General features: G+C 35.9%; 3 protein-coding genes, 4 long non-coding RNA genes, 1 other non-coding gene and 2 pseudogenes across 20 annotated transcripts; 6 read left to right on the plus strand and 4 right to left on the minus strand.

The window, feature by feature from the left end:
• Positions 1-2,044: 2,044 nt before the first annotated feature.
• On the plus strand, positions 2,045-34,023 carry HMGN3 (high mobility group nucleosomal binding domain 3). Of its 8 annotated transcripts, none has more exons than XM_027057370.2 (7): positions 2,045-2,253; positions 21,901-21,951; positions 28,661-28,690; positions 31,410-31,460; positions 32,888-33,001; positions 33,122-33,221; positions 33,540-34,023. In XM_027057370.2, the coding sequence occupies exons 1-7, from the start codon at positions 2,239-2,241 to the stop codon at positions 33,551-33,553; spliced, it is 375 nt and encodes a 124-aa protein (XP_026913171.1). In that variant the 5' UTR covers positions 2,045-2,238; the 3' UTR covers positions 33,554-34,023. The 8 variants fall into 8 exon arrangements, 6 of the variants coding, with proteins under 6 accessions (XP_026913171.1, XP_026913170.1, XP_026913172.1 ...); XM_027057371.2 differs by having other exon boundaries at positions 2,047-2,253; positions 33,122-33,164; XR_008298511.1 differs by having other exon boundaries at positions 2,050-2,253; positions 32,888-32,981.
• Positions 34,024-61,642: 27,619 nt separating this feature from the next.
• On the minus strand, positions 61,643-98,728 carry LOC113598793 (uncharacterized). 4 transcript variants are annotated; one of them, XR_008298513.1, is made up of 5 exons: positions 97,710-98,728; positions 79,730-80,134; positions 69,672-69,832; positions 69,358-69,575; positions 61,643-66,110 (listed from the first exon to the last, which is right to left on the minus strand). It is a non-coding gene; the product is annotated as an uncharacterized LOC113598793 (long non-coding RNA). The 4 variants fall into 4 exon arrangements; XR_003419514.2 differs by lacking the exon at positions 69,672-69,832 and having other exon boundaries at positions 97,710-98,720; XR_008298514.1 differs by lacking the exons at positions 69,672-69,832; positions 97,710-98,728 and adding an exon at positions 86,192-86,843.
• Positions 98,729-129,198: 30,470 nt separating this feature from the next.
• LOC113598972 (uncharacterized) lies at positions 129,199-129,296 on the plus strand (annotated as a pseudogene).
• Positions 129,297-144,942: 15,646 nt separating this feature from the next.
• Positions 144,943-282,493, plus strand: PHIP (pleckstrin homology domain interacting protein). 3 transcript variants are annotated; one of them, XM_053222545.1, is made up of 40 exons: positions 144,943-145,208; positions 145,324-145,382; positions 145,518-145,547; positions 145,737-145,796; positions 160,416-160,566; positions 160,654-160,752; positions 178,689-178,849; positions 194,197-194,418; positions 194,693-194,793; positions 199,138-199,208; positions 200,602-200,702; positions 200,793-200,833; positions 201,602-201,700; positions 202,494-202,647; positions 203,078-203,212; positions 214,778-214,906; positions 216,067-216,292; positions 219,855-219,992; positions 220,656-220,839; positions 225,447-225,561; positions 236,310-236,450; positions 239,109-239,185; positions 241,720-241,951; positions 245,454-245,573; positions 247,529-247,636; positions 248,379-248,503; positions 248,631-248,713; positions 252,248-252,359; positions 252,528-252,589; positions 254,955-255,110; positions 256,293-256,413; positions 258,859-258,984; positions 261,797-261,866; positions 262,210-262,260; positions 262,574-262,723; positions 269,912-270,064; positions 271,437-271,600; positions 272,055-272,314; positions 272,850-273,047; positions 277,016-282,493. In XM_053222545.1, the coding sequence occupies exons 1-40, from the start codon at positions 145,169-145,171 to the stop codon at positions 277,651-277,653; spliced, it is 5,463 nt and encodes a 1,820-aa protein (XP_053078520.1). In that variant the 5' UTR covers positions 144,943-145,168; the 3' UTR covers positions 277,654-282,493. The 3 variants fall into 3 exon arrangements, with proteins under 3 accessions (XP_053078520.1, XP_053078519.1, XP_053078521.1); XM_053222544.1 differs by having other exon boundaries at positions 144,944-145,208; positions 225,444-225,561; XM_053222546.1 differs by having other exon boundaries at positions 144,944-145,208; positions 225,444-225,561; positions 277,019-282,493.
• Positions 180,698-181,417, plus strand: LOC128315593 (uncharacterized). Its single transcript, XR_008298515.1, has 2 exons — positions 180,698-181,213; positions 181,282-181,417. It is a non-coding gene; the product is annotated as an uncharacterized LOC128315593 (long non-coding RNA).
• On the plus strand, positions 184,757-185,921 carry LOC128315592 (putative high mobility group protein B1-like 1; annotated as a pseudogene).
• On the minus strand, positions 188,300-235,176 carry LOC113598795 (uncharacterized). The gene is made up of 4 exons (XR_003419515.2): positions 234,879-235,176; positions 213,916-214,222; positions 200,579-200,709; positions 188,300-188,708 (listed from the first exon to the last, which is right to left on the minus strand). It is a non-coding gene; the product is annotated as an uncharacterized LOC113598795 (long non-coding RNA).
• A 28,242-nt stretch (positions 282,494-310,735) lies between the features above and the next one.
• On the minus strand, positions 310,736-326,440 carry IRAK1BP1 (interleukin 1 receptor associated kinase 1 binding protein 1). The gene is made up of 4 exons (XM_015066329.3): positions 326,070-326,440; positions 319,639-319,704; positions 311,491-311,621; positions 310,736-311,387 (listed from the first exon to the last, which is right to left on the minus strand). The coding sequence occupies exons 1-4, from the start codon at positions 326,382-326,384 to the stop codon at positions 311,117-311,119; spliced, it is 783 nt and encodes a 260-aa protein (XP_014921815.1). The 5' UTR covers positions 326,385-326,440; the 3' UTR covers positions 310,736-311,116.
• On the plus strand, positions 326,269-444,702 carry LOC113598798 (uncharacterized). The gene is made up of 4 exons (XR_008298516.1): positions 326,269-326,846; positions 331,647-331,737; positions 396,205-396,254; positions 442,972-444,702. It is a non-coding gene; the product is annotated as an uncharacterized LOC113598798 (long non-coding RNA).
• A 96,910-nt stretch (positions 444,703-541,612) lies between these two features.
• LOC113598942 (U6 spliceosomal RNA) lies at positions 541,613-541,720 on the minus strand. Its single transcript, XR_003419708.1, has one exon. It is a non-coding gene; the product is annotated as a U6 spliceosomal RNA (small nuclear RNA).
• Positions 541,721-576,716: the final 34,996 nt, after the last annotated feature.

The following is a 576,716-nucleotide window of genomic DNA, read 5'->3' on the forward strand; positions in this document are numbered from 1 at the left end:
CAGATTACAAGTGCTACCGAGCATCCTTCCACACATATCTCATTAAAAGTGTCTTCACTGGCTTTTTTCTTAACCACCAAGCATTTTGCAAATTAACTCTCTTCCAAGACAGCTCCATTATAAATATTATTTTTATGGTAAAATTATTAACCTCAAAGTTTATCCAATTCTCAAGCAATGAACTGGTTTTATTCAGATTATTTTTAGTATATTGTGATCCACTGAATGCCTGAAAGTGAAAAATCTATCAAAGACAACTGGGATCATGTCAAAATGACCAATTTGGGCAATATGAGTATAAAAAATAGTAATAATAGCAATAGATTGAAGTGTACCAAATACATAAAAACCCATAAGTTCCTAAAGATATTACAAAAAGAAAGTCATTGACCACTTCTAGAGTTTGCTAGGATGCTAATTTGTTATTCTGAAAATTAATAAGGAAAAAATCCAAGCATTAAAATTATTTAATGACATTGTTTAATGCATATTTTCAGCATCTGCATGACCACAGTGAATTTGGCCATGTTTGTGGTGTAAGACTTCAATACATTTTCCTATGATGTGAACTTTTGCCTTTCAATATGATTATGAAACTAAGCTTGCCTAATTTTACCTTTTCTGCAACTTCAAAAGAATGAAATTATTCAATATGGTCTTTTGTATTTGACTTCTTTCATGTGGCATTTTGTTTCTGGCATTCATTCATGAAGGAATATTTTATTCCTTTTAATTGCTGAGTAATATTCTATTGTGTATGGTTACCATAATTTGCTCACCCATTCACTAGTGCTTTTCCTGTATCTGCTGAAATGATCATATTGGTTTTTTTCCTTTATTCTATTATTATGGTGAATTACACTGATTGGTTTTCAGATGTTGAACCAACTTTGAATTCCTAGGATAAACCTCACTGGTCATGATGTCTTATCATTTGAAATGCTGTTGGGTTTGATTTACTAAAATTTTGTTCAAGATTTTTGTGTCTATGTTTATAAAGGATATCAGTCTCTAGCTCTCTTTTCTTCTGAGGTCTTATACCAGTTTTGGTATCAGGGTAAAACTGATCACGTAAAATAAATTCGGAAATGTTTCTGCAAAGCCTGTTTAATGCCTTGCAGAACTTTGACAAACATTAAAATATGTATATTTTAAATACGCTTATTTAAATGTTTCAAATGTAAAATAATCTGTTCTGACCTTGTTCATTCTTTTTCTGATTTCCATAACAAATATATCCTATTCATCTTTGAGCCTAGTTTGAAGTTGGCTGAATTAAAATGAACATTTAAAAAAAAATTTTTTTTAAGGTGTGCCTGGGTGGCTCAGTTGGTGAAGATTCAGACTTCTGCTCAGGTCATGATCTCACCATTCATGAGTTCAGTTCATGAGTTCAAGTCCCCAGTAGGGCTCTGTGTTGATAGCTCAGAGCCTGAAGCCTACTTCAGATTCTGTCTCTGCCCCTCCCCAGCTCACGCTCTGTCTTTCTGTCTCTCTCTCTCAAATATAAGTAAACATTAAACAAATTTTTTTGAAGTTGACTGAATTAGTGATTTGTAATCACAGATTTTAAGATATTAAAACTAAGTAATTTTAGAGATTATTGTCACTAGATATCTAGAACGGGAAGCTGAGACCCTTAAAAATTGCCACACTCTTCCAGAACAGGGTATCTTCCCTCTCTTACAGGTCTCCATCACGTAACATTCATTACGAGCCTTTATGGGTAGGAAACCTATAAAGTGCCTGCTGTGCATATACTTACACTATAAAGTTAATGTGTCCATCCTTACTCTTTTTCCTGTCTCTAAAGGCCCACGCTGTTCCTAGTGACACAATCCAAAAAGGGAGCAGGAAAACAATGAAACTCCAGGACCCTGTAGCTTGGAGGTTACTAGTTGAACTGGGCATGCCCAGTCACCAGGCAGATTTTTTTCGATGAAGTGGAAACTACAACAGCGCTTACCGTGTGCGCGGAGGTGGGCGTGCCCTCGTGGAATTTAGAATGTTGCCGCAGCCAATGGGGCCTCGCGGCCGGCTGCCGGGGCTCCTCATTGGGTGAGCGAGGAGACGAGCGAGTAGAGGGCCCCTGGAGGGAGCCGCGGAGGTGCAGGTCGGAGAGGCCGGGTACGCCGTGCCCTGCGCGTGAGCAGCTGCAGGGGCAGCGGCAGCATCCAGCGGCGGTGTCTGCAGTTCCACCCCGTTGCTTTACTTTTTAGCTGCACGAACGTAGTCATTATGCCGAAGAGAAAGGTAAGTCTCACCAAAAAGATTTCAAAGGCCTTCAAATTGTGCTTACAGCAGATCTTGTCATTGCAATGGATTGCGCGGAATGCACTTGGTAGTAACTCCGGGTTTGCGAATCTTTTTGCTTCTCCACGCTTGTTTTCAGATGCCTGTTGCAGACATTCCTCCTTCCCTCCCTTCCTCCCTCGGTCCCCAAGGATTTCTGAATGTTACTTTCTCTCCAGCGACGCCGCTTCCCTTCTTTTTTGAACTCCTGGTAACTGGAATGGTTTCCACCTTCTAACAAGAAGAAGCAAAAGCGCTTTCCATTCCCCTTTCCAGGAGGGGAGTTTCCTCTTTGAAACTGCCGGGTTGTGGAAAAGCAGTGATTGGGGGAAAACAAGTCCATGCATAGAGAGATCGAAAAAAATAAATAAGTCGGGCAGATGTTGGGGTTATTCCCAGGTGGGCCTAGCGCACGGCTGGGCGCGCCGCGTTGGCTCTGAGGCCAAGAGAGAGGGAAAGCCATGTTTAAAATAGCACTCACCCCCCCTGTTCGCCTCCGCTGCAGACCCGTATGTACCAACTCCAGTGTCAATCAGGGCTGGGGACGGCGCAGGCGGGGCCGGGCTGCCGGGACCTGCCCGCAGTTCGCGGCGGGAGCGGCGGAGTTAGCCACGCACCGGACGGGACGGCGCCAGTGGCGCCCACTCTGGCTGCCAAGGGCAGGGGCCACCGGGTCCACTCTGGCGACCCAAGCCCACACGCAGTCGGGCAAGGCGGGGTGCACGAGCTCCCAAATCCCTCGGTGCTCACCGGGAACTGGGATCATTTTCGTCTCGGCTTCGGTTCCTTTTGGACTATTACGTCCCCTTCCGCGCGGGTCGCGGACACCAAGTATCGCACACCGCGACGCACGTTTCCGTAGGTGCCGGGCTCGGACCCCGTCATTGTCCCGGGGAGGGAAGGGAAGGCTTGCCTCCACCCTGAGAAAACCGGTGTGTGGCGGCTGTTCTGAGAAAATGCTTTGCACCCTCCCACCGCCTGCCAGCAGTGTGAGCCAGTGAGTGTATTAAATTTGAGGCAAAATTACAAATAATATCCTGCATTATCAATTAAAAACTGTGGACTGATTGGTGTAAATGAATGCGTTTCTTTAAAATATTGAAGTTTTAAAAATACAGAAGGTTTTGCTTTCTTACCTACCATTACTAAGAATTTGGTGGAAACTTGTCTCCACTTTTTAACAAATATAACGAAAGTGGTTTTTTTTCTTAGAGTTTATCGTGCACATACTATGTGCTTCATATTGTGGGAAGAATTTGGCTTGCATGATTTCATTTACTCCTCAGTACACCCCGTTGAACTAGGGCTTAGAGACATGAGTTACCCAACATTTCACCAACCAATTGCTAGTAACCAAGGTTTAATTAGATACTGTAGGTTCAGAGTCCTTACTTTCAAACATTATTCACTCATTCTTTTCATTTAGTGGTGGTAGGTGAAGAGGAATTTAGGAAATGCAGAGATTCCCAGCCCTAGAAAACGGATGGCATTTACTAATATTTGAGATTCATTATTTAAAGTTAATGTTTATGAAAGTATTGTTTTTCTAGCCCTGTTTTACTAGAACTAAGATATTTAAAATGATGCCACTATTTTCAGCATTTTATCTGAGGTTCAGTGACAGGGTTGGGAATTCTAGTAGAGTCACATCCTTACAGTGTGAATGGTGCCTTCCCCTTTCCTGAGAATTATTAACAAATTTAAATGAACAGTAACTTAGATGTGCACAAAACCCATTATTATAATGGACCCTGATGTGCTGGAGTCCTTGTTGTTAAAGGGCCAGAATTGGTGAAATCATTCTTACCTTCCCTTGCTGTCCACCTTTCTAAAGGAAACAGTAGGGAAGAAAAGAATTACAGTAGAGGAACTGTCTTTTGGTTATTGTTTTATTTCCCTGGAAGGCAGGGAGCACCCCTATGAAGAGCTAGCCAGCCATCCTGGGACTAGAGGCAAACCTGTGTACAAGTACCTGAATGTCATCCCTCAGGACATCAGAGTATTCTTCAGAGATGGAAAAACTGTCCTTGATTAGTAAGAAGGCTCTTCATTTATACCTGGAGCCCAAAGTTGATACCTGAAAAGAAGCAGCCACAAATTAAACATAGCTAACGTGGCCATCCCATCTATCAGTCAGACCTTAGAGCTGCCTCATAGAATCCTGGAGTTTGTTGGAGCTTACATTGGAAAGCACTATCTTTAGGTAAAGCCTGCCTGGATGCAAAGAGAAGAACTGAAAACAATCTGTGCCTAGCTTTTTGAGATATGTAAAGCTGGGGCAACTGCTAAAGCATTTACATACTACTCCACATTATTTTTCTTGACTAAAGGGACTGCCTGTTCTACATTATAATACATTTGAGGAAAGTGTCCCACAATACCTTTTTTTTTTTTCTCCATCTTGGCCCTTTTTTTTTCAACTTTTCCCAGAAATCAAGAAAAGTTATTTAATGAACACCTGTTTAGGCTGTTGTGTAGTGTAGGATCTGGAATCCTACCACTGCTTTAATGTCGTAGGGATACATAGTTTGCTCTCACGGAACTTATATTTAATTCATTGAAGATGATAAGAGTGACAGGCACTAAACACTTGAATAATGTTAAGACTGTATATATGTGCCAGAATATATAGTACAGGTATAGATTCTAAATGCTGTAGAATTGATAGGGAAAAAAGGTTGAATTTGGGCTGGTCTTGCAAGGGTGGGTGGGACTCAAATATATACAGAGAAAAACAGTCATTTTCTGTTATCAGGCATTTCAATGCCTCTTCTGATTATTTCTTAACCAGCTATACAACTTAAAAGCCATAATATCCACATTAATATAAAATGTTCTTTTATTTCTTAATCATATCTTTGTTTTATCTCTTTGTGTGATAGTTATAGCTATGTTAAACCAAATAGGTGTTTTTTTTATAACTGCTGTAGAATTTTTTGAAGCATTCAACAATAAGGAATTCTTTCATTAGCATTAAATCTCCTTCTGAGTTTGTAAAATAAGAATGAAATTCAGTTTCCTGTATTTATTACCTAATGGGTGATGGGTCATTCACCACCTATTAATAGTGAGTGACATAGCAAGGAAAATGATAATATGCATGAATGCAGTGGTTGTGAGATAATGAGTGACTGAGTTCTAGAGTGTTCTGGTCAGACATCCATGAATGCCTACACTGGTCACGTTGTTATATGATGATATGATGTCCTACAAAGAGGCATCAGCCAGTGAGGCCTAGAGTCATAGCCTGGCATGATTAGCAACAGCAAACACATTTTCACATCCTTCTTTTTATTTTTCCAGTATCTCATCACTAGAACTATTGGAAATATCTAGTGTATCACATCAGAAGTTCTCTAATGAGGCAGTTGTCCATGAATTTGGGGTATAAACATTCGTGTTTCTTTATACACTTAAAGGCTTAAGGAAGAAAAGGCTGTCTGCCTCTAGCTTTGAAATTTGAAATTAGGGTTTTTTTCTTTTAAAGTAGAAAGGCCCGATAGTGCTGGGCTTGGCACGGAGGATGATTAACTAACAATATTCAAGGTTTCTGATTAATGTTTCAAAAGAATATCACATGTCAAAACACCAGAGACAGACTCTGGAAGTGAAAATACAGATGAATGTGACTACATGAAAATGAATATTTCTGTATGACAAAAAGAAAAACCTATTGTTAATAAAATCTAAAAACTTACGAAAAACTGGGAAAAAATATTTGTACCACAGATCACCGAAAAAAGTTTGCTAGTTTAAAAATATGAAAGAGTCTCACATGTTCTTATGGAAAAGATGTATATTTAGAAACTAGCAGACCCAAATAGATGAAATGTTTAGATTTGCTAGAAATCAAAGAAATGTATATTATTAAGAATAAGGAGATGTGATTTTTCAAAAAACCAGTCTGGTAAAAAAGATTGGAAGTATCACTGCTAAGTGCTGAATTGTACTGACACTCTAGCAGCAGTCAGGCTATATGGATGGAAATATAATTTACTTTAAAAAAAAAAAAAAGCTTGGGGCGCCTAGGTGGCTCAGTTGGTTGAGCGTCTGACTTCAGCTCAGGTCATGATCTCACAGCTCGTGAGTTCAAGCCCCGCATCGGGGTCTGTGCTGACTGCTCAGAGCCTGGAGCCAGCTTCATTCAGATTCTGTGTGTGTCTCTCTCTCTGCCCCTAACCCACTCGCATTCTGTCTCTGTCTGTCTCAAAAATAAATAAATATTAAAAAAAAAAAAAGCTTTATTGGAGGTATGATCTACTTCCCATAATGCCCATTCATCTATGCAAATCAGTAATTTTACATACATTTATAGAGTTGTATGACATTACCATAATCCAGTTTTGAGCCATTTCCATCACTGGAGAAAGGTTTCTCAAGTTTTTTACAGCCAGTCCCTGCTCCCACCCCAGTCCTAGGCAACCATGAATCTACTGAGATTTGCCTTTTCTGGAAATTTTACATAAAAGGAATCAAACAATATGTAGTCTTTTGTGTCTGGTTTCTTTCAGCATAATGTTTCCGAGGTCCATATGTGTTCTAGCGTGAATCAGTATTTCGTTCTTTTCTGTTGCCCAGTGATCATCCATTGTTCATCCTTTCACAAATGGATGGACATTTGGATTGTTCCAGGTTTTAGCTATTATGAATAACGCTGCTGTGAATATTTATATGTAAGTCTTTCATGGGCACATTTTCATCTGTCCTGGGAACTTTTCTAACTGTAGAACTGGTGGGTGGTTTGAAAGTCTATTTTTAACGTTTAGGTAACTTCCAAACTGTCTTCCAAAGTGATTGTACATACCATCAATGGATGAGGGTTCCAGTGTTTCAACATCACTGATATTGTCAGTTTTAGTTTAGTTTTTTTCTTTGTAAGGTTTGCATTTATTTTTGAGAGAGTAAAAGTGGGGGAGGGTCAGAGAGAGGGGGGACAGAGGATCCAAAGCAGGCTTCATGCTGACAGCAGTGAGCCTGATGCGGGCAAACTCCTGAACCGTGAGATCATGACCTGAGCCAAAGCCAGATACTCAACCGACTGAGCCACCCAGGTGCTCCTGATATTGTCACTTTTTATGCTTATAGCCATTCTAATAAATTTAATTTGTATCTCCATAATAACTAATGACGATGAGCATCTTTTTGTGTGCTTACTAGCATAATGTATGTCTTAGGTGAAATGTCTATTCAGATATTTTTGCCCGGTTTTTAATTGGGTTGTTTCTTATTGAGTTGTTAGAGTTCTTTAAATATTCTAACACAGGACCTTTATCAGCTATGTGATTTGTAGATATTTTCTTCCAATCTGTGGCTTTTTAAAATTTGGAAAAACAGATGTTTTTTTAATTTTGATAAATCCATTTAGTGTCATGTTTAGTAAATCTCTGCCTAATCCAGAGTCACAATTATTTTCTCATAAAGCTTTACAGTTTTAGCTCTTATATTTGGTTCTATGATCCACTTTGAGTTAATATAGTACCTAGCATGAGATAAGGGTTTAAACTCTCTTTCTCTCTCTCTTTTTTTATTTTTTGGCATGTTGATAGCCAGTTTTCCCAGCACCAGTTGTTGAAAAGACTATTCGTTTGCCACTAAATTGCTTAGGTACTCCGGTGGAAAATCGATTCATCTTAAATGTAAAGGTTTCTTTCTGGGCTGTCAGTGATATTCCATTGTCTATATGCCTGTCCTTAGATCAGTACTGCATTATCTTGCTTACTATGGTTTTAGAGTAAGATTTGAAATCTGGTAGTGTCAGTCCTCCAGCTTTCTTCTTCTTTTTCAGAATTATTGTGTCTATTGTATTCTTTGCATTTCCATATAAATTTTAGAATCAGCTTATAAACTTCTACAAAAATACCTCCCTTGACTTTAATAGGGATTGAATTGAATCTGTAAATCAATCTGGGGTGAATAGCCTTTTTAACATACTGAGGTTTCCAGTATGAATATGAAAGGGTCTAACTACAGGTAGTGTGCCATCCAGATGCTTACTGAGTTTAATTGAGTTAATATTGAGATGGTACCTATGTTTGAGTAAAGGCTCCAAAATGGCGGGGTTGTACATTTTATTCATTCATTCACTCATTCCATGTTAAATAAACATTTATTGAGTATCACCTTTATGCAGAGTATTATCATGTTGGGAGAATAAGTGAATTGGATTTTTTTTCCAACCCTTTTTGAAGTGAATGAGTTAATGCCCCTAGTTTTAAGGATCCTTTAGTCTGATAGGGTAGGTAGTATACACATGTAAATATTTATAATTTATGACAAGAAATGATAATGAGCCACAAGAAAAGATAAAAGCATTGAAAGGTTTGGCCAGACCACATGTCCAGAGAAAAAATACTGGCAAGAAATTGTTTGGTTAAAAGGGTTGAAGGTGATAGGTTTGTTTTTTTTTTTAAATCTCAAGAGGATCAGTGCTAGTTTGTTATTAAAGGTGATCTGTCATTGGTTTTTCTGTGAAGTCTTGCTTTCTTTGAAATATGAGGAAGTTAAATTCAAGGCCTGTTAACAGTTGAGATTAGATTGTATGCAGTAACTACCCTCCCTCATTAGTGCCTTTCTTTTAACTACTGTCTTGTATTTTTATTTTTATTTTTTTACTCTCTTCTATTTTAAAGGTAGTTGTCTGACAAGCACCATGTTTCTAAATTGGGACACATTGTTTGATTACCTAATTTAGATTTAACTTTGTAATCTTCCTAATTTGACTTGACTGTGAAATATTTGATGGCTCTGATGTTTCTCATATCCCATGCACCTAGCACAAGTAGTATAACTATTTGTTGAACAAGTGCATGAGTGAATCATTTCCAAGGGAAGAAAGTAGTAAGTTTAATTATTTCATATGTTTGTTGAGGAGGTAGTCCAGTAGGGTTCTGACATGTACCGTTTACTGGCTGTATGATTTAGGGCACATTACTTCACTTCCCCCTAAACTTCTAAGTTCCTAATTCTCTAAGACTCAGTTTTCTTGTCTATCAAACTGGGATACAAATATTCTTTACCTCATTGGGTTGTTGGAGAAATTAAATGAGGTTGTGAATGCAGAGTACTTCGCATAACACTTGCCATGTGTAAAACACATGGGGTGTTCGTTATTGTGATAATGATATTTTCAATTATTCAGAGAACTACAGTGAAATAATAATAAATAAGCACCATGCTTCCATTTGGTAGGAGGATAAAATGGCACACAGTGTGGATAGGGAACAGGTAGATCACACAGTTTAATTAACTGCAGTTACAGAAATAGATGTTCAACAACTGAATAACAAATGTAGTGTTTTTGAAGGAATATAAGCTTTAATCTGGTGCATTTTTACAGGGTTGTGTTTTCTCAAAGAAAAAATATGTTTAAAAATATCTCCATATAACATTAAAATTCCCTTGGCAAATCAGTTATCAAGTGATCCTCTTTTCCTATACTTTCCACCTAAAACACTGCTTTTGTTTATACCCAAGTTAAATATATTCCACTTTCCTGCAGGGTACAATTTGGAAATGGTGACTGAAATAAACACCATTTAAGCTGTCTGCTTTCACAGTACCTAGTATGTTGAAATATGATGTTAGTCTCCTGAGTAATTTAAAAATCAGTGTTGAAGATAACAAACCAAATCAAAATGTTGAATTCCTTTTTCACTGGCTGCTTATTTTTTGTACATTTCACTGTCTTCTTAGAAGAGTTCAGTCAAATCAAGTATTGGTTCCTGGTCATGGTATTTATTGAGTCCAGTGTTATTATATCTTGTGGACACATTCAGAAATGGCCATTTAGAGATGCCTAAGGCAAATGCATATTTGATCACACTTAAAGTAAATGATACACTATTCAGAAGTCGGGAAATAGAAAAAACAGTTTTAAATTTCAAAATGAATTGCAAATTTAATATTTCAAGGGAAACACAGCAGTAACAACATATAAATATATTTATTACTATTAAAATTTAAGTAGCTACCATTTATTAAACGCCTGGATGTACCAGACCTTAGCTATTATATGCTTTACATTCATTAGTTTAAACCCAAGTATGTGAAGCTACTAGAAACAAACATATATGGGAAGTATTATGGTGTAATTTCATATTATTTCATGTTATTCTCACAACAGTTATGTGAGGCTATTCTCATCTCACAGATACGGTAACGACAGCCACGATAACTAACATTTAGATGGCTTTCTGGAACTCAGGCACTGTTCTGAGCACTCTGCATTAATGAACCAAACCCTCCCACCCACCCAGTAAGGTATGTACTCTTCAGACTGTGGTCTCACAGAAGGCCCCCATGATAAGAAATGGCCCAGCTGGGATGCAGTCCTGGCAGTCTGGCTCCAAAGCCTGTGCTTTTAACCGCCGAGCCCTACGGCCTTTCTCATACACAGAAGAGAATATTGGGATTTAGTAAGATTAAGGAATTCCCCCCAGGTCACACAGGTAGGAGGTAATAGATCCAGGAATTCTAACCCAACCCTCTTTACCCAAGAATTTTGCTCTTAACCATTACACCACAGTACGTCCCATAAATGTTTATATCTAGGAACCTCATGTAGTTTTACTTAAACTAAGATGCCCAATGAATGAAACAAGGAAAAATCAAGAGTTATATAAATACGTAAATGTTCCTTTGATTAAAATGTTGTCTTTATTAATAGACATAGGCTGATGGCCATTTTTTCTAGGTGCCAGTACAAGTTACCCAAGAAGTATTTATTATTTATGATCATGCCCTAAGGTTGGCCTCAGGGTCAGGCCTCTGCTTCTGAGAGAGGCACATACATTATCGTGAAGGCTTCTGGTATGCCAGTAACTAATAGACTGTAGAGCCATATACAAGATATATATGTATACATGCACAATTTCCTCACCCAAGTATTAATATCTTTGAGTGTTGAAAGTCTAAGACTCAGTGTTTCTTCAAATTACAATAAACTGCTGGATTTACTATTTCCAAGATATATTGTCTTCATTAATTTGTTCTATATAGGCTAATAGAGATACTCCCCTGTGATCAGAAACACATAAGTACACTTGCATATTATACAATATATTGAGAGGTTGCAACGTAAATATTACATTACCATTACTTAAGCATTGGGTTTAAAAAATGATCCGGTGCTTTTGTTTTGGGAACTCTTTGAATAGATTTATAATTTGGAAAATCTATTGAACCTAGGACTGAGTGGATTTTTATTTCAGAGTTCTGGTTTACCAATTATTTAATGTTTAATTACAACATTTATTTTTTTAATTTAATGTTTGTTTATTTTTGAGAGAGAGACAGAGAGACAGAGTGCAAGCAGGGAAGGGGAAGAGGGAAAGGAAGATACAGAGAGATAGAGAGAGAGAGAGAGAGAGAGAGGAGAGAGAGAGAGAGAGAGACAGAGAGAGAGAGAGAGAGAGAGAGAGAGAGAGAATCCCAAGCAGGCTCCATGCTCACGAACTATGAGATCATGACCTGAGCTGAAGTTAGAGGCTCAACCAACCAAGCCACCCAGGCTCCCCACAAAATTTGTTTTTAAAAGGTATACTATAAAGTGATAATAGTTTAAAATTATAATTTGATTATGTGACCCCATGCAAAGATAAATACGAAGTCTACCCTGGGTTCCTTATTTATTTTTCTTTTTTTCTCTTTCTCTCTCTTTTTTTTTCTTTGTGGATATAAGCTGTGTTTTCTTTTTTTACAATACTGGGCAGAATTCTATTTTGTAGGAAATCATGAGTATTAAGTGTGGTGTATGTGGGCGATAAACATACCAAAGATTTGAGGTGGTCAAAATGTGAAGCTTTGAAGGCTCCTTCTGAAGTTCTACATTCCATATAATAAATTTTTTAAAACTCTATTGTTTCTACTTCTCATGGCTTTCCTTTACCTCTTAGTTATAATTTTTAATTTTATTATCCCCCTTTTTTGTGGCCACAGGTCAGTCACATCAGAGCTAGCTGATTAGTTTTGCAAAAATACAAGGACATCGTAACTGTGCTTACCATTTGCTAGAAATTAATTCATACCAGGGCAAATAGGAAAATAAAGTAACCATCTGGAAAGATCCCTGGTATAAAAGTTGGAAGACTTGGGTGTAGTGTGGACTCCACCACTCTTTAGAAGGGGAAAGTCACTTGACTCTTTGAACTTCTACTTTTCATCTGTAAAATGGGACTATTAAGGTCACGCCTCTGTATTCCCATGCTATTGAGAGGACCAAATACAACAACAATGTAAAAGTACATTGAAAATGTAAAGTGCGGGGCACCTGGGTGGCTCATTTGGTTGAGCCACCGACTTCAGCTCATGATCTCACAGTCCGTGAGTTTGAGCCCCACATCAGGCTCTGTGCAGACAGCTCAGAGCCTGGAGCCTGCTTCAGATTCTGTGTCTCCCTCTCTTTCTGCCCCTCCCCTGCTCATGCTCTGTCTCTCTCTGTCTCAAAAATAAAGACATTAAAAGAAAAAAGAAAAATGTAAAGTTCTACAAAAATTGATTGTTTTAATAGATAAAAATACTTTTATCTGTGTATGTAACCATTTAGAAACCCAGAATAGTACATTTATGTGCATCTCAACATACAGTATTTTTAATGGGACATTGTTTATTGTTATTCCAAGAGGCTCACCAGTGAGGGGGAAATAGGAAACACTCCATTACATATTATGTGTTTGTTGGCTACATCTATAGATTAAAATATTTCCCAATCTGGAAACCCTTTGCTCTTCTAGCATCCTAGATCTGCACCTAATTTTTAAATTCGGAAAACTAACAAATCAGTCTGAGTGTTGTAGTAGTTAAGGGAATGAACTCTGAGGACACCTGGGTTGTTCATCAGTTAAGCATCCTATTCTTGATCTCAGCTCAGGTCTCCATCTCAGGATCATGAGTTCAAGGCCCACATTGGGCTCCATGCTGGGCATAGAGCCTACTTAAAGAGAGAGAGACAGAGAGAAAGAGAGAGAGAGGGAGGGAGAGAGAGAGAGGGAGAATGAACTCCGAACCAGCCTACTTCGGTTTAAATCCCAGGTCTTCACTTACAGGCAAGTTTACCAGCTGGGTAATCTGGAGCAAGTTACTTAACCTCTCTGGTCTCAATTCCTCATTTATGAAATGGACATGATGCTAGTTTACCAACTTCACAGGATTGTGGTGAGGTTTAAAACATTTAGATCATTGCCTTGCACATAAGTGCAGTATACATTGTTTGTTATTATCATTATTCCTCTTGGTCCCTTGTCTCTTTCACTTGTACTCATGAAGAAACTTGGGCACAGGGAAGTGAGATGTGAGCCACACTGGAATTCAGGCTTCTGACTTCAACCAGGTGCTTTCCCATTGATGCAGTACAACTCACATGAAAAACGTAACTCGGGTAGAAGAGGCAATTCAGACCAAGGAGATGTGTGAAATATTTAAGACTATTTCATTAAAGATATACTTCCATTATTGCATTATATATGTATTTATGCTAATAAAATTTCACTGAACATCCTAGAACATGGCTTATTCTTTATTTTTGGTTATCTTTTGTACCTGAATACAATGTGAGATATTTTCCCTAAAAGTATCCCTTAGAAAAGAGATAGTTGCTATTTATTTCAGTTTATCCAAAGTCTTCTAAAGCAGAGTTTTTAACTCAGTTATTTTTATCTCTAACAACAAAATAAAATTTGGGGAAGACATACTGGCCTGACATGACATTAATAACTGCAATTTGGATTTATATAAGTTGATGAAATTAATAGACATAAGCAAGGAAGGAGGTAGCAGAGAAATGTAATATTAGTTTGATTATTAATCCTCTTAAAATGATCTCTCAATTGTAAGTATTGGGTTTTTAAAGATTATTTTACAAAGCAGTGAAGTATTGGAGGATCCCAAACATAGGCCTACGGGATGAATGAAAAACAGTCATGCTAATGTTAAATAATGATCCTGTGGCTTTGAATCAGTATTTTAGTATCTGTTTCATGTGTCATAGGAATATTTGAATTTAAGAGAACTACCTGTTATTTTAAAAAACCTCCAGAATTTCATGGGCATTGCCCCCATTTGAGGAGGGGGGGGAATTCACACTGTGTTAAAAAGTTGAGTTCTGTGTTCATTTTAGCCGAAGAGTGATAAGAGTTAGTTATGGGCACATTTCTCTGGGTGGATTACTTGGATTTTTGTCCCAGAATTTCCTCTGCTAACCAGCTCACTATTAGACTGCTTCTTTCCTGTAGCCTTGGGTTTATAACAGAAAACATAAAATTAATTTTTAAAGAAATTTTGATAAAGAGATTAAAAAAAAAAAAATACTGGCCAGGGCGCCTGGGTGGCTTAGTAGGTTAAGCGTCAGTAGGTTAAGCTCAGATCATGATCTACGATTCATGAGTTTGAGCCCCACATCTGTCTCTCTGCTGTCCGCACAGAGCCTGCTTCTGATCCTTTGTCCCCCTTTCTCTGCCCGTCCCCTGCTCGCACTCTGTCTCTCTCTCTCTCTCTCAAAAAATAAACTTTAAAAAAGAAATACTGGCCAGCAAGTTAGAGAAGAATCACCTCAAAGTAATACCTTTCCTGGGTTAAAAGAAGTAATTACTGGTTTATTTGCACTGTTACATCTGCTCCCTAATTTCCTGAATTGGCACAGACAACCCAGGAGTTGAGACTGGATTTGTTCTGTGGCTGCTGGAAAATGATTGCTTGAATTGCATAGATACTGTAGGCTCTCAGGTAGTGCACTTATAAAGCAATAGCCCTTGTCTCTCAGTCTTAGAAGAAAATCTCTGAGAGCCAACACCAATCATTAAGACTTTTTGGAACTTTGACATAAGGCCCAGCATTTGTTGCTGAGACTCCCGAGCCCTCCCCCTTTCTTCTCTTGTGTAGCTTAGAAGAAACATGGCACAAGCCGGGTACTAGCCTCACCACGTCCAGCCGTCTGCCACACCCTCCATATCTCTCTGCTGTGAGAAGTCCACAGGCTCATGCTGTTTGAACTGTTCCCAAGCAACTGTTGAAGGGTATAAGGAATGTCCCATCTTCTCTGATATCTCCCTGAGTTTGGAGAGAGAAAATTTGGCTTCTGACCACTGCCACCACCGATGCCCTTCAGTCCAGTGATAACTGCTATTTATTGGAAGAGAAACTCGGCAGTTGGGGAGTTTTTGCCTGTTGATTCCTTATGGGTTGTCTGTGGGATAAAAATTCCAAGTTTCTTTTCTTGGTTTCCTGAAAGGACTGCTGGTCCTGTTTAGTCTTCCGGAAAATGGAGTTGTGTCCCCTCAATGCATTTTTGTGTCCTCAGGGGCGGGGCTGAGGTATGTCCGCGTAAAGAAAGAATGGGGATGGAACAGTTGGTCAGCTGCTGAAGGAATCTGTGCTCCCCGTCAGCTCTCCTACGCTAGCCCAAGGAGAGCTCTGCATCCTTGTGGTAGTGCCCTTGGCTTCCCATCTTGCCCCACTCCAGAGCCTTCATATCAGATGAAACAATTATGAATGATATGTCTTCTTAAAAAAATTTTTTTTTGATGTTTATTTTTGAGAGAGACAGAGCATGAGAGGGAGAGAGGCAGAGGGAGAGGGAGACACAGAATCCAAAGCAGGCTCCAGACTCTGAGCTGTCAGCACAGAGCCTGACATGGGGCTCAAACTCACGGACCACAAGATCATAACCTGAGCTGAAGTTGGACACTTCACGGACTGAGCCCAGGAGCCCCGGAATATGTCTTGAACAGAAAAGGAAGAGGCAGTATATAAGCCAGGTTTATAAGCCATTCAAGAAATGCAGAAATGCTATGAGTAAACCTAGGGCCCTGTTAAACTAGACTTAATGGAACAAGTTTGCCTCTAGTCTTTTTTTCTCTCATTATTGGTAATATTTTTATTTGAGAAAAAAATTTAAATACAGAAAAATCCAGAAAATAATGTAACATACTCATTTACCCACCTCTCAAATTCACACATTTTAATGTTATCATTTTGCTTCAGGTTTCTTTTTAATAAAATAAAATGTTGCAGGTGAAGTTCAGTTTTCCTTAGAACCGCCCCCCCCCCCCCCCCCCCCGGTCTCCTTCCATTGTCAGCCTCCCTAGAGGTAACCATTATCATGAATTTGTTGTGTATCCTTCCAGTCCATGATTTTATACTTTTATGGTATATATGTCATATATAAATCCTTCATATTGACTGGTGCATGTTTTACAATTTGTAAAAGTGCAGTCATATGCATATATTATTCTGTTTTTTCCTGTCACTTGACATTATAATGGATAAGTATAATTTGTTTAGGTATATTGTGATTACTAATGTATTTGGACTTTTTCTAATGACTTATTTTGTGGGGTGTTTTTTTTGTCATTTGTTTTTTTCCTTCCTTATTAATATAATAATTGCTTAATTTCACTCCTCTTGATTTGGAAGTTTATAGATCCTGTTTCTTATGTTAAAAATTTTAATGGCTATCTTTAAATTTTATTTTAGCAAAGTCTAAATGATTCTGTGACTGTATCATCCTCCAGAATAAAACCAGGACCCTAGCATGCTTTACCTTCTCATCTGTTCATCCTCCTCTCATTTTTTGTGGTTATTATGGTCTAGAACTGTGCCATTCAGTATGGTAGTCACTAGCTTTGTAAGGAAATTAAGCACTCTTTTTTTTTTTTAATGTTTATTTATTTTTGAGACAGAGACAGAGCATGAACGAGGGAGGGTCAGAGAGAGAGGGAGACAGAATCCGAAGCAAGCTCCAGGCTCTGAGCTGTCAGCACAGAGCCCGACGCGGGGCTCGAACTCACGGACTGTGAGATCATGACATGAGCCGAAGTTGGTCACTTAACCGACTGAGCCACCCAGGCGCCCCAATTAAGCACTCTTTAAAAAGAAGAAGGTGAATCTTTTAAATTTCAATTTTAACTTAAATTCAAAATTTGTATTAGATACAGTTATTGGAACAATTTAAATATGTTAGGAACAATCCAGATGTGTGAAACTACTATAAACTTGAACTCCAAATATAGATAGGTGAGAACCTAACACTTGTATGGGGTATGCTGTTAAGTGTCAAGTACGTGCTGCATTTTGAAGATTTAGTGTTAAAACTTTGTGAAATATCTCATTAATAATTTGTAAATTGATTACATGTTGAGGTGATAAAATTTTAGATAGATTCGGTTAAATAAAATATTAAAATTAATTTCATCTATTTCTTTTTGCTTTTTTAATGTGGCTATCAGAAAATCTGGAATTAAATGTTATATTTCTATAGGACAGCACTGGTTTAGGATTTCTAGGGAAATGTTTTTAAACACAAAAAAACGGGTATTATTTACAAGTAATAATTAATTGGATTTGCCAGTATTTTATACATTACTTCTTATATACTTTTTCATCTGAATTCATTTTTCTTATTACTGAATTTGATTTTTTACTAACAGTTCCTTATTGAAATGCTCTGCTGATGGCAAAGTCTCTTAAGTATTCATGTTATGAGTTTTCTTTATTTTTCCTTCATTCTTTTTAAGTTTATTTATTTTCAGAGAGAGAGAGAGAGAGAGAAACATGAGTGGGGGAAGGGCAGAAAGAGAGGCTCACAAGCAGTGCAGAGCCTGATGTAGGGCTCAGACTCAAGAATCGTGAGATCATGACCTGGGCCAGAATCAAGAGTCAGATGTTTAACTGACTGAGACACCCAGGCACCCCTGTTTTCCTTCATTCTTAAGTGATAGCTGGATATAAAGTTCTAGGTTGACAGTTAGCCTCAACTGCTTGAACCTTACTTCATATTTTCTTAAACTTGTATTTGCTGGTAAAAGTAATTCTTTGTAGATAATCCATCTTTTAACTCTGATAACTTATGTTTTTTAAATGTTTATTTATTTATTTTGAGAGAAAGAGAGCATGCATGCAGGGAAGAGGTAGAGAGAGCAGGGGAGAGAGAGAATCCCAAGCAGGCTCCATGCTGTCAGCACAGAGCCCAACACAGGGCTCAATGTCACGGAACACCAGATCATGACCTGAGCCAAAACCAAGAGTCAGATGCTTAACCAACAGCCACCCAGGCACCCCTTACTCCGATAACTCTAAGATTTTTCTCACTTTACTACAGTTTTACTACAACATGTTTCATGGTATCCATTTGTTTTGTTTCCACTTTGTTCTTTGGCATAAGCTTTCAACCTGGAGACTTATGACTAGTACCTCTGTTCCTGGCCTCTGAAATGTCTGTTAAGTATATTTGGAGCTTCTCAATTAACCACCATATCTGCTATCCTCTCTTGCGTATTGTTTATTCCTTTATTGCTCTTTGTTGCATTCTGGGCTAATTCCTCAGCACTCTCTGACAATTTACTATTTCTTCTGTCCCTGGTCTAGAGTTTGTTTTGAGAGGTTTTTTTTTTTTTTTAATTTTTTTTTTATTTCAGTGAGTCTACTTTTATTTTCAGAATTTTGAATTCAAAGATGTTCAACTACCTGTTGGTTTTTGCCAAAGTTCAGGCCTTCTAATGCTGATTCTCTGTCCCCATCTGGTCACCAGGTGTTCAGTGATCCACCGTCCTGCCACCTTGCCCTCAAATCAGCACTCACTGGTATTCCAAACTTACTAGAATCTCTGCTGGGCCTTGCATCTGGCCACTGTGTATGTCTGCCCCCCCCCCCCCCCACTTTGCTGGCTCTCAGTTCAGTACCTTTGCCTCTTGGGTGCTGAAGGAGCTTCAGATATGTGAATGAGACCTTTTTGTTTGACCATGGTTCTTTACTCTCTTGACCATGGGTTCTGGGTTCAAACTGGATTAGCATAAGTTTGTTCTGTCCTGGGAAATGATTTGAGAACCCCTCTGTCTTGGAATTCTTCAGATCTAACTCGCCTCATCCTTCCCATCAGCCTCCCAGAAGGTTGAAGTACATCTGAGATCATCACCATATACCCCCAGTCCCCATTTCCCCCTTCTCTTTGTCTTTATTCCTCACAGCCCCTTGGGACAAAAACTTTGGCCTTCTGCTTCAATCCCTTCATACCATGTCCTGCTTCCTGTCTCCGGCCTCATGGCTAAGTGTTAATGGTAGACCGGGCGTGTGATAAGACAGCCTGAAATAAGTCCTTCTGAAATAGTGTATCTGTTACTCTGTGCAACAAAAACAGATAACAAGGTTACAGGGAGTTTTATGTGCTCACCTTTAAGGGTCTGTTGAATATAATTTGATATTTAATCATTTGGAAGACTCATTAAGATACGTATTTCGTTGCATAACATCTGTATAACAACTCACCAACTCCGAAATGCTCTAACACCTTGCTTGATCATAAGCCTGACGCTTGGAGTTCAGCATCATCATCCTCTGTCATTCATGGATGAACAGACTGAGCCACTGATCAGGTCACTGGCCCAGATCACTACAGCTCCTAGGTAGAGAGCCAACACTCAGGCCCGGGTCCTGACCCAGGATAAAGATCAGTTGGCTTGTTTTGACTAAATTGGTTACGGGCTTGTTAATAGCCCTTATGGAGAGATTGCCAGAGAAACCAGCTTAGCCTTGAGCTGTAGCTCTTCACATTTCTAGTCTTATATTCATTCACCTGAAGCCATTAACATCTTCAGTTATACCTGCTTTTTTTTATGTGCTATCTTTCCAGGTTTCTTTTTTGCAGTAATTTGTACCTGACACAGACATTTGGTCAGTGTTTAGAAAGTGATCTCTCAATCATATTGCTGTCACTAATCTACTGCATAGAAGAATCTTGAAAATTTTGTCACTAACATCCATTTTTAACTTTTTTTAATGTCAGTTAACATCAGAATAGTTGTGTGCTGCTTCTTTAAATGCCCACCAGCTACAGGTGAATTGAAATCTACCAAGTGGCCTAACCGGTATGAATGAGAGCCCAGTGCTTCTTGACAACGGAGTGGCTGGTTTGTGTCCAGAAAGTCGAGTTTGCAGCATGGAGTTGAGCAAAGGGAAATAGCCCATGTAGGGACTATCTTCATTTGCTGACACTTTCTAAGATTTTGCTATCTCCAATTTGACTGGCTAATAGGGCAAGATGAGAAGCAGTGTTTCCCTTCATGACAGAGAAGTTTCCAGGGAAGAGGGGAAAACAGTTGGCTGTTTGGGAAACAAGAAAGAACTCCATGAATGTGGGAGGTTCTGGAGAGAAGTGAACTGACAGACTCTGGGTTGAAGGTTTACTGTGTCCTCTGCCTTGAAGAAAAGCTTTTGACTTTCTAAAAGACTTTGTATACTTCTAGCCTATGTTTTACATGTTCTTTTATAATCTAAATTTTTTTAAGTTAGCATTATTTTATGTGCACTTTCTGTATATTCACATAGCCTAACTTTTTTAAATCCCATTGCATTAATAGTTACATAGTTTACTTAAATATTTCTGTCATTTGCTGATCATGTGAGTTGTTTCGAGTTAGTCCATATTAGAAACAGTACAAATGAAATGATGTTTTTACAGGTTTTATTTGTGTCCTGGTTCCAAAATAGGAATTACTGGATCTTTATATGATTAGTCGGTGTGTCTTTCTCATATTGGCATGGTGTTTTTTGAAAATATCATGTTAATTAACTGTGTCACCAGCCCCACCAAACAGTGGGTTTTATGATCTTTAAAACGTTTTTCTCATTTTATCAGCTGAGGCACTACTACATAGCTGTTTCATTTTGCTAAAGCCAAACATCATGGCAAATGTCGGTTTGCTGTTTTCTCTTGGAAACTCTTACTCATATCTTCTGCCCGTTTGTGTCCTAGAGATTGGGTATTCACCTACTACCTTTGTATGGTTTTAAAATATGTGAAATAGTTTAACATTGTAACTAGTTTAGTCATTTTCACCTTGTTTACTGTCTTTAGCCAGTAAAAATACATTGAGATCTGCAGGGTGTGTCACATGAATGTAAGCATATTTTTCCCAGAGTCGTATGCCCCCTAGAAAGTAGTCAGGTTTGAGCTGTCACCAGAGCGGGCAGGTGCTGCCCCAGGGGGGCGTGGATCAAAATTAGGAAACAAATTAGCTGGAGTGGCAGGGCGTTTGGCTGTCCTGCCAAGCCTGTGAATTTGGTCAAGATGCTGAAAGAATAATAATCCGTGACATATTTGTCAAGTCGTATCAAGAAGTGGGCTAGACATCAAAACTAGGCAAGTATGGGACAGAAATATGCTTTTGTGCTCAGGCTGGGCTTTCTTAGCATCCTGCTCTCATCTTAGAGAAACAAAGTCACTGGAGCATGTGGTGGCTTCGTGGCACCGCTGCCACTGGCTCTTGGGTCCCTGTCCTTTAACTAGTGGTGAAATCCTCAACAATCCAATGAAAATTGCTGAGGGTGAACGCACATTAAAAACACATCAGTTTTTATGTGCATATCAGTTCTTGCACCACTCCTGTTTTAAAATTAGAGCAGTTACGCAGATTAAATGCTCTGTGGGGTGTGTGTGTGTGTGTGTGTGTGTGTGTGTGTATGTATATATATAAAATGTATCCTCTTACAGACTTACTTTTTTCCCACAAAATATCTGTTGACTTACATGGTCTGGAGAATTGAAAGAGCTATTTTTTCAAACCTGCCTCTAATGTGTGCTTTCCAGTTTAAATACAATTCACTGAAATATTTTCTTTCCAGTCTCCGGAGAATACAGAGGGCAAGGATGGATCCAAAGTAACTAAACAGGAGGTAAGTGTATCTTTGACTTCCTGTATTTAATTATTTTAACTGGAATTTTTTTTAACATTGTGAGGATTGTATGCATCTGAATGAATGCAATTCTGAATAAGGCTGTTGAGACTACATAAACCAGAGATAAAAGTGTCACTGTGTAGCATTGCTTGGCGCAGGTAAATTTCAGTTGAGATCACTGATGAGACATTTTCCACTTACTATGTTGTTTATGTTTCTACCTGTCGGTCCTGCTGTCTGTTAAAGTAGATACTGAGAATTCCTTCTGGGCAAAGAGCGAGATAATAGGTAAATTCATCAAGGAGAACAAAGTCTGCCTTTCACAGCAAGGAAATGAAAGATGGTTGATTTAATAAATTCTCTGCTCCAGTGAGTGAATTACACATTTCTTTTTTAGTTCTGAATATTTGCCTAAAAGGAGTCATCTCTAGAGTCAAAAACTGTGGAAGGACACACGAAATGTCGAAATACTGAACTTTTTTCTTTTTTTTTAATCAGGAATATTCTTAGGGCTTTGGATAATGAATTGGGCAACAATTCAAAGAAACTCTGTATTAAAATACAGAAACCTCCAAAAAACTAAGAAATTGAGAGAGATGGTTGTATTTACCCACTGTGGTAATATCATGAACTTCTAAAAGGAGATGGATGAAAAAGTAGCAAATTAGAGGCTAACTCTGATGACAGCCATTCACTTTTGCACAGAGCTTTACAGTGTGTGAAACAACTGCAGTTCTTACCCTTGAACTTACAAATAAAAGAGGTCACATGAAAGACAGAAACAGTATTTAGTTACAGATTCTTTGATTGAGGGATTCATATTGTGGTTTAATAATTCAGAGGAGTTTGTCATGCATAGCAGAACCGCTCCACAAATGTGTACACGGAAATTTGTTCTGCCAAATGGAAAACCTTTAACAGAATCTATAACTAAATCAATGTAAAAGCCAAACGAACAAAACTGCCTGTCACCAAGGCCCCACCATGCATTGACCCAGCATTTAGTGTCACAGAGTTTGGGAGGTGAAGTTTCTAATCTCAGGTCAAGTTACTAAACACATGCTCGGACGAACCAAAAGATGATATGTGCTTGGATTTTCTTAAAAATGGCAAAACTATAAATTGTAGGGCAGTTGGCTAAGTATAACAGATCTTAATGTTTTTAGATTTGGACACAAAATGCGTTTGGATTTTTCCTTTAGGAACTGCTATTTAAATGGATCTGTCAGTCAGAAAACCTAGAAACCATTACACATGATAGATCTTGGATAGTGCTCACTGTCTTTTCCAGCCTTCTACATGGAGCAGCCAAGCTGGTTAGAATATATGTAAAAGATTCTTGCTTATACAGCTGTCTTATACATATTCTATTAGCCCCGGAATTTTAGTTATTTATGTTATTTATATATTTTATTATTTTTAATATTTTATTTTATATTATTGCACGTACTACATCGTGGCCAGCAAAAATCGTTCCTAGAAAACACTCTTTCCCGGTCATGTAAGCTATGACCAGATTAAAACTCATGATTTCTCTTCAGGACATCAACGCGCTTGTTTGAAAAGTGAAAAGGTCAGCCAGCTGGTGGTTTAGAGTAAGAACTCTCAAACAGTATATTGATTGATTCCCCCACCACCACCAAAATTGACTGAATTTTCTAGTTATGTCATTGTGTATGCACAGCCTTGACTACAGTGAATAGATATCAGTCACAAAGCGGGATCCTGTATTGAAAATCCTCTTCCACTGCCATGATGTGTGAAGGGCATGGTGCAGAGTATAGTTTTTGGATAATAAATGACCAAAACAGTACTTTAGAAGCATTTCCCTTGGCAGTTTGCAAAGCCCTTTCACATTTGTTATTTTATCTGATCCATTTAATAACCCTGAAATGAGGGCAGAGCACATTCATTCCTCAACAGCAATGTATTGTGTACCTTTAATGTTCCAAGCACTGTTCCGGGCTCTGCAGAATCCACAGTGAACCAAAGAAGGAAAATCTCTTCCTTCATGCAGCTTCCATTTTAGTGGGGGGAGAAAGAGAGTAAAATAAAATCATTGGATATTTGCTATGAAGAAAAATAAAGCCAGGAAAGGGAATAATGAATATCAGAGAATTGCTATTTTTGGTAACAGATAGGCAGATGTTATTATGTCCAGCTTTACTAGAGGGAACAAGGTCCTGAGAGAAATACATTATTTTCCACAGGTGTCACAACTTGTATATTGCAGAACCAGGAAAATTATCTGAGCCCTGATTCAAAATCCTCTGTCTTCTAGGGCACCTGGGTGGCTCAGTAGGTTGAGCGTCCGACTTCGGCTCAGGTCATGATCTCATGGTCCGTGAGTTCAAGCCCCGCATCAGGCTCTGTGCTGCCAACTCAGAACCTGGAGCCTGCTTCTGATTCTGTGTCTCCCTCTCTCTCAGCCCCTCTGCCACTTGTGCTCTGTCTCTGTCTCTCTCTCTCTCAAAAACTAAATAAACATAAAAAACAAAATCCTCTGTCCTCATGCCACTTTTGTGGTAATCATAAAAACATGGTTATCCAGTGCCTTTTCTCTGTCCTCTCCATTCCTTAGCCAATGCTCTGATATCCATGTTTCCCCACTTCCCATTTTTGCAAAGAAGTTAATTTCCTTTCTTCTGTATTTTTTTAATTTTTATTCATTTTTGAAAGAGAGAGGCAGGGCACAGGCAGGGGTGGGTGGAGAGAGAGGGGGACACAGAATCTGAAGCAGGCTCCAGGCTCTGAGCTGTCAGCCCAGAGCCCGACACGGGGCTGAAACTCACAAACCGTGAGATCATGCATGACCTGAGCCAAAGTCAGAGCTTAACCAACTGAGCCACCCAGGTGTCCCAGCAAAGAAGTTAATTTCCGTTTGGCTCCTCATTTATCTTTGGAAATTAAAAGCAACTTGACTTTTGGTGTTTGTTTGCAAGTACACATGGTCCCTGACTTGTGATGGTTTGACTTACAATTTTTGGCTTTACTGTGGTGCAAAAGCAATACTCATTCAGTAGAAACCATGCTTCCTGGTTTGCTCTTTTCCCAGACTAGCTGTATGTGGCACGATGTGCCCTTGTGACGCTGGGCACTGGCAGTGAGCCGCAGCTCCTAGTCAGCCCTATGATCATGAGGGTGAACAACCGATACACTAACCCTTCTGTACCCACACAACCGTTCTGTTTTCCACTTTCAGTCCCGTATCCAATAAATTACGTGAGATATTCAACACTTTATTATAAAGTAGGCTTTATGTTAGATGACTGTGCCCAACTATAGGCTAATATACATGTTCTGGGCACATTTAAGGGAGGCTCAGCTCTGATGTTCAGTAGGTTAGCTATATTAAACGCATTTTCAACTTAAGACATTTTCAACTTACTGGCTTTATCAGGATGTAACTCCATTGGAAGTTGAGGAAAATCTGTACATGGTCAAACTTAGAAGCATTAAGAAATCTTATAAAAATAAACATACGTCCAGACTCCATAGGAATGGCACATATGTTTCAAGCAATATTCAGCAAAGTCCAGTGATTCTACTTGAATCCAGCTACACCAGTGAACTTTGCCATAGCGAAATAAGACTTCCATGTTCTTTTGCAACCAGGACGTTAAAGTAAAAGGCTCTGTGTCTTTTGGAGTAGCCTTCACCAGAATTTGCTCCAACCCAGGGAATGATGAATTAATCAAATGCTTTTTGAAGAATTTCATTGTACCCAGCACCTATACACCACATTGACAAACCCTCCCATTCTTTGTCTCTGTAACTCTGGGTGACATACCATTCTGAAAGTCTTCTTTCCTCCTCTGATAACCACTTTTGGCCACTTCTCCTGAAGATTCACCATCAACAAATCGGGAGAAATTCTTATTAGCTCTTTTTTCATGGTAGCCCTGCCCAACAGTCTGAGTCTCGAGGGAATACTTAAAATTCTAGTACTCTAAGGAGGAAAAAAATAGCAGTCTAGTCTATTTTATATCCAATAAATATAGCCCAATCATTTATAGATTTTAAGGCTGTGAAAGCTGATGGAACTTTCCAGGAAGGTGTACATGATTGCATGCATAACCATGCCGCTGACTGTGAGTGAAAGGTTCGTCTCAGCCTCCACTGTTTGCAGTGAAAAAGAAAATCTCTTATGATGGTTGCTGGAAAGGAAAATTTGAGAAAAATCCTTTTTTTATAGCATAGAAAGAAGAGCTGGTAAATTTTAGACAGGAAGTTGTAAAATGATTTTACAGTAAAAGATGTGCTTTTTAGAGATGGTTGGTTTAGACAGCCTGGAGAGGCAGGCCTTGTTTTTGCATTAATTTCCTAGGCTTTTTATTTTGAAACTCTTGTACTGGGCCTGAATTATAAAAAGATAGGGAGTCCTTTGGATCAGAACAGCTTTCAGGCCCTGCAGAGCAGTGCTTGCTTAGGTTGGAATGTTTTCTGGAAATCCCAGAGGGCTCTCTGACATCCGCCTCTTCAGTTTGCCCAGGTGTTCCCATGGAGAAGAAGGGAGCAACAGCACCAGAGTTGGAAAATCTGTCACATGATTTGGCTTTACTTCAATGAGATTTTCCTCAGGACAACTGCTTGGTGGATAGGAAGGTAGTGATGAGTAATAGTTAATATATTGGCTTCTTTTCAGGCACTAAACTAGACAGTATCCGAGTAGTGGCCTTAGCACACCTCACCTCAAGTTCACACTAGTACACATTTCTGGTGCTTACCCATGAGAAGTGCAGTAGGGGTACAGATGTGAGATAGATGAGGTGAACAGTGAGGTAAGGCCAAGGCAGTACACATAAGGCAACACCAAGTGGAGAGGGGTTCAAATAAGGTCCTTTCACCCCTTCTGAGCATAGAGGCTGCCATTTTTTCCCTTAGAAGGTATATTTTCTAAGCACTTTTCTGCTGGCTATGCTTCGCTTGGGAGATGGTGGTGTAGTTCATCAGGCCATGCAGAAGCATCAAAGATGAACTCTGTTTGGTAATTAGTGGATGCTCCTTTGTTCTTCCGTGTTCAAAAGAGCATCTGAAGAAGCACAAGTTACGCGCTTGCTGCCTGGTTTGATGGTTACTGTTGTCTTTTCTTTGGTGATACCCAGTTCATTGCAATTAACCGTACTGAGAAAGGCAGCACAGGATTTGGGTTCTGGTTCCCTGTGACTCATGGGTGTGTTTTCATGAATGCACCCATCAGTGCACTTAAGATAATCCTAGCAGACACCGTGGTATTTCCTGTGGGGCGTGTGATACAGGCATGCCTCCCATACTACATGTTGCACCGTACATCCCCTTACCTGGTGCAGTGAATATATCATGGCCACCACTTCACCGACACAGTCTCCTAGTCTCTGCACATTCTGTTAGCTGGCCTTAAGTCCAGCTCTGATTTTTCTTCAGGACCCCAGGGTTAAAATTATTCATGGAGGCTCTGGCCCTTCATTTCCTTCTGTAGTTTAAAGAGAGATGAGTTTAGCTTCCTCTGGCTATTTTCAGCCAGAAAGTTCTGAGGTGTGAAGACAGCATGAAATATTTCTTCCAGTTTGGCCTGACCAGCTGACCCATGCTGACCTCAGCACGGCTTCAAGAATTCCATAATTCCTTGCAATTGTGGCACGGGTTCCTCCTGACCATCTTTGCTGACCCCCTTAAAGAAATTATGTGAAACATTTAAGCTATTGTAAGGGGGCAAAGTCTGTATAAGGCAGCCTGAATTAGGGAAAAGATTGGAGTTCATTTTTTGAGCAAGTGTTTTTGAGAATCTACATGCTAGGTGGTACGCATACTGTTCTACCAGAGACAGAGCAGTGAGTAAAACAGACAGAGTATGGAGTATTTATTTCTGGAACACTTTTCAAGAAAGGCAGTTATACTTTCAGAATGTGAAATCCCTTGGGGAGCCATCTTTTGCTGATGGTAAGTAGAATATCAGTTCTGTATGCTTATTTCTGAAACTCCTAGAACCGTTGTTGCTATTTTAAATTTTCTTTGCGGCCTCATTTGCTTAATTTGCATCCTTGAAGAGAAAAAGATTTCCTTAAAAATACTAATCTCAACCCAGTTTTTCTAAATTTTCTCAACTTCCAAATTAAAAGGAAAGACTAGTGAACCTTTTACTCTATCTCAATCTTTCATTAAACATATGCATTTAACAGATAAATAAATGTGCTTATTTTATTACAGATAAGAGGAAGTGTTTCTTGTGAACTGCCTAAGATTTATAGTCATTCTCTTTTCTAACATAGTAACAAGTCAGGGAACTCCTATTTTGGTTTCTACACAATTATGTAACTCTTCTTTTGTATTAATTTATAAGTTTTAGTTCTATTTGTAAGGAACAAGAGTCAGACCGGAACTAGTTCTTAAATAGCTCCTCAGTTCTCGTATTGTCATTTTTATCACACAAGTAGATTACGGGTCAGAACCTAAATTAATCTTCCTTTCTTTTTCTTACCTGCAACACCCTTAATTAGGAGAGGCCATTTCTTTGAATAGTGTGTCTGCACCTCTTTAGAAAACTTCCTGTTGAGTATTATGGTTCCCAGGGCACTTGAAGTATGTTTTAGTATGCTTGCTCACCTGGAGAGGGTAATGGGAGTCATACATTACACTCTTTCAACAAAGTAAGATACCAAGAATAAATTTTTAAAAATCAGCTGGGTTGTGTCTAATAAAACTGCATATTTTTCCATTTCCTTTGTAGCCCACCAGACGGTCTGCCAGATTGTCAGCGGTGAGTACTTTAGAACCTCCTTGTTGTTAGTTCTTATGAGTAAATATTCCCTCTGTTCAGGACAAAGCAGCAGAAGGAAGATTAAGGTGTTATTTCCCTTGAGTTTTTTTGTTTCCTTTTTGGAATTCAACGTGGGTCACAATCTGTGGCAAATGTGACTGGTGTTGCCAAGCGATTCAGTTGATCAGATATGTCAGTGAAAAGTAGCTGCCAGCCCCATTACCAGGCGTACAAAGCCCAGGAAGGTGTTTGATATTTCTAGATCTCTGAAACAAAAGAAGCACATTAGCAAAGTCCTTCCCTTCTGATTCTGCATATGATGTGCTAAAGTGGAGATGAATTATGATCCTCTCTCCACAGCCTTTACTTTATTCAGAAACATGCTAAAAGTCATCAGAATCCATGCGCTCTAGTCCCATTTCAGAACTAGAGAATCTTTGGAAAAGTAATGATTCCACTTTGCCACTCAGAGTCTCCCTCTGTGGGCCAGGCCTGGGGAAGAGACCAGGGTTAAGATCATTAAAGCTGGGATGGGCAGCTGTGACCAAGCCTTGGCCATGAATGCGCTCTAGGCCTTCTCACCAGGCTGTGCTCCCTGCTGGCTCTTGTGGTCCTTCTTGCCGCCCTGCAGAGGTACCAGCCATTACTCTGCCACGAGAGGTCAGCCTGGCTCTCTGGTGGAGGATGTTGGTTAAAATAGCCGCAGCCCTTGCTGAGACCTGAGATGTAGGAGGAAAGGCACTGGCTTCTTGGCTGGCAGGAGCTGCTAGCTGCTTTAGCCTTCGGGGGAGCATGGATTTCATGTCAGCTAACACCTGTGCCTGGCACAGTATAGGGAATCAATGCAGAAAGGGCTATGAGGGCACTCACAAGTTCCGAAGTATAGCCAATTTGGGGTTGGGTGAGACAGTTTCACCTAAGTCCCAACCTAAGGAAGCAACATCAGAGCCACTGGAAAGATGAAGAGCCGGGAGATGCAGTTGTGTGTGCACACAATTAATCTGGATTCTGCCGAAGTCCCTCAAGATGGTGTGCTCTATCCAATATTAACTCTCACCATTGTTCAGTACTTATGTTTTAACTTCCGTTAGGCTTAGCTGTAGATTGTACTACAAGCCGTTGTATTCTGTGGATCTCCGTCCCATTAAGGGAGTAGACCTTGTAAGTCAAATAAAAATCAAAATTTAAAACAAGGCTTTTCCTGAGCACCATGAACCAGCCTTCCACTGAGATCATTGCCTGTGGTGCTGACACAGAGCCTCCTCGGTGGCCAGTGGGATTACAGCCTGCAAAATCTCATCTTTTCCTGTTCCATCAAAACACTTAAATGCTGTATGGAGGAGAGGTCTATCTTTACAGAAAATACAAAAGGAAATCATTTGCTGTGAATTGTGACAACAAATACATGTTAATGCAATATGTCAAAGCCTCACATTACAAAATTTTTTAAATTCTGAAAACTTAGTAGCCGTGCAAGCTGCTGTTTAGGGAACAGACTACAGATTCAGGTGGTAAGAAGCTTAATAAAAATATCCCTTACTTTTCAGACCCAGTTGTCCTTTTTTATTTGAAAAGTCCTAACAGCCAATCTTCTGGAATTGAACTGTCTACAATTTTACTTTATGCGTTTGATGAACAGGGCCAGATTCAATATGAACCTGAACCACCTACAGGCACCGGGGACAAACATGTATTTTCTCCAGAGGGGGATATCCTGGGCAGTGTTTTCTGTTTAAAAGCCATTCTCCCTAGTGTTGGGAGAGATGTACACTTATTTTTTTCCAGCTTGATGAGAGAAATATTTGCCCTAAAATAGCTATAGAAAAGCAGAGGCTTTAATGGGTTATCTTCCCCCATGTCCTCATGTGCCCCCACCCGCCCCCGTCTCCGTGCCCTGGAAAGCAGGTGAGGGCTGAAGCTCTATATGTTATGGAGGGAACCATGGCCACAGGGCAAGCAGTGCTCATGGCAGCAGGGAAGAGAACCGCATGAAGCAAGAGAAAAATAGTTGCTTTGTGGACTCTTTGGCTAAGTTTAAGAGAAATCTTAAACTTTGGGAGCTAACAGTGGACATTTTATTATAATCATGTTCTTGATAAAAAGCTCTAGAGGCAAATAAGCCTAGTGTCTGGGTGGGCGAGAGATTCTTCTCACCTTGAGCTGGCATTGGAGAGGATGCGAATAGGAAGAAGCTGAAGCTTGGCTACAGAACTTGAAATTGACATCAGAGGTGGAAGGATGTGGAAAGGATTTTGAAATACTTCACAGGCAGCGGTCTTCATTACCGGATGGGCTTTGCCTGCAATTGTGCTGTGATTTCTAGACTGTTGGGAAGGCCAGTGTGACTGAATTCATTGAGTCATTTGGCCGAGGGCCTGAGTCATTCCTCTTGCTGCTGTGCTGTGATCAAAGGAAGTACAGAGACATCAGAGCTAGAAGCTTAAACCTGTTCCTGGAGAGCTACTCTGGACTGGGGAATAAAGAGTCGGCTTTTAAATCTCACCTGCTGTTCACTTGAGAACCCAGGATGAAAATAGTCACGAAATGCACGGATCTTTATGCTGCTACCTGATGCCAAAAATAGAAAGAGGTTTTTGTTTTTTTTTTTTAAATGAACAAAATCGTAGTCAAAATGAACTGGTGTCTTCTGCAGTCTCGTTGCATTCCTTTTGGTCTCGAGGGTTGTCTTTTTCAGTATTTGTGTAATTTATCTTTGCAGAAACCTGCTCCACCCAAACCTGAACCTAAACCAAGAAAAACGTCTGCTAAGGTAAGAGGTGCTCCTTTGACTGACTTTGGCCTTTTAAACAATGAATAAATTATAATTTTGTATCGAAAAATCCCCCAAGGAAAAATCACATGTAATGATTCGGGCTAAATGTACTGACTAGAAAACTGTCACCATTGTTACAAAAGGCATAAAGCACGGTTTTACGCTTTCCCAGGAAAGTGTTTCCCATTTGGTCAGTAAAGGCGAAGGAAGTCAGAGCATGGTGCTCGGAGAAGCCGCCTGTCCAGAAGGGTTTGTTAGCAGGGCGCCAGGGCGGCTCGGGAGGTGGGAGGCTGGGCCCTGGCATTGCAGCTGCCAGTAGCTCAAGGGCTTGGGGGAGGGGATCTGACTTCATATAACTGGTCTTAGCGGCTTAGTCTGATGACTGACATGTAATAATTAACACTAGCCAGTAATTAATATCAGCAAACATTTATATGGCTCTTATACTATGCCAGACCCTGTTCTACTTGCTTTTCTTATGAAACCCTCGCATCAACCCTATGAGGTAGGTACATATACCCCATTTTGCAGACAAGGAAACAAGGAAACAAGCAGAGAGGTATGAAGAAACTTGTCCCAAATTGCTTTTCTGTACTCTGCCCTTCAGAGCAGTGTTGTGAATTGTTTGAAACGATGTGTATTTGTGGCATGGGTAGGTGATTCTGAAGCAGAACTCGCCCCTGTGGCTTAGTCTTCAAATCAGGAACTTTTCTGGGCGCCTGGGTGGCTCAGTCAATTGGGCATCTGACCCTTGATTTCGGCTCAAATCATGATCTCACAGTTCGTGGGCTCGAGCCCCGCATCAGACTCTGCGCTCCCTGACAGTGCGGAGCCTGCTTGGAATTCTCTCTCTCCCTCTCTCTCTTCCCCTCCCCTGTTCGTGCACATGCTCTCGCTCTCTCAAAATACATACATATATGTATATATATATATATATATATATATATATATATATGTATATATATATATACTTGTTTTTAACAATCAGGAACTTTTCTTCACCTGGTACTTCATTTTCAAGCATTTTCTCAGCCTTCTAGTCACTCAAGCCCCACGTCCCCACATGAGGTGTTTCTCTTGCTGGCTTCTTTCCTGGTTTCTGCCTCCTCCATCACTTCCCACTGCTGGTGCCCTCCACGGCAAAACCACTTCTCTGTAGTGAGAGAGGAGGCCCACTGAACAAATACATGAGGAGAATCACCACCTTTTTCCCAGAGGAGAAAGTCAGTGGATATTCTAAGCAGCCCATTACAATTTCACAGAGACTCAGTGTAACTCACTCGAGGCACTGCCAAATTGGGTTCCCCTCCCCCTGGAAAGCCACCATGTTGGCCCTGGTTTTGCTTTACCTTGTGTTTGGGCGAGGTTGGCTGATTTTTACTGACATCACACCCTGTCTAACATGCCTTGTTTCCCTCTATTAGAAAGAACCTGGAACAAAGATTAACAAAGGTGCTAAAGGGAAGAAGGAGGAAAAGCAAGAAGCTGGAAAGGAAGGTACTGCACCATCTGAAAAAGGTGAAACTAAAGCTGAAGAGGTACTTTCCATAAATACCCCCCACTGATTGAATCAGTGTCTTAAAAGAAATTGCTCAATCCTTCAGCCGGTGATAGCACGTTCATAATGACTCTTTTTATTGCCCGTAATGTTATTACAGATCCACATCTCTCGCTCAACTGTTAATGTCTCAACCTCCAGAGGTACCCCACCCAGCACACTGTCAGTAAAGGGGCAGATTGAAACAGTGAGAGTTAAGGGTACAGTAGAAAATTCTGCATGTTTGCAGTGACTAGAATCAGATAGTAGTGTGGTGTTTTTTTTTATTATGAACAGTGGGAGCTTACAGGTAAAGCTTCTGTGGTCGTTTGAAAACCAGAAAGCAATAAATGCAGCCAAGTGTTTGCCTACTATATTCCTGCCTTGTCTGTTTCACACCCAGAGTTGAAATAGGTTTTGCAATCGAGCTGCTAAAAACCAGATGTTCAGAGTGTGTGTGTTGGTCGGGTGGACTTTCTTTTGGCTGATAGTAGCTTTAATAGTAACTGTATCTCCCCCCCCCCCTTTCTTTTTCACAGGCACAGAAAACTGAATCTGTAGATAACAAGGGAGAATGAATTGTCATGAAAAATTGGGGTTGATTTTATGTACCTCTCGGGGCAACTTTTAAAAGCTATTTTTACCAAGTATTTTGTAAATGCTAATTTTTTAGGATTCTACTAGTTGGCATACAAAAATATATAAGGATGGACATTTTATCTTCTCATAGTCATGCTTTTTTGGAAATTTCCATCATCTTCAAGTAAAATAAATATGAGTTTATTATTGAAAGCTATGTGTAAGATTGATTGAGCATTCCATGCACTTGCTTTAAAAATTGGGTCCTGTGGATACTGTGGTGTTTCTACTGTGCGTATTTAAATTTTTCACGCAGTTTTTCTAGAGCAATAATCAGTGGTGCTTTTGTACCTAGGTTTTATGTGGTTTTAATGAAACATGGATAGTTGTGGCCACCTGCTGACTATTTGTGGTTTAAAATAAAAGGTTTTCTTGCCTGTAAAATACCTGCCTCTTAGTAGTGTCTTTACTATAAATTTGGGCAGTGTTTCATTTTGTTGTTGCAGAAGAGGTGAAGAATATTTCCAGTGCGTGCCATAACAGCATTCCTAATAAGTCAAGTAGGATTATTTCTTAAGTTCTGTTAAACCAGAGAAAAACCATAAACTAGTGCTGATCCTTGAAAACCTCTCCCTTTCAAAATATACTAAATCACATTTTACTAAAATACTTTCCCATTTGTTGAGGACTTCACAGCCTTGAAAGCTCTCTACCCGGCATGACCACATTTTAGCCTTGCATCAAGCTAAGAATGGAGGTAGCATAAGTAATATTAGAGGTCCTTTCTAGGCTAAGAAATGGGGACTTGGATGTTTATGCCTTACTTCAGGAAAGAGAAAAACCAGGATTTGAACCTAGTCTTTCGAATTTTAAACATAGCCTGTCTCGGTCTGTTCAGGCTGCTGTAACAAAATACGATAGTTTGGGTGTCTCATAAACAAGAGAAACTTATTTCTCACTGTTTTGGACACTGGAAGTCTAATATCAGGGTATCAGAATGGTTTGGTGAGGGCCCTCTTCTGGGTTGTAGAATTCTGTGTGCTTACATTGTGGAAGCTCTCTGGAACCTGTTCACAAGAGTAGTAATCCCATTCATGTGGGCTCCACTGTTGTGATTTAAGCACCTCCAAAAGGCCCCACTTCCTAATACCATCATCTTTGGTGGGTGGGATTTCAACATAGGAAAATAGGGGGATCACAAGCATTCAGACCATAACAGGCTCCTCTTTCTGGAATGACATAGGTGTGCCGGGAACATAGGAACTACTTTTTTCTTTCTTTCTTTCTTTCTTTCTTTCTTTCTTTCTTTCTTTCTATGCTTATTTTTTGAGAGAGAGGCGAGCAGGGAAGAGACAGAGGCAGACAGAGAATCTGAAGCAGGCTCACTGCTGTGAGCACAAAGGCAGACGCAGCGCTTGAACCCACGAACCTTGAGATCATGATCTGAGCCAAAGTCAGACACTCAACCTACTGAGCCACCCAGGCACCCCGCCCCCGACCCCCACAGAGAACTACTTTATAAATATAATTATTTGGTTTTTCTTTGCATTCCTGAGAAGTTTGGAGACTGCATGAGCACCCAAGAAAGCTGAATTCTGGGGATTCCTCTTAGATGAGGACTTGAATCTTTTAAGATGGAAAGTAGCACCTGAATTGCTCAGAGGCTCTTGTAAGGAGGCTGTAATTCCTCAGGGCCTTAGCATATACTGTGGGGGCTCAGAACTTGTGTCAGTGTCCCCAGTCTGTCCTTAATCAACTGCATTTACTATCCATATTATACCCAGAAGAATCTTATTCATAGCTTTTTTTTTTTTTTTGCTTCTGATTATATAATGTACCTTAATTTGTGTTGGACATGCTGAACACCACTTTTACCCAAAGAAAAATAGCTGGTATCCAGTGAATACGAAAATATTTTCAATGTGCAGTCAGTACACGGTTGACCTATGTTCCTGGCCTGCTTCCAATTCACAAATGCAGTGTAAACTCCACAGGTCTACTTTTTAAACAATAACAAAAGTGCCACAGGTGATTTTTTTTAAAATAAACATAACAATAGTACAGAAGGAGAAAAAAGCCAACATCCTCCTTTCCCGCACTCCTATGTCCTAGAGGTAACACTGCACACCATTTTCTCTATGACTGTGTATGTATGTGTGTATCTGTGAATATACATTCACACACATGTAGATGCACATATAATTGTTAAAGGAGAATGTTGTATACATTCTATTTTGAACTTATTCAGCCAATAAATTATAGTTATAGGTAAAGATTATTTCTAATACTGCAGTGCTGCCAGTGATACTGCAGTAAACCTTCTTGTTCACAAAGCTTTTGCCTACATAGATTTTTTTACTTAACTAATTTTCTAGAAGTGGAATGTCTGAGTCAAAGGGAATGTACATTTGACATTTTGACTATGGCCAAAAGAGTTGTACTCATCCACTTCCATCAACAGCATATAAATGACATCTTTCCTTACCTTTGCCAGCACTCTTATTTTGGCCAGTCTAGTAATGAAAACTAATGCCTCACTGTTCTAATTTTAGTGGGTTTTTTTTTAAGTTTATTTATTTTGAGAGAAGGGGAGAGGAACAGACAGAGAGAGAGAATCCCAGAGACTCTGTGCTGTTAGCATGGAACCCAACACAGAGCTAAATCTCACGAACGATGACCTGAGCTGAGATCAAGAGTTGGAGACTTAACTGACTGAGACACCCAGGTGCCCCAAATTTTTATTTTATTACTAGTAAAATAGAGTTTTTCATATATTTAATGGTCATTTGAGTTTCTTCTGTTAATGACGATGTTTTTCTACTTTTCTGTTGGGGATCACTGTGTTTTAGTCATTCACACAAAAAAAATGATTATTTACAATGATCATTGATGCTATTACTTTTATGCAAACACAAATATCAGGGATTCTGTAGGTCATTGGTACGTGTGTATTAAAGTTTATGGGTATTATCGTTACCACATTAGCAAAGTGAAGGAATACTGTAGAGCAGATAACTACCAAAATCACGTAAGAGCCCTAGTTTGGTTCCCCAAAATTTGATCTGATGGTTATCCTGCTGTGAGTCTGGATACACCGCCTGCAAACAGATGGAAGTTTTGGTCCTACCCATGACTGCCACATTGCTTACCTCAGCAGTGAATTTATACATGTTAAAAAGTAGCCACCTTCTCCAAAACACCTATCTGCTAATCTGACAGAAAATCCTAACCCTACAAATCTACAATGACTTTTGAGTCATTGACGTTCCCTGTGGTTAAGCAGTGTACTGCTTGTATAATCATACGTTTTAGTTCTGATATTCTCCCTGGAGATGGCCCCATGGATTGTGGTATTAGAGTGCAATGTTCCTGAAATTCCAGTTTTTAAATTCTAAGAAAAGATAATCTGAAAGTCAAAATCCATTGGTCTAACAATAGGTGAAATCTCCCATAAAATCTTGAATGTACATTTACATGATTCAGGAATTTGAAACAAGGTTATGAAACAAAGACTGTTTTTTTCCTGTCCCCAAATTTTAGGGGACTTCATTCTTAGCCCGAGGTACAAGTGCTGTCCCCTTTGCCAATCCTAGCAGTCATAGGGAACTCATCTCAACTTTTAGCTGTCACATATGCTAACAAACATGTCTTCTGAATGCTTTGCACTTAATCATGAATTCCAAACTTGTATACTGTTTTCTATTATTTTATTCAGAACATTGACTTTAAATCTCTCAGAATAACTTTAATGATTAAGATAATAAGTAGTGGTTCGCCTGGGTGGCTCACTTGGTTAAGCATCCGACTTCCATTTAGGTCATGATCTCATGGTTCATGGATTCGAGCCCTGCATCAGGCTCTGTGCTGACATCTCAGAGCCTGGAGCCTGCTTCAGATTCCGTGACTCCCTCTCTCTGCCCCTCCCCCACTAGTGCTCTGTCTCTTTCTTCAAAAATAAATGATAAAAAAATTTTTTAACAGAAAAAAGATAATAGCTTTAATTTATTAATAATTATTAATATAAATTATATGTGAATATATATTAATATATAAATAATATAAACTAATTTATTAATAATAAACAATTTATTCAATGCCCTGTGACAAATATCTTACATAAATTGATTTGGGAGAAAACTTGTGAATTCTGTATTATTTTAATGTTTCCATCTCCTAGTAAAAATGAACCCAATTTTCCAATGCCAAATAGAGTTCAGACTTATTTAAAACTGCTAAGGGAACTTTGTGATTATGTATTTCTCCTTCATGAGAGAAGAGTGTCTTTGAAATTCCAGTTTAAAACGATATTTATATATAAATGTCATGACGTTGAATTAAGCAATGGTTTATTAGGTATGACACCAGAAGTACAAGTAAGCAAGTAAAAAAGTGGACAGTTTCACAAAAATTTCAAGAGAGAGAACAGCCACAGAATGGGAGAATCTATTTCCAAATCATATATCTGATAAGAGTCTAATATCTAGAATATGTAAGGAACTCTTCTTACTATTCAAAAACAAACGCTTTTTAAATATAATTTTAAAATGGGCAAAGGATTTTTAAATAGATGTGCCTCCAAAAACATACATCGATAGCCAATATGCAAATGAAAGGATGCTCTACAGTTAGTAATTAGGAAAATGCAAGTCAAAATCATTATAAGATACCATTTTACATGCACTAGGATGACTTAAAAAATAGCAAGTGTTGGAAAGGAAGTGGAGAAATTGGAGCCCCTTTTCATTGCTGGCGGGAACCTAAGATAATGTAGCCTCTACAAACAACAGTTTGTCATAACCAAACGTTAAGGAGGGTTACCATACGATATAGCAATTCCACTCTTGGTATGCACTCTAAGGAACTGAACACATATTCCCACAAAAACTAGTACATGAATGTTTATAGCAGTGTTATTTCTAATAGCCAAACGCTGGAAATAATCCTGATGTCCATTAACTGATGAATGGATAAGCAAAATATAGTATCTCCACACAATGGAAAATTACTCAGTCATGAAAAGTGATGAAGTACTGATACATGCTACTACCTAGATGAACCTTGAAAACACCATGCTAAGTGAAAGAAGGCAGTCACCAAAACCACTGATATGATTTCAAGTATATGAAATGTCCAAAATGGGCAAATTTCATAGTGGTTGAAAGTAGATATGTGATTGCCAGGAACTGGAGGGAGAGGAGAGTGGGGAATGGTTGATAATGGGTACAGAGTTTCTTTTTTGGAGTGATGAAAATTTTCTGGAAGAGTGATAATGGTTGCACAACCTTGTAAATATACTAAGAGCCACAGATGCATACACCTAAAAAATGACATTTGCAAGGCTACTGTGCGAGCACAGGACTTAGAATCAGGAGGTCTGGTTTTAAATCTCAGTGCTAACTCACTAAGTGTGTGAACCCACATAGGTCATTTAATTTCTGCCTCTCAATTTCTCCTCCTTAAAATAGAATTAATACCTGTTTGACAAAGCTGTTAGGATAGAATGAGATAGTCACGGAGAAATCACTTAGTGCAGTGCCTAAAATACAGTAGGTTTTCCATAGATGCCAGTTGAATTGAAAATGGATGAATACAAATGAGCCGTGTAGGCTTTGATGAGTGTATATCATGTATGATCGTTGTAGGCTGTCAGCCTCTAGTCAATCTCCTTTGAACAGTACAAAAGGAAGAATTGTGTTCCACTTAGAAGGCAATATAGTGTAATGGTTAAGCTTATGAATTCTGAAACCAGACTGCCTGGGTTCAGATCCTCTTTGTTAAATACTGTCTGTGTGACCATGGACACATTTACTCAGTCTCTCTATCTATACTCGGTATAACTTAGAGTTCCCATCTGTAAATGGAAAGAAAAATAGTTCCTACTGTATAGGATGTTATAAATGTTAATGGTACAAAGTAATGTTCAGGAAGTATTATATTTAGTCAAAACGTGGAGCAGATGAGAGGTTAGGTCCTTGAAAGGAGCATTGTCTCATTCTCCTTTGTGACACACAGTAGAGGCCAAACTAATATTTGTTGAACTGAATGTGGCCTTCCAGAGACAAAGAACTAAGTTCAGGTTGTTACCATTGCTATTTCCATCTCCAAATTAAGCTAATTGGATGGGGTAAATCAAACATACAAACTACAATTCTGGCCAGTCTTCCTTGAAATTAACATAAAAATTAAACCATTTTAGTTTGTATTTAATGTCTTTTAAAACACCAATGCCATAACTTTAAGAACATTTTTTCTGTTAGTTGTGGTATTATTCTTACAATAATACTTGTTTAACCTGTGTACTCACATACTTGTTTTAATTTAGAACCAACTTTACTTTTCTAGAAAAATACACCATGATCCTTTATTTCTAGATCACAAAGCACTTCACAGTTAAACAGGGAACATTCTCGTAGAGATAAATACACCTGGACCTAAGGTAATGGGCCTCATTGAGTTCCTTGAAGCCAAATCATCAACTCTGAAGATGGGAAGAATCCCTGGGATCATGCAGTTCCTCTCTGATACGATTTAGATTCCCATTTACAACAGGACCAGCAAAGAGTCATAAAGGAGTTATCCCTCAAACAACTCTCAAAGTTAGGAAGTACTTTCTTATTATTGAGCCAAGAGCAATCTCCTCGTAGCTCTCCCCATTGATCCCGGTTCCACCAGGACCAGGGACATATCGAAGTAACTGATTCTTTCCCCCAGCAGTCCCTCAAACGTCTGAAAACACCTATTATGGTGCCTCATAAACACTTCGGTTTCTCTCATTCGTATGGATTATGGTATTGGACCTAGATCTTTTTAAAAATGTATAATGCATTTAAATTAGTCTCATAAATTCAGAAGGTTGAGAAATGGAAACAAAATTTCAACACATTAGGTTGAACAGTATGAAATAGCTATCTTCTCTTATGGACCTTCAAAAATGGTGATTTCATATGGTTCAACCTACACTTTTCCTCAGTTTTTCCCCCTTTAGGAAACTTGATTAGTGAGTTCATCCTGTTCTCTAAGTATGTTTACAAGGCAAAGAGCACTTCAAGACTGCACCAAAGTCTGTCTTCCAGATTTATCCATTCATCAAAAATACACTGAACGTCTAAATGCTGAGCATTTTGCATGGCATTAGGGATTCAGTAGTGGGAAGGTCAGTGTCCCTACTTCTTAAGCTTAGAGTTTAGTGGGAAAACCAACATTAATTACTTAGTAACACAAATAAATACATATTTACAAGAGCGATTACAGAATTCTAATCTCTTCCATGGTAAACCCTTCATGTAGTTCCTGTAATGGACTCCATTTTGAGAAAGATACTAGCCACAAACAAACCCACAGGAAACTAAGATAACTTACTGAATAGCATTTTTAAAGTATTATTCACATGGTTGCTATAAAGCACCTGTGAAAAATGACAATTTGGGCTTGGCATAACAAATGTTTCGTTGTTCTTCCAGGAGATAATTGCTCCTGTATTTCTCATGCCTTTTCCAGGGATATCTTTTTGACTTAGAAGACTCCAATCCCACAAGTGACTCCTGAAAGTTAACTTGACAGGTGAAACAGATTTTTGAGGGAACAGAGGATGGGCGGAAAGTGGCCTAGGAGCTGGAAATCACAAAACTGGATTGACCTTTGTGGGCATCTGATTTAGCTTTGCTCTCAGAGCCAAGTCTCTTTTGAATTCTAGAAAAAACTTTTTTTTCCTGCACAATTTTTTAGGTCTTTTAATAGTAGGCTCCAAATCAGGACAAGGTGATTTAAAAGTATATATGTACTGTTTTTGATGGAATTCAATTTAAGAAATGGGTAATGAGTGATACACTTAAAAACTGGTTTACTGAGCACATACAAAAAGTCCCAGGAGCTGCACTGAACTAGCAACTGTTATGCAGCTATGATGTTCTGAGCACTTTGCTACAGAAGTAATAACAAACCCAAAAAGAGATGCGAGTTTTGGCTTCAGTCTTATGAGATAAGACACGCCTTGGCTCTATGCATTTCTGGATTCTTTTTACAAGAAGTTGAATACTGATTCATCAAAACTGAGATAGAGTAAAATCCTCCATAAGTCAGCAACTGTGAAATGTCTACAATGTGCCCCATGGTGGATAGCAACAAAAGGAAACATTACTGACCTTTTCTGTCAAAATGAGTTGCTTTTCCCTTGCATTCTCATAGCACTTTTCTTGACCTATATTTTGTACTTATTTTATTTCATCTGGTACCATAAAACAATGCTTCCTTGTCTGTTTCTCTAAGTAGAAACAGAGAGGCAAGGAGCCTTTCAGCCTTGTATTCTCCATAGCACCTACCTATACTCAGTACATAGTAGTTACTTAATGAATGTTTATTGAAATGTTTAGGTATACTAAAGTAAGTCAAACTTTTCTCTCCACTTTCAAAGTCCTGCTAACGTCAAAGGAAGGCAAAACTACAACACTTCATAAGAGAGGAAAAAAGACCCTAGCATACAATATTACGTGTTAAATGTGTACAGTTCAGAACTATCTTGAGCATCTGTGGGAAGATTCAATGGTGGGGAAAGCATGGAGGCTCCTGATTTGTTAAGGAGGCATGGATGAGTCAGAGAGGAGCAAGAGGACCTGTCAGACAAGGGAACAGTCTTTATAAAGGCTGGAGGCAAGTATGTAGTATCAAATATATCTAGAGTAGGTTCATCTCCCAAAACTATGTTTTGGGTACCTGAGAAAATTGATTCACCACTGCCTGCTTCCCTTATGTAAAATGATTGGGTTGGATTTGATTAATGGCTTGTAAAACCATTTTCAAAACAGTAAGGTACTAATAATTCTCTCTTGATAATGATGGGAAAACTGCAGGGGGGTGTATGACTCACCCTCTTGACCATCACCTCATCCCTAGGGGCAGCTCCTAACGTTCATTGGCTGAACCCATGGAACCCAAGTGTGTTGAACCAAGGGATCTCTGAAGGCCTGGGTGACAGGATGACTCTTCCCAACTACCAAACTTGCTCAGTTTGTGCAGAAAGACAGGGATACATGATGACCGGAGTAGAGCATTGATGGTAGGAAGCAGAGAACACTGAGACTATGGACATAAATCACTCAGCACTGTGCCTAGCACACAGTTGCAATTCAGGAAATGTGATATAATGTATGTGGGAATGTGATACTGTGGGCTAGGAATGTGAGCTTTACATGGTCATGGAAGCATTGAATGGCAGTCACCAGTGTTTGGATTTGATCCAGCAAGAAACATGGAGCCCCTCTGGCTTCTTGCCCTGAGAAGACACAGGATGAGCATGGTGTCCAAGGAAGAGGATTCTGGCAATTAATTCAATTTTTAACCCATATTTTCCCTTTAATTAGAATATAGTCTGGATATTGCATTTCACAGGATTATGATTAGTTTTTTCTAAGGTGTAAAATAGTATTATAGTTATTCTTAGGAAATCTATGCTGAAGGCTTTTAGGGATGAAGCGTTGTGATAGCTGCAACATTTTCAAATAATTCAGATACGTACACACTCATACATATACAAATATCCATCTACATAGATATAGCAAATATGGCAAAATATTAATTGTTGGATCTAGTGGTTTATGTAAGAACTCCTTATATTATTCTGTTCTGTATACTTGCATGTTTTCATAAAAAAAAGTTGGAAAAGAAGTGGAGGGAAATGTTTTCCTTTGATCTTCTTATAGGAGGAAGAGAACAATTAATAGTGATAATCACTAATGATACTCCTACACATTAGGAGAATACTTACTCTGTGACAGTCTGTGACGTAAAAAAAATGGCCTAACCCAAAGCTCCTGAGAAGTAAACCTTTAAACTCTTACAATTTCCCAAGTGATAGGAGTGTTTTTGTTATTCCTGGTAGGCACCTTGGGCCATGAGTATCAATCCAAACTGGGGTGGAGGAGGATGAGGTGGAAGACTGGAGACTGATGGGCAGTCAGTCAATGGGCAATCAGTCAATTAGTCATGCCTATGTAATAAAGCCCCAGCTAAAACTCTGGATACCAAAGCTCTGGTGAACATCCCAGCATGGCAGTATTGCATGTGTATTGTCACACATCGATACCAGCAGGGTTAACACATTCTGAGGAAAACAGAAGCTTTGCCTTTGACACTCTGCTAGACTCCACTCTATGTGTCTCTTCCTATAGCCTGTTCTAATTTGTATTCTTCCCCTTAATAAATCATATCCATGACTGTAACTCACTTCCGGTGAGTTCTGTGAATCCTTCCAGTTTTATCACATTATCAACCCCAGGAGTGGTTTTGAGAACTCCTTGAACTTGCAGTTGGTCTTAGAAGTGACCACAGTCTTGGAGATTGTGCCATTAGGCTTTGCAGTTTGGTGAACACAGGCTCAGATATTCTCCTTAGTATTTTTGTATGAATGTTAAATACTCATAACCTAAGCATAAATGAATTGCAGTAGGACCTACTATGTGGCCTATTTCACAGATAAGGAAACTTAGGAACAAATAACTAATTTGCCCAAGTTTATATAGTGAATAAATGGTGGAACTAGAATTTAAACTGTGGCAGGCTGCTCCAGAGCTAGTGCATCTTGTTGATAAGGAAACAAGTCTCTACCAGGAATACAAGTGAAAAGAGTTCCAGAGTACATAGGTCCAAGGAGCAATGTAGGTTGAGTTCCGTGTCTTCCATTCTCTAGCTGCAGAAATGTATAATAATAATGCACCTTCAGAATGAATACCCTGAGGCACAGCAAGACACTGCCCTGAAAGACAGATTCAGTGATGTTTAATACTACTCACTTTGTTTTGTAAGGCCATTAAGTGGACTAATTAATTTTATAAAGAAGTCCAAGAATTCTAACAGAATGGGCTTTCTCATAAACGTTCCCCTTATCCAAGTAACAAGACCTCCACATTCTCTGACCATTCTAGTTAATAGGGGGCCTGCTGTAAAATTTCAGTGGCATGGAAACATTGCTTTAAAAGCGAGAGCAGTCCCACACCTCTTTCCACTAATTGATAGTTGACAGTAATCCAAATCTAAATGACATGTGCTTCAGAATTCAAAAATAGGAATGGTAAAAACTTTAACACCCTAAAAAAAATAAGATGAGGAAAGAAGACCTATCTCACAAATGGAGCTCCTATAGACTCTTCTTTGCAAAATTCAAAATGTTCCAATGGGAAAGGTCTAATTTTCAACAAGCCACAAATTTCAAGACTTTGCAAGCACTTTGGTAATTTCGTAAATCAACTAGCTGAATATGTGTTCAATTTTAATCAAATTGTCACAAAAGCTTGCAGACAAATGGTACTATATAGGTGCAAGCAAAAAGTGTGAATGACTGTCTGCAGTAGTCACCAAAGTCGGGCATTTGCTCTTTGAATACGTGCACTGATGTGTGAACAGTGCCCTTACACAGGTTGTGCGATGCTATTCTTCTCTTGCCACCCCCAAAAAAGCCTGGAGGTAAGCAATTCACTAGTGGGGGAAAAATTAAGCAATGCCAAGAGTACATAAAAACAAGAGAGATCCAAGAGATTAAACCGCTGGTGCCGCTTTATTCTGCTAACTTGAGCCTAATGGCCAAACGACTCTCTTAAGAGGTTTTAGTTTGTGCCTCTCTATGGAATTCCTTAAGTGACTTATATTTCATCTAAAACATAAAACCCACAAGTCCAAACACTGTCTTGACATTATGCTTTGCTCTGATCTCTGCTATCATCATTTTCTGATTTTTTTCAATCATTAAAAACAAATCGATTCTAAAACGTAATTACACACTGTTCCAAAACCTCATGTAGGAAAAACAGAAACAAAACAAAGAAAGAAGAAAAAAAACACACACTACAAAAGGAAAACAGGAAACAGTGTTTCTATAAACTGAGAATAGTGCAAGGGCCTGAAATCATTATTACACTGTATGTTAACTAACTTGGATTTAAATTTTAAAAAATAAATTTTAAAAAAACTTAAAAAAAACCCACAATACTAAAAGTGCCTATCTCATAGGAGTGTTGTGAGGATTAAATGAATTAATATTTTTAAAGTGCTTAGGACAGCACCTTGCACGTAGTAAGCTGTATAACTTTGTTTAATACAGTTTTTTAACACAAGCAGAAGAAACGTCTGGGTCACAAGTGGAACGAAGTGAGTGAACATGAGAAACCCGCCTTTGTCCTCCTTCTAAGTAATTTAGCACCGTGAGGCAGTTGTGGAGCAGATAGAATTGAGGTACAGTGGGAGAAATGTGTTTCAAGCAAGTCTCAGCTAAGTGTGTTACCCCTTGGTTTATTTTCATTATATGAGTTTTTTGATTCTGCATACTTTGAAGTTTGCCTCAAGGGAAAAAGTTGAATTGGGACTCTTTGTGACTAGAATCTTTGGCCTAGAAGGTTGGCACCTTCGACTGTTTCTCATGCCAAGACTTTGAGATTCTGTTCCCGTTCCAAAAGCTGACAGGAGCTTCCTTGCAAGTTGTTCTAAAAGAAATGAATGAGACTAAACTCCAACAGATTTCTGCCTTTATGGACCCTTAACTAGCCTAATTAGCTTGGTGAATTAGCAGTACGAAGGCCAGAATGCAGAGTGCAGCAGGCCCCAGCACTGGGGGTGGACACATACGAGGCCCACAGATCACGAAGCAGGACCAGTCCTGCGGCCCGTGGGGGACACTCAAGAAAGGCTGCCCTGAAAACACTGCAGAAAAGCTGCTGCCATCTTTTGGCTGATTGCACAGGAACATGGATTTTGAACCATGAGCTATGCAAATCTATACCCACAAAAAGGCTTTGTAATGCCAAACCTGGTGAGCATAAGATATTACATCGTTTATACTTTTGGACTTGAAAAAAATGAAGGAAAATGTTAATTAAGGTTGTTCTGAGTAGCTCTTTTCCATCCCCAATGGGAGGGAGGAAATGACTGCCAATGGAAAGTGGCATTAAGCAGGGACAGAAGGGACCCAGGGCTTCTTAGTACAGTTGTACTAGACCCAGTCAGAGCCACCCCCTTTGCATAACAAATATTTGTCTCCTCTATTATACTGTACTAATGCTTATAGGTAATATACCCATAGGTGTAATTTTAAAAACTCAATATACTGCTCTAACTGCAAAATGCAGAAGAATTTAAAAGGAAAGTAATTTATAATAAACTATTTCTATATGTAAATGTTTGATCATGATTTAACAAGAAGACATAATGGAGTAGATAGATGCACAAAATAAGTTTAGATTGAAGAAAACACAAATTCAGTGAATTATCAACATACTTCCTTTATACTGGAAACTTTGAAATCGGAGTTAAATATGTTTATATATGCATGGAATCACTGCAACACAAGAGCTGCAGTCGTATCAGAGACTCAGATACTACAAGGGCGCTGCAGTTGGTGATGTGGTGTTCTGAAATGGTGCACACTTGTTAAAGCTCCAAACTAAGCAGTGTTTAAAACTGTGCAAAAGGTATTCAGAATACTCAGTATGTATATGTTAAAACAGAGTTAGGTTCTAGGCTTAGAAACTTATGAGCGTGATTTCTTTTTCAATCTACCTGAATATCTGGGGGGCCTGAGTGGCTCAGTTGGTTAAGCACCAGACTTCAGCTCAGGTCATGATCTCACCGTTCATGGGTTTGAGCCCCGCGTCGGGCTCTGTGCTGACAGCTCAGAGCCTGAAGCCTGCTTCAGATTCTGTGTCTCCCTCTCTCTCTATCCCTGCCCCACTCGCACTCTGTCTCTGTCTCTCTCCCAAAAATAAATAAACATTAAAAAAATATATACATGAATATCCAGTGGGGACATGAGAACATCATGAGAGATGTAAGAATGCTACACTCTGTGGGATTGTTCACACACTGCAGGATGTCCAGCATCTCTGGTCTCTGCCCAGGAAATGCCAGCAATTTCCTCCAGACACCTCTCACCCACCTCCCCACTTCTGATCATTGTGACAACTAATAATGACTCCACAAAAGACCAGAATACCATCTGAGGGCAGAGGGGTAGGCTCCATTAAGGAACACCACTCTAGAACTTTAGTATCCTCTTGGTGAAGTCAGAATGGGAATGAATCTGGGCATGAGGTCAGGTCCCAAGTGATGGAGCCTCTGCTGTTGTTTGGGGACCTGATGGCATCAAGGTCACAAATACACCTCCTTTCCTGTGTTTTTCCATTCTACCTTTTTAATTTTAGTGTACTTTATTTTTTTAAGTTTATTTATTTGTTTTGAGAGAGAGAGAAAGAAAACCTGCACACAAGCAGGGGAGAGGCAGAGAGAGAGGGGAGAGAATTCCAAGTGGGCTCTGCTCAGTGTAGAGCCCGATGTGGGGCCCAAACCCACAGACAATGAGATCATGACCTGAGCCAAAGTTGGAAGCTTAACCAACTGAGCCTGAATACCCCTGTACATTATTTTTTTACTCAAATGTTTTGAAAGTCAAGTAGTACATAACAGTTACCTGCTATATACTTCCCCATCAAGCTCTTTCCCCAAAGGTATATACTTTCAGATATTTCCTCTGGTATTATGTATCCATAATTCTAAATATGTTTTTCTCTCCCGTAGGGATTGATGTCTTAAATCATAATCTTTTAAAATTTATATATAATTACATTATGATTATATATAATTTTATATTTTATATATAATTATGTAATTAAATAGAACTTTATATTATATATAATTAATTATAGATTAAATTATATTATTAAGTATAATATATAATAATACATATTATTAAAGTAATTTATAATCATAAATGTTATCTATTGGCTTTCAAATAGGGTATATAAATGTTTATGCCATATGTACAGCATATATTAAAATTAAGCTACTTTCACTTGGTGTTTTAGAATTTACAAGCACACACAACACTTGCACACACATCATCTCATGTGATCCTCACAGAAGTTTTGAGAGGGTTATTGTTAGTGTCATTCTCATTTAAAAGATAGGAAACTGGAACACAGCTCAGTGACAGATCCAAGATCTTGACTTACAACATAGCAAAGACAAGACTAGAGCCCGGAATGTTTGCTCTTAATAGACTTGTTTTCTACCTTGCTTCAACAGCTTATTTGTCTATAGACCTATTCTGCTTGGATTCCCTTCCAGCACTTCAAGGCCCTGTTCCAATGCCACTTTCTTCCTGAAACTTTGCTGACCCTCCCCAGGCTGTGAGTCCCCAGCACTTTGGCCCATACCTCCATAATAGCACTCATCACAATGAATCATGACTTGTCCTTTTCATACTGCCTGAAGTTGGATCATGAGCTCATCAAAGCCCTAGGCAGTTTCTCCTTCCTCTTTTTGTCCTCAGAGCCCAGCAGGTTATAGGGCACATGGAAGGTGCTAGTTATCCAGGAATGTGAAGAGGCATCTGTGTGTCAGGACTTGTGTTATGTGCTGGGGGTACACAGATGACCAGAACAGAACACATTTCCTGGCTTCCAACCCTCCAGTTGGTAAATACGTGAATGCTTGAGTGCTACTTTCTGAAATGGATAGAGAAGCAATGATTTCAAGAGGATAGCCACACAGACTGCAGTCCACTCAGATTTGGCTTGCTTTGCACCTTAAAACTTAAAAGATTAGCCAAAACAGACTGCAAGAGATACTCATGGAGGATGAACTAGATTCATAAGGTAATGAAGATCTTGAGAGAGGAATGGAATTAACAAAAGAGACCAGTAAAGGTATATTCTTACAAGAACAAAGATGAAAAATGATTTTGGTGAACAGAAGTGAGCTATAAGTAAGGCCAATAGAAGTTTACATTAATCAAGATGGGAATTTATAAATGCGTGGATTGATATTTTATCTGAAAATTTTTTAATAGCTTTAACAATAGAGAAGATATCTTTGGCTTTCAAAATGATCGGGGAGAAAGGAGAAGAGGAACAATTTTTTTTAATATGAAATTTATTGTCAAATTGGTTTCCATACAACACCCAGTGCTCATTCGAAAAGGTGCCCTCCTCAATACCCATCACCCACCCTCCCCACCCTCCCACCCCCCATCAACCCTCAGTTTGTTCTCAGTTTTTAAGAGTGTCTTATGCTTTGGCTCTCTCCCTCTCTAGCCTCTTTTTTTTTTTCTTCCCCTCCCCCATGGACTTCTGTTAAGTTTCTCAGGATCCACATAAGAGTGAAACCATATGGTATCTGTCTTTCTCTGTATGACTTATTTCACTTAGCATAACACTCTCCAGTTCCATCCATGTTGCTACAAAAGGCCCGAAAAATAAATAATCCAGTGAAGAAATGGGCAGAAAACATGAATAGACACTTCTCTAAAGAAGACATCCAGATGGCCAACAGGCACATGAAAAGATGTTCAACGTCGCTCCTCATCAGGGAAATACAAATCAAAACCACACTCAGATATCACCTCATGCCAGTCAGAGTGGCTAAAGTGAACAAATTAGGAGACTATAGATGCTGGAGAGGATGTGGAGAAACGGGAACCCTCTTGCACTGTTGGTGGGAATGCAAACTGGTGCAGCTGCTCTGGAAAACAGTGTGAAGGTTCCTCAAAAAATTAAAAATAGATCTACCCTATGACCCAGCAATAGCACTGCTAGTAATTTACCCAAGGGATACAGGAGTGCTGATGCATAGGGGCACTTGTACCCCAATCTTTATGGAAGAGGAACAATTTAAAGAGATAAGCCATGGGGCACCTGGGTGGCTTAGTCAGTTAAGCATCTGACTTCAGCTCAGGTCTGTGAGTTCCAGCCCTGAGTCGGGCTCTGTGCTGACAGCTCAGAGTCTGGGAGCCTGCTTTGGATTCTGTGTCTACATTTATCTCTGCCCCTCCCCTGCTCACACTCTGTCTCTCTCTCTCTCTCTCTCTCTCTCTCTCTCTGTCTCCCTCTCACTCTCTTAAAAAAAATATTAAAAAAATAAAAGAGAGAAGCCTTTAGAGGCAATATGATAAGAGAAAAGGAGTAAGGCTTAGCAATAAGCTAGTAATGGATATGAAATTGAAAGGAGTTTATAAAGTTATCAAATCAAGTGGTATTGAGAAATTATGAAGGAAAAGAGAGGAGGCTTTGTAGGGGGTGAGTAATTTTTTCATTGTCCAGTTGAGCAAGAAGTGAATGCAATGAACACCTAGTAGGAATTACAATATATAACATACAGACTTTATCCATAAATGCTATCAAAAGGTATTTGAATTGCCAGTTATGCATTTCTTTTCTTTTTCCGAGCCTAAAAGGAAAATATCCTCCTTTACCTTTGGTAAATAAACACAGTTGTAAATAAATGTATTGGGGGAGTACTGTGTTAGCCAAATACTTTAGTTCAAAGAAAGCATTGACTGTTTGTAAAGAATAATGTAATAGGGGCACCTGGGTGGCTGAGTTGGTTAAGTGTCTGACTCTTGATTTCGGATCAGATCATGATGTCATGGTTCGTGAGATCAACCCACATCAAACTCTGCGCGGACAGCATGGAGTGTGCTTGGGATTCTCTCTTTCCCTTTCTCTGCCCCACGCTCTCTCTCTTTCTCTCTCTCTCTCAAAAATAAATAAATAAACTAAAAGAAGAAGAATACGCATAATAGTAGATGCATACATGTGCTAGGCCTTGACACAAACTTGCCCTAATCTTCTGCAAAGAAGTTTTAGTGAGAAAACTAAAGTAACTTGCCTTTGGTCACATAGAACAGCTCAAAAGATCTGCTGTGCCAAAGCACAGTGCTAAGCATTTCATATATAGTGTGACCCTTAATCTTTATAATAATTCTAAGGAGAAACTATTGTTCTCATTTCATGGATGAAAAAACAGGAACTCAAGAATAATTCTTGCCTGAAGTTGGTAATAATAGTTGTAGGAAGAATCTCCTGAAAGTCCACCTGGTTCCTCTCTTCCACCTGGCATCCAGCAATTCCTCTTTGATGATATGATGGATTATCAATTGTGCAAGGGTGTCAATGTAAACATGAATTATAATTTCCAGAAATATCTAGTTAAATAAACTCTCTTTTGTCAAAAAATCATTATCATCATTATCATCATCCTCATCATTGATGACAAACATCTGCCATTCTCAAAAAGAAGGCACTCAATTTTCATTAATGATGTTGAGTTGGGAAAATTCCTCACACACAGCAAGTTAATGGCCACTTTAGATTCAAAACAGGGGCTCAATAAAAGGAACAGCAAAGGAAGATAATTCTTGTGGCTCCAATGCAAAGCATGCATTAAAAAGGTAATTTATAGGAAAGGCAGACTGAATGAATTTCGGGTTGAAATAATGAATGTTAAATTAGGCTTTTTAAATCTTAAAGGAAGCTTCAGAGTGACCAAGTGTAATTTTGTTTCACACTTTCTCCTTTTATATTAGCATTTGTTTTAGAACAGCCAGTAATTTATCTTTAGCTAGCTTCTGAAACTAAATAAATTGATTTAAAAAGAGAGAGTTTTAATAAAATACCTCTGTTCCTGATGCATTTATTTGTGTCTCCATCCACATCTTTGTTGAGAGTCCAAGAACTAAAGAGTCACTTGGGGCTATGCCCTTTCAGGACCAGGTGAAATGGCAATTATCAGTGTAATGGGGTCAGCAGAGGGCCAAATAGCTTTCCCTGAATTAGCATGTGAGGGGAGTGTGGGCAAATTAACTGTGTATGACTAAACTCCACTTTAGTTGCTGCTGGTGACACATTGCTGGAGCCAGATTCATCTCTAAAAATGGAACTCTTCAGGGATCCTGAAAGAGTTCATTTCACATTCTTGGTCATTAGTCTGCATAATAATAAAGCTCACAAGTATTGAGTACTTACATACACTGGGTTTTGTGCTTTACATTATTTCATTCTCACAATAACCCTAGGAGATATTGATTCCGACAGGATTCAGTACAAAAAACAAAAGGAACTCTTCTAAGTATTTTAAGCAAGGTAGGATATAAGACAGGGAATTGGGTGTTTACGAAACTATTAGATGGGCCAGAGGAGCAGGTTCTAGATGGGGCCTCCAGAACTGATTCCCAGAGAAATAACAGAACCGGTCTACGAGGAGAGCAGTTACCTTCCAGGTTACTGAAGTTAGTAAATTTACAAACCATGTGCCAGAACAGGAATCCAAATTCAAAAAGCTGCTACCACTGCCACAACTTTTGACACCCAGGCAGCTGGAAAAAGGATCCCGGAGCACTGCTCAGATGAAACCTCACGCCTCCAGGATTTTTAGTGCCAGCAGTAAGATGGCCAAGTGAGATGAGAGGATGGCCTTCTCGTGTCTGCCTTCCAAATTTCAAACAAATCCATCTAAATGACGGGAACTAAATCACAGCCAAACTCCTAGCTGCAAAACAGTTTGAGAAATGCAGGATTTTAGCTTTTCAACCTCTGCAAGAGAGGAAGGACCGAGAAGGGAGGTGGAATATATGATAAGCAAGGTAATCCACATTATTATTCCAGGGGGGTACTCTATTACCATCCTCATGCCCCCTGTTAATAAATAAGGGAACTGAGGAACAGAGAATTAAGTAAATGACCTAAGGTAACACCAAGGCAGTCTGCTCCAGAACCCGTGCTCCTAACCATGGTCCTTTACCGCCTCCTTATAGTCAAGTTATGGTCCTTGTGCACAGAGGCTAAATGAAAATTCTGGCAGCATTGCTCACCAAGTTGAAACTTTTTTTAACGATAAAAAAGTTCCCACAAGGTAAACCAGGAAAGAGCCGAAGCTATAGTAAGGGTACTATTGGATTCTTCCTACTTTAATAATACTAAACGAAATCCATTTAATCAGATAGATCCAGCAAAACTCTTGAATTCTACTTTTTTTTAGGACCTGACTATTGATTTAGGTACTATTAGATGCTATGGAAATGGTGTTTCAGCTTGGAGAACCAAGAATAAACAGGGACCCAACTGCAGATTAATCCCCTTTCAACACTAAATTCAACCCAAAATCTCAGAATTTACTACTACAATGTGATGAGTAACCTCTTCCAGAGACAATGGAATCAGACCTCCAGAGAGCAAAAGAAAATATCTTTTATCCCCAGCCCAGAACTAATGTGACTGAGACATTTCCAAATGTTTACCAAGCCCATTTTAATTTCCTCGTGGGCTTCATTGCAGTTAGACTGGGGCATGTAAGTTCTGGACAATGGAGGTTGGGAAGTAAAGATGTACATTACTTATAGGCCTGGCCACCCTTTCCACCCATCACTGGACCCTGATGACCACCAGTCCATGTGTTGATGATGGTGGGATCACAAGATAGAAGGAGCCGGAGCTCCTCACCACACTAGACCATGATGTGAGGAAGCAATACATTTTTATGGTATTAGGCCACTGAGGTCTGGAGCTGTTTGTTACAGAAGTTAGACTGACTAATCCAGCTGACCTGAACCTTCTGCTAAAGATCTTCCTGACAAAGACAAGACCAGGTCAAGAAGACCTAGCCCATGGGCAGAGGCACTCCATGTTGGATTTGTAGGGAGTACCCAAAAGGGTGTTACTCTCTGGATAGCCTCAATTTCATGGCGTTTTACCTGCGTTCTCCTCATCAACATCAGACTCTTTTTTCAAAAATTCATTCAAATATTTCCATACCCTTTGCTTTGCTTCTGCTTCTCAGACCAGAGTAGCAAAGCTGGACACAGTGTTGGAGAGGAAAATAAAAGAGCTAAAATGGAATCAGGGAAAAAGGACTCTACCTGAAATTGCTGGACCTTTAAAATCTTTTGATAGTGTCACCCCTGGAAAAAGTAGTCCCTTCCATCTGCTGAAATCAGATCATTGATGAGCCCTCTTCCGCCTGGGGTGGGAGCAAGCAGCATGGGAGGACAGTAAGGACACAGAGGATTTGAGCTCCCTTTTCTGGGGAACATTGGTGATCACAGGATAGGACTGCACTGATGAGGGTCCCCTTCTGTACACCAAAAACATATGAATAGGCTAACCCAGAATTCACACACCCTAAAAAGAAAACCCTAAAGCTCCTTAAAAGCACCATTTATATACAATAGCAAATACGTTCATTGTAGATCACTTTTAGCTGTTCATTAAACCAAATTCCCTGGGGACATTTTATGTCAATGCTTTGGAAATTAGTCCTTGTTACTTTATGTAATTGAAAACAATAAAACTAAGTGCCTGTTATACTCTTCTGTAATTTGAAACAGGGACTCCCAACCTCAGGTCCTATCTCCAGGCCCCTCAATGGCCTCAGAGGTAATGATGGGAATCTGCATTATTTCCATTATATCAGAAAATCTTACAGAAATTGAACATTCAACTTAAAGCTGTATGACCTAAATAAAACGTTGTTTCTATTTTTTGACTGAGATATATCAGTTTAGTACAACAATTGATCATCTCAGAAGATAATTGATAGTTGATCACCTTATGCTACCTGGCCGTGCTGAATAGCAGTCATTTAATGTCTTTGATTAATCACCCAATAAGATCTTCATAAAGAGCAACCTTTAAGAAATGGGCTCCATGTAAGAAAAATTATTAGCAGTTTAAGAATCTAGCCAAAAAGTGGAAACAACTCAAATGTCCGTCAATGGATGAGTGGATAAGTAAAATATGGTGTAGCAATACAATGGAATATTATTCAACAATAAAAAGAATGAAATACTGCTACATACTACAACTTGTATGAACCTCACAAAACATGCTTAGTGAAAGAAACCCATCACAAAAGACCATTTATTATATGACTCCATTTATATGAAATGTCCATCAGATGCAAATCTATAGAGACAGAAAGTAGATTAGTGGTTACTTAAGGCTGAGATGAAGGACAATAGAAAGTGACTATTAATAGATATTAATAGATTGAGGGGGCGGTGATGACAGTTAGATTATGGTGATTGCACAGCTCTGTATATATTCTAAGACCCTTTGTAGACTTAAATGGGTGAATTTTATGCTATATAAATTATATCTCAATAAAGCTATTAAATTTTTTCAGAATCATGAATTGAACTCCATAATTTTCCATTTGACCAAAATTTGCCTGGATTAATGGAATCTTGTAGTCTCGGAGTATAATTGGGCTCTGGAGAAACAACACAAAAACAAACAATAACTGTCTACAGCATCTTCTCTCAACCCTCTCTCCCCACTTCAATTGGGTCTTTCTCCTGTACCCTGTTCCTTACTCACGGCAGGAAGTCATGAGAAGAGAAGCTGTTTCTCCCACTGCATTGTCCCAAGAAATGACCCAGGGCTTTACACATTTTCACTTCTATGCAGAGAATACAGCCTGTGGCCCTTCAACCACAGCAAAGTCAATCCTTCTCTTTGGCAGTTTTCCCTTTTCCCTCTATAGCTGGTTTTACCTGGCACTAGATCTGCACACATGACTTTTCCTTTTCTCTCTTTGAGGCATTTAACAAATTCCTACCAAAGTCACCAAGAGGCACAACAGCATTCTCCTAATTATAAGTTGGAAGCCAATTGTAAAAATTTCAGAAAATATACCACCGGCCAGTAATAACCTTTGTTAATGTTTTGGCATATTTCCTTTTATGGTTTTATATATATTTTTACTTTTTTTTTTTTGAGTTGAGATCATACTAGAAATTTATTTTTGTAGATTATAGGAATCATGTAACTAGTCTCCTTGTCAGTAGCTGCTAAAAAGCCTAGAGGCAAAAGCACAAAATCTTACAACATTCATGCTCCGGATAAAACTCTCCTAGCTTAATTTTATGATTTTCCATTTAGTTTTTTTCTGTCCTAATTTCCTTGTTCTTTTATTTCTACATTTAATCTTTTATTATATGTATCTCTATAAACAATGCTAAAGGCTTTCCAAAATAAATACTTTTGTCCCTCACAATCATTCTTAAGTGTACAGTTCAGTAATGTATTCACACCATAATCTTGCAAAACTGAAACTCTGTACCCATTGAATAACAACTCCCATTTCTCCCTTCCTCTAGACCTGGTCATCATTCTACTTTCTGTTTCTATGAATTTGACTACTTTAGATACCTCACATAAGTGGAATCATACTGTATTTGTCTTTTTTGTGACTGGTATATTTCACTTAGCATTATGACCTCAAAGTTCATCCATATCGAAGCATATTGGAGAATTTACTTCCTTCTTAAAACTGAATAATATTCCATTGTATGTAAATATTTTTTGTCTATTCATCCATTAATAGACATTTGGCTTTTATTTCCAATATTCTTGGCTATTGGGGATAGAGCTGCTATGAACATAGATGTACAAATATCTCTTTGAGACTCCACTTTTAATTTTTTTGGATATACAGCCAGAGTAGGATTGCTGGGTCATATGGAAGTTCTATTTTGAATTTTGAGGAACCACCATACTGTTTTCCAGCATGGTCGCACCATTATGCAATCTCACAAGAGTACACAGGGATTCAAGTGCCTCACCAACGCTTGTTATTTTGTTTTTGTTTTTGTTTTTGTTTTGATAGTAGTCATCCTAATGAGTGTGAGGTGATATCTCATCGTCCTTTTGATTTGCATGTCTCTAATGATTAGTGATATTGAACACCTTATATGCTGTTGGTGATTTGTATATCATTTTTTTTAAATAACTATTCACATCCTTTGCCCATTTTTGATCAGATTGCTTTTTGTTGTTGAGGTGTAGGAGTTCTTTGTATATTCTGGATATTAACCCTTTATCAGAGATATGATTTGTAAATAATTTCTCCTATTCCATAGGTTGCCTTTTCACTCTAGGGATGTGTCCTTTGAGGCACATAAGTTTTTAAGTTTAATGTAGTCCCATTTGTCTATTTTTGCTTTTGTTGCCTGTGTTTTTGGTGTCATACCCAAGGTATCATTGCCAAATCCAAAGTCATGAAGTTTCCCGTATGTTTTTTTCTAGAAGTTATATGTTTGGGGGTCTTATGTTTAAGTCTTCAATCTATTTTGCATTAATTTTCATATATGGGATAAGATAAGGGTTTAACTTCATTCCTCTGAATGTGGTTATCCAGTTTTCCCAGCAGCATTTGTTGAAGAGACTGTCCTTTTCCCATTGAATGATCTTGGCATCCTTGTCAAAGACCATTTATTTGACCATATACATGAGGGTTTATTTCTGAGCTCTTTACCCTATTCCTCTTATCTGTATGTCTGTCTTTATGCCAGTACCACACTATTTTGATTACTGTAGCTTTGTAATATGTTTTGAAATCACAAATTGTGAGGTCTCCACCTTTTTTTTTTTTTTAATGTTTTGCTTTTTGGAGTATCTTCAGATTCCACATAAATTTTAGAATGATTTTTTTCTATTTCTAAAATAGTGCCATTGGGATTCTGATAGAAATTGCATTGAATATATTCATTGCTTTGGGTAGTTGACATCTTAATAATAAATTCATGAACACAGGATATCTTTCCATTTATTTTTTCTTTTTTAAATTTCTTTCAGCAGTGTTTTGCAGTTTTTAGTGTAAACACCTTTTTTCACCTCCTTAATTAGGTCTGCTTCTAAGTAGTTTATTCTTTTTAATGCTATTATAAATGGGATCATTTTCTTAATTCCTTTTCAGATAATTAATTATTAGTGTATAGAAATAAAACTGATTTTTGTGTGTTGATTTTGTGTCCTAAAACTGTACTGAATTTGTTTATTATTCCTAACAATTTTTTGTAGAATCTTCAGGGTTTTCTACATATAAAATAAAATCATGTGCAAACAGATAATTTTATTCTTTTCTGATTTAGATGCAATAAACAATTTTTTTAATGGAATAAATGTGTTCCTGTGTTATTGAGATATGACTGACATGTAACATTGTATCCACTTTAGGTGTACAATATAATGATTCCATGTATGTGTATATTGAAAGATTATTCCTACAATGAGTTTAGTTAACAGCCATCACCTCAAATAGTTACATTTTTTTTTCTTGTGATGAGAACTTTGAAGATTTACTCTGTTAGCAACTTTCAAATATACAAGACAAGTACTGTTAACTATAGTCATCATGCTACACATTACATAGTCAGAACTTATTTATCTTATAACTGGATGTTTGTACCTTTTGACCACCCTTACCCATTCTCCCACTCCCCCACCTCTGGCAATTACGAATCTGTTCTCTGTAGTTCAGGGTTTTGTTGTGTTTTTGGTTTTGTTTCTTTGTTTGTTTGTTTGGTTTTTTTGAGATTCCACATATAAGTAAGATCATACAGTATTTGGCTTTCTCTATCTAACTTATTTCACTTAGCATAATGCCCTCAAAGTCCACCCACATTGTTGCAAATGGCAGGATTCCCTTTTTTATGGCTGAATAATGTTTCATTATGTATTTATACCACATTTTCGTTTTTCTTAATAATTTTTTAATTTTTATTTATTTATTTTGAGAGAGAGAGAGAGAGAGCGCTTATGGGAGGGGCAGAGAGAGAGGGAAAGAGGGAATCTGCACTGATAGTGCAGAGCCTGATGTGGGACTTGATCCCACGAACTATGAGATCATGACCTGAGCCGAAATTAAGAGTCAGGTGTGTAACTGACTTAGCCGCCCAGGCACTCTTATACCATATTTTCTTTATCCATTCATCTATCAGTGAACACTTACGTTGTTTCCATATCTTGGCTTTTGTAAATAATGCTGCAATGAGCATGTGGATGCAGATATCTTTTCAAGATAATGATTTCATTTCCTTCAGTCATATATCCAGAAGTTGCATTATTGAATCCTATGGTAGTTCTATTTTTAATATTTTGAAGAACCTTTATACTGTTTTGTATAGTAGCTACACCAATTTACATTTCCACCAAAAGTGCACAAAGTTTCCCTTTTCTCTATATTCTCACCAATACTTATTATCTCTTGTCTTTTTGATAATAATCTTTCCAATGGGTGTGAGGTGACATCTCATTGTGGTTTTGATTTGCATTTTCCTGATAATTAGTGATGTTCAGTACCTTTTCATATATCTATTTGCCATTTGTATGGAAATTGTCTTACTGGAAACTTGTCCAATTTCCTTATTTGGAAAAATATCTACTCAGTTCTCCTGCCCAGAATAAATTTTATATACCACCTTTCACTATCAAAAGTATTCTCAACATCATTAAAAATGTTTGTAAACATGATTTTTTTTTTAATTTTTTTAACATTTATTTATTTTTTTGAGACACAGAGAGACAGGGCATGAACAGAGGAGGAGCAGAGAGAGAGGGAGACACAGAATCCGAAACAGGCTCCAGGCTCTGAGCTGTCAGCACAGAGCCCGACGCGGGGCTCAAACTCACAGACCGTGAGATCATGACCTGAGCTGAAGTTGGACGCTTAACAGACCAAGCCACCCAGGCGCCCTTGTAAATATGATTTTTAATTGCTACATGAGTCCACCATCAAGGTGTGCCATAATTTACATGACCATTCTTCATTGTTCTATTGTTGGACGTTTAGGTTGTTTTGAACTTGTGTTATAAGGAGCAATATTCGAAAGCATGTCTTTATGTATAGTTCTTTGGTCACATTTAAGATTTTTTTCTTTATGATAGATTCCTAGAAGCAGTACCACTGAGTTAAAGCTTGTGAATATTAAGACTTTTGACACATTTTTTTCTAATTTGGGAAAGCATAACTTTAAAAAGATAATTGAACATACAACATTTGGGTACATCATATCTATCTTTTGAGAATTTACATTATATCTTTATATTTTTAGATGGCATGAAATACATCGTATAGGTAGCTTCAAATACACAAATATGTGAATTTTATTTTTCATAACATTGAACTCTTTTGTTCCTTCCCAAATCCTTCCCTTCCTTGCTGGGCTGCTGGGCAGCCAGTACTGAAGAGTGAGTTTTGTGGGGCCAGGATGGGAAGGGGTAGCCTACTTTAGGATGTACAAAGTAGGAAGCAACTATGGGGCTAGTTTAGACAAAGTTTTGGGGGGACAGATGGCAAGGCTGAGAGTCATTTTTCTGAAGACATATAAAGCAAGCCTGAGAGGCCTGACCTAGATTGGACAGTGCGAACCTAGTGCAGACCTGTGGGCCAAATGAGGCGTGTATCATAGCTGGGGGGCAATTAGAAAGGTGGGAGATTCGGGGCTGTCAAATGATTGGGAGGGTACTACTGGCATTTAATGGGCAGGGGAGAAAAATGCTAGAGATATTGCTTGGCTTGAGACTATTTCCTAAATTAATTTTCTAGCTCTTAATGTCAGTATCTCTTCCACTGACATACACTGGACTACTTTTGTGTTGATGCTTCCAGACTCCAAGGGCTACCCTGTATTTGTTCCGTTAACCATTAAGGACCATAGAAATGTAGAAACTCACATTCAGTGATTTGATTACGTGGATAACTTCAAAGTCCCTAAATGTGAACCATTTGAATGTTGGGTACCTTTTTAAAATGTACTCTCTAGGGTTGCCTGGGTGGCTCAGTTGGTTAAGTGTCAGACTTTGGCTCAGGTCATGATCTCACAGTTTGTGAGTTCAAGCCCTGCGTTGACAGCTTGGAGCCTGGAGCCTGCTTTGGATTCTGTGTCTCCCTCTCCCTCTACCCCTTGCCTGCTCATACTCTGTCTCCCTGTCTCTCTCTCTCTCTCAAAAATAAAAATTTAAATAAATAAATAAATAAATAAATAAATAAAATGTACCCTCTAGTGATGATGGGTTTGGAATAAAAGGACAAATTTTATATTTATTCAAAAACCTATTATAAACCACAAACTTTATGTATTAGTCTCTTATGGCTACTGTAACAAATCACTACAAACTGAGTAGCTTAAAACAAAAATTCATTCTCTCACACTTCCAAAAGTCAGACATCTGAAATCAAGATGCCACCGTTTAGAGAGGCTGTATTCCCTCAAAGGCTCTAAGGGATAATACATTCTTTGCCTCCTCCAGCTTTTGATGTCTGTAGGTATTCCTTGACTTGTATCGACTTTCCTCCAATCTCTGCCTTCAATAGCCTTCTCCTCTTCTATCTTATGTCCCTCTGTTTCACTCTTATAAGGACATTTGTCTTTGGATTTAGGGCCCAGCTGGCCAAGCCAAGATGATTCCTCATGTCAAGATGCTTAACTTAAATATCTAAGACTTTTTATAAAATAAGGTAACACTCACAGACTCCAGGGATTATGACATGAGTATCTTTATTGGGGGACCACCATTTAGCCCACTACTACACTTTACTTCCAGAATCTTAAATTTTATAGCAATTGTATGATGGAGCATTGTATTTCTCATTTACAAGTGAAGACACTGAAATTTAGAAAAAATGAGTATTTGACCAAAGGGTCCTGGCACTTGAAGAGCTAAGATTCATGCCGCAGCTCCTTCATGCTTGGATCCAGTGCTGATAGGATCTGCCTCATGCCTGGTCAGTTTTATGGCTCTGTCTTCACTAATGGAAAAGTCAGTCTCAGACAACAGAGTTCACAGATGGCTACGTACACACTAGTCTTGACCTAAAGAAATAAAACTTTTTTGCTAAAAGAACATTTAGTCTAATACAAGAAAAATATAGTCAAGCCATTAGAGGTGCTCTTTCCACAATCAATTCTGAGTATGTATCAATGCAACCTAAATTTAGATATTGCAATGTTCCAAAAGTGCCTTTTTCCATTTTCTTATCCCCTGAAAAAAAAGATACATTTTTCTAGCTCAGTCCAACTTATTCTCTCAACATTTGTTGAATACCTACTATAATTTATGATATAACCTCCCTTTAAATCTTTCTTGGGCATTTTTATTTTAGAGTAAGAATACATTTGAACTCACACACATATACAAAAAGGTATAAAGATAATTCTAGCATTCTCTATACCCTGGGTTATTTTTTAACATAATTTATTGAACATTAACTTTTTGTTCCTTTTGCTTAAATTTAAGATATATTAAATAGCTTTAAGATTTTACATAACTGTGAGTGGTTATTTCTAAAAAATTTTTTTCACATAAAGATTTTTTTTCACAATTCAAATTTAGGAGTGTTTTGAAACAGGGCCATGGAGTACACATTCAGTCAGGCCCATCAAAGCAATTGTAAAATAAAGAGAATATCATACTGCTTTTCAAAAACAGGTCATTTTTCTACCAAGAGTGAGTTTTTCAACAGATACATATTAAGATATCTCATTATATACATAGTCAAAAAAGTTGATGGTTTAGAATCGTAACACTTTTCAGGGAAAGGATAGATTTCCTGATAACCTTGTATGTTTAAGGAAATAATGTATTTAATGAACTTACACACAAATAACATCTGTTATTACTAATTGGGTAAATAATGTGGAAATACAAAAAATTGAAATGACATTAATTTGGCTACACTGGAGAGCATCCACAAAAGAGACCCCTTAGATGCTTTAAAATGTAAATAGTACCCATCAGGGGACGTAACCTCACTTCACATAATAGGTTTTCAGATAAACAAGTAGGGGAAATTTGCACTAATTCTATAGGGGCCTAATTAAAAATAATTAGAAAAAAATCACATATTTTATGAAATAACTTCAAGAAAACATACAGAGATGGATTTTGCATTTTCAGAAAATGGTGAGCATGTTGCACAGTCCTGGGATCTGAAGTCCCCAATGATACAAGCTTCCTTCCCTGTGTACCTGCCAATTTTCTTTAAAAAAAAAAAAAGAAGAAGAAGAAGAAAAAGAAGGAAAGGAAATACACACACACACACACACACACACACACACACACACAGGACTCTCCAGGGAAGAAAAGGCATGTGTTTAATGACTCAGTCCTTGGCAACCATCAATAAGTATGCTAGTTACAGGCAACCAAAGAGTGTAATATGTATACTGCAAATCCAGGAAAATACTAGAGTGGATGGATAGATAGATAGATAGATAGATGACAGATAGATGAACAGATTCCTTACTGTGAAATAAAAGAGTAAACAGAATGACAATCACTCTTGGCCTTTGCTACAATAACAAACAATGGCCAAATCTCAGTGCACCCACAAATATTTATTTTTCTTTCACATTACATGAAGGCTAAAGATTCACAGGGCTTGTGCTGAGTTTGTCTGGGTTCTACATGTCTTCTCGTTCTGGGACCCAGGTAATACTCATAGTAGAGAGCAGAAGCTAAGAGACAGAGCCAAATTACACAAGGACATTGTTCTGCTGGGACACAGCATACTCATCTGCCCACATTCCATTGGCCAAGCAAATCCGAAGTCAGTAGGGTGAGGAAATATGTTGTATTAAGAGGAAATATGGTGGGGAGCCTGGGTGGCTCAGTCAGTTAAGTGTCTGGCTTAGGTCATGATCTCATCGCTCGTGGGTTCTAGGCTCCTGTCTGTCTCTGTGCTGACAGCTCAGAGCCTGGAGCCTGCTTCAGATTCTGTGTCTCCCTCTCTCTCTGCCCCTCCCTCACTCATGTTCTCTTCCCCCCTTCTCTCTCTCTCAAAAATAAATAAACTTAAAAAAATTTTTTAAAGGAAATATGGAAAAGTGGAGAGGAATAAACAATTGTGAACAAATAGTCTATCGCACCTAAGATATAGAAAATAGCAAAATAATATAACCAAATATATTTATTTTAAAGAAATATTATTATTAAACATTTAGGCAATTCAAACAGGAAAGTGCTCTAGTCAGTGGTGGACCCAAGTTTTATGGGGTCCTAAACCTATGCATTTTTGATAGTCTTTAGAAAACTATGATCAAATACTACTAATACAAAATTAGGGGACTTGAAGCTTAAGCTTAATTAACATCAAGGTAAATTCAATTTTGTCTTCAATTTACATAATGTAAAAAAACTTAATATCATTCATCGGTAAAATTGTAACCAAGATACATATCCTCTACTTCAAAACTTGTATTAGCATAGTTCTTTTTTTAAGCTGAATTTTGTTTTATTTTATTTTTTGTTTTTATTTATTTTTGAGAGAGAAAAAAGAGCATGAGTGGGGGAGGGGAAGAGAGAGACAGAGACCTAGAATCTGAAGCAGGCTTCAGGCTCTGAGCTGTCAGCACAGAAAAACTGAAAAATTTTAAACAATTTTATTAAGTTTTTATTTATTCATTTATTTATCTCTATATCCAACATGAGGCTTGAATTTACGACCCCGGCATCAAGAATCAATGCTGTTCTGACTAAGCCAGCGAGGCGCCCCCAGCACAGTTCTTTAAAAATAAAATACCGTAATTTTTAATAGGCAAATGATGTTTATTCATTTGGTCCTAAGAACACAATACAATAATCTTCTGTCCTCCTGACGCTACACAGGGCACAGACTAAAAGGAAGGTGGGAGTTCTCTAAAGGTCCTCATCTAAAGAAACCCATCTATTCACAGTTTTATTTATTCAAAGAATCCAAATTGGTTGCCATTGTTAAGTATATTATGACCATCTCAGACTGCTGTTTTAATGCGTATGTTTCATTTTGGAAAAAAATTTAGGCCCCTACCCCAAGAGACAACTGATGTGTAGATGCAAGATTGTTACTGAGAATTAACACATATTTTTACAGTTAACACAAAAAGCACATTATTTCTTATACATTTTCCACATCCTAGATATGGTTGAGGATAATAAGGGAAATCATAGATGATATGGTTTTCAAGCCAGTGAGCTAAATAAAACTAAGCAATACGAAGGGGGTAGTGTTAGAATATGTTGGAATGTATGGCCCAGATCCAGTCAGCGCGGGTTAAGATCAGGAAGGCGGAGGCCAGAAAGATAAAGATTATCCTACTCTTTCTTCACTTGATGTGCTAGGCAGGATAATGACCCCCTAAAAAACCTATTTCCTGTCCCCCCAAATCTGTGAATGTTACCTTACATAACAAGGGTACTTTGCAGCTATGATTAAGGTTATAGACCTTGAGATGGGGAAATTATCCTGAAATAGCCAGGTGGGCCCCATCTAATCACACGAATCCTTAAAAGCAGAGACCTTTTCCAAAGGTGGTCAGAGAAAAAGGTATGGTGACAAAAGAGTCAGTGAAACTTGTGATGAGAGAGACTCCACCTGCTATGCTAACCTCCAAAAGCAGACACAACTCTGCTGACACATCTATGTTAATCTAGTGAGATCCTTACTGGACTTTTGACCTCCAGAACTGTAAAAATAAATTTGTGATGCTTTAATCCACTCAGCGTATGGCGATTTGTTACTGCAACAATAAAAATCTAATATATTTGGCAAAGGCGGGAAGCGAGCCACTTGATGACATATGCAGATGGTATCCTGATTCACCAGTGGGAATGCTCTAGGAAGATTCATTCCCTGAAGCTCAGCACCAGGTCCTGGTCTTTGACCCTCCCCCCAAGTTTCTAGGGCTCTCCCAGGTACCCACTGCCACTCTGCATGGCCCACCAGGGGAAATCCTAGTTTATCTCTTCCAGTTTCTTCAGTTTGTTTGTGAAGTGACATTTCAAGATTACTCTTAGTTTGATTTTTCTGCATGAGGTATAGTGGGAAAACACGCTTCAGCAACTGCATGGGTCACATTCTCCAATGTGATCAAGCTGTTTGCAGTGGATCAGGGAAATGATTTTGGAAGTACATTCATTTTCCACGGGTTCAGTGTTTGACAGTTTGGTTTGTTCACATTGCTGAAAAAGAGAGCATCTAATGTTAAGTTCTGTGGTCTTTGAAATATGGATATATTTGAACTGTAAAACTGCATTCTGATTAAACCCACTTAAACATTGTTGCAAAAAACACAGGTCTGTATTTTTGTTCTCAGCTGGACATTCTGCTGTGCAAAACAATATCTGCCTAGCTCCAAAGGGGATACTCAGGAAGAAACCATAAGAAGAACCTCTAATTAAAAACAAAAGCAAAAAGTGAGTCATTTGGGAAAGTTAGAAAAAGATATAGAATATATGCAAAGGCAAGGGATGGACCGATTCCAAAACATCGTTTAAAATAGTTTGAATAGAAATGGTCATTGACTAGAGGTGAAACACAGTCACACACAAGCTATTATGAATGATTTTCCTCGCACATAAAATAGGCTAGAAAGTGAAATCAAGCAGCAGTAAAGTCATGATAGGTAAGTGGACTACATCTACTGAGGAGGAACAGAAGTCCTCAGGTAAGAAGAAACTATGAAAGAATAAAGCCATTTGCCAAATAATGGACCAGAATGATGAGCTTTGTGTTAACTGATATTATAAAGTTATTATATAATATTTTAGGATACTTTAATGCATATTCTTTTTCAACATCAAAGGATTTAATGTTGAGAAGAATGTTTACCATCCTCACAGAGCTTAGTTTCTGGATTTCAACTGTGCATCACTGAGAAAACAGAATGTAATATTAATCGAGCATTACGTTGCCCAGAATATTGACTATTTATAATAGACAGTTATTAAGAAGAACCACTAGTATACTGACACTATTTAAATAGTAGAGATTGGCAAAAAAGGAGGTTATTTGTGTTCGTAAATTAGAGATATTTATTCATGCCAACTTTCTTTCCAATATAATCCAAGTAGAAGCACCAGGAGTATATTATGTATTTCCCCTTGAGAGATGGCTAAGTATAACAAGGAGCACTGGACTTGGTGCCAGGACACCTGGGTTCCAGTCCCCATTCCTCTGCTTCTGGCACTGACAATGCTGGGAGTCTCCCAGAGCCTATCCTTCACCTGAAAAACAGAGATAATGTTACCTATTTTTTGTCTGATTCACAAAAGGTAACATGATATACCACAATATGAAAGTGCTTTGTAAATTTTAAAGGGTCATACATTAGGGTCCTCACATGATGCTTAAAAAGCATATATAGTATATAAGTCATTGAAATACCATTTAGCACAAATATACATTGTAACAACTTCTGGTAGAATTTAATCAAAACTTAATCTAATGATAATTTTATAAGCTGGTTCTTGTTCTTGTCATGAACTTTGGTTGTGTGCTTGCACTGATGTCCTTTGCACATGAGTATTCTATAAATAAATGTTGCACTCTCCATAGTTTTGCCTAGAGCTAGCCTTTTACCTTTGTTTCCAAGTTCTCTTACAATTACTGTTCACAGCCAAATTGTGTCTCCATTAAGGTGCCAGAACAAATGTTAAATTCACTGATTTATTGACCAGCAAATATTAATCACTTATTATGTACATAGCACTATTCAAGGCGTTATTCAGTAAACTCAATGAAATGAACAGTTTGATTTTTTTCCCCCTCTGCAAAACTGACTAGCTCTTTGTCTGAATTAATCAAATCAACCAGTAGGTTTTTGGCTTCCTGTAGACACAGCTTAAATGTCGCTTTCTATCTTGAAGCTGCTATTTTGAGAATTGGTGATGTGTAGGTGGAAAACACTTTACTATTTAGAAATAGAGTACTATACAGTAAGGCTTATTAGACAGTTATTTTCACTTTGTAGTTTTTGTTTCATTTCACTTTTTATTACAGAAAATTTTAAACATGTACACAAGCATATGGGATAATATAAGGAATTCCCATATACCTAACCTAACTTCAACAATTAACAATTCATGGTCAATATTGCTTCACCTGGACCCCCTACCCAACAGTCCGTTATCCCATATTATTTTGGTGTGAATATCAGAGTTTATATAATTTAATTCTCAAGTGTTTCAATATGTATCTCTAAACATAAAGATATTGAGAAAATAACCACGGTAGCATAATCACACTCAAAATAAAATTAGCAGTAATTCCTTAATATCATCAAATATTCAGTGTGTGCTCAATATTCCAACTGTTTTGTAATGTCATTTTTTTGCAGTTTGTTTCAATAAGTTTTCAAATAAATCCACCCATTGTGATTGGCTGTGTCTTAATTCAATTTATACTTCAGCTTTCTCTATTTTCCTCCTTGCAATTTATTTATTTGTTAAATAAATTGAGTCATTTGTCCTGTGGTCTTTTCTACAGATTAGATTTTACTGAGTGCATCCTATAATATAGTTCAATGTTTTTCAGTCTTATGTGTTTCCTGAATATAAGTATAGAACTGTGCTGTTCTCTATTTCCATGTGTAGCTTCTTTTTTAAAATGCACATTTTTCAGGGGCACCTGGGTGGCTCAGTCGGTTGAGCTACCGACTTCAGCTCAGGTCATGACCTCATGGTTCATGAGTTCCAGCCCCACATCAGTCTCTGTGCTGACAGCTCAGAGCCTGGAGCCTGCTTCAGATTCTGCGCCTCCCTCTCTCTCTGCCCCTCCTCTCTCTCTCTCTCTCTCTCTCTCTCTCTCAAAAATAAATAAACATTAAAAAAAATAAACATTTTGCATAAGAGTTTGATTTACAGAAAAATGTGAAGATTGAACAGACTTAACACCCAGTTTCCCCTATTATTAATATCTTCTTTGTTGTTGTTTTTTATTCCAGTATAGTTAACATACACTGTGATATTAGTTTTAAGTGTACAACATAGTGATTCAACAATTCCATAGGTTACTCAGTGCTCATCATGGTAAGTGCACTCTTTAATCCCCATCACCTATTTCACCCATCCCTCCTATCATTAATATCTTTTTTTCAGTTTTTTTTTTAAGTTTATTTATTTTGAGAGAGAGAGAGAGAGAGAGAGAGCAAGCGGGGTAGGGGGCAAAGAGAGAGGGGAGAGAGCGAATACCAAGCAGGCTCTGCAGGGTCAGCGCAGAGTCTGATGTGGGGCTCGAACCCACAAACCATGAGATCATGACCTGAACAGAAATCAAGAGTCGGACGCTTAACCGACTGAGCCGCCCAGGCACCCCTCATTAATATCTTAAATTAAGATGATTCATTTGTTACAATTAATAAGCAAATATGGATACACCATTAATACACCACTAATATCCATACTTTATTTAGATGCTCTTAGTTCTTACCTGATGTTCTTTTTCTATTCCAGGATCTCATCCAGGATACTAGATTGCATTTAGTTGTCATTATCTCCTCAGACTCCTCTTGGCTATGACAATTTCTCAGAGTTTCCTTGTTTTTGATGACCTTTATAGTTTTGAGGAGTACTGGTGAGTTATTTTGCAGAATGTCCCCCATTTGGATTTGTTTGGTGTCTTTCTCACGACTGATCTGAGATTAAGGGCTTTAGGGAGGAAGACCACATAGGTAAAGTGTCATTTTCACCCTATCACATCAAAGGTACATACTATACAGATAATTTATCATTGTTGATATTAACCTTGATAACCCAATTGAGGTAGTATTTGTCAGGCTTTTCCAATATACAACTACTCTTTTTCTCCTCTTTCCATGCAGTCTCTTCTTTCCCCGCAGTATCCTTTGGAAGGATAGCTCTATGTGAAGCCCCTGCTCGTGAAGTAGGAAATTATGTTCCATCTCCTATAGGTGGAATAGTACATACATTATTCCGAATTCTTCTGCATGGGCAATTTTTTCTACTCCTTTATTATTTATTTATTTATTTATACTGGTATGATTCATGGATATTTATTTTATACTTTGGATACAATCCTATACTACTTTATTTTGTTGCTCAAATTGCTCCACATTTGGCCATTAGGAGCTCTTTCAGTTGGCTCCTGTGTCCCATTGTCATACCCCACCATTGTGAATGTGTGTAAGTTGTTTTTTTAAGTAATTTCCTATTTTCTGGCATGTAAGATACCCCAGGTTCATCTTGCATGTTCCCTGCTCTCATCCTAGAACAAGCATTTCTCTAAAGATCCCTGGTTTCTTTTATTAGAGAATGGTATTAGAAACCAAGATCTGGGCACTAAGTTTAATAAAATATTTTTAATCATTCTTTTACCGACATTTTGTCTATTTCAAAAAAATTTAATTATTTTGTTATAGTTTGTGGTAAAATTTTTATTTTTTAAAGTTCCAATTTTCAAAAGTCGGTGGGTGTTGGTAGCATAGTGGTGAGCATAGCTGCCTTCCAATTTTCAAAAATCACTTTTAGGGTTTTTTTATCTTTAAATTTTTATTATATATATAGAGAGAATGAGCAGGGGAGAAGGGTAGAGGGAGAGAGAGAGAGAGAGAGAGGGAGAGAGGGAGAGAGAGACAGAGACAGAGAGAGAGAATCTCAAGCAGGCTTCATGCTCAGTGTGAAGCCCAATGCGGGACTTGATCCCACAACCCTGGGATCATGACCTGAGCTGAAATCAAGGGTCAGATGCTTAACCAACTAAGCCACCTAGGTGATCCAAAAGTCACTTTTAGTCTAAAATTTCTGCCTATATTGAACAGTAAGTCTTTTTTTCAAGCAAGTAATTTACACATATATTTTGGTTTTTATATCTTACTATTAAATCTAGGGTATGAGAATTTGAATTTTTCTATATTTTACCAATTCAGTTAGTTCAAGTATCTATTTGGTTAAGTGATGTTAAGTGTCTGTGATCTTTGACTCTTTTTTTTTTAATGAATTGACTAAATATTTTGATATGTATAATTATAAGGTAGCTAGAGAAAGTGGATAAAATGGCAAATGTCATAAAGAAAGATTATGTTAATTCTGTGGAAATCATACAACAAAAATTCGTTAAGGTGAATCTGTTTAATGTGAACTTTCTGAATAGCTAGGTAAACCAGTCACTAAAATTTCCTCGTAACATTTGTGAAGTGTTTGTTAAGAAAATAAACAATAGAAACATTTTAATTTAATAATACAAAAATAAAACATCAAAAAAATTTTTGAGTATAGTTGAAACACAATGTTACATTAATTTCTAGTGTACAACATGGTGATCCAACTTCTCTCTACATTATGATGTGCTCATCACAAGTGGAGCTACCATGTGTCACCATAAAACATTTTCAAGAATCGTCATTTCTCTACAAGTATATTACTTACATTTTTTCATTTGTTGTATCTTCATAGAATTCATTTTTAAAAAATAGGTTTATGAAAGTTATCCATTAAGATTCCAAAGCCAGGCAAACCTAGCAAAACAGGTTACCAACTATCAGGCAAGTATATTTTTCTGTGTTGTTTCTTTCTCTGTAAAATCAGTTATTAAGATAAATTGGCTCATATTTGTATAGAACTTCATACATACACTACATGTATGTATAAAATAAATCCATATCTAGATGTATTGACATACATGTATAATGTATGCATACACACAGAAAAATACCTAGAGCCCAGCCCTTCCAAATGTTCAGTGATAGCTGTGCTTTTCTTATCTTTAATAGTATTTTTTTCTACATACTCTAATATTACTTTTCCTTATTTTATTAATAGTTAATAACTTATACATTTTGCAAATTCAGACTGACCTCACCATTCAGTCCAAATTAGTGGAATTTGCTATAGTTAATATATTTTCTCTGAATCAATACTGTAATGGGAATGTTTTGATATATATTAATGAGTTTTTCTCCTTTGCGTTTCTTAATGTGTGACCTTTGCTCATTCTGCCCAAGGCATTAGGATTATATTATAGCTGGAATGCAAAAATAAAGAGAGTTTCAATATTCAGCCTTTAATATCCAAAGTAGAGGTTTTAAGTTTGCAGCAAAAAAATAATCCTGAAATTTGGTCTTTGTCAAAAGACTATACGCTTTTCTATATTTTTTTAGCTCCATGTTGACTTTGTCTATGGAAGTTATAAAGTGACAGGGATAGACAGAATTCAAGATAAGGCCTGAGGGAGGACCTTGTAACTTGGGGAATATCATAAAGAAGGAAAGGAGAGGTCAGGCTATCTCTTTTGGCTTAGGGGAGATTTGCAGCAAAGAGAAGAGAGACAGGGATAGAAAGTAAGACCTAGGCAGAAGCCTTTCCAAAAGGGTAATGCCTTAAATATGTTGGGGAATCCTGAAGGCAGAAGGCCTTTGCTTTGCTCCCTCTGGTGAGCCTTGGGAGAAGAGGTGGTGTGGTACCCAGCAATGGCATTTGGTGGAAAGAATTTGTCTACACCAAAAAGTCTGATCTGTTGACTTGCCTGGCCTGTGTGCAGTAAGCAAGGGATCCAGAAGTTTCTGTGTGTCCTGGTGAGGAAAGCAAACATCTAGAAAAACCCAGTAAACTAACAAGATCCAGGGGCAAGATCCAGTGATGGGTGCCTACACAATGACACACAAGGCAGATGGGTCTGTCAGCAACCAGCAGTTGCAATTTCCAGGGACCAGATCAGGCACTCAACTGCAGAGATCAGTGAGGGTCTACTGATTCAGAGGTCACTATCTGAATCCAAAACCCGTTTTCACCACTACTCTCCCTACCTCCACCCCCTCACATGACATCATGACAGTATCTTAGAGTTGAGTAAGGGGAGGAAGAGAAAATCTTATATAATTAGCATTTGCCTAAAAGAGACTGGCATGCCCAAAAGAGACTGATTAAACCACCAGAAACTCAGTTATAGTGACTCTGTAAATTTAAAACACACTCACTATCTAGTAGGTGAGAAATAAAAAATCAGTTATGAGAAAAATAGTTATTAAGTTTGCAACCCCCTTAAAAATAGAAAAGCTTTTGCAATGATGAATGCCTTCCCTTCCCTGGCATCTATGAAGATCAAATGGGTCAGTTGATGGGAAGCAATGTTGGAAAGTGAGAGCACTCACTGCAGGCAATGATAATGGCAGCTGCACATATTGCCTTGAGCATGATGGAATTGGGACCATACAAGCAGCGGGTACATCTCAGCTGTGGGCCAGGAGGCAAGGGTATAGACAAGAAGCCAAGTTCAAGCCAATTACATGGTATCAGGGAAAAGAGACCAGAAATCAAGAGCTGCATGCAGATGTAGCTGAGAAGTTGTAGGAGGAGAGCCAAAAAGCAGCAAAGGACCAGGTCTGAGTAAAACCTCCCTACATGGGGAAGCAACGTGGAGACACATTCTTCAGGAATGACACAGGGCCTAGGGCTATCTGATATGTTCTTTTTTTTTATGTTTTTTAAAACATTTATTCATTTTTTGAGAGACAGAGCGTGAGGCAGGGAGCGGCAGAGAGAGAGGGAGACACAGAATCCGAAGCAGGCTCCAGGCTCTGAGCTGTCAACACAGAGCCCAACAGGCTCAAACTCATGAACCATGAACCACGAGATCATTGCCTGAGCTGAAGTTGGCCACTTAACCAACTGACCCACCCAGGCATCCCTATCTGATATGTTCCTTAATTAAACATATGGTGAAAAAGACTGAATATGTAATAGTCGATTCACTAAAGATCCTCAACAGAGTGTGGCTCCTAGTCCCACAGAAAGAGTCTTGAATTAAAATTAAGAATCATCTTGTTAGGGTAGAGAAATATGAGAAGGTTAAGTCATAAAACTAAGTGAAATCAGGATAATTAATTCATGGGAAATTTTCTCAAAGCTTCCATTTGAGGAAAGAAAGTCTTTACAAGAATAAGGGGAGAAAACAGATTCAGGGATTCTGATGAATCATATGTTATTTGGCTCGTATTTATGGCACTTATGGTGCCAGGTTCTTCGATAGGTAATTAAGAGGTCCTTGCTAACAATCCAGTAGGAACAGATAAGTCAATAGACCTTTAAAACAAATGCACAATAATGGGAGAGGTATGGGAGAACAGAGGAAGAACAGAGGGGAAAATGGCATTTTTTTAGTCTGAACTGTCCAGGGTGGTACCTAGTTGGTCAAGTCTCAGAGCATATTTATTGAGGGCCTACCATGTGCAAATTGTACTAGAGGATATAAGAGTGGATATGGGATGCCAAAAGAGGCTTGCTAAAAGGGGATTGCCATGAGAAATCCAAATGGTGTCCTGGAGAAGCAATTGACTGTTTGGATCTGGAGTTCTAAAATGATATCTGGACTGGAGATGCAAAGCAGCTTAATTCAAGATGCATAACTGTTAAAAAATAATGCTCATATTCTTCTCTTCTCTTCAATAGAGCTGTGTAAATGATTTTTATTTTTCAAACTGCATACCATAAAAACAAAGTTTTGAAATATATTTGAAGTATGAATCGAGAATATTATTTCTAATATTGAATAAGTACTTGGCAATGTAAAAAGAAATCAGTTTGCTAATTTAAAATGTTGGGGGGTTTTGTATGACAGGTTTTCTAACAAAATTATAAAATGTACGTTTAACTTTATATATTGTTCTTTTTACCTTCACAATTGACATATTTTAATTTTTCTAATTTCTTATTATTGTTTAATTAGAGTCTAACTATAGTTTTTTAAAGTCACAGATCAAATTTTAATCATTTCTTGCAGAATTCCATTCCTTTGTGAGGTCATTTCTGCTTCAAATTTTTTAATTTTCACTGAGATATAATTGACATATAAAACATTGTGTAAATTTAAGGTGTATATGATATCATTTCTTTACTGTGTACCTTTATCCAAACACACATGAGTACTAAAATTTTGACAGTGTTTTGTCATCAGTAAATTTGGAAAATACTAGCCTGGTGCACCCATGTTGGTGTGGCTGGGGCTTAATTTATAGCTGTGCAGTAACTTGTGACTTAAACCCAGCCAACTGCTAGACACTTAAAATGTCTTTGATTTGGGAATGTTAATCATTGTCCTTCTCTCAACAGAACTAGTTGCGTTCAAGAGAGGGCTCCAAGTGTTGAGCCCCAACTGACCATGATGCCCGATACAATTCCTGTCTTTGACTAAGGCTGGCTCTGCTTGACTGTGAAACTAGGATCTGTTAGGTCAAGGTCTTACTAAAACACTGCTCAACATGCTCAGTCTTCACTGTGGTTTTTTACTATATGCAAATGGAATAGTTGGAGCTAGACAGAGAGCTGCCATATGTAAAAAGACAATTGTCTCTCCATGCATGAGTTTGTTTTATCATAATGTTACAAAACTTCCAAGGAAATTGTGACGTAAATTATGTATTTGAAATATGCTTACCAGATAAAATCCACCCAATGTTCCTGTCTACCACAGGCATTCATTGCTTGGCCAAGTCCCAGAGAGTGAAAACTCTCTATCAAGGCCCGTGTGTTTGTCACTTGTGAAAGGTGAGTCTGGGAAACTGTTAATATGGAAGTGGTATGAAATTGGTATGGAAATGCTATTTGGAGTTTCTCTTTTAATTCCAGATGCCAGAGAAAATTTCAAATTGTTAACCATTGTATAATTGGCAAGCCTTAGCGTTTAGATCCACCAGCCATATTCATATGACTCTCTAAACACCAGGAGAAAGTCCCAAAAGAAAGAGAAGTGGAGGATAATGGCATATTGAAAGTGTGGCTGGGCACCTGGGTGGCTCAGTCGGTAAAGCGTCTGACTCTAGATTTTGGCTCTGGTCATGATCTCACGGTTGTGGGATTAAGCCCCACTTCGGGCTCTGCAGTGACAGCACAGAGCCTGCTTGGGATTCTCTCTCCCTCTCTAAACAAACAAACAAACTTACAAAAAATGTGTGGCTTACTTATCAGAAAACAGATATTTTGTTTTTACTTTCTTACATTAGCTGGGGACAACTGATTCTTTCCTGACTTCAAATCATTTATTAAAAATTCAGTATTAAAAACAGATATAGAAACCTATCAAAATACATTTATGGAAGCAATATAAATTAGCAATAAGCATATGCATATAATATGCTTAGCAATAAGCATAATATAAATGTTAAAACAACATTTGCAAAGCTGTAGTCATATAGATATACATTCAACATCACCCAGCATTTATTGGGCTTTTCTTGGGAATGTACTAGATACTGAGGAAAAATATGTAAATAAAATAGAAGACATGGCCTATATGTGTCAACACTGTTTCTACAGTTAAAACAATTGTTTGATTTAAATCTGACTCTTCCGATGCATTTAATCATTTATTTGCGTGTGACCAGTTAATATGAAATGGAACTTTGAAATCACCCATTTGATTCAATGTAGACTGACAGACTGTTTAAAATTTTTTTAATGTTTATTTATTGGGGGGGAGGGGCAGAGACAGAGGGAGACACAGAAATGGAAGCATGTTCCAGGCTCTGAGCTGTTAGCATAGAACTCGACACCGGGCTCGAATCTACAAACTATGAGATCATGACCTGAGCCAAAGTCGGACACTTAACCGACTGAGCCACCCAGACGCCCTGACAGACTGTTTAAATAATGTTCTCTAATGAAAGTTTTTAGCTTGAATTACCCAGTGTGGTATGTAGTTGATCAAATATCTCATTCATACATATTTACTGAGGGTCTACCGTGTGGTAGTTTGTATTAGAGGATACAGAGGAATGTAATCACCGTCCCCATCTTGGAGAACTTATACTCCAGCAAGATAATAATAGTATATACATAAACAACAACTACTTATGCTTCAGGCAGGGCGTGATAAGGACCAATGATACAAGAGGGAGTGAATGTCACGGAAGTTCAGAAGAAGGAAAGGTGTCCATGGGTTTGAGGGTTTAGAGAGAATTCTGAGAGAAAAAGTTCAGGCTTTAGACTTAAGATTCTCATTATTTAATGAAAGATAATTCTATAGTGACAAAAAAGTTATCTTTTACATCAACCCTCAAATATGTTTGTGCTGTGAAGCTATATTATGAGACTGGGTATGTCATGTTGTTTATTTTGTAATATTTTAGTCCCTAAATTCTTTCAGTTACCAGTTAAAGCCCAACAACAGCAACAACAACGAGACCAAAATTAGTTGCATGACTTTGTATCTCCAGATAATGTCGTTATATAAATTCATAGTTATAAAAATGAGTGGTACTAAGAAAACAAAAAACCCTATAATCAAATAAGAAATTTTATAACTCTTAATGATATTACTACTTAAATATGAGGGGGAGGAATGTGACAAGATTGTCTTACAAAAAACGTTAACATATTGTCCATCAGGTTTTCTTCAAATTCATAAGACCTCATTTTTCACTTATTTATTATGAGTCAGAGCTACTAATCTTCATACAACAAAATAACCACACTTTTCAATTTTCAAACGTTTTCTTTTTCTGACCTAGGAAGACCCAAGTGGATCAGAATTTCTCCTGCTCTAGTTAAGCGTTAATTTTTGGCCAAAGATTCAGTCATAAAGGCTGAATTTGGGGGAGGTTTAGCGAAGGTTAAAAAAAAAAAAGAAGCTATATAAAGGAAATGATAGTGTAATTTTAAGAAGAATATTTATAGCTGTGGGTACTAATTTATTCTTTTAAACTGGCTCTGTATTTTGAATTGGTCTAAAATAGACCAACCCTACTAAATTTACATTGGATGAGAGTTCAGCTGTTATGTATGTGCAGAGGTGGTATAGCATGGTGGTTAAATGCCCAGACTCCAGAGTCTGACTTGTCTGAGTTCAAATCCCAAACCTACCTCATCCTCTCCACATTTCCCTGGGCAAGTTGCCTAAATAAACTCTCTATCTTTTTCTTAACTGTAAAAGAGGAATAATAGCAGTGCCTGTCCCCAAAATAAATCTGTACGTGGAAAGCAATTGAAACTGTGCTTAGCAAAGAGCAAGCACGAAGCGTTAGCCATTAATATTATTCTGTTTTCATGTAGTGAAAACTGCAGGTGTGTTGTTTCTTTACTTTTCTGTCTACAACATCTTTTCTTTCCTCTCTCCTTCCTCCCTCCCTCTCATCTCCTAGACTATCTATCTTTCATTTTATGGCCATTTTCCATTGCTGTGCACATGTCTTCACAAAGGTGCCCAATAACTGTTGAAAGAATGAACCAAACTCCTATTTATTTTTTAAATCCCCTCAAAACCATCCCTGGCCCTCTAACCCTGTTCTGTAGTGGACAGGGTGCTTTCTTCCTTGCTCCCATAAGCCTTTATGTATACCCAGTCACTACAGTTAGCACTGGAGGTTAGGGTGATCTGTATATGACTCTTCCTCTTTTTCTTCAGGTTTGTTCAAATTCACGAGATCTTGTTTCTTACTTAGGAATTACTGTGAACCAATATCTCTGAACTTCTTGAGGGTAGTGGCTCTCACCTTCATCCCCTAAGGTTTGGCACACTGTAGGCCTGGCTAATGATTGATTGAATGAGTACATGGACAAATGAATGGACTCATCCCAACTCCTCAGCAGGGGCTGGACATTCTCCTTCCACTAGTCACCATCCAGGAATGTAAGCACATGGGCCCATGGGTCCTCTGTTGAATGGCCTGACCCTGGGAAAGGGTGGCAGAAACCAATAGCAAAGAGCTCTACCTGCTGTTGTCTAACCACAGAAATGAATGCTATAGCTAAAATTGTATTCTAACACCTTCACTTTTCAAATGAAGAAACTAAACCTTAAAAAAGGTTCAATTAGCCAAGATCTCTTAGCATATTAGAGAAACAACTGGGAATGTGATTTAGGTTTCCTGGCTTGTTGCCTGTACATATCCAAGTGCAGAGAAAGTTTTCATTTAAGGTTTGCATATTCCATTGAAAGCTTAGTAGTAACAAGTGGAAGGAAGAGGGAGATAGGATAAATAAAAAATGTCCTTGGAATGCCTGGGTGGCTCAGTCAGCTAAGCATCCGACTCTTGCTTTTGGCTAAGGTCATGATCTCACAGTCTTGAGACTGAGCCTTGAGCCTCAAATTGGGCTTCACATTGACAGTGTGGAACCTGCTTGGGATTCTCTCTCTCTCTCTCTCTCTCTCTCTCTCTCTCTCTCTCTCTCTCTCAAAAACAAATAAACAGGGGCACCTGGGTGGCTTAGTCAGTTGAGCAACTGACTCTTGATTTTTGTCTCAGGTCATGATCTCATAGTTTGTGAGTTTGAGCCCTGCATTGGTCTCCCCACTTACAGCAAGGAGCCTGCTTGGGATTCTCTGTCTCCTTCTCTCTCTGTCCCTCCCCTGCTTGTGTTCACAAATGCCCTCCCTCTCTCTCAAAATAAACTTTAAAATAAATAAACTTTTTTAAAAAAAGAAATGTCCTTGTTTTTCTTGTTCATTATTTTTTTAAGTTTATTTATTTATTTTGGGAGAGTCTGTGAGCAGGGGACGGGCAGAGAAAGGTGGGGAGAGAGGGAATCCCAAGCAAGCTCCACGCTGTAGTGCAGAGCCTGACACAGGGCTCGAACTCACAAACTGTGAGATCATGACCTAAACTGAAACCAGGAGTCCGACACTTAACTGACTGAGCCACCCAGGCACTCCCTTATTTATTATTCTTAGCAAAAGCCTTGCTGGCTACAATATCCTCCCACGTGTTCTAACTATTAATGATCAAAGCCATAGATAGCAATTACAAATAAATGTTATGGTAGTTACAGTATGTTATATTTCAGAATCTAAGAACATGTACTACTCTCAACTCCCAGAATCTTTTCCTGTTTTTGGTAACCATGCCTTGATTTACCTCTGGAGATCTATGTCTTTCCAACTCCTTCTTCGTCATAATTTCAATGAAGATGTTCAGAATGTCCCAGTCAAGGTGTGGCCTTGTGAACTCTCATTCTGGGAATCTGGATCCTGAGCAGAATGTTGCTGAGACAGGGTGTAGATTCATTCCAGTGAGCTTCCCGCAGACATTGTCCACTGATCCTTTTTACCTAATCCCTAGAACTGCTCTAGGTCTGCTGTTCCTGGGGCTGCTCAGCAGCTTTCCTTTTGATTCTGTGAGCTAACCTGTATTCTTCCAACAAATTTCTTCTCTGTTTAATTAGGCAGAGTTTCTTTTCATTGCTTGCAATCAAATTCTGGTACCGGTTGGACTTCAACTTGCAAGTTCCACTTTAGCTATGGTTTGTGAGTACAAACCAAACTGGCAGAAAAAAGAAATAACCAGTAAAATGTATGTGTGTGCATGTGCGAGAGAGAAATCTACTAAGCATATAATTGCTTAAGAAAAAAATAGATTTTGTGCTACAATATATTCAAAGCAAAACAAGCCAACCATATTTTTACCATGGAATTTGTATACGTCTTAAGATGGTCTGGAATTAAATTATTCAATTTAGGTTCTTTGTTACCTGACCTGACATATATTTCCCTTACAACTTAATATTTAAATTAAACTCGTTTATTTATGTAGGTAATAGTAAAACAAACAAATCAAGTTCATAAATTAGAGAAAATAGTATGTATAGTTTAATTTATTCACATTTATTACACTAAGCTATAAATATATACATTTTATAAATAATAGACATGAAAAATTCTGTGTAAATCCAATGTTAATGATTTCACTATGAACTGTAGCTGTTCTTTAATTTTAAATTGCACTTAATAGGTTAAACTAGAAAGCACATAAAACATGTTCATTTTAAAAGTATTTATGAAAACTCCTTAAGAATTAAATTATAAGAACAACCATCTATGTTCTCTCTGAAAAATAATTATTTTTTGGAATAATATGACACAAAGGTCTTGAATAAATAATATTTGGGGATTTTTTCCATCTCTCCTTTACATTATGAGATTTTTAAACATGTTATCTATTTAACTCTTTCTCAGGTGAATGTGTTTTGCAGGCTGAATGTTCCACCAAGCACTGGAAATAATTCCAAAGGGGTATTTATAGTAGTAGCAAAAAAGTACTTAAAAAATTTATGAAGAGGTCTTTACAGTTTCCATAATGCACATTTTTATAGTACATGTACACATATTTGAAGGAATTTTCTAATAGCTAATGTGTCAGTCTCTATGGTTGGCATACTCTTCAATTTTTAAAAAAATGCATACAGAAGCAACACTAATTTTTATTTCTTCCTCAATACAGGAGCTTAATGCATAATATTTACAACTAAGAAGCAGAAAGATAAAAGAGACACAAAGCCGATACCACCTGCCTTGCCTTATCTGGGGTTACTTTCCGTTGCCTTTCACACCCTGACCTGTGTAGAACGAGGCTCAAGCACTGGTCTTCAGCACAGGTTGACACCGAGGTAATGTGTGCATTGTCATTTAGCACGTGTTCTCTGATAACACTTAGAATAATGGTCTTTCATGAATTGGCAAAACCCGTAAGAAGACAGTCCTGGTTTCCTCAGATTCTGGGTATTTTGATTTGTGAAAACTGCTAGGACTATGAGAGTGTGTGTGTGTGTGTGTGTGTGTTCTCTTTAGTTACCTATTTGGTATGGCTTTTCTGTGCCAGTTTTCAACAGAAGGGGGGACTTTAAAAAAAAACAAAAAATTACTTTTGTATTGTTTGTGAGATAGGAATTTTTACATTAAAATTTTTTTAAGTTTATTTACTTTTGAGACAGAGAGAGGGAGAGAGCCAGAGCATGAGCGGGGGAGGGGCAGAAAGAGGGAGACAGAATTCGAAGCAGGTTCCAGGCTCCAAGCCATCAGCACAGAGCCTTACAAGGAGCTTGAACTCATGAACCACGAGATGATGACCTGAGCCCAAGTCAGATGCTTAACCAACTGAGCTACCCAGGTGCCCCAGGAATTTTTACATTTAAATGGAAAGTACATTTTAAGATTCAGAAAAACATACATCAAAGTCTTATTTTCTGATTACACTAGGAGGAGAATGTTTCTGGGGAGGGAGGAACAATAGCCTGGAAGGGAGAAATAGAAAGGAGATTTTTATTTTTAACTGAAGATTTTTATTTAACTATACTGTTTGGATTTTTAGAACAATCATACACTACCTTTTATAATTAAAATTAAATTTTAAATGTTTGAAAAATATTGTTACTATATACTACAATAAAGCCTTATAAAAACTGGAAAATGTATGTTTTTCATTTGTTCTTATAGCTTTTAAAGTTTGACACTAAGTAGTTTAAGTTTTTTCATTTGAATATAGTTGACACACAATGTTACATCAGTTTCAGGTGTTGATTTTTAATTTTGATTGAGCTTTTACAATCCTTTGTATAGATAAGTAATATAGTAGTATTAATAATGATAATGGTGACAGCAATAGCTTCAAGGGCTTGTGCTAAGTGTTTCCTATACATTGTCTATTTCATTCTTACAAAACCCTACCAGTAGAAGCAGAGCTAGGTTCAATGGGACTTGAAGTTGATAGGGTTTGGGGAAGGATGGATCTTTAAGAAAATAATACAAAATTACCATGGCCTTTTACAAGGTTCTGGAAAGGTATCTGTGCAGCTTTAGCTAAGCTTCATAGGCTTCCTAATAAATCCATCTTGACTCATCAATCACATACTAGTTTCATTATACATACAAGAAACTGAAGCCTAGAGAGATAACTCACCTAAAGTTATATACCTAGGGAATGGCCAACCAAGCTAATTGCAATATTTTATTATTTTAATACAATTCTATGTATCTCAGTAGTCTATGATCTAAAGTATTTCCAGTGGAAAGTTGGAAAGAGTATTCAACTCCTGCCCAGCTCTCATTACTACAGATCTCTGCTTCCCTTAATGACTTACCCAGTAAGAAAAGTAGAGGAGAAAGAGGGGACACTGAAGGAAAGCAGGAAAGAGTAGGGAATGGAACAGGAGTGACCAGAAGTTGTGCCATTGAGAGAAGGAAGGAGAAAACAAGCAATGTCCAAATTCATGAGCACGTGCTTTAATGGCTGTCTATAGGCTACCATGGGCTTGCTGAAAAAGGCAGGGGGAGGCCTGAGTCAAGGGTTCTGAAGGTCTGAAGCAACAAGGGTGTTCTTGCTTGAGATACACTCATGATGATGTACAGGGGTAAGACAGAATAGGAAATGGCCATGTTAGCTAATGGCATTAATATTATCAGGCTAAAGGTCAGAAAAATCAAAAGGAGCCCCGAGTAGCATTGTTTGAGGACTTGGAGCAGAAAAGAGTTGAAATAGCTGATAAAGAGCTTAATCTCCACGAGAAGCAGGAAGATTCGCACTTGGAGGAGATCAAGAGATCTCCCAAATGAGAGAAGGAAGGTATATTGAATGATTTGAAGAGTTCCCTACTTTCAGTCCAACACTAAGGGTGATCCTTTAGGACTAGCGATTCCAAGGCAGACTTGAAAGAGCTACCAAGGGAGTCTGTGCCCTCTAATTGCTAGTCATCCTTAGATCTTTCACAAGGTCTTGCATGCAATGTGCCTTTAATATAATAAGTACTCAGTAAAAGAGTTTGAACGAGTCAATCAATAAGTGAAGCTCACCAGAAAGTATAACCTTGAGCTGCCAAAAAAGTAAACTTCCTTAGGACCCCCCAAACCTTTCCTCCCCTCTAGTCTCCTATTTCCACCTCCCTTTAGCAAATCCCTTCCTTCTAGGAAGTCACTGCACATGAATGGAATCCCTAAATAAACTCATAGTCATGGTTTTTCTCTCTAGGTCTATGAAGATGCATAAATAACTCCATAGGAGTGGAAAGACCAAAGGCAGAGAGGTCTTCTGAAATAACCTGATTTATAGGTATGTATGAATACAGAGCTATTATTTACAGTATATTCCCAGAGAATTTGTGTTACTGTAAAGTTCTTGGTCATCATCCTAAACCAGGTACTTGATATTTCCTGACAATCCTACTAGATCTTTCATATTTGCCACAAGCTCTTTCTCATTCCCACAGCAATCAATCACCAAGTCTCATCAGTGCTACCTCTCCAATCTATTTGATTCCATACATTCCCAGGGCTCATCTGGAGTTCTGACCACTATCCCTTCCCTATCGATTACAGCACTAAATTCCTAATGAATTTGCCTACCTTTCCTACTGTTCCTCTTCTTTCTCCATTCCAATAATCATCTTGGACTTCTCTTGACTTCTAAAACATGCCACATGCTCTTCCTTCACAATTTTCTACATGTGCTCCTATTCCCTGAAACACTTTTTCTCTCTACTCTCCATTTAGACAGCATCTACTTATGCTACAAATTCCCAACTAAATCTCTTTTTTAGCAAAGCATTCCCAGACGTTTATGCCTAGTTCAATTCCCTTCCTGTATGTTCTATCATAATAGTCAATTTGCTTTATGGCGTTTATTTGTTGAATGTATCTTCTCTGCTAGTCTGTAAATTCCTTGAGGTCAGGGACAGTGTGGTCTCTTTCATTCCTGTGCTCTGAGCTCCCGAGTTCCACCCCAGGAATTCACAGTCCTCCAAGGTCTCTATTTTTCTTCCTGCTTTTCCTTGCCAAAGCCCATGAAATCTTTATCTAGTCTGGGAAAAGTTGAGAAACCTTCTCTTCTTACACAGCCTGCTTTCTTTCAGATATGTTGTCTTTGCCAAGGCCAAACCTTTTGAAACTCAAAAGCAAAGAATTGATCTTTGTGTTCTCTGTATTCTGCTGTTTCATCCCTCTGCCAAGATAATAGCAGATGGAATGGCAGACAAGTATGGGGTACAGGAATATCTATGTGGGGGTTGGGGTAGCAACCAAAGGTTATCTCAACTGTCAGTCACCTCACATTCGCAGCGAGAACCTTACCCAAGAATGACATCTATCCTCCATGACTTCTGGATCCAGTGCCACACTGCTTAGATTGTCTCTCCATGACCAAGGATCCTATTCTCCTGGAAGCTAGAAATTTTACTTGCTGACAGCCATCAGCTTTCAACTTTCTCTGGGAATTTCCCTCAGGCGTAGTCAGCCTCCTTTCCTAGAGTGGAGTCCCTTCCTACAGCCATCTCATATCCAGTATAAAGGTGGGCCTCTTTCCCTAACCCAATCCCAGGAGTTGGCTGAAGTCTTGTTGTGACTATATATATTACAGGCTACCTTCTTGGGCCCATCATGCCTCTTTCTCTTCCCCTGGAAGTGTCAGTCCCAAGAGCAGTCCAGTAAATTTTGTGCACAGAGATGTCTATCTCAGGGGCTCCTTCCTAGGAGACTTGTCCTATAGCAGCCACCTTTAGATCCATTTGCCTATGATTGTGTGTGTGTGTGTATATATATATATATATATATATATATATATATATATATATATATATATAATTTCACCTATCTATCTGCCAATTCTAGAAATCTAAAGAATATGGGGGAATTTCAGGTCATTTAGAGTCTTCCCTCTTTTTTTTAATGTATATATAAGAAAATTTAGTACATTCTCATATATATACATTGATTGTGTATATATAAGTCACATAGAAAAACAGTTATAGTTTATTTCTGTTTACTTTAAATTTCAGATACAGTCAATGGGGTATTGTTGCAAGGAGAGAGAAAAGATAGGAGAAACAAAAATTCTGCACATTTATCTCTTTCTAGATTGCATTGGAAAGGATTTTATATGTGTGTGTATATATAGAGAGAGAGAGAGAGAAAGAGAGAACTTGTAGAATTAAAAATAAGAAAGAAATGTAAATGAAAGTTGCTGGTAATTTTTTAAATACGAATTATAAAATTTTATAAACTTCTCTATAAGCCAAAATAACTCAAGTCATCTTGAAGAGTAGAGCTGATGTTTGTTATGCAGATTATAAAATACCATTTGCCAAGACTTTTAGTGTTAATTGCCTCTCACTGAAAAACTGAAGAAAATCAAGTTGAAGAGAAGGTAAGATTTAAAAAGACAACATTCATTGTGTTTTTCATGCAAAGGAATGATAATATTACTTTATCCTGAGAGTTGAAAGATCTTAGAAGTCTCATAGTGTCAAGTCCTGGCCAGTGCAAAAATACCTTCTGTGAATTGTTTTATTTTTGCTTAGAACACATAAATATTTTTCTAATATTAATTTATATTTTCTTGTTTTGAAGTTTAATTAATAATCTTGGCTAAATATCAACTTGAGGCCCTGTGCACTACATTGCTTTTTATCATTCTTTGATTGTCTTAATATCGGTGCATTTACGTATCTTTTGTTTAATTTTACCCATGGGAACTATTACATTTAGTTAGCAATGAGTGTCTAAAGGACATACATTGATTTGCTTTGGTTTGCTCTCACACTTACACTACACTTACCCCATGTTCATGAGAATCCAGAAGGTTTTCCCTCTTTGCTGAGCAACTACAAAACAGAGGTGGACAGTGTCAGAGTAATACTGACAGTGTCAGTAGAATAACTCTCTTGAGCATTGCCTCATTATGAGTGGATTATGTTACCAAGAAGACACCTGTAATTTGTTTTCCTGTATGTGAGTGTATGTGTATGAGGAACAAGAGCGAGAATGTCCCCCTTGCCGAATAGTTTATTATTATTCTTGCCTCTTTATGAACAGTAGAGCAATTCCATTCAGAACACAGAAATTAAAACAAAGTAATAATAGCCACTCCTTATAAGTGTTTCCTATGGTCTAGGCACCATGCGGAGTGTTTTACATATATTTGGCCCATTTAAGCCTCATAACCCTCTGAGGTAGGTATTTAAAACCTACACTTTATAAATAAAAACCTGAGGCTCAGAGAGGTTTAAGTAATTTGCCTAAATTAACATAGCTGGAAAGTTACCGTAAGTCATATCTGATTTTTTTAAAACCATTTTTCCAACACTCAAAGATTTTCACTTCAGGTCTTGACCAACTTCTCCAGAAACAGCCTCTTTGCGTTTACCTCTCCCTCTAGGATTAAGTAACTCAATTCCATAGCTGCTCCTCCCCTGCACATGAAAATGTCCCGTGCTCCTTCCCTCTGCCAGCTACCTTTGCTTCACCCAACCATCTCTCACTACTCAGCGTTTTATCTGTTCGTTATCTCCTAGACCTTGCTAACTGGATGACTAGCTGCCAAACAAAATCACAGGAGGAAAAGATAAAGCATCTCATCTTTCTCTCTTAAGCCTTCCCTCTCTTCGACTTCCTTGTTGGTGAGTGTTCAAGTTCTCCAGTTTCCACAGGGCTAAAAATAGCCCACTGTGTGTGGCAGTACGGTGCCATTTCCTGGGGAATGAAGGCTCCAGTAAAGACAACTAGTGCAGTGAGTGCGGGGTCACCCTATCCTTCGTCCCTGCACCCGCTGCGGGGGCGGGGGGGGGGGGGGCCTCAGACTTCCGCCGGAATTTGCTCATAGTCACTCTTACACAGATCAGATCAAAAGGAACTGGTGTGTTTCCTCTCTCAGATGAGAGTGGTATAACTTAGCATGGCTTCAAGGACATAATATGAGTACACTTGTTGAAGTACAAATATAATTCAAGCCTGTCAACCATACCATTGTTCCAACTAAGCAGAGAGGCTTGATGAGAAGTAAATGTTAATTGTACTGATAATGTATAACGAAACATAATTAAACTCATTGCAAATTGTTGGAGGAAAATCTTTCCTGGTACATACATAGTATTTGGGGGGCCATTTTTAAAAGGGGCTTACATTAAAAAAGACTCCCTGCCAGGACAAAAATAGAAACGAAATGATAAAGAGAAAAATATATATAAATCCGTACTCTCCTCAGCAATCTGTTATGAAATAACGTTTTTCCACAAAAAAATAGCTTTATCATTTTTTATTAAGTAACAATCCCGTGAACTTCTAAAAATTAATCTGATATTAGAGAAGAAAGTAAAAATTACACAAAATCCCCCGCACTGAGAAAAACAAGTTTTGTGACAATCCTTTCTGCATACACATTTAGGCCTAAATCCCTCAGTTCATTTCCCTAGCCACAGGGATTCAGAAGTGCAGCCAGTTGGGGCCAACAAGATGTGAGAAGAAACTGGCTGAAAGGTTTTATTTCCTCACTCTTAAGAATAGGTCATGGGGAAAAAAAATGGCTCTTTTTATCCTGGCCATTGTCAAGTATAGGTGTCACTTCTAGAAAAACTGCTGCTATAGCTTTCTTGATACCAGCTTCAGAAGGAAACCAATTCAATGTTTATTTATTTTTGAGAGGGAGAGATAGAGAGAGTGCAGGGAAGGGGCAGAGAAAGGGAAACACAGAATCTGAAGCAGGCTCCAGGCTCTGAGATGTCAGCACAGAGCCCAGCTCGGGGGCTTGATATCAGGAACCGGGAGACCATGACCTGAGCTGAAGTCAAACGCCCAACTGATTAAACCACCAGGCACCCCAGGAGGAAGCCATTTCAAAAAAAAAAAATGAGCAAAGATGAGAGAATCACAGAAAAATGATTTGGATATAGACACTGAGTTAAGCCATTCTTAATGACCACCCTGCCTCTGGACTTCTAGGCATGTGAGCCCATAAATTCCCTTCTTGTTAAAGCCTGTATGACTTGGATTTCTTGGTACTTCAAGTGGAATGCATCTTAACTAACACAGGTATTTTTTTGCCCTAAGAAAAAGCTTAATATTTATATAGGGTCAATCATGCATTTTCTTAATAATCTGGTTAGTAACTTAATAATAGTAAGTACTTACTAATAGCAAAACGATATTGCTTTTCACAATATCCCCAACATATAGGTTATACACATTATCTCTTAAACATTTTATTATTTTATTTTTTACCTTTTAAAATTAGTGGAATGTTTTTATACATCATATGAGGTAATGGTCCAATATTAATCTTTTCAAATGAATAACTAATTAAGCAATTTTTAATATGAAAATAAAATGTACTAATTTACTAAACCATTCTCTCCCTTTTGAAGTGCAATATTACCATTCTCCTATATTGAGTTCCCATGTATTCTGCAATTTTTGATTTGGTCTACTAATCTATTAGTCTGTCCGATCTATCTGTATGCTAATACCTAGCCATTTTGATTATGCTAACTTTATAACATTTTAATATCTGGAAAGGAATCTCATCATTATTTTTCATATTCATATATTTCTTAGCTTCCCTTGGACACTTATTCTTGCACATAAAATGTAAGATATTTCAATTTTTTAAAAACATAGAGATATAAATTACAATTCATTAAATATATATAACAACATGGGCAGAAGTGACAAATTTGTGAAATTAATCCTCCCTTGTAAGAATGGAGTATATGTTTCCATGTGTTCAGCTGTTGATGTAGTTCTTCAGTAAGATTTTCTGGTTCTCTTCCTATAGACCCTGAACTTTTCTTATTAAATTTATTTCAAAATATTTAAAGTTTTTATATTATTGTCTGTGGATTATTTCTTACATTTCTAATTCTGATTATTTCTAGTATAGAGCCATACCATTACCTTTAAAATAAGTATGATATATAAGCATGTTACCAAATTCCCTTATAACAGTTTCAAACTTGAACCTTAAGTCGTTTGGTTAATGTCTGGAATGATATTTGCTCTTGGTTTTGCATAAGTAGTATTTATCACGTTAGGTAGTTTCCTTTTATTCCTAGTTTGATTGAAATTTTAATAGAAATGGCTGGTGAATTTAACCAAATGCCTTTTCAGCATCTATTAATATCATTTTAATACCTTAAAATAATGATGTAATAAATTATGTTATTGAAAAAGTTCCTGCCACAAAACCATCTTTGCATCTTGGCAATGAATTATACTCGGCCACTACTGACACCTACTACACTTTATTTGCTAATATTTTTATTAATAATTTTGTATTTAGGGGTGGGTGCCTCTGTGGCTCAGTCAGTGAAGCATCCAACTCTTGATCTCAGCTCAGGTCATGATCTCACGGTTTGTGAGTTTGAGCCACACGTTGAGCTCTGCACTGACAGTGAACAGAACAGCCTGCTTAGGGTTCTGTCTCTCCCTCTCTTTGCCCCTCCCCTGCTGCTGCACATGCACAGGCTCTCTCGCTTTCTCTTTCAAAAATAAATAAATAAACTGGAAAAAAATTTTAAGGTGCCTGGATGGCTCAGTTAGTTGAGTATCCAACTCTTGATTTCAGCTCAGGTCATGATCTCAGGGTTCATGAGTTCAAGCCCCATATCAGGCTCTGCATTGGCTACTCTGAGCCTGCTTGGGATTCTCTCTCTCTCTGCCCCTCCCACACTCACACTCTCTCTCAAGATAAATAAATTAAATTTGAAAAAATTAAAACCAAATCTTGCCCAGAATGGCTTTGTGACTCCTCATTCATATGAAGCAAAAGTTCCTGAAGACTCTTTTTTTTATATTTTATTTATTTATTTTTTTATTTTTTTGAGAGAGAGAGAGAGAGAGAGAGAGAGAGAGAGAGAGAGAATGAGTGGGGGAGGGGCAGAGAGAGATGGGGACAGAGGATCTGAAGGGGTCTCTGCACTGACAGGCTGAGAGCAGCAAGCCCGATTCTGGCTTGAACTCAAAAATTGCGAGATCACCACCTGAGCCAAATTCAGACACTCAACTGACTGAGCCACCCAGGTGCCCCAGTTCCTGAAAACTCTTGAAAGAAGAGGTTGTTCATGTTCTCAAAACCCCTGTGCCTCTGTGAAAAGTTTTAGGAATGGACAACCTTCCCACACTATTGACTTACCAATCTTGAACAATGCCATAGCTATACCACTCTCCTCTCCCATCCTCATGGTCATTACCTTGTGACATCACATTATCTCACAATCTTATTTTCTTTGTTTATCCTCAGCATCTTGAGAATACACAACATCCACATTGATGATTCACCAAATCCCCATCTTGCAATTCCTTAATATTTTTTCCATCTACAATGCTCATCTCCTTATTCCTCAACACCCACTTCCATAGCTACATAAAAACTATCATTATAACAGCTTACATTTACAGAACACTTTTTGCCAAGCACAATTCTAAAAGCTTTATGTACATTAACTCATTCGGTCCTCACAAAAATCCTTCAGTGTAGCTTAAAATGTCCTCTGAGCAGACTGAGGCACAGAAAAAAATGTGACTACTTGCCTAGTGCCATATAGGTAGCAAGGGGCAGAGTTATTATATAAACCCAGGTAACCTCCTCTTAACCACTATTACATTATTCTCCTGTCTCTGTAAGCATAATTTCCTGTCTTTTAACTATTTCTGCACCAATAGTCCTGCTAAACTTTTTCTTTAACCACATTAAACATACAGTTTCTTGTAGAATCTTTTGCCCTATCAGATTCTCTGGACTTTACTTTCTTCCTATTTGGATTTAACAATACTGTAAATCACTATACTTTTCCAAGCCTTCTTAATTATTTTGAAATATTCTCTTTGTACTAAAACTTATTTTCCAAGCCTTACTGTGGGCATAATTATTTGATTTTTCTGTTCCTTCTCTCAGGCTGGCCATCACAGCTATATAAAATGACACACTAGTGTTGACTGACTCCACTATAACCCTATGACCCAGCTGACACCTGCCTACCACTGCTCTGTGGTTCTTTTCCTTCTATCTACTTGGCAGTCTTTCCCATTCTGAATAGTAATAGTCCCCCTCAACTGCTCAATAATTTTATTGCCCACAGTCTTGCTATTCACCTTCTCAGCAGATGACTTAATTTCTAATATCACAAGAATGCTGGGTCCATCATGAATAAACTCCTTTAACTTCTCCTTTTCTGCCTCCAAATTTTTCTGTATTTTTGTCCCTCTCTAAACTTTTCAACATTTGTGAGAGGAAGAGGTGGTCCAATTTCTCTCCAGACCCCCTAACTTACCATCTTGAATCCATTTTCTTCTGTCTCCTTTAAATTGCATGCCCATTAAGTACTGAATTTCAGATTTGTGTTTTGGTCAGAATCATCTACGCTATACTGCAATAACAAAAATCCCAAAATCAAGTGGCTTGATAAAAAAATGTGTTCATTTATTCCTTCCACCAAAACTATTGTGGATATAGGCAACTCTCCAGTGCAATTGACTTTGATATGGTGACTCATGAATTCAGGTAGCTATGATCATGTGGTTCCCCACATCAACATGAGGCCCCAGTGGTTCCCATGGCAGGGGAAGTGAGAAACTAAAAAATAACACAGGGGTTTTTCACCATCTCAGTTCACAAGTAACACATCGAACTTTTGCTCACAACGTATTCATCTGCACTACTCATATGACCTTGCCTAACAGCAAGGTAGCTGGAAATGGAGCTTTCAAAGAGATTTGAAACAGATTTGAGGACCATGTGGAATTGTTTCTTCCATGTTTGTATCAGTCATCTCTCTCATTTTGCTGAATCTTTTGCCTCTATCACAAATCGTGCCAAGTCTAAACCATCTTGAAAAATGCCCACCCACCATTTCATCTACATACCTTCCCTGATATATTCCCCACATTCCAGCCACACTGTACTGGTTGATGTTACCCACAGGTCTCATGCCACATGCCTTATTTTCTCTACTCATGAGATTCCAGCTTCCATGTAGATAGATGCTCCTTCCTGGGATACATCTATATTCCTTGCCTCTGCAGCATTCCTGCTCATTCCATAAGTCCTATAGACAGAAAGAAGGTCTTGTATCTGCAATTTATAAACCTATATCATAGTATAATTATTATTTGTATGATTTCTTGACTTTCCATATAAACAATGAGATCACTGAAGGAATAATTGTATTTTATTGACTCACATATTCAGCACCTTACATAGTAGTGCCTGGCACATAGAAGACTTTCAGCAAATGTTTAGAGCATAAATGGCTGAATAAATCCATGAATAGTAAAATTTCTGAAAACCAATAGTGGAGAGTGTATGTTGCAATTTTTGAAGTATTATTTATGTCAGGGTTATGTCTTATTTTTTAAAAAGAGAATACAATAAATATTTATTTTAAAAATTAGTTGGTAGCAGGGGTGCCTGGGTGGCTCAGTCGGTTAACCATCTGACTTCAGCTCAGGTCATGATCTCGCAGCCTGTGGGTTTGAACCCCGTGTTGGGCTCTGTGCTGACAGCTCAGAGCCTGGAGCCTACTTCGGATTCTGTGTCTCCCTCTCTCTCTGCCCCTCCCCTACTCATGCTCTGTGTCTCTCTGTCTCTCAAAAATAAATAAATGTTAAAAAAATGTTTTTAATTAGTTGGTAGTATAAGTAGCGTGAGATAAGGAATTACTGATAGCATTATATTATTTATGCAACATTAAATAAACATAGCATGACACAAAATACATACTAACCCAATCATCCATTTAAAGGAGTTAAAGTATGTCTCAATATTTATGATACAATGCCTTGCAATAAAGGCTGGGGATGCTCTGGCATGTCCCCATGACTGGTGATAATGTTTATAATATCAGGAATATATATGTGAAATTTGCTTATATGTGAATTTTGCTTATATATGTTATAAATGAACATGAAGTGAAAATATTAATGTTGGAAAAGAATTGACTAATTGATAATAATAAAGCTAAACAAATGTTTAAGGAAGATCTTAAATATGCTGAGGAAGCTTATAATTGTAAGTTAGAATCCTTTAAACTTATATTTGACATAGGCATGAAGGCTTGGGCTATAGATAAAGCTGAAATATTAGCATATAATTTCAACCATTAACTTTGGGCATTTCTATAATGCTTATTCACTTAATTATGGCATTCCACCATTTTCTTGAAGTGTAGGATAAAAATTATTATCCTCTGAATCTTTCTTATGTTCTAAAATAGAAGCACGTAGATAAGAGGATCTTGGCCAAAACAGACAGTGTTTTATTTGTTCACTTATCATAAGCCATACCATATAGAATTTAGCCAATGTGGACCATGCTTTTGTTAGAAAATGCTTTTTGAAAACTAGGATAATTTCATATGTTAAGTCCATCACTAATCCTCAAAATGGAAACTATTATTAAATTTGAGATATACATATATATGTTATATATTTATATATATATAATATATGTATATATATGTATATACTGGTCCATATTCTAAGACTGGCTGGAGATAGTTGAGGAGGAAAAAGGCAGGAGACAGTCAGGAGGGGTAGCTATGCATGCAAACATTTAGCAAGAGTTTTCCCTAAAATGGGAATCAGAACCTGGAAGGAGTCAAGGTAAGCCTGGTTGAACACAGGTGCAGAGCAAACCCAGAAGCTGGAGCCAAGGATCAAAGGCAAGTTGAGCCCTAACAGTTATTGAAAAGAAAAAATAAATAAAAAGGAGCAAGCAAGAGGATGCTAAGTAACCAAGGTGGTGAAATAAAAATATACCAAGAGAGAGAATCAAGGAGAGGGCAGAGTAATTAGCTAGAAATGAATTAATGTCAGAAGGAATGTTCAAAGAGCAAGAGGGTCTGTTGAGAATTCTGCTAGACATTGCCTTCTGCTTCTACTTTTGTTTATTCTTAATCTCCCCAGCCCAGGGCTTTTGATCCCAGGCCTTGAAGGCACCAAGAATGACTTCTGACATTTCAACTCCTACAAACATTTTCTTTCTCTCCAAGAGAAAGAGCAAAGGTCTTAACATTTCAAAATCCAAAGGTAAAAGCATGCAATTGAGAATTTTTTTTAACACCGAGGAATTCTTTAAAATTCATAGAAGTCTTATTTTGTCTATATGTTATTTCATATTTCACCCTGCAAGCGGACTATATATATGTTCCTCTTTTTATATTTATGTATTTATATATAAATTATATATTTATTTATTTTATATATATTATATACATTATTTTATATATTTTTTCTTCTTTATAGATATACTTTCCCCCCCAAAGACAGTAGCCAAATACTTGTCAATCATCTGTATGCTCTATTCCATCTCACTGATTTATTCATCTCCTTCTAAATTGGAACAAATGGAGAGTATTCAAAGTCAACTTTTTGTTATTTTGTTTTCTTATGAAAGATTATGAAGAAAAAAACTTGTTTGACTTGTTGCTGTCAGATGAGCTTCACTAAATTCAAGAGTCACTCAGTCCTGCTCCCATTTCCTTTTTGTTTTTCTTTTCTTCTTCCTTTCCACCCTTCCTCCTTCCCTTCCTTCCATTATGTTAAAGAAATAAAGAAACGGGGAACATCTAGTCATTACATCTTAAAGCCTAAGAGAGGCCTAATGCAATGGGAAGCCATTGAAGGTTTTTGAAAAGTGGTAAAGTTTCTTGTTTTGTTTTATTTTTGATGGACTCTAGCTGCATAGAATTAGATTGACATAATCCTTGCTTCATGAGATAGTTTCATCATTGGTCTATGCAAGGCCTATTTTGCTTTATTCATACTAATTTATTTATAATAATATTATTATGTGTTATTAATGGTACTAATTCTTAAGAAAACTCATTACCCTGCCAATTTAAAAATATATAATTATGGTGCATTAAGAAGAAGACATATAAATCTACACAACTAATGGTCATATCTTGCAGTTACTGTCACCTTGGCAAGATTAAATTTCAGATTCATTTCCAGGAGGAAACTGGGGCCAAGAGTTCTTTCTTGATGAGATAAACTTCATGGAATATTCCCTCTTTAGATAACAAGGAAAGCACATCCCGGGTGATATCTGTGAATGCCTGGAGAGAAGTGGGCATTATCTTTTCTCTTGTGTGATACTCACAAATCGAACTCACAATAATAACTACCTTCATTGGGCAGCTACTCTGTAGCCAGCACTGACATAGGCTCTTGATTAAATATTCACAATAAGATCCTGACAATTAGGTACCTATTATATAGGCATTTTTATCAGCATGGTTTAAATGCAAACAGAGGCTCAGAAAGGTTTAAAAATTTAGCGAAGGTAGCAACACTAGTGAACGGTGGAATCCTAAGTTAAACCTGGCTCTGGCTGTAAAATTGCGATTCTCACTTTAGGCAAGTTACACATTTACTCTGAGCTTCAATTTCTTCAACTGTTAAGAAAAATAGAGATAACTTGTTCTAATCTAACACAGATCCTGGTACACAATTTCAGGTTGTCTGGGGATGAAATCTTTGAAGAGAGCATAAAGATGACAAAGACACTGAACTGTTCCCCTCTTCTAGGACTAGGGAGAAGAGTATATTCCAACCAATTTCCTCCCTAAGGAAGAACTACTTTTATAAGAAGCATTAAGAGGTAGTGGTTAGAAGCACGAAGTCTCCATTTCCTCCTCAGTAAGGTGGGAAGGGTAATATCTGGCTTATAGGATTGTTGTAAAGAATAAATAAGATGATACAAAGGAATTATCAGAGTTTGCAAATAGTAATCATTCAAAACACATTATATCAATATCATCATCATCATCATCATCATCATCATCAAAAAGCTATATACCAATCTTGAATTATAATTTCCAGAAGCAGTAATGCTGCTAACAGATTGAAAAATATAAAACTCCTAATTGTAAGTTACTCTTAAAAACCGTGGTTTTCATATCCCTAATTTCTTGAAGAATTTTGCTTTGTAGGATCCACCTTTCTAAGTAAAGACCACGCCAGATGGAAACTGGTTCTCAAAGAACTGTGCCCAAGATGCTTCATTCTGAAAACATGATTGGCCAGTTTTGGGGGCTTCAGCACATGTTTGAAGGACTAGGGATCTGTGGAGGCTGAGCATGGCACCCGAAGATATGATACTTGGCTCCCATTCTCACTCTTAACCATCATCAAACTGGTTATATTCACAGAGAGCCCAAGGGCCAACACCTTTGATCTGTGCATAATTTTGGCCATAGAGACATTTCATCTAATGAAGACTTTTTTTATGAAAGGAAATTAAATGGAAATAATAGGCAAATGATTTGGTTGTAATGTATCAGGAATCAGTTTAGGCTTTGTTTTTATAATATAGACTAGGTGAATACACCCAAAATAGAAATGTAAAATACTGTATGAAATATATTTCTAATCTTTCCAGTGCTATGGACCTCCATATGTAAATCAGATACTTGCTGAATCAAACAACATATTATTCATAATTATATGATCATGGCATGAAAATCTAGACATATTGCACATGCACAGCTAATAGAATTTCATGGCTTTAATGGATAAGCAAAAGTGAAATATTTTACTATCTCCATCAAACATTCAAAAGATCATACTCCTACTGAGATTATTTATTATGATGATGATGCTTTTTATAAAGATCAAGTATGAGTAACCCCCCTCCAAAAAAAAAAAAAAAACTTAAGCTGTTTCTAAGGGCATAACATTTAGAAACAACATATGGTTCCTGTAGTCAAGAATAGGTTCCTTAAATTAGCCAAAGACATTCACAGAGAAATGAGTTGGAGGAAATAGGATCATGGGCAAGAGGGAAAAAATTGTCATCTCTCATCCTTCTGCTCTTCATCTTCCTTGCCTGGCTGAATGTGGTTTTGGTTTGATACCCAATTTTAAATGTAAAAATAAAACAGGTGTTGTTAGCCTCATAAAGAAAGATCTTTTAATGCACTTACCTTTTGTTTAATGACTATTATAAATGTTATTAAAGTAAAAAAGTGCACCAGATCATAAAATGTAAAAATTACATTTATCATTTAATAAGCATAAATTGGACGCCTTCTCTGTGCCCAGGGCTAGGCCCTAAGGGGCAGCACCTATTCTCTTCACTATTAAAATCTATTTGCAGCCTTGTTTTATTTTGCCAGCACTGTATTTCCATTTGGGAGCCAACATTTAAAAGTAAATAGATTTCATATTGTAAAAAAATAAAAATAAAAATAAAAAATAAATAAAATAAAATCTAGTGGCAGGCGCGAAGACAGACCTAACCTGGCACCTTTTACTCTTGCATTCTCTAATCTTTTCAGGATACAGAGAATCGTATTACGTACCTGCTGAAAAATCCTTCAGTGGTTTCCCATGTCAGTAGAATAAAATCCAGACCGATTACTTTTTTTTATACAGTCCTGCATCATCATGCCTCTTCCTCTTAAATTTCAGCTCTTGCTGGTATCACTCACTAGCCTTCTTTCAGCCTCTAATTTTGCCTTGCTTCTTCCCATCTCACGGCTTTACACATGTCTGGAACATTCACACACACACACACACACACACACACACACACACACACACATCCTAGCTAGCTCCTTCTCATTCTTCAGATTTCAACTTAAATATTACCTCCTGGAAAGATTTTCCCTGAAACTCAAATGTAACTCAAATCACTTCACATGCTTTCCTTTATTCCTATTATTTCTTTCATTGTACTTCCTGTGATTTGTAATCATTATCATTTACTTGTTTATTTTTATGTATGTTTCCTTTATTATACACACATTTTTTAAGACTTTATTTTTAGAGCAGTTTTAAGTTCACAGAAAAATTGAGAGGGATGTGTAGAGATTTCCTGTAAGCCCCTGACCCCACACATGCACGTCCTCTACCATTACCAACATCCCCCAAAAGAGTGGTACATTTTTACAATTGATGAACCTACATTGACACATCATACTCACCCAAAGTCCATAGTTTACATTAGGGTTCACTCCTGGTGTTGTATATACTCATTCATTTATCATGGTATTCTTCTCCCACTAGATTATATATTCCACAAGGGCAAACACCTTAAGCAGTGTAATTCCTGGTCTGTCATATCGTGTTCAATAAATTTTGTTTAAAAATTACTACTGAACAAATGACTAATTTGTTAAGGAAATAATTGCAGGGTAACATTTACATGAGCATATGACAATTTAGTACAAATTCTAGATATATATTCCAAGAAAGGCTTGATCAGAGTGGAATGGAATTTGCAGTAAGATCTTTCAGTAGAAGTGAGATAATTTAGCTTGGTAGGTTGTGTGTTTCCAGGAGGATTCTCTTCACTGAGTTCAATGAAATGAAAGGAAAGAGAAAGATCCTTTGTGATTACTATTTTGCTCCTTCTGAATGTACAAAGTATAGAGGTGGTCTTGGCTCTGTGCAAGAAGCTTCAGGTAAGCAGGACTTATTTTATGAGAAGGGAATTAAAATTTTCCTTCAGTGACTCAAATAGTATAGCTGACTGGAACCTAGAACTCAGACCTCCTTCTAGTTCCTTCCTGCCCCTCTCCCACCTTGAAACCTGAGACTAGAAAATCATAGACAATTCACACATTTATGTATGGCTTTTCTCATACTTATCATCTCAACCTAAAATGATTTTCAGGTATTTGTAACAGGGTGTCTTATATATAACCAGGAATAAGGGGATGAGGTTTTTGCTTCTATACTGTTCATGTTTGAAAAACAAGCAAACAATCAGAACTATATTCATTTCCATCAGTAAGATGACCTGCTTTAAAATCTTGGTGTCATTGGAGAAAATTGAACATGTTAACTTCAGACCAAATTCTGCACTATAAATCCTTTCTTTAGCATGCTAGTAAGAGTTTTAGAAGTTGAGGCCTCTGTGCACCTGTCTTCAAGTTCTTACATTTCAACTAAACCATTATTTTACAGATCTAACACACTTAAAAACCATACACAGTCACACATTGCTTGTCCTACACACTAACTAAATTCTTTTGTTTGCATGGTTAGGAATTTCCCGATAATGACATTTAACTCTAATTCTGGAAGTAAGTAGGTAAAAAAAACAAAAACAAAAACAAAGAGTTGAGTTAACTAAGGCACTTGCCTCACACAACATTGAATGTGGTCACATGAAAAGTTCTTTTGCATAAATTTCTTGGTAACTTGGCACTTAGTTATTTACAAACTAATGTAGCTACCCTCCAATTTTAAAGGAATTGTAGGCATGAATTTATTTTTTTCTTTTTGGAGAACTCGATAAAATGGGTTGCTTTACTATTTATTTAAATGTCACTATAGCAATGGTTAGAAATTCCAATAACAACTCTCTCAAAAGACTTGAAGTTTGACATTCATCTTTGTAGAAGTTGATTCATTCTGTTTTTAACTAGTTTACATGTAAGGAATTTGGGGCTCATTCACTTCACAAACCTAATAATTATCTAGGCATAACACTTCTCTGTATGTATCACATGATAGATGTGAAAAGAAATTATTCATTTAACAAATATGTATTAAGAATCTACTATGTGATAACTATTGTGGCAGGTGGGTAAAGGTCATAATCAACTAAGAAGGGAAAATAGACATGAAAACATCATTTCAATGCAGAGCTAGCTACAAGGGAAGATTGTACAAGGTATGGGAGTAACACAATCCTCCAGTTAAGGGAAGTCAGGAAGGTTTTCTAGAGAAGACATTTAAGCTGGGGTTCAAAGTAAAAATAAGAATTTTGCTGGTAGATTAGGGTTGGAGGGTGGTTAGGAAGAGAATGGAAACATTGGACAATCCATGCAGAAAAATGCATAGGGGCATGAAACAATATAATGTACAAACAAAGCTTGGATGAAGCAACAAGTTTGAGAGGTAGAGTAGTTAGGCAACAGCTATTAGGTGATTTTTAAGTGCCAGGTACCCTGCTTGGTTTGGGGGAATCCAGAAGTGAATAAGACAGATCCCTAAGACAGACCCCTAGAGAGATTACAGGCTAAGCCCAGAAGATAGATATTAAACAAATTATTTCAAGTGTTATGTTCTTCAGAGAAGAAATGTAGGATGCTAAGAGAGAACACTACTCAGTCTGAAAGGATAATAATTTTGAAATACCAACAGACGTTTTCCTCTCCTTCATGTTTGCCCATTCTTGCCTTCTTCCATAAATGCCTCTTTTTCCTTTCTCCATTCCCAAAGCCAATTCAGGTAGCTAGTCTTATTGCCTAATAACCCTCAACAATAAGGAGAAAATAAATAACCTCTGTGGCTTTTCCCAGCTTTGCAATCATTGGTATAATAATTAAAACCATGGAAGTAGATGATTGACCTAAAGAGGGCAAAGGGTATAAAGTGAATAAAAGGTAGTACCAAGCATAGAGCTATGAGAAGCACACAAAGGAATACGTGAAAGAGTTAACAGAGAAGTAAGAGTGAAAACAGAGAATAAGGGGAAGAGTAGGTAAGTTAGATGGAGAGGTAGACAAGCCTCAGCTCAATATATGTAAATAATATAATATTTGGTTCTCCTTTCATGGTTCCATAGTCAAAATGGCTCTCCCTTAAAAGTTCCTTAGTCACTCCTCTATTACCCAAACTAGCTTATTCCTTTTGCCACTCCTCTAGGTACATTTCAGAAACTCCTCTTATTCCCTCCTTGTTCCACATCCATGCCTTGAAGCAGCCTTTCTCTTACCCCCACTCATGTGGCTACTGTAATTTACTCAACAAACTTCACCCATGAACAAAGGAGAGTCACTGAAAGAAAGGCCTATTTTCTCACACTCTTTTTTTCCTATTAAACATTTTTGTTAGTTTTACTGAAGTACAGTTTATATAAATAATATTAATCAAATTTAAGTGTGTACGTTAATGAATTCGGACAATTGGATACAGTAGTATGAACACAACACAATCATGATATGGTTTCCATGATTTCCATCACCATGAAAAGTTACCACATGCTCCCCTTGCAGTTAATTCCTGACCCTCACCCCTGGAAAATGTTGATCACTTTGCTGACACTATAGTGTTGTCTTTTCTAGAATTTCGTTATGATAGAATAATATAATATAATACATAGTATCTTACGTGTGACTTGTCTTACTATAATGCTTTATAGAATCCTCAACATTGTTGTGTGTGTCAGAACTTTGTTCATCTTTATGGTTAGTAGTAGTCCATAACATGGATATCCCACAGTCTATTTATTCATTCATAGTTTGACAGTATTTTGATTATTTCCAGTTTGAGGCTATTATGAATAAAGTTTCTAAAAATATTCCTGTACAAGTTTTATAAAGATATGTGTTCATTTCTCTTGGGCAGATCTCTAGAAGTGAAACTGCTTAGTCATATGAACGTTTAATAAAAGTAGTACAAGTAGGTATCCTCGCCTTGTTCACAAACTTAGGGGGAAAGCATGTAGTTTTTCACCATGAAGTATTATGGTAGCCACAGGTGTTTTTGTAGTCACTTTTATCAGATTAAGAAAGTCTCCTTTAATTCCTAATTTTCTGGAAGTTTTCATAATGACTGGCTGTTTAATTTTGTCAAATGCTTTTGTCTTCATCTATTAAGATGATCATACCATTTTTCTTTTTTGTTTCTTAATATGGTGAATTACATTTATTAATTTTCTTTTTATCTTTAGGTTTATTTATTTATTTTGAGAGGGAGAGAGAGAGCACAAGCTGGGGAGGGACAGAGAGAATGAGAGGCAGAATCCCAAACAGGCTCCGTGCTGTCAGCACACAGCCCAATGTGGGGCTCGAATTCACAAACCGTGGGAGCATGACCTGAGCCGAGATCAAGAGTCAGATATTTAACCGACTGCACCACCGAGACACCACACATTGATTGATTTTCTAATGTGGAACCATCCTTGCATTCCCAAGAAAGGCTACACTTGGTCCTGATGCATTGTATTATTTTTTTCTCTGTATTTGATTTGCTAGTATTATGATGATGATTTTGCATCTATGTTCTTGGGAGATATGGGTCTGTATTTTTCCACCTTGTTATGTCTTTGTCACATTTTATTACTAAGGTAATGCTAGCCTTATAAAACTAGTTGGGAAGCATTCCCTCCTCTCCTTTTTTTTTTTTTTTTTTTGGAAGAATTTGTATAAAATTTGTATTATTTCACTGAAAATACTTGATGTAATTTGCCAGTGAAATCATCTGGGCCTGGAGTCTTCTTTATGTACAGATTTTTAACGATAAGTTCATTTTCTTTGATAAACACTAGCTATTCCAGTTACTTATTTCTTCTTGAGTAAACTTTGATAATTTACTTTCAAGGAATTTGTTCATTTCATTTAAGCTAATTTATTTTCATAAATACTTATTAGGGGCACCTGGGTGGCTCAGTCAGTTAAGCATAAATACTCATTATACCTTTAATATATGACCTACACCGATGTCTGTTTTCATATATCTGATATTGTTAGTGTGTCTTTTCTTTTTTCTTTTTAACCAGCATAGATACAGGTTAATCAATTTTAGTCATTTTTCTAAGAATCAATTTTTTGGTTTCATTGATTTTTAAAATTATTTTTCTCTTTTCTATTTTATTGCTTTATACTATTTATTATTTCCTTTCTTCTACTTGCTTTGGGTTTAATTGCTCTTCTCTTGCTAGTTTCTTAAGGTAAATGCTTAGATCATTGATTTAGGAATTTTCCTCATTTCTGGTGTGAACATTTAATGCCGTAAATTTATAAATTTTGTAAATAAAATTCTACCTTTGCTGTGTCCCACAAATTTTGATATGTTGCGTAGTCACTTCCATTCAGTACAAAATATTTACTAAATCCATTTGTGACTTCCTCTTTGGTATTTACAAGTATGTTGTATAACTTCCAAGTATTTGAGAATTTTACAGATATCTTTCTGTTATCAGTTTTTTAGCTTAAATCCATTGTTGTTAGAGACCATATTTTGCATTATTTCAATTCTTTTAAATTTACTAAGGTTTGAGGTGCCTGGGTGGCTCAATCGGTTAAAGGTCCAACTTCAGCTCAGGTTGAAGCCCCTGAGTTCAAGCCCCACCTAGGGCTCTGTGCTGACAGCTCAGAGCCTGGAGCCTGCTTCAGACTCTGTGTCTCCCTCTCTGTCTGTCTTTCCCCCACTCATGCTCTGTCTCAAAAAATGAATATACATTAAAAATAAATAAACTAACTAACTAACTAACTAACTAACTAACTAACTAAGGTTTATTTTGTAGCCTAAAATATGCTCTATCTTGGTGGATGTTCTATGTGCACTTGAAAAGAACGTGTTCTGCTGTTTTTAGGTGGAGCATTCCATAAACATCAATTAAAACAAGTTGGTTATTAGTGTTGTCCAGGTCTTCTATATTCTCAATAATTCACTCTCAATTTTCCCATCAATCACTAAGAAAAAAGTGTTGAAATACCTAAGTATAGCTGTATTTTTTTGTCTATTTCTCTTTCCAGTTCTACTACTTTTTGATTTATGCATTTTGAAACTATCATTAGGTACATATACATTACATCATGTCTTTGTAGTTAACTGGCTCCTTATTATGTAATGTTTATTTTTCTTACTATGAATTCTTTGTTTCATATTAAAGTAGTGAATTCAGCTTTCTTTTGATTTTTTTCCTAATATATGTTCTTCCATTCTTTTGCCTTTTTTCATCCTACTTTTAACCTACCTATGTTTTAACATTTAAAGTGACTTTTTGTAAATGGCATTTAGTTAGGTCTTGCTTTTAATCTAATCAGACAATCTCTGTCTTTCAACTTGGATGGTTAGTTAGATCTGCATTTTTCAGTAAGATAGCAACTAGCCACATAGCCTTTGGACAACTTGAAATATGGCTGGTCTGAATTGAGATGTATTGTAAGTGTAAAATACCCATAAAATTTTAATAAACAGAATGTAAAATATCCCATTAATAATTTTTATGATGACTATATGTCAAAATAACAATATTTTACATAGTTTTTGTTACATATATTATTAAAATTAACTTCATCTGTTTCTTTTAGTTGTCTTTAATGTGGCTACTAAAAAACTTTAAATTACATACCTTACTCACATTATATTTCTTTTGGACAACACTGGTTTAGACCATTGTCATTCAGTTTCATTTTTAATCAATTTAATTAAAATCCACCATCTTGCTGGTTGGCTTCTATTTGTTACTTTTTCCCTTTTGTTTCTCTTTCTCTGTTTGCTTTTGAATTAATTTATTATTTAATTTTTTTTCCATTGCTGACTTGTTACTTACAATTTTTAAATTTTTTAGTATTTTCTGTAGAGTTTACAATACATGTTTTAGTTTACCACAGCCTACCTTTAAAGAATATTTTACTTCTTTTCGTATAGTGTAAGAATCTTATAGCAACATACTTCCAATATCTTTCTCCCTTCATTTATGTTATTTTTGTCATACATTTATACTTTTACATGTACTAAATACTCACAGTACATTGTTTCTATTTTTGCTTTAAAAATCCATTGCTCCTTAAAGCAATTTAAAATGGGGAAATATGGGGCACCTGGGTCGCTCAGTCGGTTGAACGTCCAACTCTGGCTCAGGTCATGTCTCGCGGTTTGTGGTTCAAGCCCCGTGTCAGGCTCTGTGCTGACGGTTTATAGCTTGGAGCTTGCTTCAGATTCTGTGTCTCCCTCTCTCTCTGCATCTCCCCTGTTCGTGCTTTGTCTCTCTCTCAAAAATAAATAAACATTAAAAAAATAAATTAAAAAATGAAATGGAGAAATGCCTTTCATATTTACCTTTATTTTCACTATTGCTGGAGCTCCTCCTTTCTCTGGATAGCTCTAGGTTTCTGCATGATATCATTTTCCCTCTGCATGAAGAATTTCCTTTAACATTTCTTATATCACAAGTCCACGGTAATAATTTCATTCAGCTTGTATTCTTATGAAAAAAATATTTATTTTGCTTTTGTATTTGAAAGATAGTTCTTCTGGGTAAAATATCCCAGGTTGACAGTTTTTTTCTTCAATGCTTTAAAAATGTCACTTCATTGCTCTGGCTTGCATGGTTTCTGATGTAAAATCTGCTTTAATTGTCATCTCCATTCCTTTTTATGTGTGTGTGCATTTTCTCTTGATACCTTTAAAGTTGTTTCTTTGATATAAGTTTTACACACTTTGAAGATGATATATGTAGGGGTTAATTTTTTGTATATTTTAGGATTTTTAGTATACTGTGAGAATTTTGGATCTAAAATGTCTTCTTTAATTTTTGCCATTATATTTTCCAAAACATATTTTACCCCATTATCCCTCTCTCCTTTTACAAGTCCAGTTACATGTATGTTAAACCATTTTTATATTGCCACAATTCTTGGATACTCTGTTATGTTTTTCCCACTGTTTTACTTTTTTAATGGAACTTTTTTTTTTTTTTAGAATGAGAGAGAGAACATGAACAGGATAGGGACAGAGAAAGAGGGGGGCAGAGGATCTAAAGCAGGCTCTGTGCTGACAACAGAGAAGCTGGTGTGAGGCTCCAACTCATGAACCATGTGACCATGACCTGAGCTGAAGTCCATTGCTTAATGGACTGAGCCACCCAGGTGCCTTTTTTTCTATGTGTTTTAATGAAGATAATTTTTATTCAGCTATTTTAAAGTTCACTGATTATTTCCTGTATCAAGTTAAGTGAGGAACACATTGAAGGCATTACATATCTCTGTTGCTTTGGAGGATTTTTTTTTTATTTCTAGCATTTTATTAGATCTCGTAGTTTTCACTTTTCTGCTAAAATTTCTTATGTGCTCATGTATGTCACCCACCTTTTCAAGTAGAACCTTTAGCATTTTAACAATAGCTATTTTAAATTCACTTCATGATTTCTGACCTCTAGGTCATCTCTGATTCTGATTCTGTTAGTTGCTTTAACAATGGGTTGCCTTTTCTTAGCTTTTTATGTGTCTGATAATTTTTATTGAATACTAGACATTATATGTAGAACAGTAGAAATTGAAGTAGAGGGCACCTGGATGGCTTAGTAGGTGAAGCATCTGACTTCGGCTCAGGTCATGATCTCATGGTTCGTAAGTTTGAGTCCCACAACAGATGAACTCGAGCCCCACTTTGGGTGAGCTTGTGCCCCACTTTAGGTGAACACAAACCCTGCTTCAGGTGAGTTGAAGCCCCGCTTCAGGTGAGCATGAGCCCTGCTTTGAGTGAGCCCCACTTCTCTCTCTCTCTCTGCCCCTCATGGAATTCTCTCTCTCTCTCTCTCTCTCTCCTTTTCTCTCTCTGCCCCTCCCTCACTTGTGCTCTTTCTCTCTCTAAAGAAGAAGAAGAAGAAGAAGAAGAAGAAGAAGAAGAAGAAGAGAATAAATGGAAGTAGATGTTACTTATATTTGGAAATAGGCACACCTCTTCTACTAGACTGAGTTTTCAGTGTTGATTCAAACTTGTCAGAAGTTAAACTGGTTTTGGTTTTGTTGTTTCTATGATTACAGTTTTCCACCAGTTTCAGTATCCTTTAGTAAGCTCTCCTTGTGGTTAGGGTTGGGGATTCTGTGCTGAATGTTTTTTTCCAATGATCCTGATATACCCTCAGCTTTCAGCCTTCCTTGTGCAACTATGGCACATTGGAGATATTTCCCCACAATCTTGCCTCCTCCCCAGTGGTAGCCTGCTATTGATTATTATTCAATGCTTGCTATCTGGGGAGGAGGCAGGAAGCTTCTCTGTTGTCCTGGTCCAGCTCAGTCTTTGTTATACTCTCTGTGCCTCAGCCTTTGTGATGGAGATTTCTCATGATCTTGTCCCTCTTCCCCATGACCGTCAAACTGTGCCTTGTATCCTTTAGTGAGTCTTGTTCAGACTCTGCTTCCCTGCCCCCCACTACATCCCAGTAATAGGAGTACTTTAATGGTATAGATTTATATAGGATCTGTGAAATAGAACTATTTCCTGACTAAGTACAGGGTATTTTTCTTTTACCCAATCATCAGCCACCCGTGGTACTTCAAATGTGTCCTGAGAGTATCATTGTTTACTGCTTCTACCTCCATGACTTAAAACTTTTATTCCATAGAGGTAAAAGATCCAAGAGAAGCTTCATGCCTTTTGCACTGGAGCACTCAATCCCCTTCAGTGATTCTGCACCACTGAAGGAAGTTCTTTCTGGTCTCTTGTCCTGCCCATAACCTTTTTTTGTGTGTGAGTTCCCAGTGGAAACCATGGAAAAGGGTTTGCAGGTTGGTACACACTAACATTGTGCTTGTGACTCTCAAGTAGGTATACTCTCATGCTAGCCCACACTTAACCTTTTTTTTTTAACCATTTCTTAAATGTTTAGCTAAACTCTTATTACATATGTTTATGGTGTATATCATCTCTTTTTCCCATGTTATGCCACAGATGAGCCAATTCTCACATTCTCTCTCTTTTTTGGAGGGGTCTGTCTGCTTTTGATTTCAGAGCTTATGGTTGCCCTGTAATAGCTCTCTGATAGGTTCAGGAAAATTTATGAGTTTGTAACTCATTGTTATAAACATGTTCGCATTGTTATGATAAAAACCGTATTCTTTCTACCTTTCTACATCTGAAGAAAAAAGCAGAAGTTTTCTTCATTGTTGCAAGGTGGGTTTTTTTAGGTTCTTTTTTTTCTGGGTATAGAAATCAGGGTTAAATTTTTTTTTCTTTTGGTTTCATTTCTTTAATCAACTTCTATTATCTTCTGGTCTGCATGTTTTCTGATCAGAACTCTGCTGCCATTTTTATCTGTATTGTTCTGAACATAATGTCTTCTTTATCTATGGGTGCGCTTAAGACTTCATTTTAATCACTGGTTTTTAGTATTTTAAAAAAATTTTTTTAAATGTTTATTTATTTTTGAGAGAGAGACAGAGTGCGAGTGGGGGAGGGGCAGAGAGAGAGAGGGTGGCACAGAATCCGAAGTAGGCTCCAGACTCTGAGCTGTCAGCACAGAGCCTGATGCAGAGCTTGAACTCACAAACCATGAAATCATGACCTGAGCCAAAGTTGGACACTTAACTGACTGAGCTACCCAGGTACCCCACTGATTTTTAGTAATTTGATTATGATGTGTCTTGATGTGATTTTCTTCATATTTTTGCTTATAGAGGTTCATTGAGGTTCTTAAATCTATGGGTAAATGTCATCAAATTTGGAGCAATTGTGGTCATTATTTTCTAAAATATTTTTTTGTTTTGCCCTCGCCTTCTGATACTCCAATGATATTCATATTATTAGACTATTTGATATCATCCCTGAACTCTCTAATCTCGTGTTTGTTTTTAAAAATTATTTCTCCAGGTGCCTGGGTGGCTCAGTCAGTTTAAGCGTCCAATTTTGGCTCAGGTCATGATCTCATGGTTCGTGGGTTCAAGCCCCAAGTCAGGCTCTGTGCTGACAGTTCAGAGCCTGTTTGGGATTCTCCCTCTCCCTCTCTCTCTGCCCCTTTCCAACTTGTGCTCTAAATAAATAGATAGATGATAGATAGATAGATATTTCTCTTTACTTCATTCTGGATAGTTTCTATTACTGCATCATCAAGTTCACTAATCTTTTTTCTACAGTGTGTAATATGCTATTAATCTCATTCAGTTACTTTTCGGATCTTGTCTGTTTCAAATCTGAAGCTTAATTTGCTTTTTAATACCTTCCATTTCTTTCATTCTCATGTTTATGTTTTCCTCCACTGTCTTGAACATACGAAACATATTTATAATAGCTACTTTAACATCCTTGTCAGTTAATTCTATTGTCTCTCTCATCTCTGGGTCTGTATCTATTGATTGATTTTTTTCCTCCTGCTTATGAGTTGCATGTTTTTTGCTTTTTTGCATGCTTAGAAATATTTGATTGAATACTAATGTAATTAATTTTTACATTGTTAGACACTGGATGTTGTTGCATTCATTTAAGTATTGTTGGGCTTGTGGCTTGGAATCAGTTTGATCCTTTTCCATTTGCTTTTAAGCTTTGTGAAGCAGATCTAGAATAACCTTTTGTGTAGGCTAATGTGTCCCCATTACTGAGACACCATCCTTCTGAGGATTTATTTAATTTCTATGTATTAGGAGGTTGTTCCACTCTAGTTATTTAGAACACAAACTACTACTTGACTATGTGAGCTCAAGGATTCTTCAGCTTATTTCTTCCTAACAGTTTTTCTTCAGTCCCAGGCAGTTCCTTCCATACATTCACAGATCAATACTCAGCCTCGACATTCAGGGAACCCTCAGAAGCTTTCTGGAGCAAGTCTCCCCCACCCAGCTGAAGCTCTCACCTCTTCAGTATTTTGCTTCACAAATTCTAGCTACTTTCATCTCTCTGAACTCCAAACTCTGTCTCTTCAACTGAGCAAGAATGCCAAGCTTTGTCCTGGTTCTCTCTTACTTTGCTATGGCAGAAAATTTTTTCCAGGCAGTAAGCTAGAGCAATAAAAGGGTTCACTTTATTAGTTTCCCTTCTTTCTAGGTTCAGTGTCTTGTACTGCCTATTGTCTAAATGCCTAAAAATTGTTTTGTCTTGTTTCTAATTGTTTAAAACAGGAGGATAAATACACTCATTTTTACTTTATCAAATCTGTCATGTGGCCAACTTAAAAGTTTCAAGGTATATAGAGCATGGTAAAATTTGTGTTAAGTCATTCTAATGGGCAAATATAGTATTAATTGGAAGAGAGTGAGATTAGGCACCAAAGTCGGGTTAAGATGTCAATAGTCCCAACAACGTATAGCAAGAACATGAATTCTTGGCAGTAGACATTGGCATGGTATATTATGCCCAAGAAGTAACAGATATTATAAGTATTTAGAGCACTAGGAACTAGTGACTGATTGAATCTAGGAAAATCAAATGAGATAATGAGCACAAAATTATTTCCAAACATCCATTTAAACATTGATTAAATAACAACTGTGTGCCCAGGATTATGATAGGTTAACAGACTACATATATAAATGATACATAGTACCTGGACTAAGAGAGTTAGCAGACTTATAAATATAATTTTAAAACAATGCAGGGACTGATTTGATGGAAATGTACACAAGGTACTATATTGCATAAATAATGGCACAGTAGCAGCTGAGGGAAGTCAAAGAAGCCCTTAAAGAAGAGGTCATACTTGAGATAGTTCTTGAAAGGTAAGTGGGAGCTCTTCAGGCAGGTAAGGACGAAAGGACATTGCAGGCAAAGAATAATAAAAGCATTGTGATTTCCAATAACAAAGACAATTTCACAGTGAATGAAGTATAGACTATGTTGGATAATTAAGGTATGTAAATATCAAAATGTAATATTATAAAAGAAAGAGGTTATTATTTCATTTCTAAGGATTGTTTCTCTACATATATACATACATCATGTGAAATGTATGAATAAGTTTTGGTGATGCTAAGGTACTCAAAGCAGAGTCCGTGTCGTTAGTTACATATAACAGAAGAAATCAATATTTATGTGTATTTTCAATCCAGGATACAGTAAATGCAATTACTTAAAATGTCTGCATTCATGTACTGAGATAATGTTCAAACAATCCATGCACTTGAAAAGAAATAGAAATAAATATTTTAAATGGCTCTAAGAAATAAAGAACTGTCTATATAGCATTCATTTTTTAAGTTTCCTTTATGTTGGTGAATTCCATTGCTACCCATCAAAAGAGTGTTCTTTTTCTTCTTTGCCTCCGTATTCCTAAGAAACATATAGAGCTCCTTCTTGATATTTCAATGTTAAGCATTCGGATGTTAACTTTGACTTAATCTACCTATTTTTCTTTTGGAATTCCCATCCTCAAGTGTGTCTGTGGTTCTCCTGTCAAGACTCTCTACTTAATCCTCTCCAGCAAATAAAGCTCCAGTCTGTTGCTGTATAGTAGGGGGTTAGTCACCTGCAGTGCAGAATGGTGGAGGTTTCTGTGGGTGTAGCTTCTTCTTAGATAGACTTTCAGCCAAGTCTGTTATTGCCTGACATTTACCTTCTCTACCAGAGGTGCCAGACACCCATTCCTGAGCCTTTGGGGTGGGGGTGAGGACAGGATTCTGCATTGTAAATCAGGTTGCTTCTTGGCTTTTCCCCACCACAGCTTCAGCTTTCATGAGTCGAAGTTAGTTGCCATTCGTCTTTCTTCTTTCCAGCTTCCTGTATTCTGATGCTATTGTTTTACTCTTGTTCTCTTAGTCCTTGTGGGTTCATACTTTATTTTTAAAAATCCATTTACTATCACTAGAGTGGTCTTCAGAAGGGAGCTGAAAAATGCATGTACTCAATACTTCCTTTTTAACTGGAAGTCCTTCAGTTCATTCTTTTTTAATATCTATGTCTTTGTATTTTATAATGTATATATTTGAACAATAATACATATAATTTATAAATAAATAAGTACCTTCTTTCACATGGCTCAATTTATTTTTTCTTCTTCTTACAGATAATGCTACGTGATTCTAAAGGTTTGGAGACCACGGGTTTCCTGGACTCTAACTGATGGAGTCTCCAGGACTCAGAGCTTGGCATTTTTCTCTTCTTATGTTCATACTCCCTCAGGTGATCTCACCTAGTCCTGATGTTAATGGCTATAAAATGCGTATATTTAGGAGCACCTGGGTGGCTCAATTAAGCATCCGACTTTGGTTCAGGTCAAGATGTCACGGATGGTGAGTTCAAGCCTCAAATCGGGCTGTGTGCTGACAGCTCAGAGCCTGGAGTATGCTTCGGATTCTGTGTCTCCCTCTCTTGCTGTTCTTCCCTCAACCATGCTCTGCCCCTCTCTCTCTCAAAAAGAAATAAACATTAAAATAAATAAATATATATATATATATATATATATATATATATATATATATATATATAAATAAAATGTATACATTTAGCCCTGACCTCTGCATTCTGCATTCAGGCCCAGATATCCAGATTCCCGCTTGATTTCTTCACCTGGATGTCTAATAGGTACCTAAGATTTAGTATCCAAATCAGAATTCTTGATTGCCACAACCCCACACCTTCCCCAAACTGCACCTTGCCCAGGCCACCTGGTTATTCAGTCAAAAAATTGTATTGAATATCTGTATGATTCCAAACTCTGAGAATACAACACTGAACCCAACTGAAAAGACTGCTGTCATACAGCTTATGTTCTTGGGGCAGGGGTGGGGAGACAACAAAAAATTGAAAAGCAAATATATGTCTTGTGTTTATATGCATCTACATTTATCTAGGTTGAGTGCTATTAAGAAAAATAAAGTAAAAGGAATGGAAAAGGGTGTGTGTGTGTGTGTTTTTTTTTTTTTCTGTTATGTCTCCTTTCCAGCTTCCAAAATTTTGTCATGAGCATCTCTTCTTTTGTTGTCTTTGTCTTTGTGAGTTCATGGGCTTAGAAGGTATTCATTTCATGGAGTTTGAGGAGAGTGTTGAAGGAAATGCATGTGTTCAATCTTCCATCTTCACCTAGAAGTTGAAGATTGTTAAGGGAATATCTTTATGAAAAGATGATATTCAAGCAGAAACCCAAAAGAAGTGAGGAAGTAAGCCATGAAGATATCTAAAAGAAGAGCAGTCCAGATGGAGGGAGCTGCAAGTGAGAAAGGTCCTAAAGTAGGAGTGTGCTTAATGTGTTCAAGGAACAGCAAGGAGTCGTGTTGCTGAAGTGGAGTTGAGAGGTGGGATGGAAAGGGAAGACTGTTAGGAAACAAGGTTGGAGAGGTGGCAAGGGACTAGATCCTTTATTGGAGGCCATGCTAAGGATTTTTATTTTTATTCAGAGTGAAATGGAAAGGCCTTGGAAGGTTTTAAGCAGACATTATTAAAATTACTTTTTAAGTAAATCACTCTGGCTGCTATATAATGTCTTGTAGGAAGAAGAAGGCAGAAGCAGAAATACCAGTTAGGAGTGGATAAGGCAAGAGATGATGATGACCTGAGCTAGAGTGGTGGCAAGAAATGTGGTGAGAAGTAGCAGGATTTTGGATATTCTTTGAAGTTAGAGCCAGCAGAATTTTACTGACGGACTGAGCAACAGAGTGCCAGCCATATTCTAAGATATTTTACTTAAACACATAGAATTACGATATTACTGGTGATGATGGTTGTATGTGGAACAGATGTGGGAGGAGTGCAGGGGACAGGAGCTCAGTTTGACTTGTTAAATTTGAGATAACTGTTAAACAACTAAATGGTGACGTCAAATGATTGCTGGATGTATGAGTCTGGGGTCTCAGGGAGCAGGCAGGTAGAAGATACTTATTGGGGCTTATCAGTGTATGAAGAGTATTTAAAGCCACAGAGCCTGATTGGATCAACAAAGGAGTGAGTGTAGACAGAAGTTCCAATGAGTGAGATTGGGAAGGTTTCAACATTAACTGATTGGGAAGATGAGGAAGAACCTACTGAGCAGACTGAAGAAAGAGTGACCAGTGAAAAAGGAGAACCAAGAAAGGATGGTCCCTGGAAGAAAAATAAAAAGTATCTCAAGGAGAAGGGAGTGGTTGACTCCCTTAAATGCTGCTGAGAAGGTGAGTAAGATAAAATCTGAGAAACGATCATTACATAAACAATGTGAAGGTCATTGAGGCCTTTGACAAGGTTATTTCCATGGAATGGAGGGAGTAAAAACCTGAATCGGAGTACTGCAGATGCCAACTGATGACTCAGGAAAGACAGGAATTATCTGTTGAAGCAGTGCTCACAGTTAGGCAAGAAACACAGGATCCAGGGTTTAGATGCAGATGGTTGTCTCAGGTAGAAAACCAGACTATTCATCCATTGCAATGAGAGGTAAGGCTGAAGGTTCATTTTGCAGTGGTTGGCAGGTGTGATCAGAAGTGTGGAAGTTCGATTTTTATTGAAATAGAAAGCAGGTCATTATAAGCTGAGAAAATGGGGAATGGAGAGGGATTGGAGGTTAAAAGAGAGAAAATAAAGTGTACAATAGTTATCTGAGAGAGTAGGAAGGTTAATTAGCTAGGAAATTATAGTAGGATTGCATGGCAGAGCAAAGGTCCACTCAAATTTTGAGGTCATGAAGAGAATCAGTTAGCCTGAGCATGTGATTTTTCTCTATCCATGTTTCATTGTTCCCATGCAGATGAAGAGTCAATGGAGATTTAGATTTGAGCAGGTTTGGGTTTTGCCAGGAAGAAGTGATGGAGAGGTGCAAGGGAGCTAAAGGTGTGTCAGTGTGGTGAGCCATCTCAGCAAATGCACCCTCAATCACTTGGTAGCTTTACTCGAAGACCCAAGAAGCAATTTTGACTCCTCCCTTTTTCATTCCCCAAACCAGTATATATATACATTGGAATCTATCACCTTTTCTCAATCTCCATGGCCCCTGCCGTGGCCTAGCCACTTGCCTCCTCTTGGTGCCAGTGTCTTGCCTATCTAACTGGTCTCCTTGCCCCAACTCTTATTACCAACTTACTACCATGCAACCCATCCTCAGCACAATAGCCAGAGTCACTTTTCTTCACTCCAGCCTTTTGTGGCTTCCTAATGGATTTCCGTTTTAATCCAAATCATTGCCATGAAGGTCCTTGTTCCTCTGCCCACTTGTCCAAATCCTCTAGCACTGTTTTCTCTGATGACTGTTCTGTCTCAGCCACTTTGGCCTCATCTTTGGTTCTCAAACATGCAAACTTTTTGTCTCAGACTGATGCAATTCTTTCTCCTTCTACCTGGAATACTCTAACTCCGGCTCTCTAATTGGCCACTTTTACTTATTTTCCAAGTCTTAGATCAAATAGTAACTTCCTCAAAGGAAACTTCCTTGAGCTTAATACTTAAAGTAGTCTTACCCATGTACTCTGTATCACATCACTTCATTTGTTTTAATATTTACACAATATGAAGTTATCTAAATATATTTGTTCACCTGTATACCCCAACTAGAATGAGGGTAGGGACTTTGTTTCTTTCATTCTCCTCTCCAGCCTTAGAGCAGTGGATCTCAAACTTCTTTATCTCAGGAAATTTATACTCTTAGAAAGCATTCAGGACCCCAAAAAACTTTTGCATATGTGAGTTATATCTGTTATGAATCTACCATTAGAAATTAAAACTGAGAAATTTAAAAAATTTTAAGTATTCTTTTATTTTTAAATAATAAACCTATTACATGTTAACATAAGTAACATTTTTATGAAAAGTAATTCTATTTTCTAAAAATATTAGTGAAAACAGTGGTATTTTTCTTTATTTTTGCAAATAACTTTACTTTCTAGTATAATAAAAGACTTCTGGATTCTTATATCTATTTCTGCAAAATCTGTTGTGATATGTTATGTCGGTTAAAATCTGTCCTCAGGGCACCTGGGTGGCTTAGTCGGTTAAGCATCTGACTCTTAATTTCAGCTCAGGTCATGATCTCACGGTTTTGTGAGATCAAGCCCCCCCACATTGGGTTCCCTGCTGGCAGCACAGAGACTGCTTGGAATTCTGTCTCCCTCTCTGCCCCTCCCCCACTCATTTCTCTCTGCCCTTCCCTCTCCCCTCCCCCACCCAAAATAAATAAATAAAACTTGAAAAAAAATCTGTCCTCATACTGGCTTGTAGTTGGAAAGGGAAGAATATTTTATAGGTTTTTCAGACATCTGTGTATATTTTCTTTGATACTACACGAAAACTCAGCAAGTAGTAGTTCCTTAAAGGCCAATTGCAACATGGAATTTGAAATCATATCAACTAACTTTCTCTTTTTTTAAGTTTATTCTGAGACAGAGAGAATGAGCAGAGGAGGGGCAGAGAGAGAGGGGAACAGAGGATCCAAAGTGGGCTCCATGTTGACAGCAGAGAGCCTGATGTGGGGTTCGAACTCACAAACCGTGAGATCATGACCTGAGCTGAAGTAGGATGCGTCACCAACTGAGCCACCCACGCACCCCTCAATTAATTTTTTCAATGTCCATTAAAATTTATTGGTCTATTTTAAAATTTGAATGGATTGTTTGCCTATGTATGATTTTGTAACTTTATGCATTGGTCATTTGATCATTTATGCAGATTTTTTAAATGTTGAAACATTTTATTATATAATATCAAAAAAAAATCACATTTGGTTCTGACCCCATCAGAAAAGTATTGGGGAGCCATCAAGCTCATGGTAGTGAATAAAAATTCTCCAAAATTCTAATTTTCATTTGGAAGCTTTAGTTTTTTATTGACATTAACTGTTGCTTCTTTTGAAATGAAGTACTCACTTTTTTCATTTTTGAGAAAATATTTGCCAAATATCCAAGTCTGATAATCAGTTTGTCAGCCAGTTGTTCTTTCAATATATAACGATATTCCATGAAAAAATTGATTGTTTTTTTGGCAAAAGTGCTTTTCTTCAAGATGACCATTGTACTTCAGTATGTATACTTTGCATTCTATCACAGAATATTAAAAAGTCATATCCAAGTGTTAGATTTAATAAATTAATAATTTTATTGCCTCAGCAAGAAGACCTTAATGAATAAAGCTGGTGTTTTTTTGTTTTTGTTGTTTCACTATGAGTGCATGTCAGTGAAGAATACAATGACTATTGGCACAGTTTGGTGCTACTGTCTGGATTCATGCTAAGATACTGGGAAGTTTCACCTCTCGAATTGCTTTTGCACCATCAGTGCCAACGTCAACAGAGTTGAAAAAGCAAATAACATCTTAAAATTGTTATAAATAGAATTCTTCTCTTACAGCCCTTCTGAAAGGGTCTCAGGATCATAGGGATCTACAGATGATCCTAGAATACCTGATAGCCTACCATATGGTAGGAAGTCAGTAAAAATTTTATAATATAAATGAGGGATTAGATTACTCTACTAGTTGAGTGTATTATTATTGAATCAAAACTCTTTATTATAAAAATAAGTCTTTATTCTAAAAATAATAAATAATAAGGATTTTTCACTTTGAGGGATATTATGAGAGGCAAAATAAATAATCATTTAATTAAAAGTACTATCGATATCTATCTTTACACAGAGCTGTGTAGACATTGAACTTCATGCACAGATGAAGTTTGTAAACATATCTTGTTTGGGGGCACCAGGGTGGCTCAGTCAGTTGAGCATCGGACTCTTGGTTTTGGCTTGGGGCATGATCTCGTGGTTCATAGGACTGAGCCCTGAGTCAGGCTCTGTGCTGCGAAGCCTGCTTGAGATTCTCTCCCTCCTCTCTCTCTCTCTCTCTCTCTCTCTCTGCCCCTCCCCACTCACTCTCGCTCCCTCAAAATGAATAAATAAACATTAAAAAATAGAAATAAACAGACCTTTTTTTAAGGAGTTTATAAACACTACAGATATACAGGGCATAAATGGGGCTGATATTGAACATATACATTAAGTTGGTTAATAATGCCAAATTTGTAGAGAGATAATTACATTTTAGATGAGATATCATTAATGCTTCAGTTCGTTAGGGAGAAAATTTAAAATTCTACTAAATGATGTTAGAAGTCATTTGAAGATCTGGGGGTGCCTGGGTGGCTCAGTCAGTTAAGTATCTGACTCTTGATCTTAGCGCAGGTCTTGACCTCAGGATGCTGAGTTTAAGTTCTGCATTGGGAAAAATTGGCCAGTTCTATGATGTTAAGTGTGGCTGGGGTACCAACAACTTCTTCATACTTGAACACTGCCATTTTGGAGAACAATCTGGCAAAGTATTTGCAGATGTACCAATTATGTTTGATTATCCAATCACACTTCTAAAGTAAAAGGGAGAGAGAGAAACCTTACAATAAGAAACATGTAAGAGAGTACGTTTTTTGTTTTTTAATTTTTTTTGGGGGGGGGGACAGAGAGACAGAGCATGAACGGGGGAGAGGCAGAGAGAGAGGGAGACACAGAATCGGAAACAGGCTCCAGGCCCTGAGCCATCAGCCCAGAGCCTGATGCGGGGCTCGAACTCACGGACCACGAGATCGTGACCTGGCTGAAGTCGGACGCTTAACCGACTGCGCCACCCAGGCGCCCCAAGAGAGTATGTTTTTCACAACACTGTGGAAGCAGGGAATTGGAAACAACCTCGTTGCCTACCATTAGAGAAAGGAGAAGGCTGTGGATGAACACTGCTGAATATGACCCCGCAGTTAAAAACAACATCACTCTTAAAACATAATGCTTGGAGAAAATGGAAAAAAATACATGAGATCTATTTGCATACATTTTAAAATCCACACCAAAAAAAAAAAAAATACTACTTATTTCCAAAGACACATTTAAACTTAAGAATACACATTAAACACATTAGAGCACTTATCTGTTGGGGAGGGGAAGATAGGAGTGAAGAATGTGATCAGGGGAAGAAATCCATTTAAAATTGCTTTTTTGCCTTGCTCAGATTAATGATGATACTGTGCCATGGACCAGAGAGTTAGATTAACTCAACCTCTGCATTTATCACACCGTCTGAAACAAACAACAAAACAAACAAACTAGATATATATATTAGGATAGTAGCAGAGTCATGTAGTGAGTATATTTGGACAAGGATAATTAGAAAAATTTGCTATCTACCTAGGTTGTGATAATTCATGTGTGTTAGCCAGAGAACTGTAGAATTGAGAGCTGAGAGAAAATCTCAATAGTTCAGACTTTTAGTTTCCTGATTGCAAGTATATCTGTTCCCTGCCAAAACCAAATTGATGTGTTGTCTATTTTTCTATGGAAAAGTCATCAACAAAAGAGACTTCACATCTTCTTTTTATAGCTTATTTTAATATTTAACAAAAAACCCTATCAATAAATTCTTTCTTATGTGTGTACTATATTTTCATGGTTACTTTCAAGTCATTTATCAGAGAAGTTGGATAAAAGTCGCTCTACATTTTTCTTATGATAATGCCTCATGTATTAGGAGGCAATTATTGTCTCCAAACTAATTAATTCCAACTCCTTCTACCTGTTCTCATGGGTCTTATTTATTCACCGCTTTAATCATATTATTAAACTATTCTGAACTTCCCCATTTCACGGCATCCTCAAGGTGAGGAGACATAAACTAGATGCAATACGAACTCCACAATGGCCCAATGGGTGCCTAATTGAGAGAGAAATTACTTCCAACTATTGCTATCATGAGTCCTTAAAGCTAATATCTAGTGGCTGGTAAATCTCATCAACCATTTTCTTTATGCATTTCAATTATAACAATCCCTTATATGTGTACATGTTATTGTTAAAAAGCACTATCTTACTTTATCTTCCAACAACTCAGTAGTGACAGGAAAGATCTCCTCCTTCTCATTGCATAGATGAGTCATGTGAAGTGCAAAGAGGTTAAAGTAACTTGCTTGATGTCGCTGAGCTAATAGGTTCTGGGGGTAGAACTTCTGATTCTCAGTACATAGAAAGCATGCCTGATCTCAAACATGTAAAGAGCTTGAGGGGGAGGCATTATAGAGTAAGAAAAGGTACATTAATTTGTTGCCAGAGGATGTGGATTCATACCCTAGCTCTGGCATTGGCAGCCATGTGACCCAACAGGGATAATAATAGGCTGGATGTGAACATTATTGGTTAAGGTGTAATGAGCTCCATAAACTTTGATTTTCATGTTTTCTTTGTTCTGATGATTTTAATACATCTGACTTTAAAAAGTTATTCCCAAATAATTTTCCTTTGCTTGTCTGCTCCCACATCACCAGTGTATTCTTCTGGAAAATACGTTTCTTTCTGTTGCTAATAGTTGTTTGGTTTTCTTCCTGTTCACCTGGGAGCAACATTCCCTTGCTCCTCTAAGATATTTACTAACAACATTAGGAAATTATGAAATACATTTGTCCTGACAATTTTGTCCTCCCTTAGATTATAAAACAACGCAGTCTCAAAATATTTATAGACTATGAACAAAAAGAAGAGGAAGAAGAAGAAGAAGAAGAAGAAGAAGAAGAAGAAGAAGAAGAAGAAAAGTATGCAGTTGAAGATGGAGTGAATGATCACAGGAATTGAGGAAGAAATATTTTAATATCAATCTAACTTTTGCCATGTCTAATGACTTTTTGAACTTTTAAAAGTCAGCATTGGTGAGAGTATTGGTGAGCAAAATTTCAGAATATGTCAGTGATTCACTATTGCAATACTTTATTTTATTGAACCTAATTATAATACTTGTACACCAAATTTTCACAACTGAAGCGTCACAACATCTTCACAGATTATAAGCAATGCATAAACTTTATTTTTTGCTTTGTAGGGGACATCTGGAAGTGTATGATTAATAGTCCTCTTCTAGAAAATGCCCCCTTTCACTCACATAATTAAATTGGTCCAGGGCCTCTGCCCATGTTTCCAGTGTTTCCTCAGACTCAGTGATTCCTAGCTTATTATTTGGTTGTTCAGTATTTCCTTAGATTACATAAGCCAATTTAATTTTTCTGTCGCCTTAATATGGTAAAATTGATATCTCTTTTGCCATCCAACCAACATCTGCCACAATTATGGTTTACATGGTTAAGATGGTATCTGTCAGATGGGATGCTGAGCTGAGTAGACCAAGTGGGAAAATGTAGAGTAGGAATAAGGGGCTCCTTATTAAACTAGCAACAAAGAAAAAAAATCATGGGACATATGCATGCAAGAACTTTACCTAGTGAGTATTAAAGAATCTGTAGTCAAGGCATCAGCAACATAGTGTTGAAAGAACAACTAAGTAAACTGTCTGATTACTTTCTCTGCTTTTATAGATACTATGAGTTGTTGTTATAAAGTTCCCATTGATTATGTCCCAATTATTGCTCTTATTTTTTGCTTCAAGTCTTTAACTCTTTCAAATGTGCTGCCATAGCTGTAATATTCAAAAGGAACACAGAAGATCTGAGAACTCTTGCTTCAGATTCTGTCTCCCTCTCTCTCTGCCCCTCCCCCACTCCCATTCTGTCTGTCTGTCTCTCTCTCTCTCTCTCTCAAAAATAAATAAATATTTTTTTAAAAAAGCAGGGGGGGGCGTGACTTAGTCGGTTAAGTGTCCGACTTCAGCTCAGGTCATAATCTCAGTTCATGAGTCCAAGCCCTGCGTCAGGCTCTGTGCTGACAGTTCAGAGCCTGAAGCCTGCTTGAGATTCTGTGTATCCCTCTCTCTCTGCCCCTCCCCATTCACACTCTGTCTCTGTCTTCCTCTCTCAAAAATAAACATTAAAAAAAAAAGATCTGAGAATACAGACTGATTTACAAAATGGCAAAGAAAAAAGTTGAAACATACTATATTTTCTCCATTCTAGTTTTCTGTCTTCACACTTAATGCACCTAGAGTTGGGTTATATTTTACAGTGATATTTTCTTAAAACCCTGCCAGCCATCAGAGAAAGAAGGGGAAAAAAACAAAAAACAAAAACAGTACATTGTCATTGTCTGTGCATGTGCCAACCTGTATTTAGAAGGAATCTGTTCAATCTTGTTATTTGCTGTTGAATTTTAAGTTAAATGGGGATCTTGTTTATGTGAAGTGAAAGCCATTAACTAAAGCATTGAACATCTATCTGTCAAAAGCTCCCAGCTGGCTTAAGAAAAGTAATTTTTAATTTACAAAAAAAACTATGATTTTACCCAAACAGAAAATGCAGGAAAAACACATATTCCTCAATGTGCCTAGGAAATTCTATCAAGCCTTAAGACGTTAAAGAGGTCAAGGTTTGGGCAGGAACTATGAAATGCAGTTGGTCATTATGGTATTATCCATAACTGAAAATACCCAACATAGTGCAGACTTCTTAGATGTCAGACATGCAGAAAATTTACTCTCAAATTCTGATTTGCTGCTGAAAGAAAAAAAAAAGCCTAATTATATGGATAAAAGATATTGGCAAGTTAAAAAAATATCTTCATTTAATATAGTTTTTTTCCTCCTTAAAAGCTACTGTAAAATGGATGAGGTGTCTCAAAATTGCTGGCAACTTATAATTGAGGGATTCATGTATTTTTTCTGTGCTTCCAACAGATTGCTAGTTGTGACTTGAGTATGTTTTTCAAATATATGGTTCTAAAAAAAAATGTGGTTGAATTAAATATACCCAGGTCCAATTGAATTGCTTAACAAATAATTTTGTTTTCTTTATCCTCTAAAACTTCTAGGACATGATTAGTTAATACACATTGTAGATTGACGGTTCTGTAAGTTTCTGCCACCGTATTTTTAAAAGTTATCTTTTAAAAAATGTTTTAAAAGTTTTTATAAGAGTTTTCCACCAGGAGGCCTACTGAAAACAATTGGTGATCATTAAATGAGTTCCACTGCCACTCTTTAAGAACTGTCATAGAAGGATGCCTGGTTGGCTCAGCCAATAGAACATGTGGCTCTTGATCTTGGAGTTGTGAGTTCAAGCATGTTGGGCATAGAAATTACTTTAAAAAAAAATGGTCACAGAGATTGGAAATTAATTGGGATTGAAACAAGAAGAAATCTCCAATTTTAAAATATTTGAATGTCCTGGCTCTGGAAAAATTGAAAACTGTATGCTTTGAAGATAGTGATAATTGAGATGATAAGATCATTACTAAAGCAAACAATAAATAGAGCCTGCCATTACTGGTCCTTTTATATCCTTGTTTTTCTTCCAGTATCACTTAGCCCAACCAGCAATATTTAGGTGATCTTTAGCTCAGAGTTGCAACACTATTGGGACATTTTATTTTATAATCTTTTATTTAATTAAATTTCATAGCCTATCTAGAATTTGTTTCTATGTCAGGAATACATTGCTTTCTTAGATCTTTCATATTGTTTTATGAATAACTGTCATGATATGTTAAAGTCAGTATGACCTTCTGTAAATAAAAATTTCATTATGTAAAGATGTTTAATTTTTTAAAAGCAATCCAATACCTTTGTTTATCAAGACCTTAGTAAAAAGCAGCATGGAGTATTGTAGCTTGATACTAACAGATCAGATTCAGTTCCTTTGATCTGCCTGTTTCCACAGGGATGGATCTTAAAATAGTCCCCATATCATGCTAAGATATTGCAACTTGTCACTTTTGCCACCTGTGCCACCAACTGCCCACCATGTTCAAGGGAAGCCACATGCAAGCACAACCAGACTTTATTATCTTTATCGTCATCATGGTCCATAAAATTCAGAGAACACATTAAAAGCATTCCTTACAATCATATACTGCTTTTGAGATTATAATTGCTGGTATTAAATTTAGCTTTTTTCCTTAACTTTAACATTTTATATCAATTTTGCATAGATAAATGATAATTTCCTTTTAGGATAAAAAAATACTTCACCCAACACAATCAATACAATGGACAAACTTAAATAATGATTTAAAGTAATAACTTCAGAAAGAACATATATAAAGGATGAACTTCCATTTAAAGACTTGGCATTTTTAGAAATCAATATTCATTCATTTACAAAATTTAAAAGAAATGTACTCTTTACCAAAACAAAGAAAGAAAGAGAGATTTCGTAGAAAAGTTTGGAATCTCTAGCTCTTTTTATTGTATGGAAAAATTGGCAAATAAGACATATCTTCAAATATTAATAATGCAGTAAAATACTTCAGTGATGAAAGGATATACCTTGAAATATATTTTATTTTGGTATATTATTGACTCTGTTGTTATGAGTGACCTGCTTTTTTGATATATACTGCTTAATTCTGGAGTTGAAATCAAAATGGGAAACTGCCAAAGAGAGAACTGAGTTTAAGTTGAGTCTGAGACATGGCATGAAAAACAACGAATGTGATTGGATGAAGAAATACTCTTTTGAAGGATGATTTCATTGTTACCCTTCTTTTTGCCAAAGAAATATCCCCAAGCATCAGAAATGAAGCTAAAGGGAGCTTTAGATCAAAAGATAGTGTTTAATAAACAGATTCAGTAATAAGGAGGGGGGTGGTGCCTGGGTGCTTCAGTCAATCAAGTGTCCGACTTTAACTCAGGTCATGATCTCATGGTTGGTTAGTGGAGGCCCCCATGGGTCTCTCCGCTGTCAGTGCAGAGCCCGCTTTGGATCCCTGCCTCCCTCTCTCTGCCCCTCACTCACTCACACTCTCTCTCTCAAAAATAAATAAAAACATTAAAAAAAACACACAAGGAGGTGGACTTCTCTTATGAACATAAGCTTTTTTGACGGTTCCACTTTGTTAGAAATGACATAGAAATAATAATACTTCCCCTATATAATGATAGACCGATTTATTACAGAGTAATTAAAATGACTAGCCTACATTTTGAGATTTAGTGTTGCTTAACTGGACAGGGAAAAGTAGCAAAGACATGGTTGGCTGTGAGGAAGAAAAATATGACTTTAAAAAATCATTCAAGTCTTGATATATAGTGCAATTAATCTTATCAAACTTGCTTTATGATTTAGCAATACATTGGTTAACTAACATCTCCTTGCTTTCACTTAAAAGGTTAACCATGTGGATAAGCAACCTTTTCTTTCTTTTTTTAAATGTCAGTTTCCTAGAAAGTTTTTCAGCTTTGAGCAAAAGTTTCACCTGAATATATATTTATTTACATGGTTTTAACGTGACAGAAAAAAATAAAAAACAAACACAGGAATGGTTATATTTTTAAGGCACAAGAAGAGCTGATTATCTTGGTGTTAAATTACCAGCTATAATTTGGGTTGTGGCAGGAGATCACTGGGCCAAAAAATGTCCACTCTGAGGCTTGAGTGATAGAGATTCTTAATTTATTCTGAGGATAATTTTATGGGGGTGTAATTCTATATTACTTTGACAGTATGTCTGGTTGTTCTATTGCTCCCCTCTGCAGTCAGACTATGTGAAGGACTCATCATTTAACACTCTCTTTGAGTATAAATAAAATTTACGGATTCTACGTACAGAAAGTATAAACACATATACAACATTTGCATACAATTTAAAAATGTTCTTAGATTTCAAAGCACCTGTGTATCTGGTCCAGGTTAAGAAACTATTCGGCAATGATACATATGCCATGAACTTGCCTTTTCAGGAAACAGCCTTTCCTTGCCACTGAAGTCTATATATCTTCCATAATGTGATATTCTCAGCTGCCAGTAGGTATAATGCTCACTGGAAGATAGAACGGCAAAAGAGAGGAGCTTTGCCTGCCAGTATAAACCCCAGAAGGGTACATGCCAGCACACAAAAGGAATGAACAAGCCCTAAATATTATAGTCTGTCCTCACGGACAGCCCCAAAGAAGTCAAACTTAAATTTGCCTAATGTTCAAATTTTAGCTCTTGATTTTATGGTAGATTTGATCGACAAATGTATACTTTACATAAATAATTGTAGAAGAATTTACATCTTTCCTTGTCTAAATGGTTAAGAAATATGTCTTTATGACTTCTCAACTAATCAATATGGGGGGAAAAATGGACACAAAAGAAAACATGGCTGGTTTCCAACCTTTTTTTGCAAAAGCAGTACAGTGGCAAAGAAGAATTAGGCACAGCAGTTAACTCTTTTGCTTAGGTTTTTTTCTTTTTCTTTAACTTTTTTTTTCTTTCCACAATTAGGGAATGCATTCATCATACAAAGTCTTACTGTCAAATTGATCCCAATAGCTTACACTGAAGACCTTTTATAAAGCTGATGGGTAAAAATTGTATGAGTCAAGCACCAAGATGAATACAACAATGAAAAGCTTTTTTCTCCTCTCGGGGGAAAGTCAGATTTTTTTAGTGTCAAAGTTTTAAAATATTACTAAAAAATAAGCATAATGTAAGAGAGATAAGTTAGTCAAATTTGGGTGAGGTAAATATTTTTAAAGTGGAAGAATGTACTTCTGCTTCCAGCCAAAATGGAATAGCAGGGACTGGATTTACTCTCCTGCCTAAAACAAATTAAAAAACTGAATAAATATATGAATTGTTGGTTTTCAAGAAATTGGACTTCGGGAAACGAGTGACAATGATCGATGAAACAGAACACAAATGAGATGAGCACCAAGATTTCCCCCAGCTTATTGCCTATAAACAGACATGAAGTCTGGCTATCAATAAAAAAGTACAGAGGCGCCTGGATGGCTCAGTCAGTTAAGCGTCCAACTCTTGGTTTTTGGCTCAGGTCATGATCTCACAGCTCATGAGTTCAAGCTCCGCAGTGGGCTCCATGCTGACAGCACGGGACCTGCTTGGGATTCTCTCTCTCTCTCTCTCTCTCTCTCTCTGCCCCTGCCCTGCTCATGCTCTTTTTCTCTCAAAATAAATAAACTTAAAAAAAAAAAGTACAAAGCATACTAAAAAGGCTAACCGCCCCAAAACAATAACAACAATAACAACAACAAACCCAAAACAATTTGAAGAAATGGCAAGCATCAGAACCAGACATGCCAGGTATGTTGGAATTATCAGACCAGGAATTTTAAACAACTATGATTAATATGCCAAGGACTCCAATAGATAAAATAAACAGAATGCAGGAACAGATAAAAAATGTGAGCAAAGATATAGAAATTTGGTTCTAAGAAAGAATCAAAAAGAAATGCTAGAGACTAAAAAAGAAAAAATACTGTAACAAACATAATAGAATAGAAAACACAATAGAATATCCAAGGACTGTGGGACAACTGCAAAAGGTATAATGAGAATACCAGAAGGAGAAGAAAGAGAGAATGGAATAAGAGAAATATTTGAAAAAATAATGATCAAGAATTTTTCTCTAATGTCAGACACCAATCCACAAATCCAGGAATCTCAGAGAATACCAAGAAGGATAAAACCCAAAACTCTTACACCTAAACATATCATTGTCAAACTACAGAAAACCAAAAATAAAGAAAAAATTCTGCAAAATTCCAGGGAGAAAAAACACCATACCTATAGAGGAAAAAATTTAATAATTATATCCAACTTCTCCTAAGAAACTATGTAAGTAAGAGAGTAGAGTGAAATACTTAAAGTATTAACAGAAAAAAAAAATCTACCTGGAATTCTGTATCCTGTGAAATTATCCTCTAAAAGTGAAGGAGAAACAAAGACTTCCTCAGACAAACTGATATTAAGGGAATTTGTTGTTGATAAATGTGCCTACAATAAATGTTAAAAGAAGGTCTTTAGTGAGAAAGAAAAAAATGTGGGTTAGAAACTTAAATCTACATAAAGAAAAGAAGGGCAGTGAAGAAGGAATAAATGAAGATAAAATAAAAAATTTGTTTATCTTATTCTTAATTGATCTAATAAGTTTGCTCAAAATAACAATAGCAACAATGTATTTGATGATATATTCCTATGTATGTATGTATGCCTAGGTTATGCATACATATAATTGTGTATGCTTATATATAAGTGAAATGTATGATGGCATATATAGGATTGATGGCATAATTAGGATTATTTTGTTATTATAAGGTATTCACACTATCTGTGAAGTTGTATAGAGTAATTTGAAAGTGGACTTGGATTAGTTGTAAATGTATATGGCAAACTCTAGGGCAACAACGGAGAAAAGTAAAAAAAAAATACCTCTCTCTCTCTCTCTATATATATATATATATATGTATATATATATATAAAATTGATATGCTACGAAAGGAGAGAAAATGGTACCATATAAAACGTTCAATTAAAGCCATAAAAAGCAGAAAAAGAGTGGAAGACAAAAATAGGAACAAAGAATAAAGACAAGTAGAAGAAAGTAACAAATATGGTAAATATTGATCCAACTGTATCAATAATCATTTTGAATGTCAGTATTCTAAATGCACCAATTAATAGATGGAAAGACAAATATAAATTAAAAGATAATTGGGAATTAAATATAAATTTAAAAACATATAAAGACAAATATAGATTAAAACTTAGTGGATGGAGAAATATATGCAGTGTGAACACTAATTAAAAAAGAACAAGAGTAGCTATATTAATTACAAACATAGCAGACACCAAAGCAAAGAAAGTTATCATAGATAAAGATAGGCATTACATAATGACAAAGTCGTTAATTCTTCAAGAAGACATAACAGCCTTCAATGTGTATTCACCTAAAACAGAGTGTCAAACGACATAAGGCAAAACTGACAGACTGAGAAAAGAGAGAAATAGATGGATTTGCTATCATGGTTGGAGACTTCAATACCCCTCTACCAGAAATGAACATATTCAGCAGGCAGAAAATCAGAAAGATACAGTTGGACTCAACAACACCAACAATCAATGACATAATTGACAGCTATATCCTATTTCATCCAACAACACCAGAATATACATTCTTCTCAAGTTCACATGGAACATTCACCAAGACAGACCACATTCTGGGCCATAAAACACACCTTAATTTAAAACAATAGAAATCTGGGGCACCTGGGTGGCTCAGTCGGTAGAGCATCCGACTTCGGCTCAGGTCATGATCTTGTGGTCCGTGAGTTTAAGCGCTGCATCAGGCTCTGTGCTGACAGCTCAGAGCCTGGAGCCTGTTTCGGATTCTGTGTCTCCCTCTCTCTCTGCCCCTCCCCTGCTCATGCTCTGTCCCTCTCTGTCTCAGAAATAAATAAAACATTAAAAAAAAATTTTTTAAACAATAGAAATCAAACAATGTCTGCTCTCAGACCACAATAGAACTAAATTAGAAATCAATAACAGAAAGATAATTGGAAAGTCCCAAAATATATGGAGATCAAACAACACACTTCTAAACAACAGAGGGATCAAAGAAGAAATATTAAGAGAAATTTTTTAATATTTTGAATTAAATGAAAATGAAAGCACAATTTATCAAAACTTGTGAAATGCAGTGAAAGCAGTGTTTAGGGGGAACTTTACAGCATTGAATGCATACATTTCAAAAAGATAAAAGAGCTGAAGTCAACAATACAAATGTACACTGAGAAAACTGGGAAAAGATAAGCAAATTAAATCTAAAGTAAGCAGAAGAAAAGAAATAATAAGAATTAGAGCAGAGTACTCACTTCAGCAACACATATATTTTAAAAAGTGGGAAAGATACAGAGATTAGCATGGTCCTTGTGAAAGAATGACACAAATTTCTAAAGTGTTCCATAGTTTTTCACTATATTGTACACCTGAAACTAATATAATACTGCATGTTAACTGTATTGGAATTAAAATGAAAATGTAATTTAAAAAATTGTCACAGATTACATAAAAAAAGAATTACAGCAGAAATCAAAACAGGAAAAAATGGGATACCAATAGGAAAAAATCAACACAATCAAACCTGGATCTTTGAAGAGATCAATGAAATCAATAAGCTTCTAGCCAGACTAACAAAGAAAAACAAGACACAAGTTGTTAATATAAGAAATGAAAGAGGGGACATCACTACAGATCCTATGGACATTAAAAGGATAATAGAGTAATACTATGAAAACTTTATTCCAACAAATTTGAAAAATTAAATGAAATGGACCAATTCTTTGAAAGACACAATCTTCTAAAACCCACACAAGAAGAAACACAAAATCAGAATAGATTTGTCCATCTAGTAAAGAAATTGAATCCATAATTAATAACCTTCCAAAACAGAAAACACTGAGTCCAGATAGGTTCACTGGGTGACTATATCAAATATTTAAGGAAGAAATTATAATTCTTTACAATCTCTTTCAGAGAATAGAAGCAGAGAGAATACCTCCTCACTCATTTTATGAGCCTGCACACTAAAACCAAAGACATTAAAGAAAACAAGACTATAAACCAATATCTCTCATGAACACAGATGCAAATATCTTCAACAAAATATTATTTCCTATATGTCAATAATTAACAAGTGGAATTTGAGATTATAAAATACAATAACATTTTCATAGCACCCAAAAACATGCAACATGTAGGTATAAACCTAACAAAATGTGTACAAAATCTGTGAGGAAAACTACCAAACTGATGAACAAAATCAAAGAAGAACTAAAGAAATGGAGAGATATTCCATGTTCATGAATACAAAGATTCAATATTGTCAAGATTTCTTTTCTTCCCAACTTGATCTATGATCTTGATATGATGCAATTCCAATTGAAATCTCAGCAATTATTTTGTGAATACTGACAAACTGATTCTAAAGATTATATACAGAGGCAAAAGATCCAGAATAGCCCACACAATATTGAGGAACAAGAACAAAGTTGGAGAATTGAAACTACTGATCTTTAATACTTATTATAAATACACAGTAATCAAGACAGCGTGGTATTGGTGAAAGAATAAACAATGGACCAGAACAGAGAGCCCAGCCAGATGAGTCTACACACAGACCTTATACCCTTCACAAAAATTAACTCAAAATGGATCACAACCTACATGTAAAATGCAAAACTATAAAACTCCTAGAAGATAACATAGAAAAAAACCTAGATGACCCAGTATGACAATGACTATTTACACTCAACACCAAAGTCACAGTCCATAAAAGAAATAATTGATAAGCTGGACTTCATTATAATTAAAAACTTCTTTGTGAAAAGCAATGTCAAGAATATGAAAAGACAAGCCATGGACTGGAAGAAAATATTTACAAAATATACATCTGACTACAGATTGCTACCCAAAATATACAATGAAGTCTTAAAACTTAATACGAAAACAAACGATACAATTTTAAAAATGGGCCAAAGACCTTAGTAGGCACCTAACCAAAGAAGATATACGGATGGCAAATAACTATATAAAAGGATGCTCAACATCATAAATCACCAAGTAAATGCAAGCAGTGAGATACACTACACAATATTAGTACTTATGGCCAAAATTCAGAACACTGACATACCAAATGCTGGCAAGGATGTGAGAAAACAAAAAGTCTCATTCATTGCTGATGGAAATGCAAAATGGTACAGCCACTTTGGAACACAGTTTGAAGGTTTCTTACAAACTAAACATATTCTTACTTTATGACCCAGTAATCATGCTCCTTAGTATTTACCCAAAGGAGTTGAAAACTTATATCCACACAAAACCTGCACACAGATTTATAGCAGCTTTATTCATAATTGGCAAAACTTGGAAGCAACCAATATGCCAGTCAGTAGGTGAATGGATAAATAAACTGTTACATCCAGATAATGGAATATTAGTCAGTACTAAAAAGAAATGAATTATCAAGCTCTGAAAAGACAGAAGAAACTTAAATGCATATTAGCAAAAGAAGCCAATCTGTAAAGGTTATGTGCTATATGATGCCAAACATGTGACATTCTAGAAAAGCCAAAATTATGGACACAGTAAAAAGATCGGTGGTCACTAGGGATTGGAGGTGGTTGGGTTTGGGATGCACAGGCAGAGCACAGAGGATTTTTAAGATGGTGAAATTACTCTATATATCATAATGATGGATATATGTCATTATGCATTTGTCTGAACCTATAGAATATATGATATCAAGATTGAACCCTGATATAAACCATGGACTTCAGATGATTATGATGGGTCTATATAGGTTCATCAATTGTAAGAAATATACTATTCCAGTGGGGATGTTGATAATGAGGGAGGCTCTGCATAATGAGGGTAGAGGCTATCTGTGAATTCTCTGTACCTTCCTCTTAATTTTGCTGTGAACCTAAAACTGTTCTTAAAATTTTTTTTTAAAAGAACAAAAACTGTATCGGATTATGTAACATCCTAAGTGTATCCCAACTTCTGGTGTGATAAGTATAATGAAAAAATTTAGACAATTGTTGAAGCAGTTATTAGCATTAGTTGACCATTTTTGGTGTCACATTTAAGCAGCTTTAATTAAAGTGACTCATCTAACCAGCTGGTTAGATACCATAAGTGATGGTACTATATTCCTTTTGCTTGGAGGTGACAGAAATCAAATGTGATCTATATTAAGCAAACAGGAGAATTTTTAATATGGATATAGGATTTTCTCATCCAACCCAAGGATGGGAACTTGGTATCAAGTAAAAGAAGGAATTTGGACAACATCTGGTCTAGCACCTTTCACACGAAGGAAAATTTAGTAAATAGTAAGTATGATCAAGCAACTGGTTTGTTCAAAAAAGAGAGATGGTTCAGATGGACCATTCTGTTCTTGGATCACATCAAAGAATTTTTTTCTGGTCAATATAACAATAATTATATAAAACTGACACTTTTTCATGTGATATCACATTTAATTCTTATAACAACACTGAAAGGTAGGTGCTATTCCATGTTACACATGTGGAGGATACAACTTAAAGAAGTTAAACGATTTGTATGTAGCTAAGAAGCTGGAAAGTAACAGTGTTAAGGTTTAAATTCTTTCTGCATCAAAAATCAATGTTGATTTTATTTCATATTGTCATGAAAATATAAGTAAATTTCACTTTGGAAATTTTGAAAAAATTAGTGATTGCCTGTATCTGCTGTCAATTACATGCATCTTACACCTTGCCCAAATTTGGGGGATTTAGGATTGTTAAATTAAAGAAATATACACTTTGGGAACCTGGCTGGCTCAGTTGGTAGAGCATGCAACTTTTGATCTCGGAGTTATGAGTTCAAGCCTCACATTTGAGGTAGAGATTACTTAAAAACAAACAAACAAATAAACTTTAAAAATATATATGTACACTTGAGGACACTGTGGATATAGGTAACTTAGAGTTAGCCAGTCTTGATATATAAATCCTCTTTTCTCAAAGATTTTAAAATCTCTTCAAATATAGTCTGAAAGGAGCATTTAGAATAAACTTTGCAAATGCCTAACAGACTGGGATTTGGTTTTGTGAAAAAAGAGGGAGATATTAGAAAACACCATTTTTAGTCAAGCTAGCATAGCATAGTCAGCATTCTGTCCTTGAGAGTAATGTCGAGAGATATAGGTATACTACACCCTGTAATGTTACCTGCAAAAAGCTAAAGAGGTTTTCTGAAACATCTCTTTACCTCTTAATGGATCTGACTTTTATATATTAAGAAATTTTATTTTAAATGTTTTGAACCAATAGGGGCGCCTGGGTGGCTCAGTGGGTTAAGCTTCAGACGTTGGCTCAGGTCAGGATCTCACAGTTCCTGGGTTCGAGCCCCCAGTGGGGCTCTGTGAGGACAGTTCAGAGCCTGGATCCTGCTTCGGATTCTGTGTCTCATCTTTCTCTGCCCCTTCCCCACTTGTGCTCCGTCACTCTCTGTCTCTCAAAGGTGAATAAATGTCAAAAAAAATTTTTTTTAAATGTTTGAACCAATAATATTACTTCCTTTGTCTTCTCCTGGAAATAACAAATACAATTTGGGGGTACAGTGAGAATTCACCGGTCCTAAATTTCTCCTCTTTCAAGCTTTAAGAAGTGCTCACAGGACACAACATTACTTATGTAGTATTCATGCCAAAAATTTTAATCTAACCATGAGGAAACAATCAGGGAAATTCAAATTGAGAAACATTCTGCAAAATAATTTGCCTGGACTCTTAAAAAAACAATCAATGATGAGAAAGATGAAAAGCGCTGGCTGACTCTTCCATATTAAGGGAGAGTAGAGAGTTATGCCAAATAAATGCAATAAGAGCCATCTGATTGGGTTCTGAATCAAAAAAAGAATACAAGGAAAGAAGGAAGGTAGGAAGGGAAGAATGGCAAACTATAGAGGACTTTGTTGGGACAATTGGAGAAATTTGGATCAGATTATATAATAGATAATAGCATTAATGTTAAATTTCCTAACTGTGATAATATAGGGTGATGCTGTAGGAGACACACTTTCTCTTGAGAGATATATTCTGAAGCATTCGGGGGTTAATTAAGAACAATAATAAGAACAACTTGCTGGGTTCTGGAACTCTAGATCTTGATGAATAAGTTTGTGTTCATCGTACCCATTTTCATCCTAAAAGTTTTCAGTGTTCAGTGTATTAATATTTTTAGTCCATTTTCTGGCAGACAACTTTCCATATCTTCATGTCATTTTAATTGCCTTTCTCTAGATGGGTTGGCTTTGTGGCCTTATGATTCCCTTCAGGTATGGTGAATAGAACAAAAAATATTCCTAATGCTGATGTACAGTACTATGGGATAATGCTTTATATTTCCAGTGCTCTTCCTTGTGACACTTTGCACTCATTTTTGGTACAAAAGCTTTTCAGGACAATGTTTTACAGGGAATAATGTAAAATTACTATAGATGCTTTGTCTAGCAGTTCACCTGGGAATCCTACCATTTGATATCATTGGTTTGGCCTTTTTCTTCCCAGAAAAGCTTAGGGTCAACTAAAAATTAGTCAATCTTAATGTGCGTTTGAATGCCCCATCATGTTCTAAAACATGAAACTCAACTGGCTCCAGCACTGACTCTGGGGCATCAGCCATCAGCTTCTGTTCTTCAGAAACTTAGTAAAAGTTTCCCTTGCTACTGTTCAAATTCTCTTTACTAAGTATCGCTTGCCTATAGGTCAAAAAAATATTGATATTATGTATAAGTGTGCTTTATGTATTCTGTACATATCTACTTATACATCTAAGTGTGGTTTTCGTAAAAGAGGAATAACAAGAGTGTGAATTCAAGTAAGGGTATAGGCTGAAATGTAGTAAAAACAACATGGGCTTTAGAACAAGACTATTATCCCCTTAATCTCTCTTCTCACCTATACTGGCTTCTGACCTTGGTGGGACTATGGAAACTGTCTGGGTGTCTATGGCCTTCCAGGCTGGTTTTAAAGAGAATGCCTTATGCTTAAAGTAGGTCTTCTGTCAATATTAGGCCTCTCTCTCTTTTTTTTTTTTTCCACTTGAGAAAGTGTGAAAGTATTAATAGCTTACATTTACTAGGTACTTATTATGTACTTAAGCTGTGCATGAAAAGGGGTTTGCACATACTGATAGCACAAGAGTCAGAAGTTGACTGGTTAAAAGTAGGGGCCCCAGAACTAGCCTTCCTGGGTTCAATTCCTGACTTTACTAACAATTAGCTTCATGATTCAGGATAAGTTACTTCACCACTCTATACCTCAGTTCTCTTATCTTTAAAGTGGGGAGATGATAACAATATTTTCCTTACTGGGGTCTTGTGAGGATTGAATGAGATAATATTCGTTAAACACTTAGAGCAGTGTCTGATATATAATGAGTACTTAACATATAGTAGCTTTTATTATAAAGTGTTATTATCTCATTCAATCCTCTTAGCAGCCTGGTGGGTTAGATAAAATTACTATTCATACTATTTGTGAGAAACTGATCATAAGCAAGGTTAAATAATTTGAACCAGGACACTCAGTAAAAAAAAAAACAGAATTAGGACTTGATTCTTGTCGGTTATTAACTGCTAAAATTTCTCCTTAAGTCTCTCCAATCCAATTTCTTATGGGGATTGTTTAAACAGTCTGATATAGGAACTTGTCAAAAAGCTTGTTGGAAATTTAAATATAGATTTTTCTCTCTAAATCTCCTTAGTCATACTTATTTATTCTCTCAAACAACTCTAGTGAAACAAACAAACATCATTTCTCATGCAGAAGTCATGTTGACTCATTCCATGCTAAATTATTCTCTTTTAGCTATTCAGCTATACTACCCTTACACCAATACCTCAGAAAAATTGCAAGGCTGACTGAAATTTGAAAAGGAGGCGTGAGTTTGGACAAATCATTTAACCTCCTTGAAAAGGTATTTGGACTAGATAAGCTGTAGGGTTTTTTCCAGCTCTAAAATTCTATGATCCATGATTATGGATGTAATGACTGAGACCCTCTTTTCCACTTGCTATAGGGGCCCTGCTGAGGCACTATTCCATTTATTTGATACTCTACTTACACGGATATTTGTTTTTCTTCTGATTCTTTAGGGTATAAAATAAAAGATAGAGACAAAAGACATGTAAGGAAAATGTACTAAAAAAGACATGTTAAAGTTAAGTAGCAAAGGGAATTTCAGAGGGAAAAAGAGGGATTTGATATTCACCTTAAATTAGGCTTCCTTTTTTGTTGTTGTTGTTATTATTTTGGTATTCTGTGACCTTCTTTTATTGACCATATCATTCCTTCATTTTATATTCAAATAATACTGTAACAGAATTTCCGAGAAGGCAGAGCTAATATCCAAATTTGTGGAACATTCTGGTGTTTCTTTTAAATACAATGCATACTTTGTTTCCTTCCCTCTAATGGCAAAACTGTCAGTGTTTCCATGTGCCCATTTTAGTCCTGTCAAATTAGGCAAACTAAAATTAGATCATTATTAGGAACCATCCTACTACACCTTCAGAAATGACCACAGTTCATCTAATAAGCACATTCTAAGAAAAAAAAAACACTGTATTTATTAAATATCTGTTGTCTATTCTGAACTGTTGCATATATTGGGGATACAGAAATCCAAAATTCAGAGACTTTCCTAAAAAAACTTAGTGACTAAAAACAATATAAAACAATAACATGCCTCAAAGCTGTGCTACAAGAGACACACAGAAAACTGTTCTGGAAGCACAGAGGATGAATACCTGGTTTGTTTGCTAGCAGGAGATGCATACAGAGTTTCTCAAAGAAGCAATGGATAATTGAGTGGCGTCTTGAAAACTACATGAGAATTGGTCTGGTTTTGAGATGAAGGTTCCAGAAAGAGAGACCAGCATGTGTAAAAATGAAAGAAAGGCATGTTTGGAAAACTAATTCCATATAGGAGGCATTTAGACTGCTTATGGCCCAGTGGGTAAAGTTGAGTGTGGAGAGGTTGAGACAGGCAGATTATGAGGGGTTTCACATATCCTACTACAGATCGTCCAGCGGTTCATAAAGTATCATTGATAGGTTTTAAGCAGTTGAATGGGATGATCTGATTTGTTAACTGTGCATTTCCCATCATAAGAGAACTGCTTAGAAAGGGTCCTGATGACTTTTTCCAGCTAATCAATTTCCAGGACTTAATACAGTGTCTAAAATATGGTACATATTTTACCATATGTAAAAAAAATTTTCATATGATGGATCAATCCATCAATGAAAGAACTAAGCTACTTAGTATTTGCTTCTGGACTACATATCAAATTATTTACAGGAGTAATGATGAGATTTCCTTTAAAACATTTAGGCAAGAAAGGGGGTGGTAGGGGAGGATAGATAAAATAAGATTGTTTAAATGTAAATAATCATGAATACTGGGCATCTAGTACCCAGGGGATCATATTTCTATTTCCTTTACTTTATGTTTGATATTTTTCCATGATAAAGAAGTTTTTAAAAATTGCTCCTGAGTTAATAAGGCAACTTGATTTCTAGATTCCAAATGTTAATGTTTGAAGCATAAATATCTCAGTTAAAAAGAACTAAGCTTTTAAAGAATAATACATTTGTAACTTAAAAAAAAAACTAAAAGAAAAACCTTGAATACTATAAAAATTTTTGGAGTTTTAATGTAATTCTTGACACTAGATTTTTAAGTTTTCAAACTAATTGTGGCTAGAAAACTTCTTGACTCAAACCTCTTTATAGTTTATATTATAGAATTGCAACTAATCTGTTAGAAATTCTTAATTTTTTAAATATGGAAATCATACCCTTATTCAAAAACGTGTTGTGAAAGAAATGCTTTCACATTAATCTATATCACATGCAATTGATTTCACAAAATTTTATGTTGTTAATTTTGCAGTTACTAAAAATAACTTGCTGGAATTTATTCCTGCTAGTATTTGTAAAATATATCCACTTAGTACTAAAAGCAATTATATTAAGACACACAAAAACATTGGGGCACCTGGCTGGCTCAGTCGGTTGGGTGTCCAACTTCGGCTCAGGTCATGATCTCGTGGTCCATGAGTTCGAGCCCCATGTCGGGCTCTGTGCTGACAGCTCAGAGCCTGGAGCCTGCTTCTGATTCTGTGTGTGTGTCTCTCTCTCTGACCGTCTCCTGCTCATGCTCTATCTCTCTCTGTCTCTCAAAGATAAACATTAAAAAAAACACACACACGCACAAAAACATAGTCTACATGTATAAATGTATCATAGTTTCTATTTCAGGAATGTGAATTCATCATCGTTAAATTTGAATGGTATGTATAGCCACTGATTCTATCTCTTGCAGTCCGTTCAATAAATTGAGATATTGCTGCTGATAAAGTCAGATTTTAATAATTGACAATTTCTGGGGACTGGCCAGACTACCACCAAAACCTTTTCTTTCCAGATGCAGCCATTTTGGGGGAGGGAGGAGGGTCTCAGCTACTTCAGATTAGCTGTCATATCTGCAATCAGTGTCTGGTGAGCTGCGTATCTCCATGTGTTGTATGAAAGTACACAATGAGGGTCCAACTGCAAGCTAGTGTTTAAATGCTGGTTCTTCAGTTAATGCATGGAGAGAAAGTAAGCATGTTACAAAGAGGATTGCATAGAAGTAGGAACGGCATATGGAGACAAGGGCAGACATTAAAGGTTGACTTTTGGTCCTTGTATCACTTCAAACAGTGTTGCCCAAGAAAAAGAAACACGGCTTCACAGAAGTGGTACATGTCACAACTTGTGATGAAGTTCTTATTTTTCTTTTTAACACTTACAAAATAAGTTTCTATCAACATATTCTCTTAATAATAAAAAGGAAAAAACTAAGAAGCCACATGAGAAACTGGCTAATTGAAAGGGAAAATGACCTTTATAATTATTCAATAGAAGAATGCTATGTTAATAGGTGTTAGGGGGAAATATCTTACTATCGTGCCATGGAAATTTGCCCTTGTGTGTTCATCAAGGATGCCTTTAAAAATTTTTTTTGGCATGATGGGATCCGGCTCTGGAAATGAAGTAAGTTTCCCATACTAAATATCTCAAAGAGGTTAAGTTAAGCACATCACAACGGGTTTTGAGTCAATGTAAGTTTTCTTCAGCCACTATTAGATTGAAAACTTTACAAACGAGAGTCTGAAAGCTGCATTAATTACTCCAAAGATTCTCTCTAAAAAATTAGTAATTCCTCTAACTCAGCAAAATTTAATATCTAAAGAGGCCACATTTATCTTGACTTCGGCAAAAATGTTGAAATAAAAATTTAGTAGCACAAAAATACATAAATATACTTCACAAACAGAAAATGCTTCCTGCTTAGCACCTCCTTTCTTAAGGAAAAGTAGAGAACGGAAGCCCTTTTTCTTCCTTTTCACACAAGTTGTGTAAATTATTTCCCTAGTCTTTTGTGTAAATAACCAGGGGAGCTGAAAATAAGAGATCTTGAAGATTTTAACGTGTGGCACTCTCAACTATAAGAAGCATAGATCCTCTTTATATTTTTAGAGCTCTTAGGATATATCCACATTAATTACATATCTTAATTCCTATGCTTGGTTTATCATTGGAAACTAAAGTTTCAGTGATGGAAGAGAATGAAAATTTTATGGAGACCCTGAAAAAACTGAAAATATGGGGATATCAGGGAAACACGGAAATCTTATATGTACCGAAAAACCCAAAACACTGAATGACCAAAATAAGTGTAAGGTGTAATGTATGCGAACTGGAGAGGTAAGGATGGTGAGACATTTAATGAGGCAATATATTTCTTCTTTTCCATATGATACCACTTACTCAATATTCTTAACAAAGATGTTCCCTAATGATGTTCAGTAACATCACTTCTGATACCTATTGAGAGAAAATAACACATACGTGCTTACGAGGAGATTCCATTTAAAGGCTATATTAGTTTTTCTATAAATCATTGTTATTTGATAAGTTTTGATGATCATTAAAAAAATCTACTGTACCCATTTCATCTACATTTTTATGTGCTTAAATTTAAGTATGAAAACTATGAATACAATGGAATTTGTAGGTATAACATCAAAATCAAATTGTAAGCTTTCTTAAATTTTGCACACACACAACTCAGCTGAAAGATCTACTTGTTATCAACATTATTTTAAATTTTATAACTGTATAATAGAATGCATTCTTTGTTTGAGCTAGTTAGCTAATCACCATTTCAAAAAATATAAGTATACCTATCAAAGGGACTAAAGTAACAGAAACATAAGAAGATCTTTGCCAAGTATATATACATAAGAAGAAAAATAAAGGCAATTTACAAGGAAGGTTGTATAACTTGACAGATCTTTCTGTAGGAATTCAGAAAATGGAAACACTTTTTTTTTTTTTTACAAAGTCAGTTTAAATCTAAATTGGCTTCATTCTCAATTTTGAGTTATAGCTTACTTTTATAATATCTTATTCTTATATTTGAGTATCAGGTCAGACTTTTGGGCATTCTGTCAGTAAGATCTTACTCTTTAAACAACCATTCTCCTTCTTCACCAACAGTATCTACTTTGTGTCCTTGATTCTGAGTGTTCTTTATCATGTAGAGATTACTCACTGTCATATAAATCCCCCCCCCCTTCTTCCCATATAAATACTTTTTCTTCTTTGGGGTTTTCAAAGTTTATGAATTCAGGCATATGGAAAGACAAGTGACTACTTACCTCTTGTCCTCAAATCCCATCTTTAAATCGCATTCATAATAGTATGTTTTATCTAAGACACCACCACTAGCAACTTTCAAAGCCTCTGCATCTCTTCCCCAGAGTCTACCTTCCCGTTTCCACTGTTCTGTGTTCAGTCCGGCCCACTCTTGATCCATCAGACATCTGCATATGATAGAACATGCCTACAGACTTCTCCTTTAAGTTTTCTCCCATCTGGAACAGCTTTTTCTACTTCATCCACTGTGCTGCTCCAAATCTTGTGGGAATATGTTCTAAAATTGCTTTTCTTCTTTAATCTTTGTAATTGTACTGTTAACTCATGCGTGTTGTTAAAAAAATAAATAAGTCCATGAAGATGTGTATTTTTTGTGTAAACCAAGACTTACATATAAAATATGTAAGCTACTAGGATTATTTAATTTGGAGGAAAATTATTTGAATGGAAATTTTTGAATGGTGAATTACTAATAACATTCAAATAAGTAAGGAATTATACAATTGTTGGTAAACAACTAATTTTTGTTACATATTAAAAGGAATTGTGCTCTAACATAAGTAAAAAGGTTTTTCAGTGAGATACAGGGAGGCGATATAAATTGTTAAATAATGGATTGGTTTATTAAAGCTGGTTATCTTTTTTTTTCTGGAGTAGCCAAAGAGTATATCTGCTCATATGTTTCAAATTTGATATACATCCAAGCTTTGTGAAGGAAGAATGTCTGTGTAGAGAGAAAGTCAAACAGACATGGACAGAAACATACAGTATCAGGGAGCAAGCCAGGAGGAGGAGTGGGTGTGTTAAATAAGACTCTATTGATAGTTGTGTGTTGTTGTTAGGGCAGATGAGTATTAAAAAAGAAGGTATTTTCTGAAGAAGAATGCTTTCTACTTTTCCATTTCTACACTTTATAGGATGAAGCTTTTGCTATAAAATAAAAGCATAACATCAAAATAAACACAAGACTTAATATATAATTTCAAAAGTTGTGTTTGCAGAATCTTTTTGGAGTTATGTATTATTTCATCATCCTACTGGAGACAAACCAAATTTCATAAAGGTAGTGGGATCTTTTCATTTATAAATATCATCCCATCTTGTTCTAGGAAGGACTTAAATGGCAACATTTGATTATTTCATTAGAATAATAGCTTATCATGATCAAGACAAACTTTTTAAGAGTTTATCTTGTTTCATGTGATGCCAAATGAATTTTACAGAAACTGACATTTCAAGAAAAGTTCATAATTCTCCGAAACAGAGCGTATTAGATAAATACATTTGTTGTTAGCTTTTCAAACTTTTACTATTTTTGTTAGCCTTCTAATATAAAAGGCATGGAAATCTTTTTAAGTTGGCATTTTATTTTTGAAGTCCATGAAAAAGTTAAAATAATCAACAAAAAGGGATATAGATGGAATCTGAGCTATCCTCACATGCAAAAGAGTTAATACTGGAAGAAGAAGTGCAAGGTCCATGGCCTTGGGAACTAAAGTATAGGACTTCAAGGTCAGACTTTCTTTCTACCTGCTATGTACAGACTTTCTGCATACATATGCACAATAAGTGACTTAATGTAAACCTTATAGTTAATTGATGATGCCAGAATCCAGAAATGTGTTTCATGTTTAAAGAAATTAAAAAATTATAAGGGAGTATTTGTTACATTTGAAGAACTTAGAAAAATCCAATTTAACATCTACTGTTAAAAACAAATAGTTTATTTGGTTGTAAAAAAGTTTTAATTTTTAGCTGGTAACCTGTATTTTCTTCTAACAGACTGATGGTAATAAATTAATTCAAAGACAAGCTTACAAATGTCTTCAAATTAGGTATTTGAAAAAGAAACCATAAACATTGTCCAAGGTTAGTCAAAATGACAAGAGCATCATTTCCAGAAAACTTAGAAGGGAAATTTTCCTTAACAATTTTTTAGGAGCTAAGTCCTGGTAGCAAGCTTAGGAAAAGTTTTCGTGGCTTCTAAATGAAAAGCATACATGAGATAATCATACTAGCTTTCCATGTTTACATAACACTCGCAAGACATATATGGAAAACTTTACCCAGAGTAATTTTATATTCCATGCCATAATTTGGTTTATTTTCCTTTGCAAGGATAAAACATCTATTAGTAAGAATCAGACTAATACAAATATTTCAAAACCACAAGATTATGACTATAATTTTTAGTTCCTAAAATCTGTTTGTAAGAAGAACATCATGATGATATAAAAGATCACAATTATTCGAAGAATATAACACTTTTTAAAAAGTTAAAATAGAAAGCATCAGTCATAGAAATAAATAGAATTGCAAAAAGGCATATTAAATGTCTGTCTTTTCAAAGCTAACTATCTAGAAGCAAGCCACTTACCTACAATAGACAGAATGGAATTCACGTCTATAAAAATGCAAATATTTTCAATATTTGAAGGATAGCCATTTCAATAAATACAGTAGCTCTGATAACCAGGCTGCAGTAGGACGAGTCATGGTAACTTCTCTTTTTTATTCGATTAAGATTGTTCTAAAAGGCAATTTTTACATCCTATCATTCCAAAGAGGTTGAGGCTTTTTTTCTTCTTCCTCACATGTAGGATGATTTCTGGATATTTAGTATAGGGCATCACACCGGTTCAGTCTTGTAGTGCAACACAAGGCAGTTGCAGCAAGTATTTCCCACTAGTAATGTAAGGAGCTAGGAGGGAACAAGGCTTGAGGAAACAATCTAGAAAACCATAACACAGCTTGTTGGTCCTTTACCCACAAATAACCTTTTTAGACCAGATACATAAAACGCAGTTTATTATCTAAAATTTTAAAGGGGAATCTTTTGTTAAATGTTAACAAAGAACGACTATCCTAATTCCCTTTAAAATGCAACCCTTAAAAAAATCAACTATCAAGTCTTTTTGAAAAGTGCTTAAATCATCTGGAGATAAAAATCACTTGGTGTCCTTGTTTTCTAACAAATGGCTTTTTCCATTGTTTCCATTAATTTCACCCATATTCGTTTTTTAAAAAACAAGGCCCTTACCCTCATCAGCAAAACACAGATGTATGATTTAGCATATAAAACCGGTAATTACCTACTAATTTACGAAAGATTAATTTTTTCTCTTTTCGTCAGTTTTCAAGAAGTCTTCCCGTGATTAACTGTAAACAGGAATGGTTTACACCTCAAATTAGAAGCCATTAATTAGCATGACGAAGTCAACTGCAAGATACACAGATAATTTAAATTATTTAATCACTAATCACCTTGGTTAAACTGTAGTATACTCTTTCAATATCCTTCGGTAGGGTATTGATCTGTCAGTAAATTACCTCCCGATCAGTTAGAGATAAATATTAGCGTTCTTTCCTTTCTCTCAGCTTTACATTATTCCTTCTTGTAAATACTTAAAAAAACCTTTAAGGTTCTTTAATCCCAAGTCGCTAATTAGCCATCACTAGCCTTTTTGTAACCAGGAAAAAGAGTATCTGAAGTACAGATCAGGAGTTCGCTTTGCCCGTAAACAATAAAATAAATTAAAATAAAACATCTTTAAAATGTAAAATGCTTAAGGCAACGGCAATAATAAAAGATATACGCAGAGATGGCTTCGGCAAATAACGGGCTTGCAAACGCCAAGTGCTTAACAAAAAAAGCCGAACCTCTATTGCAATATACAGCACTCCAATAAATTACACAACACTTTGCATAGGCTGCAGAAATAACGCAGGACAAGACTTACACAGATGCCAATCCGCAGCATTTATACACATGCACATGGCAAGAGACAGAAACCAAACACTATCATTCAACTCGGGCCGGGGAGCGCGATCCCGAGTTTGCCCAGCGCGAGAGGGCTCTCTGCGTGTGTGTCTGTGTGCGCGCGTGAGAGTGAGACCCATCCTCGGGGCATTTCCCCTCTTTGGGCAGTTTTGCTTCATTTGTTTCCCATTTCTGCTACATAGAAACTAACTTCCATCTCAGCCCCAGCCAGCGCCACTGAATAGAGCCTGTGCTGCGGCTTCGTGTGCGTCAGATCCCTCCGCGGAGTCGTCCCCGGCCCCCTCCCTCCCGCGGTCGGCCTCCACAGAGAAAGCGCCTTTCAGCCAACCGGCGGCTCCGACTCCGACATCTTCTCCGACTGGAAATAAATAAATAAATCGCACCTTTGGCCGGGGAGGAAAGGGCAGGGGTCTCGTCACACTGGGCGCGGGGGCGCTGGGCGCGGGGCCGGAGGCACTCTTTTTTGCGCCGGGGGGCGGGGGCGCGGGCCGAGGACCGGGCCAAGCCCGGGCCGCGAAGGCGGCGGACTCCTTTCTGCGGCGGAGGGATCCGCGGCGGAGGCGGCGGCGGCCGTAGCCGCTGCCTGAGAGTTGTTGTTTCCTCCTCCTCCTCCTCCGCCTCCGCCGCCGTTGCTTGAATGGTGGAGCCGAGGCTGGGCTCGTGAACACACACTGACAGCTATAGGGCAGGCGGCGGCACCATCCCCGCTTCCCCTCGGCGGCGGGGTGTCCCGCCGGCGGCCCTGAAGTGACCCATAAACATGTCTTGTGAGAGGAAAGGCCTCTCGGAGCTGCGATCGGGTAAGTCGGGGGGCTGCTGGGGCCGCTGGCACCGGGCGATTCCGCCCGCGGTCCCCCGCCCCCCGCCGCCCGGCCGCTAAGCCTGTGTGTCTCCCCGTCCCCCTCTCCCGCGCAGAGCTCTACTTCCTCATCGCCCGGTTCCTGGAAGATGGACCCTGTCAGCAGGCGGCTCAGGTACGGCGGCGCGCGGCGCGCGGCGCGGGCCGAGCCGGCGCTCGTCGCTCGCGGGCGTGGGGGAGGGCGGCGGCGGCGGCGGCGGGGCTGCGGCCCGGGGCGCGGGGCTCAGCTCTCCCCGCTTTGTTGTTGCAGGTGCTGATCCGCGAGGTGGCCGAGAAGGAGGTAAGGGCGGCGGCGGCCCGGCGCGTCTCGCCGCCGCGCGGCCGCCTCTGGGCCGTGCCGCCGCCACCGCCGCCGCTGGGGCGCGGGGCGCGGGGTTCGGGGTCCCCGCCGGGGCGCGGGGCGGGCGGGGGAGGGGAGCTGGCGGGCCCGGGCCGGGGGCCGGGCTCACGGGGCGTCCTCTCCCCGCAGCTGCTGCCCCGCCGCACCGACTGGACCGGGAAGGAGCATCCCAGGACCTACCAGAATCTGGTGAGACATTCACGTCGCGGAGCAAAGAAACTTTTCCCCGAGTCGAATAAAAATTGAATTTCCCGCAATTTTTTACAGAGACAAAAACTTGGCCCCAGAACGTGAAAGCTCCAAAGGCCACGGGGAGGGTTGGGAGGCCGGCGCGGGGGTTTCGGGGGGCAGTGGTCGGGGGGACACGCACCCCGAGGCCGCAGGGGCTGCCAACAATTTATTTGTGATATTTTGTTAATGTACTAGAAATAAAGATACGTCATGAGTGTTGTGCAGTGCAAGGCCGGAGGAGGAGGGGCCGGCGCGCGCGTCCGTGCGGGCGCGGGGGCGCGCGCGAGGCGGCGGCGGCGGCGGCGGCGGCGGCGGGAGCGGCGCGAGGAAGGAGGGCGCGCTTGCTCGCTTGCTCTGCACGCGCGGTCGGCTCGGCTTTCTCCTGCCCCACACAATAGCTGGTGACTAACTGCTCCGAAGTGGCATTAGCATTTCACAAGCAGGCTATTCAGCCGCAGCGGAACCGTAGCAAGGCGTTATTTTTTTTTTCTCTCTCTCGATTCTTTTGCTTTCCTTAAATTCAGAGCTAGGTTTTTTGTTTGAGGGGTTCGGATGTATGATGATAGTCGGCCGGAGGCTCCTCTTGCTTTTTTCCAAAACACATTCGCAGAAGTGTAAAAGCCTGTAACCCCCCCGAAAGCCAGAAGTTTAACAGGCTTTTTCTAATTTTGCTGATTCTCGTGCTATTCCGCGACTTCAGTAAAAACTGTTATTGGAAGTCACTGAAGAGTTTTGATTTTTACGCTTACATTTATTGTGGTATGGAACTTGGCAAGTAAAAGTTTTCCAGCTTATATTGGGGTGTATTTTGTTTAATAGCTTGAAAAGTAGCTATTTTTTTAATTTTGTGGGGTTTCACAGTGAATATGTTAGTAATTTCTAAAAATGGTCTTATGAAAGTGGACCTGTTGTGGCTGGACGAGTAACGTATTTGTGTTCGGTAGTTGTATTTTTTCATATTGTCTCTCCTAAACCGATTTAGGTTGTTTGTATGAATATGTGTGTCTGGAGCAGTAAAAGCAGTCACACGGCGGGGGTGGTGGGGGCGCTTAATCTGTGCAGTGCAACTGACTCGGAACTGATGTTTTGAGGTGGTTCTAACGAGTATAACGTTATTTCATGAGGGCTTCTGAAACGATTAGGAAGTTTCACCTACCTTAGAATTGAATGTCTTCTGTGAGGTGAAAGCATGACAAGATTTTGGTGGCATTTGTTTCATTTGGATGTAGAACATCTAACTTTTGAATTTAAATCTCTTACGATTTAATATAGATTAAGCGTCCATTAGGTTTAGGAAATTTAATGGAGCCTTAACAGAATATATTTATTTCCACACTCTGTTTTCAAGTAGTGATCGAGGCTTTCATTCAATACTTTGCTACAGTGAATGGAGGGAGTTTGAAGCAAACTCTAAGACAGTGCCTGCAATATTTTAATTTGGAGTGGGGGGGTGTAAATATTTGACAAAATCCTAAGTGGGTTCCTTGACTTGTTACTTGAAAAAATTATGGAGCTTATAGTATTCTGTTTTTAAGAATTGGGCAGATTTTACAAAACTCATTCTTGAATCTCATAAAAACCTCAGTCACTGAAGAGTGCTGTTTTCTTGTAAAATTAAAATGTAATATTACTGCATTTTTAAAATGAAGCAGCTGATGGTATTTTGCTAAATTATGGGAATGTGTAATACTTGCATGAATATCATGTTTTCTCCAGTAAAAACAGGGGCACTAATGTTCATTTTTAGTTTCTTGAGAGGGTTTTTCATTTCATATATTAATAAAATGAATTTATATTCCTTGTCTCTTTAACAGATTTAGAATAGTAAGTGGTGTCTTCTTTAGTGTGTTATTTTTCAAAATCCACCTATTTTGCACGGAAGTGGGGTTTTTTGCCTGGAGTGTTTTCTCCTTTTACCAGAACAGTCATCTTGGCATACTTACGAGGCAGTTAAGAATTCTCGTTAAAATGTAAGAGTTCCTGGTTCATTTTCTCTTTTTGTTCATTCAGCATATTGTTCACTCCATATTTACTGGATACAAGACACCTTTTGAAGTGCTTTTATATCCATCAAACTATATAACTAGGTGTGTGGGTATTTGGTTTAACTTAATTTGGGTTTTTGAAATTCAGTTAGCTCTAAGACATTTTGGAACACCATATGTCTAGGTGAGCACATGCAAAATCTCTTGTATAATGTTCTCTATTGTCTTAATTTATTCTTATGACTTAAAAAACTTCATTGCCTTCAAGTTGAATTTACTTAACATTGGTTTTAAGTTAATTTGGTGAGTGAAACCAAAATAATAACTATTATTTGTGATTTCAGTAGTGTCTGTCTCTACCTGGAAATATGTTGCTCTGTTAACTGATAAATTGACTAATATGTTAAGTGGAAGAATATATATGTCAGATTGAAATTTCTAGAAAACCTCAAATTACAGCTATTTAACATAGATCAGCATCTGTAGTCAGCCTACATGTAAATCACAGCGATTGAGTTTTGACCAAGAGGAAAGTGGAGTTTTAAGAGCACTTTTAAAGGATCATAGGTTTTAAAAAAAAAGGATGCATTTATTGCCAAGTGTGATTGATAAAGTTATTATAAAACATCATTGTATTGCCATCTACCTTAAGATTTAAAACATTTTTAAGATTGAATGGAATTTGAGACAAAGTGAAATGGTTTGTTTCTTATAGTATATGTTTAATCAGAGTTTGTATTTTTAAAAATAGGTTGGTCTTAAAGCAAAAGGGTATATTTTAAGCTTTCATCAGAATTGTTATTTTTTAAATGGAGCCAAGCATAGGTAACTTTTTATAGAACAGGAAAACTCAGATAATTTTTGGGCAAAGAGAAAGCTTTGTCATTTCTTATTTTGAATAGTGAAATTAGTTGGTGTATTAAGTTTTGCTATCTAGTTGTCACTTTAGTTAGTGGTGATTGCGTACTTACAGGATCTTGAGGCAGAATCTTTAAACACTTTTTACCAAATTTGGGATTCTGATTACATTTCTTGCTTACATGGCTGTTTTGTTTTGTTTGTATACATATACATACACATACATATATATGTATATATGTATGTGTATGTATATGTATATACATAAAAACTGGGTTCTTGTTAAACCCAGTTAAAATGTTAAATGTTAAAAATGATGTAATTTTTATTTTATGTAGTGGTATTTACTTTTCCTAAAATCATTCCACTTACTAGAAATCTTTCTATTCAAATGAAAGGATTGGGAGTTAGATATGGATTGTGATTGTAGTCCTGTCAGCAGTTAGCCTGCAGGTTACCTCAAGCAGTTATGGAATTTCTCTGGGTCCCAGTTAGCTCATTTGTAAAATAAGTGAATTGAAATTTTTGTAATCTGAAAATTGATTTTGAACAAGAAATAGCAATACATTGTCTCTAAAAAGCTCAACTCTTTCATTTTGTTGATGGTTATCCAAAACACAAAAAAGTAGATATGGAGAAAACCTGCAGATTAGAAAATTATATAAATGCTTTTTATAGTGCCATTCTTAGGTTGTAGTATATTTCTTCTTAGAGACAGGTGAATATTTTTGATACCCTACCCACATTGTAGACTGCCTCTTTACTCTGTAATTAGTATATTTTTCTCCATGGTTTAAGTACTAGTTTTCGTAAATTATTGCTAGTCTTAAATTCAGAGAAGAATAAGAACCATGAATAAGATATACTTAAGTATAGATCATACGTGTGCATGTATTTAGAGTATGCTGATTAATGTGAAAGTTAAGATTCAAAACCTAGGAGACAAGTTTTAGAAAAGAAACAAAAACATGTTTTTGAATGAGGTATTTCTGTTCTATATTGAAGATAATACTGAGCTTTTAAAACTTAACCAGTAAAATTTTGGGGGTGGGGGATGACGAGTAATGAAGTGAATGTGCAGAATAGAGTTACATTTCGTTTTTTAATAGAGTATCAGTGAAATAGTAAGATTTGCTTGGTAGTCACTAAAACACAGCTTTTGTATCCTATAGTCCCTGGGGTGCCTGGGTGGTTCAGTCAGCTGTGTCCGACTCGTGATTTTGGCTAAGGTCACGATCTTATGGTTGATGGATTCAAGCCCCTCATTGGGCTCTGCGCTTATAGCACAGAGCCTGCTTGGGATTCTCTCTCTCTCAAAATAAATTAAACTTAAAAAAAAATCTCCTAATTCTTTTAATGAAAACTACAAAGTTAACATGTTAGGGAAACATGCTGAAGGGCTGAAATGGGCAAAACTTGATCCTTTCTTATCTATGCAGTTATTCTGTTGGTATATATACCATTATTTTAAGAAGTTGGAGGCATTTACAAATATTTTTAAAGGAAACAAAGTACCCGTTAAATTCTTTATACTCCCAAATGATTGTAAAGTGGCCTGAACATAAGGAGGAGTTGGATTATCCCATCCCCAACTACATAATGGTGTTTTACATGACTGTAATGAGGCAGAATAGTACTGCAGGAGCTTGTTTCCAGTCTGTAAAATGGGCTAAAAATAGCCCTGTTTTGTAGGATTCGGTGAGTGATAACTGACTGGCACAAATCAAGTACAATGTAAAGGTTTGTGTTTGCAATTATCAGGACTTTAATCATGGTAGTAAAGGTTCCAGTTATAGCTTTATGATGCATTAAGGTTTCAGAAAAACATCTTTATTTGAGAAGTAAGTATGCATAATTTTCTGAACATAGCAGCTGCAGCGTAAGAAAGACCGCTTTAAAACTTCAGAAGATACTATTGGTAGAATTATATTGTAGATCCAATAATTAAGTCTAAGGTAGAGAAAAGTATAATAAATACCAAAAGTAAATAATTTTTAAAACATTGTGGCTAGAATTCTAGAAAAATTTTGGTGGTCTGTATAGTGATTCTATGACTTTTTTGTGGACTAATTAACATTAAAAAATGTTTGGGTAGTTGAAGTATCCAAAACTGGTTAGAGAATACATGAAACTTTTTTTCTTTTGGTAGTCAGATGACATTTAGGGATTTGTGAAGGGAACTTGGCTGTTGCTTCTGTCTCCTTCTGTTCAAAGATTTGTATAATTTAAACTCCTCACAATGGTTTGTATTTTTGAAATTGTCAGAGAGGACATGTTTTGTCAGTCTGGTTTAAAGTTACATGTTTTAAACAGAGCTTAATACAGACTTTTTGAATTAATCTTTAAGTGAGCACTAGGTTAAATTAATCCTATGAATGCCAATTTTTTAATCCACTCAAAATTCCTTTGTCAGATCACAAGTTTTTGTTTCTTTTATGTAGAAGCACCTTATCTAGTCTACTTTTCTTTTTCCCAAATTTTATAGTTACCTGTCATTGTCACTGCAGAATGGTAACAGATAAAATTGTATCCTATACAACTTGTTCTGGACAAGTAATACCAGACAGGTTAATTTCATTCTTGTAGTTTCTCTGTTTAAGTTTCTGAATTCACAGAAAAGTATATGTAATACTAATAAGCAAAGTGGACGTTAGTTAACAGTACTAAGTATCCATTTTAATGGGCTTTTTAATTATATTCAAGAAAATCAGGCATTAAAATGAGTGTATTTTTCTTCTAGGGTATTTAAGTTGCTTTTATAATTACATCTAAAAGTAATAAAGGCTATTATATGATACAAACCAAACTTAAAATTTTAGAAAAAAATTTAAAATGTGTAAAGATTATCGATTTCTGATTTGTTTGTGAAAAGCTATGTTATGGGTACAATTATGAGTAATTTGTGAAAACTAATAAATTATCTTAGAATGGATAAGTATATGTTACTGAGCATATGGAATATAGAAGAGTCTATTTTAGAACAGATTGGAGAAAATGATACTTTTTTTTTTCTGTGGAATTTGAGAATTCAGTGTACTAAAAAATCAAAATTATGATATAGAAGAATGAAATATGTAAGTGAGAACGTTTGGTCTCTGTAGTGACAGAGAAGGCAATCTTCAGATATGATGCTGGTCCATCTTTATTTGCCTTACACACACAGAAGCAGCCTATTTGAGCTCAGGGATGACAGATAAGGAAAAGGGTGGTTGGTTGGATGAGAAGTTTTTCATACTAAGAATATGTAGTTAGCAACATGATCTGATGCTCCTTCTGTTTAAGTTAAAACTAAATTGTAAATGGAATGAGGTTTATAATATAGCTTAGGTTATTCGTGATAGCATGGATGATGGCAGCAGGAGGCACGAATTCTGGACTCCAGGTGGCCTGTGATCATGGTGGCATGACCCATTTGATCTTTATCAGGGATAGAGAACAGGCACATAGCCTGTCTTGGCAGAGGTTATAGTAGAAATGCAAGAAATATTTACCTTGTGTCATTTGATTCTGGTTTAGATTTTGAGGAAATACTAAATTCTAGGCAACTTGGAGAAATGTGCATTTTTTTTTTTTTAAACAACTTCACTGCCATTGTATGTGTGGTGTTAGTTATTTTGAGTATACTGTTTGAAACTGAAACATGACTAAAAATGAAACTAGTCATTCTCTTAAGAGTATTTATATTGACATTTTAAGAATAGTTTAAGAATTTTCCGTCTTTAAATTAATAGACGATAACTTTTCCAACAGAATCCCGAATTGGAAATTTAAATTTTAGTTTAGTAAATAATATTTTAAGGAGGATTTCTTAACTGTACAAATTTTGCTTAGGAAACATGATTTAATTTAAAAACAAAACTTCAAAATGTAATATTTCAAAAAGTTAAATTTTATCATGTAGTGTTTTAAATTAATTTTTATAGAGAATCCTTTGTAGTTTGTGGACACCTAAATTCTTGATAAAGTTTTTTTTTTTTGTAGCAAAATATAGTCGGATTGTGATGAATAAAATTTGGAAGAACATCATGCATATTCTTTAAAAGACAGATTTGTATTGATAATACTAGCTGAATTATCGAAATGAATTCTTAGGTGGTTGATTAAATTGTGAATAGAAGACAGTCTTTCAAGCATGTTTATTGACAGTTAATTAAGGGTAAATAGACCACCAAGATTAATTTTGACACTTAATAAGATTCTGTATTAATTTTATTATACTTCTAATTACAAAGAAATCATAGGCATGTAAAGAGTCCTTGTGAGAATAGTTACTAGATTAGAGGATTTGACTCGAAAAATGTTTATGTAGGTTCTATTAAGAGTATAATCCTAAGAGCTGTGTGACAGTGGAGCAGGGACTAAAGTTTTGAGAAGGAAACTAACGTAGTGAAAATAACAGTAATCTTGGAATCAGGAGACCTTGGGTTTGATTACTAATTTTTCCTATTTTCTAAATGTATGACTTTTAAGAGGCTGTAACCTTTGGACTTCAGTTTTCTATATCTGTGAAATGGGGAAAATACTTGATCTTACTTGCTTGTGAAGATAAATTTTGAGAATACTTGACACAAAGTAAGTATTCCGTGTATTTTCTACGTGGAAGGCTATCACAGTTTTTTAAAAAATTGCTCAGAAAATGTAAACTAGCTTTAAAGATGGTGGATGTAATTTTAGCCTATACATTGTAAATCTGTTGATTTATAATTAGAAGTTTAAAGTTTTGAGAATTTGAGATCTGGTTTTAAAAATAGATCTTAGAGAATGATTAATGGTAAATAGGGCTTTTAAATTTATGATTTTGTTCATATGTTAGAATAGTTGTAAAAATAAGAATTGTATTTCACTAAGCTGACCTTTTAGAATTTAGAACTATAGTGGAGAGCAGAAGTAACTAGCCTTTCAGATTTGAAAAAAATTGAGAAAACGTGAAAAAACTGACATTTTTAGAACAGATCAGGTGTTCAGGACCTAGTAGTGCTAAATATTTGTGGATCTTATTTTCATAGGGACTTCTTAAATTATATGCTAGAGGAAGAACTGATATTTCTAGATCTCATAGGTAAATCAAGTAGTTTCATTGTATTGATCTGCCTCATTTTGGAAAGGTCCTTAAAATGATTTCCAAAATGTTTTTTCCCTGCGTAGGTCTAGAAAGATTCTCAACATGAAAGATCAACATGGAGCATGTAATGTGAAGTGTAATTTAAATGACAGACAACTCCATGTCACCTACCATCACTACCTCCCAAGGTGGTGACTTGGCAGTCTCAGTCTTGTAGATGAGGGCATTGAGATGTGGAATAAATGTTTTCCCGCGCTCAGCAAGTTTAAACGTAGACTGTTGGACTTTAGAGCTTTCAATCAAACTACTGACCTTTTCTTTAAAAATTGAGTAGAATTCTTAATGACAGTATGTCTGGTGGAATGCAGTGGCTTCCAAGTTTTTTATATTTTCTTCCCACTGATAAAATTTACCTTTTAACGGTAATTTCCATTGACAATGTCAAAATTTTCTTGGCTGGGAAGAACGGCTGTTTATATGAAGTAGCATAGTAAGCAGAAGCAGATAGTTTTAGGCAGGGATGCAAGAAAGTAAACTACTCAAAGACCTCAGTCTTTCCTTGCTCCTTCCTTGCTATAGTTTACATTTTCAGAAGAGGATCCTGTTGTTCAAATTGTGATAGACAGTTCTAGAAATGTTTTAAATATGCAGCTGGAAAAAGGAGTGATAAAGGTTTATGATTTGGGCGAAGGCTTGAGCAGAGTTGTCTCTTTCACAGAATTCTGCTATCCTTGCTAGTGGAAATGTTGATAGAACCAAGAATTGTTTAGATCAGGGGTGGTAAACTATGTTGGTTGCAGGTAAATTGTGTAGGAAACCTGTTTATAAGGCCTCGAAGCTAAAGTTACTACATTTTTAGAGTTGGTAAAAATATGTATGTACAGCTGATAGGTGCCTCCAAAGCCCAAAATATTTACCATCCGACCCTTCACAGAAAATGTTTGCTGACCTCTGTTCTAGATATCCTAACGTATTTACACAGGGACACCTTTAATTCAGGTTTTAACCATTAATTATGGACCCTTAACCCAAAGATTGTTGTTACTGTATCAAGTGATTTTCTTTTGGGATTGGAGGTGGGAGTGGGGATATGAGAAGTTTGAAAAAGCTCTGACTAGCCCCCTGGTGTAAGAGTGAGTCTCAGTGAGATGACATCAGAGTTTGCATCCTTAAATCAGGCTCTTGCATCTGAGTAGGAGAGAAGATGAGATGTTTATGAAAATTTAAAAGGGGAGCACAGCTAAAAAATAGTGTATTTTTCTTATTTTCTTTTCAGGATAGTAATCATAAATTTTATGGTTTAATCTGTTTGTACCTTCTAACTTTAAGAGTTTAAAATTTTAATCTTAGAAATATTGAGAAAAGTAGGGCTGATCACATTGATTTCCTTTAACCATAGTAGGAGATAACCATAGTAGGAGAGAGTATTTAGGGTTGTCACTCTATCTTTGTAATTTTATTTTCCATCCTTAGTTGTTTATCTTTTTAAAAAAGTTTTGTTTATTTACTCTGTACACCCAGCGTGGGGCTTGAACTCACAAACCTGAGATCAAGAGTCGCATACTCTTCTTACTGAGCCAGCCAGATGCCCCTCTATCCTTAGTTGTTTTAAGTGTCACCCTTTACCTGTAGGAATTTGTGCCCTTGTGCTAATTTGTTTAGTACTGAAAGTGAACTTTAGAATGTTTCTTTTTCGGCATAGTTTAATGTCTGTGTTGAAAACTATTCAGAATGTCTATTTTTAAGCTTTCTTCTATATTGATATATATGTATTTAGGGCAATAGGTACTACAGGCAGTGTAAATGAGGGCTGGAGTTACAGCTCCTTGGTTTGATTCTCATCTCTGCTATCCACTAAATGTGTGTGATCTTGGGAACCTTGTTTTATATTATTGTATAATAATTTCTTCATTAACGGGAATAATAGTTCATATCTCTTAGGGTTATTAAAATAACTGAGCTTTTACATGTAAAATTTACCAACTTACCACAAGGCCTAGCATTTAGAGTGTAGTCAATATGTGTTAGCTAGATAGTGTTATTAATATTTATCACCTTTAACTTTATAATTTGATCATACTTTTTATACATTGAATGTCTTAAGAAATTGAAAGCAGCATGGGTCATGGAAAGTAATCAGTATATTAGAATTGAGGATGTTGTTTTGTTTTTCCCAAATAATAGTGTACAAACCATTACCAAGAATCCAAATATATACATTTTGTTTAAGGGATTTTATTACGATCTCATTTCCGATTTCCCTTTTGATTTTAATTTCCTTTTAGTTATTTACTAGTATAAACAAATAAAATAAAAATTTATTCAAACTAAAAAGCTTAATATTAAAGATACGGTATCTTACTAATTTGAAAATTAAAAATCACATATGTGTAGTCATATATGAGCCATTTTAATTTTTTGAACCATTTTCATTTTTTAAAATTTGTGTTTGTCTTTACATTTTATTGACCATAGTGACATGGATTAATACTCGTTAAGAATAATGATTTAAGGTAGCAAAAGAAAGTTTTCATTTATTTTTATAAGTATGTATTGGGGGTGTGTGTGTGTATGTGTATGTATGTATGTATGTATGTGATGCAGTTTGGACCAAAAAGAGACTTGATTCTTATACTCTTGTAGTTAATGGCAAAGTTGAGAAGAAAAACATTGAATTATTAAACTTTTAGATGTATAATAACAAACTGGTACATGAGTTAAGAAAAAGTTGCCAAGAGTATGTACCCAAGATAACACATTTAGACTGGTAAGATAAAGGAAAACTAGGGAGGTTACATTGAAGAGAAGATTTGAAGCACATTGAAGAGTTGTTTGGGCAAGGAATGTGGGGAAATGTAGAGAGTATGCCACATGGGAAAAGCCTGAGAGCAGAGAGTGCAGGTAAAGAACCTGAAAAAAGGCCAGTGTGTCTAAATGTGGTAAGTGGGGGCTGGAGCGTGTAGGACTAAGAACGTGCCAGATGAAGCAGAGAAATATGAATGGACCATACGTGCCTTTCAGGATTTGTAGACCATGTTAAGGAGTCAGATATCTAAAGAGCAAGGAAAGTCTCTGAGGTGTTTGTTTTTGTTTTTTAATTTATTTTTTAATGTTTATTCATTTTTGAGAGACTGAGCGCAAATGGGGGAGGGGCAGAGAGGGAGGGAGACAGCATCTGAAGCAGGCTCCAGGCTCTGAGCTGTCAGCTCTGAGCTGTCAGCACAGAGCCCCACAGGTCTCTCGAACTCACTAACTGCAGGATCATGACCTGAGTCAAAGTTGGACGCTCAACCCACTGAGCCACTCAGGTGCGCCCCGTCTCTGAAGTGTTTTTAAATTTTTTATAAGTGTTTATTTTTGAGAGAGAGGCAGAGCATGAGCTAGGGAGGGGCAGAGAAAAAGGGAGACAGAATCTGAAGCAGGCTCCAGTCTCTGAGCGGTTAGCACAGAGCCCTGTGCATGGCTCAAACCCACGAACCGCAAGCTACAGTCAGACACTCAACTGACTCGAGCCACCCGGGTGCCCCTCTGAAGTGTTTTAAGTAAAGGTGACTGGACCAGGTAAAGCTTTTGGAGAGATCATTATGATTGCAGTATACCGAGTACCTCTGGAATAGAAGAGATTATAGATTCGAATGAGGTAGGAGGCATGAGTAGATGTGGGAGAGATAGGGGTTATTGCAACGATGATTTTGAATTGGATTGTTGTGGAGAATAGGAAGGGAAAATCAATTGAACTTGGTGACTACTTGGATATTGGGAAGGAGATGGAGGAATGGGCAATGTAAAAAATACAACTTTTTCGCTTGAGGCTGGATGGATAGTGTTGCCGTTTGTCAGGGTAGAGAACATTTTGGGAGGTGAGTGTTGACATGAGGATTATGAGTTCATTTTGCATATGTTGAGCTGAGGAGGGCTTGGGATCCAAAGAGAGATATCTTTTAAGGAAGTTTGATGTGTAAGCCTAGGCTACAGTTACAAATTTTGGAATCATTGGTATAATAATTGTCCAAGTAGGAAGTATTGAGTGAGAAGAAATAGGGTCTGGAGCTGGACTCTGGTAGAACTCTGGTAGAACAAGTGAACGAGCTCTAAGCCTGTGTTTACCTATATAGGTCATGGACAAGTAAATCGGCAGTCTTAGGATATTGCAGGGGTCTTAGGAACCTTCAAAACAGGGCAAGATAGAGTTGTTGTTTGGGGGGAAGAGGATCATAGCTATGATTAGATTCTCACTGAGGTCTAGATAACAAAATATATGAAGAACAATATGATAGAAGTACTACAGACTGCTGGTTAGTGGGGTAAAAGAACATTTTGGGCAGGAGTATAATGTGCTATGGAAATACAAAGATAGAATGTCCAAAAAAGGGGGGCAGAGGTATTGTAGTAGGTCATAGAAGGCAGTGAGGCATAGACTGAGACATGAAGGAGAATGAGTTGGGGAAGGTGGATGGGCAGAGAAAAGATTTCCAGCAGACGGATCAGCTTGTATAAAGTTTCAAAAGCCAGAAAGCCCCTGAGGATTTTAAGAACTGAAAGTATCTAACTTTTAAAGTGAAAGTTGATTTTGAAAAATTGAAATATACTAAATCACCAAGGGAAGACTAAGTCTGAGAAAGTGGATTCATAGTATTTTATTCAAAGACACAATTCTGCAATAAAGATATTCAGGTTCACTACCTGAAATGAGTCTTGCAAAATGACTCCAAAACAGGACAATCACAAAACTAAAGTTATTACGTAATGAACTTTATGATTAAAATAAAATTTTTAAAAGAAATTTTGATTAAAGAAAGCACATACAAGTTAGAACTAGAAGGGACTCTAAATATTCTAGGCTTTTTCCTTTAAATTTTATTTTTAAGCAAATTAGGGAAGATTAAATATAATTTTAAAAATTCATATTTGGTAATTTCTTCTAATTTTTTTTTTGCTTAGCTAATCACCTTAGTGTTTGAAAAAGTATGTTTTAAGTCAAGATGGTGATATTAGGGAAAAGGAATCCTAGCTTAATAAGTTTAGGAAATTGTATTAAAATCAAACAGATTTATCTCAGGATTTTTCAGAGGTACATAATATAGTATATATAATTTGTATTGGGACCTCTTTTCTGCAATTCTTCATTCCACTAGTACTTACTGACCATCTACTATATGCCACACACTGTATTACTTTAAATTGTCAGTGTAACAGTATGGCTCTGTTGTCTCTATGACAGGAATGTATTATGATAAAAAGTAGGTTGGTTTCTCTTAATTGGCTTCAGCTTAGAAGGATGAATAGTAGCTAACTTTATAAAAACACCATTCATGTTCTTCTATAGTTTGGGTATAACAGATACTGCAAGATGGAATGAAATGATTTAACCCTTCACTTCCTTCCCCAGATCAATCTTATAAGGAATTCATATTAAAAGTGCCATTACCGTGTGTACTTGAGTAGCATTTCTCAAACACTTGGCCTCAGAACCGCTTTATGTTAATAAAAATTACTGAACTTTCTTTGTTTACATGGAATTACCTGTTCACATGATTTAAAAATTAAGGTAGATTATAAAATATTTTATTCATTTAAATATAATAAACTCACTTCATGTTGATTAACATTTTTTATAACAGTTTTCTAAAAGTTTTGAAGAGTGGCATTGTTTTACATTATCAGGAATGTTTAATGTCTGGCTTAATAGGTTTCTTATATCTGCTGCCTCACTTAGTCTGTTGTGATATCACATGCCACTTGGCCTTTGGAAAAATCCACCATGAGAAAGTGAAAAAGAAAAATAATATATTAGTATTATTTATGACTTTTACTTTAGGAACCTTCAGGAGTTCCCAGAACTCACTTTGAGAACAGCTGAACTATAATATTTAGGTGGTACATTGACAAATTTTTTATAACTTGATACCCTAATCATGAAATAATAAAATAGTATACTTTTTTTCTGTAATTCTCTTTCTAAAGCATTCTAAAAGACTTTCAGGATGGATAATAAAAATATTAGAATTTCATATCTTGGTTTCAAATGCTATCATAAACTAAACAGTGTTTTGAAGTTGTTCCAAAGTGCCCAAACTTTTTGTGGTAGGTAGATTTATTTTATAGTCGAAGCTTAGTTAAATCAGTAGTTGCAGTTTGGCCTTTCTCTCTAAGGTTTTTTGTGAATTACAAAATTCATCATAGAGGCTATGTAATTGTTTTTAAATTTTGTGATGAGTACATGAACTATCAGGGTCTTTTTTGTTTTGTCCTTAATTATTCTGGAGATACTCCTTATGTAAAAGATTCAAAACATTTATTATATTTTGTAGTTGGATGACTTGTTTGAAGCTTTTGAAAATTAAAATTTAAACATCATTTTAGGTTATAATGCTATATAGTTTTTCTTCATTCAGTATTTGCATTGACTAGAATCTGCTAATTTATAACTTGCTATATTTAGGTTACATTAATTCTTTAGCAGTTTTTCTCCTCACTGAAGTAAATGATGGTTGGGGTAACTATTCTGTGAGTCAAGTGGTTGAACAGAACAGACATGAACTTTGACCCCAAGTAAAATGAAATGTGGACTAGCCAGAACAAATTATTCTATTTTTTAAAGTATATTTTATTTATTACAAAGAACTATATCACTTTATTTAGCAAGTATTTTATATGTCTTTCACATAATAGGTGAAGTATTACAGACATTTAGCACCTGATCACTTGCTGCAAATATGTCATCGGCTAGGACCTCTTCTTGAACAAGAAATTCCACAAAGCGTTCCTGGAGTACAAACTTTATTAGGAGCTGGAAGACAGTCCTTGCTACGCACAAATAAAAGTATGAACAATTTGTAATAGGATTTAGACATTCTTTTTTGTGTATGTGTCCTACCTTTGGATCCATAAAAATATGTGTGTTTAATAGGCTGCAAGCATGTTGTGTGGAAAGGATCTGCTCTGGCTGCATTGCATTGTGGAAGACCACCTGAGTCACCAATTAACTATGGTAGCCCACCCAGCATTGGTGAGTTGTTTGAGTTCATTACCAAGTTGATATCCTCTTGGTAAAGAGCTTTTGAATATAAAAATGTTTTAGTTACTTCAAGAGAATTTCATATTATGTGCATTAGCATTCAAGTAAGGAAAAAGCTATCATTTCTTTTTACTATGTCAGTAATCTTCATAGTGAAGTCATGATATGTAATTATGGATTGTATGTATTGTACGTAATGTAGGTTAACTAGCTTATTGATATTCTATTTTTACAGAAAAACTGTTTTCCTAAAATGTATTAGATTGATTTTGTGGGTGACTGTATCACAATACACATTAGTTATGATGGTGGAAAACAAAAATAGTTCGGTTATTTTCTTATAAAGCATAGTGTATTTTTCTGCCTTTAAAATTTCAAAGAAGGAAAACTGATGCAGCTAGGTCTTCCTCTTGAAATACCTCCTAGATTCATCCCTTGTCTCTTCTACCTGGTCCTTGGTCTTCCTGGATTACTGTAGCATTTCCAAACCAGTCTTGCTTTCAGTGTCTTCTCCCTCTTTCCCTTCCGGGTCATACTTAGAATACTGTAATATTAATCTTCTTTAATTCTACCCTTGCTGTGTTGTCCTTCTACTCAAGGTAGTATAAAGAGGTTGTTTAAGATATTTTAATGGTGTCATACTTCCTCTAGCACCAATCTAAACTTCTGATTTTCAGAGACTTTGATATTTTAGTCATAGCCTTTTCTCCCACCCCCACCCTTTTGCCTATCCAGGAGTGTTATTCTCCCTCTCCCACCTATCCAAATCGTACTTACTTCTTCCTTTTCTGGATACTTATACTGATCATCAACAATGCAGTTCTGCCTTTTGCTTAAGATTTATATGGTATATCTTTTTTCACTGTTTTACTATTAACCTTTTTGTGTCCTTTCATTTCCCATATCTCTTAAAAATAGCAAAGAAGTGGCTTTTTAAAAATACAGTATGGCAGTCGTAATGTTTTATGTAAGGCATTTTGTTCTGTATGTATAATTATTGATATATGTGAATTTAAATCTCCTAACTGTTGCTGCTTGGAAATCTTGATGATTTTCTGCAGTTTGTCTGTGATAATGCCTTGGTGTCTGTGGGGTTTATTTTTCTTGTTTGAGATCCATTAGGTTTCTTGAATCTGTAATGTCTTTTACTGGCACTGGAAAATTCTCAAATATTATCTTTGAGATAAATTTCATCTTTGCTCCATTCTCTCTCCTTTAGGACTCCAGTTGAACACATACTAGACTCCCTTACTTTATCTTCTCTATCACCTTCTCTTTTTTTATGATTTCTATCTTTTTGTCTCTGTGATGTATTCTGGTTTGTTTTCACTGACCTATTTTCCAAAGGTATCCTATGTGACATTTGTATGGCAGACAATCGTGGATGATTTTTTTTTTCAGTATATTGTCTTGGTTACATAATGATATTTATATATTATCTATATATAAAGAACAACTATTAAAACAAAGGATTTGAGACACTAGAGTATATTTGCACTTAGAAAATTATACTAGGGGCAAAATGGTTTTGTTGAAAGAAGGGGAAGGTAAAATATTAAAGGAGTTTCACTGGTAGGGAGAAGTTTATCCTCTCTTTGAAAAACTACAGGTCTGTATAGTAAAGAGAATGTGTTATGTTATTCTTTCAACACATTGTCATGTAGCCCTGTGGTAGGCAATGCAAGTGCAAGAATGATTGACGGTACATAACTTTCATCTTAACATTTCCTATGTGAGTAATTACTATGTGCCAGGCAGTACTCAAAGCATTTTTCATTTATATTCTCTTTTAAAACCTAAATGGCCTATAGGAGGAACTGTTCTTACTTTATAGAGAAGGAAATTGAGGCATGGAAAACGTCGGCATTTTGACCAAGGTTACACATTTAGTGAGTCATGAAACCAGCCTGACTCCATTATGCTGTCTTATTTTCAGTAAGCTAAACTTTCAAGTCGTAGCATTTGGCTATTCAAGAAAATTGGTATTAAGTCTCATGGTCAGATTAGTAAATATTGCTGACATGGATATAGGGAATATGACCAAAATGTCTTGAGTTTTTTGTTACAGCAGAGTAATGCAACTGGTATATTCAGGTATCAGAATTAATTACCAAGCTGGTAATTTTTGTATCTTTCTGAAAGACTTAATTTCATAAGGGTTAAGATGAATGGTTTTTTCTTCCATTTGTATTTTCAGGAAAATACTAGCTCTTTTTATTTAAAAAAGTAACTATTATAATGCCAATTTTACCTGCTTTTTCGTATTTGCATATAGTTTCTTAAGTTCCCAAAGAAAAAAAGCTGGACTAAAAATGAGTCTATTTATTATAGTCATAGTTTAGTATCATCTCTTTTCGGTTCACCTTGGTGACAGTCTTGAATGTTTTGTGACTGCTACAAAATTGGGAATAGGATGGAAGTGGAAAGAAAAGTTCATCAAGCTTTTGGCCTGCATGGTGATAAGGTGTATCATTTTACGTTATCACAGAGTATGGGTTAGAAGATTTTTTTTTTTAAATATGAACATTTGTAGTACTGACTTAATTCTTTTGTTGATTCCTCTTTGCTATTTTCTGTCTAGCTACTTTTAAAGATTTTCTTTGCTCTTTCCTTGATCTATGTAGTACTACCAAGTAAAAAGGGACGTAAGGAAAAAACCTTAACATTTTAACTTTTCATAAACTATGGATTTAAATATTTAATATACATCTAGATATTTAAATTTTGAAGCATTTGAGATACAGAAGTTTTAAAAATAAACTTTTAACTTGGAAATAAATATTTACTGAAAAGTTGCACAGATAGTTCACAGTTTCTTTTATACACCCTGTGCAGTTTTTCCTAATGTTGTAATCTTATTACCTGGTACATTTCTCAAAACTACAGAACTAGCATTGGGACAGTATTATTAACTAAACACCAGATCTTATTCATATCTCACCAACGTTTTCTGTTAATTGTCTTTTCTTGTTCCAGGTTACCAAACTGCACTTAGGAATTTAAGTTTTTTTTGTTTTTTTTTTTTAATGAACTTTCTCTTGTAACTCAGAAGATCACGTAAGATAAGTGTGGTGATAAATTGGATTTTCCTTTCTTAGATTTTTGCAGACTATATGCAAACTTTTGTACTTCTCAATTTGAGTATTTCACATTTGTCTGAAACTTTAAAATGTGTAAAATAGAACTTCTAACCCTGTGAAACTTGTTATTCCAAGCCTGGGAGTTAGACTTCTTAATTCATTTCTTAACATTCGTTTAGTAAATAAGGCATGTGTATTTTATTCTAATCTCTTGAGTCTGTTTTTCATTACCATTGCAATAGCCACATTTAAGGCCTTGGTACTTCTTGCCTGGAGCTGTAACATCATTCATTCACTTACTAAGTAATTACTGAATCTCTGCATTCATTATATCTGGCATTGGGCTAGCATCTGGAGTTTTAGGATAAATAAGAACATGCTTGACCTCTGCTCTCCTTGAACTTATAGGCTACTTGATCCCTTGCCTCTAGTCTTATTCCTGTGCCCTAGGATTTAGCTCTAAATCAAGGTTTTGTAACTTTGGCATTGTTTATATTTTGGGCCAGAGAATTGTTTGCTGTAGGCTACTGCCCTGTGCATTGTAGGGTGTTGTATCAGCATCCCTGCCTGTGCCCAGTAAATGCTAGTAGCATTTCCCACCTTCTGCCCCTGGAATTGTGACAACCAAAAAATATCTCCAGATGTTCCCAAATGTCCCTGGGGCAAAATTGTCTCCAGTTGAGAACTCTAAAAGTTGTAAAAGGCATGTGTGATCCTGTCATGCCTCCTTTCCCTCATTGACTTTGAATAGTTTTAACCATGTAATGTTGCTCATAAGGCTGACCTTTTCCCATCTTCCCGCCTTTTCCTTGCCTCTACCTGTACTCTAGCTTTGTACAACTCCTTGGCAGTTCTTAACAGTCAGCTAACCTCTTAACCCTTTGTCTCTGCACGTTTTATTTCTGTCTGCAATGTCTCTCTTTTTTGTTAGTTCTATGAATATCTATTCATTCTTTAAACTTTAAATGTCTGCTTATACTTACCTCTTCTATAGGTTTTGTCACATAGTTGTGTCTATTTCCTTTTCTTTTTCTACTATACTGTTAGGACATGGAGGATAGAGATTATGTTTCATTGCTCTTTATAGACCCAACTCCTTGGCATTAGTAAACATTAAATGAAGAGGCAGTTGGTAATTGATGAACTGGAGTGGGACTCAAAAAATTCAGCAGTGTATAGGGGGTAAAAATTGGAATAGATGGTTGGAATAGCCAAGAGAGGGACTTGGTCCAAGGATATCATTGAATTAAGGGAAAACCTCAGAAGCTGGTTTTTAAGAAATTAAGGTTTATTAATGAATTATCAGTTCATTACACTTGAGATGTCAAAAACCCATACCTGTATAATTTAAGAACCAGGTATTGAGCTTATCTCAGTGTGTCTTTACCCTGTTTTATAAATCCCGACTGCTTTGCATCTCCTAGTCCTTGATGTAAATTGTGAAAATTGAACTGGAATTCATTCTCAGGGCAGGAGAACCAAAGCAGTCAGCTGCTTTCTAGTCCTCTAGAACCTCTCTTAATGGGAGAGAAATAAAAGAAAAGAAAGGTCCTACTATTCTGTTATCATTATCTTCTAACTCATTTTCTATGGAAGAGATACATGATCATGTATTAGGCATAATAACAGATTTACTTTCAAAAATACTTATGATCTCAGGTATTGTGCTTTCTCCAATCTCCTTACCCATATTATGCCTATTTTCAGATATAGTTTACTCTGTATTTGCCTATGTTAATAGGCATAATTTAATAATAAATGACATTAGTGGAGGGAGACCTGGAAAGAAGACACATAGGTACATTAAAGCTGTTTTTAAAGTTAAATTTGGGGATTCATTTAATGCATGTTTATCTTGTGGAAAAGGTTGTAATAAAGTAAAGCAATCTTTTGCTAATTGCCTGTTTATATTTTTTGACATTTACCATATTAGCCAAGTAAACTTTCTATGTTTAGGTTTTCCATATCTCATCTTGTTTGTTGTTTTGCCTATGTAGTTCTACTTGTTGCTTCTGTCATTTTACTTGCTGCTTCTGCTGCAAAGTTCCAGTTTTGGTGGGTGAGGATAAGGGGTATTGAGAAATCTCATTCTGTGTGAGTGTAAGGAAAGCTTTACCTTGAAAAATAGCCTTGCTACACAAACATGCAGTTAACATTAAGAAGCTTTTTGCATGAAAAGAAGTTTTAGATCTCATCTACATTTATAGTTTTTTCTGAGAAAACTAGTTTGAACAAAGGCAGCAAAGATTTGCTTAAAATTAGATTATAAATCTTGACTCGGCTTTAGTCTAGATGTGTGGCCTTAGGCAAATTATTTAATTTTTTAGCCTCTCAACTTCCTCATTTGTAAAATAGGGGTGAAATTTACCATATATGGTAATTTGGAAACTTAAATGAGATAGCAAAGTGACTATGTATGCACAATGTAGACTACACTAAATGTAACTTTTTGCCCTTTCATCGTGTAATTCTCATTTAATGCATTATTTTGCTAGTAAATCTTGAGTACTTTTAAAGCAAAGGGTCTTTTCCCCTTCTATTTTTACTGTGCTGTTTTGCCACATTTCCAATATTTGACTTATTCTACAGTTGGTAGTTTTTTAACATAATTTGGCACTGGGCTGAGATCTGGAGGTTAGAGTTAAGTTTTTCCTCATGTAACCATGTTTCTTACATAAGTATTAATAACATTGTATGTTATAAATCTGTAAGATTTAACATATAATTTAACATTTGACATATAATTCAGTAATTTGTAAGATTATAATAATAATCTGTAGTTTCTTTCCTGTTCATGTATTCTTTACCTCATATTCTGTTAAGTTTTGTACCTTTTTTACCTCAGTCCATACTTTATCCTAAGTTAGGCATCTATTCATCACTTATTTAAATACATTCATTTTGACCTATTTCTCAGTAACCATTTTCTCTTTCAGAACTCATTTTCTTCTATTTTTCTAATCTTAGTTTTATAATTTGTGTTGTTTAATCATTTCTGACTTAGCTATATTTTTTGGATTTTTATTTTTTGGTCTTGGTTTCTGTTTTTTAATCTGTCCCTTGAATGATATTTATTTACCTTTGTTTTTTTCTACTGTACTGTTAGGGCCTGGAGGATAAAGATTATATTTTATTGCTCCTTATGGACCCAATTCCTCAGCATTAGTAAATATTAAATGAAGAGGAAGTAGGTAATTGATGTAATTAATGAATGAGGTGGGACAAGAAAAGTTCAGAATGACATTCATATTTCCATTTGGCACAGGTTTTTGTTATTTTAATTCTCTTCCTTGCTCCCCTTCCTCTCCTCCCTCAGCCTCTCTACTTCCTTGTTTTACCTTCTAAGAATAGGTAACTGTGAGAGACTCCTAAGATGTATTGCATTTTTGTTTTAAGGGAAATAAAGCTAATGTTCATTATGCCAAAGTGCCAAATATATAAAATAGACATTATTATTTATTTTTTTCTTTTGCTTAAATTTCTTTTCAAATTTATGATTGACCAGAAAAGGGGAAACACTTTGAAGAATGACAGTTTACTTAGGTGAGTTCAAATTGTTGCTCTTGTAGCTGTGTTTTATTTTCTTTTGTTAATAATGAGAAGAAATTCTTTTTAAGGTCATAGATGTGATGAGAGGTATCATCTGTGCCCCCTGCCCTCTTGTTGTACTATGTCTGGCAAGCAGTGTCAGTAGTAATTAGGAAGCACTAGCCTTTCATTACCCCCTTTTAGTTTGTGTCCCATATTTTTCCAGATTGTTTACTTTGATGTTGAATTTCATATCTGTTTAAGTGAAGCAAATTATTTTATTTTCTTCATAAAGTCTCTGACTTTTTATTTTGAATTTTGAAGTTAAGAATTGAACGTTTTCTGGGGCGCCTAGGTGGCTCAGTGGGTTGAGTGTCTGACTTCGGCTCAGGTGACGGTCTCATGGTCCACGAGTTCAAGCCCCGCATTGGGCTCTGTGCTGACGGCTTGGAGCCTGGAGCCTGCTTCAGGTTCCATGTCTTCCCCCCTCTCTCTCTGTCCCTTCCCCGCTTGCAATGTCTCTTTCTCTCACAGAAATAAACATTAAAAAAAATTTTTTTAGGGGCACCTGGGTGGCTCAGTCCGTTACATGTCTGACTTTGGCTCAGGTCATGATCTCACAGCTCACGATCTCACAGCTCACGACCTCACAGCTTGTGAGTTCGAGCCCCATGTCAGGCTCTGTGCTGACAGCTCAGAGCCTGGAGTCTGCTTCAGATTCTGTGTCTCCCTCTCTGTCTGACCCTCCCTACTCGCTCGCTCACTCTCTCAAAAATAAACATTTTAAAAATTAAAATAAAAATAACATAAAAAATTTTAAACCCCCAAAAAAAAAGAGGGGGCAAGGAATTGAACATCTTCCTAGATATCTTGAAACTAGGAAATCCATGATCAGGCTGAATAGATATTTATATGAAGAGAGCAGCAGTTTGTTCAGCTCCATAAGGAAGATGAAGGGGAAAAAATGATGTCCCATAAAGTCTTTTAAAAAGTAAAAGAAAAACTGTGGTTAGTAAGATTTAATTTTATAACATGAAGATTTGATTGTTCAAAGTCAATATTGTGGTAGTATATAATACCTTTGAGTTTATAGAACATGTTGTCTCATTTGCTTTTCATAACAACATTGCAAGATACCCCAACTTTATCAAAGAAGCTGAAAAAAAGAAGAGGTAGTGACCAAGTCAATTATCCCTGGTTGTGTTTTTCTGAAATATGTCACATTTATTTAGCACCGTTTTGCCTTCTCTGTGAAATTCTTTATGCATTAGCCTTGTATCACTTGTGTCCATTTATTGATTTGGGTATAGGAGCCTTTGAATTCAGAATGTGAACTTTAGAAAGATTAAAACATGGTATGTTGTTTCAAGTTTATCTCTTTCCATATAAATAACTTAATTTGAGAGAAAATAATTCAATTCCTTGAGAAAGTATTATTAACAGTCTTGTTGGCAAACTGATTACATTCTAGTTTAAAATGAAATTTTGGTTTTTGAGCCCTTTGATTTCTTTTGCAAAATCAACTTTTGCTTTTAGCCATATTCCTTGTGATCTGTTCTCATTGTGATCAAGAGATAAAATGGCAATTGGTTATCCCAAAGCAAATCTTATGTTATTCCCACTTCTTTCTCCTTAATAACCTTTAACTTCCTAATTTGGGGGAAATAGTCCAGAATGCTTTACCATAGCTTACAAAGCATTCTGGAGTCTGTGCCCTACCTTCCCATCTCTTCACTTGACACTTTCCCCAGTGTGCTCTGTGTGCTAGCCATACCTACTTCCTTATATAGTTTGAGTGCCATGTTTTTTCCAGCCTCAGACCATTGCACATGCTCTTGCCTCAACCTAGAATATGCTCCCTTCCCACCAACATTCTTTGTTCCACTTTCAGGTCTTAGTTTAAATGTCGGTTTTTCAGAAAAGCCTGACTCACTGATACGCAACCCCTTCCCTCCCCTGCCATATATTTAGGGCCCTCTGCTGTATATTTTAAGGTTTTTCTGAACCTTTTTTTTGTTTTGCTGACACTTCTTGTTATAAGTCCTTGTTTCACGTCTGTCTTCCCTGCTAGACTACAGTCTTCATGAGGGTAAGTACTGTGTGTTTTCTTTCTCTGTTACATCCCTTAGTCCATACTTGGCCCATATAGGTGCTATATAAATGTTTGTTAATTTAAAATTAAATGATTAAAATGTTTGGCATAAAACTATATAGCTTTAAAAAAATGAATTTTTATTACAATTACTATAAAAACATTTAAAAGTTTTATGGTTGAAATACCATCAGACTAGTTTCCAAGAAAGAAAAGAGGAGGAAGAATAATACAAATCAAGTAATTTTACAATTCTAGTAAATTTGAATCCTTGTAATTGTAATGTCTGTTTTGGGGGTTTGTTTTGTTTGTGCTTATGTACTTGGTTCATGAGATTTTTTTGCTTAACTCTTGGAATCATCTCTTTACTTTCTGTATTTTATTTTAGTATTTGTGCTCTCCTTTTTAGAGCTTACTTGTCTTTGTGGTATCTGCTAAATCTTAAAAACGTGATGTCTTTCATATGGGAGGTACAACTAAACACCAAATTGACTATGTAGAGATTTGGAGGGTAGCTACTGTGCATACTAATTATTTTAGTTAGAGTAGTAAAATAAAGAGAGAAGCTCTCCTGGGTGCTGTGTTGCCCAGGTGATTATTTTACTTTTCTATTCTCTCTTTCCTTTTTTGTGGACCAAAAGCTGTTTACAGGATTGTCCTTGTAATGTTACAGACCCCTTTTACTATAAAACTAAAGTTGGGAATTTTGTTCATTATAGTTAACGGTGATTTATTTGCCTTGTTCTCGTGTTGGTTAGTTGCTAGTTACTGGTGCAGAATGATACAAAAGTCAGATGATGATGTAGAAATAAGCCAATCTGTGTTGAATTATTTTCCAGATTATCTGTGGCCCTCAAATTACGAACATTTGGTTGTTATTCCCTACTAATGTCTATATTAGTAACCTCAGGAGAATTGTGGCAAGCTTATCAATTGTGGCTCTATGGTGAATTAACTGTTAAAAGTTCCTTCTTACAGGATTCCTTCCCAAATAAAATTGAACCTACACTGTCTTTGATATATTTCTCTTTTACTTTAAAATTTTATTGGGAAAGATTTTAGAAACAAAACTTACAAACAAAATTAATGGTGCTTTGTATTATTTTATGGCTTTTGAATCAAACCAGGTGTAAATTCTTTGTAGTCTTATCATTCAATCCATTGTCATGCAGACAGTGGTTATTGTCTGTTTTATAGTATACAATTCTGATGCTTTGGTATGCTTAGTCTTAAGGGTTCTTTTTTTATGCTTAAATAAACTTAAATGCTTTGCATCTTTATCCTTGGGCGTGTTTTTCTCAGGTTTTGAATTTAATCTCTTCAGACAGTTTAGATTTGTCATATTGCTCTTTTGAGTTCCTTGAGACAGACTGAGCTATACTTTATTTAATTAAAATTAATCAGAATGAATAGAGGAAATAATCAGTAGAGGAAACTTGGAAATCAGAGAACAGTTCAAAAAAGCAGTCAGTCTCACTGGTTAACTGCTGTTACTGCTTTGGCATATTTCCTTTCAGTCATTTTTTTTTTTTCTAATATTTGTTTACCTAACCACCATGGTAAGAGTGCGCTCTTGGGAGTAGATGCCTGAATTCAACCTTGGACTTCGCCTCTGGGAAAGTTAAATTTTAGCTTTCAGTTTCCTTACTGGTAAGGAATATCCCCTTCTTGGAGATAATAGTATCTGCCGTAAAAGACGGGTGAGATTAAATGAGAATCAATGTAAGATGCCTGGCATGTACTAAAGCACTCAGTAAATATTAGCCATTATTTTCCAAACTGTTATTTCATAATAGTGTTCTGTGGCCATTTTTCTCCCCACTTTAGTAATTGTATTGTATTTTGACATTTACCCACATTATTTGAAGCAGATAAGACTTTTTCTGTTATTAGATTTTTAAAAAAAATTTTTTAACATTTATTTATTTTTGAGAGTGAAACAGTGCAAGTGGGGGAGGGGCAGAGAGAAAGGGAGACACAGAATCTAAAGCAGGCTCCAGGCTCTGAGCTGTCAGCACAGAGCTTGATGTGGGGCTCGAACTTGTGAACCACGAGATCACAACCTGAGTTGAAGTCGGACACTTAACCGACTGAGCCTCCCAGGCACTCCAATCATTGGATTCTTGAAGTCTCTAGCTCTAAGCCTTGGTGACTTTTTCCTCATCACAGCCATTTTCTCAAGGTGTTTGATTCCTGGCTTTAGCATAACTCCTCTTTTAGAGATTCATATAGCTATTTTTTTGTGACCCCATAGTCATATCTTCTTTTCATTAGAATATTTTTGTGGTTCTTTAAAATGAATAAAATTTTATGTAATTTTATGCCTTACCAAATACCTTACACCACACATTTATCTAATGAAAATTTTGAAATCACCAACACACTCATAGGCAACTTTTTGAACTTGAAGGGTGTTTTCTATAGTAATTATTCTGTAAGTGCCTGGTCATGGATATAGCATTATTTTGTTGGGAAAACTAGTTATCATCTAGCAATAAAGCAGTTTGGAATTTGTTTTCATGTGGTCTTGCTTACATGTTTATTACCGGTTTTGTAGTTCACTCAAGTTTAGTTTTATAGGTTTCCACATTCTTGTTTTATAGTTATGAGTTCCTAATTTTACATTTAGAAAGCCTTTATTAACACAGATAATGGAGGTTAAAATGAAACCTTGGTACTGATTATCCAGAAGTCACTCTTTTCTACTTTAATTTAAGAATTGTTTATGTGGTTATTAATTATAACTATTTTGCATTTTATTTACAGAAACTTTGGGAGGTTTCCAAGATTTTTGTTTTGTTTTGTTTTTAGGTTTATTTATTTTGAGAGAGGGAGAGAGAATACCAAACAGGTTTTGTGCTGTCAGCACAGATCCTAACACGGGCCTCAATCCAATCCCACAAACCATGAGACCACAACCTAACTTGAACTCAAGAGTCGGATGTTCAACCAGCTGAGCCACCCAGGCACCCCAAAGTGTTTTTTTAACCAGAATCACAGAATAAAATTAGTCAAAATATAGTACAAAAATAAATTTAGTAAAAATCAGTTATTCTTATAAAGTACCCTGAGGTTTTTTATCTGAGTACCCCTTTCTCTGTATAAGAAAAGATCCCAGGTTACACTGAGATACCTGCTGAATTACATATTCTGTCTTTCCTTTGCTTCTTCATCTATTGTCATAAAAATTCTCTGGGTTTTGGAATCTACAGCCACATGCTTCTCCTTGCATTCATTATGGCACCAGCAGGACTCTGCTTTCATGAGCTGGCAGAAGTTGCAAACACTAGTTATACTAGCTTAGATTGTTAAGGGAAAACAGTTTTCCTTCACTGGAGTAGACATTGTACAGCATGTTATATTGTTCTTTGTTAAGAAAAAACAACAAAACCCAGAAAAACGTTATAACCTCTGCATTTTTGTTAATTCATAGTAATTAAAATTTTTTTCCCCAACTTTTTTTTTTTTTAGCAGTTTTACTTTTTTTTTTTTTTTTAAAGTTTTTATCATTTATTTTGAGAGAGAGAGGGAGGGAGAAGGAGAGTGAGCATGAGTGGGGGAGGTACTGAAAGAGGGAGAGAGAATCCCAAGCAGGCCCCATGCTGTCAGCCCAGAGCCTCATGTGGGTGGGGCTTGATCTTGCAAACAGATCATGATATGAGCCAAAATCAAAGAGTTGGACACTTAACCCACTGAGGCACCCAGCAATGGTTACTTTTGATCTTGGATAATTTATTGCAATTCCACGATGTGTTCTTCTCCATTTTAAAAGTACTTAGCAGAAGGAGAAAAAATTCTAAACATTTTGGAGGGAAATGATAGTATTTCTATTCCAGTTCTTTTTTGTTTGCAGAGATTTTATCATGTATTTTTCCAGTGTCCTCAAAATCATAGCTACTGAGGTTATTGCAGATGCTCTTTCCTGGCAGCTACCCAGTGTTTCCTTACAAAACTTGGTTCAAATAGTACAGATTTGTAGACAGATTTCCCAGGAAGTTGGTTCAGATGGTCCAGATTTGTATAGTGAGGAAAATCGTAAGGTTACTTTGATTATGTTTATCTTTTCTTAAAATCATCTGTATTGAAAACTTGGTCCCAGGTATAGGAACAGAGCATCATGTTCCTAGATAGAAAGATGTCAGTTGTTTATAAGGTAATGAAATTATCCTTACATTCCCAACAAATGGATTTTTTTTAACTTATCAGTGATCCTCAAATTGGATAATAATCAAGACTAAGACATTTAAAAATGGTTGCATAGTGATGAATAGCCAGATAAATACTAAAACATTATTAGTTACAAAATTAAATTTTTGGTACTGGCATATAAATAGACATGTGGTCAGTGATCTGGCACAGATATACATATGTAAGATAATTTAATCATGATTTTTAATAGAAGGATTCATAAATGAAAAGTCTGGAACAAATGATTATTTGGGGTAGAATAAATGTCTTTAGAGACTCACTTCTGTATATACTAAAACTCCAGATAAATTAAGGAGTTAAGTGAGAAATTTAAACCGCAGAGAAGTAAAAGAAAATGTAAGTGGATATTTGTTGTATTATTGGCTGGTTAGGAGAACTCTTCATATTAAATGAGTAGAAAAAATTATTTTAAAAAGGGAAATATACTGAAAATTGTGAAATTGTGAGATGTCAAAGAACAACATAACATGAAAGTCCAGTATATTGTGGAAGATGTTTCTAGAAATATAACTGGAGAAATTGAAATTGAGATAAAATCACTTGCTTAAAGTCCCCACGGTATGAAGTTTGAACACGAGTCTGTCAAACTTAAAGGTTAATCTTACTTCATTAAGGAATATAGCATAGTTGTTAAAATGCTGTTTATGAGGGAAATCTTTGCAAAATTTTAGAAGTGACTGCGTTAGGTGTTAGAATCATGGATTTTTCTTCTTTCATTTGTGCTCTTATTTTCTGCACTGAATACCCATAGTATTATGATTAGAGAAATGAATCAGTTCTTCAAAAATAACTAGGTATAAACTGGGGAAAAGTGACCTGTGGGGAGATTTGATTTATCATCCTTATACTTACAGAAGTAATGAACATGAGCCCACAGGTTAGATATGTATGTATTTATATCTAACATTAAAAATTTGTGGGCCTTTTGTTTATCTCTAATAGTTCTGTAGGCTTGTGCACATAGACTTTGTTTCAATGACTGTTCTGAATGATTTGGTACAGATGGGGGTTTTCACCATTTTGTTTCTTTTCTCTCTTCACACTTTAAGAGACTGATATTTCAAATGTTTAACAGTGATTTCTGAATGTTTATTTTATTTGCTGGTCTGTTTACTTAGGAATTTGAGTAATATATGTTTAGTTTTCTCTTTCCCTCCAAATTAAATCCATTTAGCAGAGGAGTTGAAATGAAGAACTATTTAGAGATATTTTGGATATGTAACCAGTTTGACAAATCCTCCATTTTTGTTTTATTCCTTAAGCCTAATTATCTTATTATCTAATAAGATAATTTATTATCTAATTAGATAATAATCTTATTATATATTTATATGTAATTTGTTCATTGAATTTACCAAATATATAGTGATCATCTACTAAGTGCCAGCCATCATTGTCAGCTCTATGCTATAGCTCTAGGTAGCATTGTCAGCTTTTAGGAAATACAAGGACAAAAAAGACAAAAATCTGGCACATATGGAGCTTGTTATATAAGTTGTAGTTTGGGGAGGCAAGAAATAAACATCGAACATAATAAGCTAATAAATGTATACCATCAGCTGATAACTGATGGAAAAAGAACAAATACAGAGCTAAATAAAGGATGACCAGGAGTAGTTGTGGGTTGTGATAGGGAATGAATTGCAATTTTCAATGGACTGATCAGGTTAGGCTTCATTGGGAAGTGACAGAAATCTGAGAAAAGACTTGGAGAAGGTCAAGGCATTAGCTGTATGGGGGCAGTGTATTCTAGCCAAAGGGAACAACCAGTGCAGAAACCCTACATTAAGAGCATGCCTCCTGTGTTGGGAGAATGGGGGGGGAGCATAGAGTGGCTGGAGTAAACCAAGTAAAGGGTTTCAAGTAGCAAGTGAAATCAGAGAGGTAATGAGAGACAAGATCATGCATCGCCTTGATAGGCTTGGTGTAGGAATTTGATGTTTATTCTGAATGAAATGAGCATTGTTGTAGTTTTGAATAGGAGTGATATTATAAGGTGACCAGTTAGGTTGCTTTTGAAATTCACTACAGTCTTACTAGAAGAGGTGACATTTTAATTGGCCTTAGAGGGTAAGAAAGAATTTGCCAAGTGAAGGAAGATAGAAATTTGCTTTGGCAGGCTTAATTTAAGAATATTTCCCATCACCATACTTAAGAAAATAAATGTACTTTCAAACCAAGTCCTATATGTTACTTGATTTATAATAATGTCATATAAGGAACTTACTCCTTTGTGACCCCTTATATCTGTTTAACCATGCTCATTTTAAAAATTAATGTTCTAGTTTAATAAAATTTAAGGAGTTTCTATAATCCAAGAGACATTTCCTTATTACTCAGAAATCCAATTAGTCTATTAACAGTTTCTTTAGAAAGTGAATAATTGCCATTTGCCTTTTTGTCATAAAACTATAGATTAAATTGACCATCATGTGTATGTTATTAACTAAGATTCATTTATATACTTTTTTATTTAAAGGCTCTATACTCAGTTGTGGGAAATATGAGTAAGAATTTCTTTCCTTAGGGTACTTAAGATCAGATAAGGGAGATAGACATTATGCAAATGGTATAGTGAAAGAAAATGTTGAATTCATTGAATGGGAGTCCTAGAAAATCCTTCTCTCTACCTTTGTAAAATTTTTTACCTATTTAATTTGGTCAGGTCTTCAAATTCAGCCTCCTCAGGTTAACTTCAACTATTGAACCATACTTAAATTTTCTTCTCTAACTCCCTGTATCAAGTTTGAACCATCATCTTATTACCTGCTCATTCTACAGACTGTTCTGCATAGGTTATCTTTTAGTTACTGTTGCACAAAGTTTGTAATTTGTCTGAAATCTAAGGACTTGGCTAAAATAGTTAATTGGTAGCCAAGCATAACAAAAGGTAGTGTAGAATATAGTTTTAACTGTAAATATATTTTACTTAAATATATTGTTTCTGATAAATTTTACTTGAAAAGTTAATTGTAAAGTAGCTTTTTGAAAGAGATATTCTTGGGGCGCCTGGGTGGCTCAGTCGGTTAAGCAGCTGACTTCGGCTCAGGTCATGATCTCGCGGTCCGTGAGTTCGAGCCCCGCGTCGGGCTCTGTGCTGACAGCTCGGAGCCTGGAGCCTGTTTCAGATTCTGTCTCCCTCTCTCTCTGACCCTCCCCCATTCATGCTCTGTCTCTCTCTGTCTCAAAAATAAATAAACGTTTAAAAAAAAAAAAAAAGAGAGATATTCTTTTTTTAGCCTCCTAAAATGAAAATAAAGATTTAATCCCAATTTAGAAAGATTCAGTAAAAAAACTATGTTTAAGAGACAAACAACATTTTCTCTTTACTTAGGGCAAGGAGTTTTTGCTTAGAAAATACTTCATTAACTCGATTTTTAAATGGTCTTTATAATGAATTTATTTTTACAAATTTTGACATGCATATGCCTGATCATCCTTAAAATAATAGTTTTGATATTGTAATTATCTCCAATAATCATATTTTTATGCCTGAACGGTGTTAAATACCTCAATAAAATTTGTGATTTTGAAAATATTGTAAATTTTGGTTGGAGGGAATTAAGCTACATCTTAGTAACACTGTCGGCATTTGTGTTTTTTGTCATCACTGACTTTCTTATAAAATAGACAGGTAAGTTTGGGATGTCATTGATCTTAGTGTTTGGATAAGATCATTTTGAGTTCTCCTTTATCAGGACATTTGATGTCTGGTGGATTTTGAACCAAAGCACTAGAGGATGTCTTTTACCAGGGTATTTGAACCAAAGCACTAGAGGATGTCTTTTACCAGGCCATTTCTGTGCATAAGGAACAATGTGTCAGGTTTATTAGAAAATTAATGAATTACTGTTGTTGTATAAGTAGCTGAAGCCTAAATATGCTAATTCACAACTGTCAAAGCTTATCTCAGATATCCCAGATGTTAAAATAGATTGTAGCATAGAGCTTATGTGCTAACAGCAAAAGGTACACTCTTAGAATATAAAATAATTGATGGAGTAAAAGAACATGTAAATATGTAGTTATTCTTTGACATATCATACAAAGCATTTTTCTACATTTCTCTTCGTAAGTCCCCAAGATTTATTTTTGCTTTTAAATGGAGTGTGAGCCAAACATTTGTTGTACATAAATAAAATAATACTGATTTTTTTTTTTTTTTTTATGATACACCAATATACTTGTATTTCATCAACTTTAGGATATAATTGCTAGGCTCTGAATCTAGGTTAAATAGTATTTTGTATGTATATTTAAATTTTCTTTGGGACCAAATTCAAGTAAGAAGCTGCAGTGTTTATCCAAAGTAGATGGCAGTCATAGTCAGAAATAAAAAGTCATATATTAAAATAATTTAAAAAAGTGTATTAAAGGGAATCTATCGTTGAATAACATCCCTGTAGATTAGTCAGAATGTATTTATTGAGCATTGTCTTTGTCCATAATTATCAGAATAGAAAATACAGTAGTGATTTAGTTAGAAGGGAACATGTTGGGCTGGAGTCAGCACATCAGGCTCTGGGCAGAAGATAAATTTCAGACATATCATGAAAGATGGTTAAAATGGATGAGTTGAAAAATAGAGCTAATAGGTTCTAGAGAGGGAATCATTATGCAGGTGTTTGGCAAGATCCCCAGTTTAATTATTTCTTAAAATAATGCAATATATTATTCCTCACTCTTCATTTATGCAAAGTTTTTGAGTACTAGCCAGAGAATAAAGAAGTCTAAATTTAATCCTAGCTTCATGTCTTTCTTATTTTGTGACTTCAGACAGTCATAAACTGACTTTGCTTGCTTGTAAAATGAGGACAATAGTGCCTGACTTACTTCTGGTGAAATAATGTGTTTTTCTTGACTATTTTAGGGACTTTTGACTAGGAACCATATGCATTAGAAAAAGTGTCTTTATTTTTACCAACATATGAGAAGTTGGAGTATGTGAATTCTTGAAAGATGGTAATTGAGAAAATGAATTTCTGAATTACACTCCTATTTCCCCTTTTTCTTGGTAGCGGATACTTTGTTTTCACGGAAGCTGAATGGGAAATACAGACTTGAGCGACTTGTTCCAACGGCAGTCTATCAGCACATGAAAATGCATAAGCGAATTCTTGGACACTTGTCATCTGTCTACTGTGTAACTTTTGATAGAACTGGCAGACGGATATTTACTGTAAGTAATTTTTGAAGTATTATCTTAATTCATATAAGGCATTGAAGAAACACTGCTTATAGTTGAACTTGAAATAGAGCTTTTGATTTTTTTCTTTTAATGAAAAACTGAATATTCAGGTAATTTAGCTTACTATAATAAAAGATATTACTTGAAGTTGAACTTGATCCAGGTTTGGAAAGTTCCTAAAGGACATGTTGTAATACAGGCACAGCTATATGATAGTGCTACATTATGGATAAATGTAATTCTGAGCATTATATCAAATTTGTAGTTGGACATTTTATAAAATGTCATATAATAATCTAAATTGTATACAGGGGCATTTCTAAAGTGTGTTAAGCAAATTAGAAGAGACTATTAAATGTATCTTTTTATATTATCCTTAGCACCTCATTTCTTCAGTGTATCAGATGTTGTGTTTAAAGAGGCTCTTTGGGTTTATTTGCTGTTGTTTCTTTTAGCTTGTTAATGGAGAAAAGCAGCTTTTCAGCTTTAACTTAGAAAATTACTTTTGGAAATATTTTTAGTTTTAGTTGCTTTATTATATCCATTAAGGGTAATAGTTATTACACTGTTCTTATAATTAAATACTACCCTGTAGGCTGAAGGTATGCATTCATTCACAAAGCCCTTAATTTTCTTTGAAGTAAGGAAATAGGAAATGGAAGTTAAAATAGAAATTCCTATCTCTGTCTTTGGAGAGCAGCTGAGAATTTTATACAGTTTGGGACAATTACAGATTCTTCTTTTTTTAATGTTTACTTATTTTAGAGAGTGAGAAGGAGATAGAGTGAGCATGCAGGTGCGGGGACGGGCAGAAAGAGAGGGAGACACAGAATCCAAAGGAGGCTCCAAGCTCTGAGCTGTCAGCACAGAGCCTGATATGGGGCTCGACACAGGGCTCCATCTCAAGGACTGCGAGCTCATGACTGGAGCTGAATTCAGATGCTTAACCAACTGAGCCACCCAGGCACCCCCAGATTCCTCTTTTAAGTAAATGTGCTTGTAAAATAAGATTTACTTATATCTTCTTCTTCTCTGCCCATACACCCAGTCATCTGTAAAATGTTTGCTTAAACAGGATGTGGGAAAGGATTTCCATACATATCTTTTCCCTGGTTCTAATCTACTCAGGCATTTTCAGATCATTTCTTAGATTAGTATTCTCTTTCACCTTCTTTTGCACCTTTCCCCATTGTTCTCTGTGAAGCAAAATAAAAGCGAAATTTTCTGACAGGTCATTATTTTCAAAGTGGAGAACCGGTATCTATAAATTTGCCCAAGTGCTTGATATACCTACAACAGTAATTTGCTTTCAAATGGTAATGGGGAATCACATTTAGCTTTTTCAGGCTCAATATACTAATATTTAAATTCAGTTCTCAAAACAAAGTAAATTTCACATTTGTCATGTTTAAAAGGATTCTTTGAAAAATAGTAATAAGCTGAAATTATGAGAAAGAAGCATTATGTTGTGTTTGTACTTCATTTTGGTGAGTATAAAGTTAATGCCATTGCATTGAGACTATAAAAATATATAACTTGGGGCGCCTGGGTGGCTCAGTTGGTTGAGCATCCGACTTTGGCTCAGGTCATGATCTCACAGTTTGTGGGTTTGAGCCCCACGTCAGGCCCTGTGCTGACCGCTTGCTCAGAGCCTGGAGCCTGCTTCAGATTCTGTATCTCCTTGTCTCTCTGCCTCTCTCACACTCATGCTTTGTCTCACTGTATTTCTCAAAAATAAATAAATGTAAAAAAAGTAAAAATAAAAAAAAATTAAAAATATATATAACTTAATTTTTAATGTTAGTAAAATAACCTTGTGGGGATTCTTTCTTTAAAAATGATAGGGTGGTAAGCATTTGTTTTTGTAGTTTATGACGCATTATGTGTATTTTAATTTGATTTAGGTACATAATCTAGAATTTTTTTGCAGGAAAATGCAGTGAAATAATGTGCTGATGCTATCTCATGAGTTTGGTAGAGTGGTAGGTAAGAAGTCTGGAAGAGCAGCTCTTTGAACTTAAGGGGTAACAAACTACTCCTGTGGGTCAAATCCAGCCTTCTACCTGTTTTTGCAAATAAAATTTTATTCCAACACAAGCATGCTTAGTTGTTTACATGTTGCCTATGGTTGCTTTTGCACTACCAAATGGCAGAATTGAGTAATTATGACAGAGACTGGCATGTTTGAGTATTTATGGTTACAAAGCCTAAGATAATTATTGGCCCTGTAGGGAAAAAATCTGCATGCAGCTCCTGTTCTAGATTTGGGGAGAAGGAATGCTGTGTGAAGAAGAAGCTGTTTTTTGGGGCTCCTGAGTGGCTCAGTCAGTGGTTATGCTTCCGACTTCAGCTCAGGTCATGATCTCACGCCTGGTGAATTCTGAGTGGCTCAGTCAGTGGTTATGCTTCCGACTTCAGCTCAGGTCATGATCTCACACCTGGTGAATTCAAGCCCTGTGTTGGGCTCTGTGCTGACAGCTCAGAGCCAGCCTGGACCCTGCTTTGGATTCTGTCTCCCTCTCTCTCTGCCCTTCGCCCACTCGCAATTCTGTCTCTCTCTCTCAAAAATAAACATTTAAAAAAAAAAAAAAGCTGTTTTTGATGATTTTTCTACAGTTGAGGACACATACTTAAAGGGAGGGAAATAATGTTTATATTATTTTATATGGTCTTACCAGAGCCTAAAATTGTTGATGTTTTATGTATGTGATATAATTTGCTAGTTGGGCCAAACTCATAGTACTGTAATTTTGTACTGGTGATTTGCAGTTACAGAGTCCAAAATGTTACCATGTGATAAGAAATAAAAGGTATGAGAGTACTCTTATTTAAAATTTCCTTGTATTTTTATAATTCCCACCTCAAGTGGCAATGTGGTACATATGTGTTCACTGTTCATATTAACTTCATAAAGTAGGATGGCTGCTCATCCCACTGAAACACACTAGCCACTGACTGACTTTTGAAAATCAGTCTTGAAAACTGATGGGCTAAAGCTTTAGGATAGTAGATCATGATTGACCAATGAGACATTCCTGTGAGAGAGCACACTGTTGTTATTGGAACAACAGTTCAGTAATAGATCAACTCAGTTTTATCTTTTTATGTATTTGGTATCTTAAGACCTTACATATTTATTCCTAAAGTTCTTGTGTAGATGTATTTGAAAGTTTTTGTCCAAGGGACGACATATTCTCTTGAGTCCTTTCTCAGTAGACATAGCTAGGGACAAAATAGATAGCACTGTGTTTAAGGGCGTCAACTTTGGCATTAGGGGGTGCTTAGTTTAGCTCACAGCTTTACCACTTCCTAGCAGTGTAATTTGGACAGATTACCTCATCACTTTAATCTCTAGTTTTCTCATCTCTAAAAAAAGGAGGGAGGGGAAATAGACAATAATAATACCAACCCCAGAAGATTTTTATATGATTACATGAAATAATGCATGTAATCAGTGTAGAACAAGCTCTACAGTAAGCAGTCATTAAGTTTTACCTACTGCTGTTGATTTTATAGATAGATTTAAATTTTATCCATTTCATTTTCTTACTAAAATTTTATTTGTAAATTCTATACAAGATCAAAAATGAAATCACTTTAATAAGAGAAATTCTATAATAGGATAATTTACAAATATTTTGTACTAGAATGTTGTAATAGATATTTCCCAGTAGAATAATGAGAAGAACCCAGAGAGGGAGACAGCATTACTACCAAGTCAGACTTGCTTCCTAATTCTCTTAGTTTGTAAGTTGTTTTACTTGGTTTTAGAATCATTTCCTTAAATAATATTTACCAAAGAAAAGCAGAGTTAATGAATTTTCTCAGGAGTAAGCTATTCACTCATAATACACAAAGTATGTTGAGAACCATATAAAAATATTCTTCCCTTCCCCTTTATAGAAGAAAAATATATCTCTCTTTTCAAATTAAGGCAAAAGGGTATAAAATACTTCCATAAATGCTGTAGGTTACAGCCAGACACTCTTCCAGACACTTAGTATCTAGAAATGAAAGAGTATCTGTCCCTGGAAAGTTCATTAGTAGTCAACAGACAATATTGATACAATTGATAAGAAACTTGAAAGAGGCTATATAAGATACTGAAGTGTCATAGAGGGAGAGGTATCTAATGCAGTGTGTTGTAGAAGATGGTAAGGGAAACACTAGGAGTAACACCTCAGCTGAATTTAGCTGGATATTGCAACTTAGGGAAAGGCATTTATAAACCTTAGAAGAATGTAACAGACAGTTGTGTGTTGTTAGATATGGCAAAGGAGAAATATAGATAATCATTTAAGCAAGGGCTGGAGATATTAGTGGGAGACAAAATCATCAAGATCCTTTTGATGATGTATGAAGGGGAGTGGGTTTCTTTCCTGAAGGCAAAGGAGAGAAAATGACAGATTTTGACAGAAGAGTGAGTATAATTTCTCTTTTTAACAATCTCTTGGCATTGTAAGGATGGATTGAAAGAAACAGAGTCTATATGGAGAAATTGGTGAAAAGGTTCTGGCATTGATCCATGAAACAAATCATAAGGCTTGAACAGAGTCACAGTGAAAGTAGGGATGGAATTAACAGATTAAAAATATCTGTAGGATTTAAGAGCTTCATTTGAATATAGGGAAGAATTGAGTGGGAAGAGTATGGGATCACGTGTTTTTAACTTATGTGACTGGATAGAAAGTCCTATCATTTACTGTGGTAGGGATTTAAGTGAAGTTTGTGAAGGTGGGCATGTTGAATTTGAGATACTTACCCATATAGCCAAATAGAAATGTTCAAGAGGCATTGGGAGCTCAGGAAAAAGATTAAGGCTAGAAGATTCAGCTTGGGAATCATTGAATATGGAAATTGATTGTATTACCTCATATGTATGTAACCTAAGGCTGAAACTTTAACTTTTAAAACAGGTGAAAGAAAAGGAGAGGAGTCAATAATTGAGACTGAGAGCTGCTTAAGAGGCCAGAAAAAAATAAAAGAAGTGGTGTCTTAAAAGCCAAAGGATTAATATTTTATGAAAGATGGAAACCTAAAGTAAATTAGAACTGAAAGGCATTTTTTGGTTGTCAAGACCATTAATGACCTTGACAAAAAACAGTTTTAATTTAGTATTGGGAATAGGAGTAAGATTGCAGTGCACTAAAGAGGGACTGGGAATTGAAGAATGGAAGAGACTTAACGCAGACCATTCTTCAAAAAGTTTAACAGTTAAAAAAAAATTGTTTTCTGAATGTGGAGTACTATCACTGAACTGCATACTTCTATTGTATTTTTCTGTTATGTTGCAATGAATTTGTTTAGATGTCTCTTTTAAGTTATGAACTTAATATCAAAGGTTTTTTTCTTGAACCTTTTTAGATCTTTAATGCCTCAGATTATCTTGTGCATACATTAGGGGTGGAACAAATGATGAATGAATCAACCAGTCAGAGGTATAAAAATGAATAATGTTCTTTCTTGTAAGAAACTTAGAATCTGTTAGGGGAGGTCTATACAGATGTCTGTAAGACTGATTCCTTTCTTGTATCCTCCTTTTACACTGGTCTTTTTCTGTACTTCACACTTGCAAAGCCCATTTATGGCTTAGAGCCTTTGTAGTACCTATTCCCTTTGCATTGAATTGTTTTTTCCAAAATATTCCCATGACTAACTCCTTTATTAGCAGGTCTCTGTTCAAACACCACCTTCTTACAGACTTTTTCCTATCTTCCCTCCCCATACTTCAACATTGTCTATTCCATTTAGACACTTTATTATATTTCTCTTAATATAGGTATCATTGTCTGAAATTCATATTTTTAAAATTTGAGTTTTATGAGCTACCACGCTGGGGCAAGTGAGAGCCAGATAGGCACTGGGTGGTGACTGCCTCACTGAGGAAAATAATTAAACATGGACAGAGGAGATCCTTAAGAAGCCAAGAGGCAGATGTCCTCATGTGCTTTCTTTATGCAAACTCCCTGGGAGGAGCACAAGAAGCACCGAGATGCTTCAGTCACCTTCTCAAGAGTTTCTAAGAAGTGCTCAGAGAGATGAAGACTATGTCTGCTAAACAGAAAGAAAAATTAGAAGACATGGCAAAGGTGGGCAAGGCCCATTAAGAAAGAGAAATGAAAATTTATATCCCTTCTAAAGGAGAAACGAAAAAAGAAGTTCAAGGATCTCAGTACACCTGAGAGGCCTCCTTCAGCCCTTTTCTTGTTTTGTTCTGAGTATCACCCCAAAATCAAAGGAGAACATCCCAGTCTCCATTGGTGATGTTGCAGAGAAACTGGGAGAGATGTGGAATAACACTGCTGCAGATGACAAGCAACCTCATGAAAAGAAGGCTGTAAAGCTGAAGGAAAAATATAGAGGACATTGCTGCATAGTGAGCTAAAGGAAAGCCTGATGTGGCAAAAAAAAAAAAAAAAAAAAGTCAAGGCTGAGGAAAGCAGGGAAGAGGAGGAAGATGAAAAGAATGAGAAGGAGTAGGGCAGTTTTTTTCCCCTGATCTATAAAGCATTTAACGCCTGCTGTACAGAACTTTTAAAGAAAAAAAATTGAAATGTAGGGTTGCATAAAAATTTGTTTTTAAACTGTAGATTGTCTTTTTTTTTTATATAGTTAACACAATACCAAATGTGTCTTTAGATAGCCCTATCCTTGTGGTATTTTCACCAGCCACTAACCTTGCCTGGTACAGTATAGGGGTTGTAAATTGACCTAGAAATTTAAAGCAGGTCTGGAGCACCTGAGTGGCTCAGTTAAGTATCCAACTCTTGGTTTCGACTCAGGTCATGATCTCATGTTTCAAGTTCAAGCCCTGCACTGGGCTCTGCGCTAACAGTGTCAAGCCTGCTTGGGATTCTCTCTCTCTCTCTTTCGCTCTCTACCCCTCTCCACTCATGCTCTTACTCTCTCGAAATAAAACTTAAAAGGAAATTTAAAGCAGGTTCTTATTGGTACACAGCAGAAACTAGTTATGCATGGGGGTGGTAGCTTTTTTCATCTTTAGTTTTCTTTGGTGCAGCTTATAGGAAATAATTGTTGATGGAATACCACTCTAATTGCAAAAAAAAAAAAGTTACAGCTGTTTTGGTGACATTGTAAATAATTGTTTTGTTGATGGAATACCACTCTAATTGAAAAAAAAAGTTAACAGCTGTTTTGTTGACATTGTGAATGCTTCTAGGTAAATACAATTTTTTTAATTAAAAAAAGTAAATAGAATTGGGGTTCTGTTCTATTTTCTTAGTAAGCACCATTAGGATAGTCAGGGATTCTATCTTATTAGCATCGACTAAAATAGGAACCCATGAGTCTATACTGATATAAGTAAGTAAATGAATAAATGAGAAAGGAGGAAAAACTCTTATTTAGGTCAAATGTCAACTGATAATTGTAGAAAGAATGATGATTTGGCAACTATCACAGTGGTAGTTGATTCATTTGTGTGTCATTAACAAAAGCTAACTAAGACTAGTAGAGGATCTTGGTTTGAAGATACTGGCCTAATCTTGCAATATGTTCCCACAACATGTTAATTAAAAGGGGGAAATTGCAACTTTACAGGGGAGAAAACTTGAAAACACATGATAAAAGTAACTTCACAGGTGGTGAGATGAGTTGACATGGTGTGTTCTCTCAAGTGGTACACTGAAAAATACAGCATTTTATTTGTGGGATTCCTGTCAAGACAGTAATTACCTAGATTCATTCGTGAAGAAACATTAGACTGAGGCTTGAGATCATCCTACAGAACTTAAGGTCTGTATTTATAAATTTCTGAGGACACAAAACAGAAAGCCTGAGGAAATTTTCTACAATGAAGGAAATTGCAGAGATAATATAACTAAAATATAACATGTGTTGCTATATGGGATCCTGGACCAAAAAGGAAAAGGAAACATTTTCACAATAGTTGACGAAATTTGAATGGGGTCTGTGGATTGGATGGCAGTTATATAAATATGGATTTACCAACTTATGTAGATGAGTATCCCTGTTTTGGAGAAATACAGACTGGGATATTTAGAAGTGATGGGGCATCAAGTCTGCAGCCTGCTCTTAAATGGTGCAGGAAAAAACTAATGGTAATGGGTGCGTTGATCAGTCTGGGTTACAGAGATATGGAAGACATTGGTACTGTTCTTGAAACTCTGTAAGCTTGAAATTAAAAATTATTTTTTTTTAAGTGCATGAGAAGTATAGTGAGTATTCAGTAAGTTTGGTAGTAATGGAAAGGAAAGCAAGAGCAAAGTAATTTATAGGAAGATAAATTTGTGAAAAACTGTTGGTCAAAGAGATGGAACTAGAACAGTAGACTTGATATAGGAAGATCTAAGGAGGATGGATAGAATAAATAGATGAAGATGAGATGTGTAAAGAGCACTTTATTTTGGCCTATTTCAAAAGAGAGTTAATTAAGTTCACAATGAGCAGATTCTACTTTCATTGTGAAATACTTTATGTTAGGAAACAGAACTGGGTCCTAGAGGTATGTGATAAAGCCTCGTAATAGGAAAAGAGTGACAAATAGGGACCAGTTAGCTTTAGCCTCCCAAATAAATAGAGGGAGGGTTCATAATATTTTCAGTGTTGCAGATTTAGTACGCATATCTTCTTTTTCCATAATAGTACCTAGTATCTTGGGAGCAGGATCGGAGTAAGTGATAATTACATGGATACAGGTTAGTCATTGGTGGTGTAGGTGGATGAGAGAGTGAGAAAATTGGGCATGTGTTGAAATGATTGACACTGAAGTTTGAGATTATTTGTAAGGGAAATGAAACAGGTCTGTAGTAGATTGGTAGGAAAGAAAATCAATGGCATCTTTTTTAAAAAAACATTGAACTACATTTAAATTATAAGCAAATTTTAGCTGCCTGAAGAGCAAGGTACTTTTTAGCTTGAATAAGAAAATGATACTGTAGTATACATGACAATATACGTGATGTTTTTAACATTTAATTCTGTTCTAAAGACATCAAGAGTGAAATCTGATTCAAATCTGTGTAGTAGTAGCAAGAAAAATTAGAATTCTCTTGATTTCTGCCAAGGAATGCTAGATTTTCCAAGATATTATAGGTTTAAATATCACATAATTTCTTTTTTTATTTCAAAGTAGTAATGTTTGGTTGGTCTGCACAGTTGATGCTCCTCTTAGCATGGAAAAGTTTATAGATCTACTTTTTCCTTTTAAGATAATCTGTGTAGATGTAACCTGCTGTACTGTTTCCAAATGTGTGTGGTTTTCTGCTTGCAGAAGTCAATCATTCTTTGGCATTTACTGTTCCAACCTGTAAAGGACTTTCTTCATCACTGACTAGTTCACATAATTGTCACTTCCAATCTTCTAGCTTTTAGTTTAAGTAAATACATAAATACAAATTCAGTTAAGCCTTTAAAAGTTGCCTTAAAAAAGCCTTTAAAATTTAAATTTTGGGAGTGCAGACTTTAGGTTCTGCTTTAGTTTCTGCATAGCATTTAAGTGATTCAGAGCCCTGTTACTGATTGTTTCATAAAGTTTTCATAACATTAATAGGACATTTTTTTCTAGATTTTGAGAGTTTTAATACCCAAGTCCATGACAAAGTGGAAAGCCATGTCACAGAGACCTGTGGAGTACCAGAATACCAAAGTCAGATGCGTACCTAACATTGCCTAGGCTTCATTAATGGAGAATGTCGATATTTTTATTTATCTGAACTTTACCTCTCAAACTTTTTATTTTCATGAAACTTCGAAATTTCCAAGAGGGATTCACAAAATAGAGTTTTGTTGTTGTTAGGAATTACCTACAGTGTAAGAGATCCAGTTTCATGTTGGAAGGAGAGGTCTTTGCTGCCATTATCTCCATAGTCTAAGAAAAAGAGAGAAACAGAAAGAAAGAAACAGTGATTCCTAGGTAAAGTCTGACTCCGTTTTCTTCCTCTATTCTAAGCTACAGAGCATATTGATTATTTTAAAGGCACACGGCTTTATTGTGAATATGGCTTCCGTGGTGTGGCAGTGGAATATACAAATTAATAGGGTATTTCAAACTAAGTCCTGTGTTCAGGCAAATCTGTTTTCTTTAAGTCCCATTCTTTCTTACCAGGCCTTTTCATAAATAACATCTACACTGCTGTTTTTCCAAATAAAGATAAGTTATTGTTGTTGTTTTGTTTTTTCTTTGGCTTTATCTTTGCATTGACAGTGATGTCTAAAAAAGTCACTGAAAATTTGGTGTCACATCTTATTTGAGGATTTAAATAAGTGAAGCTGCACATTCTTCTCATTGTAATTTTTTTCAGATTTTTTGAATGCTAGGTTTGACATAAACACAAATGACAACATATTAATGAGCACACTTTTCACGGTAATTATGACAATTTAACATTATTGAAGAGTGAAAGTAGTGATACACTGCTGTCTTATGTTTGCTTGTCATTAAACACTAGCTTAATATTTAAATTTGACTCAAAAATGAATTCCAAAAAAGGCAATTTCTATTTTGCACCTAGCTCATAGTTTCTTAGAGTTTATTGTGGCTAAAAATATTGTGGTAACCAAGTCTTGTCTGCTTAAAATTCTTCAGTAGCTACCTCACTGGGTTAAATCCAAACTCCTTAACAGGTATTTAAAACCGTCTATTATCTTACTCAGATAAAACCTTTCCAGCTGTTTCTTGTTTCCACTTCTACTTTGTACTCCCAGCTTTTCTCACTTTGGCAATCCCCTGTCCTAAGAGCAACATCTAGATGTTATTGAAAAGAAATGACTACTCTGTTTTCCCCTAGGCATTGGAGCTTTGCTAAAAAAACTGTTAGTTGAAGTTTTTCTAAAATCATGCTATCTAATTTTAGCAGGACATTCCCCTTTTGCTTACAGAGTTTTTCCTTTTTTCTTACTGCTCTTCTTCCACTTTATTTTCCAAGCTTTGTTCACTTTTTTTTTCTGGTTCCTTATTTTGTTTCTCCCTTTCCCCATTTTAGGAAATAATCCTCAGATAATTGTATTGTTGCCGAGGTTAAGAATCATCTAATTTCTTTCCAGTTTACTTTAAATTTGCTATTTCTACCATACCTCTTTCTTCTTCATACATCTTAGAAACCTGTGTAATCCTCATAGCCAAAGCCAACCACGATGACTATGTTGTTCATCTTGTTCCTTTCACCATTACATAACATTGGTCTTATTTTAATGTCCTTAACACTTTTTTAACATTTTAAGACTGTAGTGCCCTACTCTTTGGTTTATTATTGACCCAACTAACATTTGAGGTAGGCTTGGGGAAGGAAAGTTTTTCTAATTCTGCTCTACGTTTTGGTTTTTTTTTGGTTTTTGTTTTTTAAGAATAATCAGTTTTTAATTTATCCTTCCACATTCAATTTAAACATGTGTATAGTGGTTTTAGAAATGTTTTCCCAGGGGCGCCAGGGTGGCTCAATCAGTCAAGCGTCTGACTTTTGCTCAGGTCGTGATCTCATGGTTTGTGGGTTTGAGCCCTGCATTGGGCTCTCTGCTTGTCAGTACAGAGCCCGCTTTGGATCCTCTGTCCCCCCACACCCACACCTTCCCCCCTCTCAAAAATAAACATTTAAATATAAAAATGTTTTCTTTTAATTTAATTTAATTTAATTTAAATTTAATTTTTCTTGTGCAGTCCTTTTCAGTCAATTTATGTGTATTTATGTTTCTGATAGCCATTTTAAAAGAACTTAGGTGAATTTGTCAGGTCATCTTTAGTTTTACATTCCCATAAAAATAAATTAATGATCACAAGTAATGATGCATGAAATAGAAATTGTTTAAGGATGCTTTAGAGTTCTGTTTGAAATTCTGCCAGGAGTTCCGGGGAGTAGGGGTGAGGATGGGACAGCACACTATTGTATAGGTCATGGAAGAGGATAGTGAAGAGAGATTTCCCTAAAAGGTCAAAGATTTCTCTCCTGCAACCAAATGGAAGAAAAGAGGTCAATTGGAATAAAACACACTTGGGGAAAATGTGCATAATGTTGTTTTATTTTAGTACTTGTCTATACAGAGCAAAATTATTAAAATATTAAATTGGTGATATTACTAATAATGAAGTCAATATGAATATAATGGGACTTTTTGTTCTTTTAGTTGGTGAAAAGTCACTGAACACTGACTTTCAGGTTGCTACTATTTTCATTAAAAACTGGCATTTTGGTCAAAAAGGTGTTTGGTTTTTGTTTTTCCCTCTTTGTTAACATGAAAATATGTGAAACACCCTCTATAGTAGAATGTAAAGCAAACTTTTATTCAAATACATAAGAACAAAATGATTTCTATCAGTATTATGAAGCACAATGAGATGTCATGATTTTACTTTTTCATATATTCTACCAGTATTAACATAAAATTTTACTTTTGTTGTGAGTTTAGGTCAGAGCCAAATATTACCTTAATTTTTAGAAGATAAAGTGAATAAATTGACTTAATTTGTGGAGTTAAAAGAGTTGAATAAGTAAGTTTAAGAGTTGAATAAATGCTTTATTGCCGTTTTTTATTCAGCTAATGCTTAGTGCAATTCCCATGTGCCAAGTGGTATGTAGACCACCTTTCTGGAAGTCATAGTCTACTACCATTCCTTCTTCTCTTTTCACTGATAGCAGAGATACAATCTTCTTTCCTTTAATTCCCCAAACAGCTCTGTATTCTATCTCTTTTGAGCTTTCTCTGCTATCATCTGTTTTATCACTTCTCTCTCCTGCCTGTACTGTTTTAACAACTTTCACCTGGCCTCCGATTGTTTATCCTAATTCACACTGATGCCAACAGGATCTTTGCTGTTGTTATTAAGCAACAGCTTAATAATCTGAAGTGATCCTCTTTAGAAAACATATTTCATAGTATACCATAAAAGGTCCTTTACAGTTTTTCCCTAACTTCATCCTTATGCCTTTACCTCACACTCTAAGTTAGCGTACAGACTAACTTGGAGTTCTTACATTGACATTTTCATGCCTTTGATCAAACTTTTCTCTCTTGTTGCCATATGGAATGTTTCTGTTTTTTTAAAGTAGTAAGAGTATTGCTAAAGTAGGGGCACCTGGGTGGCTCAATCATTTAAGCATCCAACTCTTGATATCGGCTCAGGCCATGATCTCATGGTTGTGAGATCGAGCCCCAAGTTGGGCTCGCGCTCGCTCTCTCGCTCTCTCTCTCTCCCATCCCCTCTCCCCCCACGCCAAATAAATAAAGAAACCTAAAAAGAATATCGCCAAAGTAAAAATAAGAATACTACTACCATCAGAAGCAGTGGTAATAGTCTTACTGTGTACCAGGTACTCCATCCTCACTTATTTAGTTTTTGCAACAGTGCGATGATATGCGTAAAGAAAAGAAAACTTAGGCATAGGAAACCTGTAACTTACCCAAGGTTAAACATATAGAAAGTGGCCATACCAGGTCATGAACTAAGATGTTTGACCCTGGAGTCTGTGTGCAAAGCTTACTACATTACGTTGTGTCTTCATGCAGAACGCTCTGTCCAGGCATCACTGCTTCTGGATTCTTTTCCAGATCCTATTTCTTCACCTCTTAGGAAAAACACCCTGTTCCCTTGTTTGAATCTCTTCTGATCAACAGTATAGCACTTCAGACATGTTACTGCATTTACACTCTTTTGCCTTGCTTCTTAAGGACAGGAATCTTGTGTCTTTGTATCTCTAGTGTTTGGCACATACTTAATCTTCAGGCAAATGAATAAATGAGTGCATGAATCACTGAATTTTAAAAGTAGAAGGAACCTTAGGAATCATCCAATTTAACCACCTTGTTTTATAGATAAAGAGCCTGAGATAAGTGAATGGGATAAAAATACCAGATTTTAATGTAGATAATTTACCAAAGTTAAATTTTATCACTAGTCTTTAGTGGTTGGTTACCCACTTAATTTGCTTCAAAGCTCAGAAGAATGTGAGTTAATTGAGAGTATTGTAGGTAGTGTTGGCCGACTCTGGTTTAGGATATAGCATTTAAAATGTTCTGTTAGGGTGCCTTGGTGTCTCAGTGGGTTGAGTGTCAGATTCTTGATTTCAGCTCAGGTCATGATCTCAATGGTTGTGAGATCAGCACTAACAGTGCGGAGCCTGTTTGGGATATATTCATTCATTCCCTCTCTCTCTCTCCCCCCTCCCCCTCTCCCCCCTCCCTCTCTGTCTCCCTCTCTCCCTCCCTCTCTCCCTCTCTCTCTCCCCCCCTCCCTCCCTCCCTTCCTCTTTCCCCCAAACCCCTGCTCGATCTCCCTCTTTTTCTCTCTCTCTCAATAAATATTTACTTAAAACAAATGTTCTGTTAATACTGTGTTTGTGGTCATTTATATGTCCTATCAGTATGAAGGTGATAATACATCTGTACATTTGCTTTTGTGGATCTTCTAACTACTTTCTAATGTCAGATATAAGGAGGGGGTTGTTTTTTAAGAATTAGATTGGATGGTTGTAACATGCCACCTCTGAAACCTATTGATAAGTTTGAATTTGGGAAATGGATAAGGCTAATGACAATATTCTCCACTTTTTTGTGTATTTAAAACTTTCAAATAATGGAAAATAAGAGGAAATAGAGGTTGGTAAAAAAGTATAAATTTACAGCTATAAAATGAATTAAGGAAACTAAGAAAAAAAATAATAAAGCCTAGAAGTTCTAATGTCTGGTTTTGATTATGTGAAATTGAAATGTCTATTTGTAAATATAGATATTCCTGGAAAATGTGTATCTTTTACAGTTTCTTTCTGAGCTTATGCTAGTATAGCAGAATGTGTAATTTATGTATTTTTATTGACTTCATGGGAGATAAAATGAAATTTGTTTTGGTAACTAACAAATCAGCTTTGGTGATTTTATATGTAATGTATTTAGCTGAAGATTACTGATGGGAAACTCATTTATGAATTACATTTTTAACTTCCTAGGAGAAAAATTAGCTTTCGTTTCTGTATAACATAATATCATATACAGGATTAATCACTATTGTGTATTACATTATGTTCTCTTATTACAATTTTGTTTTGTTACTTCAGAAGTTCAGATTCTTTCACAAGATTCCGGATAGAGGTTACCAGAGGTGGTGGGTAGGAGATCATAGGTAAATGTTATTCTTAACATCCTGTTTCTCCTGGTAGATTGGTGGACACACAGGTATTGTTTGTAAGTGAATGATTTAATAAAAATAGACTTGTATAGAGGAAAATTCCTAAAATAAGTGTTTAACACTTCAGTACTTAAGAATATAAGTGTTGGGAAGTGAACATAACAGATACAATTTTTTATCCCTGTTCAGAATTTGAATTACAATTTATAGAGTTAATTCCATTAATACTCATTTTTGTTTTAAGGGTTCTGATGACTGCCTTGTGAAAATCTGGGCAACAGATGATGGAAGATTATTAGCTACTTTAAGAGGACACGCTGCTGAAATATCAGACATGGCTGTAAATTATGAGAATACCATGATAGCAGCTGGAAGTTGTGATAAAATGATCCGAGTCTGGTGTCTTCGAACATGTGCACCTTTGGCTGTTCTTCAAGGCCACAGTGCATCTATAACATCACTACAGGTAATTTGCTTAATCCTTGTAAAATCCTTTTGATTATGATTTAAATTTTAAGTCACTGTTATAATCCATTGTATAAAGCCAACTAAAATGAAGAAAGGAATATTTCTTTTTTCTTTATAAATATATGGACTTTAAATACATGGTAGTCATGACCTTCATCCATTGTGAATGCTTTCTAGCTCTGTTTATTAGTTGCTGTTTATATGGTAAAAAGTGGGTTATTTGGATTGTGTCACTCTTCTTATATTTTTTTTCTTCTTCAATTGTTTTTCAGTTCTCACCATTGTGCAGTGGCTCAAAGAGATATCTATCTTCTACAGGGGCAGATGGCACTATTTGTTTTTGGCTGTGGGATGCTGGAACCCTTAAAATAAAGTCAGTTGCTCTTTTATTTCATAGAATCGATTATTTAATTTAATGGTTAAAATTGCAATAATATAAAGTAGTCAACAATAAGTATAAATTTATTTATTCTTCTTAGTAAAAAACAGAAATGCATTCACTGACCTCTTTGATTTTCATGCTTCTCCCCGCACTCCCCTTTTTTTCCATGCTTCAAAGAAAGTTTATGTTAACAGGTTTGGTTTTTGGTTTTTTTCTCTTTTTCCTAGCCTTAGCCATTTCCTTCAGAACATACCTGTTTCATTATCACTCCTTTCTGTATACGGCATAATTTCATCTCAGTAGCTCCTTCTGGTGTTGAGAACATAATCTTAAGAATTCCTAAGGCTATTCTTTAGAAGAATTGTAGTTTATTTGTGTCACTGAATCTACAAACTTTAGGTTTTATTGAAGATCTCAGGAAACGTAGGAAAACAGATTAAGTTTTTACTAAATTACATCAAGGTAGATAAATGCATCCTCACCTCATCCCATAATAGCATTTTGCATCTGTGCTTTCTCTTGTTCTAGTATCTTGGTTTATTAAAACAAGGTGGTTAGACAGTGTTCTCTTTCGATTAAGGACAATGAGGCAAAACAGTTCTTAAGAATTGGCATGGCCAGGACTTAGAACAACACTTCTCTGCCCTTTGGTACCATGCTATCTATGCCTTGCCACCTCTCAAGTGGGTATAATAGGGAGAGGAAGTGCTGCATATTGCCCCATAGGCAGTCTGTGAATGGGGAATTGGTGCACTCAGTGATTCTGCAGTGTCTAAATGGTCATCTCTGTGCTCTCATGGTAGAACATCATTCAGATTAGAAGGGATATCTCAATAATTCTGTCTGACTTTTGTTTATAAATATCAACTCGAGTAATTTGAGAATGTCTTTATAATTTTAAAAGAGTAGTATTTAGATAAGCTTCGTGTATATTAAGATTCCTGTAGAGTGCTGCTAATGGCAAGGCATTAAGAGGCCATGGAAGGTAGAATAACATAATAAAATGTACTTCATTTGAAAAAAGGATTCTGATTAAGACATGATTGTTTGGAGAAAGCAAGTTGATTTCTAATTTTAGTTGCATTCTTAATATTTAGAATATTAAAGATTTTCTGTAAACATTAAATAAAAGTTTAAATATTTTACTGATGTGTGTGGACAATAGCAATAGCTAATTGTTGTTTTCCTTTGAGTATTTTTTACCTTCTTATGGACCAGATTAGGATACCATTGTGTTTTCATGTTTTGTTTTTATACAGAAGAAAAATATGACTAACAGTCTTCAAATTAGCATAGGAACAAAAATGTTTTCACAAAATTAAACTCTCAACTTTGTGCTTCTTGAGGATTACATTGCTAAGTACGATAATATTTATCTGGATTCTTGAGAAGTGAATTATTCCATATAAGTGATATTTTTTTCAGAACCTTTACAGAGATTTACCCATTAACCAACTATCCTAACAGCTTTTTCACATAAATGTGTATTTTTAATGTAGATGCAAGTAGAGAAATGTATATAATTTTCTGCTGTTTTTTTCTTAACATTTTATTATAGGTATTTATAATAATTTTAATAGCTGCATTATGTTCCACTGAGTTGTTATGCTATACTTTGCTTCATGTTTTTCCTATTTTTGGACATACAGATTTTTTTATAGTTATTATAGGTAGGATTTTTTTCTATTCTTGTAATCATCCCTTAAAAGCTTTTAACCTACAGTCAGGCATAAAGGAGTAATTTTTTCTTAGTTATAGACTTGGGGACACTTAGTTTCTTTTCCATATTTACTCATGGCTAATAACTGCCAAAAATTTTGGCAGGATGTAGATTGTTACTGTCACATGGGTTTTAATTACTGATCAAAGGCAAAAATTGTATTGAACTGTAATGCTTTTGTATAATCTGATGAGGAGGTGCCTTCAGCAACCCAGTCTGCATTGAGAAAATCAATTCTTTTAGAAGTTAATGAAACCTATTTTGAAACCCAAACCTCTCGATAAATTTGTTTTTATACAGAGTTTATGTATGTGGTAACAATTTCCACTAATAAAAATGCTGCTTCTTAGATGAAAAATAGGAGTGGCTGCGTGACTCGGAATCTGACTGAAGAGATCTCTGAGTAGGAGAGAAAGGCTGTCCAAGCATATTTAGATGTAAGAGGAGAATGGGAATCCTAAAATATATAGATGATAATGATTACAAATTTTTATTAAGCACTTAGTCTGACAAGCTTGTACTAATAAGCACTTTCTATTTGTCATCTCACTAATCTTTATAACAACCCTATGAAGAAGGTACAATTATTTTCTTTAGGACAGATAGGAGAGAAAATAGAGGTGGATACTGGAAGTATTTTGTCAACCGCCTCTCAAGCAGAGTGCCAAACTAAAAAGCAGTTATTCATTGATTGACTATCTAGAACTGGTTGAATTAAATTAATTAAAATACTAATGATACTAATACTTATTGAGTGTGCAGTACTAAGCATTTTACGTGGGTTAAATTTATTCAGTTATCTCAATAACTCTTAAGATATGCTTTGTTTTTACTCCCATTTTATAGATGAGACTGAGGCACAGAAATGTTAACTTGACTAAGGTCATAATGCTTGATAAGTGGCAGAGCTGGAAACTGGACTCACAGAATCTGATACCAAAGCTTTATCTTAAAATATTTCCTCAGATGTGCTTTTAAAAACAAATTATTTGTGGGGTTCCTGGGTGGCTTAGTTGGTTAAGCTTCCGACTCTTGATTTTGGCTCTGGTCATGATCTTGCAGTTCGTAAGATCAAGCCCCACTGCTGACAGCGTGGAACCTGCTTGGGATTCTCTCTCTTCCTCTCTCTATCTACTCCCACCCTCAAAATAAATAAATAAACATTTAAAAAATAATAAATTATTGTACTTGTTTATCTATTTTTTCCCTTTAAAAATATTAAAGTCCATTTAAAATGGCAATTTATATGATTATTTGTATATTCTGATTGTAAGTTACAGCTAAATGGTTGCTTAACACTTACAAGAATGAATGTGCTAAAAATTAACAAAAATGGAGAGCTGGAATCCATAAGATATTAATGAAAATAGTGTATTTAGTTGTCTTTATAATTTCAGATTACTTAAATTATGGTTACTTAATTCTACTCTGAATAATTGTTTAGGTTTTAAGAGTGTTTTAATAACTTTCTGTTCTCTAAACTATTCATGCTCAGTTATGTCAGGGCTTGTGACCATTAGGAAAAATTGTATAAATGTCACTTTAAAAATTTATTTAATTAAAATTTTTAACAAATACTGTTCTGTATCACTTTGACAAAAATTCCTTTTTCTGAATGTGTAATTGATAGATCATAAATATTTTGTCCTTTTTTCCCCTGATATGATTACAAAACTGAAACCACTCTATTTTCAATTGCTATGGATTATACAATTTATGCAGTGCACTTTGATTGAAAGCTCTAATTATTTCTTTGAATTTTCTCCCCAATACCTTAAGGAAAAACTAGATCAAAATGTATGTTAAGTAGGGCTCTAAATAAAATCCCTGTATTAGAGCGTTACAAATATATTGTGTACTTATTGGACCTGGTATGGTATAAAATCTACAGTTTTTCTTTCTTCAATACTGTTGATTGTAACAAACATGTAACGTCAGTAGTGTAAATATAAGACATATTCTGTAATACAAAATTATACAGTTAATGTACATATATTTAAAGGAAGATGATTTTTCTGTAGATGTCTATTTTGAATGAACATTATAGTTGACATAAGATTCAAACAGTCTTCAGATTTTCACTAGGATAAGTGTTTAAGATTCTTTTTGGAGTCTTAAAAAGCGTATTTTGTCACATTGGAAGATAAACAGAGGGAAATATTTAATTAACAGTGCCTAATATTGAAAAAGTTTAGTTAACTGATGGTATACTTATGCCACAGAGGCAGTACCTATTTTGCTGGTGTGTTCATGTTTTCAAATGACTTATTTTCTAATGTATTTGTGCATTGCTACGGTACTGTATGAAAAACTAAATCCTGTTAAATATGGTTAGAAGCAAGTATAACTAATAACTACATGTCTGGTGTGACAGTGGCTTTGAGAGTGTTTCATGTGTGGATTGTTGTATAATCTGGGGCTCCTATGAAATCTGTAGAGTTTCCATAAGATCTGCTGATCACGACACATAATGATTTCCAACTTGTTTAGGAAGGGAGCCATCTGTTGCTTCTTATTTAATTTTGTCTTTCTGTATTTAGTTTTTGAAACAGCTCATTTCTGGTGTTGCTGTTCCCTTTAGGGATATTTTTAATTGTTTATTTTTTATATTATAGTCCAAGACCTGCTAAATTTACAGAGCGCCCTCGGCCTGGAGTTCAAATGATCTGTTCTTCTTTTAGTGCTGGTAAGATTTTTCTCTCCCTAATTTTCCACTTAAAGTTGTACATTAGAAAGCTTCTAGTGGAACACATAAAATTTTGGAAAATATTTACTATCGTAATATAAATCATATTCACATACATAAACCAGGGGATGGTCATAAATTAATTTAGAAATATTTGAACTTTGCTAGAGTCTTTTTATGTATTCACGTGACTAAGAATTTTCCTTGAGACCATAATGCTCTGCTCTGGAGAATAAGAGTTTCAGAATCGACTCTGTTAAAGAATATATCTTTGAATAGTTATCTCATTGCGAGAAAGGTATTTTAAATACGTTTTATATTTTCATGACATTTGGGAGGTATCCTGTAGCTAAGTAAAATAAATTTGATTGCTATTTGTAAATATTAAATACTTCACTCCAAATTCTTGTTCTTTGCTCTTTAAAAAGTAGCTATATAGCAATGCTGATAACTCCAATTATGTTTTGAGTTTGTGCAGTAGCATTTTGAATGGACATGTCTTTTTAAACAAACTATAATTTGAAGATTTGAAATGAATTGATGAGAAAATGAAATGAAATGTTAATAGATTTAACACCTATTAAATGTTCCTAGTACCAGTTCCTTTTACATTTACTTCGAGTTTTACTTGTCTTTTCAATTCATAATTGTGAATAGCAGTAGTTCCTCAGATAAGTGATAGCATACTAATGACATAAATCTGTTTTTTCCATATTAATATCCAAACGTGTTTAATTTCTAACTTCTAGATTTCCACTTCTACTGCCATGAAGACCATTTTCCTTTTCGTAATAACACAATTACAGGCTTTATACATGATTTCAGAGTACTCTGTAAGGAGTTATATACAGCACTGTTTTCAGTACTGTAGGAGAATATTGATTCAAAGTGGAGAGAGCAAATTGCTATATAAATAACTGTAATGTAAAGTAGAATGTATGTATTACAGACAAAGTCTTAAGAGTTCAGAGGATAGCAGGCTCATTTGATTGCAGGGTGGCAAAGACAGCCCATTGAAGAAATTGGGCCCTAAAAGTTTGATAGATTTTAACATAGGAAATGTGGCAAGAGAGGGACTTCAGTAGAGTTAAAGGGCATGTTTTCTAGGGAGGGTGATAAATTTTAACAAAGAATTATGTAATCACTTAATGAAATGATTTGTAGTGGAAATCTGTAAATATTGAAAATGCATCTTCGTTAAAGCTGTGCTAGTTAAATGTATTTTAAGTTCATTAAGTTCAGTTTTAGATGTAATTTTTATGCTTAGGATAAATATGCATAGTTTTAGAGTAAAATATTAATCATCAGTATATATTATGGTAATATTGCTTGCATTTTATTTTCAGTGATTTTGAAAGTGTTTTACTCACAAATGTTTGCTCCTACTCCTCAGGTGGCATGTTTCTGGCCACAGGAAGCACGGATCATATTATTCGGGTTTATTTTTTTGGATCAGGTCAGCCAGAGAAAATATCAGAATTGGAGTTCCATACTGTAAGTACTGATAAAAAGAATAAGATAGGTACAATTTAAATGAGTTTAACAGTTTATATTCAGGATTTTTTTTTATCTCTTTATATGTAGGACAAAGTTGACAGTATCCAGTTTTCCAACACTAGTAACAGGTAAAATAATTATTTTTGTTTGTAAATTTAATTCCAATTTTAAAGTTATCAAATACATTTCCTACAGTCAGATTTTAATTAGAACTGTATACAACTTAGCTACTAAAATAAGGATCTTGAGCAGTTACACTGAAGAGTGACTATAGCCTTCACATGCATGTGAGAACAGGTCTTATGTTTTATTTCTATAAATGTTAGTTTATTTGGGCACTTTTAACAATAGGGACTTTTATCCACCCTATATTATTTTCTATACATATCAAAGTGTAGGGAAACTTAGTAGAGTTTGGAAATGTATCATAATGTAATATTTGAGACAGAACTATTTACTGAAGATAAATGATGTTTTGTAAATTTTCCCAGGTTCTTACTTGAAAATGAAAGAAAGCTATTCCTAAGTACCTTTTACCTTGAGTAAAAGAAGTCAAGTTCTTTAACATTGAGAGGAAAATCAGTATTTTTCCATTGGAAAATACTCATTTTATTTGTAAGGTAGTAAATGGTGGCCTTGAATCCCTTTTGAATGTCCTTTTGCGACCTAGCCATACACATTAGAATATGTATATAAAGTTTTAAAAGCCCGTTAAGTTGCAGAAGTTGTTAATTTAGTAGAGAATATCTGACAGAGAGTAATCTGTATTATATTAGAATGCTGTGTAAATAAAGATGAGTCTGTCTTTTAGTATTTTGAAAAACAGCTCTGGAAAAATTCATTTAGTAAAGTACATGTGTTTTTTTGGGGGGGGGGGTGGGTTTCCTTTAATTCAGATTTGTGAGTGGGAGCCGTGATGGGACAGCACGTATTTGGCAATTTAAACGAAGAGAATGGAAGAGCATTTTGTTGGATATGGCTACTCGTCCGGCAGGGTAAGAGATCGAATTTGAAATATTACATAAATATAGGTAGATCATTTAAAGTATGCTGTATTACAGGCTGGTGTGACTCTCAGCCTGTGGAAACATATGTCATAATCTATGTTAAAATGATTACTTTTCTGTAATAACTAGAGGTGTTACTGGAGATGGAAAGGGGATATTTCTAAAATTATTTATTGCCATATATATACACAAAGATCTGCATTAATGACTTTTTCAGTTTGATTTATTAAGATGATGATAGTACTACAGGAATACTCCTAGTTTTCTTTAAAAAGTAGAACATATTCTAGTGTTAATCTGTCACAGAGAGATGATGTAGTGTATCTAGTGGTTTTCTCCAGCCAAGAGAAATTATATTACACTTTGTAACTATTATTTTGGTTTTAATATTTAATAAATAATTCTATATTTATATGTAGTGGTCTCAGGTGGATGGGAGAGCAAAGCAATTAGCGGGGCATGACAGCAGCAGAAGATGGAGAGTGAGCTGCATGGCATAGAATTCTTGGATCCAGATAGAGTTAAAGCATTAATAACATGTTCAAGGTCATCTATTACTAAGGGCTTAGGAGTGCTGAAATCCTGGGTGTTTGCTGACTCAGTGCAGTGTTTTTGCACTCATTCTTTGTTGATACAGATTATTCTTAATTGCTGTTAAGTGATAGTTATTCATGTAATGAACTTAAATATAGATTATAAAAAAACACATTTAGGTTTTTGTCATAATAGTATTTTAATAAATAATATTGGTGTAAACAAATACTGCCTCCATCACTTTCAGCCAAAACCTTCAAGGGATAGAAGATAAAATCACAAAAATGAAAGTAACTATGGTAGCATGGGATCGACATGACAATACAGTTATAACTGCAGTTAATAACATGACTCTGAAAGTTTGGAATTCTTACACCGGTCAACTAATTCATGTCCTGATGGTGAGGAAAAAAAACTCATTTTTATTTGGTATAATGAAGCTTATTATAGAATGGAATATTTTCATTGAGGACTAAAGTCTTTTATAAAAAAAGTTAGCCAAAAAATCTTGCTAGATGGATAACAGGTCTTTGTGGGAGATTAGAAATAATTTTAAAATGTAGTTAAGCAGGTTTGATTTGGAAATCGAAATTCTTGCTGTTCTTTAATACGTAGGGCTGCATCAGTAGTATTCTCAGGTTTCACTAAATGATAGCAAAGCCCTGAATAGTGGTATTAGCTCAGCTTCAGTATTATACATTGACAAATTTGAAGATTTTTGCCACTTTAATAATTCTTAGAATTCAGATTCTAGACATGTTGCCATATTGATGTTTGATTGAATTTTCTTTTTTAAATTCATAATTCTGTGCAACTTCAAAAATATTTCAGGGTCATGAAGATGAGGTATTTGTCCTTGAGCCACACCCGTTCGATCCGAGAGTTCTCTTTTCTGCTGGTCACGATGGAAATGTGATAGTGTGGGATCTGGCAAGAGGAGTCAAAATTCGATCTTACTTCAATATGGTAATTATCAGTCTCTTCATTTTAAAGATTTGGGGACTTCATGCAGGTACTCTGCATATCACAAAGGAAATCCATTTAGGAGTTTATTTAGACATTTTTTTGCCTTTAAGTTTCAAAAAACAATTCAGTATTCTACACTTATATTTAGGTGTTAAATTTAAAAGAAAATTGTGCATATTAACAGTACATGTATATTGGTGATAACTAATTTGGTTTCTAAAATAGTTTTAAGAGTGATACTTTGAGAAACTCACAAGTAGAAAGATACAAAATAATATAGATTAGAAAAAAGTTTGGAAAACCATGGTAAGAAATTATAAATATATTGTGTTAGTGTACTTCAGCAGCCCTCTTGTGCACAGTTTTATTCCAGTACACCCATTTTATTTGTTTTATAAAGTTTTATTTAGGTAATCGCTATACCCCACATGAGGCTTTGACTAATGACCCTGGTATCAAGAGTGTCATGCTCTTCCAACTGACTCATCCAGGCACTGCCCCAATGCACCCATTTTAAAATTAGAGCCAGATTAAAGGCTTTCTTGTCTTTTATCATCGAATTGTAGTATGTTAGATATTTATTGTGTTTAAGCCCTTTCCCCTCCAAATTTTGCTTCTTATGTAAATTTTTAGTATAATTTGCTCAGTATATATGTAGCTTATTGTGCAGTGTTTTCCACTTGTCTCTAACCACTGTATGAAGTTTTCTTCAAATACTGCTGTTTATCGTCACTTTTTAAAACATCTACTTCCTAGGTATTAGGGATACCTTTCAACAAAAGGAAAAAGAAAAACATTTATTTCTACTATTTCAGCATCTTTAGATTTTTTTTAATCAATTATGGAAGCCTCTTGTAATGAGTCATGAAAAGGTACAATTAATAGTGTGTATAGTCAGTTATTTTGAAAAGAAAAAAACCTCAAAGTGTCATTTGTGAAATGCCATGTTTTGTGAAAAAATTTCATGAAGGTGATACTATACTTCATTGATAATCATAGTAAAGTTCTACATAGTAAGAAGTAATTAAAAAGTCAGAGGGAGGAATAAGAAGATAAAAGCATTATTAGTGAAGGAATTCAGTTACCTGCCTTTATAGATATACCTTAGTGTACATAAGGTAAGAACTTAAGATTTGTCAAATTCTTATTTTTCTAAAAAGACTGCTAATTATTTGGAGTACAATTTTTAGTGACAGGTGGATTTCCTTAGTGATATGTGTATAGAGAGTTTTTTTTAAAGCAAATCCTTAAATATGCTGGTAAAGAATTCTTTCTTTTCTATCCTTGTGTTTCTGGTTTGCTCTTTTTTGAGGCATCTCTGTTTAAATAAAAATACTATTTTCTCAATTTGTCTTTATAGCTTCAAAAGAAAACAATTTGTGGCCTATACATATATTTTAGTGACTTTTTTTTTTTTAGTAATTTCATATTTTCAAAAGGCATTGGTGGGTTAATTGAGTGTTTGGGGGGAAAGTTTTATCTCGTACTTGAATACTGCTTTCACCTTTAAGCTACAAAGGTGAATTTTTCCTGTTCAGGTAAGTTGATCACACTAATATTCCACCTTATGTTATAAAAATTGGAATACATTGAGACTTAAGTGATTTGCTCTTAGACCATTACAAATAAGTGATGTAGCCGGGAATTGAAGTCAGACATACTATATTGCATAGTCTTTGAAATTAACTAAGGGATTTAGTTAACATTATTGCCTTAAAAATTGTTTTAAGAGTTTTAGATAAGGATATTTTTCCTGTTCCAAGAATAAGGGAAAAGTCTCTAAAGGGCAGAAGAAACAACTTTATGTAATAAGTAGATTGGATGGTATCCATAGAATACTCAAATTGAGAAAGACAAAACATAGACTAAAAAGGATTAAAAATATATCCTGCACTTAAAAAACTAGAAAATGAACTACATTTTATCTAATTAAAATAAAGACACTCCTTTTAATTTTTTGCATGATTTTTAATGACTTCCAAAATACTTCTGTGTATTACCTCATTTGGTTTTCATGAAAACTTTGTAATACAATCAACAGTAGATTTTATTATTACTGGTTTTATGAATGGAGAAACTGTACAGAGATGAATTGCTTTGCCCAGGTTTATCTAGGTCACACACCTGTTACAGGGGAACTTGGGGTTTTAAACCCGTATTTTTTGGTCCATTGTTACTGTGTTCTTAATAACTCTAGTTAATGGATGGCCATTGCACAGCTAACTTCCAAATCTACCTAGTTAGTGATATGTCACCTGGAGGAGATGTTTTTATAATGGTATTAACTCTGAGTAGATCATTTGAGATCTTAAAGTTTAGCTTGATGATTTTTTTCTGTCTCTTCATTTATAAGTTCTCTAAGTGCCCTCCCTGCTTTTTGCTCTTTGCTTTTTTGTTCATTTCATTGTTTGTTTTATCTATGGACAGACGGAAGATAAAGCATCCAGCATTGCTATTAAAATAAAAACAATTTGAGGGGAGAGTAGAAGCTTGTGTTCACTGTCCACTATCATGAAGGTAGCATTTTGGTTATAGTAGTTATAACTATTTAGCTCTGTGTAGCAAGTCAGTCATTTTTTCAGTTACTAAAATACCATAAAAGTTGAAGAAGTACAAATTCAAACTCTAATATTAATTGTACCAGTAATCATAAGTTCGACCTAGTAAATAATTTTTTAGTGCTCTCTAGAGAAACTATTTATAGCGTGCCTTGGAAGACCTCTTTTAAGGATGAATAATTCTAGTGGAATACTCACTGTTTAGACTAGAACTGGTAAAAGTTTAGAAGAAGTATTATTAGGGCTACATAATATTTCATGTGAGTTTTAAAATCAAAGCTTTACAACATGAAGAAAAAAATCACCATTAAACAGATATACAGCCAGAAAATACGGCATGTAAACTGCCTTTAAAAGAAAAAAAAAATGTATATATAATTCTTTAAGATGCAGGTTTTTATCAATTATATTTTGAGAATACTTTAATACTGGTTTTTCTTTTTTATGATACTTTGATTTTCCACTTGAAATTCATCATACCTTTGTAAGAAGTTTTGAAATCATGTAACAAATAATTATTACGTGTTAATCAGCATTTTACTGTCCCTTTTTACCTATTACAAAAATTAAACTTTTTTTGAAATTTTATACATAGTCAAAAATTCTACGTCATCAAAAATGCCTTTCATGGGGGAAAAGTTGAGTTTTGTAAATGCCTATGTTTGGCATGGAGTAAGAACATTTTAATAAAATTATATATACATTTAATAAATTTAAAGTATGAGGCATTGATGTATTAATATTGCACTGATACTTGTCATTCTGATAAATATTCTAATTACTTCCCCCCCCCCCCGTATCAAGCCTTGACTTATACTTTTAAAAATCTGACACTTTATTTTAGGACCACCTAAATTTGTAAACAAGGTTTGAAATTAAGAATTGAGATAGAGAGTTAATTACTTATTTGCCCATAAAACCCCCTAATTTATTTCATTTCAAAATTTAATAAAAAGATTCTTAACCTGCTAGTGGTATTGTCTAGAAAAAGTGATGGAGTTACCTTGCTTATTTTTACTACTAGCTTTCCTCTTAATGGAAGATTTGAATGAAAAAGCAATTAGGGGTGGGTGGGTGTTAGGTTTGCTTTTGTTACATACAAGAAGTATATGACAAGTGAAAAGAGATAACAGAGCATGAAGTAGAATAGACAGTTCATGTTCCTTGTAACACCCCCCCCCCCACCGTTGTCTCATCTTTAAAAATAAAATAATCTTAAACATTCAATAGCATTTGTTGGAAAAGTATATGAGGAAGAAACCTGGAACCTTTCTTTATTATTATTATTATTATTATTATTATTATTATTATTGTATTTGAGAGAGCACACAAGTGGGGTACAAGGGCTGAGAGAGAGAGAGAGAGAGAGAGAGAGAGAAAGAATCCTAAGCAGGCTCAACACTTACACAGACCTCAGTCCCACGACCCTGGAATCATGACCTGAGCCAAAATCAAGAGCCAGATGCTCAACTGACTTAGCCACCCAGGCACCCCTCCTTTTTTTTTTTTTTTTTTAAATGAACCAGAGAATGAAAGTAAAGAATATTGTACAGACGATTAGAAGACAACTTTATTTTCTTTAAAAATATATATAAATTTTAGCCCTTAAGCTTTACTTGTCTACATTCCTCTAAAAACTGTGACAATTATTCATGTTCTAGTTGAACAGACCTTATATACCTATATCATATATATATTCAGGATAAAAGTGTATTTGGGTATTTTGTTGAAGACAGATAGTATATATTAAGAATATTCCAAACTATTCAGGCGTTGTTTAGCAAGCCTAGTATAGATGTGTTTTAATGAGAGGTGTTCTAAACTCTAGTTTAAAGGCTCTGAAACTTCAATTAAATGTTAAAAGGCAGATAAATTGTTCCCAGAAATAACTTGAAAATGTGTGCAAACTCCTTGAACTGAATTTAAAGGATTTTGTACTATTCCCATTTCCTGAAAGAGGTAAGCAAGTTTGAGAGTTTAATATAACCATAGATGGTCCTAAATATAAAGTTGTTTTAGCCCTTTTCCCCTTAAATTAACACAGTATAACTACGTTTTAACTACAAGTTTAAATGAACAATAAGTTAATTTGAAAGGGGACTTTCAAATTTCTTAGTTTGATTTGATTCTTAGAAAGTAAATAAAAGCTGTTTGAAGTGGGATTGTAGACCCCACATTAGTAGCTTTCCTCATGTTTCTGGTGCTTTTATCTTTTCTGTTCCCTTCCTTTTTTCCGTATTATTCCTAGCTGTGTCTATGACGTTCTCTTTTCATATCATTGTTTCTCTCATGTTACTCAAAGCTGTAGTTTGTTGCCTCTTATCTGGTTTTGATTTTAATTGAAGAGTACAATGTCTCTTTCTAGACAGCAATTTACTGAATTTGAGTTTTGCTTTACTTTTGTTGTCTCATGAGTAAATTCCAAATAACAATTTTTATTTATTTAATTAAAATTTTCCTTATTTTTATAATTAACCTTTCTTTTACTTGAGATTTTTAAAAAAATGTTCCAGTGTCCACTAATCCAGAACAATATATTTCTCCTTGCAACGTTCCAAACAAGCAGAGGCTGCCAATCCACCACTCAGAATTTTTGCACATGCATACTTCTGACAATATGTTCTCAGTGTGACCTCTAATTTAGTTTTAGACAGTTGTAGCTGCATATATCTAGGAAAGGGAGAAAGAGAAGCTCAAAATAGGCAATCTCGTATTGTGTTCTCTTGTGAATCAAGATTTCAAGATAAATCTTTCTCTCTTTTTCTCCTTCTCTCTTCTCCTTCCTTTTTTGCTTTCATCCTTCCATCTCTTTCATTACCTATCTATCATCATCTAACAAGATGCCATATATCTGCACTCTATGTTAAAAGGATTCTTTGATGCTTCCAGTCCTTGTTTCAGCCTCCCTGGGTAAGGAATTACCTTCAATCTTCTGAGTATAAACTTTATTGTCACTTTTTTTTCAGGTTTCTCCGGTTCTCTAGATTCTGTCTCTTTCTCATCTTTGGTATCAAAAACATATCTTAAAATTTGTTGCCATGAATGTGAGTTTGTCTCTCTAGCTTGTCATACTGTATTATATTTAGTGGATTACTTTTATGTAATTCTTTGACATGGTCTATGAATTACTGTCACAAGGGTTTTGGAGATTTGATAGTTATACAGGGAAGTATGTAAACATACACATGGAAGACACTTTGATTAGCAAACATTTGAGTATTTTGTGCATTAGCACAAAATATGGGGACCACAAAGAAGAATAAGACATTGTCCTTGTTTTTAGCCGGCAGTGGTAGCATGGCATGTGAGAAAAGAGAATTGTTGTATCTAAAGATGTGTAAGGATCACTTCAGGATGGATGTTCAGAAACAGTTTTTTTGAGGAAAAGAATTGGAATTATGGCTTGAAAAATAAAAATTGAGTCATTAAGAAAGATACTTAATTTATAAATGAAAGGAATATTATAAATAACCAAGTAAGATGTGTTAAGATGTAATTTAGAATGGTTGTCTGGAATAGATTTTGAAAAGTGGATGACAAGCTGAAAAGTGTAAGTTGAGGTGGATTGTTGATGGCCTCGTATTACCTTGTAAGCATAAAAAGAATAGTTAACATGGTGGGATTTTCATAAACTATACTTCAGAAACAAGGGAAAAGGTTTGATTGCCAGTAGTAGTATTTCAGGTGTGAAGTTGAATAGGTTGGGGGATAACTACTTTTATCATTGAAATCATAATGAAAATTTATAGGGGTTAAGGTAGTAGAAAATTAGTGAAAGAAAAATGTGTATAAGACTTGGAGTTTTGTGACTGATAGAAGGATTAGGGCTGGAGAGTGCTGGAAAATTTAATATGTTGGGAGTGTACCCCAGGTTGCATTGAAAAAATAATATTCATGGAAATATGAGTTATGTGAAGAAAAACTGATTTCTTTTAGCTCATCTTTATGTTTATTATGATGTAGTGTTGGAGATCTATGTGGAAATGGCCAGCCAGCAATTGAATATAGAATACTTAGAAGGGCTAGGAGTGGAAAGAGATGTTGAAATCTTCCATGTAGAACGCTGTTTACCTCATGGAGATAGAGCAGTGTAGAGGGCTTACAGCTAAACTTTTAAAATATAGTCCTATTTAGCAAATGGAGAAGAGATCATAATCTTTAAAGAGTGTGTTAGAAAGATACCATGCTAATATTATGTCAGAGACCTAAGGAGGAGAACAGATTACAAGGAAGACTCATGAATAATATTACAGCCCTCAGTGAAATCAGAATATGGGTAAGCAGAATGCTGTTAAATTTGAAGATTAGTTATTTATTTTGATAAGAAATGTTCCTTTGATGAAAATTAGAGCTCATTCTTCAAAATCACTTTTATGTATCTACTGGTTCTATCAAGATAGTTACAGCAGTTTCCTTTTTTATATAAATTTATTATCTTAGCACTCCGTGAACAGTTACCTTTAATTCATATTTAATAATGTTTATACATTAAAGAATTTTTGATATTAAAGGAAACATTCATTTGCTAATGGTCTTTAAAGTAATGTGATGACACCTACCTAGCCTATTACAGTGTGGGTAATTTCCCTGAAGATCTGTTTTTTGTTTGCACTGTAACCATCATAATGATTAAAGTGGCCAAAGCATATTTTAGGCATATGTATGATAGTGTCTGTCTTCAGTATTTAGTGTACTTTCTGAATTAAGTTTATTTCTCCCCTGGTAGATAAACTCTAAAAGTTGTTTATACATAAGGACTTTCTAAGGATAATTCTTAGCATAAGTTCTGTTTCCCAGCTATTTTATTCCTGGGATGAGTCTGTATCACAGAATCGTTAGGATGTTTAAAGATTCCTAATTTCAATTATGGAGTATTTCTAGGTAAGATGCTCCCTTCTAAACAGTGGAATAGTTTTAAAAATGAATGAGGCAAAAAACAAAACAAAACAAAAAACCTGACCCTGGTCATAAACCTGGACGAATTCCTTAACAGGACGATTCTGCTTAAGATAGCCCATATTTAAAAAAAAAATTTTTTTAATGTTTATTTTTGAGAGAGACAGAGACAGCACAGTCAAAAATAAATAATGTTTATTTTTGAGAGAGACAGAGGCAGTTACAGAGACAGTGAGTGGGTTAGGGGCAGAAGGAGAGGGAGACACAGAATCCTAAGCAGGCTCCAGGCTGTGAGCTGTCAGCACAGAGCCCGACGCAGGGCTCGAAATCAGGAGCTGTGAGATCATGACCTGAGCCGAAGTCGGACACTCAACCGACTGAGCCACCCAGGCGCCCCAAGATAGCCCATATTTTTAACATTCTTGAATTATGTTGAGTTTCTCCACGACTGCATACTTCTCATATTCACCTGTGTGTATATTCTTCATGATTGATGTAATTTAGACTCTGTAATTTTAGTCTGCATTGTAGTGATTTTACTATATACCTCATTTCCAGATTTGTCTAATTTTTCCAAAAAGTCTTCCTGAATATCAGATGTTAGAATTTTAGAACTGGGTAGGACTTTGGCGATCATTTAAATTATCTCTATCGCAGAGAGATTAAGTGATTTGCCAATAACCAGAGAAGTCTCTTAGGTCTTAGGCCTCATTTCTCTGTCTCCTTTAATTATTCATCATTCTATTTCACAAAAATTACATTGGTAGTTGTGGATAGTATTCTGCCTTAAAAAAGATACTAGTATTCTTCATTAAATATGACAGTTCTGTCATCATCATGGCTTTTCGCTCATAAGTTTTTGTATTATTTTAAATTCAGTGTAAACCTCTAAATAGTACTCCTCATTTCTTGGAAATATTTCGAGAATTCTTTGGTCAGTAATAAGAATTTCCCTAACAAAGGAATTATTATTATTTTAACTCATCTAATCCTTTTATCTCTTGCTTTAAAAATAAAACAGAATGACTTCTGTATCATAATTGCATAATAAATTTTTTATTTTAACTCCTGTTCTTTTGAAATTTTTGCACTTACTGGTAAATACCATCTCTTGGATTTTCTCAGCTCTCCTTATTGTGATTTAATGTGTATGAGTTTTATTATGTGGTCTGTATTTACATATGTTCCAAATGTTTCTTAAGCATGCTTGATTTTATTAGGAGTAGTTCATCCAAAATTTACTTTGAAAATTCTTCTCTTATTATTCCTTTCCATTTTTAATTTTCTACAACATACATCAAATACTAGCATAAGTTACGTGCTGTATTAAATTTTATGTTGACTTATTCTTGGTCAGTACATTTAGTTTTATGATAGGCCCATATAACTTTAATATGGATAGAGAAGATATTTTCATCCTTTTGGTTTTTGAATAGAAGCTTCATTGTTTTCTAGTTGCACATGAATATTCAAATAGTGCCTTCATTATTTTTTTTTTTTCCCTTTGGGAATTCTTAGAAATACTTTCAGCCTGATTTAAGGTGAAATCATTTTTCAGAGAGAAATATGTAACTTTCTTTTTTGGTTGGCTTACTTAATCATAGCATAAAAACAGTTACAGTGTAGTTATATAGGAAAAGTAAAATAATTTTTCTACTTTGTATCAGCTGGAGAGCCTAGTCTGCATTTTATAGTTGTGTGATGATTATATTCTGAGGAGCAGTTACTAAAGATAACTTCGGCATTTTAATAAGGTTATGGACACCTTTTCTGATTCATGAGTAGATTCTTTCAATGCCTTCTTTAATGAATAATGGTTAAGCCAGATAATGTGCTTTTACTTTTTTCTGATGTTCTGGAAATATACTTTTATTTTGTCCGTATGAAAGTCATAACAGATGCCTTAAACCAAGAAAATTGGTACTGTCCTGACATATTCAAACATCATGTGTTATATAGGAAAGACAGTGACCCTCAGTAGGACTGATTTTTTCTTTGTTTCTTTAGAATTTTATAAGTTCCACATCTCCCAATTATTCTTTTAGAGATCTACTAACTATAAATGTGGCAACATTGGTAGATTAAATGGAAATAGGGTTGATTAATCGTCATACAGCCCACTCCACAAAAAAAAAAAAAAAAAAAAGAAAAGAAAAGGAAAGAAAATGTGTAGAGTAGGGTTGCCTAAACATGTAAAGGATACCATGCTTATGAACATCTATTAAATATCCCTTGTCATTGCTGATCAGACTTCTTTCAGATCTCTTCCTCTGTTCTGCTGTGTACTTAGAATTGTAAACTTAGACTTAAAATAATAGTGTTACATTTTGGGGAGCATTTATTATAATAGAGTAGATTTATAAAGTAGTTGCTTTTTTGTTTTCACTTTCATTTTTTGTGAAATTTGGAATGAACTGAGATAAAACATCTAACAATTGCCAAGGCAATTTGAATTGTCTTGAATTTTTTATATGAAATTCTGTCTAGAGGTAAACTTTTTCAAGTGGTTACTTGCTTACAATAGTTTGTGTAACTTTTTATTTGGTCAGAAAACATTGAAAAAGAAAGACCTGAACCCTGACACTTCTTTTTTTGTAGTCTTTCATTTTTGGCATATACTAAGATGTGTGTATCTCCTACTGCTTGTATGCTACTTAGGAGAAATCATTCTATTCTTTCTCTTTTTGAATAGTTTTAAGCAAGACTTGGGATCAGTTCCCTTTCTCTACTGTCTTATCCTCCAACCTTCTTCATAACCATTTTCTTCCTTGTATGGTAAATCTTTAAGTGTATTAGTCATTAGGTAAGTTTACCAATTTTCATATGATTAATTTTAAGAAAATTCTTATTTCTTTCCCATTATTACCACTATCCAAAACATTAATAAACACCAGTGGTCTCTTTCCTTCTTTTCAAAAAGCTGAAGAAAAACTAGTTTTCTTTTTGAGTCAGTCCCATTTGTGATATTATGTTAACTTCTTAGGCAGAGCCCTTTCTTTTAGAGTGATAGTTTCTCTTTTGACCACAATGCAAACTTTCCTTGAGAAATTAACTTTTCTTCTGAATTTTAATTTCACTTCCATTTTTGGTGAACTACACATCCATCCCTATGCCATATTTTTAACACTAAAGAAAGAAAATTACCATTTCTCTCTTCTCTAAGCATTTCCTGGAATATTGGGATAGTACTAGTACAATTCAGTTGTTCTAGATCAGTGGATACCGGAACAGAGAGGAGGTATTTCTTACCTGATAATGTGTGTGTGTTCCGATTCTGCTAATCCAGAAATCCAATCGCATTTGTTGAAAATCATCCTTAGTTGTTATTTGTTAGGGAGTCGACTCCCTATTTTAGTTGTTTTCTGAAATTCAGTCCCTAGATGTGCTTTAGATAGGGTAGAACTTTTACCTCTTTCAGAACACTGCTAAAGAAGTTTTCAACTGGAACATAGTCTGAAGAAGCACTGAGAGCAAAAAAAATTCAGAGTGGTGATTGGCCACCTCTGTTTGATTGACAGGTTGCAGGGAGAAACCCATTCGTTCTGGATTAATGGAACTGGAAAACAGAAAACAATTATCAGGTAAAAAAAACCTTTTCTTTAACCTTTGAAATTCACCATTTAAAAGATGAGTCAGACCATCAAGGGAATTTATTACCAAAAGGAAAAAATTTAGTGTCTTGTGAACAATAATCTCTGGCTACTACTTCCAAGAGTTAAGAAAAAATCTCTACAGTTACTACACATTGTCAGCCTTTGCTGAAAGGGCTTGATTAAATGCAGATAAGATGGAATGCAAGGTGCAATTACATTTTAAATGTGGCTTAAAGACATGAAGCAGAATTCTATGGGTGGGGGAGATTGATGTTTTATTTCTTGAATTGTGTCTGGTCTGTGTGTGCATAAAGAAAACACTTTGTTTTTCAAGGCTATTAATCTGGCACTTTTCATGAATATTCACAAATTTTGTTACTGTACTGTGTTATACTTAATCTTCACTTCGTTGGGATGTATACTTTTACATATCTTTTACCATAAAATTTTAGTAACAGTAATGACCAGTCTTTTTATTTTAATGGTACCTTTCTGATTGTTGGTTAAATATATTTCAGATTGAAGGCCAAGGACATGGTGCAGTATTTGACTGCAAATGCTCTCCTGATGGTCAGCATTTTGCATGCACAGACTCTCATGGACATCTTCTAATTTTTGGTTTTGGCTCCAGTAGCAAATATGACAAGGTAGAGTATGATGATGATGATGATGATGATGATGATGATGATTCTTCTCTTTGTTTTTGTTTTTTTTTTTAATCTGTGGATGCTTAGGGGTTGTATTTCTTCTTCAGGGGTGGGTAAGCATCATTTATGCTTTAAGAATCATATTTTAAGTATTCTAGAGACTTAAGTTTCAGTGAACATAGCAGTTGTTAAATTCCTCTTCTCTGTAATAGACATTAGATAATATTTTATTCAGTCGTCTATATTTCATAAAGAATAACTTTTTACTTAGGTTGCTAGAGCAATCTAGCTTGTAATTCTAAAGCTGAGCATGAGAGAGGTTGTCCACAGAGAGACTCTGAAATTATGTAAAATGTTTTATCTATATGGATAAAATACATTTATTTACCTGGGGTAAAAATCTGTAGCTTTTATATGATTCCCAAAAAATGTATGACCCACTGATGTAGCTAATATTTTTAAATGCTAAAGAGCCTATTTAAGTTCATTGATTAAACGACTTAAAAGTTGAATAGGTCATAGTTTAAGAAATACCAAATCAGTAAAATTGTGAAGTTACAGATGTGTCAGGCATGAGTTCATGTTAATAATTTTGTGTTAATTTAAAAAAAAAATTCTTTAGCGAAAATGCTTATTAACTCTTGGAAAATCTTGTCATGTTGATTTTTAGGTTAATATAAGTCACATGTACAGTATACTTAAGAGTTTTCTTAAATTGTATAAGTGATTGCATTAGAGTTTAATTCAAGGAATATATTCATTGAGTGATTTCCTCTTGCAAAATGCTAAAACAATTACTGTTTAATAATTTAAAAAATAAGATAATGCATGGTAGCTCTATGAAAGTAATAGTACCCCTGAATGATTTATACCTAGATTTTATTTTACCATTTAATTTGAAATTACACAACTTTAATTATGTTAGTGTTTTATGTATACAGTCTTTTCCTTGTTCCAGAGAAAATTGGGAGCAGCTGCTTTTCTGATCATAAAATTTAATGTAAAAATATAGTAAAGATTTCTTTACCATTAACTCAAGAATATTCTTTTATATTGTTGCTTAATACCATGATTTACATTAAAACATTGCCTTCCATTAGAAATTTATCAATGATAAGTTTTTGTTTTCCTTGTCTTTTATGGGTCTTTTCTTTTTACAGATAGCAGATCAGATGTTCTTTCATAGTGATTATCGGCCCCTTATTCGTGATGCCAACAACTTTGTATTAGATGAACAGACTCAGCAAGCACCTCACCTCATGCCTCCTCCTTTTTTGGTTGATGTTGATGGTAACCCTCATCCATCAAGATATCAGAGATTAGTTCCTGGTCGTGAAAATTGTAGGGAGGAGCAACTCATCCCTCAAATGGGAGTAACTTCCTCAGGTAAATGCTCATTTTCATAGACTGCCAAATTTTCCATTTCTACTGATGTCCTGTAAAACTGCTAATTGGGTAAAATTTTGTTACTATTTTGAACAAATGAGAAGTAAAGTGATTTTTAAAAATTTCTCTTAAGTCTTTTGAATAATGCTTAAGTATGTACTACAAGATAACTAAGGAACATTGGAGAGCAATAATCTTGGTCATTTATTTATTTATTCAACAGCATATATTGAGAATCTTCTCTGTAACACCTCTAAACTGGTTTGCAGTAGTGAATTAAACAGACACAATCCTTGTTCTCCTGGAATAAAATTCATAAACACAGTTGTAAACAAATAGTTAAAACTTGTGATACATGTTCTTGAAGGGAATAATAGTATGAGGTGAAAGATTAAGACTAGATAGCCTGTTCATATCAAAGATTATTTTAAGAAGTGATCAAGTTTTAACAATTTTAAGTAAGTTAGGGACAAAAGTGTTGAGATCTTATTAGTGAAGTAATGGAGAGTAAAAGTAAAATTAGTTGAAGAATTGAAAGGAAGTTGAAATGGAAACAAGGTCTGCAGACCTTTCCTTTTGACAAAAAATGTGGGAATAATTAATGAAGTGAAAGTAATGGAGAGACCCTATAAAGAAGATTAAACCAATTTTCTAATATATGAATCTGTTATATTTTAGATTAGAAAAATGCTTATGAAAATATTTTAAGTTCTGAACGCTAGCATAATGGACAAAAGTTCTAAGTAGATGTAAAGGACACATATGGGAGGTAATATATACTGAGTAACTTTGAAATAATGGATTTAGATTCTATTAAGGCTGCATCAAAAAACCCATCTCACTGTATTACAGAGAGCGCATCTCTTATTTTCCATTAAGGATTGGGCATGAAATTGCAATGAAGGTGAACATATTGGATAGGAAGGGCTACTCTTTAAAGTAGATATGCCCACTAAGGATGGAAGGTGAGGAGAAGCATTAGAAGAATAGTCCCTGCTGCTACTTGCAGTGAGTAGTACAATCCAGCAGGCCTGAATGTCTGAAATATGTGAAACTAAAATGTCTCATACATGGACAAAGCACAAACTCAAAGAATCTAAGAACAGGTAGTATTTAAGAAATCTAGGCAAGTATTCAAATTAGAGAAGTCTCAATTATTAAAGAAGTCTTGATCATGGGACTGAAATTAAGATAAATGTCTTCAGTCTCTTGGAGGGGAACTGGCAAGAATCAAATCTTGCCCAGGTCTCAAAATAGGTACTTAGGCTGGGATTTCAGGCACAGAGAAATATTAAAATATCAGTGCAACATGATTATCATGGTTATCACTTTTTTCTTCCATTTAACAGTTTGTATTGGACTTTCATAAATAATATCATATATATATTATATATATATTATATATATATATATATATATATATATATATATATATATATATATATGGCATCCTTATTCTAAAAGTTGAGAAAATGAAAATTTAGTAACATGTCTTATTTAAGTTAAGTATATGGAACCACTGGGACTTTAAATCCAGCTCTGACTTTTAGTTCATTCTTTCTTCCATACTAAGCTACCCTTACAGTAAAAGAGTGTTCCTGTTCTTGACAGTAAGTTAGACACCAGTTATTAGTACAGGACCACAAGAGAACCCATAGCAATAATTATGGCTTCAATGTGAGTCATAGGATTAAGTGTTCTAGGTCACAAAATTCAAGGTAAACTTCATTTTTTTTTCCATTATTTTAGACTTAACCTAGTGTAATATAGGACAGAAGGAAAATATTTTTAGCATCATTTGTAACTATATTTTTATTTGTAAATCTAAATCTGCAATAAAATTTATTGTGGAAATCCCTTAGAATTAGGTAAAAATAGATGGCTGTTATAATAAGTTGGCTTCAGTGCAGTTTATATTTACACTGTTAAATTTGTATTTGAGCAGTGCACTTTTTAAATATGCTGCTTCAGTTATAACTTGAGCTATCAGATTAGTCACTGATGTTCAGACATGAGACACTACCCAGCAGCCTAACAGGAAAGGAACATCCACAGGCATTTTAGCTTTTACCTCTACTTTTACCACTTTGTAGCTCTGTGACTTTGGGCAAGTTCATTTTATCCCATTGAATTTTACTTCTCTCATAAAATGAAATAACATTGTGTGCTTATTAATACATGTAATTTTCCCTTTCCTTATACCTTCCTTACTACTAATTCTTCATTTCAGAATGTCCTTTGTATCTTCTGTTCCCAGCCCACTCTAGAAATCCATCTCTTATATACCCACACACCCAATACTAATTGCTCCTTTTTTCTCATGGCAATGTTTTCATGTATCTCAATACACATTTTTTATCTATTCAGCAGGATTGAACATTCTTATATCCCTATTTAAAATTAGAATATTAAGGTAAATAAAGCAATCCATGCTTTTGAGGAACTATCTAGTGGGCTTCCTTTTTATATTGGGCTTGAGGAAATGAAAGAGGATAGCAGCTAAGTGTTTCAGGGGTAGTCTGGAAAGATTTCACAGAGGAAGTATCATAGAGTTGCCATTTCAGTTGGTGCTTGAAGGATAAGTTAGTGTTTTTCAGATTTATACTTGAACTGGGAGTATTGTGGTTAAAATCTCCAAAGCATAAAGGTGTTTATCCTGTTAGGAGAGCAGAAGAGTCAAGTAGTCCCATATGACAGATACAGGTGAAAGTTGATGCTGGAAAATTATGGTGGGTTAAAACACACCAAGTTCCTACCTACCTGAGGCTTTGTTCCAATTCTTACTTTGTCTGGAGTGTTCATTTTCTTGCTCTTCACCTGGACGACTAATTCTTTTTCTTCAAGTCTTAGCTCAAATGCTGCCTTCTCAAAGAGGGCTTCTTTGACTTTTCTGATTCACCATAAGTAGTTCCCATCTGTCTTCCCCATTTTCTTTTTCTCATTATCATCTTTAACATTTTTCAGTCTGCATTTTTTTATATGGATTTATTGTTCCAACTTTTCCATTAGGACGTTAGCTGCTTAAAGGCAAGGACCTTGAATTCTACTCACCACTGCATCCTCACTTCTTTGGTATAGTTCCAAACACATAATAGACACTCAAGGATTTGGTGAATAAATGAAGCAGTAAAGTTTTTTTGAGAAAGTTGGGTAATGAGATTTGCCTTTTTTAAAAGAAACTGGTCTAAGATGAAATCCTACTTTTGCCATTTACCAGATATGTGACTTTGAGTAATTATTTTGGTTTTCTCATCTGTAAGTGGAGTTAATAATACGTATCTTACTGAATTATTGTGAGGATTATATGAGTGCCTGAATCATGGTAAACAGTAAGTTATCCATGTCACTGTTATTTGTAGCAAATTAGGTTTGCGTTGTCATGTTCCTGGTGTGTGTGTGTGTGTGTGCACGCATTTTACTGCCATTATTTCAAATTAATCATTTTAGGTCTCTTACTCAAGCAAAATTTATGTTTAATTCAGGACTCAAAGTGAACTCAATTAGTAAAATGGTTTGACTAGTGGACTAAAGTGTCCTTAGCATTTTATGTGGTATTAAATAGGACTGAATCAAGTTTTAAGTCAGCAAGCAAACCAGGAGATCAGCCCACTGGACAGCATGATTCAAAGACTACAACAGGAGCAAGACCTGAGACGTTCTAGTGAAGCAGGTATCAGTAATACCAGCCGTTTAAATAGAGGTAAGCAGTGATTGCTTTAAGTAAAATATTTTAAAAATTGTAATAGTTTAAACAGTAAAGAGGCGATGAAACAAATTCATGGCACATCCATAAAATGAAATATTCGGCTGCCAGAATGATCATGTTTTTAAAAACACATAATAGCTAAGAAAATCCTCATAACATAAGGTTTCAAACTGTAGATAATGAGTCTTTAAATAGATATATTCTTCAGATTTCCCATAGTAAACATGTAGAACCTAGAAAAACTTAAAAAATAAATGTATTCAATAATGTATGAAATACCCGCCACATTCTCAAATATCTCGTCACCCTACTGTAACATATTATTTTAAGAGAAAAGTTAAAGCAAATTTATGAACCATAAATATTTTGGGTTTATCTGTTTTTGCTTCTTACATAGGTTTCCCAGAGTACAAAGCATATTTTAAAAATTAATGATTTTACATGTTTACAGTCAGTAGTTATGATTCATTAGCTTATTTAATTAACTGAGTAACTGTGTTTTGTTTTCATTAAACTTTTGCCTGTGGTCTGGTTCCTGATTTGGTAGTTTGTTTGCCTTAATATGAAGTTTCATGTGGAAGATAGTATAGATTTTGTTTTTTCTGTTATAAGCTTATGTTTCTAACTAGAACTTACTATATTAATTTTTTCACTTAGGCTCTGTAAGTTCTACCTCAGAGGTTCATTCACCACCAAATGTAGGACTAAGACGTAGTGGACAAATTGAAGGTGTACGGCAGATGCACAGCAATGCACCAAGAAGTGAAATAGCCACAGAGCGGGATCTGGTAGCTTGGAGTCGAAGGGTTGTGGTACCTGAGCTATCAGCCGGTGTAGCCAGGTAAGGGGGGTTGTGAAGTTTATGTACCGCAGTTGTTTATGTTCATTTTGAATTATAGCCTTCAAAGTACCTTTTCAAATTTCTAATTTATTTTAAATTTATCTGAAGAGCTAGTGTTTTAAACTAGCCATGACTCTGAAGGAAAGTTAAGTTTCAATTATGTCCTTTTCTAGAATGATTCATGAAATGATTCATGTGAAAGATGGGGGGGGGGGTTAAGGTGAGCAGCATATTTAAATCTTAGTTTATCTTGTTTAACTATATTTTAAAACATATATTTCATGAAGTTATAATTTTTTATGGATTTTGCTTTGCACACCATATATAGGTAATTATAGTGAAATTACAATGAAATAATTATAGTGGAATTATAAATATAGTGAAATGCGTGGTATTTATTGGTAATACATTATATAATCATTTTTTATATATCAAAATGGTTCCTTAATGATTATTTTTTTTTATATTTGGATGTATACATATATAAATTTTGATTTAATTCTGTTCTGAAGGTCCATGTTATGAAAGAACTTTATATCCAGTTGCTTTTGATTTCTTTTGATTTACTAATGCATTATTCATGAATGTGGTCCATATGAACCCAGCTAGTACTAACTTAAAGTTGACCCTGGAACAACATGGGAGTTGGGGATGCTGACCCCTGTATGACTAAATTTGCATATAACTTTTGACTACCCAGAAACCCAACTAATAACACAGTTAGCTAACACATGTTTTGTGTATTATATGTATTATGTATGGTATTCTTATAATGAAGTAAGCTAGGGAAAAGAAAATGTTAAGAAAATCAAAAGGAAGAGAAAATGCACTTATACTACTTTACTGTAAAAAATCCACATGTGGAGTACCTGGTGACTCAGTTGGTTGAGCATCTGACTTCAGCATAAGTCGTGATCTTGCTGTTCCCAACTTCGAGCCCATGCCGCGCTCTGTGCTGACAGTTCAGAACCTGGAGCCTGTTTCAGAGTCTTTGTCTCCCTCTTTGTTTGTCCCTTCCCCACTCATGCTCTGTCTCTTTCTCTCAAAAACAAATAAACATTAAAAAAAAATTTGTTTAATCTTCTAAAAACAAAAATCCATGCATAAGCGGACTTGAACTCAAAAGATAGTAATGATACAATTTAAAAACACTTTTAAGGGTGCCTGGGTGGCTCAGTCGGTTAAGCGTCCAACTCTTGATTTCGGCTCAGATCATGATCTTGCAGTTCCTGAGGTTGAGCCCTGCATTGTATCAGGCTCTGCACTGGCAGCATGGGGCCTGCTTGGGATTCTCTGTCCCTCCCTTTTCTCTCTGCCCCTCCCCTTCTCGTGCACAGTCTTTTTCTGTCTGTCTCTCAAATAAATAAACTTCAGTAATAAATAAAGAGATAAATTAAAAACCCTTTTAACCTGAATGTTTATATAGATTATGCTTCTTGATTGGACAATACTTGAAATTTGTGTCAGGATTTAAGATTAATTATAGAAATAAAGTATAAATTTGAACAACAACGTTACTTGATGACAAGTCTACCCAGATGTTAATAAAAAATTAACTCTCATGGTGTGTGTGTGTGTATATATATATATTTTTTTTTTTCATGTTTATTTATTTTTGAGATAGAGACAGAGCATGAACGGGGGAGGGTCAGAGAGAGAGGGAAACGCAGAATCCAAAGCAGGCTCCGGGCTCTGAGCTGTCAGCACAGAGCCTGACGCGGGGCTCGAACTCACATACCATGAGATCATGACCTGAACCGAAGTCAGACGCTCAACCAACTGAGCCATCCAGGCGCCCCTCATGGTATATTTTTAGTTGGATTTTTGTCCACCTTTTAATTCTAATGTTAAGGTTTGAAGGGGGTATAAGTAACACGCATCTTTTTAACAATAGTTCTATAGTAACTGAAAACAAAAAAGAATGGGATATGAAATCCGAATGTTACTCTTTATTATTGCTACAACTGTGGAGGATGAGGGTTTTATCTGCATGAAAGTGTGTTCCTAGTCCTGAACCCTAAACACCAGTAGCACTGGATCACAGTATTTCACCCCATGTGAGGCAAGCAGGTTTGATTCTTTAAAATGCAGAACAGAATGTATACATTGCAAATAAGAGCATAAGATTGGGAAGAAACCAGAGGAGTGGGGAAGATTTATTTCTCTTCATATGTTGTCTTTTTATCCTTTTTACATTGTGCTTAACCATTGAGCTGATGGTCAAGCAAGGCTGTGACCAATGACTTCCTGGAGCTTTTCCCCCAATACTTAGTACTCTCACTTTGAGAATTTTCCTGGGATATTCCCCCCTGGTAGGTAGTTTACAGTTTGCTCCTAGAAGGCTCTTAAGTGGGTTAGACCTATTACGTTAATTAAAATTAAATGCAAATGCACTGATTGGATTCTAACAGAGTATTGTCTATAGTATATAAAGAACTCTCAAAACTCAGCAGTGAATAAAACAATCCAGTCAGAAAATGGGCAGTAGACAAGAACATTTTATCAAAAAGGATATACAAGTGGCAAGTAAGCATATAAAAAGATACTTGACATTAGCCATTAGCAAGATGCAAATTAAAAACACAAGGAAATAATCTCTGTATACCCATCAGAATGGCTAAAATGTAATAATAGCACTGAGTGCTAAGGAGAGTGTGGAGAAACTGGATTATTCATGCATTACAGGTGGGAATGTAAAATATTACAGCCACTTTGGAAAGCAGTTTGGCACGTTTTAAAGAAATCTAAATGTGTAACTACCATATTATCCAGTAATTGCATCTTGGGCATTTATCCCAAAGAAATGATAACTTGTGTTCACACAAAAACCTGTACCCAAGTGTATAGCAACTTTATTTGTAATAGCCAAAACCTATAAACAATCCAGATGTCGTTTAGTGAGTGCATGGTTAAACATATTAGCTATATCCACACTGTGGAATACTACTCTGCAATAAAAAGGAATGACTTATTGATAAACAAATTGAATGAATCTTGAAGAAATAATGCTGAGTGGGAAATCAGTCTCAAAAGGCTACACACTTTATTATTTATGGACTGTTCTTAAAATGATAGAAGTATAGAGGTGGATAACCGATTAGTGGTCCTAGACTTTGTGGAGAGGAGGTGCTGAGAGGGAATACAAAGGTGTGGGCATGATAATTAAAAGTATACCACAAGGGATCTTTGTAGTGATGGAAATGTTCTGTATCTTGACTGGGGTAATGGATACACAAACTTTCACATTGATAAACTGGAATAGAACTAAATACACATACACACATGAGTAGAAGAAAAACTGGGGAATTCTGAATAGTACTAATATGTTGTATCAATGTCAACATCCAAGTTGTGATAGCGTATTATAGTTTTGCAAAATACTACTATTGGGGAAAACTGGGTAAAGGAGACAAGGAATTTCTGTATTATTTCTTAAAACTATATGTGATTCTATGGTTATTCCAATAAATTTAATTTAAAAAGAATAAATAATGGGGCTCCTGGGTGGCTCAGTCGGTTAAACATCTGACTTTGGCTAGGGTCATGACCTCATGGTTCGTGGGTTTGGGCTGTGCTTCAGGCTCTGTGCTGAAAGCGCAGAGCCTTCCTGGGATTCTCTCTTCCTCTCCCCAAACTTGGGCATGTGCTTGCGTGCACGCTTGCTTGCTTACTCTCTCTCTCAAAATGAATAAACTAAAAAAATAAATAAGAAATCAAGATCAAACAAAAAATTAAATCAAGCCCGTTCTTTTTACAGGATTTAAATTTACTCTATTTTCCATTTAGAATTATGACCAGCTGCATTAGAGATTCTTCAGTTAAGTAAAATGACAACATTCATATACTCTAGTAATAAAATATCCACATTATAGAGCTATTCCAAGTTTGAATATTAACTCCCTTCCAACTGAAATCTCCAGGGAAAAATTAAAGTTCAAATATTAAATAGCCCTGCAGGTCAAAAACTTTAAAGGTGTAAGGAATTAAAATAAAAAATAAAATTCTCTTGCAATTGTAAGCGAGGTTCCATGAAATTAAAGTTCACAATTAATGTTCTTCAACTTTTTTTCTGTTGCTCACTTTCAGCTTGATGCCTGGAATGAGTTGAAGTTTTTTCAGTAGCTGAAGCTATACCTACTTTTCATTGGAGAGGACATAGTTCTTTCAGGGCATTAGAAGTTATATTAGTTCACCCTCAAGGTTTTCTCCTAATTCTTTTTTTAAGATTCTACCTATCCATGGGCACAAGAGATCATCACAGCCCTATACTGACATAATGTTAAAAAATACAATTTCTAACCCTTGGAGTAGTTACCTTAGGAATAACCATGTTCCCAGGACTGAGTACTTGATTTGCTAGGGACCATAAGCAGAAACAGGAGTATCAAGTTCAAGTAGACCATCTGCCTTTCCAGTATTCCAGTCATTTAATGCCAAATGTCCAGAGCTCATAGCCTATGCATTTAAACTTAGAAATGGTTATCATATCCTCTGCCTGAAAAGAAAACATCAGGAGTAGCATTCCTTCTCTGACACTGAACATACCTTTCAGAAATCATTTATAATAATTCTAGATTAACGTGTGATTTATAATTCTCTTTCAGTAGGCAGGAAGAATGGAGAACTGCAAAGGGAGAAGAAGAAATAAAAACTTACAGGTCAGAAGAGAAAAGAAAACACTTCGCTGTTCCAAAAGAAAATAAAATACCCACTGTTGCAAAGGTAAATAATACTTACTTTGATGTTTAATATTTTGCTTCATAAGTATAATGAATATTTTAAGGCCCTTTGGTAATTAAAAATGTTAACATTTTTAAAAGACTATTTCATTAATGAAATAAAGTTTATATAGTTAATTCTTGATTATCTCTTTGGATGATCAGTTATCACTTTATTTTTTTATTTTACTGCCTTCAAGCATACCTTTTCCCCAAATGCCAATTATTACTTGCCCATTAAATGTAATAAATTGTATTGTAAGTCTAATAAGCAAGATCCTTTTAGTTCTGCCATTGATTGCACACTTAAAAGTTTTTTAGTTTTGTTTTGTCCTATCCATTTTTTTGTTTTGTACCTGTTCTTTTAGGTAAGTCAGTTATGCTACTATAAATAATAGTTCTTATTATCTCTATTAAAAAAAAATTGTTTCTATGAGTTTGCTTTGTTGGTTTCTCTGTCTTCCTACTCTGGAAAAGCTTTTGGATCTGGTAGGTTTCTCTTTCTTAGTCATGCCCTAATCTGAGAAAGATGTGTACTTATCTTCTTGAATGTCAAAGAATCACAATGACCTATTTTTCCATTCTTTCTCTTTTTCAAACCATCTTCGCTTAGAAGGTTCAGAGCCTTAGAGTGCAAAATGGAAGTAAACTATGGTGCTTCTTTTCTCTTAGAAGTCACCATCTAAACAAAAAATAACTGATTTCTTTACCCTGCTTTGTCCTCTTTCCTCTTTCTATTTGAGTTCCTTAAAACTATTGTATATTAGTCTTGCTTACAAGAACTCTCTTTTTTTTATTTTGTGACTCTTGTTTTTAAAGGACTCAGGTGGTCCTTTGCTATTGTATATTTTCCTTTATTTAGGGGTATCATACTCTGGAATCAGTAGGACCTCACAAAGGTTCATGTTAGTGTAATCTGAGGTAATCTTTTGTTTTCTGGGGGTCTTTTTGGTTGGTTGGTTGTTGGTGGTTTTCGTGGTGGCTAAACAGCACACCCTTTTCTGGATCCTTTGTTCAGAATCCAAGGATGTGGAGATATAAACTCATGTAATGATGGTGAGAGTTTGTATGGCTAGCACCTTTTTGGATGAGATATGGTAATATCTGTTAAAAGAACATGCTTGCTTTTAATCCAGTGGTATTTGGATTACTTTAAAGAGTGGTTTTTGTGGGGGGCACCTGGGTGGCTTAGTCGGTTAAGCGTCCCGAGTTCAGCTCAGGTCATTATCGTGTTTCGTGAGTTCAAGCCCTACGTCAGGCTCTGTGCTCACAGCTTGGAGACTGGAGCCTGCTTCAAATCTGTGTCTCCCACGCTCTCTGCCCCTCCCCCACTTGTGCTCTGTTGCTCGCTCTCTCAAAAATAAACATTAAAAAAATTTTTGAAGATGGGTTTTTTTTTAATAGAAAACTACTGATGTATGTGTATGTACGTGTATATGTGTGTCTGTGCGCTCAGATATTTATAGTTTCTCTGATGGGAACAACTAGAATGACTTTAGTGTCCACTGGTGGAAGAGAGGTGAGGTAGGCTGTCATTATGTATCCATGGAATATTATACAGCTTTTTAACAAAATGAGTTAGAACTCTGATGCCTTAGAGAAATGTTTATGATGTATTTTTAAGTGAAAAAAGAAGTATGATAGTAAGGTTTATGACCTAGTTTTTTCTCAAATTTCATCAAAATAAGGGTTTGAAACCATACCTACAGGTGTATAAATTATGAGATGGCCATCTTTCATCTCAGAGTTGCAATGTTTTTTTCTTCCAATAATAAAAGGTACTTAGTATGCAGGTAGGAAGTATAAATTAATACAAGAAACTGTTGAGAAAGCAATAATAATAAAAGGATTTTTAGCAGTAGGTTTCGTCCTAAAAAATTACTTGGCTTAAATAAATAGAAACTATATTTTGCTCTGATAAAAGCCTTAGTCGGTGGTCCTGGTCCACTGGTCCGTAAATTTTTAAATGAATTTGAATTGTAGGTGAAAATGTTAGATGAAAGAAGTAGGGTACATTACATTCCTCATGCATTACAATTATGATTTTAGTTGACCGCTATTTCCTTTTTATACCCTTTTGAATTTCCCAGAATTCCTAGAAAATTACAAAACCCTTCAATAATCCTTTTAGAGAGAATCCAGGTGGAGCGAATCTTGTGTCCTTGTATGTGAAAATGTCTTTTATTTCACATGGCTATTGCTAGTAACCATTTGGACAAGAGTAGGGCTGAAGTGCAAGGCAGTGTTCTAGTGACAAGAGTGGTTGCGGAGAAAGAACTGGAGAGTGGAGTTGGATGAAAGAACAGGGAATGGTTGAACTCAGATTGCAGTTACGATGAGTCTTTTTTTTTTTTAAGTCTTTACATTTGCTTTATTTTTATTAATGTTTGTTTATTCACTTTTCTTTTTTGTATGAAATTTATTGTCAAATTGGTTTCCATACAACACCCAGTACTCATCCCTCCTCAATGCCCATCACCCACCCTCCCTTCCCTCCCACACCACATCAACCCTCAGTTTATTCTCAGTTTTTAAGAGTCTCTTACAGTTTGGCTCTCGCCCTCTCTAACTTTTTTTTTCCTTCCCCTCCACCATGGTCTTCTGTTAAGTTTCTCAGGATGCGCATAAGAGTAAAAACATATGGTGTCTTTCTCTGTATGACTTATTTCACTTAGCATAACACACTCCAGTTCCATCCCTGTTGCTGCAAATGGCCAGATTTCATTCTTTCTTATTGCCAAGTAGTATTATTCCATTGTATATATAAACCACAACTTTTTTATCCATTCATCAGTTGATGGACATTTAGGCTCTTTCCATAATTTGGCTATTGTTGAAAGTGCTGCTATAAACATTGGGGTACAAGTGCCCCTATGCATCAGCACTCCTGTATCCCTTGGGCAAATTCCTAGCAGTGCTATTGCTGGGTCATAGGGTAGATCTATTTTTACTTTCTTGAGGAACCTCCACACTGTTTTCCAGAGCGGCTGCACCAGTTTGCATTCCCACCAACAGTGCAAGAGGGTTCCCGTTTCTCCACATCCTCTCCAGCATCTAAAGTCTCCTGATATGTTCATTTTAGCCACTCTGACTGGCATGAAGTGATACCTCAGTGTGGTTTTGATTTGTATTTCCCTGATGAGGAGTGATATTGAGCATCTTTTCATGTGCCTGTTGGCCATCTGGATGTCTTCTAGAGAAGTGTCTGTTCATGTTCTGGCCATTTCTTCACTGGATTATTTGTTTTTTGGGTGTGGAGTTTGGTGAGTTCTTTATAGATTTTGGATACTAGCCATTGACCGATATGTCATTTGCAAATATATTCTCCCATTCTGTCGGTTGCCTTTTACTTTGTTGATTGTTTCCTTGCAGTGCAGAAGCTTTTTATCTTGATGAGGTCCCAATAGTTCATTTTTGCTTTTAATTCCCTTCCCTTTGGAGATGTGTCAAGTAAGAAATTTCTGCGGGAGAGGTCAGAGAGGTTTTTTCCTGCCTTCTCCTCTAGGGTTTTGATGGTTTCCTGTCTCACATTCAGGTCCTTCATCCATTTCGAGTTTATTTTTGTGAATGGTGTAAGAAAGTGGTCTAGTTTCATTCTTCTGCATGTTCTGTCCAGTTCTCCCAGCACCATTTGTTAAAGAGATTGTCTTTTTTCCACTGGATATTCTTTCCTGCTTTGTCAAAGATTAGTTGGCCATACTTTTGTGGGTCCAATTCTGGAGTCTCTGTTCTATTCCATTGGTCTATGTGTCTGTTTTTGTGCCAATACCACACTGTCTTGATGATGACAGCTTTGTAGCAGAGGCTAAAGTCTGGGATTGTGTTGCCTCCCACTTTGGTCTTCTTCTTCAATATTACTTTGGCTATTTAGGGCCTTTTGTGTTTCCATACAAATTTTAGGATTGCTTGTTCTAGCTTTGAGAAGAATGCTGATGCAATTTTGATTGGGATTTCATTGAATGTGTAGACAGCTTTGGGTAGTATTAACTTTTTAACAATATTTATTCTTCCAATCCATGACATGGAATGTTTTTCCATTTCTTTATATCTTCTTCAATTTCCATCCTACGCTTTCTATAGTTTTCAGCATACAGATCTTTTACATCTTTGATTGGGTTTATTCGTAGGTATTTTATGATTCTTGGTGCAGTTGTGAATGGGATCAGTTTCTTTATTTGTCTTTCTGTTGCTTCATTATTGGTGTGTAAGAATGCAACTGATTTCTGTACGTTAATTTTGTATCCTGCGACTTTGCTCAATTCATGTATCAGTTTTAGCAGACTTTTGGTGGAGTCTGTTGGGTTTTCCATGTATAATATCATGTCATCTGCAAAAAGTGAAAGCTTGACTTCATCTTTCCCAATTTTGATGCCTTTGATTTCTTTTTGTTGTCTGATTGCTGATGCTAGCATTTCCAACACTATGTTAAACAACAGTGGTGAGAGTGGATATCCCTGTCGTGTTCCTGATCTCGGGGAGAGCTCTCAGTTTTTCCCATCGAGGAGGATATTAGCTGTGGGCTTTTCATAAATGGCTTTTATGATGTTTAAGTATGTTCCTTCTATCCCGACTTTCTCGAGGGTTTTTATTAAGAAAGGATGCTGAGTTTTGTCAAATGCTTTTTCTGCATCGGTTGACAGGATTATATGGTTCTTATCTTTTATTAATGTGATGTATCACATTGATAGATTTGCGAATATCGAACCAGCCCTGCAGCCCAGAATGAATCCCACTTGATCATGGTGAATAATTCTTTTTATATGCTCTTAAATTTGATTTGCTAGTATCTTATTGAGAATTTTTGCATCCATATTCATCAGGGATATTGGCCTGTAGTTCCCTTTTTTCCTGGGTCTGTGGTTTGGGAATCAAAGTAATGCTGGCTTCATAGAATGAGTCTGGAAGTTTTCCTTCCCTTTCTAACTTTTGGAACAGCTTCAGAAAGATAGGTATTATCTCGCTTTAAATGTCTGGTAGAATTCCCCAGGGAAGCCATCTGGTCCTGGACTCTTACTTGTTGGGAGATTTTTGATACTGATTCAATTTCTTTGCTGTTTATGGGTCTATTCAAGTTTTCTATTTCTTCCTGTTTGAGTTTTGGAAGTGTGTGGGTGCTTAGGAATTTGTCCATTACTTCCACAGTGTCCAGTTTGTTGGCATATAATTTTTCATAGTTTTCCCTGATAATTGCTTGTATTTTTGAGTGATTGTAATTATTCCATTTTCATTCATGGTTTTATCTATTTGGGTCTTCTCCCTTTTCTTTTTGAGAAGCCTGGCTAGAGGTTTATCAATTTTGTTTACTTTTTCAAAAAAACAACTCTTAGTTTCATTGATCTGCTCTACCTTTTTTTTAGATTCTATATTGTTTATTTCTGCTCTGATCTTTATTATTTCTGTCTTTCTGCTGGGTTTGGGGTGTCTTTGCTGTTCTGCTTCTATTTCCTTTAGGTGTGCTGTTAGATTTTGTATTTGGGATTTTTCTTGTTTTTTGAGATAGGCCTGGATTGCAATGTATTTTCCTCTCAGGACTGCCTTTGCTGCATCCCAGAGCATTTGGATTGTTGTATTTTCATTTTCATTTGTTTACATATATTTTTTAATTTCTTCTCTAATTGCCTGGTTAACCCATTCATTCTTTAGAAGGGTGTTCTTTAACCTCCATGCCTTTGGGGGTTTTCCAGACTTTTTCCTGTGGTTGATTTCAAGTTTCATAGCATTGTGGTCTGAAAGTGTGCATGGTATGATCTCAATTCTTGTATACTTATGAAGGGCCGTTTTGTGACCCAGTATGTGATCTGTCTTGGAGGATGTTCCATGTGCACTCGAAAAGAAAGTATATTCTGTTGCTTTGGGATGCAGAGTTCTAAATATATCTGTCAAGTCCATCTGTTTGTTTGGGCCCTTGTTTCTTTATTGATCCCGTGTCTAGATGATCTATCCATTGTTGCAAGTGCGGTATTAAAGTCCCCTGCAATTACCACATTCTTATCAATAAGGTTGCTTATGTTTCTGATTGTTTTATATATTTGGGGGCTCCTGTACTTGGTGCATAGACATTTATAATTGTTAGCTCTTCCTGATGGACCCTGTAATTTTATATAATGCCCTTCTTCATCTCTTGTTACAGCCTTTAATTTAAAGTCTTGTTTGTCTGATATAAGTATGGCTACTCCAGCTTTCATTTGACTTCCAGTAGCATGATAGATGGTTCTCCATCCCCTCACTTTCAATCTGAAGGTGTCCTCAGGTCTAAAATGAGTCTCTTGTAGACAGCAAATAGATGGGTCTTGTTTTTTTATCCATTCTGATACCCTATGTCCTTTGGTTGGAGCATTTAGTCCATTTACATTCAGTGGTATTCTAGAAAGATATGGGTTTAGAGTCATTGTGATGCCTGTAGGTTTCATGCTTGTAGTGATGTCTCTGGTACTTTGTGGTCCTTGCAACAATTCACTCACAGAATCCCCCTTAGGATCTCTTGTAGGGCTGGTTTGGTGGTGATGAATTCCTCTAGTTTTTGTTTGTTTGGGAAAACCTTTATCTCTCCTTCTATTCTGAATGACAGACTGGCTGGATAAAGGATTCTTTTTTTTTTTTTTTTTTTTTAGTTATTTTAAATGTTTGTTTATTTTTGAAGGAGCAAGCAAGTGAGCACGCAAGTGGGGGAGGGGCAGAGAGAGAGGGAGACACAGAATCCTGAGCAGGCTCTAGGCTCTGAGCTGTCAGCACAGAGCCCAACGCGGAGCTCGAACTCACAAGCTGTGAGATCATGACCTGAGCTGCAGTCAGACGCTTAACCAACGGAGCCACCCAGGCATCCCTGGATAAAGGATTCTTGGCTGCATATTTTTTCTGTTCATCACGTTGAAGATTTCCTGCCATTCCTTTCTGGCCTGCCAAGTTTCAGTAGATAAGTCTGCTACTACCTGTATGTGTCTACCTTTGTATTTTAAGGCCTGTTTATCCCTAGCTGCTTTCAGAATTCTCTCTTTATCCTTGTATTTTGCCAGTTTCACTATGGTATGTTGTGCAGAAGATCGATTCAAGTTACGTCTGAAGGGAGTTCCTCTGTGCCTCTTAGATTTCAATGCCTGTTTCCTTCCCCAGATCAAGGAAGTTCTCAGCTATGATTTGTTCAAGTACACCTTCAGCCCCTTTCTCTCTCTTCTTCTTCTGGAATTCCGATGATAGGGATATTGTTCCATTTGATTGCATTACTTAGTTCTCTAACTCACCACTCATATTCCTGGATGTTTTTAATCTCTCTTTTTCTCAGCTTCCTCTTTTTCCATAATTTTATCTTCTAATTCACCCATTCTCTCCTCTGCCTCTTGAATCTGTGCTATGGCTGCCTCCATTTTATTATGCACCTCATTGATAGCATTTTTTAATTCCTCATGACTATTTTTTAGTCCCTTGATCTGTGTATCAATAGACTCTCTGCTGTCCTCTATGCTTTTTTCAAGCCCAGCGATTAATTTTATGACTATTATTCTAAATTCTTGTTGCGTTATATTGCTCAAATCGGTTTTGATCAATTCGTTAGCTGTCGCTACTTCCTGGAGTTTCTTTTGAGGAGAATTCTTCATTTCGTCATTTTGGGTAGTCCCTGCAGTAGCTGCAAACTACAGGGTACTTCCCCTGTGCTGTCCAGAGAAACTTGTGTTGGTGGGCGGGGCCACAGTCAGACCCGATGTCTGTCCCCAGCCCACCACTGGGACCACAGCCCCTCTCCTAGGGGCAGAACTCGCAGTATGATGAGTCTTGAAGTGCACATCTCCTTCACCCATACACCTCAATAATCTTTTTTAGGAGTACAATACAAGACCTAGATTTTTGCTTTTTTCTCTCCTCCTCCTCCTCAGTGCAATATTAGCGCCCCAACATGCTTGTGAAGCCAAGCATGATAGGTTAAAAAAAAAAACCACACTACAGATGGACTTACATGACTTACATAGGGAAACTAATTGGATGCACAGAACAGATAGTTGAAATAGCATATTCTCAGAGAGCCAGGCAAGAATATTGGGAACATGTAACCTTAAGCAGTTTTGGAGAGGATCCCATTAGATACATTGGGATGAAACACATCATTATTGAAACCAAGAACTCAGTGGATGACCTGACTAGAAGAATGTAAGACCCTGAAAAATTAGTTAGTAAGCTGGAAAGTCAAGTAGAAGAACTCCCCCAGAGTGTGTCAACAGGGAATGAAATAATGGGAAGAATGAGGGAAGTATAAAAAGCAAACATACATAATTATGTAACATGTATGTAGGTATATGTAAAGAGAGCATGCAAAGTATTAATGAGTCTCTGAAGAAGAGACAATAGAGGGAGGAAAAAGTTGAAAAATAATAAACCAGCATTTTCTTGAAATTAACCTGGCTGGTGTGCCATGCCAAACAGTAGAAACAAGGAGTAAATGATATAGAATTAAAAATTTTAAAACCTCAGCTAAGCACGTGATAGATTTGAAAACATGTAAAACAACATTCTGAAAGTTTCCTGACCGAGAATCACCTGAAAATGAACACAAACTCGATTAATGTTACATAACTTCTTATTTTGTGTTAATAGCATGAATTCTTGTGAGCACCTCATAGAAGAGATATGAAGAAATTGTTAAGGAACCAGCACGTACATTAAGAAAATTGTCTCAGGCACCTGGGGTGGCTCAGTTAGTTAAGTGTCCAACTTCGGCTCAGGTCATAGTCTCACTGTTTGTGAGTTCAAGCCCTACGTCGGGATCTATGCTGACAGCTCGTAGTCTAGGCCCACTTTGGATTCTGTGTTTCCCTCTCTTTCTCCCCCTCCCCCACTCACTCACTCTCTCACGCTCTCCCTCCTCTCTCTCAAAAAGGAAATTGACTGTAACCTCTACACCATAGCATTTGTGCCAGTTTTCAGTTGGACTGGTACATATTAGAACCAAGTGCTGACGTACATTGGTTCAAGAGATGGAAAATCACCTGTAAAGATGACAGTGCCAACGGAACCATGCTGCTTGTAGTTCTGGACAGTTTTGACATTCTACCACCAACTCATCCAACTTACAGACATTTGTGCCCGCCCTTCCCTGTTGCCTACAAAATTGGGTAGTATTAGTGCTGTCCCCGTAGGCCCAGTGCAGATTGGTGTCCTCAAACCTGGCATGGTGGTCATCTTTGCTTGAATCACTACAGTTGTAGTAAAGTTTGTTGAAATGTGTGCACCATGAAGCTCTCTCTGGTGCTCATGTGGGCTTTAGTGTCAAGACCATATTTATAAAAGATGCTTGCCGTGGCACTATGGCTGCTGATAGCAAAAATAACCCACCAGTGCAAGCAGCTGGCTTCGCAATGCAGATTATTATCTTTAGTCATCCAGGCCAAATTAGTGCTGGCTGTACACCTGTGCTGAATTGTTACACAGTTCACATTGCTTACAAGTTTGCTGAGCCAAAGGAGAAGATTGATTGGTCTTCTGGGAGGAAACTGAAAGCGGACTCTGAATTCTTGAAATCTGTTGATGCTGCCATAGTTGATATAGTTCCTGGCAGGCCTGTGTGTGTCGAGAGCTTCTCTGACTGTCCTTCTCGGGTCATTTGGTTCTTTGTGACATAAGACAGTTGCTGTGGGTGTAATCAAAGCAGTGGACAAGAAGGCTGCTGGAGTTGGCAAGGTCACCAAGTCCACCCAGGAAGTTAAATGAATATTATTCCTAATACTGGCCACCTTGTCTTAATTAGTAGTGGAAGAGTAATCTCAGAGCCATTTGCCTCCGATGGCCATTTTAAGTTTAAGAAACTGTTTAATGATAGTAATGCATTGTAAACTCTTGAAAGAACCTTTTGTGGATCATTTGGTGTGTGTTGGGGCGGGGGGTAGCAATATTAAGGTAATTTAGCTTTTAAATCAGTACTTTTAATGGAAACAACTTGGCCAGAAATCTGTCACAGAATTTTGTGACCCATTAAAACAAAGTTTAATGAGAAGGGGAAAAAAAGCCGGGGCTGGAGGGCGGTGGGGAATTGGTTACAGTCTCAAAGTTATTTTCTGTCACTTTAAAGATTTTCTTATTGTATGATATATATTCATTTATGATATATTGTATGCATAAATCTCATGGCAGTCTGTTTTTAAAAGTAATCTTTATTTTCTTTTTTCTTTTATATTCATAAGTAGTCTTTTTTTTTTTTTTTCAGGTGTGAATTCTTAGGTTTGTTGGGTTTGTCACCATGTTGGGTTTTCTCAGTTTTTGATCATTGTTAGTTGTGTTCTCATCTGCTGCGTTCAGTCTGCAGCCAAAGAGAGATAGCCAGCCACCTGGTGTCCTAGCCTCACAGTGGTAGGGTAGTTTTGTGATCACCGTTTTGGTTTCCAGTTTGCCCCTGCCTAATGACATATGTCTCACAGCCCATCGTCCTCTTTCTTATATCTGTTCTATAGGTTTAATGTGGGTATAGGAGAATTGTTAGTCTGCCATTATGAATCGTTTAGTCTGTATCACTTAATCAGAAAAAAACTTTTTCTAAGCTAATTTATCAGTAAGTGAATTTTAGCATTTCACAAACCTGTGATTTAACCTAAATATTTAATATTAATGATTTACTATTAAAATACTTGAACTGGAACTATAGTCCACTTATGTGATTATCTTAAATATGAATGTATTTTTTAATAATTAAAAAATATATAACTTCTACAGGAAAAAGCATGCTCTTTGGTCACATTTTAAATAAATAAAATTTAATTTACTTTTTTCCAGAATCATGCTCATGAGCATTTCCTGGATCTTGGAGAATCCAAACGGCAGCAGACAAATCAACACAATTATCGTACAAGATCTGCATTGGAAGAGACTCCTAGACCTTCAGAAGAGATAGAAAATGGCACTAGTTCTTCAGATGTAAGATCTCAGCACATTCATAAATTTGTTATCAGTTTTACTTGTTTTTTTTAATATGACTTTCATTCTTTGTATTCATTGATGTATTATAGATGTAGCTCAAAGGTGATGTTTTCTAGGTCTTACAATGATAATAATAGCTTCCATTTACTGAAGACTTATTATATATGTGCCAAGCATGGCACACATATTCATAATACCAAATCCACAAAACAAATGCATATGAATGAATTATTCCTATTTTATGTATGAGGTGTCTGAAGTTCAGAGATGTTTAGATTACCTATGTACCTAATTATTAAATGGTAGAGCGGGAGTTAAACCCAAGTTCCTTTCTTTACACTAAAGCCAACCTTTTAAACTAATACCATGTAGCTCTAGTCTGTAATTATAATAACTAATTAAGAGACATTTGGCAATTTTGGTTAGCTTTTTAGCTCTGTACTAGTGTATGACTTTCTTAATTTAATCTTTTAAATTTTCCTTATGCATAATTATTTCTATAAATATCATTGTCCCTACTAAATTATATATTCTTTCAACAAAGGCAACCAATTTACGATCATAAATTAATCTTAAGTATTTACAACATTTCCTTTACCCTCTCCACCTTCCCAATCATCCCTCCCCCAGTTAGGTCAAAGACTCTATGATCCTATTGACTACTATATGTTTATGAAGCAATGTTAGACATATACGGGAATTCTCTGAGTATATTCTACTTTGTAGACATGGCAGTAAAACTCAAACTGTGAGAGTATGCTAACCACAGTTGAGAAGTTAATCTCCATTGGCTTCAGGTCCTAGTATGGCCAGGTCGAAATGATAATGTCCAATCTAGTAAAATGACCAAATATACTAATAACATAATTTTGACACATGACAGTTTAGATATACACATAAAATATATGTGAGCTAGCTATTTGCCTTTATAAAATATTTCCTTATTTTTGAAAGATTTAGTATGATTCTTTTAGTAATATGTTTCTATAAAATATTCTAAATATGATTCAGCTTATTAGAAACATATTTTCACATATATCTGTTACATAAGAAAAAGTTAACTAATCCTTTATTTGTCTTCAAAACTAATTTGCTTATACTTTAACATTCATTCAGAGCAACTGAATAAATTTCTAGAGGAATACATTGAGAACAGAATATTGTGTATGGTACAATATATTAACGGAAAGAATCCTGTTTTTTTTTTTTAGTTCAAATATTTTGTACTTCTCTATAGTACTTAATTTTCTACTAAGAATATAGAAGTACATTTCTTTTCTCTCCCTTTAAAGAAGTAATATGTATAGTAATGATGGGAATAATCGGATCATTTATTTTTTCAGTTATATTGAGCAGAGATTAAATTTACTGTTGGATTTGATCTTTTCATATTTGCTTAGTTCTCAAAACATTGTGGAATAGTTGTATAATACATATTCTTCATTATTAAGACATCAAAAAGAAAAAATTCTTCCCCAAATAGGCTATTTTATTGAATTAGTAAAGGAATACATCCCATTATCATCTTGGAAAATTCTGTGAATATGCCTAGCAAGTGATAATACTGAACCATTCTTGTGGAGAGGAGTCTAAGCTTTGGAGTAGCTTAGTTGCTTATTAATTATGCTGCCTCGGGTAAATTGCTTAACCTTTTTAAACTTTAATTTCTTTAAATAACTGCTCCCTATCACCAGCAATGTTTTGTCTAGGTCAAATGGGATAATGTATACAACATGCTTTGAATAATTTCTGAAATACTAATAAAAGCTTAATTAACGTGAGCTGTTGTTTTTACTGAAGCATAAAGTTTTATTTGAGCAAGGGAGAAATTGTGTAAGATTTTGTGACCCTGAAAAACAATTTTTATAAAGAAAATGGCTTCTCTGGAATATCCTACGTTGAGCAGAGTATGTTTACTGAAGAGAAACAGTGTTTGGGTATTTTTTAATCCTCTACTATTTGTATAGAATAATATCAGAGTGTAACAATAAGATATAAATTCCTAATTTAAACTTCTCATAACATCTGTAGAAAAACCTTAAGTTTTTAAAATGGGCCAAAAAGTACAATTGATTCCCATTGTTATCTATAGAATTTAACATCCAATCTCAAAGATATATTGAGGCTGAAAAAACAATAACAAACAAAATGTTAATCACCTGAGAGATTGCTCTGAATCCATTATTAATAGGTATTATTTTGTTGGCTATGTTTAATAATTTTGTTGGATAAAAATATAAGACCTGTGTTTTATAGCTAATTAAAATCAGGTTTTAATGGTTGTAAATATACTATATGATTGGTACTATTAAATATCACTGATTTTTTTTAATTGTTATGTAATAAGAACAGAACAAATGAGATTAAAAAAAGTTTTTGACATTTAAGTTGCTTTAAAATATGCTACTTCCCATTATGTCTGTATCTATATAATCACATATGCATAACCATTTAGCCAGGGATACATAAAGCAAATATTTGTTAGGTATATTTCCTTCGAGCTACCTCCCCCATTTTAGCCTGCATTTTTAAAAAATCGTTAGTTAACATATAGTGTAATAATATCAGGAGTAGAATTGAGCGACTGATACTTTGCATAATCATAGAATGTTAATGTAAAATTACACAATAAAATATATATTAAATATTTCTTAGGAAGGGGAAGTTGTTGCTGTCAGTGGTGGAACGTCTGAAGAGGATGAGAGAGCATGGCACAGTGATGGCAGTTCTAGGTAATTCATCGAATTTTATTTCTACACGTGTAATATAAAATCTTTACAAACCTGAAGGTTCGTTTTTATCAGCAACACATTTCAAATTTTCTTTGGGTTTAAAGTTATTTTTGGCGGCACGTGGGTGGCTTGGTTGGTTAATTGTCCAACTCTTGATATTAACTCAGGTCATGACCTCACTGTTGTAAGATCGAGCCTTACCCGTGTCAGGCTGCAGGCTGAGTATGGAGCCTGCGTAGGATCCTTTCTCTCCCTCTCTCTCTGCGCGCCCCCCCCCCCCAAATAAATAAATTAACTTAAAAAAAATAAAGTTGGTTCTTCTTTGGCGGTCTTTTTGTAGTCCAAAAGTTAGGAGATTTTCTTTCTGATATGTTTATCTTAGCAGAAAAAAATTTTGGTCATTGCAACTAAATGCGCAAAATGATGCTTTTAATTTGTCCTCTTAGTTGATCTTTTATCTTCTGAATCCTGTTATTTGTAATAGTGAACTACAAATTAGTTTCATTACTGGTTTTGAGAAATACTTAAGCATTGAAGTAATGAGATCTTGTAGAATTGTCTATTTTCATATAGTATAATTTGTTGAATGATAATTATTTCTTCCAGCAATGAGAAGTGAGGATTCCTTTATTTCCTTATAATGGTGATCTACATTGTTATAGGGCTGATCTTTGCTGACCTTATAAGGTCTTAGTACCAAGAAAGTAGCTTTTGATTATATTTAGCTCCTTACACTTATCCCTGTCAGCAGTAGCTCTTAAAATTGCCAAGGAAACGAAGAGGTGGAGGTTATCAGAATTCCTTATATCAGTGTTAGAATCAAGGGCTTTCTTATTCCTACAACATTGACTCCTAGTGATGATATGCATGTACCCGTGGTTGTGTCTGGGAGATTTCTATATTTGAAACAGGGCAATAAAAGAAAAACTCACTTTCTTTTGGCTCAGCAGTGGAAAATAGAGTATCTCAAACCATGAGACAGCATAGAAGTTCATATATTGAGAAAGTAGTAGTGGCTTCAGCAGTTAGGGGCAGTTGTAAAGACCACGGGTTCTGCAGTTTGTAGTCACATGTGTGCTGGCATCAGATTTTCTGTAAGTGCCAAGTGCTCTGGAGAGTAGCAGCTGTGAGTATTTGGCAGGTGCCATTTTTAGTGACCATGGGCTGGAGTTAGTATAAATAAATGCTCATAAGTTGAGGACAGCTTATTCTTGGATAGATGTTTACTCTGCAGATGCATTCCCATGCATCCAGTATAGAATCTGAAAATATTTTTTAAACCAAGTTCTTTAATATTGTTTTCAAATTAAAATGAAGTCATGAAATCATACTAGAATGCACCTTAATTATTTGATTCTTATCAGTAATGATTATTCTTAGGGAGATATAGGTAGATGTTTGTTAGGGATTTTGGGGACAGGGGTTAGAAGTGGTGGTAGTAGAATAAAACTCCAGTCAAATCTGTCCTTTCCATGTTAATCTTTTTAGAGAAGTAAGGTTATACATCATCACTAAATATAGGAAAACTATTGATTTTAACATAGTGTAACTTAGATTTCTTTAAGGCATTTATAGTTTTAAAATTGTAAAAAATCAAGTAGTATTCTCATGTACTAAAATTAGAACAGAAGATAATATAACTGCATTCTTTATTTTGCACCAACATCAGTTCAATAAAATTTGAGTCTTTTGAAGGTACACTGAAAAGAAATGGCAAACATGCTTAGTAGTGATACATAAAACACTAAGGCATGTAGTTTTCAGAATCATGGCATTCTTTGAAGCATAAGCTACGTCTAAGGTATATGTAGATGTTGAGTAAAAGTTGCAAGCACAGCCTTCCTAATAGGCTGGAACACTTGGGACAAACCCCACCTCACCCCCATTTAATATCCAGCTATCATGAAGGCATCAGTGCTCTACCATCAAAATACCTATGGTGAAGAGTTCCCTGCTCCTCTCAAATAAGTAATCCCTATGCTTCCTCCTCCTTAATGTTGGTATCTCTGTGGCATCCAAGACTATCTGCCGTTGCTAGAATTGCTCCTTATTTTTGTATTCCCCACAGTATTTTGCCCCAGAATGCAACACTCTTCAGAAATTAATTTTTTAAGTCTATTTATTTATTTTGAGAGAGGGGGAGAGAGAGAATCCCAAGCAAGCACACTCCCCACCTATAGTGAGGAGCCAACACAGGGCTCAAACTCACAAACTGTGAGATCATGACCTGAGCTGAGATCATGAGTTGAACACTTTTCTGACAGAGCCACCCAGGTGCCCCAGAAATTAATATTTTTGTTAAAATCATAGGAGGCACTTAAATTCATTGTTTCAATTAAAGCTATAGCCTTATTTATCTTAAAGTTTTTGAGATACTTAAGCTGACAGAATTTTAAGAAACTGTTTAGAACATGAGTTGAAAGGGAAGTGTTTTTAGTTTATTTGTTACTCTGTCATTGTGATCTCTTTATATTTATAAAATAGTCTTACGGTATATCTTCTGTTTGTATTTTTTAATCCCTTTTGCCTTTTAGTGACTACTCTAGTGATTATTCTGACTGGACAGCAGATGCAGGAATTAATCTGCAGCCACCAAAGAAAATTCCTAAGCATAAAACCAAGAAAGCAGAAAGCAGTTCAGATGAAGAAGAAGAATCTGAAAAACAGAAGCAAAAACAGATTAAAAAGGAAAGGAAAAAAGTAAATGAAGAAAAAGATGGACAAATATCACCAAAGAAAAAGAAACCCAAAGAAAGAAAACAAAAGGTTTTTTTGCTTTTTTTAATATAAATTGTTTTCTGTGAAAACAAAGCACACTTTTTAAAAGTGCTGCTGATAAACATAAATGCTGTTGAGGCGTACCAGCAAGTAGTATTGGAAAAAACTCAGAAGTATACAGTAGCAAAATATAGTATGCCAAACGTATTTAATTTTCTCAAGTTTTAAATTAGCATGTGCGAGTATTTACTTATAGAATTACCATATTCTCAATATTGAGCATTTAATCTTATGAGCAGATTTTTTTTTGGTAATCTCTTGGGATTTATTCATTTGTGTATAAAAAAAGTTTAAAAACATATAGTTTTATGAGTCTTTTAATTTCCTTTGCTTTTTGACCATCCTTATTGATTGTTAATTGCTGAAAATAACCAGCAAGCATAGAGCACACATGACTTGGAATAATAATGGCAGAACTTGTCATAGTTGACTACAAGGCAAATATGAATCTAAAATAGGATACTACAGTTATTAACAAGCTTTCATTAATTTATAGAGAAGATGAGCCATAATTAGATGATCTTAGGTCAGTAGCAGTATTGACTTGATTACTTCATCTTTAGTCTGGGTAATTTGAGACAAATCAGAACGTAAGAGATAAATGTTATGGAAATAAGAACTGTCAGCTCTTATGGAAATGGAATTCTTTTAAGAAAAATAAGAGCTGTTTGCTCTAAAGTAAATGAAATACAAGGGAGATGTTTTCTATTCCCCAAAAGACTATAAGTAGAAAGTATATTTGGTTAAATAAACACAAGGAAGATTTTTTTTAACCTCTTTCATTTTTAGAATTAAATATAAGTTGTTAATTATAGGATTAAATACTAGGGAGGCTGTCTTTATCTCCAGAGAGCTTTGAAAATTTTAAGAAAACTTCTGTTTTTAATGTTTATTTTATCTGTATCATCTGAACTCTTGTTTCAGCTTTATAATTATTTATTAATTTGGATTCCACAGCCCACTATTCTTATTACTTACTTTGCTTTTGTCTGGGGATGATTTACCAAAGAGAGTATCACACATATATGTGCTCAGTTTTCTCTTGTGTGTCTCTTATGTGTCAGTGATGATAAATGTAGGCTGACCCATTATTTTATGTGGTACACAGACTGGTTGAAGAAAACTGATTTAGCCTTCTATCTGACTAATAAACATTTTTTTTCTTATCTCAAGACAGTTTTGATTAACTTTTGAGGTTTACAGTGTTAAGTCACTGTGAGAACGTAATTTTTTTGTCTCAAGAGTGCAGTTTACCTGACTCACCTGGTTCCTTTTGATTGATAATTGTGTGTAAACTAACACCTTGGGCTTTTTCATGCAATGCCACATTTAGATCCACTGTTGCTGTTTGGCATATTTTAACTTCACAATTTTTATTGAAGTATTACAACAGGATCTGTGTGCCACTGAATTTATGTGGGACAGACTTTAAATATCATGAGGTAAGGATATTATAGACTGTTCCCTTCAATTTGGTTTTTGTACACATGGTTTGGTATTAGTCTACCAATGGATCTAACAATAGAATTGTTCTTATTCTTTAGTCTCTTTGTTATTCCAAATAAACACAATAATATTTCCCTTCTTACGCATAGGGTCATAGAGTTGGAAAGTTACAGATTCATTAAGTAATATTTACTGCAAGTATGAACAGATGAAGACATTTTCCATATGACTAATTGTATTCAAATTAATTAAGAGCCAGTAAGGCAGATAAAGAAAATGGTTATTAATAGAATTCTCCAGAGATGCAGTAAAGTCATCTCAGATGTATCTGATATATGTCCATTATATTGTTAGGAACTCTGGAAACCAGATTAATAAATTTTTATTGAAGGCTTACAGTTTATAAAGCAATACAGTGGATAAAAAGAAGTGTAAGACATAGTACTTACCTGAAAACAATGTGTGATTAACAAGTTGCTTTAATCCCCCAAGATAAAAATAGAATATCACATTGTCTAATATGTTTAATTACCAGATTAATTTTAAAGATGATAGCTCGAATCAAATAAGGACATCTTTTCTTAGAGTTTCAGGTTAAGGCTTCCAGAAATAAGATGTGAGGTAAACCTAGAAGAATTTCCATGAATACAAAGGAAAGATCTCAATTACCTGTATCTCCAAAATGAACAAAAATTCAAATGATGAGGCTGGAAATTTTGAGGAATATTCAGTGCATTTTATTTCCTAAGTGGTTTTAAGTACTAAGTGATAGAAACCTACTTTAAAAATTCTAGGTTTCCCAAGAATTATTGAGGAATAAGATGTATCGTCGTAATGATTCTTGGCTGTGCCATACCAAAGTCTTACAGTTATAAATATTATTCCTATTTAATAGCCAACTTAACCTGGTTTCGTGTAAGTGTTGTTCACTATTTCAGTCAATATAGGTATTTTCCTTACAGGGAGAAATATTTTTCTGCTATAATTAATAGCCCATATTGAGGCTGGAATTAACAATTTTCAGACTTCTCCTACCTTTTTTTTTCTTTTTATTAATAAGTCCAAGGAAACCTTTTTCACACATACTTTAACTCAAAACCTCAATGTATAAAACTGAAATCTGTGGCTCTAATTTTTTTTTTCTTTTTCAAGTTTTTATTTAAATTCTAGTTAGTTAACATATAGTTATGGTTTCAGGAGCAGAATTTAGTGGTTTAGTGATTTATCACTTATTTTAACACCCAGGGTGCTTATCACAACAAATGCCCTCCTTAATACTTGTTACCCATTGAGCCCATGCCCCACTCACCCCCCCTCCAGCAACCCTCAGTTTGTTCTCAATAGTTCAGTCTCTAATGGTTTGCTTCCCTCTCTTTCTTTTCTTTCTTCCCTTCCTTATGTTCATCTGTTTTGTTTCTTAAATTCCACATGAGTGAAATCATATGGTATTTGTCCTTCTGTATTTCACTTAACATAGTACATTCTCGCTCCATCCATGTCGTTGCAAATGGCAAGATTTCATTCTTTTTGGTGGCTAATACTCCATTTTATATATACACCACATCTTCTTTATCTGTTCATCAGTCAGTGGACACTTGGGCTCTTTCCATAGTTTGGCTATTATTGATAATACTGCTATAAACATTGGGGTGCATGGGCCTCTGAGTATTTTTGTATCCTTTGGATAAATACCCAGTAATGCAATTGCTGGGTCATAGGGTAGTTCTGTTTTTAACTTTTGAGGAGATTCCGTAGTCTTTTTCAGAGTGATGCACCAGTTAGTTGTTCACCTCCTTTTGTTCTGAATGTTGTCTGTAGGTTTTAGTTTATCTGGTTCTTTTTTTGTGGTGATTTGGAGAGACTGAATAACTATACTGCCATTGCTGCCGTCTTCCCAGAATAAGGTTTTTAAAAGCTGAATATATATTTTTGTTCAAAGATATCTTCCTCCTTTTATTTAACTATGTTTATAGTTATTTCAAAGGGCAGATTGAGAGATGAATGCTTTTCTGATAATATTACTTTATAATGTTCTAACTTTTAGAGATTGGCTGTAGGAGAACTCACGGAAAATGGTTTGACATTAGAAGAATGGTTACCTTCAACATGGATTACAGATACTCTTCCCCGAAGATGTCCATTTGTGCCACAGATGGGAGATGAGGTACTTTAAAATTTTTAAAAACAATCTTATCTTTAAGCCTTTTTTTTTTTTTTAATAGCTCTTGAAACAGAACTGTAGAAAACTGTAGCAGTCTCATAAAGTATCTCATTTTTGGATGCTTGTAAGCTTTGTATGGAAAAACTAATTAGGAGGAAAGCTCCAATCTTTTTTGAGGCCACTTGCCACTTTAAATATTGCAATAGCAAAAACTAAATATTGTAAGAGAATGGGAATTTTATTAACATTTTAAAAACTTGTATTGTTTTTAACAAGAGGATTCTATTGCCAGTTTTCTTTTCCTTTCTAAAAATATTTTTTTTTCTTAGCTTAAGGCTTAAATATATAGCATGTTAAAGGAAAAATGCAATTCAGCATTTTATTTCTGTTTAATTTTATTTCATAAGTTTTCATTTAAATACAATGTTTATAATTTATTTATTAGATCTTTTAAAATATTTATTGTCTTAGAATAAGGAATATTTCATTTTTTAAAAAATGTGATTGGCCATCATTTTGGACTATGCACTTATGAATTTGAATTGAAAATGTAAGATCTTAGATCAAAATTTCCCACTCCAGGGTTCATGTGTTCTTATTTTATGCATAGATGTTCAGAAGCAGAGTCATCTGGTATCCAATAGATTAGCAGTAATAAATTAGGAAGTACAATATGAGCTTCTTTAGCAGACCACACTAATGAGCAGTAGAAAGTGGCAAGTGACAGTGGACAGTAAAAAAAAAAAAAAAGAAGAAAAAAGAAAAAACAAGGGGCGCCTGGGTGGCTTAGTCGGTTAAGCGTCTGACTCCGGCCCAGGTCATGATCTCGTGATTTATGAGTTGGAACCCCCCCCCACTCCCACACTGGGCTCTGTGCTGACAGCTTGAAGCCTGGAGCCTGCTTCGGATTCTGTCTCTCTCTCTCTCTCTCTGCCCCTCCCCCACTCAGGCTCTGTCTCTATCTCTCAAAAATAAATAAACATTAAAAAAAAACATATAATGCAAGAGTAACTCTAAAGAGTGGTCCAAAAAAACTCATTTAGAGACCCTACTAAAGAAGACATGAAGTGCACAGAACATTCCCGTAATGGTGATAGGTCCTAATAGATCCTTGAGCATCAAGAAGATGCTTGGTTAAATTATATTTATTATTTCCAGTAAATTATATTCACTATTACTAGAAAGTGTGTAAATCCTTGTTAAACAATTTTCTTTCAATATGTTAAACTTGTCTTTTTGATCATTGATGCTTAAACAGGTAAGTTCTCATTATTCAGCAAGCACTATTCCTTCATATGAAATTTCAAACAACTGGAGCAAAAGTACGTAGAATAATGGATATCCCAAAATGTTACTAAGAACTCAGTAACATCTTTAAAATTTTAAGCAGCATTTCTTAACAAGCTCTATTATTTTTTTTTGTAGTGGGAAGAATAGGTGGTGTCAGACTACTATGTCAAGTACCAGTTTACAAGATGGTAGTCAAGTGTCAAATTTGACCTTCATAAAATTGGAACAAATATATGCCTTGTTCTCTTTTTAACAATAAAATATATTTATATAAATACATTTTTCATGTTAAAGTTTTCTGCATATGTACATACCACTTGCTACCAAAATAAGTGAATAATAAACTGATGGTGACTCCTACTTACAATTTACTTTGTTACACAACATAGGTCAACTTACTTTGAATCCAAAAATAAAACAGTGAAACAAACAAACTGCTCATTTTATCCTCTTAATGTGTAACCAAAGTAATGTTATTTAGAACACTTTGTTTATGATTAAGTGACATTAGGACAACTTTAGGAAAAGAAGGGGAAAAATAACAAAATACTAGAATTTCTTTCTGTTCAAAGAACATTAAATTCTCTCCTGCAATTTTAGCTGGTACCTTGCATCTTGGGTTAAAGGAAACATTCAAGTTTTAAAACTGTGACTTTATTTACTTTTAGGTTTATTATTTCCGGCAAGGACATGAAGCATATGTTGAAATGGCCCGGAAAAATAAGATTTATAGTATCAATCCCAAAAAACAGCCGTGGCATAAAATGGAACTACGGGTATGGTGTTTATTATTTAAAAAGTTCTAGATTATGTAGAAAATTGTATTGAATGGTACTCTTTTCACTGTAAGAAACTGTTCCATGAAGATACCTTTTTTAGTTGAAGCAGTCCTAGAGAGTAGAAGGTATTTAATTTTCAGAGAGACACAAGATTGAATTTATATATTCCTATAGTTTATAAATTGGGTACAAAATGTAATTATGGAGAAAATTAGTACTAATGTCTAAGGTAAACTTCGTATGTGTGAGTATTTCTAGATTTATCAGACAGAGTTCAAAATTATGTAGAGGTCTTTGGAACTATATTGGAAAACTTTTATTTCAATAAAGTTTTCCCCTTTATAAATTTTTTATTTATTTATTTTTTAATGTTTATTTTTGAGAGAGAGCTTGAGTGGGGGAGGGGCAGGGGAGGCACAGATGATCTGAAGCAGGCCCTGCACTGACAACAGTGAGCCTAATGTAGGGTTCAAACCCACAAACCGTGACATCATGACCGGAGCCAAAGTCAGATGCTCAACTGACTGAGCCACCCAAGCGCCCCTCTCTTTTTAAATTTTCTGTTGAGATATAATTTGTGTACTATAACATGCACAGATCTTCAGTACACAGGTCAACAAATTTTTACATGCACAGGATAATCACCACCTTGATCAAGACAGAAATGAAGAAATGTTTTAATTATTTTTATCAGTTTATTTTGTGAAGATGGTTTCTTATTTTTTATATCTTTTTTCAGGAACAAGAACTGATGAAAATAGTTGGCATAAAGTATGAAGTAGGATTACCTACCCTTTGCTGCCTTAAACTTGCTTTTCTTGATCCTGACACTGGTAAACTGACTGGTGGATCATTTACCATGAAGTAAGGACTATTGAAAGAGGCAGTGGTTTCTTAGTATTGTAGATTGTTTTTCAAGATTCATATAAATTTGAACTTTTAGATATTTTTAGGTATGTGACCTAATCAATTTGTTTCTATTTGTAATTAGATACCATGATATGCCTGATGTTATAGATTTCCTAGTCTTGAGACAACAGTTTGATGACGCAAAATATAGGCGGTGGAACATAGGTGGGTAATTTATTTAGAAGCCATACATGTTCATAATTTTTTTAATCTAATAAATTATTTACTATTTTTAATAATTTAGAAAAAGATAATCAGAAATCTTCTTGCCATTTGTGGGAACGTTGATAGCAAAGTAAGATATGGTGTCAGGTATTTAACAGTGGACCCTTCAATGCAAGGATTACTGACCCCCTGCATAATCAAAAATCTGTGTATAACTTTTAATTCCCCAAAGAGTTAACTACCAATAGCTTACTGTTGACCAGAAGCCTTACTGATGACAATTAATACATATTTTATATATGTATTATATACTGTATTCTTAAAATAGGGTAAGCTAGAGAAAAAATATTATTAAGAAATAGTAAGGAAGAAAAAATGCATATACAGTACCGTATATATCAGGGAAAAAAATCCATGTATGAGTGGACCCACATAGTCTAAACCTGTATTGTTCAGGGCTCAATTCTCCTTTTAATATAGTTCATGCTGAAATTCTAAACATGTTCTCTCTCAGATTTGGTAACTCATTAGATTGTTTATAGCTATTTCTTCAGCTGTTTTATGTGTTGACTTAAATTTTCTTTTAAAAATATAATAATTCAAAGTTGAAGCAGAAGATGTCTTCCAGTTCAAAATGTTTAATAATTTGGACTGGGGCCAAAGCTAAACTGACATTTTCCTTTCATTTGTTTAATCTGTTATAATCTTTAAACTTAATATTGTAATCAAGACTCAAAGAAACTTTAAAATTCTTAAAAGATTCCAGACATTTAAGATGTATTCATTTATGTACACATGGATGTGCAGTTCATTAGAGTTGGGTTTTTTGTTTTTGTTTTTGTTTTTTAATTTTCAAATAGGGGCACTCTTTGGAGTGGTACATATGGCATATATGGCTTGAAAAATCACATCAGTTGATATGCCAGTCCACCTCTCTTCCAGTGCCATTGGAAGGCATTGGCATGGTGATTTGTCTTGTTTGGTCATGGTAAACTTAGAAATTTACGTATGTGTGCTCCAAAAAGAAAAATTAGAGAAATACAGTTTATCAAAATTAGGGACATGGGAGTTATCAAAAAATTTACATTCCATGTAAATTCTATTACACCATTTTTCTGGAAACTTTGAAAGGTATGTTCCATCATATAAGGAAATGAACCAAGGACAAGAAAGACCTGGAATCCCCTCCCCTCCACCAGGAAACAGAAAATCCAGAACAAGAAAGAGCCAAAATGAATTCCCAGTAATAGTCCATAGAAGTCTCAGGATAGCATCTGTCTAGCAAGATCTATAAAATGATAATTCAGAAGATGTTGTCCTCTAAGAGCAGTCTTTAGGAAAAAAAGAAAATGGAACAGATGAATTATCTAATGTGTTTGACTTTGTTGGAAATTAAGTTGAGGAATGTTTTATAATTTAAGCCTTTAGAGAATGTGGGAAGACTTTATAAATACAGAGAAAACCAACCACAGACAGTGAAGCAGTTATTATACAAAACTATAGAAGAAGGGAATTGTATGTTTGGCTTTGTAGCAAACATAGTGCTGATAGAAACAAAATAGATTAAAATACACATAAATTGTTTATACAATTATATGGAGAGGTCAGTACTTAATGTCTAAAATTAATGAGTGAAGCCATAGCTGTATACTCATTTAGAAGTCTAAATAAATTCAAGAAGAAATCTTTGCAAGAATTAGAGGTTTTTCTTGGTTTTGGTTATAAGCCTTTGGTACACTTGGTTGTTTAAACTATTTGAATGTGTTACTGATAAATTTTATTTTATATATTTTTTTTTTTGTTTTAGAGAGCATGAGTAGGGGAGAGGGGCAGAGGGTGAGAGAGAAGAATCTTAAGCAGGCTGCATGCTTAGCATGGAGCCCAACACAGGGCTTGATCCCATGACCCTGGGATCATGACCTGAACTGAAATCAAGAGTCAGACACTCAGCTGATTAGGCCACCCAGCCACCCCTAAATTTTATTTTTTTAAAGACATGCATCTGCCAATAAAATGCAGAACAAATATTAACAGTCAGAATTTAGGAATATTCCGGAAATGAGCTGATAACCTATGTCTTCAGAAATGTTTAAAGTTTACTCTGAATGGTGTACTCTATTCCTTGCTTAATTTCATTGTTATTCTGTAGTATTGTTTGTTGAGGTTAGACATACATTATCCAGTTCCTCTTCTTTAGCATAATGTCATCAGTGTATGTAAGATCATAAAAAATAGCTTTTTGAAACTCATGTTTACTGTAAGGTTGTGGTGACATCAAGAATGCTGTTTATTAATTATATGGTAGCTTCTCACTAAGCTCAGTGTCACTAATATGTATGCATCTGAAGAGCAAGTAGAGATCTGATCTGGTAATAGATCCTGTTTACTGCTTAACATTGGCTGTTAGAATGCTTGAATCTGCATTTGGGTCCCAATGCATACCCATTCAAAGTTAGATATAATTCAGCAACATGCACTTGTGTTCTATTAACTTACTCCTGGCTCCAGTTTCCATTTGTCATTAAATTTCTTTTAATTTTTTTTTAGTTTTTTGTTTTTTTGTTTTTTCTTTTTAGTTTTTAGTTCATTTTATGCTATATGTCTCTCTAAACTTCTAAATCTTTTTTTTGTAAAAAATGAGAATATAAACAAATGCTTGCTCTTTTGGGTTTGAGAATGAAACTTACTCAGATGAGTTCTAAAATACCTAATTTGTTCAAAGTCACACAGATAAGTTATTTGAACTCAAGTCCTTGAGACCCTAACCTATGCTCACCAGGAGAAAACCACTCTGTACTGTGAAAGCCAAGGAAGAGGAAAGAGGGGCAGAAAGGAAGACTTGATTTACAGTTTTCATATGACACAGAAGGAAGTTGAGAAGATAGCTTATTGGGTCTATTGGGAAAGTAGTTTTAGAAACATGACAGTAGCTGAGTACAGTTGGGTAAGGAAAGAGACAAAAGGAATGATGTCTAGTTTACAAAGATTAGTTGTTTTTCTTTTTGTTTCTTGTTTTTATAGGAAAGGGAAAGTGAGTATATACAGGAGTGTTACAGCTTCAGGGTGATTGACATGAAAGGGACCAAACAGATTGGATGTTTTATTTTTGTTTCTAGGCTGGAGTCTTGATTGTTGGAGGAACTTGCCTATAGGAAACAAGAAAATAAAGATAGACTCTAAATACTTGTTGGGTAGAAATTATCTAAACTGTGCTTTTATTTGAATGAAAAGTTTGGGCATAGTCCTAATGATGAGCTTAAAATTCTAGAATGGTAAAAATGCTTAAGAGTGAATTTCTCCTGGCCCTAATAAATATAAGAAATGGTACTGGAAACTGGGAAGTCATATTGATGTGTTTATTCAATAAGTTTTTTCTTCAATATTACTAATTTTATTTATTGTTTATTTTGGAATGTGTAGGTCACTTTTTATATGTTTTCTGAAATTATACAGGCAGTTTAGATTTGGGTAAAAAGGAGTAAGTACAGCATCAGTACATTTCAGAGTAATGAGATGGCTTTTATTCTTATCCAGGTGACCGTTTCAGATCAGTCATAGATGATGCCTGGTGGTTTGGAACAATTGAAAGCCAGGAACCTCTTCAGCCTGAGTACCCTGATAGTTTGTTTCAGTGCTATAACGTTTGGTAAGGGAGTGTTTGTTGTATTTTAGTTCAGCTTGAGTTACTTTTAATATTTTCCCCCATCTGTTAATAAAGTGACAAAGACACTTCTTTTAAACACTTAATGTGATTTTGTAAAACTTACAACACAATATTTAGATTTTTTAATGTAAGGATTTTCCTTCCTTTAAGCTGGGACAATGGAGATACAGAAAAGATGAGTCCTTGGGATATGGAGCTTATTCCTAATAATGGTAAGTGTATGTTAGGCTTTTTGTGTCTGTGTTACAAAATTAGTTTCTTAAATAAGGAATCTGATTTGCTGACTTGCTATTGCGTAGGGTTGTTATGAAGAACAAACAAAATATTCCGCAGTTATTTATTGCACACCTGCTGTGACCTTGGATTGAAGGTAGAGATGGCATAGCATTGAACATGATAGACATAATCTTTGTCCACTTGGAATTTATAATCTTACAGTGAAGATTGAAATTAGTTAATTATAGCAAAATATGAAAATGTTTTGCTAATTATTGTTCCCTCCTAGAAGGTGAGCATTTGGGAGCAAAGATTTTTTTTTGTAACTCCAGCGGAACACTTAAGACTATAACATAATATTAAGAATATTAAGATTCAGCCTTTTGAGTGAGACAAATACTCATACCCTGTCTCTGCCATCTTCTATCTGGTGTCATCTTGGCAAGTTCCTTTTTTTTTTTTTTTTTTTAATATTTATTTATTTTTGAGAGAGAGAGCGTGAGCAGGGGACGGGCAGAAAGAGAGGGAGACACAGAATCTGAAGCAGGCTCCAGGCTCTGCACTGTCAGCCCAGAGCCTGACACGGCTCGAACCCATGGACCGTGAGATCATGACCTGAGCGGAAGTCAGACACTCAACTGACTGAACCACCCAGGCACCCCTTGGCAAGCTCTTTAAAAGACTTAAAACTTCAGATTTTTAGGACTTCAGCCTTTGAAAGTAGGTAAACTAATATAATACAGGGCTGTTGTGAGAATTAAATGCCATCATGTGCATAAAGAGCTTAATATAGAGCCTGACACATGTAAGGGCCTCCAAGAGTAGGTAGTTTGCTACTAAAAACAACTGTCTTCTTGCATATGGCCTGATAGATATTGCCTTAGGATTAGGGAGTCAGATTTGGGCAGTAAGCAGATCTCTTCCTGGAACTGAAAAAAAGCCGGTGTGGGTGAAGCCTGTAGATTGCATTTTCCTTCTACCTTAGTGCCCATTTTTGTTTCTATTTTTAAAAAGATATCGCACACATAAGTGCATATGCATAAAAGGACTTAAAAAGCTGTATATTCCAGAATATTAAGAATGATTATTTATAAAGGTTGGGGATTTTTCCCAATGTGTCACTTTTCTTTTCAGGTAAGAATAAAGACTTTAAAAAACAAAAGGGAGGAGCTCTTGTGACATAATAGAAATAATCATTTATAATGCAGTTGTTCACTAGTTATTGTATTCTCAAAAGTCAGAGAAAAGATAACTTGGAAATTTAACCCAGCTGGTAAACCTTAGAGATGAGAAAATCATGCTCATACATTATCTAAAACTAGTTCTTTCTCAAAATTACCGCTTTGAAAATTTAATACCAATAACATATTTTTTTATCTCACTACTAAATTAGAGCTGTTTGAAACTATAAAATATCTTATACAACTTGTAACATTGTTACATGGCTTATCTTCTGATTTTATTTATCTTGTAAGCTTGAGTTTGAAGTCACATTGGACTATATATGAGAGAAGTGATGCTAGTCAGTGTTGTAATGCTTGGGGTATTTCTTGAAATGAATTAGTGGCATTAATTAATACGGTATTTCCTACCTAAATTTAGCTGTGGGTGAAGGGGGTGATTTTTGTTGGTTTTGTTCTGTCCTGATATATATACACACATGCACCTATGGAGTTTAATTACATTTTGTAGAGGAAGAATTTTGTATACAAATAGTAGCATATTTTCCAGTGTTCTCTGATGAAGTCTAGCTCAAAGGAAAAGGTACTTGGCAGATTTGTAAATTTTATGTCACCATCACCTCCTAACAATACTGTTAAAGATTCAGGTATGCAGAAGGCATGCCTTCATCATTTAAAAGCAAGAAGCATAAGAATCATCTGTTAGTATTAATAATTCTCTGTTTCCACATTTTAAAAAGTTGAGACTTCGATTACAGTATTCATGAAAAACACTACTTTAGTTCAGTTTCACCTTGTGTATGTTTTATCAAAATAAATATGAAGATTATAAAATTCAGAAAATCTTTAATTTCTATTATTTTACAGAAATATTTGTCCTTTATCTGAAACTGATAGTAGAGCAAGTTGTCTGGTATAATTTTGGAAAAGTAATTATATACCCATCTAGAGAATTATTTATAAAATTAATGTTTAAAAATTAATGTTATTGACCCTTGAAACATATTTCTTTTTAATGAAAAAAAGGAATATACTTACCAGATCTTTACAAGATTATACTTTAGGTTTTTTTGACAATATCAACTCTTTGTAAAGATAACCTAAATATTAACAAATAACCTAAATATTAGCAAGAAAGACATATTTTAACTAAATCTGCTTTTCTTTCTGTGTATTTCAGCTGTATTTCCTGAAGAACTAGGTACCAGTGTTCCTTTAACTGATGTTGAATGCAGATCATTGATCTATAAACCTCTTGATGGAGAATGGGGTTCCAATCCCAGGGATGAAGAATGTGAAAGAATTGTTGCAGGAATAAACCAGTTGATGACACTAGGTAAATAATAATAGTAACACAGCAGTGCAGGACAAGCTGGCAAAAAGCAAAGGAAAGGAAAACTGTTAGTATTTGAATAAAATTTTTCTTCACAGTGTCATGTCAGTGGTTTTCAAACAGAGTGAGGGCCCCCAGAAATGCCAGGGATACCTCTGAAAAATCTGGATCCTCCAGAAACCAACTTGAAATCCCTCAACATATTTAAGCTGACATGATGTGAATTGGGAGAGTGGGGCTGAATGCTGAATTATAATTATATGAATAGCTGTACCAGTTTTCCCCTTAACTTTATGAATATATACACAAGGGAATACTTGCAAGGTAATAGGAGAGAATGAAATGCTTTGTCTCATATGAAAAAAAGAAAAACAATGGCCACAAAATGTTTGGTTATCTGAATTAAGGGCTTCCAAAACAACTCTAACTGGTGTGGTGGTTGGTAGCAACCCCTTCTGTCGATAGGGAATCAAGCTTAAAAAAGGGAAAAATGATGAATAAGAAGAGGAAAATACTCTGGAGACACATATTGGATGATATTTTCATTTGAAGTCTTTTTAAATATGGCAACACTTCATTTAAAGAGTCTATAAATATAATCCTAAATAATTTTAGTAGTAGTTTAGCATAAGAAGTTGTCTTACACTAAATGTGGATAAGCAAAAAATGGAGAGTGATCTTTATCAGGTTTTAGATTTTACCAGTTTACTGTGTGCCATTTGGTCAGTGACGTTGAGTCAGAGACTTCTGGATCTGTTCTTCCTCTGTACTTGCCTGATATTTCACAGAATTATGTTGTTAAAGTAAGGTAAGTTTTTGAGAAAGGTTACATTTGAATGGAATGTGTTATAGTGTTACTGAATGATTGTGAAAAACCTACAGATTCAGGACTGGCCAGGTTTTAAGTATAGAAATATATGTATACTTAATAGGTCAGATTTATATATTATCTGTCATGGCTTTTCTTCTAAGAAATCTGAGTAACAAATATCCCTAGAATTTTGTGGTATAAATATAGATGTAATAAGAAGTGAGACTCTACTATGCTAGCTAAACTGTATGTATTTTCTATGAAAAGACAGTGGCAGTCTAAGGGTTATATGAATCAGAACTTGTCTTAAGCAGAATTGTGAAGTCTTGTTAAACCATGAAAATTAAACATACAAACTAATTTTTTTATTCTAGATATTGCTTCAGCGTTTGTGGCCCCTGTAGATCTGCAAGCCTATCCCATGTATTGCACTGTAGTGGCGTATCCAACGGATTTAAGTACAATTAAACAAAGACTGGAAAACAGGTTTTACAGGTTAGAACCCATTTGCTGTAGCTACTACCAAAAGAATACTAAATGATCCTTGGGTGTTTCTCAAACTTTAATGTCCATACATATCACCTAGGGATTTTGTTAAAATGCAGAGTCTGGTTCAGTAGTTTTAGTAGGACGTGAGGTTCTGCATTTCTAAGTTCCCTGGGATGCTGATGCTCCTGATCTATAGACTTGGAATATGGTTCATAGATATGGTTTTTTCTAGTTGCTAATGAGTGGGACCTCACTGTCTTCATACTGTATTTTACAATTCAAGCCAGAGTATTTCATTTCCCACAGACATCACATTGAAATATTTGTTCATGGATTTTTTCATAGAACAATATTAAAAAGTTGTGGGGTTTTTTTTTCTTATTTTGCTTATAAATACTTAAGAACAACAAAGTTAGGAAAATTAGGGTATTTTTCATAGCTGTACTTTAGCTTGAAATATAGAGTTTTAAAAAAAGACGTCTAATTTAAATTAATTTGCATCTTCTAGTTAGCGGTTTGAGTAAACATTGAGTTCTAATCTGAGACATGCATCGTAGGCTTATTGCCTAGAATACGTTTTTAGAAAAGTGAATTTAAGTCTATAGTTTTCACATAATGAAATCATATTTCCAGTTTTCATGACTTTTGCTTAAAAGACAACATTTTAATTTAAATCAGTGCATTAAAAAATTTCTTTGGGAGGGTCCCTGGCTGGCTCAGGTGGTTAAGCATCTGACTTTTGATCTTAGCAAAAGTTCCCACATTAGGCTCTGCTCTAGGAGTGAAGCCTGCTTTAAAAAAAAAAAAAAAAAGTTTGTGAGCACTTTCATTTTACTGCAGTTCTTTACATTACTATTCATTTTAACTTAGGGGAATTTTTATTCATATTTCATATATTTTGATATAAAATGTGCCTTTGGTTCTTTTTATTCCTTGAATTATAATTCTGATTTGGTACTTCCTGTGCCTGCACTGAAAACACCATTTATTATTCCTTAACTTACTAAGCAAGGTTTTTCAACAAAAGCATTATTGACATTTGGGAGCTAGAAAATTTTTTATTGTGAGGGGCTGTCCATACCTTTACCCTTTGGGTGCTAATAGTAACCCCTAGTTGTAAAAAGGAAAAATGCCTTTAAACATTGCCAACTAAGATGTTAAGACTTCAGGTTCTAAAGATTTTTCTGATCTTGTTAGGTGCTTCTGCTGTTGGTATATTGATATTTGTCAAAAGCATAGAGATGAGGAGGAAATCATAATGATGTGTGCCTCCCAGCCATCTTACCTTCAAAGTACACTTCTTTAAATCTTTTTTAACATCACATGTTAGAAGTTTAAGAGAAAAGGGAGTAGTTATTTTTAACTATATCCTTCCTTGTCCCTAGACCCCTAAAATTGCTAAGCCTCAAGAATTGTACTTAGTACTTCAGAGATGGAACAAGATAGGGGAGGAAAACGGGAGAAAGAGTTGTTCCTATACACTAATTGTTGGATTACAGCTAAAAAGATAAGCTCCTGACATCTCCCACTATTGTTGTAAATGTACTTTCTCATAGAAATACTACTTAATATGGTAATTGCTAACGTGTAGTGTTTTTTAGGGTACATTATAGCTTAAATAGGCTTTATTGGCAATTGCTTAGCTTAGTAGTCACTTTAAGAAAAAATCTTGGAACACAATCCTTACATAAATTAGAAACAAACTGCCTGTTTTTGAATCTGGTAATAAAGACCTGAGTTATGTTATTTAATAAAATGATGCCTTCATGTGCGTTTTCACTGCTTCAAGTTTTGTTTTTCCTTTACTCATTGGCTACAGATTTCTTGCAGTTTATGGTTTTCCTCTCTGATACCTCTGGTTCAGTCTCATTAAACTACTACTGTCGTTTGCCCTGCTGGGCATTAATCTAATACCTTATTTTACACAGTTTTCTATAGAGTATCCTGAAGATGCCTGTGATTCTGTTACTAGAATAAGTCTTGCAATGCTGTAGGAAAAGCACACAGCTTTCTGTATGCTTCTGTACCCACAATTGTATATAATATTTGTAAAATTACATATAATTGTGTTTCTGTTCACACATCAGTATCAGTAATATTTTCTGAGCATTTTCTTCTTTGCTATTTTAAGTGGGACCACATATTGGATGATACTCTAGATGTCATTTTTGGATTTTTCTTTACTTTCAGAAAGAAAAGAAACCACTATTAATAGTCTAGTGTGTCTAATCTAGGGTGACATTTTCTATGCAAATACACAGTTACTGTTGCTACTCCTTTTTTTCCCCTGCCCAAATGAGATATATATTTTTTCAGAATAATTTTTTAAGTGGTGAGTTTTGTAATTGAATTGAGACTGCCGTTGAAAAGTTGGAATGTCTTGGTTTTAAATTGTGTGGAAATATTTCTAAATAAAATGAGGCTAAGACTTCTGTATTTTGTTTGTTTAAGGCGAGTTTCTTCCCTAATGTGGGAAGTTCGATATATAGAGCATAATACACGAACATTTAATGAGCCTGGAAGCCCCATTGTGAAATCTGCTAAGTTTGTGACTGATCTTCTTCTACATTTTATAAAGTGAGTAGTTTTTCCACACTTAATTATAATTAATTAATGTCAATATTTTAAGCTTTAAAAATGTCAAAATATAAAATGCAATTATTTTTTATATGTATGATGTTGCATGCTGTGCTATAAACTAGCTCCACTCAAGATAGGAAGCATACAATGTCTGTCTAAACACTTAGTTCATTGGCTGATATTAATTATGAAATCATAAAAGTTCTGTTACAGTTATATTCTATAGTTAATATTAAAAAATATGAATCTTTCTCTAAATCTAGCTGTTAGATAATAATAGTAAGGGGTTAAGCACTTATAGAACATAATAATGTTTTACCTAAAATAGTTCCAAACCAAATAATAATAATACAGGTGGCAGATATCACTATCTGGAATTAACAGTTAAGAAAACAGTTGTAGAGGTTTACATGTTTAATTTGCACAGGAACGGAGTGTCTGCCATCTAAGAATTTTTCATCTTAACATTATATTGCCCTTGACAAGTTTGTAAATAAGTATTTATGTAGTCCAGCAAGAAACTAAATTTAGCTTTCAAGATTCTTCTTAAAAGTCAGGTTTACTTCCTCATTCATTAATCTCCTACCAAGAATGATAACTGCAGCTCTTTAAGGGAGTAGCTCTTTTATTTTTTTATCTTAATGAATTTTATATAGCCACAGAATGAATTGAGCTTTCTAAACTGAAGCCAGAGGAATGACTCAGTGGTATGTTTTGTCTAACATACCACTCGAGTTCATACTGAGGTTATTTAAATTGGATAATTTTTTCTGGCTAAGAAAAAAATATATTTTATAAGTTAAGTTTAAATACTCAGCTGCTGACAGCTTTCATTTTTACAGGAAGATATTATTGAGGCTTTTTTAAAAACATCTCCAATTTCATTCTCATTACTCAGCATAATCGTAGGGCCCCTTTTTGTGGTATTAGTTAGGGGTTTTTTTTTTGTTTTTTGTTCTTTGGAAGTTTTTTGGTAAAGAACATAGGTAATTTCAATATAAGAAAACACCAAAGAAAATTAGTAAGATAAATGTTATGCCCTACTCTCTACCTCACTCTGTAAAGAAATCTGTTGCCTTTCAAATTGTTTGGGGGCTATTTTTACTATGCCTTTTTTTTTTTTTTTTTTTCCCCAGTTTTAATGGGGATACTAATTAAGACTAATTAAGGATTAATTATCCCTGGAAGATTGTTTACATAACTTAGTTATAAGGGCTTATAATATTTTGCCAGTGAAGTTTATAGTAATTTTTCTATATGTGTGTGTATGTACATTTCTCTTTTCCAAAGAGGAATCAATAGAATTGTGTGATACAGGAATTTCACACTTTAGTGAAATAATTTACATGACACAATTATTTTTATATTTGGAATAGTCTATAAAATATTTTTCAAACTGTTACTTTGAAATGCCTTGTAAGAATAGATTAATGTTTAAAGCATCTATATTTTATGTATCTAAAAATAAACCCCTGCATTTTTTTAGAAGTATATAATTTGTTTATACATTTTTAGCTAACAGTAACTTTTAAATATTAGGTATATCTTGAAATTTTTATTATACTTTGAGTTATTTCTCAAAGTTTGAGATAACTCATAACTTTGAGTTATTGGCCAAATTTCAAGCAATAGGGTATATATAATGAGGTGATGTAAGAGATAAATGAGATAGAAATGTGTATTTATCATCTTAATACAATTTCGTAGATAAATTTTAAGTAACTATAAGGAAAATAACAAGAAAATCTGTATGAAAATTTAGATGGGGATTACTTCTAGCTTATGAAAGTGGGGTTTTAGGTACGGGAAACATGGGTTAGGATGTTACGGACAAGGTAGATATCAATAGATTCAAAAGTTAGATGAAAGCCATTCTAGGGACAAGGAGTGTGACATAAGGGGTAGGAAAGGATAAGGAGTTATTAACGGAATTAAGCAATTTATACCAGGTGAATTAGAGAGTACGCGAGCATAAGTAATAAGGATACAATGCTATAAGCATGAGTTGGAGCCAGATCATGTAGGGCCTTGAATGCATTTCTAATATTAATTGATAGGGAAGAGACAGAAAGCCTAAATAGCAGATTGATTGCTACAGCTGACCAACTAAGAGGTGATGAGAGTTTAATTTATGGAAATGAGAAAGAAGCAGAGACCAAGAGATTTTGAAGGTAGAATCACAGAACTTGGCCAATGATTGGGTTTATAAGGAGGCAAGGGAAGGAATAGTGAAAAATCACACATTACTGTGAGAATGGTAATGCTGTTAAAAATAGGAGGAAGAGTGGGGAGTGAAAATTAGGTTTAGACATGTGGAATTCTAGATGATGATAGGAATCTCAAGAGAAGAGTCAGACCAAATTATAGAATTCGGAATTCATTTACACAAGTAAGGTTATCAGGGCAAAAGCTGTAGTGTCAAGAAAAGATGACTAAAGGACAAAATTTTAGGGAATGACTATAAATATTTAAGAATGAAAGGAAGAAGGAATTAGAAGACAGGAAGTATCTTAGCTTTCCTTTGTGTATTGAGGAATGAAAGAGGGCATCCCACACACAGCAGCAACCTGAGCACATACTGGGAGGTAAAAATTGGGTTTGGTGTATTGAAATAGGCCACAATGGAAGCTCCACATAGGGTGGAGGGGCACGGGCAGGTGTGTGGGTATAGGGTTTTGGAGTTAACCAATGAAAAAAGCCTTCCGCTTCAAACTTTATCTTAAAATCTGGTTTTGTTAACAGATTTAAAGGAAAAAGAATAAAATCTCAGGACTCTAATCTTACGTACTAACATTTCCTTGCTGTTTAGGGATCAGACTTGTTACAACTTAATTCCACTGTACAATTCAATGAAGAAGAAAGTTTTGTCCGATTCTGAGGTATTTAACATTTCATTATGATATTAATTGGTCTTTTTCTATATATATATATAAAATGAAATGTACACATAGTAGTTTTCAGGTAAATGCTGTAATGAAAATTATTTTTGGTTAATGCTGTAGTTTCCAAAAAGTAGTTCAGCATTTTTTTGCTGTAGTTATTAAAAATATTGTGGGGGACTCTCTAATGAGCCCATAAAGTGTTCCAGCATATACATTATGGGTTTTCCAAAGTGTAAAAGTGATAATTGGTATATAAATTACTATGGTAGATTCTCTAAACTCTAAAACATGTAATGAAGTCTAGAATGTTTAGTGAATCTGATAAACTCTTATTTCAAAGGAAGAAGAGAAAGATGCTGATGTGCCAGGAACTTCTACCCGAAAAAGAAAGGTAAGATTTTTTGTTTTAGCAGAAATACTTTATATGAATTAAAATGTATTAAAGGCAGTTTTTTAACTCTTAGTATTTTTAAAGACAGATTAAGTATTACTTCTAAATCAGTTTCCATTACAAAATACATGGTTTTCAGAACTAGGTGAATAATATTTTCTATTTGAGTTACTGTATATGACCTAATTATTTGAGATTGCATTAAAAATACAAATTGTACTGTATAAATGTTACTTTATTAATTTTTTATTTTAATATATTTGAAGCTTTTATATGTTTTATTTTATTAATACATTGAAAATTTTCATTTCAGGACCATCAGCCTAGAAGGAGATTACGTAACAGAGCTCAATCTTACGATATTCAAGCATGGAAGAAACAATGTCAAGAATTATTAAATCTCATATTTCAATGTGAAGATTCTGAGCCTTTCCGCCAGCCAGTAGATCTCCTTGAATATCCAGTAAGTATTTTTGAAAATATTACCTTACCTGTCAGCTTGCCATATATCTCACACATGACAATTCGCTATTTAAGCTATTTCTTATGGTTATAGTTTATTTCTTCATTATTAAATACGTGTTCTCATCTATTTGGCTAAATGGAGCATCTAAGTTGAGTAGTGTGGTATTTAAAACAGAAAGAACCCCAAATTAAGACTCTGAAGTATTAGATTATGGCCCCAGCACTCCCACTTACGAGCTGTGCAACTTGGAGCAAGTCATTTAGTTTGTTTATCTGAATATTATTTTTTACTATTTTCTTTCTCAGACTAATTCCAAGAATTTATTATGGCAGTTACAGGAAACAAGAGTAATAATACCTAACCTTCCCTACAGGGTTATGGATGAAATGAGAACACATTAAAATAATTTTTCACTTGTAGCACTATATACAAATGCAAGGTGGCATAATTATATTTATGGAATTCAAGGTAGGGAGGTTGAGTAAAACTGATCCGAATATTTATTTTTGCATGCAGTCTTAGCAATCTAAATATAGTTTAAAGTGATTTTTTTTTTTATTCCTTTATTCAGTTATTAAAGGTTGTACAGTTCAGGTAACATTCATTTATAGTTTCAAATGAAAATAAAAATGAAATATTTTATAAGAGATCATGACCCAAATGTGATATCATCTGACTTCATTAATTGTTTTTTATGTGTGTGTTCTAATTCAAAATGATGAATGAAAATAGAGAAATTTCATCAGTAGATAAATATCATAAAATGCCTTTTTTTTTTGTCATTTAAAGATTGAGAAACCTGGAATCTTGAATGTACAAGATAAACTTTTAATTCCAGCAATGTAATAAACTGGGCTAATTTGAACCCTATATTCCAAAAAAGTCATAGAAGAAGTAAGCTAATGCTACAGTACTCTGGTTTTCAATTCTCTTTGCTTTTGGAACCTGTGGATTTCCTTTTGTTTCTTACAAGCCCAGCTATGTATTTTAGAAAACATTATAGTTTATCTAATGCTTGCAGGTGTTTGTATTCTAGACTTTTCCCCAGAAAAGAAGAGATAGATGTAAGCTTTAATGTTTTGATTCTAGAGGCAGAAGAATAACATGATGTAGAGACAGAAAAAGCCATGCAATCCACACTGAGGAAGGAAATTAGAACTGAGACCCCCCCCCCTTCCCAGGACTGTTGAAAGACTTCACCCTCGATGAAAACAATAGTATAATTCCCTCCACAAGGAAAAATATCTCTGTTGTTCTGTTGTCAAGAGAGAAATCTCTCATAGCTGGCTCTACGCATAGATTTAGAGCCTAAATTTACAGTATCCATGTGTGTAGAAATTCATCAGAGGGAGAAAAAAACCAGACCCTAAACAAAGGTGAATTAATGATAAAAAGAAATCGCAAGCTATATGAGGGAGTGATCCATCATAAATATTACAGAAACAACAAGTGGAAATATTAGTACCCTCTTCCCCAAAACTTGACATAATAGATTATTTCTGAAATACTATACTTCATCAGATATAAAACACCAATGACTTATTTTATGCATCACCAAGAAAGGAAAAAATGCTGCCAATGAAACTTGGTTGTTATTTTGGTTTAATAGATAAATGGAGGGGTAAGAAGCATAAGGAAAAAAAGACGTTATTTGAGGGGGAAAAGGCAGATATTTTTAAAAATTTAAACTAAATAAGGGGACCTGGGCGGCTCAGGCGGTTGAGCATCTGACTCTTGATTTCAGCTCAGGTTATTTCAGTTTGTGAACTCAAGCCCTGTGCTATGCTCTGCATTGACAGCATGGAGCATGCTTGGGATTCTCTCTCTGCCCCTCCCCCACTTGCATGTTCTCTCTCCCTCAAAATAAATAAATTTTAAAAAATTGTAAACAAAATGGAATTTCTGAGAATGAAATATGAAATAATTGAAATTAAAATTCTCTGAAAGAAAGGAGATACAGTAGATAGGATGAAAAAATTCAAAACATAACTTACAGGAGTTTCAGAATGGGAGAGGGGCAGTCTTTGAGGAGTTAATGGCTGAAGGTTTTCTAGGTTTCATAAACATTTGACAAAGCATGACTCCTGAGCAGGATAGATATGAAAAAAAAAATCTTTACCTGGAATAATAGTGAAAAATCAAAACTCTAAGTACAAAAGAAAAATGTTAAAACAGCCATACAAAAAATATAGAAGAGATCTATTCTCATGACTGCATATAGTGTTACACTTGTGCATCTGGAATCTAAACGTTAAAGCTTGTATCTTTCTCTTCCTTAATGGGGAAAAGTCCAGAATACAAACACCTGCAGAGAGTGTGTGTGTGTGTGTGTGTGTGTGTGTGTGTGTGTGTGTGTAAAAAATATATATATGATAACAATACATATATTTATATATGGATACAGGTATAGCTGACTCATTGTTGAACTGAGGCTCATGTTAAGCAGCTCTCCAAGATACACAGCTATTTGTTGACAAAGTGAGGACAGGAGCCCCTATTTCCTATATCAGGTGCACCAGAGCTTAGGCAGTGTTCTTACAGAATAACTAGTATATAAGAATGTAGTCTCTCTGAGGTACTGAGGTATTCAAAATAATGAGAACAGTATTTAGAGGTTCTCCTTCTAGCAGCCAAAAGTATTAAACAAATAGAAGAAGCAAGAAAAAATTTTAATTTGATCACTTGTCTCTTACAGTACTCCTTGATGGAGGGAAGTGTAAAGACTTAGGATTATTTGCTGTTTTTTATTATTATCACTGAGAAGAGAAAACTGGATTTATCTGCTTTTTATACTTCAGAATTAACTATAAGTTAACTGCCAGCCTAAGTGTACTAGAATATTTATGGCAGTCATATTCTTCATATTTCAGCTTTTGTATGAAAATGTTTGTTCACATTTTGAGTTTAGTCAAATACTTAAAGCAGGATTTTAAAAATTAAAATTTTTTGATGGAAATCAGCGTGCTAAATAAATATTCTACCCCATTTATTCAACAGATACATTAAATGGTTATCATATAGTGTATGGAGTAACAGAAACCCAAGATATGAACCAAGAAGAAGTGTTCTATATAAATATATTTAGCATTTTCCTAAAATCTGCAAAGTTTATAGAGCCAGTATGTCATAATATTCAGTATCCATGTAATTATAGTTTCTGTTGAAGTGGTTAGTTACCCTTAAGGAGAGAGAGAGGTTGCACAGACACTGTTCAAATGACGTTACCATTGCATAAAGCAGTTTTCTAACTCCTTTAACTTTGCTGCCCCCCGAGCCCCTCCCCCTACAAACTATCTTAAGAATCAGGGTTTCAGTCTTTGGAATGTCTTTTTTTTTTTAAAGGTCATTTATATGATTTTATTACACAGGAAAATCTGAAATTACAGTTTTCACTTTGGATATATTATTCTTCTCTATTTCACTTTTTTAAACTTTGTTTTTATTTTAAATCCAGTTAGTTAACATTCAGTTAGTTTCAGCTGTACAATATAGTGATTCAGCACTTCCATACATCACCCTGTGCTTATTAAATAACCACAAGTGCATTCCTTAATCCCTTATGGTAACCATTAGTTCTCTATAATTAAGAGTCTGTTTCTTACTTTGACACTCCCCCCCCCCTCACTTTTTTCCTGTTGCTTATTTTATTTGTGAAATTCCACATGAGTGAAATCAAATGGTATTTGTCTTTCTCTGCCTCATTTTGCTTAATTAACATTATACTCTCTAGCTCCATTTATGTCATTTCAAATGGCAAGATTTCGTTCTTCTTTATGGATGAATGATATTCCACTGTATATATAGACCTTCTTTATCCATTCATCAATAATACTGCTATACACATAGGAGTGCATATATCCTTTTGAATTCGTGTTCTTTGGGTAAATACCCAGTAGTGTGATTGCTGGATTGTAGAGTAGTTCTATTTTTAACTTTTTGAGGAACCTCCATACTGTTTCCCAAAGTAGCTGTACCAATTTGCATGCCCACCAACAGTACATGAGTGTTCCTGTTTCTCCACAGGAGTGTTCCTGTTTCTCGCCAACACCTGTTGTTTCCTGTATTTTTGATTTTAGCCATTCTGACGTGTGTGAGGCGATATCTCATTGATGAGCATCTTTTCACGTATCTGTTGGCTATCTGTATGTCTTCTTTGGAAAAGTGTCTGCTTTTTTCCATTTTTAAAATCAGATTGTTTTTTGAGTGTTTCATAAGTTCTTTATATATTTTGGATCCTATCCTTTATTGGATATGTCATTTGCAAATAGCTTCTCCCATTCCATGGGTTGCTTTATTTTGTGTATAACACCAGTATATTTTGATAATTTTGTATATATTATAAATACCTGATCAACCACTTAAAAGGTGTGTTCATAGAGTTACAGTCATAAACACAGTACATAAATCAAATTGAATCTGTTCAAGTGACCAAGGAAGATTGGGAAGAAAAGTAAAAAAACAGCAGGACAGATGTAATTGAAATCATTACAGAGTGTTTTCCAGCCACAGTGGAATCAAACCAGAAATAAAGTAACAGGAAAATCTCTAATCACTTGATTGATGACTAAATAAATATATATTTCTGAATAATCTGTGAGATCAAAGAAGTCTTATGGGAAATAAAACACATTGAACTAATAAATGAAAATGAATACAATATAAAAATTTGTGGGATGAAGCTAAAAAATTGAGGAAAACATAGAACACTAAATAGTACATGAGAATAGAAAAAGTCTCGAATCAGTCATCCAAGCTCTCTCCTCAAGAACCAAGAAAAATTAAAATTAACCCACAGTGAGCAGAAGAAAGGAAATAATAAAAAAAAATCAATGCAACTGAAAACAAAAACAATAGAGAAAATCCATAAAACCAAAAATCTGGTTCTTTGAAAAGATCTATAAAAGTGACAAATCTCTATTAAGAAAAAAGACACAAGTTGCTAATATCAGGAATGCAATAGAAGATATCACTACAGACCATACAGATACCAAAAAGATAATAAATACTACAGGCAACTGTACACATACAGATTTGACATCATAGGTGAAATGGACCATTTCTCAAAGTACAGACTACTACAACTCCCCCAATAGAAAATAGATCATTTGAATAGCCCTGTAATTAGTAAGGAAATTTAATTTGTAATTAAAAGCTTTCAAAAAAGAAATGTCTTAAGTCCAAATATCTTCACTGAACAATTCTACCAAAATTTAAAGAATTAACACAAATTCTACATAGTCTCTTTCACAAGACAGAGAAGGGACGACTACTACTTCTGCACCCATTCTGTGAAACCAGTATTATCCTGATTTTAAAACTGGACCAAAAAAATACAAAAGAAAATGCAAAAATTCTCAATAAAATATCAGCAAATAGAATTCAGTGATATATAAAAATGATATTATACCATGACCAAGCGGGCTTTTATCCAGGTATGTAAGTCTCATTCAATATTCAAAAATGAATCTGTGTAATTCATCATGTTAAAGGAGAGAAGTCAGATGATTGTATCAATGCATATGAAAAAGTATTTGACAGAATACACATTTGTTCTAAGAATGCACATATCGGATATGGGATTAGATGGTACAGTCAGCATTCCCATAAGAGGAAATGAGAATGGGGCTTAAAAGGAAATTTATTACATTCACAAGTCCCAGAGATGGTGTCACTGAATGCCACTTAGAGCCACAAGGGAAACATCAGGTTTTGGTCAGATGGCAAAAGGCAGGAGCAAGGAAATGCTTAAGCCAGAGCCTTTATTGGGGTTTTTATGAGAAAGGCAAGGCAGAGCAGGGTAAACACTTTAGGACTGGCTAATTTGAATAATTCCAGTGGGCTTTGGGGCGTAGGGTTGGTCTGTCTCTAAGAATTGGTTAGTCCTGGGAGGGGCAGGTTCTCTTCAGGTCTGTAAGAATCCCAAATCACCAGAGCATCAGGAATACAAAAGATATGAAAATATAATTTACATAATTAGTCCTGTGATGAATGGATGCAATATAGACAAATACATAATGTAAGATAACCACCATTAATGATAATTTAAAAAAAAAAAAAAACTCTTAAGTAAACTAGGAATAAAGGGGAACTTTGAAAACGTGATAAAGAGTATCTGTTTAAAAACCTACAGCTAAATTGTACTTAATTATGAAAAACCAAATGCTTTCCCCCTAAGATTGGGAATGAGGCAAAGATGCCGGTTCTCACCACTGCTTTTCAACATACTACTGCAAATTCTAGCCAATGCAATAAGGTAAGAAAAAGAAATAAAAGGCATATAGATTGTTACAGAAGAAATAAAACTGTCCCTATTTGTAAAAGGTAATAATGCTATTTCCCTTATGGTCAAATATACTTGATCATAATTTAAACTTGATGGTGCAAACTCAAGCTACGTGTTGAAAAATGTAGTAACGTACTTCTGGTCTATGGAAAAGATGTATTACTCTTTCTCTTTTAAAAGATACCATATTCAAATAATTTTATACCCTTCTGTTTCTTTCTGCTTTCACTTGTCTGTTTTTATTGCTTCTAATCTATTGCCTTATTTTATACACAGTTGACTAGGTAGATACTTTAGGTGATTCCACTTCTCCTTTGTCTGATGAAGTGTATAGGCTTTGTGACAACTATTTACATTCACAATTCCTGATTAATGCAGAGTTCCCAATTGTAGTACTAAAGTTGAGGTTACTAGAATTCAGGCCTCCACACAAATGGGGTATTAGTGTATTTCTATTGTTTTATCTCCTTATTTTATTTTTTATTTATTTTTTATCTGCTTATTTTAAAGATATATGTCAGAGCCTTTAGAGTTCATAGCTAGTATAAAATTTTGAGTTTTATGTGAAATTTGTTAGTTGTGGATCTAAGGTTTTTTTCAGTACTCTTAATCCTCTTTTTCCAGAAAAACTCTACCCTTTACCTCTTCCTCAAGAAAAAGCAGCAGAACTCAATAGCTTCTTGAATGAGAAGAACCTATGTTGACTGCAATAAAAGGGAGAGGGCATGAAAAAAACAAAAATTATTAGGAAAAAAAAAAAGCCTTGATGAGGAAAGTAAGGGATTATTAATAGTTCTAGGACTTATACTCATCACAGGAATTGTATGTCAATCCCTGTGCTGAGTATTAATGCCTTGTGGTAGTGATGTTAATAGTAATACCACCTGTTTTTCTTCTTTTAGGACTACAGAGACATCATTGACACTCCAATGGATTTTGCTACTGTTAGAGAAACTTTAGAGGCTGGGAATTATGAGTCACCCATGGAATTATGTAAAGATGTCAGACTTATTTTTAGCAATTCCAAAGCCTATACACCAAGCAAAAGATCAAGGGTATATACTTAAAACGGGTTTTGTCTATGTTTAATTTAAATGAAATTAGTAGCAAAGTATGTTAAGTAACTAAATGTTCTGTTAATTAAATATAGAGCAAAATTTATATTATGTTCTTAATGGTATCCTAGTGGAAAAAAGAATTCACATATTTTTATTTCTTTCCTTCTATAAAATAAAAGTGATGACATTAATGTTTAGGGATGGTTACTTTTCCTTAACACATACCACATACTTATTGTCCTGGTATATATTAGGGCTATGTGGGCTTAACTTTTCCAGCTATTTTCTGCATTAATGGAAAGGTATTTTTGTGAATGATTTATAAAAATGAGTAAAATTATAAATATCATTTACCTCTCTTTGGGCAGACAAGATATCACAAAAGGGTGATACATGGAAATGAAATGAAAAAGAATAGGGGCACTTGGGTGGCTCAGTCGGTTAAGCGTCTGACTTTGGCTCAGGTCATGAGCTCACAATTCATGAGTTTGAGTCCTGCATCAGGCTTTGTGCTGACAGCTCAGAGCCTGGAGCCTGCTTTAGATTCTGTATCTTCCTCTCTCTGCCCCTCACCCACTCGTGTTCTATCTCTCAAATAAATAAATGTTAAAAAAAAAAAAAAGGAAATTAAAAAAAGAAAAAATATAGATGATAGTCCTAGGTAACAGGTTCAAAACCTCAGGGATAGTTTCAGTGTGATAGAGTTCAAAGGAATTTTGTCTGTATAGGCCGTGTGAATTGATACTAGGGCTCTTATTTAAGAATCTGAAATCCGGGGCCCTTGGGTGGCTCATTTGGTTGAGCATTCAACTCAATTTCGGTTCAGGTCATGATCCCAGGTTTGTAGGATCGAGCCCTGCATTATAATGGCTCAGTGCTGAGCATGGAGCCTGCTTAAGATTCTGTCTCTCCCTCTGCTCCTCGAACCACCCCCCCCCCCCAAAAAAATAAAAACTTAGACTCCGAAACCTTGGAAGATTTCTAATCCAAATGTAAAAATAGTTTAATTGTCAGGTCACCTGGGTGGTTCGGTCAGTTGAGTGTATGACTCTTGATTTCAGCTCAGATCATGATTCCAGGGTCATGGGATTGAGTGCTATGATGAGCTCTGCACTGAATGTGGAGCCTAGTTAAGATTCTCATTCATATTCTCTCTCTGTCTCTCTCTCAAAAATTAAAAATAAAACTTACAAAAAATACAGTTTAAATGTAAAAAGGCTTTAGTTTTACTCTTCATCTAAAGAGATTGGAAAAATATAATGTTTAAATTGTTGAAACTTTTTGCTAAAGAAAATACTTAAGTTATATTTAATATTTACTGAGCACGCATTTTCCTTTCCACATTTAAACACTTTTTTTCTTATCGTAGATTTACAGCATGAGTTTGCGCCTGTCTGCTTTCTTTGAAGAACACATTAGTTCAGTTTTATCAGATTATAAATCTGCTCTTCGTTTTCATAAAAGAAATACAATAACCAAAAGGAGGAAGAAAAGAAACAGAAGCAGCTCTGTTTCCAGTAGTGCTGCATCAAGGTATATGATTTATTTTAAAAAACATCAACTGATCTATAACTTTGTCATCTAAATGATAGAACTCGGTGTTTTTTAATACTTCCTTTACTATTCCCTATATTGCAGAATGATATATTTGACATGCAAGTTCCTATGATGTGGAGGATTTTTAATCTTTTAACTAAAGCTATACTAGTGTAAGTGCTTAAATTCAAACTGCTAAATCTATACAGTAAAACAGCATTTTTAGGATAGTGATGGCATCATGCTTTCTGTCATATAACTGTAGCATTTATGGCAATCCTTCACTAAATATTCACTTTCAAAGGCTCACAACCATATGAAATCCACTACAAATCTCATATTTTAACATATTTCATAATAGTACAAATATTGAATCCAACAGTATTATAAAACTATTTTATTTATCCGCATAGAGCTATAGGAATGACTAATGATACTATTTTATTTACAGCCCTGAAAGGAAAAAAAGGACCTTAAAACCCCAGCTAAAGTCAGATATCTCTACCTCTCCATTCTCTACACCTACACGATCAATACCACCGAGGCATAATGCCACTCAGATAAATGGTAAAACAGAATCCAGTTCTGTAGTTCGAACCAGAAGCAATCGAGTGGTCGTAGATCCAGTTACCACTGAGCAGCCATCTACTTCTTCTGCAGCAAAGGCTTTAATTTCAAAAGCTAATACATCTGCAATGCCAGGGAAAACAAGTAAGGATCATTTATAGTTTCTAAATTGAAGTATATATGATTTTTAAATTTAGCTTTTATTTTGCCAAATGAAATATATGAGATTTTTGTAAATTCCAGCAGAAAGTGTTGGTTTTGCTCTTTTTTGCTTATTTGTTTTTGCTTTTAATAAGAAAAAAAAAATGAGGTTTAGTAATGTTAGCATAGAATACTTAAAAATGGTAACTCTGATCCAAACTGCCTGTATTAAAATCCTAGTACCCAGACTTGCTAACAATTTGCTATGGCTTGCCTTCATAATCTTGAAGTTACTGGACATCATCAGAAAGGTCTGAAACTGTTAAAAGAGTTTCTTTGTGTATTCCTTTTTCCTGTTTGAAAGTAGATTTCCTAAGAAAGCATTAAGCAACTCCTAGGTTTTATCTTTTCGCTAATTTAAGCAGTTCAAATTACAAGTAATCCCAACCTCCTTGCTTATTTATAGGTTAAATAATTTAGCTTTTAATTGTGTGTGTGTGTGTGTGTGTGTGTGTGTGTGTGTATATATGTGTTTCAGTTCTAGAAAATTCTGTGAAACATTCCAAAACCTTGAATACTCTTTCAAGTCCTGGTCAGTCCAGTATTAGTCATGGCACTAGGAATAATTCTGCAAAAGAAAACACAGAAAAGGAAAAGCCAGTCAAACGTAAAGTGAAATCATCTGTACTCTCAAAAACATCCACTCTTTCAAAGTCATCACCCGTCATGGAGCAAGGTAAGGTATTATTTGTATCTTCCAAGATAAAGTAGGTATTTCTTAAGAATGATGCTTTTTGTTGGAGGTAGCATTTATATCCACTTTTTGTTAGGTTGCTCATTTAAAAGTCACATTCTGTATTAGTTGGTACATTCAGTGAGACATCTTTTGATTTGCAGCTTTGTGCCCAAAGCAAACTGTATTGTCATTAAATTTTAAGAGCCAAGAAAAACTTGCTTTCTGGAAATAAAAACAAATTCTAGAATCAAAGGCTTTTACTGATGTAAGTTAACTAATTCCTGACTTCATTATTACAAAACCTTAAAAAGTATTTTCAGGTAGTTTAAATTAAATTAGATTTACTTAACCAAATGTAGACGCCTTTCCTTTTTAGAAAAATTAAGTTCTTACATCACAAAATTCAGCACACTGCCCTGCCCTTCACTAAATGTTAACTCATCAGGGTTGTCCACAGCCCGACCTTTGTTCTGTCATAAAACTTTTAGCCCTTTACAGTTATGCTTCCAAGTTCTCTCATCTGCAGATTTTCATTTTAAAGGCTTTATGTTTGAACGATGGAGAAAGAAACTGATACAGTACACCCTATGATGTGTTAAAACACTTATGGCTTATTGGCAGTGAGCAGTTCAAGAAGAAGCATTTTGTATCACAGCTTCCAACGTATGCCTAAACAATTTCCTCTTCAATGTTCTCCTCAGAAACCTCTCAAAATTTAATATTTCTACTGAAATGTCCTTTTATATGTATAATGGCATTGGGATATACCCCTCTATGTAAGCTTAAAGTCAGGGAGTCATCTAGCCTTCTCTTCCAGATCTACTTCACAGTCGTTAGTTTCTGTTATTTCTGCCTCCTTAATTTCTCTAAAATCGGTTCCTCTCACTTCCGTGTTTTTAATTCAGGCCTACATAATTTCTCACCTGGACTGTTCTAGTTTTCTAACTGGTCTTGCTGTCTTGATTCTCAACTCTTCCTTACCCAATACGTCTTCCACATTGCGTAAAAGTGATCTTTCTGATTATTTATCTTTAGCACAAATGCATGCATGCCCATACACACACACAGTTGAAATCCTTCCCTGCGTTCAAATCATCCATGGAGTCAGATTTTAATGTTTTTGCTTATTATATAAGACTCTTCATTACTTGGCTGCTGCCTAACATTCCAGCTTTCTTTACTTTTCCCTCTCCTTTTTATGTCCCAGCTATTCTATACCACTTGAAGTCTCTGAAATATCATTGTCCTTTTCTTCCTTCTTTGGAATGTCTTTTTTTCCCTCCCAATTTAATGGTTTCCTATTACCTTTCAAGTTCCACTTTGAAATATTATCCACTCCAGGAAGCCTCTTCTTGGGTTCTTTAGACAGAATCAAGCACTTCTTTTATGTTCCCAGAACACCCTGTTCATTGCTTTTTGTGGTAACACTTATTAGAGTATTCTTTTTTACATGTATTTGTATCCAGTGGAATCTGAACTTCTGGGTTTAATTACTTTTTCAGTCACTTATACTTACTATATAGTGGTCAGTAAGTGAATAAAGAAGCAAATGACTTTGTATATCAGTGTTTTACATTTTTATTATTCTTCCTTTCTGAACTAAATTCAAAGTTTTTTGTATAGTATATTGGCCTTGCTTCTGTCACTTTGAACCCTACGGAAATCAGATGTACATAGTGAATTGGTTCTAGCATTAACAATAGGGGGTCCAGTAACCAATTTGATTTATAAGTTTTGCGTATCACAAATACATGAGTTACCAGTGCAGTATAGAAATATAATTAGCTAATAAGTCATTAATGATGACTTATTACATAAACATTGACACCTGGATTAACTGTTAGAATCAAGAGGCAATTCTGTCCAGTGGAAATATAATATAAACCACTATAAATCATGTATATTATTTTAAGTTTTCTAGTAGCTACTACATCTAATAATAAACAGGTAAAATTACTAATTTTAATAATTTATTCCATCATATCAAAAATACTGTCATTTCAACCTGTAATCAATATTCAAAATGTACAGTGCTTCAGTATTCACATTTAAATTAAAAATTCAGTTCCTCAATTGCATAGCTGTTTCAATTGCTCAGTAGCCACATGGTTAATAACTACCATACTGAACACAGGCCCATATAAAGAGTGTTACATTCATTCTTAACCTTTTTACTTAATGCATTGCTTTGCAAAGTTGATGAAACCTGTAGTCCTTTCCCCAGAAAATGCCCATAGGCATATTCACACAAAATTTGGACATTTCAAGAAATTCATGGAGTCCTTGAAGCCAAACTGTAGAATTTCTATAGTGAGTATGTGGACTGGTTATTTACAACCTTGTCAGCAGTCTTAATGTAAAACAATTAAGATACACAGAATCCTCAGACAGGTTAAGTGTAATTGTGTGTTAGAAGATACTTAATTACTTTATTCACACTCACACACATTTCTCCCCTCTTCCCACTCCCCTCCTTATGCCGGAAAACCACTAAAGAAAATTATTTGTATCATGGGGGTCAGGAAATGAGGGCTTTGCCTTTTCCCTTTGCTTCTGGCTCTGGCCTTTTGTGACCTCTTGATTTTTTTCTTGATATATATGAAGTATAATTCAAAGCTATACAGATATCATTATGAGGAAGCATTCTCTTTAAAAGCAGTGTTCATCTCTTTATGTATTTTCTTTAGAATATTGCAGTGTAGATCACCCACCACAACCAAACACAAAAACTTAAGAACTTTAGAAGAACAAAGGTAGTAGTAATACATGTTTGTCATCTTTTTCCTTCATCTAAAGGGGTAATAGCATTTATTTTTAACACAGAAAGGCAGTTCACCATGGTCTCTAGATAGATTTAGAGTTTGATCTCTAGAATTTTATATTTTTTTGTAAAGCACAATAGCCTTTATCTTGGAGTTTGTTGCAATTATAATGGCATACATAATAGGTTTGATTGATACATGGATTCAGTACTGCTTATGATAATAAATCAATTGTTTGCCATTCAATTACGTAAGGATATAGGACTGTTTCAAAGAGCCTGTGAAGGAAACTACTGTTTAGTTGTTTACTTCATCCTTTTTAAACTATTCTGAGAACATAGTTCATAACCAAGAGTAACTGATTTCTAGTGTTGTAGTTAGGATAAAGGAAGAATGTCAAAGGCATGGTAGTTTTTATGGGGAATAATTGATATAAATTATTCTAATAGATGTACTCAAAAACCTCTTTTGTAGTAGGATTAGGAGAGGAAATTCTTCTTACCTCTGAGGAACATAAGCAAATATTTAAATTGTAAACTCTTCTCTGATACCAGAGAGGGTATGATGATCGTATCCAAAAAGGAATCAAATAAGAGCTAGAAACATTCCAGTCTTGATATCCCTTTTTCTTCCATCCCTAGTAGAAAAAGTTATTAGAGGTAAGTGGAAGGAGATGTTACACTTACTATGTATTCAGATTACCAAGTTAAAAGGTCATGGATTTTATACTAACATCATTTTCCATGATTGAGCTGCTTAAAGGTAGGAATACTGAAAACGTGTTAATGAGGTAAGCAGTAAAGTTCTTTGTGGTTGCTAAGCTCTATACAAGTGAATATGGTCATTTTGTGTAATCGAAACAGTGTTCATATATTAGAACATGTAGTAAAGGTAATAGTGCTAAGAAACCTTGGCTGATCTCAGCTATATCATAATTTACAATGTTAACAGGTTATTTGCTGAGTGTCATTTCCCTCATGTGAGGTCATTAATGATTTCATTAAGGGTCTTTCTTCCTCTGTGAGTTTTAGGTAGAAGATAATATCATTAAACTATTAGCCTTCTGTTAGTTCCTTTTCTCATTTTAGTAAAAACAAAGATTAGAATTACATGCTTACGTAAGTATAGCAGTGTCCTTATGACTAGTTTGAGAGTCAAATAAAAAAAGCAATTCCCTATGTTAAGTGTACTGTTGTTCCTTTTTAGCAGATTGCAGGAACAATGCTCTTGTACCAGGAAGCATTCAAGTAAATGGCCATGGAGGGCAGCCATCTAAACTTGTAAAGAGAGGACCTGGAAGGAAGCCTAAGGTAGAAGTTAACACCAATAGTGGTGAAGTTATACACAAGAAAAGGGGTAGAAAGCCCAAAAAACTACAGTATGCAAAGCCAGAAAACTCAGAGCAAAATAATGTACATTCAATCAGAGACGAAGTAGTTCCTTCTTCAACATGCAGTTTTCTTTCTGAAACTAATACTGTAAAGGAGGATCTGTTACAGAAAAAAAGTCGTGGAGGCAGAAAACCGAAAAGGAAGATGAAGACACAAAAACTAGATTCAGATCTCATAGTTCCTACAAGTGTTAAAATGCTAAGGAGAAGTAACCGAAAAAAGACAGATGATCCTATGGATGAGGAAGAAGAGTTTGAGGAACTTAAAGGCTCTGAACCCCACATGAGAACTAGAAACCAAGGTCGAAGGACAGCTTTCTATAATGAGGATGATTCTGAAGAGGAGCAAAGGCAGCTGTTGTTCGAAGACACCTCTTTGACTTTTGGAACTTCTAGTAGAGGACGAGTCCGAAAGTTGACTGAAAAAGCAAAAGCTAATTTAATTGGTTGGTAACTTGTACCAAAATATTTTACTTCAAAATCATAAAGCAGGTACAGTTAAGGAATACGTAGAACTAAGGCTTCTGCTTCCTTGCTGCTATGGTGGATTAGGGAATGTTTTGATTTGCAAAAAAAAAAAAACAAAAAAACAAAAAAAAAACACAAACAAACAAACTTACAAGACACTTCACTTCTTTAAATGAATATATATATATATAAATATATACATATATATTTTAAATGTTTGCTATTTATTGCCTTTAGATAGGTTATGCATTTCAACATTCATTTCATTCACTGTTTGAAACAAAAGAAATTGAGGACCTATAATGAATTCCCAGTTTATTTCTGGAAAAGACAGTTCTGCTATACTCTTAAGGAGCATAATATTCCTAGTGATAGAGCATTTCATGTTAAAATGAATTATTTTTGACCAAGCCAGGTACATTTCTATTGATACAGAAGGTCGTGCCCCTAGGAAGACAGATGTTACCAGAGTAGCAGTAAATTCAGAAGTGTGTTTCCTCTAAAGATAAATATAAAAATTCCCACCATTTTGATAACCCTAAAAAGTTTAATTTAACTATAGATTGTTCATCTACAAAGAATCTAGATGAGGCTTTTGCTGTATTCCATTTCTGCCAAACATAAGAGAAAATGTACTGATGGAAAGGAAACATATCCACATTGGAAAACATTTGACTGTCTAATTTTTCAGACCTTGATTCTTATATCAATCACTCAATCTCTGTTTATTGTGCCAAAGACTGAGAATCAGTGCAGTGGAAAGCCTGTTTTTGACTGTCAGGACAGCATACACTTTTCAATATTGGAAAGGCTATATATTATTCTAAAGAGCACGTTATTAAAAAGAGTTATGCTGAGATGTATCTTTTTTTGGTACTTAATAGTAGAAAATAATGCACTGGTGGGTCCTTTGACAGAGATGTTTTAGAGAAAATGTTTAAGTGGTTAAAGGATTCAAGGAGAATACAGGAAAAAGGTATGGGATTTGATGTTTACTTGTTGATCTGGATTAATGTCGTTTCTAAACTTTAGACATATCTAATAGGCTAAAATGACTTACAAAGAAATGTGTCTGTGTGTGTATGTGTATATATTGATAAATGGGTATAATTAAATATATATACAAACACATACTTATATACTATTACCCAGGTATAAATTCTTTTTTCAGGATTTTTTAGATAGTGGTAGAATAAAAATAATTTTAAAATGTCATACTTTATAGTTTAATTTTAAGGGGAAGATTGGTTATTTTCAATTATTAAAGGTTAAAATAGGCCAAATCACTTTTTATGCAATCATGTTTTATACAGTGGTCTCATTGCACATTGTGTTTTTTCTGCACTTTTTATGGTATCCTTATCACGCTGGTATGTCAATATACACCCTAAAGAAAAATTCCATTTAATGATTGTGCCTTGTATTCTATTATTTTTTGCATCATTAGTAAAATTGAGTTGTCTATTGTAAATGATAACTATATGACTTAGGAGAATGTATTGCTATATGTACTGCTATGGAAAAGGAAAGCAGTTATTTATTTGTTTATGGTACAGTAGTTATTTTATACCTTAAAAACCAACATAAATACCATTTCTATTGTTTAAAAATTGTCCATTTTTTTAAAAGTTTAAAGAATGTAGTATTTTCTGAGGACTGGTATGGTACAAAAATGTAACCAAAATTTTCAGATACTACATTTTTAAAAAGTGAGGATGGGAAAATCTGTATCAGCATGACCCTGATGTAGAAAAATAAAGTCTTTAATTGAACCTTGGCAAAATACATTACATAATTATTTCTTTACTTATTTCTGGTAGGGATAAATGTTAGCCGTCATTTAATTGTCTTGAAGAACAGTGGAAAGTGATGCATTTGGGCTTTTTAGATCATTTGTACCTAAATTTGTACAGAAAACCTCCTGTGAAATTAAGTAAACCATTTTCCAGATCTTAACTGGATTGCTGTGATTTTGCAGTTGAAAAATAATTTCAAATTTTTCAGGTTTTTTGTATATTTATTTTTTTCTAACAAATATATTTAACTATATAATTAAAAGTCAGTAGTTAAACTCTTCATAATGCAGAAATGGATGGCTTGGTTGTATAGTAAAATGAGTCTTTCAGTTACACCATTATTGAGAATAATGTGTATGTTTGAAATTTAAGTCATTAAAGTAATTTGTTGCTTTTGAAGGCAATCTGTTTGAAACATGTAATTTCCTGATGTTATCTGCATTGTGTTGGAAAAAAAAACAGACTATAAATCCATTTTTGTAAAAAATAAGTGTACAGTTTTAAGGTGTGTACAGAAAAAGGAAGAGCGTACACAGTCTTAGAGTGGAATATACCTCTAGTATGATGTATGGATTAGTTCTAACTCTTGAGCAAAGAAATGAGTAATTACCATCTTACATGCAACAAGTAAATGTATTATTTCTGTTCTAAAGACACTGTATATTTATGACCTTATTTGGACATTATTAGACATTGGTTTCTTAGTAAAGCAAAAATGACATGGATTCAGATTCTTTGTAATTAAAACATTTAAAAATGTATTAGTAATATCAGATATATTTAGATTTTATATTTTTATAATTTAGCTTCTATACATTGCAAAAGTTGAATTGAGAAATTTATGTCATCACCGTATTTTTGTTCTGTTTGACCAGATATCAAAAGTATTGGAAAAAATTACCCTCTTTAAGACAGTGACACCATGTATGTATTCTTTGTAGGCCAAAAGAAAATTTGGCAGTTGTCTTAGGTGAGCAATAAAAACCTCAAGTTTATTGAAAGCTTCAGAAATATAACTTATTACATACATGGAAAATATAAGTCAATTTCTGTATTTTTAAGTACCTAATCTCTCCACCTGGTAGTCTCCAGTCCCAATCAAATCTTATAAAATTATAAAATGTTGCAAATGAGCAGTATAAATCATTCAATCTAATTACAGTCTCATAACTCTGGGCAATAGATCTATACTTTCTTAAAATTTTATCCTGTTTTCTGCTTAAATTTATGTACTAAAGACTTGTTGGTCTTGTTTCCATTGTTTTTATTATTGGCACAGCTTCACAAATTTGAAGGCTCTTTGTTAACATTATTATGAAACTATCTTCCTCCTTAAATTTAATTAGAGTAACTGTATAGAATTGTTGTGGGCTTGATAATGTCACATCTGAAATACGAGTTTGGCAGAATTTAGTATCGCTTGGAAATGAATTGCGTTAAGATAGACTGGTCTGCAAAAAGATCCTCACGCAGCACATGTGTGTTAACACCTAGAACTGACCCTTATCTGGAGTGTAGTATATTAATCAGACATTTTAACAGACATATTCAAATAACATTTTGCTTATGTTGTATTCACATTTACATGTTTTAAAATATGATTAATAATATAAATCAGTTCTTCTTGCTGATGTTTAATTCTAGCATTCCACTTTATACAAACATAGCTTGTATCTCTCAAATGTCAACTAAAAGCAAATTGTTATTCTGAATGTTTTTATTCACCTGAAGTTAATTTTTGAGTAGGTTGAAAGGACCAAGATACTTGAGTGTTTAAAGGGCTATAAGCATTCTTATATGCAGGAAATACATGGTTGTAGAGTCATAAAAGGGGAAGTACTTGTACGTTCTGTGAATTACCCCCATACTAAGAAAGTACTTTTTATATAACAGGTTGTGATGTGGTTTAGTTATGTTTAGGTGAGAATTTATTTTCCTATTAAAATTAGAAAAATACACCTTTTCCTTACTTTCCTCCTTGCACTTCTCCAAAGTTCCCCAAATTTCCAAGTGATTTGAACTGAATATTACATTTACTAAGAAACTACTTATGTTCTTAATTATACTAAGCTAAGCACTCCAAATGATGTACTATGTACAGTAACTAAGAAGAGGTCAAATTGAGTTAGAAGACTGTAAGTACCACTTTTGGCGCTCCAGAGATAAATCTTGTACACACTACAGTAAAACAATTAGAAAATATTATGAGCTATAAGTATATATTATTTTTAGTTTTGATAGCTCTGTGTTGAAGTACTTCTTTTAATGCAGATAAAATCATCAGGAAATTAACCTTTATATGGCACAAACCAAATACGTAATAGTGGGTGGCTATGAGTTTCTACATTTAAGGAGCTAAGAGAATAGGTTTGAGATGATATATAGTACACGATAGGATACAGAGGCACACACATGCTCATGACTTTTAAGATTGTGTGTGTTGATTAATCACAATGATAAACTATAAATTGAGGCAAAATACAAAGTTACATTTTTGGACCATATTAAAACTGCAAGAAGATGAGGTCTTATTAAAGATCTTTTAGAAAACTGTTAAATCCTGTCACACGATATTTAGACGTGTAGAATGTAGCTCAGTTTTTTAAAAGTAACTGACCTAGAGGGTTAAAGTTGAAACTGACACATTTTCAAATTAAAATTATACTTATACTTATTTTGTACAGAAAACAATGTTAAACACAAGCAAATCTGTTGTATGTAATAAGTAACAGAGTTTAAAGACAAATTATTTAGCTTTATTGAGGTTTTTGTTTTTTTCCTTCCAGAAACCTGGAAGTATCATGTTATAAACGGCAGTCTCACACCAGAATAGCAGTGCCCTTTCTTTTTGTACATATTGATTGGACCTTTCTTTACTGTTATGTGGACACTTTCTATGTTAGTTTTGATGCATAATTCTTTGAATCCTTTTATACAAACTAGAATGTATGTGTAAGAATTCCTGTCCCTGCAATGTAGTAACTACAAACTTATTTTTAAAATAAATAGAAAACTTGTTTTTCTAAGCTATTTTGTAGAGCCTCCTGATTTCTTACTTGCTCTTTTGTGTGTGGGGGGGTGGGTAACACATAACGTGCTCAGTACATAATTTCAACAGGCACTGTACCAAAGAAGCCATTATGTAAATGCTGGTGCATTAGAGTTTTGCCCTATTTACCAAAATGTTAAAATTAATAGCCAGCTAAAGGATTGTGGGTACACTAGTTCCAAAATAACCAAAGGTTGAAAATAAGTCACTTGCCTTTTAATGTGTACATTTTATTTTAAATTATTAATTTGTTACTATGTGCAAGTTACTGTACTGGGTGATAAATACAGTATTCAGATATGTAAGATAATTCAAAGGAACAGTTTGTGTAAGTATTTTTTCAAAAATGTGAAGTAAAATTTCTGCAAAAGAAATGGAGGAATGAGGAAATATTTCACTTGTTAAGCAGTTATAACCAGATAAGATTTATGAAAGCATTGCTTATTGACTTCCCAAGAATCCCAATTATAGTAAAAAGAATATATAAGGCTATAATAAAGGACCATTCAGATTAAGCAGCTAAAGGGATGATTTGTATTTTTGTGCTATTGATCATTTCTCCCTACGAAATTTTGTTTAAATGACTAAAATTTCTAAGTTGAGGAAAGCAGGTAGGCATTCCTGGGGTACTTTTTTTTTCCCTCTTTCTAAAATAGACGGATACTTACATGTGTTATATACTTAGAAGAACCAGTCAAGAAAAATTCATTTTCAGCAATCACTTTTTACTGGTTTCTTTTTGTAATAGCATCAATTTTATGTTCGAGGCTGTTTCCCTATTATTTAAGGACAGTAAGATTAAAACCCAAAGCGCAAGACTTCTGTCCCTTGCAGTATAATACCTTGTATTTGTAATCTTTCTGCACTTAACACATTTACTGTGTATTGATTGCTCTACGGTTTTGTTTGGGACAAGAATAGAAAGATTCAATGAAATACCTTTTAGCCTGATTAGCTAGACATGGTGGCAGCAGCGTAATGGAATGAAGTAGGCTTAGAGTTGAGTCCTTTCATCTCATTTAGCTTTACTTTCTTCATCTGTAAAGTTAAAAAAAATTTTATTAGATAATTTCCAAGGTCCAATTCATTTCAAATAGCCTATGGTTACTTCTCATTTGTATATTGTCCACTGTACTCATGGATCAGTCTTGGCTTTTCTGTTTAGTCCATAAATAAAGTAAGCCATTTAATGTATAACTTCCAAGCAAGCTGATTGTAGTAAGTGTACATGTGACCATGACCTAATTGTAGGGAGTGTAAAATCTTGTGAACCCTTAGAAAATGGAGTTTTGAGTTGCAATATTTGTTTGCTACTAATAAAAAGTACTAAAGTTTGTGATTTTCCCAGGGCCCTCTGGGAAGTCTCAAAGACAGTTTCTGTGTAAAACATACCTTGAAATTTTTAGGATTCAATTTTGGGAAAGCAAAATCAAAAGTTTTCAGAGATTTAATCACTTAATTAAGATAGGATCATGGGTGCCTGAGAATAATAGTGGGTTTCCCACTTAATAAAAGTGAAAGAAAATATTTAAAAAGAAACCTAGAAGGCAGAGCAATTTCAAGGAAACTCCTCTATTGCAAATGGGAAACTTGTTCTTTCATTTTGATCTTTGTTTTAATAATTAACATTATAAAGTTAAAGCCAAGCAAATTATTCTGATGAGATATGGGATATTTGGGCAAATTATACAGAAGTTATAGAGCAATTTAGTCTTCTTTTGAGCTCTTTAAGAACAATTTATTATTTTAACAAAATCAACTTCTAGTTCAGTATTGACATAAGTACTTGGCAATAAAGTTTTCACACGCTCTTCTCTCCCTTGTGAATAAGTGCATCAAAACTGGGGAAATTTTGTAGTGCATTTTGTAGTTTCTTTTTAGACTCTTACTTTTTCTTCTAGATACTCCAGTTTTTCATATTTTGGAGCAAATAGACACTTCAGGAAAAAACTGAAAAACAAATTCATTGTATTATTCCAATACTTAATTGTATTTTTCCATCAGTATTTGTTCCTGGTCTCAGCTACATACGTTAATTACAAATTTTAAGCAAAGTAACTAACTGAGAAAACTGAAAGGAAAGTAATTGAAAACTCATATGCAAGCATTTTTGTAGAATAGTAAAGCTCATGAATACACAACTTTGAAACCTTAACGTTGCAAAAATGAACATGTTCATTAAATACATGACTCAAAGATAACCACTCCATAGTATATAAGAAGCAAATGTAAATGAAATTATGCTGAGCGAGCAGTATTTTAGTATTGAATCTTACAATTAAATAAGTAATGATTGCCCATTAATATTAGTCCAAAGTTTTAAGTTACCTGAGGATCTTGGAAATTATGTTCAAGCTGGCATAATATGAAATGTTATTACTGTTAATTAAAACATTTGTCATGGGACACCTGACTGGCTTGGTTGGTAGAGCATACGACTCTTGATCATGGAGTTGTGAATTCGAACCACGTGTTGGATGTAGAGATTGGGTAAAAATAAAATCTTAAAAAATGAATAATATTTGTCAGAAGCATAATTCAATTTGAACACATTTTATGTTTTTCTTCCAAATATGTAAGTAATGTTAGCTTATCTAGTCAGTAGACCGACATAAATTTAAGGACTTAAGATTAACTAGTCTCTTGAGAAAGCAAATCCAATCTTCATTTTAAAAATAAAATGTATTCTTGGATTATACTATATACATAGAAAAGATGCAGCCATTGTTTATCTTTTAAAACCAAAACTACTGGAACACCTGGGTGGCTCAGTCAGTTAAGCCTCTGACTTCGGCTCAGGTCAGTCTCAAGGTTTATGAGTTTGAGCCCCACCTCAAACTCTGTCCTGACAGCTCAGAGTCTGGAGCCTGCATCGGAGTCTGTGTCTCCCTCTCTCTCTGCCCCTCCACCATTCACCCTCTTATGCCTCTCAAAAATAAACATTAAAAAAAATGTTTTAAACCAAAATTACTAAATCAGCTTAATTTGCCCAGAGATGCACCTTAATTATATGAACTGGGACCCATTTTAAGACGTTTGTGAGCCAGTGGTTTTTGTAAGAAAGATTGTTTTAAAATGTATTTATTTTGGGGGCGCCTGGGTGGCTCGGCCGGTTGAGCATCCAGCTTCGGCTCAGGTCATGATCTCACAGTTCATGGGTTCAGGCCCCATGTTGGGTTCTGGGCTGACAGCTCGGAGCCTGGAGCCTGCTTTGGATTCTGTGTGTGTGTCTCTCTCTCTCTGCCCCCTTCCCTGCTTGTGCTCTCTCTCTCTGTCTCAAAAATAAATAAACTTTTAAATAAGTGTTTAAAGTTTATTTTGAGAGAGGGCACATGCACATATGGGCATGCACATGATTGGGGGAGGGACAGAAAGAGGGAGAGAGAATCCCAAGCGCAGGGCTCAGTCTCACCAACCGTAAATTCATGTCCTGAGCTGAAATCTAGACTGGGATGCCCGACTTAATGAGACACCCAGGTGCCTCAGAAAGATTGCTTTTAATGTCTCCTACACATACTAGAAAAAGTCTGGGTTGGGAGGCAAATGTGGTTTCCAGTTACCATATTACGACATTTTAAATGTCCACTTTTTAAACAAAAAATTGCATGCAAAGACGAAAGTGGGGCTCATTCACAGGAAGGTAAGATCGCTGGATTACATAAAAAACCTGGTTAATGTTTTACAGACCAATACAATAGCTTTGTAGTTGTCTTTTCCAATAAACAGAAATGATTTTTAACTCTACTAGACAAAATCTGTAAGTCAACATGTAACTTTACTTGATCTGGGTGGGACCTTTAACCAAAATCTTAAAAGTCTTTGGAAAGGACTTCATATACTCAGTTAAAACACCATATCCAGACTTATAAAACATAATTTCATCAAGCTTTCTGCTGTTCTCATCGTATAAGGACAACCCTATTAAACCCGTGTAGGCCATATTTATCCCAGAGAAATAATAAACGTATATAGCCAATTTGCTTCTAGAGCGGTATCCCAAAGACTCTGAGGTCCCAGTTTTGTTTTTTCATGATTCACTAAAATTTTGCTAATCCCCATGGTGATCTATTTGCTCTTTTACTTTAGCCAGTCTTCCTCACTTACTAAGACCACTTGAAAGGTTGGTCTAGAATGTATTTCTCCATCATTGCTATTAGGAAACCAATTTAATGCTAATTAAATTATCATAGTAGAGTAGCCATATTTTATAAAATAAAGTGACATTATTCACCAGATGTCAAATTACAATTAATAAATAAGCTTGCTATATAAAAACAGTGCAAAACTTAGAGCAAATGAAAGTTCTCTTTCCCTTTTCAGACATGTCACTGAATGAACAAACTCTAGCTTTTTTCTAACCACTCTGACCATCTCTTTTCTGACTTTTTTCACTTACATGTAGATTTTTCTATCTTAGCTGTGTTTGCAATCTACGTGTTCTCAAGTACCAAATTCATACTGATAGTAATAATGATCGCTAACACACTAAACACTATGTGCCAAGCACTGTTCTACATTCTTTACATATAGCAGCTCTTTTTTTTTTAAGATCTTATTTTTAAGTAATCTCTACACCCAACGTGGGGCTCAAATTCACAACCCCAAGATCAAGAGTTGCAGGCTCCTCCAACCGAACCAGCCAGGCACCCCCTATAGTAGTTTTTTTAGACTACAGAATAATCTTATGAGTTAGGTACAATTATTCTCATGTTACGTTAGGGAAACTAAAACATACAGAGATTAAGTAACTTGCTCTCTACTCCCAAATGAGTTGACTAGATTAATGAGTGATTTCTATTTGTGATTTATAATATTGGCTCTAAAGGCAATTTTTTCTAAGATTAGGTCTTGTTACAAAAGGTCAGGACACAGACCACCAAGAGGTCCTACTTGTACTACCCATGATCATTTTCTGATATCTTGGATTAAAAACATCACTAATCTGTCATGGATCACATTACTGTTAATCCCCAACAGTATATTTCTAGACATACGTTAGTCAAAGTCCTCTAAAGAAGTATACACCAAGATGGGATTAAACATGTAAAGATTTGAATAAAGGAAATGCCTCTGAAAGAAAATTGGGAGGGAGCTAGGAAAAGCTGAGATCCATCAGATGCAATGTAAGTGTGACCCCAGATGAAGGAGAGAGGGAAGTAAGTTTGGATGAGAGTACCTTTGAGTGGGGTGCCACAGTGGCTCAGGAGGTTGTCAGACTCTTGATCTCTGCTTAAGTCACAATCTCACGGTTCATGAGTTCAAGTCTCTCACTGGGCTCTGCACTGACAGCACAAAGCCTGCTTGGGATTCTCTCTCTCCCTCTCTCTGCTCCTCTCCCACTTGCACCCATGTGTGTGCGTATGTGCACTCTCTTTTCTCTCTCTCAAAATAAATAAATAAACTTAAAAAATTATCTTTGCTGTGTAGTCTAAGGAAGTTCAGCAGGACAAGTGGGAGTCCTTGAACCAAAGTTGACCACCAGAGGAGTCCCCCCCACCCCCATCTCCCAGGTATGTATGCACCTGCTTTAGTATCCCTGCATGCCAATATTGGCTGGAAGCAGCCCCAGGAAGATGGATCTATGGCACAAATGCAGCAATGGAGTTCAGAGTGTGGCTGTGGGGGCCCCTGGCCTATTAAATTCCCTGTAGTTGGAATTCTTCAAGGTGCATTCTCAAGGCCAACACAATATGCTTAAGCAGCTGAAGAGCTTTGGCTTTATTTTAGTCTAAGTTCAGTGTAACATTTTTGCTACATTATTTCCATCACTCCTAACCTCTTGATGTATTGCAATGTTAGGAATGCAGACTCTCAGTCCTTCAATATGTTTTTCTGCTAATCTCAGTTGTTCATAATTTAATTCATGATATGCAACCCAGTATCCCATGACCCATATGATGTGGCCAGAGGTTCGTATGTCAAACATGATGACAATTCTATCTATAATACCTAAGATATAAAAACTATAACTTAATTGTTAATATTATTAGTATCAGTAAAATTTATTCAGCTTATTAAGCCAAGTGTCATAATCACCTTACAAGGGAGTTGTTCCATCATTACATATAGGCAATGGATGATTCACTAGAAATCTTGAGAGCAATTCTGTATGTGCCATATATCACAGAAAGCTTTAAAACTGTTTAGGAGTGTTGCCTTGAATTAAATTTTTTTAATGTTTGTTAGAGAGAGAGAGAGAGAGAGAGAGAGAGAGCGCATGTGGACGGGGAGGAGCACAGAAAGAGGGAGACAGAGGATCTGAAGCAGGCTCCACGCTGACAGCAGGGAGCCCAACGTGGGGCTCAAACCCACCTACCATAACGTGAGCTGAAGTTGGATGCTCAACCAATTGAGCCACCCAGGCACCCCAACCTTGAATTAACTTTTTACATGATAGAGGCCATCAACCAGGACACTTGCAGAAATGGAACTTAGGCAGAACAACCTAAAACACACTAGACATAATACAGAAATGTCAGATTATAACTGCATAAATAGACCTTGCAGTCTGACATTTTCTTTTCTCAGTTTGAATGCCTGCCTACCAATAGTCTTGGTATGCAAAAACTAGACTTTATTTTAGAAACATGAAAATATTGTACAAACAATTGTAATGGATATCACATTTTGGATATTATGATTCCAAAATTTAGAAAATGGCTCATCTTTAAAATTAAGATTCATTTCAGTCAAGACTTTAAAAGAAGTTAGCCTCTGGGTTAATCTTCTCATAATTTTTGTTAGATGAGAGGCAAGTTAAGACACACGCTTTTTCTTGAGTTTTGAGAAAAATGTTCAATGTTCTCTTACAAGTTTTTAAAATCATCCAGGAGTTAGCTAATAAACATATTAACTTTTTGATCACTAGTTAAAACAAGTTTCTTTTAATTTAGAGGAATGGTTAAAATGGTCTATATTACAAATGAAATTTTATTTTGGAACAGTACATATCACTCAAGAATTTTGGCAATTATTTGGCAAGTATAATATGGCAATTATTACAAATATTGATTCTTCATTCTGTCATCTTGTCATTGCTAGAAAGTGTCAAAAGACATCAGAGTGTATCACCTGCTCCTTCCTATTTACCCCTCCCCATTTTACTAACAATTTTACCTAATAGCTGTATTTTTCCAAGAAGTCTAAGAAATAACCAATTTAACTCCTTTGACAAAAATGGGTGAAATACTGCTAAAGAAAAAGGAATTTCATTTTAAATATGTGTTAATTTGTTCTCACTTTTTGGTTTAAGTTCTTATTTTTTCTAGACTTATTAATGTATAATTGACAAAAATTGTATATATTTAAGGTGTGTAATGTGATGGTTTGATGTATACATTGTGAAATGATTACCACAGTCAAGTTAATGCATACATCCATCACCTCACATGGTTACTTCAGTTGTGGTAGTGAGAACACTAAAGATCTACTCTTTTGGCAAATTTGACACACACAATACAAAATTATTAACTATAATCACCATGCTGTGTAAATTAGATCCCCGGAACTTATTCATAACAAAGCTTATGCCTTTTGACCAGCCTCTTCCAATCCCCTATCCCCTTCTCAGCCCCTGGAAACCACTGCTCTACTGTCTTGTTCTATGAGTTCCACTTTTTTAGATTCCATATGTAAACGAGATCATCTCTGCAGTAATATGTGTGCCATCGATCATGCTTTCACAGTCCATTTTATTCCAAACGCATTATGTGTTTATACAACATGTTCTTTATGTGCCTATAGATGCCTTGTAAAATATAAACACTCAGATGTTTGTGAAATAAGTTGCAAATACAATAAGTGAAAATACGGATATCACATTTCTCTTTAACAAAGAGCCTGAGCGCCCTTTTAGATCTTGTCTAACTGTAGGCTCCATGCCCAATGTGGGGCTTGAACTCACAACCCCGAGATGAAGAGCTGCAAGCTCCACCTACTGAGCTGGCCAGGCACCCCTCTTATATCTCATTCCTGCATTTTTGGTGGCACATTCTTTGTCCCTTTATATGACAATAATTTTGTAATATTTTCAAAATGTATTCATGTTTTTACACAAGGTATAATTCAGTCATTTTCATTGCTGTATATAATACTTATCCTGTGAATTTATCAAAATCTAATCACTGTTGCCAGTAAGACATGGTAATCCTTTCCAGCCTTTTGCTATTCTGAACAACCCTGCTATAGACATCATTTCCTGTGTTTCCTTTGTCCCACAACTCATCCCCTGCATTCTTTTTTTAAAGTTTATTTATTTTGGGGAGACAGAGAAAGAGTGTGAGTGGGGGAGGGGCAGAGAGAGAGAAAGAGACACAGAATTCAAAGCAGTCTCCAGGCTCCATGCTCCCAGCTGGAGCGCTTGAACCCACAGACTGGGAGATCTTAACCTGAGCCGAAGTCAGAAGCTTAACTGACTGAGCCATCCAGGCTCCCCGCATCCTCTGCATTCTTGCTGACAGTGTGTGTGTGTGTTCAGTAAATACAATTCTTATCATACTACTTTTCTACTTAAAAATCCTTCAACCTTGTGACTTGGCCTAACCACCTGGAATATTTCAGATGGCCTGTAATGATATCAAGATAACTACAGTTAACTCAAGCCATTCCTTTTGAGGATATTCATTAAAATAGCAACGTTGCGGGGCGCCTGGGTGGCTCAGTCGGTTGAGCGTCCGACTTCAGCCCAGGTCACGATCTCGCAGTCGGTGGGTTCAAGCCCTGCGTCGGGCTCTGTGCTGACAGCTCAGAACCTGGAGCCTGTTTCAGATTCTGTGTCTCCCTCTCTCTCTGACCCTCCCCCTATCTCTGTCTCAAAAATAAATAAACGTTAAAAAAAAAAACCACAAAAAACACAAAAAACAAAATAGCAATGTTGCTCAGTGAGTTTGCTACTTCTCTTTCTTTTTGTCACCAGAAGCTGAAACCACTATAGAAACGTAAAGATGGATGGAAATTAAGATGGATACACTGATGCTTCAGCAAGGCTTGACTTTAAACTGAAAAAGTTTTCTCTTTCTCATTCTTGAAGCCTCTCCCTCCCCTTCACTTGTTTTTCTGTAGAATCCTTTGTTCTAGGAACTTGGCATTGATATGGATATCTTGCTGACCTTAATGTAACCAGACTTGGATGGCCCCCTGCTAGTGCTAGTCACCTTGAAAGACATGATGAAAGCAGCTGGCAGCACTGTTGAAACAGCCATGATCCTGTGTTTTCCTATAAAACCCCTCAGACTTTTACCCTGGGCAGGTCTGCAGTTTTGAATGCATTAGTCTGCTGCAGCCTCCTTTTCCTGACAAAATAATAAAACTACTGTTTCTCTTTTTCTCCAAACTCTGTCTTTGTGCTATGTTTCAGCTCTGGAACACAGTTTTCGACAACAAATCTACCCCGTCCCTCTCTGCTGCGTACTCTGGCACTGTATAGATGCTCCAAATCCGGTCAGATGTGAATATCTTATCACTGAAAAGATAAGCAACCAACAATTCTTTCTCCAGCAAGTCTGTCATTAAGAATAGAAGGAGAGATAATAAGTTTCCCATACAAACAAAACCTAAAGGAATTGGTGAGCAACTAAACCAGCCCTGCAAGAAAATTTAAGGGGACCTTGCTGAGTGGGGAAAAAATAAAATAAAACAAAAAAAAAGACCAAAAGCAACAACGACTAGAGAACATCACCAGAAACACTAACTCTACAGGCAACACAATGGCACTAAATTCATCTCTCTCAATAATTACTCGGAATGTAAATGGACTAAATGCTCCAATCAAAAGACATATGATATCAGAATGGATAAGAAAACAAGACCTATCTATATGCTGCCTAGAAGAGACTCATTTTAGACCTAAAGACACCTGTATTGAAAGTAAGGGGATGGAGAACCATCTGTTATGCTAATGGACATCAAAAGAAAGCTGGGGTAGCCATACTTATATCACACAAACTAGATTTTAAAGCAAAGTTTGTAACAAGAGATGAAGAAGGGCATTATATCATAATTAAGTGATCTATCCACCAAGAATGTCTAACAATTATAAATATTTATTCCCCCAACTTGAAGGCACACAAACATATAAATCAATTAATCACACAAAAAAAGAAATTCCTTGATAATCATACAATAATAGTAGGGGACTTTAATACTCCACTTACAACAATGGACAGATCATCTAAGCAGAAAATCAACAAGGAAACAATGGCTTTCAATGACACACTGGACCAGATGGACTTAAAGATATATTCAGAACATTTCATCCTAAAGCAGCAGAATACACATTCTTCTCAAGCGCACATGGAATATTCTCCAGAATAGATCACATACTGGGTCACAAATCAGCCCTCAACAAGTATAAAGATCAATTATCATCCCATGCATATTTTCAAACCACAACACTATAAAACTTGAAATCAACCACAAGAAAAAATTTGGAAAGACTGCCAATACTTGGAGATTAAAGAACATGTTCCTAAAGAATGAATGGATTAACCAAGAAATTAAAGAGGAAATAAAAAATACATGGAAGCCAATGAAAATGAAAACAGGACAGTCCAAAACCATTGGGATGCGGCAAAGGCAGTCATAAGAGGAAAGTATATAGCAATCCAGGTCTTCCTAAAGAAGGTAGGTCTCAAATACCCAACCTAACCTTACACCTAAAGAATCTGGAAAACGAACAGCAAATAAAGACCCAATCCAGCAAAAGAAGGGAAATAACAAAGATTAGAGCAGAAATCAACGATACCAAAGTCAAAAAAACAGTAGAACAGCTCAATAAAACCAGAAGCTGGTCTTTGAAAGAATTAACAAAACTGACAAACCCCTATACAGATTGATCAAAAAGGAAAAGGAAAGGACCCAAATAAATAAAATCACGAATGAAAGAGGAGAAATCACAACCAACACCACAGAAATACAACCAATAATGACAGAATATTCTGAGCAATTATATGCCAACAAATTGGGCAATCTGGAAAAAAATGGATAAATTCCTAGAAACATATAAACTACCAAAACTGAAACAGGAAGAAATAGAAAATTTAAAGAGACCCATAACCAGTGAAGAAATTGAATTAGTAATCAAAAATCTCCCAGTAAGTAAGAGTCCAGAGAGAGATGGCTTCCCAGGGGAATTTTACCAAACATTTAAAGAAGAGTTAATGTCTATTCTTTTGAAGCTGTTCCAAAAAATAAAAATGGAAGGAAAACTTCTAAACTCATTCTATGAGGCCAGGATTACCTTGATTCCAAAACAAGACAAAGACCCCACTAAAAAAGGAGAATTATAGGCCAATATCCCCGATGAACATAGATGCAACAATTCTCAGCAAGATACTAGCAAATCAAATCCAACAATACATTAAAAGGATCGTTCACCACAATCAAGTGAGATTTATTCCTGGGCTGCAGGGGTGGTTCAATATCAGCAAATCTATCAACATGATACATCACATTAATAAAATAAAGGATAAGAACCACACGATCCTCTCAATAGACGCAGAAAAAGCATTTGACAAAATACAGTATCCTTTCTTGATAAAGACCCTCACGAAAATAGGGAGAGAAGGAATATATCTGAACATCACAATGGCCATACAGAAAGACCCACCGCTAATATTATCCTCAATGGGGAAAAACTTAGAGCTGTCCCCCTAAGGCCAGGAACAAAACGGGGATGTCCACTCTCATCACTGTTGTTCAACAGAGCACTGGAAGTCCCAGCACCAGCAATCAGACAACAAAAAGAAATAAATTGCATCCAAATTGGCAAGGAAGAAGTCAAACTTTCACTCTTTGCAGACGACATGATACTCATAATGTAGAAAACCCAAAAGGAAGAGTTGCATTTCTATACACCAATAATGAAGCAGCAGAAAGAGAAATCAAGGAATCGATCCCATTTACAGTTGCACCAAAAGCCGTAAAAACCTAAGAATAAACCTAACCAAAGGGGTAAAAGATCTGTATGCCTAAAGCCATAGAAAGTTTACGAAAGAAATTGAAGACACAAAGAAATGGAAAAACATTCCATGCTCATGGATTGGAAGAACAAATATTGTTAAAACGTCGATACCCAAAGCAATCTACACATTCAATGCAATCCCTATCAAGATAACACCAGCATTCTTCACAGAACTAGAACAAACAATTCTAAAATTTGTATGGAACCACAAAGACCCAGAATAGCCAAAGTAATGTTTAAAAGAAAACCAAAGGTAGAGGCATCACAATTCTGGACTTCAAGTTGTATGACAAAGCTGTAATGATCAAGTCAGTACTCAACATGAATTAAAGACCTAAATGTAAGACAGGAGACCATCAAATCCTAAAGCAGAAAACAGGCAACACCCTCTTTGACCTTGGCTGCAGCAACTTCTTACTTGATATGTCTCTGAAGGCAAAGGAAACAAAAGCAAAAATGAACTACTGGGAGTTCATCAAGATAAAAAGCTTCTGCACAGTGAAGGAAACAATCAATAAAACCAAAAGGCAACTGACAACATGGGAGATGATATTTGCAAATGACAGATGAAGTGTTAGTATCCAAAATCTATAAAGAACTTACCAAACTCAACACCTAAAAAACAAATAATCCAGTGAATAAATGGACAAAAGACATGAATAGATACTTTTCCAAAGAAGACATCTAAATGGCTAACAGACACATGAAAAGATTCTCATCACTCATCATCAGGGAAATCCAAATCAAAACCACGATGAGATACCATGTCACACCTGTCAGCTGAAATGAACAACTCAGGAAACAGCAGATGTTGGTGAGAATGTGGAGAAAGGGGAACACTTTTGCACTCTCACTGGGAATACAAACTGGTGTAGCCACTCTGGAGAACAGAATGGAGGTTCTTCAAAAAATTAAAAATAGACCTACTCTACAACCCAGCAATTGCACTACTAAGTATTTATCCAAAGGATACAAAAATGCTTATTTGAAGGGGCACATGCACCCCAATGATTATAGCAGCACTATGAGCAATAGCCAAAGTATGGAAAGAGCCCAAATGTCCATCAACTAATGAATGGATAAAGATGTGGTATGTAGATACAATGGAATATTTCTCAGTGATCAAAAAGAACAAAATCTTGCCTTGTGCAACAACATGGATGAACTAGAATGTATTAGGCAAAGCAAAATAAGTCAGAGAAAGACAAATATATTATTTCATTTGTATGTGGAATTTAAGAAGCAAATCAGTTGAACATAGAAGAAGGGAAGGAAAAATAAGATAAAAAAAGGGAGACAAACCATAAGAGACTCTTAAATACAGAGAAGAAAGTGAGGGTTGCTGGAGGGATGATGGTGGGGGGCACTAAGTGGGTGATGGGCATTAAGGAGGCCACTTGCTGAGATGAATGCTAGCTGTTGTATGTATGTTGTATTTAGTATGAATCACTAAATTCTATTCCTGAAACCATTATTATATGTTAACTAACTTGGATTTAAATGAAAAAAAAAAAACTAATCCTTATTACCAAAGTTTTCTAGGAAGAATAAAAAAAAACTCTTCCTTTGGGAGGCTGTCCCAGAAAAGGTCACTATGGTGAAAAGAGCATAAGAAGAGTCAGATGTCTCTAGTCTTCAACCATGGTACTGCTATTTATGAATTCTCAACTCACTTGGCTTTCTGAGTCTCTGCGTAACAGCAAAAAGGCAGTTATGATTCCTGAATGTCCTGCCTTCCAATGTGGTATAGAAGATTGTGGTATTCCACAACACCAACCCAGTCACTGGACTAGGTCCACAGAGGAAACACAAGGCCCCTTGTCCTCAAAGAGCTCATCAGGCTAGAACAGTGGTTCCTGGGCTGTATATGGGAATCACCTGGAGGTTATTTTTAAAAATATGGAAGCCTGAGTTCCCTGTGTCTGGGCCATGTAACATTGAACAAATTTCTTAAGCTTGCTTAGTCTATACCCCTCCTGTATGATGAGGATAGTAGAGGCTACTTCATAAGGTAGTTCTAAGTATTAAATAATTTATAACACCTGCTTAACTTCGTGCCTGGTGCCTAATAGCTGGCAATAAACTGCTGCAAGTGGGGTGGGAAAGGTAAGTGACTACATAGCTGGATAATGATGGTGACTACAATGGAGAGAAACAGGCAGGTGCTCCGGAGATCCCAAGAAGGTCCTCTAACTCAGCTGGGATGGCCATCCCGGAAGATAGGATGTCAGAGCCCATTTTTTAACTCAAAGATGAGTAAAATAGCCAGACAAGCCTGGGAGGCAATTGGGATGAGGACTATACCAGAGAAGGGGGTCTATTCGTTTTCTCTTGGAGCATACAAGGAGGGATGAGAATGGGAAAAGCACAGGGGCCAGACCTTTTTAAATTTTTTAAGTTTATTTATTTTGAGAGAGAAAGCACAAGCGGGCAAGGGTCAGAAAGAGCAGGTTCAGAAAGAGTGCAGAACACAATGCTGGCTGGAACTCACAAACTGTGAGCTCATGATGAGCGGAGATTAAGTCAGTCGTTTAACTGACTGAGCCACCCAGGGGCCCCCAAAAGGCCAGATCTTGAGGGGCCTTCGAAACCTCGAAGAGGGCGTTGGTCTCCCTGCTGCTGCCCATCAGAAACCACCTAAAGGGTTTGGCGGGAAGGGTCTGGTATAGTCCTTCCCAAACTGGGAAGAAGGAGATGAGAGTCGAGTTTAGGTTAGGCCACTGCGTTCTGGTGTGGATTTGAGGGGATCAGATTTTGAGACTGGAGTAGGGTGATCAGTGGGGCCGGAGGCCTGCTCTCAGGCGGTTGCCTGAGAGGAGAGGGGAGAAAATGGACCAAATCGACAGCCCTCGGCTGTATAAGAAGCGTGAGTGATGCGGCGGATAGGAAGGCCATCCTGCCTCTCGGCACTACCAGCGGGCAAAAGAGGGCAGAGACACCGCCTAGGACGGCGCTTCACCACACGAGCGGGAGCTCTGGGTGGACTCGGTAGAATAGACGCCGTGTAGGGCCGGGCGACTCCGCAGGCGGAGAAGGTGCGGCTCAGACCCCCGGGGGGGCGCCCTAGCCCCGCTAAAGCCTCCAGAAGAGTGCGCGCGGCGGTTCCGTGTGCGGCGCGCTCCCGCCGCGATGCCCGCGCCGCCCCGCCGGAGGGAGCGCGGTTTTCGCCCGCGTCGTGCCCGCAGCCTCCCGTTGCGCCCCACCCGGAAGTGAGGAGCGGGAGCCGGGGCTAGACCACTAGGGCGCAGGTGGGGGGCACCCTGGCAGAGGCCCCTGGCTCTCATCCGCCTGCTTCCTTAGGGCGCCGGGCCGCGGGGCCGCGGGGCCGCGTGCGGATTGAGGGCGCGGCCCGCGAGGGGCCTCCTCTCTGGGACCCCTGAACAGGACCGACGACGAACCTGGGCGATGGCGGCGCCCTCTGCCTCTGTTGCGTCATTTCAGGTATTTTGGGGTGAGGAAGAAGGAGGCGACGTGCATATTTTAGTGCGCCTTTGTCGGCCTTGGGGAGGACAGGTGTTTATCTTTCTCAAAGTTTGGTTTGTGCTTTGTGGTCCGCACCTTTCTCTCTTCCGGTCTCTGTCAGGTTTCCTCCCCTTGTTACATCCCATTGGTTAGTTTCTTCGGGTATTTTGTGGCTTTTTTAGAAAAAGTTTAATTTAATTTATTTGAGAGAGACAGAGACAGTGTGAGCGGGGCAAGGGCAGAGAGAGAGAGGGAGAGAGAGAATCCTGAGCAAGCTGCGCACCGCCAGCGCAGAGCCCCACGTGGCGCTCGAACTCTGCAAGCTGAGAGATCCTGCATGACCTGAGCCCAAACCAAGAGGCTCTTGCTTAACCCAGGTGCCCCTATTTTGTGGTTTTTAAACAACCTGGATCTACATCAGTAGAAGTCTTCCGTCAGTAACTGTGGACTCAACCGGAAATAGATTTTTCTGTCGGATGTTAACCCCAAGGCCACTACTTTCTGTGAATAGTCTGCTCTGGTGATTTTGTAGTGATGCTGACTCTTGAGCCAAGTTCTAGGACGTGTATATCTCTTGAATATTCCATAATGTCCAGGACAGTGGTCGGTACATGGTGGACTTTCAATACATTCTTGATAATCTATCACGTTTTTATGCGGAGAGAAACCAGTATCCTCTTCTCATTGTTCTTGTGACCTGATCACACCCCCACTCTCCAGACTTGCCCTCTTCCCTGCCATGGACCTCGCACTTTATCCGAGAGCGACTCCAGTTTCCCTCCCCTGTAGCCTGCTGTTTACCCAGACACATGTCTAGGCTTGGCATCGGGCTTCAGCCTGTCTTTCAGACTCTGCATGTCTATCCTTTGTGACCCACCCAAGTCTTTTCCTGCTTTTTCTTCCCCCCATTCCCTATATTCTTGTCAGAAACAGCATACTATAATGGAAAGATGCCATTTTTAACAACTATATTATGGGGGCGCCTGGGTGGCGCAGTCGGTTAAGCGTCCGACTTCAGCCAGGTCACGATCTCGCGGTCTGTGAGTTCGAGCCCCGCGTCAGGCTCTGGGCTGATGGCTCGGAGCCTGGAGCCTGTTTCCGATTCTGTGTCTCCCTCTCTCTCTGCCCCTCCCCCATTCATGCTCTGTCTCTCTCTGTCCCAAAAATAAATAAAAAACGTTGAAAAAAAATTAAAAAAAAACTATATTATGAAAATAGCAAACATATAGAAATAACGACAAACATCTAGGCACTATTTAAATTTCCAAATATCTCCTGCCGTAAATATTTTTTTAGTTTGTTTGAATCAGGACCCAAATAAGCTCCACACGTTGTAATTGGTTAATATATTTTAAGTAAGCCATACATTCCCCTTCTATCTGGACTTCATCTCAGCCTCTGTACCTTTTTATTGTTATCGGAGTAAGAGTTTTTTTTTTTTTAAGTTTGTTTATTTTGAGAGAGGGAGAGGAAGAGGGTGTGTGTGTGTGAGCGCGCGCATGAATGGGGGAAGGGGAGAGAGAGAGGGAGAGAGAGAATCCCAGCAGGCTCCCTGCTGTCAGTGCAGAGCTAGCTGCAAGATCATGACCTGAGTCAAAAATCAAGAATAGGGTGCTTAACTGACTCAGCCCCCCCAGGAACCTCTATTCTTTTAATCTTACTTAATTGGTTTATTTTATTTTATTTTTTTAAATTTACATCCACATTAGCATATAGTGCAACAATGATTTCAGGAGTAGATTCCTTAGTGCCCCTTACCCATTCAGCCTAACCCCCTCCCACAACCCCTCCAGTAACCCTCAGTTCTCCATATTTATGAGTCTCTTCTGTTTTGTCCCCCTCCCTGTTTTTATATTATTTTTGTTTCCCTTCCCTTATGTTCATCTGTTTTGTCTCTTAAAGTCCTCATATGAGTGAAGTCATATGATTTGTGTCTTTCTCTGACTAATTTCACTTAGCATAATACCCTCCAGTTCCATCCACATAGTTGCAAATGGCAAGATTTCATTCTTTTTGATTGCCGAGTGATACTCCATTGTATATATATACCACATCTTCTTTATCCATTCATCCATCGATGGACATTTGGGCTCTTCCCATACTTTGGCTATTGTTGATAGTGCTGCTATTAAAATTGGGGAGGCATCCCTATTTTTAAGGCCCTTCTCATAGGTAGTGAAATGTGTGACTCACCAGTGATGTTTAGATGTACAGTTTTGGAATTCTTGTGCATTTTTCATGCACTTAAAGCCAGCATTTTGGCTTTAAAGTCTCTTAAATTATGCTTGCATTCAGGGGGATCCTTGATGTACTTTAGAAAACATACAGACACTCTTAATACATGAACACATGGTGGGTTTGCTGAGAAGCTAGGTTAAAATCTTTACAATTCAGGGAAAGAGAAGGATGTGCTGACCTTCAGGCCAATCTGTTATTTGTCTGCTTTCCCTTCTTAAATTAGTAGTTTTCCTCCTCCTCAGTATATACTTTTCCCCTCTTATTTCATATTTTCTCCCTAGTCCCAAGACTGGCTTTTTACGCTATTACTCTTTATAGTTTTCTACCAATTCTGTAACGCTGAAGACCATTCATAGAAGATGCTGTAGAAGAGGTTTGGGATTAAGTAGAAGGTGGGCCCAGAGTTGACCTCTGTGGTCCTTCAACTCTAGGATTGCATGTAAATCAAGAAACAAACGTGATGCAGGGAAAGAAGTTGAAAGGAGAGAAACCAGTCAGGCTACTGTTGGCGAAGAGTCAGCTAAAGGTGTGAAATGACAGCTTAAAAAATGATAGCACATTGATTTTCTGCCCCACTACATGTCTAAAACCAGTAGTTCTTTTGGCGGATGAACACCGCAGGGAAAACGTAGGCAGCTATGTTACACTGACTGACAAATGCCATCTTAGTAACCAGAGTGAGAGAGCTCAAGTCAGCAGAAAAGTCCAATGGAATTAGGCTCTCTCAATTTTTTATTCTGTACCAAGTTCTAACCTTTTATTGTTTTAATACAGGAACTATGGATTAAATGGGTCTCAGGAATTTCAGTCCCCTCTTAAGAAAGTATCTTCTAATCCTAGTGAGGGAAGCTTTTCTTGTAGTCTAAGATGTCTCTTTAACTGTTTTTGCTGCATAGATGAAGTAAGCTTTCTGGGCTCACAAATGTGAGACACCTGTTAAGTGAACCCAAGTTTTGTGGAAGATTGGGTGCTTGAATTAGGGGAACCACGTTAAGCTATTTATCATTTATTTTAAACCGAGTAATAGCTGGGAAGAAACCTAATGACCTTGTAATACTTATAATAGCTTTCAATCCAAAAAGTAAAAATGCCAAAAACTAAAAATTAGTAACCTTCTGAGTTTGGCAGTAGTAATTGGAAAACCATCTGTTATTTCACATGCAAATGTTGCTAAAGGAATTTTCACATTAAGGGTGAGTAAACATGTTTTCCTCCTTTTTGTTTGATAATACTACATAGAGAAGCATCTTAGAAGACTTATTACTGTGGGGATTGTTGCAAATAGTGTACTGAGGGTTTTGTAGCTCTATTTTCCGTAGACAGCTCTACCCTTGCAGTGTTTTTTCTCCGGGGTATGTGAGCAATTGTCACAGTCTTAAAGGAAAAAAAAAGTTGTGTTGTATTGTAATTCTTTTATTTTCTTTCATCCTTAAAAAAAGTTGCTACCATCCTTCAGAGGAGACCTTTACATGTTATTTAATAAAATATTTTGGGATTGCAGGGCAGAAAATAATGATTAATCAATGTAGTGGCTTTTGGCAAATAAAGTATATAAAACATGTCGGGTGCTTGGGTGCCTTGGTTGGTTAAACGTCTGACTCTTGATTTTGGCTCAGGTCATGATCTCACAGTCTGTAAGATCAAGCCCCAAGTCGGGCTCAGTGCAAAGTGCCGAGCCTGCTTGGGATTCTCTCTCTCCTTCTCTCTCTGCCCTTCCAAATCTCCTGCACTTGCTGTGCTCTTTCTCTCAAAGTAAATAAACAAACTAAAAAGTGCACATCTTACTATTTATGTTGAAAAAGTTCAGGAATAGAAGCCTCCTAACACATTGATATAATCATCCTAGTGTAAGTATTTGAAAACAAAAGTAAACTAAATTAATCCAAGATCAGTATGCATTGTCCTTTTGTAGTGGAAGCTTTGTAATTAAATCGTCCCTCCTTTTACATGAGGGCAGAAGAGGATGGTGTAGTAAAATGTAACACTAAATCTATTTGTTTAGATTAGTAGAATACTTTTCAACAATATTTGAGTGATTTGACTACTTAAAAATTTCAGTTAGCTTTAAGAACAAAGAGGAACTCTTCTTCAAATCTCGTAAAACCTAGCTTGAAAAAAAAACACTAGCTTGAGCACTGATGGGGAAATGGGGGCTCAGACAATTTTGGAGAGAAATAAGGTCACTTAATAACCTTAGTTGACAAAGTGTAGTTTCTGAAAAATGTTTACTTTTTAGCTTTATCTCCAGGAAGATGAAGCAAGACTGTGAGGATAATGGAAAAGTGATCTTAATTTGTCTTTATCTATTTCATCTGTCATTTCCCTATGTAGTTGGAAAAGAAATCATATTCAGAAAAAAAGAATATTCATCCTTCCATATACCTGAGAGTAGTTTATTCTGCCATACACAAAAATCTTACTTTCAGCAATTTAGTGGTGTATATTTGTCTTATCCTTTGGGGGAGAGAAATACCCAAGTTACTCTTGCTATTTCAGACAGACATCACGTGTCATGTCGTTGAGGGCTGAGGTAGAGGATGTGGTAAGTTTCTTGGCTGCCCCAAATCTGGATTTTACCCTCAGCCTCCATTATTTTGTTTGCAGTTTTATATGTTCTTGGGACATTAGAGAACAGTAGCAAAATATTATTATAAAATCACATATCAATGCTAAATATTGGTATATAGGGTTTTATAATTCTTTTTACCATTAGAATAGACCAATTTTGACCCCAAAAAAGCTCCAAAGTATTCCAGAGGTGACTCATTGCCCTATAAGATGTATTTCACTTTCTAAAAACAAATATGCTCCAAAAAGTTTTTTCTGAACAATAAATTTTATCTGATTTATAGTCCTTTTAAACATGTAACAAAAAAATAAGCATGTACAAAACGAGAAAAAGAGCCTTTGTGGGAAAAGGAAATTGACTGTAAGGAAAAATAAAATTATTATAGAAACGCAGAAAAATGTTATGTAGCCAGATGAGGCTTTTCTGATTTATAGATTATATTCTTGTGATACAATAATCTGAAGTTCTGACACCTTATTTCATGAAAAAGAGAAAATTTACTGGTCATGATACAGAATGTGTGTGTGTTTATGTATTTTAATACTCTTGTTTTACAAGAGAGATCTGTCTTCTCTTAACTTTCGCACAGATCAACTCAGTGTTGTTGGATAAAAGGCAAGTCCCCTCTCAGAGCGCCTGGGTGGCTCAGTCAGTTGAGTGTCTGACTCTTGATTTTGGCTCAGGTCCTGATCCCAGGGTTGTGGGATTGAACCCCATGTACTGGGCTCTGCACTTAGTGTGGAGCCTGCTTAAGATTTTCTCTCACTCCCTCTGGCCTTTTGTCCCTCTCCCCCACTGTCTGTTTCTCTAGAAGAAAAAAAAAAAAGACAAGTCCTTTACTCAGATGACAGCTAGACATTATGTAACAAGCAGCATCATTTGCTATATATTAATATGCATATTTTAAGCATTTTATTTATTTTTAGTGCTTTCTGATTTTTGGAATGGTTTTAGATGGGCATACCAAAGAATGAAAGCATGGATGACTCATATGAAAGACTGGTTACTAAAGATAAAGTAGTATACGTTTATGTGATATAAATCTGCTTTCACATTTTACCTTTGAGTCCTAATCTGATTCTTGACTTGCACATACCCTTTCCAAGATATATTTTGAATGAAGATTTTGTGTATAAAATAAAGGAAGTTAGGAAAGGTCTTTTCTGACCATGTGGAAGATTTACCTAGTTTCTAGTCATCTACTTAATACTTATTAAATCCATGTTTTTCTGCATAAATATTTTAAAGGGAAGAGAACTAAGAGTAAGGATAATTACTTCCTTTTAAAAAAGAGGAGGCAGATTCATTTTCTTTCAACTGTAGTGTTAGGAGTAATGGCAGATGTGGCAAAAGAGTAATGCTTTTATTTTGAAGATTTATATGTCTGTCTAGCTCTATACATACACATAAATGTTTATATAACTTTTCAGATAATAGTGTAAATCCATGAATTTAAAAGCATCACGACCACTAGGGAATGAAGAGTGGTCCAAAAATAATTATGGGCCAAGGGGTATCACTGACCACAGGCATCAGTAAACAGAATAGTTTAATAGGCACTACAAATTTAGGAAGATTTATCCAAAGTTCATTGCAAACCTTGAAAATAAAAATAAAATTTTTGACATTTTTGTGCTGATTTTATTCTTATTTAAGAAGAAGAATGAGAAAAACTGTAAGCAATAATTAGGTAACTTGATATTTATTCCATTTGTCCCAGATTATTTTAGGCTTGGCTAGAAATGGGGATAGATTATGAAAAAGGAACTATGCTCTAGGTAAACCAATATTCCTTAGTTTCCATCACTATTATTAAAGACTTGATAAATAGTTTCAAACACATAATCCACTTTTTTCCAAATTAGTCATGAAAACCTCTCCATCATAATGCATTTGAGTTCTCAGTGGCAAAAACTAAAAGATGTCTGGCCTTATTTGTGATGTGGCTGATTCAGTTAAGGGCACTTACGTGCAAGCTTTTAGGCTGTTTATCCTTCCTATGACTAGACAGGGAACATTCATGGGAAATAGCACTTTGTGAGACAGGATAAGAAGGGGAGAATGAGAATGGTATTGAGAATTCTTTTTTTTTTTTAAAGCAAATACTTAAAATTTTAGTGATTTCTCTTTATTTTTTTATTAATTTCAAGCATTTTTAGTTTTTGCCCCTTTATCATATGTTGCAAGTGTAGCATTACAGTGACACTACATTCCGTAATCCTGATCATGATTTTTAAAAATTCTTTAGATTTACATTTTCTTTCAGGTCTGCATACTCACTTAGGTACATAGGTGCATTGCATTTATCTACAGGTGTTCAAAAAGCGTGAATATGGGGTGCCTGGGTGGCTTAGTTGGTTAAGCGTCCAACTTTGGCTCAGTTTATGATTCGCAGTCCATGTGTTCGAGCCCCAGGTTAGGCTCTGTGTTGACAACTGGAAGCCTGGAGACTGCTTCTGATCCTGTGTCTCCTTCTCTCTGCCCCTCCCCCGCTCACACTCTCTCTGTTTCTCAAAAGTGAATAAACGTTAAAAAAATTTTTAAGTGTAAATAATAGTTCTGATAAGTAGTGGACTGAAAACTAAGCAAAGAAAGTACAACCTCCATTTTTACCTCTGGAAGTGGTATTACCCCTATCACGCCATACTATGTTTCAAAAAAGTTCATTATTCTCCCAACTCCCATGTTCCCTTTCTGAACACACTTGTTCACACATAGCAAAACAGTAGTTGGGTGGCTGCGTGGATACTGCTGGGGTTTCTACTATTCCTGCCATCAGGGCTGCTGTGGTGGGTGGGGTAAGTGGCTGGAATCTGTACAAATCTCAGAGCTGCAGGTGTTCTCATAGTTATTCAGTTGTGTGGTTGTTGCTGTGTTATGTTTCCAGAGTTATTCCCAAATAATATGAAAAATCATTAGTTAATATTTGTTAATGAAGTGTCTAAACATTTACATAAAACATTTCCACTGTGTTGAATTTAATAGTCATGAGATAATTATTATTCAAATGAAGTAGTAAACAATTGAATGTTTTAAATGAATGTAATGTTTAAGAGTAGTAACATTTTGGGGTACTATGAAATCTCAACATTCCTACAGAATGAAACCAATATAGTCATTCCTCAAATACATGCTGACCTCTATGGTTTGCAAGTACATTTTTTAAAGGTTTCTACTGCATATTCATATTGGCTTCTTTGTAGAGACACATCAGTTTGTAATCACTGCATCTTTATAATTTTAGAAATAGGTACAATGATGATGAAAAAGAAATCTATGCTTACTTTAGTATTGAGCTGGTGAAACACTTGATATATTAAAAATAATTTTGTATTTTATTTGGTTGACATTCAGCATTAATTATACCTTACCCCCACTCCAATATAGAATATCTTAGACTTTCCATGATTAATTTAGCATAAACTAAGAAAAATTTTCTTTTGATGCTATTTACTTGGGCTAGAGGTGATATATTTGAATTGTTGTACCAATTCTTTTTAAATGAATTACAGTAAATGTGACTGATTCAATAAAAGGAAAACAAACCTTTTTGTATGAACTACAAATGTGTTATTGCTATTAAATACAAATATGGGTTTCTAAAATAAGCTTTGAAAGTAAAATTTAATGCTAATGGAAACAAATTCAATTTAAGCATCTGTTTATTAAAAGTTAATTTATTAGATGCACTTTTATAGTGGTTGCAGTCAGAATTTCAAAAGCAACTTTCCCTGAGCAGTGTATTTTGTTCTATTGGTGAGGCATGTGTGGCACAGATAATGACTCAGTTGTGCAGGTGGCTAAAGGGCAGAGGTGGACACTTAGAGCCTATAGCTTAGATCTGTAAGCTTAAAGTGAATATAGGTTCTGAAATAATTTAAGAGATTAGTTTAGACAACAAAATATGTTTTTGCATAGCCACAGACTTATTTTATGAGAAAGCTAAACTTTAGAGAAATAAAAGCATACCCATTTAGAGATAAAATGGGCATTCTGAACATACGTTGTAGAACCAGTGCTTTGCATTTTCCTTCCCTACTTCTATGTGTACCAGCATTGTACTCTTCTATAAACGCTATCCCTCTGATAGGGAATAAAACAAAAGATCTGACAGCCAGCTTTTCCTCTTCTTAGCCTGTTATTAGCCAGATAGTGGGAAAAGAAATGTTTAAGATATAGCCCAGATCTTAAGGAGTTCATAGTCTTATATAGAGACAGATAAAACATAAGTATGTAATTAACGTGATCAGTGTAAACCTGATGTATGTATGAAGTGTTGGCACTATTTATCTGTTTTTAACTCTTTGCTCAAAGTTGTTTGCAGAAGGGAAGCAGAGGATAAGTGATACAATCTTCATATTTTAAAAAATAGACACACACACACACACATTCCACCACCAACCAGATGGTAAGTAGCATGATATTTGGAGGATTTTTTATTTTAAATTTAGGGATCACTTACTGGTTTCAGGATCATTTAGGCTAGCACTTTCTCCTGCCACCTGGGCTTTTCATCCCTTAGTATGGAAACTAAGATAGGCTGGACACTATTTTGAGGTGGGATTGGTGATCATCCACAATCACCATGGCTATCTGGGAGTAATTGTTGGTCGAGATATTGAAGCCAGATCTCCAGCAGAAGAGTGGCTGAAACATAAATACCCTCCTGATAAACAAGTTATAAAAGGGTATTCTTTTTTTAAAAATTTTTTATTTTTTGAAAGAGAGAGAGGGAGACAACAGAGAACGAGCAAGGGAGGGGCAGAAAGAGAGGGAGACACAGAATCTGAAGCAGGCTCCAGTCTCTGAGCTGGCAGCACAGAGCCGATGCGGGGCTCAAACCCATGAACCACGAGATCATGACCTGAGCCGAAGTCAGATGCTTAACCGACTGAGCCACCCAGGCGCCCCAAGGGTATTATTCTTTTAATAAAATAGCACAAATCATCCCTGTTGAAAAATATCTATTACCTCACCCCGAGAACAGTTTGACTTGGATTAGCCACTGTGAATCCTAGTCTTTTTTTTTTTTAATTTTTTTAAAAATGTTTATTCATTTTTGAGAGACAGAGAGAGACAGAGCATGAGCGGGGAAGGGGCAGAGAGAGGGAGACACAGAATCTGGAACAGGCTCTAGGCTCTGAGCTGTCAGCACAGAGCCCAACGCGGGGCTCGAACTCACGAACTGCGAGATCCTGACCTGAGCCAAAGTCGGACTCTCAACCGACTGAGCCACCCAGGTGCCCCACCTGGTCTTTGAAACAAAACTGAACATGTAAAGTAATTTAAACCACATTAGATTATTGGTAGGAGCCATTTGGCTGTAAATACAATATGCATAAAAATATTAAATGTTATTTTAAACTAATTTATACAGTGGGTTTTTTGAGGAATGAATAGTAAAGCATTTGCCTCCTACACAATTTTGTAATATAGATAATATATTAACTCCCATTTTTGACCTCTTAATTCATGTTTTTATATTTTTAGGCCAGTGAAAAGAATTCCTCGCTATCAAGTTCTCATCAACATGTCAGACAGAATTAGGATATCCTCGACCTACATTCCTGAGGAGGACATAACAATAATTATGGGATATGAAGTACAGCATCCTAAATTACAAACTATTTTTCCAGGTCTTATTTATTTACATTGAACTAAAAATTAACTGTTAAGTAAGAACACTGATACTTAAAATAAGGTAAATTGCTGCTCCAAAAAATGTATTCTTTACCATGTAACTGAATAGAATCCTAAATTTTGTCGGTTAATATTCAGAAAACTTGTATATTTAATAGTAGTTCCTTTTACAAAGGTGCTTAGAATATAGTGGGTCTGTTTCAGATATCCTAATTGGAAATTTTTTCTTTCTTCCAGAAAACAGCAATTAAAATTTGCTGCTTTCTGGAAGATTTTTTAAAAGGGGGTTCAGGGGCGCCTGGGTGGCTCAGTCGGTTGAGTGTCTGACTTCGGCTCAGGTCATGATCTCGTGGTCTGTGATTTCAAGACCCGCGTCGGGCTCTGTGCTGACAGCTCAGAGCCTGGAGCCTGTTTCGGATTCTGTGTCTCCCTCTCTCTCTGCCCCTCCCCTGCTCATGCTCTCTCTGTCTCAAAAATAAATAAAACATTTAAAAAAATTTAAAAAAAAGGGGGTTCAGAAAAAAAATTTTTTCAGGATTAAGTTTGGGGTAGGCTGATTCTAGCAGGCTTTGTGGCACAGGTCCCCTGAGGAATTCATTGTGAGACTCTAGTATATGCCACATGTCAGAAATTCAGCTCTGTCAGCTGACAACTGAATTTGATACCGTTAGTCTTAAGGACATAGGATGTCATACATAAGCCAGTCCAATCTTTGAAGGATTTTTTTCTCTTCATTGCTGTACAGAATTGTAGCATTGCCCATTTTATAGGCTTTTTTTTTTTTAAAGCAACATCTTTAAAAAATCATGTAAATTCTAAAAACTATTTGGTAACTTAAAATTTGTTTTTAGGTATTTCATGCTAAGTAGAAAACTTTACCAAATATAATGGAACCAAATTATAATAACGATACAGCTAATAAAAATCTACAAATATAATTGTTTATTGAGTATAAACAATTTTTTTCTTGATGTTGAACCCCCACAGTATTTTCCTATCCCACTGGATAAATAAAAGCTACAATGGAATTTATTTAGCTTTGTTTTTTGGAAATAAAAACCTATCTTAAACTGTTTTTGTGATAACTTTGTTTTTAATATGACTCTTTAAATTCATCTTAATGGAAGACTTGGAAGAGCCAACTTTTAATTGGGTTGATAGTAATCAAAGAATGCAGTTGCTATAATAGCAACCATTTACTGAGTGACAGCTGTGGTGCTGGGTATTATTCTCGTGGTCTTGTATTTATCAGCTTTAACCCTTATAGTAACACTGCAACGTAGATATTTAGCCTCATTTCATTGGTGAGGAAAGACAAGCTTAGAGAGATGAAAGTGCCTGGCTAAGTTTACACCTCTGGTAAATTCACACAGCGGATATTTGAGAGCCTGCTCTGTGTTGGCCCTGATACTATGCTGGGTCTGAGAATGCAGCTGTGAACAAGACAAGATCTTCATTCTAAAGGAGCTTACATTCTAGTAGTAAAGTCTGGATTTGAACACAGGTGTTGCAATCTAAAACTTTTCTTCTTAGCTTTTACACTCCCTCCTGCCAAGGACACACTATAGAGGAGATAGATAAAATTGTTTCAGTGCCACTTAAGAAAGTGGGTGGGATGTAAACTACATTCTAGAGCGTGCTATAGGGAAGAAATACTGGTATATGAGTATCAAGATATATCAAAGGAAGAACGCTAGGACCTGTATAACTCTATGGTGAGAAATGGAAGCCTGTGCTAAGTAACAGTCTTGGTTTATGATCATCTGTAGATAATGTGCAGTGCAGTAGCAATGCCATGTACTTGCTGTTATACATCTCAGTCTTAAGATCAGTATTATCTCAGTGTATAACCCTGCACTGTCCAACATAGTAGCCATTAGCCACTTTCAAGTACTTAAAATGTGGCTAGTGCAATCAACTGAATTTTAAATTTTTAAAAATTTTAATTTGAAAATTGCTACTTGAAATTGCTACTTCAGTTACTACATCTTTTAAGCATGTTTGTAACAACCTGTGTGTGTGTGTGTGTGTGTGAATCTATTTTTTCAACTACATTTTAGTAAATAAATACAGATTATTTCTGATGAAAATTTAGCAACTGAATTAACATGGTTACAATATAAAATGTACACTATATAAATATCCATTAGTTATTTTTAAAATATTGACTACATGCCGAAATGGTATTTTAGACATACTAGGTTAAATAAAATATTGTTAAACTTAGTTTCAACTACTTTATTTTTTACTTTTTTTCTATGTGTCAACTAAGTAATTGGAAATTACTATGTGACTTTCTTTTATTTGTATTAAAGAGTGCTGGTATAATCAATCACAGGAGCCTGGTGAAGAGGATCTGGTCCATATATTTTATTTCTGGCATCAAAATATTTTCCTAGTATGCCTCACTCTGCTTTTATCAAGAGTTAATGTATTCCTCATCATTCTGTTAATGTTAAGAATCATGCTAATAACTGCCAATATTTATTCCTATAGTAGAAATATAAACATTTCTTGTCAGTATAAAAGTATGCACATATAACACATTGTTTTCACAGTATTTCTCATAGTTAAATTTTTAAAAATAGAAAATAAGCTTAGATACTGTGGGACTGGATTCAAGGACTGACAGATTTGGGGGAGAAATACTTTATATTATACAATATATATATTCATGAAAAAAGCAAACATAAAAAGTATAAAAATAAAAAGATACAATATATTTTAGTTGGAATTTCAGAGATTTTTTCTTTTCTTCTCTTTCCCCTTTACTTCAAAAGTTATAAATACTTTTGAAGCAACATGTATTGTCGCACTTTTGATTTTTTGTTGTACAGTTAATGAACTTGAGAGTCTGGATGACTGGAGATCATCTATTTGGCCTTCCCATTCTTTTGTTTCTTCTTCTTTGATTAATAAAGGTTTTCCTAGAGTTTGGCCGACAAGGTTACAGACTTCTTGAGCTTTGCGCCATGCGTTCTCAACAGCAACAAGACAGGCTTGCCGTCTTAGGAATTAAATGCAGAGATTATTAATATGACATTCAATGAACTTTAGCACTGAATAGTTTTGTTTAATTGATAATTTAGTTAAAGATGTGCTTAACTTACCGAAGATTCTCAATAGAACCTGGAGTATGATAGAACTGGGGCTGGCTGATGACGACAGAGCTATCTAGCTTTTCAACAAGAAAGTTACAAATATTTTGCATTTTTCCAAATTCAGTAAATGTAATGCAGACCTGTAAATGAAATGACACTTGAAATTATTTTCATGCCTGATGGCTTCTTTTAAAGTTTTCTCTAGGAGCGCCTGGCTGGCTCAGTTGGAGGAACATGTGACTCTTGATCTTGGGGTCATGGGTTCAGGCCCCATGCTGGGCGTAGAGATTACTTGAAACTTTTAAAAAATAAAAATAAAAAATAAAGTTTTCTCTAAATATGAGGAAAAAAATTAAAGCCAGATAACGAGGTCATTTTATAATATGTAACAGATAAGCCTACTTGATACTCAACAACTAAATTATTAAATTTTATTAAATTAAGTAGTATCTCTACTTTTGAACATAAGAAATAGTTATAATAACTAATGATTATGTCTGTTAATTTTAATATCTGTATTGGTTCTTGGTTGGTTTGACTTTCCTCCTTATTGTGAGTTTTATTTCCATGCTGTTTTGTATATCAGGTAATCCTTGTGAATTAACTTTATGAGAGGTGTTGGATATTCTTGTATATACCACTATAAATAATTATTTGTTCTAGAATTCCATCAACTTCCTTGGAAACTGATCCCTTTTGGTTTGCTTTTAAGATCTGTTACGTGGGACTGGAGTACTGTTTGAGGCAAGATACTTCTGTATACTCCACCTCATGCCCTATGAATTGTAAAATTTTCTAATCTGGTGCTATACAGCCCTGTATGAACCCCAAACACTGTTCCCTCTAAATTTTGGGGTGATTCTTTTTCTAGCCTCAGGTCATTTTCACACATTGGTGTGCTGATCAGTATTCTGCTGAGTACTTGGCAGGGGTTGGTGGTATCCCCTCTGTGGTTCTCCGAAAAACTCTCTCTCTGCAGCCCTCTACTCTCCTACAAACTCTAGTTGTCTTGTTTGGGCTCTCAATTCCATTTCTTCAATACAAGGAGTTTTCTAGGCTCTGTCTGGGTTCCCTCCCTGTGAAGCTGCCTGGACACCTTGAGACACTGAGTTAGGACAACTGTAGGACTTTTGTTTGTTTCCTTTTTCTCAGGGATCACAGTGTTTCATTGCTTTATGTCCACTCTTTTGAAAACCTTTGTTTCATATACTTTGTCAATTTTTTGGCTGTTTCGGGTGGGAAGGTAAATCTGGTGCATGTTATTCTACCTTAGAAGCAGGAGTCTTGTCTGTCTTTTGAAGAGAAGTCTTTTTTTGTGTGTTTTGTTTTTTTAAACACTATATGGGCTAATAAACTTTTCTGTTAGTCAAAATCAATTTCCTCAGCCATACCCAAGATGCGAGTTTTTAATCTCTGGGTAAGTTTCCAAATTTATATTTTCTTCCTGGTTGAAAATCAAAGCTCCAAAATGCCTATAGGCTGCCTTTAATAAGAAGTACAGACAATAAATACTTTTCTGCATTTGCATAGTTTAAATATGGAAACAAATCCTGTCTTTTGTGGCTGTATTTAATCTATAAAAGTGCCACAGCGGCCCTGTACATACATTTCATTACATGTAATGAAACATAGCAAGATGTACAGTGACTGTGGAAGTTGGAAGGTAGCCAAATATGAGAGTTCAAAGGGTTTCTTTGCATGCAGATTAAAGTGATTGAGTATAACAGGTTCCAAGTGTCAACAAAAGCAATTCTTTGCTATACAAGTGCCCTTGAAATGCATTTTATTTTTAAAATTTATTCCAATTTCTACTCTGATAACTTAAAACAAAGATAATTTTTATAAATATACCCGCTTTCCTATGAAATATGCTGAATCCTTTGCATCCTTGGTATTCTTCTTTGCTAAAAATAAGTTATCTGGAAGGACAGTAAAAATTCCTAAGCAGGTTGCAAAAAAGATACTAATTTTTCCATCTTCAATTCCCCTCTATCCCTAATCATCTGAGGCAAATTTACTCCTACAGAATCAGGTTTAACATGTGGTACTTACTTGCTCTATTTCTATAAATAACAGGAAAACCTGTCTGTTAAGATCAGCTCCGTGGCTGCTCACACAAGATTTTCTCTGCCTTTCTTCCCTCTTACCATTACCATGACTTAAAAAGTTAGCAGATGTAGCTTTTAGAAGTACATCTACATTGATAAACAGACCATGAACAAAGTATAGTTTAGGAGTATTTGTGTTGAATGATTAACAAGTAAATTTGGTAGGAAAAAAAACCTGTTTTCTGCTTTTTCTAACAGTTCAAGAACTGTTTTAAGTCTTCCAGTGGTCTGAACTTCTGCTTTTAAATTCAGCAATGTGGTATATAATCAAAATGTAGCTAGACAGAAATCCAAGTTAATGAAGTTGAGTCACTTTGCTGAAGAATAGAGATGTTGCATCACAATTTTTAAAGAGGTATTTAGGATAAAAATATTTTAAGTACCTAATACCTTGAAGATAAAGATAAATCCGTATATTCAGAATCCTCATTATATGTTTCATCATGGTAAAATAATGTGATTACAAATGTATGCACATTTACACACTATCTTGTAATAGCTACATTAAATTACAAAACAGATTGGTAGATAAATGCTTCCCATCTCTTTGGTCAAGAAGAATCCTCATTAGTTTAGAAATTTCAGTACTAAAAAAGAAACTGAATTCCAGAATAGGTGAGTTTTAAGTAAACTCTACCCCCAATGTGGAATTCAATCATGACCCCAAGATCAAGAGTCTCATGCTGTACTGACTGAGCCAGCCAAGTACCCCGAAAGGTGAGCTCTTAAGTGCTTTTAATGAATTTGTCTCCTGGATAAATCAAATCTCAGTTTATTAAAATTTTCTGCAAATGGGACTTCTGAATTATTGCTAATCTCAATTACCATAGAGAAACAGGCCAAAAGCCTCTTTAAAAATACTTGCAGTTCTAATTTCCAAAAAAGGCAAGTGTATAAAACTGAACAAACTACATGTAGTAGGCTAGACACCTTTCAATTCTGGGCAAGATTCTAAAAGATTATTTTAAAAATTAGTTTGTGGGGCACCTGGGTAGCTCAGTTGGTTTAGTGTCTGACTCTTGCTTTCGGCTCAGGTCATGATCTCACAGTTCCTGAGTTCCAGTCCCTTGTCGGGCTCTGTGCTTATAGTGTGGAGCCTGCTTGGGATTTTCTCTCTCTCTCTCTCTCTCTCTCTCTCTCTCTCTCTGCTGCTCACCCCCCCTACCCCCCACGTGCTCCCTCTCTCTCCCACGCTCTAAATAAATACTTAAAAAAATTAGTTTGTAAGGAATTAGGAAAGAAAAGGTTTCTATGAGAAACAAAGAAGATAGGACCTTGTCATTCATTTTGTTACCTTGCCACAGGCCTCCAAGTACTTTGTATATTTTCTTTTCTTTTTGGTATTGCCACAATCTATTATTTTCTTCCCTTTTTAACTATCCCCCAGTTTTTGTTTTTAGTTCTGTCACTGAAGAAAAGAATACAGGGTTTTCTCATTTTAATGGTCCTCCAAGAAGGCATTCAGGGAAGAACAAAATAAGGACACAGGAATTTAAGAGTAAAATCTTCTAAGTTCTCTTAAGTACTGAGTTTCTTGATGAGATGTTAGGTAAGAACTCATCCGACTTTTCACTTTGTTTTTTTCCTGAGAGTGAAGTTCACCAACTCTATGCTTTTCTTCTGATCTCTACCATTCTCAACCACTGCCAAATTATTTCTATCCAAAGGCCAATCTATTGAGCATGTATATTTGAGATTACTAAGAACAAATCACGATGTATTAAACTTGACTTCCTAACTGGCAAGTTACCAGAGAAATACTGTAGCAATAAAGAATTTATTTTTTACTTAGGATATACTGACATATAGTCTTCATGGCAACATTGTCAAGGTCATAGTTGATTGATGTTACTTAGTATTTTTATTAATTACACAGATGGGTACATGGATGATAAAATCAGCAGGTGACAGAAAGCTGGCCAGGCAGAATATAAACATTGATTGATAAAATCAAGATCCAAAAAGATCCTAACAGGCTGGAAACATGGTCAGATCTAGTGGATAAAATTTTACAGAGATAAATTTAAACTCTCATACTTTATTTTGAAATAGCAATAACAAGTATAAAATAGAAATATGTAAAAGCAGCATGTGAGAAAGATACTTTGATAATTTTAATTACTGATTATAACTGTGAGCTCAACACAAGGGAACAATGTGATACAAGTACCAAGTTCAGTCTTAAACATTCCAGAATAAAGGAGATAATCATCTTTCACTAATGTGGACTGGATAAATCACAATTAGGACACTGTAGTTGTGTTGTAGGTGCTTTGGATGGAAATTGGTTAACTCAGTAGTTTGTCTTATAAGAAATGACTAAAGAAACTGGGGATTCTTACCCCTGGAGAAGAAAAAACTAGCATCAACATGATACTGAACTTCAAGTATATACTTCAAGGAAGTAGTATTTGCCTTTTGTTCTTGGAGAGGTACATCATTAATAATGGATGAGTACTACTAAGTCCATTCTGGCTTAATGTTAGAAAAATTTGTATTGATTAGACATCTGAAAATGGAATAAGCTTTTTATATTCATGTACTTACATCATTTCTAACTTTCAATATTCTTACCTTTAAAATAAAGAGAAACAGCAGGGGGTAGGTGGGAGTTTAGATAAAGAATCTCTAAAGTGCCATTCAGGATAAAAATCTTAGTTATTTTGTAAAGTAATGTTCTACCTCCTAATCTAACTTTATATATCTAACTGTCCACGAGGGTACTGGTATATGTTAGACATTATTTTGTACTTTGTGACCCCATCACCCTGGTCTCTGCTGACTGCTGATGCTGACCTAAGGGTAATATTATCAGATTGCATGATATAAGACTTCTGGCTATCAGGGAGCCCTATACAAAATATGATCAGATTCTCTCAAGAAGTTGAGTATGGGACATTAAAAAGTATAACAGAAGGGGAAAAAAGCAGAGTTTAGCCAAGTCCTAATTTAATCATGTTCTTCTAACAAAACAAGCAGCTCTAATGCATTTTCTGTAATTGCACAGTTGGTCCCTAAAACAACTTAAGTCTGAAAATGATGCCAGTTTTCCATGAAGCTTTTCTGTGTATTTGCTGGAACCATTCCTTTTTCTCCTTGCTTCTTGGGGTACCCTCACACTAAACCCCATTCACTTGAGATAACCTGAGCCAATGCATGTTCATTACAGCCTGAAGTCCTGACAGGTAATCACTGCTGGAGGAGTGCTAGAATAACTTCCAGCTTTGTTCTCTGTAATACAGACTCTTACCCTCTGTTCTTCATCCTGTTTTTCCTTTTTTTCAAGACATCCAGTATTGTAATATCACCCAAAGAGCCCCAAATTGAAAAACTTATTTTAAGAAAACAATTGATATGAAACAGTGATACCATAGTGTGATATCATAAAAATCATTAAAAGTTATATTAAAACTTTTCACATCTGAGAAGTTTCATAACTCCCCTTACTTTTTTTTAATTAAAGTACAGTTTGACACACAATGTTACATTAGTTTCAGGTATACAACATAGCGATTCAACAAGTCTATATACACCTTGTTTTTTCCCCCCAGATTTTAAAAAAAAAATTTTTTTTTTAACGTTTGTTTATTTTTGAGAAGAGAGAGACAGCGCATGAACGGGGGAGGGGCAGAGAGAGAGGGAGACACAGAATCGGAAACAGGCTCCAGGCTCTGAGCTGTCAGCACAGAGCCCGACGCGGGGCTCGAACACACGGACCGCGAGATCATGACCTGAGCCGAAGTCTGCCACTTAACCGACTGAGCCACGCAGGCGCCCCTCCCCCCAGATTTTATTTTAAGTAATCTTTATATCCAATGTGGGGCTTGAATTTACAACCCCGAGATCAAGAGTCACATACTCTTCCTACTGAGCCAGCTGGGTGCCCTCCCAAGTGTATAGTTTATGCTGTGCTCACCAGAAGTGTGGCTACCATCTGTCACCATACACTATTAAAATAATATTGACTATATCCCCTTTGCTGTGCCTTTTATATCTGTGACTTACTCATTCTATAACTGGAAGCCTGCATCTCCCACTGCCCTTCACACATTTTGTCCATCCCCTAATGCCCCTCTTTATCCTGTTATGAAAGATATTTTTCAATCCCAACTACCATAAAATAAGTTTTGCCATGTGGATCTCTAAAATTATCATGAGTAATTTTAAAATTCCTTGAGATAGTTAAATTTTAAGTGGAAAAATAAAACTAAGTACTGGAGCAACAGTGTATTGTAGAAATTACTGTTTCAAGGAGGTAAGAAGCTAGGCAGGATTCTAATTTCCGTTCTTTCTTTCAATATGACTGGGAAGTCTGAGACCCCAAGTTATCTGAACTTGAAGTCACACCCTTAAAATTATAAAAATAATAGATTATCTGGTAGGACTAGATGATTTTTTGAGATATTTCCCACCTCTAAACATAAAGATTATCTGACTAGAGGGGCGCCTACGTGGCTCAGTGGGTTAAGTGCTGACTTCGGCTGGCTCAGGTCATGATCTCATGGTTTGTGGGTTTGGCCTGCAATGGGCTCTGTGCTGACAGCTCAGAGCCTGAAGCCTGCTTTGGATTCTGTGTCTCCCTCTCTCTCTGCTCCTTCCCCCACTCGTACTCATTCTCTCTCTCTCTCTCTCTCTCTCAAAAATAAACATTAAAAAAAAAAAAAAGATTATCTGACTAGATAAATAAGAGTTTATCTCTAACTCTAACTCCATTCTTGTTTGCTTCCTGTGAGGAGGCAGCATGGAACTAGCACACAAATCCCAAGATGTTTGGATGCTGAAACAAATCGTAGTCCTATAACCTAACCACAACTATAACATACCTGATTTCATAAAATCCTGATCATAAAATCTTTAAAAATAAGTAAAAAGTATAGGCAGTTGTAGAAATTAAACGTTATCATTGAGTGTACAAAAAATATTTTGTTCTTTTTAATTCAGGCAGAGGTTGAGTGGTCTTTATTTTTTTTAGTTAATTATAAGAATTTTTCTTTTTTTAAGTGGGCATCATGCCCAGTGCAGAGGCCAACATGGGGCTTGAACTCATATCCCTGAGATCAAAAGTCAGATGCCTAACCAACTGAGGCACCCCTTAAAGATTTTATTTTTAAGTAACCTTGCACCCAATGTGGGGATCAAACTTACAACCCTGAGATCATGAGTCACACATTCTACTGAGTGAGCCAGCCAGGTGTCCCAAGTGCTTTTTGTAAAAAAAAAAACAACAAAACAAAAACAAAAAACAAAACCCTGATAACTTAGCACAATAGAGTAAAATTGCATTATGAAAGAAAAGGTTGAAAAGTGTTTCAATCTTTATGTTAGGACATTATTAATTTGCTTTTTATCTGAGAAGAAATTTCCTATAGTGTTTTCCTGCTCACTAGGTGATAACTTTACTAAAATTTCATTCAGGGGGCAATTAACTGCTCTTCCTTCTTGCTATTTTTATTCCATTTCAAAACAATTTCTTTTAAATATATCTCATTACAATTTATTTTAAAAGCTCATATAGGGGCGCCTGGCTGGCTCAGTCAGAAGAGCACACGACTCTAATCTCCAGATTGTGAGTTCAAGCCCCATGTTGGGTATAGAGATTACTTTAAAAAAAAAATTAAAAAAAAATATGTGTATATACACATATACACACATATATATAATATGTATACATATATACACACATATATATAATAAAAATAAAAATAATTAAAAAAATTCTTTTCTTTCGATTGTTATTTTTAAGAAACAGAACATGAGTGGGGGAGGAGCAGAGAGAGAGGGAGACACAGAATCTGAAGCAGGCTGCAGGCTCTGAGCTGACAAGCACACAGCCCGATGTGGGGCTCAAACCCACGAACTGAGATCATGACCTGAGCTCAAGTCAGACGCTTAACCGACTGAGCCACCCAGGCGCCCTGAGAAAAATAATCTTTTATCAATATCATGAGAAGCAGTCCTCCTATACATTTCAGTGCAAGAATAAAAATAAATGTAGATTGTATCCACAAAATCATGCTGTTACCAATTATTTTTCATGATAAGTACATACCTCTGCTTCCATGTGATAAGCATTTTCCATTCTTCTAAAATCCTTTGTCACAGTTACATTTTCTGCCTGAAGCAGAAAGTACAAGAGTATGATTACTCAATATTTGGCTACCAAATGCAATTACTCTAAAACATAAAGTAGAAACCTGAACTTATTAAACTCAGAATAACAGAGAATGCAGAAAGAACTGGTTTGCCTGATGTTTTAAACCTTCCCTAAAAGTTACATAAAATAAGTGTAGAGCCACTTACCCATTTAAGAGAAAACAAAGCCCTTTTCCTTACACCAAAATAAATTCCAACACAGCAAATATTTAATGTAGTATAAAGGGTCCCTAAAAGTTCCAGGAAATATTAGTTAATAGCTATATAACCTTAGGCTTGGGACGGACCCAATATAAGTATTATACCAAAGGCAAGAAACATACTGACAAGATTAGTGATTTTAGCTAAATAAAATTTAAAAATTTTGAATGTTCAGTACTGTAAACAAATATGGCAAATATGAAATTGGGAAAATATTTGCAATAATGAGAGAGTTATTGATAATCTTAAGGTTCCCTTAAAATAATCTTGAAAAAGAAAAAGCTAGAGGTATCACAATCCCAGATTTCAGGATATACTACAAAGCTGCAGTAATCAAAACAGTAGATGTTGGCACAAAAACAGACACACAGATCAATGGAACAGAATAGAGAACCCAGAAATAAACCCCACTTATAGGGCCTATGACAGTTAATTAATTAATTAATCTACAACAAAGGGGGCATGAATATACAATGGGAAAAAGGCAGTCTCTTTAACAAATGGTATTGGGAAAACTGGATAGCTACATGCAAAAGAATGAAACCAGACCACTTTCATTAGACCATACACAAAAATAAACTCAAAATGGATTAAAGACATAAATGTGAGACCTGAAGCCATAAATTTCCTATAAGAAAACACAGGCAATGATTTCTTTGATATTAGTCATAGAAACATTTTTCTATATATGTCTTATTTGGCAAGGGAAACAGAAGCAAAATTAAACTATTGGGACTATACCAAAATAAAAAGCTTTTGCACAGTGAAGGAAACCATCAACCAAACAAAAAGGCAATCTACTGAATGGGAGAAGATAATCTGCAAATGATATATCTGATAAGGGGTTAATATCCAAAATAGATAAAGAACTTATACAACTTCACACCATAAAAACAAATAATCCAATTAAAAAATGGGCAGAGGAACTGAACATACATTTTTCCAAAGAAGACCTACAGATGGCCAATAAACACATGAAAAGATGCTCAACATTACTCATCATCAGGGAAAATGTAAATTAAAACCACAATGCGTTAACACCTTATATCTGTCAGAATGGCTAAAATAAAAAATGCAAGAAGTAACAAATTTTGGTGAGGATAGGGAGAAAAAGGAACCCTTGTACACTGTTGGTGAGAATGTAAATTGGTGTACTATTGTGGAAAACAGTATGGAGGGAGCTCAAAAGTTAAAAACAGAATTACCATATGATCCAGTAATTCCACTACTGGATATTTACCCAAAGAAAATGAAAACACTAACTGAAAAAGATATCTGCACCCCTATGTTTACTGCAGCATTATTTACAGTAGTCAAGATATGGAAGCAACCTAAGTGTTCATCCATAAAGATGTGAGACACTTATATGTACACACACACACACACACACACACACTGAACTATTACCTATAAAAAAGAATGAAATCTTGCCATTTGCAACAATATGAATGGATCTAGAGGATTTAATGGTAAGTAGAATAACTCAGCCAGAAAAAGACAAGCACCATATAATATCACTCATTTGTGGAATTTAAGAAACAAAGCAAATGAACAAATAAGAAAAAAAGAGACCAAAAAAGACTCTTAACTACAGAGAATAAACTGGTGGTTTCCAGAGGAGAAGTGGGGGGGTGGGATATTGATAAAGGAAGCTAAGAGTGTTACACTGATGAGCATTGAGAAATGTACAGAATTGTTGAATCATTATACTGTACAGCTGAAACTAATTTTTAAAAAGTTCCCATAAATTAATAAAAGAGTAGAAAAAGCAGACAAAGTTTTATGAACTGGCAACTTACATGAAAAAAAGTTTAACCTCAAATGTAAAAAAAAAAAAAAAGAAACATAGGAAATGACAGTAACATTTTTTTTGGCTACTGACTTGGCAAAGTTAAAAAAAATAATGCCCACTATGCCAAAGATATATTTGTAGTGAAGTTGTAAACTTATTGTCCTACACTGTAATTTTTCATAAGCCTTAAAAATATGCATAAGCCAGGAATTAATGTCCAAAAACATAATTAAAAACATGTATAAGTACCTAGCAACAAGGTTATTCATTTTGTCACCATTTTTAATAATGAAAAACTATGATATGCTCAATCTATTCCTACTACTCCCTATCTTAATTTGAATGCACCTAGAAATAGACTCTGAAACATGGATGTGAGTACAAGCAGTTAATTTTTAAGGCAATCCCAAGAGGGGCGCCTGGGTGGCTCAGCCGACTTCATTTCAGATCATGATCTCATGGTTTTGTGAGTTTCCAGGTCCCACTGGGCTCTCTGCTGTCAGCATGGAGCCTGCTTCATATCCTCTGCCTCCCGGTCTCTTTGCCCTCTCCCCGGGGGGGGGGGGGGGGAGGGGGGCGGGCGGGGGTAAAAAAAAAATTAAAAAAAAAAAAAGATAATCCTTGGAAGCACCATAGGGGAATGGGAAGTGAAACAAAAGGAAAGCAAGCCATTAAAGTGTGCATTGTCAAGCGGTCACCACTGTTGGCAACTGGAACTTATTCCTGCAGAGAAATTCTGGGAGCCAGGGCAGAACATATGCCTCAGAGCTATCCTGCCCAAGAGGTAAGGTCTCCTTCCATTCACCTCCCTCACTTCTTAGCTGAAGGCTGTTAGAGCTTGGGGAGGGGCTGTTAATCCTCTGGCACTACTGGCTGGCCCATTTGTGGGTGGAGCCAGGAAAAGCTGCAGCCAGGAAAAACTGGCAAAGGATGCTCCATGTTGGCAGATGGAAGTTGGGCCTGTATGCATACAAATGTGAAGTGCCAAGGGATACAAGTGTGGGGTATCAATAGCATCTGCTACATCCCCTACTTAAAACTCAATCACCCACTGCCAAGACAATAAAGCAGAGACATACTATAGTGGTTAGGAGCAAGAGCTTTGAGGTCGAAATTCTTGACTGGAGTTGAAACTCTGTCACTTCCTAGCTGTGTGACCTTGGGCAAGTGACCTGCCAATAATCACTTTGATCCCAAGAGTTCTCATCTATAAATAGCAATTGAAATGCCAGTCTCATATGATGGGAATGAGTATCAAATGAGAGAACATTTGTAAAAGATCTAGCAGTAATAAGCGGTTTTTTATCACCAATAACATTCAAAACTCCTCAATGCAGCAAACAAGGCCTTCTTCCATGTTCTGCCTACAGCCTTCTTCTTCAGTCTTATCTCAGTTCTTGTCCATTTTTCCCAAGTACTCCTGTGTCCTAGCCATAATGAACTGTATATAGTGCTCTGAACACATACTTGCTGCATTCTAGTGCGGAATTGGAATGCTTTCATTTTGGTCACTATTCAAGATCTGACAGAGTCACTTCCATTTCTGGTGCCCAGCAATATGCATCTATTACACATTTATCAAAAAACTCCACAATTGTGAGTAGGCAAATATTGGACTTTGTACCTACGAAAGGAACATACACATTGGAAAACAAAATAATTGCTATCATGTAAGTGCTATTTAAAATTAAACAGTGACAGGAAATGCTTAAAAAATGTTTGATGGTTGAATAAATATTGCTTAGTATCTTTAAAACATTTCTCCATGAAGGGGCGCCTGGGCGGCTTAGTCAGTTGAGCCTCTGACTTTGGCTCAGGTTATGATCTCACGGTTCATGGGTTCGAGCCCCGCGTCTGACTCTTGACAGCTCAGAGCCTGGAGCCTGCTTCAGATTCTGTGTCTCCCTCTCTCTCTCTGCCCCCCACCCCCACTCACTCTTTCTCCCTCCCTCTCTCTCTCTTTCTCAAAAATGAATAAACATTAAAAAACTACAACACTGAAAATGAGGGTATGCCTTCATATGTGAAACTATATACGATCATAAAATAATCTATAATGTAGTTGATCTATAATATAGTTGAATAGTTTTAGTGCTTCATGCATTTTTTTTTAGTCATTCAAAGCCATTTTTTTAAGTTTATTTATTTTTGAAAGAGAGAGACAGAGAGACAGAGAGAGAGACAGAGTGTGAGTGGGGGAAGAAAGAGAGAGGGAGACACAGAATCCAAAGCAGGCTCCAGGCTCCGAGCTGTCAGCACAGAGCCTGACACCGGGCTTGAACTCACAAACTGCAAGATCATGACCTGAGCCGAAACGGGATGCTTAACTGACTGAGCCACCCAGGCACCCCTCAAAAACCATGTTTTGAGTATATACTATGTGATGTGTGTGAAGCGTAACCCTTGAATGCAGAGCAAGAGATAGAAAATGGTCTGTGCTTGAGAGGTTTAGAATATGAAGGAGATACCAGTAAAGCAACAATTTAAAATACAGAGGGATACGTTTTATTATAAGTAGGGAATAGAGTGTGGTATGGCAGAGACTAGAGTTATGTTAGAAAAGGAATGCCAAGAAAGTAAGCTTGGGCTAATTCTTTTTTCCTTTTCTTAAGATTTTATTTTTAAGCAATCACACCCAACATGGAGCTCGAACTCACGAACCCTGAGATCAAGAGTTGCATGCTCCGCTGGCTGAGCCAGGCAGGCGCCCCTTGGGCTAGTTCTTAAAGGAAAAACTGGGAGTCAGCTAGTCAAGGAGGGGAGAGAGAAGAGAGGAAACACAGTTAGGTTCCATCTATTAAGCAAAGGAACCTGGGATATGAGGAGACCCTAAAGTAGGGGAGTGATGTTTTTAAACCCTCAATTCCAAAGTCTAAAATGAATACCTTTGTGAAAACCCATTATAATTCATCCTGAAAAGTAATACAAATTGTTTTTTGCATCATCTACTGAATAAATTGTCTACATGACTGCTTTCTTCCATTAGCAGAGATAACTGGGAGATTACTGACGTTTTCTGTCTTGAACACTGAACCTTAATGTAATTAAGTTAGATGCAGTAATTTATTGCTTTCCATGTTAGAAGTTATAGCCATGTGAGCTCGGTATACTTAAGAATTAGTTATATTATTCAAACAGGACTGTAGCACTGGCAATCGTTTTTACGAGGAAATTTTTCCACATATTAAACCACTTAAATCACATTGTCTATAATTAGCCTTTGAATTCTTTTAAACTCTAAAATCATGGAGACATCTGTTCCAAATGACTTTTAAAATAATTCTATGTCTGTAAATGCAGTACAAATGTATTTTTTTCCTTAAAGCAATAAAATTGCTTTTTGGGGGTGTGCCATTTCTAACAATAGACCAGAAGCGCTTTTATGAACTCCGTGTTACTTTGGATAATCGCAACTCTGGCTTTTGAGTCATACTATGTGAAATGAAGGAAATGAGATAGTCGACTCATTCTGTGGCTTCTTCATTTCCTTTTTCTAATTATCTGGGGCCAACTATGCTTGGAAGCAATGTAGAGTTTAGTCTCAGGAAGACAAGAGTTCAAACACCGCCCTGACTAAAGCTTAGAGCATTATGTAACCTCTTTGAATCTAAATGGGGATATTAAAACCTGTCTAACAGAATTGTTGGTCAGATGAAATAAAAAGCTGGTTCATTTTTTTCTCCTTTTCTTACAAGCAGAGTTTAGGTAGATTTACTTAGGGATTTGTTTTATGGACATCTCTGGTAAGTAAAGGTATTTCATTTATGTGGCATCTACAATATACTGGCTTGTTTTTAAAGTTAAAACTAAAAAATTTGCCGAAATGTTTTGAGTGCTCGTTAAACGATAATGGATGCAATTTTCCTCCTCACGTTACTGTTTGCGAAAAATACTGAGGAACCAACCACTCCATGCAAATCTTTACATAGTTGGGAGGAAGCATGCTTTCACTTGCTAATTGCCTGGTGCGGAATAAAAACAAACAAAAAAAATATTAGTGTCTAGTATACTTAGGCAAGCACTTTCATCTAATGCGTCAGGTCTAACAGTTAACCATATCAAGGTAAAATACAAAATTACTGCGGCAAATGTCGCCAAATAAAAACCTACTCCATTTACATTTTTTTATTTCATAAGCCACTGGGACCAATAACTGCTTTCATCTAGAAGAAAAATGGGCCGAAAGTTCTACTCCGCCAGGTCCTGTCGCTCTGTAATACCGATGAGATAAGGTCAAGACCCTCGCCACCTCCAACTGACACCCGTCGGAGCCTGGAACTCTGCCTCCGCTTTTTGCGGTCCCGCCCGAGGCCCCTCCCCAACGAAGCTCTCACCTGCACACCTTGCTGCTGGAGGCTCTGTGTGATGTAGTCCAGGCGGCGGCAAACGCTCTTCTTGGCCTCGGCCGCCGCCTCCTTCGTGCTACTCACTAGCACCGCCACCTGCGCCCGGTCAGGGCTCGCAGACACCTCAGCGGTGCCGCTAACGTGCACCTCGCGGGTCGCAGTTTGGGCCTGTGCTGAAGGGACGTGGCGTCGGGATCCTGGCAGCAACTCACCCCCGGAGACCACATTGTTCTCCCGGCCCCGGTCAGCCCAGGGAACCAATTCCACGAACACCCGCGACTGAGGGGCCTGCTGCAAAGACATAGCGAGGGTAGCTGGGTTTCCATAGCAACTTAGAGACTACGGCGGCCGAAGGAGCCAAACCGCGCCAGACTTTTTGTGCGTGGTGCAAAGGATGCTGGGATGGGCTTGGAGGGCCCACAGTTATGGATGCGAGCTGCGAGGATTTTGCAGTGTCTCCTTTACCAGATGTTGGCTGGGCACGTTATTAATAGTTTTTAACGTGTTTACGTTACGGCTTCCAAAAATCTTAGTGAGTTCTCTCTGCGCCCTCCCTCTTAGCGCCGCCTTTCCATGCCCACCGTCCGTGACTGTCCCCCTATCTAGCTTACCTCCGAAGAAGCTCCGGAGAGGCCAGGCTGGGCAGAGTGAGAGTGCTTTTACATTTCTCTGACGCCGGTCTGCGATTGTCCCCAGCCTTGTCTAATTTGACTTTACCGGTTCGTCTTGGGCACAGACCGCTCTTTGAGGCTGCACAGCGCCACGGTACGGGAAAGAGTTCTGTTGCAATGAACTGCTTTCTGCTAGTTTAATATTGGGGAGTTAATGATTCCTCGAGTTTCAGTGTCATTGTTTCTAAAGTCATGTTGGCAATACTTTTCACGTTTGCAGTGTGGTTTTAAGTGCTTGCCGTATGGAAAGCAAAGAGAAAATAACGAATAGCCAATAGTAATAGATTTGACATGATTTTCATCTTTTGAATTTTCTTTAAAATCCCTGGAATGATTCTGGCTTTGAATATTGACAGGAGAGACTCAACTGGTGTCAGAGCACATTCAACATGAACATTGCTGGGTCTGTGCAACTTAGATCTTATCTATACCCCTTTCTTGAGAGAACAACACTAATTTCAACCCACTGATCCCCATTAGGTAGGTTTTATTCTTACCACTAAGTATGTAAAAGATATTTTTACATAGATATTACCTCTCCTGTCCCATGAAGAAAAAAAAAGAAAACCTTTTAAAGATAACTAATTAAAAAGACAACTGTTCTCTTGAAGGGAACCTGAAAAGGCCAACTGACAATCCTCATGAAGCTTCTCCTCTATGTTTTTCTTTTCTTATCATTTAGTTAGATCAAAAATGCAAGTAAATCAGATGGTACCCCCTTCCCTCTTTCATTTGGGTTAAAGCAATTTTGTATCTATTTTGATGTTTATTTATAACTAAAAACAAGTATGTGATAATATTTTAATTTAAAAACTTTTCTCCTTACTATTTTTGTAATTTTTATCATTTGAGACACCCAAAAATAGTGCTTCTTGAATTTGGTGGAAAATTATTTTTCCTTAATGATAAATGTGGAACAATATAATTTCCAAAATGAGTTATTGAATAAATGAATATCATAAATAAAAAGCAACAGAAGTTTTAAGTGCATATAAGTATTTAGGATATGATAATATATTTAAAATAAATGGGAAAATGAGTAAGTGGTACAGGGATAATTGGTTAGCTGTATGAAAAAAGAATTGATCTGTATCTTACATCATACGTTGAAAGTAAAATTCAGATGAGACAAAAAAAGAATTGGAAGAAAATATATGTGACCATAAGTATGCTGTAACAATGGAAGAACTTTCTAAGAACAATTTCAAATGTAGCAACCATAATGAAAGGCTTGAAAAGTTTTACTACACTAAAAAAAACTTCAGTATATAAAACAAAACAAAAGAGAAAGGTGAGGGGGTACAAAATAAACTGGGAGAAATATTTGTAACATTTATTTTGTATGAAAGGCTAATAGCCTTAATATTAAGAGAGCTCTCACCAGAAGATAAGAAAAGAAAAATGGAATATGAACACAGGGAAACTGTGTTAGTCAGCTAGGCCTGCTGTAACACCATACCACAGACTAGGTGGCTTAGCAGAAATTTATTTTCTCACAATTCTGGAGACTAGAAGTCCAAGAATAAGATGTTGACAGTTTTAATGTCTCCTGAGGCTTCTCCCTGATTTGCAGAAAGCCTTTTCACTGTGTCTTTCCATGGCCTTTCTTATGTAGGCAAGCTTCCCTGGCATTTCTTCCTCTTATAAGAGCACCTATTGATTAGAGCTCCATACTTGTAACCCAAATTAACCTTAATTTCTTCTGTAAAGGCCCTATCTCTAAGTACAGTCACATGGGGGGGGGGTGGTGGATCAGTACTTCAAAATATGAATGAGAAGAGGGAGACACATAATTTGTATAACACAAACCAATGAAACAGAAATACTACTAGTCTATAACATGAGGGAAAAATGAAAAATATTTATTTCCACCAGTAGTTAAAGAAATGCAAATTTAACTATAGTGAACTAACTTTTTTTTTGGATCTATCATTTTGGCAAATAATAAAGCAGTGGAAATGAAGGTAGAATAGAAAAAAAGTAATTTTGAGAGAAGAATGAAATTGTTCTTGGTGACAGAACTATATAATAAATAAGAGAGAAGGATAAGCCAAATTGGACTTTGAGGTTTTCAGCCAGGATAACTGAGAGAATAAATGAGGATGAGTTTATCTATTTATCTTATCAGGACCCAATTCTTCCTCAGAGTCAAGGCAAAGCTTCTAGCAACCACTCTGAATAAGATGACTCTCTACATAATTTGTTTGGATCTGGAATAGGCACCTCATTCAAGCTGTGACAGTTAGAGGTGTTTTTTGGCTTTGTTTTTGTTTTTAACCCGGGAATCTGTATTTACACCAAATTTCATTTATTAGTATTATTTTTTTAATGTTTATTCATTTTTGAGAGAGAGAGAGAGAGAGAGAGAGAGAGACAGAGCATGAATGGGGGTGGGTCAGAGAGAGCAGGAGACACAGAAACCGAAGCAGGCTCCAGGCTCTGAGCTGTCACCACAGAGCCTTGATGTGGGGCTCACACCCACGAGCTGTGAGATCATGACCTGAGCTGAAGTCAGACGCTTAACCAACTGAGCCACCCAGGCACCCCTACACCAAATTTTAAAATTAAGTTTCCTAGATGGTGGGTCATGACATACACTCATACATACATATAAAACTTTGACAGATGTAGATTGGCCATTTTATACATACCATTTCTAGTAGAGAAGCAGAAAATGACAGTGTATAGAGAAACGGAGAGAAAATGAGAGAGAAAGAGATGAAATCATACATCCAGAGATGTACATACATCCAGAGAGGAACAGAGAGGAGATGGAGGAAGAGTACAGATGCAATTCTAATCTCTGTTTCTAGAATTTTCTTTAGGCCTGGTTTCATTCCTGCCCTAGAGTTCTAGAAAATATTCTTGTATCCTTGTCATAAAATCTCCCCCACTTTTTTTTTTTTTACAGAAGTAGCTTGACTGAGTTTTCTGTTTTCTTAAAACTAAAAACATTAACTAATAATAATGGATAAGAGGAGAAGAATTCAAAGTTGACTTGTGTAGCTTTTAGCCTTAACTAATTTATTGAGCTCCACACAAAGTGGATCATTAGGTAAAAGCCCAAAGCTTTACCCTTTGAGGAATTTTTGCTCTCCATTATCATTCAAGGACACACTGAGCAGTGTTGTCATGCAGTTGTTTTCCATTTCCCACTGGAACTTTCTTTATCAAGCCAGTCTATCCATAAATCTATATATAAGGGCTCAAGTTTTTTCCTCCTTCTTTAGCTGTTCATTCAAGAACCACCAATGTAACCATTGGCGTGGGCTCATAATGGTATTCTAGTGCAGTCTTGCTGTGTGGCATGGGAGTCTGGGATACCTGTTCATGAAGCTTGTTTATGCCTTTTCATTTCTGCTGGGCTGAATTTCTGCTGGGCTGCCTGCCTGTATGATATGGAGTGTCTGACGGGATCCAGCTTACGATGGCAGTTCTGAACACCTAAAAAACCAAATTGTCAGAGGAGAATGGAGCAATATATTCCAAGTGCTGAGGGGCAAAAAAATAAATTAACCTAGAAGTGTGTGTTAAACTTTTCCTCAATAATGAAGGAAAATAGAGATATTTTCAGACATACAAAGACTTAAAGGAGTTTACTACCTATAGATTTCTCGCTAAAATATTATCATAGACTATGCTTCTGTGATATTACTAAGTCCAAAAGGAAAGCATGGCATGGAAGAAACAACAGTAATTACAGAAATTGGTAACATGTTGAAAAATTTAATTACTGGGGCACCTGGGTGGCTCAGTCGGTTAAGCGTCTGACTTCAGCTCAGATCATGATCTGTGGTTCGTGAGTTCGAGCCCTATGTCAGGCTCTGTGCTGACAGCTCAGAGCCTGGAGCCTGCTTTGGATTCTGTGTCACCCTCTCTCTCTGCCCTCCCACACTAGTGCTCTCTCTCTGTCTTTCAAAAATAAATGTTAAAAAATTTTTTTAAATTTAATTAGTGAAAATGATTTCTTGTTTGTGTGAGGATGGTGAAACAAAAATTGAAACTAAAAAAATATTCTAGACATTATAACAAAAGAGGATGAGAGACGTTCCATTGCATTTGGTTAAAGCATCTTAAGGTCCTTGGCTTGTTCACAAAGAGGCTGGAGATACTGAATTATATTGTACTTTGTTGTAATACTTTCTAGTTAATTACCTGTGGAAAATATATAAATAAGTGATGAGATCAAAGGAGGCAGAAAAGGCTCAAAGAGGTAGGAGGAAGATTAAAATAGCGCAATGTTGTGAACCAGAGGATATAAAACTTTCAAAAAGGGAAAGGTGATGAATAATGCCAAATGATACAGACCTATAAAAAAATTGAGGGTACAGATGTCTATTGAATATAATATTTAGAGGGTTATTAACGACCTTCAAAAAATTGATTCACTGGGAACTGGTTGACAAACTGTTAAAGGATGAGTGAGTGACTAGAAAAAGGAAAGTCAGAGAAGTATCTAATAGTATATGAAGGACTTTTTTTTCTTTTTAGGAAAAGTAATTGGATTCAGACTTTCCAGAAATGAAGATAATATCCTACCTTATCTTATAAATACCCCAGACACAGGAAATAGCTCTCCTCTCTTTTCTTATTATTTCCAGGTTTGTGTTTTGCTTCCTTACAGGTTAAAGATGTTTATCTTCTGGTACCTTAAATGATACAGGTAGAACAGGATAGTGGGCATAGGGTATGCTGTGTCCATGGGGACTTTGGCCAGTCAGGTTTATTTACTTTTCTCCTCTGCCTATCTTACACAGAGTTCCACAGTCTAATAAATATAGCTTTATCTTGAAAGTTACAAATTAGTACAGAAAAAGTATTCCCAAGTACATCTCAACTCTCTAAGGGAAAATAAATGTGCAACATCCTCCCTACTATATCATCTTGTTGTTAGGCTGGGCTGTCCTATGTTTTGCTGTTGAATTGGAAACCACCTGATTCTGTATACACACTTGACTGACCTGTTGGACACTTCAGTTTGTCAGGTAAGCTTTTGGTTTAAATCTTCTCTCACTGCACTTATTTTTTCTTTAATCTATCTCACATCACTGGCCTTGGTTGATATTATCTGGCTTATTCTTGGTATTCACATGTTGGGCTGCATAATATAACCACGTAACATTTTGTTTACACAAAGCAGTGGATGCCTTAATGAAGGGAGAAGTACTATTTTATAAATAAAACTAATATAGTAATAGTAGCAATTACTAGTTGTAATTATATGTTAGCTGACTTATACTCTTTTTATTCAAGACAATAAAACAATTTGACAGCTTGTTTGTAAATTTAAGCTGTGAAATTCTCACTTGGGTAAAGACTGCTTCTTCTTGGTATTCATTTCTTTGAAAACAGTGGATTAGAGATAGCTTTGCCAATAGATACTTTAAACTCCAAAAATTATTTAATTCCAAATTCCAGTTGTATCCAAGCCAATAGGACATTGCAGATATATAAATAACTTAGGGAGAAAATCTTTTTAAATTTCTTGAGTTTATGCAGATGCAATGGTCAATTTCAATTTGTACTGCACATCAAGGGAAATTGTGATGAATAAGAGAGGGCTACTTACAGAAATTGTTTCTCTGTTCATGATACTTTATTAGATATTTTTAAAGAATTATTATAACACCTTGGTTAGATGGTCAATCACTAGAGATATAACTGGCCACAGCGAGGTGGATGCTAAATAAATTACCAAATTATCAGAAAAAAAAAAAGATGATATCCAATAATTAGAAAAAGTAAAAGAGAAAAGACCGTAGGAAAGAAAACATGGAGTTTGGAAGCTAGAAGAAACATAGTCTCATTTTACAGATAAACAAACTAGAACAAACCAGAAATTTTTAAAAGTTAAGTGCCCCAGTTTATGGGACAGAGACAGTCTAATGTTCTTTCCACTGTGCCCTGCTGCCTCCTAAGGAGGAATGATTATTTGCAGTACATAGAGGCCTATTGTTGCTGGCCACACTCTTTCTCAAAGCAAATGAACAAACAAAGTTTGCTTCACCTCTAGCCTCCCTGGACTCCTATAAAACTCTGTTCTTCTTGTTCTACTTCTTTCTCTCTGGCCACCTCTTTACTTCATGTTTCACTGATTTCTTTCCCCTGACAAACTCAGTCCTCAGCCTACTTCTTCTGTCTCTAAATTTGTAGCTACTTTCATGGATTCAACTTTCACCTCTACTGACTCAGTTTTCTTATTTGTAAGATGAGAGAGCTGGAGTAGATTTATTTTAATATTGAAAGCAGGGTCAGGACATCTGGGTGGTTCAGTCAGTTAAGCATCTGACTCTTGATTTCTGCTCAGGTTACCATGTCACAGATCAGATTGTGAGATTGAGCCATGCATAGGGCTTCATACTAACAGCACAGAGCCTGCTTGAGATTCTCTCTCTCTCCTCTCTCTGCCCCTCTCCACTCTCTCTGTCTTCAAAATAAATAAATAAACTTAAAAAAATAAAAAAATTAAAGCAGGGTCAATGACAATGCAAGATGATGGATATTATAAAAGTTTTATTTAAAAAACAGTGTTATCTGAACAGATACGTCACCAAAGAAGATATACAGATATTAAGTAAGTGTATGAAAAGGTGTTCCGCATCATATGTCCTTAAGGAATTGCAAATTATGCAATAAGGAGGTACCACTACACACCTATTAGAATGGGCTAAATCCAAAATGGACAGCACCAAATGCTGATAAGGAGTGAGCAGTAGGAGCACTCAGTCAGTCTTGGGAGTGCAAAATGCTATAGCCACTTTGGAAGATAGTTGGGCAGTTTCTTACAAAAACTAAACATACTCTTACCCTCTGATCCAGCAATTGCACTCCTTGGTATTTACTCAAAAGAGTTAAAAACTTACGTTCACCAGAAGCCTGTATATGGATGTATATAACAGCTTTATTTCTAATTGCCAAAATTGGAAGCATTCAAGATGTTCATCAGTAAGTGAAAGAAAACTTGAACTGTGGTACCTCCAGAAAATGGAATATTATTCAATGCTAAGAGGAAATGAGCTATCAGGGCACCTGGCTGGAATGTGGAATGTGAGGCTCTTGATCTCAGAGTTGCAGGTTTGAGTCCCATGCTGGGTATAGAGATTACTTAAAAATAAATCTTAAAAGAAAGAAGAAATGAGCTATCAAGCAATGAAAAGACATGGAGAAACCTTAAATGCATATTACTAAGTGAAAGAAGCCAATCTGAAAAGGCCACATACTGTATGATTTCAAATATACAATATTCTGGGGAAGGCAAAACTATGGAGACAGTTAAAGGATCAGTGGTAGTCAGGGGTTAGAAGGCAGGGACAGATGATTAGGTGAAGCACAGAGGAATTCTAAGGCAGTGAAACTATTTTGTATGATAGATGCAGGATAGATGCATGTTATCATACATTTGTCAAAACCCTAGAATATACAAAACCAAGAGTGAACCCCAATATAAACTGTGGACTTTGAGTGATTATGACGTGTCAATATTGGTTCATCAATTGTAACAAAGGTGCCACAGGTATAGGGTATAGATAGTGGGGGAGGCAGTGTGTGTGTAGGCGGATGGGGGTATATGGGAACTCTCTGTATTTGGTTTGACTTTTCTGTGAGCCTAAAACTACTCTAAAATATTTTTATTAATTAAAAATTTTTTAATGTTTATTTATTTTTGAAGGAGAGAGAGAGACAGAGCCTGAGCATGGGAGGGGCAGAAAGAGAGGGAGACACAGAATCCGAAGCAGGCTTCGGCTCTGAGCTGTCAGCACAGAGCCCAGGGGGAGGCTTGAACTCATGAGCTGTGGGATCATGACCTGAGCAGAAGTCCGGAGGCTTAACCAACTGAGCCACCTAGGCCCCCTTACTTATTAATTAAATTTTTTAAAATTTGTTTTTCAGATATATAAATAACTTAGGGAGAAAATCTTATTTAACTTCTTGAGTTTATGCAGATGAAATGGTCGAGTTTATACTGCACATCAGGTGAAATTATAATGAATAAGACAGGGCTACTTACAGAAATGGCTTCTCTGTTCATGATACTTTATTAGGTATTTTTAAAGAATTATTGTAACATTGTGTTTCAAAAGGACAAAACTATTTAAAGTGACTTGCATTATCAAGCTATGTGAGTTGTGAAACTTACCTCTTTTGATACTTTGTTGCTTTATTTTTTAAATGAAGTGTGTGTGTGTGTGTTTTAGAAAATATCATTAAACACCACTACTATAGTTCTACTTACAGAACTGTGTGTTTTTAGGAAAATGCCTTGATAAATAAACTTCTGTGAGTGTGGAAGGTGAGGCCTTGAGAGTGTAGTCTAGAAGGAGACTGCAGTACAAAGAGAGAACCAAGCAGTTCTGCATAAAGAAGTGAACACAGATGTGGGAGGAGGAATGTCAGGAAGAAAGACAAGGAAGCGTGGAGTTGGAGAAAAGGCCATACAATATAGATAGGAGGCTAGATCCTCTGGAGAAAGATATAAAATTCCCTGGTGGCTTTGTGGCCAAGAACTTTAAAAACCATAGATACCTAATTTACAAAATTTAGTTGTTAACCTTTCAACAGTGTAACACATCAGAGCACTGCATTGACTGTGTGGTTTGGGGGAAGTCAAGGAAAGCAGCTCTGTTTAGAACAAAGAAGCAGGCATATGCAAGACCTCTGCAAGACATGTGTGAGATCAAGAGTTCAGTACAAGTGGGAGCCACAGTTGACCATGAGAATGAAAGTACACAGGATTAAGGGCAATGGAATTTCTCACAGGAGCCTTTCTCAAAGAGAGAATGGGGTTCAGGCTGACAGATCAGATGACTGGATTTCCAGAACAATTTTGGGGATGATTGAAGGTGGGTAGAACAGTGCTTGACACATAGTGGTAAAAACTTAAGTAAGCACTTGACTTCCAGTTGTCTTGTATAGTCCTACATCAGTTTTGGAGCTGGGACAGCCTTGGCTTTGAGGAATGTTCCTGAGTAAGGTAGGGAAGCTCTGATAGAACAAAATTAGCTTACGTGGTACCTGACAGAGTGTGGAGGAAAACTGCTTTTCTGAAAATACCACTCACCCAGCTAAAATAAAGGACAGAACCTGTTAGAGGAATAGGTTTAACTCAAGTCATGTCTCTGAGGATGGAGTTAAGGCATGTGATTTTTTTTTTTTTTTTACGGACTTGTAGAAAACATGCTTAAGTAACATTAAGCTTAGAAAATATATATTGTGAGAACAGTAAAAAATTGTCCCAAGGAGGCTTAAGTTAGATAAATAACATTCTGAGAATGACAAAACTGAACAAGAAAACAAACTGTATTCTCTCAGAAACGCGTTCATAAAATTCAATAGGATCAGAAATGCTGACTAACAAGATATGGAAGTGCTCCTGAGTTGCAGTGAATAAAAAAATAGAGGGGGGAAAAAGAGCAAATGACTGCCACCACTGGATCTGTTCTTTTTCACTACCATAGTGATCATCCTTCTAAACAGCTTTCCTGTCTGCTTCCAGACTTTCCCACCAGAACCAACTGCATAATTCCATGGCCACTTAGAAGAAATGTAATCATTTCCATCAGCAATTTAGAGCCTAAGGTGGTCTTTTCATATCAAATCAGATTTTAAGTCTGTGAAATTCAAGACTTTTTATGAGCTGTTCCAGCACTTTTTACTAAACTGATTTTTGGTGTGCCTTGATTTCTGTCTGGTTTATAGCCAAATTTGCTTAATGATTTTTGCATATATGTAATAATCTTATCTGCACTTCATTGCCGGCTCACTAGCCATTTGCCTATGAAGAAAGTACTCCACTGTCATCTTAATCACTTCATGTTCTGTGCTTTCCCTAAATGTAATTGATTTCTGTTTGTCCAGAAATATCATGGAATAAAATAATCCTGAATGTTTGAACAATGTGGCTGAGTTAACATACCTAGTCTACATGAATTATCAATCTTGAATGAGTTATTTTATAATAAAATTCTTAGTGATAAGATTAAACATGATAAAGTCTTTCTTTGATAATTCAGAAGAAACTTTAGCATCTTGGAGTGGCCTTGGCTCACCAATACAAGCAAGAATTGTTATTCAGTCGTTCTGCAAAGTAAATCTGATTATTAAGGTGTTCTGGGTGTTTTTGGATTCTGGATAAATAGTAGATTATTCTAGCCTTCAAAACATAAGTATCCTTTGGTTTTCTCATATTAATCCTCTTAGACTGTAATCATTTATGGAATATCCTGGGAACTTATGTATTTGACTATGGCATTTTGGCAATGAAATGCCCACCTCATCAGCTCTGTGTATTTTGTTTGTTGAAGATTTTCCTGAAGTCATGCAGACATATTCTTTAGCGATACGGAGTGAGAGTTTGATTGCCTGAATAGATTTTCCCAAACTTGCCCTTTTGTAATGGCAGGAGAAGATAAATAGTTCAGTGCCCTAACATCTTCTGACCATTTGCTAAATCTTTCCACTGCAATAAGTATACTGAGATGGTGGCAATTTCTGTGAGTTCTGCAGTGTTACCTAGAAAGAGCATGGGCTGTGGGGGCATACAGACCTGTGGTTGAATGTCATTTTCTAGGTCTGTGGCCTTAGGGATTTCCTTTATAATGTTTCTTTATTTTGATGTGGTGAGGGGGAGAGCACAAGCTGGGGAGGGGCAGAAAGAGGGGAACAGAGGATCTGAAGCCAGCTCTGCACTGACAGGCTGACAGCAGTGATCCTGATGTGGGGTTCAAACTCCAACTGTGAGATTATGACCTGAGCCAAAGTTGGATGCTCAACTGACTAAGCCACCCAGTTGTCCCTACTTTAATGTTTCTAAGACTCAGTTTCCTATTCTGAAAAATAGAGATAATATTTTATATTATTAAAATAATGTAGAATATTATTCTACATAGAATATAGAATATAGAGATAAGACCTATTGCAAAGACTGCTAATGTTTGCAATATCCATGTTCTCCTTGTATTCTTGGGCACAATTAAACTCTGTATTTTCAGCCCTTCTTGCAGATTAGTCTGTCCATAGTTGAGTTCTGGCAATGGAATGCTGGTGGAAATAAAATGCCAGGAAATAAACTTCCTGGTTTGGCCCATAAAAATCCCCCAGGTGGCCTCTTCTCTCATTTTCTCCATCTGCTGGCTGACTGGAGACAACTATAGAGACCTGTTAGACATAAGGGCTACAAGACATAAGAAGCTTGGAGCAGAGTCTGCTGACACTCTTACCACCCCCATTAGATGTAAGGAAGAAGTAACATGTATTTTGGTAAGCCACTGAAATTTGGAGGATGTTTGTTTCAGCAGTTAGCCTACCCTGACTAACACAACTCTAGGATTGATATAAAGACTGCAGGAGGAATCTTGGTAAAGCATCGAACATAAATTGAATGTTCAGTACATGACAGTTATCTTTACCATTATCCTTTACATGTACAAGCATGTGAGCATTCAGGCACTGCAGGTACCAGAGATTTCCCCAAGTGACCAGACTGACAGGATCTGAATTGACAGGACTGACCTCTTGCTGCTCTCTAATACTTATACCCACTGTTAATTCACAAATTCCTTGGAAGTATGGATGGTTAATTCGTTTAGTTATATATTTTTTTATTGAGGTGTATTTGACATATTATATTAGTTTTAGGTGTGCAATGCAAAAACAGTCACCACAATATGTAAAGTTAACATTCAGTTATAGATTTTGACATCATATATTTAATCCTGTTATTGACCGGCTAGTTTTATTCTGTATCATTGTAACATTTGATACCCCTAACTTAGATCATATGTTTTATATCTATAAATGTATACCATTTAGGATCCAGGAGAGAGAGACTAGACCAGTGCTGTTCAATAGAAACATAATGTGAGCCATGTACATACTTTAAAATTTTTAGTAGTTACATTAAAAAACGTCTAAAAAAACCCAGGTGAAATTAATATTAATAATTTATTATTTAAACTGGTATATCCAAAATATATTTTAAACATGTAATCAGTATTATTTGCATTCTTTTTTTCATGATGATTCTTTGAAAATCAATGTATATTTTATACTGGTAGCACATTTTGCTTTAGGCTGGCCTAAGTCCAGTGTTCAATAGCCACATTTGTATAGTGTCTACCATAATGGACAGTTCAGAAATGTACAAAGCAGAAAAAACCTTTCAGCTTTTGAAAAAATCTTTGTAGATGGAAGATAGCATTATCTTATTGTTCTCAGAAAATAGACATGGCAAGGCAAACATTCACATCACCAGGTTCAGGAGATGAACACTTTACTTATGATGTGTTATTTATCTGAGGTACAAGTCTGGAAACTTCTTTGCAACTCCACCTTCTGTAGTACTTTGTATTTAGAAGGTTCTTATTGAGAGTCATCAATGAGGATGATCAATGTTCATAAAATTATGTATTCAACATTTATAAATTTATACAAATATTTATAATTCTTATAAGAAAATGAATATTTTTGGTTCATATGCTAAGAGAAGCATGCAAAAGTCTGAAATACAATGGCTCCAAGGTCTTAAGATCATAATAAAAAGTTTTTCTTAAGGAAAAATTAATTACTCCTGGCCTTTTCAGAATAAATTTAAGTTCTTTGTGTAAAATACAGGATTTAGAAATCCATTGCTGCATATTGAAATGCACATCTATCCTTGTTTCAATGAAAGCATAGAAATAAGTCACTTCTTAATGTATAAAATGAAAAACAGAGTTTAGTTCAAAGACATTGGATTTACCATAGTAAACAATGCTTGAATAGTATGGTTACTTTAAAAATGACAGTCACTCCCGGCAGAGAAATAATTTGTTGGAAGTTTGAAAGAAAATGGATTATTCAAGATGTCATTTCATGAAAAAGAAATAATGTCTTTGATATTTAATGTACCAAACAAGAATTTAATGTCCTTGCTAAAAAAGCTGGAGGTATATTTAATGGTTAGAAAAGATAGGGTTTTAAGAAAAAAATAAATTACCTTGTTTTTTTCTTGCATGACAGAAAGGAGATTAGATATATGAGGCAAATCGGGGAATTCAGGGGAAAAGTCGCATGTACAAATCAGATGATATAAGGAAAAATTAATAAAGGTAAATACAGCTTGTTAAATGATAATGGACACAAGTCATGTTTAACATAACTGCATTAAAAAAAAACTATAGTCATGTACATTTAATCCCAGTATTTATTTATCCTATAAACATAACTGCATATTAAAATTAGAGTGCACCATTGGTGGGAATGTAAATTGGTACAGCCATTATGAAATTTTCTCAAAAAGTTAAAAATAGAACTACCATTTGATACAGCAATCCCACTGCTCCACTGTCATTGCTCCACTCCACCTATTCTCCACCACACTACAGAGGACTGAACACTAATCTTGTTCTTAATGTAAATGGCATGGCTTCACAGTCACAAATTAGGAATAGAAGACTGGCCCAACTTTTATTGCTGGTATAAGAGAGATGAGCTTTAGATTAACTATTCAAAAGCAAAGACATCGTTTTTAGGAGATGTTCCCTGACCTTTAACTTGCTATACCTATCAATTTATTTAGCAATCGACTCATTAGGTGATTTATAATACATAAGCAATTTGTAATGTTTTATTCTTAGAAGACTTAACAAGAAATCATATTGATTAAAATTAAATGTTTTAACTCCACATGGATGGACCTAGGGGGTATTATGCTAAATGACATATGTCAGAGAAAGACAAATACCATATGATTTCACTTATTTGTGGAATCTAAAAAGCAAAAGAAACAGCAGAAGCAGACCCACAAATACAGAGAACAAACTGGTGGTTGCCAGAGGGGCGGGGGGGGGGGGGGCGTGGTGGAGGGATGGGCAAAATGGATGAAAGGGAGTGGAAGATACAGACTTCCCATTATGGAATGAATAAATCACAGATATAAAGGCACAGCATAGGGAATATAGTTAATGGCATTGTAATAGCATTGTACGGTGACAAGATTGTAGCTACACTTGTGGTGAGCATAGCACCATGTTTAAACTTATGGAATCACTATGTTGTACACCTGAAACTAGCGTAACATTGTGTCAACTATACTTCAATGTAAAAAAAAAAAAAGAAATGTATCTGAGACCTTAAAAAATTAAATATTTTTTTTTATTTTATTTATTTTTCTTTTTTTTTCAATATATGAAATTTATTGTCAAATTGGTTTCCATACAACACCCAGTGCTCATTCCAAAAGGTGCCCTCCTCAATACCCATCACTCACCCTCCCCTCCCTCCCACCCCCCATCAGCCCTCAGTTTGTTCTCAGTTTTTAAGAGTCTCTTATGCTTTGGCTGTCTCCCACTCTAACCTCTTTTTTTTTTTTCTTCCCCTCCCCCATGGGTTTCTGTGAAGTTTCTCAGGATCCACATAAGAGTGAAAACATATGGTATCTGTCTTTCTCTGTATGGCTTATTTCACTTAGCATAACACTCTCCAGTTCCATCCACGTTGCTACAAAAGGCCCGAAAAACAAATAATCCAGTGAAGAAATGGGTAGAAAACATGAATAGACACTTCTCTAAAGAAGACATCCAGATGGCCAACAGGCACATGAAAAGATGCTCAACGTCGCTCCTCATCAGGGAAATACAAATCAAAACCACAATCAGATATCACCTCACGCCAGTCAGAGTGGCCAAAATGAACAAATCAGGAGACTATAGATGCTGGAGAGGATGTGGAGAAACGGGAACCTTCTTGCACTGTTGGTGGGAATGCAACTTGGTGCAGCCACTCTGGAAAACTGTGGAGGTTCCTCAAAAAATTAAAAATAGACCTACCCTATGACTCAGCAATAGCACTGCTAGGAATTTACCCAAGGGATACAGGAGTACTGATGCATAGGGGCACTTGTACCCCAATATTTATAGCAGCACTCTCAACAATAGCCAAATTATGGAAAGAGCCTAAATGTCCATCAACTGATGAATGGGTAAAGAAATTGTGGTTTATATACACAATGGAGTACTACGTGGCAATGAGAAGGAATGAAATATGGCCCTTTGTAGCAATGTGGATGGAACTGGACAGTGTTATGCTAAGTGAAAAATTAAGTGTTTTATAGGGGTACCTGGGTGGCCTAGTCAGTTGAGTCTCTGACTTCAGCTCAGGTCATGATCTCGAGGTTTGTGAGTTCCAGCCCCGCATCAGGCTCTGCGCTGATAGCTCAGAGCCTGGAGCCTGCTTTGGAATCTGTCTCTCTCTCGCACCTTCCCCGCTCATGCTCTCTCTCTCTCTCTCTCTCTCTCAAAAATAAATAAACATTAAAAAATTAAAATATCCTGTAGTTGTTATGATATTTTAAAGGCCAAAGTGGGGATTAGGTGATATAATGCCTGATTGTATTTATTGCAGCCTTGCTTTTATATCTTAGAATTGTTTGCTTTTAAAATTGGTATACAATCTCTCTCTTTCTCCTTCTCTCTCTCTCTCTTTCTCTCTCTCTACGTGTGTGTGAAGGGGCTAGGAAAACAAGGCCTTAGGTAAGAAAGTTAGAAAAAATGGTTTTTTTGTTAAGTAAAATTAGACCTTAAGCACTACAGCTATAGGTCATGTTGGATAAAATTATCTTGCCTTTTAGGCAGATTCATAATACTTAAAAACATTAACCTGTATATTATAGAAAGTATTGGGAAGCTTGAGTGAGTGAATGCACACAAGTTTTGGGCACAGGACAAGTGATGAATGAATGGTGACTGCTTTGTTATTTATTGTCTCCATACAGTGCCTAGGGTGTTTACAAATTGTTAATCCTTTGAAATAATGTGAAAACCCACAGTTTCCAATCCAATAGTTTAGAAAGCCCAGAATCTCAGTCCATTAAAATGGATTAGGCCTTTGCGATCATTTTTGTTTTTCTCTTAAAAGGGAGTTGAAATATTGAAAGGATCTTCCAAGTCAAGCCTCCCTGGAAACCCTTTTTGTTACCACACGCACTGGTGAACATTGCTCAGTTTCATGGCAGGGGCATGGAGCGAAGGAGTTCCTTACTCTGTTTGTAGCTGCATTCATCCTGGTTAGGGATTCCCTGTAGGGGGTAAAATTCGGGGCTTCTAGATGTCTAATTGTGACTTGAGGCTATATGACTTGGAGTTTTGCCACCTCCTTCCCCTGCACACTTTATGGGCTGTTGGTAATTGGTTGTGGAGTACAGAACTTCTCCCTGTAATCGCATGGCATAAACCAAGTATTTTAGGTTCTCTATTACCTGTGGGGGCAGCCTCTCAGTGATTAGGAAGCTTCAACCAGGAGTATCTAAAACATGCTACCGTACTGACTAGAGTTTAGACCAGTGATTTTCAAACTTCAGTGTGCATCAGAATCACCTGGCGGGCTTATTGGAACATAATTGTTGGTGCTTGTCCCATGAATTTCTAATTCATTAGCTCTGGATGGGGCCCGAATATTTGCTTTTCTAACGGTTTCCCAGGATATAATGCTGCTGGTCCATATACCTCAAAATATTTCCATAACTGCTTTTGCTAAAATAGCATTTAAAAATTTAAATTGTAGAAAAAAATTTAAATTGAGTCCTCTCTTCATAGGAAATTTGCCACTCAGGAATTGTTTTATTAACCAATATCATATCAGATATGGATATATTTTGTTGGCAGACAGAACTGTATAAAAGTTATTGATTGGGACTTATATTGAATTTGCTCTCAAACCAAAGTATATAGTAATGGCATTCATTTGTGTGCTGCTTTTTTATTTTGTAATTATAAAAGTTAAACAGAAGTGCATTTGGGTGAAATACAAAGGAAAAATTAGATTTAACAATTTTATTTTGTTTAAATTTGATTAATTTATTTTAAATTTCCCTGCCTTTTCTTTATTAAAATTTTTTTTTAATGTTCATTTATTTTTGAGAGAGAGAGACAGAGTGTGAGTGGGGGAGGAGCACAGAGAGAGGGAGACACAGAATCTGAAGCAGGCTCCAGGCTCTGAGCTGTCAGCACAGAGCCTGATGCAGGGCTTGAACTCACAAACCGTGAGAATGATCTGAAGTCAGAGCTGAAGTCAGACACTTACCGTAGATTTAACAATTTTAAACAGAATTTATTTCTTTTATTCCATGATTGAAACTCTTTATTTGAAAGCATTTTTCAATTTTATTGAAGAATTATTGACAAAAATTATATTTATTTAGGTTTTATGATTTTTAAAATGTGTACAATGTGATGATTTAATATACATATACATTGTGAAATGATGGCCACAAACAGTTAATTAACACATTTAATTTGTTTAAATTAGTTTGAAACAAGTTTTCAAGAAGTATACTGCAGTTTTACTTTTGGGGAACATATTTTTATGGAAATCAAAATAGATTATGATGTAATGTGAAAGGACTATATAGTAACATTGCTGAAACTTACATTCTTTGCTGAACACTGATGAATGAGACTTTTAAGCATATTTACTCCTAAAAGATGTATGTAAAGGGATATTAATTACTGACATCTATTAATTGTTGATTACAGCCAGGCATTGTGCCAGATGCTTTCCATACATTAGCTCTTTTGATCCTCACACAAGTATATGAAATAGATGTTAAAGATGATAAGACCAAGGCTCAGAAAAGTTATGTAACATCCCGTAGTCACATATCTTTGTAGGATTTGAGAAGAGCTCACTCTCAAGTTTAAGCTTTTAAGCAGTATCCTATAGAGATTTTGGTTCAGGACAAAATTGAGAAGTCACAGATGTGAGCCCTCTGTATTGTCATCTCTAAGGAACCTCTGTTCCTTTAGAGAAATCTCCTGTACTCTTCAAGTATGTAGTTTTTTTTTCCTGATTTCTAGTCATTTATCTCTATCAAGAAAGTTCATATTTCATTTGCATGTGAGAACACTCACTAATGTGTTAACTCTGGTCTTTTAATTTTGTCTTCTCTGTTAGTTAAAGGCTCTGTTTCCTATTGAAGAAATTTTAGGCACTATCAAGCCCAAAACCTTTTTCCAAACAAGTAAAAATTCTTATCTCTGAAATCATGTTATTCCTGAGGTTATGTCTAAAAGCTGACCTGCTTGTGTTAGGATTCTTTGGAGCCTGGGAGAAAAACTGGGATTCTTGGGCTTGTTCTGTTCCCTCTTCTGGCTCTGCTCCTCCTCTGGCTCAAGCTCCATGGACTTGGCCAAATCACTTACCCTACTTACATCTCAGATTCCTCATTTACCTTTTATACTATGCATGTTTAGCCTTCAGATTTTGATACCTCTATAGCATGATCTTCTCTCTGAGCACAGTATTTAAAAATCAAAGGGGACAGTGCTTCCAATTGTCAGACTTATTTTTAAAAAGCCAAGAAATGGTGTTGAGAACTAGCGTTATATTTCATGCATCTTCTGCATGCCTCTAATTTACCTTAGAGCCTAACTCACCGTGTTTATTTCCTATTGTAGGGAGGTAGTTTTGGTAAGAACTATTCTGTTCTGTTCTGGCTTTTGCCTTTTTTGTTACCAAGCATTCTATAAACGCTACTCTTGAAATGCTTGATCTGACCCAAGTTGACAAGTGCTTATTTTCCTTCCTGAAGCAAAAGCCCATTAGCACTTCAAAAGGTTTTAAACCATAAGATTCCCATTACTCCAAATGTTCTCTCCAATTTAGATTGACAGTTTTCCCACTCCATCAAACACTTGGTAAAAGAGCATTGTTCATTGTTCATCTGTGTCTTCAGAAAAGTGTAAAAGTATAAAACAGTATATATATATATATATATATATATATATATATATATATACACGCATTCCCACAGGAACAAAAGATGAGGAAGGCTATATTATATGTCATGTTCTTTTAGTAATCATTTTATTTATGAATTCAGCACTTATCTGGGACCCAGAATGTGTGAAACACTGATGCTGTGAGACTCAGACCATCTTTTATAACATTTGAATATATAAGCTTTTTTAACCTTGACTTTCTTGGTAGCTATACAGATACTTTCATCAGGATAAAAAATGAAAACTTTGTTAAAATAGTTTGAGGTAATATTCCATAGCCTGTTCTATACTTCTATGTGTACAAAGTTGAGAAGAACCTTTTATTTTCCCTAGATGGGGACATGAGGATGTTGCATCACAGTCCACATCTATTGAGCATTTGTCGCTGGTGCTGTACCAAATGTTGAATGGATACTATCTCATTTAATCCTCTCAAACAGCCCTCAGGCATAACCATTAAAATTTTTTTAATGTTTATATTTGAGAGAGAGAGAGAGAGAGAGAGAGAGTGAGAGGGGAAGGGACAGAGAGGAAGGGAAACACAGAATCTAAAGCAGGCTCCAGGCTCTGAACTGTCAGCACAGAGCCTGATGTGAGGCTTGAACTCACAGACTGTGAAGTCATGACCTGAGCCGAAGTCAGATGCTTAACCAACTGAGCAACCCAGGTGCTCCATTATAATCTCAGTTTTCTAGTTTTGAAAACTGAGGCATAGAGAGCTAAGTATGTTGTGCAAAGTCACACATCACAGTCAGGATTCCAGTTGACTCTGTTGACTCCAAAGTTCATGCTATTAACTGCTATATTTGTAAAGGATGTTTGCTGAAGATGAAAGGTGATCCTACACTTTTTAAAAAACTTAACTTTTAATTTTGTGTTCACAGAAAAATTGAGAGGAAGGTACAGAGATTTCTCACTACTCCCTTACCCCAACATATAATAGAGCTTCCCCCATTATTAACATCCCCCACCAGAATGGTATGTTTGTTACAATTGATGAACCTACTTTGGCATATCATTATTACCTAAAGTCCATACATTTTACATTAGGATTTCCCTCTGGTTCTGTATATTCTACAGGTTTGGGCAAATAGACAGTGGCATGTATCCACTATGGTGGTATCATACAGAATAATATCACTGCCCTGAAACTTCTCTGTGCTCTGCCTGTTCATCCCTTCCTGTCCCTGACCCCTGGCAGCCACAGATCTTTTATTGTCTTCACAGTTTTGTCTCTTTCAGAACATCATATAGTTGGAATCATAGAGTATATAGCCTTTTCAGATTGGCTTCTTCCACTTAGTAGTATGCATTTAAGTTTCCCGCACGTCTTTTCATGGCTCAATAGCTCATTTCGTTTTAGTGCTGAATAATATTTGAGTGTTGAGGTGTACCACAGTTTATTTTTCCATTCATCTACTGAAGGACAACTTGGTTGCTTTCAAATTTTGGCAATTACAAGTAAAATTTCTCAAGTCCAGTGGGGGATCATTATGATCAGTACTTTATTTAAAAAATTTTTTTAAAAAATAATTTATTGCCAAGTTAGCTAACATATAGTGTATACAGTGCAGTCTTGGCTTCAGGAGTAGATTCCTGTGGTTCATCGCTTGCATACACCACCCAGTGCTCATTCCAACAAGTGCTCTCCTCAATGCCCATCACCCATTATCCCCACCTGCCCAATCTCCCACCCCCATCAACCCTCAGTTTGTTCTCTGTATTTAAGAGTGTCTTATGGTTTGCTTCTCTCTCTGTAACTTATTTTTCCTTCCCTTCCCCTATGGTCTCCTGTTAAGTTTCTCCAATTCTACATATGAGTTGTTGGAATGCAACACATTGTTGCAAATGACACGATTTCATTCTTTTTCATCGTTGAGTAGTATTCCATTTTTTATATATACCACATCTGTTTTATCCATTCATCAGTTGGTGAACATTTGGGCTCTTTCCATAATTTGGCTATTGTTGATAGTACTGCTTATAAACATTGGGGTTCATGTGCCCCTACAAATAAGCACTTCTGTATCCTTTGGATAAATTCCTAGTAGTGCTATTGCTGGGTCATAGGATATTTCTATTTTTAATTTTTTGAGGAACCTCCATACTGTTTTCCAGAGTGGCTGCACCAGTTTGCATTCCCACCAACAGTTCAAGAGGGTTCCCCTTTCTCCACATCCTTGCCAACATGTGGTTTCATGTGTTGTTAATTTTAGCCACTCTCACCAGCCACTCATACCACCAGTGTGAGGTGGTATGTCAGTGTGGTTTTGATTTGTGTTTCCCCGATGATGAGCAATGTTGAGCATCTTTTCATGTGTCTGTTAGCTGTCTGGATGTCTTCTTTGGAAAAGTATCTATTCATGTCTTCTGCCCATTTCTTCACTGGATTATTTGTTTTTTGGGCTGTTGAGTTTGGTAAATTATTTATAGATTTTGTATACTAACCCTTTATCCAGTATGCCATTGGCAGATATCTTATGATCATTATTTTTAAATCTTCTATCAAGCGTATTACTTATATCCATTTCACTTAGGTCTCTTGCTGTGGTTTTGCCCTGTTGTTTAATTTGGGACATATTCTTCTGTAGCCTCATTTTGTCAACTCTCTGTGTCTGTTTCTGTGTGTTAGGAAGTCAGCTACATTTCTTGCTCTTGTAAGTAGTGGATAGGGCATGCACTTTTAACAAGGTGTGTTAGTTCTTTGCCAGAGGGGACATACCTCCACTACCACGACCGGAGAAGCCAGGGCCCCTCCACAAATTGTGTGTGGGCAGGGCACATGGTACCTGCAAGTTTTGCATTAGTCCTCTTCCACAGGTGACATGCTCCCACCACTGACACTGGGGTAGCATGGGCTCGAGCCACAAAGCATGCACAGGTGGGCACACACCTTTAACAAGGTATACGCACTCCTCTGTGAGAGGTGACCAGCTGCCTCTGTTGCTGGGACTGAGGACCACAGGTGTCCCTGTGTTCATACTGAAGGGTGGGGAAGGGAAATGACACCTACCAGCTCCTTTGTTCTTGGAGAGGTCCCTCAGTGAACCCTACTCCTCCTGGACACTCTGAAATAAGTAACTAACTCTCTCCCATATGACCCAGATGTTTTCCAAACTACTGATTATATATTGTATCTCTGAGGGCTCTTTGTTGTGCTGTCTCTTAAAGGGTGGGGACTCAGCTTTCAGTGCTCTGCCACTTCTCCCAGAGCTAAGCCTGCTTATTTTTAAAGTTCCAGGCTTTAAGGCTTGCTGGTTGTAAGAACTTATGGAATTCAGCCCTTCTGGTAGTGTTCAAAGCCAAATGCTATAGGGATTCATTTTCCCTGTGTAGGGTTCCTGGTGTGACAGTTTGTTTCTTGCCCCTTCCCATGCCCTTGGACAGAAGATGTAGGTCAATTTAGGTCCTTGCCACATCGGCTTTCCTACCCTCTTTGACGTGGCCTCTTCTCTACATTTAGTTGTGGAGTTTGTTCTGCTAGTTTTCTGGGTTATTTACACTGATGTGTTACTCCTACTCCACCATTTTTCCAAAAGTCCTCTGGAGTATATTCTTATTAAAGTGATTTCTTTTGCGGGCTCCTGAGTGGCTCAGTTGGTCAAGTGTCCAACTCTTTTTTTTTTTTTTAATATTTTAATTTTTTTAACGTTTATTCATTTTTTGATAGAGAGAGACAGAGCGTGAGTGGGGGAGGGGCAGAGAGAGAGGGAGACACCAAATCTGAAGCAGGCTCCAGCCTCTGAGCTGTCAGCACGGAGCCCGACGCGAGGCTCGAACTCACGGACCGTGAGATCATGACCTGAGCTGAAGTCAGATGCTCAACCGACTGAGCCACCCAGGCGCCCCTCAAGTGTCCAACTCTTGATTTTGGCTTAGGTCATGATCTCACCATTCATGAGATCGAACTCCACATTGAGCTCTGCTATGTGGAGGCTGCTTGGGATTGTCTCTCTCCCTCTGTCCCTCCCCCACTTGTGCTATCTCTCTCTCTCTTTTTCAAATTAAATAAATAAACATTAAAACAAAAACTAAAACTGTTTCTTTTATGACAGTGTTATGCTGGTTTAATAACATGTAATTCTTGAAATGTATATCATAAGAAAGATGAATTTATAGTATAATAAATTTTTTTCTTTTTTTTCCACTAATTTTTTTGTCAGGTGACTCTTCTCGTCTAATATCTTAACTGATAAGCACTGTTCTAAGTCCTTATGGTTTATTGGCAATTGGCCACTTGTTCACTTGTGAGTGAACAGGAGAATGCTGCTTGGTTAGTTGCCTAAAGAGTCCAGTGGTAAATCATTTGAGTCATTTACAGTTTGGGGGTGAATGTGATCATATTCTTCCCTCAAAGATGATTTTTATAAGAGAAAGTGGAAGATGATCCTGGATATCTTTAAAGGGCAGAAGACATTGGAAGGGTTGGGTGACTATAAGTGAAGACAGGCTTGATTTCCTTTGTAATTTGGTTTGGACTCACTGTACTAGAATGTTGAGTCTTCATTTGGTCTGCCATTAAGCCATTTGGTAACAAAATGACTCACAAGTTCTGAATTTTAGAAAGATTATTTTAAATGTTTATTTATCTATTTTTGAGGGGGGAGGAGAGGAAGTGGGAGAGAGGGGGAGAGAGAGAATCCCAAGCAGGCTCTGTGCTGTCAGTACAGAGCCTGACAGGGGGCTTGATCTCATGAACTGGGAGATTATGACCTGAGCCAAAATCAAAATTCAGATGGTAAATCGACTGAGCCACCCAGGCACTCCTAGAAAGAATAGTTTAAAATAGAGTTTTGATTATTTTGAATTCTGTTTAATGTCTCTGCATAGCTCAGTCTGCATCTGATATCTTAATGTTTTCAATATTAGGTCTGCATCTGATATCTTAATGTTTTGAATAATCAGTGTATTGCATTTCTGATTAAATATTTAGCTCTGGTTTATGTTTAACAGCATTATAACCAGGGTTCTTATCATTCATGCTATTTTTTTTTTTTTTTTTGCTTTCAACATTCATTAGAATATATTTTTCTTCAGAAACTTTTTGGAAATTCTTTTAAAGTTAAAACCAGATTTTTAAAATTTTAACATTTATTTTGGAAAATTTAAGACATCTACAAAAGTAGATAGAGTATCATAGTGTAGGGGCACGTGAATGGCTCAGTTGGTTGGGTATCTGGCTCTTGACATCAGCTCAGATCACAATCTCACAGTTTGTGAGTTCAGGCCCTGCATTAGGCTCTATGCTGACAGTGTGGAGCCTGCTTGAGATTCTCTCTCTCTCTCTCTCTCTCTCTCTGTGACTCCCCTGTCTCTCTCAAGATAAATAAATAAACTTAAGAAAATATCAGAGTGTATATCCATGAACATCACACAGTTTCAATAGTTACCAATTCATGCCAACATTATTTTGTTTCTACCTTCACTGACTTCCTCTGCCATACTATTTGGAGGCAAAAGCTAGATGTAATGTAGTTTCATCGATAAGTATTTCCTCCAGTGGTGACCAAATAGTTTTAAAAATCATGATGAAGTCATACACTTCAATATATTTGATGTCTTTTGTTACTACAGTAAGCATCTTTATTGATGCTTAAATTCTTCCATTTTTGGCTAGTAGATGATTCTTTTTGAGTTGGTTTCTGAGGTCTTTTTTTTTTTTTTTTTTTGAGTGTTTGGTAGTTTCCTTGCTGTCTTATAACAAAATGTCCCAGACTCATATATTTCCTACTCCCAACTTTGGGTCAGCCTTTCTTCCAATGAGTTTTCACTGTTAATAGTGGGAAATGGAATTTCAAGACAAGAATCTGGGTGCAAAGGCTGTTCATTGTTACTAAATTTAGGTTTCTTTTCTTTTCAGTGGACAAAGCTAGATTTTTTTTTAAAAGTAAATATATCCCATGGTCACATTCTTATTTCCAATTCAAATTCAGGATGCAGGTTTTTAACTTAACAAATCTTCTCTTTAATATTGTATCTACTTTCTCCCATGTTGACTATTCTGATTCTTAACAAGGTTTGAAATGATAAAGTTCATATATTAGTAATATTAGTTCTCATTTGCCTTGTCCTTCACTAGACACACCGTCCTCATAAATCAATCAATAGTATGCCAACAATGTGATATTTGAGTACAGATTATTACCTTGTATTTTATATTTCAGTTTTTCCTGCCATGCATACTTTTTTTCTTCCAAGTTTTTATTGAAATTCCAGTTAGTTAACATACCATGTTTATAATACTAGTTTCTATAATTCAGTTTATAAGTCGTCATCAATCATTATCATCATCATTGTTGTCTTTATCATCTCTTTGTGTATAAAAGGCAGAAATAGTATAAAAAGAAGGTGAAATGGATGAATTAGCTCAAAAAACAAACACTACCTCAGAAAGAAATAATAAATCAGTGCAGTCTCTTGGCTCTGAAAACTCCTAAAGAATCAGACTAGTTGAATTTAAAACACTGTAGCTCTTACCAAAGCATGGTAAGTATTGAAGTATTATTTACACAGTTTAAAATTTGTTATTCCCAGCTTTGTTGATGTATAATTGACATATAACATTGTATAAGTTTAAGGTATATAACATGATGATTTGGTATATATATCTGTTGGAAAATATTTACTGCAATAAGGTTACTTCACTTCAACACAGTTTTAATTTCTAATAAAAGCTGTGAATTGAATGACAGAAGTAAAGCAGACATAATATAGTTCAAAAAGACCTTTTTTGATACATACATGCTTACTTTTTGTATTTTCTGTTATATAGTATTTATTTTATATATTTATGTTTAAATGAATTATTATATTTCTCAGATTATATGAAGCCATGGTGTATAATATGAACTACTGAATTAATGATAGTTTTTTGGAAAAGTAATCACCAAAATATATTAAATGTCTGTAGGATCAAATATCCATGTAAAATATTCATGCTTTATTCTTTAGTACCCCAATGAAAATTTGAGTTAATGAAGTCTTCACATTTAGCCTCTAACGATTCTCCTTAATTCATTTTCTTGTTAGTAGTTATGCATAGCTTTGTGGTGTCAAACTATTCTCCATGACCTATGCTCATGATCTTGACAACTTTGTTATCTTGTTTCTCTCCCAGCACTTGGAGTTTTGAACTGGCATGAATAGGTCAGAGCTTGGCCAGTCTATCAGTTTGAGGAGTAGGGGGGAGACATGGAGATGGAGGGAGCACTGGTGCTAGAATCTGGGGCTGCTCATATGTATCAGGGCATCTGAGGAACATCGGGAAGGAACTCTTTGCTCCCTTTCTTTTCTGTATACTATCCAGGGCTCAATGAGATGTAGAGGTAAGTAAACACCAAAATGTAAAATAGATTATGTAGTAGAAAAAGCATGGGATTAAAGTCAGAGCAGTGCTGCTTTCCAGCTATGTGATTTGGGTAATTTACTTAGCCTCTCTAAGTCTTATTTAGATTTCACTCTTTATCCCATTACCCTTTAATATTTTCTTTACAGAACATACACTATATGAAATAGTCTATTTTAAAAAGTATTTGTGGTATGTCTTCCCTTTTTAAAATTCTGTGAGAACAGGAACCTTATCCTGTGTTTATACTACTGAGTCCTCAGGGCACAGAGTAAGTCACTGGCACAGAGTAAATGCTCAGTAAACATTTCATGAATTATTGTTGATTTTTTGAGAAGGTAAAAATGAGATAATTAATGTGAAGTTTAGCACCATGCCTACTAGATAGTGAGTGCTGAATAAATATTTAAGAAAACCACCAAATTCTGGAAGACAGAATTCAGTTCTGATTCATCATAGCCCTATAAATCCAGCTTATCACTTAACATAGTTAATAAATATCTTTACTAAATGAATGCAAGAATGAAATGAATGAATACCTTGGTTGCTATTGGAGCTGATTTTATGGAACAAGCAAATTTTATACAAAAATATAGGAAGATGTTTCAGTACTGATCCAAACACCTGATATTATTCCTTTGTAAAATTATGATCTGTAGGTCATTGTAAATAACAACAGGAATCTCTTTATAGTTAATATATTCCTCCCTATATTATTTCAGAAGTTTTAAAAAATTATAATCTGAACTGTGTAACTTCTGCTTGTTTACTGTTTATACTTATTTTTAAAAAATTTTTTTTAAATGTTTATTTATTTTTGAGACAGAGACAGAGAGAGAGAGACAGAGAGAGAGAGACAGAGCATGAACAGGGGAGGGTCAGAGACAGAGACAGAGAGAGAGACAGAGAGAGAGAGAGACAGAGCATGAACAGGGGAGGGTCAGAGAGAGGGAGACACAGAATTGGAAGCAGGCTCCAGGCTCCGAGCTGTCAGCACAGAGCCCGACGCGGGGCTTGAACTCACGGACCGTGAGATCATGACCTGAGCCAAAGTCGGATGCTTAACCAACTGAGCCACCCAGGTGCCCCCTGTTTATACTTATTAATTTTTCTTTATGAGTTGCATTATTTGATGGGTAAAGTACAGCAATTTTCTTTTGGCTTAGCATATTGTTCCTGTTTTGATGTATCAAGGAAAGAAAGATAAAATGAGCCTGTGGGTCTTAGTCCAAGGTGGCAGCATAGGAAGATTCTACACTCACCTCCTCCCACAGATACACCAAATCTACAATCTATATATTGACATTTATCTCAGAAAAGGATATGAAAACTAGATGAATTACTTACTCTCTACAACAATGGATAAAAGGACCACTTCAAAATGGGTAGGAGAGGCAGAGATATTGTCTCACAAAAAAAACCCTATCCCTGGCATAGTGATACACAATAGGGAAGGATCTCATCAGAGAGGTGCTTGTCCTGGAGGAGTGACGGCTTGGTGCCCCACATTGTGCACCTCAGCCCCTGGGATCTACATCAGTGAGATGAGCCCCTAAGTATCTGTCTTGGAACACCACAAGGCTGATATTTGGGGGTCCCAAACTGCTACGGGAAACTGAAGTTCCTGTCTTAGAGGGAACACATAGAAGAAATGGATAAATTCCTAGAAACTTACAATCTTTCAAAACTGTATAAGGAGAAATAAAAAATCTGAGTAGGTCATTGCTAGTAAGGAGATCAAATCAGTAATCAAAAACCTCCCAATAAACAAAACTCCACGACCAGATGGTTTTGCTGGTGAATTTGACTAAACATTCAAAGAAGATTTAATACTCATTCTCTGAAACTCTTCCAAAAAAACTGAAGAGGAGGGAAAATTTTCACACTTATTTTACAGGGCCAACATTACCCTAATACCAAAAACACACAAGGACACCAAAAAAAGAAACAGGTCAATATCTTTGATGAGCATAGATGCAAAAATACTCAGCAAAATATTAGCAAACATTAAAAGGATCATACACCATGATCAAGTAGGATTTATACCAGGGATGCAAGGATGGTTCAACATTCACAAATCAATCAACGTGATATACCACATTAACAAAATGAAAGGTAAAAGTCATATGATCATCTCAGTAGATGCAGAAAAAGTATTTGACAAAATTCAACATAACATTTGTGGTAAAACTCCCAAGAAAGTAGATATAGAAAAAATACCTCAACATAATAAAGGACCTATATGACAAATCCACAGCTAACATATACCCAGTGGTGAATAGCTGAAAGCTTTTTCTTTAAGATCAGAAACAAATCAAGTAAGCACATTATCCCCACTTTTATTCAGTATAGTGTTGGAAGTTTTGGCCACAGCGATTAGGCGCGCGCGCGCGCGCGCGCGCACACACACACACACACACACACACACACGGCATCCAAATTGGAATTGAAAAGGAAGAAGTAAAACCATCACTACTTGCTGGTTACATATATATAGAAAATATATAGAGTGTAGAAAAACCTAACTACTCCACCAAAAAAAACCTGTTGGAGCTAAAAGAATTCAGTAAAGTTTAGGATATAAAACTAATACAAAAAAATTTGTTGTGTTTCTATACACTAATAATGAATTGTTAGAGAAATCAAGAAGACAATTCAATTATAATTGCATCAAAAATAATAAAATGCCTAGGAATAAGTTTAACCAAGGAAGTGAAAGACTTTACACTGAAAACCAAAAGACATTGATAAAAGTAATTGAAGAAGACACAAATAAATGGAAAGAAATTCCATGTTCATAGGTGGAAGAATTAATATTGTTGAAATGTCCATTATACCCAAATATATGTACAGATACAGTGCAATCTTTGTCAAAATTCCAATGGAATTTTTCACGAAGATATAATAATACTAAGGTTTTTATGGAACCACAAAAATTCTTAAATAGCCAAAGCAATCTTGAGAAAAAATAACAAAGCTGGGGGGCATCATGCTCTCTGTTTCAAACTATACAACATGGATATAGTAATCAAAACAGTGGTATTGGCATAAGAACAAGTAGATAGATCAAAGAACAGAGAGCTGAGAAATAAACCCACACATATATGGTCAATTAATTTATGACAAAGGAGGCAAGAATATACAACAGAGAAAGGGTTATGTCTTCAATAAATGGTATTGGCAAAACTAGACAGCTACATGCAAAAGAATGAAACTGGACCACTTTCTTACACTATATACAAAAATAAACTCAAAATGGATAAAGGCCTCAATGTGAGACCTGAAACTGTAAAATCTTTAGAAGAAAAACGCAGGCAATAATTTCTTTGACATTGGCCATAGAAACATTTTTCTAGATATGTCTCCTTTAGCAAGGGAAATGAAAGCAAAATTAAGCTATTGGGATTACATTAAAATAAAAAGATTTTGCACAGTGAAGGAAATCATCAACAAACCAAAAATGCAACCTATCAGATGGGAAAAGATAATTTGTAAGTGGTATATCTGATAAAAGGTTGATACCTAAAATATATGAAGAACTTATACAATTTAATACCAAAACACTAAATAATCCAATTAAAAATAGGCAGAGGACCTGAATAGACATTTTTTCAGGTAACATACAGATGGCCAACAGACACATGAAAAGATGCTGAACATCACTAATTATCAGGGAAATGCAAATCAAAACCACAATGAGGAGATACCACCTCTCATCAGTCAGAATGGCTATTATCAAAAAGACAAGAAATAACATGTTGGTAAGGATGTAGAGAAAAGGAACTTGGGTATGCTCTTTGTAGGAATATAAATTGGTGCAGCTGCTTTGGAAAAGGGTATGGAGCTTCCTCAAACAATTAAAAATAGAAGTACCATATGATCCAGCAATTCCACTACTATGTATCTATCCAAAGAAAATGAAAACACTAATTCAAAAGATATAAGCACCTCTATGTTCACTGAAGCATTATTTATAATAGCTAACGTGGAAACCACCTGTGTCCACTGATAGTTCAATGGATATAGAAGATGTGGTATATATAATATACAATGGAATACTACTTAGTCATAAAGAAGAATGAAATGTTGCCATTTGTGACAACATGTATGGACTTGGAGAGTATTACGCTAAGTAATATAAATCAGACAGAGAAAGACAAATACCATATTATTTCACTTATATGCGAATCTAAAAAACAAAACAAACAAACTCCAAACTCACAGTTACAGAGCACAGATTGGTGGTTGCTAGAAGAGAGGGGATTTGTGGGTGTGAAATAGGTGAAGGGTGTTAAGAAGTAGAAACTTCCAGTTATAAAATAAGTCATGGAAATATAATGTATAACATGAAGAATATAGTCAATCATACTGTGTTGCCTTTTTAGAATGACAAATGGTATCTAAACTTATTGTGGTGACCCTTTCACAATGTACACAAATGTTGGATAACTATGTTGTACCCTTGAAACTAATATAATATTGTATGTCAGTTATACTTCGATCACTGAAAAAATGAATACATAAAATAAGCATTTATGGATCAAATATGCTAAAATTCATGAAGTCCCTGTCCTTATAGAAAATGCTCCAGTTGATCTAGAAGCTCCATTTCAAAGTTTGGTCAATATTGACCTCTGTTAATGGAAAAGGTATAAGGAGGCTTCCTCGGTTTTATTCAGGTATCAAATCATCTGGTTGCTCATAGAAGCCGAAAGCTGCTTTTGCAGAGATAAGATTTCACTGGTAGAAGTCAAGAGTGTTAAAATCCTTACTCCTACCTGAGCTAAAATGGGGAAGGGAAAGACTTTATGAAAGACTGTGCTTTAAAGTAGTTATCCTGTGGTGTTTGAATATTGTCTTACCACTAAAAACTGAATGGAGAAGGTTGGTAATACTGATTGAAGTAAAATTAAAAATGTGCAAGTGTCATGGACACCAAAAAGAAGTGAAAGTGAAGCCACAGACTGGAAGAAGATGAATGCTATACATACAGTACACAGTCGAGTAGTATTTAGACTAAGTAAAGAACTCTTACAAATAAGAGCAAATTAAGTGGAAAAAGTGGGCAATGAATATGAACAAGATATGACAGAAGAGAAAATTTGAATGGCTAACAAACATAAGAAAAGTTACTCAGTCTCACTACTGATCAGGGAATGGCGAACTAAAACAATAGAGAAATACATTCTTACTATTATATTGACAAAAATTATGGTGTCTGACAATATCCAGTGTAGGTAAGGATATGGAATAATGCAATGGAGTTTCTTCTAGACTGCTGTAAGAATTATGAATTGATAAAACAATGTTGGAGAGTAACTTGACAATATCTAGTAAAGTTGTAGATGTACGTGCCCTTCCAAGCCACAATTCTACTTCTAGGTGTAAGTTACTCTAAAGGAGTGCTACTTTGAAAAATGGATCGCTTGGGGACGTTGCTAAAATGCAGATTGGGGTTCATGAGATGGTGCCTAAGATTCTCTATTTCTGAAGAGCTGATAGGTGATGCTGATGCTGCTGGTCCCCTGACAACACTTTGAGTAGCAAGATCCTAGAATAATGCTGTCCAGTAGTTCAAATTTCTGAGATGATGGAAATGTCTGTGCTCTCCAGTAACTTATTGAACACTTGAAATGTGGTTAGTGTGAGTAAGAAACTACATCTTAAATATTATTTGATTTTAATTAAATTTAAACAGCCACAAATGGCTAGTGACTATCATATTGGACAGTATAGCTAGAGCATATGCTAGGAACTTGTTACAAATACAGATTAGACCCAATCTCAGACCTGTTAAGTCAAAACCTGCATTTTAATAAGATCCTTAAGTGATTTATGTGTATGGTAAAGTTTGAAAAGCACTGTCTGGGGAAACTCCTGCTGCTACTCAGGAGTCATGTAAGGATATGTATTTCAGTATGTTAGTAGTGTGATAATGGACAAATTGTGGTATGACATAGCTATTATATATCAGTTAAAATGAATTATCTATGTGTATAAACATGGGAAAATTAGGTGATACGATATAGAATATAAAAGCAGATGTATAAGGGGTGCCTGGGTGGCTCCGACTTCGGCTTAAGTCATGATCTAACGGTTTGTGATTTCGAGCCCCACGTCAGTCTCTGTGCTGGCAGCTCAGAGCCTGGAGCCTGCTTCAGATTCTGTGTCTTCCTCTCTCTGCCCCTCACCTGCTTGACTCTGTCTATCTCTCTTTCAAAAATAAATATTAAAAAAATTCAAAAAGTAAGTGTATATATGAGGAAGGTACGTATAATATGATACTATTTTTATAAATTTTATCATAAAAGAAACCATGCTGTATATTGTTTGGAGATTTAAACATACGTGGTTAATTATAAAAACATTCATAGAATTAATAAACACCAAATTTAGGATCAGGACTGTTCCATTCATTTGGAGAGGGCTGGTAAGGGTGGGAGAGGTAATGGGAGAGGAAGAACACAGAAGACTTCAACTGTTATTTTTAATGTTTTATTTCTTAAGCTAGGTAGTGAGTATACACGTGTTTATTATTATTCTATACTTTCTTGTTTATCTGAAATGTACCTTTTTATCTTCATCCATAATGGTGAATTTCAATTTCTCACTGTTGATCCAGTCTCAGTTGGGTAATGTTAAGGGTCATCAGAAAATTTAGAAAACTTTCTGTGAAAGTTCAAGGTCACTAAAGTTCTCCTCCAAATTGTTCAGACTGAAAAATAAATCTTATTGGTAAATGGACTTGGGGTTTCCATAGGACCCAAATTTGGATGAATGTTTTAAAAGATTGTTTACATAGTTGTTTTCAAGGCTTTTTACTTTGAGGTTGGTGACGACACCTGCATAACAACAGATGTGTTCATTCTGGACGCCCCCCCCCCCTTTTTTTTCCTGTTGAGTTTCATTAGCATAGAAGTACCAGCAGCTTCATTACTCCACTGCTTGATTTTATTAGCTATTTATTCTCATGGCCCCTTGAAGAGTAAAGGCTCCAGGGAGAATTTTTGCTTTAGTTTCTTTCAATATTTCAGTAATTAGCCCCTCCGGTAATTTCTTGGTGTCTTGGCTACTATAAATTGTCACCTTTGTATTCTGGAGTTATAAAAATTATCATATTTGTGTTTTAATTCCCTTTGGAGCAGACTCTTGGTTTGGAACACAATTCTCTGTTTTGAATGCATTAAACCTGAATTTATTTGCTATCATCTATTGATATACTTTTTAATCCTTTCTCTGTATTAAAATCTTCTGGTGAATTAAAAAAAAACAAACAAACATGGGCTCAATTTCTAAAACATCTGATTTAATCGATCTGGTACTTTAAAAAAGACCACCCAGGAGATTCAAATATGCAGCCAGGCTAAGAGGCACTGATTGTCCGGATGTATTTACTGCCTAGCTGCCCAACATTTTATTAGCTTTTCATCTCTGAATTCTGATTCTCTGCCCCTTAGTACTCTGAAAAGGATGACATCAGAGTAGAATTTCCTCAGCCCAGTCCTCTAAATTCAGTTCTCTGAATTAACTTTAGGAAGCTCAGGCCAAATATGCAAAATAGAATTAGAGGAATGATTCAGGTTATTTAGTTAATAATCCTTTTAGCTCTAGGAAACCAGAGGAGCCTTATGTGGCTTTAGGCCTAATTTGGTTTAAATTGACTTGGTAATTGAGTTTGATTTAACAGTGATTTGTATAGATACTTTTATCTTAGGAAACCAGGCTGAAAATTGATCTGTTACATATGTGTTTCTTTGTGTGTCATTGTCTTAGCAAGAAGTGCTATATATTACTATAATTGGATTTTGTCCAGTTTTTATGTGGCCTGTTGCTATTTGTGAAAGAATTATTTTATTTATGTTCTGTTGTAACTTCGTTGATCAATTTTTATAGTTCATTATATATGAAGCAGAATGTGGTCATACATCTATTCCTGTATGTTCATTGTCATATTTATTTTTCATATATAAAGGAAATTATTTAAAGACCTGGAAAGTGAGTAGGTGGGGCAGTTATGTTTTATTTACTCTTTTTTTTTTCCTGAAAAGTTCAGCACAATGTATTTTTTTCTTGATTAGGCTTATTCTTTTGAATATTTTTACTTTGAAGGAGGAACCTCCCACCTAATCTACTAGCCATAACTGTTGCTAAAGAAGTTAAATAACCATCAAGTGATTGAACAGTTAAAATTTAATAATTATCGCTTAGATGTTGAGGAACTAATTGAATCTATTAAGAATGATTAATATTCTATCAAAATTTATTGACATAAAATCTAGTTTGTGGAATGGCTTTTTCTTTATCGAACAAAAGACCTAGAGAGACTTCTACATTCTCCAGTATTGTTTTTCAGGCAACTGATGATTTGAACCATGTTATTTAACATTTAAATTTTTATTTTTGATATTCCTTTGTTATAAAAGACAATGCACACTTAGGCACACTTAGACAATTCAGCAAGGTACAAATAAGAACATGAAAATTTTCCATAATCCCATCATGATTCATTCTTTCTTAATAGAAATATGGAAGCAAAAGTTAGTTCCTGACGTGATAGCTTATTTAAGAGTTGATTTTCTTGAAAGTTACAGATTCTTCTTCTGTGTATCATTTCTATTCCAATTTTGATCTTCTTCTTGAGAACAAAAACTTAATTTTCTCCTAAAACACCTTAAATACATTGAAAGAAGAATTTCAACCGAACACTCATGTGTCTTCTCTATGAAATGAAGCAAATTCATTTAATATTTGCCCCTAATACTGATCTTCCATCTACTGGACAAATGTTAACATCTATAATTTTTCCAGTTTCTGTAAAACTCATTTAAATTTGTACAGTTAGGATTGGACACAAGCCTGTGAATATAGAAGATGAGTCAGCAGTATTCTGATAATTTGTGTCTCTGCCCTGTCCCCACAGATCTTTCCAAATTCAGCTGAAAATTCGTCCCCTTTAAGATTATTTTTTTAGCTGATGCCCTTATCAGGTCTACATTCATTTTTGTGAAGGTGTTGTAGAGAGTTACAGGACCAGGGAGTATATATTTGCAATTTTCAATGTTATGACCTCTGTTCTATATCCTTTAACTCTCTAAAATTCAGTTGGTTTTATATTGATTTATTCTTGTAAATGACTCTATGTCCTTTAGCCCTTTTGTTTTCTGTGAATGACACGTAAGCTCATTTTAGGGTCATGGGAAGAAAGAGGCAAGTCAAGTTTTTTGTTTCTTTAGTTTTTTATTTTCCCTTCCCTAACTCCCAAGGACCTAGTATGGATTATGTTTATGGTTATTATTTGTTAAAGTTGAAAAGAGTCTGACAAAGACCAGATTCTGAAAAGACCCCTTGAGATTGCTCTAATATGGATGGATCCCTGGGGACGATTGTGCCACTCATGCATGTCTTTATGCTTTTGTTTATTTGCCAGCAACTTCATTTTTTGTAGTAATTATCATCTATGTGCTGTGGGTTATGAAGGTGTCCTTTTGAGGAAGTTTCCTGGTCCCCAGTTATCATATGCTACATGGTTAATCTGTTCTAGACCATTTCATTTAGCATCTCTCCTTGGAGTTTTTATTCTGGGTGAGTTGTGTCAGAATTCAGGCTCAACACCCACATGCAATTCAGGCTAGATGCTCTGATTTCTTACAGAAGACTCTGGTTTGGCCCAGGTCTGGGGTTCACTGCCCATATTTGTGTGGGTACTTACATTGGTGGGAGGTATTCTTCTGGCCAGACCTCTCCTTCCAGGTCAGTGCCAGCTCTTACATGTGCATTGGGTTTGGCATCTCCACTTCTGCCTTTTGGGTATAAGCGTTCCAGTTACCTCTGTGGAATCTGGACTTCAGCTCCCAGCCATTATTATTCGTTCTCTCTATGTATGGCACTGGAACATTTCTATTACTTGTTTCAAGCTTAGCTAATGTATATCTTCCCTAACATGTTACCTAGGATTAGTATGTGTTTGGAAAGAGAGGGATGCTTCCTGCTACAGCTTAACCTACCATCTGGACAGAAAGTCTTAATTATAGATCAATGTTAATCTCATTCCTTGTGGCAGACATTGTTTATTTCTTCTTACTATCCATTCCTCCCATGAATCTTGATAATTTTGTTCGCAGTGACCTATGCTGAACTAAATATCTTTTCCCCAGCTTCCCTTGCAGCTAGAAATGGGCAAATGGAATAGTTCTGGCCATGAGATTAACAATAATTTGGGGACGGATGCATCTGGTGCTTTCTATTTTTTCATTTTGTTCTAGTCTTGACATTGATTTATTGTTTGGAATGATGGCAACCATTTTGTGACCATGAAGTGACAAGCATGAGGACAAAGGTCAATATCCTAAGGATGGCGGAATGGAAGCCTGGAAAGAGCCTTAGTAATTGATGACATTGTTAAGAAATAGAATCAAAGGCAACATACTCTTTGTGGAGATGAACTTTTATTTGTTTAAGCCATGGTTAGTTCGTTTGTTGTTGTTGTTTTAGTTATTTGTGAATGAGTACATTCCTAATTTTCCCAATTGGTATATTTCTCTAGTAGTTGGGATGTTGGTGTTAAATAGTCACATAGGAATGGGGAGACTCTCCTATGGACAGCTTTCCACACTGCATTGTATATTATGGTCTTTTGGATAGTCATTGATTAGTGCTATGAATTAAAAATGAGTTGTGCTAAATTTATAGAAAAATCAATAGAAATTTGTGAACTTACATTGTGATTTTATTTTTATTAAAAAAAATTTTTTTTCAGCGTTTATTTATTTTTGGGACAGAGAGAGACAGAGCATGAACGGGGGAGGGTCAGAGAGAGAGGGAGACACAGAATCGGAAACAGGCTCCAGGCTCTGAGCCATCAGCCCAGAGCCTGACGCGGGGCTTGAACTCACGGACCGCGAGATCGTGACCTGGCTGAAGTCGGACGCTTAACCGACTGCGCCACCCAGGCGCCCCTATTTTTATTTTAAAATGTTCATTTTTTATTTATTTTGAGAGAGAGAAAGAGAGAGAGAGCACGAGTAGGAGAGGGGCGGAGAGAGAGGGAGAGAGAGAATCCCAAGCGGCTTCACACTCATCATGGAGCTTGATCTCATGACTGGGAGATCATGCTCTGAATGGAAATCAAGAGTCAGATGCCTAAGATTGAGCCACCCAGAACTCCCCTACATTGTGAGTTTTAGATTTAAATGCTGGCATGTACTTAAAACTGGCACATTAAATTAAAATTCTGCTATTTAAAACTGTGACTTGGCTGATTTTAGGATAAACTTCCGTAAGAAAGTTTGCTGAATTCTGTTACTTTAAAGAAAAGAACTATGAAAACAAAACAAACAAAAAATAAAACAAAGTAATAACTACAAAGTGAATAGAACTGTGTCTTGTTTCTGTTTTATTGTTATACATTTTAGTCTCTAGCTTTTGTATTTCCAATGCATATACGTAGCATTTTATGTTACAATAAACTGTATATAAAATATATAAGTATGATCAGAATAGGAAATTTAAGAAATTAATAGAAAAGGAATTATTAATAATTGCTCAATGACCCAATTTAAAAAAATCCTATTGTAAATAGGTAGGTGATAGGACAATAGGTATTTAATTTTTATGTGAGAAATGTGAGTTGATATACAACTTCCAGAAAGTTTTCTTGCTTTTCCTTAATGTATATTCCTCCTTTTGTATTGTGCAATGACAAAACATTACATAAGATGGCAGTAGGAGATTATAAATGTTCCCTCTCAGAGTGATAACGTTCAACAAATTGGCCAGCCAAGTATAATAAACACAATTATATAATAGCTATTTTGGATTGCTAGATTTCTCACACATATTATTTTCCTTGACTGTTCCCCTTTTTAATGGAAAGAAGAAAGCTTCTAATTTTGATTTCACACACACACACACACACACATATATGTATATATATATACATATTTTATTTTACACACATTTTTAAAGGAATCACACACAATGTTACATTTCAGTTTACTTTTCTTGGCCTATTTAAAAATAAAATTTTGCTGAATTTTGTGGAGCTATGTATTAAAAGAGTAAATCAAGATCTCTTAGAATATTTTAGCATCTTAAAAATATAAATTGCTCACCATAATCTTCATTAAAAGGGCATATTTCTAAGAATGAACCATTTCCTTATTGTTTTTTCCCCCAAGGATTATTGGATTGGATTAATTTTTAGAGTATACCATTATTTTAAATCTTAGAAAATTTATCTGAGACAAAGTAGGTTTCCCAGGATGTGGTCAGATATGAGATATTGACAATAAGCTTTATGTCCTTTGTTGCTTCCAGAAGGGATGAGCACATTGCTTTGTGCCTTTCTGTATTTGAGAAGCCTACACATGAAAATGACCCATAATGATTGTATATTGATAAAGAGTGAAAAAAAATTGGAGGGAAATTTCTAATATTAAATTTATACTTATCTTTTCTGAAGTAACTTGTCTATTCTTTAGCATCAGTCCATAATTACCAGGGAACCATCTGACATTTGAACATGGACGATTATGCACATCTGTCAGATAAGTTGGGAGTGGAGACGTTGAATCTATGTAGAATTTTTATATGGATTTGTTGTTATCCCCAAAGAACTGAGATCCATAATCCAATGAATAAGTTACCATGGGAGAAACACTTATAGATGACAAATGTGATCTTGTTTAATTATTACTTTTTAGTTTAAGGAAACTGCATTTTAGTTCTCACATAGTAACTTTCTAGAATTCTAAGGGGCATGACATTTATTCTGAAAACATAGACACTAAAGATTTTGGATTTGGTATTTTTTTTTAAACTCATTTTCTTGGGATAAAGGGGCATAACTTTTGTTTTATGACTTTACGTATCTCAAACCCAGTATTATGTGTTGATTCAACATGCAATTAAATATATATGAATTTATAGGCATATTACAAACTGGAAAAAAATTTAATAGACTTTATTAAAGAAGAGTGGTATAGTTTTAGTTTCACAGAAAAATTGAGTGGAAAGTGCACGGTTTTTATTATTCCCTGTCCTCACACACACAACCTCCCCCACATCAACATCCTGTACCACAGTGGTTAAGTTTCTCAGGATCCACATAAGAGTGAAAACATATGGTATCTGCCTTTCTCTGCCTGACTTATTTCACTTAGCATAACACTCTCCAGTTCCATCCACGTTGCTACAAAAGGCCAGATTTCATTCTTTCTCATTGCCAAGTAGTATCCCATTGTATATATAAACCGCATCTTCTTTATCCATTCATCAGTTGATGGACATTTAGGCTCTTTCTATAATTTGGCTATTGTTGAGAGTGCTGCTATAAACATTGGGGTACAGGTGCCCCTATGCATCAGCACTCCTGTATCTCTTGGGTAAATTCCTAGCAGTTCTATTGCTGGGTCATAGGGTAGATCTATTTTTACTTTCTTGAGGAACCTCCACACTGTTTTTCAGAGCGGCTGCATCAGTTTGCATTCCCACCAACAGTGCAAGAGGGTTCCCGTTTCTAAGTTTGGGTGATTATAAATAAAGCTGCTTTAAACATCCATGTGTGGGTTTTCATGTGGACATAAGTTTTCAGTTTTTTTTAGTAGATACCAAGGCGTGTGATTGCTGGCTAATATAGTAAGAGTATGTTTAGTTTTGTAAGAAATCACCAAACTTTCAAAGAGCCTATACAATTTTGTACTCCCACCAGTAATGACTAAGCAGAGTCACTGTTACTCAACATTCTCTGAAGCATTTGGTGTTGGCAGTGTTCTGTTTTTGTGTTGTTGTGGTTTTTTTTTTGTTTTTTGTTTTTGTTTTTACTGTTCTAATGGGTATGTAGTGGTCAAACTGAACTTTCATACTTGCAAATTAGTAGATCTTAGAACATGTCAATCGGTATTATAAGCCATAATTTAAGATGCAATTGTAGGGTGTTATTACTATTGTTATTTTAAATTTGAATTATGAAATTTTATGTTTATTGCTTTCTGATCATTTAAACCTTTCCATAACCAATTAAAAATATAATACAGAGTTTACTTTTACTCTTTATCTATTACATGTTTATTACATGTGTATAAACATTTTTTTATGTTTTATTTTCCTAATCATTTAATGTTTCTTTCATAGAGTTACAACAAAAATTTATTTTTAACTTAATGTTATTATGTTAACATTTTACTAGACTTTGCTAAAAGAGTTAGCAATAAAATATTCTGGGATAAAAGTTTTTAAAAAATAACTGCATTATTTCTACTTCTGATCCTAGCCCCACAGGTTTTATGATCAGACCCCTGTCTTTTATATTCAACATACCCACCATATACCAATCCTTACCCATGCAGCCTCAATGAGCAACATGGTTCCACACACACGGTTCCTCAACAAGTTTCCACAAATGAGTATACTTCAGTATTATCTATAGTTCTTATCTGGTCATCTTTTCATGGTAGGGGAATCTGTCATCTGATGCCCATTACTTTAGGGTCTTAAACTGTTTCCCCAAATTCTAAAGTAATTCTCTGACATACAGACAGCTATCTGTAGGACTCAGTGTTTTAGTTAAGATAGTTAAACCCGCAAGTGCTGGGGTTCCTATTCAGCTCAGACCAGTGACTAGCAATCTTTTAACAAGGTTCACAGTTTATGTAATAAACTGTCATTCTGAGGTGGCAGTGTAGTGGAATTATTTGTGTGCCTTCCCAGAATGTTGTCCCATCTACTAATTGTTCCACTGAGAGAATTCTCATAGACAGGCCCAAAACCTTCTCTCCTACTTCGGAATACCTTCTTCCCTGGGCTGCAGAGACATCATTATCATGAAGCACAGACTCGGGGAAAGTGAATGTCCCCTCATCTCAGCCCTGATACCCTTCTGTTTGTATCAAGTTGACCCTCAAAAATAATGAGAACAAAAATACAAAAGCTGAGACCTGATGGAAAGTGTAAAAAACACAAAACTAAAGAATAGAACTCCATACATCAGTGGGGATCCAAGTTTTCTCTTATTGAGAGAAGAATCTATGATAACATGTGGGGAATAGTTTCTAATTCTAGTTTCAGAGGGTAAAAAAGAGGAAGAGGATGATTATTTTTTACTGTACAAGTCATCATGTAGAGAAAGAGAGATAATATGAATCCAATTATTTAAAGAAGGTCTGTGGTCTTACAGAGCTGTCTTTGGTGTAATCCCTGCTGTTATGTATGGGGAAAGATGATCTTAAGAAGCTTTCCGACCATTAGAAGAAGTTCTGATGATGATGAGGATGATGATAATGATGATGATAGATGGCTAAAATTTTTGAACATATGAAATTCAGTTCTCATTATTCTAATCATCTAATCTACCCTGAAAGGTAGAGTATTTCTATTTTACAGAGGAGGAAACTGAGATTCAGAAAGTAAGTAACATGTCCAAGTTCACACACACACACAAGGTCCAGTGGAGGAGCTGAAATCTGAATCTTTCCTGATACACTAGGAATCAAATTTTGCTGAGAGAATGTTTGGGGAAAACATCAGGTTCTAAGTGTGTTAACACTTTTAGTATCTTCAGTGCATGTTGAAAGTTATACTTCCATCTTTTTTTTTGTTTTTTCTTCTAAGGATGAATGAATAATATGGCCAAATGAGTAGAAGTGATCTTTCTAGGCATCTGACTGACTATATAATATCCTTGGGATAAATTAGAAACTATGCTCCTTAAAAAGTGAGTAACTAATCTAAATCTATTATATGCTGTAGGGTAATTCTGGAGTCCTTTTGTGGGGTCAGGATAAGACATTCAAGCTCAAGTTAATGATAGGTCTTCCCAACTACAAATAAAAATAATCATTTTCCAAACATTAAAAATAGTATGAGTGAGCTCCAGTTCTCTTTACTTAAAAAATTGGTGCTGAGGTGCCTGGCTGGCTCAGTTGGTTGAGCATCCAAATCTTGATTTTCACTTAGGTCATGATCCTGGGGTCATGGGATCAAACCCTGCGTTGGGTTCCAGGCTGAGCTTGAGATTCTCTTTCTCTCTCCATCTGCCTCTTCTCCCCACTCTCAAGTTAAAAGAACTCCCACTTCCCAAACCAAACTGGTTACGATACTCACCAGCTCTGTGACCTAGGGCAAATGATTTAACTTCTCTAACCTTCAGTTCTCTGATCTAATAATAGCATGGGGATTGGATGAATTAATCTAAGTAAAAGCACTCAGTATTGTACCCCCCCCCCCGAGTAAGTAAATATTAACTCAGATTATTATATTCTTCAAAGATACAGCCAAAATGGCGTAGTTTCAGAGAATACAAGTAGAGGCATATTCAACAGGTGCATTTTTACAAAGTAGCTTTTAGGGCACACCTTGAACTTCAAGTAATGACAAGAGTACCAAAATAAGAATGGAAATATCCAGTTTAAAATGTGTCAGTATAAGTGCTGAAGTGATGTGAAAGCACTTGGTCTTTGGTGCCCTCCACAATAGATTGTACTGTTGCAAAATGGCAGCACTTCGGTGAGAGACCAACGTCCTACAGAATCAAATGAGCTGTGTGGTGGACTTGGGCATTGTGTTAGTATTAAACAGGAAATTGGCCCATGGTCAGTTGGCATTTTAATCTCATAGGTGCTCTAGGCCCTTCAACATCAGAGCCCAGTTACATTCCCATTAGTTGTTGATACAGAATTTTTAGACTCATGGGGTTCCTGCCTTATCAGTCAGAAAATGCTAAAGAAACAGCATGATCTTAATGCTGAGCTCAGTATGAGTAAATCACTGATATTCTACTGTTTCATCAAAGTAATTATGCTTTCATCTTTCTAGTCCTAAAAAAGAGCAATTTCTCAAAAAAAAAAAACCCAATTTCTCCTACAACTGTGAAAAATCTAAAAATCAGTTTTTCAAGGTTTGAACTCAGGTTCAACCAATGCAATCAACTCTGAAAATATGTGAAATGATGAATGTAGCATTCCCACAGTTTGCCTGGGAAGTAAGTAACATTAGGATGCCCTATCTGAAAAGGGCAATGATAATTTGGTGGTTTTGGGAAATGGCACAGTGGGTGCTAAATGCCAAGTCCTTGATATGGATCCTAATGTGTGGAAAATTCTTCAGGCTTTTGATACTGTGAGGAATTGGGGATACCTTTGCTTCCTTAATTTCCTACTAAGGAAATTTTAGTTTTCCTATGAGAGGGACCCAAATTAGCAGTAACTTTGGGAACCACTTTATCATAGGATCACAGGAGCCCTTTCTGGGGAAATTGATCCTTAGAAGGCAGTTTCGTATTTAGTTTCTGGTTATTTTGCTATACCTGCCTCAGTGGGGTCACTACTTTGAGTTCTCTTCTGCCCCACACCTTCTCTCTGCCCCACACCTGCTCATGCTCATCTGTCTCTCTCAAAGTAAATAAATACTTAAAACAAAAACAAAAACAAAAACACATACACCGAGGTATAGAGAGATTAAATAAGTTGTCTATATCAGTAGTAAGTAGCAGAATTTGGCAGTCTGATTCTATGTTCATGCTGTTGATCCACTAACCTGCCTTTTTAATAAATAAAACATAACTGAAATAAATAATGGTAAAATATTTCATACATTACAAAAGCATACAAAAGTTAAAAAGAATAAGGCAAAAGTGAGACAATGTTTTAAAATGTGAGGTTAATTAATTGTAAGGATTGCATGTTATCATGACTAGTTATTCACAATGAAAAATATATGCATGAGAATGTTCATAATTGAATGTGGATATAAAAGAATAATTTAAATAGTTCTGATAATTTTGAAATTTGACCAACTCTTTGATCTAATTAGGTCATCTTTGTTTTTATTTCATAATATGGACAATAAGGAACTTATACCAGGAGTAGAACTTTCCATGCTGCCATTTTCTTGTTCACTTACATGTTTGCATCATTGGTATTATCTTCTATATGTGATGTCCTTATTAGAAGATTTAAAAATTTTTTAATGTTTTATTTATTTTTGAGACAGAGAGAGACAGAACATGAGCAGGGAAGGGGCAGAGAGAGAGCGAGGCACAGAATTGGAAGCAGGCTCCAGGCTCTGAGCTGTCAGCACAGAGCCTGACGCAGGGCTCAAACTCACGAACTGTGGGATCATGACCTGAGCCGTAGTCAGGTGCTCAACCAACTGAGCCACCCAGGCGCCCCTTTGTTAGAATATTTTAAATTAATTTTTTGTTCTTGTGAAAGTTAGTTTAGATGAAACTTGGCAATGTAATCTGCAAATCCTCCTAATTGGTTCTCTTGTAAAATGCTGTAAGGTGTAACCTGCCGAAATAAGGGAATGAGTGCATGAGGACACTGCCATTTATTCCTCTGTGCCTGGGTTATTTACTTTTTCTTCAGGATGTTTTTCTCACTGTATGAGATGTGGGGTCTCTTATATAGTTACTGAGCAAGGATGCCAGTGATAATTTGTATGTTAAATATAGACCCTCACCTTATTTTTTATTTTTCAAAAAAAAATGGATATGGAAATCCTAATATTTTTCTTTACATATCCCCAGAAGATTGTCTTGTGCTTCTCCTGGGGGTATGCACACCTGGGGGTATGCACACCTTCAGTATGCAACTGAAGAAGTCACTTGAGTATAAAGCCTCAAAATATGAAGTCTCCTGCACATAAGTATTCAAATATTAATAGAATACAAATATGAATACTATTACTGCTCAGAGAGGCAAAGGAGGGCTTGTAAACATAAAGTACAGTTGAATTGCAGCAAAAATTTGGCCTACAAATAAAAACAGATATTTTTAATCTACTAAAAAAGTGAGAAAAATTTAAGTTGCACCAGCTCTTTCTGTTAAAATATATCTTTTTAATTATTTTTTTTGTCGGCCAATTGCTTTACAGTTATGTTTAATCCTTAATTTATATCTTTTGGTTGAGGCCTATTGGCACACTGTGGAGTTAACACAACGGGACACACCCCATTGCTTCTCTCTTTACACTGCTGAGCTGGGATCCGTTACTTGATTCTATGCATTAATGAGCCATGAAATATTATTCTTCTGCTAATTTAACTCAGGGAGGCCATTGGGGATTTGTTTGAACAATTGAGAGAGGGATGGAATGCTTGGCTTACAAATTAGCTCACTGAAATACATGAGATTTTTCTTTGGGAAAAAAAAAACCCAACACTCAAGAAAGTTGTATGACAAAAACTACTGCACAGTTAAAAAAAAAATTTTCAAATAACTATTATATTGTTTAGTCACTATTACTTAAAGAGGACATCATGTTTTATAAAATAAAATGTGAATTCTCTGTAAATATCATGGTTTTTACAGCTTTTCCTTTCTAAGCAATCTGAGCCAAGAAATCTTACTTTAACAGTTTCATGTTTTTCACTGACCTAAGATTTTATTTTACCTTTTGTAGTTCAAGAAATTTAGCTTAGAGCAATTAATAAGCCTGTCATTATCCAAATGTAAACATTTTCATGTATGTTTGGATAAATTAGCAATGGAAATATCACAGGGAAAGTTAAAAATCTCTTTTGTTTGTTTAAACTTAAGTAGATCAATAATAATTTTAAGAAAAACTCTAACTAGAATCTGAAGGGTTATAATATCCTCTATAAATGCAAAGATATTTTTAATAGATGTTGATCAATGCTGAATGAGTGGCATAATTGAATAAATTAAATTCACAAATTATACTGTTTTTGTAAACTGTATTCATCCTCCGTTTTCACTAAATTAACATTTTTCATTTCTAGGCAAAGAGGAAATGGCACACATATTCTTTGAACATATAGAATTTAAGACTGTTCCATTCATCCTCACTTATTTTTCAAAATAATTCATGCTTGTGAAAAACCAAATAGCATAATAATGAAAAACTGCTGTCCTCTGACTCCCTTCCAAATAAATACTTGGTCCCCTTTCCCCGAGGCAACCATTTTTATTTCTTTTAGGTGTTTCTTCTAGTATCTTCCTCCATATTATCTATTGATTTCCTACCAAGGTAAGGCTCTCTGAATTGGTATCTTACATTCCTTCCTCACACTTACTTTCCTGCCCAACTATCCTTCTGATATAATAATAAAATAATTTGGGAAGCATGTCAATATTCAGTTTTTACTTTATTATGACTATGAAAATATTATTTACTACAAAGCCAAGCTTTCTCATGAAAGTTTTTTCTTCATAGAAAATAATCATTTCCTATTTTTTCTCTTGCATTACTTTTCAACATACCTGCTATCAGTTTTTAAGGGCTCTATCTAATGCTTATCAATATTAATTTCCAAGGGTTCCGTATTTCAGATAGCCTATCAATTTCATGAATTTTGAGACTTCTCTCTGACATCTTTCCATTTTACTTTTTCTATCTAGATCAGTTGTTCCTTTGGCCTGGTGAATTCCTGTCATCCTAGTTGGCTCTATCCTGTGTTGGCTTTACCGTTTGCTAGATTCTATGTCTTCATCTCTTTTACTTGTATTTCATCTTTTTCTGAGGCACATCTCCCATTGCTGCCAAACTTTTAAAATTTATTGCATATCCAAATTTCATTTACTTTCCCCTCACACTTGATTGATACTTTAGCTGCATATTGTATCCAGAGTTAAAATATTTTTTCCTTAATATTTTGAAAATACTGAATTTCATGCCATTCTGAATATAGGTCTTTTGTATGTGACCTGACTTTTACTCTGGAAGATTTTAAAGTTTATTTATTTATTTTGAGAGAGAGGGAGAGAGGGAGAGCACGTATGTGAGTGGGAGACAGGCAAAGTGGGAGAGAGAGAATACCCAGCAGCTAGCACAGAGGCCAATGCAGGGCCCAGTCTCACTAAATGTGAGATCATGGCCTGAGCGAAGCCAAGATCAAGTCAGATGCTTGACTGACTGAGCCACCCAGGCATCCCAACTCTGGAACGTTTTAGATTCTCTTTGCCTCTGGTATTCTGATATATCATCAAGATGTGCCATAAATAGGTCTTTTCTCCATTGTATTGGGTATTCACTGGAACTGCTTATTTTGTAAATTCAAGTCCTTGAGTCTTTGTACATTCTTTATACAATTGTGTTTTGATGAGTTTCTCCCTTTCAGTTGTTTCTGTTCCATCTTTCTGTACCTCCTATTATTCAGAAGTTAGATCTGATAGATTAATCCTTTAAGTCTCTTTTCTCAATTATTTCCCAGCCCTTTCTCTAATCATTTTTATTTTTTGAGAGATTTCATTTACTATATCTTTTGGATTTTTAATTGGATTTTTTCCGACTCTGATATTTTAATTTCTGAATGCTCTTTCTTACTTTGGGGTCATTTCTTTTCACAGTGGTTTTTGTTTTTGTGGATGCAATGATTTCTTTTATCTTTCTGATAATATTAATAATACATTTTTCTCTTTAAATTTTCTGTCTGATTTCTCCAGGTTTCTTTCTTTCTGTGTTGTGATCTCTTTCTCTCAGTGTGGATGCTTTTCTCTAATGTTTAGTTATCTTTCGCTGTCCTTTTATATTTGAGTAAGGGACTGATTAGGAATGGTATGTGAGTAGGTGGGGCTGGGTGATTGAGTGGTGCTTTAGGCTTTTTGTGAAGAGATCCTTAAAAGTCAGTATTTGTAGTTCTTTTCTTAGGGTTGATTGGCTTCTCCAGAGAAAGATCCTCCAATATGGTGCTTGGGAAATACTAACCTGGCTGTAAGTTTCTGAAAGATGGATAGGGGAAGATGACTCTGAGGAGTGGGATAGGAGGAGTCACCTCTCTGCCTTCTCTTGCATTTGACTTCCCCCAAATCTACAGCCTTTTTGGTTCATATTTTCCAGAGAATTAACTTTTGCTATCTTGCCTAGTTTAGAGGTGTGGTGGTAGTAGGAATGGGGTGTTTGCTTAATTAAGCAAGATAGTGGAGGGGACCATTATGTAGTCTCAACCAGTATTTAGCCCGTGTATTACTTCTACCTTGTGATACTTCTGAAGTATCAGTATCTGAAGTATGAAGTATCTCCAAGTCCTTAACAACTCAAAAGTTCTATATATGAATTTACTCAGCTTTCATCAATAGCCATTTCTGCAGAGACTTTAGATTGAAGCTTCTCCTTCCCTGATAGGCCGATTACCATTCCCCATGTCCTTTCCGTCTGCAATATATATCTTAAAATCTCTCATCTGTTGCTGAATCTCCTGCTGTTCTTCTTGTCCGTCTAGTGGTATTTGCCCTTTTTATTCCCTTGCTTTCTTGTTGGTGGTATCTCAGAAGGCAGAAAAGAGTACTGTGTGGTCATTCTGTTTAATTAGACTTTGATTCTTTTCAAAAGCCTGAACTTTCCTCCCCTCACTATTACTTATTACAACCAAAATTAGTTCCACTTTTAGGTTATAAGCTCTTACTCAGTAGTCTCACCCAGAAGATTCTCTATCTTGTTTTTAAATTCCTTCAGTGTTTGGTACTATACATACAGTACAATCTGAAGTTCTTTCAAGAAAGGGATACAGTTTCCAATTATGCAGGATATGTTTATTCAGAGATCCCTAACTGGTAAACTGGGGTATACTGGGATACCACAAACGAATATGTGTATAAGACATTGATCCTCTCAGTCTTTAGGAAGCCAGGCTGGTTCTGGGTCTGTGACCTCATGCATTCTGTTGATTTAAGTATGCCATACAAACAGTCTCATTTTCTAGGTGAGGATGGAAGAAGTTGGGAGCATTTCTGTAAAGCAATATGGCTGATATGTTCATTTTAGAATTTGACGTTTTAGACTTTTTGACCTATTTTTAAAGGATATGGGATTTATTCTTTGGTTAAAGCATTAATAGATGTGAAAATACTCAGCATTCATGGATAATAGTTTATTTTTAAGTGGATTTTTTGAGGATGGTTAACTAGAAGAATTTAGCATTGATTTACTCTATAATCTTTTATTAGTATTGGAAATTCAGCCCAGGTAAAGAAGTTATTTTAAGGAATCAGGCCATGTCTTAAGTCCAAATGCAGGAAGTGTTTCCAAACTATATGGACTAGATCCAGGAACTGAAAAGGAGGATAATAAGATTGCCTTTGGTTCGTCTAGACCACATTCTGCTGCCTCCGCTCTTTTTGTGCGTCTACCCTAACTTCTCTCACTTTCAGAGTCCTTACTTGTGCCCAATGGAGCCTGACAACAATATTTCAGTCTCATATTCAGACTCCTGGGAGAGAAACTGATTGGCCTACCTTAAATGAATTTTCAAACAATGGCAGTAATTTCTCTGAAGAAAGTAATCAACCCAAACTCAATAATATGATCATGGCTTGGGTAGTTTACCCTTTCCGTGGGAAAAAGAGAGGTTCTTCTGGAGGACATAAAGATTGGGTAGATGCTTCAAACATGGCCACTTTAAGCATGAAAGCAATTATCTTTTGCTTTATGACACATAGGGCGTTTTGTTACTACAAATTTTCACCATGGAAGCCTTGGGAAATTGTGGCTGAATTCACACATAATTTTCATAATACCAGAACTGGACAGTTGTCTTTGCTTTTTGGAAAAAAACAAAATTTTTGTTGAGAGAAGAACATACTAAAGTCATTTCTTTCAGAATATGGGTGATCAGTCTGTGTGAAACAGCTTCTGGTTAAATTTAATTATGGCTGTATAGCTAGGAAACTGATTATCTTTGTGTGGCTTATACAAGGCTCAAAGGCAGTAAGGAAGAGAGATTGTAGAAAAATGAGATGAGTTAGGGGAGCCAGTAATCACAATTATTCATAACAAAAATAATGTACTGAAATAAGGCAGGTAAGTGGGAAGTTGAGAGGGAACTAAAACAATGGTATTAAAGAGGCATATTGACAAAAAATAGTATTTATTGGTTTGAACAGTAAGGAAAATGTAGAAAGTAAGAAGATGCCACATTTTTGGAGTGAATGGTGGTGCCATTTGTTGAGATACAGAGGTGGGGGTGTAGGTTTTGGAGCAGATAACAAACTTAGTTTTGGACATGTTCAGTTGTAGGTTCCTGAAGAGAAGCTAGGTGCAAGAACTATGTAGTTATGTATATGTATTTACAGCTAAGGAAAAAAATTTCTACCAGAAATAATGTAGAATTAGAATCAGTTATATGTATTTTTATTTCTTTTTAAAAAATTTTTTAAAGTTTTTATTTGAGTTCCAGTTATTAGGCATACAGTGTATTTTTATTTCTAGGAATAGCTTTTAGTTTAGATCTCTCTTTTCCCCTCAAATGTTTGGAATACCTTATTTCCTAAGCATCCTTCATTTAAAAAATGGTTAGTTATAGATTTAAGCAATGGCATATGGCAAACACATTATTATTTTCACAAAACTTTTTATATATAGCATATACACAGAAATTTTCAGTGGATTTTCACAAAGTAGCACACCTATATAGCCTGCACTCAGGTCAAGCAACAGAACATTATCATCCCCTCAATCCGAAGATCCTACCTAGCGCCTTCCAGATATAACATCTCCCTCAAGAGTAACCTTCATGCAAGATTAGTTTGGTTTGTTTTGAATTTTTAATAACTAGAATCATACAGTGTGTGCCTTCTGATGTCTGGCTTCTTTTGCCAAGCATGATGTTTTTGAGAGTCATTCATGTTACTGTGTGCAGTTGTTCTTTTCCATGGCTGTATAATATTCCATGTAGCGGTTATATCCAATTTATATATCCATTTTACAGCTGACAGACATTTGGGTGAAGCAGCATTATGTTTAGGGATGTAGACGAAGTGGAAGCTAAAATTGTTGAGTGAAAGGTGGTAAATGATTGGCTCTGAGTATCTTCAGAAACACTAGTGCAGGAGATTGGACTTCTGTAAGCAAATAGCATGATAGCTCAACCAGGACATTAAAGAAAAACTTACCAAGAAGGATTTGAAACTGGGGAACACTGGTTACAGTAGTTTACATTTCTGAAGTCAATGCCAAGGGGTGACCTAAGAAAAATCTGCCAGTAGATCTTCTCTGTCTCTAAAGAGTAAATAAACAAATAAGAACAAGTGAAGAGGCTTTTTTGTTCTCTTGGCATTTGGGACTCAATATTTCTCATGACGATATAAATGAATTCATTTTGGAAAATTATTTTAAAAAAGCCATCTGCTAAGTCTGGTGATAGAGGTCAGGAGACCTAAGACAATGACGGTTTGGGATTAAAATAACTTTGGATATCTTTTACTATTGTGGCTACAAAATCATTAAAGGCCTAGAGGGATCACTTAAGTGCTTCAGTTTTAGTACACTGCATTTTATGGGGCATATTATAAACTATAATGGTAATTGTGGATTAAGAAGTTGCAAAACACTTGAATCTTTTTCCTATGTGTAAAGATGTAAAAGGTTAAAGCCATCTTTTTAAAAAAAACAAACATACACACACAACCCAAACCCAAATATTCCTACCTTTATCAATCATGTCTTCCAGAGGGACTCATTACTATATTTACTGACAGATTCCATGTGTAGATCCATGTCTGCCTGAGTTCTTAAACCATTCCTTTCTAGAGAAAGAAGTACAGCCATAGTTCCAGTTTACCATCTGGTTTGGCCTGAAAGGAAAGTCTTATGGCCCAATGAAAATGTTTTCACTACTCCAGGGATGATTCTGGTTGCCTCTGTAGGTTTTGAGTCCAACATTCCTGACTATCTGTATCTTACTTCCCTCTTGGAATAGTGTTTGTAGGACTCTAGTTCAGCATTATAGTATAAACTTTGCCTTAGAATTTGGTAGTCTGTCTTCCTTTTTCCTAACCCATGCAATGGCTAGCATCATACTGATAATGGGCAAATTGCCTGGATCCCTGATGCTATGATCCACCTGATTAATACTATTTTGGAGAGCTGGGAATACGAGTGAGTGAACACTGAAGTGAGTGAGATGCAAAATTTAAGGAGATGTCAAAAACGCAGGTATCAAGAGGAATATTATTTTAATGCAATATTTGAATAACCCAACTTTTGAATAGTCAAAGTTAAATTTTTAAACATTCATAATGAACAAAATATCAACATTTTAAAGACAAAATTGGTATAACTGATTTTTATCATTTCCCCTAGGATCCAATAGAGCTTCCCTGGGCACTGATTCAGTCATGTCTAGATTTCCCTTCCTGTGAGGTTTAATCTGCAAGACTGATCTCTGACTGACTGGAGGCAAGAAATAGTGTCCTAGAGATCACTTTTGGATAATTAATTTCTTATTCAAAAATACTAGCTGAGCATCTCATATGTGCAAATCATGATGCCGTGTTTTGTAAGAGGCGAAGAAAAATTTGTAAGCCATGAACCGTGCCCTGAAATTGCTTATAGTTTAGCAGAAGAAATAAGACATGTGGGCAGAATATAGTCTTATACACCATAGGAAAGGTACAGAAGCAGTACTACAGTTCAGAGGATGGAGAGAACACTTCTAGCTGTGGTAATCAGCAAAAGCTTTTTATAAAAGGTATCATTTCATAGGGACTCTGAAGATATGGTACAATTTGGACATACACAGCTAAGGGCAGCGAATATTTATGTGGAGTAAAGACACAACTATGGGAAAAGTTGAGGTGTGCTTAGAAGTATTGAGAAGCTCAGACTGGTTAGAGATGGGCTTGGAAAGAAGATAAAGCTCAGGAAATGGAATGATGGAATTATCAAGGACCTTGAATGGCTTTGGCTCTTAGAATTCCCCAGGCACATCTTTAAAGGCTGGTGACCTGCTGACAGGGCATGTCTTAGTCCATTCAGGCTGCTATAACAAAGTACCATAGACTAGGTGGCCTAAAAAGAACAGAATTTTATTTCCCATAGTTCTGAGAAATCTGAACTCCCAAATCAGCTTTTGGTGAGGACTCTCTTCAAGACTGCAGATTGCCAACTTCTTATTGTATCCTCACGTGGAGGAAAGAGGAACAAGCCAACTCTCTGGCTTATTCTTTTAAAAGCACTAATACCCTTGATGAGGGGTCTGCCCCAATGACCTAATTATGTCCCAAAGGCCCCACCTTCAAATACTATTACACTGGGGATTATTTTTGGAAGAATGAATTTTGGGGGAACACCAATTTTTAGTTAGTCAATAGCAGAACACTTTGTTCTTTCATTTCTTCTTATTTTTTCTTTTAAGAGAAAGTGAGTGCATGAGCTGGGGAGAGGAGAGGAGGGATAGAAAGAGAGAATCTCAAGGAGGCTCCATGTTCAGCATGGAGCCTGATAGGGGGCTTGATCCCACAACCTTGGGATGATGACCTGAGCTGAAATCAAGAGTTAGACACTCAACTGACTGAGCCACCTAGGTGGCCTGGCACTTTATTTTTTTAGATTTTGAGATTAAATAGGACAACTGTTACCGGTGTGAGAGTCTGTGTTGTGTCAATGAAGGACTTGGTTCTTGGATTTCCCACAAAAAGATTTACTGAAAATCCGTGTTCAGAATAAAGACAGCCAGAAGTAAAGTAGCAAGCACAAACAAAAGTACACTCTCAGGGTGGCAGAGCAGGCAGGCTCCACAGGTGGAACTGGTCCCTAGGTTGTTTTGGGATTGGATATTATTGGATCTTTCTGGGCCGGGAGGAGCTGTGACTGATAGTGGGGTGGTCTCTAATGGAGGCTGTTTCCAATCATTTGGGGGACTCCTCCCACAGGTGAGTGGGGGTAGTTTTTGACCCTGCAAGGAGTGGGGGAGAGTTTTAACCACAAGGCAAATGCATTATAATGAGTGTAGGGGTGGCCCTGGGACAGAGGTGGAAGAGGAAAGCTGCATGCTCTGCACTTGTGGCTCTTGGTCTGTCAGTCCCAAGGTCTTGGAAGCCACAAAGTCAAGATATTGTGCCTATGGGCTTCCAATGTGTAACCTATTTATCATAATCCTTGCCTCCAGCTCATGTTTCTATTATTCCTCCCTCAAAAAGACTTGGGACTCAGCCTTCCACTGTTCATATCTAGGTTCTACCTAACACAGCTACCAATCAGACAAACAACAAATACAAGCTATTGTTATAAAGATCAGTTAAATCATGTGTTATGTCTATGTATCAACAGTCTAAATAGCTGTTGGAAGTAAGAGAGTATTAAACACGATTATAGGACTCAGAATTAGTCTGAAATCTCTTTGGTGTCTCTCTGGCAGTCCCTGGCTATCTGGAGGTCAAAGAGGTGGACACACAGCATAATAACCCCCTTAAGATCTCAGTATAAAAACTACAATTCCTTATTCTGTTCTCTGTTTGTACTTTGATTCTGTTAGGCATATAGATATTTCTTTATTTTAATGCTGGCTAATAGGTTCTGACTAAAGCTAGGGACTGTAAACCTCTAATTAGCAAGCTTAGTGAAAAAGCTTTTTCTGATATAATGCTTATTTGCTCAAATGCTTCATTTTAAGTGGTACAGCAATTAGAATCTCCTTGATAAAAGTGAAGGCTGAGAATATTTTTTAAAACAATAAATCCAAACCCAGTTTTAGGAAAGGAAACTGGTTGTCAGATTGAAATCTGTGCTGTACCTTTTAATTCTATTCTTTTTCAGTAACCATAAAAAATACCTTTCTATATCATTCCTCAAAACTTCTTGTAACAAACTCCCAAAATTTAACACTATTGTCTAAGACTTTTATCAATATCTAAACTCTACTAATTAATTTATATGAAATGGTGTTCAAACGAGTTGTAGTCCATCTATATATTTTAAAATGTCTTGTTTAAAAGCATTATCAGACTCTGTTGGCTTCTCAATCTCTTGGTTAAAGAATTAATAAAATCATTGACTCTTGCAAGATTTTTTGGTTTTAAATTTAGTGTTATATTTTTGTTTCTGTGAATGTTCTGAATATTCCAGGTGCTAGCACCCCTGGCACCTTCTCCCTGGATTATGTTTTTTTTTTTGTTTTTGTTTCTTTTTTTCCCCCAGTGGAAGTGAACTTTTCTGAATGTACTTAGAGACAAACCAAGTAAATGAAAGGGGATTTTACACTAAAATCACCTCAGAGGCCAGTAATACAGAGAAATCAGCCATAGAAGCATTTTCATTTCTCAACTAGCTATTGAGAAGATAGTTTCACACTTAGGAAGGAAACTTTATTATCAATTTAATTAAACAAAGACATCTTTTAATACTCTGTTATCTTATATATTCTCCATTTCCCTCTACCTGTGAAGAAAGAAAAGTCCACAGAATATGTGAAGAAATAATTTTTTAATGTGGGTGATTTATTCCAAATATGGAAAAGAAAACTTGGACATGAAAACAATGCTGCCCATCCTAAAGTATCTATACGATTACCATTGGCAGGTTGCCAGGACCCCAAGGAGACTTGTAGATATTTCTCTTTTGCCAGATGGCATGATATTGAGTTTTGTCTGTGAAGGGTGAGGGAGGGGCACAGGAGGAGAAAGTGTGTTTCTCTGGCCAGGCTTCAGAAGGATGGATGGATTCTTTAGCACCCAGCTGCATGGGTGTCTTCTCTTGGCCTGGTATGGACAGCTTCTTTAGCCAGCTTTGTTAGCACCAGTAGCTTCTTCAAATACCCACTGCCTTCAGCATGGGCAGCTTCTTCAGTACCAGGCTGTTGCAGCATTGGCAGCATCTCCAGCACATGGGTTCCCCAGCAGATAGCTTTTCTAGTGTCTGGCTTCAGCAGTGTGGATGGTTTTCTCCATTGCCTAGCTCCTGTGGCTTCTCCAGTGACTGGCTCCCATGGTCCCCTGCTTCCTCTATACATGGCTCCTGTAACATTTTGGTCAGCAGCACCCAGTGGCCAGCAACTTCCCCTGTATTCTTTCAGTGACTTCCCAGTGAAATGCCACCAGCTAGATACCTCTCCTTGAATGGCTTCTCCTGACACTCTCTTGGGAAGCTTTGCAGCAAGTTTTAAGGCATAGAAATTTCCTAAAGATAGTTTTACAAAATGATGGATTTTCAACAAATTCTTCAATATCCAGTGAGTCACAGTTATGTTATATATTTTCCAACAAGGTCTGGATTTTAGTTCTGGTGCAGGGTTGGGAGTGTGCTACTTATCTCAGCCCTAGGGGTAGTGGCTACTCCTTATATCTGCTATTCCTGTATTCTTTCATTATTTTTACTTCTTACTAGCCAATTCTTTTTTTTTTAAATGTTTATTTTTATTTTTGAGAGAGAGAGAGAGAGACAGAGCATGAACAGGGGAGGGTCAGAGAGAGAGGGAGACACAGAATCCGAAGCAGGCTCCAGGCTCCGAGCTGTCAGCACAGAGCCGGATGTGGGGCTTGAACTCATGGACCACGAGATCATGACCTGAGCCGAAGTCTGACGCTCAACTGACTGAGCCACACAGGCGCCCCACTAGCCAATTCTTTATTACCTCAATCCCCTCTTATAATTAATAAGCTTTCCTATATTAAACTTTCCCAGATCAAATTAGATTCTATCTTTTGATGGAATCTGATACATTTACTAAGATTTGTCTTGATGTTGACCATTCTGTGCTAGTTTTTCCAGAGATATGATGTGTTTTTTTCAGTTTGTAGATTTGCATCTTTTTTTTAAAAGTTTATTTATTTTGAGAGAGAGAAAGAGGGAGAGAGAGAGAGGGAGAGAAAATCCCTCTTTATGCTGTCTGCTTGGAGCCTGACGTGGGGATTGGTCTTAAGAACTGTGAGAATCTCATGACCTGAGCCAAAATCAAGAGTTGGGCACTTAACCAACTTATTTTATTTTTGTAAAGTTCTTTTGCATGATACTTTTAATATTTTGCCATCCTCTTTATTTCCATTCTCTCAGGAATATCAATTATATGTATGTTGGATTTCTTTTGCCTTCCATAGCCATCATTTTCTTTCTGATCTTTAATCATTTTCACTTCATTTTTTTTTTTTTAATAATTCTTTCAATCCTGCTCTCCATGTACCTGAGGTTTTCTTTTCTTTTCTTTTCTTTTCTTTTCTTTTCTTTTCTTTTCTTTTTTCTTTTCTTTCTTTTCTTTCTTAATGACTCTTGTGGTTTTAATTTCTGGAATGGCTTTATATTTCTTTTGTGCATTTGCAAACTTATCTTTAATTCTGTTGTTTCATTATGTCTTCCTGACCTTGCATAATTCTGTTTTGAAGTCCTACTTTATAGAGGCATTTGTTTTACTAAATGTTTTATATCCATGGATTGCATTTGGTTACATTTTGCATCTTTTCTATTCCATGGCAACATTAATATGAATATTCTTTATCTGTCATTTGTTTTTCATGCTCCTTTACTCTATTTTTCTATTAACCTATCCATATAAATCTTGTACTGCCTCTTATTTAATTGTTATACATTTTTAAATGAATTGAATTTCCCCCAGACCAGGAAGTTCTACTTAATTTCCTTATAAAACAGGCTTGAGTGTGTACTCCTTTTATTAATCTTTATATCACCTCAGCCAACAGAGTCAAGTAACGTCAGATGTGCTCACATTACAGAATGTATTTCTTCCACTTGGCCTCATCATGATACTGCTTGTCTAAATATGTGATTCCTCAGTTATCCCCTTCTCTCCTGCTTTTCTGTGAGCATGCCAGTAACTTTGAACACTACGATTTTTCAACTTTATCTGAGATTTGCAGACGTAGAGGTCTGTTTTTGAAAGCTTTCCATATTCCAAGTTACCTTTTGGTGAACTTAGCAACTCTTTTCTCATTTTGTATTTGGAGATAGGGTTTGCATTTCTGTTTCCTGCTCTTTTTTGGAATGACTTCCAGTGGTAAACAGGTCTGTCTTTAGGTTGATGTTTTAATATCTGAAGATTTGTTGGGATTTATAGACTAACCACTTTATGAAGACAACCAAAGTTTGTGTAGTGTGTACACTTAGTCTCTGGAACAAGTGCTGAACATTAATTTAAGCTCATTTTGACATAACATTAACTTAAAAAACACAAATGTTCAGTTGTGATATGTTTCAGTTCATCATAGATACATGTGCCTAGGGAACAGTCTCTGTTCTGGTCTGTTGTCCACGTCCTGTGTTGTCTCAGTTATTCTGATATCTTTTGTGGGCTCCATAATAGTTTGTTCTGTGATGCTTGCACTGGGTTTTTGTTTTTTTATTTTAGATTCCTTACTATTTGTTGTCAGACCACAGACTATGGTTCTGTCAGTAATTTCAAAGTTCATGCTAAAAAAAAAAGACTTATTTTTATGGGATAAAAATTTTAGGTAGCTAAATTCCCTGTTAATGTAGAAATAGATTTTGTGACTTGCTTGGCCCTTCGGTTTTCACTGTAGCCCAAGTTCTCTTTGCCTTGATTCTTCCTTCTCTCACTGGTGGCTGCATTTTTGTGTTCTACAATGACCTGCATTTTGTACTACAGTTGGGCCCTAGGGTCTGTATCAATGGGAAGATTCTTTAAGCCCCTCCTGGTTTAAAGTCACTTCCTGTTTGATATATAAGTATGTGATCTTCCAACTTGTAGCAAGAAGATGGACCCCAAACATTATTGACCTCTTCTGCATTTCTAACAGAAGCTCAGGGAAGAGATTTTCATATTTAACTGTTTCCTGCTGAATATTATATAGGTTATATTGCTTCTTTCAGGTATCAGCTGCATTCTAACAGAATCATTCTGGTGAAAGTTTTCAATATCAGAATGACTCTAGAAGTTGGAATTTTAGCCTTTTCACCAGGTTAGTGGTGAGAATATTTTGAGAAGGATGGGAGTTTGTGTGTCATTTTATTAACCAAGTAGGTAGTCAGCCTCATCCATATATAAGTAGGGGGTACCAAAGTCAAAGGGCTGGGTTTTTCTTCCTTATGTTGATAGGGTATCAATGGACTGTGGGGCAATGTTCCATAAGAAAAGGAATAAAATAAAGTACAACAAGGAGAGACTATGGAAAAACCCAGTGAGTAGGTTCATTGTTGCCTAGCAGCAGTAATGACACTTCTAGCAAAGTCCAGTCCTTGGGCTTTATGGCCTCTGGAAGAGCTACAAAGGTACGACACTGAGAAGTAATTGAAAAGGCTATTTTAGAAAGAGGCCATTTTTATGTGTTCTTTTAGATACCTGACACAGAGTGTAGGTTTAATAAATAGTACATAAAATGTTACCTCTAGGGAAAAATTACATTTTAGATCTCCATTTGCCCTGTCACAGAACAGAATGTGAAACTAAGGCAAGAGAGATAGGGATTTATACAGTAGTCCCAGCTGTACATTTAACATGGTGCTGGAGTATTAATGGTAAATGTATTCTGTTGGGGGGGGGGTGGATCAGAACAGTCCTCTCCGAGATAATTTTCAGACTTTTACCAATTTTCTGTTTGAACTCTTTAAGAGTGTATGCATGGTATATGGATAATTATGGAGATGAAGAAGAAACTGAGGTTTAAAATACTAGAGGATTAGAGTTCAGTAGTTTATTAGGTCAGTAGCACCTAGAATACTATACATAAAATGATTTCCAGACATGAAACCTGTTCTTTTGTATAAGACAGAACACATCTAATGAGGAGCAGATCTAACTGTTACCTCCGGATGAATGTGGCTGCATAATTCATAGGGCATAGTGCAAAATGAAAATGCAGAGGCCATTGGAAGAGTCACAGTCCAGCAATAAACTAGGTGTGGGGTTCTTCTAACTGCAGGGCACTATGTAACCAAACAGGTTTCATGTACATGGAGCCTGCCCTCCCTTTAGCGGTGCTTGCTCAGAGTGCCAAGGAGGTATTCTAATTCTCCAGATATCTACCCATCTTCCTTCCTATTCTACAGCTGGTGTCTGCCAGCCTGTCTTCTCCCTGGTGAGATACAGTTGCCCCTAAGTTATCAGTCACTATAATTTCCATCATTGTGAGTTGTAGATGCTCACAATGGATTTGATAAATAGTAGGATGGAAAGAAACCAAGGATGGGAGAGAGATGACACATGGAAGGCCATGAGGCTGCCAGGGAATGGCATGAGGATCTTGAGTACCTGTGGGCAAAGAGGTGCCCAACTGAAGGTGGCATCCCTGAAATGGCCCATTATGAATGGGTTGAATAAAAAGGTTTTATGTTTCTCTGTTTCACATGAGATTTATATCAGGGTAGTCCTACAGATTGAGAAGATGGTGGTGGACTAAACTGATCTTGATGAGTTGGGGTGTCTGTATGCTTGTGCTAAGGAGTGTAAAATTGAAGGCATTAAGGATAAAAGGAACCACTCCTCTAGCCTGCAAATGCTAGGTTCTTTTTTTATGCCTCAGCAGATTCCGCAGCAGCTACAAATCTAGTTTCTGAAAAAAAGTTTTCATCCTGTCTTATGATACACCTGCTCATTCCTTCAAAGCAGAGGTTGGATATTTTCAATGTGGGAAAACAGGGAACAATCTAAACTTGCATAATGAAATACCAACTTTCCATATACCTATGTGGTACACAAATCATGTTGCTTTCTTCTATTAACATATAGAAGGGCAGCGTTATCAGTTACCTATTATCACTATAATGCTGTGTAACAAGCAACCACCCCCCCCACACATCCAGTAATTTATAACAATAAGCATTTATTTAGCTTATAAATCTGTGGTGTTCCCTGGCTTGGGCTGGGCTTTGCAGGGCTTGCTCAGGTGTCTGTGGTTGTCTACACAGGGCAACTAGGCAACTTTTGTTCTTGGTTAGGCTTACTACCATGATGGGGCATGAACAGGCTGTTGGTCAATTCTTGTTCCATTGGATGACTTGACTTCACTCCATATGTCTATTGTCCTCTGGTAGGCTAGCCTGGGCATGGTTTCATGGCAATGGCAGAGGGCAAGAGGTGGTCAGAGTCATAAAAATGTTTTTTCAAGCTTCTGTTTGCATCACATCTGTTAATATCTCATTGGCACAAGCAAGTTGCAAGACCAGCCTACGTTCAAAGGATAATAAAGTGGATTCTGACTTTTAGGAAGTAGAACTGCAAAGATATATGGCAAAAGATGTGGATAAATGGTGAAGTGAAGAATTCACAAGTGAAGAATACAACCAATTTCAACAGTTGGTAATTTGGACACTTACCAGTGACTCTAATAATCTGTCAAAAGTCTTGCTAAGTATTGTTATTTAGATTAAAAGGACATACTAAGTTTCTGTTCCTTTATATTATTTAAGCTTTACCACTGAATCAAGTTGGATCACTCAGAAAATCTGGTACCTATATACCAGTTGTTAATTATTGTCTCTCAGCCCCAATTCACCATTCGGTGCCTTGCTTTGTGAAACTGGAACTAAATCCTGTTAATATTTCTCCTTTGCCAGCTGGCTTGATGTTAATCTTTGTTACTACAAGGTGCTGCAGTGACCTTGTCGAGGTGATGGCAGGCAGGCACTTCCCTTCCAACTTCCAATATTCATTTCTTTTTATTGATTGTGGAAGTCAACAGATCAGTGTGCAGATGGCCTAATGGGTCTCTCTTCAGTGGCCTTCATGGACTAGCCCCTGCCTCCTACCTAGCAGCTGTTTCAGTGGCAGCTCTGGCCACACCTTCTGGTAGCTATCTCCCTACCTGGCTGCGATATTTACACACACCGATTGCAAATGCGCTCTGGCAAGTTTCTTCTCCTCTGACTATATAGTCCTGTAGTAGTTCTGCACATTTCAAAGTACTTAGTTCTTCATTGCATGCATCCTCTTAGCCTAGTAGTTGCTTTTCTGCAAGTGCTACTTCTGAACCCTTAGAACAAGGGTTGATAAACTATGACCAAAATAAAGTGCTACCACTGCATACTTATCAAATTAGCTAACAGTTCAGAATTATGATACCTAATTATGGGAAAGTTGTGAAGAAGCAAGTATTCTAATGCAATGTTAGAATAAGTATACTAACTTTTGGGAAGTCAATATGAAATATATATAATTATATATTCAATGTGTAAAAAAACCCTAAAATGTACACATACTTCTTTTTTTTAAGTTATTTATTTATTTATTTATTTATTTATTTATTTATTTATTTAGAGAGGGAGAGGTAGTGTGAGCAGGGGAGGAGAAGAGACAGAGAGAGAGAGAGAGAGAGAGAGAAAGAAAGAATATCCCAAGCAGGCTCCACACTCAGCATGGAGCCTGATGCAGGGCTCGACCTCATGAACTGTGAGATCATGACAGCTGATACAAGATTCAGATGCCTAAATGATTGAGCCACCCAGGCATCCCTCCATATACTTCTTAGCTCAAAAATATATAAAATAATGAAATAGGTATAAAGACTTACATATAGATGTGTTGTAGTTGTGCTTATAATAGTAAAAACTGGGAAAGCTTTAAATGTCCAACAGTTGAGACTGACTGAATAAATTGTAGAATATCCATGAATTACATTACTCTACATTCATGTTGGAGAATTATATTTATTAACATGGAAAAATCATAATTGTATTTTAATTCATGTGTTTGTAACAAAATATATTTTAGGAAGTTTAAAAGAAAGAATAATCTGTTGGGATTGGGTAGATTTTGATGTCTTCTTCCCTTTGTTCTTACATTTTTCAGACTTAGACATTTTTTTAAGCTCCCTGTTTAAATCCTATATTACTGGGCCACTCATGAAAACCTACCTTTCCTTAATGCTTAAGAAGGCTTTTCATCTTCTCTAACTCAATATGTGGCCTTTATTTAATATGCGTTTGTATCCATTGTACCAATCCTGGCTATGGGGTAGAATCCCAGCTATCCTGTCTTGGTATTGAGTTTTCACTAAAGCTTGGCTTTAGTGTTTTGGGGAAGATGCTAAACCTCACTAGATGCCAAGGGTTCACAAGAAGATGAAAGGTGATGTTCAGACACAAGCATCTCCAAATTGGGTATGAAGTTTCCTGACTCCTTTAATTTCTTCTGATAAAGATTCTATCCCTGTCATATAATCTAAAATATAGAGTTATAGGAGCAGAGGTTGTGTGGACAAGGCTTGGGAAAATCGGGAAATGTTATCCTATGAGAAGTGATTTTATGATATACATGTATGCCATGGTCAAAAAAGACATACCTTGGGATTGACGGTGGTGTCATTGCTTGCCTTATGAAGCCATGATTGAATCAGGAGGACAGTAACATCTCTTAAATGTCATCATCTCAGTGACCACAGAGGCCACACCTACTAAGGGAGAGATCTAGTATGGATGATGGTAGGTACTATCTAAAGAAGGCTTGAAGAGGCCCCTATAAGTGATAGAATTATGGATTTTTTCCTTTGTATGTAAATTTTTTCCTACAATAAATCAGTAGTGTTTGCATAAGTATTAATAATAATACAAGTAATAAAAAGTTGTTTGGAGTTAAAACAGCATCAATACAAACGAATAACTTTGAGGTAGAATTTCATACGTTCTGACTTTCCCTTCCTTCCATAAACCACAGTGCTTAACTGACTACCCTCTACAGACAAGGACAGTGTTTATGAGTATGACAGGAAGAACAGTATACAGTCCTGAAAAATAATTGTTTTATCCTTGAACCCTCAGGGACACTGCATTACACAATTCTAAGGGTCACTCCTCACATGTCTTTCATGTGAATGATGCCCCATGGAATTGAAATGTAGAGCTGCTGTGCTCTCCCTTATATTTATTTACTTCTAAGCTTACTTATTTATGTTGTTTAGAATAAGAAGTCCTAGGGGATACTCTAGATTGCTTTGTAATTTAATGTGTTAAGTCAGTTTCTCAAAAAGATTTATTAACTTTGACACTTGACCTTCTGTCCAAATAGAACATTTTACTTCTCTGAACCATTTTTTCAATTCTTGTAAAAGGTCAGGGTCCTTTATTTGATATCTTACAAACTGAGACTTCTGGCATTAAGCTAGGGGAGACTCATTAATCAATTTAAAAAATTTTAAAATTATTGATATATGTGGTAGGCTCTAATGTCTTTTAGGTCCTGAGTTAAATACTTTAACCTGAAAATTTTAGTTAGATAGCTGGCATATCTTTGGGCAAAGTATTTAAAATACTCTCATGTTATATTTTTTCAGTTCAAGTCCATGAAGTTTTTTTTTTTTTTAATTTTAGAGAGAAAGAGAGAGAGAGAGAATGTGAGCAGAGGAGAAGGGCAGAGGGAGAGAGAGAGGGAATCCTAAGCAGGCTCCACGCTCAGTGTGGAGCCTGACATGGGGCTCGATTGCACGACTTTGAGATCATGACCTCAACTGAAATCAAGAGTTGGACACTCAAACTTAAAAATTCGTCCCCATTAATTGGGGCGCCTGGGTGGCTAAGTTGGTTAAACATCCAACTTCAACTCAGGTCATGATCTCATGGTTTGTGAGTTCAAGCCCCATGTCAGGCTCTGTCTGACAGCTCGGGGCCTGAAGCCTGTTTCAGATTCTGTGTCTCCCTCTCTCTCTTCCCTTCCCCTGCTTGGACTCTGTCTCTCTCTGTCTAAAAAATAAACATAAATAAAAAGAAATTTCCAAGAACATTTGATATTGCCATTTTTATTAATCAGTAATTATCTTGTGATTTTGATTTGCATTTTCCTGAAGACTGATAAAGAGTAAATACCCTTTTATATGTTCCCTGGCTATTTGCATGTCATATTGTAAAGGGTAAAATTTTATCTGTTTTGAAAACTTTCATTCTATTGAGTTGTATGAATTTGTGGTGCATTTGTGTCATGTCAACTTACCTAAGCTGGAACTACTATCCCAAGGATTCCCTGACCTACATAGTTCTGATGAGTGTGGGCCACAAGAGGGCATTTGCACAGAATTTGGGATACATATGTGAGAAAATAGTCATCTTCTTTTTATCTGTGGAAGGTTGGAGCAAAGCAGGTGGCACATTGGTTCTTGTTTACTAGTTCCCTTGCTGACATGATACAGCAACTGACTTGTAGCTCCTTTTGTCCAGCCAGGCTTCTCTTTACTTGGCCCTGAATCCTGGGCTAGGTGCACATTTGTCTCCTAATACTGGTTGAATTATGTCCCTTCAAAAAATATGTTGGAGTCCAAATCTTCAATACCTCAGAATGTGGCCTTATTTGGAGATAGGATCTTTACAGAGGTAATCAAGGCTAAAATGAGGTCATTAGGGTGGGTGGTAATCCAACACCACTGGTATTCTTATAAAAAAAGGAGGATTTGGACACAAAGACAGACATGTACATTGCAGGGAGAACACCATGTGAACATGAAAGCAGAGACTGAAGTGGTTCAGCAGAAGCCAATGAACACCAAGGATTGCCAGCAAACCACCAGAAACTAAGAAGCTAAGATCTGAGAGGCATGGAACAGATTCTCTCTCAACCCTCAGAAGTAGCCAACTGTGCTGACACTTTGATCTCTGACTTCTAACCTCTGGAACTAGGACAACAAATTTCTTTTCTAAGCCACCCAGTTTTTAGTACTTGTTATAGCAGCTCTAGCAAATTAATAGTTGGAAGCTTGAAGGTGGTGAGAGATTTACAAGGGTTCCAGTCTGTCCTTGGGGATTCTAACCCAAACTTGCACATTCCTTTGTCCTTGCTTCCTTCATTTCACATCTGACTTTTCTTCCATACACACATGCACACACACCCTTCCTAGTGGTTCTGTTTCTTTGATAAAGCCTTGAATAACAGAATTCTTCATATACTTTTCATAGCAGTTGTTAATCAAGTGTATATTTGGGGAAGATTCCACCCCCCCCCCCAGTCTGTGTTCTTTTCATTTTCATAATGGTGTTTGTGAATAGCAAACATTCTTAATTTTGATGAATAAAATTTATTAATTTTTTGAATTTAGAGTTAGTGATTTTTTTTTTTGGCCTGATCTGAGAAATATTTGCTCCAAAGTCATGAGATATTCTCCTACATTTTTTGAGCATGGTATGCAGTAGTGGTCAGAATTTTTTTTCTTATGGAGATTCAGTTGTTCCAGTACTATTTACTAAAATGAACTTGCTTTCTTTCTTGAATTGCCCTAGTTTGTTTGTTGAAAATCAGTTGGCCATTTCCAGGTGGGTGTATAGCTGGATTCTGTTCTGTTCAGTTGATTTACTTGTGTATCTTTAGACCAGGATCACATTGTAATTACTATGATAGCTTTGTAGCAAACCTTGAAATCAGGGATTATAAATCTCCCAACTTTATTCTTTTTCAAAACTGTTTTGACTATTCTAGATTCTTTTAATTTACATATAAATATGGAATGAGCTTGTAAATTTCTTTAAAAAGTCTTCCTGGTATTTTGATTGGGATTGAATTGGATATATAGATAAATATATGAAAGTATTGATATCTTAATAATGTTGAGTTTTCCAATCTATGAATACGGCATGTATCTCCATTTATTTAGGCCTTCCTTTAATTCTCTCAGGGAATATCTAGTTTCCAATGTAGAGGGTTCATACATTTTTCATTAAATTTATTCTTAAGCATTTTAGGCTATTATCAGTAGTATTTTAAACTGTTTTCTAATTGTTTGTTGCTAGTATATACAAATATAATTTATTTTTATATACTGAACTTGAATCCAACAATCTTGCTAAATTCAATTGTTAGTTCTAATTATTAAAAATAGGTTCCTGGATAAAATCTAGAACACTGACAGTACTAAATACCAGCAAGGATGTGGAACAACAGTAAATCTCAATTCTCATTCATTGCTGGTAGAAAGACAATTCTCATTCATTGCTGGTAGAATACAGTTTGACATATCTTTACAAAGCTAAATACAGGCTTAATATGTGATACAGAAATCATGTTTCTAGATGTTTACCCCAAACCTGCAGATGAATGTCTGTAGCAACTTTATTTGGAATCACCAAAAACTGGAAGCAGGCAAGATGCATTTCTTTTTTTTTTTTTTTTAATGTTTATTCACTTTTTGATAGAGAGACAGAGCATGAGTGGGGGAGAGGCAGAGAGAGGGAGACACAGAATCTGAAGCAAGCTCTAGGCTCTAAACTGACAGCACAGAGCCCGATGCGGGGCTTGAACCCATGGACCGTGAGATCATGACCCGAGCTGAAGTCAGATGCTTAACCGACTGAGCCACCCAGGCACCCCTGCCAAGATGCATTTCAATAGATTACTGGATGGACAAACTTTGACACATCCATACAATAGAGTATTATTTAGCAGTAAAAAGAAAACCATGAAAAGATGTGGAGGAAATTTAAATGCATAGTACTAAGTGAAAGATGTCAATCTGAATAGGCTGTATTCTATGATTATAACTGTGACATTCTAGAGAAAGCAACATTATGGAGACAGTAAAAAAATTAGTGGGAGGAGTTTGTGAGAGAGAAGGATGAATAAGTGGAGCACAGAGTATTTTTAGTGTAAAATTATTTTATATGATATTGTGCTGGTGTATACACATTACATATTTGTCAAAACCCATAGAATTGTACAACACAAAGGGTGAAGTATATCAATATCAGTTCAACAAGTTATAACAAATGGGCCACACAAATTCAAGAAGTTAATAATAGGGTAACTATTAAAAAACATTCTGGTTTTTTTTTTAAACTGTGTTTTAGCCCTTACCAAGGGTCATATACTGTGAAATAGAAGTGGTGAAAGCATGCACTTTGTTACTGATCTTGGAAGAGAATTGTTCAATATCTTTCTCCTTTACTATGGTAATGTAGATTGCATTAATTAGATTTACCCACGTTAAATCTTGCATTCCTGGTGTAAGCATCCCTTAGTCATATCTTATTATCCTTTTTATATATTGCTGGATTTAATTTTCTACTACTTTGTTGAGGATTTCTGTGTGCATGTTCATAAGCGTTTTTTTCTCTTTTTTCCCTGTTTTTAATTTGAATTCCAGTTAGTTAACATACAGTGTAATATTAGTTTCAAGTGTACAATTTAGTGATTCAACACCTACATAGAACACCCAGGGCTCGTCACAGGTGCTCTCCTTAATGCCCATCACTCATTTAATCCATCCCCCCACCCACTTCTCCTCTGGTAACCATGAGTTTGTTCTCTATAGTTAAGAGTCTATTTCTTGATTTGTCTCTCTCTCTCTCTTTTATCTCTCTTTGCTTGTTTGTTTTTTTTCCTTAAATTTCATATATGAGTGAAATCATATGGTATTTGTCTTTTTCTGACTTATTTTGCTTAGCATACTATTCTCTAGCTCCATCCACATCATTGCAAATGGCAAGATTTTATTCTTTTTTTTAAAAGTTTATTCATTTGAGAGAGAGAGTGAGTGAGCATGAGTGGGGGAGGAGCAGAGAGAGAGGGAGGGAGAGAATCCCAAGCCGGCTCTCTGCACTGCCAGAGCAGAGCCTGACCCAGGGCTTGAACCCATGAAACCATGAGATCATGACCTGAGCCAAAACCAAGAGTCAGGTGCTCAACTGACCAAGCCACCCAGATATCCTTCTTTTTAAAAAACTTCATTTATTTTGAGAGAGAGAGAGAGAGAGTGAGAGAGCGAGAGAGCAGGGGATGGGCAGAGAGAGAGAGAGAAGGAGAGAGAGAATCCCAATCAGGCTCCATGCTGAGCTACCCAGGTGCCCCTGGCAATAGTTCATTCTTTTTGATGGCTGTGTAATGTTCCATTGTGTATATGTGCCACATCTTCTTTATCCATTTATCAGTCAGTGGACATTTGGGGTTTTTCCATAATTTGGCTACTGTTGATAATGCCACTATAAACATTGGGGTGCATGTATCCCTTTAAGTTAGTATTTATGTATTTTGGGGGTAAATATCTACTGATGCAATTGCTGGATTGTAGGGTAGTTCTATTTTTAACTTTTTGAGGAAACTTCATACTGTTTTCTAGTGTGGCTGCACCAATTTATATTCCCACCAAGAGTATAAGAGCGTTACCCTTTCTCTGCATCCTTGCCAACACCTGTTGTTTCTTGTGTTATTAATTCAATTCTGTCCATTTTTAAACTGGATTACTGGATTATTTGATTTTTTGGGTGTTGAGTTTTATAAGTTCTTTATATATTTTAGATACTAACCCTTTATCAATATGTCATTTGCAAATATATTCTCCCATTGTGTAGGTTGCCTTTTAATTTTGTTGTTTCTTGTTATGAAGCATTTTGAACTGCAAGTTTTTTTTTTCCCCTATAATGTTCTTGTCCAGTTTTAGATTCAGGATTATTTTAACCTCATAAAACAAGTTTGGAAGTAGTTCCTCCTTCTAGGTTACTTGAAAGAGATTGAATAATATTGATTTTATTTCTTCCTTAGTGTTTGATAGAATTCACCAGTGAAGTAATTCTGGACTGAAGTTTTCTTTGTGGGAAATAATTACAAATCCAATTACCTTCTGTGGTTATTTTGACTTAGTTTTTGTTTTGTTTTGTTTTTGTGTGTGCGTGTGTCGTGTTTTTCTAAAACAGTTTTCATCTAGTTTCTCTTAAGTTTTTGTATCTATTGGCAAGAAATTGTTCATAATATTTATTTATTATCCTTTTAATGTCTATGGCTTTAATTATGAAGTCTCTTCTTTCATTCCTGATAGATGCAGCTATCATCCTGATGTGGTACAGCTTATGGAAGCTTTGTTCATTGGTGAGTGGCTGTTTTTATATAACTTGTCATTTTAATATGGACCAAACTTGCTTTACATAATTATGTCTCAATCCTTGTTTAAATCAGAAGTGAGATGTTCAAGAAAAGTGAGAGTTGCACCTTTGGCAAATATTAGAGAAATAACCTGGGTTCCATAAGTATGGGGGGCATGCAATGCAGACCTTAGCAAGGCTATAGCTACAAGTGGCGGGGCTAGAGGGTGTCTCATTAAATTCTGACCACAGCATCAGTAACAGAGTTCAGGCCTATGATTCACAGCTGTTGCAGCTCAATCTTGAATTATATAGGCTCTGGCTTTAGCAGTTTATTTGGGCCAAGTGGGGCCCCAGAGGCTTAGGAAGAATGTGCAGCTGAAGCAATGGCGAAGAGTTTTCCCCCTTTTAATATATAAGATTTTCAGATTAAGCCCTAGCAAAATTTTTTAAGTTTATTTATTTTGAGAGAGAGAGAGAAAGAGAGAGAGGTGAAGTTAGAGGGAAAGAGAGAATCCCAAGCAGGCTCCACCCTGGCAGCACAGAGCCCAACATGGGGCCTGATCTCATGAACCATGAACCATGAGATCATGCCTGAGCCAGAATCAAGAGTTGAATGCTTAACCAACTGAGCTATCCAAGTGCCCCTAAGCCCTGGCGAAATTATGTGATGCTTGTTCTACAAAAGTTTACAGGCCAGGACTTAAAACTAAATTAAGTTTCATGAGTGGCTCAGAACATTGATGTATGTCTTTCCAGCAGCCTGAGGTAGGCAGAGAAGACAGGTGTCTTCAAGTCTGTTCTTTTTGTGTTGTTTTCAAATGCAATCTGGTCCAAGCAAGATCATGTGGAAACACTGACTGCTTGTGTTGTGTGTGACTTGTCCACAGGCTTGTGAGGGATATTCCTCTCATCATGACACCTCAGTTGGCTCTGGGTTTAATTACATAAGCACTGACCATGGCTTTAGAATTTCACATAAACTGCGGTTTCATCCATAAGTGTAGGTTTTAATAATAAACAAGCAACATCAAGGTTTCTGGTTCTTCTGAAGATGAATGGGCCAGGGTGGTTGGCTTGCTCCCCAAATCAACCTTGGAGAAACTGTGGAATCAAGAGATAGAAATGGATTCAAGGAACCAACAACGTAACAGTCCATGGAGAAATTCTTAGGAGATTGAAGTCTGTATTCACCCACTTTATATATAAAAGGTAGATGGCTACAGCCCAGGGTGGAGGGTGACAGTAAGAGGATCTGTTGGAGGAACACAATGGATAAGATAAACAACAGAAATCTGTGGAAGGTGATTATGCAGCCTAAACGAATGTGGGTAGACAGGCCTAAACAGTTTCATAGAGAGGCAGAGGCTACTGCAGAGGGGTCATAGGGGAAATGCAAATGAAGAGGTTTTGAATGTGAAAAAAGTCACCTCAAATAAGACCCAGTGACTAGGGCTGATACCACTGTAAATTTCTAAATTTTATAAAAACACAGTAATAACTCAAATCTGGCTGAAAAGTAGGTAAATTTTCTCTCCAGATATAATAAACATAGTATCATTATTATTATTATTATGAGATTTAAATGAAAAGATGCAACTAAAGTGCTTAGCCCAGAACTAGCAAAATAGTGCTCAATAATTGCTTACTAACTATTGCTATTTACTATTATTTTCACAATCAGTTTAAGGTGTAAGGTGCTCCTTGGGTGGCCAATTGAAGTCATTTGAATAAAACCTATACTTTGCCCTCTTTTTCTTTAATATGAGTAGCAAAAGAAAAGGTCTTATTATGAGGCAAGAAGAAATATATATCAATGAAAAGGATATATTCTTTCTCTTTTTTTTTAAGTTTATTTACTTATTTTGAGAGAGACAGACACAATGTGAGCAGGAGAGGGGCAGAGAGAGAGGGAGAGAGACAATCCCAAGCAGGTCTGCACTGCCAGTGGAGAGCTCAACATGGGTCTTGAACTCACGAACTGTGATACTATGACCTGAGCTGAAACCAAGAGTTGGACGCTTAACTGACTTAGCCACCCAGGCGCCCTGAAAAGGATTTATTCTTATATAGAAATCTATGAACCCACATCCAGATGTACCCAAGAAATCCTTTTGAGGAATGGACATAAATGATACCATTAGAGGGTATTAGAGACTGCTTGGGCAAATGACCATGTGTGATGTATTCTTTTATATATATATATATATATATATATATATATATATATATATATATAAAGTTTATTTGTTTTTGAGAGAGAGAGAGATAGAGGAGGAGAAGCAGAGAGAGAGGGAGGGAGAATCTCACTAGGTCCCACACTGTCAGTGCAGAGCCCAATGTGGGGATTGAACTCACTTACCATGAGATCATGACCTGAGCCGAAATGAAGAGTCACATGCTTAACTGACTGAGCCACCCAGATGCCCCAAAGTGTGATGTATTCTTGAAACAGATCACAAAAATTGCACAGAGGCAAGAGACAAAGAATACAGGACTTTTCCTTATCTGGAAATTTATTAGTTGGCTTATTTAGTTAAAATCAGACACCACATCAGACCATTCATTTTTAATAGGTGTGAGAGTAATAAAGTGAATTCCTTTGCTGGTCCTAGTTCTGGCTGGGAAGGCGCTATTAGTTGATGACATGGCAGTGATTGAAACCTTGAGATAAGGCAACTTTTTATTATGCCAGCTTAAGGAAACTACAGAACAGTAATGAGTGATAAAACAAATACCCATATGTTTATCACCAGGATTTAATAACCACTCACATTTTGCCTAGGAGTCTGTCCTTTCTCTGGTTTTCTAATACTGTCAGATGCCAATATGGAAAATATTAAGATAGTAATAACAGTTTGATGAGTCAAAAGTAAAGGAATGGAGCAATTATGAGGGTAGTACTGCCTCCTGATTTTATATTATGCCTAGTGTTCATTTTTGCAATTCTGTTGCCCATTGTGGGTGCATTCCCTTCCAAGTTTTTCATGAGCAGTCATCATGTTTGTGATTTCCCTTTGAAACAAGTGCATGGCCATTTACTCTCAGTGGGATGCACAATTTCTCAATATAGAGAAGAGGTCATTTCAATGAAATGCTTCACATCTGAGGACCCTGTACAGAGAAAAGGAAAGAAATCAACAATCTGTTTTTTATTGATATGGAAAGTAATGATTCTGAGAAATATCTCTGTATATAAAATACAATGGTAGAGTGACTTCTATTTCAAAATAAATCTTGAATTTGTAAATAAAATAGTACTTCACCTTTATATTATGTTATTAATTCTATTCCTTTCAAGAGCTCAGATTTTTTTCAAATTTATTTCTCCATTTATTTTCATCATAACTCTGTGATGTAGATAAGAAGATGTAGATATAATTTAATGATTAACATTTTAAAGAGAAAATATATCTTTTGGAAGTTTTATTTGAAAGTTCAGAAAATATATTTCATTTTCCCTTGCCACGAATTGTGAAGACTATAAAATATATCAAAATGTATATAGTGTAAGTATCCATTTTTGCTTGAAAATTTATATTATCAATGTTTATAACAGAGACTAGAAAAATGGAACACATAAAAATACTATATGCTTTCTTTTATGACTATAGATGGGTGTCATTTGTCACTCTACTTCTGAAAGCCATGAATTTGTCTATAGCAAATCCTGAAAGAATGAAATCAGCTTAAGTATATACCCTGGTAAAAGTAGTACAGAGAGAAGAATGTTAGCGGGCTTGAAGAAGTCCTTTTAGATACAAGTAAGAAAGATCATAAAGGTGCTTAAGAAAATAATCTAGTAATTTTCTGACAACTCAGTTCCATGACCCTGCGCATGGAATTCTCATTGAAATGTTTGAAATCATATCTTTCACTGAAGAATATATACTCAAGTATTATTAGGTCTAGTCAATTCTTATAGAGATTATAGATAATTTTATTTACTTATATTTCTGTCATTTTTTGCTAATTTTTATGCTTTAATATTAAGAAAGAGAAGAAATACATGTTTTTAAAATGAAACAATGTCTCTGTGAGCTTTTAGGAATTTACTTGTAAGAAGAATCTAACCCAAATAGTACGTTTATTCAACTATGATATTAAAGAAAATAAAGATTCTTTGTTGTACATTTAAGTTATTGCCCTTATAATTCTTGTGTGTTTATTAAGTAATCTCTATACTATTACACTTTAATATATGTTGTGGGGAGGAAATAAAAAAGAATGATAAATCATGGAACTTTATTATAACGACATCATTCTTAATAGATAAAACATATGCACACTAAAAATTAGAATAATCAAATGCTAAACTGCCTTACTGAGAGCACAGAGGATGGAGAGATCAGGCTGAAGCAGCCTGAGATTTTGTGAAAAACCTAAGATTTAATCTTGGCTTTGAAAAAAATATGATTAAGGAGCCTTGAAAGTCAGGACATCGAGAAACTAATTTTTTATGTGCTGGGCAATAGAGATTCACTAGTCTTGATGGAGCAAATTCTGGGGGCAATTCTGTCTTAGGAGAATTAATCTGGATGTTCTCTGTTGAATAGGGGGTGAGACTGGGAGAAGAGTGCCAGAAGAGACTGGTTATCCCTGATTTCCCTTCTCTCTCCCAGGGATTTTCCTTTATCTCCAGCAGGAGAAACTTGGGATTTTTAGTGAGGTACATGGCCATCCATTTCCCAGCTTTCTTTTTACTTAACTGTGGCTATGTGATGTGTTCTAGCCTAGGGGTTGTGAGGGAAAATGATGTGATACTTCCAAAGATATGTCCTTAAAGGAAGGGGCTATACTGTTTGTGCTCCCTACTTTTTTTTTTTATTTTCTAGTAAGACTATATTTATTCAATACCCTAGTAAAAGTTTTGATTATAAGGACCCAACAGTATAAAACAATCCAAAACAGATTTGTAGATTTCTAATATATTTATACAAAGTGCATGACTACATACAGTACATCCTATAGGCAAAGAGGTGAAAGGGGAAAAAGAAGACTGTGGTTGAGGTCTAGTAATAAATGAATAAATACAGTAGAAATTATCAATATTATAGTATAATCTACTACTGATACTGTAGCCAAAATGTATTAAAAAAAAACCCTTTCAAAATAACAAAAGAAAGGTGATAATGGCTGGGACTCTTGTAATACACCTCAAAGGCTATGAGAGAGCCAATCCAACTCACTGTGTAGTCTGTGCATATGGTGGCTTATAGTTTTTGCCATAAGGGAGAAATATAAAATTTTAAATTTAGATTAAGAACTATAAAACTATAGGGTGTCCATAAAAAGTGGCTCACTCATTTTTGTTATTTATATTATCCAATTTTAAAAATGTTGTTTTAAAAATAAGCACTGAGTCATGTTATTTTAAGATAAGCAAATGATCCTCCCTCATTATGAAAAGTCTGAAATGGTGATATGTTTTTCCTGAACATTTAGAAAATATGTGCCCCCTACTTCTATCCTGCTGTTTTGTAAGAGAGAAATGATCTATCTTTTCAAAGGTACATTAACTCAGGTTTCTACTTCATGCAGCTAAACCTATATCCTAATTAATTTAAAATTTGGTATGTGCAAGTGGAGTACTACTGCACAAACAGAAACTTAAATAGGTGCATTTGGTTTCAAGGATATAGATGTTGCAGAATGTAAAAAGGGCGACTTTTTTTTTTTTAAAATGGTGTAGTAAAATGGTGGCAAGTATACCTCTGATACCTGGACTGGCAGGTTATGGGCCAAGTGAGCCAATAACTCTCCAGGGAAAATGGAGGGAAAAATTCAGTGTCTGTTGCCTGCTCCGTATCTCTTTCAAAAGACCCTACAACAGCAAGGAGAACTCAGGCTAGAACTAGCTAGTTTGCAAGTAAAAATGGAAAGGAATATAACTCTGCTGAGAGACTTTGTGCCTGAGACAATCTCAGATGACTAGGGGTTTGGTAATTTGGGGCCTTGCCCACCTGAAAAAAGTCAACTGATTGTGTGATTCAAATTCAAGCAGTTATGGAACTATCATTTTTAGCAGAAGATAAGAATAGGGCCCCAAACCTTTTCAAGCATCACAGTCAGACTGGGAGGCTTTCTAGCTGAGGAGATAAGATTAAGGGTGTTGCCTTGCCACCCAAGTCTCAGTTGGCTTCCAATAGCTGCTGGTTGTGCCAGAGAGTGTTGTAGGCATAGCACAGAGATAGTAAATAAAATGTCAGTCCTCAGGTCTTGAAACCACCTTGGTTGTGTTTGACTGTGTTTATCCCTTGAAAACAAAAAGGCTAGAAGCCTAGTGAGTTTTTGAGGGAATGTTATTGACAAATAACCACGTGCCTGGGCTGCTGAAGCTTGTGATTTTTTGACCTCTAAAGCAACTTTCAAGTCTGCAAACTTATGTTGGTTAGAAGTAGGTTGTGAAAGTTATGCAGACATGCTTCAGATGTATCTAAGGAGGATAATGGACAAGAAAGAAACCCCTAGAGGGAAGAACCAGAGGCCTATGAGGATAATGGATATGCAGAGAGCGGAATTGATGTCTTCTAGATTGGCTAATGGAGACACTTATGAGCTCTGGGAATTCTTACAATATAGGACCATTTTTTTTTTCAAATTTAAGATTAATTTTTAATTTAAGTACACATATCACATAAAAGTTTTATCTCATAAAAATATGCCCCCTATTAAATAATCTTAAAGATACACAATTACTTATATATAATGCTTTCAATCTAGTTTATCCATTATCATGAACCCTTTTGGTCCTTGGACCTGCCTTTATTTCCTCTCCTAAGGCTTGGTGCAGAATATAACTTCCCCCTTGGGGAGAGGTGAGAAATCAAGGATAATGGAGAGATCAGTCTTAGTTATCACTGATGATTCTGAGAGGCACTCAACACCATGACTGTGTTATTCAAATGTAAATGAGAAAATAATCTATATGAGTGACCTTCATGAGGTTTTTCCAAATAAAGTATATTTCATATCACTGAAGATATTTGATAGTTGAATAGCTTTTATTGTGGTTATCCTGTATCTCCCTGTGATTGGGTATATTGGGTAAGCCAAATTCCCCCCAACTCCTGCTTTTTTTGAGGGGGTAGCAAATGACTATACATATCTGGACTTGACACAAAGCAGTGCATATCATTGAAAACAATTGGATTTTGAGCTAATGAAGTAATTGGATACAATTAGTATTGAGGTCAGACCTTGAGGTCTGAGTCAGAGAGTTGTATATATTGGAGGAAGTGTGCAATTCAAGTCTCTTTTTAAGGGAACTTCTGCAGCAAGGAGTACAGACAGCTGTGGTGCCTTTGAGAGCTGTTAAAGTGTTCAAGCAGAGTATACATTCTCCCTGACTATCTCAGGGCAACTCTAGCCAATGATTGGGCATGGTAGAGGTTCAGATGTTGGCCATTGCTGCCCAAAATGAGACTCATGCAGAGGGAAACCTGTGCTTTTTGGCTCCCTGTTGGGCTGGTTGAGAGTTTTTTAGAGTGGTATCAGTCTAGGCTCTTCCTACTCAAGCCTCCCTTTCTTCCTTTCATTTTAAAGGTGTCAGAATAATACTGAACATTGAAAGCTTTTCCTGCTTACTTCTACTCCCTCTCCCCTTTATCTTTCATAGGTATCTCCACCTAGTACATCTCTTGCACTTCTAACTCTGACTTGACTACTGCTTCCTGAAGGTTGTAGACTGACATGGGCACACATGCAAATGGTTCATTATAGAGCCAAGTGATATACTAGTATTTTATTTCCTTGTCTGTGGTATTCAAGTTACTACGCCTGTGCCACTCAATGGAGAATGTTCCTGTTCAAATAAATTCTCCTTTTTACACCTTACCAAATGTCTTTGTTTTATCCTCAAGTTTTTCTGAACTCCCATTCATATTATCTATTCTATTTATTCTCATCTTCTTCCTGAATCATTCCACTCCCACCCTCTGTCTTCTGGCTCCAATCTTTACTAGGTCTCTCTAACACAGCTATGTGGTTATCATCCTGGAATTGCCCTTCACTGCTCTCTTGGGGTGGGAATCATTATTTTGGGGACCCCCAGGTTTTCTTCTTTGTTTTGATGGAATACTTTTCTATTCTCTGAAAATAAATTTCTATTCTTAAGAAAGGGTACACTTAAGATAAAATTCTGACTTCCTGCATGTTCAAAAATGTTTTTTATTATGAATTATGAGTGATTATTAGGTTGGCTATTGAAATCTGGGATAAAAAATAGTTTTTTCTGGAAATCAAAAAACTTTTTTTAATGTTTATTTATGAGACAGAGTATAAGTGGGGGAGGGGTAGAGGGAGAGGGAGACACAGAATCTTAAGCAGGCTCCAGGCTCTGAGCTGTCAGCACAGAGCCCAACACAGGGCTTGAACTCACAGACCGTGGGATCATGACCTGAGCCGAAGTCAGATGCCTAACCAACTGAACCACTCAGGATCCCCTTTCCTGGGTATTTTGAAGGCCTTGCTCCATTGCCTTTCCACATCCCATGTTCTGATGAGAAAGTTAATATCTGTGATTCTCATTCCCTTGTAGATAAACTTTTTTTCCTCCTTGGCAGCTTTTTGGATTTGTTTTTTTTTATCCTCAGAGGTAGGACATTTTGCCAGGACATTTCCAAGTCCTGGCCACAGAATGAGTCCTTTCAGTCTGAAAATTAGATCCATCTTTTTTTAAAAATTTTTTTTAAAGGTTTATTTATTTTTGCCAGAGAGAGAGAGAGACAGAGCATGAGCGGGGGAGGGGCAGAGAGAGAGAGGGAGACACAGAATCTGAAGCAGGCTCCAGGCTCTGAGCCATCAGCACAGAGCCCGACGCGGGGCTCGAACTCACAGACTGCGAAATCATGACCTGAGCTGAAGTCGGACGCTCAACCGACTGAGCCACCCAGGTGCCCCAAATTAGATCCATCTTTAAAGAAATTATCTATTAGCACTTCTGTGATAAATTCCCCCTCTTCTTTCTTTTTTATGTCTCCTTCTCAAATTCTTATTGGGATGTAAAATGTCTTGGAATAATCCTTTGACTCTATTATCTTTTCTCTCATGTTTCAGTCTACTTGTATTATAATCTGGGACATTTCTTTACACTTATTGTCTAACTTTTCTATTGAATTTTTATTTGACAATCCTATTTTAATTTCCAAAAGTTTTTGTTGTTGAATTGTTGTTGTTATCTGGTACTGTCTTGTATATACTGTTTTGTGGTTACTTTTTGAATGCAGTATCTTTTTAAGAAGTTAATCATTTGGGAGAAATACATCATACATTCAAAAATAGTATTTTTATAGTTTACATATTATAAATATCTAACAAAATGAATACTCATGCACCTATCACCCCAGGTAAGAAAGGAAACAGCAGCACCACAGAAGCTCCTGTGTTCTCTTTGTCATAGTTCCCTTCTCTGTCCAGAGATAGCTCCTATAGTGAAGGCTGTGTTAAATATTCTTTTGCTTTTAAAAATAGTTTATCATTTATGTATATATTCCTAATCACCAGTTATTTAGTTTTGCCTATTTTTGAACATTATAGATGGATTCATACTACTTGCTTCTTTGTGCATTTTTATTTGAATTTTGAAATTGCTTATTCACTGACATTTTCCATTCTGTTCTTTGTAGTTGGCATCTTGTATCTTAAAGAAAAAAAAGGCATTATCATTTTAATGATGGTTCAGGAGGGAGAGGAAGTAAATGTGTGTTCTTAGCTTGTCATATTAAACTAGAAACCTAGATGAGATACTTTTCTTTTTTATGAGAGAGAGAGAGAGAGGGAAGGGGGAGGGAGGGCAAGAGTGAGCAGGGGAGACGGGCAGAGGGAGAGAGAGAGAATCTTAAGTGGGCCTATACAGAGCTCAAGCCCACGACCCTGGGATCACAACCTGAGCCAAAATCAAGAATTGGTTGCTCAACTGACTGAGCCACCCCAGGGCCCTGAGATACTTTTTTAATAGTATGTGAATCATGCTATTTTATTAATTCACACTTGGTCTTATTAAGATATATATGCATATATGTGAAATATGAAAGTAACAATTTAAAAATATTTTGGGGGTACTTGGGTGACTCAGTTGGTTAAGCATCTGCCTCTTGATTTAGGTGCAGGTCAGAATCTCGCAGTATGGGAAATTGAGCCCCATACTGGGCTCTGCACTAAGTGTGGAGCCTGCTTAGCATTATCTCTCTCCCTCTCTCTTTGCCTCTCCCCACTCTCAAAATAAATAAATGTTTAAAAAAATATTTTGTGCTTCAAAATATGAGCTAACTCCTTTGAGGAACTAGTGGGATCTGATGGGATTTAAAATCAGTCAAACCTGTGTTAAAATATCTACATCAACACCTTTTATTTTATTTTATTTTATTTTACTTTTATTTTATTTTATTTTATTTTATTAAGAGTGAGAGAGAAAGAGAAAGAACAGCTGGGGGGTAGAGAGAGAGAGAGAGAGAGGGGGAGAATCCCAAGTAGATTCCATGCTCAGTGTGGAATCTGATGTGGAGCTCGATCCCATGACTCTGGGATCATGACCTGAGCTGAAATCAAGAGTTGGATGCTCAACCACCTGAGCCACTCAGGAACTCCTTCACCACCTTTTTGATAAGAGATATTGGGCAAATCACTTAGCCTCTAAAATCCTGAATGTGCCCCTTTTGTAAACAGGGATAAAAATACCCACCCCAAAGTGTTATTTGATGATGAAATGAGGTGGTGTATATGAAGGATTTAACTTAGTGCTCAGGACATAGTAAATACTCAATAAACATAGTTTCTGTTCCTCTTGCTTATTAAAGAAAAAGACACTTTTCTGCCCTAATAAATCTTATAAGTAGGTCTAGTTTTATGACCTGTGTAGTCAGACAGGGCCCTATGCTCAGAAGGGCCCATTGCTTGGTTTAATGCTCTATTGTCACTGTCTTGAAATTGTTAATAATTTTATCTTTGAGCTTGTGTTATGTAAGTGAAATCCAGTGGGACAATGGAACATGAACATGCGCAGTGGTACATTAAAAACAAATTTTTTTTTAATGTTTATTTTTGAGAGGGATAGAGAGACAGAACACGAGCAGGGGAGGGGCAGAGAGAGAGGGAGACACAGAATCTGAAGCAGGCTCCAGGCTCCAAGCTGTCAGCAGAAATGAGCTCACAAACTGAAAGATGGTGACCTGAGCTGAAGTTGGACGCTCAACCAACTGAGTCACCCAGGCGCCCCTGCACAGTGATACATATGACATGTGTGTCCACCTTACCTTCCCACTCCATTCACTTAATGGAGCTAACATGCTCCATGAACACAGAATTCCAGTGAATGAATGATGTGTGGGTGTTCAGTGAGACTCAGACAAGTACAAGGCTGCATCAGCACTCTTGTATCCCTTGGGCAAATTCCTAGCAGTGCTATTGCTGGGTCATAGGGTAGATCTATTTTTAAGTTTTTGAGGAACCTCCACACTGTTTTCCAGAGTGGCTGCAAGGAAATGAAACTTAAACAGTTAAGTTAGTTTTGTGTAGAGTTTCCATTCTTATGCTAAGAATGAACTACATATGAATGTATGACATGAAATATCAGTTGTGTAATTTAAATGATTATGCGTATTGTTAAATGCTCTTGTACTTAAAAACTGTTATTGCATAAGGTAAACATGAATAGTAAAAGTCAGGCTAATAATTTAAAATTTTAATTTTTTTTAAAACTTAAGATGACATTAAGTAGTAAATAAAAAACACCATAACAAGTTAAGAGAGAGACCATGGAAGAAAGGAAAAAACTTTATATTTTAATAACTTTAATAGCAATTCTGTCCCCCCCCCCCCAGTATTTTGAACAAGAAACTCCATGTTTTTGTTTTACAAGTTATGTAGTCACCTCTGCTCACAAGAACATTTACTGGATTTCAAAACCTGTACTTTATCAGCAAAGTCTGGAAAATGATAGCCAATAAGTTGGATTTCCAATTTTCTTTAATGAAAGATGAAGGCAATATCATAGGACACGGACAATCTCATGTTGCTTTTAGGTGATTAATTGTTTTTGCTGAATTGGTGAGACCACAGCCAAATAAGCCTGCTTAAATAGGTAAAGTGGAAAGGGAAGAGTCAGTAAATCTTTTATCGGGCTTTAGTAGTTTTGGGAGAAGAAATTAAAGAACAAGATTGTGTAGAGGAGGTGCCAAATGTGAATGCCTTTTAGGGTTATTTACTGTTTTATGAAAGGTTGTATGTTAGTGTGCTTAGAAGATTCTAGAATCCAGTGCCAACCAAGGCTTCTGCCAGTCCTGATAGGCTAATAGATTCTTGGTGACTGGAGACTGATGAGAGAAACAGAATAAAATTGAATTTTTTTTTTTAATCCATGAGAAAGATTTCATATGAAGTTAATCATCTAAGTAAAGACCAAAGAGTAACTGATGACAGTAGTGTGTCAAATTAAATCCATTTTTGTAATTTTAAAAGTAGAGCTTATTATAATTTAAAATAAGTTTTACAGATAACATCCTGTAAAAGGGGATAGCAACCAAGATGAAAGCCATTGACAAGAGAAAGAGAAGAAAGATTAAGGAACCTGTAAGCAAAGCTGAAGGGAAATTTCATGGAAGAGTTTCGGGGAAGTTTTTCTTGTTATTACTTACTTCTCAAGAGAGTATAAGGGTGATGGATGGTTTCAGAACTTCAGCCAGAATGCTCTGTTGTGTGTTATTTGTTTTACTTTAGAAAGGCATTCAAATGTTATGGCAATCTCTGTGGTTTGACTGCTTCAAAATAGGTAGCTACCTGTAGGTGGCAGTGCTTGCATATTTGCTGAGACCAGAGCGGTTTCAAAGAAACTTTTTATTTTATTTTATTTTATTTATTTTATTTTATTTTATTTTATTTTAATTTTATTATTTAATTTTATTATTTTTTTATTCTCAAGTTAGTTAGCAATACAGTGTAGTCTTGGCTTCACGGTAGAACCCAGTGATTCATCTCTTACATATGGCACCCAGTGCTCATCCTGGAAAGTGCCCTCCTTAATGCCCTTCACCTATTTAACTGCCTCTGCCCAATCAACCCTCAGGTTGTTCTCTGTATTTAAGAGTCTCTTATGGTTTGCCTCTCCCTCTCTTTTTGTATTATTTTTCAAAGAAAGTTACTTATTAAGAATTCAGGATCTAAAGAAAAGGATTAAGAAATCAGAGAAAACCAGTTTTCATTAAAATATACACCTACATGAGCACACAGAAGCACTTATTTATTCAGACATCAGTGCTTTGAGTATGTAAGGTTGGCATATGGATGAATTCAATGCCTGCAGGAAAGGTTAACACAAGATCTAACATATGAAGCAAATAAGAAAGGAAAATATTGACTTTTTTAGATACTATCACTTTCAATTTTGTTTTTTCTCCTTATTGACAATTGCCATTTATTACAGTGGAATATTGCTGGTCTTTCCTTAATCTCCACTCAGTTTAGAGTCCCTGGAGGGGTCTTTGCTCTATGAGATCCTGGAGGCATTTTCTTGACAGTTTGATTGCCTTAATAACTTCTATGACATGTCACAAGTAAGCAAGAAACAAGGTGCTTCAGGGTTAAAGGCATCAGGCTTTTTAATTGTTGAATTAATACCTTATCTTCCTAGGTTCTTTTAAAAAATCTCTTAAATTATGGAAGTAAAGTCCTTCTCTTAACTTGTTTTCCACAGGTAAAAACTGAAATTTCAAAAAGAGGAATGAGCAAGGTGTACATATCTTTCAAATTGGTAGTTGTATAAAATAAAAGTTAATTTATTATGAATAGATTTTGGTTGCTGGTGATAATTACTTTTTTTCACTAAATGCTCATGGACAGTCTCTTTTATTATTTCATAATAATAGTAATAATAATAACAAACACAGTTTATGGTGCTTACTATGTGCTAGCAACTACTGGTCTTTACATGTGTGAATCCATATAATACAACTACCCTATAAAGTACTTCCTATTATTCTCCTTTTACACACAAAGAAAATGAAGCACAGAGGTATTAAAAAATATGCCAAGGCCACACATCTAATAGGTGCTTAATGCAGGATTTGAACTCAAGTTGCCCTGTACCACTACACTATGCTGCTTTCTGAATTTTTATGTATAATTTTATAATTTGGACTCAATTTCTTAAATGCAATGAAGTGATATTGTCATAAGATGATACTATTTTGTATTTAAATCTTTGTATTCTGATTATAATGCATATTTTAAAAATTAGAATAAGAGTGAAAATATTTGGTTAAAAAATTTGTGAAGATATGGAAGATACATTATGTGCTATCTGGGTTCTGAAAGAAACTTAAGGTCTCCTTATTGGTTGTTATACTGGACATGAACATGGTAGCTATTGCTATTGTGGCTGAGTTTGACTGCACTGAAATGTCAGGCAGGAAGATTTTGCCTCTTGCTTCTCTATAGAATAGGGATTTACATAACTTTATGTGATTGATACCAGTCAGCAGTAGAGAGTCTGAGGACAGCACCTGTAGACATGTTAGAGCCTAACAATACTTTTGAGAGAAGGTTGACTATTAGCTACCTGCCAAAAATACAAACTAATACAGGAATCAAGAATGAAAAAGATGTGGAGCTTCAATAAATGTTTGCTGATTTGATGTTATTTGGTTCCAAACTTTTTAAAGATTATCGTTTTTGTGCCACTTTGCTTATTTTTTTCTGTGGTCTTCTTCTCGTGATTAGCCAGTCTCCTCTGGTTCCTCCATGCATTTGCGAATCCATTTATGTATATTAGTGATGCATTTTTACGAAGAGAAGATGATGAGATAGTACTGACTAAATGGCCTTTTCATTGCAGTTACATAGCACATGTATTCAGGCATAAATAAACAGTAATCTCCAAACCATGGCAGTGTATAATTTATAAAATTACTAGATCCCTAGGAAATTCTGTGACTAAAGAATAAAGGTAATTTTCAATGTTTGTAATACAGTATCCTGTATGGTTAGCAAATTAGTTTTGCAACTAATTAAGAATTGAGTTATTAATCAAATTTCTCCACCAGCCAAAAGTGCAAATAAAAGAGACACATTTTTATCTACCAAATTGGCAATAAAAATGGATTTTATTTAGTGATAGATGGTATAGGGAAATTAGCACTCTTATACTCTTTTTTAAGATTTTCTTAATGTTTATTTATTTTTGAGAGAGAGAGAGTGAGAGAGAGAGAGAGAGAGACAGAGAACACTAGAGGGGAAGGGCAGAGAGAGAGGGAGACACAGAGTCAGAAGGAGGCTTCAGGCTCTGACCTGTCAACACAGAACCCAATGCGGGGCTTGAACTCATGAGCCATGAGATTACGACCTGAACTGAAGTCAGATGCTCAACTGACTGAGCCACCCAGGTGCCCTGTATACTCTTGAATGGGAGTCAGCTGATGTAAGTTTTACAGAAGGCAATTTAGCTACATATATGGATCAGAAATCTTAAAATGTTTGTACTCTTTGACATAGTAATCCCAGTTATAGGAATTTATATTTAGACAATATTTCATACATGTGTATGAGGATAATTTTCTAAATATTGTTTATAAAAAGCCCAAATTGAGAAACAATCTTAGTGTCCAATAATGGTAATTTATTATTAAACTTTGGTACTACCTAAGACAACAACAAAAATTCAGAAAAAAATGTAATGACTTGGAACGTTGTTTACAATATATTTTAAGCAAAAAAGATTACAAAACACTGTATATATTATAATAATATTTTGGGGGGAAAACCTATAGAGTAAAATAAGAGAAGAGAAAATGGATAGCTGGATTTACCTCTGGATGGTGAGCTTATGGGTGATTTTATTTTCTTCCTTACGTTTTTTTAATTTTCCAGAGTTCTGCAGTGAACATATATTGTATTTGTAGTATGTGAAATACACTAACGGTTATATTTTCCCAGAAAAAATAAATATGGCACTTTGTTCTTATTACTCTAAACACTATATAATCGTTATATCAACATACTTTGAAAGAGCCCTTTTACAAATAAGCAGGCCAAATTCCTTTTTTAAATAATAAAGTAGCATATATTAAGACCTACTTTCCCATTGAGAACAACTAGAAATGCTAGATAAATCACAAACGTATTTTGGGAAAATATTTGTTTGAAAGCAATAGAGAACTAAAAGACCATTGGGGTTGAAGGCCAAGATCTCCAAGAGAAATAAATACATTGAAATCAGTCCAAAATTCTGTAGTGCTGTCCTTTGCAGGATTTACTGATTTTGGAGCAGCATTTGAGAGGTTGAGAAATTGAGCAGAAAATTATGATTAAAAGACTAAGAATCTAAGCAGAGCCCTCAGTTTTTTCTATTCACTGGGGATACAAAAATTTAAATTCAATGCCCATTAAAGAGCAGGAGCCTTTATTAACCATGAAAGCTTCATTTGAGAAGCCTGAAGGAGTATATTCTAAGAGTAATGGCTGAATGGAAAGAAACCATCATAAGGGCTGAAACTCAGCTTTGAAATAGATTGATTATAATTGAATTAAGGTAATCAGCATCGATTTTTTTCTGATAGAAGCACAACTAATACTCTTTGGAAGTACATGACATTTAAAGCCTCAATTTGTTCCTTCAAACCATTGCTTCAAAATGCTTGTTAGTGGATAAAACCTTAGTAAGCATACTAAAGACTGGGCTCAAAAAGTAAAAAACCAAGAGAAAAAACAGACAAAACAAACCCATAGGAATCCAGGTATTGGATGAATCAGACATTGACTTAACAATGACTGTCATTAATATGTTCAAAATACGAATGATGAGATAGAAAATTTGGACTAAAAAATAGAAAAAAAAAGAAAATTATACAACTGAAATATAAAATAACAAATTTAATTTTCAATAGGTGAATTTAACCACAAATTAGACAAAGCTGAAAAAATTAGTGAATTGGAGAATGAGTCAGCAGAAAAAATTCAGACTCAAACATGAAAAGGAAAAATGGAAACAACACAGAAGATATATAAGACAGAATTGAAAGGTCTAATGTAAGTGTAATTGGAGTCTCAGAAAGAGGTGAAGCAATAGAATAGATACAATATGTGATGAGAAATTGAGTATTTTTTATCCAAAGTGTAAGACTTCAATGTAGAGACTCAAGAAGTATCACAAATCCCAAGCAGTATGAATACAAAGAAAACCATACCTAGGTGAATTGTAGTAAAACTGCTTATAATCAAAGACAGAAAGAAAAATCTAAAAGCAGTCAGGAACAGAAAAGAGAAAAGGAACAGCAACAACTTTGACAGCTGACTTCTCTGGAGTAATTATCAAACCCAGAAAGCAATGAAAAAGTACATAATGTTCTGAAAGAAAATATCTTTCAACCTAACATTCTTTTGTAAATTTTTAAAATTTTTTTATTTTAACTTGTTTTATTTTTTATTTATTTATTGTAACTTTTTAAAAAGGTTTATTTATTATTGAGAGATAGAGAGACACAGAGCATGAGCAGGGGAGGGGCAGAGAGAGGAGAAGGCACAGAATCTGAAGTAGGCTCCAGGCTTTGAGCTGTCAGCATAGAGCCTGACGTGGGGCTCGAACTCATAAACCGTGAGATCATGACCTGAGCCGCAGTCAGTCGCCCAACCAACTGAGCCATCCAGGCGCCCCTATTTTTTATTTTTTTAAATTTACATCCAAATTAGTTAGCATATAGTACAACAATGATTTCAGAAGTAGATTCCTTAATGCCCCCTACCCATTTAGCCCATCCCACCTCCCACAACCCCTCCAGTAACCCTCTGTTTGTTCTCCATATTTAAGACTCTCTTATATTTTGTCCGCCTCCCTGTTTTTATATTATTTTTGCTTCACTTCCCTTATGTTCATCTGATTTGTCTCTTAAGGTCCTCATATGAGTGAAGTCATATGATATTTGTCTTTCTCTGACTGACTAATTTCGTTTAGCATGATACCCTCTAGTTCCATCCACATAGTTGCAAATGGCAAGAATTCATTCTTTTTGATTGCCGAAAAATACTCCATTATATATATATATATATATATATATATATATATACATATATATATATTTATATATATATATACATATATATATATATATATATATATGTATATATATATATATATATACACACACACACACACACACACACCACATCTTATTTATCCATTCATCCATTGATGGACATTTGGACTCTTTCCATACTTTCACTATTGTTGATAGTGGTGCTATAAACATGTGGGTGCATGTGTCCCTTCGAAACAGCATTCCTGTATCCCTTGGATAAATACATAGTAGTGCAATTGCTGGGTTGTAGGGTAGTTGTATTTTTAAGTTTTTGAGGAACCTCCATACTGTTTTCCAAAGTGGCTAGCCCAGCTTGCATTCCCACCAACAATGCAAAAGAGATCCTCTTTCTCCACATCCTCGCCAACATCTGTTGTTGCCTGAGTTGTTAATGTTAGCCATTCTGACAGGTGTGAGGTGATATATCATTGTGGTTTTGATTTGTATTTCCCTGATGATGAGTGATGTGGAGCATTTTTTCATGTGTCAGTTGGCCATCTGGATGTCTTCCTTGGAGAAGTGTCTATTCATGTCTTTTGCCCATTTCTTCACTGGATTATTTGTGTTTCGGGTGTTGAGGTTGGTAAGTTCTTTATAGATTTTGGATACTAACCCTTTTTCTGATATGTCGTTTGCAAATATCTTCTCCCATTCTGTTGGTTGCCTTTTAGTTTTGCTGATTGTTTCCTTCCCTGTGCAGAAGCTTTTTATTTTGATGAGGTCCCAATAGTACATTTTTGCTTTTGTTTCCCTTGCCTCTGGAGACATGTTGAGTAAGAAATTGCTGCAGCCAAGATCAAAGAGGTTTTGTCTGCGTTCTCCTCAAGGATTTTGATGGCTTCCTGTCTTACATTGAGGTCTTTCATCCATTTTGAGTTTATTTTTGTGTATGGTGTAAGAAAGTGGTCCAGGTTCATTCTTCTGCATGTCGCTGTCCAGTTCTCCCAGCACCACTTGCTGAAGAGACTGTCTTTATTCCATTGGGTATTCTTTCCTGCTTTGTCAAAGATTAGTTGACCATACATTTGTGGGTCCATTTCTGGGTTCTCCATTTTGTTCGATTGATCTGAGTGTCTGTTCTTGTGCCAGTACCATACTGTCTTGATGATTACAGCTTTGTAGTACAGCTTGAAGTCCAGGATTGTGACGTCTCCTGCTTTGGTTTTCTTTTTCAAGATTGCTTTGGCTGTTTGGGGTCTTTTCTGGTTCCATACAAATTTTAGGATTATTTGTTCTAGCTCTGTGAAGAATGCTGGTGTTATTTTGATGGGGAGTGCATTGAATATGAGATTGCTTTGGGTAGTATTGACATTTTAACAATATTTGTTCTTCCTATCCAGAAGCATGGAATCTTTTTCCAGTTTTTTGTGTCTTCTTCAGTTTCTTTCATAAGCTTTTTATAGTTTGAACCTAACATTCTTTAGCCCAGTAGAAATATCCTTCTGATATTTTGAAGGATTAAAATAAAGACGTTTGAGGTAAAACAACAAACAAGAAACAATCCAAAGACAGAAAAAAACTTGTTCCTAGAAGACCTACACTAAAAGAAATAGTAAATAGTAGAAGGAAAATAATTTAGTACAGACACATGGGAATTCAGGTAGGAATTAAAAGCAATGGAAAGGGTAAATATAAATATAAATATAAATGAATATTGGCTATACAATAATAATGTGTGAGTTTTAAAATGTTTGTCAATTTAAGATACATAACAATAAATAATATAATGAAAGGAGATATTTGCATTGTCTAGGAATTAGTAAAGATACTCAATTATATTTGTCAAAGATGTAGAAAGTAGTCTGTATGATAACCACTAATAGAAAGTAGAGAAATCTAAAAAGTAAAAGCTAATAAAGGGGAAAATGGAATAATAATAAAAAAAATTGAGTAATTCAGAAGAAAACAGGAAAGGAATAAAAACATACACAGAAAATACAATAAAAAAACACAAGTATAATGTAAAAACCTTAGATATATGAATAATTATATTAAATATAAATAGACTAAGTTTTTCATCTGAAAGACAATGATTGTCAGACTCAGGAAAAAAAAACCCTCAATTATCTGCTGCTTTGAGAGGCTGAACTTAAACATAAGGGCACAAAAAACTTGAAATTTGAAATGTTGGAATAATACATGCAACATGAAACTAAGAAAAAGGAAGTTAATATCAGACAAGGTAGACTGTATAATAAGAAGTATTGTTAAGAATAAAGATGTATGTTTTCAAATGATAAAATGGTTAATAAAGTAGGAAGATCAAAAACTTCTAAATTTATATGTGCCTAAAATAATATAACATTAAACCAATAAGACAAAAATGACGGAACTAATACAAATTGTGGGAAATTTTAATTATCAGTAATTAATAGTATATACAGACAAAAAAATCAGTAAGGCTATACAAATTTTGATTAAATGATTGATACACTTGACCTAAATGACACATATAGATCACTATACCAACTACAACCAAATGCATTTTTACAATTACGCACAGACCATTTACCAAAATTGACCGTATGCTAGAATATACATTACATTTAAACAGGTGTCAATAGGAGATGGGACTAGGATAAGTTAAAATGCCATGAGGTTTTCTGTTCTTACTGAGATTCAAATATTTTTCTGGAATAAGTGCTTTCCATGTTACTGCAGCCTTTGGTTAAGTTTGAGAGTTCTGAAAAACTGATTCTGACAGGTTTTTTTTTTTTCATCATTTTTATGAAGGGGCAGAATTTTGGAGTTCCTCTTCTCACCATTTTCACTGATATTCTCCAACAGTATAACCCATAGGAAAGAATACATAACAATGAGGTTATAAAATGTATTGGCTACATAATAATGATAATACAATACATCACATTTGTGGGGTGTAGGCAAATTTGAGCTTAGAAGGATGTATATGGTCTTACATTTATATGTTAGAAAAAGAGAGGCAGAAAAGCAATGGACTAAATATTTATCTTAATAAGTTAGAAAATTAAACCTAAATAAGATTGAAAGAATGAAAGGATAGGGGAAGAAATTTATTAAATATAAAAAATGGAATAATAAAGAAAATAAATAAATCCAAAAGTTTGTTCCTTGTAAAGATGAATATCATTGACAAACTGTTACCATTATATAAAAAAAGTTACAAATGACCAATATCAGGAATGGAAATGGGGGTGGCAATACTTTTAATACAGTTATTAAAAAGTGATAAGAGACACCTAAAGCACATGAAATAAAAGAAAAATAGATAAATAGTTTTTAATAATTAAGAATTTTGGTGCATCAGGGGCAGCTGGGTGGCTTAGTTGGTTAAACGTTCAACTCTTGGTTTTGGCTGGTCATGATCTCAACAATTTTGTGAGATGGAACCCTGTGCTGGCAGTGCAGAGCCTACTTTTGGTATTCTCTCTCCCTGTCTCTCTGCCACTCTCCCCCAACTTGTGCTGTCTCTGTCTCTCAAAATAAATAAATAAACTTAAAAGAATTTTGGTGCATCAAAGTCTATACAATCAAGAAAGTGAAAAGACAACCTATAAAATGGGAGAAAATATTTGCAAATCGTATATCTGATAAGAGATTAATATTCAGAATATATAAAAAGCTGTTAAAACAACCCAATTCAAAACTTGATAAAAGACTCAAATAGACATTTCTCCAATGAAGATATACAAATGGACAATAAACACATGAAAATATATTCAACACGTTGGTCATTAGGGAAATAACTCAGTGTCCATCAACAGACAAATGTATAAACAAAATATGGTGTATGTATAGAATAGAATATTATTCAGCCATAAAAAGGAATGAAGTTATGATACATGCTATAACATTGATTAACCATGCGAATATTATGCTTAGTGAAATAAGCTAGGCACAGAAGGATAAATATTGTATGAGTCCACTAATGTAGGTGCCTAGAATAGGAAAATTAAAATAGAATAAAGGTTACCAAGAGTTGAGGAGAAGAGGAAACAGGATATTATTACTTAATAGGTACAGAGTTTCAGTTTGGGATGATGAAAATGTTTTGGGTATAGAGAGTGCTATGGTTATACAATATTGTAAATGTATTTAAAACCACTAAATTGTAGGCTTACAAATAGTTAAAGTGATAATTACTATGTTATATATACTTTACCAAAATTAAAAGAGTTAGTATGAGGGTATTATGAGCAACTTTATGTTAATACATTTGAAAAAACAGATGAAATGCACAAATTCTGGAAGAAAACACCCCACAGTGTATCAAATCTGTAACAGGAAGAAATATAAAACATATTAAAAATTAAGTCTGTTAGCGTTTTTGCTGGGAATATGGTGGAATAGGAGAACCCTAAGCTTACCTCCTTCCTTGGATACAATGAGATAACACTCACATCAGAGTAAATAACCCAGGAAATGACCCAAAGACTGACTGGCAGAGCAAACTCCACAGTTAAATGTACAGAAGAGGCTGCACTGGAGAGAGTAGGAAAGACAGAGACGCAGTGGGGAGATAAACAGACTTGCAGACTGTTCACAGGAGGGATGGACTTGCAGGTGTAGAGATAGAAGAGAAATAGACTATCACACCAGGGAGCCCACACAGGGAAAACAAATCCTCATAACGTTTGGCTTTGAAAACTATAGGGGCTGAATTTTGTGAATTCCTACAACCAATGGGACTTAAAACTTGGAATTTTAAAAATCTGCAGGCTTGGCTCCAGGAGAGCTGGGAAGGTGAGAGGAAACTGTCCTTAAAGAGACAGTATAAGAAACAGGCTGCAGGGATATAGCATAGAAGCAGCAGTTTGAAAAATGCCTAGGACATAGATGACAGAGAATTGTTTACTCATCTCAGAGATTGTCCTGGAGGGACTGGGGTCCTTAGCAGATTCCTCAGGAACAAAGGAGCTGACAGGCACCATTTTCCTCCCCTGCCCCCAGCATAAACACATGGCCACCTCTAAGAACTAGTGGGTTTAAATGACACACTGGACCAGATGTATTTAACAGGTATATTCAGAACATTTCATCCTAAAACAGCAGAATATACATTCTTTTCAAGTGTATATGGAACATTCTCCAGAATAGATCACATATCAGGCAACAGAACAAGTCTCAACAAATTCAAAAAGATCGAAGTCATACTGTGCATCTTTCCTGACCACAATGCAATGAAATTAAAAAACAACCACAAGAAAAAAAGTCTGAAAACAGCACAGATACATGGAGGTTAAACAACATTCTACTAAACAATGATTGGGTCAACCAAGAAATCAAACAGAAAATAAAAAAATACATGGAGATAAATGAAAAATGAAAATAAAAACACAAAAATCCAAAATCTTTGGGATGCAACAAAAGTCGTTCTTTTTTTTTGTTTAAAGTTTACTGATTTATTTTGAGAGAGAGAGAGAGTGAGAGAGTGTGAGTGCTAATAGGAGAGGGGCAGGGAGAGAGAGGGAGAGAGAATCCTAAGCAGGCTCCATGCTGTTAGTGCTGAGCCCTACTCAGGACTTGATCTCACCAACTATGAGATCATGACCTCAGCTGAAATGAAGAGTCAGATGCTTAACTGACTGAGCCACCCAAGCACCCCACAACAAAAGTGGTTCTAAGAGGGAACTTTATAGCAACACAGGCCTACATCAAGAAGCAAGATATATCTCAAATAAACAATCTAACCTTACATCTAAAGGACATAGAAAAAGAAGAAAAAACAAAACCCAAACTTAGCAAAAAAGAAGGAAATAATAAAGATTATTGTAGAAATAAGTGAAATAGAAACTAAAAAAACCCAATAGAACAGATCACTGTAACCAAAGTCTTATTCTTTGAAAACAAAATTGATAAGTCTCTATACAGACTCATCAAAAAAAATTGAGGGCTCAAATAAAATCAGAAATGAAAGAGGAGAAATAACAACCAACACTACAGAAATACAAAAGATTGTAAGAGAATAGTATGAAAAATTATATACCAACAAATTGGGCATCCCAGAAGAAATGGATGAATTCCTAGAAACAGATAAACACCCAAATTGAATCAGGAAGAAATAACAAATTGGCACAGACCAATTAGCTGTAACAAAATTGAATAGGTAATAAAACTCCCAAGAAACAAAAGTTTGGACCAGGTGGCTTCATGGGTTGTTTCTACCAACCATTTAAAGAAGAGTTAATACATATTCTTCTCAAATATTCCAAAAAAAGAGAAGAGGAATGAAAATTTCCAAATTTATTCTATGAGGCCAGCATTAACCTGAAACCATAACCAGATAACAACACTACAGGGCCGCTTGGTTGGCTTAATCTATGGAGCATGAGACTCTTGATTCTGGCTTGTAGGTTCAAGCCCCACATTGGTGTAGAGATTACATAAAAATAAAAAACATCTTAAGAAAGAAATCATTACAAAACAGAGAACTGCAGGGCAATATATTTTATGAACATAGATGCAAAAATCCTCAGCAAAATACTAGTAAACCAAATCCACCAATACATTAAAAATATCATTCACCACAGTCAAGTGGGATTATTCCCAGGATGCAAAGGTGGTTCAATATTCACAAAGCAATCAAAGTGATGCATCAACAAGAGAAAGGATAAAAACCATATGATCACTTTAATAGATGCAGTAAAAGCATTTGACAAAGTACAACATCCATTCATGATACAAACCCTCAACAAAGTAGGTTTAGAGGGAACATACCGCAGCATAATAAAGTTCTTATATGAAAAACCCACAGCAAATATCATCCTAAATTGTGAAAAACTGAGAGCCCCCCCCAAGGTCAGGAATAAGGCAAGGATGTCCACTCTTACCACTTTATTCAACATAGTACTGGAAGTTCTAGCCACAGCAGTCAGACAAGAAAAGGAATAAGAGCCATCCAAATTGGTAAGGAAGAAGTAAAACTTCCACTACTTGCAGATGACATGATACTATATATAGAAAACCCTAAAATTACTAGAACTGATAGATGAATTCAGTAAGGCCACAGGATACAAAATGAACATACAGGAATCTGTTGCATTTCTATATGTTAATAATGAAGCAACAGAAAGAGAAATTAAGGGTGCACCTGGGTGTCTTAGTCAGTTGAGTGTCCAATTTTGGCTTAGGTCATGATTTCATGGTTCATGAATTTGGGCTCCACATCCAGCTCGCTGCTGTCAGCCTGTCAGCACAGAGCTGGATTCGGATCCTCTGTCCCCCTCCCTTTGCCCCTCCCCTGCTTGTGCTCTCCCAAAAATAAATAAATATTTTTTTCTAAAAGAAAGAGAAATTAAAAAAAATCCTATTTGCAATTGTATCTAAAAGAATAAGATACTTAGGAATAAACTTAACTAAGGAGATGAAAGATCTGTACTCTGAAAACTATAAAACATTGATGAAAGAAATTGAACATGATATAAATTCCATACTCATGGATTGGAAAAACAAATATTGTCAAAATGTCCATACTATCCAAAGCAATCTACAGATGTTATGCAATCCCTATCAAAATGCCAACAGCATTTTTCACAGAACTGGAACAAACATTACTAAAATTTGTATAGAACTGCGAAACACTCTGAATAGCCAAATTTATCTTGAAAAAGAAAAACAAAGCTGGAGGTATCACAATTCCAGGTTTCAAGTTATATTACAAAACTGTAGTAGTCAAAACAGTAAGGTATTGGCACAAAAATAGACACATAGATCAATGGAACAGGATAGAAAGCCAAGAAACAAATCTGCAATCATATGGTCAATGAATCGTTGACAAAAGAGGCAAGGATATGCAGTGGGAAAAAGTCTCTTCAACAAATGGTGTTGAGAAAGCTGATAACTGCATGCAAAAGCATGAAACCAGACCACTTTCTTACACAATACACAAAAATAAACTCAGAATGGATTAGGGTCCTAAATGTGAGACCCGAAAACATAAAAATCCTAGCAGAAAGCACAGGCAGTAATTTCTCTGCCATTGGCCATAACATCTTTTTAGGTATGTCTCCTGAAATAAGGGATACAAAAGCAAAAATAAACTATTGGGACTTCATCAAAATAAAAAGCTTTTCACAACAAAGGAAATGTAACACAAAACTATAAGAAATCTTACCGAATGGGAGATGTATTTGCAAATGACACATCTAGTAAAGTGTTCATATTCAAAATACATAGAGAACTTAAACAATTCACCAAAAAAACCAAATAATCCTGTTAAAAAATGGGCAGACAACATGAGAAGATGTACAGATGGCCAACAGACCCATGAAAAGATGCTCAACATCACTCATCAGGGAAATGCAAGTCAAAACCACAGTGAGATATCACTTTACAGTTGTTGGAATGGTTAAAATAAAAAAAAAACAGTAGAAACAAGTATTGGCAAGAATGTGGAGAAAAAGGAATACTTGTGCACTGCTGCTGGCAATGCAGTGCAGTCACTGCAAAAAATAGTATGGAAATTCCTCAAAAAATTTAAAATAGAACTACTCTATGATCCAGTAATTGCACTACTGAGTATTTACCCAAAGAATACAAAAACACTAAACAAAGGGATACCAGCACCCCTGTGTTTATTGCAGCATTATTTACAATAGCTAAATTATAGAAGCAGCCCAAGTTTCCATGGATAGATGAATGGATAAGGAAGAAGTGACAGATATGTATAACGGAATATTAGTCAGCCATGAAAAAGAATGAAATCTTCCATTTGCAACAGCATGATGGATCTTGAGAGTATAATGCTAAGTGAAAAAAGTCACAGAAAGACAAATACCATATGATGTACCTCGTATGTGGAATTTAAGAAACAAAATAAATTAAAAAAGGGAAAAAGAGAGAGAAACCAAAAAACAGACTCTTAACTGTAGAGAACAAACATGGTTGCCACAAACATGGTTGCCAGAGGGGAGGTGTGTAGGGTGATGGGTGAAATAGGTAAAGGGGATTAAGAGTACACTTTGGTTGATGTGCACTTAATAATATATAGAATTGTTCAATCACTGTATATATACCTTAAACAAATATAATACTATATGTTAACTATACTAGAATTAAAAAAAATTAAATTAAAAATTAAATCCTTAATTAGAAAACTTCCCACTTCTCAAAGAAAACTGTATGCTTAGAAGTTTTACAGTCAATTTATGAACATATAAGACACAAATAACCCTAATCTTACATAAATTCCAGGTAATATAAAAGAAAAGGGAGTACTTCCTATTTATTTTGTGAGGCTACCATAACTTTGGTACCAAAACTTGACAAGGACATTCCAAGAGAAAAAAATTACAAGCTAATGTCTCCCATGAGCACAGGTGTAAAAATCTTAAAGAAAATATTATCCAAATGATAGCATGCAGCAATCTATGAAAAGGATAATATATAATAACTAAGTACAAGTTATTGTAGCTAGGCAAAACTGGTTTAACATCTAAAATCCATCACTATAATTCAATCAATCAATATAGTTCATCACAAGAATAAAGGAGAGAAATTTGATAGAACAATGGAAAGCATTTGATAAAATTCATCATAAGCTAGGAATAGAAGGCAACTTCCTTAACTGAATATTTACAATAAATCTAACGCAAATATCATACCTAATCATGAAATATTGAAAGTACCCCCCCCACTGCTGCAAGATTGAGTGAATGTTGCTTTTACCACTTATAATACTGTAATGAAGAACTTAACCTAGTCAATGCACTATAACAAGAAAAAGAAGATAGAAGTAAAAAGGTTTCAAAAGGAGAAAATGAAATTGTTATCATTCACAGATATATTTGCATAAATAGAAAATCCAATGTAAATAAAATAAATTATTTAAACTAATAGGTGAATTTTGCCCAGTCACTGGATACAAAATCTGTGTGAAAATGAAGTTTTATTTCTATATACAGTTGACCCTTGAACAACATGGGTTTGAGTTGCATGGGTCCACTTATACATGGATTTTCTTATAGTACAGTACTGTGAATGTATTTTTTCTTTCGTATGATTTTCTTAATAAATATTTTTCGGGCACCTGGGTGGCTTAGTCGGTTCAGTGTCCAACTTTGGCTCAGGTCATGATCTCGTGGTTTGTGGGTCTGAGCCCTGCATCGCCTGTGTGCTGACAGCTTGGAGCCCGGAGCCTGCTTTAGATTCTGTGTCTCCCTCTGTCTCTGCCCTTCTCCCGCTTGCACTCTGTCCCTCTCTGTCTCTCAATAATCAATAAATGTTAAAAAAATTTAAAAACTAATATTTTCTTTTCTCTAGCTTACTTTATTGTAAGAACACAGTATATAATACATATAACATACAAAATGTGTGTTAGTTAACTGTTTATGTTCTTGGTAAGGCCTCCAGTCAACAGTATGCTATTAGTAGTTAAGTTTTGGGGGAGTCAAAAGTTATGCACAAATTTTCAAGTGTGTAGGGGTGGCATCCCCAACCATCACATTGTTAAAGGTCAACTGTACTAGCAACAAAAAGTTAAGAAACAAAGTTAAGTAATGCATGTCATTTGGAATAGCATCAAAAGATATAAAATACCTAGGAATAAATCTAATGAAGAATGTAAGACTTGTACACAAAAAGCTACAGAATATTTTGAGTGAAGTTAAAGAGAAGTGAAATTGATGGAGGAAGATACTATATGGCTTAGATGACTCATTGCTTTAAAGATGTCACTTATCCCAAATTGATATGTTGCATCTATAAATTCAATGTAATTCCTAGAGGTATTTTATGGAAGTTGGCAAGCTGTGTCTAAAACTTATATGGAAATCAAATTTTCAAGAATAGCCAAGAAAATCTTGAAAGAAGACCTAATTTGATGGTCTTACCTATCAGAAATGAAGAATTATTGTAAAGTAATTAAAAATTAAAAATTATTCTAAAGCAAATGAAAAATTATTCAGACAGTGTGGTCTTGATACAAATGTAGATAAATACATTAAAGCAACTCTTTAGAAAATTTAGAAACAAGTCTATACATATAATACATTTATTTGATTTTTTAAGTGATCCCATAGAACACTGGGTAAAGGAAAAGTCCTTTGACTAAACAGTCGCAAGGCAAATTGTTATTCATATGGAAAAAAAATGAAGCTTGACCTTTATCTCCTACCGTATTAAATATTAGCTTCTGATGACTATAGCTCTAAAGCTATAAGAGAAAGGGAAACAAAAATGTCTCGGAAGAAAACTTGAGAGAATATCTTCATGAATTTGGGTAGGCTATATTTTCTTAAACATAAAAGAAAGCACTAACCATAAAGGAAAAATTATTGCATTAAAATCAAGAACTTTTATTTATCAAAAGACAATATTAAGACAGTGAAGCAGTAAGCCACAGAGTTAGGGAAAGATATTTTTAATGTGTATATTAATTTGCTAGGGCTGACGTAACAAAATACTGCAGACTGAGTGGCTTAAACAACAGAAATTTATTTGACTTATAGTTCTTGAGGCTAGATGCCTAAGATCAAGGAGTCAGCAGTGTTGATTTCTCCTGAGACTTCTGTCTCCTTGGCTTGCAGATGGTCAACTTCTTGCTGTGTTGTCGTGTGGCCTTTTTTCTGTATACAAGTATCCTTGGTGTCTCTTGGCTCTTGTCATAAGAACACCAGTCATATTGGATTAGAGCCCCACCCTAATGATCTAATTTAACCTTAATTACTTCTTTAAAGGTACTACATTTTAAAAAAATTTTTAATGTTTATTTATTTTTGAGAGAGAGACACACACACAGTGTGAGTGGAGGAGGGGCAGAGAGAGAGGGAGACACAGAATCCGAAGCAGGCTCCAGGCTCTGAGCTGTCAGCAAAGCCCAATGTGGGGCTCAAACTCATGAGCTGTGAGATCATGACCTGAGCTGAAGTCAGAGGCTTAACAGACTGAGCCACCCAGGCGCCCCTAAAGGCACTATCTTGAAATACAGTCACATTATAAGGTACTGGGGGTTAGGGCTTCAATATATGAATTTTAGGGAACATTATTAATTATATAACATATATCTCACAAAGGACTTGTTTCCATTATGTCTCTTTCAAGCCAGTGAGAGATAAAAAAAACTCAATGAAAAGGAAATTTGAAGGTTACTTAACATGTGAAGTGGTACTCAATGTAATAGAAACTTAAATTAAAATAGGAAAGCCTATACACCTACTTTCATGGATAGATTTATACTCTGAAAATACCAAGAGTTGGACAAGAATATTAAGTGGAAATCTCATACACTGTTGGTAAGAGAATGAACTGGTAAGAGAGTGAATTTTAGAACACTGACAGTATTTACTAAGATTGACCATGAGTATATCCAAAAACCCTGCATTTCTACTCTTAGGTATATACCCTATGGACACACATACATACATGCACCTGAAGGCATGCACAGTTTTCATAGTGGCACTATGAACCAGTTCATAATGAAACAATACAAATGCCCATCAACAGTATAATAGATAATTATATTATGGTAAATTTATACTATGGGATCCTATATAGCAATGAAAATGAACGAACCACAATTATACAGTAGCATGGATGAATCTCAGAACCAGAAAACTTACTGAAAGAAATTAAAAGAATTTTTCTGTATAATTCCATTTGCTTGTAGTTCTAAAACTAATCTATGGTATCAGAAGTTAGGATAGTGACTAACTTTGAGGAACAGAATGTGTTGATATCCAAGTTCTGGGAGACAGGAGTGATACTTCAGAGTGCTGATGATATTCTTTTACTTGAACTGGGTGATGGTTACATGGGTAGGTATACTTTGTGAAAATTCATTATATTGTCCATGAGATTCTCTGTGTGTACTGCAACTAAATGGCTTATTAGAAATACATAAATTTTCTGAAGATAATGAAACATTAATATATATATTGACATGTGGGTGGTGGGAACACCATGCTTTTGGACAGGGAGTCCTTAATTTTGCCTCTCAAATCATATCATCCAAGTCCCTCTTCTACTTTTCATCAGATAGTACTGCTATAAACACTGTTATTCTCATACTCTAACTTTTAATTTTACTTCCCCCTTGTAGTATTGCTTTAGGGAAGCTGGTAATTAACCTGTTGCCATTAAAATGATGTTAAATACTTATGTAATATATTAAAAACACGAAGTGTAATTGTTTACAAAGAAGAACAACATAATTTAAAAACATAAATTGTTATAGGGGCATTTAACAAACTTGTCTTTCAGGCAGGTGAAAATTTTTTGAGCCCAGATTTTTGCTTAGTATATAAAATTTATGTTGACAATTTATATATGCTTTAATGTTACTAAAGACCTATATTTAGACTTAGAGAATTCCTGTGTGTGGCTTCGTGTCTTTACTTTTTCTTTTATATAAGTACACTTTTGGAAAAACTAAAAAGTTAATAGAGGAGACAGAATTTATTTACATTTTGTAGGTCTAGTGGAAAAAGTATTTTATGTTATGGATCAATGGCAAATGCCAAATGCGCACAGTAGCTAGGCTTGGATGCATTACATTTATCAGGAGAAAAGAAGGAGACTGGTAACAAGATGTAAAGTGTGGTACTTGGTGTTTTTTTTTTTTTTCCTCATTAGCTTATTTAATCTTCCTAGACAGCCCAGAAAAAAATATTACTATCTCTAATTTACAGGCAGAAAACTTGAGGCTCAGGGAATCTAAATAACTTCCCAAGATGGCACAGCTAGTATAAATGGATATGAGATGTTATTCCTGTACTTAAGGCTTGAAGCTCATGTTTTAACCATGCTGCATGCCACATGGTTTCTTTGAAATTACATGCCATTTAATTTTTTCTCACTTTATCATTCACCATCCATCCATCTAATAGGTATATGTTGCATAAATATTGAATGAATGATACTAATTTAGTATAAAAATCTGACAAGCTCATTCAGATTATAGTAACACAAACTACGCTGTTTACAAAGGCTTTAGTTATGTAAGAAGCATCATCAACATATGCAGATTTCTTTTTTTACCGTGCTTTTTTTGTGTCTATATTGAATCTCCATGTAGACTGCTGTTGAATTGAGAGGTGATTCAATAAAAACACAAGCTACTTGTATGCCTAGCGATGTATTAAAAATTGTGTCACATTTTCCTGAAGCTGTTTCAGGTAAATGTGTGTTTAATCATGAAATATCAATATAATGATTGTTTTAGAGATTGTAGGGAATTCTTGCACTTGTGTGAACAGAGAAACAAAATGTGTATCTTTATGCTGCTGGGATTTTGGTACTAAAGGGACTATTTTTCTTGTCCATCTTGTATTAAAACTTCTACAAACAATATGTTCACAAAGGCAAAAGAATCACAAGAGTAATTATATTTACTTGAGTCAATATCTTGAAAGTCCATTATATTAGTAGACACTAGATTAATTGTATATTCTGTTACTTTACTAGTATTTGATTTTAATGCTATGGTCTTGATTATCTATTAGCATGGAGGTCAAGATGTTAAACCTCTATTATTTGCACTGGAAAGAGACTACTTAGACATCTACTACCAGAAAAGCAAGTACTTTCTTACTTACTGAGTTAGGAAAACACTAATATAAAATATAACTATATTAAAACATGAATAGGAAATAGGGTCAAATTATATGCAGAATTTTGCTTTTGCTTAAAAGGATTTTTGAAATGCCTTTATAGAATTTCCCTCAAAACCAGTTAATCAATCCACACAAGAATTCATTTCAGTTTATGTAGTTTTTAACTTACTGAACCTAGTTTTGAAGAGTCTAAATTCAGTATATTCTGGAGGACAGCTGAGAATCAATATTAGAAATAAATTTTCCCAGATAGTTTTGATGAATAGCTGGGATTGGGATCCATTAGTATATTCCATATGATATTGAGAATGATGCTTAATTAGGAATGTTAATTTTGCCAGTGAGCCCTGTTGAGCTCTGTGATGGGCTTCTGTAATGGGCACTGCTTACCTGTTTTTGTTGTCTCTAAGCATTAGATTGGGGCTGCAGTAGTTCGTCTGGGTAGGCTTGAGGCCCGGAAAATCTCAGTGGGGCGTTTTTAATGGTCTTATTAGGACTTTTTGACTTGGGAGAACTTCCTTGGGTCACAGGACTTTACATTACACCCTAGTTAGGACCACAGGGCATGAGGCAAACTTGCTGTTGAGGTGGCTAACGGAAACACGTAATCGTGACCACCCTTCTCAATGAAGTAGAACGGCCCAGGTTGTCCTGGCAGGTATTACAGGTAGGAAGAAAGAGGCTGAAGGAAGTGAGCACGCAGGAATTAATGTATTATGTAAAGCACCAAGGCTGCCCTTCCCATGGGCTATTTTTAATCAGTAATTGAATATGGCAGGAATACTAAGACAGCCCCAGGTCAGATAAAGGTTTCCTCTGTCATCTTTGGTTTGAGGACCCTCTGAAGGCTTTGCTTATATCTCACAGCAGTCTAGGAAGCTTCCATTCAAACTTCCCTCAGATTTGCACTGAGACTGACATTTCTCCTAGCCTTACTTGATGCCGCCACTCCCATTTTCACTGATAGAAGTGTTTCCCCTAATAATGCACTAGATTTTAGTAGTTACGAATTATTTAAAAAGCTGCCCTTGGGAGCTTGGAGACAAACACCTTATACCTGCCCCACTATCTGATTAGTCAGCCCTCACACTAACTCCAAGTGAATCTGGTGAACAAGGTCTCTGTCAATAGGATATTTCAATTACTTCCATAGCCACCTTGTAGAGAGGATATTGGGAGTTTATGATAATTTCCTTTCCAAATTACCATTACAATAAATAATTATGTTTAATATGGTTTTATATTTAGGTATATTTTATTATATTCTAATTATTATAGTAGATACAGTGATTCTTTTTTTATAATGATATTTTTAAATATTTATTTATTTTTGAGAGAGAGAGCATGAGCAGGGAGAGGGGTAGAGAGAGAGGGAGACACAGAATCAGAAGCAGACTCCAGGCTCCGAGCTTTCAGCAGAGAGCCTGACGTGGGTCTTGAACCCATGAACTGTGAGATCATGACCTGAGCCGAGGTCGGACGCTCAACCCACTGAGCCACCCAGGCGCCTCCCCTTTTTTTTTAATGGTATATTTTTAATGTTTATTTATACAGTGATTCTTTCTTGAATAGGAAGATTATCTAACCAAAGTACCTTGACCTATATCTAAAAATACAGAACAAAACGAGTAACTATCATGTTTAGCTACTATAGTGTCTGGGAAAAAGAAAAGATGATTTGGAAAAAACCACAACTCATAGTTTTAGTTAAAATGTGAATGCAATAGTTCCCCCTTAGCTATGGGGGATACATTCCAAGACATCCAGGGGATGCCTGAAAACAAGGATAGTATTTAACCCTATATATACTATGTTTCCTCCTACACATGCATACCAATGATAAAGTTTAATTATAAATAAGGCACAGTACAAGGTTAATAACAATAACTAATAATAAACTAGAACAATTATAATAATACACTAGAATAAAAGTTACATGAATGTGGTCTCTCTCAAAATACCTTACTGTATTGTACTCACCCATCTTTTTGAAGTGATGTGAGGTGATAAAACTTCTACGTAATGAGGTGAAAGACATAGACATTGTGACATAGCTTTAGGCTACTAATCACCTTCTGGCTATCAGAAGGAGCAACATCTGCTTCCAGATGGTGGTTGAACAAGAGTAACTGAAACCGTGGGAAGGAGAACTGCAGAAAGCAAAACCATGAATAACTGTAAGTTAGATTTCAAAATGTAAAAATATTTTCTATAGTGATTGATACGTGTCATTATACGTTGGTCCAAACGCACAGAATGTACACCACCAAGTGTACTGTAATGTAAACTGTGGAGTTTGGGTGATCATGTGGTATCATAGTAGGTTCATCAGTTGTAGCAAACATACCAGTCTGGTGGAAGATGTCCATGAGGGGGAAGCTATGCATGAGTGGAGGCAAAGATTTTTGAGAAATGTCTGCATTGACCTCTCAATTTTTCCATGAACTTAAAAGTACTCTAAAAAATAAAGTATATTAAAAAGAGAAACAAAAAATAAACTTCAAAATATTTTATTCTCTCTAGCTTTGAATTTGCTGGAGATAGAATTTTTCTAACTATTTTTCTAAATGAGATAATTTTACAGGTAGATTCATGTTTTCCTTAGTATTACCCTCATCTGAGAAAATATTTAAAGAACTAGGTGTATCCATGAAACCAGGTGTTAGCTTTCATTCCATGTGGCTATATGGATTTCAAATATATAAAACACTTTTGAGGAGATTCTGCAGCTTAATCTTGAAATTTGTTACACTTCCAAATGCTTAGGACAGCAAATGAGAGGCAGTTTTATGATCATCCTAAATTTAGCTTCACTCCATGGCATCTATGTATAATAAAACCTTCATTGAATTCAATTTTTTAAAAGCTATCTTCTTTTATATGCCTATGTTAGTGAAATATATAGTTTCACATATCATTTACCTCTACCATCACTGATTTTTCAAAATTCTACTTTAAACATTCATTTCCCATCTTAATCATCTGCCTTTAAAATATTTGTTCTTAGTTCTTCTACAATATCACCATGTATTTCTATGTATAGTACATTTTATATATATATATATATATATATATATATATATATATATATATATATATATACTTTATTTTAAGAGAAATTGCTGGAAACCCCTGGCCAGGTGAGTAGACACCTCTCATTCAATACCATCCTGACTCAAGCTCATAGTCTCTAGTCAAATTTCATTACACAGGAGGAAGCTCAGATAACTACTCCAATAGACTTTAGGTAGAAAGTTGGATTGAAGGCTGCAGAACAGCCTTGGTATTGAATTGCCATTTTGGGGGAAGTCCTCTCTCATTTGTCCTCAAAAACTTTACACAGGATTGGCCATAGTCTAAATCACTTGCTTTATTTTCTCTATTAATTTGGTCACTTTCAGAAGCCCATCTGAATGTCTATGACCTTGTACTGAAAAGTTCCTATGTTTTGGCATTTGCTGTGTAAGGTGCATGAAATATATTGGCAATGAGGGTGGGCAGTATGGCACAAAGGTGGTGGGGGTCAGGGTTGGTAGTTCCTAGCTGTGACCTTGAGAAAGTTATATAACCCCTCTGATGTTCAGTTTCACCTCTAAAATGGGCATAACAATACCCACTCTCTGGATTGTTGTGAGAGTTAAACACAGTCTTGTCTGCAACCTTATTTAGTCAGCTAAATAGGCTGACTTGTCTTCTGTCTTTCCTTCCTCTCAAGAGAACTCATCATATCATATGTTCCATATGTGCATACCTGTAGGATGATGCTGTATATTCAATGCTTGCGTGGCTCCTACTCTGAGTGATACATTCTAATGTGTTTCATTTTGAGATTGTATTCCCTTCTCTACTTCACACCAACAACTGTCCCACTCCCCACCCACCACTTGCCTAGAATTGGATGTATGCTGCTTTCTGATTATGGACTTCTTGAAGTCACCGCTTCTGCCATACCCCTTGTTCTTCTAGCTCCTTTTCCACTTGTCCTGTCATGAGTAGAAACCAGATATGGATTTACTGTTAACCTACTAAAGCTTAAGTTTCAGGCCCCTCACTGTGAAGGGCACCTTTGAAGGTTCTGGGAGAGCTTCTTTTAATGCTTCTATATGGTTATATGCTTTTGTAAAATTTGCAAAGTAAGACGCTTTAACCACAATAAGTTAAAACTACTGTCTTTTTCCAACCCAGTTTCCCCTCCATCTCATTTCTTCTTTCATCAGGTGGATTTGGAGTTATTGTAGATATTTTTGAGATCTAAGAGGAGAAAGAGATAGGTCATCATTTAGTCTGGATTTAGTAGGCTATGTGTGGTTCTTAGTCACTGTATATATAGTTAAGCTATTGTTAGATCTTCTCATGTTGGAATGGCTTCCAGGAAAACCTATGCTTCATACAGATTCATGACCAATGTGGATATGAATGTGTTCTCTGATGCCTGTTGTTATGAAGCTAGAAAAAGAAAACCCTCTGTAAATCTGCTAACAAAATAAATTTCCATCAACAATTGTCATAAAATGTGATCAAAGAATAGGAAACAAAAATATGAAAAATGTATAGCATAAGTTAATAAAAATACTAGGTTATTTTCTTAGATTTAAAAAATTTTGTGTCATATATCATTTCTTAATTTTATAAGTTGTGATTTATTTTCTCAGTTTCAATAAGCATTCACTTGCATATCTAATTTTATATTTGTAATATTATATTATTTTTCATGGAGGTATCCTCTCAAATTTATATGCACTGTGATCTCCACAGAACTTGGACTACTGGGGCAACAAGTAGTAAGGCAAGAGGTGACTGGTTGCGGAGGTGGGGTGGGAATGGATATACTTGCTTGTATCATGTACTGAGTGAAATATTTGCTAGAACTGTCAATGAAAGCATTTCCTACAGAGTTAATGGTAATTGACTGGAACTGAAGACTGTACCTAGTTCTTATAGTAGATAGGATAAGTATTTTTGTCTCACAGAAGTTTAGCAATTTATATAATCCAACTTAGTAGTCTTTTTCTTTGTGAATCTTCAATTTTGAGTCTTGCCTAGGCAGAACTTGTCCATCAGAAAACTATAAAAAATTATTCTATATTTTCTTCTAGCACTTTTATATTTTTTTTTACCTAGATTTAACTCTTTAGTTTATCTGAAACTTATTTTATATTTGGTGTGAGATGCAGATGTTTATCATATTTTTCCCTCAAATATGTCAACACTCTATTCAGTAGTGTGTCTTTTTCTCAATAGTGAGGTACCTTTAGAGTGAATTTATTATTCCTTCTAAATATTTGGTACAATCATTTATAATAAGATCTGTTGGCTAACCAAAGTTTAGGTGATTTTAAGTTTCTATAATACTGTGAATTAAAAGATCTATTGGAAATATGGAGTGGGCAGTAATTTGAGAGAAGTTGGTATTAAATTTAAAGAGAAGAAAATATTTCACTTTTCTGTAAACACCTCAGATATTGAAAGTTAACTTTTTATTGAAATGCCATTGAGTTGCTTTTGGTTAGAATTTTCTCCCTTTCCCTTTGATTCCTTTTCTGGATGGTAGTAAATAGATAAAGGGAATTTTTGTTTTTCCTTTTAAATGCGTGTGTGTGTGTGTGTGTGTGTGTGTGTGTGAGGAGGCTCCTTTTCCTAGTCCAGTTTTTTTAATGAATACTATGATGCTGTATTTTTGATAAAATATCGAATGAGCTTTTTGTTATTTAAGTCTAGGAAAGAATTGACTGAGTTTCAGATCCTGTTAACTTATTTGTCCATTTCTCATATTTGTTTGGAATCTGTTGACCCATTAAGAAAGTTTTGATACTTTTTTGGTCTTGTACACAATTTTATCTTCAGTATTTTATTTTATTTTATTTTATTTTTTTAACATTTATTTATTTTTGAGACAGAGAGAGGCAGAGCATGAACAGGGGAGGGGCAGAGAGAGAGGGAGACACAGAATCCGAAACAGGCTCTAGGCTCTGAGCTGTCAGCACAGAGCCCGATGCGAGGCTCGAACCCACTGACGGTGAGATCATGACCTGAGCCGAAGTCGGACGCTCAACCGACCGAGCCACCGGGGCGCCCCAATCTTCAGTATTTTAAATAAGGATTGAATTTGGTCATTGGGAAATAGGGTCCATTCTTTTTTTCACAAATATTGGCTTCCTCAAAGTCATTCATAAAAGGGAAGTTTGGGTCACTTGCAGGTTTAGTGAGTTCCTTTCTTTTATCACAACACTATTTTCTATAACTTAGTGTATTAGTCAGGGTTCTCTAAAGAAACAGAGCCAATAGGATATATATAAAATAATCTGTTAATGTGATTGTAGAGGTTGAGAAGTCTCAAGATCTGCAGTTGGCAAATTGGAGACCCAGGAGAGCCAATGCATAATTCCAGTACGAGTCTGAAGGCCTGAATCAATTGTGTAAGTCCTACTCTAAAAGCTCACAGGCTCAAAACTCAAGAAAAGCTGATGTTTCAGTCTGAGTCCAAATTCAGAGAATGTCTCTGTTCAGTCAGGCAGGAGGATTTTCCTCTATTCAAAGGAAAAGATCAGCCTTTTTTTCTTCTATTCAAGCCTTCAACTGATTTGATAAGCCCCACCCACACTAGAGAGGGCAATATGCTTTACTCAGTCTACCAATTCAGATATTAATCTCATCTGGAATTTCACAGACACACCCAGAATAATGTTTGTTTGAATGGATACTCCATGGCCTAGTCTGATTGACACATAAAATTAACCATCATACTTAATGTAGAGAATGAATACTAGAACTGTAATTTAGTAGATCCCAGATTATTATTCTAGCTTTTGGCTCAAGATACAATGTAGTTTTTCACCTTTTGAAATTTTAAAACATTTCTTTCATGTTTATTTATTTTGAGAGAGAGAAAGAGTTGGCGAGGGGCAGAGACAGGGAGAGAGAGAATCCCAAGCAGGCTCCATGCTGTCAGCACAGAACCTGACATGGGGTTTGGAATCATGAACCATGAGACTGTGACCTGAGCTGAAATCAAGAGCCAGAGACTTAACTGACTGAGCCACCCAGGTGCCCTTACCTTTTGAAATTAAAAAAAAAAAAAAAAAAAAAAAAAAAAAAAAAAAGATTTCTGTTACTTAAAGACCCATGTCTGAAACAGATATGCTAGGCTTGGTTCTTTTGGTATTTATTTATCATGTAATATTTCATGTATTATTCTAAGATGAACATTTGTAAGATGTCTAAATTATTCAGTAAATGTATTTATAAAGTCAAGTTTTTATAATATAAATTATAAGGACAGCCTTCTATTTTTCTTGAAATTAAGTTTCCAAGGGAAAATGAGATGATGCAATATTGTAGACTATTTTTAGTATTCTTTAAAAAAGACTCCCTGACATGTGTTGACATGTGAATTTTTTAAAAATATAGTTGACACACAATGTTACATTGATTTCAGGTGTACACCTTAGTGATTAGACAAGTTTATACATTATGCTAGGTTTACATGTAAATTTTTAATTTGATTCTAGTAATTAAAACTATAATTTTAGATATTATGTAAAAATATGTCATTATATTGGACTAAAACCTTCTCTAAATTTCATATGGAGACAAAAAGACATTTCACCTCATTTCGTTTTCAGCGAGGCCCAAAATCTTTTATAAATGTTGGTACTTACTGTACTTCAGTGATGAAAATTTTATCAAATATTTCTACTTTGCAAATATTAATTAGCACCAGAGGGAATTCAGGGTACAAATCCAATGCACTGATCACAGCTAGTGTTAGGCTTAGTCACATGCAGTTACCTCCAAGGTATGTTTTGAAGAATGCTGACAAAAAGTCCCTCTTGTCTGAAATACCTGTTCTTAGAGAGTGAAGGGAGAATCATCTGCTAATTAGAAACTGATTTTGGGGGGCGCCTGGGTGGCGCAGTCGGTTAAGCGTCTGACTTCAGCCAGGTCACGATCTCGCGGTGCGTGAGTTCGAGCCCCGCGTCAGGCTCTGGGCGGATGGCTCGGAGCCTGGAGCCTGTTTCGGATTCTGTGTCTCCCTCTCTCTCTGCCCCTCCCCTGTTCATGCTCTGTCTCTCTCTGTCCCAAAAATAAATAAAAACGTTGGAAAAAAAATTTAAAAAGAAACTGATTTTGGTTAACAAGAGTCTTTCTGGGGTGAAAATTCTCTTTGAGAGGTTTAAGCATCTTACTTCCTTTTAAATGCCAATTTAATCTAAATAATAACTCATATTGGTGACTCAAATTGGGGAATTTTGGTTAATAATTAGGAGGGAGGAAAATGAGCAAGAGACTAAACAAGACTTTAAATTTCTTTTACTAAGAACAAGTTGTCAATGACCAAGGAACACTGAGACATCTTACCCCAATCTTAATTGTCCACTCTTTCATGTAACATGTCCTCTCATGTAACTATATAAATTTCAGTTAAGCTTTGATGAATCTCCTGGTAAAGCAAGTACGGTTAAACATTTCCCTTGCACGTGTAGCACTGATTTCCCCTGATGTTCTCACATCTTACTTACAACTCCCTTTGAAGCTACTTTGGAAATTCAGTGTTACAAGCATCCTACCAGTATTTTCTCAGACATCTCTCTTACAGCTCTACGGGGAAGATGCTACATCTTGGCATTTAGCATAATTAGCTGAGGGTGATCACCTACATTCAGAGCCAAGGAAACAAAGTCCCCTTTTGTTGGCATTTTTATGCATCTCCCACATCTTTTTTTTCAAAGAGTTCTTTCTGTATCCCCAGCCTTGTTGCATGTGTACCCTGTCTCCCTTTCTTCAGCATTGGGCATCTTTGGGAGTGTAATCCAGTCATGTATACACTCACCTTCAAACTTCAAGGATCAAACAGTCTCTGCTGCTATAGGTCAGGAGACAGCAGTCCTCAAGCTGTGTTGTCTTTAGGAGACTTAGAAGCTCTACATTCCCTCAATTTCAGGTTTGCTGCTCACTCTCTGAAATGCCCCCTCTCCTGACTTGCCAATCTTCTGTTATGTACTTCCATTGTCCCAATATGACTCTCAGAGGTATGCTACCTTTTTGATGTTCCTTTTGTTCTGGAACTAAAAAATTATTGCAAAGCAATGAAGCCAAAAGAAAAGTGATCAAATGGATTTAGTAAAAAAATGAGTCTATCCTCTTTTTCTCAAACATTGAAATTGTTGCCTAGTTTTTTTTTATTTTTGAAATTGTGGATTTGGCATCCTGTATGCACAGCTGTGTTACTTCATATATTGGAGATGTCAAGAGAAACCTGATATCTCAGATGAACATCAAGTGTTGTGTTGCGTGAAGCCAAATTGCATGCAGTTGCATGCAGTCCTTTAGATCATTCAAATTTGGTTATGGTTGAAATGAGACTAAAAATATTCTTTCAGGTTTTATGGTTTCCCATATTCATATAATGTGAACACTTTGAACAATTTTTTGCTTCTGTGTTTCTGGTACTTTTTTTTCCTATTTATTGTATTTCCAGGAGTGACATAAGCACCAAAGGAAAAAATTGGCAAGGTTAAGTTTTTGAACCCTCCACCCCCACCCCACGCCTCTAACTTAGAACCCTCAAAGCTGAAATTTTGCCTTCCTTGTTAAAAAAAAAAGTTTCTAGTGACAAAATATGTATGGATTGTGTTCAGCATAATCTCCAGTACAAAGCAACATGGGTATTGTAAATACTCATTAAAAAAATTCAGTTGACATCTATTGAGTACCTACTATGTGTCATGACAGTCTCTAACCATTTTGCCATTGGAACAATAGCAACTACTTCAGTATCCTTAGTGTAAAGCCACACTTGATGACTTTAATAGAGTTGGTATGTGATAACAAAGAGATAATAAACAGCTCTTGGGAGTAAAGGGCCTCTCATAGATAATGCTGCTGTTTTTACTTGTTTGATGCTATCTAGTCAGCTAACCAGCAAAAGTACCAGAATCAGGAATTGATGTCTAGAATCTATAATTATAATGAACCCTATGAGATTTATTGACTACATAATTTAGAGTCTGCAATTCCAAAGTGGAAGATAATAGGGCATTAAGATCGATTAAGAAATGATGACTTCATTCCTTACCCTTCAGTTATAGAATATGCCACTATAATGAACTCATTTTAAAGATCTACTTGAATATTGAAATATAGGATTCCATTCATGTTGAATAGTTTGGAATTCTTAAATTATTCTTATTGAAAGAGGTCAAAGAGAGAGTTTTTCTAGAAACCATGATCTAAATTGTCCTTGTAATTTGTAGATAATATTCAAAAGATAAGACCTATTTCTATATGATTAAAAATAGAGGAAAACATTGTAATATCATATGAAACCCTGGCTGCTTTGCTTATGAACTCTGTGATCTTGGGAAGTTATTCACCCTTCTGGCATCAGTTTCCTTATCTACATAGCAAATTTTTACTGATGATGATGATGATGATGATGATGATGATGATGATCCAATCTGGCTGGGTTTTACTATTTGCTAGCCCTTTGAACTTTGGAAATGGATAAAATCACCCTACTTTAGTTTTCTCATTTTTCTGGCTCAGACTAAGTACTCAACAAAAGTTAACTGTTATTAGGTTGTACTTTTTTTAATATAATGGACCCTACACAGAAGGGTGACGGGGAACAATTATTTGTTGAGCATGTGCTTCTTGCCATAGCCAGAATAGCTGCTGCTTCAATCAGGGTTTCTTGGTAAACCCTTGGTTAAACCCTTAGCAAAACCACTGTAGCTAGTCTTGTTAAAAGGGTTTATTAAATTATATTGGTTTATGAAGTGATATTAACTGAAATCACGTTGCTGGATTGTTTTAGTGAGATCCTGCTGGTATTACTGCAGGATATAGGCCCCAGCTCATTCAGTCAACACTGGGCATGCTGATGGAGGGGCATCTGACTGGGGAGGAAGGTCACATGTGTGCACCCTAGGTATAAGAAAGGTTAGGATTCTTGTAGGATTCTACTTTCAGGAGAAGGGGCCATAAGGCTGGAAATCTCCCAGACTTTGGAAGGGTGTTCAAACAATGCTGGACAGTCAAAAAACCTAATAATAAATGCCACAGGGCCTTTACATAAATTATCTATTTTAATCTTTACAACTACCCAGTGAAACGTCATTATAATTGCCCCTTTCTACACAATGTAACACAGACTGTGGTGTAGTAGGGTCTTTCCAAAGCTCTCAGCTAGTAAATAGCAGATCTGAAATATAAATCTAGGGTATCTGTCTCCAATACTCATACTTTTTTTTTAACATTATTTTGCTTCTTCAGAATGGTTGGGGTTGATACATTCCACCATGGCACCCTTATCCAGTAACCAAACAAGGTAAATTAAAATACTAGTTTTTAAACAAAGAGGATTGATTATCAATAGGACTTTCCTTCAGAAAAGCAGTTTCAGTATAGTCCAAGCCAAGTAAATTCATATTTTTTAATGACTACTTGATCTAAAATAATCTCAAAACTTAATATTACTAATTGGAGCGTGTTTATCCTTCAGGCACAGTTTTAGTGTATTTTGGATGATGGGATTTTTGATATAAAAAGAGGCCTGCTATACTTACAGGCTCTGGATGAGGGTGTGAGCATAATTACTGAGTGCACATGATAGGTTTAAAAACTATGGCCTTTCACATTTCTTAGTGCTCCTAGAAGCACTTTTTAAATACTTAAGGGATCTGCCCATTAATACCCTTTTCTGAGTATTCAATAAAATGTAGAGAACTATGGAACTGACTCAAGACTCCTTCAGTAAATGACCTAGGATGCTGTAAGAGGATCAGTTGATTTGGTTGCTATTTAACTGCCTCAGTGTTTCCAAAAGGTTTTAATTAAAGGATTGGTATATCTGTCATTTTTATTGGTTAATAAATGTATTTTGGGGGAAGTTTGGAAAATATTAAAGGGTATCAGCCTTGGAGACAGAAAGCCTTGGTTCAACCCCCTGTCCAAACAGTAACTAGCAGTGTGACCCTGGCTGAAAAATTTGACCTCTAGCAGCTTCAGGTTTCTAATTTAGAAAAGGGTAACTTAACTGATAGCTTATTTCTCTATTTCACAGGGGTTGTTGTGGATATTTTAAAAAGAGAGAAAGATCTTGCATTAGAAAGTAAAGTGCCAAACTACTGTGTAAATCAGAAGAATTGTTATAAGGTCTGAATGTTGAATGGTGAGTGGCACTGAGTGGCATTTTAGAAAGGAGGAAATAAAATCTCTTATTGGTAGTGTTTCCTCTCACCCAGTTTCTAAGATGCTGCTGTTATGGTAACCCCCAAATGCCCAAATCCATGGCAGTGTAATCCAAGATATGTGGAGTGAATGTTTAATTTTTGTCTGTTTAAAGGAAAACACCTTGTCCCAAACCAAATAAAAGACAATTTTTGATAATTTGTCCTTATAGTTGTCGTCGTTGTTGTTGTTGCTGAGAGGGGTGGAATTTGGCTTTTAACGTTTCTTTCAGGGGCAAGTCTGAATTGGCACTGAGAAAGTGAAGGCTAAGTTCTGGAAGGAAGGTGCCAAGAATGAAATTACTAAAATAATAGGAGAAAAGTATTTTCCTACAATAAATAAGTAACATTTTTTAAACTTTACCTTGAGCTAGGTATTCCCTTAAGACCTTATCTAATTTCTGAATCATCTTTCTTTGGAAGATATTTTTCCTGTTTACAGAAGAGGAAACTGAGGCTAATAGACTTTAAATAGCTTGCTCCAAGGTTATATAGTAAGTGGTAGAGCTGTGATACAAACTCAGGCAGTCTGCATCTAGAGTTTGCTCTCTCAATCACTCTGCTAGTCTCCAATAAATACATAGCTGCCATCTGCCAAGCTAAGAAGAGATTATGCAGTGGCTTGCCAAAAGCTTACGATTTTGCAGAGCAGTTTTCATATTTGTTACTAATTATTCCTGGATATCTTATTTCAGTTCTATATCAGAATTTTGATATCACATTTGACTCAGAATAAAAATAAATATGGACAGCAATAGGCTGAGATATGAAAAATGCTCATAGAAGAAGTAGTCTTTGCAGATTTGGTCTTTGACAATGCAGTTTTATTTTAACAATTACTTATTGAGCATCTGTTATACCAGGCATCATAAAAACATCTCCCCGCCCCAGTAGGATTTAGTGACTTGAGAAGGGAGTCTTCTAAGAAAGGCTATGTTGTATCTTCATCATAGTTTCTCCATACTTTGGGAGATCAAAGGAAAAGGGTTAGTCTGAAAGCTGGAAAACAAAGAAGACTTTGACTTAGAGACATTACTTATGACTTAAGAAACTGAAAAGTAACCTATATGGCCTCCCACTTTATGAACCCCCTGAATAAAGAGAAAATGAGCTTACATCAGGAGTTCTACCACATGGCATCTTGCAGTGGCCTAAGAGACTTTGGCTTTAAGCCTGAGTAGGAAACACTGAATTATTTGAACTATGCCATGATGGACAGCAAAAGGGACTTTATTTGAAAAACTCTGTGAGAGTGGAGTGCCACTGCAATAAATTGAAGCCCTTATGCTGTAAAAATTCCCTTAGCATTCTCAAGGGTAGAGCCTTCCAGCTCAGAGGAAAGAAAAAACACACTAATGGAGTTTTCTTGTTCACCTCATAGGTCAGCATCACTCCTCACACAGTCGTGACTTTTGAACCATTTACTTTCCCTAGGGAATTGCTTTATGTTTGCTTGTCTTTACTTTTGCCTCACATCCATTTTTTTCCCCCTTCAAGACACTAAAAAAGGGATATTTCATGTTATTTCTTGTTAGCATTTAAGAAAAGACTTTCAATAGTGCTCAACTCTCTGTGAAGCATTTTACTGGGTGATTAGTATTAAGAATGAGCATTTGATGGTAATTTATATATTTAAACTATTCTAGAAGAGGATCAAATGACTGACTGAGCTCTCTGTGATCTGGAGTATAGGAAAACATCCATTTCATATTTCTTTTCTTGCCAGCGATATGTTGTTAGTTTTTCTTGTCTTCACCAAAGTAGTTAGAAAAGGTGGTCTGTATGTAGTCTGTCTTTTCTTCATTTCCCATTCCCTCAGATTCTGGTGTCAAGCTCTGCCACTACATAGAAATTTCCATTTATTTATTTATTTATTTATTTATTTATTTATTTATTTAAACTAGGCTCCATACCCAGCATGGAACCCAACGCGGGGCTTTAGCTCGTGATCCTGAGATCAAGACCCGTGCTGCGATCAAGAGTCAGATGCCCAACTGACTGAGCCACCCAGGTGCCCCTAGAAATTTCCCTTTAAAAGCTTGGATTGTTTTCAGGCTTTCCTTTGGCTTCATCCTCTTCCATCACCTTGTAGTACTGCACAATATTGACAACCTTTTCCACGTTGAAAGAGTTACCTCTTGATGGTTTCCCTACATGTTCTTCCTATGACTTCTTTCTTACCGGAGGAAAATCTCCAGATTATGGGAGAATGATTGGTTCTGTTTGTATCTGTGACAATTCAAGAAAGGGTGGGAAGATGAGAATCTGAAGATGTTCAGCTAAGGGTACTTTTTTGGGGCGCCTGGGTGGCTCAGTCGGTTAAGTGTCCAACTTCAGCTCAGGTAATGATCTCACAGTTTGTGAGTTCAAGCCCCTCATCGGGCTCTGTGCTGACAGCTCGGAGCCTGGAGACTGCTTCAGATTCTGCGTCTCCCTCTCTCTCTGCCCCTCCCATGCTCGCACTCTGTCTCTCTCTCTCTCTCAAAAATAAATAAACATTAGAAAAATTAAAAAAAAAAAAAAGAAAAGGGTACTTTTTTGGACCCTTCAGACTTCAGGAGAAATCCCATAGATTTCATGGAGGCTGCCTGACAACTACTGCCCTGGTGAGCCTTTGGGGCTACAACGTAGATTAGCTTCTACCCCACCTTTAGTGTTGCTGAGATTGCTAAGAATTTTCTCAAGCTCTGGAGGTACCAGGAATAACTCATCTCTAGTTCTGGAAAGTCTTAGGAACAGCTTACCTTCCAATAGCACCCTTGATATAGTCTGCATGCTTCACAGGCGTGGTCTGGTCTCCATCTCACCGTTGTCCTTTCACACAAGGTAATGGAAGACAGTGTTAATGAAAGCAGCCTCTCTTATTTTATTAAGACCTGAGAAGGAATTTTAGTTACTTGGTCACCTGCATGTTTCTGAGGGAATTATCAACATCAGGAAAACAAATTATATTATCATGCAGAACGTAGGAAATGTTATACATAGTTCAGACTATATTGGCAACATAATTTTGAAAACGTTGATTACAGGAATGGACAAAAGTTTGGAAAACTATATTTTTAGTAGGCAGGGGATTTTTGTAGAAATATCACATCCAGTTTTCTGTTATTTCAGTATAAGACTGGCTATATAACTACAGATGTGAGAGAGATGCTATGCAAAAACAATTTTTTTCCTTCTTACATAACCCTGAATTTGTTGTGAAGCAGTATGTCATTGTCTAATCCAATCACGATGGTGCTATTGGCCACATTGTCAATTTCCCATACTCCCTTTCAGTTGGAAAGATTCACGTGACCCAGTTCTACCCAGTGACATGTAAAGGGAATTCTGCTGTAGGGTCAGAGAAAGAATTTTTTCTCTCTGTTAAAAAGGTGAGAGTAGCTTAGCTACCCTTTTCTCCTGCCTGTGAATGTAGTCATGATGCTTGGACTTGTGAGACTGTTAGGCAATAAATACTAAACATACTAACATGCTGTTGATGGTTGATAGGAAGGATGGAAAAAAGTCCGAGTCTTGAGGATATTGTTGAACTTTTAGACCCACCCTTGCCTATCTATATCTAAACTTACTAACCAAAAAACAGACATCCTATTTGTTTTTCCTACTGTTAGTTGGTTATTCATTCATTGTAAAAAGCTTTTTTTTTTTTTTTTTTGTGGATGTAAGAGGCAGCCTTGTCTTGGTCATGATCATTGATAATGCATTCTTATAAAAGCATTCATTTGAATTTCTTTCAATATATTATGCTATTTAATTTTTTTAAATATGTTTTCCTAAATTTGTAGTTTTCTTTAATATTATGTATCAATTTAGTTGTCCACAAGTTTATATAAGACAATAAATATCTCATAGGTAACTAGCATATATTAGGGTTATATCATGTGAAGGCTATATCTACCTCTTAATAAAGTTAGTATTATAGCTTTTAAAATTTGTTCCAAAGTACCCTGATATCGTAGGAAAAGGGTACATTTATTTTCTCTTGGTCTAGCATTTATGTAAGTTTTACTCTGTTGGAAGAGAATGTAAAGGTGGGACATTTCAAATGGCTTGTTGATACAAGGCCTTAATTTTTTATTGAATAAAAAGGCAAGGCAATGTATTTCCATGTCTTTTTGTATGTACTCCATTTTATCTTCCTTGTATAAATAAACACTTTCGATTATAACCATCAAATTGAACCTTGTAAAACTTACAAGACAAACTTTGTTTTCTTGTTTTCTAGACTATAATAGAATAAAACCATGATGTATTTTAAATATTATTCCTATTAAAATAGTATATAGTTATTTTGATAATCATTGAAAGATATAAGCCAGAAAATATAAATAATTTTATATTTTGCTTCACACAGAAGATCACCATCTGTGTTCTGTTATACTTTTACCCAGTTTTTATTCTTTGCATATATACATATATACATATATACATATATATATACATATACATATATACATATATATATTTTTATTATTATAAAACTGGGTCCATGAAAGAACCCTTTCATTTACAATTTTAAAACATTTTCTTGTACAGGATTAAAATTCTTTGAATCATAGTAAAAAATTATTTATGTGTTTAATTTATATACAGTAAAATACACTTATTTTATTGTGCAGTTTTATGAATTTTGATGAATGCATAGTCATGTGTCTACCTTTTCCAAGAGCTGGTAACATATTATAATTATTTTATAACCTTATCTGACAGTTCTAGCATTTGTGTCATATCTTAGTCTGGTTATATTGATTACTTTGTCTCTTGACAGTGTGCTAGGGTTTTTCTCCCCTTGCTTTTTCTATGTCTCTTAATTTACTGCTGAGAGGCAGATGTCCTGTATAGAAGAGTAGAGGGTGAAGTGATTAGTTATTGTACCTGGATACAGGCACTCCTGTTCTTCTATTAGGCCATTAGTATGGTGTTTTGAGTAAATCTAGTCAGAAGTTGAGCTGAGTTTAAGATTTGTTGTTCCTGTCATTACTCTCAGTTCTCCATAGGTTTTAGCTTCCTTTCAAGTTACCTTGTGTTTGTCAGAGGCTGTTTTTCCAGAGTGTTATTTGAAATGTCTGCTTCATATTCAGTTTTTGTTTTTCCCTTTACATTGTGCCTCTCTCCATGCTCTGGCCCTTCTCTTAGCGAAAATATATCTCTGTTATCAGTCGCTTTGTGCTTATTAGTCTGGTGGATGGGGAGATGTGACACCGTAAGTTTTAGTCATGTTATTCTATAGTTGGAAATGTTTATTATTTTTATTCTAATATTTTAGTACTTACTATTTTAATCTTTAAAATTTTTATTTGTATGTTGATAGAGAAAGGCAGAGCATGAGCAGTGAAGGAGCAGAGAGAGAGAGGGAGACAGGGAGTCTGAAGCAGACTCCAGGTTCTGAGCTGTCAGCACAGAGCCTGACGTGGGGTTTGAACCCATGACCTGTGAGATCATGACCTGAGCCAAAGTTGGATGCTTAACTGACTAAGCCCCTCAGGGGCCCCAGTACTTTTTATTTTAATGCTTTGATATTATGAACAGAATTTCTGTATCCTATTTTGAAATTTTGATTATCTGAGCCAATTTCGACTAGGAAGTGTTTCTATTTTGCTAGATTTAATTTGGTCATTTCTTTTTGAAAAAATATTCTTTGAATTCTTGTTAGAGAATTCAACAAGAGATTGAGAATCTTGTTAGAGAATTCAATTGAGATATTATTCCTTTGCTCTTTATAAGTTGGTAGTATGATGTGTTGTTTATGCATAATGTGTGTATTAATTGGCATAGTGTCTCTTGTCAGTATTTAAGCTCTCAGTGCTCCTTAGTTTTAGAAGAGCTGCCACTTTTAGTGATTATGGCCATACTCTACTCCAGACTTTGTGCTAATAATATTTTCTTCGCTTTCTGTGGCACTAGATTTTTAGGTTTGTATCAATCCCAAACTGCCGATTCAAGTGGAAGAAAAAAAGACTAGTCACATTTAAGAGTTAAGACCATCACTTACATTATCTATCTTATGAAGCCATGTATATTTCTTTCATTGTTGCTATACTGAGAAAACATAGATAAGATAACCAGAAGCGTGAGCAAACTTTTTGCCTGCTTATTAAAAAAAAACGCTCTATCACCATAGGTCTCTTGTAAGGTTGTTACTACTATGGAGTACCTTCACTTCAAACCCCTTCACTGCAGTGTCCTGTCGTTTCCTTTTCTAACATATGTCCTATACATTATGGGTTTGATAGAGGAATTCAAAAGAGATCAGGCCATTTCTCATTCCTACCTCTCCCATTTCTCTGTAAATTGTGATGCACAAACACGGGAATGTTAAGGAATTCCGAAGGAATATATGTTTCCATCTTTTAAGTAACAATATAGGACAAACATTGAGATGAGAGATTTTTCTTATCCACACTCTCTTTCTACAACATTTTGACTTTAAGTTTATGTGGCACACATCTTAAGGGTGAAACTTTGTAGTGAGGAGGACAGTATACTAAGTTTTAAATGACTGATGGAGAGGAGCATGAGCATAGGTAAGATTCTTTCTTTCCTTCTGTCTTTCTTTCTTTAAAAAAAAAATAATGTTATTTATTTTTGAGAGAGATAAACAGAGTGCAAGCAAGGGAGGGACAGAGACATGGAGACACAGAATTCAAAGCAGGTTCCAGGCTATGAGCTGTCAACACAGAGCCTGACGTTGGGCTTGAACTTACAAGCCTGGAGATCATGACCTGAGCCAGAGTCAGATGCCCAATTAACTGAGCCACTCAGGCACCCTTCTTTTTTTTTTATTTTGAGAGAGATAGAGAATGAGTGGGGGAAGGGCAGAGAGAGAAAGATGGAGAGAGAGAATCCAAAGCAGGCTCTGCACTGTCAGTGCATAGCCCAACACAGCACTTGATCCCACAAACTGTGAGATCATGACCTGAACTGAAATCAAGAATTGGATGCTTAAATGACTGAGCCACCCAGGCACCCTAAAATTCTCTTAAAGTTCTGGGGAATAAGAGAAAGGGTGGGGTACTTTTATCATGTGTGGATTGCTATTATGTATATGTGAAAGCTGTTGTGATTCTTGGTGGTCCATTCTTAACACAATGGTTACTCCTGGATTGTATATTTAGAGAACATGCTTTCTAGAATCCAGCCTTACCCTTTGATATATGTTACTTACTTGAAGAGCAGAGTGTTCTCTCCTTGGTTCTTCATTTTGAAATAGATGAGAGGCTGCCCTTGCTAGAGTGACTTCACATTTTATAGTTAAATTTGAAAAGAGCTTAATGTCTCTTTTCCCTGATACTTTTCTGAAAGCATTTATGAAATTTTCAGATGATGATCTAGATTTCTTAATATGCTTAATTGTTCACTCTTCACACAAAGCAAAAAGGTGGATGTTAAATTTCAAAAACTTTTTTTTTAAAGTTTATTTATTTTTGAAATTGGGGGAAGGGGCAGAGAGTGAGAGAGAATCCCAAGCAGGCTCACACTTAGCCCAGAGCCTGACGTGGGGCTTGATCCCATGAACCTTCAGATCATGACCTGAGCTGAAATCAAGAGTCAAACACTCAGCAAACCAAGCCACCCAGGTGCCCCTCAAAATCTTCTTTTAAATGCTTATTTATTTATTTTGAGAGAGAGAGAGAGAGAGAGAGAGAGCATGTGAGAGTCGGGGAGAGGCAGAGAGAGAGAGAGAGAGAGAGAGAGAGAGAGAGAGAGGGAATCCTGAGCATTCTCTGTGCAGTCAGTGAAGAGCCTGATGCAGGCACCATCCCACAAACCATGAGATCATGACTTGAGCCGAAATCAACAGTTGGATGTTCAACTGACTTGATCCAGCCAGGTGCCTCAAATTTCAAAATCTTCTTATTGGTAAGACTGTAATCACAATGTGCTCAGCACATTAGCTGGAGAATCTTTTGGATTTTATATATAAGGCTTCAGATCTATATTATTCAATAAAAGAATTTACATTCTTATTATAATATGCCTATTACTAAATAATGAATATCTTTGATTTCGTATTCCTATTATGTCTAAAGGATGAGAGGAAGGTTTGGGTATTTATTTTTCTTTTTTTTAATTTTCTTTTAATGTTTATTTTATTTTTGAGAGAGACAGAGCATGAACGGGGGAGGGTCAGAGAGAGAGGGAGACACAGAATCTGAAGCAGGCTCCAGGCTCCGATTTGTCAGCACAGAGCCTGACGCGGGGCCTGAACTCACGAACTGCAACATCATGACCTGAGCTGAAGTCAGACGCTCAACTGACTGAACCACCCAGGCACCCCAGGTCTGGATATTTCTTAAGCAATTTATCACAGAGGAGTTTAAAACTGGGTGGGTTCACTTTTGAAGATGCCCATCAACAACAAGATGGCCCAGTGGGGTGATAAGAGAACATGCTGTGCAGGAAGTAGACTTGCACTGCTTGTTTTGTTCCTTCCTGTTCTTTGGGGTGGGAGGGGGTGCTTTACTCTTTCTTTGTTCTTTTCAATAAATAGAATTTAGGCTAGAAAAAAAAGAATGGGTTGGTTATTATTAGAGAAATCTGTCTTGGAGGTACATAGTTGTAATCACAATACTGGTCTATCTCAAACATTTTTGGCCATAAACTAAATTTCTAAACTTGCGATCTGATATACCTAGGAGTTCACCACCCCCAACATGAAACAAAGATTTTATCAAATAATCCTATTATATGTGATACTTTCCAACATTATCATGTTACTTTCTTTCTTTCTTTCTTCTGGGGTGGCGGGGGTGGGGAGGGGAGACACAGGATTTAATGGGATGTCCTCTAAACAGAACACCCACTATCCCCACCTCCATGTCATGTTTTTTTCTATAGATATAGATATGGGTATGTAGTTCTTTAAAATAAACTGATCAAACAGATTAAATTCCTTTTACCCACAGTGGGTTGTGATGCACAGTTTGGAAAACACTGATATAGCCTCTCATATGCTCCATGCCCTGGAGTTCTTGGAGCCATAAATTTTTATGTGCTAATGTGTGGATTTATTTTTTTGGAGATAGGGTTCTTAAGTTTTATCAGGTTCTCAAAAGGTCTACTGCCTCTGATATAAAGATACATAAAGACAAGCTAATTAGGTCTATCACTCAACTCTTAAGTTCTCTCCCATGTTTTACTGTGATTACTTTTCCTATTATTTTTATTCTACTCTCTTAGCTTCACTAAGAGCATATCTATCCAAGAGTTCCTCAAGGATAAAGAATCATATATGCTATTTTTAAATCTATATGATAATAAGAATAATAAAATAATAACCATGTATTTAAAATCTATTCTTTGTTAAGAATTGTATTGGGAGCTTTAAATATTTTATCTTGAATTCACAAAATAAATGCTGTAAGGTAACTCTTCTTATTCACATTTTCATATGTAAAACTTGAGACTGAGATAGGGTAAGTAATTTGTCCAAAGTCTCTCAGGGTAGAGAAGGATTCTAAAACAGATTTATGAGACTCTAAGCAAATATACTGTCTACTCCCATGTATCTGGCTTATTGAGAGATTATTATTATATAACATCATTGTGTGTATTTTTCAGTTGATTCAGGGACTGAGGTTGTAAATAAGATAATTTAGCTATGTGTGACTTAGTATACTAGGTGGGAGCATAAGGCTAAGTCTAGGGAGTATAATTGCTGAAAATACGCCCAAGTGCTGAGTTATCCCGAAGGAACCGCTCTCTTTAATAGGCTCAGGGTCAGCGCTTCTGAGTCTGGATTTCTGAAACTGACTCTTTTGGATCCAGAGACTCATAAAGCCAGTTTCTCAATTTTGTGAACAGAGCTGCTGTCAGATGAGGGAAACAAGAACCTTCCATAGTGTCTCTGGAACCTGCTCTTATTCTATAGCAGATTTTCCTATCAAACAACGATAGACAAGTGACTAATATTGTCAAGAGATTTGGAAAAGAGAAGTTGTAGGAATTGTGATAAGGTAGCACAATTCATTGCTCTTTGAACATGTGATTTCAGAGCAATCTCTGATGCTTTTGAGTGCTTCCTCTGTGCCACAGACTCTCCTAAGGTGAATTAGTTTCTTTCACCAGAATCATTTGCATGTACAGATGGGGAAACTAAGGCAAAAGGACATTAAGAAACTTACCCAAGGACGCACAGCTGATAAGGGGTGGAGCCAGGATCACAGAGCCTGTGCTCTAACCTGTAAAGCACATAACCTGTTAGTAATATCTCTTGGGAAAGAATTCATCCATGAGATCAGAAGAGGTCTTCAGTTGGCATAGATTTAGGTGTGGTGCCAAGATGGTCAAATTCAAGTTATTTAGTTATGAAAGATACTATAGCTTATAATAAGTCCCTGGGGGCAACTAGTTCTTTAAACAGGCTGAAAATCAACATCATAACAGAAATATCTCCAGTGAACTAAGATTTGCTGTTGTCTTTTTGAGGCCTCTCACACTGAGAAATGCCTACTGACAGATTTTTAAAGTTTGTTTAGTTGAGGGGGAGGGAGGGCTAGTTCAGTGCAAGTGAACCTCTATAAGTAAAAGCACCTAGAAAAAAGCCTGCATTTTTATTAACTGATGGAGAGAAGGTTATGTCGGTTTTTATTTTTCAAAGCTTCCACTTCTCATAGAATTTCCAACTCTCCTTTCAAATCAGAAGAGAAAAAAAAAAACAAGCTAGGAAGGAGAAGTAATTCAAAATAAAAAAAGAAGACAGAACAGCATATTTTTTAGAACTTCAGATAAAAATTTTGTTTGAGGGAAAACTTTGAGAAGGAAATAGGGGAAAAAATCTCCTTTTTATCACAAAACAAGAAGTAGTTTAAAAATGCAATTTCAAAGAACTATCAAATTTTTAAAGGTACCACAGAAATGAATTTTGAATTCCATTTTCAAATTAGCCAAATAGCCACTTAAAAAATTTTTTTTTTGTTTATTTATTCTTTGAGAGAAAGAGAGAGAGAGAGAAAGAGAGAGAGAGAGACAAAGCGTGAGCAGGGGAGGGGCAGAGAGAGGGAGACACAGAATCCAAAGCAAGCTCCAGGCTCTGAGCTGTCAGCACAGCGCCCCACGCAGGACTCAAACTTACAGACCATGAGATCATGACCTGAGCTGAAGACAGTTGCTCAACCAACTGAGCCACCCAGGTGCCACACCAAATACCCACTTTTATATGATGTTATATTTTTTAGATACTAAGAAAGTCCTTAATGCTGTTTAATCCAATCTTTTATTATGTTTCCTAAATTGTTCACATACAAGGATACTACTGATTTGATGATGAATTATCACAATCAGAGAGGCTCCTCTCTAATTAGAGAAAAGGCTATCAGAATAATGGATTATAATTGTGGAAATTGGTATTTTCTTCTTCAAGTAGAATTCATATTCCTTCTCTGTGTGTGAAACCCATTTTGTTACTCAATGTATCTTTTAAAAATGTTTTTAGTGTTTATTTATTATTTTGAGAGAGAGAGAGAGAGAGAGAGAGAGACATAGTGTAAGCGGGGGGAGGGTTAGAGAGAGAGGGAGACAGAATCCGAAGCAGGCTCCAGGTTCTGAGTTGTCAGCACAGAGCCTGACGTGGGGCTCAAACCCAAGGACAGCAGACCTCAAGATAGAGAGATCATGAGCTGAGTGGAAGTTGGGAGCTTAACTGACTGAGCCATCCAGGCACCCCACTCAATATATCTCTTAATCCCCAAACAGTCATGATGACATCTTGATAGCTCTATAGAGCTATCTGTTTGTTTTCTGTAGGATTCCTAGGTTTGTGTCAATTTGTCCTTGTTCTTTTACTTTTGTCACCTGTGGCTGACTGAAATGAAAATAGTAATCTGGTATCTGGAAGAGATCACAACTATATTTTACCTAGAGAACCAATGTGTGGTTGGCCTCTTATGATATTCTTCTAACCATCTCTCTGTGATGCCATGAGAAGTGCCTTGGAATTAGAATATATGGGGGGTATATATATATATGTATATATTCCAAAAGTTGTGTACTGGCTGTATACCCAGGAGGAGGTGAGGTGGAAGTGAAGAGTCTCTGTGATTCAAACTAATATTTGGGTTGGTTTTAGTCCCAATAATTACATATATAGTATGTGTATGTGTGTGTGTGTGTGTGTGTACACACACACACACACACACACATATATACACATACATACACATATACATATACATATATATATATATATATATATATATATATATATTTTGGAGTGAGGAATAGAATAGTAGTTTAGGTAGCATTAAATTCAAATAGTTTCACAGTCTTAGTAGTCTATCTTGTTAAAATCTGGAGACTCTTTCCATAATAAAATATATTTTGCAAAATCACTGGTTATGTGCAAACAATATCACATAACCCTATAGAATACATGTTGGGCTGTGGAGTGGTGTTTATTGGCAGGACATTCAAGGAGACAGGAGAGAGTATTGTGTTCTTGGGCAGTGCCCAGAGTTCTGGCAGGGCTGGATGTCAGATTCCAGGGGGATGGATTCTAACTCTTGGGCTGGGAAATTTTTTAGCTGCATTATTAAAGAACCATTGGTTGTCTTCTGATTGATCAAGAGCTGGGATGGAAATGAATTCTTGGTTCCCACTCTAACCTGCCAATTTGGCATTCATGGTTAGGGGAGTCCCAGATGTTCCCCTGATGTAATATGGGGGTTGGGGTCAAACTTTGCAGTTGTGCCTATATGACACAGTAAGTTAGTAGCATGATTCATTACCTCAGCTTTCAAGGATGAAAAAGGGAGATACCGTACTCACTGTGGTGTGATGAGGTGACTGTGCGCCTAGCCTTGAAGTTGACCAGGACTGATTTCCATAGCTCTGCTTAAGGCTGAGTTCCAAGGAACTTTGTGGGGAGATAACACTTTTTTGGAAGGCCATCCTATACGACTTATCCTACAAGGGATAAGTCTCCCACAAATTAATCCTTACTTCTCATAGAACTTCAAAGATAGAGAAAAACTTAGGATGTTTGAATGAGAAGATCCAGTTATCTAAAAGGGGTAAGATATTAGGATGGCTTCAGAATTTTACTAGAGGCTTTCAAAATTGAAATCAGTGAAGTCTCTCTCTCCTCCCAACTCCTACCATTTGCAAAAATCTCTAGATGTGTTTTCATCTTTTTTTAAAAAAATCTTTTACTGTTTACTATTTTGAGAGAGAGAGAGAGGCAGAAGGAGAGGGAGACACAGAATCTGAAGCAGGCTCCAGACTCTTAGCTGTCTCAGAGCTCTGTCACAGAGCTCGGTGGAGGGCTCAAACTCATGAACTGTGAGATCATGATTTGAGCCAAAGTCAGGTGCTTAAATGACTGAGCCACCAGGTACCCCCTAAATTGAGTTTTAAACATTCACAGGCCATAGAGTTTGGGGAAGAAGGTACGAAGATTTGTGTTACTCGTATCATCTTCTGCTCACTGGCATACTTTCTCTCCTAATTTGTTATTCTCTCTTTTTCTTGTTCTCATCTATGTTCTTTCTGTTTCTCTTTGCTTCTTCTAAGTCTCTGTAAATTTATTGCTCTTTTTCATACTAGTCATACAGAATAATGAAATGAAATTACTTTTCTTTGTAAAGCTGAGGGGTTCTTCTGCCTGAGAGAATGCTGTCATTGAGATTGTTTAGGTAACTTATCAGTATTGAATTTTTGGAGACTCTAAGGTATACCTTGTCATTATTGTCCCCACTGTTCCGCTTTTTTTTAGTAAATATTTTTATATTATGTTAGGTTATAACTGATTCAGATTTAAAAAACTATCTTCTTAAATTGCCTTTTGCTTTTCTCTCTAACAACTGGAGTTGGCTGCCCATTAGGTTAAGTTAATGTAGAGAGAAAACAAATGACTTGGGTTTGTTGTAATGAGACACTCAATGAACATAAGCAATGAGTCTAGTATCCCTTTGTAGAAGGTGAGTAATGGTGAGCAATTCAAGTCCTCTGGTGGTCATAGGTGCTTATATCAGCAAGAAGATGCTGTAGTTACAGCACTAGGATGCACTGAAACTGTCCAAACCGAGTCTATCCAATCAGATAATGTCTGGTTATTTAAGCTATTAAATCCTGTTGGAAGAAATTGCTGATTGCATCTGAACCATTGCACTGTGATATTTACTGAAATGTGGTGGTGAAATAGTGACAGATTTTTTTTTCTTTTTTATTACTTATCTGTCACAATTCCTTGTGTCTTGAACCCAAGAAAATGTAATAATATTGATTGTGTGAGAACTTAGACTAAGCTCACTCTGAAGAAGTACATTTTCCTCTTTCCCTCTGATGCCCTTCAGGCAAATGACAGTGGGAATATCTCATGCATGTTAAAAGCTGATATCTGCCAGGGGAATTAGTCAGCATATCATAGATTTATTTCCAGTCTCAGTCTTCTGTGAATGTAAAATGAGAGAAGCCTCTGCACAATCAACACCCTTTGGTGTCGGGGTGACTGTGATCTTTACTCTGCCTGGGGAAGGGATGACCTGAATGGACTTGAAGAAGGTCTATGTTATTGAGAACAATCCTTCAACTCTCTGACTTGGCTAATATTTCATCCAACTAGTAGTTAACTCAAATAAAACATCAGTAGAACTCACTTAATGAAATGTCTTACCTGCGATTTCTCAGTGCTCTAAGCATTTCTTCATCAGAAAATGAATATGACAGATGGCAGATGTGAAAGTAGTCCTAGCTGCCTCTGAGCTTTATATAATGCTTGGTTTTTAACAGAACTATAGGCACAAAGAATGTTACAATATATATTTTTTAATTTAAAAATGCGGTAGAGTGCTTTCCTTTATTCATTCAAAAATATTTATGGCATGCCCACCATATTCCAGGCCTGTGCTAAACACTGGGGCTCCATGATGGTTGATCTTTCTTATGATAGATCTCCTGTAGTATCATTTTGTATTCCAGAGAGTACCCTGGGACACAAAATGAGTCAGTGAAGTGAAGTATAATGGAGGGAGGGAGGATGGTTAAAGATGCTTTCAGATTTTGTTTCCTCAGAGCAAGCAATTTTCTAGCAGTGGCAACATTGTCACCAAGAGGTGAAACGGAAGGTCTGGAATGATTTTAATATGCACTATTACTAAACCTATGTGTACTATTACATAATTGTTAAAAACGACCATTTCTGAGGGTTCCTATGAGCATTAGATAAGACAAGACATGAAAAAGGCTTAGAGCAATTCCTGGCATAAAGCAAGAACTCAGTATAGAAAATAGATTATTATGTGAAACAGCATGTTCTGGACAGGGATAGTAGCAGGAAGATGAAGAGAGAAAAGCAAAGAGAAGACAAAATTGCATTATGGGGCTAGAGAGAAAGTTAGGGAGAGAATTCTGTTCGACTCTGCCCTAGCTTATACCTCACTACCTAGGACCATGCTGAGGAAAAAAAGGTGAAAAGGGAAAAAATTAAGTCTTTCCTCTTTTCATTTCCTCTTGAACCCACGTGTTAGGTTTTGGTACAGCCCTCTGACTTTCTATAACATGTTATGATCTATCTATGTCTCTCCATATCCTGTATTGGCTCTCCTCAGTTCAAGTTTTTAAGGCTATGGTCTCTAACCTCCCCCAAATACTCTTGTCCTTATTCTGTTCTTTTAGTAGTAAACTCACTTCGGTTAATTGGAGACATGGATTTATAAGTTATTATAATTAACATTATGAATTAACATTATTGTGTATTTTCTTTCAAGGAATACATTTGCATTTCATAAGATGGCTTATGGGAGCCAAACCTTAAGTCAAAGAAGTGACCTCATGAATGAGTGTTTTAGCTTCTATGCCAGGACAGTGTTAGAAATAGATTGGGTGAGGGTAGCTGCTCCTGATGTTTTTCAGATTAAATCTCTTGTTTTCTGGGACCCCTCCCCCTCAACACCTTTAAACAGGTGAAATGTCAAGTGCACTTAAAGGCAGTCTGGTTAATTTCTGAGGTGGCCACCTTTGATGTTTGGGAAGGGAAAACCAGAAAAATTCTAGCATTTAACATTTATTCATTTCTTCACATTTTTCATAGATTGTGCTCTGTCTCCAGTTGTTCTGTAGCCTTCTTATGGAAGGAACAGAATTAGCTAACTGTCACTGCTTTAGGGGGAATGAATTTATAATAGGTTGTATTTTGGTGAACTTTTATAACTGGATGAATTATTTTTTATCCCCCAAAGGCTCTCTTTATTAAATGGCCACTAGACACATCCATATTGCTAACACCTTTTCGAATTAGTCTTTTTGGATGAGTGCTTTCCCTGTGGCTCAGGGCTTTGGATCTATCTCCCAGTGTTCAGCTATAGAAGAAAGTCTGGGTAAATTTTTGCAAAGCTTTAGTTTTACATTAGTATACTTAAGTCATATTCCTAGCTGGGGCTTAAGGAGTTACACTAGAAAATTGAAAATATGTATACCATTCAACACTTTCTGATTGATGTGGCTTCACATGCTTTGCAGTTTCCTAGAATTCTTGTCAACTTACCTGGTGAAGAGAAGTATTGGTTTGGTCTAAAATATGCTTCTTTATTGTCTCATTTGGACACACGGAAAGAGATTTCATTCCTTTCCACATATTTTTTTCCTGCTTACTGTACAGCTATTTAAAAGTTACCTCCTCGTTTACTCTATGCAGAATTAAAATTGAGAATATCACTTCTGTTTTTATCCACAAAATGTGTGACAAACTAAAATTATATCCTTGCAGTCATTAAAATATTTTTGACTAACCCTTCAGGAATTTATAAATAAGGTGTCAGTTTTTATCAAATGTACTTTCTGTGGAAGCAAAAGCAGCTCCTTGTACTTGACTTGATAAAGAGCTACCCAGTAAAAATTTTCTTGAAGACTAAGTCTGTGATTTCTAGAAGGTGTCTTCTAAACCTCATGGAGGAGCAAGCAATCCAGAAAATATTGCTAGGAAATGCTTTGCTTCATTCTAAGATTTTCTAAGAGTTTGTATACAAATCTGGCATAGGGGAACTCTGCATTCCCTAGATTTGGAATAGTTACTAGCAGTTTCTGTAAAGAAAGTCATTTTAATAACAATGGACCGCAGTGGAATTTTCCTGAGGGCTTAAATGAAATATATAAAATACAGACAATACTTGTGAATTCTTGATAATATTTTACATAGTTAGGTGAATTTCCTTCCCCTTATATTGACTGAGAAGTCTTAAGCAATTTTCTTTATTTTTCTTTCTTTCTTTCTTTATATTTTATTTTTTATTTTTAAAATTGTTTTTAAAAAAATATTTATTATTTTATTTTTGAGAGAGAGAGACAGAGCATGAGCAGGGGAGAGACAGAGAGAGGGAGGCATAGAATCTGAAGTAGGCTCCAGGCTCTGAGTGGTCAGCACAGAGTCCGACATGGGGCTCGAACCCACAAACTATGAGATCATGATGTGAGCTGAAGTCAGATGCTTAACTGAGCCACCAGGCACCCCCTTTCTTTATTACTTTCTTTCTTTCTTTTCTTTCTTTCTTTCTTTCTTTCTTTCTTTCTTTCTTTCTTTCTTTCTTAATATTTATTTATCTTGAGAGAGGAAAGCATGAGTGGGGGAGGGGCAGAGAGAGACAGAGGGAGAGAATCCCAAGCAGGCCCCACACTGTCAGTGCAGACTAGGCAATTTCCAAATTAAGATTTTTATCATCACTCCCTTAAGAGAGAACTAGCTCAACTTTTCCATTCTCCTGCCAGCACCTTTATAATTGGGTAAAGTTGTACTTCTACCCATAAAACCACGGTATAATAGGGCATGAGGATAAAACACATTGGAGGAATGATGAAAGCTACCTCCAAACTTTCTTAGGCTGCTAATGCTGACCAGAGTTTAAAGAATTGTTTTTAGACTCTATTAAAAGAAAACAACCAAAATTATGGTTTTTGACATTAAAATCAGAAAAAGAGAAAGGATATGTTGCAAAGTTGAATCTTTGCAATAGAAGAAATGATTAGTTACATATATATATTTTTACTTAGATGGAAAACACATTTTTCAAGCTTTAATGAGGTTATTAAATTGACAAAAATACAATTTAAACTGCTTTTTACCTTTTGCGCCCCTGCAGTTTAACTCCTGGTGACTTGGTTGGAACTTAGGTCCCCACAGGACTGCTGGCCAGAAATTTCAAGATAGGCATCAGCAAGAGCATTCATGGTAGACATTCTTTGCTCTGGTAGACATTTTGGATGTTAAGTACTATCAAGGAAAGGGATAGCAACATCTTACCCTCCCAGGTAAGACCTGAGGGGTTTAGTATTGGCAGCATGTTGGTTGGGAAGCTGGGCTCTAACCCAATATGTGTATCTTTCCCCTAAGCAGTGCCATTATAGTTGCTTCTTATAACCAACTTATTTTCCTACTTTAGCATTCATGCATATGCAAGATTGATGTCATTGTCAAGGTTGGAGAAAAAACAGGACTTCTGAATTTCTCATTGCCCTCTGCTACTTGCCCTATGGCACTTCTTCCTGCTCTACCCTTCTCTCCAAAATTTTTATCCATTCTTCTTCATCCATTAAAACTATCATATTTATAGTATATTCATTCCACCAGGAATTAGGAGGGAACTGCTTGAATCAATTGATTTTAACTTGTAACTGCCTGATATCTCCTACCTATAAGGGATACTTATTAAACAAAGTTAATTTCTGCATATTGTAATTTGGGACTGAATATTCTGCATGTATGGGCTTTAGGGACAGATAGGGGAAATAAATCTTAGTAGACCTGGGTATATATATTCTTCTAACTGTGAGCTTAGCAGTAGGTGACTCTCAGATGGGGAACTAATGATATTAGATACCTCAATCTTTTAGGTGTTTAGAAAGGCTCAGAGCTGCTTTAGACATGTCTAATTTTCCTCTTGCCCTCCAACAACTAACCTCTGAAATACTTTCTACGAGTACATGCAAGTATTAATTTATAGTCATTGAAGTCATAAATTGTATCTGCTTGCAGTGCAGCACAAAACAAATCATACCCATTTTATTTTTATTTAAAAAAAATTTTTTTAACGTGTATTTATTTTTGAGACAGAGAGAGACAGAGCATGAACAGGGGAGGGGCAGAGAGAGAGGGAGACACAGAATCTGAAGCAGGCTCCAGGCTCTGAGCTGTCAGCACAGAGCCCGAGGCGGGGCTCAAACTCACCGACGGTGAGATCATGACCTGAGCTGAAGTCGGACGCTTAACCGACCGAGCCACCCAGGCGCCCCTCATACCCATTTTAAAGAACTGGTTTAATTTACCTGCCTGGAAGACCTCTCTGATGGTACCTCCATACCCTCTCCTAGGATGTTCAGGCTTCATAGCTTACAACGTATACAAAATAGCTTTTTGCTTGGAATCTTGAGTCAGAGAGGAAATAATGGCCCAAGCTGATTGTTAAATCCATGCTTAGCTATTGGGAAATCAAAGAAGCATTTTGGTAGAGTTCTAAATGCATGGGCTTTGAAGAAAGTCAGAACTGATTTTAATCCCTATTTTGCCATTTATTAGGTAATGTATGATCGTGAACACATTTCTTAACCTTAACTAGCAGAGCCATATTTTTCTGACAGTAACGTTTGTGCTCTAACCCAGTTTATTGCCACAACCTTTACATCATAACCTTGGTTTTCTCTCTCTTTTAAAAAATTTTTTTGGGGGGCGCCTGGGTGGCTTAGTCGGTTAAGCGTCCAACTTCGGCTCAGGTCACGATCTCACTGTCCGTGAGTTCGAGCCCCGCGTCGGGCTCTGTGCTGACTGCTCAGAGCCTGGAGCCTGTTTCGGATTCTGTGTCTCCCTCTCTCTCTGCCCCTCCCCCGTTCATGCTCTGTCTCTCTCTGTCTCAAAAATAAATAAACGTTAAAAAAAAATTAAAAAAATTTTTTTAAATGTGGGGGAGGGGCAAAGAGAGAGTGAGACACAGAGCCTGACATGGGGCTCTAACCCAGCAACTGCCAAATCACTACCTGAGCAGAAATCAGACACGTAATCAACTGAGCCACCCGGGTGCCCCTCGTTTTCTCTCTTATAGAGATAATAATATACTACTGGCAAGAATGAGTGTGAGAGTTTAAATAGCACAATAAATGTTAATTCCCTTTCAGGCTGTTAATACCCAGGGCTGTGGGCTGTGCAGAACTGGCTTTTACATATACAGGAACTGCTTATACATTCATGTATTCATTTACTCATTCACTCATTTGTTCACTTAAAAAAATGTTTGAGTACTAGGTGCCAGGTAGATGCTTATTTAAGAGCCTCAATGGAATCCAGGGTTAATTCTATTTTAGTATTGCCTCTTATTCACTGGCATTTTGTCTGTACTCATTCCTGTATAATAAATAACTAGCTGATCTAGCAGAGAGCTTGAATGTTCTCTATAAGATAGTTTTTCTTTCCTGTGGAAAGCAAATCCTGTTTTCAGGCTTATTGATGAGATGATAAATAAGGGAGGCCTTTCCTTAACTGAGAAAGAAATGTTGTTTGCATGTGTTCTTGCGAGAAAACTTTAGAGCAGAATTTTCTTGTCTTGCAAACACTTGGTAATTACTAGTCTAATATAGTTTTATGGATGTATTTTGGGAAGAGGCAGGAGATTTTGGCAATGAAGAGCCCAAGTTCTGATCCCTGCTTCTGTTCTTCCACAAACCTGCGTTGATTTTCTAGTTGGAGAGGGCCATTTTCTTCATGGAATAAACCCAGACTTAGAGAAGTTAGCTGGCTTTAAGTGTGAACCTATAGGGTCAGGGCTAAATCAGATTAGCAATATCTATTACTTGAAGTTAAGAACTGATCCTTGTGTTTTAAGCATAATTAGGTCAGAACTATTTTGGTAATTACTTCCAGCATGCATACATATTTATATGTAGATCACAAATGATTAGCCATAAAACTCCATAATATGCTTCACTAGACAGCACTCTTCCTTCCCTATCCTGCAACCCCACCCCCCACCGGGCTTAAAAACACACAGCCCTGATCTGGGGATAAAGTAATCATTTACATGAAAAAAATAACTGTTGACAGCTTATCATCCAGGCTGATTACATAACTGGATAACACAATAAGTAATTGAAAGGGCTGGAGGGATTAAGTTGTTGGGGTGGGGGAGGCATCTATGATTACTGCAAGGGAGGGGGGTAGTGGAAGGTAGCGCACAGCAATGTAGGTTTCCTAACTCTGGTAGGGGCTATCTCCATGCTTGTGGCTACAGATCAACAATTAATCAGAGTTTATCTTTGAAATAAGAAGCAGTGACAAACAAAGGCAGAATTGCCTTGTAGAACTATGAGACTGCAAACTGAGATTCTCAGGGTTCATTCACCTCAACAATTATTTGTTGAGTACCTACTTTTTCCTAGCCAATACTAAGTCCTGGTGGTACAAAAATAATTGGACACAAATTCTCTCCTAGAAGAATTCACAATGGTAGGTTAGGAAAGAGATCAAGATAGATAAGCATTGGATTAGGACAAGTACACTAAGTGAATTAGGTAGAAGGTATTGAAGAAACAGCAAATTCTGTGCTCAACTTTTCTCAGTTGACAGAGAAGATCTCTTAGTGAAGGGGTCATCTGAACCAAATAAAAAAGTTGAGTTGAGGTTGTCCAAGGGTAAACGTGGGGAAGGATATTCCAGCCAGAGGAAGGAGCATGTGCAGAGAGTATGAGAGATTATGTGCAGGAAATAACAAGTCATTGAGCCTGGTGGAGCCCAGGGGTACTTGGTAGATATAGGATGAGGCTGGAGGATAAGACTTTAAGACAGGCATGTAGCTTCAGAATCCTTATCATTTTCTAAAAGTGAACAGAACTTTGCATTCCTCAAATACAGAATGTTCATTAACAAACAACCAGTGATTTCAGATTTTTTTCCAAAAGCAAAATAATTTGAAAGTATAGATATTACACTAATTGTGTTTAGCTGTGAGAAATCTTTTCCTGTTTTAAATTCATTTTAATTGAATCCAATTATAATTTGTGGTGCAGCCTCAAAGAATTTTGAAAAATGTTTAGGAAGGCAGAAATAAAAATAAGGAAAAGTTTCTACTGCCCTGGACTTGATAACCTAGAGGAACAGGCAAATCTAAATGCCAATCCAGGGAAGTGCTTGGTGAAGTGCAATTTTAGATGCTAACTAATTGCAGAGCAGAAGGCGGGACTAGCCTGTCACATGAGTGGGGATGAATGTGCTCTTGGAAGACATGAGGTCAGAGTTTTGAAATATGAGGAGATTTTCAAAAGGCATATAGGTGATAGAGTAGGAGAAGTCATCTGGGCTAAGAGATACTAATGAACAAGACAACCATGAATGTAAAAAAATTCAGTGCAGATTAAAAAGTGTAGAATAGTATGGTGGGCTGGACAGGAAGTAGGTGATGGGGTTGTGGGAGATAAGTGAGAAATCTTGAAGAGCCATGCATTCTATTGTATAGTCCATTCATCCAACTCGTTCATTGTTTTACAGATACTTACTGAGCTCCCAGGTTGTTTGGGGCATTCCAACCATTGATGTAAAGAAGAGAGGGCATGGTTCCTGCCCTCAAAAAGCAATAACAGTGGGAAGAAACAGAAAATTTCCGAGCAGAAGAGCAGGAGAGGGATACTACATAATCCCTTCAGCTGCTCCTCCTTGTTGAAGTCATCCATGGCCCTCTCTCCCAGTGACTCCTGTCAACATTCTTGTCTATTGTAGTATTCATGTAGATGCTCCTTTCAACAGGTCCCTGTCTTTTTCATGGCACAATTCATCTAGTTGTTCAGAGTAAAAACTTGGACTGATACTTCACTTATTTGTTTCATATACAACATCTAAATCTTAAGCAAATTCTATAAGCTTTATATTAGTATATCCTGAATCCAGCATTTTCATTCTCTTGGCTCTACCTTCCTAATCTCTTGCCTAGATCACTGTACCTTGGGTCCCTGCTGCAGTTGGCCTCTTCCAGTCTTTTCTCATGTCATAGTCAAGGGTTTTTTTACAAAATATTAAGTCAAAAGATTTTACTCCCTGCTCAATACCCTCTCAAGGCTTCTAAGCACATGTAGAATAGCATTCAAAGTCTTTACCAAGGCCCTTAAAACCCCACATAGACTGCCTCCTGCCTCTGATCGCTGTTCCTGTCTCCTAATACACTCTCCCTTGCATAGTGAGCTCTAGTATATTAACTTTCTTGCTGTTCTCTGAACATAACTAGCATGTTCTTACATCAAGATATTTGAATTTTCCTTTCTATAATTCCGTTCTCCTATATATACATTTGGCTTTCTCTTGTACTTCCTTTAATGTTCTGCTTAAACATTACCTTCTCAAAGAGGCCTTCATAGACTATCTGTCTAAAGTAGTATCCACCATCCTTGTCTGTGACCTTGTGTTATAAACAGTTATCTATATGATATTATCTTATGTATGTATTTTTTGATTGGCCTGTCTCCTTCAAAGAATTAAGATTCTTGAGGATAGGGATTTTGGCTTCTTGTTCACAATCTTACCCCAGTATCTCAAACACTATGTACATTTTAGAGGATTGAAGAGTAGAAGTGTAGTCAGTAAGTGAATAAACTTTTTTTTCAGGGTTAGTACATAACATAGTTGAGATACACTTCAAGGAGGAATAGGGTTCAAGGAGGGCTTCTTTACAGGAGATGTGATGACGTTTAAAGATTGAGGGAAGCTGCATGATGGAAGATCATATACAATGAATGATTCATCTGTAAGTTTCCTGGAGGAACAAGATGGGATTGGAGTGAAGAAAAAATGAGAGGAGTTAGTTTAGAACATACTTCCCAATTGGTTTGCTTCAGCACATTGATGAGACACAAGTGGCTTAGTATTTTGCTGAGACACTGATCCCTCAGTCTTTGGAGTGGGTGACTGGGGCCTGGGTGATAGGTTCACCTCCAACCACAGCCAGCTTCTCCTGTTTATCTAGTGAGCCACACAAGCATCGTTTGCTACATGTACCATGATGTAAAAAGAACCTGAGAAGTTCTGGAGCGGAGATAGAATAGAGCATTTTCTTTAGGCCTTAAAGGGTGAAAGCAATTTAAGAAGTGTGGTGAAGGTGTCAAAATATACACACCCAGATATTGGTGGAAATAAAAAGACTTATTAGTCCAGTTCTGTCCTGTATTCTCCTTTTTCCCACCTTCCCTTCCTTCATGGCTTTTCATGGCTTTTAAAAAAATGCCTGTTTATTTGAGAAACACACACACACACACACACACACACATACACACACACACACACGATGTGAACAGAGGAGGGGCAGAGAGAGAGTGGGAGAGAGGGAGTCCCAAGCTGACTCCACACTGTCAGCACAGAGCCTGATGTGCAGCTTGAACTCACAAACTGTGAGATCATGACCTGAGTTGAAATCAAGAGCCGGATGCTTAACTGACTGAGCCACCCAGATGCCCCTCTTCATGGCGTTTCAATTGAATGTTTGTTATCTGCCACTTTTTGCACTAGTAATTAGAGGTACACATCCTCAGATCTTACCTAAGTCTTCATCTCCTCTAGGAGTCTTTTTGAACTAGCCAGGCTGGGTTCGGGGTCTCCTCATGCTCTCACCACTTCATGCTCATGCCATGTCTGCATATCCATAGTAGTGTCTCCCACTTGGTGTTGAAATGAAATGATCAACTAATGTGCCTGAATCCTCCATTTGTCCATAGCTTCCCCCCTAAGCAAGTGCTGTGTCTCATTTATCTTTATAGCCTAATCATCTAGCTTGGGCCCTGTCACAAAGTACAAGCTCATTAAATAGTTGTTGAGCTGAAACATTTTCAAAGTGAATGAAATAGTTTTGCCATCAAGTCATCTGCTGGCTATTTGGAGATACAGGGGAATAAATTAATAATTATGCCACAGGGGCGCCTGGGTGGCTCAGTCGGTTAAACGTCCAACTTTGGCTCAGGTCATGATCTCACAGTCCGTGAGTTCGAGCCCTGCATCGGGCTCTGTGCTGCCAGCTCAGAGCCTGGAGCCCGCTTCAGATCTGTGTCTCACTCTCTCTCTGCCCCTCCCCTGCTTATGCTCTGTCTCTCTCTGTCTCAAAAATAAATAAAAACATTAAAAAAAATTAAAAAAAATTATGCCACAATTTCATAAGTTATAATAGTTATATAAAAAATGTAGCTGGAGTCCAGTGGCGGGCATAGCTAGCACTGAAGAAGCAGTGGAGCAGTCATTGTGCCTTTTCCTTGGTGAATTTGAGCAGAATTTATATTCATTTAGGAGAGGAAGAATATTGACTGCAGTGACATTAGATTATTTGTAAAGTTATAAAGCTCTTAGAAACCCTCTAATGGGAAGTCGCTGTATAATAGTGAAATATTAGCCTCAAACCAATAGTTGGCAAGACAGGTTCTCATGTGACTTAAGGCACATCACCGAGTCAGTTGACATTTCCTCTTTGTGAAAAAAAGGGGTTTTATAAAGGTTGGCTTTTTAAATGTTTCTTCTATATTGTCCTGCAAAGGGGGTTTTTTAAGTAGTAAAAGTCAGGTTAACTAAGTAAGATCGGTGGTGGGGTTTAGTAACAATTAAAGTGAACCAGCTCTTTACTTCCCTTGTGGTTCGGATGTTAATTGTTGTGTATTCTGTTTGTTGAAACTACTACAATTGCTATAAGTGCTTCATAATAACTTAAGCTGCTGTCTTCACACATGCATATTGATTTATTTGAGCTGACACAAACCTTGGTGGAAAATGTTCACTGAATATATTGTGGAGGCATCTTGGTTTGATGAAACCATGTGATTTTGGAAGTTGGATCCACCCATGCAGAATCTCATCTTTGCCTCAAATAAGCTGTGTAGTCTTGTGCAAGTGACATAAAGTCTCTTAGGCATGTTTCTTTCTGTAGAGTCACAATACTTGTAATATTTAATACGTAGGTTTGTTTTGAAAATGAAATGAGATAACATATGAGGGACTAACACAATTTCTAGAAAAGAATATGTGTTTAATAAGTGCACATTTATTTTTCTTTTCTTATAGGTAAGACTTTTCTACTCAGAATTCACCTGGATAAATATTTCAAGCTTCTTTTAGATTTTGCACTCAAGAATCAATTGTCTTTATGCTCAGTACCCCATATTATAAGAGCTAATATACATATCATGTCATCAATGTACCCAATAAGTAATTGACCTCAACACTTTTGTTTTTTTCTTATTTATTTGAGTCCATTTTACAGATGAAGAAAATGAGACATAGAGAGGCTAAGTAATTTGTCCAAGATAAAACCAGCAAACTTCAGTGTCAGCATTTAGATCCTCAGGATTCAACTTCAAAGCTGGGTTCCTAACACCTGCCTCCTAATGTAATAGTCACTTTCTGTCTCTTCTCCCACCACATTAAACTATATTCATCAGATAAGGAGAATTATGTAGAGAAAAAAGAATCCATTTTCTATCGTTTTTATAGCTTGAAGACAGAATTATAGAGCAAGAACAGAAAGGAAAGGACATCACGGTTGGGAGGCCAGTGGTTTCAGTGTCCAGTGGAGGTGAGAGGGTCATGGGAAATCTCAACTAGTGTTGGGATCATTATGTTCACTTTAACCTCAAAGGCTCCCACATGGTAAAGTAACTGGGCTGGTGACTGGCCACAAATCCTGGGTATTAAGCCTCTGGCAGATCACTGAGCACTAAAATCATTGTTTTCTTGTCAAATTAAATCACCGAGCTTGGGTATGACAATAACCATGTTGAGTTATCTGTACCTAAGGGTGATTTTGGGGTCCAGAGTAGAGGGCTGTTGTCTGTTTGCCTCATCACTTGACTAAGGCTTTTGGCCCAGTGACTGTTCTTGACAAATCAGGTTTTACATACTGAAATGTTTTATTCAATTGCTGTTTCTTCTCAATTAAAAAATGGGGGATCATCTTTCAAAGAGTAGAAACTATTATCCATGACTATACCAGCAAGACATCAGGAAATCTACTGGGCACTCTATAGGGTGTGGTCCCTGTTACCTTCCAATGCATGCAACACAGTCAATTTAGATTGTTCTCAGGCAGTGGTGTTCTTGCAGATCCTTACATTATAGACTGTGCCTCAGTGGCACATAGAATAAAGGGCATTTAAGCACAGTGCCTTCAGTTTCAGCTCCAATCTCAGAAATTTGTCCACTTCATTGATGTGTGATTAGATGTTGTTCATGTCTTCAGGTTGTGGCTTGAATTTTGAGTCTGTGAGGTAAGAATGAGTGTATTACATACATTTGAAGTTAAGGACCTTTGAATTGCCTGCATGGCAATTTATACAAAATAGGCAAACTAACAAACCACTGATTTTTTTTTTCATCATTTCACTTTTACCATCCTAAATCCCACTCCCTAATCTCTCCTCTCAGCAGCAAGGCTTGCTTGTGAATAGGACTGGGATTCATAGAGCCTGTAGCTTTTGTATACACTGTTAGAAAAATTTTGAATTGGTTGAAATAGAAACTGAAATTTTTTTTAACATCCTTCTACTCCCGCTGTATTCATGTCTCCTCCCTCTGTTCCCAAAGGGCTACTATGTCCTAGGACTTAGCATGATTCTAAGAGAGAAGAGTATAATTTCCATATATGGGTGAAAAATTAGAACCTTAGAAATACTAAAGGACTGCCCAATGTCACATAGGTAGTAAGTGTTGAAGCCAGGAATTTGACACATTATAATATCATTCATGATAAAAACCCTCAACAAGTAAGTTTAGAGGAAACATACCTTTTTTTTAAGTTTATTTATTTATTTTGTGAGAGAGATAGAGTGTGAGTGGGGGAGGAGCAGAGAGGGAAAGAGAGAATCCCAAACAGGCTCTTCATTGCCAGAGCGGAGCCTGATATGGGGCTTGAACTCACGAACGGTGAGATCATGGCCCAAGCTGAAACCAATAGTTGGACGCCTAACCTACTGAGCTACTCAGGCACCCTGAGGAAATGTACCTTAATATAATAAAGGCCTTATATTAAAAACCCAGAGCTAAGATCATACTCAGGTGAAAAACTGAGAGTCTTTTTGGTAGGTCAGGAAGAAGACAAGGATGTCCACTCTCACCACTCTTATTCAGTGTAGTATTTGAAGTCCTTACCACAGAAATCAGACAAGAAAAAAGAAATAGAAGGCATCCAAATTGGTAAGGAAGAAGTAAAACTTTCACTAGTCACAGATGACATGATACCATATGTAGAAAGCCCTAAAGACTCAACCAAAAAACTACTAGAACTGATAAATGAATTCAGTAAGGTCACAGGATACAAAAATCAATGTACAGAAATCTATTGCATTTCTATACACCAATAATGAAGCAGCAGAAAGAGAAATTAAGAAAACAAAAAACAATCCCATTTACAATTGCATTGAAAGGAATAAAATACTTAGGAATTAACTTAACCAAGGAGGTGAAAGATCTATGCTATGAAACTAAAAAACATTGATGAAGGAAGTTGAAGATGACACAAACAAATGGGAAGATATTGCATGCTTATGGGCTGAAAGAACAAATATTGTTATAATGTCTATATTACCCAAAGAAATATACAAATTTAATGCAATCCCTATAAAAATTCCAACAGCATTTTTCACAGAAATGGAACAAACATTCCTAAAATTTGTATGGAACTACAAAATAGACACATAGATCAATGGAGCAGGATAGAAAGCTGAGAAACAAATCTGCAGTTATATGTCCAATGAATCTTGACCAAAGGCGCAAGAACATGCAGTGGGAAAAAGACAGTCTCTTCAACAAATGGTTTTGGGAAAACTGGACAGCTACATGCAAAAGAATGAACATGGAGCACTTCCATACACTATACACAAAAATAAGCTCAGAATGGATTAGGGTCCTAAATGTGAGACCTGAAACCATGAAAATATTAGCAGAGAGCACAGGTAGTAATTTCTCTGACATAAGCCTTAACAACATCTTTCTAGATATGTCTCCTGAGGCAAGGGAAACAAGCAAAAATGAACTATTGAGAATACATCAAAATAAAAATCTTCTGCATAGCAAAGAAAACATTAAACAAAACTGAACGGGAAAAGGTATTTGCAAATGACATATCCAATAAAAGGTTAGTATCCAAAATATATAAAGAACTTAAACAACTCAACACCAAAAAACAAAAGAAAACAAAACAAAACAAATAATCCAATGAAAAAATGAGCAGAAGACATGAATAGACATTTCTCCAAGGATATACAAATGGCCAAAAGATATATGAAAAGATATTCAACATCACTCACCATCAGGGAAATGTAAATCAAAACCTACAATGAGATATCACCTCATGCCTGTCGGGATGACTAAAATAAAAAATAGGAACAAACGTTGGTGAAGATGTGTAGGCAAAAGACCCTCAGTTGCTGTTGGTGGGAATGCAAACTGGTGTATCAACTGTAGAAAACAGTAAGGAGGTTCCTCAAAAAATTAAAAATAGTCACTTGGGTGGCTTAGTTGTTTAAATATCCAATTCTTTTATATATATATATATGTGTGTGTGTAATTTATATATATATATTTTTTTTATATATACATATATATATGTAATTTATTGTCAAATTGGTTTCCATACAACACCCAGTGCTCATCCCAACAGGTGCCCTCCTCAATGCCCATCACCCACTTTCTCCTCTCCCCACACCCCATCAACCCTCAGTTTGTTCTCAGTATTTAAGAGTCTCTTATGGCTTGCTTCCTTCCCTCTCTGTAACTTTTCTTCCCCCCTTCCCCTCCCTTCTGGTCTTCTGTTGAGTTTCTCAGGATCCACATATGAGTGAAAACATACAGTATCTGTCTTTCTCTGCCTGACTTATTTCACTTAGCATAACACTCTCCAGTTCCATTCACATTGCTACAAATGGCCAGATTTCATTCTTTTTCATTGCCAAGTAGTATTCCATTGTATATATAAACCACATCTTCTTTATCCATTTGTCAGTTGATGGACATTTAAGCTCTTTCCATAATTTGGCTATTGTTGAAAGTGCTGCTATAAACATTGGGATGCAAGTGCCCCTATGCATCAGCACTCCTGTATCTCTTGGGTAAACCTAACAGTGCTATTGCTGGGTCATAGGGTAGATGTATTTTTCATTTTTTGAGGAACCTCCACACTGTTTTCCAGAGCAGCTGCACCAGTTTGCATTCCCACCAACAGTGCAAGAAGGTTCCCATTTCTTCACATCCTCTCAAGTATCTATAGTCTCCTTATTTGCTCATTTTAGCCACTCTGACTGGTGTGAGGTGGTATTTCAGTGTGGTTTTGATTTGTATTTCCCTGATGAGGAGTGACGTTGAACATCTTTTCATGTGCCTGTTGGTCATCTGGATGTCTTCTTTAGAAAAGTGTCTATTCATGTCTTCTGCCCATTTCTTCACTGGGTTATTTGATTTTCAGGTGTGGAGTAAGTATCAAATTCTTGATTTTGACTCAGGTCATAATCTCATGGTTTGTAGGATTGAGTCTCATGTCGGAGTGTCAAATTCTGCTGACAGGGTGGAGCCTGCCTGGGATTCTGTCTCTCCCTCTCTCTGCCCCTCCCATTCTTGTACTCTCTCTGTCTGTCTCTCTCAAAATAAATAAATAAACATTAAAAAAATAAAAAATAGAACCACCTTATGATCCAGTAAGTTCACTACTGGGTATTTATCCAAAGAATATGAAAATGTTAATTCAAAGGCATATATACACCCCTATGTTTATTGCAGTATTATTTACAATAGCCAAATTATGGAAGCAGTCCAAATGTCTATCAACTGATAAATGGATAAGAAGAAGTGGTATATATATACAATGGAGTATTATTCCACCATAAAAAAGAATGAAATTTGCCATTTGCAAAGACACAAATGGATCTAGAGAGTATAATGCTAAGTGAAATAAGCCAGTCAGAGAAAGACAAAAGCATGTGATCTCACTCATACGTTGAATTTAAGAAACGAAACACATGAACAAAGGGAAAAAAGAGAAATCAAGAAACAGACTCTTAACTATAGAAAACAAACAGATGATTACCAGATGGGAGGTGGGTGGGTGGGACGGGTGAAATAGGTGAAGGGGGCTTAAGAGTACACTTACCTTGATGAGCACTGAGGAATATATAAAATTGTTGAATCACTGTATTGTATATCTGACACTAGTATAACATTGTATGTTAACTATACTGGGATTAAAATAAAATGAAATAAAAAAGAAATAATAGTTCAGTTAGGAAAGAAAAATTAAATAGTAAGATGTTTGATATTGATATATCATAATTAATTAAATGTGAATAGAATAACTACTTCAATGAAAAGCCAAAAAAAAAAAAAAAAAGAAAAGTTCAAAAGTTAAAAGAGCCAAAAGTTCAAGCATCGTGTACACAAAACTGTAAACTAATGAGTGGGCTTTTGCCAGCTTTGGTTTTCTCAGTTAGCTAACAGGAAGTTTGTTGCTAGAAGATGGTTTGAAAAACTTACCGAGTAAATAAATCTTGGCATAATAATGTTTTATTTATCCTACTAGGGAATTCCCCCATATCAGTGAGTAAATATTAGATTGATGATGAAAACAATAAAAATGAAAACAGTACAAATGAAATAATGAGCAAGTATCCACTTTCACAAGTAAAAACACTTTATTTATACCCTTTCATCTCACATTAACTGAATGTGAGTTTCATCTCACATTAACTGAATGTTGGAAAGTAGTGAAGTTTGTGAGTAGCATTTCATATCAAGTGGGCATTGTGATGTGTCTGGTAAGGTAAATTTGTCAGTAGTCATCATGACTGCTTACTTCTCTAGCTACATCCCCCGCCCCATCAGTGTTTAAAAGGAAATAGTGTTTAAATAGTGTTTAAAAGGAAACATTTCTGAATTGTTTTTACTCATCATTAAATGACACCATGGTCACATCCTCCTCCTGGCTCTAGGCTTCCTACTCCTGAACAGTTTGTGAATAAAAACACAATGACATGGACACTTTTCCCAGTAACTACATTTCTAACTTTGTTATTAATCTCTCAAATCTAATATGGAGGTACTAAATTGGAAGACATAGAAAAATAAGGTAGGCACTTTGAGTGGAGTGAGATCAATTTGTTTAATGTAACTAGCATTTCTGTAAGCTGGATTTCATGAGTTTGCATTTTTGCTGGCAATGATTCACAGTAAAAAATAAAATCCTAGGAGAAAACTTACATAGAATATAAGAAAAGATGTATCTAGAATAAAGTACATCTTAAAATGAGAGAAAAATTAATTTGATTGAATATGTGGGGTTTCTATACTAGGTTTTTGTTTGTCGTGAGTCAGGACCTGATTTCTTTTTGGACCATACATAATTTGAATCATCGTAATAAAGGATATCACAGTAGTATATACAAATAACAAGTTTACTTTAGCAGCCAAAAACCAAGTTATGAGGAGCTCAGTGGGATCAATTGGTGTGTGTTGTCTATACTAAATGACTAGAGGAGGGGAGAGTTGAAGTTTTGAAAGGATCTCAGTATTTATTCAGACTGATTCATTTTTATTTTTTGTACTAGAGGACAAAGATGTCTTTGATGTCAATTTGTGGTGACAAATGTCTGGTTTAATCACCTATACTTAAGATCACTTGTATTGAAATGTATTAGATCTAGGAAAAATGCATCTGATTTTCTGTATAGTAAAAAGTGTGTGAGAGTAGAAGTATTCTTCAAGCATATTAATTTGGTTATTGTTTATGTTTCTAAGACCAAATTTTGGCTTCAGATCATGGAACAGTTGTGATTTCAATTTTATTTTTAGTCTCAGAAAGACAGAGTTAGAAATACAAAGAAGAACCGTGGGTATGGCAGGTCCACATAAGTAAATCAGGTTGAAGAGACTGTTTCATGCTAAATTAAGAAGAGGAGAAATCATGAGCCTCACCTTGCACTGTGGGAACAGAAATACTTCTGCCTTTCAAAATCCTCAAAGCAAAACTACTGGAGCCTCAGTTTCTTATCTTCTGCCTGTTTCTTGCTTTTAATTCTGTCCTCTATCACACAGGGTTGCAATATGAATCAAATAAAAAAATCTGTATATGAAGGATCTTTGAAGATTATAAAACACTATACAACTACATGTTTATTACGGAAACACTGAATGTAAAATAGAACTTGTCACTCTAGGAAGCCTGATAGCAATTTTAAAGAGGGTTTTGTAGTTGTCTAAACTTTTCTAGTTTTATTTTTCAGTGCTAAGTATTTGGACTGAGTGCAGTTACTAATTACTTATTTTTGAGTAAGGCGCCTCAGAAGAGAACAGAATAGATCACAGGCGGAAAGCTGATTTTTTTGACACTCAAGCCAGCTCTTATCAATTGAATGCTGTGATGAAGCAGAGTCCTGCCTAAGGCAGCAAAGAACTCTGTGATTAATTAGTAATGTCTGAAAAGGGGTTGGAAGCGGTATGGATTGTGGTATACAGATCTTGCGATTACTCTCCCTAGGTTAATTGATGGAAAAAGAGTCTCACATTCGGGGGAAGTACTGAAATACGAGTGTACCCCATATTGCAACTCAGCAGGTTATACTTTCCTATGTTCATTACTACAGGGTTAAACCCTGTTCCTAACAAACTTGCCTCCTTTGCAACTCACTTCCTGATCTACAGACACTTAGTTGACAGAATGGAACCACTGCTTCTAGAACACATGAGCACATCTGAAATAGAGTTCTAAACACTTTTAAGCAGAATTATCTCCATGTAACATTAATTAACAAGGAGAAATGAAGTATACCAAATATTAGGTAAGAAATTTCCTAAGGTAAATGTAGTTCTTTAGGTCAGCAAAATCTGAACCTGTAAATGTCCTGCCTCTCAGCCATGTGCCTGAAAGATAGTACATCTTCATAGGCAAGGTGCTTTAGCTGAGGATCAGACCTCCATTCTATTCAGTACTGTAGGAAATACCGTTAAGGTGATGCGGACTTTGCTACATGCTTATCTGCCTGGACTACTGGCAAATCCTCTGTTCAAACCTCCTGACCTTCCTGTGACAAGAAAGAAACTTTGGTTTCTTTCACCTCTGTGTTGCCTTCTTTTCTATTCTGTTTGTGGCAAGTCTTGTCAGCTTCCTTCTGTCTTCTCTCTTCCTCCTTCTCTACCTCCCTCCAGGTCTATTGTGATCCCTTTGTCCACTCAATCTTTGTAAACCTCTTCCCTTTCATGTCTTTTAACCCTTTTCTCTATAGTACAGTTCTCTCCAACCCCCAATTTCTGCAGAATTACTTGGTGCAAAGATAAATATCAAACCACAATAAATCATAAAGTAATAGAACTCAATTAATGGAGGTTTTAAGGAAAAAATATACTTTAAAGTCATTCAGTCAGTTTTACTCTTTAATGGAGGAGCTTTCAGTAAGTCAACTGCTATTTCACATTTCTTTGTTTGTCCCAAACTGCAAATTACTTTTTTAATTGTTCATGGAATGCAAATAAAGTAACAATCCTTTCCTGCCAGATGTGCTGGATAGGCATGAGGGCACAATCATTTTCCTAACCAATATTTTCGTCAAGAACCTATTCAGACTCTTAGAATTACTTCCTACTTCCAGCTTAATTGAACTGCAAAACATTGCCAGTGGCAGGTTTGTGTCCTTATGTGCTCTCAGAGGCCTGGGGACTAGGATGCTGAGAGTATTACAAAGAACTTTAAATTGTGTCTTGATCTTGTACTGAAAGGCAAAAACTGTATTTACATCCTGTTACTGGGGGCTTTGAGGAGATTTACGCATTTGAATTAGGATCAGAATGGATGTGCTGAAGTCCCTATAGGACAGCACTTTGTAAGACCTTTTCTATTCAAGAATCTGAATGCCTTGGGTTCAGCAGAAATGGCCCTGTAGAAATGGAACCAAATGGAGTTTGGAGATAGCTTCCTTTTTTTTCTTTTCCTTTCTTTTCCTACCCCTCTGCAATGTAGGTGTTTCTCAAGACATGCAAAAAATAAGAATATCAAGGAAATGAAAAAATCATGAAAGATCCATGAAAGATCATGGAGTGTTACTTTATATCTTTTGTTGGAGTAAATAGGAGGTTATACTGTGTAATGGAATAATAACTGGACTGTAAGTCTGGAGTCTGAAGTTTCTTCTTAAATGTGTGACTTTCCTTGTTCCTCATCTGGGAATATGTTTCCATGTGTAAAATGATGGGGTTTCAGAAAATTGTCTTTGAGGTACTCATCAGATGATATGAGTCTATGAAAACTAGTGGAATGGAATTCTTGTGATGATGCTTCCTCAGAGGGAACCAGATTGTATTTGTTCTAGTTCCTTCTTCATCTTTCTTCCTCTGTCTGTTCCCTTTCTCTTGCTCCGTTTTTTGAAAATTGACCTATTTTGTTGACAAACCTTGGGCAACCACTTTTTAAAAATTTTTTATTATTATTTTGTTTGTTTTAGAGAGAGAGCACACACATGAGTGTGATTTATCATGCGTGTGTAAGAGAGAGCACACATGTGTTCCTGGGGGGAGGGGGGAGGGAGTGGCAGAGAGAGAGAGAGAGAGAGAGAGAGAGAAAGAGAGAGAGAGAGAGAGAGAGAGAGAGAGAGAATCTTAAGCAGGCTCCACGCTCAGTGCAGAGCCTGACATGATCCTGGGCTCATGATCCTGGGCTCATTACCTGAACCAAAATCAAGAGTCAGACACTCAACCAACTGAGCCACCTAGGGGCCCCTCATGTGTATCCATTTCAGAGACTGTAGTACAGAAAGAGACCCTCTGGCTTTCCATCCATGCTGAATCCATTCTGCCTGATCTCACTGTGGTTTGGTTTACTGATTAACCATTGTTTCTGGAAACTTTCTCCTTATTTGGCTTTCCTGTTATTGAAATATCCTGTTTTTCCTCCTGTATATAACTGGCTCTACTTATAGTTGTAGTATAAGTATTCATGTGATACTTAACTCATCTACAAGTTATTTGTAAACTTGTTGGCTGGCTTATAAGATTGTGCATTGCAGAGTCTGCATCTAAAATTACTTCCTGTTCCCTCAGTCTACCTGTTACAATTCAAAACCATATAATTTTATCTGTTAAATTTCATTTCTTCTTTTACTTATATATACCAGTGTTTTTTCTTTACAAAGCGAAGCTAAAGTAAACCAAATTGCTGGAGGTATGTCATGTTTTAAATAAAATTTAGACTATTTGATAGATCTATTTTTTCTTTTTTTATTTGTGGATTTAAAAAAATATTTAAGATTTTATTTCTCCTCTTTTGTTGTTCTTATATTTCTATTTTTAGGTTTTTCCTTTCTCATGAATTGAATGTTTAGTTGGTTTATTTTCATGCTTTCTTTGTTAAATAGTGAAGGCTTAAGGCTCAGTACATACTTTGAGCTCATCTTGGTTATTTTCATATGCTTCATGGGTCTGTTGATTTCCAAGTGTAATTAAAGTAGCAGGTCATTTAGATGTCATTTATCCCTTTTTAAATGACTTTCTTTTTCTGCTTTAGGGTCCCATCCAGTTTATCATATTACATTTATTGTTATGTCTTCTTAGACTCCTCTTGGGTGTGTCAGTTTCTCAGACTTGCTTTATTTTTGATAATGCTGGCAATTGTCAGGAGTACTGGTTAGGTATATTGTAGGATGTCCTTTTTTGGAATTTTTCTGAACGTTTCCTCCTAATTAACTGGGGTTGTGGGTTTTTGGGAAGAAGATCACAGAGGTAAAGTGCCATTTTCACCACATTATATCAGGGCACATACTGTCAACATGATTTACAACTGTTGATGTTGACCTTGATCACCTGTCTGAAACAGTGGTTTTAGGTTTCTCTACCTTAACGTTACTCTTTTTTTCCCCTTTTCCATGCTGTACACTTTGCAAGGAAGTTACTATAGGCAGCCTACACTGAAAGAGCAAGGAGTTTTGCTTCCCTTCCTGTAAGGTGGAGTATCTATATACATTTATTTAGAATTCTTCTGCAAGGGAGATTTGTCTTTTCTCCATTTATTAATTTAGTAATTTATTTATAGCAGTATAAATCAGCATAGACTTATAATATTTATTTTATACTTCGGGCTGTAATCTAATACTACTTAATTTTGTTGCTCAAGTAGTTCCACTTTGGCCATTGGAATCTCTTTTAGTTGACTCTTTTGCCTGTTTGACATACCCCTATCATCACATCTTGCCTTTTTTTGAATAATCCATAGGAACTTACTTTCTGTCACTACAAGAGCTCACCTCATATATTTCCTGCTCCATTCCTAGAATCAGCCATTTCTCTGTTTCCTTTTCCTGAAAAATGGTATTAGAAACCAAGATCTGGGCCTTAAGTATTCTTATTGCTACTGAGATGCCATTACTTCTAGGCCCCTTCAACTGAAAGAATAAAGAATGTATGTGTATATTCTAACCCATGTACACACACACAATACGCACACAACATACATACATACTTCTATATGTAACCAGTAAAATTTCTTATTGATGGCTCCAATTCTAATACATTATTATGTGGATCATTGCAGCCTCTTACATTTACTTGTCTGTGAATTTCCACTCCAATAGTGAGAAACCTGGCTCCCACCCACTGCCATCCACTTTTCTAATTGTTCAATTCCAATGTTCATGTATAACAGTCTGAATTGTTAATCTGTACATCCAGAGAAACAGCTTTGTCAATTAGAGTACAATTCTTATGTGCAGTTCCTTTTGGTTCTAGTTTTAAAGATTCCATTCATTTCCAGAGTTACCCAGGCAGTGCATTTTCCCTCACCCCTTTCAGTGAGGTTGTTTTATACATTTGTAATAAATACAGCTAGATTTTTTTGTTGTATTCTGCATTCCATTTGAATTATTCCTACTGAAAGAAAGATGTTGAAGTCTCCAAATATAATAGTGGACTTACTTTTCCTTGCAGTTCCCTATTTATATTTCCTTCCTATTTAAAGTGCTTTTCCTAAGGTCAAGAAACAGTGAATTTCATTGACTTCCAAGTTACCAATACATAGTAGGAGATTTATCTTTTGTAGTTCTGTTAGTTGAGGAATTTTAATTTCAAAGTTGATGGGAATGGTTCATTTTCAAAAGAAACTTGCAGATTTGTCAGGAGGGAAAATATTGTTCCTTATTGATAAAGTGGGAAATGAGGCATCTAGAAGTTAGGGTTATTTAAAGAGTCTATGCATATATAGATGTTGGTTTGATTAATCTATCTCCATCATGCCATGCTGAGTAACAATAGATGCCTCTATTTCTGAATAGATTGATTTGACGTTACCCTAAGTTAGAATTTTAATTAGTCTTAGCATAATGGAATTTGTTGGGGGTACTTGTTACTCTAAAACTAATGTGCTATCATTTAGCCCAAGAATATTTGAAGCATTTTAGCATCATGGGAAAATGAAAATTTTTATTTATTTTATTTTAGTTTTGTGGAGAAAGAATGGCATTTTTATTTTGATTTATTTTTATTTTTTTTAATATGAAATTTAGAAAATTTTTATTTTTTTAAATGTTTATTTATTTTGGGATAGATAGAGAGAAGGAGAGGCATAGAGAGAAGGAGACAGAGAATCCCAAGCAGGCTCTGTGCTGTCAGCATGGAGCCTGATGCAGGGCTCAATTTTATGAACTGTGAGATCATGACCTGAGCTGAAATCCAGACTCAGACACTTGACCAACTGAGCCATCCAGGTGCCCTGATAAATTTTATTTTAATTCAGAATCATCTTTCTTAGTTTTGAAGGAAATTTGTGAAGTCAAAACATTATTGAATTAAAGTGGAATTTAATAAGATTTGATAATTAATTAACTTATTTTTATAGTGCCTGGTGGTCTGCCAAGAATAATGAGAACATTTATGACTAATAGCAGAGTTAGTGTTTGGGTCAGATTGGAATTAGAGAAAAGTACTAACACTAAATAACTGTCTTTGTGTAAACTTATGCCTTGATAACAAGGCATATTTTTAAAAAAGTGCATGACTGGTCATAGACTTTTGTGTAAGAGTAGTTCATTAAGAAAAAAAAAAAGCAACTGTAATCAGTATGAATTAAAGAAAATGACATAGTACAAGCTCTGATGAGCCATGAAAGATTATGTTGGATCACAAGGACTTCTTTCCCCTTCCTAAATCCCATCCATGTTGTTTGAGAATCATTAAAGTATGTACTAATATGCTTATATTCTTTAAAAATTATATTTATTCAAGAATACTTATCCTTTGGGTAGAAAAAGATAGTTCAGGGTTATGCTAAATAAAATATTACATGTGCTGCCTATGTAAAAAATTGCCTACATTTATTTGTCCATCTATCTTGGGTCTCATTTAGCACCAGTTAATGGTGTTAAACTGGATGAAGTTTTCAAAAAAAAATCCTCAGAAAGATCCTAAAAAATTGGACTAAAGCATCAAAGAGGTTTTTAATTAGGGTTCTTTGCCAAAAAAAAAAAAACAAAGATATGTGTCCCTTACCCATCATTATTGATAAGAACAGGATAGTTAAAGGACGTTCCATAGAGAATAGTTAAATATAAAAGATATAGAGGTTGGGAATAGAGAGGAGAGTGATAGCACCAACAACTATTGAGTGTCTGTTGTATTCCAGGTTCTTAAAAAATAATAGGAGCTAATAATAGTTAAGCAATCATTATACTAAATTATTTATGTGGATTATTTCATTTATATAAATATAAAATTCATAGCTATAGCTATAAAGGAAGTGCTATTATTATCTCCAATCTATGTATGGGAAAAATGATATCTTGCAAGGTTAAGTAACTTTATTAGACTTAAAATGCAGACATCTGACTCCAGTGCTCTTAACCACTGTGTCAGTTTATATGTGATAGTTTATTTCTCAAAATACACTTTGTAGGATGTATTTTTACATTTTTAGGATTAGAAAATAGGGACTCAGAGTTTTAAAAACTTGCCAAGAACCACATGGCTAGTAAGTATGTCATTAGATTTTAAACTTAGATCTATAAATTTAGAAAAAAATGTTTAATTTGGAGGGAAAATGTGTGTATTTAGAAGGGAAGATTTAAGGTATATTTTATTTTATTTAAAAAAAATCTTCAATGCTTATTTTTGAGAGAGACAGAGACAGAACATGAATGGGAGAGAGGCAGAGAGAAAGGGAGACACAGAATCCAAGCCAGGCTCTGAGCTTTCAACACAGAGCCTGACATGGGGCTCGAACTCACAGACCGTGAGATCATGACCTGAGTCAAAGTCAGATGCTTTACTGGCAACCACCCAGCTCTCAGCATATTTTAGAGAGAAGAAATCTTACATAAAATTATCACACAGAAGAGTTTTGTGTTTTTTAAAAAATATATATTTATTTCAAGATAGAGGCAAGTAGAGAATGATATGAGAAGTGTTTTCAGATTGCTTCCTTATCACCCTGACTTTTCTCTCAAGGATGAGGCAGTTCCAGATGGACCACTCAACTTTCTGGACATCATTTTGATCATGATTACCAGTAGGTAAAATTACTGTGTTTTGTATTTTTTTAAAGAAGGTACATTTTCAGTTGGGCCTTCTTACTCCTACATTTATCATTGACTGTGGGCATCCTGAAATGGGCATGGCGCTGGTCAAGGTAGCTCTATGTAGCCGAGGCTATCTCTGGAGAAGCCTGTTTACTCTTAGCACTCTGGCAGCTGGGCAACAAGTCATCCACTGAATGATGTCTGGAAGCATATCACAATGTCCACCATATAAAGTTCCTCATGACTGCTCATGTTTAAATAGACTCTTGATGATCATTCATAGAAAAGCTGAAGAGGAAATTCCTGTTTGGGGGACAGTCATTGGTATCCTGTAAGGCTCCTTCCAACTCTATTTTCCTATGAGCCAATAAAATTGACATGACTTGATAGTGTTATTTAATCTAGCCTTGTCAACTTTTGAATGGAGATCAAACTCAATGAGATTGATAGAAACTTGACATATTCAAAATAGGAAGGGGAAAAAAACTCTGTTGAGCTTATAACTTATGTTAATACCCTTTTAACATCAGGAAATAAGTAAGACAAAATTAAAGAAGACCATAGTTTAATGAAATTACTAAAGATTGTGAAGAACACTGAGAACATAAAGAAGGGACTGGAATTTGGCAGGATTTCTCAGAAGATACGATATTTAAATTTTCACCATGCAGTATAATATGTTCTGCATGCTCTAGTAAAAAAAAAAAATTAAAAACTAAATATGCATGTTAACCTTAAGTGTATCAGTTAATACTATTTCTCAAAGTGAAGATGGGGACAGATGTGCAAATTGAGACTCTTCTATTGAAGCTGAAAGACCTACCATCCTTCTACTTTATAAGAAGATAGGTGAAGGATAAATGTTGCCAGTGTAAGATAAAGATAGTCCCGTGTACTTATTTTTTTCTAAACCTCATAACACAAGGAGAGAAATACATACAATGAAATGAAGACATTAAAAATACTTAATAGGAATATTGGCAAAAAAACTTAAAAGATAATTTTTTAAAGTCATCTAAATGTTTTATGACTAGTGATTACAAGTTATTTTAAAAATTAAAAAAAATGTTTAATGTTTATTTATTTTGAGAGAGAGAGAGAGAGAGAGAGAGAGAGAGCAAATGGGAGAGAGGCAGAGTGAGAGGGAGAAAGAGAATGCCAAACAGGCCCCACACTGTCAGCGCAGAGCCCAATGCAGGGCTCGATTCCACGACCTGTGAGATCATAACCTGAGCTGAAATGAAGAGTTGGAAGCTTAGCTGACTGAGCCACCCAAGCACCCCTGTAAGTTACTTGTTAGGATTCAGTGACTTCTAGAGATCCTTAGGATTGAGTGAATCCAAAGATTACTTAGGAATCTAAAGTGAAAAGAAATGTTTATCCATTCAGTAGACATGTATTGCATGCTTCCTATGATCTAAGCTGTGTGCTAGGTGCTGATGATTCAGAGATGAATGTTTACCCAGTTAATAACAACAAAAAAATTCTTACTTTAAAATACTTAACAAAAAACATTGAAAAAAATATTTTTTTATTGATAACATTTTTTATTATTAAAATTTTTTTTAATGTTTATTCATTTTTGAGAGAGACAGAGACAGAGCTAGAGTGAGGGAGGGGCAGAGAGAGAGGGAGACACAGAATCCGACACAGGTTCCAGGTTCTGAACTGTCAGCACAGAGCCCGAGGCAGGGCTCGAACTCACGAACTGTGAGATCATGACCTGAGCCGAAGTCGGACACCCAACTGACTGAGCCACCCAGGCACCCCATTGATAACATTTCTTATTATGATGGGGACACCATCAAGTACTTTGCTTGAAGCCTTGAAGTTTGATATCAGAAGCAGATTGCTCTGCACTCTGAGGAATTTATTTACTTTTAACTGAATCAGACATCCATAATTCTCAATGGGAGCCATAGGAAAGATTTTCTTCACTTCTCCCTCTTTCTCACCACAGACAAGGTCATCCTTAGGATTCTAGGCTAAAGAAGTAGGCTTATAAAGGATATTAGCAGGGTATTAGCTAATTTGAAGTGATTCAACAGTGCAGAGGACGGTGTTTTCTGAAAACTTCATACTCCACTGGTAGTAGGTCTTCATTTTAATGACTGCTTCTCTCAGGAAGAGACAATCTCGGCACCTGGAAGGATTCCAAAGTTGCAAACCTGCCTCATAGCGTTCAGTACATGTATTTTGGTTTGTCCTAAATCTGTCAGTTGAAGACACCAACGTATGGTTGAGTTGTTTTGGTCCAAAATGCAAGAAATGAGGGCTATTTATTCATTTCTATCCCTTTTCTCTTCAATGCATTGCTCCCCAAATGTGTAAGTATGTCCTTTCTTACCCCACTTCTTTGTTTAGCTGTGGTCATCCCCTTTTTGTTCTCCTATCTCAGTAGGCCCTGAATTAGTTCTGTTCAGTTATTTTCCAAATTATTAGGGCATAATTTCAGTATATGCTTATTAAAAAAACTTCAAAAATACAGGAGATCTTTTAAATTCTATTAATCAGAGTTTTCCATGCAACATTTCAGTCTCTTTATTTTTTCTCAAAATGCAAATGAGTTCATATGGTAAATACTATTTTAAAGACTGCTTTTTTAAAACACTTGCTAAGTATTTTTAGCATTTTCCTTGTCATTAAATTTTATTGACTGGATAATAGCAATTCACTATTGAATGTAGCATAATTTATTTAATCAATCTGCTGTATTTGGATGTTGAAGTTGCTTAAAGTTTTCCAGCATTATAAATAATACTTAGATATGTATTCTTTTTATTTATAAATTTAAAAAATTTTAACATTTATTTATTTTTGAGAGAGAGAGAGAGAGAGAGAGAGACAGAGAGACAGAGAGAGAGACAGAGCACGAGCACAGGAGGGACAGAGAGAGGGAGACACAGAATCTGAAGCAGGCTCCAGGCTCTGGGCTGTCAGCACAGAGCCTGACGTGGGGGTCGATTGCAGGAACCATGAGATCATGACCTGAGCCAAAGTTGGACACTCAACTGACTGAGCAACCCAGGCACCCCAAGATATATATTCTTTTAACTTTGTGCGCCTCATTGATTATTTCTTAGGATGGAGGGGGATGCAAAAATATTTAATAAAAAGTGTTTGATAAACTGTGTCAAAATCCGCCCCCTCAAAGTTTACGTGCACTTATACTCAGTTGTGCCTTATATTAAATGTCCATTTCTCTAATTTATTGCTTTTGAACAATGACTTCTATCATTCTTTTTAATATTTGATGACTGAATAATCAACACATGACATCTTGCTTTTAATTCATAGTTCTTTACTACTATGGGGGTTGAGCACATTTTTAAGCTTACAGGCAAATTCTTATTGAGATAGCTCACCTCTTTATAATTTAAATTTCTGAATGTTCCAATAAAGGCTTACTATTTCAATGCTGGACTCTAATGTATTTTGGTAGCTGTAAGATCTATTTTGTACTATCTTACCTATTGTCTTTAGTCCAATCCCAATACTCTCTCTCTTTTCAGGATTATACCTCTTATTTTTTTATAACACTTTGCAGCTTTGTGCAATAATTGGACTTTCATGCAAACTTGAGCCAAGAAGCTTGTAATGGGAAGCTGAAGTCCCAGGAGCACTAGATACTTAAAATATACACATCTGTACCTTGATGAACGTATGACCTAATCTTGCATATTTTTTTCTGAGGAAGAATGATTGTCTATAAGTTATATAGAATGAAAATAACCATTGCAGGCCATAATTATCAACAAAATACCTTGGTCTTATTGGTCCATATTGCTGCCCATATAACTTAAAGATAATGAGTTAATATTTTCAAAGGACATAAACATCTTAAGTTTTGAATGTATGTTATCAAATTAATCTCCACAAAATTTTATTAAGTTATAATTTCACCATTAGAGTGTTCATTTAAGTTCATATTCCAAGTCTATAAAAATGGGAATAGTAATAGTACACATTTTATAGGGTTTTTATAAGCCATAATAATCCATGGTAAACATTTAACCCGATATAACATGAGCAATTAATAAATGCTAGCCATTTTGATTAGTGTTTTAATTAATGATTTAAAAATTAGAATAAAATCTTAAAGAGCTTTAATATAAAACAATGGATAAAAATCAGAGCATATCTAATAAAAACAGGAGGAGAAATTGGGATCCTTGGATGTTTGGTCAGACTCTTGGCCCCATTGCTACCCTAATGCAGCTCCTATTCTAGGAAATCATGTTTCTGAAAAACAGAGCAAGAAAACCATTAAGTTAAGAGACTGGTAAAACCAATGAGGGCAACGCAGTTTGTGAAATGAGGTTTAGATGAGTGAGGTAGGATATTTCCTCCCAGAGAAGAGAAACTATCAGTTTTCTGTGTACAAAATGTGGTCATTCAGATTAGAACTATGACTTGATTCCTCCCCAGAGGATGACTTGTCAGAGAATTGTATTTCTGTTTCATAGGAACTTTATAACATTTATGTGTCATTCATTCAGTTTTTCTTTCTTTCTTTCTTTCTTTCTTTCTTTCTTTCTTTCTTTCTTTCTTTCTTATGTATGTGTGCATTTATTCAAATTTATTGAGTATATAACCAGTGTTAACCCTCTTGCTCTCAAGACACTTCCTGGCTAGTGTCACTACCTGACTCTCCTTGAATGACAGGAATGTTAGGGATAACTACAGGGTAACTCTTGGTTTTACTTAGGGAGAGTTTTTCATGGTGATGAGGTTTTCATTTATTTCCCACTAATTAATTTAATATTTTTTTAGTTACCTACTATAAGTACTAGTTACTAATAGTCACTGAGCTAAGTGTTGTGATTATAGAGATGAACAATGCATGGTCCATGCTGTTAGGAATTTAGACAAGAAAATAAACTACAATGAGGTTTTATGGGGTGTTTGGGAGTAAAGGAGGCAACTCAATCAATTTAAGGAGGGGGTAAGATGATGAGGAAACTCTTTTAAAAAGAGGTGACATTTGAAATGAGTATTAAAAGATGAGTAAGATCTGGCCAAGCATTTTGAGGGGAAAAAATTCAAGGTGAAAGCAAAAGAATGTGATTTTCATGGCACTGTCAGAGAACATGGATTTTACTAGCTCGTATCTGGTTCAGAGATGGACATGTTTACAGTAATCTGGACCAATTGACCCAGAGAGGGACTTGCTGGGAAATTCTGAGAAAGAAGTTTCTTAATCTTTAAAGAAACTGTGAGAAGCTTCCTTTTATCTCCTGCTGCATGAATAGAAAGATGCATTTAGCCTCATTTGCTATTGGACAACATTATGCAACTTCAGGAGAACCAGTCTTAGGATGAATCTAATACTTGATAGAGCCTAGAGATGGAGAGACCACAAGTTCTTTACGTTATCAGAGAATCACTTTATCAACCAATTGTAAAGCCCATTACACTGTGGGGCTTTTAAAAAAAAGTTTATTTATTTATTTTGAGAGAGAGAGAGAGAGAGAGAGAGAGAGAGCATGCAAGCAGGGGAGGGGGAGAGAGAGAGAGAGAGAGAGAGAGAGAGAGAGAGAGAGAGAGAGAGAGAGAGAATCCTAAGTTGTCACTGTGCTGTTAGTGTAGAGCCCCACATGGGGCTGAATCTCACAAACCCAACTCTGAGATCATGACCTAAACTGAAATCAAGAGTCAGAGGCTTAACTGACTGAGCCACCCAGGTGCCAATATGAGGCTTTTCTTAAGTTAACCAACATATTTCCTTGTTTTAAAATCTCAAAACCTCTTACTTTGGCTGGAGTTAGTGTCAGTGTCAGGGTGATGTAGTGGTCCAATAGGAATCTGGAAAGGGAGGTAGAGATTATACCATGAAAACTTTGTATACCATTCTGAGCAGTTTGAATTTAAGGTTGAAAGCACCAGGAAACTACTTATTGGGGAATTATAAGTAAAGGAGTATAGCCTTTGGTCCAGACCCTGAAGGAAGAGTATAAGAGAGGTTTTCCTAACTGTTTATAAATTTCAAGATCAGAAGCAGACTTGGATTGATCACTTGTAGGGTTTAGTTCAGTTTTAGTCAGAAGAATACTTCTCTAGGTATTTATTTATTTATTTATTTATTTATTTATTTATTTATGGGAAGTAGGAAGGCACACATTTCATTCTTTTAGATGCCTGGTTCCTTAAACCTCAACGAGAAGAAAGCAAATAGGGAGAATCATTTAATTAAGTAAATTGGAGAACTTCAACCCTGTGGAGCAAGTATTGACTGTGACTGTACACTCTATTGACCACACAATTCACTATGTAGCAACATCTGTCGTGCATTGATAGCTATGTGTTGTTCCTGTGTTATATATTTTTGTTGTTTTTTTTATGAGTGCATTGTTAACTCCTAGATCAAATATTTTCAAAATAGATTACTTGGATCAGAACCACTTAGATGCTTAGACGTTTAACAAGCTTCTCAGAAAATCTTTTTGTAATGTCTAATGTGCCAGAGAGGCTGAGTATGCACTTGCAGATTCATGAGAGTTTAAAATCAGTAATCTTTGAGTTTCAGATACTTCTGCCAGGAGCCCAAGTATATGAGTTTTAAGAAGAAAGAGGAGAGTCAGTCTTAAATTTTTCCCCCCAAATACATGTGTCCATTTTCATGTATTTTATTCTAGAAAGGCCCAAAGGCTACGTTTTCCAATGAACAAAATTATTTGGAGTTAATGATAAAATATATAATTTAACTTTTCATTTTAAAATTTTTACTTAATTGAACCTATTGTATAGTACCACATACAAGGAGTAGGTAAAATTTAATGAGTGGCTCAATTTTATATTAATTTTAGTTATTGACAATAAGAGAGAAAAGACCTGTGATCAGGGTTCAGGTCTGAGATCATAACTGTTTTCTTTGATTTGATTCATTGCTTTAACTTAGAGAAATTTCACAAAATCTGCTCAATTTCCTATTCTACAAAATAGACATAACATCTATTGTCACCTGAGAAAGTGTAACAAATGAATTTTATCAAGCAATAATATACTTTGATCCTGAGAAGAAAGATTTAATCAATGGAGATATTATTTGGATTTGATCTTTGAAAACTGCAGGAATATTAGAAACTGTTCAGTTCTATACATGCTGTGTAGATAGGATATTTTATTCTATAAAATTTCTGATAAAGCACAGAGATCTTAATGTATCGATGAAAGCTTTTGCATTTAAAATGCACATTTTAGTTCATCTGTTAGATCTCTGAATTGTCATTTATCTAGATCTCTTTTTTGAAATGTAAATTTTTTTGAGCAAAGTTTACCAACATCTTAAAAATCAAAGACTTAATTCTGAAACTGAAGCATATTCTTTTTTATTATATTAAATAGGGTTAAATAGGATATTTTGAATACTGAAGTATGATGAAAGCTTCCCAAAACTTTTTTTTTGTGCCTTCTATGTCTGCTTTTCTCTGAACTCTTCATGTTTTCTATAAATGAAATTGTGTTTTACCTCAAATTCCTTATCTAGTCACTTGATTTTGTTTCTATCACATACAACCTCTCTTCATTATTTTTCTTTTTTCTGTGCTATGACAATATATCTCCCTTTTGCTCCAATCAAGTCTAGGCACATTTTTCAGCCTTCCTGTCATTTTCATTTTTCCCTCCCATCCAAGAGCATTTCTATCACCTCACATTATATTAAAGTACCTGTTTCCTGAATTTTGAAAGATCTCATGTAGAGGGACCATTACAGACCTTGGGTAACCTGGGGAATTTTTCTGGATACTTATTTCTACAAGTTTGATGTTTAGTTAACAACTAATTGTTTGTGATTCAGTCAATAAACTAATTCTGTTGGTTAGAGTCACTGAGTAATCAGAAAAACCTTGGTCCAAGCTATTGTGCAAGTATGCAAGTATTTGTGTGGTTCTCAGTAATAAATCTTCCATCTCCTTTCTCTGTGGCATTGTCTCATGTTTCTATCAAATTCAATTCAACCAACAAATATTTGAACACCTACCATCTGCTCAGCTGCATGTTAACTTGTGTGTGTGTGTGTGTGTGTGTGTGTGTGTGTGTGTGTGCTTGTGAGAAGTGGTGTATTGTGCCTGTCCATAAGGAGCTTACCCATGGGGTTAGGTACATAGCCATGAAGAAGCCAAGAAGATTGTATCTAATTGTATCAGATACAATTATTTCTGCAGTTTTCAAAGATAAAACTAAATAATATCTCTATTGAACTAAGCCTTTTTTTCCCAGGATTTCAAAGTATATTACTGAATGATAAAATCCATTTGAGTGCTATCCACAATCACAGTGTTTATTCATTGAGTTGGTGAGTTTTTGAATGCCAAAGCAATCCTCTCAAGTTATTTATATTTACTCTTTTACATGGTAACTTACATAATTGCCGTAAAAAAAGTTGTTTTCAAGACAGAAGCTACTACTTATTGAGCATTTACAAGTGTCACAAATACTGGTAAAATTTTTCTTTATTCACATCTTATTTGTTAAGCACCTACTCTGTGCCAAGCACAGAGGGTAGAAGAATGAAGAAGGTGTCTTATCCCTGAGAGGTTGAAGAAACTAGCCAGATGACAACAAATAAATAAGATAATTCAATATTAGTGATAATTGGTATTAAAGGTAATGGGATAGTGAGTAACATACGGTGGCCACTTTAAATAGAATGGTAATGGAAGGCATGTAAAAAGAGATGCTGTATTTAAAAGACACTTCAGGAATAAAAAGGAGATGTTCGTGTGGAGGGCTGGTGGAAGGGATCAGTCCTGGAGAAGAGTATATCCCATGACTCTGCAATGGGGAAGGACCTGCCAGGTTTGAGGAATGACAAGAGGATGGGGAATCAATGAAGGGCAGACTTGTAGGGAGATGGCATTGGTGGATGTGGAGGAAATAAATTATGCTGGACAATGTTCTGCCTGCTAGAAAGTCCAGGCTTTTTTGGGAAACAATCAGCAAAACTAAAAGGCAACCGACAGAATGGGAGAAGATATTTGCAAATGACATGTCAGATAAAGGGATAGCATCCAAAATCTATAAAAACTTTTCAGGCTCAACACCCCCCAAAAAAATAATCCAGTGAAGAAATGGGCAAAAGACATGCATAGACACTTTTCCAAAGACATCCAGATGGCCAACCGACCCATGAAATGATGCTCAACATCACTCATCATCAGGGAAATACAAGTCAAAACCACAATGAGATACCACCTCACACCTGTCAGAATGGCTAAAATTAGCAACTCAGGCAACAACAGATGTTGGTGAGTATGTAGAGAAAGAGGAACCCTTTTGCGTTGCTGGTGGGAATGCAAACTGGTGCAGCCACCTGGAAAACAGCATGGAGATTCCTCAAACTTTTAAAATAGAACTACCCTATGACCCAGGAATTTCACTACTAGGTATGTATCCAAAGGACACAGGAGTGCTGATTCGAAGGGGCACATGCACTTTGTTTATAGCAGCACCATGGACAATAGCCAAAGTATGGAAAGAGCCTAAATGTCTATCAACTGATAAATGGATAGAGAAGATGTGGTGTATATATCCAATAGAATATTTTTCAGCAGTCAAAAAGAATGAAGTCTTGCCATTTGCAACAATGTGGATGGAGCTAGAGTGTATTATGCAATGCAAAATAAGTCAGTCAGAGAAAGACAAATATATGATTTTACTTACATGTGGAGTTTAAGAAACAGAACAGATAAACATAGGTGAAGGGAAGCAACAGTAAGATAACAGGAGGAGACAAACCATAAGAGACTCTTAAAGACAGAGAACAAACAGGGTTGCTGGCAGGGTGTTGGGTGGGGGGATGAGTTAAATGGGTAATGCCCTCCTTAATAGGAGGGCACTTGTTGGGATGAGCACTGGGTGTTATATGTTAGTGATGAATCACTAAATTCTATTCCTGAAATCATTATTATACTATATGTTAGATAACTTGGATTTAAGTTAAAGAAATTACAGTTTTTTCTTAAGGAGCAATAAGAACCTATTAAAAGGTTTTTAAAGGGGGAGGATGTAATTTGGTTAAATCTTCTAAAATAATCACTGTGGAGAATTAATTGGAAGTGGAAAAGTGGAGATGCAGGGAGATTAGTTTTGCATCTGTAAAATGACGGTGGTCTTAATGAGAGGAGGCATGGAGAAGAATGAGAGAAGTGGAAAGGCTTGGGGTTTGTTCAGAGGAAGACAAATAGGACCTCATGATCAAGTGCACAAGGGATGAGAAAAATGGGAAATCAAGGATCACATCAATTATTTTAATATTCACAACTACTTTATGAGGTAGGTGTTATTATCCATACCTTATAGATAAGAAAACTGAGACACTGAGAAGAGAAAAGCTCTGCCCAAGGTCTTGTCCTTAGTAAATCAGGCATGAGGATTGTTCCCAGGCAGGCAATTGTACAGCACATACCAATCACCATGACAATATTGAACAACATATGTCTTATAACTTTCTAAGTGTGATAATTGATTTTATGCTTTCCACTTCAAAATATTCCCATTTATGTTGAATTTGAGACCTAGAATAGCTCCAAATTGTGTCACTTTTCTTTCATTAAGTTAGAAACAACTGTGAAATAAATCAGTTGGCTTAAGAGATATATTTAAAAATTGAACTTCCAGGATATTTTATGGAGTCTATGCAGATTCAGCCTGATACGTACTTAGTATTTCTACTGTGGTATGCCATGAAAAAATGATATTAATAACCTTGAACCTCAAGTATAGTAAGATACTGTTGAATCACCAACGAGATGCTATATGTTTGGTGTAGGAGTATTTTATTCTTAACCTTTATTTTACTGTGTTCTAAGATTTTGAAAATTGGTAATCAATTGGTATAGCCTTGGTGAACACAGTTTAATCTTAATATCACAGTCCCGTATGTATACTTACCTCCTTAGAGGCCAGGAATGAGTGGGAATTACTTACATTTTATATTTTCAAGAAAGAAGTAGGGTTTTTTTTGTTTTTGTTTTTGTTTTTCTTTTTTAACAAAAGCAAATAGGATAGATTCTCTTCCCAGAACAGAAGAAACTTGCATTTTGGTGTGTATGTGGGGGGGTGGGTGGGGTGAGGAGGAAAGATCTCTTCGGTCATCCCACTCTCCAGACTACCTGCTTGTAAGAAGACTTACAAAGACTACCTCTTTGTAAGAAGATGGTTTCATCAGGATTTGGTTGACAAGAGAACAATGACTTCCACTGAGTTAGGGCGGTACCTAGTAAAAAAAAATCTGCTTATAAGTCAGTGAGTTTTGATTATACATTACATAACTTCCTCTATTTCTTTGAAATTTGAAATATATATTACAGTCTGAGGCCAGATGTCTATAACACTGTATAATCTCATTAAATATGTGTTTAATTGGATAAAAATATTAGGGGATGGGTAGGGAGTCTGGTTCCCTAAGGAGGCCAGATGGATTTTATTTTTAAAAGTAGAGAGAAAATTTAAGAATAGAAAATTTGTATACTTTGTCTCTGGTAGTGACAATATCAAGCAAACATCACAATTTTAAGGGCATTATGTGGGAAAATGTTATATTATAATTCTGTTTTCTTTCTAGATACTGGGTGTGTCCTATTGTTCCATGGTTTTTTCCATTTTATTTTTAAAGTAAAACTCTGGAAATCTTTTCATGATTAATTAAAAATTTTAAGAAAATAATTTCAGTGGGATAAAACACATACTTTTCCTATAAAATATGTTACATTTTTTGGGAAATTTATGCCACAATTTATGGGCACCTGGTGGCTTAGTCAGTTAAGCATCTGACTTCGGCTCAGGTCATGATCTTGTGGTTCAAGCCCTGTGTCAGGCTCTGTCTGCTTTGGATTCTGTGTCTCCTTCTCTATCTGCCCTTCTCCAACTCATGCTCTGTCTCTCTCTCTCTCTCAAAAATAAATTTAAAAAATTTTTAAAAATTAAAAAAAATTTAATTCAAGATGCCTGCAGCTTTTCTTTTATTCTATTTGCTTGTTTAGAAATAAGGTCTCCAATAGTGAACAACTGAATGTACAATGCTGGAGAAATGTATTCACAAAGATTTTTTTGAATCCAAGTGGAAATATGACTCCTCAAACATAAATCTCTATTTAATTTGGTGACATAGTAGTCTAACCAAAAACCATTTATAATTTGCCTCACTGAATAGATAAAACAATAAATAAATGCTTCACACACATGATCATAAAATTTAGTGAGTACTTGAATACATATAGTATTATTGATTTTTCTATGTAGGCTTTTATTCCTAATCATTCCTGATAGTCAAAATTTATTTAATGTAATTAGCTGGTAGAGGAAAGATTTATCTATACGTATACGTGTGATATTTGTTTTTAAGTATGTGAATCTTAATCTGTTCTGTTTCTCATATTTCTTTTCTAGATTTAGATTATAAAATTATGTATGAATGTTTTTTAATGTTACACATAAAAGAAAGTAATTAAATATTCAATCTTAGTAGGACTGCTCAAACTATGCAAACACACATTATTTGACAATTATTTGCAATGCCAATAGCATTCTATGATGCTGTAATTGACATGGTAGTAAAACATATGTTTGGAGATGTTTTTCTTCCAGTACTAATATAGCCACAACGTAGGATTGCCAAGGCAGATGAAATTGTATTTTTGGAATGGAATATTCCCACCAGTCACGGACCCATGACTTTGCCCATTACGTTGTACAATATGATATGAGCATTTATTACTTAATATTTTAAAAACACTTTTGGAAAGCATGAAGAACTAGACAGATGTTGGCCCTATGTATGGTGACTGATAATATACAACATTGTAAAAAGTCTACAGAATATAAAGCAAATGCTGATCCAGAGCTTGTGGTTTAAAGATGTATGACTATGTACAAGGTATTACTACCTGTTTCGCTAATAAAAATACTAAACAGTATCTCTTTAGAGCTAAAAACTGTCATTGAAAATTTCTACTTAATTAAAAGGTAGTAATAATAATACACCGACAAAGAAGCAGACAATAAAATTGAATGGTTAACACCAATTTTGTGAAGCCAGTAGTAAGTAAGGGTTCTTAAGGAGCACAGGTACCAGGCCAAGTAGGATGGACGTTTTTATCTTATAACAAAGAAGTAAAGGATAATTTAGTGTGTAAATATTGTTGTTAATTGTGCTGGGGACAACAAATGGGCTTGCAAGTGAAATTTCAGGACAAACATAAAATAAGTGCAGTATTTCTGTGCACATAGGTCTTTTCAATACTCCTCCTTTCCCCCAAATAGAGACCTATACAGGGATTGAGATCTTTTTAATTCTTCAAATGTGGACAGTCATGGGTGAAAGACTGTATGGTGTACAGGTATGCATTCAGAGAGATTAGGCAAGGATAGCCCTTCCAGCCCTGTTTATCAGAAGTGATGCTCATTATTCTCTGTGATAGTGTCTAGGTCATGACCTTGAGTCTGAGAGCTCAGACTTTCATTGCAGTTATATTTGTGATAAGGAAGCTAGATTTAGCCCAGTGGGCAATATGACTACCTAAAGTGGTAAAGCCTCTACTTAGAGGGCGGATGTGACAAATTGATTTCAATAATTGTGATGGATCACTAAAGAGATTCCTTATCAGGATGAAGAGGTATAAGAATTTCTGGGTGGAGAGTAGTGCATCCTAAATGTCTCTTAAATGTCCCACTTTTCCTACTTTTGGGTGACTTCTACTTCCATTGAAATCACTGCTCTAAAGATAGATACAAAAGTAAGGATTTTAAGTCCTAGAAGGGAAAGACAGGCTAGTTCTGTATTTCTCAGACATTTTTAAGTAAAATATATAGTAAGAAATATATTTTACATTACAACCCATTATACTCATACCCATTCTCTCTCCAACATGAACACGAATGTATACACTATTGAAATAAAGCTTTCAATTAAAAATGCTTTGGTAGTCTTATTTTCTCTTCTAATTCATTCTATTTTAAAAAATGATTAATCAATGTAATAAGTTTCTTTGAAATAAATAATCAATGGGTAGTAATCTGTTTCAAGAACAGTCAGCTACCTTATATGTGTCAGTACTATCAACTAGAAGACAAATGTGTATAGCTAAAAGCAGGAAGAAAATCTTACCTGTAACACAATATTCCAGGCATGCCCTGACCTTAGGGCCTTTGCACTTCTTCTCTCCATCTGGAATGTTCTTCTCTAACTTACCCAGGTAGCTAACTCACTTTCATCAGAACTTTGTTCAAAGCAACTTCCTTTAGAGGCTTTCCTTAATATTCTATTTAACTTTGCAACCTCCCCAATGCTTCTTATATCCCTTCCTGCTTTGCCTTTTTCTATAGTAGTACATACTGTATACAATATGGTCTAGTACTTCTCTATAGTATTATAAATTTAATCACCATCTGATATACTATAGGCCTTCAGTGATTTGTGATTTGTGATTTGTGTATCGTTTGTGTTCCCTAAGGTGTTAACTCCATAAGGCTAGGGGATTTTTTTTTTCATCATTATAGCCCAGTGCTTAGAACAGAGCTTGGCATTAGCAGGTGCTCAATATATTTTGTTGGGTAAATGACTTCTTGGCTGATTGAATGAATACATGAAAAAAAAATCCTGTGTCTCAAAAGAAAGGCAGTCCAGTAGATGAAGTAATTAGATACAATTCCAAACTTTATTTCTGTTCCTCTAAGAACTCAGAAGAGTATTTAATTTGTTACCTGCAGCTACATATATTTAAATCCCTTTTCTTCTCCTATCTCTCCCACACCTCAGCAGCTGTGCTGAGCCTCTCCTCTGTTAACCCCTGCTCTCAATTGTTGCCTCAAAGCTTTCCTGCAGTGTCCACATATGTGGGCTTTTCTCCTTCTTTCCTCCTTTGCATGGTGCATCATCTCCATATGAATGGTGACCAGGGATTTCTCTCTTCTCACCCTCTGCTGTGGTAAGTGGCAGAGGCCCCAAGAGCACCTCAACCCTCTGTGCTCCACTACCCCTCTCCCTTCCTGTAGGGCCACCCTCTAGGAATGTTAAGACCCACTTAGGATATCAGTAAGTCAGGAGCAAAATTTGCTATTTTAGAATAAATTTCCTACTTGAAGAAGTATTATAAAAAAGATTGAATGAGAACGGCTCAGCTTTTATTAACAATAACACAACTATTAGAGAAAACAGAGTTTCACAGGAGCTTAATGAAGACTATCAACTGCATCAAAGGAAGAGATGGAAGACACATTTCCTACTCAATTATAAATTGGCATAATCATGTCGGGTACCCAGTTTTCAGGTTGATATCTCTCAGTGTAACACAGCAATATACTTGCAAACTTGATTTGAAGTTACACAGCACCGGTTAAATCTTTTGCAATAGAGATCATCTATGCCGATTAAAGTCAACCTTCCTACATTCTTGTTTCACCTGGTTTTGACATCTTTTAGTAAGAAGAAATAGAAAAGATAGTTTGGTTATTCCCTCAGCAACCCCCACTTCCACCTCATGAGAACTAGTATACCTGGTAGAAATATTTTTTATAATAAAGTATATTTCCTTGACTTTCTTTTTAAAGATTAATTTTATTCTGTTGCCTTGTGTTGGATTGAATGTGTCACTGTATGAAACATAACTTTGGTGATACCTATTCCTTTGGACTATCAGAAAGCTTATGATTCTTATCACCTTCTTAAAAATAACTTATTTCAGGAGAGTTGAACAGAATTAGCAACATTTGTATCCTGACATTAGTATTCTAGGCACGAAATGTCTTCTATGATAAAACATGGATTGCGGTCTGGCTGAGTGTCGGTGAGTACAGGTGCACATGTCTTTTGCATGTGAGCAAAAGACTCTGCGGTAGGGTTTGCAGTAGATTTTGGTGCCCCCTCAGATCTCGTTACCGGAGAGATGGACTCATCTCCCAAATTCTAGTTGAGATTTTTTCAGCCAAGCCCAGTGCCCTTTTTTCTAGGTAGAAAACTCTGAATCCATTCATGTATCTCCTGGGATCAGATGAAGGCTAGACTTCAGCCGAAACCGCATCTTTGCTTATCTACTTCCTCTGTTCCGTCTTCATTTCCTTTTTCAAAAAAAGTCTCTTGTACAAGTATTGCTGTCTGAAGTCCTGTTTCTAGGGAATATAATCCAAGGTATGATTTGAGGGAGTAGCAATCCTCTGACTTTTCCCATTTTATCCTATCTTACCTCATTGCTCCAAGGAACAGATCACTCTGGGGACAATTGAGAAAAATACCTGTTTGTCTTTAGACCTTTCTGCCCTTATGTAACTCATAAGAGGTAGAAACACATTATGTAAATTTTATTTTATATTTTGGTCTTGTTTCAGGACAATTCAATTGTTCTTTTTGTAGAACTCTTGATCTCTGTTTTGAGTCAGTTAATTAGAAGTGTTTTTTTTCCTATTCTAGCTTTCCCCTTCTAAATTTTTCATCAGTGATTTCTAGATGTTTAGGTTGGGTGTGTGGAGCATTAGAAATATCCCTTAGCACTGGACCAGTCCAATTCAACCCCAAGGAAAGTGAATGCAAACACCTATATCTGAGATATCCATTATGTGCCTTCTGCTGGAAAAGAGAAATGAACCCAAAGTGATTCCATCTTCTTTTCCCAAATCTTGAGCAAATGGATCCTATTGGCAGACCATTAATTGCATTTAGAATACTAGGGGCAGGGGGGTTGGAAAAATGCAGTTTCTAGGCTTCCATCCTCTGTGATACAAAAGAGAGCCTAGAAGAGAATGGGAAGGAGGTGACAAGGTGGGAGAAGGGAAGAGAGGAATGCTACTTGGCCAAAAGAGCACAAATATCCAGTAAAACCTTGCTGTCCATTCTGGTAAGTATATCTAACAACAACAACAACAACAACAACAACAACAAATAATGAATTCATTTACTTCTAGGAACTAGAAAGGAGGAATAGTTTGATATATTAAATATGCTTGTTGTAAGTTGGCATTAATATTTGGTATTAGCTCTCTGGATTAAACAATGAAAATATTGAGACATAAATAAAAACAAGCCCAAAGCTCGCTTAAGTCACAAGACTGATTTTTCATAAAGTAAAGGGGAATTGTACAATTTTAGAAAATATTATTAGATTTACTTAGATAAAAAATGTGTGGGAATTATGGGGTGCCTGGGTGGCTCAGTCGGTTAAGCGTCCGACTTCAGCTCAGGTCACGACCTTGCGGTCTGTGAGTTCGAGCCCCACGTCGGGCTCTGGGCTGATGGCTCAGAGCCTGGAGCCTGCTTCCGGTTCTGTGTCTCCCTCTCTCTCTGCCCCTCCCCCATTCATGCTCTGTCTCTCTCTGTCTGAAAAATAAATAAACGTTAAAAAAAATTAAAAATGTGTGGGGATTAAAAACAATTAGAGACATAGAGCTATATTGTTGGATGTGAATGGGATTCAGGCAAGACTTCTAGAAGATATGAATTCTGAAAATAAAACAAAACAATAAAACAGAGGTAGAAGCATAAAACAGGAAATCTTTTCTTGTTAATGAAATATGAGCATATTTTAAATTTGATACAAGATTTAGCAAAAACTGAAAGTTAAAGCTTCCTTCTTTGATTTTATTAAATATTCATGTAGGAATAATTACTTGGTTAGAGCTAGAGTGTTTTATGTAAGCAAATTAAGTCAATCACAGAAATACAAATTCATATGATTTCACTCATATGTGGAATTTAAGAAACAAAACAGGTGAACAAATGGGAAGAGGGAAAACAAAGAGAGGGAGGCAAACCATAAGAGACACTTAATGGTAGAGAACAAACTGAGAGCTGCTGGAGGGAAGGTGGGTGGAGAATGGGCTAAATAGGTGATGGGTATTAAGGAGGGCACTTGTCATGTTGAACACGGAGTGTTATATGGAAGTGATGAATCATTAAATTCTACTCCTGAAACAATACTACACTATACGTCAACTAACTAGAATTTAAATAAAAATTTAAAAGAAAAAAAAGGAATAATTAATTACTATATGTATATTCTTAATGATATCAGCCAAAGTGCAGGCCTATCAATGGCATCCTTTTATCATCAGTTCCAAATGCATTTGGACTCTTTAGTCTCTGTAAGCCTTGCATTTTCAATTATATGGGTGCATATTTCAAAGTCCAGAGCACTGGACATAATTGTTTTCAATGTGAACCTTAAGTTGCTTGTTTTAATTCACACGGACTTTCCTTTAATGGGTCAGTATGCTGCTCTACTCTGTTGATCTTGTCTTATCTACTTCTCAGGGATCTATTCTCAAAAGGATCTTTCTTATTTCTAGGGATAAAACAATTATGGATCTGTCTGGAAGTCTCTCCTTTCTTCAGGGACTTTCTCTTTCCTTTCAGTACCTATTCCACTGTCCCTTTGGTTTTTAAAATCTTTTGGATTTTGCCTCTTCTCCTCCTTGGCCTTCATCCTAGCTTGTTGGTCATCTTTTAAAAATCTTTAAATTCTGCTCTATATGATTGACCAGGACTTGAGATACAAACAAATGAAAGTGAGGATAAAGGAAAATGACCACTTCTGATCTTCCTTAGGCTCAAACATCAATAAGAAAATTAATTAGAATGTTTGCACTGGTACTAGTGAAAATAAAAAGGCTTTTGTAGGTTGAAAAACCTACCTAAGAGAATTCAGGATTTAGGAGAATCACTGCTGAGTCAGACTTAGGTTTCTCACTCCCAAGTGTAGACAAAGGTCCTGCAAATTTGGCAGACCTAGAAAAAGACAGAAGGAAGCATTGTGTGAATAAAGGCTGCTAGAATTTTAACTTGTAAAGAATGAAATTTCTGGCACCCCATTTTTCCCATATTCTATTTGCTCTGTGTGTGTGTGTGTGTGTGTGTGTGTTTTGAGGCATGATTGCAACTAAAATAAAGGTTTGGGAATTTGAGAGCAGTGGAGACTTACAAATAAATAAAGCACTCTAGAGTAGAGATAGCATGATGGTATGTGTATTCAGATCTACTACATTATGCATCTGCTGAGGGTGCTGTTCATGTTGCCTTCCATGTGGGTAGCTCACAGAATTCCATTAACCCAGAGTACTGCTAGGGCAGCAGAATGAACTGGAGAGTCAGGGAGAATAACTGAGTAGAGTGGCCTTAGCTAGTCATTGGGCCAACAGAATAATCCATGAGCCAAGATGGCAAAGGCATAAAAGGAGAGTTTCCCTACGTAAGAGACTTTAATGGAACAAGAGATGACATAGTGAAATACATTTTTACTAGATTGGAAGATGCTTGGTACTAGGATGACAGCATGTACTAAGAAGGGCAAGATTCCAACCCCCTAACTTCACTTCAAACTTGGCCCATTCTATATGCTTCAGAACTATTCACAAATGTAACATAAAAGCAAACTTTGGGAAGGAGGGGGTGGGTGAGCAGAGAACTGATTGAGACTACTGCTATCTGATACATTAGAAGCCCTACCTAGAAATTAAATCTATTATTGAAAAATTAAAGAAAGTTACAATTTTTGCATTTTGGTGACTGAAATTTATACCGCTATTTTGCCTATTTTGATTGGGTGTGAGCAAGTGCTATGCCATGAAAAGTGATACAGTAGGAGAAAAAAATACTACCATGGTAACTCTCTTTTCAGTCTAACATGATTATTCTCTTTTTACTAAGAGGTATTTAGGACTGAAATACAGCAGCAAGACAAAACAAGGAAGAAGAGATTTTTACTCATTCATTAATACTTGCAAACTGGCAAAATGTCAGTAATCATCTTTCTGGTGGCAACTACTTTGGGAACAAAGAAGGGTCAAGAATGGAACTTAAAATTAATATACAATCTATCATGGAGGTAAAAGTCTTGGTTTGTTACACTGAGAAGAACAAATATTATTATATCTATAATATCTACATTGCAATTCTTAGACATACAAGGAGAAAAAGTAGCATAATTGTGAGGTATAAAAATGTTAATATAAGTTGATTTGTAGTCAGCTCATAGGAAATTTGATAACAAATCTAGTTCTTTATCTTCTACTATATACCAAAGTTACTTTTTGAGGGATTAGAGATATAGTGTGAAATAAAAACAAGAGAAAGAGAAGAAAATATGAATGAATATATGTCTGATCTTAGGGTGGTAAAAATATTTCTAATTATAAAACAAAGGAAAACATCACAAAGAAAAAGCAATAGATGGAGATGACTCTTCCATATGTAGCATATATAATGTATGTATTTGATATAAACTGTGTTTATCATAAATAATATAGACAAATAATAGATAGTCCTAATATATAATCTGCCCATGGCTAAATTATATTAAAGACCTTAATAGAAAAGTAAGTGAAAAACAAAATAGATATAATGAGAATTTTAGCATCTGTAGTAATAATAGGTAAATTAATAAAATAATGTACTTTATTTGATAAATAAAATCATCAAGGCTTAAAACAATGATGCTCATTGTTGGCAAAGGCACAGGGCCATGGAAGCCCTCATCCATTGTTATTGGGAATATGATTTGGAACAAATATTTTGTTCTTAGGGACTGTGTCCCTAGCCACCTGTGCAGTGTCTGGCATTACCCATGCTCAATATGCATTTGTTGAGTAAATAAACTTTTAGACCATCTATTTGGCAAAAAGTATAAAGAAGCTTGACATTTCATAGGATTTTCTATTAATTCCAATTTTTAGGAGTGTATCTTGATGAAGAAGCAATTTTTGTTGTTGGAGTAATTAATTTTTCTCAGACACAATGTAGGGAGCAAGCAAAAGACAAAGATTGTAATTTTCAGTAAATTTACACCGTTTGGTAAAGTTACAGAATAAAATTAGTAATGTCATAGTGTGTTAGTTAATCATTATTGTTCTGTGTGTGTATTACAACTTAGGGAAGTAAATTCAATTGCCTACAGCAATGTATATTAATAAATACAATTCACTTTAACAAACATAGTGAGTAAATTCAGTTTCTTACAACAAACATGTAAAACCAGATTTGCAGTATTCATAGCCTCAAGGACAATTGTTGTATTCCATTGGTGATGACAAAGAATCCCCTGGTTTAAAAGCAGACTATTAAAGAAAATCTCTTTTTGCCCTTCTCAACAAACCATCTAGACAAATTCAATTTTGTGATGACAAGGTACAGAACATGTATAGATCTAATATAAACAGGACCTTTACCCAAGCTGCTAATCTTCTCTTTTCAGCACCTTCATGGTATCTAATTTATAAAATTCTTCAACGCTTTTTCCACTGACACCAAAGTCGATTGCTTTGCCCAATATTTTATGTTCTCAAATGCTTTTACTCCTAAGATTTATTATCAAATACTCTAATGACCTATATAAACTATGGTTTGAAACGAAGTTGTAAACAAGGCAGAATCAAAATATGAAGTTATGATTTTATAAGTCCACAGTATGAAGCATAAATTAAGATTTATGTACAAAGCTATTCATCATAGCATTATTTGTAATAGTATAATGGAAAGTAATTTAAAACACCAAAATAGAAAAATAGTTCAATAAAATATGATGCATCCATGATAGAATGCTCTGAGGCATTAAGATGGTGTTTATAAAACATTTAAAGACATGAGGACATGCTAGATATAATGTTAAGTGAATAAAACATTATATAAAATTGCATATTCAGTGATCTCAGTTGTGTTTTATGTAGATGAAAAACAGGATGCTAATAACACATTAAATTACTAGGAGTGATTATCTCATTGGCAATGTAAATATGGAAGATCTCTATTTTGTTTTACTTTTTGAATATTCCAAAATGTCTACAATGAAAGCATAGTATTTTTAGAATCATAACGTTGTTAATATTCTTTAACTCTTCACAATAATGAGTTTATCTTTGATGTATAAATTAAGACAGAACATAAACAAACGATGTGAAAAAAGAGCTCAAAATAAGTATGAACAATAATTATTTTTTATTAAAATTGAAAATATCCAAGAAAGAGTATATATATCAGTGTTATTGCATTAATCACCTATATCCTGAAAATAAAGAGATGTCTGGTATTGACATAAAAGATCATTTATTTATTTATATAACAATCTCCATTTTGTCTTCCAAAAATCGGATTATTTATACCTAAGGCACCATACTAAGTTTAAGTCACTCACTCTTTGATAAAGTAATTGAACACTAGCTAAGCTGCATAGGCTTTCTAAGGTATAGATTCACACTAAATATTCTTATAAGTGTGAATCTATAAAATAAAGAGGATAACATTTATCAACAGGCCATATTTTTATACATATAATTGTGCAAGTTACAGTGTTTTCTGTTAAGGAGAGGGAGGATAGGATAAAAAAAGTGCAACTTGCCTCAAGAAAATAAGAGTCTAGGTGGGAAGACAGGTTAATTAGCAGAATGAAACACATATCATAGCAGAAATGTTACAGGAACAATACCTTTCATATACGTGGGCCTTAAATTTTTTTTTAAATTTTATTTATTTTCTGTTTTTATTTGAGTACAATTAACATATAGTATTATATTAGTTTCTGGTGTACAGTATGATAATTTAACATTTCTATTCATTCCTCAGTGCTCATCACAGTATGGGTACTCCTAATCCCCTCTATTTCACCCATCCCCCCTACCCACCACCTTCTGACAACCGCCAATTTGTTCTTTCTAGTTAAGACTGTTTTTTGTCTTTTGTTTCTTTGTTCATTTATTTCGTTTCTTAAATACCACATAAGAGTGAAATCATATAGTATTTGTCTTTCTCTGACTTACTCACTTAGCATAATACTCTCTAGCTCTATCCATGTTGCAAATGGATTTTATTCCTTTCTGTGGCTGAGTAAATATTCCATTGTATATATATATCACATCTCATGGACACTTGGGCTGTTTCCATAATTTGGCTATTATAGATAATGCTGCTATAAACATTGGGGTGCATGTATCCCTTTGCATTAGTATTTCTGTATTCTTTGGTAAATACCTAGTAGTGCAATTGCTGGGTCATAGGGTAGTTCTATTTCTTTTTAAATTTAAGTTTTAGTTAACATACAGTGCAGTATTGGTTCAAGAGTATTCATCACTTACATACAACGCCCAGTGCTCATCATAACAACTGCTCTCCTTAATACCCACTACCATCTAGCCCATCTCCCACCCACCTCCTTCCATCAATAGGGTAGTTCTAGTTTTAACTGTTTGAGGAACCTCCATATTGTTTTCCAGAGTAGCTGCACCAGTTTGCATTCCCACAACAGTATGAGAGGGTTCCCCTTTCCCTACATCCTTGCCAATATCTGTTGTTTCTTGGGTTTTTTGTTTTAGCCATTCTGACAGGTGTGAGGTGATAGCTCATTGTAGTTTTGAATTGTGCTTCCCTGATGAATCAATGATGTTGAGCATCTTTTCATGTGTCTGTTATAGTATATCTTGAAATCTGGGATTATGATACCTCCAGTTATGTTCTTCTTTTTCAAGATTGCTTTCACTATTTGAGATCTTTTAAATTTTTTAAAATTTTTTTTAAGTTTATTTATTTCCAGAGAGAGGGAGAACATGCACAGGGGAAGGGAAGAGAGAGAGAGAGGGAGAGAGAGAATGCCAAGCAGGCTCTGCCAGTCAGCATGTATCCTGATGTAGGGCTCAGTCTCACAAACCCTGAGATCATGACCTCAGCCTAAATCAAGAGTTGGATGCTTAACCAACTGGGCCACCCAGGCTTCCCTATTTGAGATCTTTCATGATCCATATAAAGGATTATTTGTTCTGGTTCTATGAAAAATGCCTTTGGTATTTTGATACAAATTGCATTAAATCTATAGATTGCTTTGGGTAGTAAGGACATTTTAACAAAGCTGGTTCTTCCAATCCATGAATGTGGAATATCTTTCCATTTGTTTGTGCCATCTTCAATATCTTTCATCATTGTTTTATAGTTTTCAGAGTACAGGTCTTTCACCTCCTTGGTTAAGTTTATTTCTAGATATTTTGTTCTTTTTGATTCAGTGTAAATGGGATGGTTTTCTTAATTTTCTTTCTTCTGCTTCTTTATTAGTGTATAAGAATGCAACATATTTCTGTATATTAATTTTGTACCCTGAAACTTTGCTGAATTCATTTATCAGTTCTGGTGGTTTTTTTCGTGGAGTCTTTAGGGTTTTCTACATATTAATTATATCATGTCATCTGCAAATAATGAAAGTGTTACTTCTTCCATACCAATTTGGATGCCTTTTATTTCTTTTTCTTGTATGATTGCTGTGACTGGGATTGCAGTACTACATTGAATAAAAGTGGACATCCTTGTCTTGTTCCTGATCATGGGGGAAAAACTCTGCTCTGGTTTTCATGACTGAGTATGATGTTGCTATGGGATTTTTATATGTGGCCTTTGTTATGTTGAGATATGTTCCCTCTAAACCTACTTTGTTGAGGGTTTTTATTATGGTTGGATGTTGCACTTTGTCAAATGTATCTACTGAAAGGATCATATGGCTTTTATCCTTCCTCTTATTGATATGATGTATCATGTTGATTGATTGACAATTATTGAACTATGCCTGCATCTCAGGAATAAAGCCTGCTAGATCATGGTGAATGACTTTTTAAAAATGTATTGTTGGATTCATTTTGCTAATATTTTGGTGAGGATTTTTTTCATCTGTGTTCATCAGAGATATTGGCCTGTAGTTCTCTTTTTTTTTTGTAGTGTTTTGATATTAGTTTAAGGTTTTGATATGAGTTTTGGTTGGCTTCATAGAATGAATTTAGAAGTTTTTCTTCTATTTTTTGGAATAGTTTGAGAAGAATAGGTATTATTTCTTCTTTAAATGTTTGGTAGTATTTATCTGGTCCTGGACTTCTGTTTATTGAGAAATTTTTTAAGTTTATTTATTTATTTTAAGAGGGAGAGAAAGAGAGGGAGAGAGCATGGGGGAGGGGCAGAAGGAGGGAGAGAGAGAATTCCAAGCAGGCTCTGCACTGTTAGAGCAGAGCCTGATGCAGGGCTTGATCTCATGATCCATGAGATCATGACCTGAGCTGAAATCAAGTTAGATGCTCAACTGACTGAGCCATGCAGGCACCCCTGTTGAGAGTTTTTTGATTACTGATTCAATTTCATTGCTGGTAATCAGTCTGTTCAAATTTTCTATTTCTTCCTGATTCACTTTTGGTAGGTTATATGTTTTTAGAAATTTATCTATTTCTTCTAAGTTGCCCAATTTGTTGGCATATAATTTTTCATAATAATCTCTTATAATCCTTTGTATTTTGATGGTGTCAGTTTTTGCTTCTTTTTCACTTATGAAGTTATTTTTTTGAGTCCTCTCTCTTTTTTTCTTGATGAGTCTGGTTAAAGGTTTGTCAATTTTGTTGGTCTTTTCAAGGAAGCAGTTCTTGGTTTCATTGGTATTTTCTATTGTTTTTGAAGTCTCTATTGTAGAGTTATTTCTAGAGAGTATATTGTAAGTCCTGAAGGGTAAATGAGGTAATTGCTGAAAAGTGAGCAATGTTTTCTGGTCTCAAGACTGTAGAACATGATAACATTATGAGATCAGAGCCCCATGATCCCCCAAAGGACAGTTTAGACAGAATACCTGCTATAATTCCCTGACATTCCTTGAAACCACACGCACTCCCTTCATGCCTTCACATAGCCACTAGACATATGTCTGGCTAATGTCTAAAGATCCTTTGTGCTCTCTTTTCTTGCTTTGATATTCTTTGATACTTCTATCTAATGAAATACGAAATAAAGGCTGTGTGCAGTTTGTTGCTGCAGCTGTTTTGCTGGCAGAGGCAGCCCTGCATTTCTGCTCAGTCTAAGTGTCTGAGAATTTTTTTGTCAGTGAGTGGCTACACTCTATTTCATTTATTTTTGCCCTGATCTTTCTTATTTCTTTCCTTCTGCTCACTTTGGACTTTCTTTATTCTTCTTTTTCTAGTTTCTTTCTTCTAGGTATAAAGTTAGATTATTTATTTTGGGATTTTTCTTGTTTCTTGATATAGGCCTGTATTGCTATAAATTTTCCTTTAGAACTGTTTTTACTGCATCCCAAAGATTTTGGACTGTTGCGTTTTCATTTTAATTTGTCTCCATGTATTTTTTAATTTCCTCTTTGATTTCTTGGTTGACCCATTTATTGCTTAGTAGCATGTTTTTTTAACCTTCATGTATCTGTGTACTTTGCAGATTTTTTCTGGTGGTTGATGTCTAGTTTCATAGTGTTATAGTCAGAAAAGGTGCATGGTATGACCTCAGTCTTCTTAAATTTACTGAGACTTGTTTTGTGGCTAATATATGGTCTATTCTGGAGAATGTTCCATGTGCACTTGAAAAGAATGTGTTCTGTTTTAGGATGGAATGTTCTGAATATTTTTGTTAAGTCCATCTGGTCCAGTGTATCATTCAAAGCCACTATTTCCTTGTTGTTTTACTGTTTGGATAATATATCCATCAGTGTAAGGGGGGGGTGTTAAAGTACCCTACTGTTATTGAATTACTATTGATTATTTCTTTTATGGTTGTTGTTAACTGTTTTTTGTATTTGGGTGCTCTCATGTTGGATGCATAAATTTTTATAATTGTTCTATCTTCTTTTTGGACTTTTTGGACTTAGGATCATATGGTGTCCTTCTTCATTTCTTGTTACAGTCTTTGCTTTAAAGTCTACTTTGCCAATATAAGTATTGCTACCCCAGCTTTCTTTTCACTCTAACTTGCATGATAAATGCTTTTCCATCCCTTTGTTTTTAATCTGCATGTGTCTTTAGGTCTGAAACCAGTCTCTTTTAGGCAGCATATAGATGAGTCTTGCTTTTTTATCCATCATGCTACCCTACCCTATATCTTTTATTGGAACATTTAGTCCATTAACATTCAAAGTAATTATTAATAAGAATGTATTTATTGCCATTTTGTTACTTGTTTTATGGTTGTTTTTGTAATTCTCTGTTCCTTTCTTTTCTTGCTCTCTTCTCTCACAGTCTGCTGACTTTCTTTAGTGGTATACTTGGATTCTTTTCTCTTTATTATTTTATAACAGTCTATGTTTTTTTTTTTTTGATCTGTGCTTACCATTAGGTCTGAATTATATCTTCTTATGTATATTGCAGTCTATATTGAGCTAATCTTCACTTAAGTTTGAACCCATTCTATTTTTTTAATTAAAAAATTTTAAAAAATATTTATTTATTTTTGAGAGAGGCAGAGACAGAGCATGAGTGAGGGAGGGACAGAGAGAGAGGGAGACACAGAATCTGAAATAGGCTCCATGTTCTGAGCTGTCAGAATAGCGCCCCGTGCAAGGCCTAAACTCATGAACTATGAGACCATGACCTGAGCTGAAGCCGGATGCCCAACCAACTGAGCCATGCAGGCACCTCAAGCTTGAACCCATTCTAAAAGCACTAAATTTTTACTCCTTTCCCCCCCACATTTTAAGCATCTGGTGTCATACTTTACATCCTTTTATTTTTTGAATACTTTGACTGATTTTTATACATAATCTTACTGCTTTTGTGCTTCCTACTTTTCTTACTCATGCTTATGGTCTTTCTTTCCATGCAGAGTCCCCTTTAACATTTCTTATAGGGCTAGTTTAGTGGCTATGGATTCGTTTAATGTTTGTTAACTGATAAATTCTTTATTTTTTTCTTCTATTCTGAATAATAACCTTGTATTCTTGGTTGGAGATTTTTTTCTTTCAGCACTTTGAATATATCATGCCTTTTGAATGTATCAGGCCTTTTGGCCTGCAAAGATTCTGCTGAAAAAATCACTGATAGCCTTATGGGGTTTCCCTTGTACATAACTGTTTTATTTTGCTGCTTTAAAAATTCTCTGTCACTACTTTTTGCTATTTTAATTATTATGTGTCTTGGTGTCACCTCCGTGGGTTGATTTTGTTTGGAGCTCTCTGTCCAATTTGGGTGTTGGTATGATAGGCCATGTGGGAGAATAAAGGCCAGAGTTGTAAGATATGCATGATGTACTTGGTGGGAGGAGAAGAAAACAAACAGGAGAAAAAGGTTAGGAGCCATTGGAGCCAGAGGAGGCAAGAATCTCACTAAGGAACCTAAATTTAATATTGTCAAATGCTTGTGGTAAAGCAGGATAGGAAAAGAGTCAATGTGAGATTTGCCAATGGTACTACTTGTGACTTTTAGGAAAGTTTCAGTGAAGTGCTGTAGATAGAAAGTATACTATCTACATAAGGTGAAAGTTAACAATGAAGGATAGCGGGATTGAAGTAGAATTACTCCTATGAGAATTCATAGGAATGAAAAAGAAAAAGGTAGAGAGGCAAAGTTGAGGAACAATTTATGTAGAATTGGAGAACCTTTAGCATATTTGTAGATGAAGAAAGAAGCCAACAGGGAAGATAGGAGTGAAGGTGATGTAAAAAGAGAATTTATGAGGCAAGTTCTGAGAGTTAAATGAAATCAAAGGTAACATTGAAAAGCCAGCCTGAGAAAGGAGAAACATCATTTATTCTTTTAAGACAAAGGGGGAAGAGTAGATAATTGAAAAAAGTCTCTAGGCTTTTTTAGGTAAAAAGAGAGGAAAATTAATAGGTTTTATAGCAGAGCACCTATGTCATCTAAGTGCAGTTACTATTACAAGCTGAGTAAAGGGAACAATCTTGGAAAGCTAAAGAGTAGATGCTTTAGGGATCAGTTAGAGATAGGTAGGAAGGTTATCAGGGGAAAATTAATGGAAAATAAGAGGCAATATTTTGAAAATTCAGGCAGAATTTGAAAATTATGAACAGAAAAGATATGTTAGTGTTTCTAGATCTTACCATAGCCACATTTAACAAGCCCTTGTCATCATCCTGACACAAAATGCCAAGTGCACTAATAACCAACTGTTTATCAGGAGTCTGTGGGTCTTTAGCTTATCCATGGTTTCCAAACATCTTTTTTGTTTTATATTTTATCTATCTCTAGCTTTGTATCATGCCAGTTTTTGTGCCAGGCATTTTTGTTCGTTGACCTTCCAAATGGATTCAGGCTAACATTGTGGAAATCTGTAGCTTGTCAGGCAGATAGGGAGAATTTCTCCCCCATTAAATTTGTGTTCTTTTTTTTAAGTTTATTTATTTATTTTGAGAAGTGGGGAGTGGCAGAAAGAAAGGAAGAGAGAATCCCAAGCAGGCTCCATGCTGTCAGCAAGGAGCCAGATGTGGGGCTTGATCCCATGAATTGCAAGATTATAACCTGAATCAAAACCAAGAGTCAGACTCTTAACCAACTGAGACACCCAGGCACCCCTATGTTCTATCTCTAAAGTCAAAATTACCTCTCTTCTGGTGTACCCATATTTTCAACTCATTTTTCCATTCCTTACCCAAAAGAGAAGCTGAAAATTGCCACACAAAGGAAGCTACAATGATCGCCTAAAACTTTCCCTGTTCTTCCTGAATTTCATATTACGTTTTATTTTTCACACTCTTGTTCTTGTGGGAAATAGAAGTATTGCTGATAACATCATTTTGTGTGGTGCCAATACAGATGGTATATAATCTCTTTCTCTAATTTGGCCACTAATCCTGAATGTTTGTATGTCATTCAAGATTAGGGAGATGAATTTTGACTACTTCTTTAACCAAATATTTTCTTGACCTCTCAAAGACAAATTCTTGGTAATTTCTAAAATCAAAATTCTATTTTATAGAGATGTTGGTCTCTCTGTCTGAGATGACATTCTTTACACTTTCTGCATGGAAATTTTTTATACATCTTTCAAAGCATGGTTCAAGAATATTCTTCTCTGTACCTTTCTTCTGATTTCCAGCCACTACCCACCCTAAAATGAAAGTTGATTTTTCTTTTGAACTAGTACTGATCATTTTGTATGCCCTAGTTTTAGCCCTTTCTGAACTGTACTGCAATTATTTTGTTTAATATTTGGATCTTCAATGGGCAGCAAGGTTTTTGAGAGCAAAGATGGTATTTTACACATCTTTGAATCTCTAATGTTTAATAGTTAGTAAATACTCTATTAGTGTGTCTTTTGTTTGTTAAGCATTCCCTTAAGCATGTTCTACAGAAAACAGATCCTTCAAGATTTTCCATGAAAAAAAATTGTGACCTCGAATTAGTTTGTGAGACATTGAATACTCCTCTTGTGTATGAGTATATTAAAGACTGAGAAATCTTACACAAAATCTTAATTTTACTTAACCAAGTATTTCCCAAACTTTTTGATCAGGTAATACCTATTAGTGTCCTGGAAAACCAGAGCAGAGATAGTGAACATTTTCTATAAAGGGTCAGATAGTATTTTGCAAACCATGCAGTCTCTGTTGCAACCACATAACTGTTGTAGCAGAGTTGTGTGGGAAAAGCAGCTATAGACAATCCATAAACAAATGAGCATAGATGTGTTCCAATAAAATTGTGTTTATAAAAACAGGATTTAGCACTCGGGTTGTAGATTGCCCATGTCTGAATTAGAGTTTTAAGATCACACATAGGAGAGTAGCAAGTTAGCTTTGAGGCACATAAATAACAAAGTCATTCTTAACCAATTTTCAAATTTTTTAACTTAAAACATAACATTTAAGAGTTTTGAAAAGTTTTTTCCACTTAACAGACCATCTGTCAATCAGCACCTATTTTCTGAGCTTGCCCTTCATATTCCTACAAAATTATGATGTTCAGCCAGCTAAAGTGTTATCAAGGCTAAGCATAGGTCATATTTCCAGTGAAATTAATTTCCTCAGAACTTTTCCCCTGGGGGCTATGTTACTGTCCTTTCTAAGATGGAAATTGAAAATCTTTATGAATAAACTAGGGCTAATGTTCTAAACAGATCCCAGGATGCTTCTCTTCCTTGTAAATAACACATGTATGATATCAGAGGAATTTTTAGAGATAAGGCCTTGGGCGAGGGCTTCACACACTGCAGTGATTTCAATTTCTGGTAAAGCAAGAGAAAAGAAATCCTAGTGCAGAAAAAGATTTTGGGTATATGGAGCAGTTTTGTCAAAGCAAAGCACATAGTACTGTGTCTACAGTGATTAAGCTTTGACCCAGCCACAAGGAAGGAAGGTCTCCAGTTAAAGCATATAACAAATTAATTTGCCCAAACTAAAATGACTAATTCAATTGTATTTACCAATTTGTCCTCCTAATTGCCAGCTAAATCACTTTTCTTTTTTTCTTGGTTACATACCCTTAAAATATTTATGGTCGGTTATTCAGGCATAGGGTAAATTATTATTTAGTTGAGGTCTACATACTTAGTGTCTTTAATCTATAAATCAGTGGTATAAATCAATACCACTGTTTCTCAAAATACTTTTTCAGCTTTCCTGTGGATCTTTTCATTTAATCTACATTTTATTACACTGAGGTTCTCAAAATTAAATGTGTTATTCTAAAGTTATACAAAGTGAGGCCATTATTTTATGGACTTGTGATATGCTGTTTGTTTATTTGGGTTCCAAATAGCTATGGCCTTTGTTTCATTGACCTCTCCCACTTCAAATTTATCTAATTTGATATCCCAAACCATCTCTGAATCCCTCATGATTGATTTAAAGTAGGTCTCTCCCTGTTTTAAAAATTAGTATATATGTTGCTTAAGGGGAACTCAGAAATACTTGTTTTCACATTGCGTGATCCTCTATCTAATATTTTTGTTTTTAAACAGTTATTTTATACCCCAAATTCCACTGTTTCTCAGGGCTTCCCTACTTCTTTCCATTGGTAGGTCCTTCTTGAACCTGTGGGCAGAGGTGTGTTATACATCAGACTCTAAGCCCATTTATGGCCATCAGGATGAAGGCAAGAACAGAGAATGAGAGGCAATTTGAACTGTCCTTGCAATCCTTGCAATGCAGTAATATCGCCCCTTGTGAAAAAAGTGATTATATCTATGTCTCAGATGCTGACTAATCATATTTTTCTTTTCCTCTTATGAGTGTTGAGAGCTCAAATCTTCACTTCAGCAGTCTGCCACCTCCTCAGAGGGAGGGAATGGGAGTCTCAACTTTTCTTTTCTAGGAAGTGAAGAGAGAGAGATGAGTGATTTCCCTCCAGTGACAAACTATGTTTTGTTCAGATATTTTCCTTGGTACCTCTGTGATTATCTAATTGCCTTCTGTAGTATCTGCGTTGAAATCAGTTTCTAAACCTGGGTTCCAACAGCTTTTCCACTTCATATTTACCCAAGGCAGCCCTGTAAAGTGATAACAGCAACCTATAGCCCAATAATGTGAGGCCAGGCACTTAATTTTCTGAGCTTTAGTTTTTCATTTGGAGCATGATCTCTAACTTTCTGCCTACAACTATAGAACATTTGCTCCCCTTACCTCACAGCATGCCTCCTTGGTAAATGTTATATTTGCCACAAAATTTCCCCCCGCTTTAGACTCTTGACCAAATGCTTTTTATTGTCACAACTTAGCTTATGGTTTTTTGTTGCTGTTTTTAAAAGCATCTTGCTGATGTGGGACATCATTAAGATGGTTGTTCCTGACTCAGCTCCCATCATAAAATGATCAGTTAGCAACTATCTGTAGACATGATACCACTGTCAAAAGTCTAGAACCCAGAGAGGGGGCTGAAGCACCCCTGAAACCACAGGGACTGAGAAGGACTGCATTAAGAAGGGTAAGAGGAGGAGCATGTGGGTGGCTCAGTTGGTTAAGCATCTGACCTCGGCTCAGGTCATGATCTCACCAATCCAAGTTGGAGCCCTGCGTCAGGCTCTGTGCTGACAGCTCAGAGCCTGGATCCCAAGTCAGATTCTGTGTCTTCCTGTCTCTCTCTGCCCCTCCCTGCTTGCACTCTGTGCTACTTTCTCTCAAAACAAATAAAAACATTAAAAAAAAAGGGTAAGATGAGTGGCTTCATTTTGACTACATCACTCCTCCTCTAACTTGACACGGCATTGTACCAAGAGTTCTTCTTGGGCCTATTGTTTCTCCAATGGGAAAAAGACAGCCCAAGGTGGACATAAAACTTTCTCAGCACTGCATTACATTTCCTGGGAGACCCACTCAGGTGTCATCTCATGAGGATAACTGGGGGAAATCTACCAAGCTTGACTGTTGAGGAATGGATAGAGATATCCATATATCTGCAGTGCAGATTATAGCAAACATCAGTCAGATCTTGGTGGATTGCATTTCTGCTTGCAATGGCACCCAAGCAGAGATCCTAGTCAGCAGCCTTGATCATTTGCAGAACCAAGCTGGTGGCCCTGTGTAGCTAGAGAGCCCAGTTGGCAATTCTGCCTGATTTAGATCCCAGCCAATAGGCCATACTAGCTGTGGAAACTATTTTATGACCCTGGCTGGCAGGAGAGCAAATTTGTAGTCCTGCCCAATTGCTAAGCATAACTTCCAGTCTTGCCCCTCTGAGAAAACTGGCCATAGATGTCTGGCAGCTGTGGAGAATACCCTATAGTCCACCTGGGCAGGGAGCCAAGACAGCAGCCCTGCCCTGTTGATTAGCCTAGCCTCTGGCCCTTTGTAACCATGGATCCTGAACAATGAAACTGAGCAGCCTTAGAGCTCAGCTTATAGTCTTGCCAGCTGGAGAATCCAGCCTACAAAATACCCAGCAGCAGAGCCCAGCCTATGGCCCTGCTAGATTGCTGAACACAGCCTGTGGCCAGGCCCAGGCTGGGAGCCCACTGAGTGGCCCTGCTTAACTGAGGGGCCTAGCCTGCAGCTCCACCTAACCACGAAGCCTGAATAGCAACTCAGTCTAACCATGGATCCCAGTCTCCAGCTCCACCCAACTACAGATTACAGGTGGAAGCCCCATGGCCAGTGATCTTCTCAAAAGCAGAGCACAACCAGTAGCTTCTACAATTCAAAACATGGCCTATAGCCTTGCCCACCTTCAAGGTATAGCCTGCAGCCCCACTTGAATATGGAGTCTAGCCATGTGGTACCATCTGGTCAGGGAGCACAAGCCTGAGACCACACTTGAACCAGGAGCAGTTATGGAGTACAACCTGTAGCCCTGCCTGTATATACATTTGAATATACAAAACTCAATGGTAAAGGTAAATATATAGTCAAATTCATATTCTCTAATATTGTAATGGTGTGCATAAATCACTTATAACTCTAGTTTAAAAGTTAAAATCAAATGTACTGGGGTGCCTGGGTGGCTCAGTTGGTTGAGCGTCAGACTTCGACTCAGGACATGATCTCATGATTCATGGGTTTGAGCCCTGTGTCGGGCACTATGCTGACATTTCAGAGTCTGGAGCCTGCTTCAGATTCTGAGTCTCCCTCTCTCTCTGCTCCTCCCCCATTTGTGCTCTGTCTCTCTGTATCTAAAATAAATAAACATTAAAAAATTAAAAAGACCAAATGTAAAAGTAATTATTACTACATTATTACTACAATAATTTATCATTGGTTACACAATATAAAAATATAAATTGTAGCATCAATAATTTAAAATGTGGGGGGAAGTAAAAATATAAATGAAATTATAAATGAAAGAGGAGACAGTACAACCATGGAAATACAAAGTATTGTAAGAGATACTCTGAAGAGTTATATGCCAACAAATTGACCTAACTATGAGAAATGGATAAATTCCTAGAAACAAAACTATCAATACTGAATCATGAAGAAAGAAAAAATCTGAATAGACCAATAATAAGTAAGGAGATTGAATCAATAATAAAAACCCTCAAGAAAGTAGGGATAGAAGGAACATACTTTGAGATCATAAAAGCCATATATGAATGACCCAATGCTAATATCATCCTCAATGGGGAAAAACTGACAGCTTTCCCCCTAAGGTCAGGAACAAGACAGGGATGTCCACTGTCACCACTGTTATGCAACATAGTATTGGAAATCTTAGCCTCTGCAATCAGACAACACAAAGAAATAAAAGGCATCCAAATCGGCCAGGAGGAGGTCAAACTTTCACTCTTTGCATATGACATGATACTGTATATGGAAAACCTAAAAGATTCCACCAAAAAACTGCTAGAACTGATTCATGAATTCAGCAAAGTTGCAGGATATAAAATCAATGCACAGAAATCGGTTGCATTCCTATACACCAACAATGAAGTGACAGAAAGAGAAATCAAGGAATCTATCCCATTTACAGTTGCACCAAAAGCCATAAAATACCTAAGACTAAATCTAACCAAAGAGGTGAAAAATCTATATGCTGAAAACTATAGAACACTTATGAAAGAAAAAACCATAAAATACCTAGGAATAAATCTAACCAAAGAGGTGAAAAATCTATACACTGAAAACTAGAGAAAACTTATGAAAGAAATTGAAGACGTAAAAATAGGGAAAAAGATTCCATGCTCCTGGATAGGAAGAGCAAATATTGTTAAAATGTTGATACTGCCCAACGTAATCTACATAGCCAATACAATCCCTATCAAAATAACACCAGCATTCTTCACAGAGCTAGAACAAATAATCCTAAAATTTGTATGGAACCACAAAAGACCCCAAATAGCCAAAGCAATCTTGAAAAAGAAAACCAAAGCAGGAGGCATCGCAATCCCAGACTTGAAGCTATACTACAAAGCTGTAGACATCAAGACAGTATGGTACTGGCACAAGAACAGACACTCAGATCAATGGAACAGAATAGAGAACCCAGAAATAGACCCACAAACGTATGGCCAACTAATCTTTGACAAAGCAGGAAAGAATATCCAGTGGAATAAAGACAGTCTCTTCAGCAAGTGGTGCTGGGAAAACTGGACAACGACATGCAGAAGAATGAACCTGGACCACTTTCTTACACCATACACAAAAATAAACTCAAAATGGATGAAAGACCTCAATGTAAGACAGGAAGCCATCAAAATCCTCGAGGAGAAAGCAGGCAAAAACATCTTTGATCTTGCCCGCAGCAACTTCTTACTCAACATGTCTCCAGAGGCAAGGGAAACAAAAGCAAAAATGAACTACTGGGGCCTCATCAAAATAAAAAGCTTCTGCACAGCAAAGGAAACAATCAGCAAAACTAAAAGGCAACCGACAGAATGGGAGAAGATATTTACAAATGACAAATCAGATAAAGGGTTAGTATCCCAAATGTATAAAGAACTGATCACACTCAACACCCAAAAAACAAATCATCCAGTGAAGAAATGGGCAAAAGACATGAATAGATACTTCTCCAAAGAAGACATCCAGATGGCCAACTGACACATGAAAAAATGCTCAACATCACTCATCATCAGGGAAACACAAATCAAAACCACAATGAAATACCACCTCACACCTGTCAGAATGGCTAACATTAACAACTCAGGCAACAACAGATGTTGGCAAGGATGTGGAGAAAGAGGATCTCTTTTGCATTGTTGGTGGGAATGTAAGCTGGTGCAGCCACTCTGGAAAACAGTATGGAAGTTCCTTAAAAAACTAAAAATGGAACTACCCTACGACCCAACAATTGCACTACTAGGCATTTATCCAAGGGATACAGGTGTGCTGTTTCGAAGGGACACATGCATCCCCATGTATAGCAGCACTATCAACAATAGCCAAAGTATGGAAAGAGCCCAAATGTCCATTGATGGATGAATGGATAAAAAGATGTGGTATACATATACAATGGAGTATTACTCAGGAATCAAAAAGAATGAAATCTTGCCATTTGCAACTTGTGGATGGAACTGGATGATATCATGCTAAGTGAAATTAGTCAGTTAGAGAAAGACAAATATCATATGACTTCACTCATATGAAGACTTTAAGAGACAAAACAGATGAACATAAGGGAAGGGAAACAAAAATAATATAAAAACAGGGAGGGGGACAAAACAGAAGAGACTCATAAATATGGGGAACAAGCTGAGGGTTGCTGGAGGGATTGTGGGAGGTGGGATGGGCTAAATGGGTAAGGGGCATTAAGGAATCTACTCCTGAAATCACTGCTCCACTATATGCAAACTAATTTGGATGTAAATTTTAAATAATAAAAAATAAAATTAAAAAAAAATTTCCCAACAAGGAATAGCCCAGGACTTGATGACTATTGGTAAATTCTACCAAACACTTATAGAAGAATTAATTCCAATTTTTCTTAAATTCTTCCAAAAAATGGAAGAGGAGGCAACACTCCCAAATTCATTTTATGAGGCCAGTGTTACATTGATATCAAGGCCAGAAAAGGAAACTATAAGAAAAAGAAACTACAGTCCAGTATCCCTGTTGAATATAGATGCAAAAATTTTCAACAAAATACTACAGAACATTATAAGGATCATATATTATGATCCAAAGGGATTCATCCCTGGTATGCAAGAATGGTTGTTTCAACACATGCAAATCAATAAATGTGATACATCACATTAATAGAATGAAAGATAAAAATCATGATCATATCAATAGAGGCAGAAAAAATTTGATAAAATAAAACATCCTTTCATGATACAAACTGTCAACATATTGTGTACAGAATGAGTGTACCTCAACATAATAAAGACCATATAAAACAAGCCCACAACTAAAATAATGTTCAATGGGGAAAGTTTGAAATCTCTTCCTTTAGAAACCGGAAAAACAGAAGGGTGCGCACTCTCATTACTTCTATTCAGCATAGTACTGGCAGTCCTATCCAGATCAGTCAGGCAAGGAAAAGAAATAAAAGACATCCAAATAATAAAGGAAGAAGTAAAATTATCTCAGTTTGCAGATGACATGATCCAATATATAGCAAACCCTAAAGACACCACCAAAAAACTGGTAGAACTAATATTCTGTAAAGTTGCAGGAAACAAAATCAATATACAAAATTCAGTTGCATTCTATACTCTAACAACAAACTATCTGAAAAAGAAATAAAGCAATACCATTTACAATGTTTCAAAAACAGCAAAAATAGTTAGGAATAAATTTAACCAAAAAGGTAAAAAGTCTGTGCACTAAAACTTGATGAAGAAAATTGATGAAGAAAATTTAAGACACAAATAAATGGAAAGATATCTTGTGTTCATGGTTCAGAGAAATTAATACTGTTAAAATGTTCATACTACTCAATCCCATTTATAAATTTGATGCAGTCCCCATCCAAATTGCAATGGAAATTTTACAGAAATAGAAAAAACAATCCTAAATTTCATATGGAACCACAAGTGACTCTGAATAGCGAAAGCAATCTTGAGAAAGAGCAAAGTTAGAGGCATTATACATCCTGGTATAAAACTATACTATAAAGCTATAGTACTCACAGCAGTATGATACTAGAATAAAAAAAAAAAACAGATACATAGACCAATGGAACAGAATCAAGAGCTCAGAAATAAACTGCTGCATATATGGTCAACTAATACTAGACAAAGGAACCAGAATATTCAATAGAGAAAGGATCATCTCTTCAATAAATTCTGTTGGGAAAATAGGATAACCACATGCAGAAAAATTAACTTGGACCCTTATCTTACACCACTCACAAAGTTAACTTGAAATGGATAAAGACTTAAACATAAGAGCTGAAACTATAAAATTCCTAGAAGAAAACATAGGAGAAAAACTCCTAAATATCAGTCTTGGCCATGATTTTTTGGATATGACCCCCAAAACACAAGCAACAAAAGCAAAAATTAATAAGTGCAATTATATCAAACTACAAAGATTCTGCACAGCAAAAGCAATAATCAACAAAATGAAAAGATAACCTGTGGAATGGGAGAAAATATTTGCAACTCATGTATATATCTGATAAGGGGTTAATATGAAAATATATAAGGAACTCCTACAACTCAATAGCAAAAACACAAATAATCCTATTACAAATGGACCAAAAGGACCTGAATACACATTTTTCCAAAGAAGATATACAAGTGTCTAAAAAGTACCTGAAAGAGTGCTCAACATAATTAATCATCAGGGAAACATGAATCAAAACCAAAATTATATATAATTTCATACCTGTTGGAATAGTTAATATCAAAAAGGTAAGAAATAACTTGTGCTGTTGAGGAGGCAGAGAAAAGAGAACCTTTGTACATTATTGATAGGAGTGTAAATTGGTATTGCCACTATGGAAAACAATATTGAAGTTCCTCAAAAAATTAAAAATAGTATTATAATATGATCAAGCAATCCCACTTCTGGGTACATATTTGAAGGAAAGTTAATAACTATTTCAAAGAGATGCCTCACTCCCATGTTCATTGCAGCAATATTTACAATAGCCAAGACATGGAAACAGCCTAAGTGTCTGCCAACCAATTATTGGATAAAGAAAATGTAATATATATGAGATATTATATATTCAGACATAAAAAGCAAATCCTGTCATTTGTGACAACATAAATGAAATTTGAGAACATTATGCTAAGTGAAATAAGCTAGACAAAGACAAATACTGTGTGATCTCACTTAAATGTGGAATCTAAAAAACCTAAGTTAATAGAAGCAGAGAGTAGATTGGTGGCCCGGGGTGGGGACACTGGGGAAATGGGTGAAGTTGGTCAAAAGGTAAAAGAGTCCAGTTATAAGATGAATAAGTTCTGGGGATCTAATTACAACATGGTGATTACAATACTGTTTTATATACTTAAAAGTTGTTAAGGTTGTAGATACTAAAAATTTTCACCACAAAGAAGAGAAGTAATTGAACAATGAATATGCTACTAAACTTATTGTGGTAATTATTTTGCAATATATATACAGACATCAACTCATCACCTTGCACACCTTAAACTTACACTATTTTATATGTGAATTATATCTTAAAGCTGGGAGAAAAAAAGAAACCCTCTTCCTGCCTCACTTCCCTCCCCCATTAGAATTGATCTCTTGGCACATATTCTTTGGGTTCCCACTCTATAGTGACACTTTCCTATTCATGGAAATATTAAACTTCAAAATTGTCACAAAAAAGTGAAATAGAAAAGTAAAGAACCAGACAACATTAAATATGAAACTGACTTAAAATTTTTCTGGCTTAAGTGCCCCCATACTAGGGATGTTTTGGAAACTTGGACCAGAAACTGTAAGAGGCCAGGATATTGTATAGCATTTTATCCAAATAGTCAAGAAGAAAAAGTCTGAATGTTTAGAAAAATATAATTTTGAACTGTGATAGATTTAGCATGGAAATACAATTTCAAACTGCAGTAAATTTAGTGTATAGAAATAGACCAAAATGTGGCTACCTAGTTCCAAAGAGGTAAAAAATATTTCTTATGTAGGTAGAAATACTTTGAAATATTAGGGTACAACTAAGAAAGAAAGTGAAAATGGATATTGGGAAATATCTAGCAGATTCTGCCATACCTACAAAATAACTTGATTTACTGCTAATTTAAAGATGTAGGATAAAGATGTTAATATAATGATTCATAACCAGAGATACTGTGGGTTGTAATGATCAACTATTGGGTGTCTAAATGTACTACATGGGAGTAATGAAATGTATGGTATATTTCCACTAATTATAATGAAGACTTTTTTGATTGTCTTTACTGTGTTTTCAGCCTGTGATGAAGAGAACAGCTAGCTATAAAACAAACAAACAAAAAACCCCATCTCTTTTAAGTTGGTCTCTTGCACAGAAGACACCATATTTTCCCATTATAAATTTTGTTTAATAGAGAAAGAAATCCAATAACCTTAGCTCATAAACATTTATTTCTTGTTTTCTTCATTGTTTCTTGTACTTATTCCTCAAGCTTTGACTTTGTGGGTAGTGTGTTTTTGACATTAGTGAATGATATTTAATATGGAAACATCCACCAAGAGAATGTTGCTCCTCTGAAGAACCAAGAAAAATCTCACCCTCAAGCAGAACTCTTTGAGAATATACCACTTACAGCCCAATTGCTATATTACAGAATCTAAAAATATAGGCTGCAAAGCACAGAAAACAAAGACTCACCTCCATGCAAGTATATGCATTTATTTACATAATTTTAAAATTCCCCTTTATTTAAAATAGAACAAGACTTGGGAAAGCAACAACCCTTGGCTCCCCATTTACCTTTAAATGTATTCTAATTCGGGGGCACCTGGGTGGCCTAGTCAGTTGAGTTTCCAGCTCTTCACTTTGGCTCAGGTCATGATCTCATGGTGGTGATCTCATAGTCATGAAAATGAGCCCCACATCAGGCTCTGCCCCAGCATGGAGCCTGCTTGGGATTCTCTCTCTCTCTCTCTCTCTCTCTCTCTCTCTCTCTCTGTCTCTCAAAATAAATGAATAAAAATTTAAGAAATGTAATCTAATTTTAATCAAAATCTGTGATAGAATATATTTCCCATATAGCAGTAGTAACATATTCTGTGATAAATTTGGGGAAGTATTTTTAGCCTACGGGTTTATTTGAAATCTTTACATATCATTTATGTACAAAAAAACTTACTAATTACAAATAGCTATCTCAACATGGAAGGGATATATTAATTCATAAAAAATAGATAAAAATGGAATTTGGTTTTGCATTCTATCTTTAGTTCTCCAGGTTTGTTTTTTAGTTCTTACTGTGTATAATCTCTGTACTATGATTGATTGAAAAAGTGATGACAAAAGTATAGAGCCTACTCTTCAAATTGGCCACAGTTTAATTAGGAATTAGAACAGGTAGAATGGGGATGGACAAACAAAATCCAGTTTGAGTCTATATTGTAAGTATATACTACCCTAACTGACAAATTAGTGGGTGTTCTGGAAGTCTATTTTAATAGGGACTGTGGGCCTTTTTGGAAGTGAGCTCATTTTATGAGGAAGATAGACTAACTTAGTAATGAGGACTTAGTTGTCTGGTGGGAGAAGAGAGTTTTGATGTGACATAGATTAGTCTCTATCTCAGATTACCATGTATTCATGTCCATAGACAAGCCATATATAGATACCATATGTGGTGCTTCTTAGGTTAGGTGTTGGGGCCTCGGAACTAATTGTATAGAATGCTATAAAAGATTCAATGAATGGAGGAAGTACTAACTAGGAGGGGCAGTGAAAACTTCATGAAGAAGATGGCATTAGAAAAGGTCCTGGGTGAATGTAGAATTTGAATATTTGCAGATTGAAGGACTTCACACATGTAGAGGAAAAATCAGGCAGTTTGGTCCCAAGAGTGAAGGAGGAAAGGTGGGAGAAAATGCCAAGGAGTTTATAGGGGGAGAGGCTATAAAAGTAAAGAATTGTTAATATGATCAAATGTTCCATAAAGAAGAGGAAAGGACTAAGAAAAAGGATTAGATTTGTTATCAACAAGAGAAAGGAGAACTGGTGAGAGTGTTGAAGATTGAAGATTGGATGATAAAAAAGCACAGCAATAGATTTTTTTAATGAAAGTCTAATTTTTTTTTACTTATAATCAATCCAAATAGCTATTTCTTGAATTTCATGGCAGTGATATACATAGTATGTCTAAGTGACAACTGTAGATCAGGGCAAAGACCTAAGCTTTGATACCAGTGTTCTTTTATTTAAATGCAGGGGTATATTAGATTCTTGTCATTCAGTAATCCTTTTCCCTCTGTATCCAAGTAGTGAGGTGACTTTTTAGTGTCCATCATTTAGTGTCCATTTACTTAAGTTTATTTATTTATTTTGAGAGAGAGAGAGAGAGAGAGAGAGAGAGAGAGAGAGAATGGGGAAGAGGGGCAGAGAGAGAGAATCCCAAGCAGGGTACACACACTGTCAGCGTGGAGCTCTATTCCACAAACTGTGAGATCATGACCTGAGCTCAAATCAAGAGTTGGACACTTAACTGATCCACCCACGCATCCCTAGTGTGCATTTTTACAGTAAAGATGACTTTGTAAATTGAATTTAATGCTTTTTTAAAGAGAGTCACTAGAGGACATCACTTTATTTACCTAAAGGGGAGTTATAACTTAAAAATACTGTCCTATCAACTTGAAATAATACTTTCTAAACAGGCCTTAATCTAGTATAAAGGAAACTTGGTTACACTAACAAGATTCAAATTCTAATCCCAGTTCTTTCACTATTTTGCCTGCCTTTGAATTTAGTTTTCCAGTGTCTCTGATCCCTCTTCAATGAAATATATTCTATTTCTCACCTCACAAGGTATAAATTACATAAAATAGTATAATACTTAACTTTTTGATTGTTTTGTTGCAAAAATTAAATGATTTATCTATCTTCCTTCTCTTCCAACACACACACATATGAGTAGGTGTACAAGTGTGTGTGTATGCGTGTGTATAAACTTCGGGAAGAAGAGATAGGTTTTTATAGATGCAATACAATGTAGTATCTTATTAACATGGAACTTTCATCTTGCACATCAATGATTGATTTGGCTGCCTTTCTTTAAAAGTTACATCACTTCAAGCCCTCATTCTGGTGATTTCAATATTCCATTCCCCCCTGACTAATATGCAAAGACAACTTTTTCATGCTTCTGATTGAGATAAAAACTTCTCTATTAATTTTTGACACTGAAAGTACAATATTACCTTATTAATTTAGGTGGGATTCAGAGATAATAGAAAGCTTGGTCATATATTTTTAAATATCTTAGTTCTACTATTGACATTTGCCTGTCATTGGACTTTTCCAATGAGGGAAAACAGACCCAGGGTCAGGTATAGCAATGGGCTCTGTCTGGGGGCTGGAGTAGGAGAATATGGTTATAATAATCAAGACTTGTAGTCACCTTTCTTGTATAATGTGATCTTTTGCAGTCTGCTGAACTATTCCTCAGGCCACAATAAACAACCCTAAGGCCTTTTTCATCTATAAGATTCTGTCATGTGTTTACAGCTAGTATATGTGGCAGTACACCATCCAGGCCCTCTGCTGCAGATGGAAAGAAGTATACATTTCAGATTTGAAAAATAGAGAGTAGCATTAGAATCACTACACCCAACTTGGTTTTCTTTCAGGCAATTTTGAAGTAAATCAATTATTTGAGCATACCTAACTTGTCCAGATAGAAAAGTAATATAATTTTAGTGAATTTGACTATTGAACTTCTGCCTTCATTCATTTCCTTTTATAATAACCTTGTTAAAATACATACTATTTTATATTGACAATTATCTTTTTATGTTGCAATCTGAGGCTATTACTTTTCGACCAGGTCAGCTGAAAAAAAACATAGATTGATTCTAATTTTCCTTATTCTAAAATGTTTTATTCATCAACCACATTTCAATTCTAGTAAATGTAATTTTTAAAACAAGGTTATATGTGGAGATGAGCTTTACTGAAGGTCAGGTAGAGGTTTTCTCAGATCAACATATATCAGCTTTACTTGATGATGATAATTTTAGAAGTTTCTCTCAAAACTCTGGTCAACCCTTTCAAACTTCAGCGTCAATTAAACTTCTCAATTTGTTTCACTTTTAGTTCATTTATGGATTCTATTAATACCTTGCTTGAGTCTGAATAATTAAAGGCAGATATATTTAATACTGAGAAGTTAGCACTGAACTCCTTTTATGTTCATGTCTCAAAAAGTCTTAGATTCTTTCATGATTGTCTATCACACATCCAGCCTAATACCAGGAAATTTTTTGGATCAAAGTAGATACTGGTCTAAGTTTAGTCTTGTGGAAATATTAATTCATAGTTATATTCATCACCTTTAGCCCTGAGTATCTTATCAGGCTTGACATGGTTTCATTGCTATTTTCAATTCTACTTAGTAGGGCATTATGTTAAAATGTTTGATGCTTTTTAAAATACTCCAGTTTTTTTTTTAATGTAGGCACTTTGTAAGTGTTCTCGTCTAGCATATAATTATACAAATAGTACAACATTTAAGTGACTGTTTAATAACACCATAGCAACATACTATTATTTACTCCTTGTTTACCGTATACTTAGAGTGTAATTATTTATGTTGAAGTTGAAGAGCAGCACTTACTTTTATTTATAAGCAGCTCCATAATGGAGCATAGAAGAGTTTTTCCACTGTAACAGTTCTAATCAGTGCATAGCTCCTTTCTAAACCTGCAGCCCAATTCACAGATCAACATGTCAATTAGCCTTCAAAGAAAATGAAGAGTTGGTCTAATTTCTCAGTTTCCTAATGTCTTAACTAATTTTTAGAGATCCATTGATATCAGCAGAATCTAAAAGCATTTGCAACTCTATGTCTTCTTCCTTTCTCTCTGCTTCTCTATGGCCTTATAATCTATCTAATTAACTGATTTTATACAATTCATTTTGTGTTCTACCTTAACAAAAGGTACACATGCCTGAAAGAGAAAGCAAATTATTTTCATTAGGGCCAGATAGGATGTGATAGCCAAATAAATAAATTTTAATGGAATATCAATAATTTCCTTAATAAAACAAAGTCTCCCTGATATTGTCTGGAATGTCAAGATAAGACTTAGAAGATAGTAATTGCTCACAGATTTGTCTTCCCTTCAACTCTCATGAATTTTATCTTGAATTTATGTATGTAGTAAACTCTTGGTTGTATATGGCTTGGCTCTGAAGAGATGAATGAAAGACTTTGGGATGCATCCCCATGTCCTTGTTTTCTAACTCTAGGTACTATTGATTACCCACTAAGGTAGTTCATGGGCCACTGACAACAGGGAAATATCAGCAGGAAGAGGGATAAGGAAAGTACAAATTCTTCAATGTCTATGGGTGCATCCTGGCTTTCCATGAGCTGGCTGGAACTATAAGTAGTGAGTTGCTAATCATTCTGATATTCAAGCATGATCTGATTGATTATATCCCATAGATGTTTTAGAAATGAGTTCTTTACTGATTGTGTTGCTGAACTATTAGATGTATATAAAACATATTTCTACAACTAGTTATACTTTTCAAGATACTTCAGTATAATTTGCTTGTTTGATTTCACAACAATGTGGGGAAGATCTGTACAGTATGGTTTATAATTTATTTTTTCTATGAAGATTCTGAGGATTAGATATGTTAAGTGACATGCTCAAGCCCAGTAATAGGTGATGAAAATGTTTTGATTACTGTTGCTTCTACTTCTTTCAGCTGCTATTTATTATGTTTTCCTTGTGTCAGGATATGTGCTTTAGAAATTTAATCTCATTGAATCCTTTCAACAGCCCCTTTAAGGAGGTACTGTTTCATTTTACAGAATCCAGTGCTGTCTCCAACAGTTCCCTTCCAAAGCTAAAACTTGCTAAAGCAACAGTGCAAATGTTGTCTTAGATTATCATTGCCTTGTCATTGGTTTATAAATGCAGAGCTGATAACTCTAACTCCCTATTCTACTTTGAGATCAATTCAGTATTCTTATTTTAAAAAATTACAGGCTTTTGTGTTCATTTCTATTCCCTTCATAATAACAGGTGTTAAAATTCACATTGCATACATCCCTTATTTTACTCTAAATCAGAGGCAGGAAAGACCTATAGACAATTCTCTGTACCACAAAATGTCATACAGATAAATTATAGACCCCAGAAGGCACTGGTAACATACTGTCCTCTCAACAAAGACAGAAGTTACTGGAGCTAGAGATAGAAAAGAAATATGTTGGTTAGTGCCAAAGGATATATTCACAATATAATGGTTTGTAGGTCTCAGTGAAATACTTAAAAGAAAAAAAAAGACACGAAAAATTTACTTTCTTGTTTTCTTCTGCAGTAGATTGTTAAGTGACAAATACCTCCCAATGGCACAATGGCTAGTTTTCTCTACGTGGCTGAAGGGCCTATGCATTCAACTGCAACTCAATAAGAGACCGATTCATACAATTTTGAGCCAAACTGCAGCTCCCCTTTACCCCTATCAAAAAATAAAAATCCAGAAAATACATTCTCCAAAATATGGGACCTACATTAGACATGATAGCAAGAACACTTAGATTCTGGATTACAGTAACAGATAAAACTGAATTTACTCTTTCATACCAAAAAGTAACCTAGACTCTTAAAATTTTTTTTAAATTTTATTTATTTATTTTGAGAGAGAGAGAGAGACAGACGGAGAGAGAGAGAGAGAGCATGCGCAAGTGCACGGGGAGGGGCAGAGAGAGAGAGAGAGAGACAGAGACAGAGAATCCCAAGCAGGCTCCATCCACACTGTCAGTGTAGAGACTGACATGGGTTTCACATTCATGAACCATGAGATCATGACCTGAGCCAAAATCAAGAGTCAGACGTTTAACTAACTGAGCCACTCAGTCACCCCTAGATTCTTAAAATTCTAAAGCTGTTTTAAGGCTGGATATGCTATGATGACTCATTGTGTGGTAATAATGCTCAGAGTTTCCCCTGACTTCTTGTGACTGTATGATTTTCATTTTTGAAATGAATAAAGTTGCCCCTATTAATCACAACCAAGAAACATATGTTTTGAATAAACACCAAATTCTCTAAAATTAGTAAATTCATTGTTATCTAACTTTGTGAGTCTAGAAAACTATATTTTTAATTAAGTCCAAATAACTTTATGCATTGATCCAGAGGGGAAAACATGAAAATATTTATAGAAATTGGATCTTTGGCTGTGAACTGAAAAATGAATAGTAGTCAAATATTCTAGAAGTTGACCCTGGTGTAATCTAGTAAGAACAATTAATAACTAAAGACACGTGGATTTAAGAAATTGAAGAAATAATAATATTTCATAATTGGCTTCTAGAAGTAAATAAGAAGAATGCATGTGTTATTGAATATTCACCCTCAGCTTCAGGTTTTAGGCCCATTATATCCTTGACTGTGACATGCTCTTCACTGGCAACATTGTTGGAGTAGCAGAAGTAGTCAGGAGACTCTGGTGCAAATTAAATTAAATAAACATTTTTTTTTCTGTCTTACATGGAAAGGAAGAATAGATGGACTCAGTTATATTTTATTGTAAAAAATTCATAAAGTGTCAAATAATTGGGCTCCTCTCTTTTTTCTATTTTGTAGGCATTTCCACAGTTGTGTTAATCTAACCTCTACCCTACACTGTACTCCAGTTCACATTTTATAAGTCAATTAGCCAAAATATCAACAACTTAAAGTTTTCTCATCTTTCTTATTTGGAAAATATCATTGCCTGATAATCATCCTGAAATACAAGTTAATAAACACTATTTTTAGGACGCCATATGATCAAGATTACTATGGTATATTCCCCAACTTTTAGGAAACTCAAAAGTCCGTATATAATCTATAGGGATGCACCCATATATATTATAGGAAAAATTGTGCTCAGTATCAAAATAGAAGTACAAATAAAATATGATGGAAATGCAGGAAAAAAATTTATTTGAACTAATGTATATGAGAAAAAGTAGCATTTGAACTGGATGTTGAGGAATGGAGAGGAGTTAGGAGGAAGAGAAACTTTCTAGTTGAGATAATAGCTTAATAAAAGCCACACAGTAAAATGTACGAAATGGAGAGAATATGGGGTGTGTGTGTGTGTGTGTGTGTGTCCATTGTGTGTCTACAGGCAAATGGTTGTTAAGAAAACTGAGTTTGTGTTGTAGAGGCTTTGAATTCCAGGTTGAGGAGATTGTGTTTTATTTTGTGTTTAATGGAAAGGAAAACCATGTAAGAATTTTGAACAGGGACTCTATAAGCCATTGTTTTAAGGACACAACTGGTGGCAGCAAAACACAGGATGAATCAGAAGGGGAGAAATTAGAAACCTAAAGATTAACTACAAAGTTGTTATAGTTCAGATGAGAGTGATGATGGGAGCTTGGACTTTAGCAGGAAAGAAAAATGGGATGTAGACAGAGTTTATGAGAGAAAAGACATAAGAACTCATTTGGTGAGGTTGGAGTCTCAGTCTTCAAGAGGATGCTGATGGCATTAGCCAATATAGGAAGGAACAGAGAGGATGATGTGTGGGTGCATGTGATGAAGAAGGTACATTGAGAGTAGAAGCAGAAAAAATGGGAAACTTCTGCAAATCTTTGGGTACAATGATCTATTTTCAGATGTATGTTAACCCTTTTAGGAGAAATTATTTCTACTGCCATAATCAGCAGCATTAAGGGAAATAGGTTTGATTGTGATTCAAAAGACTCTGGTGGTTTTATTTTTGTTTTGCCATTGATGTTTGAACTGTTGAGTTTAGATGAAAATCTGGGTAGATGAGCTTTATAGTAAATGATATCGTAGGAATATTAGGAGATAGTAAAAGTCACAAGGGAAGAGTATTTTTGACCCAGTCTTTATAATCATTATCGTAAGTATTTTGCTTGGTGTTCTGTACTTGCTGACAGCATGGTCTATTTCTAAAGATTGTTTATATTCCCATGGTATCCAGAGTATAACAAATAGCAGGAGGGTAAACCAGACTATGTTTGCATGGGAAGAAAAATGAAAGCATATTTCATTTCAGGCTGATTGTACACACCTCTGTGATTTGATTTTTCTCTATGCTCTCTTACTTAGAGGGCAGATGGTAAATGATAGTTGTGAGAAATGAAATGATAAATTACATATATTTAAGTAAATTATATATACAAATATATAAGTAACACTAAATTATAAAAATATATAAATTATATTATAAAATATAAATATATAAGTAAATAATTATATAAATAAATGAATATATATATATATAGAGAGAGATAAATGTGTATATATATATATATATATATATATATACACACATTGCTTGGTATCTTTTGAATATTACATTAGTGAAATAGGGGCATATCAAAATCTGGAAATCAAGCCCAAATCAAATTAAAATATCTTCATTAAATCAACTAAGTAGTTATATTCTAAAAATTATTAATTGAAGGAAGTATTCATATGTGGATTTTTAGATTGTTTTGTTTTTCCATCTTTAGAATTTATTGGTTACATATACAATAGTATTATAAAACATTATGCTAGTTTATTTGCATTACTATATATATTTCTTCTCATATTAGTATAATTTCTCTCAAGAAGATTTTTTCCCCTTGATTTTTTTTACTTTTATTTGTTTTTGATAATTTTTTGAAATTTAAATTTTGCTTAATATACAGTACAATATTGGTTTCAGAAATAGAATTCTTTTAATTTTCCTCCATATTTCAAGTGTCTGTTCATGGAAATATACTACTGTCTCACTTCTGCCTTCAAATAAACTTGAAAGGAAACAAACATAATACAAAAGCAGTCCATTTTGTTATTTTTCTGTAGATAACTCAGTGGAAAAAACTGCAGTTTTAGGCTTGGTGAATTTTTGTTTTTCTTCTTGTGTCTTTGGTTTCTATTAGCACTTGTGAACTAAAGGTAAGAGGATGGGTACTCCTACCTGAGCAGGTAACAAGTAACTAAACATGTCACTTCTTTATCATTGGTTTTAATTTTAATGTAAATAGCCCAAAATTATTTTCTGGCTTCATTTGGACAAATACTCTCTAAGTGCTTTATCTAGGGACAACTAATAAACATCAAATGTCCTCTAGGGTATTCAGTATCATTCCCTATTACCACAAAGTTTTCAGAATTACCACGCCCTTTCTTTGACCATAGATTAATATATTTACAATTTTAATAAAATCCAGGCTGAAGAGGCAGTCAAATCAGCACCAATCTCCCTGTCCTATTTGGTGAGGGAATTTTTTTTTTTTGTAGTGGAAAGAGTATGGGGTGTTTAAGTAGCACATCCTACAAATATGTTTGCAAACTTAATAGATAAACCTTTATTAACTAGTCAGGTAGAGAAAGGCTGTTCTCACTGGTGCTTTGCCTGGAGAAAAATGAAAAGTGATCTTTAGTAGCTCCAAACTCCTCAACCCCAAGACTCCGGGGGTTCTCTTTGTGGAGATGTGCACTTGGGAAACCACCTAGGTTTTCGTAACAGATTTCAAATGGAAGAACCATTCACTATTTTCCTGACATGACTGCTTATAATTTTGTAAGCAAACATAATAAATGGTATTTCTGTTTGCCTCCTATATATTTAAAAATTTTTTTTTAACGTTTATTTCTTTTTGAGACAGAGAGAGACACAGCATGAGTGGGGGAGGGTCAGAGAGAGAGGGAGACACAGAATCTGAAACAGGCTCCAGGCTCTGAGCTGTCAGCACAGAGCCCTAGGCGGGCTGGAACTCCCGGAACGCGAGATCATGACATGAGCCGAAGTCGGACGCTTAACCGACTGAACCACCCAGGCGCCCCTGCCTCCTATATGTTTTATTAGCAAAAAAATATTACAACACAAAGTTTCTTCTAATTTAAATGTTTATTTTAAATGTTTAAATGTTTTCTTTTATTTTAAATGTTTGAGTGAGAGACAGAGTGCGAGTAGGGAAGGGGCAGAGAGAGAGGGAGACACAGAATCTGAAGCAGGCTCCATTCTCCGAACTATCAGTAGAGAGCCTGACGCAGGACTTAAACTTATGAACTGTGAGATCATGACCTGAGCCAAAGTTGGACGCTTAACGGACTGAGCCACCCAGGTGCTCCACACAATCAAAGTTTCTAATTATATACTCCAAGAACTTCATTAATGTTCAGGATACTTTGGAATTCCAATTCTATTAAATTTGGGAAATCTTCCAATTTCTCTCAGGAGCGTTGTTTTGTCCTTGGATTAAATAGTAATGTATGTTTGACTTTTAATTTTTGGTTGTAAGTTAAAAAAAAAAAACCTCAACAATTTTGATATGAGCTAAACAGATCCAGAAGTGGGAGTTGGCATAAGATTCAGGGTGTCACTCGTCCTGTCTGAATTTATAAGTAAGAAGCAATTATTCTGCTGAAAGAGAGATTTTACGGGTAACATCAAAGGATGACATCAGGTTAAATTTGCAATAACATTCCTAGATAATGAAAGCAGATGGTTAGTTTTTGGAATGTAAAGAAATCTAGACGTGGATTTCTTCTGGGAATGATGTAACATTTGACATATAAGACTCTGGTATCTTATGATCTGTAAATAATGGATTTGAGCTTGTCAGCATGTCCCCTATCTGGAAGAGGTCATGGCAATGAAAGTGGAGTCTCTCAAAATGGAGGAGAAATGTTATGCAGAGCAGAATGGGTATTTTTAGCATTGGTTTTCTACAGCAAGAAAAGCATATAACTTGTAAGCCCTTGGTAATTCCTATGCTGGGATAAACAAGCTTATGACTGAATAAAAATGAGACTGTGATAGAAGAAAGAAAAAAATAGAATTGCCCCAGACTAATTAATTACAAAGAGGAAAAAGTCAGTCCTTTTGGAATTTTTAAATATAATTAAGAGACAGAATACATATTAGCTATTTTGAGTTGACAACTAAAATTTGGCAACTAAATTTAAAGCTGGCAACTGAAAAAATATATACAAATCTTTGACACTCAATCAAATATTAATGAAATATACAATAAATGCTATTTACATGCTATATTTGGACATAAATGTTAAAAAATTTAAATGCCAAGGCTTATGGTTAAAATGAGAGGCTATTCTGATATTTGGATAAAATAATTATAATATCAAAAATTCGAATCAAATTTGTAAAGAAAAGTGCTAATTCCTGCCTGTAAACTCACATCTAAAAATGATGGGGCCAAGAAGGGAGTCGCATGATATATTCAAAGAACTGAAAGGGAAAATCTATAGCCAAGAATACCCTTTCCGGTAAGGCTATTGCTTAGAATAGGAGAGGTAAGAGAATTTCTCAGACAAAAACTACAGGAGTTCATGACCACTAAACCAGCCCTATAAGAAATATTAAAAGGGACTCTTTGAGTGGAAAAAGACCATAAGTGATAGCATTAAAATAAAAAAACACAAAAGCAGTAAAAGTATTTCCATAAAAATCAAAGGATTCATAAAACAAAAGGATGTGAGATATGACACTATATACCTAAGATGTGTGTGAGAGAGGAGTAAAGAGTAGGTTTAAACTTAAGTGACCATCAACTTAATATAGACTGCTATATGCAGAAGATTTTATATATAAACCTAATGGTAACCACAAACCCCAAACCACTAATAAATATGCAAAGAATAAAGAGAAAGGAACCTAAGCATATCACTAAAGAAAGCTAACAAACCATGAAAGAGAGCAAGAAAACAATCAGAGAAAATCTATAGAAACAATCACAAAAAGTAACAAAATGACAAAAATGCATATCTATCAATAATTACTTTGAATGCAAATGAACTAAATGCTCCAGTCAAAAGATATAGGGTGGCAGAGTGAATAAAAAAACAAGACCCATCTATACGCTGCCTACAAGAGACTCATTTCAGACCGAAAGGCACCAGCAGATTAAAACTAAGAGGATGGAGAAACATTTATCATGCAAATGGATTCCAAAAGAAAGCTGAGTAGCGATACTTATATTGGACAAAATAGATTTTAAAACAAAAACTGTAACAAGAGACAAAGAAGAGCACTATATGATCATAAAGGGGACAATCCAATAAGAGGATATAACAACTGTAAATATTGATGCATCCAACTTGGGAGCACCCAAATACATAAAACAGTTAGTAACAAACATAAAGGAAATAATCAATAGTAATTCAATATTAGTAGGGTACTTTTACACCCCATTTACATGGATGGACAGATCATCCAAATAGAAAATCAACAAGGAAACAGCAGCTACACACTGAACCAGATGGATTTAACAGAAATATTCAGAACATTCCATCCTAAAATAACAGAATACACACTTTTTTAAAGTGCACATGGAGTATTTTCCCAAATAAGTCATATACTAGCCCACAAAACCAGTCTCAACAAATTAAAAAAAGTTTGAAGTCATACCATGCATCTTTTCTGACCACAATACTATGAAACTAGAAATCAACTGCAAGGAAAAGTTTGGAAAGACCACAAATACATGGAGGTTAAATAACATGCTACTAAACAATGAATGAATGGGTCAAGCAAAAAATCAAGGAAGAAATAAAAAATTACATGGAAACAAATGAAAATGAAAATACAATGATCCAAAGTCTTTGGGATACAACAAAAGTGGTTCTAAGAGGGAAGTTCTAGCAACACAGGCCTACCTCAAGAAGCAAGAAAAATCTCAACCTAATCCTGTACCTAACGGACCTAGAAAAAGAACAAATAAAACTCAAACCCAGCAAAATGAAGGAAATAATAAAGATTAGAGCATAAATAAATGATATAGAAACTAAGAAAACAATGGAACAGATCAGTGAAACCAGGAGCTTGTTCTTGAAAAGATCAACAAAATTGATAAATCTAATCCTCTAACAAGACTCATTATAAAAAAAGAGAGGTGACCCAAGAAAACAAAATTATAATGAAAGAGGAATAATAACAACCAACACCACAGAAACACAAACAATTGTACCAGAGTATTATGAAAAACTATATGCCCACACATTGGGCAGCTTAGAAGAAATTGATAAATTCCTGGAAACATATGACCTACCAAAACTGAATCAGGAAGAAATAGAAAATTTGAACAGATCGATTACTAGCAGTGAAATTCAATCAGTAATAAAAAAGCTCCCAAAAAACAAAAGTCCAGGACCAGACAGATTCACAGGTGATTTCTACCAAACATTTAGTTATGAGTTAATACCCATTCTTTTCAAACTATTCCAAAAAATACAAGAGGATGGAAAATTTCCAAATTCATTCTGTGAGGCCAGTATTATTATCCTGATACCAAAACCAGATAAAGACACCACACACACACACACACACACACACAAACACACACACACACACACAAGAAAACTACAGGTCAATATCTCTCATGAATATAGATGCAAAAATCCTCAACAAAATATTAGCAAACCGAATTCAATACATTAAAAAAATCATACACCACAATCAAGTGGGATTTATTCCTGGGTTGCAAAGGGTAGTTCAATATTCACAAATCAATCAATGTGATACATTACATTAATAAAACAAAGATAAGACCCATATGATCATTTAAATGATGCACAAAAAGCATTTGACAAATTACAACATTAATGATAAAAACTCTCAACAAAGTAGGTCTAGAGGGACCATACTTAAACATAACAAAGTCCTTGTATGAAAAACCCACAGCCACCATCATACCCAATGGTGAAAAACAGAGACCTTTCCCCTAAAGTCAGGAAGAACACAAGGATGTCCACTCTCACCACTTTTATTCAGTATAGGACTGGAAGCCCTAGCCACAACAATTAGACAACATAAAGAAATAAAAGACATCTAAATTGGTAAGGAAGAAGTAAAATTTTCACTATTTGCAGATAATATGGTACTATCTTTAGAAAATCCAAAGACTCCCCCCAAAACCGACTAGAACTGAAAAAGGAATTCAGTACAAAAATCTGCTACATTCCTATACACTAAAAAGAAGCACCAAAAAGAAATAAAGAAAACAGTCCCATTTACAATTGTACCAAAACCTAAGAAATACCTAGGAATAAAGTTTACCCAAACCCAGAAATAAACCCACAGTTATAGGGTCAATTAATCTTTGACAAAGGAGGAATGAATATACAATGGGGAAAAGATCATTTCTTCAACAAATGGTGCTAGGAAGACTGTACAGCTACATGCAAAAGAATGAAACTGGACCACTTTCTTTCATCATAGACAAAAATAAACTTGAAATGGATTAGAACTAAATATGAGACTTGACACCATAAAAATCCTTGAAGAAATCACAGACAATAATCTCTCTGACATGAGCCATAGCAACATTTTTTTAGATATGCCTCCTGAAGCAAAGGAAATAGAAGCAAAAATAAACTATTTGGACTACATCAAAATAGGAAGTTTCTGCATAGCAAAGGGAACTATCAACAAAACTAAAAGACAACATACTGAATGAGAGATGTTTGTGAATGACATATCTGATAAAGGGTTAGTATCCAAAATATATAGGGAATTTATACAATTCAACATGCAAAAACCCAAGTAATCCAATTGAAAAATGGGCAGAAGTCATGAACAGACATTTCTCCAGAGAAGACTTACAGATGACCAACAGACTCATGAAAAGGTGATCAACATCAGTAATCATCAGGGAAATGCAAACAAAAGTACAATGAGATATCACCTCATGCCTGTCAGAATGACATCAAAACATAAACAACAAGCATTGGCAAGGATGTAAAGAAAAAAGAACTCTTGTACACTGTTGGTAGGAATGCAAATTGGTGTAGTCATTGTAGAAAACAGTGTGGAGGTTCCTCAAAATATACTCTGTGATCCAAGTATAGCACTACTGGGTATTTATACACACAAAAAATACAGGAGCACTAATTTAAATGAATACATGCACCCCTGTTTGTTGCAGCAATATTAGAATAGCCCAAACTATAGAAGAAGCCCAAGTGTCCATTGACTGATGAATGGATAAAAAAGACACACACACACACACACACACACACACACACACACACAGATGACTATTTGGCCATAAAAAAGAAAGAAATCTTTGCCATTTTCAACAAAATGTAGAGCTAGTATAGTGCTGAGTGAAATAAGTCACTCAGAGAAAGACAAATACCATATGATTTCACTCATGTAGAATTTAAGAAACAAAACAGATTAACATAGAGGTAAAAAAAAAAGAGAGACAGAGAGAGGCAAACCATCAAACAGACTCCTAACTATAGAGAACGAAGTGAGGGTTGCTGGAAGGGAGACGGGTTCAATGGGTGATGGGCATTAAGGAGGGCACTAGTCATAAACATTGGCTGTTATATATGAGTGATGAATTACTTCTACTGAAACTAATCTTACACTATATGTTAACTAACTAGAAACTAAACTAACTAAAAAGAAACACAACAAACAAGCAAAAGAAAAAAAAAAGAAGAGAGAGACAGACCAAGAAATGAACTGTTAACTATAGAGAACAAACTGATGGTTACTAGATGGGAAGTGGGTGGGTGGATGGGGGAAATATGGGATAGGGGTTAAAAAGTGCACTTATCATAATGAAATAAAATAAATAAAAATAAAATGTGGGGCACCTTGGTGGCTCAGACGCCTGACTGAAGTCTGGCTTAAGCGTCAGACTTCAGCTCAGCTCATGAACTCACGGTTTGTGAGTTTGAGCCCAACATCGGGCTCTGTGCTGACAGCTCAGAGCCTGGAGCCTGCTTCTGGTTCTGTGTCTCCCTCTGTCTCTGTTCTTCCTGTACTTACACACACACACACACACACACACACACTGTCTCTCTCTCTCTCTCTCTCTCTCTCTCTCTCTCTCTCTCAAATAAGTAAAGACTAAAAAAAATTGAAAAAATAAAATGATAAAAATAAAAGGATAAAAGATAAAATAAATTAAAATGGTAGGGCCAGAGATGGCACTACTTTTTAAGAAGTGTTTCAAAACTGTGAATTTGACACAGTGTTGGTCAGCAGTCCTCTGCTGTTGAATAGGCTAGGAATTTGCAAAGACACATGCTGACTCATACAAATGTTCCCCAAGTCATACCCTCACCTTCTTTATTCTCATGTTGGTCATTAGCCTTGAGTATCTCTACCCCATGGATGTTTGTGTTTATGTCACCTCTATGAGCCTTCCCTGTGGAATCAATTGCTCCTTTAGTATTTGCATTTATAAATTCTGGCCTGTATTCTAGTATTAATACATATATTTGTTTGTCCCTGCCACAGATGTAAGTTCCAGGGTATGAAGGTTTGCCCCAATTTTTATCACTTATTCCTGGTAGTAAGTAGCATATGTTATATACATGATAAACATTAAATAACTATTTGTTGCGATAGTAAACATAAAGGGACATTACACAATTAATTAGTTGAATAAAATCACACTGAAATCATATGAGGTTATAATTGGAAGTGATTCTCTTGTCATTCTGCTCATGAAATGATATTTAGTATATCAATAGGTGTAGATGGTGTGCTGACTTGCTTCATCTAATTAGTATATCAATTCCATTTTGATTTTGTGAGATGTATCCAAGATATATCTTAACTCATAATTGGAATTGAATTGTCATAACATTTTATTAAGAAGCATGTCAAACTCATATCTCAGTTTAAATGAGGGAGCTTCATAATCTTGCAAGTGGACTTACTCAGATTTCTCCTAAGTCTTGGTAGGACAGTGCAAAGAAGAGGGCATGACAGTATTTATGCAGGACAACTCAGAAATGTGAAAGTTTTCATTTTGAATTGATTACATGTGTCTTTTGACAGGTAGACATACTTAATGCTGAGGTGTTGAGGTACACAAATGTAAGAATAATCTGAAAAGTAAAAAGTAATTTAAGTTAGATTTTGTCCATCTAAATACTTCTCCATTTATCAACATTAATGTGTCCTCTCTTTGTCATCCCTATATACTGATAGTAGAGTTTCAGAATATAGAATATAAATCATTTACTTAAATCCACTGACTTTACCTTCACTGAACTTCAGCTCTCTGATGACACAAAGCCATCTATTCTTAGTGATGCCCCTCCATCAGCAAACCATTACATCACTGAAATTATACCTCATCATTTTGAGTTATGCTTCACCATTTGGGGCTATGCTACTTCTACAATGGCAAACTCTGGACTATAGTGACAACTATAACTTATCAAATGGATGCTATATTAGAGATCCTGACCGAAGTACTTTACATGTATTTACGTATGGATTCTCAAAACGATTCTATTTATGCCAGTCCCACAGTTAGTGAGGCAGAGCTAGGCTTTGACTGTTCGAAGTCTGTCTTCAGGACATGTGTGTATTGCCTGTCAGTGAAATATCCTTATTTGATTTAAACTGCCATGACTACCACTTCTCCCAGCTCTTTACTTTTTTTGCTTATAGCCTTCAGTATGTCATCCAGCAACTTGGTTCCACTCGTTCTTTCTAATGCTTTCCCACTCTATCTCACTCAGAATGGATTCAGTGGTCATCCAATGCAACTATGCACTTTCTATTACACAGAAGTTTCTGCCCTGGACCTTTTATCCCCCACCCTCTGCCCCAAATGTAGGTAACCTATCACTTCAACAGATCTCCTTCTTAAGGAACCAACACTTTTTCACAAAATTATGTTGAGTAAATGCATTAAAAATTCAAGCTATCTAGACATATTTAGGTTCTTGCTATTATTTGTAAACTGTTAATTCAGTCCCTTGACTATTCTCTATTACCTCCCTTAGGGCAAATACACCTAAACTTTCCATATTTGTTAAGTCCTCAGTATCCTCAAGGTCTGTCTCACATTTAGCAGATATACTTAATTCTTATTTTACTGAGAAATTTGTGTATACTTCCCTTTTTCAGCCTCACAGTTTTTCTCTCTTTAATTTCTCTTTTTATCCCCATTCTTAGAAGAAAAAAAGATTCTTCCATTTTAAGATTGACTTCTTTACCTGTGCTTTTGGTGTATTCCCATATAAGCTTTTCCTCTTAGTTGTTTATCAATTACTGTCTCCTGATTTTCCATCTTCCAACTGTCTGTTATTACTAATTTTTCCTTCGCATTCCATTCTTAGTGATGCCCCTCCATCAGCAAACCATTACATCACTGAAATTATACCTCATCATTTTGAGTTATGCTTTGAGTTAATTACCCAAATTAACTCTTTTGGGTAATCTTTACTGTAGTAACTAAACAGAGTAGAATACAACACTTCTATACTTTGATCCTGTACATTTTAATTTACCTGTCTCATCTCCAGCCCTTGCTTCACTGAAAATTTCTTGAGAGTAGTTTACCTTCACTGTTTTTTCTTAATATCATTCCTTAATATCAATATATGCCATTAAGCCTATGATAATGGCCTAAGGCATTTACTTCATGTCTTCTTTTTTCCATCCTGATTGCTGATTAGCTTTCTAAAAATGGGAGCCTTGGTCTTTTAGAAAGCTCTAATTCATCTTACTGCCCCAGATGCATGTGAGAAAAGAGACTAGAACATAAAAGGACTAAGAAATTAAAAAAAAAAAAGACCATGAGAAGAATCTCTCAAATATAGGCTGTCTACAAAGAAGTAAGAATTTTTAATGTCTCTAAAACATTTATACTAGCACTGAGGACAACCTGTATCTTGTCCTTGACACTAAGTGATGAAGGAAGTGGGGCCTTGAACTCTCTCTTTATATAGGAGAATGCCACTGGTTTTAGGGTTGTTCCAAAGCTAATGAGTCCTAGGCAATAATGGATCATTTACCCAAGAGTCCATCTGACTACCTGGTGGCTGACTTGAAATTATGCCAGTTCCCAGGGCTTCCTCTGGCTGAGCTCATATATCTGAAACAGTATGAGCAAGCAGTCCATCTGGAACTCCAAAGGATGTAGGTGTGGATGAAAAGACTGATAAAGACCGTAATTCATTATCTTTATTTGTATGTCATCCTTGCACAGGGGATGTACTAATTTTCTCTGCATTGTTCCAATTTTAGTATATGTGCTACCAAAGGGAGCACATAATTCATTATCTTTAATTTTATGTGTTTATTAGAGTTCTCATTTTACTTCAGATCCCTTGCCTCCTTTGGGACAACTCTGAGATGTAACTTACCCTCTGAGTTCTTGCAAACAAGCTGAGGCTGGGTTTAATCCTACATGAGGTTAAATTCACCTCATAAAACAGACATCCACGTGCTACTTTTATAATTAGTTTTAAAAAACAAAATATGAATTTACCACTTTGAAAAAAAATAATTCGTCAAGATTCTTTCTATACCTGTCTTGACCTTGAGATCTAAGAAGGAAAGTAATGGGCTTCATGACTTATATGGTTGGGGACACTCACATAAGAAGAAAAGAAAACTTTAAAACATATCATTGGAGTTGCTTCTGCTTATGAGCTAGCACTGCCCATGGGAAATCATTTTATAATTTTGTAAAGTACAGCTTCCTTCACGGTAGGAGTATTAGCACATCTTTAAATGAGTGATACCAAATCTTTCAAATGTCTACAGCTTTTACCAAAATTTGTGCCTATTACACAGCCCATGGATAGTCTATAATGTATCAAGTGGATTGTCATAACATCAACTATAAAGTGTGACAAAAATTTCAGTGATCTGTCAAATCTTTTTGAAATCTGAAGAACTTTATGGCTAAAACTAATATGTTGACATTTGATGAGCTGATAATCAGGATATAGGCATTCACTCAAAACCCTGGAATCAGTACCTCTCACTAAATAATTTTTTAAAGAAACAAGTAAGTTCTATCATAAACATAATTTTTAAAAAATGGAGCCCTTGAAAATAAAAGTACACCAAACACAGCTTAGAAAATTACTATTCAGGCTAAAAGTATACCACCACCAAAACTATTATGCCGTACACACACTGGTGATTAATTTGATAATCATATTTTTGAACAACTCTTCTATTTTCTAACATGCAAGTCCTATCATCATTTAGTAAAAACAAAAACCATTACCTTGACTGAATGCGATTACTCACCTCACTGCTATATTGAAATATGACTATGTTCTCAGTATTGCTTTGTAGTTATTAATATGCAGTAAATGGCTTAAACCATATAAATTTAATTCTAGAGATAAGAAAATGTCTTGAAGTAAGTGTGGTTTTACTATTAATATAACTCTCACTCTGCCCCCAATTTAGTATGTGACTTTAGATAATTCATTTTATGAATTCAACTTCATCATATGCTGCAAAATTTCATTTTTCATGAATTTATATTACTTATCTGTAAAATAGAGGCACTAAATTAAATATTCCCTAAGATCCCTCCTCCCTCAGAGTATAAAAACAATTATTAAGTAGAATATATTTTTACTATCAGTTTTCAGAAAGGGAATGGGAAATTGAGGTTTCCCAAACAAAACAAAATTTAAAATGCCCCTTGTGATGACATTGGAGGTTTGGTATGGAATAGCTTCTTTACAGAGTATGGAGGCTAAAGAGAACTGCTTCAGTACAATTTCAAGTGTCAATAATTTAAGAGAAGTGGTTTCAGGCATTAGTTCCTTCACTGAGTGAAAGTTCTTCAAACGCTTATTGAGATGACCTAAGTATCAGGAGAGAAAACAGTGAATCACTGATGAAGAAGAAATGAATCTTAAAGAGAATCCTAATAAAGCAGCATTTATCATTCTTTCTCCTTCATTTATTTGCTCAGTCTGAATGAACATTAGCTTCTTCCTTAGTGTGACTGATGCAGTTTTGAGATGGCATTCTTCTCTAACAGAACATGGTGAATGAGATTCAGATCCTTATGATGAAACAGGATTGTCAACATTTACAGTTTCCCTCTCCCTCTACTATACTTTGGTCAATTTGTAGATAGCACCTGATACATGAATTAATATTTTCATATGGTAAGATTGAGCAAATCAGGAATCCCCACTGTTTTGGTCAGTCTATTCTCTTTAGATTATCATTATTCAGCTTAAGCATCATAGAGAAAAAGTCTAGGGCCATCCTGACTTCTGGTAAATTCTTTTCTTGTCTGTATTTATTTGTGGTTTATTTTCATCTTCTCTTTGGGTTTCCTTTGTAGCCCTTTTGTCACCCCACCAGTTCTCCAGAGCTCTCTAACATAAAGTGATCTACTAAATTAAGTTTTTTAACACCTTAAATAGATACAATTTTTATTTGTAAAAAATAAATAAATAAAAATTAAACAAACAAATAAAAGAAAGCAAGAATGGTTGGATAGGACACCAGAGTGTTCAGCTCAATAAAATTACATGGAAGCAATATTTAGACCCAGACAGGAAACAATATTTAGACCCAGTACTCGTTGACCATAGAGGTTGTTCAGTCTCCAGGAGGTAGAACCCTGCAACACTGTGGCAAGTATATACTATAATGATTCCCTCAGTTCTTCCCAAAATGTTCATGCATTTATTTACTCAGATGATTACATAGTGAGTAAAAGAGAATACCCAGACATTTCTAGGCTGTTGAACACAGAAGACCTGAAATGTCATCTATTTTCCCTATGAGAGAGGTGACAAGTAGGGGAAGCCAGGCAATAAATAGGGCCCTTAACAATATCCAGTTTACACTGCGTCTATTAGGTCTGTGGTCTCGCTCTGGTCATTCCCCAATACCTGAACATTTAGCTGGATTGACATACTTGGCAGTTGTAGAAAACCTTACACTGAGTCTACCTGGGGTTGGTGTTGGTCAAGCCATCATATTAGGTTAAGGCCAAGTGGAAACCTCTGATACTATATCCCCCACCACTTTGCCAAAGTAGAATAAAAAAAATCCCTTCTATATCTAGCTGAGATGCGGCAACAAGTATCAATTTAGAGAACTAAAAGAACTGAAAAGAATGGGAAGAACTAAAAAGCTAAATGAAATATATGAAACAACAATTTCTAAAACATTGCCTATTTGGCAAAGAAGGACAATGGTTCCCAAAAGAAGGGAAATAAATGTGGTGAATACTACAATCATCACAGCTTTCTGCCTGGATAGGGTTCCCAGGTTACTGTGCAGAGGAGAGAACCAGGTGGAGTCCAGCTGTCTTTTTGAGTGGAGGAAACAAAGATAGAAGTTGAGGGAAGCCCAGGGTAACTAGAATTCTCAGGGGGCAAATACTGGAGAGTAGAGAGCATTGCAGAGAGAGAGCTCCAGTGATTCACAGATGGCATCTAGCAAGTCTTCAGAATGTGAGGAAATGATCTGAGGTGAGGGAAAAAACTATCCAAAAGGAGCAACATACAGAGATAACAAAAAGGTGGAAAGAGATTGTGTCAACCAGCCAGAGTGGAAAACCTAGTACCTCATGGTTCATAGGGTGGAATACTCAGGAAAGCATTGCCTAAGTAGTGAGGAAAAATTATTCCTAGACTAAATACTGCTCTGCATTCTCCTCAAAAGACTTAAAAGGCAAGTCTCAAGAGGATCAGATTCTTTCCAAGTAACTTAATTGCCTTATAGAACAAAGCTCTAGAATCTATCTTCTATCTATCTATCTATCTATCTATCTATCTATCTATCTATCTATCTATCTCTACCTATCATCTATGTGTCATCTCTATATCTAGCTATCTAGCTATCTATCATCTATATCTCTATCTATCATCTATCATCTCTATTTATATCTTTAGCACATAGTAAATTTTTAGTGATTTAATATACATCTTTCCGTAGAGTTAAATCTTTGCATTTGAAAGAGAAGAGTGCCTCTAATGGTACTAAGGGTAGATTATCTGGAAATGAGGCATCTGTGAGGAGCTATCCACACTAAGAGGTCCTCTCAATGGCCCTGGTATCACACCCCATGGAACTGTGGTTATTAAACTTAATAATACCAATTCTGTGACCCCAATCAGATCTTTTGAATTGGAATCTCCTGATATTAAAAACAAATTTTAAGCTCATAAGTGATTTTGATGATTAGCTTTCTTTGAGAGCTATTGATACTCTTGTCTGTGCATTTTACCCATCATAATGGGCACAGTTTAGAGAAGAGTCCTGATTCTCAGACATCCTTGTCTTGCTTGTTGTGGGATTACTCCAGGATGTGGAAACAAACACTGGGAGCCTTTGCTCACAGGCACCACTCATTACTTAACTTTTTCATTCAATATACATTTATTTGTTAAACATATTATATGGGCAAGGCCTTGTGCTGTACCATCAGGATATGAAGATAAATAAAATTGGTGCCTGATTTTAAAGAGCTCACAGTTTAATCGGAAATAACATATGGATATACTTATAAGTTCTATAATACAGCTATATATAGAAGGCATCAATTGAAATTTGAACTCTATTTTTATTTTTTTAAACTTATTTTAAAAATTTGGAATACTTCTAAAAATTTTAAGTTTATTATACTGAAAAGAGAGGGGGATTTTTCTTTCACATACAACATAGTTTATAAAGTAATACTTCTATTTCTCTTTATGCTTTACATGCTGTTGTCAGTAGTTCTATATAAACCCATGAAATATTTTTAAGAGTAGTGTTGCTACTATAACCTATAACCTATAGTTGCTAACTGTAACCTAATAAAGTTTAATTCCCCACCCCCCCCAATATGGCTGGAGTGGATATGTTCCAAATTGAATTATTCCATAAATAATAGCCAGAATCTTAAAGCATGACTTTCAAATATTAAAAATAAATGTGAATAGTTTTGATTTAATATAACATACTTTGTATGGGTTGGCCATGCTTTTCAAAATTTTTTCAAAATTTTTTTTATTTTTATTTTTTTTAGAGAGAGAGGGCACAAGCATGGGAGAAGAGCAGAGGGAGAATCTAAAGCAGGTCCCACACTCAGCGCAAAGCCCAACACAGGGCTTGATCCCACGACCCTGGGATCATGACCTGAGCTGAAATCAAGAGTCAGATGGTCAACTGACTGAGCCAGCCAGGCACCCCTTGGCCATGCTTTTCAAATAGGTACATAACTCCCTTTTATTTATTTTTATTTTTTTCATAACTCCCGTTTGACCACAAGATTTCGTAGACAAAAAGTTCCACATTGTATAAATGACTCAAAGGCATATGCCTGAGTTATCTAGATAACAGGAATTCAGCTTTTTCAGATTCCATCTGAAAGGTATGTGGACCATATCATACCTTCTCGCCAGAACTATCTTTTGGTATTAATGTGGACTGTGAGCACTCAGAACAGATCAGAATATTCATTGTTTTGTTAGAAAGTACCCAATACAAAAGAGACTCTTAAATACCAAGAACAAACTGAGGGTTGATAGGGGGTGGTGGGGAGGAGCGGAAAATGGGTGATGGGCACTGAGGAGGGCACTTGTTGGGAGGAGCACTGGGTGTTGTATGTAAGTGATGAAATCACGGGAATCTACTCCCCAAACCAAGAGCACTCTGTATACACTGTATGTTAGCTAACTTGACAATAAATTATATTTAGAAAAAAAAAAGAAAGCACACAATGCATGTTAATTTTTACTGGAGATCACATTGTTTACCAATCTGAGGGAAAAAAAATGTCAGAGATTTTGATAATATGTTTTAGAGGTAGCTCTTTTGCAGACAATAGAAATAAATTATAAATGGCAGGAATGAAGACCCTGAGGATAAAAAGATTGGCTGGAAATTGTCATTAGCAAATGTCCCCAAGGGACCCCGCACTGTTTAAATTCAATTTCTAATTATTTAAGCTTTTATTATATGTATTTTATTTCATTGTGCATGAGTACTTATGAAAAGCTAACTTAATCAGAACAAAAGAGAGAGGTCATTATGTGATGTGACAATCTGCTTTACTCTAAAACCCAGAAGTAAGGAGAACTTTCCTTATGAATAAATTGTATGGACCGACACTAAATATACAAAATATTGCAGTCTAAAGTCAAAGCTAAAGGAGATATTTAATTGGTGACTTATTAGTTTTCACAGTAATTGTTTTCAACTGTTCTCTCTCTGAAATTATCTTCTGATTTTTGGTTATCTGCATGATTTCCAGATAATCATATGAAATGTCCACCTTTTCACAGAAGCCTTCCTTAACTTCCTGTTGTGAGGGAGGGAAAAAAAGAAAGAAAGGAAGAAATCAAGACCCAAAGGAACATGCCAGCTCAAATTAAATATAGAATTAACTGATTTTGTTTTGCAAAAGAAATACCTTGAATGCATACAGATAGCCAGCAGATGGCTACAAAGCAGTAATGGATTTTCAGCTCTTTTTATATGGAATTAAAGCTACAGTTATACGTTATCCTACTTTTAGTATATAGTTGGTACATATTTATGATAGTATTTACATTGTTAGTATTTACATTATAAGCTATCCTGACGTTCTGTTTTATGTAATTCTTTAGTAGTACCTTCTATGGTTGCCTCTGACATGTATTTTGGCATTTGATTAGTCATATCCTTCTCAACATTCCTCAGTGAGGTTAGGCTAAGTACTGTTTTCTACATAACTAAATTAACCATCCAGTTGTGCTCATACATCTACCCATTAATTTTCTTCCTAGCCTTTTTGTTTTCTGTGTATTTTTAAATATGATTTATTGTTAAATTGGCTTACATATGACACTCAGTGCTCCTCCCAACAATTGCCCTCCTCAATGCCCATCACCCATTTGCCATTCTGTGTATTTTTTTTTTTTATTTCTTTGGTGTATTTCTCTCTCTCTCTCTATTAGACTGTAACCTCCAGTGAAAATCAATGGATGCATGAATATTTTTGTGTCTATATTGGAGTCATAAATTCTAAATTAAATATAGAGACAACTGTGCATGTAGAAATTTAGATATATTTAAATTTTTTCCTGTTATATATATAATAACTATATATTTGTAAAACTAAATACTCGTCGGTAGCAAGCAAATGCAAGTAGCTTTTCAAATGCTAATTATAAATGGATAATTTAATATTATTCTCTGAAATGTAAGATTTGTGAAACTCCTACCATGTTTGTGAAGTGCAAATATATTTTCATACTAACATCTGCCATCAAGATAATAGGCTCCTATGGGGCGCCTGGGTGGCTCAGTCGGTTAAGCGTCCGACTTCAGCTCAGGTCATGATCTCGTAGTCCGTGAGTTCGAGCCCTGCGTCGGGCTCTGTGCTGACAGCTCGGAGCCTGGAGCCTGTTTCAGATTCTGTATCTCCCTCTCTCTGACCCTCCCCCATTCATGCTCTGTCTCTCTCTGTCTCAAAAATAAATAAAGGTTAAAAAAAATTAAAAAAAAAAAGAGAATAGGTTCCTAAAGTCATTGTTGCACTAAATGCTAACTAATTTGAATATAAATTTAAAAAAATAAAAAATAAAATTTAAAAAATGAAAATAAAAAAATTAAAAAAAGATAATAGGCTTTTCTGTAGTTATTACATACAGCAATTACTCAGATGTACAACTTAAGCATGAAAGTTCAATTGCAGCAATTGCTGATCGCTTTTTCCTTCTCTGAATAAGAGTCAGTCAGTTAACATACATTAATTGATATTCATTTAAATTCATCTAGACTCAAAAACAATAGATAGTCTAAGAGGAGTCCCAGGTATAATGTTAAGTTGATTTAGCTCTTGGTGGAGCAGAACTGGGAAAATAAGGGAAAGAATGAGGGGAAAATCTTTAGATTTCTGGCTTTTCAGTTATGAGGTTATGTTAGACCACTTTGCCCTTTGTTTTAGTTTTTCTTCCCAGTACTGATTGAAGATTTTTCTGTTTTGAATTCTGTGTTATCTATCTGGCTGCTTAGGAGGATGTAACTGGCTAAGATGCAGCCCTTGTTTTGCTACAGCTGTGCTTTTCCACGTCCATTCCTGATGTTAATACTGAATGATTGGTAAATTGGGCCTTTGGGAAGAAATTAAGTGAGAGCATGGAAAATTTGCAATTTGGCAAATTCTTCTTTTCTGTTCTCACATGTGAAATATGATATGGAGAAATCAGGCTTTAAATGGGCGTTTCAAAAACTACAATGAGAAAATCAATAAGGACATAAATTACAAGGCAGTTCAAGTGTATTTTTCACACTGGTAACACATCACTGGCATGAAGGAGATTCCAATATACTAGTAGAGGTACTTAATTCAATTTTCCCTTTAAATGCACTTAGTTTTATAGGTTTATTAATCATTCTGGAGACATAACTACATCCCTATTCTATTTTATATATGCATTTGTGTATATATACCTAATAGAAATAAGTATATTGTGTGTATATATATACATGTAAGATATTGTGTATATGCATACATATATATGCAAAATTGTGAAACATTTTCAGATAGCTTTTTCAGATTTTTTATTTGTATAAGTGGGGCAGGAGGAAGTATAGATATGAGTTCAATGGATATTACTCTTAGGACTTGAAAAAATGTATTGATCTTTATGTTTATCAATACTTTTCTCTTCCCTCCTTATGCAAATCAAATCATTATCTGAAAAAGAATTACCTGATCCTGATATATATATATATATAGACACACATAGGATTTTTTTAGGAATGGAAGTCCTAATGTCAACAGATTATTTACATTTTTTTTACTCTAAAAAGTTAACTCAAATATAGGAAGAAGAGAGATTCTAAATGGATTTTGTATGTTTAGGTTGTAGACTCCTACCTCAGGACTGGAAATGAAGAGCAATTCCACTTTCTCATAGATTTTCGGGGGTTATCCATTGTCAGATTTTCAAAAAATTGAGATTCAAAAAATTGTCTAAAACTTTAACATACTAATGTTGAATGCATTTTGAAGGAAAGGGGATCTAAACTACAAAAGGAAAAATATTGTCAAACAAAAATCTGTTATGTTTTCACTGTTTGAGGTAAAGAAACCAGCTTTTACAAATACTTGGTTATTATCACTACTAAGCAATTACTTGCTTATACAAATAATTACCTTTGTTTCTATTCATTTTGAAAAAATTTATTTTTTAAATTTAGGCAATATCAGCAAACTAAGGAAAAGTTTAAAATAGTGATGATAAATTTTGGGTTTGCTAAACTGCATTGAACCTTCAGAGTGTCAGAGAAGGAGTAAGAAAAACAGAAAACAAGAAAGAAGAAAGCAAAGACAAAGGGAGAGTGTAGGAGAGAGAAAGAAGAGGGAGAGGAAAAAAGAGTGAGAGAGAGAGAGACAGACAGAGACAGAGGGAAAGATGCTCTCATGAAAAGAAGAATAATAACCCCTGATGTATTCTTTCTTTCCAGGGCTCCTAAGTAGCATCATCAATAAGTATTTCCTGTGATTGCATGAGGAATGTGAGCCAAGAGCTGTCACTGCCAGATATTTGTATTTATTTTGAGCAAAAAAAAAAAAAAAAAGGAATTTAGGGATTGGCCTATTGTATTAGGATCTCCAGTTATTCCATTAAGACAAGTGGTAAACTTTAAAGGAAACTTGTGATCATTTAGAAGCTGACATTTGATTTCCCTGTTGCCAGTCTCCAGTATAATTTGTTGCCTCTAACAAAGTAGTAAACAGTGTTCAACTTAAGGTTAGGGCACAGAAAAAGTGGCTTCCCCATGAAAATAAAAACTACGTCTCAAAAGTTGGCAGGCAGCACTGTTGCAGCAAAATTTATTGGGAAAAGATTGAAACTGCTTTTATGAATAGAACATTGAGAAAAGCAATATCAACAGAAATAAAATCTACCATGGTCATAATGTTCTTGACTGACAAATTAAGTCAGGTTAAATCCCTGTGGGACTTTGGTCCAAACCAGTATGTTGTTGGATAGTCATGTCAAGGGCCACCTTCTCCATTGATGTTTTTCTTTAATACTACTTTTTGACTGCCAGTATTTCAGTGATGGTCATATTTGAGTATCCTCATCAGATATAAATGTTGGTGACTATTCCCATCGCTCTCCCTCTTGGCTTCAAAGCCCCCACTGTTTCCACTTATACACTGATGACCCCTGAATTTGTAAGTGAAACCAATTCCTGACCTGGTCTCTGGGTCCCTTCCCTTCCTACCTATGTCTTTTGGTTGGCACATTTAGTCCATTTACATTCAGTGTTATTATAGAAAGATATGAGTTTAGAGTCATTGTGATGTCTGTAGGTTTCATGCTTGTAGCGATGTCTCTGGTACTTTGTCTCACAGGATCCCCCTTAGGATCTCTTGTAGGGCTGGTTTAGTGGTGACAAATTCCTTCAGTTTTTGTTTGTTTGGGAAGACCTTTATCTCTCCTTCTATTCTAAATGACAGACTTGCTGGATAAAGGATTCTCATCTGCATATTTTTTCTGTTCATCACATTAAAGACTTCCTGCCATTCCTTTCTGGCCTGCCAAGTTTCAGTAGAGAGATAGGTCACAAGTCTTATAGGTCTCCCTTTATATGTTAGAGCACGTTTATCCCTAGCTGCTTTCAGAATTTTCTCTTTATCCTTGTATTTTGCCAGTTTCACTATGATATGTTGTGCAGAAGATCGATTCAGGTTACGTCTGAAGGGAGTTCTCTGTGCCTCTTGGATTTCAATGCCTTTTTCCTTTCCCAGATCAGGGAAGTTCTCAGCTATTATTTCTTCAAGTACCCCTTCAGCACCTTTCCCTCTCTTCCTCTTCTGGAATACCAATTATACGTAGATTATTTCTCTTTAGTGCATCACTTAGTTCTCTAATTTTCCCCTCATACTCCTGGATTTTTTTATCTCTCTTTTTCTCAGCTTCCACTTTTTCCATAATTTTATCTCCTAGTTCACCTATTCTCTCCTCTGCCTCTTCAATCCAAGCCGTGGTCGTCTTCATTTTATTTTGCAGTTCATTTATAGCATTTTTTAGCTCCTCCTGACTGTTCCTTAGTCCCTTGATCTCTGTAGCAATAGATTCTCTGCTGTCCTCTATACTGTTTTCAAGCCCAGTGATTAATTTTATGACTATTATTCTAAATTCACTTTCTGTTATTATTGTTTAAATCCTTTTTGATCAGTTCGTTAGCTGTTGTTATTTCCTGGAGATTCTTTTGAGGGGAATTCTTCCGATTCGTCATTTTGGATAGTCCCTGGAGTGGTGTGGAACTGTGGGGCACTTCCCTTGTGCTGTCTTGAATAACTTGCGTTGGTGGGTGGGACCGCAGTCAGGCCTGATGTCTGCCCCCAGCCCACCGCTGGGGCCACAGTCAGACTGGTGTGTGCCTTCTCTTCCCCTGTCCTAGGGGTGGGATTCACTGTGGGGTGGTGTGGCCTGTCTGGGCTACTTGCACACTGCCAGGCTTGTGGTGCTAGGGATCTGGCATATTAGCTGGGGTGGATGGGCAAGGTGCACAGGGGCGGGAGGGGCAGGCTCAGCTTGCTTATCGTTCGGTGATCCGTTTCGGGAGGGGCCCTGCAGCTCCGGGAGGGAGTCAGATCCCCTGCCAGAGGGATGAATCCGCAGAAGCACGCGTTGGGTGTTTTCGAGGTGCAAGCAAGTTCCCTGGCAGGAACTGGTTCCCTTTGGGATTTTGGCTGGGGGATGGGCGAGGGAGATGGCGCTGGTGAGCACCTTTGTTCCCTGCCAAGCTGAGCTCTGTCATCCGGGGCTCAACAACTCTCCCTCCCGTTGTCCTCCAGACCTCCTGTTCTACGAGCAGAGCTGTTAGCTTATAACCCTCCAGATGTCAAGTCCCGCTTGCTGTCAGAACACACTCTGTCTGGCCCCTCCGCTTTTGCAAGCCAGACTTGGGGGCTCTGCTTGGCCGGCGGGCCGCCCCTCCGCCCCGGCCCCCCCCCCCCCCCCCGCCAGTCCATGTAGTGCGCACCGCCTCTCCGCCCTTCCTACCCTCTTCTGTGGGCCTCTCGTCTGCGCTTGGCTCCGGAGACTCCATTCTGCTAGTCTTCTGTCGGTTTTCTGGGTTATTTAGGCAGATGTGGGTGGAATCTAAGTGGTCAGCAGGACGCAGTGAGCCCAGCGTCCTCCTACGCTGCCATCTTCCCCTCGGCAATCCTGAAACTTTTTTCCACACTTTAAACAGTGGTTATAGTATACTCGTACAGTATCTTCACTGGGAAAATATCTGGGAGAATGCCAAACGCATATATCTCTAGATGATACATGCCAGATAGTAATCTTAAACATAATTTTAAAATCTTGCTTAGCTGTCTGTAGTTCATTTCTCCTTCCTGGATAGAGGACTCAAGCATCATATAGGCCCAAGTTATTCTTTTGAAGTTTGAATTAGCCGTAGTTATATGGGAATAATAAAATATGTAACCTGCTGAGGTAAGTAACTATGGAGGCAACATTAAAAAATGTATAATTAATTCATTTATAAAATATTCATTGAGTGTCTGCTGAGTACCAGGTATAGTACTAGGCTTTGGGGAGGCCACAGTGAACAAGACATACTTTCTATTCACACAGGCTTCATTTTGACAGGGGAGACAGAAAAACACTGAGGTCATAACTCCACAGAGCACACAGAGAGCAGGAGCTATGAAATCCCCAGGCAGGAGGAAACAAACCTGTCTGTGGAGGCCATGAAAACGGAACAGTCTCAGACAAAGTCTGTCAGCAGTGGACTTGACTTTAAATCCTAGCTGTATACTATTTAACCTCTCAATGCCTCACTTTCCCCATCTACAAAATGGGGTTTTGCCACATCGCACTGTCAAAAGAATTATATGAACTAAGCTGTTTAGCATGTACAGCATAATAAGCAGTCACTAAATGTTAACCAATGTTACTACTATTATAATTGCCATCATTACAGCTGAGGCTGAGCTCAAGAAAAGGTGAAAGTGCCTCTTATTAAGGAGCATATTACACTAAACTTCTCTCACTCACCCAAAAGGATTCAGTCAAGTAAGAACTCACAGGCTAAAGGAGCAGCGGAGCCTGCCAAGTCATGCTTGCTCTCTCAAAGCAGAGTACAGAGGAGTGACTTTGTGGCCGAGAGAAAAATCATTTCATAACTGGAAAAAGTTCTTTGCCCGCTTCAGTAATAGTCCCTTGGATGTGCCCAAATTACTCTTCAGATGAGTGGCTGCTCTTTTTGGGGGCTGGCTGCCTGTGTAATTGCTGAGCTGAACACTTAGGTTCTTTGGTGTTAAATGCTATTGGAGGACAACCTTGGGAAGTTAGTTTCCTGGAGATGCTGCATATACTTGTATTTTTCATCACACTCTCATGGGACAGCTGCTTCCAACTATAGACATGCATTTTATGTGTTTAGAACACAGAGCTTTTTATCTTTTTCAGTATAACTGACTTAATAGTTCAAATTTATGATCATCATTTTACTTCCCCTCCCTCTTCAATCCTCACATCTAATCTGATATACATTAATCTCAAATCTATCTACTATCTGTCTGTTATCTTCTATCTATCTATCTATCTATCTATCCATCATCTGTCTATAATCTATAGACATCTATCTATAATCTATCTGTCTATAATCTGTATATAATCTGTCTATAATCTATCATTTGGTGGGCAAAAACAAATGAAAAATAAGTTTAATTCCCTTTGTTGAAAATAAGGGAAGAGGTTAACTACCTTCCTGCCTCCCTTGGAGCATTTACTTCAGAAAACTTGTAAACTCTGTCTCTTTGAAATGTATAGAAGGCTTTCTAAAAGAAAATAGTCTCTTCCCAGCCTTATGATCCAGGGATATCTTTCTCAAAGACTTGGAAGCCATGTCTTTGAGATATCATCGAGGAAGCTTGTACCCCTATCTCCCAGGCTCTGTGGGAGAGTAGGAGTCTAACTTGGCAGTGTTTCACTGCAAGGTGTAAAGCCGTCTCCTTGCTAATGAAATGAGAAATTTACTTTTCCTTTGGGTAAAGCCAATTAACAAACACATAAGGCCACTGCAGTTACCAGATGAATCTAGGATGAACTGTGCATGACAAATGGTGCTGTCAAAGCCTCTTACTTGAGGGCTAGTTGTTGCTAATCTTGAGAACATGTATGGAAATGGTTGTGTCTGCTCAGCTATATAATAGTGTGAGATTATGTTCCATCTTTGCAGTCTCTTAGCAGGTTGCCTGTGATGTGCATCACAGTCTGGCTTAATGCTTATTCCATAATAAAAGTGTTCTCTTTCTTTCCTGTCTTTGTGGGGAGATTTTCTGGGTTGGGAGAAGATTTTCTCTATCTGTCTATTTACCTCTCTCTCTCTCTCTTTCCATTTCTGTCATATCACCTTATGTGCCATATTTATCTGCCTATAGTGTTTCTCTACTTGCTTATAATCATGCTTCCTCCACTTATTCAGCCATGTGGACTTTAAAAACTGAGTTCAGGGGGCGCCTGGGTGGCTCAGTCGGTTGAGCGTCTGACGTCGGCTCAGGTCAGGATCTCACAGTTCGTGTGTTCGAGCCCCATGTCGGGCTCTGTGCTGGCAGCTCGGAGCCTGGAGCCTGCTTCGGATTCTGTGTCTCCCCCTCTCTCTCTGCCCCTTCCGCTGCCCGCACTCCGTGTCTCTCTGTCTCTCAGTAATAAATAAATGTTAAAAAAATTTAAAAAAACCTGAGTTCAGGATATCTCATTATTCTTCCTAAAATCCTTCAATGGCTCCCATTGTGGCTCAAATGAAATCCAAAGTCCTATAAGCCCTAAGTGATCTGGCTCTTTTCCAACTCACCCACCACAGCTCCTGTCTTTCTCATGCTTGCGCATTATGTTTCAGCCATGCTTGCCTTTTATTTCAATTCCCTAAATGTATCGAGCTCTTTCCCATCCATAGCTTTTCCATATGCCATTCGCTTGGCCTGGAATACTCTTTCCCTCACTCCCTATGGTTTATTTCTTGGCAGGTCTTAACCTAAATGTCCCTTCCCCAGAGAGACCATTCTTCACCCAATCTGAGTACATTGGCCTTATTATTTTTATTTTCTTTTTATCATCAGGGGGCTTATCACTATTCATAACAATATATTTATTTGTTTGGTGTTTGTTTGTCACACAAAGACAGGAACTGTGCATCCCTGACCCTGTCATTGTAAAGCCAGTGCCACCAAGTCATCTGCAACATGGCATAATTCCACAGCTATTTAATGTGTGAATCTCTATTGAAGTTCATTTCAAAGAGAACTGTCTCTTAGTGTTTTTCCCCTTTTTGCTGTTTGTGTTTTCTCCTGTTGGAGGGCTGGACTGACACTGAAGACATGCATTTGGAACATTAAACTTGCCAGAGAGTATAACCTGGCAAGTATAACCTTAAAAGCCTATGAATCCCAGTTGAGTACTTTCTGATTTTTTGTTTGTTTTGCTTTGTTTTGTTTTTTAATTACTGGCACTCTGTTAGTTTAGTTATAGATCTGAAGGGCGAGGTGTGCAGCACTGCCACACTTGGTGACATGCCGGGGAGACTAAGAACTCCATAGGAGTGAAGAGAGCTCTCCTCCATCTGTTAACCCATCAGGATGCTTTTCAACTTGCATTAAAAGTCAGCACTGTACCGAAAAGCATGAAGGGTCGGGAGGTGTGGCAGGGGCCCCACTTCAGTAAGATAGATGGTGGCGCTGGGTTTTATTTGCTATGGGAATGGTTGAAGAAAGTGCTGAGCCCCAATGGGCCACTGAGGATAATGTGGGTCACAGATTTACATTTTCCCGCAGAAGTTCAAGAAAGAGTGATTTTAACAAAACAGGCTCAGTTTAGGATGCATGAAACCTTGCAAACAAGATTGCTAGGAGGTAAATAGGTTTGCAGCTCTTAGTACGTGTTTTCTACTTTGTTTTATTTATTTATTTTCCACTCTAGTGCCTTCAAATCATTGGTTGCCAGTTTTATTTTTCAAATACCCTTAACACACACGTTGGTGAGACTTAAAAGTATTATTGACGACAGTGGAGGGTCTTGCTGCACATTTTTAGTAATGCATTAAATGCATTAAATGCATTAAATAATATGATTTAAATAGAGACACCATTTACCTCCCCTCTGTACCACCAGGGACTGAGTAAGGGGAGCAAATAAGTTTGTCTTCATGTACAGATCACAAGATTGGTCCCCAATGTGATTCAGTATTTAGTTTTGATTAATTATAAGACCAGAACTTTGGCTCTGACTCTAGGCCATTTTTTGCTTCCTCCAGATGGGCTGTGGAGCATCAGAGTCTCCTTGGTCTGTGGTTGAGACCACTGCCACTCTGCTTTTGTGGAAGCTTCCAGGCCTAGTGCCCTTTGTTCCGGAGCCCTCAGCCTCCAGGTCAATAATGCAAGATGAGCCAAGTGTTTCTGGAATTACTTTCTCACTCACCTTTTCCATCTCTGAAAATGCAGCTGCAGCAGTTGTGGTCATTGACCCACAGAGTGAAAAGTATCAAATGCAATCAGCAGCTGCCTATCTTCCTGCCCAGCTCCTTCCTACAGACAGAAGAGATTCATGTCAAGTTCACCCATTGTTAAGAACAGAAAAGTCAGTGATTTCCCAAGAGCTTCTTCAGAAAACTGAATTTCATCTGAAGTCTGAATCCCTGGGCTTGAGTCCCTGCCTGCAGGTCAGAGGGACCAAGATTTAAACAACTGAGTCTCTTAATAAACTGTTACTATCAATCTTTCATTTGACCTCTGTCTGGAAATACTTGCTGATTTTCTTTTCTTTTTTCTTTTCTTTTCTTTTCTTTTCTTTTCTTTTCTTTTCTTTTCTTTTCTTTTCTTTTCCTTTTTTACACCCTGCTGCTTTTAAAACCCCTTTACACCATTTTTAAATCATAACTGTCAGGATTTCTGAATGTGTGCTGCATTAGAATTGTCCAGGGAATTTTGGGATACTTCCTGGCCTAGCCCTATATACCAAGTCAGATTCATGGCCTTGGAATCATCATTTTTAACAAGTTCTCATAAAATTTTTTTAATGTTTATTTATTTTTGAGAGAGAGAGAGAGAGCAGGGAAGGGGCAGAGGGAGAGGGAGACACAGAATCTGAAGTAGGCTCCAGTCTCTGAGCTGTCAGAATGGAGCCTGCTGTGGTGCTTGAACCCACCAATGGTGAGATCATGACCTGAGCCGAAGTTGGAGGCTTAACCGACTGAGCCACCCAGGCACCCCTCTCACAAATGTTTCTATACTCATGAATAAACATTTGAAGCTCCCTGAGGCACATGGCACATAGTAGATGCCCCCACCGTAGTAACTTAATATGCCCCCACCGTCAATTCCCATTGACATGAGAATTCATCAGAAATAGAATTAAAATGCCCATTGCCTTATTCAGTGCATAATGCAGAGAATTTTTACTTGCGAGTATGCTGTCTCTAAACAAGACAGCCAACTCACTGTCCTGAAATGAATGATTTGATAATGTGGGCAGGCAACATGTTCATTGTCACAGCTTTGTTGATTTTTTGTAGATACTGAAGATATGTGTAAGTTCATCGCTAGTGTTACCACAGCAATGATATATAATGTAACGTGGGGTAGAAATTATTTGGTGGCAGAATTTATTTGTAAGGTTTTATATGTTATTCCAATCTTTTTTTATAGAATAATAAAGAATTTGAGTCAGTTAAATTGTTCAGTTATAATTTACTACCTTCAAAAGAGGAAATTATATGTTGTAGAAGCTATTCACACTTGGATTTGGGGATCATAAAATGTCTTGGACATATTTATCATGGTAAGTATGCTTTAACAGCATCTCCTTAATCACCTTGCATAGGAAGTATAAGCATATTTGAATAAAGTGGAAAAAAGACCTGATTTTTCCCCTTGGTGTGTGTTAGAAACATTGTGATGCTTATACTGGTAGAAGGCAGAGCATTGTGACCTTGTGTAATCTTGGGGTTCCTGAAGTTTTAAGACATAATATTTAAATCATTTCTGAGGGAAAGTCCCATCATTTGACATTTGCCATAACTGCTAAAATCTACAAACTGGCTGTTCATGGGGATTGGTTTGTTAACTGACTCATGTTTGCTGAGTTATTATCAGTGCTCCATTCCTAGAGAAACTTCTCACCTTGGGAACCATCCCTTATTGGATCCTGGAAGATAAGTCTGAAAGGATCATAAGCAGTTTATGACTCAGTCCATGTAGCTGGGCTAAGGAACTTCTTACCTTGAAAGGCTTTTCTTGCAGAGGCTCTGGGCCCAGTGTTTGCCTGGTACACTGTTGCTTTGTGCCATGAGTACCAGCAACACAGAGCTGGAAAGGGCTTGTAGAGGACTTTCAGTCCATTCATTTATCCTCTACCTGTCCCCTGGACAGAACCAACTGCATTCTTTCCTAGTCACGTCCATATCCTTATACCTTGTCTTGCATAGGACAGACATCATGAGGGTGTGTACAAGGTAAGATAGCAAATCTTACTTATGGATGCATATTGTATAGGTTAAAGAAAAATTACATGGTACAAGAAAGTGACAAGAGCAGAACTTTGTTTTATTGGGAGTTCAAGACTGTTCTTTATGCTTTGTCAGTGTGCAAACTAATGTGTATCTGGAAATGAGTGGAAGGTTTCTCTCCAGAGAAAAAGAGAAGGAAAGAGAGAGAGAAAAAAACCCAAAATGTTTAGAGTTTCTTGCTGTGTGTTCCCAAGTAGAATGAGTAGAAGAGACCCTTGCCTTATACATGAGGAAGACTTAGCACTTGTTGGAGAAATAACAATTTATTAAGCATTTGTTTCCTGGATTAGTTCTCTACCCCCACCCCATAGTGTTTTAATCATTGGATTTAGTCTGTTGGAGGATTGATAAGTAGCGGATGAAAAGCAGAAAGCATCTCTTCTGGAAAAAGGGGAGAGTTTATGGCAGAACCACAAGTTTTGTATTTAAAGAGGAAAAAAAAAAGAATAGGGAATGGCTGTATTTTTGTTTTAATCCTAAGTGCTGAGCTGTATTGCATAAAAGTCATACATAGATATTTCCAACTCATTGCTTTACTTTAAGCAAGAGGTCAAAATGACCACACATTTGTTTTGTTTTTGTTTTTAATTGTAAAAGAAGCTTTGAGATTTTAAAGTTTAGAGAATTACTCATCTCAAAAAAATGGATACAGGAAAAACAATTTTGCTTATGTCACCTGAGCTGTCATATCCTTAAATTGTGCCACTTGCTCAAATTTTAGTTGGATACAGTTTGCCTCATTCTTGTCTTCTTGTTTTGTACTACCTCCCTGGGATCTCATCCACTCACATTTCAGCTACCAACAATGAAGTAATGAGTCCCCAGGCAAGATTTTATTGAGAATATATAATATTGCCTAGTAGAGGCTGGCAGGTAATGCTTTATTTTGTAAGAACCATTGGCATGTAGTGAGTCAAAGGGAGACATAATTTGGATTATGATGACATTATCTCACAAAATATGATTATTAACTTCTGCTGATTTTTAACTTCTTTAATTGTTTAAAGGTTATGATTCTTATTACAAAAGTCATTATTCTTAGTTTTATATTTAATCAAGGACAAACATTAGATGCAGTGCAAAATACACCTAAGTAGATTTCAGGAAGTATGAGAAACTATGATCGAGTTTTATACATACATTTTTATATTTTTTCTTTCTTTCTTTTTCTGTGAAGTTACTCATCCTATATAAATGGATTCATTAGAAGCATTTTTATTTATGTTACATGGAACCATCAGATCAGGACAAAATGGTGCCGTTCATGTATATATATATATTTGTCAATGACCTGGCCAATTAGTATTAAGGGGTTGGTAGTTGGTGGAAATCTGTAATTGATGATTGCTTAATGGACTACCATCCATGAGGAAATGAGTCTATCTCATAGCTGTCTGTGCATAAACCATGCACAACATGACCCTTAGTCAAGAATTGATGGTGGCTTTATTTTAATGGTGATTTTGAGTTATCTCTTGACCCTCACTACCTCTCTTTATCTTGGTTATTTTATTTACCAAGTCCCTCAATATGTTGATGTCACACTGCAGATATTTAATAAATATTTTTTTAAAAATTACTGATACTAAGAAGATGGTCCAGACTTTGGAAGTTCCAATTAAAGATGAGAAAAGGACATCTGCAATGGAGTGATCTGATTCAGCTCACTGAATCTCTCCTGTTCTGAATTAAAATTTTTTTTTCCAGAAGGGCACCCTCCCCCAACCCCCCCCCCCCCAAAAAAAAACTCTTCTGAGGAGTAGCTTATTTTTGGATTATGTACATGTCTCTGTTTGTCATGTTCACCATGATTGGTAGATTTTTTAATGTTTATTTATTTACTTATTTTGAGAGAGAGTGCGAGTAGGGGAAGGGGCAGAGAGAGAGGGAGAGAGAGAATCCCAAGCTGGCCCCACACTGTCAGTGAGAGTCTGATGTGAGGCTTGATCTCACAAATTGTGAGATCATGACCTGAGTTGAGAGTAAGAGTCTAACATTTAACTGACTGAGGCACTCAGACACCTTGATTTTTTTTATTGTTTATTGATTGCCAAGATTCTGTAAACCTCTTAAATTGTAAGACACTAAGTAAATATCATTGAAATAGGGTAAATCAAACTTGCTTTCTGGAGCAGTCTCAAAGTCTGAAATGATCTATGCTTTTGGAAGCAATGCTTCGCATGAGGGATTATTTGCATTATCATAAGTCAGTTCGTTCATTCATTCATTCATTCATTCAATTATCATAAATCAGTTTAATTGCTGAGCTCTTTACTAACCTGAGGGTTTTCCTGAGTTACATTGTATAAAATGACCACTGCATAAAATGACCACTGCTGTTAGGAGGAAGTTACAACTACTTGGGCAGAAACCTTCTCTTAGGCAGAATCCAGGGAGGGAGAGAAGAGGAGCTAGAGCAGGCTAGGCTGAATTAGGGTAGTTTCCTTGCAATAGCTTTTATTGGACATGGAAGGGGGACTAAGGGCTCTAACTTCAGGGAAAACTTTGTCTTTAAAGTCTTTACAACTTTGTGTTATCTCTCTCTTTTTAAGTACTAGGTTTTCATTCTGATCTTTGCCTCTCTACCAAACTTCCCTCTTCCATCTCAAACAACCCTAACTTTTGAACTCTACCCAGATCTGCTCATTTGGGAAAAACTCAAATTGGCTCTAACTTATTTTACTCCGCTACTTTTGGCCCTTATTTCCTCTGCTTCTGCCTTTCTCCCACCTTCTAAATAAAACTTTCAGCAAGGTATAGAGAGGAAATAATGCAAACTTGGAATTCAGACAGACCCTAAGTTCAAGTCTTGACTTTTTCCCTTTCATTAGCTGTTGTGGGCAAGTAACACCCTGACCTATAGAATTACATGGGTGAAATTGTGCTGATTATATATATAGGCAATCGCTGGAAAAATTTATCAACTCAGTCCATTCCCAGAGTGGACCTAATCTTATTGCAGCTACTTAGAAACACACAGAGTCCAGGATAGTGCAAAATATTCTTATGTATCCTTCCAAAGTCACTTCTTAGAGCCAGTTTCACTTCTTGGGGGGCATTGGAAGCTCTCTTGTCTGTCACTTTTTTTCTTTTTCTTCGCTTCTGCCAACCTAAGTTTGGTTTCCTTATAGCCAAAGAGCATTTACCTCTAAGAATGTCCAGGTATCTTGAATATTTGAGTAGAACATCTATAAAGGAAACAGTAGGCTGATTGTACTATTAAGCTGGGGGAGCACAGGGCCAGACAAATGTGTGAAAATGCACAGAATCTCATTCTGCCACATGTATAGAACACCCACACTCAAGACATAGTCCTAAAGAAACAAAAAAGCTCATACTCATTTTTTCTATTAATACCATTTATTAACAAAATATATAATTAAAATGAATTTCTACTAAAGGGTTAAATGTACATAGTGGAGAATGGAAGGGGCAGACTCAAATAAATCTTTATCTGTACAGTTTGAAGGTATTGGGGGAGACATTTAAGTAAATTGAATCCTACAACAGTGAATCATTATGATGTTCATATAAGAAATTTCCCTTTTATTACTAACCTCAATTACCAACAAAAAAGGGTGCCATTCATTTTGTTCTAAATTTTATTTAATTAGGATATTCAGTTTTATATGTGCTCGGCCTTTAAATTTTAGTATATTTTTCTTTCCAGGACTCAGAAGGCCAATTTTCCTAGGCAACATTTGTTGAGTATAGTAAGTCCTAGCATGGTAAGATGAAGGCCCCTTTTATAAATTATGTGTGGTCTGCACCATTTTTTTTAAATAAAATGTTTCCATTCACTCTTAAACTTTTTTTCTTTTTTCCTTTAAAAAATGTTTAGTAACACACCATTGTACAATTAAGGAAGTTATTCCTTGTACAGTCAGAGGAAATGAGAGAACATAAAGACTATAGTATGATAAAGGAATATAAATTACCCCAGGAACATCAGAAAAGATTAAAAAAAGTTGCAAGGTACTGTATCCACAGCTCATCTCCATAGTTCCCAAACACTGCTGTGAGGGCTTTGTCTCTTCCTTTTTTTTCCTTTCCAGTTTTATGGAGATATAATTGACATATAACATTGTATTAGTTTAAGGTATACAACATAATGATTTGATATATGTATACATTGAAAAATGATTACCACAGTTAGTTTAGTTAATATCCATCACTTCACATAGTTACAAATTTTTTTCTTATGATGAAAACTTTTAAAATCTACTCTCTTAGCAATTTTCAAATATACAATACAGTATTGTTAACTATAGGCACCATGCCATACATTACATCCTCAGAATTAATTAATTTTCTATTTTAGAAAGAGAGAGAAATAGAGTGTGAGCAGGGGAGAAGGGTAGAGGTAGAGAGAGAGAATCTTAGGCAGACTCCACGCTCAGTGCAGACCCCACTCAGAGCTCGATCCCATGGCCATGGGATCATGACCTCAGCTGGAATCCAGTCCGACACTTAACCAACTGAGCCACCCAACCACCCCAGAATTTATTTATTGATAACTGGAAGTGTATACCTCTTTCTTCTTGTATACATGTACCCTGATTGCCCCTACTCTACCCTCATCTTGCCCCTGAAGACTGAGTTCCAAAAGAGGCATTCTCGACAAAGCAGTGTGTTTTATAATGATTGAGACTTTACTTAAATACAAGGAATCTGTGCTTATTCCTTTACCTAGTAAAGGAAATGTGGCATAAACTCCAAGTAATTTCTGCAACTGCTTAGGAATTCTTTATGTTTTGCTACTGAGATGGGAAAGCAAAATTTCTAGATGAGAGATTATAAAATTGACAAGATTATAAAATATAGGTAAGTATTACTCTTTAGGCTCTTAATAAAGAATAATTAAACAATAACTATTAGAGACTGTTATAGTGGTGTTTAGATGTTTAATGAGCATCAACTATATGGCAAGCACCATGCTAGATGCTCCATATAAAAAGATGAGGAAATTGTTGCCATCTACAAGAAGCTTACTACCAAGCTAAAAAGGCAGGTGTTAAAAAGAAACAATTAGATTAAAAATATGGCACTTGTTCTAACAGTGATGGATAAAATGATTAAAGAATAGGTTCTAAAAGTGCTAATTTATATTCAGGTGATAGCTTAGACATTGAGGATGCCTGTATCAATGCATTTCTGCTTTGAAAGAGGGCAGATCAAACAGTGTGTGAGACACTTCCAAGGAATTCTGCATAGGGAATGACAGAGGAAGGTTAAAGATGTTAGTGTACTGGCTCATGCAGGATCATTTATCAGACCCTCCAATTATAAACATGTTGGGCAGAGTGTGAAATACTAAAAAATGATGCTAACTCTGACCTAAAGAGATTTTTTGGGGAGACAGAATCTGACAAATGAACTGGAGTTCAGCAGCATATATCCTTTAAGAAAACACTGGAGTGGAAATTCCACTAATGTTTCTTGCAACAATAGTTGGGACTCTTTCAGATTGCAGGCAACACTCAAGTGTATGGAACCCAGCTCTGCTGCTTATTTTCTCTGCAACTTGGCCAACTTCTCTGACCCTCAGTTTCCTTGCCTCTGTACACTACCCTCATAGAGCTCATAGAGCTTTTGGGGGGATTCATTCATGCCCAAATTTACTAGACATTATGTTAATTTTTTTCATATTTATCTAATATAATCTTCAATAACTTCAATATATTATCCTCATTTGGCAGGAGAAGAAATCAAAGTAATTATCCCAAGAACTCATGGCTATAACTTGCAGATCCCAGAATGGGATTCTGATCTATCTCATTCCAAAATCCAACCTTGTATAAACTAGGTTCTCATTTGACAGATGGAATACATATGAAGGCACTAAAAAATGTCATTTCTATGTAGTTAATCAACAATTATTTAACACCTACTATATTCTAGGCATTCCATTCAAAACCAAAGGTAAATAACTTAACAATAGAGATTTCAGTGAGATAAAAAATTATGTAATCTACTATTTGCCAGGATAGAGAATGATAAACTCAAAGATCAGACCTCCTCTCCACAGAAATTATCTGCTAACACTTGAAAATTTCATTGATGGTTATAACTGTCAAAAAAACTTAAGGAATAATTTTCAGCTCTAAAATCTAAGTTATACAACATTATGGTATCCTATGGATATAATAGACAAATTAAAAGATTAGAATTCTGAAGATAAATTTTAGAAAGAATATAGAATCTAATATACATCAATATATAAAAACTTACATCTACATCTACCTGCTATTTTATCAATATCCTTCTGTTTTGATATATACATATCTGTGTATATCGAGACAATATCAGAACTATGTAGGAAAAATAGTTAACACCTGATAAACATTTCTGAGATTAAAAGAACAGTGCTCATTAAGAAAGACTTTGAGGGCTATAGGGGAAGGATAATTAGGAGTGGTTTAGATGAATAGTGATTGAAAGGGTGGTTTAAGAAGCAAGTGCTGTAAATCAGAGCACTCTGACTGTAAGTCAGTCAGAGAAAGACAAATACATGATTTCACTCATATGTGGAATTTAAGAAACACAACAGATGAACATAGGGGAAATGAAGGAAAAATAAGATAAAAATAGAGAGAGAGGCAAACCATAGAGACTCTTTAAAGACAGAGAACGAACTGAGGATTGCTGGAGGAGAGGTGGGTGAGAAGATGGGCTAAATGGGTGATGGGCATTAAGGAGGGCACTTGTTGGGATGAGCACTGGGTGTTATATAGAAGTGATGAATCACTGGGTGCTACTGAAACCAAGGCTACACTGTATGTTAACTAACTTGAATTTAAATTTAAAAAATCAGGCAAAGAATAGCAACAACAATAATAATTACATAAACATTAAGCAAACAACCAAACAAGTGTTGTACAAAAGCAAGAAATTGTAAAATTAGCCCAGGGTATGCAGGTAATTACAATTAGTTATTAGTAGAACATGAAGAATAAGGCAGTGTTGTTGGAAAGTCACTTGGAGAGGCACAGAGGTTATTGTGATTTTATTGGAGATTTGCACTGCTGGAATTTTTTGTTTTTTACATAGGTTTTTGCAGTAGCAAAAAGGGAGAGAAATAGACAGTAGTATAGCAATAGAAGCATCAGCATTGTGCTGAGAATACACTGGGACAGTATAGACCAAAATGGGATGAATGTAGAAAAAGAAGTCAGAAGATAATAAAAAAAATAAAAAAAGGAGGAACCAGATCAGCATTAGGTTTGTCTGTTACTCAAAAACTTTTGGTTTAGATATTTGCTCCCTATTGAGGAGGGACTGATGATTAATACAATCTTCACTCATGAGTCTATGTATTTTAAGTTATATAAGTGTATATATGTATATATATTACATATGTATATCTATATCTAATCTATACCTATGAATGATTAAGTATAAATTTACACAATCCATTTCTTTTGTCTTCATAAACAGGTTATATTTTATTTACATAATTAAACATGTGTTAAGTATTATTATATTTGAGGCTCTATATTAAGAGCTTGATTTACAAAGATGGGTACAAGATTGATCCTGGCACTTTTAAGTGCAGGTGAGGAGCAGTGAATGAACCAGGGGAACCCAAATGATGATTGTAATTGCCTTTTTGGTTTCTAAAGCAAGTGGTCTTATTTCTTACCTTTCTAGACCTTCCTGTCCTCATTCCTGGCTTTCATGCCTGAAGGTTTTGGGAATCCCCAGCCCCATGTGAGAGATGCATTTCCTTACCCGTCAACTCTGCAGGACTATACTGGGAAGGTGGTCTCCTGGTCTTTTTTTAAGAGAAGAGGATCAGACAAATAGTCCTGCCTTTAAGCTTGCTTAACACTCCCAAATAATAAGTACATGAGGCTTTGATAAAAATCCCTTATTATATTTACCATGAATCCCCTAAACTCTACCTCAACATAAATTATACTGCATTTTCTCAGGTTTATAATTATGTGGAATCTATTTGCAACTTGCTTGAATCAGACTAAAAAAGGGAATTATGTACTCAAGTCCTAGACTAAATAAATCTAGGGAAATATGAAGCCATTTTTCACTTCTATTAATAATTTCAAACATAGCTAACATGAATCAATTTTAATTGCAGAATTAAAATAATAAACCAGTTGGAAAGTCAACTGTTTAAGAATCAAACATATTAGTTTTTTCTGCCTCTAGCTCAAATACTTTTTAAAGGATTGGAAGATTCTATAATTATATTTAAAAATGTGTTTTTTAACAAGGCAAATAAACACTGATATCCAGTTAAAATATGTGTTATTTGTGATTGGAATATTTCAACAGCAACAGATGAAAAATACTAACATGGTTCATCCCAAAGTTAAGAGATATTTTTATTATTGTGACAAAAACCACAAAACATGAAATCCACCTCTTAATAAATTTTTAAGTGTATGGTATAGTATAACAGCTTGAGGTAGAATACAGTGCATCTATTCTCAGGCTTTGCTGCAGAATTATATTAACATGATGAACTTCCTGGTGAAAATGTCCAATTGATGTACCTTATTAAAATATTCTATTTTATCTTAGAAAATATTCCAGAAAGGAATATTCTTTATTCTTGAAAGTCTTTATTCTTGAATTCTTCCAAAAAATCACTTCTTAGTAATTAAGAACTCCATATATAGTTATTTTAAATTTCAACCAAAATAATAGTATTTTACTTAAAATTTCTTTATAACAGTTTAGTGACTTGTCACAGCTAATTTTAATCATGTAAAAACTTTTAATCAAGTACAGAAGATGGCCATCATTGCAATGACATATGTGTCACAGAAAGCAAAGTGGATCCATCTTACTCAACTAGGTTGTATATACCAATTGCAATTTTTTTACTATAATCATGGTAATTCTCTGTGTCATGTCTCTCTTTAAAATTATTCAGACTCTGCTTTAATTGTTGGACATATTCAAATTCCTTTACATGGTATTTAATACTTTCTGAAACCAAGTTCCAACTTAGCTTTCCTGCCAAGCCTTACCACCCAGGGACAAAACATAAATGTTTGTTTGTACTAGCACATCACAGAAGACAGAGATTGGAGAGAGTTGAAACTTAGTTCAAGATTCACATAGCAGGACGGGAGAAAGATAGGAAATAAAGGCTGAATGAGGGATTACTCTGGAGGTGGGGCAGCCAGGCAGCCTCAGAAGATGCCAGGCTGTATCATTTGTAAAGCTGGAGTCAGGGTGGAAGGTTGAACCACGTAGGATCTCTGTGTAGGGAAGCCAGTAGTCTGGTACTGACCAGGAACCACAGGGTGAGGGACAAGAAGTGGTTTGTGCCAGTAGATTGAGAACTAATCAGGCTCTGGTCTACAGAAGAAATGGAGAAAGTACATGATCGGAAATAAGAAGAGGCAAGACAGTGCTTCCAAAGGAGGTAAAAGAACAGGTCGTAGGTTTTATCTTAAGGGTAGGTCCAGAATCTGACTGGTAGAGACAAAGAAGCAGTAGTAATAGGATTCTAGTGGATTTGGGGTCTGGTTTTGAGGATGACTTAACTTAAATCTCATCAGATGAAAGGACTGAGATTGTTGATGTACTTCTTGTCTTAGAACTGACTAAGGGACTGGGCTAGACTACATACCCAGGAAAGAAATATCAGAAGACTTAGGTGTGGACAGGCAAAAAAATCAGAGGAGGAAGAAATGATAAACTGATGTTTCTAGCCTTACCTCTCACTGCTCCAAAATGCCAACTAACCCCCTGAGTTAGCCCTCTTTTCACATAATTATTCTTTTCCCCATTCTTCCAGCCTTTGTGCATGGTACTTAAGTGAAATGTTTTTCCTATGGATAGCAACTGGATGCAATTCCACAAACATTTATGAAACAAATGCCTCATGTCAGTACTCTGCTACAGAGATGAAAAGAACAGAATCTAAATCTCATGGGTTTCCAATATTCCTCCTGAACCCTTACTGCTTACTCTCTCTGCTGATTTCCTTAACCATATGATGTGAGATATTTTATATCTTGGGGTAAATGTTAATATTAAATTCAGAATGTATATCACCAGCTACCACCACTAGACTGCAACTTATTTAAGGTGTTAGGTATTGTATATTAAAACTTCTTTCCATCTAGCATTGTAGGCAGAGTAAAACCTTAGTAAGTTGTTGATTTACTGGCTATTTTAGTTTGGTGGTTATAAATTTTGCTTGTCATTAGAGCTTTTGCATTAGTTCATGTCAATATGCAATTTTGTCAGGTATTTTAAAATCCTTTAAATACTTTGACATTTTAGAGAAAAGGATTGAACTATGAAAACATAAGCTCTGTGGTGAACAATTCAACCTTCAAAATAATATTTATTTATATCTTTAGAATTTATGTAGGGGATATCTTAATTTTATGGTCTAATTGGCAAGAGTTTGCTTCCAGGGCTTAACAAAACCTGTGGCCATGTAAAGCTGAGAAGAATTACCTACAATCTTTGGATGTATAATTGAATAGCTCACTCTTAAAACAATATTAACTTGGTTTTTGTTGTTGTTGTCTTGTGTTATTGCTTATAACATTATTTATTGCCTGTAATGTTAAACTCAGGCTTATGACTTAGATTATATTAAAAGTTTAAACAATTATCTTAATTAGATATAAAAGCAGGGTTTGCAATCACTAATGAATCATAACAAAATTTAAGAAAGAGAGACTCAGATAAACACCTCATTCAGTTACGGAGAAAATTATAATTAGGGAAATATAATCCAAATGGAAGCTAGCTGTAAGGGATTCAATACATAATGCAAGAAGCAATTATGCTGGCCTTTTGAAAAATTATACCACTCTTTTTTTCCCCTTCAAATTTAGAATTTTTCCTTAATAATTAATCAACTTGAGAGTTGAGGCTCGACATTTTTCAGTAGTATTGAATTTGGGTGGGGTACTCTCCTTGATAGTCAAAGATGGCTAGATTCTCAGAATATGATTCTTTATAGACTTTTCATTGCATGAAAGTATTATGGGAAAAATATATAGTTTGTATGACATAAGTTATTCCTATTAATTGTTATCTACAGAATACTGGGTAAAACAAACTGTATTCATTGAAATGATGCTCTTTCAATCCCTTCTATAGTAGCTGTATATATTGCATCTACTATACTTTTCTGCAAACCCAATAAAGGCCGAGGCACAGAACTCTTTCTTTGAAGGAAAATGATTGCATCTGATTTTCACAAAGACTTACTTAGAGTGTCTACATTTCATGTGTGTGTGTGTGTGTGTGTGTGTGTGTCTGTGATGAATCCTAGACTATAGCCACATTTTTCTTTTCAGATGATGCCTCATTAATAAAAACATATTTAGACTTCTAAAAGAAAAATCTTCCTGTGTTTCTTCTTTACCATTCACACAGAACATTTCTGTGACCAGATGTATCAGTTTTCCACACCAAGCTATTCTCTGATGCCAGCTGGGTGTCCTACAATTCAATTCAGTTATGACACTAACCAGAGGTAGCACAGACTCAATAAGTTAAGGGTTCAGTCCCACAAGACTGTCCCTCACTTCATATGTCAATTACAAATCCAGGTTGTCACCTGTGCTTCTGACTGACTGCCTGTAAATCAGTATTCCCACGAACCTCTCCTTGGGTTCAGAAATTTTCAAGGATGGCTCACAGAACTCAGGGAAACAATTTACTCTTTTAATATAAAGAATACAACGAAATATAAGGATGAGTAGTCAGATAAAGAGATACATAGGTGCAAGGTCTGGGAGGGTCCCAAGTGTGGGGGCTTCTGTCTATGGAGTTAAAGTGTACCAGACTCCCAGCATCTGGATGTGTTCACCAAACCCCAACCTTCACTTTTGGGATTTTGGGGCAGGGGCTTCATCATGTAGGCATGACTCATACTCCAGCCTGACTCCCTTTTCCAGAGGATGGAGGTGGGGCTAAAAGGTCCAAGCATCTAATCATGGCTTGGTCTTTCTGGTGACCAGCCTCCATCCTGAAGCTACCCAGAATAGCCTCATAAGAACAAAAGACACTCCTATCACCTGGGACATTCCAAGGGATAGAGGAGCTCTGTGTTAGGAACTGGCACCACAGACCAAATATTAGAATGAAAGATATTCCCAGTGCCCTTATCCTTTAGGAAATTAGAAGGGTTTTAGGAGCTCCTTGTCAAGGAATGGAATGGAAAGACCAATACACAGATTTTCTATTATTTCACAGACTTTCTTCCACAACAACCACTGCCTCAGTTTGCATTATTTTCTTATTTAAATCAGTATAGCTGTATATATATTGTAATAATTGTTCTCTTTTTGAAATAAAATAGTTTTTTTCAGGATTTTATTTTATTTCTTTCCCTCTGCTTTTTTCTCCATGTTTAACTGGTGGGTGAGTGGAAGAAGAGACTTACCTTTGCTTATCTTTTTGGGAATGTACATTTGTTGAGTACTGGCCATATTCTGGACCATATGGTTGAGCAACTGCATTATTGTCTGGCAAAAGAAACAACACAAATACCTGAAGCACTTAAAGAATAGGAAGTGCTATAGTGTCATGGTGATTGAAAGTCTCTTGACTGACACCCTTCTCTGCAGTGACTGGTGAGGATACAGCACTCCTTAGAGAAGAGTTAGGCCTGAAGAAATAGGATGTGAGTGAGGGTCTAAAATAACAGTGATGATATGGCAAGTACTCATTTTTAAGTGCCTATCATGTGCCAGACCTTATACTAAGCACTTTCTGTATACTCATTCAAACCTTAAAATAGTTGTTAGGTCATCTTATTATACTCATACTCTTTCTCATGAAAACAGCCAACTATACTATTAGAGTTAGGTCCTTTTCTGATTTTGTTTATCTTGTTTGGCTTCTTTCTGAAAACCTCCAATGAAATGACAATAGATCCAGAATTGATTTGACAGCAATAAAAGTAGGATGCTGTGGAAAATGCTGACAAAATTATTTTCTTCTATTGAGTACTTTAACAGATCCCAAAGGGAGATGCAACTTCAGTGAGAAATCTTGAGAGTATGAAGCTTCTTGTTTTATAACATCTTTGCCTTCCAATTGAGATTGGCTCAAGCCCTCAGTTTTTCATTGGACTCTCAAAGAAACTTTCCAATGATTTTTCTGAGATTTCTAATGCTATTGTTTAGCTTGGAGTCTGTTTTTTTCTTTCACAGAACCATCTGAGAAATTTTTTAAAAACAATGTTCTGAATATGATACCTTTCTTTCAGAGAACTTCATGTGCTGCTTACAGAATGAAAAGTAAGATCCTTAGAATGATCTTTAAGGCTGCCATCCTCTAGCCCCTATCTACCTTTTTAGTCTTTTCATTCTTTCATTCATTCTGCACTCTACCAATACCTGTCTATTTTTCAATCATAAGGAAATTTTGTGTTTGCTACTGGGAGGGGTGAAGAGTCTGGAATTCAGAGACAGATACCCAAGTTTCAACACCTGACTCTTGTTTATCTCCAGCTGTGAGACTTAAGGGAAGTTACTTTGCTCTGGTTTTTTCTTTATAATGAGGATAATTATAATATCTATCCTATAGGGTTATGGTGAGAACCAAATGAACAAATGAACTTAAGTGTAAAGCACTTAAGACAGTGATTTGCATAAGGAGAGTGCTATGTGGCATTTATTATTTTTTACCTGTGTTCATTCATAATCATTTGGCCTGAAGTATCTCCCATTTCTAACCTCTCACAATTTGCCCTTCAAGACTCTACTCAGATGCTGTCTCCAGTATTAAGTCTTTCTAGACTTACTCCCTTTATCCCAGTAGTTTGTTATTCCACCCCCTTCCTATTTATGCCTATATGTTATTAGATTTGTACTTACATTATGCCATCCATCATATTGTGTTTATAAATAGTGGGTTTTTTTTTCCTTCTAGGGGATACTGTTGCTCCTTGAGCGAAAAAACCAAAAGTCTCAGTATGTGGCATAATATAGAGAGAAGTATCTGAATTCCTAAAAACCTAGGTTCAAATTAATTGAAGTGTGAAGAAGGCCAGATTACCTAATGTCCGCAAGCCTTAGTTTACCCATCTTTAAATTAGATGAATAATTGCAACTTTTTATGGTTATGTCAATATTATCCATCATTGTGATATTAGTTCTACCCCCTTGATATTTTGACAAATTTTATAGCCATTTCCTTTATTGTTTGTATATATTAATTAGCAACCAAGCATGGGAGTTTAGAGAGGTTGGGCAAAAAGGAAACAGTGAGGATTTCTTCAATAATGAGAAATATTAACATAATATAGTTTCCCCCTAAATATTTGAAATCATATGGTTTCTCTGAGGACATTTTATGCATTTCTTTGATTATATGACATACCTTTGCTCTTTGCTTAGTTGAACCATCAGTAATATTCTGGGAATCTTTTTCCACACATGTTTCCTCAAAGTAAAACTCTTCATGAACCAATATTTCTGATGAATAATTGTGGATTATCTTAAATCCTAGAGGTTTTGAAATTTCATGATTTAATAGTTTTAGAGGGATTCTTTTAGGAGTTAATTTTCTTAAACCCTACTCAATGCAATATTTTTCTTTATGCCATTTTCTGTAAAGGCTGTTCTTACAAAATCAGTTAAGACTTCTGCTCAGTGCAAATGTCCATGAACATAGCCTCAAACATTATCTATGTTCTTTCATCAAGTATCCTTTAGCTGGAGCAAGAGAGAGTTAGTGTATAATATTGCTTGCATCTTTCAGATAAGGAAATTAAAGGATGAGGAAATTTAAAGTGGACTGAAGAAAGAAATATATAACAACTTCATGTCTTTGTGCCTGCTAATACCTGCTCAGTAGGTTGAAGATTTTTTCCTCAGCTTTATGCTACATTTTTTCCCATAAAATATTCCCCTCCATCTCCATATATTATGGAGATAATTCAATGGTAAACTATAAATAAAAATAATATTTTGGGATATATTTTTCTATTTCAGCCATTGTTTTCTCACTTTAAAAACTTAATTTGACAGCTTTGACAACCTGCCTTTAGAAATAACAAAATAGAAGAGCAACGCAAATAAGTATTGCTATTGCATTAGTCAAGGTCCTCCAGAGAAACAGAATGAATAGGATATATATACCTATACCGCTCTCTCTCTCTCTCTTTCTCTATATTTATAATAATATTTATTATAGGAGTTAGCTCACATTATTTTGGAAGTCAAGAAGTTCCATGGTCTGCCATCTGCAAGCTGGAGAACTTAGAAAGCTGGCGATGCAATTCAGTACAAGTTCAAAGGCCCAAGGACCAGAGGAGCTGTTTGAGGGAAGAGAAGGTGGATGTCATAGTCAAAGCAAACAGTATATTTGCTCTCCCTCTGCCTTTTTAGTCTATCCACGCCCTTTAATTTAGACTAACTAGAAATGACCTATGAAATGACAAATACATATAATCGATGGTAATATAAAGCATAGGTATATACAATTAACTCCAAATGATATACAGTGAAGTTCTGCTATTAATTACTAATTTATATGAGTCGAAATTATTGAAAACTTTCAATCAAGTGTTTGTTTTACCTTTTTCTTTTACAATTACCAATCTTAAATAAAATAAAATAAGATAAAATAAAATCTCCAGTCTTTACTTCCATGATTTTTTGCAGTTCAATTTCAAAACAATATATTATCACTTATCTGTTGCATTGTTTAAGATTAAGTTGTCTGTACCTAAATGACTAACAGATTCCCTTAAATAGTGGTTTAAATAAGATAGAAATTCTTTCTCTTTCATGTAAAAGAAGTCTGGAGTAAGGTAATTCACTATTATCTGGTGACTCTTATTTTCATCAGAAATACTAGTTTCTATGTCATGCTCTTCATTCTCAGAGTCTGGCTTCCATGCTGCAGATTTCCTTGTGGTCTGAGATGACTTCTGGGACTCTAGCCTTCACATCCATATCTCAAGCAGCACACAATTAAAAAACAGAACATTGCCACTCTGTTAAACTAGGGTTTTATAATTAAGGGAGAATGAAATAATGGATATTGAATGGAACCAAAAGGATTTGTATCCCTCTACATAATCTGCAAAATGCAGGCTGCTCATCAATTATTATAAACGAAAGCTTATTTCTTTTATTTGTGTCGTGCTGTGGCTTTGAGCAATGTCTGTGTATTTTTCACTCAACTGCCTTTGTGTTTTGTCTCTGAAGTGTAGGGATTTTTAACTGATTTGCTTTTTGGTAAGAAAAGTAACATCCTAATTAAACTGGTGTTGGAAAGAATCCTTCATTATGCAGAAATGTGGATACTGTAATAGTTCCTATTTGAAGCTTAAATATTTTCCTCTGCTGACATATTATTGTAAACCATCAAAAATAGTTGATAATTGTAAAGACTATACAGTACTAATATTCAGAAAACAAATACAGGCTAGCCATGTCATTTTTTAAAATGTGACATTATATGTCATTTACTATTTGTCAGATACTTTTTTTAAGTCCTTTGAAAATTTTACCTCATTTGCCTTTTCCATTCTCATTCTCTCAAGAGTGTATAGTGGAGTTTCCCAGAAGCCACATGACTTGTGATGCCATCACTTCTCTGATGGCTGAAGGAATATGTGCTTGTTATTCCTTCACTTTAAAAAGTTCTGTTTTAATTTTTTATGCAGTGGATATAATATACACAAACAGCATCTTTTTGAGGTCCCCTGTAATATTTGAAAGTGAAAAAGAGTTCTGACACAAAAAATCACTACTAGAACACTTGAATAAATTAAAATTTTGATTTTCATATTCTATAGTTC

Source organism: Acinonyx jubatus, chromosome B2 (assembly GCF_027475565.1).
Source record: "Acinonyx jubatus isolate Ajub_Pintada_27869175 chromosome B2, VMU_Ajub_asm_v1.0, whole genome shotgun sequence".
In the NCBI taxonomy this organism is placed as follows: Eukaryota; Metazoa; Chordata; class Mammalia; order Carnivora; family Felidae; genus Acinonyx; species Acinonyx jubatus.

Bases quoted from the DNA above. Each gene is read 5' to 3' on its own strand.
- HMGN3 (XM_027057369.2), top strand. The intron at 31,461-32,887 runs GTAAGAGGTGCT...TCCCTCTATTAG, and splicing joins CAAGAAAAACGTCTGCTAAG to AAAGAACCTGGAACAAAGAT. The intron at 33,002-33,121 runs GTACTTTCCATA...ATGTTATTACAG, and splicing joins GTGAAACTAAAGCTGAAGAG to ATCCACATCTCTCGCTCAAC.
- PHIP (XM_053222544.1), top strand. From the start codon at position 145,169: ATGTCTTGTGAGAGGAAAGGCCTCTCGGAGCTGCGATCGG. The intron at 199,209-200,601 runs GTAAGATTTTTC...CCTACTCCTCAG, and splicing joins CTGTTCTTCTTTTAGTGCTG to GTGGCATGTTTCTGGCCACA. The intron at 271,601-272,054 runs GTATATGATTTA...TTTTATTTACAG, and splicing joins TCCAGTAGTGCTGCATCAAG to CCCTGAAAGGAAAAAAAGGA.
- IRAK1BP1 (XM_015066329.3), bottom strand. From the start codon at position 326,384: ATGTCTTTGCAGCAGGCCCCTCAGTCGCGGGTGTTCGTGGAATTGGTT. The intron at 311,622-319,638 runs GTATGTACTTAT...TTTCATTTACAG, and splicing joins CTTATCACATGGAAGCAGAG to GTCTGCATTACATTTACTGA. The intron at 311,388-311,490 runs GTAAGTTAAGCA...TTAATTCCTAAG, and splicing joins GGTTCTATTGAGAATCTTCG to ACGGCAAGCCTGTCTTGTTG.